General features: G+C 39.0%; 4 protein-coding genes across 17 annotated transcripts; 2 read left to right on the top strand and 2 right to left on the bottom strand.

The window, feature by feature from the left end:
* Positions 1-227,846: 227,846 nt before the first annotated feature.
* Positions 227,847-237,661, top strand: HNRNPA3 (heterogeneous nuclear ribonucleoprotein A3). 2 transcript variants are annotated; one of them, XM_081242841.1, is made up of 11 exons: positions 227,847-227,927; positions 229,966-230,088; positions 230,178-230,324; positions 230,416-230,626; positions 230,966-231,055; positions 231,139-231,234; positions 231,329-231,409; positions 231,901-232,041; positions 232,919-233,041; positions 233,135-233,204; positions 233,297-237,661. In XM_081242841.1, exons 1-10 carry the CDS (start codon positions 227,922-227,924, stop codon positions 233,185-233,187), a joined length of 1,071 nt encoding a protein of 356 aa, XP_081098967.1. In that variant the 5' UTR covers positions 227,847-227,921; the 3' UTR covers positions 233,188-233,204; positions 233,297-237,661. The 2 variants fall into 2 exon arrangements, with proteins under 2 accessions (XP_081098967.1, XP_081098966.1); XM_081242840.1 differs by having other exon boundaries at positions 227,860-227,993.
* Positions 237,662-241,906: 4,245 nt separating this feature from the next.
* Positions 241,907-278,161, bottom strand: NFE2L2 (NFE2 like bZIP transcription factor 2). 3 transcript variants are annotated; one of them, XM_081242293.1, is made up of 5 exons: positions 278,140-278,161; positions 245,530-245,796; positions 244,845-244,934; positions 243,967-244,158; positions 241,907-243,545 (listed from the first exon to the last, which is right to left on the bottom strand). In XM_081242293.1, the coding sequence occupies exons 2-5, from the start codon at positions 245,791-245,793 to the stop codon at positions 242,316-242,318; spliced, it is 1,776 nt and encodes a 591-aa protein (XP_081098419.1). In that variant the 5' UTR covers positions 245,794-245,796; positions 278,140-278,161; the 3' UTR covers positions 241,907-242,315. The 3 variants fall into 3 exon arrangements, with proteins under 3 accessions (XP_081098419.1, XP_081098418.1, XP_081098417.1); XM_081242292.1 differs by lacking the exon at positions 278,140-278,161 and adding an exon at positions 277,320-277,537; XM_081242291.1 differs by lacking the exon at positions 278,140-278,161 and adding an exon at positions 264,642-265,518.
* Positions 278,162-293,065: 14,904 nt separating this feature from the next.
* LOC308622026 (uncharacterized protein) lies at positions 293,066-426,857 on the bottom strand. 11 transcript variants are annotated; one of them, XM_081243058.1, is made up of 7 exons: positions 426,390-426,857; positions 387,145-387,205; positions 354,902-355,030; positions 318,968-319,091; positions 304,766-304,821; positions 300,899-301,094; positions 298,379-298,795 (listed from the first exon to the last, which is right to left on the bottom strand). In XM_081243058.1, exon 1 carries the CDS (start codon positions 426,831-426,833, stop codon positions 426,477-426,479), a length of 357 nt encoding a protein of 118 aa, XP_081099184.1. In that variant the 5' UTR covers positions 426,834-426,857; the 3' UTR covers positions 298,379-298,795; positions 300,899-301,094; positions 304,766-304,821; positions 318,968-319,091; positions 354,902-355,030; positions 387,145-387,205; positions 426,390-426,476. The 11 variants fall into 11 exon arrangements, 10 of the variants coding, with proteins under 10 accessions (XP_081099187.1, XP_081099182.1, XP_081099185.1 ...); XM_081243062.1 differs by having other exon boundaries at positions 300,899-300,955; XM_081243061.1 differs by lacking the exons at positions 298,379-298,795; positions 304,766-304,821 and adding an exon at positions 293,066-293,356.
* Positions 426,858-426,868: 11 nt separating this feature from the next.
* On the top strand, positions 426,869-576,006 carry AGPS (alkylglycerone phosphate synthase). The gene is made up of 20 exons (XM_081243054.1): positions 426,869-427,221; positions 463,356-463,445; positions 474,875-474,965; positions 476,805-476,925; positions 477,022-477,096; positions 481,438-481,509; positions 483,229-483,308; positions 484,537-484,617; positions 493,870-493,995; positions 496,513-496,621; positions 508,880-509,007; positions 518,830-518,881; positions 523,196-523,272; positions 525,107-525,219; positions 531,494-531,563; positions 532,637-532,698; positions 536,447-536,536; positions 553,939-554,038; positions 556,188-556,245; positions 572,346-576,006. Exons 1-20 carry the CDS (start codon positions 426,884-426,886, stop codon positions 572,465-572,467), a joined length of 2,055 nt encoding a protein of 684 aa, XP_081099180.1. The 5' UTR covers positions 426,869-426,883; the 3' UTR covers positions 572,468-576,006.
* The last annotated feature ends 710 nt before the right edge of the window (positions 576,007-576,716 follow it).

The raw sequence follows: 576,716 nt of genomic DNA, 5'->3' as shown, positions 1-576,716 counted from the left end.
AGGTAAGGAAACTGAGATGCTAAGAGGTTAAACAGCTTGACTACCATCACAAAGGAAAAGTCTTGAGGCTGAATCAAAGCATGGCACAACTCCTAACTCTGTGCTTTTGCATTATTCTATAGGTAGCACCTACACTTGTAAAATAACTGGTGTCCAAGATCTGATTCACCAACAGCTGGTTAGGGGACAATATCTTGCAACAGCAAGTTTCATATGACCTTTACTTGTAATATTAAAGTCAAATGCATAACGTTACATAACAACCCAATGAAGGTAATTAGCTAAACCAATGGTTCTCAACTCAGGCTGCACTCCATATACCCTAGAGTAGAACCAGATACTCTGGGTTTTCTAAACATGCCACAAGCTGGAAAATGAGAGGGAGGAGGAATTCTGATGTGCAGCCATGATTTTAAAACCTCTGAGATAGGGACTTCCCTGGCGGTCCAGTTGTTAAGACTTCGCCTTCCAATGCAGGGGGTGTGGGTTTGATCCCTGGTTGGGGAGCTAAGATCCCACATGCCTCACCTTGCAGCCAAAAAACCAAAACATAAAACAGAAGCAATATTGTAACAAATTCAATAAAGACTTTTAAAAATGGTCCACATAAAAAAAACTTTAAAAAAATAAAATAAAACCTCCGAGATTAACTACCACCATCCCAGTGTGTAGCCTTCTGGTGGTCTAACAAGATCTAGGGATAGAATTTCTAAATCTGTAAAAGTAAATGACATAATACACCATGGACAAACCTTGAAAACATTGTACTAAGTGAAAGAAGCCATTTACAGAGGACCACAAACTGTATGATTCCATTTATGTGAAATGTCCAGAACAGGCAAATCTATACAGATAGAAAGTAGATTGATGTTTGCCTAGGGCTGGGGGTATAGGTGACTTGGAGTGATGGCTAAGGGGTGTGGGGTAACTTTCGGTGTAATGAAAATGTTCTAAAGTTGACTGTGGCAATGGATGCACAAGTCTGTGAATATACTAAAACCACTGTACACTTTAAATGGGCGAATTGTATGGTACATGAATTAAGTCTCAATAAAGCTGTTTTGTTAAAGTGAATTTTCACCAATTCTCTCCCCCTCACTTCTTGACAAAACCTGCAGTTGCGCATTCATTCCCTGATTCAGCATATGTTTACCAACCACCTTCTATATGACAGGCTCTCTTCTAGGAGTTGGGGATGAAACAGCAATCATGGCAGACAAGAGTCCTGGCCTTATGGAATTTATATTCTAGAGGAGGGAGATAGACAATAAACACATAAATAAATAAGAGAACAACTTCAGATTGGGATATAGGACAAAGGAAATAAAAGCAGGTGAAGTAATATTGTGCTGGGTGTGCGGGCCACTTTAGATGGGGTGATCAGTATAGGTATCTTTGAGGTGACATCTGAGCCCTGAATGACAAGAAGTAGCAAACCATGCAAAGATCTGGGGGCTGAGCCATCCATGAAGAACAAATGTCTTGAGGCAGTAACAAGCCTGATGGTTCAAAGGAGGAAGAGAAGGGCAGAATGACCGGCACCAAGCAAGCAAAGCGGACGTGGGAGATGAGTTGGGGAGGCTGGCAGAGGTCCGGTCGCATGGGGCCTGAGAGTTTGTGTGATTACACAGTATGTGTCCAGACCAGAATATCCTTGAGAGTGAAAGAGGGTGCTCTATTCATAGGCATAGGGACAATAGGTAAAAACTGGGGACTGTCACAGGCAAAACAGGATGTCTGCTCGCCCTACATAAAGATCAAGATTTTACTCTAATAGACGATGGAGACCTATTGGCAGGTATTAAGCTAGCTTGCATAAAGTTTGAAATTATTCTCTCTAAGGGGGCCCCAGAACTAATTTTTCAATAGGGAGATAAAGGATGGAAATGGCACCAGCAAGCATCTATATGAAAGCTAGAGGGACCACCCCACCACATGGAGGAGGGGGGCGGGGACAGGGTCCCTGCAGAAAGACAGCCAGTACTGTCCTCCTTCGGCAGCTTGGGGCCAGTTCCAATACATGAAAAATGCTCTGCTCAGTCCCCAGGGTTCCATTACATACAGCAGAAATCATTTTGGCTCGGAAAATTTTCAAAGCAGGTGTTGCTAGTCATCCACTCTAACCACAGAACAGCTTCAAAAACGCTCCCTAGCTTCATCGGAACCAGAGCATGGGAATTCTGTCACTTCCCAGGCGTGACCTATAAAACGCATTCCCAATTAACTGCTTGGAATTATGTAACAAGTTTACTGAGTTTGGGAGCTTGCCTATCAAAAAAACAATTATTTTCATCTTGTATGAGTAATACTGAATTACTCTTTGGGGTTCTGGTTAGATACCAAGTCATTATTGAGTAAGTAACAAACATCTAGCAACAATCAACAATTTTTGCCCAAAATATGTTTTGGAAATAGAATCTAGGAAAGGTTAGAGGAATTCAAATTCTAAGAAGCATTCTTAAGGCCATCTACAACTCTTTCTGAAAGCAGGTTAATGAGTTACCATTTATTGAACACCTAGTATGTGTCAGGCATTATGCTAGATGCCTGACTTGCTTTACCATCTATAACCCTGTACTACAAACTTACAAGGTGGGTGTGTTATTCTCATTTTTCCGACAAGGTTTATTGTTATTATTCTGACGAAGTCTCTCAAAGATTAAATTATTGTCTCAAAATCATATCCTTAAAAAACTTCAACCTTAAGTTTGGAAATGAATCCACGTTTATTCCCAAATGCCTCGACGTGTTCCCCTCTGATGAAATAAAACATACTTTGTTGTTTATGTGAACATGCAAATGTTCCATGTGTGTACCATCTTTTAAAAAACTCAATACTGTATATGAAAATCCAAATAATGCAGAACAAACAAATCAGGAGTTATTGTTAACATTTCAGTAGGTTTTACTTCACTGATTCTTTTAAAAGTAACCTCCCCAGGTGGCTTTATGATTTGCTTTACACATTTTCCATTTACATGCACCTACTCAGAAATGTATCTTCTGAATGTACTAAAGTTTAGATTTATAACACATTCTATAGCATATCTATTTTTGTGCTTTCTTATACCTCATCCCTTCATACAAAACATTTATATACCCAGGTGGTTACCATAAAAATCCCAGGGCTTTGGCAAACATAGTAAAGTCTGTTTAAACATTATTAATGGTGGCTGGTGGCATATACATTTATTCAACAAGGCACTTCCTTGCCCTTAAGGCAAATTCAAACATCTTAGCCTGGTGTACCAGGCTCTTCACACTCTCACTTCAATTCTGATCCTGGCTGCATACGGCAATCACCCAGGGACCTGTTAGACAAAGGGAAAGCTGTAGTTTGGGGGAATCTAACAGGCAGGTGGCAGAGAGAGTGTCCGATGGTGGTGGTGGGTGGGGGGAGGCCAGGTTCAAAGACCACCCCCTACCACACACAGACCAAGTAAATCAGACTGAGGGTGGGGCCTAGGTATAGCTTTGTTTTGGATTTGCTTGCTTGTTGTTTATTTATTTAATCTCTCATTGATGCTCGCACGCAGCCAGGATTGAAAAACTCTGGTCCCTGCTCACCCGCCCCCCCTGGCTGTCTGCTCTCCTTTTCACTCTAGAAGTTGCAGCCCACCAATGTGTTCTCACCTCAAGGCCTCTGCACAAAATGGTGCCTCTACCTGGAACACACTCTTCCACAAGTCTCCTCCTGCATCCCCAGTTAACAGGTCTTCCTTTGGCTATACACTCCAGGAAGGTTCCCCTAGTCCCTAGGAAACAGGTTAGGACAGACTAAGCTCAACCCTCAACGCTCACGAAGCACTTATTAAACTGCACTGAAATTGCCTATTTAATCTGCCTGCCACCCTCCCCCTGGGCTCCTGGAGGACAGGTTTGTCTGCATTGACCTTTGTATTCCTGGTGCCTAGCTCTGTGCCTGGCACATGTTCAATGAACCATGTGAGAAATGAGTTCTATTTCTCAGTCCGAAGCAGTTTGCCAGTTGATGGGAAATGCCTGTAAGACACTGCTGGGTGTGTTAAATGGCTCCAGGAGTGCACAGAACATGCTTTCAGGGAAGAAGCTCTCTTCTGACTTTTTCATACACACTCCTTATCCCTTGCCTTGTTTTTCGTGACTTGTTGTATTCTCATTCTCAGACATTGGTGTTGTTTGAAAATTCAAAGAAACATTCATCAAGAAGTCCTACATCTAAATTCATGCTTGCCTCACTGATTAACAATCCTTTTTGATGCAAAGATGTCTGCATCCTCCAGTAGGCTGGCTGTGACCATGATCTTGGAGTGACCTTAAGAACCAGATGTGAGAATGTCATCTTTAAAAAATGATTGTATTAATATCTGTGATTATGGACAGAAGCACATTTTGGTATTTTCCCCAAAATAAAAAGATTCATTATTTTTTTAAAATTAGTAACTCACTAATAATCAAAGATTAATGACCATTCTCATCTTTTGTTTATGTCCCTTAAATCTTTTCTCTATCTGTACCTTTTCTATATGTACAAATAAAGATTTTTTAGAAAAGTGGGAGCATAAATACAGTTTTCTAGCCTGCTTTTTTTTCCATTTAACACATGGGATATATTTTTCCATGTTAATAAATACATATTTACATCATCATTTCTAATGCCTGTAGGTGATCTGTGGTGGAGCCATTAGTTATTGAATGAACCACTATCGGCAGTCATAGATTGATTTCAGTTTCTGTTATATACAATGCTGTGATGGATACCCTCATCTACACATTTTTATGTATTTATCCAAGTATTCCCTTCAAACAAATTTCCAGAAGTGGAATTCCTGAACCAAGGAGTTTATATAGCTTTAATTCTGACATTATGCTAAACTGCCAACAGAATATGTTAGACGAATTTTTATCACTATCAAAAGTTTATAGGGCTTCCCTGGTGGTGCAGTGGTTAAGAATCTGCCTGCCAATGCAGGGGACACGGGTTTGAGCCCTGGTCCGGGAAGATCCCACATGCCGCAGAGCAACTAAGCCCGGGTGTCACAGCTACTGAGCCTATGCTCTAGAGCCCACAAGCCACAACTACTGAGCCCATGTGTCACAACTACTGAAGCGTGCACGCCTAGAGCCTGTGCTCCACAACAAGAGAAGCCGCCACCATGAGAAGCCCGCGCACTGCAACAAAGAAAGGCCTCTGCTCGCCACAACCAGAGAAAGCCTGCACGCAGCAATGAAGACCCAACACAGCCAAAAATAAATAAATATATAAATAATTTTTTTACAAAAAGTTTATAAAACCATATGCTTCCCTATTTTCCTATCAGCAATAAGTAATTTCAATATTCATTCATTTCATAGAAGAAAATATCTATTGCTGTTTTAAGTTGTAGTTCTTTGATTATTCATGGGCTTTAATATTCTTTTACATTTTTTTGCCATTTGTATTGTTCTATTATCATGTTCACATTCTTATCAATTTGTATGAGCTCTTTATATATTAGGGATGTAAATCCCTCGTCATATGTTGTAGAAATCTTTTTTGAGTTTGTCTTCATCTTTTTTTTTTATTAGTTTCTGCTTTATAACAAAGTGAATCAGTCATACATATACATCTGATCCCACATCCCTTCCCTCTTGCGTTTCCCTCCCTCCCACCCTCCCTATCCCACCCCTCCAGGCGGTCACAAAGCACCGAGCTCATCTCCCTGTGTTATGCGGCTGCTTCCCACTATCTATCTACCTTACGTTTGGTAGTGTATATATGTCCATGCCTCTCTTTCGCTTTGTCACAGCTTACCCTTCCCCCTCCCCATATCCTCAAGTCCATTCTCAGTAGGTCTGTGTCTTTATTCCTGTTTTACCCCTAGCTTCTTCATGACATTTTTTTCCCTTAAATTCCATATATATGTGTTAGCATACGGTATTTGTCTTTCTCCTTCTGACTTACTTTACTCTGTATGACAGACTCTAGGTCTATCCACCTCATTACAAATAGCTCAGTTTCGTTTCTTTTTATGGCTGAGTAATATTCCATTGTATATATGTGCCACATCTTCTTTATCCATTCATCCGATGATGGACACTTAGGTTGTTTCCAGCTCCGGGCTATTGTGAATAGAGCTGCAATGAACATTTTGGTACATGTCTCTTTTTGAATTATGGTTTTCTCAGGGTATATGCCCAGTAGTGGGATTGCTGGGTCATATGGTAGTTCTATTTTTAGTTTTTTAAGGAACCTCCATACTGTTCTCCATAGTGGCTGTACCAATTCACATTCCCACCAGCAATGCAAGAGTGTTCCCTTTTCTCCACACCCTCTCCAGCATTTATTGTTTCTAGATTTCTTGATGATGGCCATTCTGACTGGTGTGAGATGATATCTCATTGTAGTTTTGATTTGCATTTCTCTAATGATTAATGATGTTGAGCATTCTTTCATGTGTTTGTTGGCAGTCTGTATATCTTCTTTGGAGAAATGCCTATTTAAGTCTTCTCCCCATTTTTGGATTGGGTTGTTTGCTTTTTTTGCTATTGAGCTGCATGAGCTGCTTATAAATTTTGGAGATTAATCCTTTGTCAGTTGCTTCATTTGCAAATATTTTCTCCCATTCTGAGGGTTGTCTTTTGGTCTTGTTTATGGTTTCCTTTGCTGTGTAAAAGCTTTGAAGTTTCATTAGGTCCCATTTGTTTATCTTTGTTTTTATTTCCATTTCTCTAGGAGGTGGGTCCAAAAGGATCTTGCTGTGATTTATGTCATAGAATGTTCTGCCTATGTTTTCCTCTAAGAGTTTGATAGTTTCTGGCCTTACATTTAGGTCTTTCATCCATTTTGAGCCTATTTTTGTGTATGGTGTTAGGGAATGATCTAATCTCATACTTTTACATGTCCCTGTCCAGTTTTCCCAGCACCACTTATTGAAGAGGCTGTCCTTTCTCCACTGTACATTCCTGCCTCCTTTATCAAAGATAAGTTGACCATATGTGCGTGGGTTTATCTCTGGGCTTTCTATCCTGTTCCATTGATCTATCATTCTGTTTTTGTGCCAGTACCACACTGTCTTGATTACTGTAGCTTTGTAGTATAGTCTGAAGTCAGGGAGCCTGATTCCTCCAGCTCCATTTTTCGTTCTCAAGATTGCTTTGGCTATTTGGGGTCCTATGTTTTGCCAAACAAATTGTGAAATTTTTTGTTCTAGTTCTGTGAAAAATGCCAGTGGTAGTTTCATAGGGATTGCACTGAATCTGTAGATTGCTTTGGGTAGTAGAGTCATTTTCACAATATTGATTCTTCCAATCCAGGAGCGTGGTATATCTCTCCATCTATTTGTATCATCTTTAATTTCTTTCATCAGTGTCTTATAATTTTCTGCATACAGGTCTTTTGTCTCCTTAGGTAGGTTTATTCCTAGATATTTTATTTTTTTTGTTGCAATGGTAAATGGGAGTGTTTTCTTGATTTCACTTTCAGATTTTTCATCATTAGTGTACAGGAATGCCAGAGATTTCTGTGCATTAATTTTGTATCCTGGTACTTTACCAAATTAATTGATTAGCTCTAGTAGTCTTCTGGTAGCATCTTTAGGATTCTCTATGTACAGTATCATGTCATCTGCAAACAGGGACAGTTTTACTTCTTCTTTTCCAATTTGGATTCCTTTATTTCCTTTTCTTCTCTGATTGCTGTGGCTAAAACTTCCAAAACTAAGTTGAATAAGAGTGGTGAGAGTGGGCAGCCTTGTCTTGTTCCTGATCTTAGTGGAAATGGTTTCAGTTTTTCACCATTGAGGACGACGTTGGCTGTGGGTTTGTCATATATGGCCTTTATTATGTTGAGGAAAGTCCCCTCTATGCCTACTTTCTGCAGGGTTTTTATCATAAATGGGTGTTGAATTTTGTCGAAAGCTTTCTCTGCATCTATTGAGATGATCATATGGTTTTTCTCCTTCAATTTGTTAATATGGTGTATCACATGGATTGATGTGCATATATTGAAGAATCCTTGCATTCCTGGAATAAACCCCACTTGGTCATGGTGTATGATCCTTTTAATGTGCTGTTGGATTCTGTTTGCTAGTATTTTGTTGAGGATTTTTGCATCTATGTTCATCAGTGATATTGGCCCGTAGTTTTCTTTCTTTGTGACATCCTTGCCTGGTTTGGGTATCAGGGTGATGGTGGCCTCATAGAATGAGTTTGGGAGTGCTCCTCCCTCTGCTATATTTTGGAAGAGTTTGAGAAGGATGGGTGTTAGCCCTTCTCTAAATGTTTGATAGAATTCGCCTGTGAAGCCATCTGGTCCTGGGCTTTTGTTTGTTGGAAGATTTTTAATCACAGTCTCAATTTCAGTGCTTGTGATTGGTCTATTCATATTTTCTATTTCTTCCCGATTCAGTCTTGGCAGGTTGTGCATTTCTAAGAATTTGTCCATTTCTTCCAGGTTGTCCATTTTATTGGCATAGAGTTGCTTGTAGTAATCTCATGATCTTTTGTATTTCTGCAGTGTCAGTTGTTACTTCTCCTTTTTCATTTCTAATTCTATTGATTTGAGTCTTCTCCCTTTTTTTCTTGATGAGTCTGGCTAATGGTTTGTCAATTTTGTTTATCTTCTCAAAGAACCAGCTTTTACTTTTATTGATCTTTGCTATCATTTCCTTCATTTCTTTTTCATTTATTTCTGATCTGATCTTTATGATTTCTTTCCTTCTGCTAACTTCGGGGGTTTTTTGTTCTTCTTTCTCTAATTGCTTTAGGTGCAGGGTCAGATTGTTTACTCGAGATGTTTCCTGTTTCTTAAGGTGGGATTGTATTGCTATAAACTTCCCCCTTAGAACTGCTTTTGCTGCGTCCCATAGGTTTTGGGTCGTCGTGTCTCCATTGTCATTTGTTTCTAGGTATTTTTTAATTTCCTCTTTGATTTCTTCAGTGATCACTTCGTTATTGAGTAGTGTATGGTTTAGCCTCAATGTGTTTGTATTTTTTACAGCTCTTTTCCTGTAATTGATATCTAGTCTCATAGCATTGTGGTCGGAAAAGATACTTGATACAATTTCAATTTTCTTAAATTTACCAAGGCTTGATTTGTGACCCAAGATATGATCTATCCTGGAGAATGTTCCATGAGCACTTGAGAAAAATGTGTATTCTGTTCGTTTTGGATGGAATATCCTATAAATATCAATTAAGTCCATCTTGTTTAATGTATCATTTAAAGCTTGTGTTTCCTTATTTATTTTCATTTTGGATGATCTGTCCATTGGTGAAAGTGGGGTGTTAAAGTCCCCTACTATGAGTGTGTTACTGTCGATTTCCCCTTTTATGGCTGTTAGTATTTGCCTTATGTATTGAGGTGCTCCTATGTTGGGTGCATAAATATTTACAATTGTTATATCTTCTTCTTGGATCGATCCCTTGATCATTATGTAGTGTCCTTCTTTGTCTCTTCTAATAGTCTTTATTTTAAAGTCTATTTTGTCTGATATAAGAATTGCTACTCCAGCTTTCTTCTGATTTCCATTTGCATGGAATATCTTTTTCCATCCCCTTACTTTCAATCTGTATGTGTCTCTAGGTCTGAAGTGGGTCTCTTGTAGACAGCATATATATGGGTCTTGTTTTTGTATCCATTCAGCCAATCTGTGTCTTTTGGTGGGAGCATTTAGTCCATTTACATTTAAGGTAATTATCGATATGTATGTTCCTATTCCCATTTCCTTGTTTTGGGTTCATTATTGTAGGTCTTTTCCTTCTGTTGTGTTTCTTGCCTAGAGAAGTTCCTTTAGCATTTGTTGTAAAGCTGGTTTGGTGGTGCTGAACTCTCTCAGCTTTTGCTTGTCTGTAAACGTTTTAATTTCTCCATCAAATCTGAATGAGATCCTTGCTGGGTAGAGTAGTCTTGGTTGCAGGTTTTTCTCCTTCATCACTTTAATTATGTCCTGCCACTCCCTTCTGGCTTGTAGAGTTTCTGCTGAGAGATCAGCTGTTAACCTGATGGGGATTCCCTTGTATGTTATTTGTTGTTTTTCCCTTGCTGTTTTTAATATGATTTCTTTGTGTTTAATTTTTGACAGTTTGATTAATATGTGTCTTGGTGTATTTCTCCTTGGATTTATTCTGTATGGGACTCTCTGTGCCTCCTGGACTTGATTAACTATTTCCTTTCCCATATTAGGGAAGTTTTCAACTATAATCTCTTCAAATATTTTCTCAGTCCCTTTCTCTTTCTCTTCTTCTTCTGGAACCCCTATAATTCGAATGTTGGTGCGTTTAATGTTGTCCCAGAGGTCTCTGAGACTGTCCTCTGTTCTTTTCATTCTTTTTTCTTTATTTTGCTCTGCAGCAGTTATTTCCACTATTTTATCTTCCACCTCACTTATCCGTTCTTCTGCCTCAGTTATTCTGCTATTGATCCCATCTAGAGTATTTTTCATTTCATTTATTGTGTTTTTAATCGATGCTTGATTCATCTTTAGTTCTTCTAGGTCCTTGTTAACTGTTTCTTGCATTTTGTCTATTCTATTTCCAAGATTTTGGATCTTGGAAAGAGAATCTTGGATCATCTTTACTATCATTATTCTGAATTCTTTTTCAGGTAGACTGCCTATTACCTCTTCATTTGTTGGGTCTGGTAGGTTTTTATCTTGCTCCTTCACCTGCTGTGTGTTTTTCTGTCTTCTCATTTTGCTTGTCTTACTGTGTTTGGGGTCTCCTTTTTGCAGGCTGCAGATTCGTAGTTCCCATTGTTTTTGGTGTCTGTCCCCAGTGGCTAAGGTTGTTTCAGTAGGTTGTGTAGGCTTCCTGGTGGGGGGGACTAGTGCCTGTGATCTGGTGGTTGAGGCTCGATCTTGTCTTTCTGGTGGACAGGTCAACATCTGGTGGTGTGTTTTGGGGTGCCTGTGGCCTTATTATGTTTTTAGGCAGCCTCTCTGCTAATGGGTGGGGTTGTGTTCCTGTCTTGCTAGTTGCTTGGCATAGGGTGACCAGCACTGTAGCTTGCTGGTCGTTGACTGAAGCTGGGTGCTGGTGTTGAGATGGAGATCTCTGGGAGATTTTCGCCACTTGATATTATGTGGAGCTGGGAGGTCTCTTGTGGACCCGTGTCCTGAAGTTGGCTCTCCCACTTCAGAGGCACAGCACTGACTCCTGGCTGCAGCACCAAGAGCCTTTCATCTACCCGGCTCAGAATAAAAGGGAGAATAAGTTGAAAGAAAGAATTAGTAGAAGAAAGAAAGAGAGAGAGAAAGAAAGGAAGAAGGAAAGAAAGGAAGGAAGGAAGGAAGGAAGAAAGAAAGAAAGAAAGGAGGGAGGGAGGGAGGAAGGAAAGAAAAAGAAAGAGTGAAAGGAAGAAGGGAGGGAGGGAAGGAGGAAGGAAAGAAAGAAAGAAAGAAAGAAAGAAAGAAAGAAAGAAAGAAAGAAAGAAAGAAAGAAAATGACAGGAGGGAGGGAGGAAGGAAAGAAAGAAAGAAAGAAAAAGAAAGGGGCAGAGGGAGGGAGGGAGGAAGGGAAGGTAGGAAAAAAAGAAAGAGAGAAGATAAAGTAAAATAGAATAAAGTATAAAATATAGTAGCATTATTAAAAATAAAAAAGTAATTATTGAAAAAGAAAAAAAAACAGACAGATAGAACCCTGGGACCTATGGTGGAAGCAAAGCTGTACAGAGAAAATCTCACACAGAAGCATACACATACACATTCACAAAAAGAGAACAGGGGGGAAAAAATCAAAAATCTTGCTCTCAAAGTCTACCTCCTCAATTTGGGATAATTCGTTGTAAAAAGAGGAAAGGGGAAAAAGTCTGAAATCTTGCTCTCAAAGTCCACCTCCTTAATTTGGGATGATTCGCTGTCCATTCATGCACTCCACAGACGCAGGGCACATCAAGCGGACCGTGGAGCTTTAATCCGCTGCCTCCGAGGCTGCACAGAGAGATTTCCCTGTCTCTTCTCTGGTCTCACAGCTCCCGGGTCTCAGCCTTGGACCTGGCCCCGCCTCTGCGCGTAGGTCGCCGGAGGGCGTCCGTTCTTCGCTCAGACAGGACGGGTTTAAAGGAGCCGTTGATTCGGGGGCTCTGGCTCACTCAGGCCGAGGGGAGGGAGGGGCACGCAGTGCGGGGCGGTCCTGCGGCGGCAGAGGCCGGCGTGACGTTGCACCAGCCCGAGGCGCTCCATGCGCTTTCCCGGAGAAGCAGTCCCTGGGTCCCGGGACCCCGGTAGTGGCGAGCTGCACAGGCTCCCCGGAAGGGGGTGTGGACAGTGACCTGCGCTCGCACACAGGCCTTGTGGCGGCGGCAGCAGCAGCCCCAGCGTCCCACGCCCGTCTCCGGGGTCCGCGCCTTCAGCCACGGCTCGCGCCCGTCTCTGGACCTTCTTTAAGCAGCGCTCTTAATGCCCTCTCCTCACGCACCAGGAAACAAAAGGGAAGAAAAAGTCTCTTGCCTCTTTGGCAGCTCCAGACTTTTTCCCCGGACTCCCTCCGGGCTAGCCGCGGCAGGCTCTCTTCCTGCCGCCAGCCCCAGTCCTCTCCCTGCGCTCCGACCGAAACCTGATACCAGAGCCTCAGCTCCCAGCCCCGCCCGCCCGCCCCGGCGGCCGAGCAGACAAGCCTCTCAGGGCTGGTGTGTCCCTGAGGGCACCGATCCTCTGTGCGGGAATCTCTCCGCCTTGCCCTCCGCACCCCTGTTGCTGTGCTCTCCTCGGCTACTCCGAAGCTTTCCCCCTCCGCCACCCGCAGTCTCCGCCCGCGAAGGGGCTTCTAGTGTGTGGAAACCTTTTCTCCTTCACGGCTCCCTCCCACTGGCGCAGGTCCCGTCCCTATCCTTTTGTCTCTGTTTATTCTTTTTTCTTTTGCCCTACCCAGGTATGTGGGGAGTTTCTTGCCTTTTGGGGGGTCTGAGGTCTTCTGTCAGCATTCAGTAGGTGTTCTGTAGGAGTTGTTCCACGTGTAGATGAATTTCTGATGTATCTGTGGGGAGGAAGGTGACCTCCGCGTCTTACTCTTCCGCCATCTTCCTGTCTTCATCTTTACCTTTGCTTGTGGGGTGAGTTTTTGTTTTACTACACTTTTGTTTTTAATGTAGTCAAATTATCAGCTTTTTCCTTTATGTTCTTGGCTTTGATGCCATGCAATTTTAGTATGTTATGTAGTTTCTGAGATTTAAGATAGATTTCTCATTTTGTCAACATTAAAATGTCACCTGGAAATCAAATTAGAACTTTTGAAAATATAGTTCAGGCTATTTATTACACAACCATAGTCCTTAGCACTACCAAAAAAAAAATTTAATGATGACTAAAGTTAACATATTTATCAATTTTTTTTTTTTGGCGGTATGCAGGCCTCTCACTGTTGTGGCCTCTCCCGTTGCGGAGCACAGGCTCCAGAGGCGCAGGCTCAGTGGCCACGGCTCACGGGCCCAGCCGCTCCGTGGCATGTGGGATCTTCCCGAACTGGGGTACGAACCCACATCCCCTGCATCGGCAGGCGGACTCTCAACCACTGCGCCACCAGGGAAGCCCTATCAATATTTTTAAAGGGGAAAAATCAATATTTTCAAAATCCTGTTTGTGCCAATTAGTACGTGATACTTTGCATCTTCCATATTTATTACCTGAAATAAAGTAATCCCAATAGAAAACTCTAATGTGGTCAGAAAACAATTTTACAAGCTGTTGCAGAATATAGATGCAAGTATCACAGCTTCAAACTGTGAGGCGAGATCCAGCCAGAGCTTGGCTGAAAATGTTTCCATAATGACCACACATGGGATAAAACAACAGAAAATCATTCACTCTCATCGACAGATGAAGCATTCTAGAAAAATTTCTCTTTGCTTTCCTGGAGATGCTACACAGGAATCCCAAAGTTCATGAAGGATAGAGTGACAACAATGCCACAGCCTGCTGCAGGACCTCTACACATGCACACACCATTCACTGATGAGGACCTGCTCAGTGAGTCAATATTTGGTCCCTGCAGGTTTTCCTTTAACATGTTGTTAATCCAGACTCCTGGTCAAGAGAGTTACAGCCAGCTTTAAAATATGCAAATTCCTTCTGATTTCATAATGCCTGTTTGGCTCCCTTTAAATTCTGCAACAAAATTCTTCTCAATGGGTCATAAAATGATGGATTTATGAAAGCTAGCAACAACAAAATTAACAATAGCAAAAATAATGAAATAATTTGGGCAGCATGAGTCAAAGGAACTATTCCCTGTAACAAAAACAGCTGTGTGAGATAAAACTTCATTTTGATATCTTGAGAATATAAAAAATTTTAGCCATCTTTTCATTCTTTGTATTCTACTACTAAGTGCTGTAAAAAAATGTTAATTAATAACAGATAGTCTCATATTCACAAAGTTCACAACTGTACCCTCACCTAATGAAGAAACAAATGCCCTGGTGACCCCTCTCCTGTTGGTCAGTTGTTGTTAAATGAAATGGAGTGCTGGGCCAGGGATGTAGGGCATCCACAAAAAGAACAAAAATAAAGTCATTGATACAAAGACTCGTCATCCAAAAGGAGGAGTGGAGAGACTTAAATGGGAAATAATTACATGATAGAAAATACAACTAAGAGGTTAAATCCTATGATTCAGGAAAGAATGAGTAAGTATGGGCTGGGGCATAAGACAGTTCAGTGGAGAAAACAGAAATTGAGCTGGACATTAAAGAATGAGTTGGCAGAAAGGAGGGAGAAATGTCCAAGGAGGGAAGAAGGCAACAGTTCAACAAGAGCAGAAATGCAGAAATGAGCATGGTACATGAGCAAGACACACTTTGCTTTGTGGAGCCATTGAATACTCTATCACTGAAAGGAGGACAGATGTTCCACCATAAAGAGAAGGAAGAGAAAATAAGACAGGGAGATGCAAAGAGAGGCTCAAGGACCAGGATGAGAAGTTTCATCAGGGATGAGTAGGCTATTCCTAACCCACCTCCTGACCTTCCAGAGCCAAAGTGGAAAGCTGGGTTTTTTAATATAGAAGTTTCTTATAGAATCCAGGGGCAGGCAAAACACTGTGTGCTACAATACTGTATATTCCTCCCTGACTGTGTGTCCACCTCCCATTACACCTGGATGATTACTTTACACAGGGAGGCATCAAAATAATAATTCATTTGCTTGAATTATTCTAAGCAAATGAAAGAATAAACTAATGAACAAACAAATGATGAAAAAATTTTTGAGGAACTTATTATTTCTGGACATGAACTATTAGGGGTTTCAGGGTACTGGAAGTAAAAATGGTAGGAGAAAGGAATACCAGCTATTAAACTACTGCAGAATATCAATTATAAAATGATAATGACCTAGATTTAGGAGGCAGGAATAGGAATAAAAACAGAGACATTAATTTGAGAAAATTATCGTGAGTCATTAAGTGATTTTAACTCATTGCTATTCCCATCTAACACCCAGGTCAAGTTTAAGTGGTTTGATCAACTATTATACTCATTCATTCACATAGGAAATATCTATCAAGCACCAGGCACTCTTCTGGCCCCAGGGGCCAAAGTGAAATTCAAATTTATTTTCCTCAAATTTCTGACTGATCACATAAAGCCATGAACCCTGACAGCCTAATGACTCGTGTGCAATTGGCCATTATCACAATAACTGTCCCTGATTACCAAAATAACCTGGCATTTATTAGGAAAAAGGTTTGAAAGAGTGAATTTTAAGGCTGAGTAGCATCAAGACAGTCCCAACTGTGTATATATTGGAAACATTAAATGAGCAATGAAGTACTTCATCTTCAGTCACTTCACATTATTTATCCAGGTGAGACAGAGTCCCAACCAGATATCATGTTGTTTTAGGAAGCATGAATTCAGATAAGATTTTTAAGACAGCAAAAAAATTACACAACCACCATAGATGGATCATGAGTCAAAAATTCTCTAAATCCCAATGTGAACATGTACAGTTTAAATTTGATGCTCTTTCCATCATTTAACTCTGCCTCTAGGCTCCACCAATCACATGCCATTCTAAACATCTACATCAAGATTAGATGTCCCAAACATCATTCAGCACATCACTCCTCAAGGCAATAAAGTTCAATAATTTCTTTATCCCTCCTCCTTCCTTCTCTCCCTTCTTGCCTCCCTTTTCCCCTCCATCCCCACTTCTTCCCTTATTCCCTCCCTTCCTTTCTTATCTATTGAGTGCCTATAACTCTTCAGCATAGTCCTAAGTGCTGGGAACTCCCACAGTGAACCTAACAGACAGTCTGACAGTGTATTCTACACATAGTTGTTTGCATCTCTTAAACCCATACCCCTAATTTGCCCCTCCCTCCACCCCTCTCCTCTTTGGAAACCAAAGGGAACCTTTTAAAATATACACATATTTAACTACAACATAAGCTCATTCTGAGTTGTAGTTGCTTCACGTGGAAAAAACTCAAGGTCTTCCCAATACAGAGCTCAGATAGACTATGAAGGGATGGGGACTAAGGGATAGGAACAGGTTGGCAAGATTCTCAGGACACATTTGCATATAATTGCTTATTCTTTTTTTTCCAGGAAAAGCCCCAGTAACAGGAAAGGAACCCTTCCTTGCCCCTTTCCAGTAAATTCTCCTCATAGCACGTTGTACCTCCCCAGGGACATTTAAAGACTGCCATTCATTTAGTTGCTTGAAAAGCCCAAACCAAACAAGAGTCACTGGAGCTTGGTCCTGTTTGTTGGCTGTCTGCAGATTTACAATTTATCACCATGTGGATCTTCCGAGCCAAAGTGTTAGAAATCTGAGGGGCTCATTCCACCTCTCAAAATACAATGGGCAAGAGTGGAAAAGCTTCAGAGTTCCCAGAAGGCATCAAACTCAATTACATTGCAACACGTGTGCAGCCCTTTAAGCTGCTCATTAACATTTGGAAAATTCTTCTGGTAAATGTCTTCATATCCAATTTAGCTTTCTTACCCCTTCTCTCCATCACCTTCATCTCACAGACAGGCCACAGTAATGAGCTATATAAACGTTAACTCTTTAAACGAAGAATGTCATCACTTAGGAATACAAGAGAGCGGTATATGTTGTGTACGTCTACAAACTGCAGTTGCTGTCTGTTAGAGTTTGTAGCAACTTTTAAATCTGTCAACACGGTATGAACTTCATACTAAGCTCCTTCCCAGCGCTCGAGCCAGGAAGCAAAGGGGGAATAGGCTGTATCATTTATGGGCAGGCTGGTATTGGGTCAACTGTGACATCACACTCCGCTCCCGCCATAAAAAGGTGAAAGGCTAGGCTGCGACAACATGGCACTTTGTTTATTGGGAAAACTTAAGTGGTGCTGTATTTCAACTTGTAATAAAACTGAAACAAAGGATAGGGATTACAGATTTTTAATGGCTCCAAACAAGAGGAGAGTGAAAAAGAGAGGAGCCATCTAGGAACTTGGTGAAAAATGCCAAAAGTCAAAGGATCAAAGTAGGTTCCAAGCAGACTGGTTCCTTGGCATTTATACTGGGCACATCAGCTCAACTAAAACATTAGCACACCAGCCAAGTGTCTAATTTTTATTTCTTTCCCATGATTAATATTGAAGCACAGAGGAGAAACCTAAATTGTGTGTGTGCGCACGCACATATGTGTGTGTGTGTGTGTGTGTGTGTGTGTATTTTAAAAATATGGGTCCCCTGTTTAATACTCTGGCAGGTCTCTACCTTGATCAAAATTTTATATTCAAAGTATAACCTCATATATCATGTTTCCTAAAGTCTTCCTTTTTGTCCACTAATATTGGGTACCATGATCAACTTCTATTTCTCCATATAATTACCTACATTTGAATTTATTAATAAACCTACTGAATAAAACATTGTGTAATAAAATATATTTGGCAAATTAGGGAGGAAAATCTTTCAAGACCTAACTTTATTTAGAATTAGGAAATTTTTATTTAGAATTGTAGCTAATACCTACACTTTGGTGTTTTTATTTATCACACCTTGAGGCCCCAACCTCAAGGAGTGCCCAGTGTTTGGGGAACAGTCATGTCAACAACGGACTATAAGGCAAGGCAGAGTAAAATGAGGACCCTGAGTAAGTTCAGGTGCTAATGGCAACCCAAAGAAAAACCCATTAAGTTCACCTAAAATTATTTTATCTTCTGCTGAAAGAACCCCTGTTTCCAAAGTTGTACTATATATCAATAAAGCAAAAGGCTTGAGCCATTCCTGTTGTGATGGGACCTAAGTCCCCTCTTGAATGAGAAAGACACCAAAGCTTGACACCACCAAAGTCCCATCACACTCTCTAGAGGAGCTTATTTTTCAAATTGCTCTAAACAGTTCTTCTACTCATTTAAGTGAGAAATTTATTCTAAGAGAAAACATCCATTGTAGAACTAAAACTCTACTATTACTCTTTTCTTCTTAATTTTCTCAGCTCTAATGAGATACAACCTAGTAGAATTGGGCCTACGTTTTACCAATTCTTCCCCTCAATTTTTTTGAAAAATTGGTTGCTTCCCACTTTTTAGGAATCCCAATATTAATTGGACTCATGCTTTTTTCCTAACTATGGGCCTATGAGAAACCTTGCCTATCTCCATGGTGACCATATAGACCTTCATCAGCTCTAAGTTAGCCCCTTCTTAGCTATTTCCACCTTCTATAGATGCTCTGCTACCTGCCCAGATGCTTATTTAGGAACATAGACTACCTATTTTCATTCCCCATTAACAGGGTAATTAGATTGCTTGAAACTTCAAACAATCAGAATAATAAAATGGTTAAGAGCATGATCCCTAGAATTAAAAGAAAAAACACTGGTTTCCAATCTCAATTCTACCATATTCATCTGTGTTACCTTGGACAAGTTATTTACCCCTCTGAGCCTTTATTTACTCATCCATAAAATGGGAAGAATAAAACCATCTACAATAAAGCTGTTGTAAAGATTAAATGACATGTAAAGTACTGAGTGCAATACCAGCACACGGTAAATGCTCCATAAGTTAGCTGTTGACAAAATAATAATTATGTAATAATGAGAAGATGGTAATAACAATTATATGATAATCATATATTATATCATAATCATTCTTGGTGGGAACTCATTGCCTAACATTAACCAAAACCACAGTCCTTTCTCCAGTTAATTCTATTTTAAGACCCTAGTATTTTCAATCTTTCTACCTATAAGGAAAAAACAGTGGAGAAAGACAATAGAAACAAAATGCAGAGACAGCCAATCAGTCAGCAAAGTGCCCACCCCATGTGCGTACAATCAGCACCAGCTGTAGTCCAATTAAACTTAATCTAGTCACATGCTCATGTGTTCCTCAGAAATTAGAGGAAATCAATTCAAATGCTAATGAGAAAGTCCATAATTTATTATCTGCTGAGGAATGCATGTTACATTAATTTTAACTGTAAACAATTATTTTTATTGCAAGATTAATTGCCCTATCTTATACAACTTCCTTTTTTCATATTCTTTTAAGGAATTACTTTTCAGTTGCGGTTTTGTGGTTCTGTCACAGTTCTTTAGCTTGAGAAAAGTATAATTAATTTAGGGATTCCGCAAATGTTGTTTTCTATTCTGCTGCCAAAAGAAAGTGGGATAAATGGCTAGGTCAAGCATGGAGAAAAATAGCTGCAGCTTCTGGCCAGGATGAAAAGACATTAGAACTCAGAATGGAAATGGAGGGAACCAAACAGAATTTAAAACATGAATTAATGTTAGTCACTTCTGACCATAGCATTTAAACCTTCAACATACAAGTCCAATCTTCAAATTATTCCTAAGTCCTGAAAGTCAGTGGGAAATGGATAAGCCAAAGTTTTCATAACAAGAAAGAGAATAATTTTTTTCTTAAAGTAGCATCAAGGTCTGGACTTCTCTGTACATGCTGGGTTGGGTGACTGTTTTTTTGTTGCTGTTGTTTTTTTTTTTTTTTTAAGTAACCAGAAAGGAGTGAAATTTGTGCTGTCAGGTTCTGCTCCCTTGACAAAGTTGCCCTCACTCTGACTTGGCTTTCAAGGTAAATGAATGTTCAATACAGTGGCTTGGGGGAAATTATTCTTAAACCAATCACTTCTCAATGTGGAGAAAAGGACTTTAGACAGAGCTTTCAACCCTATGAGTATTGTATTGTTTCTGACAAATCATTTATTTACTTGATTCTTATGCTTTCCAAAAGTTAAAGAAGTCTACTTCCTCTATAGGCACAACTAGATTTAGCATTTTCAAGCTAAATATTTATGAAATACCAAAATCTATTAGCTTATTTCATTGGGGACTTTCTTAATTTAAACTTCCAGTGAAAGCAACTGCTAGTCATCGATTAAAATTAAATTAGTCTAAATTAAATCAATAAGCCTAGTTGCTGTTTTCAATGGATATTTGGTTACAAAATGGATAAGAGAATTGAGCCCAGAGAAGATTCAACTGCTAATTACTTGTAAAAGTTTAGGCTTAAAGGGTAATAAGCCTTTGACCTAGGAGTGGAAACAGAGGAAGAGGTGCTGGCTATGAAGACCTGGGCCACAACCCTAAGTCAGGTTCAGCCGTGACTTCTTGTCAAGGGGATTGAATTCTATTTAGTACTAATGTGTTTCAATCTGACCCTCTCTGAGTACTGCCTGGGAGGCCATCAGCCACCTACAACCATCAGCTGTGCCAGAGCGGACAGGATGAAAAATCATCTTTCCCATGAGCAACAAGCTCTCAGCACTCCACACTGTAAATTCAAACCAAAAAAGTGGGGATTTTTGCCCTTTTTACATGCTTTCATGATTTCTATTGAATATTTTCAGAAGTTCCTAGCAGGAGAGCATGTGCTACTTATCAGAATCACATATAGTAGCTGCAAAAACCAGGAAGTGGTTAGAAGGGACAGGCTGTGGTGATACAGGTTACACCTGGTTTTAATTTGATTGTCAGATGTCATAAGGGTGGGCTTATAAGACTAAACCTCAATTCTACTCCAACCCTATAGGAAATTATTGCTGATTTATTTTAGCAAAGAATGTTTCATGCTCTTGATTTCCATTCCAATTTCTTTGCTTAATAAAATAAGATGTCACATTTCAACCTACATTGTAGTGAATTATTTCAACAGCCCAAAGCCATTCAAATCTACTTGAAAACTTGCCACAAAGCCAAGATCTGTCACAAAGCATTAGGATTAGTTACCCCTGGAAAATCCTCCTATATAAGACAAGCTGATAGGTGGCACACAAGAAGAAAACCTTGAAGGATTTCTGAGTTTTGCACACCAGACTCTGGTTCAATACACATCAGGGTTCTATGGCCCTTTGAATTACTCGGTGCCTAGATTTAAATTCCTCTGTTCTTTTGACCAGACCAAAACAATCTTATCATGGGCCAAATTTGTGACAGACTTTCCAAGCTGTAGATCTGTTCCACAAAATATGTAGGTAAGGACTTCCATTATTTTCAGACATTTCATATAAGAGAAATTTGTATCCTGTTAAAGTCCTCTTATGAAGAGCAGGAAATCCAGGCCAGTAATAAGACACAAGTCTGCATTTTGAAAGTTTGTCTCACTCTAGGCCTGTTTCCTTGTAGCCAGGAACAAGGGGCACAGTCAAGTGAACCCTCTTCTAAGTAGGGTGAGTGGGAGCATCTCCAACTCTGATCAATTACAGATGTATTTCACACAACACACACCAATGTGGTTAAAGAAGAAACTACTTTGGGGAGAGTCTATGGATCATAAATGTGATGAATGAACCAAAGGAACCCCATCTGTAAGTGCTTATGCATTCTAGATTTAATGGTAGAGCTTGAATGGCTTACCCTAAAACACTCTTCAAGAGGGATTCTTTTTAATAGCAAATATGTGTGGAATGTCTTGCAGAACCACAGGATTTCATTTTATGTGAATGGAAACCAGGGGAAACACAGAGATACTGCATGAAGCCTCCTCCTTAAACTGTTTCTTTGACTATTGGGAAGCACGAGCCACAAACATCACATCAGAAAGTAATCTCTTTCATGACTTCCAGCAGAGAAATTCAGTCTTTAAAAGGATAGTGGTTTGGATCTGGTACAAGAAAGCATCCTTAGATCCTCAGCTCTTTTGAGATTCACCAAGCTCTGGTCATGCTGGGGTCATTCAAGTGTTCTTACAGAGCAGTGTTTTGGCAGCACTACGTGCCTCTGCCGGCCCCCTCCACCTTTGGAGGAGCTGCTGGACTTCCACCTCCAGGCCCAGCCCCATCAAGGTTCTTTAGGGACTCCCAAGGATCCACGGATAGAATACAGGATGTCTTGCGAACTTCAGTGAGAGAAAAATTATTTTCATTAAATTCTAACTAAATTTGGTATTTCCTTGATTTGTGAATGTAGACAACAAGCCAGAGCAAAATTAGCACACCTGGGACTTACAGAAATTATATATATATATATTATATATATATTGTATACAATATATATATATATTTCATATCACTATTATTGTTGATGCCACTATCTCAAAATACCATTTACATTCATCATTACTTCAGAATTCTGGTGGTTATCAGGTACATTGCTATATTTTGTTATTATCTATTAAATAAAGCAAATATATTACTAATCACAATTTTAGAATAATTTATAACTGTATTTCAATATGATTGGTTTTTCTTATAATTCTAGATATTTTATTTTATGCATTAAAATCATTTTTCTGAGAGGATTTATTGGTTACATCATACTTCCAAAGGAGTCCATGGCACACACACACAAAAAGATGAAGAATTCTGACTCTAGCATGACTCTGGAGTTCTTATCTGGCCATTACCACATAACGCGGTGCCAAAAAAAACCAGTTTCTATCTGGTCCTAAAAACTGTTGCAGTTATAGTAGCCCAATCCTTCTAAATTTCTTGTTTGAATTTCTGTCTTAGAAACTTGGTTCATTCTCTGTTCCCTCTAGGACTGGGTCCTCTTGTTTGCTCATTGATTCATTCTTTCATTCAATAAGTATATATTGAGTGCCAACTATATGTCAGATACTGTATGATGTGGTGGAGATATAGTGCAGAACAAGAAAGACAAATTCCCTGTTCCAGTAGAGCTTAGATTCTAGTGGGATGATGGAAAGATAGATAGATAGATAGTAAGAAAGAAAGAAAGAAAGATAGATAGATAGATAGATAGATAGATAGATAGATAGATAGATAGATAGAAGCAGTTAGGCAGGAAGCTATGTAGAAAATTAGAATAAGTCAATGTCATGGAAAATGACTGCTTGGCCACATTGTCTTGGTGGTCATGCATGACCTTTCTGAGATTTGGTTGGTAGGAGCAGCCATTTGATGTTCAGAGAGGAAAATCATTGGAGTATTTTTGAGTGACCAGAGAAGGCCAGGGTAGTTGGAACACAGTTCTGAGGTAGAGAGTAGTCATAGATGAGCCAGAGTGGAAAAAAGGGATTCTTTCATGAAGGGTGTCCTAAGTCAGGGTAAGAACTTTGGATTTTACAAAAGTGCTGGGCAGCCATTCAAGGGTTTTAAGCAGGAGATTGTCAAGATCTGATTTACATTTTTAAAAAGACTGTGTTGGCTGCTATGTAGGCAGTAGGTTTTAAGAACACAAAAGTGAAATCAGGCAGTGAATTAGGAGGCTAGTGCGGTAACTGTGCAGGACCAGGTAGTAGCAGAAGAGATGAAGAGAGAGTGATGGAATTGGGATATGTATCAGGCTGGGTGGCAGCAGGAGGCAGTGCCAAAATCAAGATAATCTGAGGGAAGTTTAAAAAGGACAATTTACAAATGTGTGGACTGAGTATAAGGAAACCACAAGGGATAGCACAGTAGCCCGACTTTTAACCTGAAGCCCAAAAGGAATGGGAAGTGAGGCTACTGGAACCCAGAAGGAGAAAGTGTGCAAAGATGGTGGCCTCAAGAGAAGCTCTGACCTTCGGGCAGGGGGCATAGCCAGCCCTAGGGTACGTTACCACTTTGGAAGGCCACCGACAGGAATAAACATGCCAACACCACCCTTTTCCCTCTCTCCAACCTCCTATCAGGACTCACTGTTGCCCAGAGGGAAAGCAAGTCCAATGATAGGTCTATACAGAGTAAAGGAAAATGAGTGATTCTGGAGGGGCAAACAGAAGATAATAAGTGCAGGATGTGTTGGGAGGTACTGTGGAGAAAGCTACTGGATTGTTCTTGCTAGCCTGTCCCCAGAGTATCGCCAATGAACCCTAGAGCTTCCTGATCACTGCTTATAGTACCAGGTCTTTCACACTCATCAGTTGTGAAGGTTATCTCCTTGGAGCCAAGTTATTTGTTCATGATAACTTGTATAGTGCCTGCTTAATGAAAGACTGTGATTAGTGAATGAAATAAATAAAATATCTAGAATTATAAGAAAAACCAATCATATTGAAATAGTTATAAAATATTCTAAAATTGTGATTAGTAATACACTTGTTTTATTTAATAGATTAATAACAAAATATAGCAATGTATCTGATAACCACCAGAATTCTGAAGTAGTGATGAATGTAAATGGTATTTTGAGATAGTGGCATCAACAATAATAGTGATATGAAATATATATATATATTGTATACAATATATATATATAATATATATATATAATTTCTGTAAGTCCCAGGTGTGCTAATTTTGCTCTGGCTTGTTGTCTACATTCACAAATCAAGGAAATACCAAATTTAGTTAGAATTTAATGAAAATAATTTTTCTCTCACTGAAGTTCACAAGACATCCTGTACTCTATCCGTGGATCCTTGGGAGTCCCTAAAGAACCTTGATGGGGCTGGGCCTGGAGGTGGAAGTCCAGCAGCTCCTTCAAAGGTGGAGGGGGCCAGCAGAGGCACATAGTGCTGCCAAAACACTGCTCTGTAAGAACACTTGAATGACCCCAGCATGACCAGAGCTTGGTGAATCTCAAAAGAGCTGAGGATCTAAAGATGCTTTCTTGTACCAGATCCAAACCACTATCCTTTTAAAGACTGAATTTCTCCGCTGCAAGTCATGAATGAATGGCCCCTTCCAGGTTCCCATGTCCCCCACACCTATGGAATGTCGTTATTGCATGTCAGATCTCCCTCCTACCAACTGCTGTGCAGGTAACAGCACCTCCATAGCACAAGTTGTGCTGACACACTGGTCCTCCTCCCAGTTCCTCAGATGGGCCCATCACAGGGTTCCTGTCCTACCCCTTATCCATCTCTAAGTCCCACTCTCTCTCCTTTTCACCCCTCATATATCTACTGTCAACCTGTTCTGAGATAATTACCTGGATTTTTAGTGTTTTTTAGCCAAAGAGATCTAAATTCTCAGGGAAAGCAGACACATGGTTTCCCCTTTGAGCGGTTCTGTATCAAGTTAGCACTCTCATCCTTGCATCTTAGAACCCTGACGAATATGCACACACATTATATATGCACACACATATATATCATATATATCTCAAAGCCAAAGATACATGATCTTTTGCTGCATTCAGTGCTTGAGGATACCAGTGTTTCATCTTGATACATCTCACTGTATAAATGTTAAAACCAGATTTCCTTTGGAGATTACAAACTGAGCCTCTGCTTTAACTGATGAAAATAAAATATCAAATATCCAAGCATAAATGACTTATATCTGAAAAGAACAAACTACTTCATACTTATCAACCCCCATATCTTGCCTGTCTGGTATAGTAGCATTCACAAGTTTTTAGCTCTGTCTTCAAAACATGGTAAATCTTCCCTCTGGGGACAAAGAGTGCATCTCTGTATTTATCCAGAGAAAGAATTTAACTCTTGTCTACATGTTTAAAAAAAAAAAAAAAAGTAGGGTGGAAGAAGAAGGAGGAGGGGAAAGGTAACAGATTGTGAAGGATTGATTACTAAAGCAAAAAAATCAATCTTGAGACTTTGATGATTTAACAAGCCACAAAAGGATAGAAATGTATGAGAAAGCCCTGATTGATTTTTAACTCCATAATCCTTCCCACCCCATCTATTATCCTGTATGGATCATATTAGCCGTCATTATGACTAAGACAAGATAGGATGCTGACATCCGCCTGACATGGTATAACTGTAAATGGAATCGGCTTATACACAAAGGCTTTTACCTGGTTATTAATAGTGTTCTCCATGGGTGATGGACTGGACTGATATTAAAACCTCCGTCAGCTGTGTGGAGCCATTGCAATTTGATTTCAGTCCAAGAAGCAGCTCCTCAAAGTAGTTACTGCACAGCACCCTGACAAACTGCTCGAGTATCATTCCTGGATACTCACCCTTTTAAAAGGCTTATAAAATACCCAGGGCTGATGACATCTTGTTAGCACTGAGGATTCCAAACTACAACTGCTAAGTTGAAAGACATCAAGTACGTTCACAAATGCCTTGACGACGTCCCTCATCTTCACCACCACCAACGTGAAAACCAAGTAGAGGAAGATTTAGGGTGGATAACTTTTCAGGTGACATGCATGACAGTAAAACATAGATGAGTGGGCTTCCCTGGTGGCGCAGTGGTTGAGAATCTGCCTGCTAATGCAGGGGACACGGGTTCGAGTCCTGGTCTGGGAGGATCCCACATGCCGCAGAGCAACTAGGCCTGTGAGCCACAACTACTGAGCCTGCGTGTCTGGAGCCTGTGCTCTGCAACAAGAGAGGCCACGATAGTGAGGCCCGTGCACCGCGATGAAGAGTGGCCCCTGCTTGCCACAACTAGAGAAAGCCCTCGCACAGAAACAAAGACCCAACACAGCAAAAATAAATAAATTAATTAATAAACTCCTACCCCCAACATCTTCAAAAAAAGAAATAGCAGAAAATTTTGAATTAGGCATGAACATGAATTTAAAAACAAAAACAAAAATAAACATAGATGAGCACATAGCGGAAGTATTAAAGTCATTTGGTGACTTTTGCTTGTTTCACTTACCTTCAATGAATCAGTGCAAAATATTTAGTTAGGAGCTTAACTAAAGAAGCAACCATTTACCTTCTCAGCTCTATGAGGCTTCCAACCACTATTTTCATTTCTAACTAAACCAAGGGCTAAATTAGAAACAGAAATATTAGATTTAGAAGAGTTCCAATTAGAAAGCCCTGATTTTCCTTCTTTTATTCAACAAAATATCTTCTTTTACTGAACAAATATTTACTGAGCCCTTACTATGTAGCAGGCATTTTCTAGTGAGTGGAGGAAAAGCACTGAAAAGGGGTTACACTCCTTGTCCTTAGAGGCTAACACTCACTGTCAACCCTAGAACATTGTTGGGAGACAGTTATATACAATTGTATATTATGTGACTAAGCACCTGTGAACTTAAAGAATCTGACAGATGACCCCAAACTCTGCTGGCTTCCTCCTGCCCTTGAAGTCAAATATGGCAGCCAAATTCTGAATAACATTCAAAGACACAGGTGGGCCGGTAGGAGAGTGGACACCTTGTATATAAAATTAGTACTCTTTCCTTTTGGAAACTGGAAGATAACCTCTTTTACAATGAGGATAAATTTGAAAATTCCTGTGTTTGGGAGTTACATTCTGGAGATCAGTTGTGAGTATTGTTGTTGGTTTTTTGTTGTTGTTTTTTTTTTTTTGGTACACGGGCCTCTCACTGTTGTGGCCTCTCCCGTTGCGGAGCACAGGCTCCGGACACGCAGGCTCAGCGGCCATGGCTCGCGGGCCCAGCCGCTCCGCGGCATGTGGGATCTTCCCGGACCGGGGCACGAACCCGTGTCCCCTGCATCAGCAGGCGGACTCTCAACCGCTGCGCCACCAGGGAAGCCCAGTTGTGAGTATTATATGAGGTCCTAGACAGACAAATAGATGATAGATAGAATTTAAAACAGTGCTAACATACAACAATGCCTGATACAATAATGTAATCAGTGAGGAGGAAGATGCCAATGATGGTACATTCCAGTCACATGATGATGCATCATAATACCTACTCCCTTACTCAATGGGATAGAGGCAAAAATGGTAAGGTATGTTCTTAGGCTACTTTTATGACCTTTCCAGGTGCTGGGATGTTCCCCCCAGTGAGTGGCATTTTCTTGGACATTTGCTCCTCCTAAACTAGCATAAATGCAGCCAGTGCTAAGCCAGAGTGCTCTTCACATCTGCATCACCTGACGAACAGGTTCACGGTCTTTGATGTCATTGTCAGGGTGAGTCCAGAAAGCTCTAGAACACCTGAATCAGCTGAAACACCTCATAGACACCAGAATTCAGAGAAAAACTACTCTGTCCAAAGGCAGCCCCAGTTCATCCCTGAAGCAACGCACACTGATAGTCAGTGAGCGTCACAGGGACAAAGGGTTTTTTAATCCACCTAAAGCTTAAGGGTGGGAGGAGAGTGCCTAAATATTACACAACTGCCCAGAGACATACTGTGTCTCAGTCTCATTGACAGTGCACCTGCTGTTAATTACGCAAATGCTCATTGTCATCCACAAGCATCTCACCAGAACGCTGTTATTTAATAGTTGAGATAAGGAAACTTCCACTTTCTTGAGAGCCATATACAGATTTGATGGTTACGGAGGCACAGCGTTCATTCATATCTAGACTCCCAAACAGACCCACCATCACCCATATAATATTGTAAGCTTTTCCAGCCTGAAGCCCTGAGCTTTTTGGAAAAATGGTCAAGTGCCATCTAAACTTGTTTCCCCTGTTACACTCTTTCAAAGAAATCTGTACTTTTCTTTATTGGTCCTCACAGTCCATTATATATGCGGGTGATGATTTCTGTCTCCGCACTGACTATAAGCTCCCTGAATATTTTTGTTCATTGCTATGTAAGGACCTAGCACTGTGCTGGGCACACAGAAGTCACTCAAAGAATAGAGTGAAAGAATGAATAAGTGAAGTGATTTTGATTCACCAGAGTCAAGAGACCAGCTATCTATTTGCTTGTTTTTATGGGGCCACCATCACATGTCACTAAAAACAGGTCCTTATTATCTCTCCCTGAGACCTTCTGCTGTATAAACACCAATAGTGCAGACACTGACACTCAGATTAATGATGGGAAGCAATTTATTGAACTGATATTTGGTGTAGATGTCATTAACAGCACTCTTTTAGCACAACGGCATCAGATGAGACACGGTCTCCTCCCAAGTACATGAAGAAAATCATTTGACTGCTATTAGGCAGCTGTTTATATGAAGCCAACCCTCTACGAATTGTTGAACTGGCTCTGTGACAAGTGTGAGTCTCCTGTGATTGCTCTTCACTGATGCTGTTTTTGTCTCTTGTGAGAAGTACGTCCTATAATAAATCATGCTGTTGTGGCTTCAGTTTTTGGTATTGTTATTATCCCTTCTCCTCCCTCCCACACATTAAAGATACTTAGAAAAGTTCCAATAATGAGACAAGGTCAGTAGAGCTCCGAATAACCATATCGAGAGAGTGACATCCGAAAGGAGGTCTTGGTGGGCTTGGGTGGTTTTGCAAGTGCACCACAAATATGTGCTCTTTCACAGATTCTTAAAGTTAGAAAAGTCAAATATACTCATTAGGCAACAAGGCAAGATTTGAGAAAGATCATACATATCCATTATCTTCTCAGTCCTCGCAGACTAATTAGTGGCTGGCCTTTTTCCCATTCCCTCCTAGCACCAGCCTCATTTTTCTGAGTTTTCCTTCCCAGCTCCACTGATAAAACATCTATATGCCCAGCTCCCTGTCCCTCCCCCCATACTGAAGCTCATCCCCCCCCCATTTCCTTAATGATTATCCACTCCCCTTCCATGTACTCCCCTTCAAGAGCCCTGACTGAGAGCATCTTTTCCAGACCCCAGTGGCCACATTACTAGGTGGTGACCCATTCCTTTTTAACAGTTTCAACTGTTAGAAATCTCTATGTGATGTGTGGAAATTCTCCTTCTGATAACTTTTTCCTATTATTCTCTAGTTATGCCCTTTAGAGATACACAATATAAAGTGATAATTCTTTCCCACATACCTCCATCTAGAGTTGGATTTTCCTACTTTTCCATAATAAAAGTTATGGTCTCCAGACCTTCTCCCCTTATGAATTACTGACCAATTGGAAACATCTTAATATTCAATGGGATCATTCATTTCTGGAACAGAAAGATCTTTCCATGACATTATATGTAATATCATTAAGATCTGAATTCACAAGCAAGAATTCTCAAGCCAAATTTTTCACTCTGTTTATGAAAAAAATCAGCTATTTTCAGAGAATTATTTAAGAATAAGGATTCCATTCTGCCATTTGTGACAACATGGATGAAACTTGAGGATATCATGCTAAGTGAAACAAGTCAGAAAGAGAAAGACAAATACTGTATGATATCACTTACATGTGGAATCTAAAAAAGCCAAACTCAGAAACATAGTAGAGGAGTTGTTACCAGGGTCAGGGTGGGTGAGAAAAATGGAGAGATGTTGGTCAAATGTACAAACTGCCAGTTATAAGATGAGTACATTCTAGGGATTTAATATACAGCATTGTGATAGTTAATAATACTGTATTATATACTTGAAAGTTGCTAAGAGAGTAGATCTTAGATGTTCTCACCACAAAAAAGAAATGGTCATTATGTAACATGATGGAGCTGTTAGCCATCACTCTGGTGGTAATCATTTCAAAATATGTAAGTGTATCAAATCAACACATTGTACACCTTAAAGTGATGCAATGCTATATATGTCAATTATTATCTTGATAAAACTGGGGACAGACAAGAAAAGAATGAGGATTTCAGAAATATATAACCCAATGAATTCCACAGGATGGTCAAAGTATATTGTAAAACTAGAGAGAAAAAATTAATAAGAACAGGAAAATTAAAAATGGACCAGTGAGCATTTCAATATTCATAGATGAATAGGTCAGTTGGCAGATTTAGGCCTTTGTGCAGAGTCAAAGTATGCTCAAAGATGCAGGTATACAATATTTTCAGACATCAGTCCTGAAAAGCTGGCTGGTTGGTATTTCTCTGCATGAAAGCACCACAACCCCACCATAACCCCACCCATTACACCATAATTCTTGAGGCCTCCTGCTTTTTGAACTTGTATATATCACTTTGGCCATCTTGGCCTTTGCTGCTTGCCATTTGATTCTGCTGAAATACAAATAATAATTACACAAGCTAAATAACCATTTTAAACTCTGTACCCTAGTTGCTCTTCAAAGACCCTACTTTTCATCTGAGTCTAGTCTTCTGCTTTTACAAGCATCTTTTCCTGGAGCTTAAGAATTAATACTGGCACAATTTGGCAAGTACGAAAGAAAGGATGCCCTTGAAAATAAAGCTTCCACCTGGAAATTAATACTATGGACTGAAGCACACATGAATAAAAATATGATTGAAAAATATATCCCTTTTTCTAAAAGTCACAAAGCAAGATTAACAGTCAAAAATCAACCCACAAATGACATCTCTACCCTTAAACAGCACCAGCACACATTAACAGAGCATGTTTCTCCACCCCATTATTTTTCACTCTTGGCATCCTCTGGGTTTCCAGCCAGAAGCAGGAAACACTGAAAACCTTCCAGGAAGCCTGCACTGATGAGATTTGCCCCAGGTTTGGCAGCACCAAGGAGTGAACAGAATCATCACATCATCCTTGTTTATCAGATGGTGGTTTATTGCTGACCAAATCCTGACACTGGGCTCTCTTTGACCAAAGGGAACCTTGAGTCTACATGAGCAACCCTGGCTCCCAGGAAGAATGGCCAAGTCAAAGTGCCACAGAGTGGATGCAATAGAGGTGAGTGTTACCCACACATAAAAATAATCTAACCCAAATGCCACACATGAGCTATCTGCTAATGGTATATCCAGAACAGGAAAAGCATCAAGGCACGGGCTGAAAAGGATCTTGGCAAAGAACACATACTGTGACTTAATCGCATTTGTCCATCTCTTACTCTGTGGTTCTTTGAAATTTCCAATTGAAATTTTAAGGATTGGAATAAATGAATATGCAAAATCCTTAGAGTCTGCAGCTTTATCAATTTGATTATTTTCAGCTATCCTTCGACTAAGACCACCTTCTTAATTTTATCATTCCATTTGTCCACAATAGTTATTTTAATTCAGAAACGATTTGATTTGAACATCTGGGTTCAAGTGGAAAATGAGTAGGTAAAACTAATAAAGTTTTAAATAGTATAAGAAATGTTAGCAGAAGTAGATATAAACATATTTGCATATTTGCTTGATGCAATATTCTAGCCATTGCACCACTAAAAATACTGGACTGTGTTTCTACCCATTACTTAGCATAAAGCATCATTAAATTTAAAAGGAGGTAGGAGTGAGAGAAATAAAATTAGTGATTAATATTAGGTCTGTTGCCCAATATACTGTCTCATCCAAATTAAGAAAAATTAAGAATTTAATTTTTATCTTTTTCCTTAATTAGGGAATTGGGAATACATGTATGACAAGATGAAATTTTTTTTCATTTTCTCCTTTCTTTCCTGGTCTTCTTCATCCTCTCCTGGAAAGGGGGCTGTCTTTGAAAGGAAAGAGACAGAGGCTTTGAGAGTATGTCAGTGTGTCAAAGTTAATTATACTCCAAAAGAAGATCAGCTTTACCAAGGGAAAAGTCTGTCCCTAATGAATGGGAGAAAATATCTGCAAATGATATGGCTGATAACATCCAACATGTATAAACAGCTCATACAACTCAATATCAAAAAAACAAAACCTGATTTAAAAATGGGCAGAAGAACTGAATAGGCATTTTTCCAAAGAAGAAATGCAAATGGCCAACAGGCATATGAAAAGTTGCTCAACATCACTAATCATCAGGGAAATGCAAATCAAAACCACAATGAGGGCTTCCCTGGTGGCACAGTGGTTGAGAGTCTGCCTGCCGATGCAGGGGATACGGGTTCGTGCCCCGGTCTGGGAAGATCCCACATGTCGCAGAGCGGCTGGGCCCGTGAGCCATGGCCGCTGAGCCTGCGTGTCCGGAGCCGGGAGAGGCCACAACAGTGAGAGGCCCGCGTACCGCAAAAAAAAAAAAAAAAAAACACAATGAGATATCACCTCACACCTGTCAGAATGGCTATCATCAAAAAGAACACAAATAACAAATGTTGGTGAGGATGTGAGAAAACGGAACTCTCATATACTGTTGGTGGAAATGTAAATTGGTGTAGCCACTGTGGAAAACAGTATGCAAGTTTCTCAGAAAACTAAAACTAGAACTACCATATGACCCAGCATTCCACTCCTGGGTATATATTAGGAAAAAAAAACCCTCTAATTAGAAAAGATACATGCACCCCAATATTCATAGCAGCATTATTTACAATTGCCAAGATATGGAAGCAACCTAAGTGTCCATCAACAGATAAATGGATAAAGAAGATGTGGTATATATATACAATGGAATACTACTCAGCCATAGAAAATGAAAATTTTCCATTTGCAGCAACATGGATGGACTTGGAGGGCATTATGCTAAGTGAAATAAGTCAGAAATAGAAAGACAAATACTGTATGATATCACTTATATGTGGAATCTAAAAAATATAACAAACTAGTGAATATAACAAAAAAGAAGCAGACTCACAGATATAGAGAACTAATGAGTGGTTACCAGGGGGGAGAGGGAAGGGGGAGGAGCAATAAAGGGTAAGGGATTAAGAGGTACAAACTTTTAGGTATAAAATAAGCTACAAGGATATATTGTACAACATGAGGAATATAGCCAATATTTTATAATAACTAAAATGGAATATAACCTTTAAAATTGTTAATTACTATATCATACATCTGTTACTTATATAATATTGTATAGCAATTATACTTCAATAAAAAAAGAAGAAAAGAAAAAAATTCCAAATATTAAAAATAAATGGATTGAAGATTTTAATGTAAGACCTGAAACCATAAAATTTCTAGAAGAAAACATAGGTGGTAAGCTCCTTGACATAGGTCTTGACAGTATTTTTTTTTTAATCTGACACCAAAAGTAAAAGCAATAAAAGCAAAAATAAACAAGTGAGACTACATGAAACTAAAAAGCTTCTGCACAGCAAAGGAAACCATCAACAAAATAAAGACACAACCGGGCTTCCCTGGTGGCGCAGTGGTTGGGAGTCCGCCTGCCGATGCAGGGGACACGGGTTCGTGCCCTGGTCCGGGAAGATCCCACATGCTGTGGAGTGGCTGGGCCCGTGAGCCATGGCCGCTGAGCCTGTGCGTCTGGAGCCTGTGCTCTGCAACAGGAGAGGCCACAACAGTGAGAGGCCCGCATACCACAAAAAAAATAAATAAATAAATAAAAATTAAAAAAAAAAAAATAATAAAGACACAACCTACTGAATGGGAAAAGTTATTTGCAAATCATATATCTGATAAGAGGTTAATATCCAAAATATGCAAATAACTCATACTACTCAGTAAGAAAATCTGATTAAAAAATGGGCAGAATATCTGAATAGACATTTTTCCAAAGAAGACATACAGATGGCCAACAGGTACATGAAAAGATGCTCAACATCATTAATCATCAGGGAAATGCAAATCAAAACCACAATGAGATATCACCTCATACCTGTCAGAATGCTATAACCAAAAAGACAACAAGTAAGAAGTATTGTTGAGCATGTGGAGAAAAGGGAGCCCTTGTGCACTGTTGTTGGGAATTTATGTTGGTGCAGCCACTATAGAGAATGATATGGGGTTCTTCAAAAAATTAAAAATAGAACTACCATATGATCCAGCAACTCCAATTTTGGGTGTTTATCCAAAGAAAACAAAAACACTAACTTGAAAAGATATGTGCACTCCATGTTCATTTGCAGCATTACTTACAACAGCCAAAATAGGGAAACAACTTAAGTGTCCATCAATGGATGAATAAATAAAGAAACTGTGGTACATATATACAATGGACTATTATTAAGCCATAAAAAAGAAATGAAATTTTGCCATTTGCAACAACGTGGATAGACCTTGAGGGCATTATGCTCAGTGAAGTAAATCAGACAGAGAAAGAAAAATACAGTATGATCTCTTTTTTATGTGGAATCTAAAAAAAAAAAAAGCTCACAGACACTCAGAACAGATTGGTGGTTGCCAGAGATGGGGAGTGGAGGTGGGAGAAATGGGTGAAAGGAATCAAAAGTAAAAAATAAAAATAAAATTTAATTTAAAAATGTTTCTAATTTAAAAAATAAAACATATAGTATATGAGATAAGGATAAAAGTGTCAAGGAGGGAAAGAAAGTCATCTTGGAGAGGGAAGCTAGAGAAATTACACGTATTGAGTAACATCAGTAGAATACAAGCATTTAGGCAAGCGGAATACATTTAAATGGAGTTATAAGAGTATATTTCTCCTTGAATAAATGAAATGAAAAATGAACAGACCCAAAATACGAAGGAACACTATCATGTATCTTATTCCCCAAAGCTTCCCATCAGTAACTACTAAGGCAGTTTCTTTCCTTTGGCACAGATGACTTGTGCTCAGCTGTATTCCATGCTTTTGCCCAAGTTGATCTGTTCTGTTCAGTTCATCCTTTTCCCATTAAATCTCTACAACAACTTACCTCTTCTCCTATCCCTAGCTTACATGTTATTTCCTCCCTGAAACCTTCCTCAATAAGACAATGCCTCATTTTCACCTGGCACTTCACAATTAACAAAGTGTTTCCCATTAATTAACTTTCATATTGATTCTGAGAGGTGGGCATTGTCATCACTATTTTACACAGGAGGACACTAAGGTGCAGGGAACGTAAGTGACTTGTCCAAGGTTGAATAGCTAGAACTGAGACTGCAACTCAGATATTCTTGGTACTCACGCAAATAGCAATTCTTCATGTCATAAGGGACTAAAGTTCTGGTCAAAATTGCTTAATAAATAAGGGGCACTTAGCTCTGATAACTGAAAACAGCAGAGATGGGCAGTACTGGATCCAAATACGATTTCATCATTAGGGCTCTGGCTCCTCTTCCCTGCCGTTTTCGTCTGGCTTTGCATTTGTCCATGTACAGGCCTCACTCTCAGGCTGCCCCCCATCATGATAGCAAACTTTACCCCAGCAGTTCCAGACTTTATATCTGCATGCCACACTGACCATAAAGACAAGATCTGATGGCAGCATTCTCAGAAAATGTCTTTTGAGTCCCAGCTCAGGTCACATGCCTACTCCTAAGCCAATTACTGTGGCCAGGGGGATGGACCAAGCTCACAGTCTTAGCCTACATTGTGCCCTCAACCCATGCCCTAAGCCCAGCCCCGACCCAGACAGAGAATCACTGCCTAGGAACAGTTGGATCATTAATGGAAGTCAGGTTTGTGGAGCCAACAAGTATTTTAATAGGTTCAATGGCAGTCTTCCACTGGAGCCAGTTACCTGCCCTAGCATTTACAGTGAGCAATGCTGAGAGGAAACTTTCCAGTCAGTCCACAGGATCCAGCTCTTCTGGGGTTCTCTGTCACCCAAACCTTAGGCCCAGTCCCACTGAGTTATTACACTTTTACCTTAGAGCTAAAATAGCCCCTCTTGCAGGAGCCCAGAATAAATAAAATTGCATGGGATTGGATTCTACCCCTAAAATGATTTTATAGCCTTTAAAAGCTTTATATTGTATCTCGTGTGTGTGTGTGTGTATGTGTGTGTGTGTGTGTGTGTGTGTGTTGTGTGAAACTGTTGATCAAGTCACTGAGGGATAGTTTTATAAAGAGTCACCCATCTGGCTTTTCATAGGAATAAAATCCTATATCATGACAATGACCTTCAACAAAGGTTAACCATGCAAACTTTGGTTTAAAAAAACAATTTGTCCATAATTCAACTGCTTTTATCTTCAAGGCTTTGAAGTGGAGGGTAAAAAAAATAATCAAATATTTCATTCTTGACATCTTCAGGGAAGGTGTGTATAAATAGGAAACACACATAAAATCTCTGGACATAAAGAGACAACAAATGATTACACATAATTACAACTGCAGAAATATATATAGGAGGTAAAATAGGTTAAGGATGTTGCCCTTGGAAGCTACTTTCCATCAATAAGGCACAGATAGATTTGCTAGCTTCATACTTCTCTGATCCACAGGTTGAATTTACCACCTTCTAATTCCTTGTCACCATTTCAAATATCAGGCTAAACACCTCTGAGGTGCCTCTGGGGTATTCATAACCTTCAGAGAGTTGTTGATAGTGATCACATTTCTTCTGAAGCCTTTGTTGATCCAAAAATACATATTTTGTTGTGTAAGTCTTCATAAATCAGTTTTTCCGCCCATTTATCATCTTTGTTGCTTTGCTCTGAACATTCTCCAGTATGTCTCCGACTTGCTAATAATGAGGTTCCCAGGCCACAGTGCATCATTCCAAGCTCAGTCTCTCTCATCGTACAGAGATGGACTTCGCCTCTTTGCTTCCTGGCACACTGTTTCGACTTACAAAGTTCTTATGCTGCCAGATATATGAACCCATGATTCATGTGCTCTCCATGACAATGCCTATGGGAACCCAAGAATTTCCCTAAATAGGTCAATGCTTGACATATAATAGATGCTCAGAAAAAGTCCTTGAATAAATGGACAAATGAAAGCATGGACTCCCTGGTTCTGTCTTCGTTGAATCAAAACATTTATGTCCAAAAGGACAAGAGAGACGAAGTGTCTGTATCTGTGATGGAGATGGGGGACAAGACACAAGAAATCAGTCACTAATTATCTGGCCTGTATCATTCAAATATTTCTACCACTTTGATTTCATTGAGACATAGTTCTACTTCCATTTAGCACAAAGCTAACTGAAGTTCAGAAAACTAAGGTCGTCACCACAGCGGCTGAACACTTGAATTGCACCTGAGAACATATCTGGAATCTCAAATTGTAGTGCCTGGTGTAGCCTCCAGACAAAACTTATTTTAAAATATTATTGGTAAAATCTTTGTAGTGCCTACCTCTTTAGCAAAACTATTTGAGACATGGGTTTCTAACTGTGGTTTTATTGATAGAAGTCTTGCCATTTCTATCCTTAATAACAGGATCCAAGAGAATGGAAAATGTGGCAGACCAGACTTGGTTTCCTGCTTTCTATCCTGATTGCACAGTGGTAGTCAGAGTGCCAATAACAGTAGCAGAAGTTGCTGTCATTATTGAGTACTGGCTGTATACCACGCACTCTGCTTAACCCTTTGCATATGTTGTTTCATGTAACCCTTAAAACAGCCAATTAAATTAGGCATTATTAGATCAATTTTACTATGAGGAAACAGAGTCTCTTTAAAGGTTAATTGCCTAAGGATGACACAGCGAGCTAGTGTGCTAATTCAGCTCTGTGAGACTACACCATGCTCTTTTGCCCTAGAATAGAACCTCTCCTTGGTTTCAATACTGTACCATCCCTGATGGCTACTCCTACCTTCTGGTTCCTATACACTTCTCATTGAGGACCTTCAGCCAAAACTAACTGAGATACATGGGGGAAAACCTATTTTCTCAGTTTCACTTAGAAAAGTTTAGAGTTTTCAAAGAGACCTTTTCTCTAGGAAATTAAGGAAAACAACAACCCATCAAGCACTTCACTTGCTAATAGGACTAGCCAAGTATAGGGCCAAATGTAAAGGCATTAAAATCTTCTGGTATAGTCCCTTCCTGGCCACATATGGCCATGGTGGCCCAGTTCCCAGGCACTTCCCCTCTTCTCCAATCCCTCCCTCTACCTCGGTCAGTTTGTTCTATTGTGTGGGTACACCAATGGCCTCTGGCTGGAACTGAGAATAGCAGATCAATATAGCAGCACACAGTGCTGTGATGAAACACTGCAGTGAAATGATTGGAAAAACAAATCCCCCAAATTACTCCTCTTTCAGAAACTAATCAAAACAAAAAGCAAGACCAACTACTCTTTTCTATTGGTTAATTCATCCCCCCAAGTTATGTCTACCACACTCTGTCTTTATGTTGCAACTCCAAACCAATAACCACTTGGATTGAAAATTTTTAAAGTAGTAAATTCTTCAAACAATTCCACATGACATGCAAGAGACAACCTAATTTCATGGAAACAGCACTGGAGAACAAGTGAGAAGATTTGGTAGATATGTGGCTCACTAGTTTGTTAGCAGAGACTATAAAATAATCATTTTGAATGCTCCCTGGGATACACAAAGCATTCGACAGCACTTGTGAAATGTTGGCTGAATTTGTTGAACCGACCTTGGGTAAACCTCTCCATATTTCCAAGCTTCAGTTTCTACATTGTATAAAACAGAAACTAATCGTAACTCCCTTGTATCACATGGCTATTGTGGGGCTCCCCATAGAATAATATATATAAAAACATTTTTTAAACAATAAAACATCCCACAAAAGTAAGTTATGAGGAAAAGGAGATGGACTATGAAGGTTCTGCCAATAATGTAGGCACTGTGCCAACAAGAAAGTTGGAACATTAATAGTACTTTTTGCTATTCATCCAGATGTTAGGCACATTCTAACTATAAAAACTGAAGCTATCACTGGCAACCATTCAGATCAGAGGACTTCTAGAAAGAGCAACACGAGTGTTCTCTGGCCTTCCTGGGCCCTGAGGAAGGCAGGAAAACTGCATAGAGCTAATTCTCCTCTAAGAGAAACCCCAACTCTCACTCTTGCTGCTCTAAAGGGAAAATGGTGCAGATTCCAAATATTTTGCTATGGTGCCAAGCTGAGTGAATCTACACAAGTCTTTGTTTTTTCACTGGGGAATAAGCCCTTTAGATCTCACACTTTAACCCCACTTTCACAGCAATCAAACCAAGCCAGAAATTTGCACTTGCAAATGTTTTTGAAAGCTCTGACTAAGCCATTTTTAGATGTTTTCTAGTCTTCATGTACCTTTCCCTCCCACAGAGCACAATTAAAAAGGCACCTTTAAAAGGCTATTAAAATACATTGATTGGCTTAACTGTGCTAACGCCATGGCTTTAAAATAAAATTCTATTAAGTCCTTAAAATATTGCAGACAAGTACACTTCACAGCAAAAACTCAGGACAACCATCCGAGGCTTCTGTTATTCACAGATATTTAGCTAATTACTTTAATTCAGTTCATCCTATTATCTTTTATCTTTGAATTTTTAAAATCATCTGGGAATTCTCAGGAAACAACTGCCTTCATGTGCTCTGGAAGCCAGTACTTAGCAGCCACATTTCTCCCAGTCACCAGACTGAATTCATAAGCAGCAGATGAGACATGTTCATGTTCACACTAACTTTTACTTTGTTGCTACTGACACATAAGGAGACAATGGTGTTCTCTCCTTATATCTAACAACTAACATCCCAGAGCACCTTTCTCTCAGAGTTGTCCCAGGGTTTATTTTAGATCCTAATTAGCATGTGTGGTCTCATCCCTATTTATAAACTGAATCACCCCTTGTTCCTGGAGAAACTCGGGAGCACAACACAAACATGCAGACTTCTTTGCCTTGCTTCTATATTTCAATCGTTGCTCTTTTTGTGCCTTAGGCTAGCAGACTTTCTCTCATACCCATCATATGTGAGGTGAGCTCAAGGAAGGAAGCCCCAGGAATAGGTCTCATTTAAGGTGTAGTTAACTCAACATCACAGTTTTGGTTGACCTACACCAGGTAGTGACCAGGTGTCCTGATAACATTCTTACATAGTCCACCTGGCCAAAGAAGGCAGATGAACAAGAGAAAATGGTGTAATGCATATGGAGGTATTTGTAAACTGCACTTTGTTTTAGAAATGCTAGGTATTTGTTACTGTTGCTGCTGCTGATGATGATTTGTTGGGTTTTGTTGGCACTAAAGTGGGATTTGCTCAAGAACCAGGTGCTCTTCATTCAGACTCTATGGAAACCTGGAAATACATGAAGCTATCTTATAAGGTATGTGTCTCACATAAATGTAAACTGTGAGGCAGCTTTATGAGTTACTATACAGCTTCAGCTAAGAGATGTGATAATGAATGAGTTATTATGTTTAGCAATTTCTCCACAGCTCAAAGTCTGGGATTCACCTCAAGAAAGGAAGCTCCAGGACATGACTCTCTCTGAAGAAAATGTCAAAGTTAATCAAGGCCCTCATCATTCCCCATCCAGGGTGACCTGTCCTTACATTTCTGTCTTCATTCATTTCCTCATCTATCCCAGGTGCCATCATACTTTCCCACCTCTTAGGCCCAACTCCATTAATCAGAAATGATCATTTATAAAACATTCATAAATATCCTTCAATTTACTCTATCTCCCCAGTTCTGAGGTAACTTCCTGATATTAATTAAACCCATGGGTAGACGAATTAACTATTCCTTCCCTCTACAGAACAGAAGAAAACACTTGTTAGAATTCTATAGATAATAGGATTTTTTTCCAATTTTTCCAAATATTGAATAGACCAATGTGGGGAGAAAAGAGTCTGAGACAGGCCAAGCAGTGTGTCAAGGCATGATGCAGTACTCAGAGAACAAGACCTGCCAGGATATCTCTCCTCCAATCCACTCAACTCCACAGGACCATGACAGCTATGGGGGGATGGGGTAACTGGCCAGGTCAGTGTCAGAGCTCTCCAGGACTGCCTAGGACTCCTCATATTCATCCCACTGTGACTTGGGTACCTCTGCCTTGGCTCTTTCCTCCTCTGATCACTCCTGCTCATCCTTCAAGACCAAGAACTGGGGTCATCTTCAAGAATGTCAACGGCTATGGCACCACCCCTACTTCCTAGGAACTCTTAGGAACTCAGAGCTTGAAATGCCTGGTTCATATCGCTACTCATATTCATGCACAGCTCACTAGTTTGTTAGCAGGGACTATAAAATAATCATTTTCAGCCCCCTTGAAATGAAGTACTCATGAATTATCAGTGGAATTTGTTGAACCAACCTTGGGTAAACCTCTCCATACTTCAAAGCTAAGACCCCATGTATGCTAATAATTTGGTGCCTTTCAAACAAGTATTCTTTAAATATTGATTTATCAGTTATCCAGTGGGGTCAAGAAAAACTGTCTATTAATAAAAACAACTATCTTCTTCAAATTCAAAATAAGGAAATGCTTGGAATATAACAATATTTAGACATATTTGGAAGTCTCTCATTCCACTTTCTTATTATCATGTATAACTAGACCGTATTGGTGTATTCATTTTCTATTATTCCTATAACAAATTGCCACAAACTTGGTGGCTTAAGCAATATAAATTTATTACCTTATGGTTCTGTAGTTCAGAAATTCAACACAAATCTCACAGGGCTAAGATCAAGGTGTTGGCAGGACTATATTCCTTTCTGGGGGATCTAAGAGAGAATCCATTCCCTTGTCTTTTCCAGCATCTAGAAGCTGTTAACATTCCTTGGCTCATGGCTGCCTTCCTTCATCTTCAAGGCCAGCAGTGGTGGGCTGAGTCTTTCTCACATTGCTATCTCTCTGGTTCTCTGCAGTGGGGAAATGTTCTCCACTTTTAAGGACTTGTGTGATTAGATTGGGCCCAATAATTCAGGATAATTTCCCCATCTCATGGTCCTTAACCTTAATCACATCTGCAAAGTCTCTTTTTTCCATATAAGGTAATATATTCACAGGTTCTGTAGATTAGGGTGTGGACATCTTTGCGGCCATCATTCTGCCTACCACAATTGGTCTTCCCTACTTGCTTGGAGTCAATATAACCAATATGGATAAAAGTACCAACAAGCCATGATAAGACTGAGAGCTACTTTAACAGCCTCCTAACTGGACTCCTGTCCTCCTGGCCCTCTCAGCCCTCCCCTGCTCTGATCCATCCCTCATGCTGTTGCCAGATGACTCTACAAGAGCAGCTCCAATTCTGCTATTTACTGTTCAAATCCTCCTGTGACCTATATTACTTTCCAAAGTAAATATAAAATATTCTCTGAAATTTAATGATGATGATAAGACAGTGATTGAAATACTTCTCATGAATTATCACACTTATCCGTACAACGGCCCAAAGAGATTGCTTCTTTTAATGTCCCCAGTTTATAGAAGAACATACAGAAGACAAAGCAGGTGTGGAGAGGTTGGATAAATTACTCCACTCCCAACACATACCTTATACTCTGCTCAAATATCAAAAAACTTGGCCTACAGGTTAAATCTTCTGCTTCTATATAATCAGCAAGCTAAGAATGAGTTTCACAGATGAATGTCTGCAATCTATCTAATGATAGGGAACACTAACTTTGAACCCCAATTAAATGAAACATTATCCTCCCCCTAAAAGAAATTTCATTTTGCTCATGAGTAGGCCTATATTACCAAAAATATACACTCAAATATTATTATTATTATATTATTTTATCAATTAAAATTGTAGAAATTTGCTTTCTCTTTTATTATATAAACACCAACATAATACCTCTTGATCTGCAAATCCTAAAATATTTACCACGTGGCTCTTTACGGAAAAAGTTTGCCAACTCCCACTCTAGTCAATTGTTTCTCAAATTTGAGTAGAATACGGAACCTCTTTTAAAGGAGATACATTCTTTCAGATACCCAGTGTTGAATTAAACATTTCTTTACACTGTTATTATAATTGTAATAACAAAAAGTTGGTTAAAAAAAAACAAAAAACTCCTTACACATGTAGCTCTTAAACAAACACAAATCAAAAACTATTTATGAATTAAACACAAGTAAGCTTACAAAACCAATAAAATTCAAATAACATCAATTTGGCGTGTCTAGTCATGATGTTCTAATGAAACTCACAGCACCATGAATATGATATAACCTGCTCAGTGCAGATTACATAGAAGATGGCCACACTGATGGCCCTAAATGTGCTTGTGTTCATTATTTTAGGGTTATTATTGAAATAAAACTAAAATTATAATAATGGATAAAGAGAACTCAGCTGCCCTAATAATACCTTCATGGCCCCTTAGAAGATCATAGACCCCTAAATGAAACACTTCTCTAGCCATCATGAGCTGTTTGCTGTTCCCCAAACATGCTCCATGCAGCAATTTGTGCCTCTGTTCATACTATTCCCTCCTCCTGGCTCTAACCACCAGCCAGACTCCCAAATCTCTATTTGTGTTTCTGGAGTGATAATAGTTCTCAAGCCAAAGTTATGGCAGACACTGAAGAGGCCAAACAAATGTGTGCCCTTCAGAAAAGCTGTGTGCTGGGTGACTTCCCTGGTCATCCAGTGGTTAAGACTCCACGCTCCCAATGCAGGGGGCCTGGATTCTATCCCTGGTCAGGGAACTAGTTCCTGCATGCCACAACTAAGAGCCCGCATGCCGCAAATAAAGATCCTGCACATGGAGAGACCTTCAAAATGACGGAGGAGTAAGATGTGGAGATCACCTTCCTCTCCACAAATACATCAGAAATACATCTACATGTGGAACAACTCCTACAGTACACCTGCTGAACGCTGCCAGAAGACCTCAGACTTCCCCAAAGGCAAAAAGCTCCCCACGTACCTGGGTAGGGCAAAAGAAAAAAGAAAAAACAGAGACAAAAGAATAGGGACAGAACCTGTACCTCTGGGAGGGAGCTGTGAAGGAGGAAAAGTTTCCACACATTAGGAAGCCCTTTCACTGGCAGAGATGTGGGTGGTGGAGGGGAAGCTTCAGAGCCATGGAGGAGAGCTCAGCAACAGGGGTGCAGAGGGCAAAGTGGAGAGATTCCCGCACAGAGGATCGGTGCTGACCAGCACTCACCAGCCTGAGAGGCTTGTCTACTCACCCACCGGGGCGGGTAGGGGCTGGGAGCTGAGGCTCAGGCTTCGGAGGTCAGATCCCAGGGAGAGGACTGGGGTTGGCTGCGTGAACACAGCCTGGAGGGGGCTAGTGCTCCACAGCTAGCTGGGAGGGAGTCCGGGAAAAAGTCTGGACCTGCCTAAGAGGCAAGAGATGCCTAAATGAGCTTCAGAGACAGGCACAAGCCCCTGCTATCAGCGTGGACACCAGAGATGGGCATGAAACGCTATAGCTGCTGCTGCAACCACCAAGAAGCCTGTGTGCCAGCACAGGTCACTATCCACACCTCCTCTCATGGGAGCCTGTGCAGCCCGCCACTGCCAGAGTCCCGTAATCCAGGGACAACTTCCCCTGGAAAATACACGGTGGATCTCAGGCTGTTACAACGTCACACTGGCCTCTGCCACCACAGGCTTGCCCCGCATTCCATACCCTTCCCTCCCCCTGGCCTGAGTGAGCCAGAGCCCCCTAATCAGCTGCTACTTTAACCCCGTCCTGTCTGAGCGAAGAACTGATGCCCTCAGGCGACCTAAACGCAGAGGTGGGGCCAAATCCAAAGTTGAACCCCAGAAGCTGTACAAACAAAGAAGAGAAAGTGAAATCTCTCCCAGCAGCCTCAGGAGCAGCAGATTAAATCTCCACAATCAACTTCATGCACCCTGCATCTGTGGCATACCTGAATAGACAACGAATCATCTCAAAATTGAGGCGGTGGACTTTGGGAGCAACTGGAGACCTGGGGTTTGCTTTCTGCATCTAATTTGTTTCTGGTTTTAGGTTTATCTTAGTTTAGTATTTAGAGTTTATTATCATTGGTAGATTTGTTTATTGATTTGGTTGCTCTCTTCTGGGTTTTTTTATATATAGATATATTTTCTTTTCCTTTTTCTGTTTTTGTGAGTGAGTATGTGTAAGCTTCTTTGTGTGATTTTGTCTGTATAGCTTTGCTTTTACCATCTGTCATAGGTTTCAGTCCGTCCGATTTTTTTTTTGTTTTTTGGATTTTCTTTAGTATAGTTTTTAGGGCTGGTTATCATTGGTAGATTCGTGTTTTGGTTTGGTTACTCTCTTCTTTCTTTCTGTTTTTATTACTTTTTAATTGTTTTATATTTTTAATATTTTTTTTATTTTTTATTTTAATAACTTTATTTTATTTCATTTTTCTTTCTTTCTTTCTTTCTTTTTTTGTCCCTTTTCTTGTGAGCTGTGTGGCTGACAGGGTCTTGGAGCTCCAGCCAGGTGTCAGACCTGTGCCTCTGAGGTGGGAGAGCCAAATTCAGGACACTGGTCCACCAGACACCTCCCACCTTCACGTAATATCAAACGGCGAAAGCTCTCCCAGAGATCTCCATCTCAACACTAAGACCCAGCTCCACTCAACAACCAGCAAGCTACAATGCTAGACACCCCATGCCAAACAACTAGCAAGACAGGAACACAACCCCACCCATTAGCAGAGAGGCTGCCTAAAATCATAGTAAGGTCACAGACACTCCAAAACACACCACCAGACACGGTCCTGCCCAACAAAAAGACCATATCCAGCCTCATCCACCAGAACACAGGCACCGGTCCCCTCCACCAGGAAGCCTACACAACCCACTGAAACAACCTTAGCCACTGGGGCCAGACCAAACACAACGGGATACGAACCTGCAACCTGTGAAAAGGAGACCCCGAACACAGTAAGTTAAACAAAATGAGAAGACAGAGAAACACACAGCAGATGAAGGAGCAAAGTAAAGACCCACCAGCCCAAACAAATGAAGAGGAAATAGGCAGTCTACCTGAAAAAGAATTCAGAATAATGATAGTAAAGATGATCCAAAATCTTGTAAATAGAATGGAGAAAATACAAGAAACATTTAACAAGGACCTAAAAGAACTAAAGAGCAAACAAAAAATGATGAACAACACAATAAATAAAATTAAAAATTCTCTACAAGGAATCAATAGCAGAATAACTGAGGCAGAAGAACAGATAAATGACCTGGAAGATAAATAGTGGAAATAACTACTGCAGAGCAGAACAAAGAAAAATGAATGAAAAGAATTGAGGACAGTCTCAGAGACCTCTGGGACAACATTAAACACACCAACATTCGAATTATAGGGGTCCCAGAAGAAGAAGAGAAAAAGAAAGGGACTGAGAAAATATTTGAAGAGGTTATAGTTGAAAACTTCCCTAATATGGGAAAGGAAATAGTCAATCAAGTCCAGGAAGCACAGAGAGTCCCATACAGGATAAATCCAAGGAGACACACACCAAGACACAGGTTACTCAAACTATCAAAAATTAAATATAAAGAAAAAATATTAAAAGCAGCAAGGGACACACAAAAATAAATATAAATAAATAAATAAACCACACACAAAAAAAGCATCAAGGGAAAAACAACAAATAACATAAAAGGGAATCCCCATAAGGTTAACAGCTGATCTTTCAGCAGAAACTCTGCAAGCCAGAAGGGAGTGGCAGAAATATTTAAAGTGATGAAAGGGAAAAACCTACAATCAAGATTACTCTACCCAGCAAGGATGTCACTCAGATTTAATGGAAAAATTAAAACCTTTACAGACAAGCAAAAGCTTAGAGAATTCAGCACCACCAAACCAGCTTTACAACAAATGCTAAAGGAACTTCTCTAGGCAGGAAACACAAGAGAAGGAAAAGACCTACAATAACAAACCCAAAACAATTAAGAAAATGGTAACAGGAACATACATATCAATAACTACCTTAAATGTGAATGGATTAAATGCTCCAACCAAAAGACATAGACTGGCTGAATGGATACAGAAATAAAACCCGTATATATGCTGTCTACATGAGACCCACTTCAGACCTAGGGACACATACAGACTGAAAGTGAGGGGATGGAAAAAGATATTCCATGCAAATGGAAATGAAAAGAAAGCTGGAGTAGCAATTCTCATATCAGACAAAATAGACTTAAAAATAAAGACTATTACAAGAGACAAAGGACACTACATAATGATCAAGGCATCGATCCAAGAAGAAGATATAACAATTGTAAATATTTATGCACGCAACATAGGAGCACCTCAATACATAAGGCAAATGCTAACAGCCATAAAAGGGGAAATCGACAGTAACACATTCATAGTAGTGGACTTGAACAGCCCACATTCACCAATGGACAGATCCAAAATGAAAATAAATAAGGAAACACAAGCTTTAAATGATACATTAAACAAGATGGACTAATTGATTTTTATAGGACATTCCATCCAAAAACCACAGAATACACTTTCTTCTTACGTGCTCATGGAACATTCTCCAGGACAGATCATATCTCAGATTACAAATCAAGCTTTGGTAAATTTAAGAAAACTGAAATCATATCAAGTATCTTTTCTGACCACAACACTATGAGACTACATATCAATTACAGGAAAAAAATCTGTAAAAAATACAAACACATGGAGGCTAATCAATACACTACTAAATAACCAGGAGATCACTGAAGAAATCAAAGAGGAAATCAAAAAATACCTAGAAACAAATGACAATGAAAACATGACAACCCAAAACCTATGGGATGCAGCAAAAACAGTTCTAAGAGGGAAGTTTATAGCAATACAATCCTATCTTAAGAAACAAGAAACAACTCAAAAACAACCTAACCTTACACCTAAAGCAGTTAGAGAAAGAAGAACAAAAAAGCCCCAAGGTTAGCAGAAGGAAAGTAATCATAAAGATCACATCAGAAATAAATGAAAAAGAAATGAAGGAAACAATAGCAAAGATCAATAAAAGTAAAAGCTGGTTCTTTGAGAAGATAAACAAAATTGATAAACCATTAGCCAGACTCATCAAGAAAAAAAGGGAGAAGACTCAAATCAATAGAATTAGAAATGAAAAAGGAGAAGTAACAACTGACACTGCAGAAATACAAAAGATCATGAGAGATTACTACAAGAACTATACGCCAATAAAATGGACAACCTGGAAGAAATGGACAAATTCTTAGAAAAGCACAACCTTCCAAGACTGAACCAGGAAGAAATAGAAACTATAAACAGACCAATCACAAGCACTGAAATTGAGACTGTGATTAAAAATCTTCCAACAAACAAAAGCCCAGGACCAGATGGCTTCACAGGAGAATTCTATCACACATTTAGAGAAGAGCTAACACCTATCCTTCTCAAACTCTTCCAAAATATAGCAGAGGGAGGAACATTCCCAAACTCATTCTACGAGGCCACCATCACCCTGATACCAAAACCAGACAAAGATGTCACAAAGAAAGAAAACTACAGGTCAATATCACTGATGAACATAGATGCACAAATCCTCAAGAAAAAACTAGCAAACAGAATCCAAGAGCACATTAAAAGGATCATACAACATGATCAAGTGGAGTTTAACCCAGGAATGCAAGAATTCTTCAATATATGCAAATCAATCAATGTGATACACCATATTAACAAATTGAAGGAGAAAAACCATATGATCATCTCAATAGATGGAAAAAGGCTTTTGACAGAATTCAACACCCATTTATGATAAAAACCCTCCAGTAGGTAGGCACAAAGGAAACTTACCTCAACATAACAAAGGCTATATATGAAAAACCAACAGCCAATATCCTTCTCAATGGTGAAAACTTGAAACCATTTCCGCCAAGATCAGGAACAAGAGAAGGTTGTCCACTCTCACTACTATTATTCAACATAGTTTTGGAAGTTTTAGTCACAGCAATCAGAGAAGAAAAAGACGTAAGAGGAATCCAAATCACAAAAGAAGAAGTAAAACTGTCACTGTTTGCAGATGACATGATACTATACATAGAGAAACCTAAAGATGCTACCAGAAAACTACTAGAGCTAATCCATGAATTTGGTAGAGTAGCAGGATACAAAATTAATGCACAGAAATCTCTTGCATTCCTATACAGTAATGATAAAAAATCTGAAAGAGAAATTAAGGAAACACTCCCATTTACCATTGCAACAAAAAGAATAAAATACCTAGGAATAAACCTACCTAAGGAGACAAAAGACCTGTATGCAGAAAACTATAAGACACTGATGAAAGAAATTAAAGATGATACAAACAGATGGAGAGATATACCATGTTCTTGGATTGGAAGAATCAACATTGTGAAAATGACTACACTACCCAAAGCTAACTACAGGTTCAATGCAATCCTTATCAAACTACCAATGGCATTTTTCACAGAACTAGAACAAAAAATTGCACAATTTGTATGTAAACACAAAGACCCCGAATAGTCAAAGCAATCTTGAGAAAGAAAAATGGAGCTGGAGGAATCAGGCTCCCGGACTTCAGACTATACTACAAAGCTACAGTAATCAAGACAGTGTGGTACTGGCACAAAACAGAAATATAGATCAATGGAACAGGATAGAAAGCCCGGAGATAAACCCACGCACATATGGTCACCTTATCTTTGATAAACGAGGCAAGAATATACAATGGAGAAAGGACAGCCTCTTCAATAAGTGGTGCTGGGAAAACTGGACAGCTACATGTAAAAGAATGAAATTAGAGCACTACCTAACACCATACACAAAAATAAACTCAAATGGATTGAAGACCTAAATGTAAGGCCAGACACTATAAAACTCTTAGAGGAAAACATAGGCAGAACACTCTTTGACATAAATCAAAGCAAGATCCTTTTTGACCCACCTCCTAGAGAAATGGAAATAAAAACAAAAATAAACAAATGGGACCTAATGAATCTTCAAAGTTTTTGCACAGCAAAGGAAACCATAAACAAGATGAAAAGACAACCCTCAGAATGGGAGAAAATATTTGCAAATGAAGCAACTGACAAAGGATTAATCTCCAAAATTTACAAGCAGCTCATGCAGCTCAATATCAAAAAAAAACAGAACCCAATCAAAAAATGGGCAGAAGGTCTAAATAGACATTTCTCCAAAGAAGACATACAGACTGCCAACAAACACATGAAAGGATGCTCAACATCACTAATCATTAGAGAAATACAAATAAAAACTGCCATGAGGTATCACTTCACACCAGTCAGAATGGCCATCATCAAAAAATCTACAAACAATAAATGTTGGAGAGGGTGTGGAGAAAAGGGAACCCTCTTGCACTGTTGGTGGGAATGGAAATTGATACAGCCACTATGGAGAACAGTATGGAGGTTCCTTAAAAAACTAAAAATAGAACTACCATACAACCCAGCAATGCCACAACTGGGCATGTACCCTGAGAAAACCATAATACAAAAACAGTCATGTATCACAATGTTCATTGCAGCTCTATTTACAGTAGCCAGGACATGGAAGCAACCTAAGTGTCCACCAACAGATGAATGGGTAAAGGAGATGTGGCACATATATACAATGGAATATTACTCAGCCATAAAAAGAAATGAAATTGAGTTATTTGTAGTGAGGTGGATGGACCTAGAGTCTGTCTTACAGAGGGAAGTAAGTCAGAAAGGGAAAGAGAAAAACAAATACTGTATGCTAACACATATATATGGAATCTAACAAAAAAAATAGTTCTGAAGAACCTAGGGGCAGGACAGGAATAAAGACACAGATGTACAGAATAGACATGAGGACACAGGGAGTGGGAAGGGTAAGCTGTGATGAAGAGAGTGACATGGACATATAAACACTACCAAATGTAAAACAGATAGCTAGTGGGAAGCAGCTGCATAGCACAGGGAGATCAACTGGGTGCTTTGTGACCACCTATGGCAGTGTGATAGGGAGGGTGGGAGGGAGACCCAAGAGGGAGGAGATATGGGGACATATGTATATGTATAACTGATTCACTTTGTTATAAAGCAGAAACTAACACACCATTGTAAAGCAATTATACTCCAATAAAGATGTTTAAATATATATATATATACACACACACACACACACACATATATATATATATACATATTTATATCCTGCACGCTGCAACGAAGATACTGTGTGCCGCAACTAAGACCTGGCACAGCCAAATAAAGAAATAAATATTTAAATAGAAAGAAAGAAAGAAAGAAAAGCTGTGTGCTGTGTACTAGGAAACCTATCCAATCAGAGCCCACTCCTTGGGCAGGATAAATGACAGGTGATCAAGAAGAAGGCAGGTCCCCAGGAGGGAAGCATGTCCCTCTGAGCTCTGGCCACATTAGCACTGGAAGTCAAGGCAACTGTGTCACTGCCCAGAGGGTTCCTGGAGCTGCCCAACACCCCCATTTAGCCTTATGATAATCACTTGCCCATGATGATCATTGGTGTGCATCTCTTCCTTAGAACTTTCAAGAGCCTGATGCAAGTCCTCTCCCTATTAGCCCTGCCTAATTATTTCTTTTAAATTCTTCAGAATATTTTCATGTCCTTTTCCTCTTTTTTCTCCCAGTCCCCATACATCATTTAAAGAGACTGTTAATGGCAAGAGACAAAAATGGTTGCTAAGAACAAGGAAGCCTGGGGAAATGGAACAGAACATTCACAGGAACTTACTGTGTAATCTTAGGCATTCATTGGACAGATTTTTTTTTTTTTTTTTTTTTTTGCGGTACGCGGGCCTCTCACTGTTGTGGCCTCTCCCGTTGCAGAGCACAGGCTCCAGACGCGCAGGCTCAGCGGCCATGGCTCACAGACCCAGCTGCTCCGTCACATGTGGGATCTTCCCGGACCAGGGCACGAACTCACGTCCCCTGCATCGGCAGGCGGACTCTCAACCACTGTGCCACCAGGGAAGCCCTGGACAGATGTTTTTGCTCAGTTTTCCCATCAAAAATATAATTGTTATAAAGAACAGTTATGCTGAAGGATGCATATATAGCATTACTCATTCTCTATGGTTTGGAGTTGGCTTGAGCCATAGTAACAAGTCAGTGTAAATTTAAATGAAGTTCATAACTGGACCTAGAACTAATCCTCAGTGATACCAGTACCTACCAGAGATTACTTTTGTGCAGTAGAAAAATAAGCTATAAGAAATATAAGAAATATAAGCTATAAGACAAAATTATCAAAGATGAATAATCAACTGCCCCAGAATAAAGGTAAGTCAAAAATGCAAGAAAGTTACGTTTTTTGTCTTTAGTATTAACATAGATTTTCTCATTCAATAGTATTTTGAGTATTCAATAAATACTCTATGATGAATTATAGGAAACACAATACTTTGTTGCAGAACTCAAGAAGCTAAGAAAAACAGATGTAATGAGAAATAATATCTACTGGGCCATGTGCCAGGTACTTTTACAGCTACTGTATTACTTATTTCTCCCAAGTGTTGGAGATGCATATTATTACCCATTTTATATCAGAAGAGACAGAGGCTTGGCAAGGTAAAGTACCTACCCAAGGTCCCACATCTAGCAAGTGCCAGAATCATGATTCAAAACTGGGTCTCTCAATAGATCCAAACCCTTACACTTCCCATAAAGATATATTTTCTCCTAACAAACATGGCAACTATAGGAATAATTATGAATTTTTAAAATTTCATAAGGGGACACATACATGATGCTGTAAATATTGAAAGATGTAGAGAACATGGAATGTTTCTCTCATAGATTTTAACAGGCAATAGCAAAGAAAGGAGATGCTCACTACTTAAGCTCTGAAATAAAATGTAATTTAAAAGAAAAGCACCATGTACTATCATGAGCATAAAGGTTAAAATACAAGAAATACTCATGCTGTGTGTTCTCAGCTCTTTCTCAGCCCACCTAGTTATAGGGAACTCTTTTTAAACTACCGAATGGTGTACTTTTTAAAATTTTATTTTCTTTTAACGTTCATATTCATTTTAAAGGCACCTGCGTTCTGAACTCCTGGATCTTTTTGGACTCTATTTTGACTTCTTCTTTTTAAAATTAAACCTTTTTGCCCAGGTACAATACATGAGTCTTGTCCCTGATATCCCTGCATCTTCGGCCCCCTCTCCAGCTGAGCTTGAATGTGCTGGTCTGGTGCAATGTATCAGTTATTCGTGGCCTAGTGTAGAAAAAGAGCCCTTAATGAGGTTTTATATTTCAAGCAGGGGACTTCTCGATTCCAAGCTCAACATAGAGATTCCAATACTGAGATGGCATTAATTAGTATATTACCTATGACCTGAGAGATCATGGCATTACATGGGTATAATTTATCACAGCCAAAAGCTGAGGGCATTTCATTTGAAATGAGACCATGTTCTCAGTGTGTAAGAATGAGAAACCACTTGCCTTCACATCCTATCTCACTTTTATCACACAACCGAAAACTGCATCCAACTAGTCAGATGAACTCGTGCCTCTCTGCACCTGCTTGATGGTTATGCACAAACAGGAAGCTGCACGTAGAAATGACCCTGACCACCCTACCTCTCAAAGGGGACGTCAAAACTTCTTCGCTGGTCTTGATACTGGTCACCTGAAGTATTTGATCTAATTTACCGTTAAGGAGGGACAAGATACAAGAATGGACTAGAGGGCTTCCCTGGTGGCGCAGTGGTTGAGAGTCCGCCTGCTGATGCAGGGGACACGGGTTCATGCCCCGGTCCGGGAAGATCCCACATGCCGCGGAGCGGCTGGGCCCGTGAGCCATGGCCGCTGAGCCTGCGTGTCTGGAGCCTGTGCTCCACAACAGGAGAGGCCACAACAGTGAGAGGCCCACGTACGGAAAAAAAAAAAAAAAACAGCAACAGAATCACTGGCCACTTTTTCATCTCAACACAGGAGATAAGGATTACCCTAAGATCTTCCTTTCCTCTGCTCCCACAGAATGAGCACATCATGAACGTTTGTTAAATGAATGACTGATGTCTCTGGGGAGCAGCTCCACTGAGGCAAGTCATCCCTCATTCTCCCATATTTGTACCATCTTCAAAGCAGTTGAAGATTTTTCCATGTTTTCCCAGTAATCCTGTGGTGTAACTGGGAAAGGATATCACCCCATTTTACAGATGAGGAGATTATGATTCAGAAAGGTAGGATGACTCACCCAAGGTCACACAGGTATTTAATACCAGAGGCTCACCTGGAACAAATGTCCTCTAGTTCAGAGCCTTTAATTACATCCTTGAGAGGAGGTTGCAGAGGAGAAGCCCCATTTTTGCTCTCTTTATGTATCTCTCTCATTTCTGTGGGATCAGTGGTCATATATCACTGGGAATAATCCAGGTTATTCGTAATAGTTGCTAACAATGAGTTTAATAAGTGTTACCTTTGTGCTTCAGATTCCTCATCTTCAAGGTGGGATGTTGACAGTACCTACCTTACAAGGTGGTTTTGAGGATTAAATGAATTAATGCATTTAGAAGAGTGGCTGGCACATAGCTAGTATTAGTGATACCTCCTTCCTTCTAATCTTGCAACCAAAGTGCACCTGCCCGCTGAAAATGCTTCCCTAGTTCCCTCTTTATGCAGTACAGATGCAGTGTCTTCCAGGCTTCTCAGTCCTGCTGGCAATCAGGGTCCTCATAAGCTTTAGTTTAGAGGCTGAAATGCTTCCTATTTTTTGATTACCAAGAAGAAGAGTTTTATTATTTTTCCTATGTGTACTCATGTTTTAAAATTTTTCATCTACCATTTGCATTTGTTAAATAAAAGTCTACCTGGCCTCCTTAATAGGAAATACGCTATTGCTTTAGGTCTTTTAAAGCACTGAAAATAGTTCACAGACTTAAATTACTCTCTTAAGGACCACCGACTGAGAATCACTGTACTAACCCAACTTCTTGTTTCTGGGATAAAAAATGCAGGACCCAAAATGTTGGAGGATTTGTGCAAGGTCACTCAGCTAATTAGAGTCAAAGTCTGAACAGGATCCAAATCTTTGACTCAATTGAGCGTGTTGAAGTTTTCCTACTCTAAATCCATATACCTAGTTAGGTCTTTTCTTCCAATGAAACCATTACACGAGTGCTCTTTGCAATCTGGATTTCTTAAAGTCAACACCAGCCCTCATCAGAATTGTAAAGAGATCCGTTTTCACTATCCCCAGTGCAGAGTAAATGTTTCATAACCAGGCAACAGTCAAAAGGCTGAGCACTGGAAATGTAGACGCTGACCTAGTTATTCCAAGACATACATCTTGAGTTTTCCATTTGCTACAGTTGGATCCGTTGTGACCTTCAGGTCATTTTCTGCAATATCTCTGCCCCAAGAATTAGGTACTCTTTGGTGCTGTGCAGTTTGATGGTTCTCTCTAATATTACTTGGTAACTACCCTCTAAACTTCTACAGTTTTCAATCACCCATTTCTTCTTTTTTTTACACAGTCCAAGACTGGCTTTCCAAGATACAAGCCACCCCACCCAGTTGTTTTTTTTTTTTTTTTTTTTTTTTTTTTTTTTTTGCGGTAGGCGGGCCTCTCACTGTTGTGGCCTCTCCCCTTGCAGAGCACAGGCTCCGGATGCGCAGGCTCAGCACCCATGGCTCACGGGCCTAGCCGCTCTGCGGCATGTGGGATCTTCCCAGACCGGGGCACGAACCCGTGTCCCCTGCATCGGCAGGCGGACTCTCAACCACTGCGCCACCAGGGAAGCCCCAACCCAGTTGTTTTTATTGGCAAAATTAATGAGCAGATTCCTATTCCATCATCCCAGTGGTTAAGGAAACGTTGACTAGGACTGGACCAAAGAAGGCCATTATGGAACTCCACTTAATCTTCCCATTGGCTGACACTGAACCAATGACATAATATTAAGCTACAATGCAGATTGGCTTTCCAAGTCATCCAGAAAAGACAAAACTCTAAAATCATTTTAGCTGTGTTAAGAATGGTATTTTAGCTGTGTTAAGGAAAAAAACAACTTTAAATTGAGAGCAAACTTTACCCAAAGTGGGTATTCTAGCCCGATTACAGGAGCTATCAATATATATCTCTCTCTCCCTGCAAAAAGTCACACATCTGAAAGAAAATATTTAATGGAAATGCAGACCACATGCTTCTCGGCATCCCCAGCTGTGTTTTCCAGCATCCAGAGTCACCAGGGCATTTTCGGGCAGCTTGTAGTTTTCCACATTCATCAGCCGAGGCCAACCCTAAACACACAATCTCATCTCCAGTGTGGGCTGTAGTGCGTGACTCTCCCCAGAGGGCCAGGCTACAGCACTTAATAAATAGATTATAATGAGAAATATTCTTCAGTGTTTTTCATCTGGGAGAGGTAGACTCTTATTCCAGCATTGTTCAGGTTTAGGTTTTTTCCCGAACAAGGAACCAAGACGCTGCACCTGCACAGTGAGCGTACAGACACGGTTGATCTGATAGCACCATACGCTTTGGTAAAAGAGCCACATTTCCCTTTTCTCACCGTTGTCTGCTCACATGAACAAGAACCCAGTGGGATCCAAACCTGAGCACATGGCACTTCTGGCCATGATACAAAGGTCTACCACCTCCTCCTAAATATTTGATGACTCCTGGGATACCGCAGAGTAGCGCTGCTGTGGGAACAGCTGAAGCCACTAACGTGCACAGCTGTTTTTGTCTTCCCACACGGCTCAGAAGGCTGGCTGTGGGAGGCCGTGGAGAAGGAGGTAGAGTGCTGGTTGATAAAATGAAAAGTACTCACCAAAGCCCACACAGGAGAGCCCGGCGGCCTGAGTTCTAAATTGCTGAACTCTGCTCCCCACAGACTACCCATCTGTGGCTGCCACCTCCAGTCCCTCCTCTCCTCTTCCTCACCAGGCTGAAAGAGTCATGCCACATACCAGGCAAGCTGCCCAAAAAAGCACTGACCTCTCAGGGAAAGGGTGATGGCAATTAGTATGGGGCTGTGTCCCTAGGGAGGGCAGAACAGGATGGTAATGATGGCAGAGGTGGTAGTGGTGATTCCATCACCACAACTAGTTATGCCATGAAAATAGCCTCCAGATAAGTGTTTTCAGGTGGTGGGGAAGGGCCTGGTGGCTTCTGATAAAGAACATCCTGCAGATGCCTTGGTAATAAGAAGCTTGGTTCAGTTCCCAATTTCTGTAAAAATAATATCACTCGTTCTTCCCACATCATAGGCATAGCCATTCCAAGGGTGGCTTGGGGCTGAGCGGTCCTCTGTAATTTCCATAAGCCTCCTCCCATGTGACTCCAATAAGTACATATAATAGTGTGCTTGCTATGCAAATGCTGCCTCAAGACAATGTCCCCATCCCCCCTTCCCACCCCATCCAATCAGACAGCCACTCCAAAGACCCTTCCATATAGTAAGTATGTAGCCACCAGGAAGCATGGGGTTGATCCAAACAAATTAGAAACTATCCACAGAATAAAAACACTACTGGGAATAGTATAATGGAAGAGCAAAATAAAAGAATATTTTGTGGGGTTGTTTGTTATTGTCATGAAAAAAATAAGGGGTGTGTGTGTGTATTTGTCTGGTAGTGAGTAAGAAAGGAAGAGTAAGTACAAACTCATAATAAAAACCTGTGTCAAATGAAACAACATAAAATATTCTAGATATATAAGACTTATGCCAGTGAAACCTAGTGTTTTTTTTTACTAGAACTAGGCACTCACTCCAGTATCATCTTTATTACCCCCTCCCCTAATCTCTTCTCCCTCCTTTTTTTCTCATCCTCTTTACCATTTTCCCCTTCTCTTCCTGCTTCTCTTTCCCTCTGGTGTATCTGAAACCAATCTCAAGAGCTAACTGTGAGCCTCTGAGCCTCCCTAGCATTATTGAATGATGCATGATCGGCACAAAATTTAACCCATCACTCCGACAATATCACTTTCTAAGCATGCAGCTACACGCTCCAAAGCAACGTTTAGCTGTTGTTAACATGCCACTTCTAAACATGAAATATGCAACATCCAAGGCTTCTGTAGCCGTGGGAACCTGCCCAGCAATGCTCCCAGCAGTTTGCTGTGATAAGCAATCTTCTTATCACATACTTTTGACCCATAATGGTGACAGGTGACATTTTGCCTAAACAATGTCAGTGATCATCCATTATAGGTCACCTCTTTGCATTACCTGCCTTTCTGTGGGGATCATGTTCTTTCAATACCATTCAAAATGTGGTTTAGCTAATGTAATTTCTGGCTCTGAGATAGATCAAGGCAAAGACTAGATCATTCAGTATAGGAAACCAGAAGAGCATATTTTGCATTAGAAAAGCCTTTATACGGATGCCTTATGTAGGTTTCAGCCATCACAGGTCTCCAGCACAGTCCATTTACTCATGGACTACATTTCCTATGTTATCACATGCTCAGCCTCAAAGCATCAGTAAAATGAATTAAAACTGTTTTCTTTTAACCTGTGGTGCACTGCCCAGATCACCTCTCAGGGCAAAGACTCTGCTGTCTAGAGTGTTGACCCCTGACCAGATCACAGCCAAGTCCCTGTGCAGGAATTCCCCTTGACTAAGGACAGCTGCCTCACTGAGGTTAACCCCTATCCCTTGCCACCAACCCTGGGGGCGGGGGGGTGGGAGGGGAGCCCAAATTCAATGACTGGCAAGGGTTCAAAGGTCTGGTTACTTCACCTCAATTTGGGATAACTGTCCAGCAGTTCAACATCTGCTACAACCCAATCCTCTTCCCTCATTCCCTACAGGTGTCCCAGGGAACATCCCTCAACAAACCTCCCTTGGGCTAATCTCCATCTCTGTTTCCTAGGTTAACAGATCTAGGACAACATCTAAGCAGAACTCCAGTAAATCTGGCAAAAGGTGCACCATTCTAAAAGCAGTAACAAGGGGGTGGAATGCAACATGAGTGAACACTGACCCCTGCTATGATTCATAATGATTAATTTGCAAAGTTCCACCTTAGAGCAGTGGCTCTCAACTGAGAATGATTTTCCCCCCAGGGGACATTTGGCAATGTCTGGAGACATCTGTAATTGTCCTGACTTGGGTGGAAGGGTTGCTACTGGCATCTAGTGTGTAGAGGCCAATGATGCTGCTAAACATCCTACAATGTGTGTAAGACAGCCCTCACAACAAAAAATTATCCAATCTAAAATGTTAATAGTGTTGCCTTTGAGAAACCCTTTTCTAGAGATATCAAAAAACATTTGGTATCTTATTCAAGTGAGTTATTCTTTGTCTCAGGATAATGTCTATCAGCTGGTCCTAGGCTAGACATGGTTCAAAGAAATATGACAATGCTTTGTAAGAGTATGGATCATGAGCTTGACCTCTCCCAGCCATGGGGAAGGCAGGATCAATGTGCCTAAGAGCTGCTGAGCATCCCATTTATCTGAGATGGGATTAACAACCAGAATTCAGTCATCTGGAATGCTTCTGATAGTGGAAGTGAGAGTTCAACCAGTGAGTAATGGGATGATCTGCACACCTATAGACTAGAAGAGGGCAGTTCCTTAGGGAAGGGACATCAGTGTTGATTGTTAAGAGGTAGGAAGGACACCAGAGTTAGGTAGAAGGTTTATCCACCTTATTTGTAAATGAGTAGGGCTGCTGGAAGGAGGGCATTTGATACTCTATGAGGAAATACTACTTACTCCTTGGTGAGTCTTCAAAATTTTTGTCACCTGTTGGGTGTGCAAATAAGATAATATTAGCTTCTCTTTCAAACTCCCTAGGGTAATAATTCTTAACTCTGCTCTTGGAAGTTGAAGTGACCACTTGAGAAGCTTTTAAAAAATATTAATGCCTAAGTTGCATCCCCAAGGACTAGATCAGAATTTCCACAGGTAGGGCTTAAGAATTTGTAGTTTGAAAACCCTGATACACAGCCAAGGTTGAGAACTATTAGTCTAGCATGCCCACTGAGAAAATGAGAGCAGAGGCGGCGGCTGCCAACTTTGTGGAAGAGTTTGTGACCACAGGAGGCCCTGGTAGAAAAACAGTCTTCATCCAGGGCTTCAGGGAAGGCTTGTGGGCTGCATCTTCCCAGACTCAGTGGAACTTCATGATTTTCCTGTTGTAGGATGTATGCTTTTTGCACAGTTTCTGTCCTGTAAGAAACGTTCTTGTAAACAGATTTCTTATAACTTGTACAGCTAGTGCCAGGCTGCTGAGTTCTCCATTAAGGAGATTTCACCACATCTTGAAAAGGAGCTCCAATCATTAGAAGCATGGGGACCATAAGAGGGACTTTGATTCCACTGTCACTTGTGACTCAAGAGTTACATGAATGACCAGAACTTAACACCAGCAAAGCCATTCACTGTAGACTCTAAAGACTAAAAAAATGGTCATGATTCAATTCACATGGAGCAATCAGAAGTGATCATGAAAGTGAGACCATGTGTGGGTTGGACCACTGTACCTTTATCCATTGACAGCCATATAATTTTATATATATAATTATATATTAAAATTTATTTTATTTTACATATTATTATATTATTTTAATATATGATTATATACTTAAAATTATATAATTTTATATATTATTCTTCTATAATATATAAATATATAAGTTTATAATTATGTAAATTCTATATGTCCTATATATTATTTAAATATATTATAAATAATGTGTTTATATATCATTTACATACAAATATATAATATTAAATTATATATATTTATATACATATATAATTATATTTATATGTATATATATATATATATAATCTCATAATGGGAATTAGGAAGACAGTAATCTAGAAAAATATAACACCTGAACTCTGGATTATAAAACATTGTTATCAAAATTTTTTTTAAATTTCTTGAGGTTTCAGTCTAGTCTTTCAAGATCAGGCTATGAGCAGTTATGCTGACTTCCATGGCTGGTATTAGAGTAGAGAGAAGTGTTATGCTTAAAAATGGTGTTAACTCATTAGTATACTAAGCTGCTAAAAATGCTGTCTGATTGACTAGGTAGTCCAAATTTCCTGCTTATGAAATTGTACAGATTAACTTGTTTTAAGAGGATAGGTCTTGCAGCCAAACCTCACTTGGAAAAGGCCTATTTAAAATTTAAAAACCAGAGGATTTTCACTCTGGCTTCTACCATTGACTTACACAATATAAATATAAAGAGGACTTACTGGCCCACCTGCAATGTGCACTCTGAGCAGCCCAGATAGAAAATTAGAATTTCAGACCCTGAATTAAAATAGATTCTATATTCACGAAGGCCCTATGGTTGTCCCAGGTACCAGTGAGAAGACAAAAAAACCTAAAAAATAATAAATATTTTCCAGGCACTGTTTTTAACAGTAATAAAATTCCAATGTTTTAAGTATAGCTAAAAGATACTTTCAAGACTCTAATGATGCAGAACCAATAATAGGTTGATGAATTGAATATTGATTAACTGAGTACTTGAAGATAAACACCCAGACAGGTAAATAATACAAAGGAAAGGGATTTCCACGAGTAAATTAAAAATGCACAGCTGCAGGACCACCCTACAGAGCTTGGGTTTCACTAGTCTACTTGATTAACACTTTTCTGGTGATAGAGCTTATCTCATTTTCCCAAGAAGAGAACTATTTATGAAGAGTCACAGCCCCTTCTTTGACTGGATGGAAATGCTGCCCTCAAGCCTCCAGCATAACCTGGAACAGGAATGCTCACTGCCTCCGATAGGACCCTGGGGACTCTTACACACACATATTTATCTTCTCCCTGTGCGTACGAAATTCCACCATGAGGAAAAGCCACGCTCTCCAAGTCACTGGGCTTTCCACAATCCAAGTCTTCCACGGATTACGGCAGCACTGCCTTCTCTGAGGCTCTCTGCCCTACTCTAGCACCAGGGGACTGGCTTGTCTCTCAATCCCTGGGGCTCTGTGCCTTCCTCTTCTATTGTCTCCTCTCACCAAGCACCACACTCTCAAACCCCCTGCCCTCCATTCACTGGTCTTCAATCTCTCCGTGACCCTGAACGATAATCCTATTACATCCCTGAACTCTCTCCAGGACGTTCATCTCCATCCACCTTTGTAATGGCACTGTTAATGATTTGAGGGGCGTAAATCACAGTCAAGATAATGGCTGCAAAAAATTAATAGACATGATTTTTATGATATAACATACTAGTGTACTAATCGTGAGAACAGTTAATTGAAAAGCACTAAATATTTTATTATCCATTCAGCATTCTGTCTCCTTTTACCATTCAGCATTCTGTTTATCCTTTCCCCCATTCTGAACTTTTTACCTATTATTCTTTCATAATTCCCCATAAAGTGAAGTTGCAGAGTAAGATAAAGGGGATTCTAATCAGTACATCTAATTACAGAGATGAGTAAATCACAGTTTAATATGTCATGGTCTTAAGAAAAAGGGACAAGGCACAATTCAAGGAGAAGTGAATGCCTTAAGCTTGGGGTGAAATCTCAGATAACCTAAAAATTGTTCAAATACTTGAGAAAATGAGGTCTTTTTTCTTTCCAATTCCTGAGCAAGAGCATCAGTAGCTCTTTTTTTTTTTTTTTTTAGCCATGCTGCACGGCATGCAGGATCTTAGTTCCCTGACCAGGGATGGAACCCATGTCCCCTGCAGTGGTCCTAATCACTGGACTGCCAGGGAATTTCCCCATCAGCAGCTCTTTTAAATGACAATATTTTTCAACTAACTAAACTGCTCATTGTTGGCCATTTAGGCTGCTGGCCTCATACCTGAGAGGGGGCAGCTCTGTGTCTGGTCCATCTCTGCAGCCTCAGCCTGGGGCCAGCACCAGGGCCCAACACTGAGGAACTTCAGGATTTCACCAACACTCCACTTTTCCCACCACATATGCCATGAGAACACTGTTTCCTTTAGGACTGTAGAATATACTCAATCATTGTGTATTTACCTTCTTCAAAGTTAAGAAAAATATGATACTCACTACCGGAACCTTCAACTTTCCACTATCAAATTGCAAAAATGGCCCCTCAGGATGAAGCTGGATACTTTCACATCTAATAAGTTCTAATAAAAGTTCTCAAAGACTGCGTTCAGCACTCAGACTTGCTGGCTAGTTTGCTTAACTGTTCAATTTCATTTTGTTTCTTAGGTTGAGAAGAGGATAAAAATCACAATACCATATAAATTCTTGAAAGCTAACAACCCTCTACCCCCACTTATTATAATTATCATCTTCATCTCAAAGGAAGTAGGATAGCAAAGGTTACAAGCTGTGTTCACTCATCCGGAGCTGGCCCTGAGCATGTTTGTCAAATGGGCCAAGTTCCTCTTTGATTCTCCCCCCGGACTTTTTGATTCCCGGGTCCTCATTCCTCAGGCCTCCCCTCCACCATCTTCCACCTCCTCCTACCCCACTGTCTCTCTGCTGTCCCACCCACCAGCCCCACTGCTCTCCCCTACAAGATGAAAGGCCTTAAGTATTGACTTTGCCAGAACATTTACATTTTTTTCAGAGGATTCTTAAAGGCTGGGGAGAAAACTATATTTGGAATTTTAAGTCCTTGGAAACATAATCTTTGATCATTAGCCCCCAAAACCTAGAGGAATTTCAGAATTATCTGGGGAGATCGTATACTGGTCTGTTCCACAGGGCTGGAATCTCCAGAGGGCAGCCTGGCAATCTACCCCAGCAATTTTAAGGCAGCCAGGCCAGGGATCATCAACAGCCTGGCTTCAGGGAATTATCACATGATCTGCTACCTAAGCTCCTTCTCCAAAACTGGGCCTGCCTTCAGCAAGTTAGAATGGGAGCTTGAGGGGATTAATTACCAGCAAAGGCGGAAGCCATAATATTGATAATATGTACAAAATGGAGGAAAAGAATCAGTCATATTAACCACGTTTATATTTTGCTAAACAGGATGCTAGCTTCAATTCAATCAGCTGAATCTACCAAATTGACACATGTGACCAGCCAATTGTATCCAGTAGGAAAATGAAATTGTCTATTGTTAACTTCTTCATTCCATTAGGCTACTGTAAAAGACAGAATTTATAGGTACGCCTAAAGGCCTTTTCTTTCCTTCCCTAGAAATGAGAATGAACCGTGTCCACGTGTTTCAGTACCAGACCAATGTTGAGCAATATTCAGCTCCATTTTCACCTTATGAAATAAAGCCTTCCAGCCAGGGGAAGTCTCTTTCTTCACCCTTCCTGCCCTTTATAAGTTCATCTAAGGAAGGCTGACCCAGTGGACGGTGCTCAGAGTTCAAGTTCCTGCTCACCAACTCCATGACCTTGGGCATCATACTTACCAGTGGGGGGCGAGCATCTGTAAAATGGGCATCAAAGGTCCTATCCAAAGTGAGATGTTAGGCCCCTCATCTCTCAAGGTCTCTTTCATCAGCTTCATCTCAATTCAGCCAGTCCCCTACCCTGTCATCCCCCAATTAAAAACTATTGGACGCAAATGAGGACTCTTGCAGTTCAAACCTGATTATTTTCATACACTAGTAAATTTCTATTTCAATAATAGACAATTATAATGGAATTAGCCATATTACTATGATAAATTAAGACTATGTTTATCTGAACCATGACAAATGTTACTTGTTGAGGAAATAATGTCAAGCATAGCTCAGACGACCTTTCTGGAGGGTACAGAAGAAGGGGTCCAGGCATTAGCCGAGTAAATGCACCATATACTCCAAGGACCCTTCCAGCCACAGAGTCTATGAAGTTACTATTAATCCTAAATAGTATTCATTCTTACACATATTATTAGTATCAGTCTACCTTTACTCAAAGACTTGAAAATTACATTCTGGTAAATCAAGTCATATTTCATGTTAAATTACTGTGATTCTGGGCTTCCCTGGTGGTGCAGTGGTTGAGAGTCTGCTTGCCGATGCAGGGGACACGGGTTCGTGCCCCGGTCCGGGAAGATCCCACATGCCATGGAGCAGCTAGGTCCATGAGCCATGGCCGCTGAGCCTGCGCATCCAGAGCCTGTGCTCCGCAACGGGAGAGGCCACAACAGTGAGAGGCCCGCATACCGCAAAAAAAAAAAAAAAAAAGATATTTATTTTATTGACTGCCTCCCGGCATGGTGGCTTTGTGCTGGCTGCATGCTTCAGCTGAAGGCCCCAGTACTTGTCAAGCAGCCCTCTCCTTATAACACACATTCTGTCTCTCTCTGAGTTCCAGTAACTACTTATTCCCCTGCTCCATCAGGCCTAGTAGTGTAATACCTCTGTGCTGGGATTAATCCAGCAGTTATACATTATGCTTAGTTGCTTTTCCCAAACCCTACCCACACATTTATAAATAGTCCAATTGTTAATCTCTCATCAATCACCCATCTTAAATATGCCATCTGGGGCCTCCCTGGTGGCGCAGTGGTTGAGGGTCCGCCTGCCGATGCAGGGGACACGGGTTCGTACCCCGGTCCAGGAGAATCCCACATGCTGCGGAGCGGCTGGGCCCGTGGGCCATGGGTGCTGAGCCTGCGCGTCCGGAGCCTGTGCTCCGCAACGGGAGAGGCCACAACAGTGAGAGGCCCCCGTACCGCAAAAAAAAAAAAGAAAAAAGAAAAAAAATGCCATCTGTTTCCTGCCAAAGTCCTGAATAATTCACTCCTTATATCACAATTTACCTCTTTGATCAATTTATAAGATCTATAGGGTATGTCTTTTGGTAACACTGGGGTCTTGTGGTCAGTAGCTCAGGTTCTAGTAATGGATCCAAGTAGGACAGACTAGGAAAGAATGAGAGCCAACATCAGCAAATAGATTGCAAGATACATCAAAGTCTAGAAGTCAAAAAAAAAAATGGAGCTGGGCTACAAGGGATGACTACCTCGCAGGTGAAGCTGAAGGCATCTCCAAACCAGGATAAAAGGCACAAAAAACTATTAGAAAAAGTGCCAACTGGTGTTCCAGTCTAGGCAGGACATGGCAGGTGATCAGCTTACAGCCAAATGAGAGGCATTAAAGGTGTGTGTGTGTGTGTGTGTGTGTTTGTGTGTGTGTGTTTATGTGTGTGCAGGTTTATGATGACTCAGCTATGGGGAGAACTTCAGTTCAGAGACAAGAAACAATGCAGGAACTAAAACACTGGGGAAAAAAACTCTTCTAATATCACTCAGAAAGAGGTACACATGGCAGGACCTCAGCCACAGAAGAACTGAACTGTCAGGCTCAGAATGAGACCAGATGCAAAAACCAACCAAGCAGATCAATGAGCACATGTCCTTGGACTCCTTTAAACCATCTGCCTGGAGTTAGGAATGGAACTGAAATCTGGGAGGGACTGAGCTGGAAAAGTAAGGAGAGTGGTGGATGGGGGTTAAATAAACCCAGTTGCCAAAATGATAGGGATTCTTGAGTGGGATAACATGAAGGCTTAAACACCACCCTACTTAATCTTACCTCTGGAACCTCATTTGGGGAAAAATGAAATGTGGGAGTTTAAAAAAGAAAGGTAGTTTTCTGTATGTCTAGCATTTACTGAGAACTTACTATGTGCTAGGAATTGGGCTTTACATATATCTTCTCATTATGTCCACACAATAACCCTACAAGGTAGATACGACCATTACCTCATTTTATGGACGAGTGAACTGAGGTTTAGAGAGGATCAATCATTTCCCAAGGTCAGATGGGAAGTTAGTGGTGAAACTAGGATTCAAACCCATCCTGAGGCTACACTACCAACTACTAAGACACAGTCTCTGTAGCAACATAGAAGAGTCAATTAAGGCTGTACATATCAGTCATCAGTGGTGTGTACACAAGTGGGTGGTGTGTGTATTTATCTAGACAAATAACTGCATAGTTGTAAGCCTCTGGGGAGTTATGTTCTGCTGCAGCGCACTCTCATATGTTATTGTTAGGACAATTTCCTTGTTCTCAGACTGTAATGTTATCTTTCTCCAGGAGAGGTTTGTCTGCCTTCTCACCAGTGTGATCAGCGCTGGGTCTACTGCAATGTGACATTCAAAAGTCCTACTAATTACCTGCCTTGCAATGAAGTTCACCTATTGTACTCCCAGTCAAGATCAAGAGTACAGGAAAAGGTGGGGAAAAAGGGCCTTTGTAATAGCACATTAGGTATTCAACAGCTTTCAAACTGTTTTTTTAGCAGCAGAATCCTTTTGTAAATGCAATCTTACTCAGAAACTCAATAAATAAAGTTCATAAAATCAGAACTTCTCTGGTCTAAGTTTTGGGAGCAGCAGCAAAGCACAGCCAGCTCAACTTTCCCCCATTACCCTGAAACTCTAAGTTTAAAAACACTGATCTTCAATGGAACAGGATAAAAAGCCCAGAGATAAACCCACGCACATATGGTTACCTTATCTTTGATAAAAGAGGCAAGAATATACAATGGAGAAAAGACAGTCTCTTCAATAAGTGGTGCTGGGAAAACTGAACAGCTACATGTAAAAGAATGAAATTAAAACACTCCCTAACACCATACACAAAAATAAACTCAAAATGGATTAAAGACCTAAATGTAAGGCCAGACACTATAAAACTCTTAGAGGAAAACATAGGCAGAACATTCTTTGACATAAATCACAGCAAGATCCTTTTGGACCCACCTCCTAGAGAAATGGAAATAAAAACAAAAATAAACAAATGGGACCTAATGAAACTTAAAAGCTTTTGCACAGCAAAGGAAACCATAAACAATATGAAAAGACAACCCTCAGAATGGGAGGAAATATTTGCAAATGAAGCAACTGATAAAGGATTAATCTCCAAAATATACAAGCAGTTCATACAGTTCAATATCAAAAAAACAAACAATCCAATCCAAAAATGGGCAGAAAACCTAAATAGACATTTCTCCAAAGAAGACAGACAGATTGCCAACAAACACATGAAAGGATGCTCAACATCACTAATCATTAGAGAAATGTGAATCAAAACTACAATGAGGTATCACCTCACACCAGTAAGAATGGCCATCATCAAAAAATCTACAAACAATAAATGCTGGAGAGAGTGTGGAGAAAAGGGAACCCTCTTGCACTGTTGGTGGGAATGGAAATTGATATAGCCACTATGGAGAACAGTATGGAGGCTCCTCAAAAAACTAAAAATAGAACTACCATACAACCCAGCAATCCCACTACTTGGCATACACCCTGAGAAAATCATAATTCAAAAAGAGTCATGTACCACAATGTTCACTGCAGCTCTATTTACAATAGCCAGGACATGGAAGCAACCTAAGTGTCCATCAACAGATGAATGGATAAAGAAGATGTGGCACATACATACAATGGACTATTACTGAGCCATAAAAAGAAATGAAATTGAGTTATTTGTAGTGAGGTGGATGGACCTAGAGTCTGTCATACAGAGTGAAGTAAGTTAGAAAGAGAAAAACAAATACTGTACGCTAACACATATATATGGAATCTAAAAAAAAAAAATGGTTCTGAAGAACCTAGAGGTAGGTCAGAAATAAAGATGCAGACATAGAGAATGGACTTGAGGACATGGGGAGGGGGAAGGGTAAGCTGGGACAAAGTGAGAGACTGGCATGGACATATATACATTACCAAACGTAAAATAGCTAGCTAGTGGGAAGCAGCCGCATAGCACAGGGAGACCAGCTCAGTGTTTTGTGTCCACCTAGAGGGGTGGGATACGGAGGGTGGGAGGGAGACGCAGGAGGGAGGAGATATGGGTATATATGTATATGTATAGCTGATTCACTTTGTTATGCAGTAGAAAACAAGCACACCATTGTAAAGCAATTACACTCCAATAAAGATGTTAAAAAATTTTTTAAAAAAACCACAACACTGATCTTTTGCAGTTTCTTATAAAGCTCAATATAATCTTACAATATGACCCAGCAGTCACACTCTTAGATATTTACCTAAATAAGTTGAAAACTTATGTTTACACAGAAACCTGCATGCAAATGTTAAGAGTAGCTTTATTGGTAATTGCCAACAATGGAAGCAATCGAGATGTCCTCCAGGAGGTGAATGGGTAAACAAACCTTGGTACCTCCATACAAGGGAATATTATTCAGTGATAAAAAGAAATGGGCTATTAAGCCATGAAAAGACATGGAGGAACCTTAAATGCATATTAATAAGTGGATCCTTCCCCAGGGAAATATCTAGGTTCCCCATCCTCTAATCAATGATCACCCATCCAGTCATGACCTTAAGCAGTATATTATGGGGAGACATAACATACCATCACAGTTCATCATGATATATTTTTCAGAATAATGCTTAAACTAGTTCACTCAAAAACAAAAACAAAAAACTTCCATTTCAACTGACTCTTATTGGGGGAAAAAACAGTTTGATTGTAATGCAAAGAGTTTGTGCTTTGGAGCCAAAAAGACTGAATCCCAACTCTGACATTAGCTTTTGGTTATAACCACAGTACTTGACCTGAGCTTCTGTGTCTCACTGAGGAGTGATCAAATATAATCTACATAAGAATACAAAATATATAATGATATATAGATACACAAAATAATTTTCTAATGTATATAATGTTTTCAAGAAAATAAACACTGGAAGAAATGTTAAGCTGTTCTCTTTTGCTTTCAGTGATGTTCACTGAGCACATTATATACCAGTACCTCTAAGTAAATCCCATGTGCCAGAGATTGCAATGGGAGAAGTGGGAAAGTGAAGAGAAGCAGGTAAATGGATGAGTCAGTTTATAATCTATCAACCCATGTAGTTTCCCATTTTTTAAAAAAAGCACTAACATTAGATAATTCGGTGATGTAGGTGTAGGCTCCTACATTTTTAAACTCAGAAGCCTGCCTATCCCTGATGTTTCCGAAAATGCCTCTGCTCCTGCATCTTCAAGATGTTTTCAAGATGTTTTCTGTTTAGAATTCATTGATAAACAAAGAACTTCACAGCAGAAGTGGATCAATACCCTGTGTGTCTCTCTTTAAAAGACCGAATAGGTAATCCTCCATTGTTCAGAGTAATGATTGCATTTAACCCTTCAGTCTTGTCCTGGACACCACCAAAACTGCCCTGGGTAATTCACCTGCAAAGGATGTTACACAACTGAGTGAAAGATGATTCTAACAAGAGATGCTGGGCTTCCCTGGTGGCGCAGTGGTTGAGGGTCCGCCTGCCGATGCAGGGGACACAGGTTTGTGCCCTGGTCCAGAAAGATCCCGCATGCCGCGGAGCGGCTGGGCCTGTGAGCCATGGCCGCTGAGCCTGCGCATCCGGAGCCTGTGCTCCGCAACGGGAGAGGCCACAACAGTGAGAGGCCCGCGTACCGCAAAAAAAAAAAAAAAAAAAAGAAAGAAATGCTGAGATTTCTCTTTCCTAAAAGATTTGCAAACCACACTACCATTTTTTTTCTTTCCCAGGAAGTGTACAAATTGTTCTAAAATATAATCACCAGGCAGGCTCCCATGAACACAGAAAACATAATGCATCCTTTTAAAAGTAGCACCAACAGGGGAATTCCCTGGCAGTCCAATGGTTAGGACTCAGCGCTTTCACTGCCGAGGTACTGGGTTCAATCCCTGGTCTGAGGAACTAAGATGTCATAAGCCATGCGGTGTGACTAAAAAAATAAAATAAAAATAAAAGTAGCACCAACAGACGTCCTGTCCCGTGGAAGGTCAATGAGACATCAGTGGGGTGAGGCATTCACTTGTACTTATCTATTTCTGAAGATTATCACAGAGCACGGAAAACAAGATAAAGTTATTACTCAACCAAAAAGATATATGACAATTCATAAGATTTTATCGTAGTATAGAAATATGCACTCAGCTTGAAAATAAAAACTCCATGTGGGTGTATGTCCTGTATTTTTGAGCTATGAGATAAATCTATAAAATAATGAGATCAAGTTTCGAAAAATATGGCAGGACTTAAACATTCTCAACAAAAGGTATCTCCCTCAAAGCAGAATTCTAGAAAGATATGTAATTCCCATGATACTGCTTTTATCAAAACATTTTTGTAGCTCCTTTCGAGGAGCTGCATTCTGAACTCAGGTATATCCTTCTGATATAATACAACATTACTGGTTGCACATATTGGTCCCTTGAGTGATGGATTTTATTGTTGCAAAGAATCCAAAATCATTTGAAGCCTTGTTTGATTAGCAATGTAGGTTATCAATGGAGATTAAGCATTATGGATCAAAAACAAAGTTTGAAAATGAAATAAAAAACTGGCCAACAAGACAGCTCTAAAACAGAAGATTTAAAAGTGGACTGAGCGGGGCTTCCCTGGTGGCGCAGTGGTTGAGAGTCCGCCTGCCGATGCAGGGGACACGGGTTCGTGCCCCAGTCCGGGAAGATCCCACATGCCGCAGAGCGGCTGGGCCCGTGAGCCATGGCCGCTGAGCCTGTGCGTCCGGAGCCTATGCTCCGCAACGGGAGAGGCCACAACAGTGAGAGGCCCACGTACCGCAAAAAAAAAAAAAAAAAAAAAAAAAAGGGGACTGAGCAATGACATCACTAAACTAGGAATATAGGATTTCAAAGTGACTGTTTTGAAAGGAGAAACCCTCACTTGATGTATGCTACAGCATCTGTTTGAGAGAAAGTCTCATCACTTTTGAGAAGCAATTCTTAAATGCTTGGCCTCAGGACTCCTCTACACTTTTAAAATTATGCAGGACTCCAAAGAACTTTTGTTTACATGAGTTATAACTATTGATATTTACCATATTAGAAATTTAAACTGAGAAATGTGCAAAAATGTCTGTTGATTCATTTTAAAATAATAATAATAACCCCACTACATGTTAATATAAATAACATATTTTTATGTAAAATGACTACATTTTGCAGAACAAAACAAAATTTACCAAGAATATGACATTGTTTTACATCTTTGCAAATCCGTTTAATTTCTGATTTAAAACTGCCAGATTCTCACATCTGCTCCTGTTTTGTATGTTCTGGAAAACACTGTACACTATGAAAAATGAGAGTGAGAAAGACAGATAATATTTTAATGCTATAAAGAAAAGTCTGATTTTACAGAATCCCTGAATCTCAGCACCCCCAGGTTTCCTCAGACCACACTGGGAAAACCACTGCTTTAGAGTCACACCTGGAGTCTGACAATAAACACAACTGTGTGTGTGAGTGAATATGAGTATGTGTGCAGATGTCTGTGTGAACAAGTGTGTGTGTGTGTGTGTGTGTGTGTGTGTGTGTGTGTGTGTGTATGAAAACTGAGAGCTAAAGCAAATACAGAATGGGAATTCAGAAGCTCCTTAACGTTGCTCTAAGGAAAGTAGACACGTAAGCCTTCCTGTTTCTAACCTCACTTTTTACCCTAATAGAGTGTTGTGTTAATTTGCCCCAGCAGTTCAGCTAAAACACCATTATTTCCTGTACTATTTATCCTCACTGTCTGTGCCCTGAGTGTCCTTGCCCGCCAGTTAAGTAGTCGTTTTAGTCTGCAGCAAGCAAAATAAGTCAGAGGAGCAACCTAGACCCTCAACCACAGGCCTGTTGCTTAAGGAAACCATTTAAAATGGCTGGGGTGAGGACTTTTTTAATTTTAATTTTTCCTGATAACTCAATAACAATTTACATTGTTTATTCTAAACACACAGACTGTTCTCATCCCAAAGTGACCCCTGATATTACTCAGTTAATAGATCAGCCATGGAAGACCCGGGTCATCCATCCACAAAACACAAGGAAAGCATGGCGGGTGGGGGGAGGCACAGGCATTCAGCTTCCAGAACTCCAAAAGCTGCAGGCACGCTCTCTCAGATAGTCAAGAAGGCATTTGCTGATGTCTGATGGTGAAGGTTTTGAAAATGAATATGTCTTGGACTGAACATTTGGGGAGAATATGATAGATTACAAAAAACTTTCATTGTCGGCGCACATAAATTGAGCTCTCCATGTGTTCTGGGTATTGATTTCTTAGTAGAAAGATCACTCAGTTGTGGAATCCAGATATCTGGGATATGGTCCCTTGGCTGTATCTAACTAGCTGTGTGTCCCCAGATGAATCACCTAACTTCTCTAACCCCAAGTTTCCAAATGGTAAAAATGGGGACACTAAAACAAGTGAACTCTAATGACCTTTTTGTTCTAACATTCTGTAATCCTAAAGCCTGGTGGCAACCTACAACTACAGAGCAGAAAAAAAGACACTTTTAGCTGTGTGAGGAAGGCAGATTGTGGGCACATTTCTCTTATAACTGGGCATAAGGTCCGGGGCCCTTTCAAACGGTGTGAGTGCCCACCAGTGGAATGGAGGCACTGACAGACGACGCAGACGCCATCTAGAAATGCTTCCAGAGCCCCAGGAGCCATGAGCCATGAGCATTCCCCACCTCCACCAAGTATGGCTGCTTTCCAGGAACTCTGCCCTTTGCTGCTCAGGATCTCATTATTCCCAGCGCTCCAGATGGAACACACAAAGCCCTGTGACGCTGAGCATATGGCCTGGCTCAAGATGTGCTCTCCTGCGCAGAGAAATAGGACAGGTCACAGAGACAAAAATACCTGGTTGTAACCAGAATTCTCAATGGAATTATCCTTAGCCTTGGAATCTGTGACCACAGCTAATGTTAAGCCTTCAGCTAAACATGAAAATGGTAGCAGCCTAGACTGTATTCGCCTGAATGACACTTTCCCCCGCCTCTCTCTCAGCTCTGCCACATGCTCGCGTGAAATATCAAACTGCCTGCAGCTCACATTGAATAATGAATATGACCACCTCAGCCTATCACCAAGCCTTCAGGAGTCCACCTGGGGAACTGGGAGAGACGTTAGAGGTTTGCAGGCCAAGCACAAAATTGAAGACAAGCTTGAATTAATAATTTGCTTATTTCTATACATGTGCTTCAAAATAAAGTGCAAATTGAATAAGGTAATAACAGAGCTTGAGAGGGAAAGAAAAAAAAAGCTTTCCTTTTGCAAGCTGCTGACACTTCAATTTCATTCTCTCTCACCACCCTGAATGTGATTTGCAAAGGCGCTCTCCCTATGTCGTCACGTGGAAATGTCTTCAAGAAGAGCCAAAAACGAATGGAAAACAATTCCATGGGGACACAGAAAAAAAGAAATTAAATGTCTCATTTTAAGCTGATTCTTTTAGAGCACTGTTTCTTAAAACTGGGCTCTGTGGACTTGTGCATCTGAATCACCTGAGTGTTCCTTGGAAATCTCAGGGAAGTTTCACATATTGTCTATACCAGGGTACTTCAGCTTTGTCCTACACTGACACAAAAATCTCTGTGCTGTTCTTGCCAATCACAGCTGCATACATACCTCAGGAGCAATGTTTTTTGAACTATCATTTTCAAGCACATTTGCCTGTGCATGTTGGTGCATTAAAATGTAGACCCATTCCCCCTTGTGTTTTTAATCAGTGTCTCCCTTAAATCATAATCAGGCACTTGTAGAGAATGAAAGCATGTTTGAATCCAGTCCCAGCATCTTACCCTATCTAATTCAATTTTTTCTGTGGTCTGAGGACATCAGGGAGGAAATAGGTAAAAAGAGGTAAGAGGTGGTAAGGAGATAGGTACGTACACACACACACACACACACACACACACACACACACACACACACACACACACACACACACACACACACACACACACACACACACACACACACACACACACACACACACACACACACACACACACACACACACACACAAACAAAGTTAGATGCAAAATATTGGAAAAAACACATCCCAAACAAACCTCAAAGAAAGAACAAGCTGAAGACTTCCCCTATTTCCCTGCTCCCGTGGAACAGAGGATTCTGAGGAATCCTGTCTCCTTAGCAAAAGTAATTCCTCTCTTCCTTCCCTCCCCTCCAAATCCCCTCACCTTCTCACTCTTACTATGTCAGTCCTCTGCAAGCCTTTCGGATTCCTTAAGACTGGGTTAGGTTTCCTTCACACGTGTTCCCACTCTGGATTACAACTGCCTAATAATTTGTCCATAATTTCACTAAAATATAAATTGTAACATAAGGACTCCAACTTGTTGGGTTTTGCATCCCCAGTACTCTGTTCACTGGCTGGCATACAGTAGGAACAAAGGTTGGTTAAATGAATGAGTAAACAAACCAGCACACTTAGAGCAGTCTGACTTGTTAGCCAGAGGAAGGAAGGTAAGGCAAGCACAGGAAATGAAGTTTATTGATCTAGAGATTAGTGATGGGATGCTATGTCTCCAATGATGAGGCAAGAATGGGTCCCATGTTTCCAGTTTGGATAACAGGATGAATACCAGTGTCATTAACTAAGATAACGAATACTAGAGAAAAAGCAGATTTTTGAAAGGAAGGAGTAAGAGTTCAGCTTTGTACATGGGGAGTTTGAGGTTACTGGTTTGCATCCAAACTTGGTAGGTGACTTATGAAAATTGATATCAATAAATTCCTATTTGGTCATGGGTATTAATATCATTTCCAGCAGCCAAAATCCAAAGCCAGAGGAAATGGAAAATCACTACTGTCCATTTTAATTATCTCTATCCTCCAAGACATAAAGGGTTGGTTGGACAGTTCAGGCCAACAATCATTTTTCCTCTAGAAGCAGGTTAGGAACCTCTTGGTGATCACAATCCATGAAAACCCAAACAAAAAGATGTCCCTGTGGACGTTCATCTTGCATTGCCTTTTGTCTTCCATTAAGAGGCCCAGGTAATGGGCTTCCCTGGTGGCGCAGTGGTTGAGAGTCCGCCTGCCGATGCAGGGGACACGGGTTCGTGCCCCGGTCTGGGAAGATCCCACATGCCGCAGAGCGGCTAGGCCCGTGAGCCATGGCTGCTGAGCCTGCGCATCCGGAGCCTGTGCTCTGCAAGGGGAGAGGCCACAACAGTGAGAGGCCCGCCTACCGCAAAAAAAAAAAAAAGAGGCCCAGGTAAGGACAAAGATGAGGAAGACAACCTAGCAAGGTCAATGATGACCACCTTCTCCCTTTGCAGAGAAGACCCTATACCTAAATATTAGAAATTGACAGAGATGAGACTGTGTAACATAATCTTGGAGAGATTTCAAGAAGGAGAAGGGAGAAAAACAACACAAAATGCCATATGGATACATTACAAGCTACTGGTCAGAGGTAAAGAGAAAGAAACAAAAACACCTCCACTTGGAGGTTTCAAGGGCACCAAAATTCTTTTCATGGTATATCAGCCAGACAAGAAGAACCACTGTAATAAAGAAAGTGCTTTCGTAGAAGGAGTAGGCCTTACACAATTGTGGGAGCTGATGGAGTCGTCTATCTTGGCCACTGCCTCTGTATCTAGTTCTGAGCCTGAAGTTATCATAGATCAGAAAGGCTGGTGATCAGAAGGCCAGCTGGATGTGGATGAGAGCAAGAACAAATTGGAACTCATGAGGATGAACTGGAATCCACAAGGACAAATTGGAACCCATGTCTGCCTCTCACTACGTCCAATTTCAACTTTGGCCGTGGAGCTGTCCCCTCATGGCCCAGGACACGAAGGAGCTGAAGTAGGAGATCTGGCGGGAGCTTGAAGAGTAGTAGATCCAGGTGCTGCCCCACACCATTAAGGTGAGCTAGTGGATCTAAGACTGCATGCACGATCCGCCGCAGCACAGGAAGCCCTGCAGCAACCTTCAGTACATGAAAAGTATGGCTGCTGCTTCACTTCTGCCTTCCAAGTCTCCCGCAAAATGTCTTTTGTGGCCTAACCAACCCAGAATCACACAAGCAAGGGATTTCTGGGAAACACGGTTCAGCTTAGCTAAGTGGACGCAATCCAATGCCACCACATGTGCCCTGTAAAAGCTGGCATGATCTGACCCCTGCCTACTTCTCCATCCTTGTCTGAGTGAATTTCTCCCCTTTTCTATTCTTTATAGGTCATTCTCCCAGAAAGATTCCCTTGACCAAGATCTTCTGTAAAATACATAGTGCCCTTTTAATTGCTTGTTCAAAGTCTAGCTTTATCATTACAGTACAAGCTCCAAAGGGGCAGGGACCATATGCACAGTACACACTACTATAGCCTAGCCCTGAGAGCCTGGTGCCTAGCAAAGAGAAGGCACTCAATAAAGACCGGATCAGGAACATCAATCGGTATATCAATAGACCTCTTAGATAGGATTCCAGTTAAACAACACAGGATTGATACGTATCAAGCTTTATTTTCAAAGAATTTCTGAAGTAGGAAAGACAGCTACTTGAATGAGAATTCATTCCAAAGTCTGACATTCATTTTCATTGTAATTCACCTAAATCTTTAATGCCTTTAAAACTACCCATTGACATTCCTATCTAAGAGATATAGGCCACTAAATTATTATATATTAGCACCAAGGAAGAGAAGAAATTCTCTCTCTTGGAGATTTATTAAAAACAGTACACAGCTAACATTCCTACATTATATTAGAACCACCTGCCCAAAAGCAGGAAGATGGCTTCTATGACCCTTTAGGGAAATTCCCGTTCAATGAGCCTATCAAAGTTATCTTACTAGCACAGCCGCGTAAGATTAATCATCTTTGTGAATTGTTAATTGCTGTGGTTGGACAACCCCCAGAGAGTAATCATACACTGTGGCAGAACTCACACTCCTTTTTCATTCTTTCATAATGAAGGAGAAAGCAGGAAGAAGCAGTAGTTCACTACCATTTACTCATTAATTCATTCAAGAAATAACTATGGATGTTTCCTGCACAGTAAGTGCTACAGATACAAAGACGGCTAAAGGAACTCAGAGTCTAGTGGGGAGAGAGGCACGTGAACAGACATGGTTGGTACTTCTTTAGAAGTATTTAAAGACAAGCAGATGCTTTAAAAAAATAAATAAATAAGTGACCAAAATATCATAGAAAGTGCTCAGTAAGTATTAGCTAAACGCCAGATACTGATGTAAGCACATTACATGAATTAACACATATGTTCCCCATAACAACTCTGTGAGATGGATATGTTTATCGTTTCCCATTTCCATTGATGAGAAAACGAAGCCACAGAGAAGTCAAGTAACTTGCTTAAGGGCACACAGCAGGTCTCCAGAGCCCACTGCTTTACCACAGTGCTACCCTGCCTCAGTCTATCTCCCCACTCCCTTCCATGATCCCTCCATGACTATTAGGCCTAATGATTACAAATTAAGTTATTAGAGGTTCAATAATTTTTAAAACATAATGAACTGTTGGCATTTTAACAAAAATGACATTTAAAATCTATGGAGGGATCAGCTTTGTAAACTCTTCATTTGTGAACATAAATATCTACATAGTCTCAAAAGATAAATACAAATTATTGCCCAGAAGCCATGCCTGCCATTGAACATGTCTCATCTTTGTCTGCATCTATGCTTCCCCCTTTACCTAGGCCTGAACAATGAAGGAATTTTCCACTACCCAGCATACAAGTCACCACATTTTGCAGGAGAAAAGGGACAAAGGAATAGCCAACAACTACACAATAAAATAGTTTCTACTCTTCTCCCTCAATCCTGGGATTTCCTCAGCAGGTTCTGCTGAAAAACAAACCGGTCTCAGCTCAGTCCTAGATGGAAGGGGGAATACATCATATACAGAAAATGTGATTCTTTTCATTCTATCAGGAGAGGTAAATAGGCTTACAAATAATTTCTTGTTTGATTTCACATTGAAATGGACAGGACTGGCACCTAGGAGAACCCTCTTAAGGTGGTTCCATTGCAGTATCTAATGTATTCCCTCATCTACCCAGCTCCAGTTGGTCCACACTGGATGCTAATGAAGCTCACTGAAGCAGCAGGAAAGGCTTCTCAGAAGATGCTGGGTTTGAAGAATATGACATGGTGGATCTGCTGGAGAATTCAAGTAGTTCCCTGTGACTGGAGGTTAGAGTAGTGGGTAAATCAGATGGTGAGGGTGAAGTGGGGCAGTCCTAGAGATGAGCCTAAAGACATAATCAGGTGCTAGATCACTAAGGGTGCATAGACTTGACTCAGAGGGCTATGGAGAACTGCTGGAGAATCTGAACCAAGGGAGATCACTCCCAACAGTGGCGGTTTAAGGACAGATGAGAAGTCCTTTCCCTAGAACTTGTGTGGTGATCTAGCATCGAGGTAATAGCCCTGCCTACTTAGTTGAGGTTCGCCATGGCACCTAATAATAAAAGATCGAAATAAAAGATAAGAAGGATCTCTTTGGTTTTCCCTTCTCCTTAGCTGTGGTCATAGAATATACATGAACCTAAGTCAGGTTCAAATGTTGACAGCAAAACTCAGTGAGATTCACAACATCCCAAGAGACTGTCTGGGGAAAGATGGATGAGAAGTTGAGATCTAGCCACGAGAAATGAAGAGTCTTTCTAAACTTTTCAATAAAGGGATAGATAATAGTCTTGAAAAAGAGTCCAACAAATGATAAGAAAGCATCAGATATGCTTAAACGACCTATATTGGGAACTGACTTTAAAATATGTGTAGGAGGATGCAGAAATTTACCCTCAGGACCATAGTCTGTCCTCTCTTTGTGGTGGCATGCCCACAGATACCACGGACAGCGAGGGCATGCATCAAGAGCAGCTTATGATCCTTTGTCTCATAACATCTGAAGAGAAGTTTTTATGATACTTTAGAGTACATAGTAGTTAAATTGAACAAATATTATGACCATAATAAAACACATTCTTATCACTGAAACATAAATCAGTAATTGCTACATTGTGAGGGAGTGTCCCTCACAAGTCCAGGGATGCTGCTAGCAGCAATTGGAGAAGTTTAATGGCAAAGCCACACCGTCAAATATCATTTAAAATCAAAACACCACAAAATTAAAACCTGTTCCCTCCAGGGCTTGAATGCTGCCTTTCAAACCTTTTACAAAAAGCTTTTTGCTCTGCAGTCGATCATTAAAAAGCCACCTACCTAAAGTCTATTAATAAGGACTCCAGTGGAGAGACTTGCCATAAAGTCAGGAATGCTTTGGAGCTCAGTGGAGATTCACTCTTGCCACACACAGCTTGGCAGCAGCAACTGCACTCAACCCCATCACACATGTTTTCCATTACAAACTGAAGATTTCTATCAGAGTTAAAATTAATTGTTTTATACTGCTGGCACGGGAGAAACTCTTTGAGGAGGCAAATGTCCACAGCCCACGTAGTTGGACTTCTCAGGAAGAAGGTTGCACCACCCCCTACGTGTCCAATTCAAGGAAGGGGAGTGTTAAGACCCCAGAAAGGTGAAATCTGTTTTGCAGCTCTGCTTTGAATTCCTTGAGTTATCACACCTTCTCAAAATTGTGAAATCAAAGTTGCATCTCATAACAACCTACGGAGTACTTCTTATTTCTAGACTCTTTGGAGCATGGTAAGCTCTGGACATTTGAGACAACATTAAATGTCCACATTTTGCTCTTTCCATAGCTTAAGGTAGTCAAAATAAGGTAGCTCTGAAGGCAGTTTGAGGAACTTCTAAGGAAAATGAGCTCAGAGAGTGTTGCTCTTTCTTGATTTAATTTTCTTGATTCATATAAGCTTATGAATTTACAAGGTTACTATCTCCCTTTAAAAAAAAAAAGATCTCATTTTTATGGAATGATCCAAGACAAAAGTAATTTTGGAGAAGAATTTTTTTTTAATTTAAGGTAACAAATTCCCCCAAAACATGGAAAGTGGTAGTTCACATCATAATTTTTCTTTTTTTTTTTTAAGCCAGCAAATACTGAACACTTAGTATGTGCCAGCCATTGTGCCAAGAGATCATTCACTCAATCCTTAGCATCATAAGGTACGTGTTCTTATCCTCCATTTTACAAGTGAAGAAATTAAGGCTCAGGCAGTTTAAGTTTCTTGATGTGACACAGCTAATAAGGAAGGGTAGTAGGATTTGAACTCAACACTGTATGAGGGCTTATTGCTATAAAATGGTGCCACCCCCTCAGAAATAACAACTGGTGTGAGGCCTCCATTTTCCTTCTTCTGATGCATCAGGGGACAAAAGTCACCTCATTAAACATATCAACATTCATAACCATCATGCCTCTACTTTTTTACCAATCACTTCAATTATGTAAGGCATGTATTTCTAGGGAAGAAGTGACTTTATTGCTTTGGCAATAAATATGTATAAATAAATATGTATGCAAATGAGATCACTTTGCCTTTCATTGTACCTCCTAAAATGTGACATACAGATCACATCTGTGTACTCCAGACAACCAATGTATTTTCCGGTGCAATAGATAACCACTGTATTTATTACATACCCCAACAAGGGCACTGACAACTTTCTTACTTAAGCTTTTATAAGTGTGTCTTTCTTCACAGGAGGAAACAAGGCATGTTTTCTAACACACATAACAGAAATGTGAATCAATTTTCAAGTTTAAAGTTTGCCGTGTGTGTTGAGATGTTCTCCTGAGATTGCTAACAATTCACCTTCAACACAATTGCAAAGAAAAGAGGACTTATTCAGTGCTCATTTTTTGGTGCTACCCAACTGCAATAGTTTCCCACCCAATACAGAGTTAACAATATATAATATATTTTCATTGCCCCAATTAATGCAGAAAAAAAGCTAAAAAACTCTTAGGGCAACCTGCAAGAGGAACTCAAATCAACCTTGTAAAGAATGCCTGTCTCTGGTTCCATACTAATTGCCGTGTAAATTAACAAAATGCACAGCCCCACCAGCAAGGAAAATGAAGGTTTCTTCACAGACCATCAGCAATGTCGCCCCAGAAGCCTAAGTAGCATCAAGCCTGTTTCTTTAGACAATAAAATGCCAAAGTTTTTCTTTTGCTGTCAGCAAATGATGAATACATGTGGTACTGATTATTTAATACCACTAGACCACCAGGGAAGAAGATTTAGGTGAACTGCAGCAGAACTATGCCATTTATTTTTATTACCATGCATTAAAAATTACATTTACAGATAATTGTTTTTCTCCTTCCAATAAAGCAAGATAAAAAAATCCAGAAGAATATTTAATAATACTGGACCACCAGGGAGGAATTTTTAAAGTTGATTTTTTTATTGAAAAATTAGATTTGGTTTTTAAAAATTTCCAATTATTTTTAAGTGCAATTTGTGAAGAAATTATTTTAAACCAGGGCAGTATGAATTTTCTACTAGGGGAGTGTCTCACAGATTAAGTTACTCCTTTACAAGGGTAATTACCTAATCAAATCACACCCCCAGAACCATCAGATTTAAAATACCTGTGTAACTGACTGGGCGTTTTACAATTCTGTTCCACAGCACATTCTCATGGTTTCTATCAGAGTCAGTGTTTCTAAAATCCCCAGATAAAATAAACTCTTGATTTTTTTCCAATGGCGTTGTACTAAACTGTACTAAAATTCTTCTATTTACCAGTTTCTTTTAAAAAGGAGAAAGAAAAGTAAAAGGAGGAGTAGCCACAGCAAGCTGAGAAAAGGACAAAAAAAAGAGAACAAATCAAAAGGAAATTAAGTTAGGCTTCACTCAGTAGTTGAAATAATAATCTCTCTAAACTTCAGTTGGCATACTTACAATTAGGAAAGGAATTGTCTCCCTCCCCTCCCCTCTCTCCTCCTCCTCCTCCTCCTGTCCTTCTACTTCCCTCCCTCCTTCCCTCCCCCTCCCCCCTCCTTTCCCCACCCTCTCTTCCTCTCCCTCTCTCCAGAGTGCTAAGCCCTTCGATTAAAGGGAATTTTAGAGCTCTTCTAAGCTTATCCTCCAGCAATATCATCTATATCAGAATGCCCTTCTCTGCAGCCCTCACAGATGCCTGCCTACCATGCCAAAGCACTAGCTGATTTGCCCAAAAGGCAGGTCACTCTCTGTCAGTGGACACCCCCTGAGGTGAGAGAAGTTCCTTGTCTCCCTGTTACTCTCACTTTGGGTCCTACTGCTACTCTTTGAAGCAATGAAAAGGAAGAAGAGTAGTTCTCAAGGCAACGTCACAAATCTATCAGCCAACCCAAACTGCCCCTGCAGAGTATGTTCTTCTCTGTTTTTTTCCTAATTTCATGTAACAAAAGCAGTCCCTGTGTTCTGGGCTAAAATCAGTCAGGGAGGTAGAAGGACACACATATACACCTCAACTAGCGTTTTCCAAAAGGAAAGCTCCTTCCCACTGGTTCTCAGGATAAAAGAAGAAACCAGGGCCAGACCCAGGCAAAATTATGAAATCATTCCAAGTTCTCTGGCTCTTCCCACTTCTTTTCCAGTTCGTAGATTAAGGTGTTCGTTCCATCACAATATTGTTTGCTAAAATATCCTAATTATATTAAATAAGTTCATCAAAGATTAATTCAAATTACTCCATTTTTTTGTGTTTATACCTCTAATTACACAGAGCCCATTCCCATTATGATTATCAGGATGGACCTCCTCTATGGCTCATGTTTGTTACAGAACTACCAACATGCCCACATGTAAACCTGAAAACCATTTTCAATGCCAAAAGCTGTGTTTGTCTTGAGAGGCCAAGAATGTTTACCTACGATGCAGGACAAACCCGGATCACGCAGTGACTCCCTGCGGTAACCATACGGTCTTGGTACAGGTTCCTTTGATCTTAGGGCCAGCTTTGCTATGATGTAAAGCTAGCTTGTTGTGCTCAGTTCTTTCTATACTAAGAAAAGCGCAGGCAGGCTGGAGATCGATCTGGTCATGGCTGATCGGAATTGAACTTGTTCTCACAGAGTGCAGGCCCCAGTTGGTGAGAGTCATGTGTGACCATGGACAGGCTCCTGGAAGACTTCTGGGCATGGCCCCTCACACTGGACCCTGACAACAGGGTCTCTGACTGACTTCAAAGTATTTAATCTTCCCTCTGCTATAAAGCCAAAAATAATCTACCTCTTTATTACTTCTCCCTTTCAAGGAAATCACTTGCCCTTCTACCCCACTAAGCTATTATTCCGGAACATATGTCTTTAGATGTCATTTCTCTGGTTCCCATGTGCAGAGGCCCAGGAGCTCCGTGGGTCTCGAAGCAAAGGATCAGAGAAGAAGAGGGATCAAATGCAAGCCTTATCCAGCTTAACACACTTCTGGGGCTCCCTACTGCCCACAGGGACCATGGCCATCTCCTTTCATTGGTCTACAAGGCTAGCCTATTTGGCCCTTGCCCTCTCCTGCCTCAGTGTCTCACGCAGTGAATCCCTCAACTACTTGGACTTCCAGGGACTTAGTGACCTCTGAACTTTTACATGTGCAGCTTCCTTGCCAGAGCTCTACTAAGAATGTCTCCCCATCTTAATCAGCAAGAGTAACGTAAGAACTTGACAAAGGTAGAGCTCTAAGAAGGAACTGGGTCATTATTGGAGGGAAGAGTTTATGTCTAGAACAAATGTTCCCAAATTTTCACGTTTGTGAGATTTTATTACCAAAAAAAAAAAAAAAAAGAAGAAGAAGACAAGACAACCAAGACAGCATGAGTGTTTCAGACTGTCGCTGTCATGCACGTTCAGGAGACAGGTAAGTCCCTGTGGCTGCTCAAGGACAGTGTTTTGTCTTCTTGGCCACCTTCCTACAGCCATGTGGACCTCAGGAGATGAAGGTGGTTTGCAGAGAACAGGTATTCTAGAGACCAGAGGAATGTGCTGGTGGTCACGTATCACTCATTGCTGCTTATTTTCTGGGGTGGGGGTGGGGTGATTCTGAACTAATGAGTCACCTCCCCAGCAGGTTGGTGGGCAGGGGGCTGCGGGTGAGGGGTTATCCAAAGAAGGTATCCCATCAGTTGACAAAGATATCCTGGGTCTGATGTTACACTGCTGGATGTCAGGTTCTCAGACCACTGTATGACTGTATGGGCCAAACGCACTCTCCTATTACCAAGCGTGGTACCTTTTCTCATCTAGTTTGCAACAACCTAACTCACTAGAACATGGGCCACTGAACTGGAAATCAACTACAATTGTAATAATATAATAATAAAGCTACCACAGTAGTAACAAAAACCAATATGCTTCACGTTTGAGTAGCGCCTCCCATTTTAAAAGACTTACACAAACATCGTCTTTCTTGAAGATATAACCCTGCTTCACAACACTACTGTGAAGCAAGTGATCTTATCCCCACATCACAGATGAAAAAACTGAGGTTCTGGAAGCATAAATGACTGGTTGAAGGCTACATAACTCATAAGTGGAGTTAGTATTCTAAGTCCATGTCTTCATACCAGGTCCTGTATTGTACTTTGCTGACTTTCACCAGGACTGAAAGCAACAGCAAAGCAATCAAGTAGAGACTTAATTCCCTGATCAGGACTCAAACTCAGTTCAACAAATGTTTATTCAGCCTCAACTCTGTACCTGCACATGGCATCACCCCAAACATCTCTCAAAGATCATGAGGCCCTCATAACTTTCAATTGTCCAGGCTCCTGTTTTATTAAAACAAACTATATTATGCCAAGACAATTATAAAAATTGAGGGCATTTAAATGTTTAGAGTTAACAAATTAATGTGCTAAACACACATCCATACAATTACAATGACTGGATATAGATAACTCACTTGCAAATAATGTCCAAATCTAAATAAGAGCCTTGGTCAAGGTGAGACCTTCTGGGCCCTTGGGACAGACCACCTGTGCCAGGGAATTCCTAATTCACTAGAGAATCCAAGGATTTTTAGACTCTAAATGGGTTTTAAACAGAAAGATAGGTCTTTGATTAAATTCCCAAACTGCCTAATATCTGCAATTAATAAATGCAAGTAGGGCTGGGAAAGAGCACTGGACTAGGAGTCTAGAGACATAGGTTCTAGACCCAACTGTCTTGTACTAGCCAGGAAGCCATGATGTAGCCCCTCAACTTCCCAGCACCTCAATTCCCTCATCTGTCCATCAGTTGCTGGACTGTGCTGTGTGAGATGCTTAGAGCTTCATGTTCTGTGATTTTAGTGCCCATCCCCGGAGAAGCTCCTTCCTGGTCCATGAACTAAAACTAATGATCGCTTCAGGCAAGCTGGACTGTGGAAACTATGTGAGAAAAACAAACAAGCCCTGCCTTCAGAGACCAAGCCATACCAAATAATGACAAATGGCAGTAACTCAGAGGCTTGCTGCACCCAAAAGGGTGTTTTGTTTTACATGATACTTGGGACCACTGTGAATTTTCATCAACATTCATGCACAGAAATTTCCAAAGCAAACATTCTTTGGAAATAAAAACTGCAGTCCTAGATGTCATCATTTTCCTGAGGCTGTGAGCACTCAGGTAACTGCATTCGGTATGTCCCTACCCCTAGGGGGCTTAAGAAATCTTAATTTGCCCAAGGATGCTAATCAAGCCTCGAGGTTTAGAGTTATGAGCTTGTGTGCTGATGTGCTGTGTTTGTTTTAAATCAGACCGCCTACTTGGTGTAAGGCTGAACCCTGTTATTAAATCCCCTTTTGTTCTGCATGTACACACATCAATCTTATCTTACAAATCAAATAAAGAAGAAATAGCATGTTTATAATTAATTCCTATAAGCTAATTCCAAATATCCAGTCAGGTGCCCTATAAAAGGTGTATCCATAAATATTCCTTAAAGTGAAGCTTATCTTAATGGTATTTATAATCCCTTTTGCTATAAAACAATGGCATGGAATCTCTTCTAGTTTTAATATAATTTAGACTATAGAACCTGCTTTGAGTTAGAGTATTATTCTGGTTATCTTGATTATATACAAGACAGGATAGTTTTATTAGAAATAAGGAAAAGAATCACATAACCAATGCCAACTAACTCTAAAAATTCCAAACTCATAAATATATTATTGTTTGTGTTACTAATTTGGAAATTGGACAGAGACCGTTAACTGTCCCCCAGTATTCATCTCCTCCTTCTCTCTTTTAGAAATAGAATCCCCTTGTAAGCTTTAGCAAAGCACAGAGCCATCTAGATAAAGATTACAGGCCTTCGCCTCCCTTGCAGCTAGGTGTGGCCACGTGACTAAATTCTTATAAATAAGATGTGAGCAGAAGTGATGTGTGCAACTTCCAGCTCATGGCATTTATAAAAATCTGAGTCTGCACTCTTCTCTCTCTCATTTCCCCTTCCTGTGGGCTCAAGTGTGGACATAATGCCAGCTTCAGCCAGGCAGACATGGGGAACACCTCTGGGAGTAGCAGAACAATAGGAGAGAAAGAATCTCAATTCCTGGATGATGCCAGACCCCTGCCTTCCTCTAGGCTGTTACATGAAAGAGAAACGAACATCAGTCTTGACTGAGCCACTGCACTTTGTTACAGCAGTTTAGTAAAGACCCAAATAAGGAAATGCTGATTTAACCTTTTACCATACAGTCCCTTTTCCTACAGAAAACCAAACTTTCCCATGTATTTTTCTTACTGTGTGGACAGTCATAAAATAAACATTTTAACATGTAGTATATATATCTAGGGAGGCAGCATAGTGTAGTATTTCTGAGATCAGACTCCATAATTCAAATATTGGCATTGCCACTTACTAAGCTCTATGTATCTTTGAGGAAATTACCCTATCTAACCTCAGTTCCATCATCTATAAATGTGACGGTGACAATGCCTACCTCATAGGGTTGTAATAAGAATTAAATGGAATGCATACTGAGAACATAAGTTAAAGCTTAAGAAATCTGAGTCTGCGCTCTTCTCTCTCTCATTTCCCCTTCCCGTGGGCTCAAGTGTGGACACACTGCCAGCTTCAGCCAGGCAGACATGGGCAACACCTTTGGGAGTAGCAGAACAATAGGAGAGTTGAAGAGGGTAGAGAGAGAAGTGGTGTAATGACCAAACACTGGCCATTCCTGCCCTAGGGCTTGAGGAAGTCTAGGGGTGGATGGAGAAGGTAGAAAGAGACCGTGTTGAGAACAATGGAAAACTGGTCATTATCAGATCTAGGACATTTATATTTTAGGTGCATAGGCTATTGATGATGACAATGGTAAAAATGAGGGATGATTAAACACTGCAGGGTATTAGAGTAAACATTAACGTAAATACCAATGACAGACCCTAGAAGACTGAAATGAGAGGAGAAAACTCAAATTGCAGAGTTTTATAAATCATAGAGTTTTATAAATGCCTTAAAAACGAGGAATTAATAAGAGTGATGATAACGATGATGATGAAGACATTTGGAGCAGACACCTTTCACAATGCCTGCCATGTACAACCTCTCATGAGTTTAGCCTGCCCTGCCTGGAGCACAGTATCCCATTCCCTTTGGCTGGAGCTGATGAAATGACTAGAAACACCTAATCCAAGACAGGCCCTTTGGATTCTTTCTCTAGAACAGTTGGCTTCCACTTTTGGCTGTAATAGACTCGACTTATATCAAACCAACCCTCTTGCCAAGAACAACCAGATGAGTTAAAATACAAAACCAGGGCTTCCCTGGTGGCGCAGTGGTTGAGAGTCCACCTGCCGATGCAGGGGACACAGGTTTGTGCCCCAGTCCAGGAAGATCCCACATGCCACGGAGCAGCTGGGCCCGTGAGCCACGGCCGCTGAGCCTGCGTGTCTGGAGCCTGTGCTCCACAATGGGAGAGGCCACAACAGTGAGAGGCCCGCGTAACGCAAAAAAAAAATACAAAACCAAAAAAATTTAAATATTTATTTATTTATTTTATTTTTGGCCACGTCGGGTCTTAGTTGTGGCATGCGGGATCTTTCATTGTGGTGCACGGGCTTAGTTGCCCCGCGGCATGTGGAATCTTAGTTCCCCCACCAGGGATCGAACCCTGCACTGGAAGGCAGATTCTTAACCACTGAACCACCAGGGAAGCCCCCCCCCCAAATTAAAATAAACTAAAATAGCTACTAAGGTAGCAAGACCTGAGAGCCAAGATCCTGGAGAGAAGGAAAGGAAAGCACAGAGAGATTAACCTGACATTTGGCAATGCTTTTCTTCTTGAGGCATTGTGGCAAAGAGGCTGAAAAGCTGAGAAGAGCTTTCTCTTTCAGTTTTCTGCTACTGAGATAAAAAATCAGAGTTCAGACCTCACCAAGAATAAGGGTCCTGGAAATACCCTAAACTTTCCTTTGGAATCACTGAAGGGCCACACCCTAAGGACATCTCTGTAAAGACTGAAACACAAATTTGAATTAGCTCAGTTTCAGATTGGATTAAGGTAATTAGCCTCTATCCTAATAACTCTGTCCAAGGATCAGAAGCAAAAGTATATCCTCTCTGGGGAACGATAACATCATCTAGACCCTTAAACGATTTCTTCAATCTTTCATATACAATTTTCAGCACTCAATAGGAGACCATTTAAGCAAAACCAAGAGATGAAAATATATCAGACAACAGAAACAAACCTCAGGAGATCCAAATTTTGGAGTTATCATTTACTCACCAATTCATTGCATACCTGCTACATGTCATGAACCGTGCTAGGCAATGAGAATATAATGATCAGCAAAACAGTTATGGCTACTGCCTTCATGGAGCTTATAGTCCGGTGGGGGAGATCAACAATAATCCTTCATTTGAAATAAGAGAACTAAAAAGTCAGTGAGAGTCCATTAGATGGTGATAGGTAAGAAACTGAGATCATGTAGAGCAGTGGCCAGACCCCATGCGGGCATAAGTTTTGAAGGAGCAAAACCTAAGTATCTTTCAAAGAAAGCTTATCTGCCACAGAAGAGAATGGAGTATATTTATAGAAAAAGTTTAGATGCAAGAATATATAAGCCCAGGGCTTCCCTGGTGGCGCAGTGGTTGAGAGTCCACCTGCCGATGCAGGGTACACGGGTTCGTGCCCCGGTCCGGGAGGATACCACATGCCACGGAGCAGCTGGGCCCGTGAGCCATGGCCGCTGAGCCTGTGCGTCCGGAGCCTGTGCTCCGCAACGGGAGAGGCCACAACAGTGAGAGGCCCGCGTACAGCAAAAAAAAAAAAAAAAAAAAAGAATATATAAGCCCAAAGAGAGAGCCAGAGAGATCGAGAGTAGCTCCTCAATGGCGTTCTAGTTTCCAGAAAGCCCAGCTACATTTCCCATAACTGGGTTCCATGTGATTGACGCTATGCCCTTTTAATCAGCACTTTGTTGACTTGAGCTTCCTTAAGTGAATTTCTGTTCCTTGCAACAAAGAGGATATCTGACAAAGACATGAGTCATTTATGTAACCTGGGAACTATTAGGTGACTGCCATGCTACAAAAAAGAGAAGAAATAGTAGTTAAATGTGTTGGATTAGCCTGTTATGAGTTTTATCTGATTACCCTAGAAAACTCTACATAGGTATGATCAGACTTACACAGTGTAGTCACATGCTGAGAATGTAAAACAATAAGCAGGAATAGTAGGTACCAAGCAGTTGCGATCTGTGCCCCAACATAAGCTAAGCTGTCTCCAAATAAGTTGAGTTTACCTCCCAGACAAGTGAAAATCTACATGCAGTTTTAGTATGTTGTACTTTTGGACCAAATCTCAAAATATGTTCCCAGTGTTCTTAGCCATGCAGTTGTTCTTTTTCTGGAAGTGTCTTACTGTGTTTCACCTGTCTTTTGCTTCTCTTCCTGCCACCTATGGCTCCAAGTAGAAGGCTCCTCTGTCCAAATTGAATATCTTCAAAGCGGTTCACGAAGAGACTGCTCTGCAGAGGCAGACAGGGCAAAGACACATAAAGGCACAGGAATGCACTGGGGATATGTGCAGAGAGGTGGAATGGTACGTGGGGGTTAGCAAAACAAAACCAAAAACCAATTTAAAAGTAACATAACTAAAAAGTACTGAGCATAGTTTAATTCCTAGAGCCAGAACTTCAGGACTCTTTTGAGACCTTGACCAAACATCCTCCAGGGATGGTAATTATACTTTCTCCTCACTCATTCTGGCTTATTTGCAAGTAGGTCAGATTATGTTCATTTACAGGTTCATATAATTTATGTTCATTTACTGGTTCATCTGTATACATATACCCCAAAACACATATAGTTTATGAATTTCAATCAAGCAGTATTTTTTAAAAAAGAGAAATAAATGTCTTCTGTTGGTGAATTCAACAGAGCACAGTTAACAATTTCACCCATAGAAACATCAGTTCCTTCTTTCCTCATCCAAATCCACAAAAATGAAACAAAGGAAACAAGCCTCAGTAAGTAAAATGAGCTAAAATTAACAAGCAGCAAAGATGATGCCAGTTGCCCAGGGCAACAAATTGTTAATGGATGGAATAATTAAGATCGACAGTAAACTAATCTCTGTTCCTTTATTAAAAACAAAGTCCCCTGAATCAATTAGCCTTGTCATGGATACCTTTTGTAAAACAACTGTGACATCCCAACCACTTCTCTTTGTTTATGGATTTGCCCACACTTCAGTAAATGCAGGGGCTGATTTCACAAGCATCAAGAGATAATAATGGAAGATTCCAGTACATTAGGTACTGCACAAATATAGCCACAGTCCTTGAAAAAAATATAAGTATCACAAAGTAGGCCCAGAAGACTTCATGGACATTTTCAAATAATATCTCCAAAGTTTTGCTGCTAAGCGAAGTCTAAAAACCATCCTTTAAACAGGCCAAGCATGTACCTGTTAGAATGGACCTCCAAGGACCTACCCTCATAAATGATAAGCAAATGGTGTTAAGAGGAGATCCTCTTGTGCTCACATAGTCACTTTAAGATCTGAGACAAAACAAAAAAGACAAGCTGAAAGAAACACAAAGAGAGTGTTTCCAGAGCAGGATGTTTGTGCTAACATTCTATACCAAATAGATCAACTCTGCGGCTACTGCAAGCATTACCCTTAAGTTAGGGAATAAATTGAAATGATCAGAGATGGCCAAGAACTATACTCTGGCTTCTGGTGCTTCTGTGACCTGAATTAAAGCAATGGTTGCTACAGTCACTTAAGAATCGGAGGAATTCTACAGTTAATCAAAAGGCTTGGGGCAGAGGGTTATGACTTAAGCATAAAACCCCTTTTTGAGTTATTTTTATAGAAAAGCCTGCTCATTTTATCTATGTACTCTCTTCCTTCTTTTTCAGTACAGCAAAAGAAAGTCATTTAGGGCTTCCCTGGTGGCACAGTGGTTAAGAATCCGCCTGCCAATTCAGGGGACATGGGTTCGAGCCTTGGTCCGGGAAGATCTCACATGCCGCAGAGCAACTAAGCCCATGCGCCACAACTACTGAAGTCCACAAGCCACAACTACTGAAGCCCACACACCTAGAGCCCATGCTCCGCAACAAGAGAAGCCACCGCAATGAGGAGCCCATGCACCGCAAGGAAGAGTAGCCCCCGCTCAACACAACTAGAGAAAGCCCACATGCAGCAACAAGACCCAGCGCAGCCATAAATAAATAAATGAATGAATGAATAAATAAATAAATAAATAAATAAATGCCATTTAATGTTTCTTTGATGGTATGGCTTCTTGCACTGTTTTGGAAATAGTATTTCTGAATATCCTGGTTGGCTCAGTTTAGGAAATACAGGTTTAAACAGAGTTTAAAGGATTTCTTTGCTGCAGAATATTTCAGAGCACTTAAAGTGAGTATATGAATTGAGAATGGAGTTGGGAGGTGGTATAGTACATACATAGTGTTTAAAAATTTTTTTGAGCACAGAACACTTTTTTCACAAACATGTTATGAAACTATCTGTTGCCAAAATGCACTTCTAGAATTCCTATTTTAGAACTTAAGTGGAGATGTGAGAGGTGCATGAAATTGTGATGAATAGCTATGACCTAAGGATATATCTTATAAACTGTCCATTAAAACCTTATATATTAGTGTGAGAGAAATAGGAAGGAGACTGGAGTTATTCAGTAAAGGAACTTGCTTTTTTTCTCTAAAATAGTCAAATGTCACAAATAAAAGCTAAGCAACTTAGGATATTTAATTACTTGATTACTTTTTTAAAGTAAGATTTTATTATAACAGTAATAACCCTGGCAAATTTTTTTATGTAAGTATATGTGCTATACACATCTACCTTGTAATTTTTGCCTATAGAATTTTATCACACTGCTCTAAGATAAAAAGATAAAAGCTTTAGCATCAAAGCTAAAACCAAGTGGTTCTGATTTGCCCCCAAAAAGTTGGCATCTGTCACAAATGTGCTAACCCAGGTCATATGTAAAACATCAATATTTCTGAAGTGAACATATACACAGCAAATCACAAGAGTTGGCTAACGTAGTCTGAGGTCATTTTACCTCCCAACAGAGAATGACAAACGGGAATAATAATAGGTTTTGCCTCACTGTAAAAATTTAAACCCTTTTTAATTGGCACTGACAGAAGTAGATTATTCCATCCTATTTTTTAAAATAAACATTTATTTTATGCAGATTTTAAAAGTAATATTTGCTCACTTTAGGAAACCTGGAAATCACTGGACATTATTAATAGACACAAGATTAAAATAGCCTCCTAAGCTTGCCACCCACTATGGGCATTTTGGTGTACGTCCCTCTTAATACCTATTGTTTCAGGGTTTAGATCATACTGTGTATATTTTGCACCCTACTTGTTTCCTTCACTTACTAATGATCTGAGGCATTTTCTCATGTCTTAAAAACTCTTTGAAAACATCATTTGAAATGGCCGTCTGTGATTTCCAAGCCATTAACACACCTATTATAGAGAGCTCTCAGCAATATGGGGCTCTGATTTCTGCCTCTCCTGAGACCTCATCCTGGTGAAACTCCCCTGGCCGCATAGTTAGGACCTTGCCATGGGTGTATAGGCTTTGGGAGCCAGACCACTGAATATCCACTACACAAAAACAAGTATTTTCTTTTACATGGTCAATTTCAAGGGCCAAAGCTGCATTTGTCTCTCAAATTAAAATGTAAAAGGTACCCTACGGCCTAAAACACTATTTGCTTTTGCCAAACTCACCAAACGTAGGAATCATCTGTCCAGTGGCACAAGACAGAAATGGCCAAAACTCCCCTCTGAGCGCTGTGATATTACAAACCCTCAATTCTGAGGGAAGCACACAGCCCAGGATTCAGTGAATCACACGGTGGAGTTTTACTACCAGTAAGTGTATGTGCCTCTGGCCATTTAAAGTCCCTCTTTGTAAATAAATACATCCAGTGGTGAAAAGAAAACAAGTCTTCTTACATTTTTTTTCATGTGATTATGGGTCCCATGAGAAGTAATACAAAAATTCTATTATCTGTATAGGCAGTGGTGGGGAGGCTCCCTCCAACCATTCAAAATGCCATCCATTAACTAGGATGAGGCCATCTGCTGGAGAGAGAGGGCAGTTCAAGTTGAGCAGGTATTCCTCCTTCCTGGTGGGCTGAGGCTAGAAACCTCCAAACACCTTTTCCAGGGGTCAGGAAGAACCATCAGCAGGAAATAACTTTGAATCACTACTCATGTGGGCTGGATATGAACCAGCCCCCTAGAAATGCTGATCTGGACAGAGCAGTATTAAACTCCAGGCCCTGCCAGCCTCCCACAGCCCTGGCTGCTGACACTTTTATTTGCTGGCATTTACAATGTTGCAGCAGCTCAGCTCTGCTAATGTGGCTGCTTACAACATAGCACTTAGGCAAGGACTTCTTTGGGAGGAAGGCAAAAGGATGCTTCTCTGGGGTAAGAGGCCTCCACCAGTACCATTCGTGCAAAAGGGAACTGCATTGTCTCAAAAGCAAAAGCTGAGGATTGACTAGCCCCTAGTGTTTTCTGCTTCCCAAAGATCGTGATTATTCGTCACACACACACACGCACACACACACACACGCACTCACGCATGCACATATCTGTTAAGCTACCTACCATTATTTTTTCCTTCTCCTTGTAATGAAGAAAAGAAATTTGCCATTTAAAACTGCAGCTGCCTCCTAAGGAAAATGGCCCTATTAAATGGAAGATGAGCATCTACTAAAATTGGAGATAGCCCGGTCATTGGCTCGAGCTTTATGCACATTAAAGATGGGTGTGGAGTCCAGTTTGGAAGTCAGCCTGGAGCAGTAGAGCTTAACCGTGTTGCAAAAGAGACAGAGGGAAGAATTGGGCATTCCCAGCCGTCACTGTGGAGGGAGGCACAGAGGTGTAGGTTATGGAAAAACAAAGGCAGAGAAGAGGAAGAGACAGGGGCCAGGAGGGAGCCGAAGGCCAGAGCCTTTGCTGGGAAGTGCACTGGAGAGAAATCCTGATGGTGGATGGTCAAGAAGACTTTTCCCAACAGAGATATCTTCATTTATTTGCTGTGGTATGACTGTGGGACGTGCAAACCTTCAATGAAAATCCTGATAAATTCAACAGCCTTGTTTATTTAGTTGACTGGGAGAGCTAAAATTTTGAGACCTACTATATCTTAAATTCCTTGTACTTTACATGTACAAGTGAATTGAATTTTTACGAGGGACCACAAGGTAGGTGCTTTTATCAAAATCATCTCCATTTTATAAATAAGGAAACTGAGGCAGAAAGAAGTTAGCAAGCTAGTAAATGGCGGGGGGGGATTTCAGCTTAGGTGGTGGAGCTCCAAGGCCACATGCACTATACTACACTATACTAGAATTCAATGCAAAAGGTAAAATGAGGCAGAAAGTAATAAGCCCTAGAGACAGTCCAAATACCTTAGACAAGGGCAGCCTTGGCCAGCCTTCCCCAGATCATATTGGGTAGGATGATCCCAGCTGATATCTGTGTTATGTACCCTTCCTTTCATGATTCATTAATTCAATGCATATTTAATGAACATCCTACAAGATGCCAGGCCATGTATTTGGCACAAAGAAAACTATGAACAAGGCAGTCCTGGCTCTTGCCCCCATAGAGCTTATAGCCTAAAGGAGAAAGAGACAAATGGGCAATCCTTACCAATATAATTGTGCTATGATAAGAGAAGTGTAATGTGCTTTAGGACACACAGGAGGGGCTCCTAACCCAGACTTAGAAGACCAGGCAAGGATTCCTGGGAAAAAAATCTAAGCTGAGTTCTAAAAACATAATCAGAGTTAATGAGAAATAAAAAGGGCAAAGAGAATCCCAGGCAATAGAATCAACATGTGTAAAAACCCATAAACAGAATAGGCCAATAGGTTTGGTAGAGCTGGAACCATTCAGGAGAAAAATGAAAAATATATTTGGATGGGTTATCAGGATCTGGATCATGTCGCCACACAAAGATGTTACACTTTATCACAAGGCCAGTGAAACCGATTATCATATTTTAGGCAAAAGAAGGATATAATGCATTCATTCAACAAATATTTATTGAGCACCTACTATGTGCTAGGCACTACTCTGGATGCTTGGGATAAATTGGTGAACAAATCAAACATCCCAGCCTTACATGGGAGATGGTGAGGGCAGAAAATTAATATCAAACATAAAAAGTAAATTATGTAGAATGTTAGGAGCAGATAGAACTATAAAAAAGAAAAAGCCATGTGGGGTAAAATGGATTGGAAGGGGGGCAGGTGAAGGAAGCATGGCCAGATGCAATAGTAAATGAGTTGTCAGCAGTAGGCCTTATGCAGGCGATAGCTAGCAAAGACTCGAAGAATCTTATTGTTGGTCACTCTGCAACTCACAATCAATATATGCAAACAGATGATTAAATATTCAAAGCAAAACTTAGGACTTTTTCATGTCTGCTCTATACCTACAAAGTCTTGCTTACCTAATCTGAAGTCATAGTCCCATTTTAACTCAGAAGCACAAAATCACTTTAGACTATAGACTCCAGAGTCTAGAAAATTACCAAAAGCCAGAAATAAACTGAAATTTAGCACAAACCTCAAGTATTTCCATAAGCTACTAATACCATATGTACTCCTTAGATGTCTTTAACTACTTGAAACCTTCTGTATCTCCTTAGCTTCATGTCCATCTCTTCTAAAATATAACAGGTTAAAACTATTTGATTTACATCTGTTTTTCCTATAGCCACCCCAAGGACTTGCTTCGCACTGGAAAACAAAAGCAACCATATTTGGTCAATTTGGTTTCTTTCCCCCCTTTTCTTTCCTGAGTTTATAATTGTCAGGAACAGCTGTGTGCGTTGCCAGTGCCTTCCCCCGAACTAACAGGGCTCTGACATACAAAACATCTATTCTGCTTCTAAATTTGTTTTTAATTATATTACAAGATGGAAAAAGAAATGCCTTAGCTGTTAACACTGGCTCGGTGGGGCCGACAGTAGACATAGAGCAGACATGAGGAAATACTTCAAAAAAAGTTTTTTAGCTTGCCGTAATTTAATAGCAGATATTCCTGGCTTTGAGTGAACTCTGCAATATCCCTGTGCGACAGAATAAATGACCATCTACCACTATTAATTTTAGGTCATAATGTCTGAAATGCCGCTTCAAAAATAAATGCAGTATTTTCACTTTATTTGGTCAGGTAAATACTATTTTGTCATAATAACTTTACAGCACTGTGTTTCACCTTGTCTTGCCTTGACTGCTGAAGGTAATAGGGACCGTTTTATTATGTCCATAAATTGAGTCAATTGACTTATCCTTATATCCTGTTTCCTGAACTTAACGAGAGATTCTGCATCATTAGGAAAACACACCATCCTGCAGCAGGATCAAAAGCAAAGGAAGCCTGATAATAAGTCATTCTGATTTCAGGGAATGTTCACCAGGCAAACTTTCAATATTCTGGCAGAAGTAAAACAAATAACTGACCTTGCAAAGCATGGTTTGCTCAGAGCTGTGCTTATGCTGGAGACATCCCAGAAGGGTCCATATACCAAAAAAAAAAAAAAAAAAGAAAGAAAGAAAGAAAAGAAAAAAGAAAATAATCAACCTCTTTGAATATGAGGCACATGTAATGAATCTGTAGATTTAGGTGGTTCAACACACCCAACAAAGAGAAAAATCAAAAAAACATTTTTGCAAGGAAACTTTTTGAAAGATTTTTACAGTCACAGTTTTTAAAATTCAGACTAACAATCATAATGATATTCTTGGATTAGATGATATTGCGAGAAATGAATGCTCATGGTAAAGCCAAGCTATTCCTTCTGGAACTTAGAAAACTGTGGGGTCGTTTTGTTTATTTTTGCTTTCTTCAGTCCCCAAATCCTAGTAGAGTGCCTGGTACCTAGCTCAATAAATAGTTGTATTGTGGCGCTGTATTAACCATGATGATGGCAAAGGTGACAGGGTCCTCCATACTGCATTCCTAGGAGGATCAGGACCCAACCTACGAATACTGATTGCAGTGATGACAAGCAATAATGATGTTAAATACTAGCTGTCATAGATTGAACATCTGTACTGTGCTGAGCACTTGCCATAGATTACTTCATTTGCTCTTCCCGACATTTCTATGAGTTAAGTACTACTATTATTATCACCTTACAAATGAGTAAACGGTAGCTTAGAGAAGTTAGATAATGTACTCAAGTTCACACAGCTTCTAAATGGCATCTGCTTCCAAAGCCTGAGCTCCTGGACACTATACTACATTGGGTATCCAGAGTCCAAATCTTGCAGGCTATCATCCAGAGAAGGCTCACCTGCCAGAAGACACAGACAGCCAGAGGAGTCTGGTGAGAAATGAGCAAAGACCCTAAAGTGCAGAAGAGCCAAAGACAATGGGCAAAGTTGAGCTGAGCAGACAGGTCTCTTGTAGAAGTTACTTTAGCTTCTTGTAAACCACACCCCCAGGAGCTATATTTTGGACCTATTACTTCTCTGGGTCTCTCCCACCTGCTAGGACCACATGGGAATTCCTCTGCAAGGGCCATTGCACTTCCATCCTCATTATTTTATGGAACTTCCAGATTCTCCCTGAGATCTCTAGAACAAAGAATTCGAAGATCTCCAGCTTCATAATAATAAACTCAACTAGCATAACTACCCTCTAAAGTATTGCCCAAAATACTTAAGTGTTAAGGACCACTGAGACTGGGTAACCTTCAGGCATTCCCACTAGATAGTGAGCCCAGGAGCAACAATATAGGAACCACTTCAGGCTATTGTTACATAAGCCAAGTAAGTTAGGGAACTGAGTGATTACTAGTGAGTTTTATTCATTTTGTAGACCACCAAGGTACACAATTATTTCCATTCTCCACTATACAGAAGTAAAAGTAGGAATCATCTAGTGTTCTGTTGGAGTCATCCAAAACAAATGAAGAATTATAAGCCTAAGTCTGTAAGAAGTCCAAATGTAAATTATTAGCTAATGTGCAGGGACGATAGTGGCATGATCTAACCCCCACCAACTCTACAGCTTCATCTTCCACCTCCCGCACTCCTCTCTGACCATATGGGACTACTTTCTATTTCCACTTTGGGGCTACACATGCATTGTTCTTCTGATCGTGTGGCCCTCCCCACTCACACTCATTACCTGGATAACTCCTGTTATCTTTTCAGGTGCAAAGAAACAAAAACTCAAACTCAACTGGCTCACATAATGATGAATACATTGAAAACTCCAAAGCCAGGGGTGCTCCATGTTGACTTATACAGTTATGGAAGCCAACAGAAACCCAGATTCTTCCCATCTTCCTGCTCTGATTTTGGTGAGTGGGATTTGTCCTCAAGCGTGCTCCACTCAACGTCAGACATGACAACATTCAGAGGCAAAAAAGGTCACCTCTTCCTTGTAAAGAGTGAGGAAACCATTCCCAAAAGCCCTCTAACAGACTTCTTTTTTGTCTGAATAGCCAAAATCATAACATATGCCCTAACACATGCCTAAACCAATCAATGGCAAGGCACTGAGAACACCATTATTGACTCAGATAAATCAAGACCAGTATCTTGGGGTCACCTCCCCTGCAGCACATGGCTAGATAGAGAAAGGTGGATACATGAAAATATTAATGGAGGAGGGTGATCCTCTAAGGAAGGAAAGGGAAGGGAAGTAGGTGTTTAGTGAGCAATCTATAAGGTCTGTTACAAACAACCCAGAGGGTTTATTCTAGATGTCACTTTCTCAGGAAAAAGTTCCCTGAAACCCACTCCAAGCCCAGACTCAGATCTCCCCACCACATGCTATCAAAGAACACTCTACTTTTTCATTATGGAGTTGATCATAATTGAAATTAAATAAATATGTGCCTTAAAACTTAATGTCTTTCTATCCCACCATACTCTCTTGTTTATTATTCTAACCGCAGCACCTAGGATAATATCTCACAGCGATACTGGCCCAAACGGGGTCTCCTTCTACCAATGGGGCTTCACTGCTGTCAAGACTCCACCTCCTAAGTGTCCATCATCGGATGAATGGATAAAGAAGATGTGGCACATACATACAATGGAATATTACTCAGCCATAAAAAGAAACGAAATTGAGCTGTTTGTAATGAGGTGGATGGACCTAGAGTCTGTCATACAGAGTGAAGTAAGTCAGAAAGAGAAAGACAAATACCGTATGCTAATTCCATATATATATTCCATATATATATGTATTATATATGTATTATATATGTATTATATATATATGCTAATTCCATATATATGTTCCATATATATATGTATATATGGAATTTAAGAAAAAAAATATATCATGAACAACCTAGGAGTAAGACAGGAATAAAGACACAGACCTACTAGAGAATGGACTTGAGGATATGGGGAGGGGGAAGGGTAAGCTGTGACAAAGTGAGAGAGTGGCATGGACATATATACACTACCAAACGTAAGGTAGATAGATAGTGGGAAGCAGCCGCATAGCACAGGGAGATCAGCTCGGTGCTTTGTGACCACCTAGTGGGGTGGGATAGGGAGGGTGGGAGGGAGGGAGACGCAAGAGGGAAGAGATATGGGAACATATGTATATGTATAACTGATTCACTTTGTTATAAAGCAGAAACCAACACACCATTGTAAAGCAATTATACTCCAATAAAGATGTAAAAGTAAATAAATAAATAAGGCAAAAAAAGACTCCACCTCATCCCTTTCCTTCAAGATGTACAATTTTCACTATGTCTGCTCCACAGACTCTAAGATGTTGACAGCAATCAGTCAGCTTAGGAGTCCGTCTGCCTCCATGCCTCACGGCCAGCAGCACTGCTGGCAGTGACATGCCCTGCTCCATCTCCCTTATCCATAAAGGCAGCCTATGTCAGCCCCTGCCAAGAGAGCAGATGGCCAGGCTGTGTCCAGCTTAATCTCCAAAGGAGGTATATTTCCTTTTGCAGCTCACAACCTCTAAGAACAAGTAGCCTATGAAACAGAAATTTGGCACTAGCTAGTCAAAATTTCTCCAAACCTGTTTCTCTGGTGGCATCAGGGTAAGACGCATAAACTGTGTTTTATTCCTTCCCTTTGAGAGAACAACTGAGATAGAAACACTTGAGTTCTTTGGAGTCAGACAGACTTTGGAGAATTATTTAATCTTTCTGCATCTCATTTTGCTTATCTTTAAAATGGAGAAAACAATCATTCGCCCATTATGTTGCTGAGAGGCACCACAGGATAATGATTATAAAACATAACAGATGACAGATTTCATTAGTCTTGTTGCACTGACATCTACAGACTGACTCTTTTATACTCAAAACTGCATGAGGCTACCATCCAATGGAAGGGGGGGAAGACCTGGTGTTTCAGGCCTCAGATTGCACATTGTTCACTAGAGATAAAATGACAACTGTGATTCTGCCATGGCTGGTTGGCCAGGCCCAGACAGCGCTTCCTGAAGAAGCTGAAGAAGTCGTCTGTGTTTAGAATGCCTTGAGAAACTCCACATTTAGAAATTAAATCTAAGAGTAAGAGTCCAAAGGGACTTCCAGTTAACACACTTTAAAGAAACAATATCTAGCCCAGGAATCATGATCATGAGAACTTAGTCATTTTTTTCTAGAAGTTTATACCTTCCCCTTGTTATCCCACACCTTTACCATTAAAGGGACTGGGTGCTTATCTTCAAAGTCAGCTGGGAGTCAGGAGATTGAGGACATTGTGTCTCACTCTATAGCTATCTTCTGGAAAAAAGAATAGCAGGATAAAAGGTGGCTGGTGGCTACTTTTACAAGTAGAGGGAAACAGCCTGCATCACTGGGCTGAACCAAAGAGGAAAAGAAAGACTTGTCAAGTCCACTAGCAGGAGTGATTATCCTCTTTGAAGGTTTTCAAGACCACTGCTCCCTGATAGCAACACACCCGTCCAATCAGTACCTTCTCTTGCCCTCGTGGATGTGGCAATGCCATGCTCTCTCAAGTCAGTCTTAAGCTGTGCTGGATGAAGGATGAAGGATGGACATCCTTGTGTAAATGGACTGCTCCTCTCTAACCATGGATCCCTCACCCCTGCGCCCTGCAGAAGTGCAGCCAACATTTTAAGAGATCACATTCTCTGAATGCAGTGATTTAAACCTGAAGAGCTCAAGAAAAGACATGGTTGGAAGATGTGTTGTTCCACATTTATGCCATAAACTTAAGATTGGGAAATTTAGAACTATGAGAAAATGATCATTTGCATTTTCCTGCATACCCTGGGTAAGACTTGCATCTGTAGTCATCAAGGAAGCACAGTATAATCAGAGAGTCATTGAAAGCCAGTATGCAAGGATGTAAGGTAAATGACACCATGTCATGAGTAATAACATAACCAGCATTGAAATAAATGGTGTTAGGGTACTGCAGTTAGGTGTTCCGTTTCAGTGCGAAAGTTCTGAAGAGTCATGTCATTGTGAGTAATAACAATATTGCCAGTTTTTTATTGCATGGGAGATACAAAATTAGCCAGGAACAATGCAATTAATAATAAAGAACATGAAGAGATGCCTGTGCACTGATTAGACAATACACAAAATATGTAAGGACCTCTTCTATAACCATTATTCTAAATCTTCATCAATAAATCACTTTACTTCACATAGGTCCATGGATTTTGTAATATATTTGTAATCAAACTGCATAGATAGATAGGGGTCCTATAAAAACATATTTGCCCAAGTCCCCATACACCCTCCGAAAAGCAGGAAGCTCCATCTTCAACATCAATTCTCCGCTTCTACCACAGAAATAAAGTTTTAGTTGAACACATGATCACATAAAGACAGTATTTCCCAGCCTCCCTAGTTGTGAAGAATGGCCATTTGACACTTTTTCTCTAAAAAAGAAATGTGAAGGCACTCCTTTGACCCTTTCCCTGCCCCTACTGGTGGGATATGATGAAGACTGAAGACTTCTTGGAACCCAGAAATGGAATCCTGGGGTTTGGATGTAGAGTCACACTACCAGCACTGGCTCTCCTATCTTTAGACTATCCTGTGAAACAGAAATAAATTCCTGTTTCATTTAAGCCACTGTATTTTGAGGTCTCCTTGAGACAGCAATTTATTGAGGTCAGACAAAAAGCCTGTGGAGAATAAATCTAGGATTCAGTTTTAGACTTAAGTTTGAAATTCCTACGAAATATCAAAATGGTGATGTCAGGTGAATAGTCGGATCCACAGTCTGAAGCTCATAAGAAAGATCTATGTTAAAGACATAAATGCAAGCACTGTCAGCATACAGATTTTAACCAACCTTATTGAGGCATAACTTACAATAAATTGCACCTATTTAATGTGTTCAATTTCATAGGCTTTGACTGATATATACACCTATGAAACCACCACACAATAAAGATACAGAACTTTTCATCACCCCAAAAGCTTTCCTCGTGGTCTTTTGCAGACCATCCCTCCCTCTGCCCCCAGCCCCAAGTAATGTTGATTGGCTTTTGTCACTATAGATTAGCCTACATTTTCTAAAATTTTAAATAAGAAGAATCAAAGTATGTACTTTTTTATGTCAGTCTCCTTTCACTTAGCATAAGGCATCCATGTATAGATAGTACATTTTGTTTATCCATTTACCTATTGATGGGCTTTGGAGTTGGTTCCAGTTTGGGGCTATTGTAAATGAAGCTGCCATGAACATTTATGTAGAAGTCTTTGCATGGACCTGTGTTTCCATATAGATGGATTTTGAATCTTTAGGATTTAAGAAAAAAAGAAAGTCTAGGACCAAGCTCTGAGATATTCTATGTAGAGTTTGAGTAGAAGAGAAGTTCCTAAGACAGAGTTGGATAGAAAGGCCAGTGTAGTAGAAGAAAGCTAGTTAAATATAGTGTCATTGACGCCAAGAGAAAAAGTATTTCAAAATGGCAGGAGCTGACATCTCTGACAAATGCTGCTGTAAGGCAAAATAGGATGTGAACTAAAAAGTGTCAATTAAATTTGATAACACGAATGTGATTGACAATGGAGAGGTTGATGGACTAGAGGTCTTAATGAAGTAGTGCTGAGTGAAAGCAGGGAGGAAAGGACGTAGGGGTTGAAGAGTAGCATATTTGAGTAAGTGACTTCAGGGTAATGCAATCTCTGGCAATAAGTCTAGAAAGTGACTATGGAAGTGAGTGGCTAAGTTAGAGTGGAAGAGAAAGCCATCATCAATGTGGAGGTCAAGAAACTGAGGTATGGGGTGTCTGCTGTACAGGTTGCCCACAATGAATTTACCAAAGGCAAAAGCAAGAGTTAGGTTAAAAAAGAATGCTGATGACAAGCATGCTTGTCTCTAGGAAAAAGTCAGATTCCCTGGTCAAGATGAACTGGGCATGGGAGGGGAAAATTCTAGGAGGGGAGTGGTCCATAAACACATGAATACAGGCTGTAGGAGCACTGCAGCAGGTCTTGGGGTTCCACCTCAAATTCAAAAGATGTGCAAATCCATGAGTCAGAGGGCAGGGTAGGAATCTGGTTTTTATGGAAGCTCTTAATTGGTTAGAAAGCTATTCTTGGGACATTAATGTCTTAACAAAAGGATACTAGAGAAAATCTATGTTTCTGCTATTTCCAGCACAAGTTGTTCATGTAACCGAAGTACCAATCCTATGAGATACAGCCACCATTATTTTATATTTATTACTGTACTTAATCTTTTAAGAAAACAGGATTAACTTTCAGATTAAACACCATGTAAATGTTGCACTGTACTTTAATTAAAATGAATAAGCTAATTAAACCAGAAAAAAAGTTCAAGTAAACCCTTGGGAGTGTAGCATTAAAGGATATACCCTTTGTTAATACTTTGTGATGTGAGTAAAGATTATAGCACATTAGGGATAAATATTAGCTGGCTTTTAAAGACTCTTGGATCATATATCACACTATTAATGGCTAGCTTATATTAATTATGTCTGCAGACCAAAGCAATATTTGCCAATTATATGATATATGGTATATTATAACATGACTAAATTCTGAATAGCATTGTTAGTATAGATTTGAACTCTCCTTTTCAATTCAGATTTCTGGCAATTCTTGTGTTTAGTTAATGCCAATGGAGATGAGCCTTTTTAAAAGGAAAAGCTAACAACGACTTTGTGGAAGTAAAGGCAGAAATGCATTCATTCCATCCTGCTTGTTACACTAGGATCGTAAGTGTGTAAGGGTTCCACTAGAGCTATTACTACCAAGTAAGGGGAAGTGCCTGGTAGCTCTCAATGAGCATTCAGTCCACAGTTCATTGCCACTGAAGTCAGGCCATGGTCTGCTGTGTAAATGTGCACTGCAGGGCTCTTTAACACACAGATTATGGGTACAATAGGCCATTGCTGCTCTTCTCTGCATAAACACATTCCTGAGAGATTTAAACATGTATACTATTGCTCAAACAGTATAATTTCTGGTATTGTTCTTATCAATAAAATCACACAGCTTTAATGGAGACTTTCTCAATTTGCAAATGAGTGATTTCTCCACTAAACTATGAAGATAACAGTCCACTGAGACTAACTGTATCCAAACACATTTCACAGTTTGTCCTTAATGTGAATTAAGACACTTAGTGTTCCCTCACTTAGTGTGGATTCTTGATAGTTCCTACAACAGTCTCTTTGAATTCAATTGATTCTGAGATCATGGATTGGCGAATGGATGGATGGGTAGATAGATAGATAGGTAGACAGATAGATAAGAGTGCAGGTAGCAGTGGGCACCAATCACTGACTGGTGGTCTTGGAGTTCTCTTTTCTATGTAGGGCCATCCATTATTTACAGACAGCTGGCAGAGTATCCTGCAGAGTCCTCCTTCAAATAACCAGCTGTGTAAATTAAACAGAAGCCACATGCCAGGAACTGGTAGGATATCTATCCAAATGCCTCCTAGTCACTTCTCAGTAATCTCAATTACACATAGCCCACATCCTTATCATAGTCAGCCTCTACAACACCCACTCTTAAAATGGCTGTCCAGATAGTCTGTATGCATAGTATTAATCTCAGCCAATATATCATTCACAGTTGAACACACTTTTAATCTATTTACTTAATAAACCTTCTGTGTCATTTCAAACTTACAAATACATGGGAGAGAAACATTTGAAAAAGCCCTTCCCCATTCACTCCCAACAATTTTACTAAACTGCAGGGATGCCTTACAATCTGAACTGCATTCTGCATCCTGCAAATCACTGAAAAACTTGTAGGCTTTCATCAGCCACTACAAAAACAGAGCTGAGCTAAGTTTGTTTTCGCTGCTCGCAAATTTGACTACATATGACTTTTATTGTTAACATTATCATATTGCAGTTTTATAGTCTCTATTTTCTGAGGAGTTGAAAGAATTTAATCTTCCCCCCTTCAAGATCACTTTTCATTTTCCAGAGAATTGAAGAAAAATAGAAGGTAAGGAGAAGAGGAAAAACTACAGTAAAAAGAAGGGGGGGAAGAAAGGAAAATGAAGAGGAAGTAATATTTAGAACAAGTCCTTGCTACAAGTATCGATGGATTCCCACATTATGAGAAATGTGTTTAAACCCAATTCTTATATGTGTCATTTAGGTACTAAGAAATAATTCTTTACTTTAATATACTTGTTTCTTTCAAAGCAATTTTTTATAATAATAATAATAATAGCTAACATATATTGAATGCTTACTATGTTCCAGGCATTGCTCTAAGTGATTGACATATAGTAATTCATTCTTAACAACAACAACCCTATGACGTAGATACTGTTTTATTATACGAATTTTATAGATGAGGAAAGTGAGGCACTGAGAGGTTGAGTAACTTCCCCTAGGTCACACACCACGAGGAAACAAGGGAGCTGGGGTTTCCCTTCCATTACCACCATACCCTTGAGGTGGACAGGAGTATCATTTCCTTACAGGTGAGGCCCAGAGGCCACATGATTAGCCCAAGGCTACAGATAACAGCAGATCTAGTTATAGAAGAACCACAATTGGGACCAGGTTTCTACACCAAAATTGTCAGTTTCCCAGAAGGTCCTATCAACAATCATCTTGTTTTACACAACATAAGCTAGAAATGGCTTCTGTTTCTTTGAGATATCTGAGGTGTTGAGAAGGACTACCAAGGAAATTCAGGGGACCAGCCCCACATGAACAACGCATGACAGAACCTCCTCACTGTCACTGCATTTAGAAAGCACTGCAGGACCTGTGGAACAAAAACCATGTGCACAGAAAGATACACAGGATGAAAAGGCAGAGAGCTATGTACCAGATGAAGAAACAAGATAAAACAACTACATGAAGTGGATATAGAAAACCTTCCAAAAAAAGAATAATGATAGTGAAGATGATCCAGGACCTCAGAAAAAGAATGGAGGCAAAGATCGAGAAGATGCAAGAAATGTTTAACAAAGACCTAGAAGAATTAAAGAACAAACAAACGGAGATGAACAATACAATAACTGAAATGAAAAATACACTAGAAGCAATCAGTAGCAGAATAACTAAGGCAGAAGAACGGATAAGTGACCTGGAAGACAGAATGGTGGAATTCACTGCCATGGAAGAGAATAAAGAAAAAAGAATGAAAAGAAATGAAGACAGCCTAAGAGACCTCTGGAACAACATTAAACGCAACAACATTCGCATTATAGGGGTCCCAGAAGGAGAAGAGAGAGAGAAAGGACCCGAGAAAATATTTGAAGAGAATACAGTCAAAAACTTCCCTAACATGGGAAATGAAATAGCCACCCAAGTCCAGGAAGCGCGAAGAGTCCCAGGAAGGATAAACCTAAGGAGAAACACGCCGAGACACATAGTAATCAAACTGACAAAAATTAAAGACAAAGAAAAATGATTGAAAGCAACAAGGGAGAAATGACAAATAACAAACAAGGGAACTCCCATAAGGTTAACAGCTGATTTCTCAGCTGAAACTCTAAAAGCCAGAAGGCAGTGGCATGATATACTTAAAGTGATGACAGAGAAGAACCTACAAGCAAGATTACTCTACCCGGCAAGGATCTCATTCAGATTCGATGGAGAAATCAAAAGCTTTACTGACAAGCAAAAGCTAAGAGAATTCAGCACCAACAAACCAGCTCTACAACAAATGCTACAGGAACTTCTCTAACTGGGAAACACAAGAGAAGAAAAGGACTTACAAAAACAAACCCATAACAATTAAGAAAATGGTAATAGGAACATACATATCGATAGTTACCTTAAACATGAATGGATTAAATGCTCCAACGAAAAGACACAGTCTCACTGAATGGATACAAAAACAGGACCCATATATATGCTGTCTACAAGAGACCCACTTCATAACTATGGACACATACAGACTGAAAGTGAGGGGATGGAAAAAGATATTCCATGCAAATGGAAATCAAAAGAAAGCTGGAGCAGCAATACTCATATCAGATAAAATAGACCTTAAAATAAAGAATGTTACAAGAGACAAGGAAGGACACTACATAATGATCAAGGGACCAATCCAAGAAGAAGATATAACAATTATAAATATATATGCACCCAACATAGGAGCACCTCAATACACAAGGCAACTGCTAACAGCTATAAAGAGGAAATTGACAGTAGCACAATAATAGTGGAGGACTTTAACACCTCACTTACACCAAGGGACAGATCATCCAGACAGAAAATTACTAAGGAAACACAAGCTTCAAATGACACAATAGACCAGTTAGATTTAATTGATATTTATAGGACATTCCATCCAAAAACAGCAGATTACACTTTCTTCTCAAGCACACACAGAAAATTCTCCAGGATAGATCACATCTTGGTTCACAAATCAAGCCTCAATAAATTTAAGAAAATTGAAATCATATCAAGCATCTTTTTCACCACAACGCTATGAGATTAGAGATCAATTACAGGGAGGAAAACATTAAAAACACAAAAAAATCGAGGCTAAACTATACGTTACTAAATAACCAAGAGATCACTGAAGAAATCAACGAGGAAATTAAAAAATACCTAGAGACATTTGACAATGAAAGCACGATGATCCAAAACCTATGGGATGCAGCAAAAGCAGTTCTAAGAGGGAAGTTTATAGCCACACAAGCATACCTCAAGAAACAAGAAAAATCTCAAATTAACAATCTAACCTTACACCTAAAGGAACTAGAGAAAGAAGAATAAACAAAACCCAAAGTTAGTAGAAGGAGAGAAATCATAAAGATCAGAGCAGAAATAAATGAAATAGAAACAAAGAAAACAATAGCAAAGATCAATAAAACTAAAAGCTGGTTCTTTGAGAAGATAAACAAAATTGATAAACCATTAGCCAGACTCATCAAGAAAAAGAGGGAGAGGACTCAAATCAATAAAATTAGAAATGAAAAAGGAGAAGTTACAACAGACACTGCAGAAATACAACGCATCCTAAGAGACTACTACAAGCAACCCTATGCCAATAAAATGGACAACCTGGAAGAAATGGACAAATTCTTAGAAAGGTATAACCTTCCAAGACTGAACCAGGAAGAAATAGAAAATATGAACAGACCAATCACAAGTAATGAAATTGAAACTGTGATTAAAAAATCTTCGAACAAACAAAAGTCCAGGACCAGATGGCTTCACAGGTGACTTCTATCAAACATTCAGCAAAGAGCTAACACCCATCCTTCTCAGGCTCTTCCAAAAAATTGCAGAGGAAGGAACACTCCCAAACTCATTCTATGAGGCCACCATCACCCTGATACCAAAACCAGACAAAGAAAATACAAAAAAAGAAAATTACCGACCAATATCACTGATGAATATAGATGCAAAAATCCTCAACAAAATACTAGCAAACAGAATCCAACAACACATTAAAAGGATTATACACCATGATCAAGTGGGATTTATCCCGGGGATGCAAGGATTCTTCAGTATATGCAAATCAATCAATGTGATACACCATATTAACAAATTGAAGAGTAAAAACCATATGATCATCTCATTAGATGCAGAAAAAGCTTTTGACAAAATTCAACACCCATTTACGATAAAAACTCTCCAGAAAGTGGGCAAAGAGGGAACCTACCTCAACATAATAAAGGCCATATACGACAAACCCACAGCAAACATCATTCTCAATGGCAAAAAACTGAAAGCATTTCCTCTAAGAACAGGAACAAGACAAAGATGTCCACTCTCACCACTATTATTGAACATAGTTTTGGAAGTCCTAGCCATGGTGATCAGAGAAGAAAAAGAAATAAAAGGAATATAAATTGGAAAAGAAGAAGTAAAACTGTCACCGTTTGCAGATGACATGATACTATACATAGAGAATCCTAAAGATGCCACCAGAAAACTACTAAAGCTAATCAATGAATTTGGTAAAGTTGCAGGATACAAAATTAACGCACAGAAATCTCTTGAATTCCTATACACTAATGATGAAAACCTGAAAGAGAAATTAAGGAAACATTCCCATTTACCACTGCAACAAAAAGAATAAAGTACCTAGGAATAAACCTACCTGAGGAGACAAAAGACCTGTATGCAGAAAACTATAAGACACTGATGAAAGAAATTAAAAATGATACCAACAGATGGAGAGATATACCATGTTCTTGGATTGGAAGAATCAATATTGTGAAAATGACTATACTACCCAAAGCAATCTACAGATTCAATGCAATCTCTATCAAATTACCAATGGCATTTTTTACAGAACTAGAACAAAAAATCTTAAAATTTGTATGGAGACACAAAAGACCCTGAATAGCCAAAACAGTCTTGAGGGAAAAAAACGGTGGTGGAGGAATCAGGCTCCCTGACTTCAGACTATACTACAAAGCTACAGTTATCAAGACAATATGGTACTGGCACAAAAACAGAAATATACATCAATGGAACAGGATAGAAAGCCCAGAGATAAACCCACACACTTACGGTAAACTAATCTATGACAAAGGAGGCAAGGATACACAGTGGAGAAAAGACAGTCTCTTCAATAAGTGGTGCTGGGAAAACTGGACAGCTACATGTAAAAGAATGAAATTAGAACACTCCCTAACACCATACACAAAAATAAACTCAAGGGCTTCCCTGGTGGTGCAGCGGTTGGGAGTCCGCCTGCCAATGCAGGGGACACGGGTTCGTGCCCCGGTCCAGGAAGATCCCACATGCCATGGAGCGGTGGGCCCGTGAGCCACGGCCTCTGAGCCTGCGTGTCCGGAGCCTGCGCTCCACAACGGGAGAGGCCATAGCAGTGAGAGGCCCGCGTACCGCAAAAAAAAAAAAAACAAAAAAAACTCAGAATGGATTACAGACCTAAATGTCAGACCAGACACTATAAAACTCTTAGAGGAAAACATAGGAAGAACAATCTTTGACATAAATCACAGCAAGATCTTTTCTGATCCACCTCCGAGAGTAATGGAAATAAAAACAAAAATAAACAAATGGGACCTAATGAAATTTAAAAGTTTTTGCATAGCAAAGAAAACTACAAACAAGATGAAAAGACAACACTCAGAATGGGAGAAAATATTTGCAAACATATCAACAGACAAAGGATTAATCTCCAAAATATATAAACAGCTCATGCAGCTTATTATTAAAAAAACAAACAACCCAATCAAAACATGGGCAGAAAACCTAAATAGACATTTCTCCAAAGAAGACATATAGACAGCCAAGAGGCATATGAAAAGCTGCTTAACATCACTAATCATTAGAGAAATGCAAGTCAAAACTACAATGAGGTATCACCTCATACCAGTCAGAATGGGCATCATCAGAAAATCTACAAGCAACAACTGCTGAAGAGGGTGTCAAGAAAAGGGAACCCTCTTGAACTGTTGGTGGGAATGTAAATTGATACAGCCACTATGGAGAACAGTATGGAGGTTCCTTAAAGAACTAAAAATAGAATTACCATGTGACCCAGCAATCCCACTACTGGGCATATACCCAGAGAAAACCACAATTCAAAAAGAAACATGCACCCCAATGTTCATTGCAGCACTATTTACAAGAGCCAGGTCATGGAAGCGACCTAAATGCCCATCGACAGACGAATGGGTAAAGAAGTTGTGGTACATATATACAATGGAATATTACTCAGCCAGAAAAAGGAACGAAATTGAATCATTTGTAGAGACGTGGATGGATCTAGAGACTGTCATACAGAGTGAAGTAAGTCAGAAAGAGAAAAACAAATATTGTATATTAACGCATGTATGTGGAACCTAGAAAAATGGTACAGATGAACCAGTTTGCAGGGCAGAAGTTGATACTCAGATGTAGAGAACAAACGTATGGACACCAAGGGGGGAAAGCCGGTGGGGGTGGGGATGGTGGTGTGCTGAATTGGGTGATTGGGATTGACATGTATACACTGATGTGTATAAAATTGATGACTAATAAGAACCTGCTGTATAAAAAAATAATTAAAAGAAAAAAAAAAAAAAAAAGAAAGCACTGCAGGGACGATGAAACCATAGGCAGGCTGATGAGACCTGTTGAGCGAATAATCTCATGGCCCCTGCCTGGAATACCTGCTGTCACCAAGAAACCCCTGTTCTTATGAAAGCTCAGGCCAAGCTGGTGTAGAGAAAGACCCTCTGAACTCCCAAAGTTCCAATGAACTATGAGACCATGGACAAGCCATTTCATCTGAGTGTTAGGTATATTATTATTAAAAATAAAATAAATTAAAATAAAATAAAGGCATATGGTTAGTTAAGTTCATCTTTTAACACTTCTCATTATCTTAAATTTGTGATTCTAAAAATGATAACCCTCATTACAAGTGGAAAAACTGAGGTAAAAGCTAAAAGACTTTCTTAGGGTCAAAGAAAATCCCAGGACCAAATTTGCTAAATTTATAGATACTTTCTAGACACAAAAATGAAAGATTGTAATAATTAGCTACTTGCTACTTATCAGATACTTTTTAAAAAAGAATTAGTGTAAATAAAATTTATACCTATTTAGCTATAAATTATTTTTTAAAATGTTGTATACTGAAATGTGATACTGTCCTGTATTTTTTTGACCATGCTAATGGTTCTGTAGGTAAGGTTAATGAGATAATTAGTTTTATATCATAAATCCACCCATATAAAGATTGTTTCCTTTTATTGTTCTAATTCAAAAACAATTAATGTTCTAATCTTCATACAAAGTAGCTCAAATTTGGAATGATTAGAACTAATGCAGTTATCACAGTCAATAAAAGGATTAGGATCACATAATAATAAAATAAAATATAAGAAGTGCCAGTAATTATTCAAAACTCTGCTTGTGTGTGTGTGTGTGTGTGTGTGTGTGTGTGTGTGTAAGAGAAAGAGATGGACAGAGATAGAGACAGAGGGAGAATGAGAATAAATATGTCAGGGTTTCCAGAAAGAGAGTAGTTTGTAGTACATGAGACGTTTACAAAACCCTTGTTGATTTATGAGTCAGCCATTTTTGCTTCTGCCAACATTCAACATCCTGCATTTGGTCATGTTGGATTGCCTAGTGTTAACACACTGACTTTATCTGGTTCATCATTGCTGGCTCCTTCCTAAGAAAGGAGGCTGTGTTAAGAAGGAACATACTGGGAAACTCTGCTCATTCACCCAAACTGTCTCACGTTAAAATTTCTTGAAAGAGTATATTGAATGTCATTTTATTCATTCTTTTTTTTTTTTTTTTTTTTGGCAGTACACGGGCCTCTCACTGTTGTGGCCTCTCCCATTGCAGAGCACAGGCTCCAGATGCTGAATGTCATTTTAAAGGTAATAAATTTGCAATGGACTGAAGAAAAAGTCATTCCATAAGGATGAGTGATAGTTGGTTTCCAGTTGCTCACCTCCACTCAGTTTGCCAATCCCTAGAAAACACAAGTACTCCTAGAGACACAGGCAATCAAGGGCATAGAACATGGCTCTTTGCAGCTGGACTTAGGTGAGCCACTGTTCTCAACTCACTGTGCTAAAGAAGCCACTTCTCATGTGCCGCAGGTGAATTCACAAACCCCTGCCATTTATTACCCAAGCATGATGACTGGATGAAAGAAAATAAGTAGATCAATGTAAACTCATCATCACTTCCAGGAAGTAGACACAACTTATGCCTTGCTAGTCTTTATACATAAAAAGGAGCCTATTTTTTTATGTCACCCCTACTTAAATTTCAGTAATAATAATTGAGATGAGAGACTCCAATGTGTCACTCATGTTTAAACAGTCAAATTGCTAATTAGAGAAACAACACGATAATTTATTATAATAAAGTTAGACCAGATACTATTCCTTCCACTACAGTTACCAAAAGACTAAGCAAAGGTGAGTACTGGCCTACACATTAATGATTTTGAGTGAATGACCACGGTTCTTTACAACTCACCAGAATCATGGTAATGTTCTGACTTTGATCTTAAGTCCTTGGAAAATAGAATACTCTTAAAATAGTGCAATTCAACAAAGTAAGCCCAGGAGCAACAGAACTGGAAGCTACTCAGTAAATACTGTTGGGCTCTGAAAGAATGGCGCCAAGCCATGGGCCTCACAGCATGTTTCCTACTCCAAATGGCAAGCCCTTTTAAAGCTATACATCTCCTTCAATCCATTTATCCATCAGCAATAAAACTGCTTCGATGGGATTGATTTAATACTAGGGAGAGTGCTGAGTTTGATGAATGCATGACAGCTACTTATTTTGACCTCTTTTGCAAAGCTATAGCTAGCATTGTTTGGCTCTTTTGCATAGCTGTAGCTAGCTCTAAGTAAATTCTATTTCTTCCCTTTGTTTCATTTATCAGAACATACTCAGGGTAACTGTTACAGAGAGCAGAAAAGAAATGGCTCCTGGAACCCTTTTGGCACGGAGGGTCAGTACAGTGCTTGAAATGGGCATGCTGGCTGAACCGGTGCTTTGAACAGTCTCTTTGCAGGATGAATAACATCTCCACCTTAGCACCAAAGTCATCATCTACAGACAAATAGACCCTCCTCGGGTCTCTTCAACTCCCTTCAAGTCATGATAGGCCTCCTGCCTTGTTTCTTCCAGCTACCACGCGTACTGTTTTTGGATGATCCTCTCAGGCTGCAGGGAAGTTTTTGAGGTTCCTCAAGATGGCAAAGGCCTCCCACCCATCCCTACTTGACTTTTTTCCCCAACCACTTCCTTGAAATTTTCTCCAATCACAAACACCCAGGGTGTTATTTTTCTTGTTTCTTTGCAGGAAGTCCAAAACTCTCTCTTAGTAGCTTTATGTCACTTTATGGGGTTAAAAGTATTCTTTAGATCAAATGGCAGAAAATAAACATGTACATTGCGGAATATACTCCACCCAAGGCAGAGAGGTGGGCTAATGCTTCTTAGCTGAGAGGGTTCAGTACCTTCTGCCCTCAAAGTTTTCAGTGACTAAGAGTACACAGTCACATTTGGATAAGGAGAAAATATATATTTTATAAATATAGTGTACTATACTAGATTGTCATATATACATATTGATATTGATATTTATTATACATTTTCATTCAGTTTTACAAATTTTAGGAAAATATTTCAGAAACATATAGTATTATAACAAATCAGGGTGATGTAAAACATGATATGCTTGTGTTCCCTGGCAAATGTTTCAGATTTTTTTTTTTTTTTTTTTTGGCTGCGCCGTGAGGGGGCTTTCTCTATTTGTGGCGAGTGGGGGCTACACTTTGTTGCTGTGCCCGGGCTACTCTTCGTTGCAGTGTGTGGGCTTCTCACCGCAGTGGCTTCTCTTGTTGCAGAGCACAGGCTCTAGGCACGCTGGCTTCAGTAGTTGTGGCGTATGGGCTCAGTAGTTGTGACTCACGGGCTCTCTAGAGTGCAGGCTCAGTAGTTGTGGCACATGGCTTAGTTGCTCCGTGGCATGTGGGATCTTCCCGGACCAGGGCTCGAACCCGTGTCCCCTGCATCAGCAGGCAGATTCTTAATCACTGTGCCACCAGGGAAGTCCCTGCCTCAGGTCTTTGAGAAAAACAGTTTAACTCTTCAGCTCCACCTCATAAATCTTCACTCCAAACTTAAGGGCAGTATCAGAGGTCAACTTTTGCAGCACCAAAGCTCCTCCTCTGCCTGAGTTATTTAATTGAAAACCTCCGAAAGACAGCTCTCCACTACAGTTCTAGCTGATACAAGGGAGAGGTGGGATGCCATCGACGACACAGACTCACTAAGACAAGGGAGGATGGAAGATGCCAGACTAGCAGAAGGTGGTGGGGAGGACTCTACAGCAAGGGAAGGAGTGCAGTGGTTTCAGCCCTCATGATGAAGGCATTGAGGGTATGAGGGTATCTGAGCAGGTCCGGGGGGAAAAGAGCAACTAGAGAAGCAGAAGCAATTCAGTGTTTAGGGGTCCAAGGCTGTGGTCATGGCTCTAGGAGAGCTGTTTGTATAGTCCAGCAGAGGAAGCCAGCACTCAGCGGGGAGGGACTGGACAGGTGTTAGTCAAGTGGGCTTTGGTTTAGGGAGAAGCAAGCAGGAAGCCCATGATGCTGAGAATACAAGCCCCGTCCTTGGATTAACTGAGATGAGCGAGGGGGATAAACCTGGGACCAGGGTAGCCACACAGGCATCGAGGGCTTAAGTGACAGATCAGTCGTGGTCCTGGAAGAAAATAGATGCATACACAGAAGAGAAAGGAAGAGTTTCACGAAGGGATGATTTTCAGTGGAGGGGCAGGGTTCAAGAAAACCAACAAGGGACTTGATGTGCTCTGGAACTGGAACAGGGCAGCGGAAGGAGTTACTGTCCCTGTGCCTGAAGCGTCAAGGGGAAGGAGCTGGGGGGAATTGTCTCTCCGGGGCTCTGACCTAGAGAGTCACCAGCTGTGGCTATGGGAGACAGCCAGCAAACAGAAGCTGTGGCCTTTACGGAGGAGCGCAGCCACTGCCAACACAGGGCCTGGCAGGCAGGGAGCCCAGGAACAAACACCACACGTTGTCTTGCTCTGCTCTTCGCTGGCCGGATGCAGCGGAGCGGGAGGGGGGAGCCTGGCTGATGCAGGACACACAAGACAGTCCCTCAGAGCAGGAGCAGGGTAGACAGTTGTGGAGAGTGAATGTGCCGGGGGAAACTAAGAATGCGGAGCACAGCGAGAACCCTGGGACTGAAGGATACTGCAGCCCAGAAGTCACGCCTTGGACCCCCAGGTCGGAATCCACAGAGTGTGATTGCTTCTAAGCCCACACAGAAGTGCGGAAGTAGGAGCGAGGGTCTTAATAATTTAGTTAATATTCTTTCTCTCTCTCTTTTTTTTTTTTTTTTTTTGTCAGTTTGGCCCAGGTACTGGTGCTGGTCCAAACACACATGTGGGAGTCATCTACATTTAGCTAGTGGAGCAAGGGAGGCAGAGGCATGGAAAATAAGACAGGGATGACCGGCTGCTACAGCTCCAGGTAACTCATGAATCTCAAAAACATGTCAACGCTCACACTTGTACTTGGTTCTCAGGATACCTTCTAGTGGGTCGGGTCAGCATTATCATAGTCTAAGCCCTGTTCAGAAACCTGAGGAAATTTAGACAGCCCAATAAGTTGACACCAACTCCCTCACTTGCAAGTGTATTGGCCACATGAACCACAAAAAAAAAAAAAAAACTTTATTAGAAGAAAATCAACTACCATTAGAAGAAATTTCTGTTCAAAGCTAAGGAGCCCAGAAAGGCTCCTTCACCGGCAGAGACCACACATCCCTCGCTCTGGGCTAGAGCTGCTCTCACCCGGCAGGGTCACTCACCCCAGCAGGTATCTCTAGCCTGGACTGTGTTTACACCCTCCGCCCCTCCCCACTCACTGCTCATGCCGGAGAACACGCAAACAGCCACTGCTGGCCAAGGCCAAGGCCGAGGCCACTTCCCTGGTCACTGGGTGGCTCCCCAGAACCTCCTTTCCCCAGCCTTAAAGTTTCTTTTAAAGCTCCCAATCCAGTGGGTTCCCTTACAGCTCCCCATGTTGCAGTGTTTGTCTGCTTGCTTGCTCACTTAATTAGGCTCATTTAGCTTCTAGGCTGTAGCCGAAGGTCAAACCACAGTAAGTCATTCAAGCCAGCCACCCTCCTAGCACAATCAGCAGGCGCCCAGCATGAAGTCCAAGCACCTCCACTCTCTCCTGCCTTCCTTCTCCACCAAGCACACGCTCAGAGGCTGTAAAGAGCCTTTCTCTTCTTTTTTGTTTGATATTTCAGACCTGGTGCTAACCATCCATTTTAGCCTTTCCTGTCACTAATTTTACCCACTGGAGTTCTTCAGTAAACACAGGTTTTATGGATGCTTTACAAACGTGTTGAGAGAGAATAAAATGGTATAGTCTCGTCTCATCCAGATGCTACACAGCTTGATAGGCTAATAATTAGTTTGACCCAGAGAATCTGAGACCTTCCAAAAGGGCTTTCAGGAAGAGCAGCACAAATCATCACCTCATAATAAAAGCCACCATTTATTGAGACCGACTAGGTCTCATACATTAATCTGTGGGGGTTACCTGTTTATACTTTAATCCCCATATAAATATGTAAAGGATATACTTACCCTTTAATACAGCAGCCCAATGTATTATGTATTCTTATCTCCCATTTTAGAAATTAGCTTAGAGTGTTTAGGTAATATGCCCAAGATTAACAGCTAGGAAGGTGCAAAGACAGGATTGGAATTCGGGTAGCCTGGACAAGCTAATCTGAGTGCCTGCAATGCCTACTAACCCATTATGAGCCCCTGCTGGAAGAGGGGGCTAAATCACCTCAGTATGTAGAGGTGTAGGAATATGTTCATTTAAAATAATAACAATGTCAAAGCATGGAATTCACAGTACCACGAATATGAGAATAAATCAGATATATGGGTCTGAGTTTTCACCCACTCACATCTGCGTATTCTTAGATGCTCTTAGGTGCATGATTTTCCCGGCATGCTATATAATTTACGTATTTACTTTTCATACCACTTAGGGAACTACTGAAGGTATAGGACAATGACTCTTCTCACAGCTTTATTAATACACTTAATTATTATAGAAATTATTAATTCAGTATTTGTGTTTAAGGTTGGCAAACTGCTTTCCCTAAAGCACCATTTCCAATTTCTGATCTTAAGCACATTCAAAAGATCTTGTGACCACCATCCATATGGGCCCTCCCTGATGTCATGATACATTTCCCTAGCTTTCCTGATATCCCACTCTGAAGTGTACTCTTTACTTTCTAAGATCCATAGACATTAGCAGCAGGCCTTGACCAACTCAATTGTAGGAGGACCTCTCTTCTGAAAGACCTTTTCTAAATGTCTACAGCTTGATCCCTTTACTGCCCAATAGAACACCCTTCCTGCCCCATGGGGGCCTTTCCTCTCCAACCAATCCAGAAAACACCATTCACATTATATTCCATTACTATTGACTATTTACTGTTATGTTACATATCATTTGCTTATTCTTTTGTACCCATTAGCATTTTCTTAGCTTTCCCTGAATTATGATACTTTAATTGGTAAAAAAAAAAAAAAAAAAAAAAGAAAGGAATCAACCATTCAAGAGTATGAAGAAGACATAAAGACGGTGGCACAGGGTGTTGAGCAGAAGGTACTTGGGGAGTTAAAATAACGGCTGTCAATTCAGGCAACCAAGTACCCTCGCTGCTGACTCCAAAGCTCGTGTATATACTATACGGCAGCACAACCCATGTCCATGCCCCGCCTCACTTAAGGTTCAGCCTTCTGGAGACTCTAGCCCAAGGTCTCTATTACAGAGCTATGCTTGGAAAAGAGAGCAGGTGATGATGAGTGCCGGGGGAAGCAACCAGGGCCGACGTCCTTTACAGTGATGACTAAAGGACGATATTCCTGACATCGCCCTTTAGTCATCAGGAACATCAGCAGGGATGAGCAGTTCCCTTGGGAAGCCAGGCCATAGACAGCCTCCCTTCCCTAGGCCAAGACAGGCTGAGTCCAGAGCTTACAAATTAAGTGCCACACAGGCAGAGCAGATGATGTAAATGAGTGAGGTGACCAAGAGAGCGGCAACCAAGAGTGCACACGCAGGGACTTCCCTGGTGGTCCAGTGGTTGAGACTCCATTCTTCCAATGCAGAGGACGGGGGTTCGATCCCTGGTCCGGGAACTAAGATTCCACGTGCTGCACAGTGCGGCCAAAAACAAACAAACAAACAAACAAGAGTGCACATGCAAACTGTAGAACTCCTGCCCAAGCAGAAGGAGCCAGCCACCTCTCATTGCATTGTAGGATTGTGGTCAGTGGTGCCAGCTCCTCTGATTTTCGCAGAGAACTCATAAACCCACATTTTAATGTGAAATATCTCAATTTTTAAATGTTATTGACAATTTTAATATATTTTTAAACTACGTGTGCCCTTGCCTATGGACATGCAGATGTGACCTATGGACTGCCAGTGTGCAACCCCTGCCTGATGCCTGAAAGTTACGATTAGCTGCTTCTTTCCTTTCACTAGATTGTTCCTTTAAATTGTGCCCTCCCTGCAGCCTCTACCCCTCCTCCTTGGCTTTTCCTCTACCTTCCCTTCTTTTGCTTCCACTCACGTCATCCTAATTCCTTCAATCCAAACCCTCACTCCCTTCTCTAATGCTGTCCACTTATCCAAATTCCATTAAAATGATTATATAAAAAGACCCAACCCCCCATCAAATAAAGCAATTTATGAAAAATCAAAATGAGCAAAACTTTTAAACCTTGCATTAAAAGCCACCTAGTAGATGCCTCTGTCCCGAGGGAACTTCAGGCGTATTAATAATTCAAAGGTTCATACTTGATTGAATTTATTTTTTTATTCCTATTTGATATTACCTCATACATATGATGTGTTTTCTCTTTAAGCTCTTGAAGTGAAGAGCCCTGTCAGCTTCCCCTGTTCAAACCACTCCAGCTCCCAAATGCCCCTCCTCCTCTCCACAGACATAAAACTGCTAACATTTCAGACCTCTCTCTTTGGAGTTAGCTGACAGTGGTGCCTGGAGCCCTCCTTGGACCTCCTGGGGCTCTAACCCTCTGTGAGGAACCATGGCCATGGCTGGAAGGTCTCTGAAGGAATTTTCTAGATATTCATCTAGCACTTCAGCATCCCGACACTCCGCCAACACTGAGACATTTTCACCCCTCAATTTCTGGATTAGACCCAATTTCTGGTCATTTCATAAGACTGAGGTGTCAAAACAGGGCCAATCTTGAGTCTAGAGAGAGTAGGCAATTACCTACATACAGAGATTTACCAAATACAATAAAAACTGAAAACGTCCCCCACCTGTTCACAACGGCTGAAACCTCAGGCCAAGCTTTTCATTCCGTCTCCGAGGTACAGGAGACTGTGTCCCAGGAAAAGCTTCAGTAAACTTCAATCCATACTGAGGGATAACTACCGGATGTCGGATGTTGGGCACATTCCTCAAAACAAGGTTAGGTGGTAGGAGAAAGGAGAGATCTGGGGCCATGTGGTTACATGAGGTGCCTGAGGTGAGAGGCGTGGCGGTCACTGCACTATTTTGCCTGACTTTCCTTCCTACCCTGCTCCCACTTTGCTCCTCCTCCAACCTGCAACACAGTCAGTATTTTTGCCTGCCACAATCAGAGAATTTGGGGAAATACTTTAACACAAGATCAAAATCCTTAACCCAGCTCCCACCCCCAATGACTCCTGCACCACCCCAGCATTTACAATGTTTACACAGACAACTCAGGAGACCATAAAATCTGCTGGAGTGTTACGCTGGTAATTCCTGAATCTGAAAACTTGAGGCAAGTCCTTTCTCATTGAGGAATTTCACTTTCCTCATCCAACAGAGATACAGCCCAGAGGCCACACTCCCATGTTGGGTGTAATTCTTTGGGTGAAATGTTTAGAAGAGTCCTGCCAACACAGAGCAGCAATTTCCATGCAAATTCACGCCTGTGGGGAAAAATGCAATTGGTCCAACCATTGTACTGATGGGACACCCCCTTCCCACTCCACTGGGGTGTGGAAACACGAAGGAAGAGACCTATCAGTTTGTTCAGCCTCTGAGCATGCCAAACATAAACGACTCCTGTGTTGCAAAGGAGGCCTTCGCTCCACACTGCTGCTCAGTGGCAAGGACGGCATAGAAATGAGAAGTTGTGTTCTCCTCCTTCTCAGCGGGACTGTAAGAACAAAGGCAGTGTTTTTCAGAAAGAAACAGAAAAACAAAGCCAGGGCATTTATGTTTTGTGAAACAAAAAAGGCTGTTTAACCATGTGGAGTTTACAAAGAAAAATAATAATAATCTACTCAACTTGGTTAATTCCTGGGGTGACAGTGTTTCAATCCACCCACCTCAATTCCAATGGCCTGTGGCCACGCTGGGGCAGTGATGGATACAGTGGTGCAGAGTTCAAGACCCATAGATTGTTCTGGTCTCTGCCACTAACTATCAAGATGAACTGGGGCAAATTGCAATAAATGAGTTAAAGTAGCTCAGTGGTCTTCAAACTGGGGTGCAGCGACATTTGTCCTGGTGCATGAAGACTTTCTGAGGGCTTTCCAGGGGAAGGGAGAGCTTTGGGGAATCAACTGCCAAATCTTCAACTTCCACATATCCTCTTTCTTGAAATTAATCTGCTAAAATCATGTCTCAAGGACTCTTTTTTTCCTCCAATAATCCTTTTCCTTCTTTGCAAAAGAAAAGCACACTCCTCCAATAATCCTTCTCCTACTTTGCAAAAGAAAAGCACACTCTTCACCCACAACAGTCCTACGCAGGTGCATTGTCCTGAGGTGTGAAAACCTCCAGAGCTTCTTCCTGAGGGAGAGTCCTTTGAGAGAAAAGCAGGAGCGTTTCAAAAAGAAACACTGAAGGGAGGTGAAACACTCATGGCAAGCCTCTTTCTTTCCTTCTTCTTTCCCTCACTCTCTTCTTTCCTTCCTTCATTTCTTACAGTAGGAATTCAGAAGCAAGAAGGTTCCAAAGGGTCACATACTAACACATTCATTTGAATTAAAAAATGAAATAAGATTTTTTTTTCTGACAGAAAGTAAGTCCAATTTGGCAGAATGGTTTGACAATAAGGACTAGCTTTGCCAATTAATTTATATGATGGACACTCTCCATAAATTTAATGAGCTAAATCTGCAGCTCCAAAGTTTTGATGAAAATATAGTTTTAATCATGGATATAATATTCAGTACATCAGCTAAAATATACTTTGTAACTATTTAAATTTATGATAAAAATTTTAGATGTCAACTCACAAAGGATCTTTCCAAGTTATTTTACAGACTACATGAGCAAAAAAGACTGAAGCCACTAGTCTAGGAAGGAATTCCACTAGTCTGGAGCTCTTTCCAGGTCAACTGCATGTGGAATTTCTTGGTCTTTTCTCTTTCTCCCTCTCTCTGCACCCAGCCATATACCTGAGTCTCCTAGCCTTGCCATAATGCTTTATCAATCACAGTATTTGAGAGGAGACTTTGTTACTAGTGTTCAGTATCCCTTCAGCTACCCCCAAATAAAACTAACCTGAAAGACCCAGAAAAGTCGAGGGAGAAGCTATGGGAGCCAGGCAGAAAGTCCCCAAAGCACTTTCCATATGTCTTGACCATCTCACAGATGAGGGGACTGGAATGAACAGACTGAGCATCTCAACTGTGTCGGTAAAAATAATAAACTGGTCTGTCCCAATCTCCCCACAGCACTAACAATATTTACTTCCCACTCATAAGAAAGAGATATGATATTCAAGGTCAAACAGCAATGTTTCTTTTTAACTTTCTCTTTGTAATACATTTAATTGACACAATTCTCATATTTGTCCACAATGATCACTCCTGGATGTGAAAATGAGAAGAAAAAAATACAAAGATATAGAGAGATAGATACAGAGATAAATAGAGATAGAGAGATAGAGATAAATATATAGAATAGCTCCCATTCCCTTTGCTTGATTTATAGAAGGCCAGAGTGGTAAGAATCTCTATTGTTACCAATAAACCTCAGAAAAGGAGATAAACTCTTCAGTGACTCTGATTAGCTATACTAGCCAGCTGGTTTTGCTTTAGACAAAATTTCTCTAATTTTTTTGTGCCATGGTCCCCTTTAGCCATCCAGTAATATCTATGGAACCACTTTTTTCTCCAGAGTGGCTGCACCACTTTTTTTTAAATTGTGGTAACACTTAACAGGATAGCTACCCTTTATTTATTTATTTATTTATTTACTTACTTACTTACTTATTTCTTTAACTGCGCCTGGTCTTAGTTGCGGCATGTGGGATCTTGTTCCCTGACCAGGGATAGAACCTGGGCCCCGTGCATTGGGAGCGTGGAGTCTTAGCCACTGGACCACCAGGGAAGTCCCAGGAGATCTACCCTTTTAACAAATTTTTAACTGTACAATACAATCTTGTTAACTATAGACACTAGAACTGATTTATCTTGCATAACTGAAACTTTATGCCTGTGGAAAGATAACTTCCCATTTCCCCCTCTGCCAGCCCCTGGTAACCACCATTTTACTCTCTGCTTCTATGAATCTGATTATTTCTGATTCCTCAGATAAGTCAGATCATATAGTACTTGTCCATGTGTGTCTGGCTTATTTTACTTAGCATAATGCCCTCCAGATCCATCCATGTCATTGTAAATGGCAGGATTTCCTTCTTTTTTAAGGCTGAATAATATTCCACTGTATATATAAATCTCATTTTCTTTACTCATTCATCCATCAGTGGACACTCAGGTTGTTTCTATATCTTGGCGATTGTGAATAGTGCTGCAATGAACTTGGAAGTGCAAGTGTCTCTCCAGGATCCTGATTTCAACTCGTTTGGAAGTGGGACTGCATGGACCCCTTTGCAGAATACACATAAGAAATGAGCAAGATTGCAAAAGGAGACAATCATCTTGAAATACTGTTATAAAAACATTTTTAAAAGCAAGTTTGTGGCATAGCAGTATTTGTGCTTTTTTATTAATATATTAAATAGCAAGTGTCAGGAGCAAGAATAATATTTATCGTAAGTTTAAAGTAGTGATTGGTATACAAAGTATTTTGAAATATCTGCAACCACTATAATATGTTATTAAAAATTTTATGATTTGGTGAAAAATTCACAGATACTGCTGATATAATTGGGGTTTGTTGCTTATATACATAATAAAAGGAAATATTAAATGTCAGTTAGAATTTAGTGAAAATACGTAAGTTTTTCCCATTCAACTTCCCAGATCCCTTGCTCTAGACAAATTATGACCCAGGCAATGTTTTTTTTTTTTTTTTTTTTTTTCCTTGCGGTAGGCGGGCCTCTCACTGTTGTGGCCTCTCCCCCCGCAGAGCACAGGCTCTGGACGCGCAGGCCCAGCAGCCACGGCCCACGGGCCCAGCCGCTCCGCGGCATGCGGGATCCTCCCAGACCGGGGCACGAACCCGTGTCCCCTGCATCGGCAGGCGGACCCCCAACCACTGCGCCACCAGGGAAGCCCCCAGGCAATGTTTGGAAGGCCTGCCCACCTTCCTTCTTTGGCCCTCTTTGCTCTTCTGGTCGGCCCTCCCTTCCCTGCATACCTACCCTAGGGTAGGTTTGCTAAGCTGCCGTGACAGCATGGCTCATGTATAATAACCACCATTCAGGGACTGTCTACCATTTTGCGTGCGTTATTTATGTGCCTTATGACAACCGTCCAAGACAGTTTATGGAAAAAACAAAAAAACACAACTGAAGCCCAGGAGGTTAAATAACGTGCCCAAGGCAACAAAGTGGAAGACTCCGTATTGAAACTCAGGTCTGTATGGCTTAAAACTTACTCCCATTTCCACTACACTCCACTGCCCCCTTCTGGCTGGGAGAAATTTTGCATTTTAATAGGGAGTCTAAAAACCAACTACCTCCAAGAAATAGATTTCTGATGGAATTTCAGGGCATCAGAAGAGAGCTATTTGGAGATAAAGAGTCTTTAGACACTCTTTCAATTTTGCAATACAAGTAATTCTTTTCATCCACCGCCCTACTTCAGAGAGATAAGGAACTGAATCAAACCACAGAAATATATCCCTAATCCTCGTGAGGGCTGCACAAATTTCAGAACATTGTGGACAAACAGAATGCTTCAGTACTTTTAAAGGGAAAAGGGAGATTGTGGGGAGGATACTTTACCCAGCTGCCACTGCAAGCATTGTTCTAGATGCATTCTGGATTTTTTTTTTATTACTCCAAAGACAGTAAAGAAACTGTGATCCTTACTTGATAGGGGAGGAACTGAGTGCCAAAAAGGATGAAGAAAAGGGAAGGAAGGGCTCTCCCCATCTGTACAACTTCCCAGTAGATTTCTGTTGTTATAAGCAGATTCCCCAAGTTCTAGAAGGAAGAAAGTACTGGGCAGGGAAAGGAGAGCATCTAAAACATTGTTTCACAGATGAAGTACAAAAACAACTTGAAGGCAGCGCCCTCCTTCTAGACTGTAAACTGCCCAAGGGAAGGGACCGCATCTTTTACACGTCTACTCTCCTGAGCAGCTGGAGTTGGGTCTGACACAGGAGAGGCTCACAGTGATTCTTTTAACCATACAAGGCAACACTGGTCTGTGAACTTCCTCTGTAGCTCTTTAGAGGATCCAAGGCATTCTGTCAGTATCGGACACCCAGTGTTTCTAGCAGCTTGATTTTCCAGGCAATAAACTTTGGACAATGTTGTATTCATTAATCACTGAAATGATGCACATCTCTATCTCTTCTCGTTATCCTTCTCTCTTATCATGCTTTCTACTATTTAAAGGCAGAATTGGTAAGTATTGTACCCACTGCAACCACTGGATGACAGGCTTCATCTGGCTTTCTACTAATATTTGTCAAGTTCAAATATATGGTATTCTATTGAGTGCATTAGAAAATTAAGATGGGTGGAAATGGATTATGTCTAACATCTTTTATACTACAAACATTATAAAAAGTCTCCACTGGTCTCTAACTAGATCTTCTCCCCTATCTAGTGTTAACTCTAAGAAGCCATTTCAACAAATACTTATCAAGCACCTACTATAAACTTTGTCCTATTCTAGGTGCAAGGAGTAGGGAATACAATGTGATAAGCCAAAGCAGTAGTATAAATAAGCTCTCTGAATCAACCGAGAAGTAACTCATTTTTGCAGTGCTTCCTACTTTTTAAATTGCTTTCACAATACTAGCTCATATTTTTCTTAAGGTCACATCCTCCCCTAGGTGGTAGGTAGAGCAGGTATTATTACCAAATATTAACAAGTTTGTAAGACTTGCCCAAGTTCTGACAGTGTATCAGTAGGAGAACTAAAGCTAGAGTCCAAACCACAAAGATCTGGCCCAGGACTTGAGTCTCCACTTTCATGATCTATTCCTTTTCCAGGCAGACTGCTTTCCTATATAACCAACGTCATTCAATAACACTGCGATACATATTCTGAGACCTCACAATACAACTCAGGATGGAGACCCCTGTTGTTCTACATCTCACCCCAAAGTTCCACATGCAATTATTCCACCAGGTTAATGAGTAGAAATGGTTAATGAACTATGAATTCCATACCTAGGAGTTCCACTTATCTATTGCTACATAAATTATTCTGAAACCCAATAGTTTAAAACAACAATTTTACTATGAGTCATGATTCTATCTATCAGGAATTCGGGCTGAGCTTATCTGGGTGATTCATCTATTCCACATGATGTTGATGGTGATCACTCTGCTACATTCAGCTGGAAGATGGCCTCAATCACGTCTGACACCTTACAGGGGAAGGAAAATGGCTGTAACATTGGACTTAGCTGAGACTATCAGCCAGAGCACCTGTATGCGACCTTTCCAGTATGGCAGCCTCAGGGTAATCAGACTTTTTACCTGGAGTCTCAGGGCTCAAGAGTGATGAGGTAGAAGCTGAATGGTCTTTTGTGACCTAGCCTCAGAAGTGACATAGCATCACTTCCATCATACTCTTTTGGCCGAAGCAGTCACCAGCCTGCTCAGATCCAAGGAGAGGAGACACAGACCCCTATCTCTCCATGAGAAGAGTGTTAAAGGATTCATGGCCATGATTTTAAACAGTTCCATATGGGTTTCTTATATGAACTTATAATTCCTCCTCTTAGCCAGTGGTGGTCAAGAGAGCTGTCTCTGTTCTCATGTCACTCATTTCCTCTTCTCAAGTCACCCAAATTTGCTAGCCTTCTGTCTGTTCTGCACACTCGGCATGTTCCTGTCCCCTGCAGTGTTGTGTTGGCTGGTCATTTCCTGGATCAGGGCCCTCATTACATAAGGTTCTCAGTCTTCATCCATGGCTGCATGAGGTATACACTAAGAGACTGAGTCCTCATTACTTTTATTAAAAGGCGCTGGTGCTGGTTGTTTAGTGCCAGGAATGGCTTCTCTCTCCACTAGTGCTACTTTTGCATCATTCAGTCCCTGAGGCACTCCTGCTGTTTCCTTGTATGTATGTCAGCTGTGCACCGATCTCTGCCAACTTAGAACTGAGCTCTCAGAGTAGGGTCTTTACCTGTCCTAATAGGATGTTTTGTGTTCCCAACAGTACACTTGAAACCGAATTGCAAAGTAGATAAGAACAAAGCTTTGGGGTCAAAAAGGTCTGGATTTCTAATCCCTGCTCCACCACTGTGTAATCTTGTCCAAGCTACTTCATATCACTGAGCCTTAGTTTCCTAGTCTGAAAAATGGAGACAAAGATATATACTTCCTGTCAAAGGTGTTAAAAGGTTCTATGTAGACAAAGTAATTATCACATCACTGGTACTTAGTAAATACCCACTAAATGGTAACTACAGTAATAGTAGCACTACCAGTAGTAGCAATGGTGGTTAACAATATCTAACTGACAAAGGACTATGATGACATAAAGTAAAGGACTCATGAGCATGCAAATGAATTCCTTTCTCTATAGATAAATAAACTGGACTTAAAATATGTATGGATATGAGTATGAACATACATACACATGTATAAGTTAAAATATTTATATTTTCCCTTTTCACCAAGTATATTTTATTTATATTTTTTAAATGTCCACATGGGTATTTTCTGTCATTCATTCATACCAGCTTTTCAAGTAACTTTTACCAAGAGAATCTACCTATTTTAAAAAAGCATTCAAATGCTGTGGTTGGGCTCGGCATATCACAAAGAATACAGCATGATGAAAATGTCTCTAGAGCATCATAAAGAAACCCTTCAATATTTAATATGGGTGGATTTACTCCAAGGGCTGAAACACAGTCTGCCTATCACCAGTTCAGTTTCGAAATACAGTTCTTGGCTCCACTCCGCAGTTCAATGAATGGGATCAGTGCAAATTCACAAGGTGAATAAATCTTAAAGATACTGAACTAAGTTATTTCCCAACACAAGAACACAAGGGGCAAGACAATCTTGATTAGTCGATGCCTGAACTAATATTTCATCTTGGACTAGATGTTGTAAAGTTTCATGTTATTGACTCCCTGTTTGAATCTTCTTTGGAGAAAAGCAATATTCGAGTCTGAATTGGTTATTATCACAACACCATCCCCATAGTTAAGATCTGTCAATATTCCTTCATCTGGGAGACGCTTAAGGTCTAAGGTTTTACTGGTCCTGACATGAAGTAATCTGCATCACAATTCACATGTAATTCACATCACTTATACAGTTCAACCTTTCTGAACAAGTGAAAATCCTCCCAACAGGGACTCTATTTACCTGCCATTCATCTACAACTGTGCAGAAGAAACTGGGTGGAGGATAGAGTTAAGGGCATTTTAGAGGGTCTGAAATTTTACTTCCCAATAGGCAGCAAAGGATGGGATGAAACATTGAAAGTTCCTAGGTTTGGTATAAGTACAGTGTATTAATTTCCTAGGGCTGCCATAACAAAGTTCCGTAAACTGGGTGGCTTAAAGGAGATTTACTGTCTCATGGTTCTGGAGGCTAGAAATCCAAAATCAAAGTATCAGCAAGATTGGCTCCTTCTAAGAGCTATGAGGGCATATCTGATCCATGGCTCTCTCCCAGCTTCTGGTAGCCCCAGGTATTCCTTGACTTGTGACAGCATTACTCCAACCTCTGCCTCCATCTTCACATGTCTGTCTTCTCCCTTGTGTGTTTACATCATCTTCCCTCCATGTACGTGTATCTCTGTGTCCAAATTTATTTTATACAAAGACATTTGTCATATTGGATTAGGGCCCACCCTTATGACCTCATTTTAACTCAGTTACCTCTGTAAAGGCCCTATTTCCAAATAAGGTTATGTTCTGAGGGGGTTAGGACTTCAACAGATGTTTTATGGGTGACACAATTCAACCCCTAATATTCAATATGTGAAATTGAGAGCAAAACAGAGCAAGGAAATGGCACAGCCATATTACAGCAATGTAGGACCAGGAAAAATGCCAAAGTAATACAAAAGATTCTCATTCGTGCCTTCCAAAATTATTTTTCCATTGTTTAGTCTCCTTTCATGCAAGCTACCATTGTTTCACTTTCAATCTCTGTAATTCAAAGCACAGAGAACAATTTGATAACCTTTTTTCCCAGATCTGTCTTGGGATGTCTAGTTCCCAAATAGGTTCTTCTGTTAGGTACAGGATTTCCCTGAGCTTTCTATATTTGTTATTTCTTTAGCAAAAGGGTTTGAAATAACTTACAGCCAACTGTTCTGTATCATATTTTGCTGAGAATAATAGATGTGTATGGTGATCATCATTAGACTTGAGTTAGTTATAAATTGACAAAATCCTTCCAAACATTGGAAAATTGATCTCACCTTTCTCAGAAGAATGTTTTTCCTCTCTTCAACTCTGGCCTCCAGCTTCTTAGAACCAACACCATTCAGGGAGGGTTTAAATAAAGAATCTACAGTATTTATGATGTTCTTAGGCCATAAATAATGCCTCTGTCAAGGACTGGGCTCTTAGAAATGGACTTTTGTTTTCTCTCAAGTATACTGCAAGGAGGAACACTATGAATCTGGGAATATCTCCTTCCTTTGCCAAAAGTGTATGTTTTAAGCTTTGGAACCTCCTAAAGGACTAGCTGGCAAATACTGTATGAGAAACGTAGGACAAGAGACCAAGTAATAGAAATCATATCTGAATCCAACTTTGGATATGCGTGAGATTTTGAGATTGTACTCCACAGTGGAAGCAATACCATATAAAGTAGAGCCAATGTATGAAATGCTTAGACTAATCTTTGTAACTGCATTTTCCCCCTAGATTGGGTGGAGTTTTGAATATTCCAAAGTCAGAAGAGGAGCCACGATTCAAGAGATATGTAAAGAAACCTTGGAAGAAAACATCTAGTCTCCAGAACTAAGAGTTAACAGAATTATAACTAATTCTAACAAATTTGAAAACCAAATGCCAGAATCAGAGGACCATACAGTGGTATCATATTTTTACCTGAGTAATTGATATTATAGAAAATCAAGTTGTGGAAGATACCTTTGCAGCAACCGCAGCCCTAGATTCATGTTCAACATGTGGATTTCTGGATCTTTCAAAGGGTGCCAACATGTGCTAAATGAAAGAAAAAGAAATATTAGAATCATCTTCCTCAAACTTGACCTACTAATTTCAGAGATAAAAGTCACTTAGCTTAATGGTTGTTTGGCTGCTTGGGCTAGGGTAGTGGCTTTAGATATTTTTCTTTCAAGTGAAATTGTAGCTTTACTGTAATACATTTTATGGCATCTCATAACATTGATATGGTATAATAACTATAGTTGTGTTACATGATCTCAAAACTAGGACAGTCCTTAGAGATTGTCTATCTTTTCAAAGTAGCTTTTACATACATGATCACTGTATCTCAGGTTACTAACTCAAAAGAATACGGAGGTCCAGAATGGATGTGTGACTTGCCCAAACTCACCCACAAGGCAGAGCCAGGACCTTGCCCTCCATGCTCTCTGCATCCTCTTTTCCATTTCTATTTCACATCCATATCACCTCCAAACACTTTGCTCAAATACTTCAGCATCTGAGTCACAGTTGCTCTCTCTCCCCAATCTTCAGCCATCATTCTCAGTAACAGAATCATCCAAGCTGATGACCAGAAAATTTCTCAACAACTCTCACCCTCAACTCCATCACACTTCAGCCACAACTTGGATTTTTTCATCACTAAGAACTGCTTACCTCTGAAATCTCTAGTCAGTTTTCCTTTTCTGGTACAATTCACTTTCCTCTCACATATCTACTTAATCTGCCTATTGCAATAATCAGTCAGTCAAAAGAATACCAACTGAGAACCTACTGCACCCAGGCCTGGGAAATCAGTGTAAGACCAGCTAACCATGGGCCTAGCGCCCTCTTGGACCTCTTGGTCAGGTAGCAGCTCACTATACACCAGTGCACACCTGCTCTGAAGGCCTCAACTGTCTCCTCAGCAATGGATGGTTACCCTCTCTAGCATCCTAAAATCCTTCAGTTCATCATTGATCATCCATCATTCCAATCCCCAAATCCAGGTCACTTCATCGTTCACATTCTCTGCTTCCAGACTACCTTGCTGCTAGATAAGATCATAAAACTACAATGACTAGTTCCACCACAAATTCAAATTCTTCAACTTGATCTAAGAAGTTTAAATTACTTCAAAAGACCCAGAGAGAACCAAAAAATGGATGGAAGTCTTAAAGATGCAGATTTTTGTTGACACAAGATAGCAATTTATAACCAGGTCAGCTAACCAGGAACAGAATAGTAATGAGCTCAGTATTGTTATTGGTAGCATTAAGTAGAGTTCAAATCAAAGGTTCCCAAACATGACTGGCTTTAACACCTGAAGAGAATTATTAAAATACAAACTCCCAAGTCCTACTTCAGACCTACTGGATCAGAACCTCTGGGAGGCGTATTTCTAAAGCTCCCTGATAGATTCTGATACAGCTAATTCACAGGCTGATATTAGGGTCCCACTGGGCTATACTCTTGGCCATACTTTTTTCCAGGACACAATGAGAGGGATTTCTTCACTAAAGAGGAGTCTGGACTGAATGGTCTGCCTTTATATTTTATTTCTTCTTCTTTCTCCTCTACCTAAACCTGAAATCTGTTAATGTTGTCTGTTCTCTGTCCCACATACGGCTCTTAGAACTCAACACACTGATGCAACTCGGGAGCACAATCCCTGCCCAGATCAGCTGTGTAAGTCCAGGGTTCCCGCCAGTCTAGAAATGACAGTGGTGGATGCACATGCAAATCCTACTTATTCCACCTCCGTGGACATGAAGCACAACTTCTCTTAATTTTCCCCCTGACAAGGACGGGCTGCCTGCTCTTTATTCTCTTCTGCCCTCTTGCCTCATTTGTAATGACTTTATGTAGCCAAAATGAATGTTTCTTCATTTCTGCCCTTCTAGCAGAAGTAAAAGCAAGATGCACATCACATCTTTGCTGGACTAAACACTTAAATACATTTGTTGCTGCAGCGGCCTCTGTGGACTCTGCCAAGGTGCAGCTTATGTCACTGTTTTGAAACATCTTTATGGTCAGTGAAAAGATCAGCATTACCTCCAGTGATGGTAAGATCCAAATAGCCAGTTCCAGTAACATCCCTGAAGATAAGTCATAGTCTGATCAGTTGATTTATAATAAATCTCCCCTATGTGTATCTTGATAAAAGCAGACTTTTCAGGATGTTTTTAAGTTCCCTATCAAGGCTTTCCTTTTCATACTTTTCAGTTGCCAAATTATACAAAATTCTAATTTTCCTCATTTACTATGGATATGATTGACTACATAGTCCTTAAAAAAGTTACCTGCAAATAAACGTACTTGACCCCAATTTCATATACACACAAAAAACAGATAATACTCTAAATGCTATCTCATCTTGTCGTGTTTCATCGAAGTACAAAAGGTTTCACACAGGTCAGCATTGCTGGTGCCTCCTTACTTTCAGTTCTGTAACAATCTTCTTTATTATTAATTAGGTGATGGCAATAAAAGTAATAATAATGTCTGCATTTTTTTCCCAAGAGCACAAACGTCTTGGCTCTGAGTACCAACATGCACTAAAATATATGACAGATGCTGTGTATCTTTCTTTTTTTTTTTTTGCATCTTGAATGTCTTAAACAATTTTCCTTTAGTTACTATGGAAGTTCCTAACAATCCCAGTTACTAAAGGCAAGAGAGAGGTAAAAAAAATTAAATTTTCCTTCGTTCCTTTTGCCTTTTTAACAGAGGGTCCTCACATTTTCGATCTTTCAGGTCTCATATACACATCACAAATTCTTTGAAATTTGAATGTTATTAGAGAAATAAATCCGTTTTCTTCTCAAGGAAGAATAAAAACCTAATTTATGTAGGAGTTTTTCTAACAGGAGAAAATGGTCATGACTTATGGAGAAGTAAGCTATGTCTTTGAGAAAAAGCTGGGCTTCAGGCCCACAGTCTGGACTATTCTCTTCTCACCCAGATTCATTCACCGTATTCTTCCCCTATTAAGTCAGCCTTTTGGAAATGTTACTTCTCTTTGAGTCATCTTGTAGACCACTCACCATCAATGAAATAGACTTTGATTTGTTGGTTATTTCTTTCTAGGCACCATACTCATGAATCCAGAGGCAGCCACAAGACCAATGAATTACTAGGTGCAGATCAAGTTCTGAAGAACACAAATATGAGAATGATTAAACAAAAGCCCCCATTTGGTTCAGATTTTATTTTTTATTCATTTCAATTTGTTAAACATTTATAGAACTTTTACTGTCCTGGAATAAGTTCCCTTGAAAATTGAGCCTGGGCTTCCCTGGTGGAGCAGCGGTTGAGAGTCTCCCTGCCGATGCAGGGGACACGGGTTCTTGCCCCGGTCCGGGAGGATACCACATGCTGCGGAGCGGCTGGGCCCGTGAGCCATGGCCACTGAGCCTGAGCATCCGGAGCCTGCGCTCCACGACGGGAGAGGCCACAACGGTGAGAGGCCCGCGTACAGCAAAAAAAAAAAAAAAAAAAAGGTTCCGAAGAACCTAGGGGCAGGACAGGTATAAAGATGCAGACATAGAGAATGGACTTGAGGACATGGGGAGGGGGAAGGGTAAGCTGGGATGAAGTGAGATAGTGGCATGGACATATATACACTAACAAATGTAAAATAGATATAGCTAGTGGGAAGCACCTGCATAGCACAGGGAGATCAGCTCGGTGCTTTGTGACCACCTAGAGGGGTGGGAGGGAGACGCAAGAGGGAGGAGATATGGGGATATATGTATATATATAGCTGATTCACTTTGTTATAAAGCAGAAACTAACACAACATTGTAAAGCAATTATACTCCAATAAAGATGTTAAAAAAAAGAGGTTACTGAATCCTTAAAGCATATATTCTCAAGGAAGTAGTCTTAAATAAGGTCAAAGGTTTATATACAAGTAGTTTTGCCACAGTGTTATAAAAGCAAAAATGTTTCTAAAACATGGAAACAACCAAAATATCCAAATATCGTAAAGTTAGTTAAGTAAATGATGGTATTCCCAATTCAATAAATTTCACGAAACCACTAAAAATAATCTTTTTGAAAAATATTTAGTGACATGGAAAATGCTGGTAATGCAATGTTGAGTGAAAACGCTGACACAAAACTGTACATGAGTTTGACCCCAATTAGACAGAGAATTTTCTTAAGAATACTGTTGTGATTATCTTGCCTTAGGAAGAGACCATTAGTCATAATGAACATGTTTTAGTTGATAATGCTCTGCTTTCAGCAAATAAATTAGAGAAAACTTTCATGTATCAGCATTACTTGGCTTAAAGAATGTTTCAATTCCTACTATTAGTTCCCTAAGCATAAGAAAGGAGGTGAGTCAATAATAATTGGACTCTACTTCTCTGAGTAGGTCTTAGGAGTAAATGAGCCAATGAAAAGTAAGACCCATTTCTGATGTAGTAACCCTGAACCAGTGGGGAGCCAGCGACTGCTCATGGACCCCTTGCAAAGCCAATGGTCAAAAAAAAATGAAAAATTATACATCTAACCCCATCTAGAAAGAAAGAAATCACAGTCATAGCAGTAGTTATCTCTGGGAAATGGCACTATGGATAATTTATTTCATTGTTATGTTAATAGGCATGTGTCACTTTGATAATTATGGGAAAAAAGTTTTTGTTTAATTGGGTTTGTTTGTTTGTTTGTTTAAATACAGGAGCCAGTGGTTAAGACTGTGGAGTGCAAGAACAGAAAAACCAAAAAAGACTCAGAAATGCCTTCTGATTCAGGATATAAAGGCTTGATAAAATATAGTTCACAGTGTAGACATATTTCACAGACTTTCCAAATAAAGAGGATTATAGACATTTCAGACATTAAAGAAACCTAGGTAGGTGATGTTCTTGGGCTCTTCCCAAAGACTCTGTGTAGAATAAAGTAGAAAAGTGAAACAGTGCAATCTCTCTAACAAGTCTTCCTCAAACTTCTAAGATGGCTTTCAATCAGCACTGTCAGTATAATAATGCAATACAAGAACATTTCAACATTTCAGTTACTAGTCCAAAACAAGCAACACACAATGTATAAAAAAGGAAGATACACAGTACTGCTGTGACAGTTCTGAAAGACACTGAGTTCAGGCCCGTCCTTTTCTTACGCAAGTTCTCAAATCATCATTCTATAGATCTCGACACTACAGCTACTTCATAAATGCTCATCGGACTATAACGTTACTATAATGATTTGTAAAAATGAAGATGGAGTCTCCTAAATTACCAGTTTCCACGTTCTGTCAAAATAGTCAACAGGTAAATTTCATTTTGCCATAAAATTTCTATTTCTATTATTCCAGTTGTTAAACCAAATGGCAATGAAATGAAAACTTACAATGCCTGATGTGGCCAGAGTTAACCCAGTCCCGCCCACAGTCTTGTGGAATTGACTGTGGCCTTCCTCCCTGCTCCCAACTTTCCCAGGAGAAACGGACACCTGTGGACCTCCCAAAGCTTCTTGTCAACTCTAACAAGAATTTCCCTGGATAATTATGCAAAGCTCAAATAAAATTAAATAGAAATCAGACATGCTCTGGAAATCAGAAATACTGATAAAAAGTAACTACTAAGAAAAGTTTATACCACAGTCTACAGAGCATTGGTTTCTACTGTAGCAAAGGATGCATAATATATGGAAAGGGGTTAACAAAAAAATTCATATATGTTTTTGCAGTCTTTGACATGTTCATGGTTTTTTCTGATCTCACACTAGAAAGCTTAGTCCTCCTAATTTGTATTTAAACCTTTGCATTGCTAGGTGACCTGAAACTGACCAATGAAGCTTCCTGAGGCCCAATGGCCTTATCAGAAAAATTTATTTAACAAATATTTATTAACCAGTTACTCTCTGAAATGCACAATTGAATAAATAGGTGTTGAAAATATTCATTTATTTAATCAATGGCAATTTAAAAACAACTTATTTGTTTTCTGTTGCCCACTAGCCATTCTTCCTCAAAGCCTTCTCTACCCAATAATATATGAAAAGTAATAAAATCCAAATGTTAAAAGATCATTACCATAAAGTTTTTAACTTACTCATATTTTCTGATTCTATGTTCAAGTACAGAGCCTGAGAATATATACTGTATAACAATGCTAAACCTCAAATCAGTGACGTGTCAATTAATGAATGCTTAGAAACTTTTCCCCCCAGTTTTATTGAGATATAATTCATGTATAACACTGTATTGGTTTTACATGCATAACATAATGATTTGATATATGTATATATTGCAAAATGATTACCAAAATAAGTTTAACATCTATCATCTCACATGCTTACAATTTTTTTTCTTGTGGTGAGAACCTCTAAGATCTACTCTCTTAGCAAGTTTGCAATGTATGATACAGTATCATTAACTATACTGTTAACCATATTGTTAATATATATTGTTAACTATACTGTCGCCATGCTGTACATTACATCCTCAGAACTTCTTTCTTTTTTTAATTGATCAATTTATTTATTTATTTTTGGCTGCATTGGGTCTTCGTTGCTGCTCACGGGCTTTTCTCTAGTTGTGGCGAGCAGGGGCTACTCTTCGTTGTGGTGCACAGCTTCTTATTGCCATGGCTTCCCTTGTTGCGGAGCCTGCGGCTCTAGGCGCGTGGGCTTCATTAGTTGTGGCTCTCAGGCTCTATAGCACAGGCTCAGTAGTTGTGGCGCACCGGCTTAGTTGCTCCGCAGCATGTGGGATCTTCCCGGACCAGGGCTCGAATCCACGTCCCCTGCATTGGCAGGCGGATTCTCAACCACTGTGCCACCAGGGAAGTCCCAGAACTTATTTGTTATTTCTTATAACTGGAAGTTTGTACCTTTTGACCAGCTTTAACCGTTTTAGAAAGCTCTTTAAAGACCCTAAATGGTAAGACATCTACATTTTCAGCAACATGATATATATATATCAACTCTCTCTCTCTCTCTCTCTCTCTCTATATATATATATATATATAGTAGCCTCTAATTGTACTGAAAATCTTCTTGTACAAATATGAATGCACCCTGAGTTTCCCCAGGCCTCCCCAGCCTCCGTCCACAGGACCTCAATACCCTCTAAAATGTTCCCAAGTCCTCTGGAGGTCCAAGTGCTCTGTGAAGTCAGGTACTTCTGGAATTCAGGTGTTCTCACGAATAATCTCACAACATCTGTGGTGGCTCTCTCCAACATCTGCTGAGCACTTCCATTTCACCAGGCACTGCTGTCATGTTACCAAGCTTGCACTCTGCCAGACCACACTGCTGCTCTTCTGCCACCAGAGGTGCCAGAGATGTGTCGTGAGACCTCTATTACTGGGACAGGCATGCCTGGCTCCTCCTTTCTTTAAAATGAGTTCTCTCCTTGGAAGACCCCCAGTCCCCCTTACAAATCTTCTTTAGGGCTGTCCCATGTGTCTACCAAATGTGTCCACGTATATTTAAACTCTAGCCCAGGCTCAAGCAGAGATCCCCATGTACATTCATCACCCCACTGAAAAGCTAAACAAAGGCACTAACTTTGAAAGAAGAAAAATACCTTTTTAGTTTCCTCTAGAGAAGGGCTCTTTGGTTAATGTTTTGGGTTTATTATTTTAAGAGAAATAATTTTATAATTAGAACAAGTTATTATATTTCTTCCTTTGGTATCAATTTTCACCAAAATAATTTAAATTATGACCCTAAAATTCCCATTTGTCCACTCTCCCAGAGAAAATGAGTAAGTAAACCAGGCAAACAGAACCAGTTATATTTAATGATGTCACAAATGGCTTGCAAAATAATTTAACCATTTTTAATCTTTTGGGCCCTTACAAACAAGGAATGAGAGAGTAGTTTAGGAAAGCTCTTTCTAAGATTAGTAACATACACAAGAGTTCTAGTAACTCTCCTTTGTCCCACCGGATAATTTTCACCTGTCTAAAAGGAAACACAAGAAGAAATTGACAGTGGGTCTCAGGAGAGCTGTTTTTCTCTGCTGATCTCTTCATTCTGCACATTTGTTCCCCCACACAACAGTATTCTCAGGGGTTATCAATCTTGGCAATGACAGACAGCCTTTTCATTCCACAATTCATTTTAAGATCAACAGTTTTGAAACATGACACCAATTCTTTCCTTATCCCCTCACTTGTTTAACCACCCCCTGATTCTGATGAATATGTTTGGGCTACTTGTTAGCAAGAAATCCTGATTTCATCACAAAGCAGAATCTCCTTTACATTCTCAAAAAAGTCTTGGTTCGCATTTTGAGAAGCAGTATAGCATGGTAGTCAAGAACATAGACAATGGAAATAGATCACGCAGACTTCAAATACCAGATTTTCCACATATTATTCAATAGTTGTATAACTTTGGGCAAGTTACTTTAACTCTCTAAACTCCAGTTTCCTCATTTTCATAATGGGGATGATGATAATAATAGGACCTACCTTGCAGGGTTGTTTTTAGGATTAAGTGAGTAATGGATGTAAAGCAGTTAGAAGAGTGTCTGGTACATAACAAGCATTAGTTGTTGTTATTAATACTTTAGAACTATTCTGTTGAGTACCTGAGGAGGCAAAGCAGGCATGAGAGGACACCAAACACCATTATCTTACCCTAAATCTAAATGCACTCTCTGGATATTTGATTAGTGGCTATTGAGTGACATTGAGCAAGTAACTCTCTAAACCTTTGACTCCTCATCTATAAAATGGTGATAATTGAAAAAAAAAATACAAGTAAATTACTCGGCAATGACCTGACATGCAGTAAACATTAATATCCCCACTCCTATGCAAAATTAAAGTGGAGGTTCAGCCCAGTCCAATAAAGCAAGAAAAATAAAATGTATAGAATTCCAGAAAGAGAGGGACTTCCCTGGTGGCGCAGAGGTTAAGAATCCGCCTGCCAATGCAGGGGACACAGGTTCGAGCCCTGGTCCAGGAAGATCCCACATGCCGCAGAGCAACTAAGCCCGTGCACCACAACTACTGAACCTGTGCTCTAGAGCCCACGAGCCACAACTACTGAGCCCGCTCGCCTAGAGCCCATGCTCCGCATCAAGAGAAGCCACCGCAATGAGAAGCCCGCGCACCACAACCAAGAGTAGCCCCCGCTCGCCACAACTAAAGAAAGCCTGTGTGCAGCAACAAAGACCCAACACAGCCAAAAATAAATAATAAATAAATTAATTAATTTTAAAAAATACCTCAGAGTAATGCTATTTTTAAAAAAAAGAAAAGCAAAGAATTTCAGAAAGAGAACAAACCTAGCGTTATTCAAAAATGATGTGACTGTCTATAAATATAAATTGTTAAAATAAAAAGGTTGTTAAATATGCTAAATGTAAGATAATTATGCAAAGTCTATTGTATTTCTATATACCAGTAATGAGCAGAAAAAAATTAGATGTCATTTCTTATAGCATCAAAAATATGACGTACTTAGAAATAAATCTAACAAAAGATATATAAGACCTTTAAGGAGAAAAGTATATACCTTTACTGACATATTAAAGAAGACTTTAATTAATGAAGAGCTATACAATATGATACTTTTTAAGAAGGGAGGGGGGTATAGAACCCTAGACCAATGGAACAATACAGAGAGTTCCGAAGCAAACCCACACATAAATTGCCATTTAATATATGACAGTGGTGCTACTGCAGATCAGCAGTAGATGATGGATATTTTTCTCAGTAAGTAGTGGTAGAACAATTTGTTTTCAATATGAAAAAAAGTAAATTAGACTCCTACCTCACACAGTAAACAAAAATCAGTCCGAGGTAAATTATAGACTTAAGTGTGAAAGGCAAGAAAATAAAACTTTCAGAAGACAATATAGTAGAGCATCTTTATGGTCTCAAAGTAGGAAAAGAGTTCTTAAACTAGACATAAAAAGTTCAAATTACAAAGGGAAATGTTGACTACATTAAAATTAATGTCCTCTGTTGATCAAAAAGTGTTATAAAAGGTAAGGAGACAAGTCCAAACTGAGAGAAGATAGTTGTAACACATTATGTAACAGAATGCAAAACGTACTTTTAAACTTCTACAAATCAGCAAGAATGACAAACAACCAAATAGAAAAATTAATCACAAATAGCCCACAAACACAAAACAAGATGTTCAACCTCATGGCAAATCAGGGAAATTAAACACATGGAAGACCTTTCCAAAACTGCCAGACTTAAGAAGTGTGATACAACCAACTGTTCATGAGATTGAGTAGCGATGAAAATGCTCATACTCTGCTGGTGAGAATGTAAATTAGTACAACACTTTTGGAAAATAGCTTGGCATTACCTAGTAATATTAAGCTTGCATATATACTCTGTGATCCACTCCCAAGTATATACCCTAGAGAAATCTTGTATATGGACACCAGGAGATATGTAGAAAGACGTGTATTACAGCATTGTTTATTGCAGTGAAAACTGGAAAACAATCTCAATGCATTCAACAGACTAGATCAATAAGCTGTGGTATATTTTCATAATCAAATACCATACAGCAATAAAAATTTAGTATAGCTATAAACCAACATGAATCGATCTCAAAAATAAAGTGTTAAATTAAAAGAAACAAGTCATCAAAGAATATGTATGGTATGGTTTCATTTATATAGAGTTTCCAAATGGTTCAAACTAAATAATACAATGTTTAAGGAACATACAAATAGGCAATGATGACCATAAAGAAAAGTAAGTAAAGGATTAACAAAGTTCAGAACTTTGGCTACTTCCAGAGAAGGAGAAGAATATGCAGGGGATTTCTGGGATACGGTAATGTTTTTTTTTTCTCAGCCTGGCTGCTAAAAATAGAGGAATCCATTTTATTTTCCTTTAACCTGTACACATATATTTTTATACCTTTTTGTATGCCTGCTATATTTTATAATAAAAATAAGATTAAAAACATTTGACATATGCCTTGATTATCCGAATTTTTTTTTCTTTTTTAAATTAACATCTTTATTGGAGTATAACTGCTTTACAATGGTGTGTTAGTTTCTGCTGTATAACAAAGTGAATCAGCTATACATACACATATATCCCCATATCTCCTCCCTCTCGCATCTCCCTCCCTCCCAGATTATCCGAATTTTTCAGAGGAAAACATTTTTTCCTGAATTACAAAAATAATTATTCCAGTTTTGTCTTTTGCACTTGTAAAAGGGAGTCACAGAACTTGAGGTTTCTCTCTATGAGAAAACTGAAAGAAGTATTTTTATGCATAATCCCTGTTTATTTAGCAATAGGTTTCAATTAAGCAGTGAAGGTTTTTATAGTCACTGGAAAGCATGTTAAAACTTATATCACATCCCTTTTATTCTTAACAGCATTCATAATACTCAAGAAATATTACACTACAGCCGTGTTGTCTGATAGAAATATAGCATAAGCCAAATATGTAATATTAAACTTTGTATTAGCCTCATTTCAACATCTGATCAGTATTTTTTAAATGATTAATGAGATGTTTTATATTCTTTTTCATATTAAATTTTCAAAATTCAGTGTGTATTTAACACTTACAGCACATCTTGATCTGGACTAGACTCATTTCAAGTGCTCAGCAGCCACGTGGGGTTTGTGACTACCATGCTGGACAGCACCATTTCATAGTCTCCACATGAATAATGATCTACTTGGCATCAGCTTTAGAAATTTTTGGTGCTGAAATGGCCACCCACCAAATCCAGAGGCCTGTTAGACCTCCAAACTACAAAGGAGATTTCTAATTTTAGCTTTAAGTAGAAGTAAGTACCTTATTCACACAGAACAATAGAACTAGTCAATTTTCTCTTTACATCCCTGAATTTCCTCTGGATTAGGCCTAACAGGAACTTCTTGTAAAAGGGAAATAATAATGCTTTGGAGTTCTTAAGCCCATTTTCCTCAGGAATCTAAAACATTTTAAGGGACTTCCCTGGTGGTCCAGTGGCTAAGACTCGGGGCTCCCAACGCAAGGGGCTCAGGTTCAATCCCTGGTCAGGGAACTAGATCCCGCATGCCGCAACTAAGACCCGATGCAACTATGGCTTCTCTGGTGGCACAGTGGTTACGAATCCTCCTGCCAATGCAGGGGACACAGGTTCGAGCCCTGGTCCAGGAAGATCCCACATGCCGCGGAGCAACTAAGCCCGTGCACCACAACTACTGAGCCTGCGCTCTAGAGCCCGTGAGCCACAACTACTGCAGCCCATGCACCTAGGGCCCGTGCTTCACAACAAGAGAAGCCACCGCAATGAGAAGCCCACGCACCGCAACGAAGAGTAGCCCCCGCTCACCACAACTAGAGAAAGCCCACGCACAGCAGTGAAGACCCAACGCAGCCAAAAATAAAATAAATAAAATTTTTTTAAAAAGACCCGATGCAGCCAAATAAATATTTTTTTAAAAATAAAACATTTCAAGAACATTGGTTCACTAATTGACAGTCCTGACATATTCTGCTATTGCAATTCATGTATATTTAGAAAAATTGAGCCTTAGAAAAGAATGGCTAACACCACATATGGAGACAGAAACTGAACCCAGGTCTGGGATTCTGAGTCCCTGAGCTAATACCCCTGGGCACACATACATGTTTCCTTAGGTTATTAGATTTCCTTTTGCTTCCACCTGTCTAATCATTCATGCTTAATTCCTTATATTATTTCATATTTCACTTTACTTCATTTCAATATTCTCCCACTAAATTGGTGGCAGGAACTAAATTTAATATGCTAACTTCATGCTATATAATGTTTCTAAAAGGAAATGTACAACTGGTAAAAGGTTTTGTTTCCTTATTTTTTAAGGACCAGACATTAAAATTTTTGTAGAACTTTTGTAGCAATAAAAGCCAAATACTGACTAAATTACCAGAGAGCTAGAGAATGAGATCATCAATATTTATGGGATTTTTTTTTGACTCATTTTCACTATTTTGCATAGGAAATATGAATTTTCTTAGTAAGTGTTGTTCAGCAAGTGTATTCATTTTCCAGCAGTAATTGCATAAGGTGTTACTAATAAGAACCAAGCACTGACTTTCTAGGACTCATTTGTATACTTATACACACTCATTTTCCTGGTCTTTCCCTATTTTTTAAACTGTATTTTATCCACAGCAGCAGAAAATATTATTTAACTAACCTTCAGTTCATTGATTTTCTGACTTTCAGGCTTCATAAACCAACAAAAAAATACATGTTTTAATTGAGGGACTAGCATAAAAAGGACAATTTCTTATTTTGCCAATTATGGTTATTAAAAAATAATTAAAATCTACCACATTTTATCACCATCATTTCATTAAAGCAGTGGGTCTCAAAATTTAGCATGCATCAGGATCACCTGGAAGACTTGTTAAGCCACAGATTGCTGGGCCCCACTGGCAATTTCTGATTCAGTAGGCCTGGGTTAGGGCCCAAGAATTTGCATTTCTAACAAGTTCCCACATGATGCTGATGCAGCTGGTCTGGGGGACCACACTTTGAAAATCATGGCATTAAAGAGGCCATTTCAGCAGCAAAAATGAAGAAAGCTCATCTCAGGATAAAGGAGAATCATTTAAATTGAGTAAATTGAGCTTATGTTTCTCATTTCTCCCAAGGTCAGTAAAAGTTTCACAAACAGTAAGTCTTTGAAGTAACATTTGAAAACCAGTGCCCTAGTACACTGTCTGATAAGGTAGCCCTAGCCAGCCATATGTGGCTATTGAACATTTGAAATATGGCTAATCTGAATTGAGATATGCTGTAAGTATAAGATACACACTGGATTTTAAAGATTTACTACCAAAAAAGAACGCAAACTGTTTCAGAAATAATTTTTATATTAATCTGATGTTGAAATAACATTCTGGATATACTGAAGTAAATAAAAGTTATTAAAAATAATTTCACACTTCACTTTTAAAATGTGGCTACCAGAAAATTTTAAATTACACATGCAGCTCACAGCATAATTTTAACAGATGGCACTGCCTTGAGCAGGGGTTCTCAGTGTGGTCTCTGGACCAGCAGCATCATCATCACTTAGGAAGATGTGAGAAACATACATTCTCGTACCGCACCCCAGAATTACTGAGTCTGAATTCTAGGGATGGAACCCAGCAATCTGCATTTTAATAAATCCTCCAAAAGGTTCTGATCCAGGTTAAAGTTTGAGAACCATTGCTAGAACAACTTTAATCAAAGTTTAGTGTGCATACAAATCACCTGGGGAGCTTTTAAAATTCAGATCCTAGTTCAGTAGGTGGAGGGTGCAGAACTCAAGATTCTGCGATTTAACAAGCTCCCATGTGATGTTAGATGCTGCTGGTCTTGGGTCATTCTTTGGGCTGCAAGGACCCTGAACATTTACTTTTTATGCATCACCCTAACCAATATCCATTACAAACAAATCGACACTCATCTCCAAACTCCAACGGATTCGAATCTCAAGATTCTAGTTGGGCTGCTCTAAGAGAAAGGAATTGTGTTTCTCTGACAGAAGAAATTTTGTCAAGACCCTTTGAGAGCTATAAATTCTTGCATTTAATTGTTTGCATTATCAGACAACCTGCCATGTTCATCTAATAAGCAAGTGTGTGTTTGTGTTCCTATTTTTCCAGTAGGTTAATGGTGATTCAATATATTTAGAGCTGGAAGCTACTCCTACTAGGCTGGAACATTTGAATGAAAAATGGGCACTCCTGCTGCATCTCCCTTGGCAAAGTGATCCATTTAATCAGTACTGTTGTTTATACCTAGATAGTAGGTTTTAATCTGAGTTACTGTCTGCTGATTTTAACCAAGAGAAGGCAAGGAGGATAAGGAAAGGAGAGGAAACTCTTCTCTTGAGCTGTGCTGAGTCAATCTGTAGTTTATCCATCATGACAAGAGCTGCTAGAAGCAGGGGCAGACTTTCTCAAATTTTCCTTGGTCCCCAGGAGACTCCATCATACATACAAGAAACAGCTGCCCCCATACTTGAAGGAGGTGTTATTTTTCTTGATTTCCTCCTCCTCTGAGTCTCTTATATTTTCCCCGCAATTTGCTATAGTAGAAGATACAGAAAAGCAAACATATTTACAATTGTCTGGAGAAAAAAAAAAGCTTACAATCCAATTGAAAAGATATAAAGTGATTATTGTTTATCTTGTATCATGCCATGTTTTTTAAATAAACCAGAACAGAGATGAAGTTATGAAACATGTCTCTATAAAATTTTGCCAATAGTCTTTGAAATAAAACTATAGAAGGTTTTATTTTTTAACCAAAATCTATCTCTTTCATTGTTTATTCTAACTATAGGAAGAAAAACACAGAATTAAATGGGCGAGGCTTTTCTATTTGTGATTTATTACCCTCCTCTTTCAGTTTTGACAAAAACCTATAATACATGGTACATAATCCGTGCTAGGTACAAGAATGTGCTGTAGGGACTTCCCTGGTGATGCAGTGGTTGGGGGTCCGCCTGCCAATGCAGGGGCATGGGTTTGAGCCCTGGTCCGGGACAATCCCGCGTGCCACGGAGCAGCTGGGCCCACGTGCCGCAACTACTGAATCCTGCCCGCCTAGAGCCCGGGCTCCACAGCGGGAGAGGCCACCAGAGAGAAGCCTGCGCACCGCAACGAAGACCCAACGCAGCCATGAATGAATGAATGAATGAATGAATGAATAAATAAATGAATAAATAAATAAATAAAAAGAATGTGCAGTAAAATAGACTTTTGGTATATACACATATACATATACATACATACATATGTACGTATATACCTTTCTGTTTTTTCAACATATGCAGTGACTTAAACCCAATCATTAAATTCAATTTATAAAATTCTTAGTCATGAGAAGTCAGCCCACTTTGTACCTGGTCCACATGCCATTTGAAGAGATAAAAAGTCACATAACACTAGGGGCAATTAAATGAAAAATTTGGCTATTGAGATCTGTGAAGATGGCTCCTTATGTTGCTATAAATATAAAACAATCATTTATTGTTTGGATGGAGAAAGTAAAAACAAGTTCTATAAATCATCGGGTTAACTACAACACAGGAAAAGGTTAAATTAAGATGTTTATTGTACTTGAGAACAAACAATTTGTGTCTTTTGCATGAATTTAGATATATGTGTAGTGTAGTAGAATGAGGCAGGTTTTTGTGAAAATTGAATTTGCCCAGAAAGGAAAGTGCCTCGTGGTGTCAGTGAAGAATGAACAAGGCATCCTAGAGGTCTGGACATTTAACAGGCTATCTCCTGGGGCAGGACACTCAGTCTCCTTCTGGTTGCAGAGAGCAGTGTGACAAATTCTCCTTCCACAGACCAGGTTTTGGATCCCAGCTGTTCCAGTCACCAGCATATTGACTTCGAAGAAGTCACTTACCCTCCTTACACCCCAGTTTGACCCTGAACTCAGTCTGACCCTGAGTGAACAGCAATGTTTATCCCAGTCATCTCTGGAAATCTTTTTCTTCCTTAGACTCTAGCGCCCTGTGAGTCTTAGTTCTTTTCAAAACACAGGGTGACAACATCTACTTTTTAGCATTGGTGAATATATTGAAAATATTATATGTCCAGTACCTGGAATACATCAGTTCTCAGTATCGGTACTGTGCAAATGTGGAGGCAAACTCAGGAAAACTGGGGATGCAACAGGCGGAGCTGCAGAGAGAGTCACTGCTACTCTTACCATTGCCCTCCTACCTGGTGATTCTGAGCCTTTGTATTCTGGCTCCTGGGGGAGATACTTATTTTCTTTGATTAAGCCACTGAAAGCTTACATAATCTTTTTAATACCATGGGATTTTCAATTAGTTCAGAAACCAGTGCTTACACTGCTATGCTGCCATCATACACTTTCCTTACCTTCACAAGTCCTAGCTTTCTCCATTCTTTCATTTATTTGTTTATTCAACAAATGTTTAACTCCTACTATGTTAGATTTCTTAATGTAAGAGGAATTTTTATGCCTATATTTCTCTAACTTACCATTTCTGAGGGAGTACTTGAAGCACAGAGTTCAAACCCAGCACAGCTCAGCTGAAAGTTTGGCCAGAAGATGATACCGAGTGCAAATGACCTAACTATAGGTTCAGAAAGGTTCCACGTTGCATTCATAGCAAAATTCCAACTCCTAAGTGTGGTCCCTGCTGACCTCTCCAGGAGCACCTCTCCTCTCTGCACCAACTATCCTGAGAGAGTTCAAACACTGCCTTCTCCCAGAGGCGTCCCTCATGCCTCTTACCCCCTTCCCATATCCACTGCACCTGTCACAGTGTACTCAACTGTCTGCTAAATGGATGCTCCCTCCAGAGACCAGTGGGTATCAAACGTTATCTGAATCACCTGGAGGGCCTGTGAAACCAGCGTGCTGGCTCCCACCCCCAGTTTCTGATTTAGTAGGTCTAGGGTGGTGCACAAGAATTTGCACTTTCAACAAGTTCCCAGGAATACTGATACTGTTGGTCCAAGAACACACCTTGAGAACCCCTGCTCTAGTCTACCAATTCCTTGGGGAGAAGAACGCCGATTTCTTCTATTTGGTATCCCTAGTACGTAACACAGAGACTGACATCGCAGACATTCAAACAATATCTGCTGAATGGAAGAAATGGGTGAAATCATGAATCCCTTGCCATTTCATTTGGAGATGGAATGACTAATTGGTCTCACAGTATAAGAACCCAAGACAATCCTCCATTAGTATCAAGCTCCTCTTAAAACAAACAGAGGGTGAGGGCCACTCTGCTGGGCTCTGAGCTGTAGCACACTATCTACCGCTGCTGAAAGCTGTTATATGAAAATACAAATTTTATTTTTAATACATAAAAATCACCCCCTAGGGGCTTCCCTGGTGGCGCAGTGGTTGAGAGTCCTCCTGCCGATGCAGGGGACACGGGCTTGTGCCCCGGTCCAGGAGGATCCCACATGCCGCGGAGCGGCTGGGCCCGTGAGCCATGGCCGCTGAGCCTGCGCTCCGCAACGGGAGAGGCCGCAACAGTGAGAGGCCCGCGTACCGCAAAAAAAAAAAAAAATCACCCCCTAGGATCACAGACTTGGTTTGACTAGAGATAAAAATGTTAAACCTTCTCTTCTGTTAAATAACTCCTCTTTGATAGCATTCACACGTGAATAAGTAAAAGAAGACAAAAAAAGACACCAACATTAGAAATGTCTTTAGGACCACTAAATTCATCTGAAAATATATTACATGCTCTTTCCCAAGATCAACACCCAAAAACAAGCTGACCAGATTTCCCTGACCATCTGGGAGTCTTGTTTAAAATACAGATATCCAAAGCCCTCCTATGGAGAGTCCAAAATCAGTAGGTATCTGATGGGCCCGCAAAATCAGTCTTTTTAACAAGCTTCAGGTGGGGCTCGGATGGTGTTCATTTTAAGTCCTCCAGGAGATTTTAATGTGCAGCTAGGACTAAGAATCACAGCAAGAACCCAAGTAGAAGTTTTCTTACGAAATTATTTTTCACCTGGAACAGGTTAGGTCATGATGCAAAAGGCCAGGATCTCAATCTGGAATGTGGCTTTATTGCCCTTTGGTTTCCTGGAGGCAATAAATGTGTAAGGCATTTCTACCAAAGATCAAGTTTTGCGTCATAGCTCTATGGGGCTTAAGCCACTCCAACAATAACAATAGGGACATCAGTCAAAAGGCCTCAGGAAAAGGGGAAACTTGTCACAGGATGATGCCAATTATCCAATTATTCTGAACTCAAAAACTAAACCTTTACTACTTGTCTTATGGCATCAGAACCAAGGGTATGATCTGGAGAAGTAATTAGCATATCAGAATCTTATGCTGGGATAATGTCAGGGTAAAACAAACGTAGGCTCTGGAATGTTACAAGGGGTGGAACTAGAAATAGTCTTGCACTTGAGTGTAAATATGGTGGTGTCAACAATTAACCTTCCACTGAAAAAAAATTTTCCTGTTTATACGTATGCTCTGGTGGAAAAAAAATTTGATGTCATTGGTTATTATGTTTTGAAAAGAACTTCCTTTGCGTTAAGTTTATTTAAGGCGAATTAGAGCTTTAATTCAGAAAGCAAGAATTTCTATCTTCTTTTAAATCAAATTATCTTGGAATCACACTTGCTTTCCTACCTCTCTTCACCTTCTTGCCTTCATGTTAAGTCCCAAGAATAAAATCCAAGCATCTCACCAAAGCACTCTGACTAGCCTCTGCTCAAGGGTCTAGGGGAGGCTAGTCAGGCTATGTGAGGTCTGAAGCACTTTGGATCAATAAATTGTTTAATACGAGCACTAATTTTTACTCTTGTGTAATAAAAGTAAATGCTTTCCAAAATGAACAGAAGACAAGAGTAGAAAAGTATATTGGCTTCCAGGAAGCACACTCATGAGGACTTTACAGCCAAGGAGTCGTTTTTCTAAAAAATAAAGTGTTGCGAAGTGCCATTCATTATTAGCACATCACCAGCACACAGGAGTCACTAAATAAATGTTTGATGATATTAGCTTCCTTTCAATAACTGCCCAGGTTTTTCATTAAACTATCATCAAAAAAAATCATTTCTTACATAAGAATGATATGAGGAAAGAAAGGCTACAAATGTGCAAACTAAAGTTCACTGCATTTTTAATAAGAATTTCAAGCACAATAAAGACTTTATACCCAAATATATTTACAAAGGAATAGATGTGATGCTACATTAAAAGTTTACCACACTAGGTTCATTTGCCTCTTTCCTTTTTTCCCATAAACAAAGCTCCAGCCTTCCCTTAAAAAGGATCAGGTCTGAGATCCACGTAATGGTCCCAACTTTTATGTCTGCAAAGTCTTTGGGCACCATTTGGTCCCCTAGACCCCACTGTTCATGATGGGAGCCTGGGCTGCACAGGCTAAGGGAGGGAACCATTGCAGCAGACTCACATCTCTGCTAGGTCCACACGCCCCTGACTCCCCACCCAGAAACTGGCCAAATTCATCCTTAAATCCCTGTGTGACAGATAAGATAGTCATAATATGCAGATAAATCTACACCAAGAAAGCAGAAATAAAAACCTCTCTCCTCTATCACCTAGATTCATGAGGCTATTTAAGTTTTTTATAGTCAGTAAAATTTTAAATTCCATTCCTCAGTTGCACTAGCCACATTTCACGTGCTCAACAGCCATCTGTGTCTAGTGGCCACCATATTCAACAGCAGACACAGAAAGGTCTATTGGGCAGAACTAGTCTCCAGAGGGCATAGCTAAAAAGGGAAATAACGGTTCCTTTACCACTTGAAGTGTCAGCCAAGGAGAGAAGGAAGAAATAAGGCAGTCCACTATTTCTCTAGCATATTTTCAGTCCTACAGATCCACCTCCTTTTTCTTCCCCCATAGATTCTACCCTTTCTGCTCCTCAAATTTTTCCCATATTTCCTGAGCACAGAGGAGGAATGGGGTAATAGTGTGTGAGAGTCTTCAAGGGCAATTAAAAAAAACAGCAAATATATCTTGTGTTCAAAATGTGGTGTTATGCCTGCACTTGTATTGCTGTCCCACACAGTAAACCAGCTCACTGGGGTAGCTTCGAAATGGAAGCTGCTCTTACAATCTCTAGATGCTCAGCAGGGGCACATTTATTCAGTTATAATTGTTTTTGTCATACAATCATCATACTGGTTGGTGGCTGGAATTCATATTCATGCTGCATCAAGTAACAGCCTTGATAGTTTAATTTCAAAGTGAAGCTATTAAAAACAATAGTTTTAATATTAATGAAGACTGATCTTTCTAATTCTTTTAAATAAAAAGCTGGTTGGCAACAATCTTACACATATTAAAATATTAAAAAAGAATAATGACTAATAGTAATGAAGTTATTTTTTTCTTTATGAATGAAAAGCACAACCCTTTTACTTCCAAGCCACATGGGTGGAGCTGAAGTGATTGGCTTTAGCAGACGTTAGTAACATTCCCCAATATTCAGCCGTTCTCCACTTCAGGAAGTACTATACCGTCAGGTCACATCTCAAGATGGTGAAATCGCCATCTCTCTAGGAGATGACTACATGGAGCAGAATGCCCTGCCCACTGACACATCAATCTACATTGGACATGAAGGGTAAGCAAGAAATAAACCTCTCTTGTTTTAGCCACTGATATTTGGTGTTATTTTTATTGCAAGCACAACTAGCCTATCCTTACTAGTACACCAAACCATAACCAACGTAATCTTTCTCTGCTGGCATAGCAAACTGCTACTATTACTTAGAGATATGAAACCAGATTTTTCGATGTGTTTGTCAGTTAAACACCTTTAGATATACCTTTTAGAGCTTTTTCTGAGAGTGGGTCTCCAGTAAAACTCCATGATGATGTATCATGGATCTCCTCCTACAAAAACACATTGCACCCCCATTGCCGGGAGCTGTCCTTTCAGTACCGTTGAAATGTTATCCCTGTCCTCTGACACCATTGTTCTGTATTCTGTGCATGTAGCTTGCTTCCATGTGAATCCTTCTCTGACATGTTTTCCATCCTGTGCTTACTGGAACTCTATTGAAGCACAATACATTGCACGGTTACCACTCAAACATATGAAAGTGAAATCCTGGGAGGAAGGACTCATGTGACTTATCCTTTTTCCCCATGTGTAGCGCATTTTCTAAGAGTAGACAACTACTAACCGAGTGAATAGACAGATGTATTTACAGGTTTGTTCATACCTTCTCTAGCCCGTCTGTAATCGCCACTTGTATCCCCCTCTTCCAGCACCATCTCAAACATGCAAGCTTGTAAATACAAGGTACTTGTTATACAAACACAGCTTCAAGGCAAGTCCCTGATGTCCCATCCTGCCATTGCAGTTGTATTACACTGTAGTTAAGCTCACGACCTCTGAAAACGGTCAGCCTAGATTCAAATTCTGGCTCTGCTACTTACCAGCATTACGGATCCTGGGCAAGTTGCTGAACTGCCCTAGGCCTCAGTTTTCTCATCTGTGAAATGGAAATATAGACAGTACTTCTCTCACAGGCTTATAAGCATTCAATGCCTGTGAAGCACTAAGCCTGGGGCCTGACAGAGTCAGCCCTCCCTCCATCCCACCACTGTTAGATCTAAAGCTTTGCTGTGCTCAAGGTACCCCTCGGGCCAGCAGCCCCCAAATTACATGGGTGCTTGTGAGAAATACCACAGCTTAGGCCCCACTTCCAGCCACCTCAACCAAGATCTGCCTCGTAACAAGGCCCCCAGGCAATTCACACACACTACTCCAGAGTACTGCCTGGTTGCAAAATTCTCTAATTTAAAATAATCTCAAAAGGTGTGAATGATCCTGTTTTCTTGGAGTAAGAGTGCTTAAAGCAGTGGTTCTAAGCCTCACTGTGGGTCAGAATCACAAGGTGAACTTTTAAAGAAATCACATATGTCTGGGCCCAAGCCCACCTACCCTAAACCACCTCAACCCCCTAGAGACTCACTGTATTGGTCTTAGGTGGGTGGAACCAGGCATTCTATTTTTTTTTTAAAGCTTCCCAGATGATTCTAATGAGATTGAGGCCCACCAGCTTAAAGAGACCATTAAATTCTGACAAGGTCTTTGTGGTGACTGGCCTCATCAGGAAAAGAAACTGGGTCAGTAAAAGAGCCCATCAGTGACTTGAGGAAAGGATTGCAGGAAGCCCTGTCAGGTTTTTCAGTCTTCCTCGGTTCTCCCCTCCACCTGCTCCAGCCCTTCACACCCCTCTCCTCAAATCATGACCAAGCTGCTTGGACTCTAGCCTGTACCTTCACCCCCCTCCCCACTCTGCCTGCTTCATCTCATCCCCAGCTGCAGCTACCCTTGGTTCAGGCACTGTCTGGTGACTCAGCCCCAACTGCTCAGTTCCTCTCTGCTTGTTCACCCACATCTGATGTTTTGGACCCAGGGCTGATCCTTGATCCTGATCAGATCTCGGAGAGACTCTCTCAGGGTCATCGTTCTGCAAAAGACAGAATACAAACCCTTCCTCCCAAAACAGAAGATTCGGTGGATGCCCTTCAATAGCAGGGTGGGGCATCGGGGGGGATCTGGATGCGCTCCTAAAACCCCTGCTGCTGTTATCAGGGAATTCTCACATAAGACTTGGATACCTTAGGATACAGAAAGGCAGCACTGCAGTGCCCACTTCCTACCAGGAGGACACATACTTCTTTTTTCCTTTTTTAACTGCAGCACAGTTACTCGAGTTCATGGTAGATGATCATCTGTCTCTCCTACTCCTCTCTACTCTATACATACACACTCCAATGGGTTTGATACATTCACTTGATGTGTCTGAATCCCTTTAAATTATGTCATGTTATTTTCTTTGTGGCTATTTTAAATGCGTATAAATAGTACTATGCTAAAGATATCACTCTCTCATACAGTTTTCACTGAACACCATTTTTTTAAATCATAGGATGTTACTGTAAATCTATATAGACATTTTCTAACTACTGCAAAATATGCAACTACCACATTTTATTCATTCACTCCCTTTGTGATGGACACATAGGATGCCTCAAACCTCCCGCTATCACAAACAAGACTGTGATGAACTTTTTTTGTGTGTATCCCCTACTGGACTTATGGAATAATTTACCTGGAATATATACCCAGGAGAGGTCATAAGACATTTACAGACTTTAACTAAATACTGACAGATTGCTCTCCAGGAATGGCTATACAGTCCAGACTACCATCAACAGTACATGGGGGTTTCCATGGCCCATGCTTGTTATTGTCCACCTTTTAATTTTGCAAAGTGATAACCTGTTTAAATTTGCTGTTCTCTGATCACTGTTAAGTTTCAGCATCTGTTCACATTATACTTGTTATATTTTCCAGTATACCCTTGCAAAAATAACCTATTCATATCTTTTCACCATTTCTCTGTTGGGTTTCTTATCTTTTTCATGTTAATTTGTAGTGGGCCTGCAAATTATAATTCTTTATATTAATTATTTGTTTCCTTTAAACACTGCAAATATCCTTTCCCAGTCTATCATCTGTCAGTCAAGTTATCTGTCATCTTTCTACATTTTCAATGGTAAATAATAAGAACTTTTGGTAAAATGACATTCTCTTTCCTTTATGGTAGAATAGAAAAATGTGAAGGCCTACAGCTTTCATAATTGCAAAAGCATCCCTTCACCAAACTATGAGACACAATGACTCAGCAGGGAGCCTGAAAAGTAAATTTGAAGTTCTAGTTCCCAGATGACTAAACTGGTGATTAAGGAATGCTTTTGCTGTATTCTATTATTAAGCTGAAGCCATTTTTTATTTACCCCACCTTGTTCCACAAAGGATCTGAGGAAGCTTACAAGAAAACAAGCAATAAAATTGAAAAATATAAATAACCAAAAAATCAGGAACAAGGAAAACACAGAGCAGAATAGAAGGTCAAGACCAGGAGGAAACTGAGAATGCAGATATGTAGGCCACAGGGTTCCACAAAGTTATTAATGTTGAGCCAAAAATTTGGCTCTGAGCTTCTTGGCAACCAGAGGGAAAAGGGAAAAGGGAATACAATCAGGCACATTCAATGATATTCTCTTTGTTGATAAGAAAACATACAAGTTCCTCAGGGAAAGATAAGCTTTTCCTGGCCCTGAGTTCCAAAGGGATTTCTCAGGTGGGCTTCATATTAGGGACAGTTCCCTCACCAACATCTCTGTGGTAAAAACCATGTGTCTTGTTTCTTGTAACAGCTCTCAGTGAAAGCTAATGGGCCCCAAGCTATCATCACCTAGAACATGGAAAGTAACCCAGTCTATCATTACCCAGTTAGGGCTTCCCTGGTGGCGCAGTGGTTGAGAGTCCGCCTGCCGATGCAGGGGACACGGGTTCGTGCCCCTATCCCGGAAGATCCCACATGCCGCGCAGCGGCTGGGCCCGCGAGCCATGCCCGCGGAGCCTGTGTGTCCGGAGCCTGTGCTCCGCAACGGGAGAGGCCACAGCAGTGAGAGGCCCGCGTACAGCAAAAAAAAAAAAAAAAAAAAAAAAAAAAATTTATCATTACCCAGTTAAATGTGAGGAGAAAATGAAGAGGAGAGGAGGAGACCCCAAAAAAAGTCCATCCAAGCACGTAGTCTCTGAGAGTCCAAATTAGTATAAGAATCAAACCAAAAATATCTGGAGGAATTAATGACATATTGTTAAGATAACACAGATTGCTGAAACAGAAACTCTTAAAATCTCAGATCACTGAGATTTGGGAAATTTGGGAATAGAAGTTTATTTCTTACTCATGTAAATCCAAAATGAGAACCAGCCTCCTTCCATCTTGAGGCCCTGCCATATTCAACACATAGAGAAAAAGCACAGGGTATCATGTATGAAAGGTTTTTATGGGCCAAGCCCGGAAGTAACAATACATCACTTCAGCTCACATGCCACTGGCTAGAACCTAGAACACTTTCATCCACAAATGATCACTTGTGTCTTTCAAACATTTCTTCATAATTTCAATTTTCTAAATCAAAGTTCAGCAAGCTACAGCCTGCAGGTGAAGTCCACTTCACCACCTGTTTTCATATGGCCCATGAGGTAAGAAAGATTTCTCCATTTTTTAAGGGTTGAAAAAAAACTTAAAAGAGGAATAGTGTTTTGCAACACATGAAAATGATATGAAATTCAGATTTCAGTCTCCATAAATGAAGTTTTATTGGGACACAGGCACGCTCATTTGCTTATATATTATCCACGGCTGTTTCTGCACTACACAACAGCAGAGTTAAACAGCTGGAACAGAGAGCATATGACTGGCAAAGCCAAAATATTTTCTATCTGGCCCTTTATGGAAAAGGTTTGCCAACCCGTCCTTTAAACTGATAAGAATTGATAAGAGTTAAACAACAGGTACTCCTAGGCAGTGATCTGCACACAAATATTCCTGACTGGTGGTTGAAGAGCATCTGTAGGCATCAGCAAGCAAATGAGCTGATGGTAAAATTGATATCTTTGGGAAACACTGAGGAGTCTGAACAAGATTCTGGTCAGTCCACTACATGCAGAGTTGGATCAAGGAGCACCTACAGGCTGAGCCAGAATTTTCTCTTAAGAAGCATTTCTGGATCCACACCAGTTCAAAAACAAATGATTAACTAGCCATTTGTACACAGGCAAGTAAGAAAATACTTGCTTTCCAAACACTTGCTTGTTTGGAAATTTTTTTTCCGAATTTCTCATAGAAGAGAGTATGTCAACAAAATTGTTAGATATTACACCAGTGTGGTTTGGTTTTTAATAATTTAAATAAATTTAAATAAAATTTAAATGTTTTAAACAATTTATCATTTTGTTATAGAAAGGATAGTGTTTTCTGAGGCTTGTAAATATCTTAATTCCAATAGTGAAAAGGTAAAGAATATGGTAAATAGCTAAGAATCATATTTTATGAAACCAAATATCAAGAATTTTGGGGAATTCCCTGGTGGTCCAGTGGTTAGGACGCAGCACCTTCACTGCTGGGACCCGGGTTCAAGTCCTGGTCTGGGAACTAAGATACTGCAAGATGTGTGGCACAGCCAAAAGAAGAAAAAAAGAATTTTCTTTATAGGTAGTTTCCTGATGACTATATTAGCATAACTGTATTTCTTTCTTAATTACTCTAGAATCATATCAAGAACAAAAGTAACTCCTTTTTATCAGAATGCCTTATCAACCTCAAATATTAACTGACAGCATTTCTTTCTACTGAAATTCCAAAACACAAATAGGTTCACAGGAATGTGTGTTGCTTGTACAAACACAAGATCAGTTACGAATTTAAGAAAGAATAAAATGTACCAATATATCAAAATAAGCTTTAAAAAAAAATCTCAGCATTAATGTCAACACCCACCCACCCCCTAGCCCTGCCCTTGAGCATCACAATGATATAAAGCATAGCCTCAGGACAAAGTTTTTCCTTTAGCCACTACGGCTGTAGTCACTCAGAGCAAACAAAACTCCCAGTCCTAGGGACCCAGGCTACCTGAGACCAAGACACCCCAAATTTGGGAATGACCACAGAGATCATTGTTCCAGCAACCAATATCAAACTCCTTGTTTTATTTAAGAGGAAACTGAGCACAGACTGGGTAAGACCTTCCCAGGCAACAGAGCCAGTGAGCCATAGCATTGGCATTACAGCCCAGCGAACCATCCCCCATCCCGTGCTTCTTCTTCGACACCACAATTCATCCTCTTATGCACTGGCTCCCTGGAGCCATCAGAGCACAGTCTCAAGCAAGGTTCATGTAGCCTCCTTCTAAGGTAGATATATTTGAATCCAATACCACTTACTGCACGAACGTCTTCCCAATGAGACCTATAAAGCAGAGGCTTTGTCTGCTTTGTGGAGCACCAAAGAGCCCACTAGACCTGACTAGTGTCAGAACACAGAGGCTGGAGACACAGAAGGTAAAGCATCTGGATTAAAAAGTTTAAAAAGGCAGATTATGTGGATGCTTGGGGGTATATATAATCCATCCAAAAGCCAGTTCATTTTTCACTTTTAACAGAAATACCTGAAGTTAGAGCTTCATATGAGTCACAGACAGAAGGGACTGAGAAGTTCTACCCCTCTATTTAAAAAAGAGACAGGCAACCCAGTGTTGTGGTTAAGAGCTCACACTCTGGAACCTGATGGTCAGGGTTCAAATCCTGACTCCATCACCTTCTTTTATGTTAAGTTGATCAAGTAGACTATCTCCTAAAGCTCAATATTCTCATCTGTAAAATAGGTAACAATGATATTTACCTAATTCATTTCCTGAGGATTAAATAAAATAATATAAATACTCATTTGGGATTTGGGAGGAACTAAGAAAGAACCTATCATTTAGTAAACACTTGATAAATATTAGTTTTTTGTATTATTGATTAAGACTTTAAGGTCAGGAAGGCTATGTGACTTAACCAGTATGACAACACAAAAAGTGCTGGAATTCCTAATTTTCCCACTCCACACCCAGAGACCCTACTATGCCATCCTCCTTCTTGCAAGTGTTTTGATTTAGTAAATGTTTTGATCTGGTATAAACATGAGCTTACCTATAAACATTGCTTAGCATTAAAGCAACAGCTGAGGCAAAAGCAAGTGCTTTCATCAAGAATAACAATCAGGGCTTCCCTGGTGGTGCAGTGGTTGAGAGTCCGCCTGCCGATGCAGGGGACACGGGTTCATGCCCCAGTCTGGGAAGATCCCACATGCCGCGGAGCGGCTGGGCCCGTAAGCCATGGCCGCTGAGCCTGCGCGTCCAGAGCCTGTGCTCCGCAATGGGAGAGGCCACAACAGTGAGAGGCCCGCATACCACAAAAAAATTAAAAAAATAACAATCAATCAATGTGATACACCATATTAACAAACTGAAGAATAAAAGCCATATGATCATCTCATTAGATGCGGAAAAAGCCTTTGAGAAAATTCAACACCCATTTATGATAAAAACTCTCTAGAAAGTGGGCATTGAGGGAACCTACCTCAACATAATAAAAGCCATATACGACAAACCCACAGCAAACATCATTCTCAGTGGTGAAAAACTGAAAGCACTTCCTCTAAGATCAGCAACAAGACAAGGATGTCCACTCTTACCACTATTATTCAACACAGTTTTGTAAGTCCTAGCCACGGCAATCAGAGAAGAAAAAGAAATAAAAGGAATACAAACTGGAAAAGAAGAAGTAAAACTGTCACTGTTTGCAAATGACATGATACTAAATATAGATAATCCTAAAGATGCCACCAGAAAACTACTAGAGCTAATCAATAAATTTGGTAAAGTTGCAGGATACAAAATTAACGCACAGAAAGCTCTTGCATTCCTCTACACTAACAAGGAACGATCAGAAAGAGAAATTAAGGAAACAATCCCACTTACCATTGCAACAAAAAGAATAAAATACCTAGGAATAAACCTACCTAAGGAGGTAAAAGACCTGTGCTCAGAAATCTATAAGACACTGATGAAAGAAATCAAAGATGACACAAACAGACGGAGAGATACACAATGTTCATGGATTGGAAGAATCAATACTGTAAAAATGACTATACTACCCAAAGCCATCTACAGATTCAGCGCAATCCCTAGATAATTACCAATGGCACTTTTTACAGAACTAGAACAAAAAATCTTAAAATTCGTATGGAGACACAAAAGACCCTGAATAGCCAAAGCAATCTTGAGGTAAAAAATGGAGGTGGAAGAATCAGACTCCCTGACTTCAGACTCTACTACAAAGCTACAGTAATCAAAACAATATGGTACTGGCACAAAAACAGAAATATAAATCAATGGAACAGGATAGAAAGCCCAGAGATAAACCCATGCACCTATGGTCAACTAATCTATGACAAAGAAGTCAAGGATATACAATGGAGAAAAGACAGCCTCTTCAATAAGTGGTGCTGGGAAAACTGGACAGTTACATGTAAAAGAATGAAATTAGAACACTCCCTAACACCATACACAAAAATAAACTCAAAATGGATTAGAGACCTAAGTGTAAGGCCAGACACTATAAAACTCTTAGAGGAAAACATAAGCAGAACACTTTATGAAATAAATCACAGCAAGATCCTTTTTGACCCACCTCCTAGAGGAATGGAAATAAAAACAAAAATAAACAAATGGGACCTAATGAAATTTAAAAGCTTTTGCACAGCAAAGGAAACCATAAACAAGATGAAAAGACAGCCATCAGAATGGGAGAAAACATTTGCAAATGAAGCAACTGATAAAGGATTAATCTCCAAAATTTACAAGCAGCTCACACAGCTCAATATCAAAAAAACAAACAACCCAATCCAAAAATGGGCAGAAGACCTAAATAGACATTTCTCCAAAGAAGATATACAGATTGCCAACAAACACATGAAAGGATGCTCAACATCACTAATCATTAGATAAATGCAAATCAAAACTACAATGAGGTATCACCTCAAACCAGTCAGAATGGCCATCATCAAAAAATCTACAACCAATAAATGCTGGAGAGGGTGTGGAGAAAAGGGCACCCCCCTGAACTGTTGGTGGAAATGTAAACTGATACAGCCACTATGGAGAACAGTATGAAGGTTCCTTAAAAAACTAAAAATAGAACTACCATATGACCCAGCAAACCCACTACTGGGCATATACCCTGAGAAAAGCATAATTCAAAAAGAGTCATGTGGGCTTCCCTGGTGGCACAGTGGTTAAGAATCTGCCTGCCAGCTCTATTTACAGTAGCCAGGACATGGAAGCAACCTAAGTGTCCATCGACAGATGAATGGAAAAAGAAGATGTGGCACATATATACAATGGAATATTACTCAGCCATAAAAAGAAACGAAATTGAGTTATTTGTAGTGAGGTGGATGGATGTAGAGTCTGTCATACAGAGTGAAATAAGTCAGAAAGAGAAAAACAAATACCATATGCTAACACATATATATGGAATCTTAAAAAAAAAAAAGGGTTCTGAAGAACCTAGGGGCAGGACGGGAATAAAGACGCAGACAGAGAATGGACTTGAGGACACAGGGAGGGGCAAGGGTAAGCTGGGACGAAGTGAGAGAGTGGCATGGACATATATACACTATAAAATAGATAGCTAGCGGGAAGCAGCCGCATAGCACAGGGAGATCAGCTCGGTGCTTTGTGACCGCCTGGAGGGGTGGGATGGGGAGGGTGGGAGGGAGGGAGATGCATGAGGGAAGGGATGTGGGAACAGATGTATATGTATGACTGATTCACTTTGTTATAAAGCAGAAACTAATTAAAAAAATAAATAAATAAACTTTAAAAAAAAAAAAAAGGATAACCAGTGGACCTACTATATAGCACAGGGGACTCTGCTCAATGTTATGTGGCAGCCTGGATGGGAGGGGAGTTTGGGGGAGAATGGGTACATGCATATGTATAGCCGAGTCCCTTTGCTGTGCATCTGAAACTATCACAACATTGTTAATCGGCTATACTCCAATATAAAATAAAAAGTAAAAAAAAAAACTTTCCCCTTAAAAAAAAAAAAAAAAAAGGGGGGGGACCTAATGAGACTTAAAAGCTTTTGCCCAGCAAAGGAAACTATAAACATGATGAAAAGACAGTCCTCAGAATGGGAGAAAATATTTGCAAACGAATCAATGGACAAAGGATTAATCTCCAAAATATATAAACAGCTCATGCAACTCAATATTGAAAAACAAACAACCCAATCAAAAAATGGGGGCTTCCCTGGTGGTGCAGTGGTTGAGGGTCCGCCTACCGATTCAGGGGACACGGGTTCGTGCCCCGGTCCGGGAAGATCCCACATGCCGCGGAGTGGCTGGGCCCGTGAGCCATGGCTGCTGAGCCTGTGTGTCTGGAGCCTGTGCTCCGCAATGGGAGAAGCCACAACAGTGAGAGGCCCGCGTACCGCAAAAAAAAAAAGGGCAGAAGACCTAAATAGACATTTCTCCAAAGAAGGCATACAGATGGCCAAGAGACACATGAAAAGTTGCTCAACATCACTAATTATTAGAGAAATGCAAATCAAAACTACAGTGAGGTATCACCTCACACCACTTAGAATGGGCATCATCAGAAAATCTACGAACAACAAATGCTGGGGAGGGTGTGGAGAAAAGGGAACCCTCTTGCACTGTTGGTGGGAATGTAAATCGATACAGCCACTATGGAGAACAGTATGGAGGTTCCTTAAAAAACTAAAAATAGAATTACCATATGACCCAGCAATCCCACTACTGGGCATATACCCAGAGAAAACCATAATTCAAAAAGAGACATGTACCACAATGTTCATTGCACCACTATTTACAATAGCCAGGACATGGAAGCAACCTAAATGCCCATTGATAGGCGAATGGATAAAGAAGATGTGGTACATATATACAATGGAATATTACTCAGCCATAAAATGGAATGAAATGGGGTCATTTGTAGAGACGTGGATGGACCTGGAGACTGTCATACAGAGTGAAGTTAAGTCAGAAAGAGAAAAACAAATATCGTATATTAACGCATGTATGTGGAATCTAGAAAAAGTGATACCGATGAACCAGTTTGTAAGGCAGAAATAAAGACACAGATGTAGAGAACAAATGTATGGACACCAAGGGAGGAAAGTGGGTGGGGTGGTGGTGTGATGAGTTGGGAGATTGGGATTGACATATATACACTAATATGTATAAAATAGATAACGAATAAGAAGCTGCTGTATAAAAAATTAATTAATTAAATTTAATAAAAAAAATAAGAATAACAGAATACTCACACAAGTATGGATGCAACTTGCATCACGTTTTCTAACTGAAGGCAGTGCTGTAATACTGCCCACATTTTCATAGCCATCTATGGTGATTTTGCTGTTCCCATTAGTGTTACTCTCACCACCCTATGAGAAGAGTGATTCCTGCTGTCCCCTCTCACAAATGAAAACTGGGGAACTGAGTTGATCACAGAAACCAACCTCCCCACAAACCTATACTTTTATAAAATTACACAAAGATTTAGCTAGGTATCAACTTCTTCCAGGAAATGTGAACATTTAGATTCTTATATGACTGAGAAAGAAGGCCACTTTGCATGCCACAAAAGACCAAATGTAGCCAAACAGGTCTTCTAGAATCAATTTGAGACAGAAAGTAATTCTATTACCATAAATTAGGGTAGCATGCCCTGGTTCAATAATAATTTTTTAAATCTCAGGCTGTCTTATACACTGATGAAATTCAAATAAGCTGTATTTTATTCTTATTTTGAGATGAAAGGAAAAAGGACTATAAGCTTACCTAACCTTTGGTAGTTTAAAAGAGGATATTTAAAACCTTTCCTTGACAAGTGCCCAAAGACGTAGGAACCAGGTTATTTGTTACAATGTTGTTTGTAATGTATAATGTATAAAGTAGATAACAACTTAAATACCCAATTAGGGGAGGATAGAGTAAATAAATTATGGTATATCACCATACTAGTATACTGTACAACCATTGGTTATTAGGAGATATGGGGATATACATATATGTATAGCTGATTCACTTTGTTATAAAGCAGAAACTAACACATTGGTTATTAGGCATACATTTGTCATGTAAAGATGTTTACATTAGTGAAGAAAAGAAGTTATAAATAGTAAACCATTATGACCCCATTTTAATAAAAACATAAGTGAAAATGATATTTTACATGCATAAGAATATACAGAAAAGAAAGTTAGAAGGGCACACCTTGAAATAATAATAAGGTTTATTTCTGGGTAGTAGAATTATAGGTTGGTTGTTTTTTCCTTTTTTTGTATTTTCTAAACATTTACTCTAAGGTTTCACTTGTTAAAAAAAGTAATAAAGCTTTGTAGTATATCAGAAAGAGCTTCATCCAAAAAGGTTAATATTAAGAAACTGTTTTCAGCCATGTGGTCTTGCCTTCTGCAGTATACTTCATACCAGCTAAGTGAGAAATTGCTTTATTTTCTTTCTGTCCCTGAGTAAACTGAATTACCAACTAAAAGCAGAGTCAGAACTCTAAGATCAAAACACAAAGTTTCAGGATTTCAATTCCCATTGCTAAATTTCAGTTATTCATTTATTAAATAAATATTTAGGCCTTCCCTGGTGGCGCAGTGGTTGGGAGTCCACCTGCCAATGCAGGGGACACGGGTTCGTGCCCCGGTCTGGGAAGATCCCACATGCCGCGGAGCAGCTGGGCCCGTGAGCCGCAACTACTGAGCCTGCACGTCTGGAGCCTGTGCTCCACAACAAGAGAGGCTGAGACAGTGAGAGGCCCGCGCACCGCGATGAAGGGCGGCCCCCACTTGCTACAACTGGAGAAAGCCCTCGTGCAGAAATGAAGACCCAACACAGCCAAACATAAATAAATAAATTTTTTAAAAAATTAAAAATAAAAAAAATAAATATTTATTATGCAGCTAAAATTTAAGGAACATAAGAATAAATCATGTACAGATCCTCCTCTAAGAGACCACAGTTACTAAGAGGGATCTACTTAAATTTAAAATGAGATAATGCCACAAGAAAGGTATGTATGAAGGAGAGGTTTCTTTTTACTCAGGGAATTAGGGAAGTATTATTAAACAATTAAAAAAAACACACAATTGAGATCCAGTACTAAAAAGCTGAATTTCTATGGTTATTTGATATAATTACCTTATAATAATGAACTCTATATAGTTCTAAGTGAAAAAAAGGAAGCTCCAAAATAGTACGCATGTTTAATATACACATTTTACACACAAAGGCCCACACATACACCTCAGAAATATGTATACCAAAATGTTAACAATCCTAATCTTTAGATAGGGGTGTTACAGGTGGTTTTTTTGTTGTTTTGTTTTGTTTTGTTTATCAATTTATCTGTTGTGTCCTATTTTACTACAATAAACCTGAACTATGTATTACATACCAATAAATGCAGAAAACCTGCCCATGGTGACCAAATAAAAGCTTGCATCATGCCATGATTAGTGCTGGACTATGAGGGGCTAATGCGGACACGTCACAGATTGTGACCAGGATGAAGAAAGCTTGTCCACTTCTCAGATAGCCCTTGCTCTGATTTTTTCCATCTGACAACACTGAATGACAAAATTGTTGTCTCTACTTTGGCTGTAACAGTCAGAGAACTGAGTAGATGCCTAAAGACTGAAAAAAGGACCAAAATAACCAGAACTCTTGAGGGTGTTTGCAATTATCTGATCATGTATAACCAATATGACTTCACAAAGAACTTGTCCTGTCTTGGTAATAGACAGCCATCTTCTTACATGGCAAAGTGGTAGGCCTGGAAGGTCACAGGAAATATATTGATGAAACCTAGCTTGACTTTAGGAAGGCTTTTGATCCTGTCCTATGAGACAGGCTGGGAAAATATGACCAGGAGCAGACAACTGTCCATTAGCTAACTACAGCTTGGCTATCAAGCAATAAGCAACACATTCAAATGTAGAAGATCACAGATGATGTTTTGTAACAACAAACTGAACAACAGGCATGCAAAAAAGGGTGTTCAGAAGGTAAAATAACAATTGAAGATGAAACTGTACAAACATTCAGAAGCAAAATTCAGACCTCAACTTAGTATGAAAAATGTGTTGCAAGTATACCTGGATTGTGGGAAATAAAGTATTTGGATAGAAATCAGACTACCAATAGACGACTGAAATACCAGCTTAAAATACTGTTCTGACAATGGATACGGAATTAAGACTATGACGTACAAGTGCGTGTTGTACACACTCACATTAGCAGTAGCACATTGTATTGCAATTATTTGTTGGCAAGTCGTTCTCTCCCTCAAGTTTGTTTTTTCCTTGCTGTATTCCCAGCACCTAGCAGATTCTGGCAAGAGAAGTCTTTCAATAAATCCTTAAGAACAAATGAAATCATCTTCCCATCTTCCTCAGTATATCCCTCTAAAGCACTAAGCTCCCCCCCTGGAGTTCCGTAGTTTTAGATGGATATGAATAATTTGCTGACCATTCAGGGGAGAAGTTAGAAATGCTGGGGGGTTGATGATAAATGAAATGGGATTGTTCAGTTTATAGAACTGAATTATTCAATTTCTGGAAGAGAAAGCCAGAGGTATATTAGTTACAATTCTCAAATTCTAAAGATATCTTACACAAAGGATATATCTTTTTCCACTAGAAATGTCCCAAAATGGCTGGGTCTGAGGCCTAGATTAAGGAAATGAACCATTAAATATTGTAATGGATAATAACAATAACAGCAACAACAACAAAACTAAAATACATTTTGCTGAATGCTTTCATGAGCCCCTGTGAATTAAGGAGCTGGCCTCTCGAAAGCAAGCCCCTTCCAGAGCCAGGACCCCACAATTTCATGATAAGTATGAGTAATCAGCCATCATCAGAATCTTTGCACGATTAAGCTGAAAATGCAAAACTCAATTATATTTTCATGATATTTATGTTCAAGGTGTCATAGAGGTCTATATCAATAGAATATAAAATACACTGTGGGGCTTCCCTGGTGGCGCAGTGGTTGAGAGTCCGCCTGCCGCTGCAGGGGACACGGGTTCGTGCCCCGGTCCGGGAAGATCCCACGTGCCGCGGAGCGGCTGGGTCCGTGAGCCATGGCCGCTGAGCCTGCGCGTCCGGAGCCTGTGCTCCCCAACGGGAGAGGCCACAACAGTGAGAGGCCCGCGTACCGCAAAAAAAAAAAAAAAAAAAAAAATACACTGTGGATGTATAGAAAGCAGATTTCTGGAAAATGCCACAATTATTTCTTTATATATATTTGCATAGATTTCGGTTCTTTTTTAATTAGCTGGTTATTAATTCAGAATGTTCTAAATAAAACCTGATATTAAACATGATATAATTATTTCAGTTTCAAAATGAAACTAATGTGTTCAGTATACACAGTAATATACGGTTGTAGTGAGAAATAGTGAGAAAGCAACCCAACTCTTGTTGATTCGTCTGACCTATTTATTGAAGGTTATATTTTTCTATTTTTTGGCCATTGTTTTTATTTGTAATATATAACCATTCTAATAACCCATATGTCAACATAAAGAGCCTTTGTGTTTCTATTCCTTTCAAAAAAGCAGTGAAAGGGTCCCCAAACCTATTGATTTAGCACCAAATTTAAATAAGCCCAGAGACCCTCTCACTTTTCACATTGAATAGAACAAGGTCAGACTGGGCATCTTCCAAATGGAAAGGCTTAATTGGACTAATTCTTTCATAATAATAATGTATATTTAAGATAGCCACTAAAAATTTTCAATGCTCATTTAGTAGATCAATTCCATTAAATGCTTTGAACTTTTCACCATTTGCTAATCTCATCTATTAAAGCTGCTGTTTTGTTGAAAATCTGAAGCTATAATTTAATATCAAACTACAAGTCTAGCCAGACCTAAGAAATACTTCCTTATATGTGAAATATAGCCTTAAAGGATCTTAAGTTGTGTTAAATTATGAGTCTAGCCATAAAATTTCCTGCAGCCAAAATGCAGAGCAATCTTATCAGTCTACTGGCAATTGACATTATGGTAAGAAGCTTTCAGGGTTTTTTAAAATTTCAGAAATACATGTTTTTTGTGTCTGAGGCAAAGCTTTAACATCTGTGATTATTGGTTATAGACCAACCTTTACACAATTACAAGGTTCAGATTTTAATATCAAGTACCATGTCATTTCAGTAATGGTTCAATGCAGATGAATAAAAATATCAAGATTTTGCTCAACATTTTGATGAATGACTTAAGCAATATAACTCATTAATGTAAAAATAAAAATATATTTGTTAATTAGCTAATGAAGAATGTTGAGAGAAGAGACTCCACACCACTATCAAATATCCACCATGTCTCATTTGTTTGGAACTAGACTTCTAAGGCTATTTTTATTCCCTGTGATTTACCACCAGTATCCTCTGGGTGATAGTTGAGGAAACAGATGCTGGGAATCTCTCTCTGCTCAGTTCCTGAGAAGAGAATTCTGACTCAAGGCCGTGCCAGCTCCCTGCTTTGTACTCGCTCTTGCCGAGGGTGGTGGAGTAAAACGTAAATGATTGCCTGATTTCCAGTCTCTCACTGCCAGTTTCCTCAGAGTTTCCACTTACGCATTTGACTCCTTTACCAACTTCGTTTGAAGTTCCCATTCCAAAATCCTGAACGGCATGTTCCCAGGATACATTTAAATTTTTTTAAACTCATTCAGTGGGGATTTTCCAACTGAAATAAAAAATAAATTGAAAACTGGGCAGGGGGGTGTTTTTTTTTTTTTAGTTTTCTCTTCACTGTTGATTGGGATTAGTGATATCTGAAAAAAGGAAGATGCAGGGGGAAAAAATTGTAAAATGTTCCCTTCCAAGCTCTAAGCACATTTTCTTTTGGAGAACCATAAATCTGTTACTTACTGAGAAAGGGTTTGAAAGAAAAGAGATCTGCATCTATTTGGAGATTATACTTAAACTGTTAATTAAAAAATTAACATTTATTAAATGTCCACAAAGTATAGAGCTTTATTCTTTCTTAGTGAATGTAGTAGGCTAATAAGAACATGGTGGGGGGGCTTCCCTGGTGGCGCAGTGGTTGAGAGTCTGCCTGCCGAGGCAGCGGACACAGGTTCGTGCCCCGGTCCGGGAAGATCCCACGTGCCGCTGAGCGGCTGGGCCCGTGAGCCATGGCCGCTGAGCCTGTGCATCCGGAGCCTGTGCATCCGGAGCCTGTGCTCCGCGACGGGAGAGGCCACAGCAGTGAGAGGCCCGCGTACCGCAAAAAAAAAAAAAAAAAAGAACATGGGGGTGGTAATCTAAGCAGTTTACCTTAGCAGTTTACCTAAGTAAATACCTTTTATAATGGATTTATAACAGAAGCACATTACAGATGGAGAATTCAGTTTCACAAGGCAACGGTTTCTATTAAGTCTCTTATATTACAGAGAATTCACTGGCCAGTCTTTGTCTTTACAAAGCTTTTTTTAAAAGCTTACTTTATCTTAAACAATAGGATCTCTATTGGTGATTTTTACCATTTAATTTTACGTAAACCAATGGGATATCCTTATTAAGCACCACTGAATTACCTAAAGGTTTACTTATTAATCCTGTTATTTAGTGTGGTTTAATGATAGCCTAGAATAATTGACTTAGGCTACTTTTACATTAGGAAAACTTAGCAATTGTTATTGTATTTCATATAAAATGAGTTTAAATTGATGAATTAGATCTCACAACATAACTGCAACACCTGCTCTTGGTATATACATCTATGTGAGACTGAGGCAACAAGTCAATTTACTAATTTAATGGAAATCTGTCTGTTCTTGGGCGTGGGGGGAAAGGTGTTGGTTTATTAGCATATAGATCAAGCAACCAACTAGAGACTAAATTATTGCTTTTCCATCATAAAGACACCTACCCATACTCAAATTTGCACCATATGATTCTCTGTGGAAGACCTCACAGGTAGATTGGGGCTCAGTGCCTCCTCACTACCACCAAATAAATATTTTTACCAGCCACAAATACACACACACACACACACACACACACACACACACAGAGTGCCATATTAGTAACATTGTAACAGAAAATGAGGCCCTTTGAATAAGCAAAACCACTTTAATGAAAAAATTTGGTGAGACGCCCATAATGAGCAAAGAACCTTAAAGTGCAAGAGATTCTCCAGTGGAAAATCCTCACGAGCCACTACACAACAGGCAAAAAGTGAACATAAAAATGACATTAAGGGGCTTCCCTGGTGGCGCAGTGGTTGAGAGTCCGCCTGCCGATGCAGGGGACACGGGTTCGTGCCCCTATCCCGGAAGATCCCACATGCCGCGGAGCGGCTGGGCCCGCGAGCCATGGCCGCGGAGCCTGTGTGTCCGGAGCCTGTGCTCCGCAACGGAAGAGGCCACAGCAGTGAGAGGCCCGCGTACAGCAAAAAAAAAAAAAAAAAAAAAAAAAAAAAAAAAAAATGACATTAAGAAGTCCATTCCCAACTTAGAGGGGTGGGATAGGGAGGGTGGGAGGGAGGCTCAAGAGGGAGGGGATATGGGGATATATATATGCATATGGCTGATTCACTTTGTTGTACAACAGAAACGAGCACAGCATTGTGAAGCAATTACACTCCAAATAAAATGTATAAAAATAAAATAAATAAATAAAAAGTCCATTCCCCAATAATATTTTGCACAGATATTAAAAGAAAACTACACACACACACACACACACACACACACACAAGGAAAGCGTATATGATGCTGAACTACTTTTGTAGCTGTAGCAAAAACTGATGTTTAACAGCAATACTCCTGGGCTCTATGTATGTACAAAACACCAAAATAACCAACTGATTCAGCCAGACGTTTGAGCAAAGAAAGTCCATCAAACACGCTGGGTGATCTAAACAACTATACACCCATCCAGGCAAAGAGGTAAATTCACCATTTATGTATAAATGAAAAAAGGGTCAGCAATATGTTTATGGTGAAACAGACTAGACAAGGGAAAAAAAGTTTTTTTAATGACTACCTCAGCCCTGGTATATGAATCACAAAACTAAAAAATCCCTCCAATATACACAAATACAGTTGACTAATGTAAGAGTCTCAGAGCCAACAAGGGTAAGACATACTTTCATTTTAATGTACCCCTGATACCATCAAGTGGCCTAATACGTGTAATACTGAAGTCAGTTCTACAGCATCTCAAGGGTTAAGTTCTGTGTTGTGAATAATTTTGAAAAAGTATCCCAGTAAGAATCAGGCTTAGGCTAGTTCAGCAAGAAGAACTGTTCCATAATGAGGCTAGGCCTGGACCAGTCCCAGTAGAATTAATTTTGTGCAGTAGAACACCTAGATAAATTAGTTTTGCTTTAAATATTGAGTCCTAAAAGAGTTAAAAGAGGGAGAATATCAATCAATAATTTTTAGATTAACTACTTTGTATATGACCAAACAAAATTAACTTTGGCATTATAACCCCTTCTTCTGGCATTTCAGATGAACCCCAAGTTTAAAATAAATAATTGGAGATTTAAAAACCAACCAAACATGTGCATTTGTTTCTTGGTACAGAATACTAACTCACTGCCTAGTTTGTAAAAAGAAGATTACTCATGCATTTAGTAAAATTACAAATATGGTTATTATATTTAACTATTAAAATAATCACTTAAGAATTAAGATTCCTGAAAAAATATAGAAAGACTTCTATGGAGTTTTTGTTTTGTTTTGTTTTGTTTTTGCAGTACGCGGGCCTCTCACTGTTGTGGCCTCTCCCGTTGAGGAGCACAGGCTCCACACGCGCAGGCTCAGTGGCCATGGCTCACGGGCCCAGCTGCTGCGTGGCATGCGTAATCTTTCTAGACCGGGGCACAAACCTGTGTCCCCTGCATTGGCAGGCGGACTCTCAACCACTGCGCCACCAGGGAAGCCCTATAGGGTTTTTTTAATGGAACTACTGAAGCAGTTAAGCTTTAAAAATTAAGTGAAAAATATCTCAATTAACAATGCTAGAGTCTTAAATTTTTATTTTAATAGATTAATCCCTCCAAAGTCTACCTATTATTCCCCTTTTATAAAATTGATTTCTGTGTAAACATATGTGTGGAATTAAAATCATGTCTACAAATGGCAACAAATTTAAACCAAAACTCCCTTGTGTTTCAATGGCTTTTTCTAGTTAAACGACTACCAAAAAGGTAAGTACGAGATTCATTTCCATGGGAGATGAAGTCAGGCTTTTAACCTGGCCAACTGCCCATATAAACAATCTTAAATGTTATTTGGTCATCATTTGGTAATTAAAATGGCAAATCACAACCACACTGAATTTACATCCATGTGCCAAAAAGTTATTTAGCAGATAACTAGAGATAGAGGAAATGTCTCTTTAACAGATTCTTTTAAGAATACATCTACAGGAAGCATCAGGTTTTCAAACAATCATAAAAAACAAGAAGCAGTTGAACAGTGGCACCCAGAGGTGAAAAGTATATTACCTCTAGAGATTTATATGGTTAACCATAATCTGCTTTTCAGCCATCATTTTGTCACTTCCAGGTTTTTCACGAGTAATGTACCAGAAATCATTATTTTCCTAGTTGCATATTGAAATACCACACCATATTTTAATGAATAAAAATAAATGTTTTATTTTAGAAAAAGTACTTTACTTCTGGGTTAAACTGCATATCAATTTCCCCCCTTCAAAACAATAAAACTGAACCAGGCAAAATACTTTCCAGAATTGAACATAATGCTCACTTGTCTACTTCTAGCCTACAAAAATTATTAACTAATACATTTTTAAGAGAAGGTTCTGTGACTACTACACAATTTCCATACACCCAAAATTATGTTTTTTCTAAAAATTATGATGCTGAACTATTGTATACCCCTAAGGCAAAATTATAATCCTAGGGAGAGTTTTAAGAATTCTGTACTGAACCCTCCCATTGTTATGACAGAAGAGGATGGGAATGGGTATAAGAGTGCTGGGCAAGTACAAGAAAGGGAAATAATTCTGTTTTATTCCACAGGAAGTTTAAAAATAACAAAATCTATTTTGACCAAAATTAAAAGGAGCCTTCCGATTTTTAATGAAAGAAGTTCCATACCATTGAACCTGCCAACTAGCAGCTGCATTAAGCACTTGGCTGCCACTGAATTCCTAAACTAAACTGCAGAAAAACACCTCCTCCTGGGTCTAATCAACTTTAGGGAGCTTCAAATAAACCTTAGTTTGTGGGGCCAGAGCAGGTCAAGTTTTTTAAGAGCCTCAGAATAGAGTCTTATGTTTGCTCTTGAGCTAAAAGGCACACCTGTACTTCGTAGAGAGGGCTTTCCGGGCCAGTTATGCTTAATCTATCAAGAATTTTCATCCATTACTGGGTTTCCATTACCTTTTGTCAGACGTTTTCTCCAAGATCCCGCTGCTTCTTTTTAATCACCTAAGTAGCAACACTGATGTGACAAGCTCCAGAAAAAGGCTCATCCTTTGTATTCTACATCTTCAGCCTAATGATGAGAAATGGGCTTCCATAAACTTGAAAAAGGCAGGGAAATGCTGCCAAAGTCATTATCCACTACTTTGAATTGGAAAGAAGAGATCTGTCCCTTTTAGAATATTAATAAAGTATAAAATAATTTTACAAAGCCTTCAGCATTTCGTATGTGAAATAAATGAAACTGCCCAGTGCTATTTCAAAAGAAAAACAAAATAACCTCATTTCCTACTCTCTGAAATCTACATCAGAATATATCCTCGATTTTGCATATCAAGCAGAGTGTTCAACTGCCTGACAGAAATGAGAGGATTACTGCCTGCATGAAAGCTAATATTAAAATAATCTCTCCCATTTAGATACCTTCTTCTTGTCTCTTTTTCCCTTTCCCATAAATAGAAGTGTCGTTGCCTAAATCAATACTTTGGCATCAAGGAGTAACTTCTATGTAGCTTCTAAATCACCAGCATGCTATTTGCCCGTGAGCAGGCTGTGGACTGCAGCTCATGCCTGTCTGCCTGCTTGTGGCTAAGTCTCAGAGGGCAAAATTGCAGGCTTTCTCATACTCAAAACCACACCATCGTTGACCATATTTGGTGATTCCATTACAGTAACAATTTGAAGGAGCACCAGGCTTAACAGCATTTTGGAGCAGACCTTAAGGAAGCTGCTACACATGGATCGTATTGACCTCTCCAGCCACTCTTCGACAATCCACAGCTGTTCCCAGATCGGCCGCCGGCGGAGGCAAGACACAGCGGCAGATCTGGGCGCCATCTAGTGGATTCTACTGATCTGGGGAGTCGTCAAGAGAATATGGAGGTTATATAAAATTTGGGCAACAATTACTACAGCCAAACTATAAAATAAATTTTTCTCCAAACTACCATCGAAGCAGTAGGAAAGGAGGCATTTCTAAAGATAAAGGAAAAGAAGAATATATATTAACTCAAATGACTTATAGGAATTTCACAACTGGTTTTTCAATATGAATCTTAAGTCTTTGAAATGTCAAGTACTTCATTATTTATACACTTATTATGAAAAGGAAAATATGAAAAGTTTATTTTGCCAAAATATTACCATTTTCCTATAATCTGCCAAATTGGATACTGTACAGTTACATTTTACCTTAAGGGTTTATAGCTTAAGCCAATCCAAATGGAATTGAAACTTATTTTTCCTACTGCCTAATATATAACATGAGTCCTAAAGAGGCTGCTTATAAAATACTCCACCAAGTATTTCTCCCTTCTTCAGCCCAACATCACCTATTCCTAACAGCTCAGAAAAGAGGTCTTACTGTTTCTCCTCTCTGTTCTTTGCACACAAATATTTTCTGGATGACAGACTTCAACTTTCTCCTTGGCAAAGTTATGTCTACCGCTCAGTTTAATATCAGATTCAAAATACAACTCCTGGAAAGCTGTACTCCTGACTGATCCACAATCACTTCCTACTTTATGTTTCCAAATGTTATTTTATTTAGCATTGCCACTTGTCTCTGATTTCCTAATGCTTATCTCCACAAATCGTTCTTTTGTGTGACCCACAACCTCTAGCACAGTAGAGGAGCCTATTAAATGTTGAATAATAGCTATGACATAAGTAGATGACTACCTGTAAACATCTGTTAATAGATCCTCTGGTTATTCTGCCCTTTTGGTAGGCTAAATGTATCAACAGTATCTCACATTCATTGAACTTTGCTAAAGTAGACACTATGTTAAGCACTTAATACATTTTCTTATTGGATGCTCACAACAGCCCCATGAGATAAGTACTGCTACTGTCCTTATTTTATAGCTCAGGATAGCTGAGTCTGAAAGATTGAGAAATTCACCCAGTTGTTATAGGTAGTAAAAAAGGTAGACCTAGAATCTGATCTCAGTCTGTCTCCAGAGCCTATATGCTGAACTACTCTACTATACTTTGCCTATTTTGTTATTTTGTTATTCGTCTATGTTATTAAATATATGATACCCTGTGATCTTATTACTGGTTGTATTATATTTGGATGATTCATTTTGCAAAAATTAAGTAGTTATTTGATCCCATGCAAAATCAGTTATTTTAGATAGTTACTGAAAATTATTCAAGTTGTTCGTATTTTTTACCATGTTTGCTCTTCAAAGAATGAGCTTACTATAATTAAAAGATCTGTACAGAGGAAGGAAAAGAAATTACTTTGCTGATCAAAGGACTGATGTAGGAAAATATGCAAGCTGACTGCATTTAGCTAAGATTGCAACAATGAAGTGGAAGAGCTAGGGGAAATGGGAGATCTGGTAATAACTGTTTCTTTGTTTTTTCAGTTCACCTGACCTCTTTAAACATTTTAATTTAGAAATGCCCCTCGCAGTCCTCAAGCTTGGCCGCATGAGTAAGCAAATCAGGAACCCCACAGGAACCACCTGTAGGGTTTCATTTCAAGGGAATTGGAAAGGGCTCCCAACCTCCTAAAATATTTTAAAATGTTTAGAAGTGCGTTCTTAGAGCTTCTTGCCTTCAATTTAATAAAAAAAAGGACAGCATTGGTCTTAATCGCTCAAAACTAGAAAGAAGTCACATGTCCCTAAACAATAAAATGGATAAATAACATGGTAAATTCATACAATTAAATATTATTCAGCTTTGAAAATTAATGCAGTAATGCCACACACAACATGGATGAATCTCAAAGTATAATTTTGAGCAACTGAAGCAAGACAGAATAATACACATAATTTTCCATTTACCTAAAGCGCCAAAACAGTCCAAGCTAAACTATGTTGCTTAGGGATGCATAACTAAGATGAGAAAACTACAGAGAAACACAAGGAAATAATGCCACGAAAGTTGGGCTAGTGGTTGCCTCTGAGAGGAGGGGGAATGGGATAAGGAAGGAGACCGGGAAATTTCTGGAGGCCTGGCAATACTTCATCAAATTGTACACTCATGCTGTGTTCACTTTTCTGTTTGTATATTTCCTACAATGTAACATATTAAATGTAAAATTAAAATTACACTATAAAAGTGTAAAATGAGCACATCCAATGATGATTCCAAAAACTCATCAGGAAAAAGAACACATTAAGCTTTATCTATTATTTGTACTTCTGTGAGAATAAGTTTATTAGTTCTATGACTGCAGGCAGATTTGGGAGGAAAGGAGAAAAGAGCAAGCATGAAGACAACTAAATACTAGACGAATGCAGTGGTTGGAATGTGAGCTTTGGAATGAGACGTCAATTTGGCCTAGAGCCCTGCTACTTGCCAACTGTGGGCCTTGGGTTAGTGTATAAACCTCTCAAATCCTCCATTCTCCACCTACAAAATGAAGACCATAGTTATATCATAGGGTCACTATGAAGCTTACACAATGTACTGCTTTTCATTAATTGCCCAAGAAGTGTTTTTTTCTTTCCCTGAGATTGGAAGCAGAGGAAGAAATCACCACAGAGAGTAGAAAAGGCGAAAACGCAGAGACTGCACTCACAGTATTTCCTTCCCACTCATCCCTGGTCACTCCTCAATCCCACTGGCTTCTTCCTGAACCACTCACCCAAAACTGCTCTAGCAAGTCACCAGGGACCTACCTTCTAGTTACTAAATCCAGTGAACATCTTTCCTCTACATCATTTGGCACTGTTGACTGTTCCTTACTCCTTGAAATTCCTCTCTTGGTTTGCTCTACCACTAACAGCTGTGGGAGACTCAGTAAGTCACTCAACCGCAAGTTTGTTTTCTCACCTGTTAAATGAGGGTAAAAGTAACCCATGGCTTTCTTGTGCGACTAAATTAACTAATGTACCTAAAGCACTTAGCACATTGTGCAGCACAAATAAGTATGCAATAAATATTAGCTATTACTATTAATGCACAATTAAAACAGTTACTCCACAGACTATAATTTATTATTCATTATAATGCTCTGTACTTTTCAGAACTAAGAGTCACCTAACCTTTAAGATTAAGACCTCAATAATGAGAGAAAGAGAGAGATTTTTTAAATATATAAATATACAGGGGAAAAAAGCTAAAGAATACACTTGTATACTTTAACAGTATAACTACCTTGCTTATTTTATAACTGAAAAATATCTGAACTAGAATAAATTAAGTGAAAATATAAGTAGATTCCAGTCAGCAAATGTTAGTGTTTTCACAGTGGAATTCATATCTTTTATTATTATTAAATAATAATATTAAATACTCATTAATCATATATGTCATTCACTGGTAAAATGTGCTTTCAGTAGATAACATGAAAAATCTGATACCACAAAACCTTAGCTATTCCTATTTTCTGTGCTTAATATTGCAATTCAAATTTTGTTAAATTTAAAATTATGGTTTTGGGCTTCCCTGATGGTGCAGTGGTTAAGATCCCGCCTGCCAACGCAGGGGACACGGGTTCGAGCCCTGGTCCGGGAAGATCCCACATGCTGCAGAGCAACTAAGCCCATGTGCCACAACTACTGAGCCTGTGCTCTGGAGCCCGCAAGCCACAACTACCGAGCCCACGTGCCACAGCTACTGAAGCCCACGCGCCTAGAGCCTGTGCTCCACAAAAAGAGAAGCCACTGCAATGAGAAGCCTGCGCACCACAACGAAGAGTAGCCCCCGCTCGGTGCAACCAGAGAAAAGCCCACGCACAGGAACGAAGACCCAACACAACCAAAAAAAATAAAATAAAAACAGTTCTTAAAAATAAAATAAAATAAAATAAAATTATGGTTTTGAAGAATGCAATAAGAACAGAAAATAGGAAGTGAAAGAAAATAGAATTGATGAGATAGAATTGTATGAGGACACTTGTATGATCTTTGTAAATATGAGGACAAGATCTCTGGAAGATGTTCTTGATCTTAATTTATATTATAAATATATTTGTATTTTTAAATGCCATTAATCTAAAAGTAAAGGGTGTTTGTTTTAGCTACAAAACTTACTTTCCCTCTCTTAATTGCCCCCCAACAAAAAAAAAGACACCAAACATAAACCACTTTATTCAAAAAGGAGAATCTCATGACAATAGGATTAATGTGACACCCATTTTCCACACTTTATTCTTCATGCCCAGAATGACATTGGTAAGATAAGACATTTTAAAAGTCAATAGCACTTATTTTGAAGTTTAAACTATCATGTTAAAAAAAAGTCATTTCCTTAAACAGGAAATGTATTAATAATGGCACAAAAGACAGTACAAGTCTCACTATAGAGTACAATGTTTCCCTTCAGAAAGAATATAATATCCTTACCCTCAAAGAGTAGTAACTCTTTTAGGAGTTGTTTAAAAAATAAATACAGGGGAAAAAATCTTGGCACCTTTCACCTCACATTTGCATATATTTTGCTGAATTCTTATCATTTGATTTATCTAAAGATTTAAGTTGAGACTATCTGAAATTTAAAGTTGCATCAATATTCTCTAGTTCTCACCAATCAAACAAGTTCTATTTGCTTTATACCAACATCTCCCAAACTGCCTTATTTTTGCAGGTGATCTATTCTGTTAAGCATTATACCCCAGAAAGCTCTGCAAAGAATGACTTATTAAGATACATTTTTACAGACTCCTAAAGTTTTTAGATTTACTTATAGAACAAGATTTTAAGTTGGAAGCATTTGGGGCATTATTTAATTTGTATTTTATTTGCAATGACTTTGGATTATAGTATGGGGTGGGAGGATTCCAAGCCATGTAATTGTACCTGGATTCAAAGTTATGAGGTGTCACAAACAATATAGTTTAATTACCTATTAGCTAAAAGTACATAACCTTATATTCTGTTTCAATTCACTGCCTAACTCATTTCACCAACAGGCCTGACTTCCCCACTCTTAACCTAGATAAAATTTCCCCATTTGATTATAAAGCAAGACTTTAGTTTTAGTTTAGCCTATTGACTGAGGGTGTGTGTGTGTGCGCGCATGTGTGTGTGTGTGTGTGTGTGGTCCTTTGTGTGTTGACCAGCTACTGTTCAATCAAAGGCATTGTCAAATACATCCTGAAATATAATAAACTAGATTCTGTCTGTCCACTTCAAAAAATCCATCTAGACACATAGAAATTAAGGAGTTTGGGTCAAACATTCCAAACTCTTTTTTCCAAAGTAGCTGACAGATTTCCTGGAGCTAACGGAGGCTAGTATGGCCACTCTCTCCATGGATTGAGTCAATTCACTGAGTCAGCATGTTTGCGAGTAAATGGTTACTTGAAGACTGTGAACCCAGTGGAAGCCCCTTATTTCCCAGGCTGAGGTTATAAGTTGGTCTCTGGAAACAAATGGTTCTCTGCTTGCTAATACTAACTTTCTAAGATGAGACATTCCCAAGTCTCCAAAATTGTTGTTTTGCTTTTGAATCAGCACTCTCAGGATCCAGGATGTAGATTATTCCCTTGAAAATAACTTTTTACTAAAAACTGTTTTGAGTAGTGATTTAGAAATGCTTCTTCTTAAAGTCTCCTTTTCATGAGCAAAGAGGATCTTTGTTGACTGAGTAACAGAAAGCGCAAAGATGGACTTTTTACTTTTCCATAAAGTTGAAGGCTGCAAAATACACCAACATGAAAGGCACATCTTTTTTAATGTGAATTACCTAACAATGTGATTTTAACCAAACACTGAGCAAGAGAACGCATGGTAACACCAAATCCACCTATCTACTAGACCTGGATTCATTTGAGTTGAGCGGGGGGAAAAAAATCACTCCATTAAGTTGATTTAATAAAAGCCAAGAAATAAGCCCTTGAGCAGAGCATGGGTGTAAGGATGACTCAGTCTTCCACTGCTTCTTGAACTGTTTTGAGGGCAAAGATGTTTGTTGTGATGGGGATTTAAGGAATCCAGGAGTTCCTTTTTCACTTAAAATACAAATAGACTCCCCAAAAAAGAATTTTTTCCTGTCCCCAAATATCTTCCCTACTAATGTGTGAAATTTCACCAGTATATTAAAGTAAATAAAAGAGCAAGTCTATATTGTAAGGAGACAGAAGCCCTAACTGTCTCACAGTTCTATCCCCAGGACGAGATCAGTGCCTGGCACAAAGGCTGATAAATATCTGTTGAATGAACATAGTTCCTGACATTTTTATGCAAAGGAGAGTTTTTAAATGTTATTTGTTATTTGTTCAGCTGTATATGAGTATGGCTGAATTTGCAAGCTGTATAGGACAGAGGCAGGCCACATTTGGCCTATGGGCTGTAGTTTTTGGATGCTTGATCTAGACCTTAAGAACCTGGTGACCATTTCCCCCAGCGATGTTGATTTTAGCTAGAGGTTTAGAGGTTTTTGAACCTCTGCCTCTCGAGTCATTTTTACTAACTTAAAACTCATACACACATCTCCCTGTGAGATGTGTGTATGAGTTTTAAATCAATTCTCTTTCCAATTAGATTTATGCTAGAACTTAGAGAAATTATTGAAAAGCTAAGAAAGGGGGAACTTCAGGTTAAACAAAGTATACTTATTATTTCAGAAAAATGGAGATGAGGGCAAATTTCTGATTTGTAACAATTTTTTGGTCAGTCTGGCTACAATCTAATAAATGACAGGGAGAGAATAAGTGTTCTCTTATGAATTTGATTACATAATAATGGATAACATTCTTTACCATCAAAATTTTGTGATCCAAAAATCAGTGGGTGGTAGTATGTCCTTGTCTTTATAAGTTCCTATAAATCCTAACTCCAACCTTATTTAATTAAGCGGTTGGGGTGGGAGTGGTGGGGAAACCGACAAAAAAATTAATCCAGCACATAGATTTTCACTACCACTCCATATTATCAGATTTCACAGTAAGAATATTTATTATTGGCATTGAGCATTAATACACTAAAGAAGGACAAGTAACTGATGCCGGAGATATAGTTTAATCTTTATGAAAATTATTACAAGAATAAAGGTTTTTTCTTCCCCCAGGGGCCTGTGAGCTTGTGTTAATTTGCACAGTTTATAATCTAAAGTCTGAATAGGGCATTAGAAAAAGTCAAATGGAGAGCTGTGTACTGTAGTATTATGCCAACTATTAAATTACCTTTGAAAGAGGGAAAAAATATATGGCAGGCTTCATTTCAACACTAGAAAGAAAAGGCAGTAGGATTATGTTAAATTCAGAAAAGAAAATTGTTTGGTTGCATCTTTGTTAGCAATTTGAAAGTATCCATTGTGTTACTTAGGTAATGCTATTGAGCTAGTTTTATTAAGGCAAATTTATAGCAATGTTAGAAATTAATACCACTCTTATTTCCTCCACAGCCTGATTTTATTGAATGCCATGGGGCATATTAATCAGTAAAGCCAAGTAGTGCATGAAATAAAAGTATAAATTAACCTGTAACATGAATATAAAAGGGGCTTAATAAAATAGAAATAAATAACACTTTAATGATAATCAACCTGCCCTGTCTGAGGCAAGCAAAAATCGTGATAACACCAAACACAGGATCTTAAAGAGCCCTATATATTTACATAAAGTTAGATGGAAGTACTCATTGACATGGAAGTCCAAGATGACAATTACGGCTGCATAAGCCAGAAATGATGTGTCGCTTGAATCGTGGTACTATTGGTTCAACAGATAAACACATGTACTGCATTAAAAGAGTATGAACACTAAGCACAGCTAATTATTCTAAGTTCTCATTCTTTGTCAAATGGTTTAGATGAAAATGATTGTCTTATTGGGCTTTCCTCCCCACCCCCAAACATATTATGATACTTTTTAAAGTATAGTATATAGCCTTTTAATTTATTGATATAAACTGTATTTTATAACAGTTTTTAAATATATTTTACTAAAATTTTTTAAATCTCTTCTCTGTCTGTAATTAGGACTCCCTTTAGTTTCTTTCATGTTATTGTACTTTCTTCTTTCTGGACAAAATAAAATGCACTGTTAATATTAATATTAACGTAGTACGTCTATAAACTATACATTTTTTTTTCTTTTTTTTTTTTTCAGTACGTGGGTCTCTCACTGTTGTGGCCTCTCCCATTGCGGAGCACAGGCTCAGGACGCGCAGGCTCAGCGGCCATGGCTCACGGGCCCAGCCGCTCCGCAGCATGTGGGATCTTCCCGGACCAGGGCACGAACCCGTGTCCCCTGCATCAGCAGGTGGACTCTCAACCACTGCACCACCAGGGAAGCCCCTATAAATTTTTTTTAGAAAAAGAAAGACAGTACTGAATACTTACATGTAACTGGATGACACTCTAATCTATTCCCCTCCAAAAGGTGTTTCCTATGAGTGCATATAATTGCATCAACTATGGTATCACAATGTAAGACACCTACAAAATGAAATCCAAACCTTACTTAAAACAAATAGCCATAGAACAATATTCTCAACTCCTGACACAAAAACTGAAATAGCTATAAGCTTCAGTCTAATCTAGAACTCTACATTTACATACGTAATCAAAAGGAGATCATGGAGGTAAAGGGAGGGGCTTATAAACCTGTTATTTTTATAAACATCTGCTAACATTACCAGATCGATGGAAGAACACTCCCCAAATGCACAATGTTGTTATTAATATTCATGGAACAAAAATACCCAAACATAGTTCTACTCAGATTTGTTCTCCCAGACTTTAGCATTGACTGTATTAATCAAGGAAGATGATATAAAAACATTTTAAATCATATTCTAAAATTATGTGAACAGTGACTTTTAAATTATAACTCCTTTATTTTGCTTTCTAATGCTGATGCTAAATCAATTTGATTAAATCTTTAAGAATCCTGTACCCTGTCACCAAATCAATCTCCCTGGAATCTTATTCCTATTATGTCTCCCTCTAAAACCCTCCCTGGCTCCCACTGCCTCCAGAATAAAGCCCTAACTAATTAGCTGCACACTGAAACTTCACAGATAGCCTCCCACTCCCCTGTAGTTATCCAAAGTTCCTATGTGCCAGTCTAACAGGGGCTCCTTTGTTTATGATCTTCTTTCTGCCTGAAGTATCTTTCTCTCTCATCACTACTATAGTCCCACCACCAACCCCGTAAAGTTCTTTCCAACTTCAAAGCTCTGCTCAAATACTACTCCTCCCTAAAGTTTTCTGATCACTCTGAGATTTCAGATTTTAATTTCAACATGGGGGAGAACCAGAAATGTGGATCCACAGACTTGTCATCCCATCATAGATTTTTTTTTTTTTTTTTGGCCACACAGGGCAGCTTGCTGGATCTTAGTTCCCTGACCAGGGATTGAACCCAGGCCCCGGGAGTGAAAGAGCCAAGTCCTAACCACTGGACCACCAGGGAACTCCCCATCATAGAATTTTAAGTCTTATACTGTTTTACAAAAAAAACTAATTCTTTCTTAATTTTTTAAAAATTGGGGCTTTCCTGGTGGCACAGTGGTTAAGAATCTGCCTGCCAATGCAGGGGACATGGGTTTGAGCCACACATTAAGAGATAATTTTCCTGACAGTATGGGCAAAATCACCAATTCAGGTATGGGAGTATCACTCTTGAGCTCCTTCCCCTCCAATAGAGCAGAATAATCTAGGAAGGGCTACAATATATAAAATGTATGTCCAGAGGTATTACAATGGCTGATTTAGAAAGTAAAAAGTCATTCAGATATTGTGAATTATTTTACGGTAGTGAAAACCTACTAACCCAAGGACCTCATCAAGCATAAGAAAACAATATTAAAGACCACTGGACTGGGACCTCCCTGGTGGCGCAGTGGTTAAGAATCTACCTGCCAACGCAGGGTACAAGGGTTCGATCACTGGCCCAGGAAGATCCCACATGCCGTGGAGCAACTAAGCCCGTGCGCCACAACTACTGAGCCTGTGCTCTAGAGCCCACAAGCCACAACTACTGAAACCCGCGTGCCTAGAGCCCGTGCTCTGCAACAAAAGAAGCCACTGCAGTAAGAAGCCCGTGCACCACAACGAAGACCCAATGCAGCCTAAATAAATAAATAAATAAATGTTCCTTAAAAAAGAACACTGGGCTTTTGTATTTTATTAACTTCCGAAGTGAAAATTAAGTCTGGGTCATATTAGAACACCCAGTGATTGTGGTGGGACCTCCTCTCATCATCACAATCTCAAAAATATGTCAGATGGGGCTTCCCTGGTGGCGCAGTGGTTGAGAGTTCGCCTGCCGATTCAGGGGACACGGGTTCGTGCCCTGGTCCGGGAAGATCCCACATGCCACGGAGCGGCTAGGCCCGTGAGCCATGGCCGCTGAGCCTGCGCGTCCGGAGCCTGTGCTCCGCAACGGGAGAGGCCACAACAGTGAGAGGCCCGCGTACCGCAAAAAAAAAAAAAAAAAAGTCAGATGGTATATTTTAACTTCTATGCTTTATTTCAGGGGGAGAAAAAGTGGGGGGGAGAGCTGTAAAGGCCAGAAAAGAACCACAGAGATTACATAAAAATCTTAGCTGATTTCATTTTTCAAGAAATAAAAAAAAATTGTAGACAGAATCTTTCCCTGAATTAAAGACAGAAAACTTACTGCCAAATTCTTGCCTATCAATTATTCTTAGTGGTATCCTAATAATTTCATATAATTAAAGAATAAAATTGGACCCTCTGTGACTTAAAATGGAAATAGTCTAGCACATGGAGATTATCTGTATTCTAACCATCTATGTTATAAATGTACATAGCTTGTAAACATCTTTGTTATAAATGTAAAACAACAACTATAATAATTATTATAATAATAATCCAGCCAGAGAAACTGCAGAGCATAAAACAGTACGGTCTTCCCCTGCTGTTTCTACTGCTAAACTTAACTAACACTTCCAGTTGCCAGGGCTTGGTGCCCTGACTTTAAGGCTGATTCATAAACAAAGAGTAAACAAAACAAAATTAAAATGCCATTATGCCAATAAATCAGTGGGTCGAGGGGAAGAGGAGAAATGAGACTGTCGATGCATTGAGTGTAATAAGTAAGCACGTACATGAAGATGAGCATTGCCTGGAATTCCAAAAGCTACGCTAATGAGCTTCTGGGGAGCGGCAAGGCTGTCCTGCCACCGCATTTAGATTAAGAAATTTTCCAAGTCCGACTTGCTGTGGAACTTTATCAAACCTGAAGATCATATAATGCCCTTTGGCAAACTGGACACAGGGCTGCAATCTCAAATCTCTGCAAGTGAGACATGTAGACCAGCTCAAGCCCAAGAGGGCACACTAAGGAGATTATTTTGGAAAACCATAATGACATTGAACAGGAGGCTAGCTTAACATCTTGTCCAAGTGAGGTCCCAGCCTCCTCCGTGATGGTTGCTTGGAGTTCTGAAGGCTAATGAGGGGAACCATCTGTAGTACTTTGCTGGCAGATGTGTCCCCCCTCATAATGTGTCCCCCCTCATACTGTGCCAACGTCTCCTAATGGGGAGGTCTGTAGAGGGCTCCAGTATCACTCTGTGAGGGAAGATGGTGCTATTTAGCAACCGCGTTATCTAGAGGCCAAACCAACATTTAACTTCGTAAATATGCATTTTAGTATGCCTTGTCTCTTCAAATATGAATATCAGAATGAGGTATGAGTGTATTTATGTGTAAATTTGTTTTCATGTCACATTCAGGGACACCCACGATTAAAAATGATATCTATCCTACATTTATTCCTTTTGTAAAAATTTTATAGACTATTTCAAATGAAAGGAGGATCCAAATTGAGTGAACTGGTTATTTGCTAATAGCACTATTAAAAAGTCATCAGAGAAATCTCCAAAGATGAAAAATATATATATATTCAGGTATGTTTTCCTTCCTTCCTTCAAATGTGTTCATTTTGCAATATAATTTCTAATTTTATAATATCAAAAAGTAATGAGAAATTAAATTCAAATGATAAATCAAAATATGAGTAAATTTGGAATTATGATGGAATGACATTTCAAAGCATTTATTTGGCAGCATATGGTAAGTTACATAAGGATTATAGCAGGCATCAAAATATTTTAATGCAACCATTAACAGTTTTAAAGATAGACCTAATCACAAACTCAGCATTTAAAATAAGTACATACATACTTACATACTACAAAGCTGTTTTAAAAGAGCATTAATTATTTTATCATGCTGTAACTCTCAAAATTTTATGGCAGTTAAATTCTATCATTCTTTTCAGTTTCAATTAATCTACTGTCATTGAAAGAGCCTTGTTTATATTAATTTTCTTTTTCAAAAAAATAATAATGCTCCTTTTCAGATACTGATTTGAAACTCATTCAATTATATGAGCTCAGCTTCCATCTCAAGAAAAAGATAAAAGAGACGCAGAGGAGATCAGATAAAATGAAAATTTTAAGATTGTTAACCAGGGCCTTATTATTCACCAAAAGTTACAAGATGCTTAAAACCAAAGAGAAAATATCTACATTTTAACCTGGCTAACAAGGTTAGGCGAATTTTTAATGTGAAATATGCAGCTTTTAGAAAAAGTGTAAAATAAGCTTAAAATAGTAGTTTATGTAAATCTCACAGAGCAGAACCATGACCAGCTATTCTACCATCTATCTCACATAGAGCAGATTTTAAATGCATTTCCCCAACAGCAGAGTAACATAAATTAGACTGCCAGGTAAGACTGACAATTCTTCCTGCCTGAAACCTCCTCTTAAATTAGATCTGCCTTCCAAAAATATTATTATAAGAAATTCCAGTTCAGATTATTCTTATTCTCTATAACTGATACAGATATAGACATACAAATGACATCTAAAAAGGAAAGTTCTTCACAAGCTTCAGCTTGTTTTCATAATAAATTCCACACCGAATATTAGAACTAGTAATTGATTTTAGCAATAAGTAATAGAGTTATAAACAGCTCCCGCTATTTAATGAAAGAAATGTCTCAGCTTCAGGTTTTATTTATTAGCATTTGAAGTCCCTCCATAACCCTAGTAAGATCAGTTATGGCTTAATTAAATGAGAAAGATGGCCTGCCAAAGATTCTTTGTTCTTAAAATAAATACTGTATGTTTTCAGTTTTCCTGTAAATCATCAGAACCTATTTCAACTGGAGGACAGACTGGGCTCAAGCCTAACATACTTCATACATCCCACATAAAGTGTCCTTTGCCTGGAATTTTTATATTTTTTTTCATAATGTACCAGCTACAAATATCATCTTAAGAGGTTTCTGCTTTATTAACCATTTAAGAGTCATTCATCTTAAGCGTTGTAGCAGTGAGAAGGTAGCAGAGACTGTGCACAGTAGAAATATTTGCTACTTAAAAATGAACACAAATTTAGACTTACAACGTGTCTGTCCTCAGTGCTGTGTTTGTGGTGAAGTTCCATAGTTATTACATGTCCTAAGTATATATTCAAATATATCTATAAATGAAAAACAAAAGGCTAAACATTCACTGGCAAAAGATTGAGCTGCTCCATCAACATGTCAGGAGTACTTCAAATAAATGATCTCTTCTAAAATCCTTTGGAAGAACGATTGCATATGTCTGGCTTTTCCTCTCTCCGCCCCTGCTCACCACTTTCCTCTACTTTCATCTGTAATCACGTCTGCCCCTCTCTGGCCACACTGCAATGATCCCCCATTATACTGACCGGAAAAAATGGGGAAGAACGATGGTTAAGGGGAGGCAACAAGATGACTGCCGCTTTCTCCGATTTGAGAGTGACAACGCCGCTCCCCTCTTCGGCCACTAGCTGGCGCCAGAGCTCTAAAGATGCAGCGATACATTGCGCCACAGCTTGCTAATTAACAAAGATGTTTTTAAACTGACCATAGTTTTCGTAGGAAAACAGGAAATGACTTTAACTGTGAACATACAGTAAAGCAGTAGCACAGGAGGTGCCATTCCGATTAAAATAACCCAATTTTATGCCTCCAAGCTTTTGTCGTCAAAAAAGAAAGAAATGCATCATTAAAGAATTCGTGGGGTTTTTTTTTCTTATTCAAATAATAAACCGAGGGGAAGTCTTTTTTCCTCCACAAAGTATTCACTATACATATAAAATTAAAATTTTCCAGTTATATAATGCTCTGTTAACCTAAATAAAGTGCCTTTTTTATTATGCCTTTAGTCTAAGACAGAAATGTCCCATACAACAAGGTCACACACAGAGAGCGACTTTACTGGTTTAGCTCCTAATTAACGCCTACATCTTCCTCTCTTGTAACTAGCTTCAGCTTTACACTTCCTGGCTCCAAGAGACCAGATTTTGGTTCTTTCATCCTGCCCTTCCAGACACTTCCATGGCTGCAGGTCCATGGGGAGGAACGGGTAAGCCATCTAAATGCACACAACTGCTCATTTTAGGGAAAGCCAGCCCCTGGACAAAAGAGCAGGAAACAGTACATGGTTCACGACAGAAATTATCGTTATGCAAGTAAGATAAGCTGAGATGTGGGTCTGGATGGGACAAAGTCGTACACGGAAAATTCAAAGTATATGCTGACGTGGAAAATATTTTTCATTTGGGAAAGTTTCATATATATATGTAGTACATTTTTACAATTAGAAAAATGACAGACACCGTTTATTTTGGCAAGAGAAGGTGAATACAGACAAAACTACAGTGAATTGTCATAATTTCAAAAAGAAATAATTTGACTTGCCAACGTTTTAAATAGCAGGTGATACTCATTCAAGTCACCGGCCTATTACCCACCCCTACCCCTCATTTCCTCCTGCCACAGTAGAGGTGGGAGGTTTGGGAGAAGACTGGGAGGGAAGGGCTCGTCTCCCTGAGCTATCCTCTGGCTTTCATGGGCAGGAAAATGTCAAGCTTTCCTTCCCTCACCCTGATTTCTCAAAGAAAAAAATGCTAAGCTTTATATCTTGGGTGGGCTTGCTTTACCAACTACACTGTAAATGAGATAAACGTGTTTTCTGTACCTACCAGCCGGTCCCTCCCTGAGTCAAACGTATACATGTGGCACCTCACAGGGCTGCAGGGCTAAATCCCTTCCTGAGCTGAGTTTTCCCTTAGGATAGCAGTGAACCATTGACCTTTAGTCTCCAAATAAGGTCCCAGAAATGAACCAGGACAGACTGTGGTTTATAGTATCAGTGGATATTTGTGTTGATGACTTTTAGGTTTTCTAACTGAAATCTTCATGAACGCTTATCTAAGGACACCTAGCTGACTTTGATGCAGGAGGGAACATTCAGAAGGTGAAAATAAAGTTTGAGGGACATGTCAAAAATTCTGTATAACAAACACAGTGGAGTAACTCAATGTATCTACAGTGTAATGGAGGGTCAGATTTAATCCTTTGTTATCAGTCATCATTTTGCTGGGGCTATCCAGGAGACATAATGACAAGGGAACTTTATTAACCACCATTTGAAATGCCCTGATCTTCAGACTAACTGCGGTTATCTTTTGTTACTTACTGGCCTTGACCTATAGATGTAGGTCAGTGTAGCACAGGTTGCAACTGAAACCAGCAGGTCCTCTCCAAAGCCTAGTGCAGGCCTGAGTTCTATACACAGTTTAATTCATATTCCACTCAACATGCCCGCCCATTTTATTTCCAGTGGAAATTGCTCATTTAATTGCACTTTAAGTTTTATGGGGTATGCCCCAGGCTGCGTTCTTTATGTTAGGCATTTCAGTATTTATAGGCAGAGCTATACCCAAAACTTCAAACATAAAGTAAAAACAGCAAAATATGCTCTCCTCTGGTTCCATAAATACTTTTTACCAGTTTCATTATTTTTTCCAATGAAATTAAATGAGTGTGTTAAATCTGTAACGTAGACTATTGCTTTGTATTTCCAGGGCTGCTTTTGTCCTTCACATTCATATCTGATACGGCTCTGCTTTCCTGCTAAAGAATGAAACTGCAAAAGAGCAAGCGTGGTCCATTCTGTGTATGGGCTAGTTCTCCAGTAACCAAAAAAAAAAAAAAAAAAAAAAAAAGACTTCCTCTGTCAATTGTCTACAGAATTTTTATCCCTGCAACTAATCTGATTTTTCTTTTTTAAATGAAGTAGGCCTGCTTCTAGGTGACAGGTACACATAGCAAATAAACACTGGATTACAGATCTAATGCATGTGTTACAGAATAGGGCTGGTTTAAAGAATAAATATCTTATGTCAGCCTTCTGCCACAGACGGTTCCTGTGTTTGGGGGCAGGGAAGGTCAGACATACGATTTTACCTACAGCAGACCAAAATGCATTCCTAAACTACTCAATGCTAATGCGGTTCTACTGTGTTTTACTGCGCGTATGATTGTTTTTATCTACTACTATTATCTCACTATATGAAATATATGAAAGCATGTTTCCAGGGAATTCCAGAGTTTTAGACAAACACTTCTTGATAAAGGCCATCAATGGCTTTTTAGAGCAGTTTCAGTGGAGTGGAGTAAACAGAAGCCTCATCAGGAGGTGTTCAGAAAAGGTGAACAGGGAGAGAATAAAGACAATACTTATAAACAACCCATTTGTCCATGTATCTGGAAGGTGTAGTACGGTCAAGTGAAGATGATTACCAAATTGAGGGAGGTAAGAACATTTTTTTTTTTTTTTGGCCACATCACATGGCATGTGGGATCTTAGTTCCCCAACCAGGGATCATACCCACACCCCCTGCATTGAAAATGAGGAGTCTTAACCACTGGACCACCAGAGAAGTCCCAGAACATATTTAGAGCCACTGGGAAAGATGACAGAACTCCAGGAGTAAGGTTTGAATACAGGAACAAGGCAGAATTGAGCAAGAATAGAGCTCTGTTTTACAAAAATTGGGAACATTTTCTAAACAGAAGGAGCTAGGGATGACAATGTAAACTGTAGGAGTGGGAATTCTTAGAGATTTGTCTCCAATGTACTAGATCTTAATGATTCATGGATGACTATAAATGAGATGGGAGGAGGAGGTGTTTCTCCCAGAAAACCCTGGAGAGAAAATGACCCCTGAAAATCCTGCAGAGAATAAGGGGGACACTCAGCAACAACCTCTCTTATGGGACTTGGTTTAAACCTACTGTTCACAGCATTGATGTGATCATTCCTGTCTTGGTTGGGATTCAGTAAAATTGAAAGTGGCTGAAAACCCAAAATAATAGTGGCTTAAACAAAATAGAAATTGCAGTAGTCATTAGGACAGCTCACATACTCTGGTTCTCCTCCCTTTGGGGCACATGGTAGGACTGTACTTCCATACCCTCTGAGATTAGGTACGGTAATGTGACTTGGATTAGCCAAAAAAATGAAATGTGTGTCATTTTCAGGTGAAAGTTTTAAGAATATACAATTCACCACACTCTCTTTGCCTGTCTCAGTCATGGTGGAAGCGTTGGTTGAGGTGGAACACTTCAGCCTGGGCCTCTGAGTACCCACAATGAGCAGGGTCTCCCCGCTGACCAGCATTGGACGAGGTGATGTGATCAAGAAATAAACTTGTGTGGTGTTAAGCCACAGATTAAATTTCTTTCTCACATAAAAGTCTGGGTGGGAGGGCCAGAACTGACACAGTGGTCCACAGTTTTAGGGACCCAAGCTCTTCTGTCTTGCTATTCAGATAGCTGTGGCCCTGTGCTCAGGTTCTAGGATTCCAAGCAACAGGAAGCAGAAGCTCCCAGACACAGACTCCCTTCCACTAAGATCACCCTGACCAGAACTTGGTCACATGGCTACCCCTAGAGCTGAAAGAGAAGAGGAATGGACAAAGGCTGGCTAAGGTTCAGCCCCAAGATGGACTGTTTCACTCCATAAGAGGGGACAGGTACTGCTGCTGTGCTTCCAACTCACAAAAACTCCTCTTGCAAATGGAGGCTGGTGATGGGACTGCTCTGCCCTAACAACCGCCATTTTCATACAAATGCAGAAATCACTAGACTACAGATCAATGCGGATGATGAGAAACTGAGGCTACTTGAATTTAGTTTGCTGTTAGGGAGGGGCTCTTTCTCTTCCCCCTCTGTTAGTAAGAGCCTTTGAGATAACAGTCTTCATTATAACCTTCAACAAGATTTTAAATGACACCGTTTGTATTAATTCCACATACTTGCTCATCTGGCTACTTTTAAAAAGAAAAATCCACAAAAATCAAATTTATATTATCGGCTATGATATCTTACTAACAGTCCCAGAAATACAAAAAAATATAGGGATAGTGAGTTTGGCTATACATTCATTGTTTCTTGCAAAGACCAGAACTAAAGAAAAATCAATCAAGGTGATTAGTTCTAACTTGGGGGAGTTGTTTTCCCACTGTGTCTGAGCTGAAGCTGGCCGCAGGAGTTAGTGCTGCCATCTTTAAAGGTGCACACCACAACTGATCAGCTCCCAAGATGCTCGCTAAACAGACACGTGAAAGTGGTCACGGCAAAACTATATCACACTGAAGAAAGAGCCTTGTTCTTTTCACAATGTACTCAGTTCAAAGCAAAATAACAAGTTTTTTCGTTGTTTTAGTCTCACATCTAAGTTCACTTTTGGTCACCGCTCCTTGTGTAGAAAAAAAAATTTTTTTTAATTTTCAGAAATGTTTCTTAAGCATTTTTGGTGAGCACTACACCTAGGCCAGGAAGAAGCCTGACCCACAAATTATTTATGGTCCAAGATGTAGAGAGAAGAAAGGCAGACCAGTGGGTGTACCACAATTTTTGTTCCAAAAGAAACATCAAAATGCAAATCAAAAGGGGACCTGAGGCAGATAGTGATGCAGTGTCACGCTATCCTTTCATTCTCCTTTCTTTGACCTCTGCTTCTTTTCCTGCTTCCTTTCTTTATTTACATAGTGAGAAAGCTATTGTCCACTGCTGGGTTTCAAGCATGCCTAAGCCTGTTTGTCAAACTAACCTTGCAGAAGCCTGATGAGCCTCTGGCCGTGGACTCAGACTGGGTCTGCTACTTAAATTCAAACACATCCAGACAAGTCTGGCAAATTAGTAGTGGGAGGAGAAGGTGTGAATGTGTGACATTCAGAAAAATCTCCCAACAAAAGAACTCATTCTCAGTGAAGAGAGATAGCCTTATTTGCATGACACAAGGACTGATTTATTTTCCCCTCTCAAAATATTTTTTTAATTGAGGTATAATTGACATACAACATTATATTAGTTTCAGGTATATAACATAATGATTTGATTTATATATATGTTAGAAATGATCACCACAATGTCTAGTTAACATCCATCACCGTACATAGTTTCAGAATTCTTTTTTGTAATGAGAACTTTTAAGATCTACTCTCTTAGCAACTTTCAAATATGCAGTTCAGTATTATTAACTATAGTCACCATGCTGTACACTACAACCCCATGACACTTACTTTATAACTAGAAGTTTGTACCTTTTGACACCCTTCACTTATTTTGCTCAGTCCACCCCACCCTCACCACTGGCAACTATCAATTATGCTAATCTTTTCTGTATGGGTCAACTTTTAGTATATGTGCTGCCGAAGCAAGCACTCAAAATAATCCTTATGCTTGTTTTTCAGTCCTGGGATAGTGGGACACAAGGTCAGAATCTGTGTACCTAATGGAATCATCACTGTTAGAGGCTTAAGCAGGTTTTAGTACCAGAACAAAAAACAAGCCTGAAACAACCATGGCTTCTCCAGCTTAGATGTCCTGCATCACACCTGGCTGAGGGACAGGCTGGGGCAGGTAACTGCAGTTCAAAACCAGACAGCCACTCATGGAGGCCCTCACTGGAATGATATTCATGCTATTAACTGAGGGACCCAAAAGTACCCAACTCCTGCATCAGTCCAGACACTTCTCCTCCCCACAGGGCCTGGGAAAGGTATTTAGAAGCAATGAGAAATGAGAAATCAAAGGTCCATGTGCTCCAAATCCCCATGCAGAGCTCTCTAGTTAACAGGCCAAGAACATGGTTTAGGCTTAAACTCAAAATGAGTTCTCTCCCTCCCCTTACGCCCAACTTGCGTCTTGGCATCTTTCATCCCTTAAGCCAGCTAGTCTCATGGGATAAAAGGCCAAAGTAAAAATAGTCCAAATAATGACCTGACATTTGACCTAACAAAGCCTGAGAAAGGAGCAACAAGAGGAGTGGGGGTGGAGACATAGGGAAAGTGATCTAATGCTTAAATCACCAACACTTGATGATAATGTGATTGACCGTATTAGTTCTCAAAGTGCAATTTTAGGGAGCCACTTCAGCAAGCAGGAGAGGGAAAACAAATTAGGGAGCCAAAAGTAATGTGGAAGAAATCAATATGGTATTCCAATACCATAATCCAAAAGGAACAAAAATGTTAACAAGAATTTAAATATTAACACTGCTCCCTGGCACATAATACCTAGAAGAGTGGCATTTTCCTGGAACACATCCATTTCTGTAATTACTTAACTGACTAATCCAATAAAGGCTACATTTACTTAACTCCAAGCTCACAATGAAGGGTTTTTCTTTCTTTTGATGTATCTTAAAACATCTTAAAGTACTTTAAACTGTCATTGTAGATTTATTAGAAAGCTAATGGTATGTAATGCAACTGCTATAGTTTTAGTAAATAATAAAATCAATGCAGTCACTTAAAACAAATACCCATGTAAATAGTAGAACGATTCATAGTTCTTCCAATTATAATTTTCACTATGTGTGCTGCTCAGAAAAAAAAGAAAATTTCCAACTGAGGTATGGTTTTCAAACTTCTTTGTGTCCGTGAGACCTTTCTCAAAAGCTCTATTTTACACAGGCATTTCCTATAATTTACTCTTTACAACAAGTAAAAGCAGATCTGCTACAGGGGTGTGCTAGTAAATATTTAACAAGGAGCATTCCAGGAGAAACTGATTTGGAGGCTTGCTGCTTTCTATGGGGTAAATGCTCCCACCATGGCCATTACTGAAGGAAGACCTGGGAAGACACGCTCCCTATCTGTCCCAGTGAGCAGCCCGCCTTGGAGACCTCTGCACCACCCCTAGCACTCATTCTCCTCCACATCAATACCCCAGGGGACCCAGTTGGAAAACTAAAAGTAAGATAACTTTGTAACAGGGAAACTTTTTGATGATTATCTCCAAGGTTGCTAAATTGCTGCTTATCAATACTTAGGAATCTTATTTTCCTAGTCTTTTGATTCAGTGATGGAGCTTTGAAAAAAACACAGTAGGAATTTAGTAACCACCAATAGACAACATCCCCTCTCCATTTAAATAACCTTTTGACCTTCACCCTATGACATTCCCAGTACATATTTTACTTACATTTTGCCTCAGATTTGGCATCATATGGAATTCTAAACACAAGTTAATTCTTAAAAATTTGCTCTTGAAATTATAAAAATCAGAGCACACAGACATCTAAGACCCACTTTCCCTCCCTCTCCTTTTCCTTATCTCTTTCTCTGAAATTCTCTCTCATCTCCCGCCCACCCCTCCCTCTCCTTCACTATCTTCTCTTGGAAAGTTACAATAAATTTGGAGCCAGTCAGCCTAGTTGAACGAGGAATTTGTACAGAATCCAGAGCATGTTCAGTCCTTTACCCTCCCCAGCCTTAGATTGAAGGACACAGGCCTTTTGATTTGGGGGAGTACAGGGAGAAGGCCAGAAGCAAATTACCCTCCGTCTAGTGTTTCTGTCTCAGACAGCCCAGGAAGTCAGAACAGTCAGCTATAGTCACTTGACAGACAAATGCCCAGTTAGAGAATGCTGCCAGGGAGCGTGACAGTCAGCTATGGATAAAAGGATCAAGGAGGAACTGATCAGGAATCCCACTTTTGCCATTTCTTAGCAATACCCATGTTTTCTCCCCTCCTTTCACGTGTTTGCTTTCTTGTTGGCAGACAACCTTTCCATTTTCTTCTTCTTTTCATGGCTCTCTCTAGCCACCTTTTTTTTTTTTTTTTAATATTGCTAGATGATGCTATCAGGGACAAGAAATAAACACTTCCTCACACTTGCTAGGAATCCACAGTGAAATACTTAGAGCTCTCTCCTCAGGCAGATCAAGAAAACCAACAAAAGAAGGGGGTGGACAGAGTCCCAAGTAAAGTACAGACAGGAGCCCTGGAAGCCCTGGCTGACAGGCTGAGCCAGCTCAGTATTCCACACGTTTAAGGAGCCCCTACTATGCACTAGGCACTTGCTAGGTGGAGAGGCTCTGCAAATCAGTTTTACTATCCAAGAGCCCCTGTTTGCCCTATTTTTATTGTTTTAGTTGTTTGCTTTTTGTGGGGGCAGGCAGCTAGGTAGTCTACTCTCATTCCTGGCAATAGTTAAATACCTTGCATACAACCCGCAGGGACTTATCTAAGACTTTGAGCAAAAGCCCGCTGGAATGACTGTGCCCTCTGCCCCAGAGGGAGTGAGGGAAGGAAGGTGGGGAAGGAGGCAGATGTGTCCTCTGGATCAAGGGAGGCATATTAAGCTTGGGGAGAGGGGCTTGTGAAGAGCTGAAGACTTTCAAGAGAAACCATAAGAGGGGCTCCAGAATGTACTAATGTAGAAGAGAAGAGCTCCAGCAAGGAGCAAAGGCAGGAAAGGACAGAAAGAGAATGCTTGCTGATAGGAAGCTCACCGCAGGGAAACTGATCAGAGGGTGAACTTTCATAACCAAGAAATACAGTCCAGGATATGCAGCTGACAAGCCAGTTAGGTGGCTGGGGAGAGAACAGTGTCAATACTGGAAGGCAAATCTGGTGAACTAGAGCAAAGTCAGGAAAAAGCCTCCTCCAGGAACCAGAGACAATTCACCCTAAACCTGGAAATAGAAGGATGATGCAATAACCAGTAAAGGCTGAGCCAGAAAAGGAGCTAGCAAAAGAGCTAACACTCATACTGTGTGGCAGGCGCGATTCTAAGCACTTTCATGCATTAGCTCATTTAACCATCAACAAGAGCTCTGTGCAGTGGTTATTATCATGCCCATTTTACAAATGAGAAAACTGAGAAACAGAATGGTTAATTTATTTCTGCAAAGCTAGTAGGTAATGTAGTCTGGATTCACAACCAGGTAGTGTAGCTCTTCAGTTGTAGAGCCTGCCCCTTAATCACTATGCTATAGTCCTAACCCAAAGAAGAATAACAAAACTGGGAAGAACAAGCTAATGTTTTCAAATGAGGAAAATAAGATTGTGTTTTTACAACCTCATTCATTAGTAGAATGTGTCTCCAAATTCATATCATAGTAAAGATATTTGCTCACGTGGCAGATTTTGAGCACAATGTACAACAACAGACACATACATTCACTTGGCAAATATTTATCATCTCCTCTATTCCAGGCACTGGGGTAAATGATGGCAATTCCTGCTTTCCTGGAGTTTACAGTCAGGTGTGGGAACTCAGTGGTCATAGATTATTACTGGAGAACGTTAAGAGAGAAAAACCCTCAGACTTTTAAAAACATATCAAAACTTCAATATTAAACACTACCAATTACTGATTCCCTATCTTGTACCAAAAACTTCACATGTAATTACACGGCCCCTAAAGTAACTCTGTACCTATTTTACAGACAAAGAAACTAAGGCAGTGAAAAGTTAAACTGGCAGTAGTCACAGAGCGAGCAAGTGGCAGAGACTCAAATCCAGATCCCTCTGCTTTAAAAGTCTGTGTTTCCTCTATTCTACACTGAAATATAGAAGTTCCATCAAAAGAATGAAAGTCAATGATAGTTAACTAACACCCCATGGACTTTCTAAATAATAATCACAATTGTCTTACAGTTTGAATACGTGAATTTTTATAGTAAAATCCATGTGCGTATTGGGCAGGGAGTAGATTTGGGAGCAAGGGGATGTTAGATTAAAGGCCTGTTCGTTCTGAGGTAAAGTCTTTAAAGGAAATATCTTTAGTTTACGATGAAAAACATTTTGCCTTTACCTCCTTTTTTGAAGGTGTTGAAAGGTAATGGCATTCTCAGGACAGCCTTAAAGTATGGTGGCACCTTTACCTAACTTTTCACCTAGTGCCGGGGTAGAATAAAGTCCCCTTAGTAACTTAACCTACTCTGCATTTTTGTAAGAAAGCTCCTAGCTGGCAAACTGATCTCAACACACTCTTCCCTTACAGGTGGGGGGAAAGCCTGGGATGTTGAGAACAGCTGTTATTGAAACTCTGGAGATCCCAGTTCAAGTCGAGGATCCCCCATTTTGCCCTGTTTTAGTGGAGATACAAAGCAATCCAAGGCAAGTAGAAGTAGCTCTACCCTCAAAATAGGTTTGCTCTGTTAACACACACACACACACACACACACACCCATGATCCAGTGGCTATGTGTAAGCATCTACCAAGAAGAGTGAAAAGTGAGAATAAATACAGAACCAACATAACAAGAAAAGAGGATGAAAAATGATACAAGACCTTCATAAGATGCCCCCATGATAATCTCTCTGGGATCCTCCAAGCAAGTGCCACTTTGTAGCAAGTCTTTATTTCCTTAGTCACAAGAGCATCCACTGAAGTAATCAAAGCCTATCCTTAAAAAATAAAAGTTAGGTGTTACCACTTGATTCTAATACAGCTGTCAGCAGTTAGGTTCTAATGCAGTAGCTCTCAAACTTGGCTGCATGTTGGAATCACTTGGGAAGCTTTTTAAACTACTGGTGCCTGGATTCCACCCCCAAGGATTCTGATTGAATTGGCCTGGGGTACAACTTGGACATCAGGACTTTTAAAAGCTCCCCCAGCTGATTCCAATGTGCAGTCAAGGTTGAAAATTAGCATTAATGTTAGGTTTGAAATATGTCATGGGCTTTCATCTAACTACTAAAAATAACTGGTGAATTATTTGTGTCCAGACAGGCCAGACCCAGAATCCCTGGCCACCCGTGTTTAAGAGTCTGGACTAAACCCCATTGGCCCCATTAAAAGGTGACTTTGATGGCCATCTTTTCTGGACGGGCTGAGGCAACAGGACACACACCTGACCTGTGTACTTTTGTTGTCCTGCCTAGCCCAGGTATCAGACTCTTTGCTCCTCTCCTGACGTGAGGAGGGGAGTCACAGCTTCCAGGAGGTCAGAGCCACCCCCAACCCCACTATCTCTGCTTTGTATGTAGACTCTGGAAGATGAGTAGCAGTGACCCTTAACTCCTTTAGAGGGCCAGACTCCCGACAAGAAGAGGAAACTTGCTCGAAATGCTCCTACACTCTTGTACGAAAGGAAAAGTGGTCTACCTTTACTTCTGAGAAAACAACTTTTCCGTAACGATTTCGGTTCAAAAGTTTGTTCCTTTCAAATACATTTATCATCACCTAACCCATTTGCTTTTGTATTTCATTCTAAAAATATTCCATACATTTTTATCAGAGGAGGTTCATACCTTTCATTCTATTTTAGTCAAAACATTTTGAAAGGGCTAAACGTTGTTCTAGGGGCAAATGCAAAAAACTTGGGAAAATCTGCTATAAATAACATTCACTTTACTTATTTCCATTCCTCAGACATACTGTACCTGTGGCATCTCTCTGTGCAGTTTTTATTACTATTGTACTTATTAATATAAGGAAAATGATTTGATGTGTAGTCAAAAAATGAGGGGAATTTAAAGCATGTGTATTTCAAAAGCAATCAAGTCAAAAGGTTATATAGTGTCATAAATATTTATAGTGTTCATCAATTTCAAAGGCTTCTAGTTATTATTTGACTTACACTGTCTAAAACCTATATAGTCATTGTATTATCTCAAAATCATGAGATTTTTTAAAATATTAGCATATTAATATTAGTTGCTGTTTAAAAAAGCATTTCCATTTGACTCAAAATAAAACATAAAAAATGCTATACCACCAATGCTGTACTGTACAATATTATACCTATACAATGCAGGAAAAAAGTCTGTGAGCTCATAATTTCTTTTATTTTTTGAATTTTATTTATGTTTTTATATAGCAGGTTCTTATTAGTTATCCATTTTTGTGAGCTCATAATGTCTAAGAAGGCAGGCACCAAGTCTGTGCTACTCACTGTTGTGTGTTCAGCACTTAGCACTGTGAATAGCACATGGTAAATAATAAATGTCTAAAGAGACTAAACATGCAAGGAGAATAAAAGGAAAGGAAGGAGGAAGGAAGTGAGAATATATCATGGAAAGTAAATGGGAAAACATTTCACAAATTCTGGTATAGAACGTTTTTTGTTTTGACCACATCTTTTATTTATTTATTTATTTATTTATTTTTGGCTGCCTCGGGTCTTCGTTGCTGTGCGCGGGCTTTCTCTAGTTGTGGCAAGCGGGGGCTACTCTTTGTCGCGTTGCCCTGGCTTCTCATTATGGTGGCTTTTCTTGTCATGGAGCATGGGCTCTAGGCGCGTGGGCTCAGTAGCTGTGGCTCGCAGGCTCTAGAGCTCAGACTCAGTAGTTGTGGCGCACGGGCTTAGTTGCTCTGTGGCATGTGGGATCTTCCCGGACCAGGGCTAGAACCCGTGTCTCCTGCATTGGAAGGTGGATTCTTAACCACTGCACCACCAGGGAAGTCCTGACCACATTTTTTACCTTTGCTGTAAATAAGGTCTCTGCATAGAAAATCAAATATTTTAATATGATGATTATTAAGACTATGCAATCACAGGCATATGGTCAGAACTTTTTGGTTGCAGGTGACAGAAACCCCACTCCACTATTTTAAGCAAATAAAGAAAATATTTTTGCTCACAAAACTATTATAAAGTTCCAGCTCTGAGCTGGCTTCAGCATGTCTATATCCAGATGCTCGACCAGTGTTTTCTGGAATCAATCTCTCTCTCTCCCCCACTCCCTTTCTTCCTCCCTCTCCCTTTCCTTATCAGCTTTATTCTCAGGTGGGGAATATGGCCCCTGGCAGTTCACAAAACTCTCCCTCTTTGAGAATTCATGTCAATCTCCCAAAACAGTTGCCCCTGCTGAGACAGGTCACAAGCCCATTCTTAGACCAATCTTTATTGCCAAAGGAGTAGGGTATTGTGGTTGGCCAACTATAATCACTCAGAGCAGGAGAAAGGCTATGGAACAAACAAAAAAACTAACCAATCTATGAAGCCATGCAAAGGACTCAAGATATAAAACTAAATTTTTATAATTTAGTTTTTAAATTTTATAATCTATGCATAAACATATGCAAAATCATGTTTGTTAAGGTGATAAGTATGTAAAAAGAAAAGAAAAAGGAAAAGAGGACCATGAAAAAAAAAAAACCTAGGGGCTTCCCTGGTGGAGCAGTGGTTGAGAGTCCGCCTGCCAATGCAGGGGACACAGGTTCGTGCTCCGGTCCAGGAAGATCCCACATGCTGTGTAGCGGCTGGGCCCATGAGCCATGGCCACGGAGCCTGCGTGTCCGGAGCCTGTGCTCCACAACGGGAGAGGCCACAACAGTGAGAGGCCCGTGTACCAAAAAAACAAACAAACAAAAAAAACAAACCTGGGGCTTCCCTGGTGGCACAGTGGTTGAGAATCTGCCTGCTAATGCAGGGGACACGGGTTCGAGCCCTGGTCTGGGAGGATCCCACATGCCGCGGAGCAACTAGGCCCGTGAGCCACAACTACTGAGCCTGCGCGTCTGGAGCCTGTGCTCTGCAACAAGAGAGGCCGCCATGGTGAGAGGCCCGCGCGCCGTGATGAAGAGTGGCCCCCGCTTGCCACAACTGGAGAAAGCCCTCGCACAGAAACGAAGACACAACACAGCAAAAATAAATAAATTAATAATAATAATAAAAAAAAATTTAAAGACACAGAAGGAAATTAAAACCTCTCATAATCACTTGTTAATATTAAAAAAAAAAAAACCCGGAGAAATTCCTCTAAAATATTAATAGTGGTTATTTTCAGGTGGTAGAATTCTGGATAATGTTTTTTCTAGTTTTCTCTTGTTCAAAATTTTCTTCACTGATCACCCATCATTTCTATTATTTAAAAAATTCATAATATTTAAAAGAAAGGACAGGTCTTGCATTATAGGTACCTGTGTAAATATTTTATTGATATTTCACTTTCCAAATTGTGAAAGGACCAAGTTTTATGCAACATGATTTCTTTCACAACACCTAATACACAGTACCTTGCCCTTACCAGAGATTCAGGAAATATTTGTTGCACGAATGTCAAAACTTAGTTCCTTTACCACTTGCCATCATGCCTAAAATCCCTGTACTTGTAAATTCTTTGCATTAAGACAATGAAGACTCCTGATAAACCAAAAATACGTATTCCAAGAAATGTAGTACACTTAACACCTTAGTTGATCCAAAAAAGCAAGTCTACATTCTTGTAAAATGCAGTAGGAAAGGGACAAGGAAAAAATAAGTTTTACTGAGGGGGGGAAGGAGGGAGTTGAATTATTTTCAAGAATAAAGAAAGACATTCTCCTAATAGAGTTATTTTAGAGTCTGGGGGCCTACACAGTGGAAGCGTAAGGGAGAGACTTTCTTCAAACGATGTATATTTGCCCCTCCCCATTCTGATACATCCTACATGGTGTGTGGGGGAACACATCAGCGAGATGTTACTGAAGGAAGAGTGCTGGTAGACGTCTATTTCCCAGATATTGAGCTCAGAGTAAGTTCCATGTGAAAGACCAGGGAAAGAGCAAACATTGTATTTTATTACCCTATAGGATATTAACCAGTTTTGTATCTATTCACAAATTCATTTCAGCATTCCTGTGTATGTGTAGATATATTTATCAACACAATACTGATATTTATTGATAAAAACATGTTTTCCAGTTCTCCTTTGAACTGGCCTTAATATCTTCCTGGTTCCCTCATTAATTAACAAGGTAACGAAATCTTGGACACATCTTCATTTTATATTTGCACGAAAATTATGTTTTTTAACTTTTAAAAAATTATACTTTAGCACCACAGATACTTCCAGGAACATTTTTACTGGTTCATATGTCAGGAAGCTCAAAATTAAAGTTTTAACTTTCCAAGAGATATCATTCCACTTTTAAAATGATATCAGCTTTTCAATAAATATCCCAAATTTCAATAATTTTCCCAAATTCGAATTTTTAAAATATACCCATCACATAATTTCTAAGTGGGATTTGAAAACAAGAAATTATGTCAAATGCTTTAAAATCATACCTTTAAATAAAAAGACAGATTAAAAGCAGACAGAGGGCTTCCCTGGTGGCGCAGTGGTTGAGAATCTGCCTGCCAATTCAGGGGACACAGCTTCGAGCCCTGGTCTGGGAAGATCCCACATGCCGCGGAGCAACTAGGCCCATGAGCCACAATAACTGAGCCTGCGCGTCTGGAGCCTGTGCTCCGCAACAAGAGAGGCCCGCGCACCGCGATGAAGAGTGGCGCCCGCACTTGCCGCAACTAGAGAAAGCCCTCGCACAGAAACGAAGACCCAACACTGCCATAAATAAATAAATAAAATTTTTTAAAAAGCAGACAGAGCAGAATAGTGTAAAGAGAACAAAATTAAAGGGTGATCAATACTAAAGATGTATGATTTTAATACCAATCCTGGGCAAAGGTCAACAGCACAATTAGTTAAATAGATGCTTTGTGAACATATACAAAAAAAATTGATTTTTAGCACAGAATTATTATTGAGTCAAGAATTACTGTGGAGTGTGATCCATACATCGACCTTGTTAACTCAATAAATACTTGTCTGATTGATCAATACCTTAAAGTAGATCATGTACAAAAATGCTCTATTATCCCCCAGATCATTTACATTTCTCCTTTAAAAGTTTATCTTCAAACATCCCAGTATCTTGGCTCTTAAAAAAAGTTAAGGCATCAAGTTTAAAAAAAAGTATTTTTTCTGCAGTTTGCTTCCTAAATATTTTACAATTGGATTTTATAGTGATTCAAAATGTCAGTGGAATAAAGCAGATCTTAAATTAGTATGTATTATTTAAGCCAAAGAGAATGAATGTTTTAGAACCTACCCCAGGTAAAGTTCTAGGTAAAACTTGTTTTTGGTGCCCCATTTTCTCAGTTTCAGCACCCCTTTCTACCAGAGATCCTGTTCTTTGGGCTCCTCCTGGATGTGCAGGAATCCCACCACAGTGATCTACCCAGGCTTGTCATTCCACCTTTACTCCTGATACTCTCACCTATAAGCTTCCATCCTCACCAAAACCTTATTGTAATCTGTTTTCTTACATGTAGGAAAGTTGAGGTCTTTGCTCCTTTCTCCTAATTTCCTTTCTGGTTTTTGCCCAAACCAACGCTGAAGGGGAAACGCTATTAATGTTTGGTCTGAGCCCAAGACATCAAGGTTATTACCTAATAATAATAAGTCCAATATTCACAAAAATCTTTCTCTGCAAGGAAGGCTGAAAAGGTGCCTGGTTAGTGCTAGAAATCTGTCCTGGGATGGAGTGAAGAAGCTATCATACGTATATACATATGTTAAAATAATCTACTGAAGTTTGGTTTTTTAGCCTAGAAGATATGGGTTAATGGACTGAAGGGAAATGAGCAGAGAGGATATTCTGTTACTGGAAGAACTTGGTGAAGGTGCAATAGGAAAGGGAAGGAGCTGTGGTTCTGGTCTCAGTTACATGGAGCTCAGCCGAGAAACACTACTTACAGGAACACACTACTGGTTCTTTCATGAATATGTTTTTATTATTTTATAACTACTGTGGAGATTTTTTTTTTTAAGATCAAGCAAAAGGAATAAGGAGTAAAAAGGTGCAGTTTTAACTTGGACTTTGCCTGTGGTTAGCACTTAGACTTTGGTCAAATTACTCAACCTACAGTAAGGAGACAGCAATTTGACTGAGTTGGGAGGAAATGATAATAAATGGTTGTAAAGCACCCCATTACTAAATACCGACAGGATCAAGGTTTGGTAGTTTTTATTTTTGTTTTTGTGATTAAATGTAAATTAAATGTTTAATTTTTTAATCCTGAAAACATAACATTTTCTCAGCAACATGATGCTAGCCAAAGGTGCCTGAGTCTTCCTGAGGATGCCCACAGGCAACTGTGCAGACAAACCCATTAAAAGGAAGGATACCTCTGAAAATATCAAGGTGTAGTTCCTATCAAAAGGATTGTGATATTTTATTTCAACGTAAAAAACTGAAACATGTTCCTTGGGCAGAATACCCTTTAGCTGTTTCAAAATCAGCCCAGCCAAACCATGCTCGTACATCTTTCTTCATCTCTCTAAGCCCTATCTTATCTCTACATTCTCAGGAGTTAGTGGTGCCATTACCTACTCAATTGCAGAAACTTCAACCCCTACCTCTATTCAAATCAGTTAACAACTCCTGTAAACTGTCTTCAAAGCTGCTTCTTGTTTTCCTTATATCTAACAACTCCAGCCCATCAACTCTCCTGCCAAACCTATCCCTTCCTCTGCCCTACTCACCCCTAATAACAGGATATATTTAGCTGAAACAAAATAATTAATGTATATTTATAAACCCCTTGAAGAAAACAAAGAAAATTTAGATCTGATTCATCAGTTGTCATCTACTGAAAATATATCAGATTTTATAAGAACTTTACATTATAAAAATTTCAAATATGTACAAAAGAAAGAGAAGGAAAAATGGACCTTCATGACCTACCACCTATCACATGATCCTCATCTCCACTCCTCTCCCAACTTTTTTTCCCTGGAGTATTTTGAAGCAAATTCTTTCATCATATCAGTTTACCAGCATATACTTCATATACTGAATTTTTGAAATTTTAATTACACTCAAGAAAAGAGAGGAAGGAGATAGCTGATGGTCTGGGAACACAATCTATCCCCTTAATGATGACAGTTTTTCATAGAGTCTTTAGGAATTTTTCTGTTTTCCCTCCCTTCATAAAATGTTCTTTAGGGCTTCCCTGGTGGCGCAGTGGTTAAGAATCTGCCTGCCAATGCAGGGGACATGGGTTCGAGCCCTGGTCCGGGAAGATCCCACATGCCATGGAGCAACTAAGCCTGTGTGCCACAACTACTGAGCCTGTGCTTTAGAGCCCATGTGCCGCAACTACTGAAGCCCGTGAGCCACAACTACTGCACCCACGAGCCACAACGACTGAAGCCCACATGCCTAGAGCCCGTGCTCCGCAACAAGAGAAGCCACCGCAATGAGAAGCCTGCGCACTGCAACAGAGTAGCCCCCACTCACCGCAACCAGAGAAAGCCTGTGCGCAGCAACGAAGACCCAACGCAGCCAAAAATAGATAAAATTAAATTTAAAACAATGTTCTTTAAGTTTCATAATTATATTGAATTCAATGATTTAAATTCAAGTAGGGTTTTTTATGCTGAATTGTGAGTTCTCAACTAATAAACTGTCCTCAAGTAAAATTAAATTCTTGAATTTTGCTCCCAGATCCACAAAAATTTATTAGGTCACATACTTGAATGTTAAATAACGGCCTAGACTATCTTTTGTCAAAAGTTCAATTCACTTATTCTCAGAATATCCCATAATTCAATATTACTCTAATGTGAATTATTATCTGTTTTCACTCGTGTGTAAATTATCCTGTAAGTCTGACTATGCTACTTAATATGTATTACTTTATTCACCCTTAAGCATCCAGGTTATCAAGAAGGTACCTTTCCATCAGAAATGTTTATTTTTATTAATAAAATTTAGAGGGCCCTTTTCAGAATTTATGCCTGTTTGAAGATCCAGGTTTGGAGTTTAAATTCTGCTTCACTTTGTATTTTCTTGTTGTCACTGTTTTAAGAAAATTGTCAAGTTATGAATCTTTGTATATCATAGATTAACCTGGGTTCTAGAGGTGAGTTTTAGAGGGTCCATAACCCTCCAGGGATTCTGTTATGAAGAATGCAGGAGTAGTGAGTGTATCACAAGTGCCAGACACAGTCTGCATGCCTTAACTCAGATTTGAAATGCTCACCTCCTGGACTCTGTCTCCCCTCTAACAATTCAGATATTATCAATTCTTTAAAATGTCATTCAAGTTTCACCTCCATCATGAAACCTTCAATTATTTCCCCATTTCTCTAATCTAGACCACACAAGTCAGTACTTGTATATTATCTCCCTGTCCTAACTATATTATGAGGATAGAGGACAGGTAAGGCTTCTTAAGACCTTTAAATGTTTCCAAAGCTTTGCATAGTGTTTCACATACACTAGATTCTCAATAAATTCTTGGTTAATTAGGGTAAAAAGGAAGAGTCTTGGGAGTCTGAGGGAAAAAAAAAAAGATGAAATTTATATCTAAGTGCCATAGTGTCCCTAAAATCACATTGAAATAATTAGCTATCATGCATGCAACTTGAAGATGTTGGTATAAAAATAGGTCTATATCAGTTATTCCTAAGACCACCTGCATTTGTACCTTACACATTCTCAGAATTTTATTTTTTCTGATTCATATAGCAGGCCTAGGTTTTAGCCCAGTTTACTAGAAAACAGAGTCTGAGGGAAATTGAGTGCTCTTGCTTTATTTGGTAGGTGTAAACCCAGGGCAGTGAGAGTGAGAAAAAAGGAAGGAGAGGCAGGAAAGAATGAAAAGCTATGCATAGCAAGGCTGTATGGAATGCCATGGGATAGTCAGTTAATGAAAGGGAGGAAGGAGGGTGTTGACTGATCTGCCACACTCTCCTATTTGTATTTGTATCGATCAAGGTTCATCCCATGTGAGTTAACATCCAGCCCATTGCATTGCATCATCCAGATTCTTTGGCAGCCATTTGGGAAGCCAGATACCATGCTCTTTAGTGTGGGGTTTCATCCAAGTCTCAAAGTGGTAGGAGGAGCCAGAAACTCCAAATGATTGGCACAGCAGCAGCCCGGAAGAGCCAATATCCCAGACAAGCAACTGGCCAGCCCCAGGCAGCAGACTCATGCAGGCCCCAGAGCAGTCAGTCACTTGTGTTTGTGGCTAAGATAAAGCAACCAGCTCTGCAGGGGCAGGGGGAATCTGAGGAGGTGCATGTCTCTGACATAATCTATCATAAGGTTCAGAGGACAAGAAGACCATCCCCCATTTTCTCTGAGAAGTCTTTCACTGGATTCTCAAAAGCACCATGATATGTTAATTACAGTAACCAAATGGAATGCCCCAGCTTTCATTCTACTTGCGTAGCACAAGGATCTTTGCTCACTTAAATAGAATTACATTATAGTCTAAGATAAAGAGGCACCCCTTCTAGCCAGCTATACCATATAGGGATGAGTGAGCAGTGGGAACTGGCTTCTCTGTTTTCCATGTAATACGTTATATATATCCTGTATTACATTATATATATGTAATTATTATATATAATGTATATATAAGTAATGTGTATATATATGTTATTATATATAATGTGTATATATATATAATGTGTATCTATAATTATTATATATAATGTATATATAACAAAAAAGTAATATATTATATATATTGTATTACATTATATATATGCAATTATTATATATAATGTATATATAAGTAATGTGTATATATATGTTATTATATATAATGTGTATATATATATAATGTGTATCTATAATTATTATATATAATGTATATATAACAAAAAAGTAATATATTATATATATTGTATTACATTATATATATGCAATTATTATATATAATGTGTATATAATAAAAGGTCCCAGGAAGCCAGAGCATGGTCTAGAAAGGGGGTTGTCCCCAGAAAATCCAGAATTGCAAATCTTGCTGTAGGTAGTTGAAGGCAGCGGACAGGACCTGCTCTGTTTAGGCCTGAAGGCCTTCCAACAAGTTTCTAGGGGTGGTGTCAGTACTGCTTATTGACTGCAGATGACATACTGGCATTTGGGGTGAGTGGCTGCATATACTTCTGATGATGGATCAAAGGCTTTGTTGTGCAGCAACAAAGGCTTTGTTTTGTTATCCTATCATGTAATCTAGCCAAGGAATTGATTATTGACATTCATTGGCTTTTACTGCAGAGAATTTTTTGAGCAGAGAAGTATCAAAGCAGAATGGTGTGAAGAATTATATGGTAAGGAATGGTTAGAAATTACATGGTGAGAGGTACTAGGTGACAATTATAGCTTCACTTTAAACTGTGTACTGCAAAATACCTGTTTTGTTTCTCTTGTGGATGAGGAAGTAGAGAAAATTTGAGGATTTAGCCAACTTCCCAACCTAATTTCTCAGGGAGAGCCCTTGGAAGTAATTCATTCTTCTGGCATGAAATGATATCGTACACTATTCTGATTACAATTTATGCCATTTTTCTTTTCAATTTGAGAGATTTATTGTATCTTGTGAGAAAGTAGCTAGTGGCTTATTTTATACCCCTTAACTCACACATCTAATTAGATGAGCAAAACACAATTAGCATCTAAATTTCACACCACTTTGGAAGAAAAAAAATCTTTACTGAAAGCCAATTCTGAGTCTTAAGAAACGAGTTGCCTGTTAATTGAGAGAACCAAATGGAGAAAGGTTTGAAAGCACAAAAATAAGCCTGTAAGGCTTCTATGAGGTCACCAGAAGAGAAAGCAGCCGCGGTACAGGTGCCCCACATGGCCCTGCAGAATGAGCTAATATGGAGAATTTTCACTATAAAAGTGCTAATGAAAGAAGGAATTCAATATTATACCTTAAAATTTTTATGGCATTTTGCTCGAAGTATACTGGGCAAGCCATGGTGGCCTTTATTTCAAAAAACTGGGCAGTTGTCTTCATCCTGCAGAGGTCCACGGCTGCCTAAGCTATTACTACCGCCACTGTCCACGTGGCAGGACCAAGGAGAAAGACTGGAGTGAGCTGCTTATGGAGTGAGACATTTCACCACACACTCTCTGTGTCCCCAGTCAGATCTTTCTGCTCCTGTCTTACTCTTATTAGCTATATAATCTTAGGCAAATTACTTAGCTTCTCTGACCCATGGCATCCTAGTCTCTAAAATGGAGATAATAGGGCTTCCCTGGTGGCGCAGTGGTTGAGAGTCCGCCTGCCAATGCAGGGGACACGGTTTTCATGCCCCGGTCCGGGAAAATCCCACATGCCGTGGAGCGGCTGGGCCCGTGAGCCATGGCCGCTGAGCCTGCGCGTCCGGAGCCTGTGCTCCGCAACAGGAGAGGCCACAACAGTGAGAGGCCCGCGTACCGCAAAAAAAAATAAATAAATAAAAAATAAAAAAATAAAATGGAGATAATAAACCTACTTATGGCCAATAAAAGGATTAATTGAAATAAGGTATGCAAGGACTGTTGTCAACTAGTACGCTCTTAATCTACATAAGTTTCCATCCACCTCTGAGTTTTTAAATATGGGTGGAAATGAGAAGCCACCCTGTTCCTACCTTATCTTTATTGCCTAGAAATTCAAGCTCACAGTACAGGAAATAGCACAGAGTCTAAGGTTGAAGCTGACAGAGAGCCAGGAATGGGGGAGATGGCTGTAACTTTCTAACCTGAGAATTACTTAACTCTAGTGAAACAGGTTCTCAAAGGAATGACCAAAAATTTTTTTGAAATTTTAGATATCTATTTTTAAATTTTTTTACTATTTAGGAATTTGACTTTATGAACACTATTTAAAAACAATCTTTGCTCCACACATTAAGGGATACTTTAATGACACCCTCAGACTTGGCTCATACTACCATGTAAAAAAATGTGTTGGCTAGAATATGATGTTCTTGGCAACTAAAAATAGCCTGGTGTCTGTCCTTTCCACCACTATGCTAAAAGACTCTTCAGTTCTCAAAGGTGTGCCATCGCTAAAACATGAACAAAACTGAAGCGTTTGACGTGGAACTCTAGGCTTAAGGACTTCAGAACACATGCTGTTTTTAGCTGAGTTGGTGTCTTGTCCATCAGAGCACTGCAATATTAAGGAATATATTATAGAAATACGCCTTTTGTTATCAAGTAGCATAAAGAATGTTTAAAAATTATAGTAAGACTTGGGTGGGATGAATTGGGAGATTGGGATTGACATATAAACACTATTGATACTATGTATAAAATAGATAACTAATGAGAACCTACTGTATAGCACAGGGAACTCTACTCAATGTTCTGTGGTGACCTAAATGGGAAGGAAATCCAAAAAAGAGGGGATATATGTATATGTATAGCTGATTCAGTTTGCTGTACAGTAGAAACTAACACACCATTGTAAAGCAACTATACTCCAATAAAAATTAAAACAAAAATCAAAGTCAAGCTTTAAAAACAATTATAGTAAGACTTAAGCAAGGTTTTCAGATTTATATACAAAAAATATTCAACATCAATGATATATTTAATATCTATGAATATTCAAGGCTCATTATGAAGGTAGGAGAATCACCTAAAAGTTGCTTTTATTTGCTGTAATAGAAACTATAAACATGATCATCTTCTTATTTCATATCTGTGAATAGTATGATGTAAGTAATACAAATTAAAACAAAAATCTATCCTGTATAAATATTCAGTTAATAATTACAGTGTAAATGACTAAAGTTTCATCAATAAAGATGAGGCCTCACTTGAGTTTCATTCCTTCTCCAAAAAGTGCTTCATTTTACGTAGTCCCAGATTTTTCCTATTCCTTCTTGCCACCTCAGTAGTATATCAATAATCCAAAGAACAAAATATGGTATAAATTAATAAGGGAGTTGGACCACATAATTTCTAATATTTCTTCCAGATCTAATATTCTAAATTCTATTATAATAAAATTTCATAAATAATATAAAGAGAATTAGAGGAGAAAAATATCATCATAGCAACAGTGAATTAACTGAAACACCTGAGGTGTAGAATCCTTTCTGTAATCCAATCAGGCGATTCTTTTTGGATGGGTTTGAATATATATGGAACTTCATTATTACAAAGTAAATTATAGTAACTCAAAAGAACTGAGGCCCCTAGAGAGTAAGTAATACACTCATGGTTACACATCAATCCAATGCAAATTTGTTAAAATCACCAAATATCAAGGGAGAGAAATCTTTAAATAACATTGTTAGATTATGTTTGTCTGTCTTAGTTCAGGCTGCTATAACAAATACCAGAGACTGGTGGTGTTGGAGCTCGGGGCAGGTTGCCCCAAAATATGCCAAGGTGGCATACTGGTTATTTTGAATTAAAATTACTTAAGAGACAGCCAATACAAGAAGGACACCTTGACCCTCTGAAAACAGAAAATAAATCTCCCATGTGAAAGGTATACTCCCTGCATCTGGAGGTAGAGAGACATCCTTATCACCAGAGATAGGGAATTCAGGGCTAAGAAGCCTATATAAACAAACCTTGTTACTTCTTTACTAATTTACTACCCCAAGCCCAAACTCAGATTCTTCACTAATTAAACACCCAAGCCTAAGTTTCTTTGTCTTGTCAACTCCTCACAAATTTGTCTAAAAAGTATAAAACCTTCTTGCTTTTAAACTTTTTGGGGATCCTATTTCTATGAGACCTCCATACGTACAAATTAACATTTTTTTTCTCCTGTTAATGTCTTGTGTCAGTTTAATTATTAGACCAGCCAAAAGAACACAAGAAGGGTAGGACTGAGGCTAAAACCACTGGGGATAGCTAAAACCACAGTGACTGCCTGTAGTGCTGGCTTGATCTATGACAGGCAGTTAGGAGAAAGCAGCACTGGAAAGGACTTCATGGGCCACCCAAGGTATTGGTTTACAAGACTCTATGTTGCTAGTTTACTGGGAACAATGATTTGAGTACCTAGCCTGGTATTAATTGACCCAAAGTGTTCCTGAGAGCAGACTGGAGACCCAGGAAGGCTGGGGGTCTGATTCAGTGTCGCACTGAGCACCCACCAGCTGAAGTTGTGATTACCTACCCCATCATCTACACCATGTAACACTGTTTTACCTGTCAGTAAATAGCAAAACTCATTGAAGGAGAGTCAGTTTATCACATTTTAGAAACTTAACTCAGGTTAACTACCTAATACAATTCTAACTTTAGTAGTTACACCAGTATGTGCCCAGTTTGTCTTTGTTACTTACTATAAGGTCTAGACTAAGGAATGTGTAATTTCAGAACTGAGAAATCAAGGTCATTTTTTAGCCAAAAGGAGAAGAACTCAAAATTATTTCAAATTAGGGGATCAAAATTTGTGACAATTCTTCCTCATACATGGAATCAAGTGTTCTGAACATGTTAGCACATTTTGAGGTTCTTAATGCTAATTGATTTTTTATTGGGCTGTTTGAGTCACTGCTTAGGTGTATTTGAACCTTCTCTTCCCCACACCCCCAAAACATTTTTTTTTTTTTTTTGGTATGCGGGCCTCTCACTGTTGTGACCTCTCCTGTTGCAGGGCACAGGCTCCGGACGCGCAGGCTCAGCGGCCATGGCTCACGGGCCCAGTCGCTCTGCGGCATGTGGGATCTTCCCGGACCGGGGCACGAACCCGTGTCCCCTGCATCGGCAGGCAGACTCTCAACCACTGCGCCACCAGGGAAGCCCCCACCAAAACATTTTTATTGCTTTATTATTTAATAACAGTACTTTCTGCTTTTTAAATTGTCTTATCCCGGGACTTCCCTGGTGGCACAGTGGTTAAGAATCTGCCTGCTAATGCAGGGGACACAGGTTTGAGCCCCGGTCCGGGAAGATCCCACATGCTGCAGAGCAACTAAGCCCGTGTGCCACAACTACGGAGCCTGTGCTCTAGAGCCCACGAGCCACAACTACTGAGCCCATGTGCCACAACTACTGGAGCCCGCACGCATAGAGCCCGTGCTCCGCAACAAGAGAAGCCACCACAATGAGAAGCCCACGCACCACAACGAAGAGTAGACCCTGCTCGCCACAACTAGAGAAAAGCCCGTACGCAGCAATGAAGACCCAACACAGCCAAAAATAAATTAGTTTTTAAAAAATTCTAAAAAAAAAAAATTGTCTTATCCCTAATAGTGCTAGTTAATGCTTAAGGTAAATCCAAATTTAAAATAATATCAATGAAGTAATATATAAATTTTATTTCCAGAGCTCATTAAAACTGCTTTAAATCTAAATCACAACATATTAGAATATTTATAATTACTCTTTTCATATGGTTCATATGATATATGATTTAAGGGACATTACACCAAGACATAATTAACCTGCTGAAAAAAAGTACAGTAGGAATATAATTATAGCATGTAGATAATTAAAATAATAATAATTGAAGAAATTTGAATTGTAAACTGAAAAAATTTAATCTGGCTTTACTAGTATATCTAATAGATAGTGTTTAAAATATTCTAACTACAGGGCTTCCCTGGTGGCGCAGTGGTTGAGCGTCCGCCTGCCGATGCGGGGGACGCGGGTTCATGCCCTGGTCCGGGAGAATCCCGCATGCTGTGGCATGGCTGGGCCCATGGGCCGTGGCCGCTGGGCCTGCGCGTCTGGAGCCTGTGCTTCGCGGTGGGAGAGGCCACGGCAGTGGGGGGCCTGTGTACCGCAAAAAAAAAAAAAAAAATTCTAACTACAATTTTTAAAGACCACGGTAATACTTAGACTGAACATAATTCACAGTTGGTATTGTAAGCTTGAAGTAAACACACAGCATATGCTAGTTGGCATGCTCTATGAATAAGCTACAGGATGTAAACAAGACCAAAGATGTGGTATTGTCGTAGATTCAACAAGGTTAGCCCTACCAAATGGAGACCGCTTGTATATTACAAAAAGGAAAAGAGAGAGAGAGAGAGAAAGTGAGAGAGAGAGAGTGAAAGGGACAGTCAGGGTTCCTTCTACTTTGTACCAACAACCCTTTACATTGTCTCTCCTATTATGTCACATTTCTTCCTAGTAGTCTTGCTTTGTTCTGTTACATTTACTCCCAAGAACAATCTGAATTGCACTTTGTTTTCTACTTGCAGTTTTGTGATTGTCATAATTGCTGCAAGGGGCTAACCAAAAGCACAGATTTGTCATATATACAGCAGAGTAACATTGTTTGGATTTAATATTGCTCAACTGTAAAAAAAATTCATTGACCCAGCTTTCACCCATTTGTGTCTGTCATTTCCTATGGCTTTAAGGTTGTTTCCATTGTATAAACTGATAACACACTGAAAGCATATTTATTCATCTACTAACTTTTAAGAATAGGTTATCACCATCTACATCACGCTACATCAACATCTATGAAGAATCAATAAACACCTATTTTCTATGCCCAAGTAGACTCTTTAGGGTTGCATTTTTCAGCCATTTTCTTCTATGAGTCATAATAATAATATATAATAGCTAACTTTTTTTAGTTTTTTCTATATCATGTTTTAATTAATTTAATCCTTATTTTAAAACCTTGTAAAAAAAACACGAACAGGACTATTAGTAAGAAATTTAACATAATAGGGGAGACATTAACACAAAGCTGTAGGGACAAAGTAGATAGAATGCCAAAGTCTTTTTTTTTTTTTTTTTTTTTTGGTAAGATGCAGGCAAACAATCTCCATTTGGTAGGACCAACCATATTGAACTTTATATTGATAATATATCTCTGGTCTTATTTACATCCTGTAGTCATGTAGTATGAGGCAGGTACTAGTATTATTGTCTCCTTTCATATTAAGAGTGATTAAGTAACTTTTCTCAGGTTACTTAAGGGATGGTAAGGGGTAGTGCCGGGGTTCAAATCTGGACAGTCTGGCTCCCAAATCCTTGCTGCAAATCACTATATGATGTGGCCTCTGTACCCATGTTTCATAAATTGAAGGCCAGAGCAAAGCAGAATCCCCTCTGAAACTGAACGCATCAGAGGTGCACACATCTCAAAGTATACACCCTCACCTGCCGCTACTCCTAAGAGGCAGATCCCTCAGCAGGCTACAGGTCCACATCCTGTATCAGATTCTGGTCAAGGCCTTTCCTACTCCCCTTATCCCTGTCTCCAGGCTCTTCAGGCAGCATGATGAAGAGAGATATCCATCATGCTCCCTCCTTGGGACTCATTTTCTGAAGGAAGAAGCCATTTCACAAGTAGTTTGTGGTGAAGACAGGATAGAACCAGTCTTCTTCCCAAGATTATAAGATTGAGAATACTCTTTTTTTTTTTTTTTTGGCCGCGCTTCTTGGCTTATGGGATCTTAGCTACCTGACCAGGGATTGAACCTGGACCCTCGGCAGCAAGAGCGTGGAGTCTTAACCACTGGTCCTGGTCCACCAGGGAATTCCCGTCAAGAACACTTCTTTATTACATTCTCAGCTAGCAAGACCCATTTCCGAGCCTCTTGATGTTCTCAGAACTAACCCACTCCTGACACTCAATAACCTCCCCTGGAGTTGCCCTTGGGCTGCCCAGAGCCCCCACTATGACCTTCCACTCAGTATTCTCCTCCATCTTAAAGTTTCATTCTTCAAACGACCTCTCTTTCTGTGGCAGAAAGTGTGAATTATCCCAAATATCTGAATGTCCCTTCTTCCCTAATGACAGAGCTCCCATTTTCTGGCCCCCTTGCAGTTAGTTATGGCCATGTGACTAAGTCTTGCCCATGTGATATGAACACAAATTGTGTGTGCAATTTATAGGAAGTATCCTTAAAGGAAGGTGATGTATCCTTCTTTCCCCCTTTCCTCCTGCCTGCTGGCTGCAATGTAGATTTACTTTCTGGCATGAAGCAGAGCAGAGAGCAAGACAGAGGAGCCTAAGTCTCAAGCCTCATGGAATGCCATGCCAGTATTGGACTGACAACCTTGTGAACTAAAAAGACTTCAGGAACATGATAAAGAAATAAACTCCTCCCTCGTCTACTATTATCTGGAGTATTTTTGTTACTTGCAGGCAACCTTAACCTAACTATTCCCCCTCTTTTTGCTATTAAGCAGAAAGACTTGTGGATTTGTTAATACGAACAGAAGAGTATCCTCTCTATACCGCAGAACTTTGTGAGCTGGTCCCTCCTGATTCAGTGATTATTAAAGAAATTTGGAAAAATCCTCTCTTAAGATAAAAACACGGCTTGCAAGGCCACCAACATGTATAACACTATTTTTGCTTTCAGAGGCTTTCAGAGGTGAATATCATGTAGCTTCTTCTTTTTGTGCCCTTTCCATTTCAAACCCTAATCTCTCAGTTCTGCCAGCTAGATCAGCACCTCTGTCAAGCAGAGCAGAAATTATGTTCCAAGAAAAGCAAAAGAGAAAGTCACAATAATGGTTTTCAAAATATTATCCCATTAAACTACCTGAAGGAAAAAAGTTGTCTTGTTCTCGTGCATTCCTTAAGCCATTTCCCATCTACATAGCCACCAAAATTCATCTTTTTAAAATGACAGATAAATTCGTAGAGACAGAAAATAGATTAGAGGTTACCAGGGCTGGGAGGAGAAGGAAGGGGGAGTCATTGCCTAGTAGGTACAGAGTTCTGCTTGCAGTGATAGAAACTTTTTGGTAATAGATAGCAGTGATAGTTAGACAACATTGTGAATATAATTAATGTCACTGAGTTGTACCTTAAAAACAGTTAAAATGGCAGGTTTTATGTTATATATATTTTACCACAATAAAAATAAATAAACCAACAAATAAACGAAATGCCAGAAAAAATGTCCATTAAGCGAGTAGAGCATCATGCCCACCCCTAAAGCTTCCTATGTCTCCTCCTACACTACTCCTCCTCCTACACTACTCCTCCTCCTACACTACTCCTTTTTAGTTTGCTTTCTAATTTTTATGTATACCTTTGGAGGTTAAAGAATGTGCCTGAGACATGCTGCAGTGGTAACCAGCTTGTTTTGTTTGCTCAGCTGAATAGCTGTACATAAAAGCACTTTTCTTAGTACATGGTTTCTCCCATGTATATTTAATAATGTGGGGGTAGGAGAAGTGACTTAGCCACGCACACCAAGATTCCTTTTACAGAGAGAGACTTTATTTGAGCAGAGCTCTGAGATGAAAGGGAACCAGAGCTGGGGAAGGCACCACTTCAGCTATTCCATACAGCAAAGGAGAGAGAGGGAACACCTGAATTACATTTGAGCCTGTCAAACCCACCTCCTTGATTAACTTACAAAGAATTTTCCTTCTAGAATTGTATATAATTTTTTTTTAATTTATTTTTGGCTGCATTGGGTCTTCATTGCTAGACGCGGGCTTTCTCTAGTTGGGGCGAGAAGGGGCTACTCTTCGTTGCAGTAAGGGGGCTTCTCATTGCAGTGGCTTCTCTTGTTGTGGAGCACGGGCTCTAGGCACGCAGGTCAGTAGTTGTGGCTCGTGGGCTCTAGAGCACAGGCTCAGTAGTTGTGGTGCACGGGCTTAGTTGCTCCTTGGCATGTGGGATCTTACCGGACCAGGGCTCAAACCTGTGTCCCCTGCATTGGCAGGCAGATTCTTAACCACTGTGCCACCAGGGAAGTCCCAGGATTGTATACAATTTTACATAGTTGTAGGATTAGCAGAATCTCCTTCATATTTTTGTCTCCTGGAAAGATTTATCTAAATCAAGAAACCCAAAGCTCCTTATTTAGGAGAACTAAAGCATATTTTTAAAAAGTTCATGGCTGGAAGCAAATGACACTACATTAACTAAGGCAATGATGGTAGAAGGACCAGAGGAACCAGAAGAAAGGGAAATATGAGGAAATTAAAAGCAACAAATAAAGTAAACATATTCTAAAATCTAAGTGGGGATCTAAGCAAATAGAATGTAAAGAGGTTGGGGATTATTGACAAAACAGGCAATCCTGAATGACTTTTCCATCCTTTAAGCCTTCACAGAGAATTATTTAAATATCCTCCATCAACGTCTTGAGTATTACTATATTCACAGCAACATGAAAGTATTTGTCCTTGCTTCTACAAGGAAGGATATTTCATAACTGCCACTCAGGGTAATTGAATCTTCTCTACCTTTTACATGTTCAATGTGATAAGACTGTAGCCAGGGCCAGAGATAGGTAGCAGAATAGGAATAGCTATTATGGTGTGACTTGTTGAATGAGCCACTGTCGAAAATCAAATTCCTCCACTGACTTGCCTCAGTGGCCCAAATTCCCACCCTTTGAAAATGTTTGCTTTGAGTCAAGGTATTATTGTCACAAGAAATTTTCTTAAAATATAACTCTCTCATAATCCAAAGCCATGGGACTCATTTGTCAATGTGAGCTCAGAAGGCCATGAGGAATAAGGCACAGGACAGCTAAGTTTCTGTGTGCGGAGGGACCCATGGTCTGCTCTCTCCGGGTCTCAGTCAGAGGTCTCTCATCACGATACACATTAACATGCTTTTCTAATTTAATAGCCCATATTTCTACTGATGAGTATCTCCCTTCAATTTTAATCATATTCATCCTCATTCTTCCTACAAAAATAAGCAGGCAGTTCTTAATTTACAAACAAGCAGTTCTTAATTTACAAATATAGTAATTTCAGCCTCCCGCTGCCAATAAATTCTGAAAAACAGTGGAGCTTTTGGTGAATCTGGGGCTCTGAGGAAAGCAAGAGAAGGCTGCTCTGGTCAAGATGAGCCTAGGCTGGCTGAGTCCAAGGACAATCCCACTGGCCTACCTATATAGAGGCCACTTTCTCCCTCTCCTCCTCCCCAAATCTTTTCCACATATTGCCTAAAATCCACTATAGAGTTTGCTTTGATTAATAAAATTCAAGTGTACCTGAGAGAGAGTTCAAGTAAGCTGTTTAAGACTAATGGGAGCATGACGAAAAGTACACAGACGCCAAATTGGAGGCAATTCAAATATCAAAAGGAATAATGACTGCAATTAATTATAAAACATTTAATAAATAAAAAACCCATGGTAATGTGATTATATAAGAGGATGTCCTTGTTTTTAGGTTATGCAGGTTATATTAGGGGAAAAGTGTCATGATATTTGCAATGCATTTCTGTACAGATAGATGAAGAGTAAATGACAGATGGTTATCAATTGTTGAACCTAGTTGGTGGGTATAAAGGTGATTTTTGTACAATTCTTTCAACTTTTCAGTATTTTTTTTTCTATAATAAAAAGATTGGGAGAAAGTAGCCCTGAGAAAAATTAAAGGTCTGTCAGTCAATTCGGGTGTTAATCTCATTTCTTTCAATCAGATGACTTTCTTCCAAAAGCTGAGACCAACTGTATGATGGCAACATCCCCCCTCCAAAAAAAATTCTTTTTCTTACAGTCTTACACTTCATACTATTTTCATTTTGTGTGTGCACTGACCTTTCTCAGCCACATAGAAGCCAGGTTGCTGCGTGTTGTTTAAATTAAAATAAATCAAAATTAGGGTGGTACGGGTAGTGGTGGTATTGGTAAGCTTGAGAAATAAAGATAAAACCGAGGGCTGGCCAGTGATAGCTACCAAGATATCACAGTAAGAAATGCCAGATCCAAGTTGTTACTTGGGGCACTCCAGTTGCATGAAAGTAATCCTGTGCTGGGGAACCTGTCCACCAAAATTAAGTCCATCTTCTTTCTAGGGCTCCCATCTCTCCTTCCTCTCACTCCATCTGCCTACTTCCTTCCTAACATTTGACTCCCGTTTCATGCTGAGATTCCTCCCAGATCCATTCAAAACTCTGTGACTTGCTCCCAGGACTGGAGCTGACAATTCACCCTCAGCTTCTCCAGTTCTGAGCCCCTCTTGCCCTAGGATTGCAATTCTACCTACCATTCATGTAGGATAGGATATGAATTTCATTAACCAGACATCAATACCCCATGCTTGAGGGTTCTCAGGCATGTATACCATTCACATTTTTCCCAGGGAAAGTGGTCACTCCAGGGAGAACAATGGGTACACTTCACAAAGTTCCTCCAGAGGTTCCATACCTCAGTGTTAACAAAACCTTATGGGAGGGAGGAGGAAATGAAAGAGGGAAGGCTCCAAAAGGAAGCAGGGACAGTACTGAAAAAGAGAATCAATGTTCTTAATAAAGACAAGAGAGGAGAACACCAAAAGGAGGGATAGGCAGCAATGTCAATCCCTGGGTTAGGGAGGTGTTAATGGACTGCATGCTTGTGTCTCCCCAGAATTCATTTGCTGAGATCCTAATCCCAATGTGGTGGGCCTTTAGGAGGTAATTAGGTCATGAAGGTAAAGTCCCCATAATAGGATTAGTGTCCTTATAAAGAAGAAACACAAGAGCTAGTGCTCATGCTCTCACTGGTTCTCTCTCTCTCTCTCTCCCTCTCTCTGCCGTATGAAGACACAGTGAGAAGACAGCCATCTGCAAACCAGGAAGAGGGCTCTCACCAGAATCTGATCATGCTAGCATCCTGATAGGCCTCCCAGCCTCTCGAACTGTGACAAATAAATGTTTGTTTTTTAGTTCACTCAGTCAATGGTATTTTGTTAAAGAGCCTGAAATGACTAAAACAGGAGGATTAACATTGAGAATAGGGAAATTAATTTGACAGCTAGATAGTCTTTTGTGACTTTGGAGAAAGAATTTCCATAAACTGGGGCAGAAACTAGATTCTGAACACATACGAAATGAGTGGCTGATGAGCAAGTGGAGGTAGGTCACAAAATGAAAAATGAATAAATCATCCAAAAGAGACTGAGAGCCTGCTCTAGACAGGGCACGACACTAGGCACCAGGGCCAGCATCAAGGTTGTACAGGGCCCTGCGTTCATAAGGGTCCTGGCTTGGCTTAATGCTCAGGTGTCACTGTCTCGAAATTTTTAATAATTTTTGAGGAAGGGGCCCTGTATTTTCATTTTGCACTAGGCCCACAAATTATACAGTAGGTCCTGCAGAGCACTGAAGGGGACCCAAAAATTTCATTTATTGTTCATTCAGTTATTTATTCAACAACAAATAAATGAATTGCTTACTATGAGCCATCCAGTCTCTGGAGACATGATGAAAAAAGGTAGCGAACATGACAGATGCACGACGGAAAATCTTTTAAGAAAGTGTTACTTCCAAGAATATTAAAATGTAAATACAGCTATGACATGACATTCTACCTCATCTCCTTAGTTGTAGGGGCTATATGGCCCTGGTCAATCTATTCAACTTCCTAAGCCCTAGTTTACTCACCTAAAAAAAATGACAGTAATAATAAGGCCTACTCCTAAGGTTGTTATGGGAATTAAGTGAGATCAAGAACATAAGGTGCTTACAACAGTGCAAGGTACAGGGTAAGTGTTCAATAATGTGAGTGACCATGATGCATTTCCAGCAGCCAGCATCTCCTGGCACATAGTAAGAGTTCAATAAATGACTGGTTTGGTAAGTGGGTGGTAAAAAGGAAATTTCAGATCAATCTAGATAGTTTTGTATGTTCTGTAATGAAACAGATATGGCTATGTATACCCATTTATATATACTTAAGGCTTTGATTAGGCCTAGAAGAGAATGTAAAAGCGTATGTACCAAGTTACATTGACTGCAGTCAAATCTGTGTAATAGGATTTGGGGGGAGAGATGTTTGTTTTGTTTTGTGTTTTACTTCATATACTCATTTAAAAACCAAGAATTTAGAAAAATAAAGCTATTAGCATGTTCTGAATATAGTGGCAGATAACAAAGCTTATAGTATATTACAATTCCTCCCTTCTAAGAATTACCCTCCTCCTGTCCAAAATATTTTCAGTCAGTTTCTCTTTTCTTTCTTTCAGTTCTGACTCTGTCATATTTGCTCTTAATTTTGGGGAAAAAATCACCTCCTTGACCTGTAAAACAGCTTCCTCATTCATAAAATGAGGCACATAATACAGACAGAGCTTCCCAACTGGTGGACTTTGGTGTGCTGGTGTCCTGAATGTAAGTGAGAAATTGACCCCTCCTGCATAAGGCAGTTGAGAGCAGTTGGGGGCAGCCAGAGCCCTTTGGGCTACTACCTCTGGCCATGAGCAGCCTTGTTTAGGTCTCCTCAGGCACCTGTGCAGAGCAGTCTGAGGTGTATGCCAAAGAAGCAACCAGCACTTACAGTTCTGCTGTCTGCATACGGCCAAGGAGATGCCACATCTGGCATCTATCTGCAAAGCACCCCACTGTCTGTCATGGACCAAAGATCCTGGAGCCAATGCAGGAGACCCATGGGGCACAGCACACAGCCTCAGGGGTAATCTGTCAGGGGATGAGACAGGAGCCTTGGCAGAGTGTAGTTTTCTGGTGGGCTCAGCTCCAGGCAATGCCTTTAATATCTGTCTAAACATATACTGGCCATCTCTATCCCTTTGCAGCAGTACACTCTTTGAATAGTGCCCAGGCTAGCTATTGACAAAGCATGCGTGTTCTGAAAGCTAGAGTTTCAATGTGGAAATCTTGATATAAAAATATACTAAAGGGCTTCCCTGGTGGCACAGTGGTTGAGAGTCCGCCTGCCGATGCAGGGGACACGGGTTCGTGCCCCGGTCCGGGAGGATCCCACATGCCGCGGAGCGGCTGGGCCCGTGAGCCATGGCCGCTGAGCCTGCGCGTCCGGAGCCTGTGCTCCGCAACGGGAGAGGCCACAACAGTGAGAGGCCCGCGTACCGCAAAAAAAAAAAAGAAAACTAAAAATGGACTATTGGGATTGAAATTCATTTGCATTATCTTATGAAATTGCAACATTACATTTGTCAATAAACTAAAAGGAAGAGTTGTAAGAATTGTTATTCTTTAAATATAATTACAATTGTACTTTTTTTTTTTTTTTTTTTTTTTTTGCGGTACGCGGGCCTCTCACTGTTGTGGTCTCTCCCGTTGCGGAGCACAGGCTCCGGACGCGCAGGCTCAGCGGCCATGGCTCACGGGCCCAGCCGCTCCGCGGCATGTGGGATCCTCCCGGACCGGGGCACGAACCCGTGTTCCCTGCATCGGCAGGCGGATTCTCAACCACTGCGCCACCAGGGAAGCCCCCAACTGTACATTTGAACGGTTGTATAAAATGGTTTTAAATATTTTATCACCCACTCTGACTCTTAGGTGATCAGAGTCCCTCACTGATAATTACTATTCAGAATATGAGTTTATCATTAAAAAGTCTAGATCAGAAACTGAATAAAGCCATTTCAACCATAAAATCTAATATCAAAGTATATTCACAGGAACAAATTCAAGTCGATTATTAAAACGTGGAAATTTTTTATTTGAAAGTTTTATCCAAATTCAATTTTTAATATCTTCCCTAATACACTGTATTTTACTTTATCATAATTATTTAATTTAAAGAAAATGTGATACTTTTTTTTTTTTTACCATCATTTAGATGCCTCTAAATCTCTTCTTTTATGTAACCTAGTGTGCTGTACAAAAATTAGCATTTTCTGGGACTCCCCTGGTGGCGAAGTGGTTAAGAATCCACCTGCTAATGCAGGGGACACGGGTTCAATCCCTGGTCCGGGAAGATCCCACATGCCGCGGAGCAACTAAGCTTGTGCGCCACAGCTACTGAGCCCATGCGTCACAACTACTGAAGCCCGCGTACCTAGAGCCCGTGCTTGGCAACAAGAGAAGCCACTGCAATGAGAAGCCCGCGCACAAAACGAAGAGTAGCCCCCGCTCGCCGCAACTAGAGAAAGCCTGTGCACAGCAACGTAGACCCAACACAGCCGAAAACAAATATATAAAATAAATTTATTTTTAAAAAATTAGCATTTTCTCTGGATGTTGTGATGTGAAGGAAGTTGAGAGGCCCTGATAGAGATTATTCATAAACTCAGTCTGCCACCCCATCCCACCCTAGGACCCTTGTCCTCTGCTTCCTACCCCATTTACTCTCTGTCTCTCACATTTCAAAAACAGCCAGGGTTACAAGGATAGAAAACAGCCAAGGGTCAAGTCTGTGTCCAACAGGGTCAAGAACTCAAACAGGGATATTTGTACGAGATAACATGTGGCCCTGGAGCTGGAGAGGAGGCTTAGACAAAAGCATAAAAAATAGCTAATGTCTAAAAACTACAGAATCTGTGTGAACAACATATCTGGGAGGAATCCACATTTTACTGTAGGACAAAGGACTTGAACAAATGGACTGACATACTGTGTTCCTGGATGGAAGTACTTAGTATCCCATCCCCCACCATTTCTCAAATTAATATGAAAACTTCATATAATTCAAAGAAAGAATAACAAAAGTTATTGATTAGAAATAACTTGGTTAGAAAACACCTAGACAAACATGCCCTAAAGTGAAGCCAAGTGATCAGTTTTCTTGCAGTTTCTCATAGGTACCTTGGTTTGAATACCATCTCCCTAAGGTCTTTAACGTCACGTTTTTCTACATACTCAGAAGTGACCAAGTTATTCAAGACTATTTCATAGTAATCAAACTCACAAAGCTTTTACATATGAACGAGATACTAAGGGTAGAAATTTTCCCAATATCTCAAGTACTATTGTTGGCTATCAGGAGTACCTGATAAGCAGAATACGTAACAATTTGCTTCTGATAATAGAATCAGAGCAACCAGAGGAGGGTTACTTTGCTTGGAGGGTTGCTTTCATCCAAGATACAGTAAGGCCTGGTGACTGGTTTCTGCCCCAGAACAGAGTACCTTTTGTTCGTGTCTCCCAAATCAAACACTGTTCCACTTGGGCAATGCTAGATAAACATCAACAAACTGTTATTCTTTGTGCTAATTTTTTTCCCCAAACTCTGAGCTGACCATTCCCCAATGGTTAACAAACTGCTTTTCAAACAACTTAGAATATAACTGATTAGATTTCTAATCTTTCCAAGGGAAGGCCTGATCAATTCTAAACGAGATGCTCATATGGATTGCTACATTAAAATACAGGGCATTTCTTAGCATGGTAGGGGAGACCTGTCAACTGTGGTCACTTTTACCAGCACCTTTGCTTCAATACGGATCCATAGTTTATTACCTTATAGCTGTCATGGGTGTTGGAGATCACCAAATCTTATCCCCATTTTCATTAAAAAAAAAATCCTAAAACTAAAGCTCAGTACGGTCAAATGACTTAAAGTCACTTGGGAGGCCAAGAATGAATTAGATCAACTCTTTGATCTTTTTTGTTTTACTTCACAAGTGAAAATAATTAGGTAAAAATCACTCGCGAATAGGGAGTATATCTGGTGGTCTTACTTTTAGCAATCTTGTAAATCATTCCTTAAATCCAGTCCACGAGAACAGTTCCTTCAGCTCTTTCCACAGTAACTAGAAGTGAAAGAAAATAGTGCCGACAGATTTCTTGAGATATCAGTGAGTACCTAATTAACTGACCTCGACCAGTCTTGCCTCAGCTCATTAAGGGTGAAGTTCCAGTGTTTCAGCCGCGTTTTGAGGCCTTTCCAAGATGCCCATGATTCACATATGTCCGTGTCAGGGATATTCAGTGCGAGCCCTCACAGTGGGCATCCCAGTCACGGACACCGGGCCCTGCCATTTGGAAACGTGCGAGGAGACGCCGAGGGGCCGAGAGGGCTTTCTTACAACCCTAAAGTACAAGAAGGGAAAATGTGGTTTTACTCAGGCTTGTGAATGAAATGAATTCGATAATGGAGACCGAAAGACCCACGTGGGGGAGGGGAAAGAAGCGCGAGAAGAAAGGGAAACAGGCCTTTTTCTCCGGTGACGCGCGGTCACGAGGCATTCTCCCGACGTGGGCGCCGACCATTGGCAAAAGCCTAGCTGACGTCCTTGCAGCCGCCCGGGCGCGAACGGCGGCAAGGGCGGTGCCGCACTGTAAATTAGCGAGGCGCGCGCGCTCCCGGGGCTTGCCACGCCCCCGTCCTCTGCCCACCAACCCGCTCGTCCAGTCCCTCTTCGCGCCCAGCTGGCCACGCCCCTTCCCAACTCGCCCCTCCCCCATCAGGCCGGCGGCGCGCGAAAAGCGCGTCACGTGACGGCTAGCCCCGCCTCTTCCTCTCGGTCCCATATTGAACTCGAGTTGGAAGAGGCGAGTCCGGTCTCAAAATGGAGGTAAAACCGCCGCCCGGCCGCCCCCAGCCCGACTCCGGCCGTCGCCGCCGCCGCCGGGGGGAGGAGGTATTAGGGGGAGAGCGGGGGGTTGCTGGGTAGTGGCCGGCAAGGGGGGCCGGACTCGGTGGGAGTGGGGAGGCCGGGTGGACTGGGTCGGCCCTCCCGCGCTCTGCGTTGAGACGGGCGGCGGGAGGGGGAGGGGAGCGGGCCTCGGAGGCCTCCTTGGGGCTTCTCGCCAGCCTTGCCGTCTCCTTGGGCTGCACAAGTGGCCCCTTGGAGGCGCGGTGTGGCTGGGGAGACCTCGGGAGGGGAGCTGGCCCGCCGGCCGCGCGGCCTCCCATTCTAGGCCGAGGGCGGCATGGCGGGCCTCGGCGGGAGCGGTTGGGAGGAGGCGGTGGGGGATGGGAGGGGACGAGCAGGCACATCCGGGCGAGCGAGCAGGCGGGCGGCGGCCACATTGACATTGATCCGCTGCCGCGTTACGAAATGGCGCATTGGCACGCAATGGCCGCCGCCTGGCTCCGCCGCCGGGAGAGAGAGCGTGGGATTGGAAGGCAGAGGGAGGAGGCGGCCCAGCAGAGAATGCCGCAAACGGTCTCGAAGCTTGGGGCCTAGTGCTTTCAGTGATGTTCTACCAACGCGTTTCCAGGCCTTACAGACGGCTAAGGAGAATTTTCCGTCCCGTTCTTTTCCTCGCAGCACTGGGTTGAAAATATTTTTTTTTTTAACTTTGCTGTTTTAAAGTACTTATTGATCTGCCGTTTTTGCTAAAGTCCTTACATAGCTTCGTTCCATGTGGGTGAAGTGCCCCATCTCATAATTAGAGTGTGGATGTAAAATAGGAAGTTGAAATTTTTCCACCTTCGTTTTTCCTATTCTGATGGGTCGGCTCAGGTTGTACTTTCTTGTAATTTTGTTTCAGAGGACTGCAACCAGAGTCGAATTTTTCATTTGTTTGGGATAATTTCATGTGGGTTATTTCTTTTTCTCAACCTTGTGTATTGTTAATTAGATGTATTTAACCGGGACTTGAAAAGATGAGACTAAGTGAATAAATGCTTTAGGCTGTTAATCATTTAACATTTTTTCGTGGCATGTGACAGTCTCTTCATATTAAATGCCTTAACGTCTCTACTTTTAGAAGACACAGGAAGATCTTAGAATGTAAATGTGAGTGCCTCTATTTAAGGACTTTGGATGAAAGTTATCTTCATGCATATATGTGTTAAGTGGTAGTTATGTGAATTGTTAAAGAACTAGTTAAATTGTAAAACAATTCAGGCCATATCTTAATTTTTTTAAATCTCAATTTCTTTTTTACTGTGTTCCTTTCTTGTCAGACAATATACATAACGTAAGTCCAAACTGCCCTTTTTTTGACCCAGTAAAATGTTGGTTTTGACATTTTTGGCATGTGGTACAAATGCAAATAGAAAATTTTTACGTGGCTGGTTTTTTCCATAGTTTTTTTTTGGGGGAAATGCTGGTTTAGCCTTTTATTGAGAAACACTTATTTTCACCTTTTTATTTTCTTGAAGTGGTGAACACCTTTTTATTTGCTTGAAAGTGGTGAATTTCTCCACTCTTAAGTTGTAGTTCACAGTCTTGTGGTTTATAATGATGTGCTTGTGGGGGTGTAGACTAAGGAGGGAAGACGAGAGAAGAAATGGCATAGATGAAACACTGCATTTACAACACTTCTGGTTTCTTAGAAATTGGTTTCTCAGTAGCCACTTCTAAAATAATCTGTCCCCAGACACTTGTAGTTGTAGCTCAAAATTTCGGGACTTTTGATTCTGGAATTCTCTTGGGCTTCAATTTAGTTTTTAAGTGATGTTGGCATTTCAGAGTCTGGTTATAGGTTTTCTTGGTCCCTTTAATCAGTTGATGTGTGTGATCCTCCTCCAGATTTTAGAGAAAGTGTTAATGGTACAGGAATTTGATGTTAAAGTTTATTTGTAGGAGATTAAAAGGCTTGTGCATCTTTGCATTTACCTACTAAACGAAATAATTAAAATATATTGGTTTGTTTCCTCAGGGCCATGATCCAAAGGAACCAGAACAGTTGAGAAAACTGTTTATTGGTGGTCTGAGCTTTGAAACTACAGATGATAGCTTAAGAGAACATTTTGAGAAATGGGGCACACTTACAGATTGTGTGGTAAGTTATTAAGGGAACAAAAGGTTCTTGAAAGAGGGCAGAGGACCTGTGGAGGTGTGTTTCAGTGCTTTAAAATTTTTGTTTTGTAGGTGATGAGAGACCCCCAAACAAAACGTTCCAGGGGCTTTGGTTTTGTTACTTACTCTTGTGTTGAAGAGGTGGATGCAGCAATGTGTGCTCGACCACACAAGGTTGATGGGCGTGTAGTGGAACCAAAGAGAGCTGTTTCTAGAGAGGTATGTTAATAATACAATGTTGTGTGACATGTGAAATTGTTGCAAATCTTTTGAGGTTTTTTTTTTTAACTTACATATTTTTTATTTGTAGGATTCTGTAAAGCCTGGTGCCCATCTAACAGTGAAGAAAATTTTTGTTGGTGGTATTAAAGAAGATACAGAAGAATATAATTTGAGAGACTACTTTGAAAAGTATGGCAAGATTGAAACCATAGAAGTTATGGAAGACAGGCAGAGTGGAAAAAAGAGAGGATTTGCTTTTGTAACTTTTGATGATCATGATACCGTTGATAAAATTGTTGGTAAGTAGCAGTTTCTCAGAACTTGAATGAGAAAGCAGAAATGGCTTCTTTGCTTTCTACTAAACTTGCTAAATTGCTTATAACTTTTGTATTGTGCACAATGATAGCATATAAAGTGTATGGTTTAGTTTTCATGAAGTGACTATACCTGTGTAACCAGCACCTGGATCAAGAAATAAATGTTACTAACATCCCAGAACACTCCCTTATCACCACTCAAAGTCACTACCTTTTTGATGATGTTTTAATAAGTTATATAGTGATAAAGGATATCATTTATGTGTGCTTTTCCAAACATCAAATAACTTTTGTTTGTTTGTTTGATTAAACAAAATTTAGTTCAGAAATACCACACTATTAATGGGCATAATTGTGAAGTGAAAAAGGCCCTTTCTAAACAAGAAATGCAATCTGCTGGATCACAAAGAGGTGAGTAGTACCATATATACATACAAAATAGAGATGAGTGATGTTTGTAAGGTTCTTAAAGAACTTTCCTGCCTGTATTGAAGGTCGTGGAGGTGGATCTGGCAACTTTATGGGTCGTGGAGGAAACTTTGGAGGTGGTGGAGGTAACTTTGGCCGTGGTGGAAACTTTGGTGGAAGAGGTAGGACCGTTACCTTATTTCTAAGAACATGTCTACCTAAGTGTTATTGGTAAACTGAATATATTGATTTAATTCACACTTTGCTTTTTTTCAGGAGGCTATGGTGGTGGAGGTGGTGGCAGCAGAGGTAGTTACGGAGGAGGTGATGGTGGATATAATGGATTTGGAGGCGACGGTAAGTTTTTTAATGTTTGATATTTTGATTTTGTTTCTATACTTTATGAAGAATGAAAGTGTTTGTTTACATTTTTCTAATTTAAAACTTGTGTGGCTTGACCATTAAAGTATGCTTTTAAACTAATATAGAAAACTAGACCTTAAAGTCCTGAAGATTTAACATTACCTGGTTCTTTTTGGCTGATAAGGTTTATTGTACTAGCAGTTGAGGTGGAATTATTGGTCTCAGGAGACGGTTCACTATTTTCCTTAGTGAGATTTTTAAAAATTGAGACAACTTTTTAATGTTAAAAGATTTAAGCATTCATCTTAATTGTTCCTAGCCCAGATTCTTGCTGTTCTATTAGCCAGGTATTACCAGGCTTTAGAGTGTTAAATCAATTCATTGACCTGTTTTCTGGGGGCTTAAAAGTACAGTAAACTAGCATTCAATAACTTGATCCTCTGTACATTTATATTTTTGTCTGACAACCGAATTTGTTGTTCTAGGTGGTAACTATGGCGGTGGTCCTGGTTACAGTAGTAGAGGAGGCTATGGTGGTGGTGGACCAGGATATGGAAACCAAGGTGGTGGATATGGTGGCGGTGGTGGAGGATATGATGGTTACAATGAAGGAGGAAATTTTGGAGGTGGTAGACTTTCACTTGTTTTGAATATTCAATAGTTTTTATAGTTTCTTACGGGTGTTTAAAAACATGTTAAAACAGCATTTGGTCAAATTTGATGTTTTATAATAGAAAATACTCAAATGGTGGGAAATTAAACTGTTCTTATTTTGCTGGCAATTTAGTAAATTGGCCAAGTGTATTCAACTCTTATTTTTGTATTGAAATGGACATTTATCAGTAATATTTGTTGCCTGAATTTTAGTTAACTCTAGGTACTTTTAAGCTGGACAGATGGGAACTGTAAATTGAATATGCAGACATGTTGAAATGAATCGGGTGTCATCTGGAGTCTAGGTGACAAAAATACTTTGAGTCTTAATATGTCAGGTGCGTTGCAGACTCTTAAGCAGGTCTGCATCATTATTCCACGATGCTATAAAGAACTTTGTTATGAATGCACTGAGTTTTGTTGAACTGTATTGATATATCGACAAGTTTTTCTTAACAGTCAACTTGAAATGCTTTTTTGTCATTGATTTAAAAGTTATATGGTATCAGAATTGGGAATCAAACATAATTTTGATGCTGTTTAGTGGTACGAAGGAGAGAATGTGCTAGGGTGTAATATCTAATATAAACAAAATACGGTAGCTGTCTAAATACGTAGTCTTTTGAGCCATGTTTCACTTCTTGTTTTTCCTCTCCTGCCTATGTCTGAGGCCTGCTAGTGGGCCTCTATAGTGAAAAGAGTTTGGTAGCTCTGTAAAATCTCTTTTCAAAGTGTTGTGTGTAAGTGTCAGAGCACATGCTGCCACGATTGTCAAAAGATGATGAGTACATATATTTAAAAAAAATAAACTGTGTAGGTCAGCCACAAATAAAACCTTTGTAATTTCAGGTAACTATGGTGGTGGTGGGAGCTATAATGATTTTGGAAATTATAGTGGACAACAGCAATCAAATTATGGACCCATGAAGGGGGGCAGTTTTGGTGGAAGAAGCTCGGGAAGTCCCTATGGTGGTAAATAATTCTTTTTTCCTGTCAAAATTTTTCATAGCCTTTTAAATTAAAAATTCATGTGTTTCTTTAAAATCTTTGTGTGTATGTTTCTAGGTGGTTATGGATCTGGTGGTGGAAGTGGTGGATATGGTAGCAGAAGGTTCTAAAAACTCAGAAGAAAAGGGTAGGTATCTTTAAATTTTTATCATGATGATAAAGAATATGTGGAACTGTTCACTGAGTGTAATAATTTTTTTATCCTGTATTATTCAACAGGCTACAGTTCTTAGCAGGAGAGAGAGCGAGGAGTTGTCAGGAAAGCTGCAGGTTACTTTGAGACAGTCGTCCCAAATGCATTAGAGGAACTGTAAAAATCTGCCACAGAAGGAACGATGATCCATAGTCAGAAAAGTTACTGCAGCTTAAACAGGAAACCCTTCTTGTTCAGGACTGTCATAGCCACAGTTTGCAAAAAGTGCAGCTATTGATTAATGCAATGTAGTGTCAATTAGATGTACATTCCTGAGGTCTTTTATCTGTTGTAGCTTTGTCTTTTTCTTTTTCTTTTCATTACATCAGGTATATTGCCCTGTAAATTGTGGTAGTGGTACCAGGAATAAAAAATTAAGGAATTTTTAACTTTTCAATATTTGTGTAGTTCAGTTTTTCTACATTTTAGTACAGAAACTTTAACAAAATGCAGTTTTGAAGGTGTTTCCTTGTGAGTTAACAAGTAAAGAAGATCATTGTTAATTACTATTTTGTATGAATTTTGCTAAAGTTAACTGTAAAGAAACACCTGCTGACTTGCAGTTTAAGGGGATCTATTCTCCCCATTTCCAAACCATGAAATGAATGGGCTCTGACATGTGGAGAGAATAGATATTTGTATGTTTGCAATGTGTGTTTTAGATAATAGAATTGGGTATTTAAATTAGCATATTTGTGAATTTAATAGCATTAAGATTTACTTCAAATGAAAAATCTCAAAATTCCTATTTGGTTTTTGTGCATTTTCTTTCAAAATGTAATCATATGATTTTAGTGTGTTAGCTTTGCTGAGCGTCCTAGCTGTGTTTAGAACATCTCCATTCTACATTCACCTTGGTCACATGTGAACTGCTGCCATAGTTTTATTTGGGTGTAGAGAATGTCTCCTGCCCTCTGTTTAAATTCTGGAAAGGGATAGTGAATGTTTTCCGTTTCCTCCTACCTTAAGAAACATTCTTAAAATCTTCAAAATACAGGACCACTAAGCCTGCTCTATCTGAGCGAATTAGTGGCTACCTTTTTTTTTTTTTCCTTTTTAAAGCACAAGAGGCCCATAAATCTTCAGTTATTTTCCTTGGTTTAATATATATTTTTTTGATACAAGCTCTCAGAGCAAGAGAATAAAAATCATGCATTGTTGAACCCTTGCTGGCATGCTTTTTTGTTTGTACCCTCTGCATTTTACTGGATGAAACCAAGGATAGTCTAGATATAATCATCCCAAGTGACTACTGCAGTAGAAGTGTAGCACAGTTGCTTAGTACAAACAAGCTTTTCACTTCCTCAAGACCTGAATTCAAATTTGGATAGTTAGAGTTTGTACTCACTAAAAATCCCAAAGAACACACTGTTATTTCCATGTGTATGCTTGAACCTAAATCATGTTGGTATGAGTTTACAATTTGTTTGGAAGACCCTGGTTGAGAAGAGTCTTAGATAACAAGGTCATATATATATATATATATATATAAACCAATGTCTACTGTTTTGCGCCAGCTAGTGCTTAAAATTTCATTCGAGCCCTAAGTATGTGCCCTGCTGTTATTATTTCTTCGGTAGTTGAACGTTAAATTTGAGATTCTTATTTTTGTTTTAAGAAGTACTAAGCAAAACAAGCAATAAAAGGGGGGATGGGGCGTGCTAGTGTTTGAATATGCTCTCGTTGCTCTAATTCTGTGCCTCTGTGCATTAATATTTGGATGCATGCAATGCCAGCATGGAAATCGGTCTTCACAGACACTGCAGTTTTCCAGAAAACACTCACAAACCAATAAATGTAACAGACAACATTCCATTTGTTAATGGACATATGTGAATAAGCAGTGTAGAAAATAGGCTAATTATTAGAAAATGGTTAAGTCTTTAACAACTTCAAGTGTTGGTTATATAAATGGACACTGTCAATGTTCATAACTTAAACCTGGGTACCTGGTCAAAATAATGCTTGGGAAACATTTTATTAAAATTAAGCTAAATTGTCTCAAGTTCTTTTATTCATATAATAAAGGTTGAAGGAATGGGGGAGATTAACATTTCCTGTTTCTATGTTTGTGAAATTGTTTGACACAACCTTGACAGTATCCTTTAATGGCATATGAGGTTAATTTGTACTGTTAACAAACTTTCTGTGTTCTGGAACTAGTTTAATAGTGAAAATATTGTCAGTAAGTTGATGTTTGCAACCTATAAGCAGGTGAAATCTGTGTATGTGACCTGTTTATAAGTTGTATTAGCTTAGTTCTTGTGAACAGTGTGGAAAAGTTAAGCCATGAGGAGAGCGATTTAACCAGCTTTAAAGGACCTAAGATGTGCTTTTTAAGCACAGTGGATCAAAGACTCACTAAGACAGGACTTCAGCAGCCTTTTGAGTATGGACAAGTCAGCATAAATAAAGAATGACAAGGCAGCAGCAAGAGCTTCAACTACAGAGAAGTGAAGGCATAAGATACTATGGTGATAGTGAGCAACTTTCCAAAAGCTAGTTAAATCTGCTTATTACAACTGAAATATCGAAGAAAGTCTAGCAGGAAGGAGCTCTTCGCCTTTTGGAACACCAATGAGAGATAGTTGGCCACAGTCACTAGGTCTAGCATTTAGACCTGCAAGGAAGGGCAATAAGCATTAGGTAAGGCTTGAATTTGAATTTTTTCACTAATTAAAGAGTAATTTTTTGTAAAGCAAGGTAAGAGTAATTTTTTTGATTTGCAGGTTGAATGAGAACCCTACTTGCCTAAATGAGGAATGTCTTTCCTACCATCTTAAATACGAAGGTTTCTGGCTGGGTAAGGTTTGTAGCTTACACTAAAGCCTGATGACACCATTTGTTTCCCTATAAATTTACATTACATATTTTAAAACTATTAGATACATGGGCAAAATTGTTCAGCTGAAAAGTTTATCTTGGAATCACATCGAACACAGTTTAAACAGTTTTAAAATTTTCCCTGCAGTAACCATGAGTGTTCATCTTGAGTCAGATATATACAATTCATTGTTGGTGTCTTTAGGATAAAGTCAATTTTTGACAAGAGAAAGAGTGACCAGGTTTTTTTTAAAGAATTTTTGTAATAAGCATGACTTGTAACAGAAGCATTACGCTTCCAGTCCTCAATCTAGAGAAAAGAAAATCTTGGAATGAAATTTCCAAACTGTCGGGTCATACAGATATGAAAATGGTCTTTGTTCAAGTGGCCTCATACATAAATAAGTTCTCTCGCATACGACTTCAGGGAATTATTTGGACTAATAGGATAAACTTTTGGTTCTTTTTTAGGTTTCCTTGTGTTTAATCTGTTAATCAGAGGCAGTGGGGGCCTAATTCCACTAAACCTCCTTTTTAAGACAACCTTTCCCAAAGAATAGTTAAAATATTACTCAATTACTACACAAATCAGATGCTGATTGTTCATAAGGGCTATTATTGCTGCCCCAAAAGGGCTTGTTAAAATTTGAGGTTTGATGATAATTCACTTTTTAAAAAAATAACACTTTGGCGGGGACAGGTGGTTAAAATAAAACTAGTTCTAAATTATAAGTAAGTCAAGTTATTTATATACAGGAGCAGTTAGGTTGCCACAGATTTTATTTTCAGAAAATAACTGGTTGGGTCTCTTTCTGTATCTGTCTAAATCAGGACTGAATTTCTACACACCACCATAGAATGAAGTGTTGAATAAGGTAAATCGCCTTTTAATGATAATTTTTCTTTACAACATGGTTTTTAATGAAGCAAACTTCCTAAGATAGGAAATATTTTCTTTTTTAAAGGCATTGTTCTTTTCCAGTCCATCTCATTTCTTTATGAAATAAAGTGATTTTACTTAAATGTAGTTCCACTGTCATTTCTGAAAAATACGATGCTCTTAAGTCATAACACCAGTAAATGAAGGAAGTTATACAAGGGAGAAATGGTCAAGGCAAACCTTAACTCATTTTGTCAAAGCAACTCATAGGTTACAGCTTCCCACACTACATTTCTTCTGAAAAAGCTCATTTTACACTCATGTCCTAAAGAAGAAAAACTATCTGGTAACAAAGACCGTTTGTTAAGGAACTGAACAGTTGAAATACACTTGGTTTTAAGAGTTCGAATATGTAAGTCACCATTTGAAACATTTCTAATTAAATGCCAGTATCTCTTGGAATTCCAGTAATTGATGTCACAAAGTAGTGAGTAGGCATGCTAATGTGCAGGGGTAATGTAAGGATTGTTAGCCTATATAAATACTCAAGATTACTTTTAAATCTCAATGTTTTACTCTGATTTATAAGACTTAAAAGGTGGTCTGTAATGGATTCAAATGTTTCATTTGTAGTATAATGAAATGTTTACAGAAAGAACTTTTTCATTAAAATATTTTTAGAAACGTGTGTGTTGTTTTGTCACTTCACAGTGTTCATGTGACTTAAATGCTGTATAGGTGGACATTACATACTTTACTAGTAAGTAAAAAAACAGGAAACTTGGAATGAGCCTTCACATTATCAGTTGATTTAAAGGATGTAGATTTTATTCAGTGGAAAACATCACACGAGAAGTAGGTGTGGGGAAAAGGCTTATTGCCACTTAAGAATTCTTAAAGGACAATATATGAGATACTTGGGTGATTGGTGAGGAGTTAGTGAACTTTCTTTGGAGAAAAATTGTGGGTAAGGACAATTATGTGAACGGTAATTTGGGAGAATGGTGAAATGAGGGTTCAAAATGTTGGAAGGTACTGCATGTTGGTGCTGCATGTTTTTTGTTTTTGGAGGTACTTGGTTTCTTGAGAAAGGCAATTGAGCATTTTGTGGTGTGAAGGTGGGTCGGGGAAAACTAATAAAATTAAGTAGTAGTAAACTACCGTTACACAGTTTAACCCAAGTGATGTGTCAGAGTTTGACAAATTGAGGGAATTCCCTGGCAGTCCAGTGGTTAGGATTCCATGCTTCCACTTCAGGGAGCCCCGGTTCAATCCCTAGTTGGGGAACTAGGATATTTTGGGCAGCGCACTCCCCAAAAAATTTTGACGAATTTGTGAGGTATGGTCTTGATGTTTTTTTAAAGTTATTTTCATACCACACTTATTTGGGTTCATAGCACTGGTAGCTGTTAATATGTGAAATGCTTTGTGAATTGAAGCCATGTGAGGATTTTAGGATTTTGACACATTTTGCTTGTATTCTATGCAGCTGTGCCTTATAATTCCAGTTTAATGCTTGGATTGTAAAATAACGTTTATTTTCTCAGAGTGAAAATACATTAAATGAAACGGCAAAATGTTCAGGCAACAAGATAAATTTGGAATCTCCCGTGTGCTCATTACAAACTGCAATTAAAATTTTTTTTTGAGGATTAGTGTTTTGCAAAAGCAGGGTCCTGTAAATACATTAGGTTAATTAAACTTGGAACTGAATAAAAAGTACCAAGGGTTGGGGGAAGAGTAAGGTAATAGGTAATATATGTCACTTTTGCTTAATATATTTTCAATCAGGTAATGGCAAGGGTGCATTAAACTGCATTCACCTGGTAGAAGTTAAGTGTGCATGGTACTGAAAGCTAGCTAGGAAATAACGGATTTACCTGTATGTACTATTTTCTAAAATTTACTGGTAATGTGGATAGTGTTATGTATAAGGAAGTGGACAGCTTAATGAGAAATGGTTAAATTTCACTACATCCATGTGTATAGCCATTACAATTAATAAGGGTTTACCACAAAGATGAAAAATTGTATCAGATATCAACTGAAAATTAGAATACACAGAATTTTCATTTCTAAAAATACATTGTATTAGTCTGTTCCACCAACAGAAATATTGAGTAAACTGCATCAAAAGAACTGATAGGTTATTTGGATTTAATCTCAGTTTTCTACTCCGTATCCTCCTTTAGTGTAGGTATCAGCAGAAGTGCAATCAGGATTTCGATTCTGAGGTACCACATTTTGCCTATCAGGAAAAAAAAAAGTTCAGAACTAACACGGTGGTTTGTGACCTTGATCAGGTGGTTTGTGACCTTGATCAGGTGGTTTGGGGTTTCTTTTTTTATGCCGTGCTCCCCTTGGCAGTTTGGTGATGGTAGCAGACCTCTTAGAATTTTTTACACGCGTTAAATATGTTACTTTGAAGGTAGTTAACCAAAAGTCAGGTTTGATTCGGTAATATGTACTCTTTAAGTATCAGGTAAGGCTAGTGGTGGGTCTGATTTCTAACTTTGAAGTTGTGATGGTTAAGTGGTATTTTGAGATGCTTGGCAACAGTAATCTGATATTACCTGCTCTCGGTAAGTGTGAAGGTTAAATGGGATAATGCGTTTAAAGAGCTTAAGCTGGCTCTTGGTCCGTGGTCCCTAAAGATAGTATTTTTGGTAGTAATCATGAGTACTGTTTTAAGAATGTGCTGAAGCGATACCTAATTTTAAAGGGTGACAAAGTTAATGCCAGTGGGAGGTTTTTTCCTCCACATAGCATTAAAGTTCTTGTGGTCTTTAATTTTTTTCCAGTTCTCAGAAAGTGTTAAAAAGCTAGAATTGGCCTGATAAGTATCTTTAAAGTAAAAATGAGAATATTTTGTATATGTTCTGAGACTTAGAAGAATGGGTATGGAAGTATTACAAGGTACATTTGAGCAGCTACTCCACAGACTTCAGGAAAATCTCGGCAAGAATTTTATATAACATGCAGTGTCATGCAGTTAAGATTTCTAATAGGGTGTACCTCAATGTAAAAGGCATAGGTACACATTTTAAAATTAGGAACTGTGTTCAAGTAAGGTTTAACAGTTGGATAGCCAAGTTTAATCTGAGGAGTCAGATAAACATGATCAAGAGGTGAAATGTACTTCTAGTCATGGGTCAGGATCTGTTAGATTTAAAACTTCTGGTTCTATGTAATGCAGCATGTATAGTACTTCAGAGTAATTTTTAGGCACTGAAAGGTGATCAGTTATCTTCAACTTGCAAAGTTCTGAAGTTTGACTAGCGAATGCGTGAGTGAAGGCATCTGCTTTCATGACAGTGGAAATCTGGTCTGCCTAGGTGTTCTTCCCCCTTGGGGGGGGAGTAGATAGTAGTAGGTGCAAGTTAACTCCACGTGCTCCAGATGGGGGCTACTGTTAACAGATTGTTGCCATCACTCCCACCCATAATTGTAAGGGCACTTTATTCGAGATGAGATTTTTGTCTTCTGAGGTTGGAAAAGTGATGTCTCTTCCAGGGATCTCTAAAACACCACCATGGGAAGGAATTCTTGACTACACAGGACAGACCACAGCAGAGTCTCCACATTTGAATGCCTAGATAGTCGTCGTTTTCAACCCTGAACTTTGCAGTCGGCTGAGTCAAATTCTTATTAAGCTGGTTTGACTTTAGTTTCTTTCACTTGCAACTAAAAGGCATGCTACTAAAAGGCTGAAGAAAAAAATCTCATTTATAGAGTGCTTACTATTAGCTAGGGTCAGTACTTTTTATGGAGTAATTCACTGCGTACTTATCCCTGCTTTACAGATAAGGAAGCAGCCTGGGTGCTTTGCCTCACTGGAGGTCATTCTTGGAAAATGGTAGCGGCCCAGGCAGTCTGGCTCTAGGGCCTGTGGACCTGTACCCAATATTGCTCCTAATGGATTGATAGGACTTTTGGTGAATAACCTGCACATAGTACTTATTTTAAACATGCTGAGCCCTCAGATGACTTCCATTTACCCACTTCAAAATGAAACCAAGCAAGACATGAATGAGACATCTGACCAGATGAAGAAATGATCAGTGCTGTGAGTGGTTTCTTGGGTGGCCTGCAGTCTCAAAATTTTGAGGGGCCTTGCTCTTGTACCTGCTGTTTACACGTTTAATCACTGGATGTGTCCCAAAGTGAGCTGGTTTTCCCACCTAAACCTTCTAGCCACAGTCTTAACCATCTCTGGGCAACTCAGTTCTTTCAGATGTTGAAGTCCTCGAGTCTACCTTCATCTTTTCTATTGGAAAATCCTTTTAGTTCCTCCTTTGAAACATGCAGAATCCAGTGCCTTCTCACTACTGCTATCACTGTAAACCAAGACACCATACTCCATGTGACTATTTCAGAGCCTCCCCATTGGTCTCCTACCTTTACCCTTTAGACTACTGCCTACACACAAGGCAGAGGAAACTTTTAACTCAGATGTTACCCCCTACTTAACACTGCCAGTAGTTCTCCACAAGGTAAAAGCAAAGGTTATGAAGGCTTATCAAGGATCTGTGCCATGTGCTTTTCTACTGACCCACTCTCCCCCTCCGTGTTCAGCCATATAGTTTTCTCAAACAGGCCTCAGAGCCTTCCAACTTCCTGTGTCTGTAAATACTCTGTTAGTAGGATGGTTCTCCCACACCATCAAATGTATGGCATATACACTGATAAGAGTAAAAGAACCGGTGTTTTCATGTCAAAGTATACAGAGCATTTTTTTTAGTTGAGATATACTTGCTGCTGAAGAGAAAATCTTTTTGATATACTCTATTTCCCTGTATCTTTCATTGTCATGAAAGATTGTGAATGAACTTTGAAGAAATAATTTAACGGTCATAATATTCCTTTATTAGTACCAGCTTTTCAACTAAATTGTCTTTTGCCAGAGCTAAACAATTTAATATAAAAAATGCCATTTTTTTGTTCATACAGTATTTATTTAAAAAAGTACGTAGTGGTTAGTTTTGCAACAATTTGCTTTTAGCCAGATGTATCATATAAATCTATGAAAGTAACAAATGAGATAAGAACAGTATAAATAAGGAGTTTTTGTAGTATTTACATGTATATAGAAACTAGCCCCAATGGTGTTTTAAGAAATTAAGTTTGCAGTTAAAGTGAAACTACTGATTCAGCATACTGATAACTTATTTTAATGCTTCTTAAAGTTTTATATTTTCTACACTAGTTTTGACTATAATTTTGCATAGAATTACTTATAAAGTATATTTCTGCATTTCACATCACAGTAGGAGCTTTCAGTATAACAGTACAACAACAACAAAAAAACCCACTAGCTCAGAAAAGGTCAGATCTGCTCAAATCTAGTTTTTCTTAATATCTGGCTTCTTACTTTTGGGAACAAGGAATACATTGCCATCTCTCGTTTGCTGCAAGGAGTATTCACTTGGGGAGTAAGGCTTCCCATCTTCATCACGTAGCATGCTGAAGACTTCAAGATACAAGGTGCTGAGTTGTTTTTTCAGTAGATGGAGGCTTTTGTCATTTTCTCCTTTTTCTTTGAGCAATTTTTCTTTTTCATCTTTTAAATGATCTAAATCTTGCTCCAGTTCCACTATATTTTCCAGTTTTCTTTTTCTGCAATTCTGAGCAGCCACTTTATTCTTACCCCTCCTACGTATATCTCTAATTAATGCAAGTTGAGCCTCGTTGAATTGCTCCTTGGACATCATTTCATTGAAGTCATCAACTGGGAGGTTAATGATTTTTTCTACAGGGAATGGGATATGGAGAGCTTTTGCCCGTAGCTCATCTCTTGTGAGATGAGCTTCCAAGCGGCTTGAATGTTTGTCTTTAGTGAATGGGGTTTTTCGATGACCAGGACTTACAGGCACCTCTTTCTTTGGTGTGTTTTCACACTGGGCATCACACACTGGAGCACTGTTCCTCCGAGACGATGACAAGGGTTGGACTGTATCCCCAGAAGGCCTTACTGGCTGTGTTTTAGGACCCTTCTGTTTGACACTTCCAGGAGAACTATCTATCTCTTCCATTTCAGAATCACTGAAGCCAAGCAGTGTGTCTCCATAGATGGTAGATTCCACTGAGTGTTCAGGTGATGCCATGCTGGGACTTGTGTTCAGTGATATGCCAGAGTCAGAATCATTGAATTCTGCTGTTGCACTTTCAGGGTGGTTTTGGTTGAAGGCTTTACAAAGTGATAGATCAGAGACATCAATGGGCCCGTTTAGAAGTTCAGAGAGTGACTGGCTTAAAGTAGCAGAGGAGGGCATGCTGTTGCTGGTACTGGGCTCTGCTATGAAAGCAGAATAAAATTCATCACCAAAATCTGTATTTACTGTGGTATTTGAATTTAATGAGTTCACTGTCAACTGGCTGGATTCTTCTGTGGAGAGGATGCTGCTGAAGGAATCCTCAAAAGCACTGAGAAAATGTGGACTGCAGTTACCTACTTCTTTTTCCAGTGAGGGGATTGATGAATAGAAATGATAATTGTTAATTTCCGTCAGTTTGGTTTCTGGACTTGGAACCATGCTAGTCTCAGCCAGTTTGTCACTTTGAATATTAAGACACTGTGTGGAAAAGAAGTTTATACTATGTTAAGTCAAGGTTAAGCTATTTTTAATAGCTGATAATCCATATCTGATGGTAATCTCTCCCCACCCCCATTCACACCAGGCTCTTCTAGAATACAGAGGTAATTCCCATTTCCAACAGATACTTATGCCTAAGCATATGTATTATTTTCAGAGTTCCCAGATCAGACTTCAGGTTTATAACCTGATCTGTCCCTCAAGACATCCAGTCCATTTAACTAACAAAAGTTCACTGAAGTGAGCATGGGCAGCTCTCATGACTAATTTAAAAGCACCCTCCAATCCTTCCTTCCTATAAGTAGGTGGCATATAAATAATAAATAACTGGAATGACTAATTTAAAGGGACTGAATATAAAACAGCATCTTTGGTATTTATTATATTAGGTCTTAGTTACCTGTAATTCTGGAATGGATAATAGCTCCTCCCAAACTTGCTCAATATCCTGTTGCATATCGTCTAAATCAGCAGTGGATAACTGAAGGACAGCAGTTTCAGGTGACTGAGCCTGATTAGGAGCAATAAAGACTGGGCTGTCGATGTGGCTGGGAATATCAGGAACAAGTGACTGAAACGTAGCTGAAGAAACCTAAAATTGAGAAGGCATTTATCTACATGAATCTGCCACCAGCAGTGGATGGGTACGCTCCAAGGCCATCACAACATCTCAGACTGGAATTGGCTGCAGTTCTGTATTTCTCTACTTATAATGGTGACTTACGACTCCTATTTCTATATAATGAAACAAATGTTTTTGTCCTGCCCAGCTGACTCCAAATTTACTCATTTACTAGCTTAATTGCTTTATCCTATGCATTTGAAGGTAAACTTCAAAATGGGTAAGAACAATCTTTAGAATTTAATTTGTATATATGTATGTAATACCTAGTATAGTGCTTCAGACAATAAACTTATTAAAATTGTTAACTGAACAAGTCTTGGTTTCCTACCCAGCTTGCTTTTCACTCACCAAAATTTATTTCTAAGTATCTATAACAAAAGAGTTAACTTGTTTCCATGGTTATGCTCACCCATCCCTCTGGCTATGCAGGAGTAAACGTTTTTGGGTTTGTATTATGTGGGGGAAGGAGGGATGTCATTTTTTTTGTTTTTTTTTCAAATCATAAAGTTACCTATAGGCTAAGGTTTCCTTGATAAAATTTGCTCCTGAAATAGTTTTTCATTTTTTTTTCTAAATGGAGATACATCAAAGGGACCAATATACGATATGTTATATATAGTTGTGGAGACTTGCTGTTAACTAAATGTTAATACCTCATTGTCATCTACAAATGGGAATGTCTCTGTCAAAAGCTGCATGCAGTCATCGAAGTACAAATCATCTGGTTTGGGAATGTGGGCTACCTGCATAAAAGGGAAAGACAGAGGAAGAAAAAAAGTGTTCCGTGTTCATAAAATGTTTACAGTCTAGTTAGTCAAACATTCCTCTTGTTTCAGAAGTCAGTTTAGTATAGTAAAGAGCACAGAATCAAACCAGACTATCTAGTTTCAAATCTTGTCCCCCACCCCCCAATTTATTGCCCAGTTTCTGGGCAAGTTATTTAACCTCTTTGGGCTTCAACTGCTCATCTGTAGATAAAGTAGGATAATGGTAATTAACTCATAATTGTTGTGTTGATTAAATCAATCAATATTTCAAGTACTTTAGTAGAACAGTACCTGTCACAGTACATGAATAATCCCTACTACAACAGTCCTACTACCGTCACTACTGTTGCAGCTGTTTTATCCTTATAATTACATAATGTTTTTATAGCTTACAAAGCTCTTCCATGTAATTTATATCCTCCTAATCCTTACACTGAGGTAAGTCAGTCAGGCACTGAACTCATCAGTAGGCTGAGGTTGGGAAGTTGACTTAATAAGGTCATGAAGTAAAAGGCAAAGCTGGAACTCAAATCCAGATGTTTTACCTTCCCAAGAACTGAGTACCCTGTACCTGGGAGTAGTTGGCAGATCCACTGGTTTCCGATGGGATGTGTTGTGCTGGCTGAACCGGGAGGAATTCACCTGTCTCTTCATCTAGTTGTAATTGAGCGAAAAAGGCTTTCTCTTGCTCCTTTTGCAGTTGTTCTTGTCTTTCCTTTTCAAGTTTTTTCTGTTTTTCCAGCTCATGCTCCTTCCGTCGTTGACTGAAGTCAAATACTTCTCGACTTACCCCGAGATCTATATCTTGCCTCCAAAGTATGTCAATCAAATCCATGTCCTATGTTTAAAACAAAAAAGGAAGGAGAGAGACCATGGTTAAAATAGTTTTTAAATGGCAGATACCACATAATTTACATTATGCCATTGCTGATGGTGGGGGGTAGGGAGATTTACAAATAAAATCTGAATGGGAACACAGATCCAAAGTTCTGGAAGGGCACAGTTAATTCTATTCAACGTATGTATCTTTTTTTTTTTTTAAATCACCTACAAACAGCTATCCAATGTAATCACTTATTACTTGGATTATTAACAATTTGGGTGATGGCAGAGGTCACTAACAACAAAGTAATAAATGTTGCACATTAACATTCTTGAATTAAAAGAAATCCCACACTTGTTTCATGGAATAGAGAAATTAGAGCAAGCGCTCCGAGCCAGTGGTTTATGAGAAGTGGAGTTTGGAAAACATGATTGAGTATGTGGAATTTTTCCCTAAACTTGCTTAGCAAATACCAGTTTACAGGGGAAAAAAAAAAACCCAAGTTAAACTGTCACCTAGCAGTTGTGAAATATCACCTTTTGGTCTTTCTTATAGTGGATTATCTTTTCCCCATCATTTCTCGCTACTTCTGTGTCTGTGGTTACTTATTAAAACAGTTTCCTCTTTTTTTTTTTTTTTTGCGGTACGCGGGCCTCTCACTGCCGTGGCCTGTCCCGTCGAGGAGCACAGGCTCCGGACGCGCAGGCCCAGCGGCCATGACTCATGGGACCAGCCGCTCCGCGGCATATGGGATCCTCCCAGAGCGGGGCACGAACCCATGTCCCCTGCATCGGCAGGCGGACTCTCAACCACTGCGCCAACAGGGAAGCCCTTTTTTTTTTTAAATAAATTTATTTATTTATTTTTGGCTGAGTTGGGTCTTCGTTGCTGTGTGCAGGCTTTCTCTAGTTGCAGTGAGCAGGGGCTACTCTTTGTTGCAGTGTGCGGGCTTCTCGTTGCGGAGCACGGGCTCTAGGCGCGTGGGCTTCAGTAGATGTGGCACACAGGCTCAGTAGTTGTGGCTCACGGGCTTAGTTGCTCTGCGGCATGTGGGATCTTCCCGGACCAGGGATCAAACCCATGTCCCCTGCATTGGCAGGTGGATTCTCAACCAGTGTGCCACCAGGGAAGCCCCAAAACAGTTTCCTCTTGACTTGAGTTTTAGCTCCTGAGGTATGAACAAATTAGTAAATTCAAGTCCTAGCAAATGGTAATCTTGTGTGGGTGAAGCAAGAGATTGCCAAAAGGACTGGGAAAGGGGTAGTGCCCACTAGGCTCACTCCTGAGAAATCGTAAATAACCCTCTTAATAACACAAACCAAAACAATGTGGCTCTAGGGAAGGATGGAAGGTAATACGTTCTGAGATATGGGGAGAATTGTACAATGAGGGAATAGTTATTCTGATTTATATTACAAGGCTAGGCTTAGGTTACCATGTCCATATTTTCCTAACCACAAATGTGTCAAAAGCAATTTTTCTGATTTACAACTTTAGTTTTTGTAAAAGTCTGAACAGGTAGGAAATGTAAATCAGTTTCCATTTAACAAGTCATCTATGTTGAAAATAATGAGATGGAGACTGGAAAATCTGACAGAGAAAGGGAAGTGGGATCTGAAGGCCAGCAGACACAGTGTGCACAGACATCAAACTTTGTATTGCGGTTCGGACAACAGTTGGCAGCACTGGGCTGCCCAGTGCATTTACGGCTCTACTACTTTCAGCCTCCAAAGGACAAAAAACAACATGGCTGTTGCTTCACTGAGCAGTCAGGCTATTTCACCCAACAAAGTATAAGCACAGACCACCCAGCCTAGAGGCAGCCCAGCTAACTGGATAGTAGAGGCCACCTCTAGCCTTGATTGAAAGTTGGTGTTAGAATCTTAAATGCTATGAAACCCTGCTTATGAGGTTTATCATTCTAGCTTTGAACAGTATAACTTTTAGCACAGAGCACACACAGTAGGTATAATTAAAGCAGTATCTGTAGCTCTTCAGAACTGGCTAGGGTATACCTAACTGTTTGTAAGCCAACATCTATTAAGGGCTTTCTATATATGCCAAGCATTGTTCTAAGTACTTCAGATATACACAAACCAACCCTCAAAACCACATAAAGAAAACACGTATCCCTATTTTACAGATAAGTATATTGAAGCTTAGAAAGAAGACGTACTATGAGAAAGTGCCAGAACAGGGATGTATACCCAGGCATGAGTACAATATGAGTCAATCTTGGACTCCTGATCTTTAACCACTAGCGCACACTAAAAATATGAAGTCTGATCATTGGACAGTGGTTCCTAAGTGGGGCAGGAAATAAAATCCATTGCTGAATATGTAGACTTTGCCTTGACATATTGGTGGTGGGAAGAAGTGGCCATCACCACTTCAGAAGACTGGATTGAGCAAATGTCACCTGGATTATTTTCCTGGCCACAAGCAACAAAATAGAAATCGTAGAGCATTCAGTCATACGTGGCTATCTTCTCAGGGGGCTCCCCACTAAAATAAAACATGAGAATTTCCATTTTAAAAATAATTTGTTTCCACTTTAATAGACATGTTTACACAAAGGTCATGTGAAAAGAGAAAGGCCCAAGGTATAGAGAAACCTACTTTAAAATTCTAATTAGGTTGGGCCATATCTTCTGGGGGAATCTAGCTACAGCTGAGTATCCTGTCTGGGCCATTCTCCAAACTGGAGCTAACGACCAAGGTGCTAAGGAGACATTCAGGGTGTTCACTGCTACTAAATGCTAGCACTAAAAGTTAAGGAAATGCAGACTCATGCTATCTCAATTGAACTCTAGTTTCTCTACAAAATAAGCGTACCTGTTGCCACCTCTCTCAAAAACTGACACGGAAAGTGCATTGAGCTCTTCAGAAGGTCAACAATAGAGAAACCCAAATACTTGTCCCTGCACCTGGAGGTCACTGTGCCACATCTACCCTCACTTCCCCAGACTGCCCTCGGCCTGGGGCTTCTTGTTCAGAGATCCCAGGATAAAAACCAGTACTCAGTTTTGACTTTTTCATAAAAGAACTGAAAGAGCACTGAAGAATTTATGTTGGAAACACCTCACAAATATGACTAGTCCAAAGTATTCCTAGAACCCAGAACTATGGGTGGGAGGAAAATTTCTAATGTAATTTACTCTAAAACTGTCAGTGGCAAAAATCACACCAAGAGTTGATACAACTCTGTTCTTTCCTTTTCCCCCCTTTCCTCCCCATCAGATGTCTTGAGTGGGTTTAGGTGTTTTAGCTATAAATTTAGTATAATTGTTCCATCCTACCCCTACCATACGGATGTTGGTGGATCAAATGAAATGTAGAAGAAATTTCTCTATAAATGTAAAGTATATGTAAGTGTTGTTATGCATCCCAACGAGAAGTAGGATGGGCCCTACTACTTGCTGTAAGTGAGACCAAGCTCCAGGCCAAAGGATAATAATAAAGTTACAGGCAGAACTGTAGTGGGAGCTTTGAAACAACACTCAGCCATGAAGCTACTTGGTTCCTCCTCAGGGAAGGTCTGAAATTGACCACTAGGCATGTGAATCGTGTGTTGTAAATAAAAGTAAATAACATACACTTTTATGTAAACTTTTATGTACACACGCAACACCCTCTCAATTCCTGACATGACTACCCTTCAATGCACAGCTCCAAACCAATTCAGTGTTTTAAAATTTCCCATAACATAATTAGACAAGGACACATTGATGGATCCTCATCAACAAACAGGAAAAATAAAACACAAATGTCATTTGGATCAGCTCCTGAGCACCTGTTCTTGTTATCTGATCTGAAACAATGCTGGACCCTGGGAGATGGAGGGGCTTCTAGAGCCAGAGCTGACCGTCTCCACCAGGAATGCCACCAAAAGATGTTTCAAGTGACAACATCTAATTGTTCTTAATGAAGGCTGGGCAGCCTTCAATGAGATAATAGACCAAAACAGGTTTCAAAGTGTTCTCAGAGGTTTTCATTTTTAAGTTTATTTTTATATAATGTTTAATCTTGCCATGCGAGGTCTCTGAAAGAAAACGTCTGCTTAAAAAAAAAAAAGCTGAGTTTTAACTACTTTGAATTCCTTTAAAACAGATGTTCTGATCAAATTCAGAATGCAGTAACAAGGGGTTGCTTGTCATGGCTTTGATATATCATATACTGTGTTACTCAGATTTTCACATAAGTTTTGGAAGAAAAAACCTGCAGCGATTTGATATTGCATTAAATATTCAAAGCTTTATGTTGAAAATGAGAACAGCAGAAGTTTGTTGACCTACGACTCACTGGTGGGGAGCCCTGCAGGCCCAGGACTGTGTTCTGTGCTGACCTCAGGCAGTGAGCTGTCTTGAAGGAGCCCTGTGACTGGGCACACGACTTACTCCACAAATGACCCATCTCTCTGCAAAATTCCCAAACCACCTAAGAGGAAATAGCTGGGGTGGTGCCCATAACAAACGAGCATGACAACGGACAGTGTGGAAGGACAATGCCAGTGGAAGAACTAAACTGCTCTCCCACACTTCAACCTGAGGCACTGAGGAAGCATGGCTGCCCTGCAAGAGGGCAGATAAAAAGGGTCTGGGGAGGGAGAGGAAATGTATGGCATTTCAACAGGTATTTCCTTAAGCTTCCCAAGGGCAACACAGGCACTGGCTGTGAGCCTTCACATGCCATATGGAGCAAATGCCATCTGCCATACTTGGTGTCTGAATTTTTGTTGTTGTTGTCCTTTTGCAATTCCTGAGTGTATTCCACGTTATGTTGCTAGCTTGGCTTCGACAAAATAAGACAATTTAATAAGAACGTAAATGTCTGACAATTCACGTTAAATCACCATCTGGCCCAATGGAAACAGTCATATTGAAAATGTCTCTCTCTCTCTATATATATATCATCATTTGCCATCTGGGTAATCTGTTACGCGTTTTATGGGAAATCTGAAGTTGGACTATTAACTCGTACCACTTTAAAACAAATGTCTTTGTTCCAGGATAAACAGAAGAAAGCCCTTGAACACAGAATCCCATAATAATGTCTTTTGCAAGCCAATTTTAGTGCTTTGAACAAACAAGCATTTATCATGCTTAGATGATCCCCCCAAAATCAGAAAAGATAAAGCAAAGATATCATGATCTCTTCCTAAATTAAAGCAATTCAGTAAACTAAGGCTTTAGAAAAGTATTTGAAATGAAAAATAAAATGGTTTTTATTATATACATTCAAATGTATAAATGAAGATTGCACCTCCCAACCCCTTTCCCTACCTGCCCTCTCCCATCCTGTTTTGTCCAGAGGATGACGGGAAGGTGGTGGGAGGTTTCTTCTAAAAACAAATTTCACCAATAAACTGTTTTTTAAAAAATTGCACAGATAACTAACTTTGTAAACAATGAGAACTGATCCTCACTTCCAATTTTACAGTATAAGTGTTAAGACAATGTCTCAAGTGATTCCTTTTTAAAAATTTATTTTTATTTTTTTTACATCTTTCTTAGGGTATAATTGTTTTATACAGATTCCTTCTTAAAATCATGTATTTCCATTAAGAAAATAATAAATCTTCTTTTAAAGTTTATTCTCCTGAGATCGATCTCTCCATCCAAATATTAACTACTGGCATTCAGAGTCTAAATTGCTTTTCTTTCATACATTTCAGTCTTTATATTATGCCCAGGTGGTTATATTATTCACCTAAAAGCTAAATCTGGTTTAATATTTTTTTCCATAGAAGCTGCTCAAATATTTTTGGGCAAAACCGGATGAACATGAATCTCATCCTACCGTCTGTTGGAGTATAAACCAAATTAAGAGCTATAGGAAAGTACAAAAACAACTGAGGGCATGCTCGAATTCTGAAGAATTGATTGAACAACAACAAAGATCTCCTTGGTTCACAAGGCTCTACTCTGCAGTCACAATCCTTACTCCTAAAGTAAAATGACACCAAGCAGGTGTGTTTTGAAAATACATCTCACTGGGCTTCCCTGGTGGCGCAGTGGTTGGGGGTCCGCCTGCCGATGCAGGGGACACGGGTTCGTGCCCCGGTCCGGGAGGATCCCGCGTGCCGCGGAGCGGCTGGGCCCATGAGCCATGGCCGCGGAGCCTGTGCTCCACAATGGGAGAGGCCACAACAGTGGGAGGCCCGCGTACCGCAAAAAAAAAAAAAAAAAGAAAGAAAATACATCTCACTGATGACTATTGTATTTCATAAATATTTATCTGCCTATTTACTTCTCTCCTGCTTCATTACAAGAAGATACACAAGACAAGGCCAACTGTTTTCTCAGACTTCTAGAGAAGGCAGATGAGATGACAGGTTATTCTCTATAGTCTGCCCACATTCAGGTACTTTTGAGTCTACTGGACTGATTTGCTAACTTCTGAATATATTGCTGTAATAATTATGGAGCAGGTGATAAAAAACAAGGATCACAAAAAAACATTTATATAGAATCACAGAATGTTAGAGATGGAAGGGGACTCAGAGCCACCTAGGCCAAGTGTAAATGTCACTGGGTTAATTTGTGTTAACTACAGCTCCATCTTTAAAAATAACTGGCCTAGCAACCAGTTTCTATGTCAGCAGAGACTCCTAATAGGTAATAGTTACCACTAATCCAAGTTTTCCTTCTAGAGAAAACTTACCAGGGATTATTTCATCAATCTTCAATAACTAGCAATTTTTTTGTTTTGCTTTTATAATTTATTTTTATTGGAGTATAGTTGCTTTACAATGTTGTGTTAGTTTCTGCTGTACAGCAAAGTCAATCAGATATAAGTATACATATATCCCCTCCTTTTTGGATTTCCTTCCCATTTAGGTCACCACAGAGCACTGAGTAGAGTTCCCTGGGTTATACAGTAGGTTCTCATTAAAATAACTAGCAATTTTTAACAGCATAAAAAATCTCAAACACACATCAAGACATGAATTATTCAACAAGTTAAAACTCTAGGGACTTCCCTGGTGGCGCAGTGGTCAAGAATCCGCCTGCCAATGCAGGGGACAAGGGTTTGAGCCCTGGTCCGGGAAGATCCCACATGCTGTGGAGCAACTAAGCCCGTGTGCCACAACTACTGAGCCTGTGCTCTAGAGCCTGCGAGCCACAACTACTGAGCCCACACACCTAGAGCCTGTGCTCTGCAACAACAGAAGCCACGGCAATGAGAAGCCCGTGCACCACAACAAAGAGTAGCCCCCGCTCGCCACAACTAGAGAAAGCCCGAGCACAGTAATGAAGACCCAACGCAGCCAAAAAAATAAATTAAAAAACAAACTCTTGATCACAAATCTGCTATTCCCTGGATCACAGATGCATCCTTCTACCCTTTTGTCTTTCAGCTAAAAAATGGTCCAGTTTCCTCACAGTCCACCTTGTTACTGTGTACAGACATTTTCATGAGCTGCTTCCTGTTCACAAACAAGTTTCTCAGCAATGACTCAATCTAAGAAATGTGATCCAGCCAGTTTACTGGAACTCTCACCCATTACGCTTGTCTGTACACTGTAAAGCGTGATGCAAAGATAAAAGCAAAACTGGAAAGTGAATAGACTAGGAACTCGGACTATTTTCTCAAGAGGCACATGTGTTTGGCCAAAAATAAATCATAAAGGACAGTTAATTTCCAAAATAGAAGGTGAGGCCACTGCTACAAAAAGTGGATGGATCCAACTTTCCCATGGGAAGTTTCATACCTGGATGCCAGCAGAGTTAATTTCTGGTTGTCTGTATTAAGTAGGATGCTGCTGCTGGGCCTCAATCAAAGGGCTTATGCAAGGGTCAGTCACTATGTCAAGAGAATGGCTTGGTTAGATAAGCAAACTTTAGGACACGTTTTTTCTCATCTCTTCCGCATTTTTGAACAAGCCATGAATGTATTCAGTCCTGGATGCTGTCCTCCGCACATGAAAGGAACTTTGTGACTCTGTCTTCCATCACTATTAGAATGAGTCTACAGGAAAACACACACACTCATCTTACCAATATAACCTTCAGGTGCACTGGCTCTAACTCCCTAACTCACTTTACCTAACATACACTGAAACTAACCTAGCGTGGACTAACCAGGTCGTCAGATGTCCACCTTGAGCTCAAACAGCCCTGTTTGCTCGCCCTCCTGCCCCTCCTCCTAAAGGGCAGCCCCCATGAGGGAGGGCAGTACCCTAGCACACTGGAACTACTGGGGCTCTTTACTGCCACTTCTGAACTTCCTCAGTGATCCTTCACCCTCTGTGGATCCTGCATTTGTAAACAGAAATCATTTATTTCAATCTTAAAGCTCCTTTTCAGATTTAACTGCCTACAATTAAGCTTTAAAAGGTAAGAATTGGGACAGTCACCCAGGCTTGCTGTTTCTTGCCGGTAGCCAAAGACCTGTGTGCCTGTGCTGGTGGTGGCAGTGATGAATTTTAGATACATATGTATTATATGCTGTAATATAGAAAGACTCTAAAACACTTAGATTTTTTTCTTTTTCTTTTTTGTGCATCCTATTAAAATACTTTCCAAAGGCAGGGTGGGGGGGGTCTTTAATTTCTTTTTTAGTGTGAAATTTTTGAGTATGAAATATTTCATACTAATAGCTAAAAGATCACTTCAGAATGGTGATAGCTATAATAAAGGTGGTGGTCAAGATTAACAAGATTTAGTGTCCATACTACCCTAAATGGATCATTAATCCAGCAACCCATCTACTACACACATATAGCTTGCCATTCAGGTGCCAGGAACTGCGCTAGGTGCTGGGGACACAGAGATAAACAGAGGACAGTCTCTGATCTCAGTTTAGAGGCTCAAGGAGAAACATGTAGGAGCCAAGGCAGCACAGAGGAAGTGTCACTAAACTGCACAGAAAGACCTCACAGGAGTGACAACTGACTTAAGTACACCGGTCACAACTGCATGAACATCCCACCCGCTTAAACAAGGGGTAAGCCGGGTTTTTCCAAACATCTAGTCCACATGACTATGTGAAAGCAAAGGAGGTTTTGGAGTGGAGAACACAAACAACCCGTCTCCACTCACTCTGCTTTCTTGGTCTCCCCTCTTGGTGGCAGCAATCCCCCCACGCCTCCCCGTTTCCGCCCAGAGGCTCAGATCCTCTAGCACGAGGAAAATTCTCAGAGACTTCCTCCTCGCATGGGGACTTTTCGGTCAGTATGACTCATCTCAGCTGAGATGGGAATTACTGCTAATGCCACACTGTCACAGACCGCTGCGACTGGAGGGGCCCAGAGGACGCACAGCCCCTTCCATTTTTCAAATAGGGAAACAGGTCTAGAGGATAAAATGACTTGCCCCAAGGTCAGAGGTCAAGGATTCCAAAACTACTATGGTCTACTTTTCTAATTTTACAAATCCTGCCAAGTTATTTGGCAGAAGGGGAAAAAGATACATTTTTGCTTCACTGTTTCACCTTGCACCTCTGGCCCCAGCGTGCCCGTCGGCAGGTGCCTGGCAGCGTCTATCTGAGCTGGCATCTGCAGAGCACCTCGTGCTCTGCAGGGTGCTCACTGCAGAGCAAGGTGGAGGCAGCTTATCTTCATCTACGAAGGAGCACAAGTAGGCTTTGGGCCTCGAGCATCCCTGCCCCAAATTGCATGCTTGGTAAGTGGCAGAGCCAGGACCCCAACCAAGAACTGATTCCGAGGCCGTGGGCTCTTCCCGCCACTGCGGGACAAAGGCTGCAAACTGCTTTAGCCCCAGGTGGGACGCTAAGGCTTGGAAGCTGGCTCTGCTGAAGCTCAGACCCACCCGTCCTGATGACTCAGGGCAAAATCCAGTCAACGGCACACACAGAGCTTAGCATTTATATCTTCCCATAAAGCCAATATTTACCCTGTACTTTGTATATCTTATGTTATCTGGTCTGACTAAACTGTAAACTCCTTCAAGGCATGACAATGTCTTTTTAATTTATTTATTATTATTTTATTTATTTATTGTTTCTGGCTGCGTTGGGTCTTTGTTGCCGTGCTCAGGCTTTCTCTAGTTGCGGTGAGCAGGGGCTACTCTTGGTTGCGGTGCGCGGGCTTCTTCTCATTGCGGTGGCTTCTCTCTCGTTGCAGAGCACGGGCTTCAGTAGTTGTGGCTCGTGGGCTCTAGAGCGCAGGCTCAGTAGTTGTGGCGCACAGGCTTAGTTGCCCTGCGGAATGTGGGATCCTCCCGAACCAGGGCTCGAACCCGTGTCCCCCTGCACTGGCAGGCAGATTCTCAGCCACTGCACCACCAGGGAAGCCCAACAATGTCTTTTCTTAATAGATGGTAGATGTACATAGTATAAAATTTTAAAGTTGCAAAAGTAATCTCCCAGTTATCCTTCCCCAAGGCAACCATTGGCATCAGTTTTCTGTGTTCTTAGGAAGATATTCTATTAAATACACACCCATAGGCACACACACAAGTAGCATATAATCATAATGTTCCATACTTATTTATCCCTATTTATTTTAGAGATGGTTCTATATCAGGGCCTAGAGTTGTTCCATTATTTTTAATGGCTGAGTAGTATTTCATTATGAGGATGTACTACATTATTTAATAATATAATTACTTAATCAGTCCCTCATTGGGCTTTTAAGTTATTCCTAATCTTTTGCTATTATAAATGATGCTATAATGGCTACCTTTGTACATAAACCATTTCATGAACGTGTGAGGATTATCTGTGGGATAGATACTTAGAAGTGGAATTGCTGGTCAAAGAGTATACGCATAAAAAAATAAAAATAATAAATAAAAAAAATAAAGAGTATATGCATTTTTATTTATGATACATATTGCCAAACAGCTCTCCACAGAGGCTGTACCTTTTACACCCCACCAGCAATGAGAAATGCTCATTTCCCCACTCATGTGTCCTTCATACCTTGCGGCATACTGGCATGTGGTACCCACTCAATAAATACATTGTAATTGTTGATACAAGGTCTCCTATATTAATTCCAGAATCATTTCAAAATCAGCCCTCCCACTATTTTTAAAGATAATAAAATTAAGACTAAAGAAGAGAATATACTGTACATAGAATCAGTTGTCCGGCAAACAGCACTTCTTTAATCACCAGTCTATGTCCAGCCAAGGTAACCTTGGTTGGTGCCTTTGGAGCTGGTAAAACATCTGCAGGGGCAAGAAATGTAAAGGCCATGGTGCACACAGATAGACAGAGGCTAGGCAAAGTCTCAACAGGTGAAACAGGCAAAATCAGCAACCTCAGCCCTTCTAACAGACAAGGTAAACTCCAAAGAAAAACCAAGTCCAATTAAAAATGGAACTACCATATGATCCAGCAAATCCACACCTGGGCATATATCTGAAGAAAACAAAATAATTTGAATTTGAAATAATTGAAATAATTTGAAAAGATATATGCACCCCGATGTTCACTGCAGCGTTGTTTACAACAGCCAAGATGTGGAAGCAACCAAAGTGTCCATCAAGAGATGAATGTTTAAAGAAGATGTGGTGTATATATACAATGGAACATTAGCCACAAAGAATGCAATTTTTCCATTTGCAACAGCATGGATGGACCTGGAGGTATTAATGCTTGCTGAAATAAGTCCAATAGAGAAAGACAAATACTGTTATGTTTTCATTTTATATATGGAGTCTAAAAAATAAAACAAATGAATATAACAAAACAGAAACAGACTCACAGATACAGAGAACAAATTAGTGGTTACCAGTGAAGAGAGGCCTGGGGGAGAAAAGAATTAAGAAGTAACAAACTACTAGGTATAATATAAATAAGATACAAAGATGCAATGTACAGCACAAGCAATATAACAAATATTTTATAACTTTAAATGGAGTATAATCTATAAAAGAAAAAGCAAGTTCAGCCAGGCTGACCCATCCACCAGCTCTTTAAAGACCAGGAAAAGGCATCCTGTCTAGGGATGTGTCTCTCAGAAACTTATGTCTGTTGGCCATTAAATTACATTGAACACACAATTGAGTAAGGAGAGCTGACAGTGATCTTGCAGATACAGACCAAACCCCAGGTTTACAAATGAGGATCCCAGGGCCCAGAGGTGCTAAATGGGTAAACGGCCCTAGGTCTCATTTGACTGAGCAGAACCCAGGAGGGGTCATCTGGTCAACTAACACAAATTAGATTTCAAACTAGACTTTCCTATTGCATGCACGCATGCATTCATTCATTCATTCATTTGGCTGCGCCGGGTCTTAGTTGCGGCACTCAGGATCTTCATTGTGACACACGGGATCTTCGTTGTAGTATGCGAACCCCTAGTTATGGCATGTGGACTCTTAGTTGCAGCATGCATGCAGGATCTAGTTCCCCGACCAGGGATCGAACCCAGGCCCCCTACACTGGGAGTGCAGAGTCTTAACTACTGGACCACCAGGGAAGTCCCCCTATTGCAATTTCTATTCCTTAAATTCATGAAATACTAGGAATTATTTTGAAAACAGACGTTTACAAAACGGTTGTATGGCATTCGACCCTGCAGCCAAATTAATGGCCTATAAAACTCTGTTACCTGACCGAAGTTTCTGCAGAGAACTTTCCTTTCCCTACTCCTAATCTCTAAATCCTGGGTGGTTTGTGCCCATGCTCAATACAATAGGGCTAAGAGCCTCCCAGTTCTAACCCTTACTTCAGGCAGAATCGTCTCCACTACCAAGAGCAAAAGCGGCTCTAAATTAAAGTGGACCCCTGAGAACTCCCAAATCGTGGGGTCAAGGCCTTGGACCCACTAAATGCACATTCCAAACATGACTGACTCATCCAAGGCCTCACCAAGACCAAGTGTGACCCCAGAAATAGTTCTACAACTCCTTGGAGAAAGGAGGCCCTCAAGACACCAGTCCTTCCATTTGCAGTGCTTTCGGAGCACAAAATACTTTCACTTGCATGATTCTATCATTTAATCCACATGCTACTCTGTGTGAAGATTAGTGGGATGAAGAAACAGGTTCAGAAAGGTTAAATATTAAAGGTTGCCCAGCTTGTCAGCTGCATCTGTAGCAGAAGCAGCCCTCTCTAAACCTGATGGACAGTCCCATAAATCAAATCACCATTTAATAACTCGTAATGCCTCCCCTTCCTCCTCTATGCTTCAAAATAGAAATAAAATTCTGGTTTGCTCTAAGGGTGCCCATTGCAGTTGTTGGTGGCTTCTTCCTTTAAGTCAGTTTTGTTAATAAGAAAACAATACCATAAAACAGGCCTAAACTTTTACCGATGATCTCAGGCAACCTACCTAAACAATAAACACATGAAGTCAAGCTCTCAGTCTTTTTCTCGAGGACAAAAGCTGTAGGTCTGGTCTAAAATCTCTGGCTTTGGGAAAAGAACTCTCTAAATAAAATATGAAAGCCAGATGTATGGAGTTTTCTAAAGTAAATGATCACACCAAGTGTGGGTATTATTTGTACCTTATTACTATTCCCCATGAAAGTATCATTATACTGCCCAACAAAAATACATGTCAAACATGGAATCAATCACCCTGTCCACTGGTAGGCACAGCACAAAAATTCCTTTCTCTCAGCACCTAAAATAATTTCTTTTTAAAGGCCTTTTCTTCTGTCTGGATCTCGTGGAAGCTCTTTGCAGCCCTGACGCCCACCATGTTTCCAATGCCAAGTAAACCCAGGACCCAAAGCAATAGGCTATAAAGAACATTAAGTTCAGTATCCATCTAGAATTAGGGCATGCCATGTTACAGTAACTGTTAACCTCAGTTTCTCCATCTGCTGAAGGACAGGGTTGGGTTAAATGACTCCTAAGATTCCTTCCTCTAAACACCTCTGATTATATAAAGTCAAAAATACAAGTCTGAAAACTAATTCTGAACTTTAAAACAAGCTAATTTCAGCTACCTATAACAGATCCTCTAAAGCAGTACTTTCCAGTAGAAATCTAATGCAAGCCACATGTGTAATTTAAACAATTTTAGTAGCCTTACTAAAAAAAAAGTGAATTTAATTTAAACAATATATTTATTTCACCCAACATGTCAAAAAATTATTCTACCATGTAACCCAAATGTTTAAATTATTAACGAGCTATTACAAGTGACAAAACACTCAACATACATAACAAATCTCACCTGACAGGATCACATGAAATGCTGTCCCCCCAGAATAAAGTTATATTCAACAGAAAAACATCTTATCCTGCTTCTGTTTTAAAGTTTAAATAACTCATTAAGATTAAAAATGTGGATCCTCAGTTACACCAGCCCCATTTCAAGTGGTCAAAAGTGACCAATGGCAAGTGACAGTGCAGCTCTGGGGACCTACAGGGTGAGCCCTCCACACTCCTTAGGGGGGAATTCTAATGAACCAAACTCCTCTGTGTCGCAAATGACTTCCTGAGGATACCGCCGGAACATTAACCCTTCCAAAGGACACTACGCAGTATTTATACTGTTAGCAATTATTTACAAAAAGCTACTTCAATGACCTGAAAGTGACAGTGTAAGTCTTAAGTTACTAAGAGGGCTCATAATGACCACAGGGATCACCCTGATGTTAATGAGCAATGTTATGGTCCAGAGGCCACACAATTACCAGATTATTGCAAAGGTCATATGAAGAATGGGTAGAAATAAGGGGCTTAGGTGCTAGGAAAATACTATCTGTTCCAACTAAGGATATGAATTAACCCTGAGTTTGGAAATTACATTTCAACTGCTTCAAATGTATACATTTGAACATGCACAGTATCCACTGTTGTCACCAACTGCCAGGCAGCAATTTGGGCCTCTTAAAAAGTAATTGATAAGTATATATACCACATTTCATTCTCTTAAAATCAGTATAGAAGGGGCTTCCCTGGTGGCGTGGTGGTTAAGAATCTGCCTGCCAACGCAGGGGACATGAGTTTGAGCCCTGGTCCTGGAAGATCCTGCATACGGCGGAGCAACTAAGCCCATGTGCCACAACTACTGAGCCTGCGCTCTAGAGCCCGTGTGTCACAACTACTGAAGCCCACACACCTGGAGCCCGTGCTCCGCAACAGGGGAAGCCACCGCAATGAGAGGCCCGGGCACCACGGCCAGGAGGGGCCCCCGCTCTATGCAACTTGAGAGGGCTCGCATGCAGCAGCAAGGACCCAACACAGCCAAAAATAAATAAATAAAATAAATAAACTTATTTTTAAAAAAATCAGTACAGGAATCTTTTACTTTCCTTAAGGTAAATCTTTTCAATTAACCCACTAAATAAATATGTAAGGACAATGGCTACCTGGTGAGCCTTTACATTAAGATTTGAAAACAAAAGATCACAGTGCCAGCATTCTAAATCCAGGTAAAGGTAAGTATGACACAATCTAACAATAATAACAGTAAGTGCATTTATTGTGCGCTTTCTATGTGCTCAAGACTCTTCCAAGCACTTGTATCCATAAGCTCACTTGCACTCACACCAATTGGCAAGGAAGGTGGTATTAAGATCCACACCGTTTATATTACAGAAGAACTCACATTAACAGAGGCTCTTACTCAGAACACCCGAGGCCTCTTTAAGGAGGCTGCACAGTGCAGTCCTGCCGGGGCTCTGCTGCTGACTAGCTGTACAGAGAGCTCTGGGCTGTGAGGAAACACCGAGACATCATACCTGTCCTCACAGAACTGTTTTTCATGTGGGAAAAAGGTATGTGAATGCCACTTAAAAATATAGAAGACAAGCCAGGGGTGAGGTATTAACGCTATTAATAAGTTCAACACCTGTTGCAGATGTCAAAGGAACATGAGAGGCATCTAATTCTGAGGCTTCTGGGTCTAACCACTATACAAAAAATAGAAGGTGAGCTCCTAATGTATTTACATATCAGACATCACATGGCAGCACGGAAGGGCAGTAGATGTACAAAGTTTTCAGCTGTGTCATCTCCCCCATGGGTCTTATAGAAGGTCTTTCCCTGTACCACTCTGCCTTTCTAAAGAGTTACTTAGGGGTAGTTATTACAGAAGAAATATTTTAGTCTTTAAAGACTAAAAGATGGGCTGGGGCTGGGAAGAGGGCAAGGCCACAGGGGTCAGCTCAGGTCACAGCTGGGTTCAGCCTTCCACTAACACATTCCCCCCCCCCACCACCAGCTCTTTCTGTTCATACAACCTGCCTGTGGACACTGCCCCATCTCTAGGCCCAGAACCCCAGAGTAAGAAATTCTGCTACCAGTGAAGGAGTGTGTCTGGCATGGGGTTCAAAGAGATGGCTCATCAATCCACATAAGTAGGGGATGCAGCAGACAAGCTGGAGGATCCCACAGAGGAGACAGGGCACACATAAGGCCTGGCCATTGATTAGTTTTCTGTCTCCACAACAATCAGGTCCTGACATGAGACCAGGACAAGCCACAGGAGAATATGAAGCTTATATAGCAAAGAGTGAAAAGGGGCATGGATTACCAGAATTCAAGGAGGGATTTTTTTTTTCCAAGTGGGCCAAGGAAATCTCAGATGCCACACATTCCTGACAAAGAAAATGTATAATTATGATAATAATCATCACAGCCACCAGTTGTGTGCTAGATCTTGTGCCCAGTTCTTACTTAATCCTAAGAATGCTGTGACATACCTATCACCCACATCTAATGATGATAAAGCTGGGGCACATCCCACTGTATTATCACTCACTCAAGCTCTCTGGGCCTCGGTTCTCTCCCTATAAATCAGGGATAAGGCTCCTTACCTCACAGGGCAGAGTAAGGGGTACACAAGACAAAAATCAGTGTGTGAAAGCACCTGGCACCTGGCTGGCACGGGGAAGAGCCTGAGACTGCGGCTGCCTTCCCCGACACTGCTAGATGCCCACATCTGTTAGCTCAGGGCGCACAAGCAAAGCCTCTTTTCTGGGACAGAAAAGAGAATATTGTCTGTTTTTTCTTTCTTGGGTGAATTTTGCTAATCACTGAGGCCGGAAGCCAAGGATGAGATCGTCCCAGCTGAATGAAGACGGTGAGAGCACAAGGATCTTAGGGGAGGTCAGGAAGAGAGAAACTCTCCCTGTGCCACCACAGAGAAGAAAACAGTTCATCCTAAAAGCAAACTGGCAACTTCTGGCTCGTTCCTCCTCTCCTTTCACCAATGGAGTGAATATCCTGGTGATGAGTTTCTGTTAAAACCCAGGAACAGCAGGACCTGCAAGCTTGAGCACAGATGGTTTCACAACGGGGCCAAAAGGAGAAAAATCTACTCCCTCCTTGAAAAAGGGAGCTTAAAAAATTTCTTCTTAAATGGCTACAAAGGTGGTACAGATCAGAGTGACAGTTACAGATCCTCAGTACTGCACTGGTGATGCCACGGTGACTAAGCCACACCTGCACCACTGCCAGAGCCCCTCAGCATCTCTGCCCCCACCTGCCCATCTTCTGATGCATGGCCCATAATAACTTCCTGTCCACATCCAGCTCATGTGTCTTGCCCTTTCCAAAACCTCCCATGATTTCCAAATGCCTTAGATAAACGTGAAACGCCATGCATGGGCACCGAAGGCCCTGTTCAGCCAGCCCCACATTAACCTTTTCACCCCGAGTGACCCTATACGCCGCTACAGGCCAGATCACGCCTGCACCCTTCCTCCAGCTTCCAAGTGAAGCTGAGGCAGGAGGAATCCTACCAGCTTAAAAAGTCTAGATAGACGGCTACCTCCTCCAGGAGGTCCTCTCTGAGCACCCCAGTTGGAGGTGACATTTTCTCCTCTGCGCTGTCATATATCACCAATGAATATAACTTGTATATATACCAAGTTCCTAGAGGGCAGTAATGGATTCGCTCTCACATCTGCTGAGCAAGTACTATTAAATAAGCACCAGGCACAGTGCGAGCCACCAGAATTACAAAAATGACAAAAACACAGTCCCTACCCTAGAGGAAGTCATACCTTAAGCAGGGGAGATGGAGATGTAATTTATACTCATTATGATATGAACCATGCCCTATAATCCAGGTGTACAAAGAACAAAGGGACTGATTAATTAGGAGGAGGGGGAATTTGAGAAGCAAATGTCCTTCAAGGAGGAGAATATGTTTGCTACGCTATCTATCTTAGAAGATTAAAACAACTTCAGGCCCTGAAAGTTCCCTAGGGCGTGTTAATACCTAATAATACTTGTGGAATGAATAAGTTACATTTAGGCTCAGAACTCAGCATGTGTACCTAAGGTGTCTGGGGGGTTAAAGAATTCTAATTACTTAATAAAGGTATCATGTTTAGTATCAGTTATAGCCCAACTACTAGTCATAGAAAAATTATTTAACTTCATTCAAATTTTTCTTTGGGTACTCTACTAAAAACAAAATATTATACCTTAAGGATCATAAATGCACACTACTTCAGGTTAACAATAAAACTGATCTTTTGAGACAACAAATGTGATAGTATTTTCAAATACTCATGAAGGAATTTTGTAATCTGGATAATATAACAATTAGTCAATATAAATGCGGATTAACTGTATTTTCATAGAGGACACTAGCTATTTCCCTCAGGCTGATTGTCAGGAAAAGGACAAGAAAGTGGGCAACCTCACTTTCCTCCCTATTCTAGACTTTGTTTCTAAAGCATCCATCTATCACCAGCACAGCTCAACCACTTCAGCTACTCTGTAGCTTCCCTTACTATCTGTCCTCAGTACCCAAACTTCTTCAAAAAGTACCCGGTAGAAAAGGCAGTCAAGACCCAGAGACGTATGGCATATGACTTTTAACTGCACCCTGAAATTTAAAAAAATGTTTAGCTTATCTTTTTAGGACTAGTCCCCTGCAGCTATAGGCTGGAGAAATGGTAAATAGCAGCAGTAACAATCACCAGGTCAAATAAAACTGCTCTGTGTTAAAGGATCTGGAGGAGACACTCTACCTGAGTAAATGAAGTGTACTTGGTCCCTCTGGTTTCTAGAATTTTCATCACGATCTGTGTTCTCTCTCCCGCTACCCCCTTCTGGTTTAGAATAAGAAGTATGAACAGGCTGCCATCGGAGGAGATGGTGGGCTACCCTGCAAAGAACAAGGAATATCCTGAGGTTTCCTGAGAGCAAACAGTAATATCCCAGCTTCAAACTGTCTCTGGAAGTCACTGCATCACAGTGGTTCCACTGGGGCTGGGACCACCACCTAGAAGCAGTTGGAACGGTGTCGGGACAGGGGAGGGTGGTCCTTTCTGGTTGTCACAGTGAAGCGAAATACCCTGTAATGTGGGACAATCCCCCACTCCAAGAGAAGTACAGACCCTTTGCCAGCGGTACCCTCTTTGAGGAACACTGAGGGACCTCCTTGAGGTAGAGACGCTGTCTTAATGAATCTCTGTAAAGGAGCCCCTCATTCTTTAGCATCTAACCAAACACCCATAAGTCATCAGACAAGGAAGGAAAGAAAGAAAGGAAGGGAGAGCAGTGATTACAGACTTTCTAAATCCCTGTTCTGCCATTGAGAGTGGCATGGCCTTGGAGAAGTTACTTTACTTCTTTGAATAGGTTTCCTCGTCTGTAAAAAGGGGGTAACAGCCGCGATCACCATAGCTTTATTGTCAAGATCAAGTAAGAGGGAACATGTCCAGGACCTAGTACAGTACTAGCAGCTGTTCAGTAAATGTTAGTTTTTTCCCTTTTTCTTCCCCCTGAAATTGCCAGTTGCCTGTATCCTGATGTCTTGTAACATCCAAAGGTTGGTTCTCTTGACAACGTTGCAAGCAAGTTGGTAATGCAAGAGAGCTGGTAACGTGAACAAAAATGAAAGCGTAATTGTTCCCTCCGCCTCCATTATTATCTTTGCCAGCACACACACACCGGTCACTGAAACTTGACGGCACAACGGTGGTGCTGTTATCAAGTGAACTTTGGAAACCTGTAGCACAGGGCAATGCCATGCGCTCTGGAGCCGCAGGTTTCCAAGAGTCCCACAGGGACAGAGGAAAGGGGGGTCATTTTTACCCACATCTCTCTGGGGAGAAAAGGCTTTATTTTTCAGGATCAATAGAAGAGATGTTCCCCCAGCTCCTCTTAAGATGCTTTTCCCCCTTTCTGAACCTCCCCCCAAGTTCAAGACCCAGAGGTCCAAGTCCTTCAGCAACACCAAAAACTTCCGTATATAATCAATCCTGCCCTGGCATCCCAGGGGCACCTCATGGGGGAAGGGGGCACAGAACCTACCAATAGTGGGAATGCTTATCGAATCTGGGAACTCCCCTAATGGAATCTCCATCCGCACTCTTGAGAGGAATTCCTAACATTTCATTATTACTGAATCACTCTGTGGTCACATATGTGCACTCCGCTAACCAGAAGAAATATATAGCATAAAATGTGCCTTGCAAGTCAGAATAAAGTAGGCACTGCGGTCTAATGGGACTCCCATGCAACTTGCCCCCAAGCAGGTGTGACAAGTGCCCCAAAGGCAAAGCATCATGTCTGGTCTAAGATTCCTGAAAAGAAGATGATTTGGAGAAAAGTGCAAGGACTCTGATGGCAGAGAATGCTCCAGTGCCAGCTCTAGCTCTTACCAGCTACGTGACTGCTTTGGTCATTTGCCCATGGCCCCCAGATCCCTTCCCCATCCGTCCCCAGGCTCCCTTGCCATATGGCTTCCAGCTACATTCCAGCAGGGGTCGGCGAGAGGAGCAGGGGACACTGGAGAGACGCTGGATGGTAGGAGGCCGAGCCCCTCTCCCAGTGGCCCCAGCTCCTCACTCGGTCCAGCTGCGGGAGGGCCGGTAAGGCCCCGGAATTCCACCTGCTCTCTCTGCCCCTCCAGCTCTAGGGCTGGCAAGTGGCTTCCAGAGGCTGCTAATCTCTGCGTTGTCTGTCTGGTTCCTCGGCTCTCCCAACACCTATATAAATAATTTCCTATATAAAATCCTTCTGCTTGAAATACCTCATGTGTTTTCCAGTTCCTAAGCCGAACTCTGGACTGCTTCTTAACCTCTCCAAAGAGTTTTCTCAATAATGACAAAACCTACCTTAACAGGGTTGTTAAAAGAACTAAAGATAATGAGTGTAAACACAGCACAAGTAAATACTCCCCAAAATGCTTTCCCTTTTCTCACATGAAGGACCTAAGTACAAGCTGCATGTCGAGGAGCACATCGAAGTGGTACAGAAGAGACCAAAAAGCTACGTCCCTCCTGGGTTCATTAAAAGGAATCCTTTAAACTAGTTTTCCTTTTCCTCCCAACCGCTCCCCCTTTACTTCTAGAACCCTTTTTCCAAGTGGAAGGTTACCTGGAATCTCCCCACTCTCAGTCCACTGCCCCAAGGATTCTCCCAAACGTGCAGCCTGGTAAAGAAGTTTCTAGCAGAGGGTGAACCTCTGTCTCTGGAGAAGGAAGAACCTGAACCCACAGTCTGGTTCTCATTCTTGGCCTCGTCTCAGCTTGGGAACCAGCAGAGAAAGAACATACAAGCTGCGGGTAGCACTAAGCACACTGGCCCCGCTCCTGTCCTCTGGGGTTGGTTTCTCAATGTACATTTTAAACATGTTTCATTGAGAAGTACCAAGAACAAAATAACTTCTTCAAAAACTGGCAATTTTTTCTATTACAAGAAAAAAAATGATAGTTTTTATTTTTGGTGGTTTTCATTACCAGGATTGTAATGATTAAAATAATTTTATTTTATTTTTTTTGGCTAGGTCAAAAAAATTCATGGTTCTTCAACATGCTCTAGCCACAGCAGCAAGACTCCCTGGCTCCAGGACTGTAAAACCCACCAGCAAAAAGCACGGGTTCTTAATAAGCCAACCCTCAGGCACCTGGAGAAGCAGTGCACGTCCACCTTGGGTCACACCCCTGTTCTGATTCTGTTCACAGAAGCCCTCAGAACCTGATCAGTCATTGCTCCCTGTATTCTAATCCCTTAGAATTGCCAGGGGATAGGCTGGGCTCTGCATCCATGTAATCCATACAGTTCTGTGCTGACGCAGAGTGCACACAAGCACATCGAGTCTGGAGTAAAGCAGATTTCTACACCATTTATCAGCAGGCCCCTCACATACAGTTAACACTGTCCCTGCCTCCCAAACAGAAGTGAGGGTGGGCACTAACCCACCCCAGCAGCGGCTACATCCAGAAAAGGGAAAGGGCACTTAATGCGAAGAATGAGTCACTGAAATACAAGTATGCACTGCAAATACCGTTAACACCAAAATCCTTCCGTTTTCAGGTACTTTAAACACACAGGTACATCATTCAGCACAAAACAAGCGAAAGAACAGGACTGTTTTTTAAATCTTAAAACAATAATAGGAGGGACAGGTTAAAAGAATTTCAAACTACTGATGACTAGAATTAGAAAAGCAGGTAGCTTCCTGAGGGCAGACTAGATGTACCCCCCCATCAGGTGATGGCCGGGGGAAGACTGGACCTGGGCCACACAAAGAGGGGCCTGGCAACACTGGAGAGAGGTCACGGCTGGCTCGGGGCGCCCACGCCCTGCTGGCCCTGTTCCCACCCTGTCTGCAAGGCAGGGCTGAGGCAGCTTCAGAAGGCACTGAACCACACCCTCGAGTGTGGTGCTCGACACACACACACACACACACACTCGTAAACAATTCAGAGGTTAGCTCCTGTTTCCAAAGTGTAAACCAGAAACCATCCAGGTTAAGTACAAACGATAACCACTGTGGTCAGAATATAGAGTTGACTTTGCCAAGCATATACAGAGAATCAAAAAGCTGAGTTGCTAAAAGTGGCCTTGTAGGTGTAAGTTTTTTGTTTTTTAATGGAGGAAGATAGAGGCCCAGGAATGCAGAGCTCAGAGCTTCCTCTAGGAGGCAGTGTTGGGTCCTGGCCTCCAAGCTCTCCAACCTCCCCAGTGCCCTGCATTGGTCCTCACTGCCTTTTCTACGTGATTGCCAAATAATCTACGCTGCAGGTTATCACTCGCCACACTCCTGACCAAACACACTTCTACTAACCCACTTGGGGAAAACCTTTTGATAAGAAAATTATCACCCAAATCTCCATGAGGGATTAAAGAGCTCAAATTATATTTACTGAATTTCAAACATTCACCAGGCATCTTAAACACATCTCCCAGATTTAGGTATTAATCTTAAGGCTGTGAAGGTCAGTGATCAAATATAAGAACACTTCCTTTCATGAATTAAGCAACATCCTAACCAGATTTTCTAAATCACTCTATAAATATAAATACCTTTCATGGGTACCAAGCACTGTGCCAGCTTCTCTAGGGTAGTGGTTCTCAAACCTAATTGCACAAGGAATTCCTTCCAAAGCTTGAAAAGATATTGATGCCTGGGTCCCACCCCCAGAGATTTTAATGTAATAAGGTGGTAAGACCTGGGCATCAGTATTTTAAATAGTGATGGCGACTCTAATATACAGTGAATTTTAAGAACCATTACCACAGGGAACAAAAATATATACATAAAGTAGAAACAACCCAAATGTCCACGAACTGATAAGTGGGTAAATAAAATGTGGTGTATCCATATAATGGAATAATATTTGGCAGTAAGAAGTACAAAGTCCTCATATACGCTACAATATGGTCAAACTGTGTAAACACGTTAAGTGAAAGAAGCCAGTCACAGAGACCCACACATACTATGATTCCATTTATATGAAATATCCAGGAGACAAAGTCATAGAAAGAGAGAATAATGAGTGCTTACCAGGAACTAAGGGAGTTTGGGGGAAATGGGGTGTGACGGCTAATGGATATGGGGTTTCTTTTTGGGGTGATGAAAATGTTCTAAAATTGATTGTGATGATGGTTGTACTACTCTGAATACACTCAGTCACTGAACTGTCCATTTTAAATGACTGGACTGTATAGTATGCCGATTACATCTCATAAAGCTGCTTAAAAGAGGAGAGAAATATAAATTCTATGCCCAGCTCTCAAGGAACTTACAATCCAGCTGTAGAGGAAAAACATATAGATACATACATAAGACACGTATCAGAGATTTTAAAAAGCAATTAGAGAATTGCCTGATGCAGAAAATAAACACTCTAAGTTCAGAAGAAGAGGCTTCAAAGCCAAAATGATCCGATACTTTTCTTTTCCTACCCAACCACTCTTCTCAGATTTGAAGAAAAGCAATGGAGAGTTTGGATCTCATCAGTACGCTGCCGATATCAAAGGCCCCAAAGGTTCAATTTCCAAGTTTGTGAGAAACGGAATGACTAATTTAGCATTGCCAGGGAATTTTTTTAATCCTTCAGGATACAGGCTGTGGGGAGTTCCCTGATGGTCTAGTGGTTAGGATTCTGGGCTTTCACTGCCGTGGCCTGGGTTCAAACCCCTGGTCAGGGAAGATCCCAGCAAGGCTTGCGGCATGGCCAAAAAAATAAACAACAACTAAAAAACCAGAATACAGGCTGTTGATGGATTACAGTGACTCTCAATTATCAACAGGATCTTTGAAAGATGAACTTGGTACTCTAAATACTTCTTACGTCCCGGGTTTGTCTTCACTTCTACCAGAGTTTGGGCCAAATAAACTTACATGCTCACACACAGAGGAAGATTTTCATATATAAGGTTCTGTGATACACAGGTGTTACAGCACATATGCCATAAAAACGATACGTTAGGGGCTTCCCTGGTGGCGCAGTGGTTGAGAGTCCGCCTGCCGATGCAGGGGACACCGGTTCGTGCCCTGGTCCGGGAAGATCCCACATGCCGCGGAGCGGCTGGGCCCGTGAGCCATGGCCGCGGAGCCTGCGCTCCGCAACGGGAGAGGCCACAACAGTGAGAGGCCCGCATACCGCAAAAAAAAACCCCAAAAAAAACCAAACAGAAAAAACACGATACGTTAAAGTGCTTCCTATTCTCGGTGTTCCTAAAATTCTTCGTACTAATAGTTAAAAACTGTTTACTGTGGGAGGGGCTGACCCAGAGAAAATTCCTGCTTTAGGCAAGATAGGATATTGTTGAGCAATCTTGTTTTGTCTTGGCGGGGAAAGTTAATGTAAGAACACCATTTGTATTTTTCTAACACTTTTTGGGAACGTTATACATTTGAATATATCTTTTGCTTTCATTTCCAGAAAACATACTATTATCAATGAAAGAAGGCTTGGCCTGTATCTTAGAACCTCTTTAATAAATGTTTGTTGGAGCATATTTAAAAGCAGGTGGTAATTACATTTTTAAAGCTCCTAGAAATCTTATTATCAAAATATAAACTCTGTTCTCCTTTTTTTTTTTTTTTGCAGGACGCGGGCCTCTCACTGTTGTGGCCTCTCCCATTGCAGAGCACAGCCTCCGGACGCACAGGCTCAGCGGCCATGGCTCACGGGCCCAGCCACTCCGCGGCATGTGGGATCTTCCCGGACCGGGGCACGAACCTGTGTCCCCTGCATCGGCAGGCGGACTCTCAACCACTGAGCCACCAGGAAAGCCCTCTTCTCCATTTTACAGTAAAGTTAAAATAAACATACAGCCATTGGTGAAGGAAGCAGGTTGAATACTGCATTTAGTAAATCTGTCCTGCTATACCCTGGTGTGCAACAAGAGATTCCAGCAAACTTTCAGAAGTGGCTTGACCACTGTTAAATTAAATCCTGGGATTAGTCAGACCAACTTTTAGGCAAATCATCCACTGAAACCTAAAAAATCCTGCAGCATCCTTAACTCAAATAAGACAATAATTCTGAAAACAATTTGTTTAATAATAAGGACTAAGAAATAAAGTATTTAATTTTGAAATGTACCGTACTCAAAACCCCAAGAAAGCTTCAATTAAACAGACCTGAGCCCTTGTGCTTGCTTCAAATCAGAAATGCCAAAACAGGAGATGAGTGTTTAATTTGAGCCAACAGGTTTCTACTAGCTGTTTTCAACTCAAATTCTCCCTATTTTTCCCACTTTCCTTCAACCAGGTTTAACCCTATCTGTCCCACTCTTTACCACATACATAAACATCTTCACTACCAAACTTATTTTTGAACATTATTTCAAAATAAAAAGAGCCAATGTCACTGTTTGCAGATGACATGATACTATACACAAAGAATCCTAAAGAGGCTACCAGAAAACTACTAGGGCTAATCAATGAATTTGGTAGAGGAGCAGGATACAAAATTAATGCACAGAAATCTCTTGCATTCCTATACAGTAATGATGAAAAATCTGAAAGAGAAATTAAGGAAACACTCCCATTTACCATTGCAACAAAAGAATAAAATACCTAGGAATAAACCTACCTAAGGAGACAAAAGACCTATATGCAGAAAACTATAAGACACTGATGAAAGAAATTAGAGATGATACAAACAAATGGAGACATATCCCATGTTCTTGGATTGGAAGAATCAACTACCCAAAGCAATCTACAGATTCAATGCAATCCCTATCAAATTACTGATGGCATTTTTCACAGAACTAGAACAAAAAATTGCACAATTTGTATGGAAACACAAAAGATCCCAAATAGCCAAAGCAATCTTGAGGAAAATGGAGCTGGAAGAATCAGGCTCCCTGACTTCACCCTATACTACAAAGCTACAGTAATCAGGAAAGTATGGTACTGGCAGAAAAACAGAAATATAGATCAATGGTACAGGATAGAAAGCCCAGAGATAAACCCAGGCACATATGGTCACCTTATCTTTGATAAAGGAGGCAAGAATATACAATGAAGAAAAGACAGCCTTTTCAATAAGTGGTGCTGGGAAAACTGGACAGCTACATGTAGAAGAATGAAAATTAGAACACTCCCTAACACCATACGCAAAAATAAACTCACAATGGATTAAAGACCTAAATGTAAGGCCAGACACTATAAAACTCTCAGAGGAAAACATAGGAAGAACACTCAATGACATAAATCACAACAAGATCCTTTGTGACCCATCTCCTAGAGAAATGGAAATAAAAACAAAAATAAAGAAATGGGACCTAACGAAACTTAAAAGCTTTTGCACAGCAAAGGAAACCATAAAAAAGACAAAAAGACAACGCTCAGAATAGGAGAAAATATTTGCAAATGAAGCAACTGACAAAGGATTAACCTCCAAAATATACAAGCAGCTCACGCAGCTCAATATCAAAAAAATAACAACCTAATCCAAAAATGGGCAGAAGACGTAAATAGACATTTCTCCAAAGATGATATACAGATTGCCAACAAACGCATGAAAAGATGCTCAGCATCACTAATCATTAGAGAAATGCAAATCAAAACTACAATGAGGTATCACCTCACAGCAGTCAGAATGGCCATCATCAAAAAATCTACAAACAATAAATGCTGCAGAAGGTGTGGAGGAAAGGGAACCCTCCTGCACTGTTGGTGGGAACGTAAATTGATACAGCCACTATGGAGAACAGGATGGAGGTTCCTTAAAAAGCTAAAAATAGAACTACTATATGACCCAGCAATCCCACTACTAGGTATATACCCTGAAAAAACCATAATTCAAAAAGAGTCATGTACCACAATGTTCATTACAGCACTATTTACAATAGCCAGGACATGGAAGCAATCTAAGTGTCCACTGACAGATGAATGGATAAAGAAGATGTGACACATATATACAATGGAATATTACTCAGCCATGAAGAGAAACGAAATTGAGTTATTTGTAGTGAGGTGTATGGACCTAGAGTCTGTGTTAGAGTGAAGTAAGTCAGAGAGAGAAAAACAAATACCGCATGCTAACACATATATATGGACTCTAAAAAAAAAAAAAAAATGGTTCTGATGAATCTAGGGGCCGGATAGGAAGAAAGATGGAGATGTAGAGAATAGACTTGAGGACACTGGGAGAGGGAATGGTAAGCTGGGACGAAGGGAGAGAGTAGCATTGACACATCTACACTACCAAATGTAAAATAGATATAGCTAGTGGGAAGCACCTGCATAGCACAGGGAGATCAGCTCTGTGCTTTGTGACCACCTAGAGGGGTGGGACAGGGAGGGTGGAAGGGAGATGGGAGAGGGAGGGGACATGGGGATATATGTATACATATAGCTGGTTCACTTTGTTATACAGCAGGAACTAACACAACATTGTAAAGCAATTATACTCCAATAAAGATGTTTAAAAAAAAAAAAGAGCCAACGGACCAGGAGAATGTACCAACTAACAAAGCAAATAAAGTTAAACAAAGACTCCAGAAACTAAGAGTTTTAATTAAGAAAAAGGAAAAGAGTCCCTGAAAAATGTGAGGCAGAATCTTGGACACTGATGAAATACCAAGAATTTTAAAAACTATTATTATATTAAGAAATAATCCTGCCTCTCTAAATTAAACCCTGCTAGGCCTCTGCAAGTTGCTTAAAAGACCTCCATGTGTTAAGTCCAATTGATAGGTTGTATTTACCTTCACTGTATTCAAGGTCCACCTCCCCTCTCACAAACACAAAATATAGTTATTATATTTCTTGGTAACTAGAAAAGGTGCAGAGATTAACCTTTTAAATCCCTGCCTGTCCTTCTCTGAGTTTTTCTCAATTTATCCACTTTTTAAAGTGTAAGTTTCCTCCTGTTTAAAGTTTAACTAGTCCCGGTCCAGTTTGGAAGTGGAGTCATTCTACCTAGGTTTGGAGTCAGACTACCTAGGTTTGAATCCCACCTTTGCCACTCAGTAGTTGGGTCACTTTAACCAGAACTCTGGGCAGCTGTATGCCTCTTTCCTCACCTAGAAACTGGAGATAATAGTATTTCCCATGGGGTTACTGTGAAATTATGCACGTGAAGCAATTATCATGCTGCCTGGCACACAAGGAAATACTCAATAACTCATCTATGACCATGTTAGTGCCGAACTCTTCCTGAGCCCAAGAGTTTACACTGACGAGTTAAGCGCAGATCAAGGAAAAATCAAAGAGGAAACATTATTTATGCAAAACCCCCTTTAAATGTGTTCAGCCAAGAGAGAGAAAACTCCCAGAAAAAAAATGTGCTTATAGTCCACAGAGGGTTCTTTTCTTCATGCAGCTCTGTAAGTATAATTCATCCTGAATAAAAATAAAGAAAACTAATGTATGTGGCTTTCGATTCTTCCTGGTTATCCTAAAGAAAGTCGGGTTTTGAGTTTTTTCCCCCCAGCATTGTTTATAAAAACCCAAGTTAACAAGAAAGAAAGAGTCCCAAATGGCCCAAGTTATTTTTAATGCAGAATGACTTATGTGAGTTATGTATTTACCCTCCTACAATCTTTCACAATCTCTCAAGAGATGTTTTTCAAATATCTAAAGAGCCAAGTTGTTCTCTGCTCAACATTCATTCAGGAGATGAGAAACCTGTCCTATTTTTCTTTAAAAGTTATCTCATTGGTCTAGTCCAAGATCAACTTCATCCCTCATATACAAAAATACTTTCTCCAAGACACCCTTGAAAAGAGTAATGGATGGTTCCTTCCAGCTACTGGAAATAAAGAATATAAAACTCTCTTTACTGCTATTCATCAACACCTCCTCCGCACAGAGGGTGAAAAACTGTATCCCAGTACCACTTCACACCTGGTGTTTCTTTGACAAAAGGTTAGTATCCACTTTTAACTCTTCAAAGCTTTCTGGACTACAAAGATTTAATATGAATCATAGTTATAGGCATGAAATTGATTCTAAATTTTTTTCCATTTTTTTATAGTCTTCAAATATGCAAACTGATGTCTGATTACAAAAGGTGGAAAAGCAGTTACCTTAACAAACATAATTGGAAAATTCGTATTTAAAAGAGAAGGCAGTATAGATGGAATCTTAAATCACATAGTAAAGAGAGAAAAAAATTTAATAACACTCTAGGCTACACTCCTGAATCTAGGAAAACTAAAGTCTATTAGCATTATATGTCTCTGGGTCATACAGAGTAATAAAGTAATGGCTATAGGGATTAGTCTTGAACAGCAGCTAAATCGGAAAGCACAATGTACTTCTTCGTACTAGTGGGGAGGGGGAATCCAATCCTAATCATTACTAGGGGAAAGTTCAAGACAAACAGCTTTAAAGAAAAAAATCACAATTAATACATTGTCAATAACTCAAAACCTTACTTTAGATCTTCAGGATTAGTCTAAAACGTGACGTTTCAGAGCATAAATGTATTTACCATTCCTATTAAGTTACACATTTCCTTGAACCAAATATTTTTCCAAAGAACCCATTCACACACACAAAAAAAATTGGAAATAAAAATATCAACTCCTTTTAAAAAGTCCCTACAAAGTATATACAGAAACTTGTTTTCACATTTGTGATAATTTACAGAAGCTGTTAGCAAAGCCTTATGAAACACAGCTGTCCCACCCTCTACCCTAGCAAATGAAGCAACAAAATAAGAAATCGAGGCAAATTCTCAAACAGAAAAGGAAAACTAAAGAAAGCACCCAAGGGAGAATCAATATACGAAAGAACAAAATTTAGTTACAGTCTAAAAACAACAGAAATTCTAATCTACACTCGAAACTCTTACCCTTGACAGCACAGAACAGAATATCCTGCCTTACACATTTTGGAATTACAATTCCGAAACGCTAAATCCAAAAACAAAGCCGCCCGGGGGAAAATAACAATTGCGCAACAGATCAACAGCTCCAACTTTTCCCTTGGCCCCAGCGCCGCAAGGTTTGCACGCTATAAAGCAGGAAAGGGCCAACTGAGGGCCGCCGTGACAGCCAACCGACCACTGTCACGGCGGCCGAGGCCACGCTCGCCCCCCGGGAGGCACCACGCCGGGATCGAGAGGCAGGGGGCGCAGCCGCCTCTGACCTCAGAGTCCACTGCCCCGCCGCCACTTCCCGGCGTGTTGCACGGGGACAACTCCCGGTCTCCGAGCCTGAACCTTTCCCTCGGCTCCAGGGGGTGCGAGGGGGCGCGCGGGGCGGGGTTCGGTCGCTGTACGTCGGGGCAGCCTAGCGCGCTGGGCACTTTATGACCTCCTCCCGCCCCCACCCTGGGGACTGGGCATTCTCGCCAAGCTGCCTAAGGGAGATCCCATGGATGGACCGATCGATTAGTTTGCACAGGAGCACCCTCAGACGGCCCAGCGGAGTGAGGGCGCCGCAGCCCGTGCCCGCGGAGGTCATGGGCCGAGGGGCAGCGGCAGAGGAGGGACTCCGGCTCCCAGCCCAAAGGAGACCTCAGTTCCCCCGAGAGCGGCCCCGTGACTAGGCACATTTTTGCCGGTTCCGAGGCTGGGGAGCCGCAAAGCCCCGGAAGGGCCGGTCCGCGCCGGCTCAGACCGCCAGCGTCCGCCCCCTCCTGCCCCGCTGCCTCCGGGCCGCTCAAATTCGGGAGGGGGCCCGGCCGGGGCTCCAGCGGCCCGGGGCGTGGTTAGAGACGCCCTTCGCCCCACGCGCGAAGGCGTAGCCCCCCAACCCCAACACAGTCTCCCTCGGGGGCTGCGGGCGCGCCGTCAGTCCCACCACCCGGCCGCGTCCCCACACCCCTCGCAAGCCCTCTGGTCCCAGCTCCCCTTCCCCGGCCCCAGCGCAAGCGCAGCGGCTCTGGTGTGCGCGCGGCCGCAGCAGTCCCGGCTCAGGCCACAGACGGGAAGAGAGGCCAGCTGCGGCTGTCCCTCCCCGGCCGCGGCTCCCTCGCGCCCCCGCCCCCGTCCTGGCACCACCTGCTGGGACGGCAGTCCCGGCGGCGGCAGCTCCAAGTCCATCATGCTGAGCTAGGGACGGTGCTCTGAGGCTCCCCGACGGCGGCCCTGTCCCGGCTGCCGAGGCGCGGTGCGGACAGGGCGGTACTGGCGGCGGCGGCGGCTTCTCTAGGATCCTAGGAACTAGCTTCTCCGCGACTCGGCCCGACTCGCCGGCCGGGCTCTTGCCCGGCTCCGCCTCCCGACCCCCGAGGGCGGGGCAAGAGCCCAAGCCCTTCCTTCCCCCGCCGGCCTCGCGGGCTGAGCTTCCGAAAATCCCCCACCCCCGCTCCGGCTGACGCAAGAAGCTGGCGGTCCTGGGGCGGGAAAGGGCCGCGGGAGGGGGTAGCAGTGGGAGGCCGCGGGCGGGTTGCCGGGAGGAGGGCCGCCTTAGGCCCCCGGTCCCCCGCTCTCAATTTACCCTCCTCGCAAATACAGCCAACGCTCTCCGCCCGCGGGATTAAGAATTGTTTGCCGAAGGTCGCTGGGGTGCGGGTGCTTTGAAAGTTTAAACAGTTGGAACAAACACGCCTGGAGACCCCGTAAAGGCGCTGGTATCGGAGCTGCGCTTCCCTGATTTGGACTTGCAGAACCTTGCCCCGTTTTATCTCACCCCACCGCCCGAGAGTGGCGCCAGCCCCGGGGGCGGGGGCCGGAGGCTGGGACCCAGGCCGAGCGCACCGCGCGCCGCCCTCTCTCCCCGGCTCCCCTCCGGGGCTTGGGGCAGTGGGACTTGCCCGGGGGAAATGAGGACTGCGCGGGGAGTTCGTGCTCGCAATCACCCGGAACGCCCTCCACTTACTCCCACGCCTTGCACTCTCGTCAGGCTCTAGTCGCCGAGGACAAATGAAGTCTCTTTTGCTCGGAGAGTGGTCGATGTTGCCCACCCGGAGCGTTCTTTTCCCGCCAGACCGTACACGCCACACCACAGATGGCGTCCTCTAACACCGTGCGATGCTACTACATGTCATAATCCTCAGAAGTTTTCTTTTCACGTACTCACAATATAATTTTTAAAATAAAAATCCAAAAGACCAAGTTATAAAACTGTGGTGTGGACCCGTTTTGTGAAAACATGTACCTAGAAAAAAAATTAAAAGTCGTTCCTCAAAATATTAATGGTTGTAGGATCATGAATGATTTTTATCTTTCTCTTTGTTACTTTATGTTTTAAATCTACGATGAGTATGTATTACGTTCTACATTAAAAACAATTATTTAAAAATTAATCATTGCCCAGAGAAAACTTCAAGTACTTGAAAACAGGAATATTGTGAAATCTTATGATTTAAAAGAGAATAGATAAATGGTTTGGTTTTGCTTTTTTCTCTTATGCAATAGCAATCTTTCTAACTCTTTAACAAGCCTGGTTTTCAGCTTCTAACTTCTTGGAATTATGCAAAACCAGGTGAAGTAGACAGTTCCTGGAACCGGTTTTACTATTTCATTCAAAAACCTGACGCCCCCCCCCCAAAAAAAAAAAAAAAAAAAGCCTGACTACGGCCGACCAATGCCCCCAAAGCTGCAAAGAACTTAATTTCTCTTGGTTGCATAATTTGACACTCCCAGGATTTATCTGTAAATTTACATGTTCGAATATTCCTTAAGGTAAGTGAAGCCCAAATTAATTGCTTGTAAATGAAGTAAGTTTCTTCAACTTGAATTAAACTCAGCTGTTACGTGAAAAGCCTACAAAATGATCTGCAGGCTAACAACAAGCTCAGGAGAAATGATTTACAATGAACTTGACATGAAACATGCGAAGACAAAATGAAATGACATTTCTGCGTCAAAGAAGGGCACAAGAGTATATTGTTAACAATTCAAGTTACTTATTAAAATTAGTACATCCAAGAATGTAGACAGTGAGCCCAGGAGGCAGGAGATAACAAAGTCATATACGACATGGTTGCTGCCCTCCAGGAGTTTATAAAGTGTTTGGTATTTCCTTGTTAGGCAACAAATTTCCATTGAGTTTAGACTGAATGAAATAAACTCTACTTTTGCAAAACTGCAATTACTGGGAGTATATTATTTCAGGCACCTGCAGAGTACGTATTTTCAAAGGGAGGAGGACAATATGATAAGAGTCTGAACATGTTTAAGAAAAATAAAGGCAACAGCTAAGGAAAAGCTGTTTGGCGTTGTATGGTGGTTCAGCATAAGAACAGTGAACCCCAGTCTCAGACCACCCACGTCAAGGAGGTTCCTGGTCTTTGCAGAATTCTGAAGTAAGATCATATTCATGTGAGAACTTAGGCCTTGCCCTCTAAACTTATATATTGTGCTATGAGGGCACAGATACTATGGATTGAGAAGTTCCAGGAGAATGCTGGCTTTTCTCTCTTGTCCTGGTGCTGTGGGAGTTCTTTTACTGCCAGGCTGTCCTTGCTATTTTATTTTTTCTCTCAACTAGTTTTACTTTCTACTAACCCTTGTACATTTCCATTGCTGTCTGAGTTCTTTGCCATCTTTAGAAAGAGAACCTTCCATGTATGCTTGAGATAGGGCAGAATTGTAATACTTTGCTCCAGAATTCTCATAAAAAACAAGCATCAGCAGGTAATCCTTCCAAGTATACAAAGTTTGGATAGTGATGCAGGGACCCATTTATTTCAGCTTCTTCTCCGTGACCTAATCTGCCAAATTTGCAAGGCCCAAGAACTACCTACTATTTCAAAATCTTTCATCACCTTGAGGCTTCTTCCCTCTTCTTTTCACTTCCTTTTACTTATACTCTATGTTTGAGCCAGAAAATATCCAAACTCCCTTGGAATTATCATTGAAATTCTAAATTTGTCCAGCTTACAATTTAAGCGTATCGGGTAGCTAGTTTCCACAGATGGCGCCCAGTGAACGCCCCCTCCTGATATTGACATGCTTGTGTAGTCCCCCCACATTGCAGCAAGGCTGGCCTTGAGACTTGCTTTAACTTATAGAAGGAGGCTGGAAGTGACACTATGCCAAGTCTCCACCTAAGTTTTTTTTTTAATTAAAATTCTACTTTACTTACTTATTTTCTTGGCCATTTAATTATCACTTTTCTTCCACAAAAACTTTACTGTTGAACTCCAAATGTTTAACAGCTTCGAGTGAAACTAGGACCATAATTCACTACTTCTGTAGGTTTTAGAAAGTTATTTATAAATGTCAGGAATACCACAAATTTGACATCAAGAATCATTAGAAACTTTAAAAATCTTCAGTTCAAAAGTTCATGTGGACCAATTTTAGTAGGTTCATAAAGTTACATCTTGCTACCTGGATGCCACAATATAAAAAAAAGAAAAACCACAGAAATACACAAACAAAATTTTCCTTCATATTATAAAAATTACCTGTCTACAATCTTTAAAAAGTTGTAATGCACAAGAACCACTGAGCTCCAACTATCTTTCTTAATTTTATCACCACATCCTCTATGCAAATCATATGCCCTGGTCAAATTAGTCTTTTCATTTTTTTCCAACTATATCTATAATTTCCTACCTCTATATGTTTGTTCATGTAGGTTTCCCATCCAAAAGTCCTCCTTTCACTCTTTCTCCTGCAATCTCATTCCCACTTAAAGACCTGATTCAAATAAACCATTCTCTATAAAGATGTCCCTATCCTTCCCCACTGGAAATGATCTTCTACTAGTTTTGGTGCCCTGTATCACTTACCATTTCCTGTCTATTCTATTTGTTACTTTTCCAATTAGATGTTAAGTTCTTTGGCATCTGTTGGCCACAACAGCTAGGTTGGTAAATACTTTATGCTATGCTTGGCATTCTAGATGTTGAATGGGGATGAATATGATTTTCACTTCCTGGGAGTAGTGGCATAAGTAGTGAAAAGAGGTTGCATGGACTCGGGGGTCAACATCCAATTCCAGTTGCTCTGTGTTACTTTGAAAAGAATCACCCCCTCTGACATCAGTGTTCTTAACTCTAAAATGAACGGGATGCACTAAGTAAACATTTAAGGCTCATCTTGCTCTAAGATTGCTTTGCTTGGTAATTACTTCCTCTTCCTTTTTACAAATGAAAATGCACATTGATCGCTTATCCATAACCATTTTAAATTTGAAAAATATTTTACATGCAGCATTTTACATTTGACAGGAAATTATTGTTAGCAACTGAGAACAGCTATACTGAAGAGATGTATTTAAAAATAGAAGTATCAGAAGAATTTCATTTTACTGTCATCTGTTCCAAAGACCTCAGAGATGCTGGTTTAGAAAGGAATCCCTCAAACATTTAAAATATATATTAAATACCTCTAGCTTAGGTTTGTTGACTTTGAAATATAACTGGAGAAAGAAGTATTCATCTAGCCCACTAATCTAAAGAAATATGAGATATTCTTTTTTTTTTTTTTTTTTTGCGGTACGCGGGCCTCTCACTGTTGTGGCCTCTCCCGTTGCGGAGCACAGGCTCCGGACGCGCAGGCTCCGTGGCCATGGCTCACGGGCCCAGCCGCTCCGCGGCATGTGGGATCTTCCCGGAACGGCGCGCGAACCCGTGTCCCCTGCATCGGCAGGCGGACTCTCAACCACTGTGCCACCAGGGAAACCCCTGAAATATTCTTTTGATATTTTCTCAAATTTTGTCATATGTGTCTTCAAAAAGAAAGATTAAATTTAATTTGTTAGACTATTATTCACTTTTATTCCTTTTCCAATTGGAATATATTTTAATTCATGTGTTCAAAAAAATCAGGCAAGGGCTTCCCTGGTGGCGCAATGGTTGAGAGTCCGCCTGCCGATGCAGGGGACACGGGTTCGTGCGCCGGTCCGGGAAGATCCCACATGCCGCGGAGCCTGCGCGTCCAGAGCCTGTGCTCCGCAACGGGAGAGGCCACAACAGTGAGAGGCCCGCGTACCGAAAAAAAAAAAAAAAATCAGGCAAGGAAATATAAAATTATGTTGATTTTTAGGTAACATCTTAAGGTTTTGCCATATTTGAATTGCCTACTTCCAACCAAATTTAATTCTAAATCAGGGAAGTCATCTTAATTGCAATTAAATAGAATCAGGTCTTAATGAAAATAACATAGAAGGTACCTTACCCAAATCACCTCAAATTCACAGAAATTAACATTTCAATGCATTTTGGTCTGAAATGAAATGAAAGAGTTGTATATCACCAAAGCCAGTTTTAACTCGTATAGTTTCCTGCTCATAGTAGAAACAGTGCTCTACAGGAACTGCAATGCAGTGAGTAAAGAGAAAAACCCAGAAGTTTAAAAGAGTGCTTTTTAATTATGTATGTTGATACCTACGTAAAACTATATGCATAGGAATAAAAAGCCTGAACATATACACTCCAAAACGTTAACCACATTATTCCGATTAGTTAGATTACTGATGATTTTTATTTTTCTCACTTTTGCCTGCCTGTATTTTCCTAAACAAACATATATTACTTTTATAGTAATAAGCAAAAAAAAAAAAAAGTGGCAGTGGGGTGTAGGGGTAAGGGAGGAACACCTGCTTTTCTCCCAAGACACTGGGTCCATCTCATTTTCAGATTGAATTTTAACCACAAGCCTTACCAGTCTTTCCATTCTGTATTTACTATAGTGGAACCTGGAGAACTTGACCACATCTTTAAGAGTGGGTGATGGTAAGGGTCTAAAGACCCTTTGCTCTTTGAATCTGCTGCTATATTTGCAAAGTTTCACTCAGCAGAATAGGAACCCCCAGATAAAGATGGAATTTTATGAGTACATAGAGACTAAGAACCATAGCTTCCGAGTGATATGCAAAGTTGCTCATACAGAATGTTGCTGAATGGGGACATTAAACAGAGTACAGAAAAACACTTACACCTAGAGCTGTGTCTCTAAGACTGGTTACCAAATATTAATAATGGATGTTGAATATCAGACACTTTTCACTTTCATCTTTGTACTTTTCTGCATTGTTCAAATTTTTACAGTATGCATTTTCAGAATTAGGGGGAAAATCCACTAAACTGTTTTCATTTTGGACAAACAAAAGCAAAATGCAATGACAGAATAGCAGAGCATCCTCATGGACAGGCCTTGCAAAGTCTTTAACATTCAGAGGCTAGAATGTGAAAAAGGGAAGTAAGATTTGCCAACATATTTCTTTCTGGCGCAGACTCTCATTTTGACCTTTGAGTAATACTGGAATTAAAAGAACCTTTAGAGATCTTCTGGCCCAAAGATGGCAAGTCAGTTTTACTTTGCTTGCTAACTCCGGTTGATTGGTAGTGACTGCCTACAATGATTTGCTGAGAAGAATTTAGAAGCAGCTTCCTAGTTTGGTAGAAAAGTTTCAGTGATTGATTAACAGTGTCTGCCATGGGCACAGACAGATAGGAATGATTATAGTATCAGGTGTTTTCCCTCCCTTATCTAGTCCAACTCTCTACTTTTACATTTGAGGAAATTGAGGGGTGAAGTGGTTAAACATGATCACAGAACTAGCTTTTGGCAGAGCCAGGCGTAGAATAACATTTCCTGACTCCTGGTATTATGTTCTTCCAGCACAACAAATTGATTTGGACTTTTGAAGGCATGTCTAGCACTGGGCCAGACCTAAAGCATCAGGTATAAATTTTATTTACATGTCAGCACCTTATTTTTGGAAGAGATTTAATAACCCAGTTTATTAATCATAATAATTATTTCATATATTTTATAAACATTCCCTACAAATCATGGCGATGTGACTAGGCCCAATATTATAAATCAAAAGACTGCAAAACAATGAAATGAGTTGCTCATAGCTCAAGAAAATTATTTTATCTGAAACTGGCTGGATCTAAAGCCCAGGCTCTGTCTACTCTAGGTCAGGCCTCTGCAGAGTCCCTTGGCTGTGCTGTATTTACTGAGAGTACTCACAGCAGAGCTCCCTGAAGATTACGTTTTTCCACATTTCGTTCAATTAGTTCCCCACAGACGGAATGATAAAGTCTTTTTCACTAGAGAGAAAGCTTGCAAACAAATATGAGAACAGGATTTCTACATTTAAGAACCTCAAAGTGAAGTGTAAGGAGAAACTAAATGGGCTATTTGCAACTTCAGCCTCTCCACCTAGTGACAAGGTTTTAATATTTCTGTTTTAATGAAAAGGTCTAAGAACAAGACTATAAGCTGTTGTAACCCTTGTACTTCTTCCAATACATTAAATTTCTCTGGTTGTATGTTTCTAAAAAGCCTAACATGCAGGTAACTTTAATGTCAGTTTAGAGCTGTCTCTCCTCATAAGATTCAGGTACTAGTTCATCACATTTTCTTTCTCCTCGTGAAAAATAGATTATTTCAGTCTTTGGAGTTCATAAACTTTCAAAAGTCTATGATGGTAAATGTACAAATTCACTTGCCTTTTTGAGTTTTGACTATAGGCCATGCACTTTATATGGATTACTCCATTTAATTCTCTCAGGAAACCAATGACATAGGTATATTATTACCCCCTTTAGAAATGAGGAAAATGAGGCTTAGAGAGGCTAGCTAATTTTATCTTTGCTCAAGCAGTTAGCAAGTAGCTGAGCAGGTCACTCTGGATTTAAAGTTCTTAAGCATGAAGATTTGCTGTCTCCCATGGATGTTTAAAAAAAATGTAAAGGGTTAATTAGGGAATTTGGGAAGAAATGTTTTCTGAAATGTTTTGCCAAAAATTATCCAAGTAATTCACTCAGTTAAAAAATAACAGTTGATGAAGTGTACCATGCTGGGCGTTAGAGGGAAGACCAAGATGAGTTAAACTTGGATCCTGCTCTCAAAGTCCTTATAGTCCTGTAATAAAACATTACAATTGACCATAGCCAAGAAGTGGTGAATGCCACAGAAGGGGCCGACAGTCAATCTACCGAACGTAACGGCAGACGGTCACAGTTGTCTCTTCAGTTTTAAAGAAAATTGACACAATGATTTTTGTAAAACAGCTTTATTGAGGTATAATTGACATGTAAAAAACGGCATATATTTAAATATACAATTTGATAAGTTTTGATATATATATGTGAAGCCATCAACACAATCAAGATAATGAACCCATCTATCAGCCCCCAAATGTGCCTCATTTAACTCCTGCTTCTCCCTGTCCGCCAACCCATATCCCCAGGCAAACACTGATCTACTTTCTGTAACTATTAATTAGTTTGCATGTTCTAGAATATTATAAATGGAATGAGACAATATGTACTCTTCTTTTAATCTGGCTTCTTTCACTGCATAATTGAGATTCATATATGTTGTTGCATGTAACAATAGCTAATTCCTTTTTATTGTAGAGTAGTATTCATCGTGGGGATATAGCACAATTTGTTTATCCATTCACATGTTGATAGATATTGGGTTGTTTCCATTTTTTAAGTTACTAAGCCTTCATGTATAAGTCTTTGTATGGATATACATTTCATTTCTTTTGGGTAAATATCTAGCAGTAGAAGAGCTGGGTCATATGGTAAGAGTATGATTAACTTTATAAGAATCTGCCAGGCCTTTTTGTAAGTGTTTATACCATTTTACAGTCCCACCAGCAAACAGTTTCAGTTCCTCCACATCCTTTCCAAGACTACTTGGTACAGTCATTCTAATATATATATGTATATATCACTCTGGTTTTATTTTTCATTTAATTCACATCTCCTAATGACTAAAGATGCTGACTATCTTTACATGGCACAGCAATTTTAATGTGTAATATAATGTTTTTTATATGTTGACTGAGAGGAAGGGATACATCCCTACAGTATGCTTCATTGTTAGTAACTTTGCTGTCAGATAAATCGAAGAGTTATGGTAAGAAAGTATCATTAACTATTGATTTAAATGGCATTAAAAATCCAGAAAATATAGAATATGCACCTTAATGCAAATTTGAGTTATTAAAAAAATAAGCTACAGAATACTAAGATTTTACTTTCACCTGGTGCCTGAGAATTTCTTCCCCTCACCACGCATTGATGGACACACTCGTGGCTCCTGAACTGCACTGAGAAGCAACAAGTATTATCGGTTTCTTTTTCCTCCTTGACTCCTCTCCTTTTGAAACCCTAGTTGTTACCATGAACAATTTTAACCAAATTGGTTAAAATCATCTATTAACCATCCTGAAAAGGCACTGCAGTTTCATTATTTTTTTTTTAAAAAGCGGTCCTAAACACCAAATAAATATTTTGTGACAATACTGATTTATAAAATAGAGGAAGTTTTTCTGCACACTATAGACTTCTCCTTAAAGGAACATTACAGAGAGATTTTTTGGTAAAGTTTGCCCATTCTAGTCTCTTGGGGAAGTAAGACTGTATAGTCAGCAGCAAGAAATATGTCCTTTCAATTTCAATTGTCCACTCCAGGAAGAAGGATATATAATACTAACATTTAATCTCCTTATAATCAATTCAATTTAATAAAAAAATCATTGTGTGTACTGTGAGGTGCCCCATGTGAGACTTGCACTGACTGAGGACATACTATGTATGAGGCTCTACTTCCAGACACCTTATATGTGTTATTATTAATCTTTACAACAACCATTTTACAGGTGATAAATCTGAACTCAATCTGGTACAGTAACTTGGCCGAGACACACAGCTCCATGATTCAGTAACTTGGTTAAGTTTCCACAGGAGAGTTCAGGTGAAATCCTAGGTTATTTTTACTTATTTATTTTTTGACTGCTCCTCGCGGCATGTGGGAACTTAGCTCCCCTACCAGAGGTCAAACCCGTGTCCCCAGCATAGGAAGCATGGAGTTCTGACCACTGGACTGCCAGGGAATTCCTTGAAATCCTAGGTTTAACTCATTCCAAAACCTTTGTTCTTTTCATTGAGCCAAGCTAGTCCCAAGATACCACCCAATTCTTTGTGAATAATTAAACAGTGTAGGGACTATGAGCTATACTATAATTTTTGCCATGGACCTCATTTAAGTGTATGACATACTTTGAAGGGTGAACCATAATTTTATGCTACTGGGATATAATAAAGCCATGCCATAATTTTCACATTGAAATTCAATTTAAGATTTCCATGTATTTGTTTTCCTTTCTTGATTGCTGCTTACCAACCCTCTATTACGGATCTAAATCTGTAAATACATAAAAAAGAAATTATAAGGGCCCCTAGAAACCTGTATTTGATTGCTAGTGGCTCATAGGTGGATAAGAAGAACATCACTCTAAGGAATATGATTCAGATTTTATGGTTTGATACCATGGCCCAAGGTCTTCAAAGCCAACTGCCAATCAGTGTCAGATTCGATCATGGGACTGTATCAAAATTCTCTCTTTTACTACAGATCACCTTCATGATTGCAATAGTCTCTATTCTGTTTTGAGTGAGTTATGCATGAGTCCAGGGGTCCCCAACCCCCAGGTCGTGGACTGATACCAGTCCATGGCCTGTTAGGAACTGGGCTGCACAGCAGGAGGTGAGCACCAAGCAAGCGAGCAAAGTTTCATCTGTATTTACAGCTGCTCCCCATCGCTCGCATTACTGCCGGAGCTCCTCCTCCCGTCAGCATTATGGTGAGTTGTATACTTATTTCGTTATATATTACAATGTGATAATAATAGAAATAAAGTGCACAATAAATGTAATGAGCTTGAATCATCCCGAAACCATCCCCCCACCTGGTCCGTAGAAAAATTGTCTCCCACGAAACCAGTCCCTGGTGCCAAAAAGGTTGGGGACCGCTGCAATAGTCACTCACTATAGAGTGAATTTCTTACTTTTCAGAAGGCTTAAGTTGAGGAGTGTAGTTATGAGGAAGAGATTGACATCAACATGGCTAACAGAAGAAAAATCAGATACCTCTTAATAAACGTAATAATAATATAAAATAAAAATATTGTAGGATCGTTAAAAATATAGTAGTTTGATATGGGTATTCAAAAGATGTAGAGCAAAAAGTTCAAAAAACTGAAAGATAAGGCTATAGGAAAGTTCAAGGATAAAAAGGTAAAGGAATATAATGGGGAAAAAAGTAACTTTATTTAAACATTTATCATTTTAATGCAGAGTACTGTAATGATCGAAACTAACAATGACCCAGTGTAATTTCATGGTCTTCATGAACTGGCATTAAGGTACCCAGAAGTACATTGTGTTTACCATTATCGAGTGCTTTTCTCTAAGAAATTCTCTGTGAAGCAGCAGAGGATTTAACAATCAAATAACAATCATGTACTCTTTTTTTAAAATAAATTTATTTTATTTATTTATTTATTTTTGGCTGTATTGGGTCTTCGTTGCTGTCCGCAGGCTTTCTCTAGTTGCAGCGAGTGGGGGCTAGTCTTCGTTGCAGTGCACGGGCTTATTGCGGTGGCTTCTTTTTTGCGGAGCATGGGCTCTAGGCGTACAGGCTTCAGTAGTTGTAGCACGTGGGCTCAGTAGTTGTGGCTCTCGGGCTTGAGAGGGCAGGCTCAGTAGTTGTGGTGCATGGGCTTAGTTGCTCCGCAGCATGTGGGATCTTCCCGGACCAGGGCTTGAACCCATGTCCCCTGCACTGGCAGGTGGATTCTTAACCACTGCGCCACCAGGGAAGCCCTACTCTTTTTTTTTTTTAATTGAAGATAGATGATGTACAATATTATATAAGTTACAGGTGTACAATATAGTGATTCACAACCTTTTTAAAGGTTATACTCCATAAATATAGTTATTATAGTTATAAAATATTGGCTATGTTCCTCATGCTGTACAATATACCTTGTAGCTTATTTTACACATAATAGTTTGTACCTAATCCCCTATCCCTATCTAGCCCCTCCCTCTTCCCTCTCCCCACTGGTAGCCACTAGTTTGTTCTCTATACCTGTGAGTCTACTTCCTTTTATTTTGCTATATTCACTAGTTTATTGTATTTTTCAGATTCTACATATAAGTGATATCATACAGTATTTGTCTTGCTCTGAGTTATTTCACTTAGCATAATACCCTCCAAGTCCATCCATGTTGCTGCAAATGGCAAAATTTCATTCTTTTTTGTGGCTGAGTAGTATTCCATTGTATATATATATATATATATATGCCACATCTTCTTTAACAATCATATGTTCTGAAAGCATTAGTACAAATTACACTTTCTCTAGCCTATATTTTGACAAATCCTGCTGGGTACTATGACAGAGAGAATATAAGCACTAGAGACAGATAGATCTGAGTTTGTTTACTTCCTAGCTGTGTGATCCTGGGAAAGTTGATTTATTCACTGAATCCATTTCCTCATTTGTGAAATGAAGGTTGTTGTGAGGTTAACTGGCATAATGTATATAAAGTTACTTGTGAAGATGAAGCAGTTAGATCCTCTGAAATGATAACCCCAAACCAAAAAATTAGGATGTGAAAAGCATTAAAGTAATAATAGACTACTGCAATTCATAAATATAAATTGTTTACTTCTTCTCATAAATGCTTGATATTTGGCATAATGAAAAGAACAACTGGTCTGAACTTGGAAGACCTAGAGATTCTTCAAAATGAAAATAAAGGGGTTGGCTTAGACAGAAGCTCCTCAAGGGCCAGAGACTTTGTTATTTTGTTTTATCCCTATTGCTTTTTATTTAACTTGATATGGGAGACTCTTGATAAATATTTGTTAAATGAATAAATGATTGCATGAATAGACTTGTTGATTTCTAAATTTTCTTCCAACATCAACACCCTGCTTTTATAAGAAGATAACAGGAAAGAGAGTGCATTGTATAAACACTATTTTGTTGTGCTGTATTAGGGCACATGCATTAAAAATCTCAACTGCTGGGCTTCCCTGGTGGCGCAGTGGTTGAGAGTCCGCCTGCTGATGCAGGCGACATGGGTTCGTGTCCCGGTCCGGGAAGATCCCACATGCCACGGAGCGGCTAGGCCCGTGAGCCATGGCCGCTGAGCCTGCGCGTCCAGAGCCTGTGCTCTGCAATGGGAGAGGCCACAACAGTGAGAGGCCCGCGTACCGTTAAAAAAAAAAAAAAAATCAACTGCGGTTTGGCTAAGACCTTGGTATTTATGTTGTAATAGGGAGGCTGTGTGTCATTTTGTACATTTTTTGCTAATAGATACTTATTCATTTTCTACTCATCAAGGAATTTTCTGAGTCAAAGGAACATGATCTTGAGGGAGACTGTAACATGAGGTTTGCTTTATTGTGATGAGGGAATGTCAGATTCCGAATAGAAAATATTTTAAATAATTTTTAATAATGGCAGTGGAAAATAAGGAATAATTCTTAGTGTTCTCTGCAACTCTTTATGTTTGTAATTTAGGAGCCACTGCTGGCTGAATTCTCTGGCACTACTGCCAAGAATTTGAAGACTGCATGAACATTTTCATTTGCTGAAGTGTTAATGTCTTAATTTCAAAACCACATAATACTTAGTCCATTAGAGCTAATGACCCCTACCATTCACTTTTACATTGTTACCTAACTCAGAAATATTTTCGAGTCCCGATTCTACATATGGGATTGAATGTGCTATTTAAGCCTAGTGGCTCACTGTGAGCCTGCAGAAGGAGATCAATATTGATCTCAGCTGCTTATCTTTGGTCTAAGTGGATTTGGCACTGTCACAACTGCATGATTTCAGGGACTCAGAAAATAATGCTTTCCTTGCCTACTACATACTTTTAAAAAATTTTCCTACCTGCTTCTCAATGACTAAATTGTTGGCACTGGTTTTCTCTGAGTGGTAAGTTTAGGAGTAGGGGAATGTTTACTTCCTACCTTATGTATTTCTAATTGTTTGATTTTTTTAAACAAGCACTATTTATATATTAATATTTGAATAAGTAACATATGCTCATAACTCAAATATTTAAAAACTATAAAAGGTAAAAGTCTCTCTTCCTTCCCTATCTCACATTCATTAGATCTCCTCCCTTTTTCTCTTCCCAATCCACTGTTACTGGTTTCTTGGATATTATTTCAGAGTAGTTTATGTATACGCAAGCAAATACTTATACATATATATTTTTCTTTTTATCACACAAAATGTAGCAGATAGATAGTGCATACTGTTATGCATCTTGCATTTTTCATTAAATATAGCTTGGAGATTTTCCCATGTTGGTACAATATAGAGCACATCCTCACTATCTTCTTTTTATTTCTATCTTTTCATGGCTGCATAATATTCCATTAGTATATATAAGTGCATCATGATTTATTTCACAGGTTTTGTATTGATGGTCATTGGATTGTTTCCAACCTTGCTATTACAAGTAATGCTTTAATGAATAACCTGTACCTAGGTCATTTTATGTGTCAAATCTATTCATAGGATATATTCAATTAGAAGGGATTGTTGGGTCAAAGAGTATGTGCATTCATAAGATTGATTGATCTTGCCAAATTAACCTCCATGGACTTATTCCAATTTATAATCATACAAAGATAATCAAACTTTTAGATTTTTGAAAATCTGATATGTGAAAAATGATCTATCAGCATAGCTTTAATTTGCATTTCTTATGTGAATATCTTTTCATATATTTATGAAATTTTCCATGAGTTGTTATGATATTGAGATTTATAATAAGAAATATATATTTGGTTTTCTGGCACAGAGCTCCTAAAACCCTTGGAATTTCCTAAGTGATGAGAGCAGTAAAGGTGTCTCATGTTATGTTAATTTTTGGAAAGCACCTAAGGTTGAGGGCTGGTTGACAGGGGAGCCAACGATGTGATTAGAGGGTTGGAATTTTCAGCCCCACCACCACCTCCCCACCTCCAGAGAGGGGAGATGGGCTGGAGATTGAGTTCAATCACCAAAGGCCAATAATTTAATCAATTATGCCTGTGTAACAAAGCCTCCTTACAAACCCAAAGGAAGAGGTTCAGAGATCTTTTTGGGGTGGTGACACATGGAGATTTAGGGAGAGTAGCGAGCCCAGAGAGGGTTTGGAAGCTCCTTAACCTTTCCCCATACCTTACCCTATGCATCTCTTCCATCTGGCCGTTCCTGAGTTATATACTTTTATAATAAACCGGTAATCCAGTAAGTAAAACATTTCTCTGAATTCTGTAAGTCGCTCTAGCAAATGAATCAAAACCAAAGAGGGGCATCATTGGAAACTCCAATCTATAGCCCTTCTTTAGAAGTACAAGTGACAACCTGGACTTGCTACTGATCTTTGAAGTGGAGGGTGGGCAGTCTTGAACTGAACCCTTAACCTGTGGGATCTAATGGTATCTCTGGGTAGATAGTGTCAGAACTGAGTTGAATTGTAGGATAGCTAGCTTGTTGACATGACAAAACTCCCCCCACCCCACACCAGAACTCTTTAGTTGTTTATTCATTTCCATTGCCCATTTTTCTATTGAGTTGTCAAAAAAAATTTTTTTTCAGTCTTATTTATTTCTAGTAGTGCTTTGTATCAATATATAAGGGATATTTGTACTTTGTAATATGAGTTGAAAATACTTTTTCCTGGTTTGTCATTTATCTTTTTAGTTTAATTATATCTATATATCTATATAGACCTATACAGATCTATCTATCTATCTCTATATATATATCACCATATATATATATATATCACCACACAGATATTTTTTCATTTTTACATAACTGAATTTATCAATTTTCAAATGGCTTCTGGATTTTGAGTCACATTTATAAAGACCTTCCAAGGTTATAAAGAAATTCTTCCATAATTTTCTTCTAGTAATTTTAGTATTTTTTTACATTGAAATATATGATTTCTTTGTAATTTATTATACCGTGTGAAGTATGCATCCAGTTTTATTCCAGATGGCTATCCAGTTATACCAACACCATTTATTGAATAGTTACTCTTTTCTCTGATGATTTGCAATGTCACTTTTTTTTTTTTTTTTTTTTTTTGGCTGCATTGGGTTTCATTGCTAGGCGCTGGCTTTTTCTAGCTGCGGTGAGCGGGGACTACTCTTCGTTGCGGTGCGCAGGTTTCTCATAGTGGTGGTTTTTCTTGTTGCAGAGTACGGGCTCTAGGCACGTGGGCTCAGTAGTTGTGGTGCAAGGGCTTAGTTGCTCCGCGGCATGTGGGATCTTCCCGGACCAGGGCTTAAACCCATGTCCCCTGCAATGGCAGGCAGATTCTTAACAACTGTGCTACCAGGGAAGCCCCACAATGTCACCTTTATCATATATTAATTCCTTTACCTACTTGGGTCTGTATCAGAACATTCTCATTGGTTCCATTCATCTGTATGTTCATTTATGGACTAGTCCCACATTGTTTTAATTACTGAGGCTCTATAATGTGTTTTAATATCTGGCAAGGCTAACCATACTACCTTTTCTCACACACAGATGTACGTATTTCTCTTCTTTTAAGAATTTTCCTGGCTATTCTACCCGTCTCCAATATAAATTTGAGGATTATCTTGTCAACTTCAAAAGGAAAATATTCAGTATTTTTATTGGAATTGTGTTAAAATTTTAAATTAACTTTGAGATAAGTGAGATTTTAACAATTTTTAATTTTCCTATCCAGTTATGTCTTCTACCTGTTAAAATCTATTTTGGGTCTTCTTTTTTTCCTTTTAAGTTTTCTACATATAGGGCGTGTGCATAGTTGTTAAATTTATTCCTAGGTATTTTCTCTTTCTCGTTGCTACTTTAAATAAGATCCTTCATCCTTCTATCTTCTAATAGGTTATTGTTTGTGTATATATGAGATCAATTAATTTTGCATCCTTCTAATTTACTGAATTCCTTTTTTTTTTAAAGTCTTTATTGAATTTGTTGTTTTATGTTCTGGTTTTTTGGGCTGTGAGGCATGTGGGATCTTAGCTCCCTGACCAGAGATCAAACCCACACTCCCTGCATTGGAAGGTGAAGTCTTAACCATTGTACTGAGAGGGAAGTCCCCTCTCATTGTTTTTTTGGTTTTGTTTTGTTGTGTTTTTTTGAATTTTTAAATTTATTTTTTTATACAGCAGGTTCTTATTAGTTATCTATTTTATACATATTAGTGTATACATGTCAATCCCAATCTCCCAATTCATCCCACCACCACCCACCCCCCGCCACTTTCCCCCCTTGGTGTCCATACGTTTGTTCTCTACATCTGTGTATCTATTTCTGCCCTGCAAACCCTTTCTTATTGTTTATAGTGATTTTTCTTGGGCTTATAGAGATAAAATCTTATCATCTGTACATAGTGACTATTTTTTCTTCCTTTCCCATTTTTATACTTGAAGTCTTTATCATGTCTGATTATGATTGCTAGTATCTTCAGTAAAATTTTAACTAATAATGGTGATAGCAAAGCACTCCTGTTTTATTCCTGCCTCTAGCATTTCCCTGTCAAGCAGCATGCTGGTTTGGGGGGATGATATAGATGTATTTTATCACGTTAAAGAAGTATTCATCTGTTCCTATTTTGAGTGCTTTTTATCAAGTTGTTGAAACCATGAGCATTTTAATAAACGCCAACTACAATAAAGTTATCCTTCTGATCTAACTGTCTTCCAACATCCAATCTCTTGCTGATGTCTCCCGTTGGCTGGTCCTAACAGAAGACAGAAACGAAGGGAGTCCTAAGGGTCAGCTTCCCAGAGCACAGAGCAGGGTAGAGAAGAAGGATAGAGGGTAGATCTGGAAGAGCAGACAGGGTATATCCCATACAGAAGCCAAAAACAGATAACAAAACAAAAAGAAAACGAAAGATTAATTTCACTCTCTTCATTAATTGAAAACAAAAAGATTATTATAGGTGGCTAAAGCAATTCTCTTGAAGCTAGTAGCATTACCTTTGTTTATTAAAAAAGTAAAAGAAAAGTGTTGGGTCTCAGTCTTAGGCATTTTTACACAGAAAGCTGCTGGTACTAACCTTTTCTAGGTCTAATGTTAGCAGGCCCAGGGATTGCATTTCCTAGTCAGGATTGAGCTTCTTGAATGTAGTTTCCCTCTATATCTAGTACCTTATTTTTAAAACCTTGCCACTCCTTCCCCAGATCTAAAAATAATGTTCTAGGGTGATGGATATTAGATGGGTCAGTTGTCAGCACCGGAACCAGACACTGTATCTTCTGGGAAGGACCCAGCAGAACATGCTCTTTCTACCAGCACCTTGGCCAGGCTCCAGGGGTATTCCGTTCAGGCCTACCTCACATGCCCCCGCACATCAGCAGGCCTGGCACTGGGGGCAGAGATTTCACCTGACTGTACCACATGATGCCCTCTCTGATGGATTTGCTTCCCTTCTGCCAGACATCTGGAAACCGTTCCAAATTCTGCAGCAATCCCGACCTCCTGCTGCAAAGGCTGCATATTCGGGAGACATTGTGGGTCAGAGGGTTGCCAGATAAAATACAAGACGCCCAGTTAAATTTGAATTTCAGATAAACAATGAATAATTTTTAGTATATCACGAATATTGCAAGGGACATCCTTATACTAAATTATAAAAAACATATTTTTTATGTGAAATTCAGACTCAACTGGGTGCCCAATTTTTCTCCACTAAATCTGGCAACCCTTATCACAAATAATCCTTCACTATGCTTCCCATCCCCTCCCCCAATTTCAAAATCCCTCCACTGGCATCAGGGTCACTAAAGTGTTAAGACAACCTGAGAAGGGTATTAATTATACAGGTCATAGTTAGGATTCACTTTTGAGGCCTTGGCCTCTGACTTCAACTCCCATTAACAGTGACGAGTTTTTCTGATCAGTAAATTTGTAAATGTTATTTCGGCACTAAGAAAGACAGTTCAGTGGTGGTCGAGAACAAGTGTGGGGCATGAAAAAAGTAGATCTCAGCGGGTGTGTGTAGGAATAGGGACGGGGGCAAGGGTGTCCAGGCATAGCTTCAGGGAATGCCCACAGGAAAGAGAATGTTGAAGCGAACGTGTACCATCTGACAATTTTGCCTGACTGGGATCCTTGCATTGTTCCTTTCTTGCTTCCCCCTTTCCTTCTCGTCTCATCCCCACACACTCATCCCCAGGTGCAGGGCATGAGCTAGAGGCTGCATCCCAGCAGACCAGAAAGCAGGAGGCCTGGTGAAGGAAACAGCTACCAAGCAACCAAGGGCTGGGGGCAAAATAGGCCAGGAGGAGAAGTAAAACCAAGAAATATTTAAAAATTAGATGCTTGACATTTAAGGAAAAAGTCCAAAGTTAGCCAAGAATAACTGCCTACTGCAGGATTCAAAACCTCTGAATGACAAAACTTGTGAAAGAGGAAGCGATGGTAGCACGGGGCACCCTGCTGACCCTCCTCCCTGCCTGACCACTTCTCCATTCCACCCTCCACGCAGCCCCATGGAGCACAGACAAGACAGAGCGGCCCTCTCCTTGCAGGCTCTGCGAACTGCATGGCTGAGGCAGACCCAGTGGCCCGCTCTATGAAGTCAATAAAGCAGACCGCAGCCTTATTTTCTGAGACCTGACTCAAACCACCCGGCTTTCCCAAATGCAGTTGGCCCAAGAGGCTAAGAGTTCAGTCAGCCATGAGGCAGACCCAACCTTACTTCACATGGCTGTTTCCATGTGGCATCCAAGTTCATGCCTGGATACTGACCGTTCAGGGGAGCGAGCCGGGGTTAAACTGTGCCCTGGGGTTTTTGAGCTGTACCAAGCAGCCGTGGGGCCTTTGCTGTCAGGGCTTGCGCAAATCTGACTTGCCCAGAGAATCAGAAGAGTGTGGGGCTCCCAAGCAAGCAGACTGGTCAACTCGTCCTGGTTTGTCCAGGACTTTCCCAGTTTGAGCACTGCAAGTCCCACACTCCAGGGAACCCTTCGGTCCCGGGCAAAATGCGGTCATTCCACAATCAAGACACCAAAGCTTTGGCATCTGTATATCAGTTGCTATGGCTGTAAAATGCTGGGATCGGCCAATAAAGCTTCTAACGTTCCTGCTGCATCCAATAGTCTATGATTCACCCTCACGCTCTTGACCTTACCCGTCAGCTCCAAACCAAATTCACTTAATCCAAGCCCCGAGCTCACGTAATCTGATGATAAACTAATCATCAGTGTGTTAACAGGGGAAGTTGAGAGGAGTTTAACAATGGTTCTAGGAGGAAGGCACGTGGTCATAGGTGAGAGGTTCCAGCGGTGGTAGTTCAGCTGGGGAGATGGGCTGTATGCCTCTGTGCCATCCTGAGAGGAAGATACATTTAGGCAGGCAGGTTGGGAGGCAGCCAGCCTGACAGAGCTGGTTTGATGGGCTGGTTTCAGCTTCACAGCAAGAACAATAGCCACCCGCAGGGCAGTCTTGTCTGGCTCCAGCCAACTTTCACACCATGATGTGAATAAAGTCAGTAGTTGAAACCTCAGACTGGAGAAGAAAGGAAGTCATCTACTGATAGCACTGTTTATTTACTTTTGAATGCATTTGCTCAGAGCCCCAGCCTGCCATCTGAAATACAGATACGCAGCTACCATTTTGGGGGTAGGTAAGAGTTCAAACTCTGGAATCACAACCTACTAACTGGGCAAATATTAGGTTGAATCATATGAACTTGCTGATATTAGACTTTTCTGACCTGCAAAAACAGGAATTCCACATGGCTCAGGTTAATAACTTATCTCTTTTCCTTGGTTTCCTCATGTGTGAAATGCAGATCGGCACCAACCTTGAGGGGATGCAGAGAGAAGACAGGGAGGTGCTCAGATAGCCCCTGGCTCACACCCCCTGCTCAGTGATGACCACTCTACCGCTGCCGCTGCCTCGGCCTCTGCCGCTACTGGTGAAGAAGAACTCGGGGTCCATCAGCCGAACCCAGGGGGACCCAGACTGTTTCTGGGACATGTGACACTGACAAACCAAAGCAGATTGGTCATCTTAGCTGAATGTGGACCTTCATTCTAATCCCAGGGTTAAGAAAGAAGAATAAGGTTCATACCACAGATTTTTCAGGTCATTCTGAGAACTGAAGATTTAGCCTTTCCTCTCAGTCCAGAACAATCAGTTCCAATACCTGGCAAAGGGTTTTTATGATGGGGTTTTGCTGTAACAAAACTGGATCCCACCTTTAGCCTTACATCTGTGTTTGTAGCAACGACACACACGCATCCATCTTAACAATTTAATTATATAGGCACACAAACACACACATTGGGAAGCATATGCAAAACAAATGAGATAGCCTCATCATTATCAGAGTACAAAAAAGTTACACTGGATTTCTTCTCTCAGTAACTAACAGGAAGCAATAAAGAGAGGAAACAAAACATTTTGCTGTGGTATTATCATCATAATTCAATAAAATTTATTAACTTAAGCAAATTCACTTGGCTTTTTATAGCTCCAGGAATCTAGGAAATAGCTTCCTTACATATAATGAGGAAGTGCATCTTTAGATCTCTTAATATGTTTCTTCCCTGTAACACTCCTGCGTTTTGTCTGTTCTCTTCGAGTTCATTCCCTTGATGCTAAAGCAATCTGTTCACACAAGAACAGGGAACACTACAATCCTTAGGTCAAAGGATAGCTGGGGGAGACTTTGGATTCCAAAGCCAGCACTTCCCTACTCTGTAGATCCCATAGTTATGATGTCACACATCTAAAAAAGAAAAGAAATCAACCTTGGGCCTGGCTTGGTTTAAATTCTCTCTCGAGCAGGCCTCCTTTAAATGTGAGAAAGCTCAGCTCTCAACATGTATTAACAAAAGGTGTTTACAACAGAACACCTGGTTGTGCCTTATAATGGCTTTGCTCTGTGAATTAATTCCTTTGTCCTTCCTGGTGACAAAGGCTGAGCTTTGGAACTTCTGGGTATGGCTAGGCAGGGCATTTTTGCTTGGCGTGGCTCTCTTAAATGGGTAGAAGAGGCTTGGTTGGGCACCTGGTATTTTGTGGCCAGTAATTATACAATAATTGCTACTGTGCATTACCGAAACTTCAGTTTTTGACCAGAGGCCAGTTGCACTCTAAAACAAACATCTTTTGAAAGCCTAGTGTGTTTTGAAATGACTCTAAAATCCACTTTGCAAATAGGATTTGGTACAAGTCAGATTTTTTTTTACATGATGCTTTGCTTTAAGGCAGCATTTCTTTGCCAGTCAGTTGGTTTGACTTCTGCAGCTCTTACAAGTGATCTTTCCACTTAAACCGTCTTAATGCTTCCTTTTCCCATCATCACTGTGTATGTACCGTACAATAACATGTCCTCCTGGGAACAGATTACCTCTATGGTGCGTGCTCATAACTGAGGTAGGGGAAGTGATAAACATTTAAACACACAGAGAAACAAATCCCCTTTTCCACATTTAGAAGACTAGGGAATCATCTATAGACAGGCTTTCCCAGCTGTGGGTTTTCCTCTGAGAAGACCAGGTCCTCAGGTCTTAAGTGAAAACTTGATCACCAAGATTGTCAGATCAATCCTTTGTGGGTGGAGCCATAGGGGACAAGGTGGAGGAGGGGGAAGTGTACATTTAAAGACCAATCAGGCAGGAAGGGGTCTAACCTGCTAGTTCCCAAATATAACAACTTCCATCAGTGCCTCTTCCCCTCACTGTCAGTTGCAGGAAAATGGCACAGAGACTTCACTTCACCCGGACCTGCTGAAGTTACATGTGATACACGTGTGATGGAGAAATGGTTTTTTTCTTGGTATTCCCCGTCCCCACCTCCATGCCTTGGACAGCAGGCCCTTGTTTCATTGCCTCAAGGTAGGGGAATGATGTGACAGGATAAAAAGCAAAACAAGGACGAGAAACTTCTCTGAGTTGCGTTTTGTGTGACAAATGCCCTCAGAGGACTGGAGAGGATTTGGAGTAGAGCCAAAGTTATTCGGAGGAAAAAGGTTTGGGGAGAGTGGGTTCTCCCTGAAAGATGAGGAAACACTTCCCTTCACTGGGGTGGGAGGAGAGATGGATGAAAAATGAGAGAGCAAAGGCCTGGGTGGGTCCTTCCCTCCTCCCCTCCCCTCCTTCCTCGGAAAGGCACAAGCCTGGAGAGAAGAATGGCTGCGGGGTGTGGGCCTACGAAGCTTCCCAGACCCTGGAGTGGCCCCAAAGTAGCCACATGTGGAGCTGCTGGACACACATGGGCCGTGTGGGCAGGAAGAGGCACAGATGCATCACTGTCAGTGGGGAGATTAGAAGGAACTGTAGTCATCTGGGTTGGTGCCTTCTCAAAGAGCTGACTTGAGGAACACATGGATCCCCCAGTACCTTGGCACTAACCCCTACACCCCCGCCATGTCCCGCCCCAAACCCAGACACGCCCTCGAAGGCAGAGAGATTCTAAAATGATGGGACTCATTGCTGACACCTTCCAAGAGAGAGCAGGGGCTTAAAAGATACATTAGGTTGAGTTATAGTAGAATAAAAATATATTTCTTGCACCCTTGGATCTGTGCCTAATCTAGTTTGAGCTTCTGGGGTAGACAGGGTGGTGTAGTGGAGAGACTGCCAACCTAAGAGAGAGCTTTGTCTCAGTAGTGTGTGATTTTGGACAAGTCATGTGACTACTCTGGGTCTCGAGGTCCTCAGTCTAGAAAAAGGGTATAATAACATCCGTCCTGACAACTCACAGCGCTGTTGTGAGGAATGGGATGTTGCACGTGGATGTCACAGAATACAGTGCAAAGCAAGGAGGCAGCCTAAATGGTATCAAATGCAAAGCATAATTAGAAGAAAAATACTACATAATAACTCACCTTGGAGAAACTTGCAGGAAAGACTGGCGAGACACCCATCAATTTCGTTTTCTCTTCCTGGCACACAAAAGAAAACATTTCCTGGCTCCCTTGCAGTTAGGATGGGACCCTGTGATTGGGTTCTGCCAGTGGGATGTGGCAGAAGTAGTGGACGTAGGCACAGACTTTAACGGACTCCTTTCTCCCTTGGTGGCAACTGTTGAGACCAAATGTTGAAGCATTTTTTGTTTGTTTGTTTTGTTTGTTTTTTAGGCCGCACCATGCGGCATGCGGGATCTTAGTTCTCCAACAAGGGATCAAACCCACGCTCCCTGCATTGGGAGCACGGAGTCTCAACCACTGGACCACCAAGGAATTCCCAAGCTGATGGCATTTTAAGATGAAAGGAGCCTGAATCCCAAAGTCACCACTTGGAGGAGTCACCCAGGAGAGCCCCCTACCTACACTGAATTGTGGTGTAAGATGTAAACTTTTATCACGTTAAGTCAATAATATTTGGGGGTTATGTGTTAATGCAGCCTATCTAGCCTCTCCTGACTGGCATAGTACTAGAATAATAGGATAATAATATAATGATTATTATATATATACACATATCACGTATAACATATATTATGAGATGTCTCAAGGCATGAAGAAGTGGCAAGTCTATATCGTTCCTTCCATGTTATAAAGAACATAAAATTCAGGGCTTCCCTGGTGGCGCAGTGGTTGAGTGTCCGCCTGCCGATGCAGGGGACACAGGTTCGTGCCCCGGTCCGGGAAGATCCCACATGCCGCGGAGCGGCTGGGCCCGTGAGCCATGGCCGCTGAGCCTGCACGTCCGGAGCCTGTTCTCCGCAACGGGAGAGGCCACAACAGTGAGAGGCCCGCGTACCGCAAAAAAAAAAAAAAAAAAAAGAACATAAAATTCAATCTGTGATGTTCTTGGGCAAAGATGTCACAAGCACAAGTTACAATGACATTCCAGTCTATGGCTTGCTCAGAGGAAGCACATTCACCAATAGACCTGGGGGAAATCTCTCACCTGGAGTTGACAGACCCCAGGCCCTCTGCACCACCTCACCACAGCTGCTGAGATTTTACCTGCCTGATTGCTGCCCGGTCTTAGCTGGGAAACAGCCCCCCTCCCTCCTCGGCTCATATTCTCCATGGACACTCAGCATTCGAACAGGGAGGACCCAGAAGATGCTCTTGGATCCAGGCAATGAGGAAACCCATTCTGTAGGGAGCACAGCTGTTACAAAACATCTCAAAGCAGTAGGTTTTGTTTGTTTGCTTATTGTCATCTCCATTCCCCAAACAGTTCCAACATGCGCACATTTGCTGCTTAACTCCTGCTCAAGTCACCGAAGCAGGTGGTACTATGGACTGTACTCAGAGACCAAAATTTCCCTGCAGCCCGGGAGGCTGTCCAACTGCAGACAGCAGGACAGTCATGCTTTCTCCAGAAACCACACTCTCTTTGTCCAGGACTGGCAAGAGAGCCCAGTTATCTTGGAAGGTCCTGGGCTTCAAATTTCCTCTGCCTCAGGTCCGGTCACCACCCCCTCTCTGGATAAGGTTTTATTCTAATGCCTTTGACCATTTTATTCTAATGCCTTTAGGGAGGGCTGGTTCCTTCATTCCTTAACAAAGACTACCCTCCTTTGGACCAGTTAGCTGTCTTTGATCCTTAGCAGAGAATCCTGCCCAGTGGGCATGCATACTTGGGCCATTGGTCACACAGGGTGAATGAGGAACCATGAATACAGTGGGAAATTTGTCAGCATAACAGAATGAAATCTCAATGCTCCTATCCTACTGAAGGCAGGTAAGCGCAACTGTACCATCATCTTTGAATAAATGGTACTGACCTTCAGAAAAAGAAAGCATTAATATACTTCCTCTAGGTATTATTATTGTTATTATTACTGATGTGCTGAGAATGGGTAACCTGAAGGGTAAAGATACTTTAGCTGTTTTTCATCGTTGCTTTCTAAAATAAACGCTTTTAAAAAAACTAATATGCGTTTGTTGTGGTAAATTTGCTAAATACAGAAAGGTATACAAAATGTTTTAATGTCTATCAGCTTGTCTTGTGATACAGGGAGCTATGTACATGTCTATCTCCCTTCTACATTATATAGTTCTGGAGGGAAGAAATCATAGAGAGCATTTCTTCATCTTTGTGTAGCCCAGGACACCTGTTTGTGGAATGAGTGTCATCCAATGAATTTGGGAAAGTTGGTGTTCTCACCTACCTTTGTGGACCAGAGTCTCCACAGTTGAAAACAAAATAAAAAAAGATACTTGTAATAAAGACTACCTACACCCAGGTGGAGTGTTGCATGACTGTGGTCTCTGAAGTCAGACAGACTTGGCCTGGAACCCCTCTCCAATCTTACTAGCAGTGTGTCCCCCGGCAAGTTATTTCAATGCTCTGAGTCTCTTGTCTGACGCATTGCCCTCATTCCTGGACCCAAGCTGATGGAATGATCACTACTTGAAACATTAATGCCTGGAGGTGGCCCAATTTTAGCGCTTTAAATCCCACACCTTGGAAAATTCCTTAATCTCAGGCAACCAGGAAGGTTGGTCACCCTACGGAGAGGTAGGACAAATCACACACTGGCTCCGAAAGCTTTTGTGTAGAAGCAAAACACAACACTTCTGTTTATTTCAGTGACCCAAGCAAGTCACATGGCCACAGAGAACTCCAAGGGGGTGGGGAAGTGCCATCCTACTATATTCCGGAGGGGAAACCTGGAAATATTTGATTGCCACCTGCTTCACCCTTCCCACTCCCATCGGGTTTTATAGTCCCCTTAGGGTGACATTCAGCTCTAGCACCTGATTTTAGCACATTTATCGTCAATGGATTTTTATTCCCCATGTTCCACTCCAAGAATGGCATTGGTAGTAAGTTGGGCCGTGGATGCCAAAGACAGAATCAGCTTCTCCTTCAGTGACATCCATTCATTCATTTATTGATTAGTGGATTCATTGACTAGACAAAACACTGATTGAACCCCTCTTTTGTTGGAGATGTGCTATGTGATATGATGTGATCTTCAGTACAAAATATTTAAGTACAAGAAATGGTGAGCTGGTAAAATTAGGTTTTTACTGTGCCATTTACAGATCTCATTTCCGCTATTAAATTATTTTGTGGATAATTTGATATTTTCTCTCCTGCCTCTTCTCAGTGTTCACTAAAGACTGAATTTGTAGGCTTAAAGTAAGTAACACTACTAAAGGGCTCAAACTAATAAGTTCATACCTGCTTAGCCAAAGAGCATTGCCCACCCATGGCTCGGCCTCCTGGGTTAGGTGCAGGGTTTGGGGAAGGGGACAGGACTTAAAATTGGGAAGTTGTGATGCTCCTACATATTTGTTAGTCCCTGCAGCTTGATTTTATGCTCTAACTGTGCCATTAGCCATTCCCAGATGCAGGGGACTGCTCCCAAAGGTCTAGGTCACAGTGGTTTCAGTCACCTGGGGAGCATTGAAAAACTCATGCCCAGGCCACATCCCAAACCAATTAGATCAGAATCTCTGGGGTGAGGTAAGACTCAGCCATTGGTATTTTTAATGTTACCCAGGTGAGTCCATCGGCCTATGACTGTGGTTCTAAATATTAAACATATATCAGAATCAGCTGGAGGACTTGTTAAAACATATCCCACCCACAGAATTTGTGATTCAGTAGGCCTGGGGTGTGGCCTGAGAATTTGCATTTCTAACAAGTTCCCAGATGATAATTATGTTGCCATTTGGAGACCGCATTTTGAGAACCACTGTTCTAAGAGACCTTTAGCATCCTTAACAACTGAATGGAATGGGCATAGGCTAGTGGCAGGGAGGCCTATTCTAGATGTTTATTACCTCTGGAGAATCCGCTCAGGTTGCACTGCCAACTCAGGTCTGCTTGTGAGCAATCTCTATAAGAAAGAGGTGAAATAAAATGGCCTTGTAGATAGTTGTGAGGTTTAAGTGAGATAAGGCATACCAAGCCCTTAGTGCAAAAGTGGCCACAAAGTAAGCACTCAAACAATGCTAGCATGCAATGCTAAACCATTTTCCCCCAGAAACTCAGGAGTGAACAGGAACATCGGAGAAGGGGCTGAAACCTCCATACCTCCCACGAGTCTTTCTTCTTTTCTTGCCCGTTCTCTTTTAAAATAATTTTTGGAAAGGAAATAAACATTTATGATTTAAAATATATAATCGTACAAAAGGCTGAGAAGTAATTTTGCCTCCCCCAGAAGATCTCTAATCCTCCAATTCTGCCCACAGAGATGAGCACTAGTTCCAGTTTCTTACATATGCCTCTAGAGGCTTTTTTTTTTTTTTTTTTTGGCAGTACGCAGGCCTCTCACTGTTGTGGCCTCTCCCGCCGCGGAGCACAGGCTCCGGACGCGCAGGCTCAGCAGCCATGGCTCACGGACCCAGCCACTCTGCGGCATGTGGGATCCTCCCGGACCGGGGCACGAACCCGTGTCCCCCGCATCGGCAGGCGGACTCTCAACCACTGTGCCACCAGGGAAGCCCTAGGGGCATTTTTTTTTAGCTAAAACTACAAGTAAGTGTGTGTGTGTCCACCTCTTTTTTAAAAGTATTAATGATAGAGGGCTTCCCTGGTGGCGCAATGGTTAAGAATCTGCCTGCCAATGCAGGGTACACAGGCTCGAGCCCTGGGCTGGGAAGATCTCACATGCCGCGGAGCAACTAAGCCCATGTGCTGCAACTACTGCACCTGCGCTCTAGAGCCAGTGAGCCACAACTACTGAAGCCCACCTGCCACAACTACTGAAGCCCATGCACCTAGAGCCCATGCTTCGCAACAAGAGAAGCCACTGCAATGAGAAGCCCGTGCACTGCAACGAAGAGTAGCTCCCACTCGCCACAACTAGAGAAAGCCCACGTGCTACTACGAAGACCCGATGCAGACAAAAATAAATAAATAAATAAATTTATTTTTAAAAGTATTAATGATAGCATGTCATATACATTACTTTTGCAATTTTTAAAAATATTTATTTGGCTGCATCGGGTCTTCGTTGCGCCATGTGGGATCTTGGTTGCAGCACGCTGGCTCTCTAGTTGTGGCACAGGGCTCTAGAGCGCGCGGGCTTAGTTGCCCCACAGCATGTGGGATCTTAGTTCCGACCAGGGATTGAACCTGCATCCCCTGCACTGGAAGGCAGATTCTTAACCACTGGACCACCAGGGAAGTCCCTGCAATCTTTTTTTTAATATACATACTTGTGCAAGCTTTTTTTTTCCACTTAAGACTACATCTTGGGGATAGTTTCATATTAATGCATATAAATCTACATTATTCTTTTTTGAGTCTGCATCATCCCACTGCAACTATGTAGCATAAATTACTTAAACAGTCTTCTATAAATGGATGTTTAGCTGTTTTCCTGTTTGTTTGTTTTTGCCATTATAAGCATTCAAACAGCCAGTCAAACAGACCTATCAGATAAATTCATTAAGGTGAAATTGTTGCATCAAGATTACGTCCTATTTCCCTTTGGATCCAAACTGCCAAACTCCCTGAGAACTTCCAAGGGGTGGTGTAGTAGCAAAGGTTCTGCTGCCAGGCTGCAAGCGTTCAGCCACTGGTTCAGCCACTTACTAGCTGTATAACCTGGGGCAAATGACTGCATCCCTGTGCCTCCATTTCCTCATTCACAAAGTGATGAGAGTAACAGTTCTTTCCTCACAGGGCTGTTATGAGGACTAAATGAGAGAAGAGCTGTGAAACAGTACAACAACTGACAAAGCAAGTCCTTGGTAACTCTGACACAAAACAGAAAATAAAAGGTCAGAACAAGATGAGCAGAATCCCTGAGACAATGGTGGGTAACCCAGATTATCCCATCTTGGGTGGGCCTCTGCTTCCATGTGGCACCAATAGTTCCCAATGACCCCATATTTGGGGTTCAAGTAGGCTGCACTGATAGGGCTTGTGTTAGAGGGTGTGACATGCCTAAGGGGTCAGGCAATTTCACAAGGACCAATGTGACTTCCCTGAGGATCAGGCCCCTGCCTTTGCTTTGGGTCCTGTCACAGCAACTAATACAACTAAGTGTGGGGTTCCAGCACTAGAGCTTCCAAGGGAGTGATGTGCCAAGAGTGAGATTTAATGCTGACGACAGGTGTAGGAGGCTTACTTGGGGAAACCAATACTGCAAGAAGTGAAGCGACTTGCCCAACATTACACAAAAGAAATGATGAAGGTGGAATTAGCATAGTAGAAAGCATTGTCTTTCAATGGTGCAAAACAGTCTCCAGCTCTCTCTCTCTCTCATTTAAGGCATGGTGTTGGCCACGTAAAGAAATGATGGTGGTGATAACGATGATGCCTATGACAACAGCAGTTAACTAACATGGACTGAACACTATGGGCCAGGTGCTGTGCTAAGTGTTTTATATGAATTCTTTTTTTTTTTTTTTTTTCCTCTGGTACGCAGGCCTCTCACTGTTGTGGCCTCTCCCATTGTGGAGCACAGGCCCCAGACATGCAGGCTCAGTGGCCACGGCTCACGAGCCCAGCCGCTCTCCACGGTATGTGGGATCTTCCCAGACCGGGGCACGAACCTGTGTCCCCTGCATCGGCAGGCGGACTCTCAACCACTGCGCCACCAGGGAAGCCCTATATGAATTCTTTTACTTAATTCACTCAACTCTCCGGTTGAGTGTTCACTATGTGCCGGGTGCTCTTCTAAGCACTTTATACATTCAAATTCATTTCATTGTCACAACAATCTCATGAGGTAGGTACTAATACTATCTCATTTTACAGATGATGAGCTGAGGGATAGAGAGGTTAGCTAACTTCCAAAAAGCTAGCTAATAGTGGATTTGCAGTTCCGACCCAGATATTCTGGCTGTTTTTTGTTTGGTAAAACTTCTGATGCAGGAGGTTGTATTAATCACACTCCTTAGTCTATAGTACCCTCTCCTTATCAGTCTCTGCAATGCCCCCTTCTTGTTTTATCAATCAGTCATCTCACTTTATTTGGGTCTCCCCCCACCCTCCTCCTTTGGCCTACAAGCAACCATTCTACTGTACTTAATGTGTACCTTGCTGTTTGTGTGAGTTGCAAAATCTGTGTTGTAACACAGGTCGTGTTATGTTGTGTGCAGTTTCTTATTCACTGTTCCAAGGGCAGCGGAAGCCTGTGTCATCATTATGTAAGACCGCTGCTGCTAGAGGCTGCCCCCAAATGCTTGAACTACCATACTAGAAAAGTTTACTCACACACTGCCCTCTCTGCTGATGGGCATGAGCCAGCAAGTGAGTCTGAGAGCATGGAAATCATGTAGTCTTGGTTCCATTTTCAACTAACACATTTGGGTTACTATAGTTACAATACATCTGGAAAGGTCAGCAGGATGAAAGGATAAACTAGAGATCAGTGGACGTCCAAAGGTTGGTTGGGAGTCTGTCCCCCCTTACTTCCAACAGCTCCCCTAACCCCAGGTCACCCCAAATAACAACAAACCATATAAACATGATGGGCTTGCCATAAAACATGGCTTAGGGCAAATCCCCTAGCCTCCCACTTCCAACCAGATGATCACCCCAAGTCTCTGCAGAGGACTGGGTCCATCTATGCTGGAGCTTTAGGAAAGCACCCAACTCACATATCCAAGTTAATTTCCAATGGAAAAAAATATTCTAAAGCTAGAGGTGTTATTAAATGTGTATAAACCAATACAGTCATCTCAAACTCAGCTTCATTTGCGGCGAAAAGCACTTCCACCGTTCTCTAGTGTTCAAAAATTCCACTTGCATCTCTGCCACACTGACCAGCCCCCATTTCTCTCCTCCTCCCCCTACCTACACTACTTTCTTTCTTGCTATCAGGCCTTTTATTGGTTGAATTGTATCCTCCCAAAAAGGAATGTTGAAGTCCTAACCCTTAGTACCTCAGAATGTGTCCTTATCCATAGATAGGGTCATTGCAGATGTGATCAGTTAAGATAAGGTCATTAATCCAACATGACTGGTGTCCTTATAAGAAGAAGGCCATGTGAAGACACAGAGATACATGCAGAATGCTATGTGACAATGGAGACAGAGACTGGAGAGATGCATCTACAAGCCAAGGAACACCTAGAAATGCCAGTCATCACCAGAAGCTTAGAAAGAGGCATGAAACAGATTCTTCTACACAGTCCTCAGAAGAAACCAACCTTGCAAACACCCTGATTTTGGACTTCTAACCTCCAGAACTGGAGGAGTATAAATTTCTTTTGTCTTAAAGCACCCAGTTTGTGGTAGTTTGTTATGGAACCCCTATAAAACCAAGACTGGACAGCCCTTTCTAAGCCCGAGATCCATAGGTAGACATTCTAGCAAGGCTTTGACCAGCACCCCTGGTTCCATCACCCCTGCCCTCCCTAGGCAGCCAATCCTGCTGATCCCTACTCTGGATAGGACACACTGTCTAATTTCTCTGCTCCTGTCCACAGGCTATCAGGTGATAGTGAAATCTGATGAACTGGTTATGATGTAGAGTCACTGTCACCCTTTCCCCAATATGAGTGTACCCCAAGGACTCACCCTTGGTCATCTTTTGCCACTCTTTCTACTCTCCCTTGGTAATTTAATCCAGGCTTCTGTTTCTCCATCTACTGGTATAACTTTGCAGGTCATCTGAAAATCTTTCCAGTCCTGAGCTTTTCTCCCAAGGCCCACACTTCTAGCTGCCTCCTGGACATCACTGCCCAATTGTCTCACTACATTAAGTTCCCTGCGTCAACAAATGAACACACTGAGTTTCTCCCCCAAGACTTGCTAGGTCCTTACTTTTATCTGCCTACTCACCCAAGCCAGAGAGCCCCTCCTTGCCTTCCATATGCAACACCCATCAAATTCAGTAAACTCTAACCACCCCAATATCTCATATCTGTTCTTTCTCAGTTCTCACCACCACCTTTACCTTGTTACTCTCACCATATAAATGGACTAATACATTAGCACTCAGGAAACGGCAGCTGTTACAATCACATTCATCTCTCTTCTTTCTAATACATCTCACACCTGGTTGTTGAGTTCTGAAAGCATGGTTGTGAGCACACCACTTTCCTGCTCAAAAACCTTCAATGGCTTCCTACTGCCCAAATTATAAAGGCTGAACTCCACTGCCTGATACAGTTATACCTTGTTTTATTGCTCTTTGCTTTATCACGCTTTGCAGATATTGCCTTTTTTTTTTTTTTTTTTTACAAATTGAAGGTTTGTGGCAATCCTGCATCAAGGAAGTCTATCAGAGCCATTTTTCCAACAGCTTTATTTTTTAATTAAGGTATGTACATTGTTGTTTTTTCCCCTTTTTTAGAAATAATGCTATTGCACACTTAACAGTCTACAGTATAGCATATATATAACTTTTAGATGCACTGGGAAACCAAATATTCGTGTGATTTGCTTTATTTCGATATTCACTTTACTGTGGTGTTCTGAAACCAAGTGTGCAATATCTTCAAGTATGCCTGTGTATGCCCTGTACATAGGTCCAAGCTATTGTTACAGCTAAATTTTCACCATCATTTTCTCTTCATATGTCCTTCATACCAGCTAAACTGAACTACTAACTATTTCTGCTACAAACAAACACTCCACACCTTCTGACCTCCTTTCCCATCACCTTTGTTCATAGTCCATCTTCCTGGGGCACTCTCCATTCCCCCATCTCTGCATTTCCAAATCCTACTTATTCTTCAAAGCTCAGTTACAATACCACATTCATAAAGCCATTATTAAAAAACAAAATTCAACTGAGTAAATTCCAAAGATCTTATTGTCTTTATTCAATGGTTCATGAGTTGGGCAGTGTCCCGTCTAGCAGATAGAAAGGAGCTCCAAGGAGCTGTACAAAATGGAAGACTTTTATAGGCAGAAGGGGGCAGGACAAGGAAAGAGCAAACTACCTCACATTTCTTGGGTGGATGGAAGGGGCCTATCAGGTGGATTACCTCACTAGTGCTGACCGGGAAATTCCAGACGGACTGGTTAAGATCACATTCCTGGGGAAGGTTGTAATTGCAATTAGGTTAGGTACTAAATCTTGGGTTTTTGACATGGGCTTTAGCACAAGTGACTCCATTTGGGGCCTGTTGTCTCTTTTTTAACAAGTCCCATCCTTTGAGCAGCTTAACTGAGAGGTATGACAAAAAAAATTTAAGGCGTTAGTGCCATTCTCGGCTACTGCTCTGTAGTTCTCACAGCTTTTATTGATCCTCTGTGTGGTATTTTCACAGGTCATGACTTCAGGCTCACAATTTTTTAGTTGGTCATTTTCTTCATTCATTTTCTGGCATTCCAGTCTTAGGGAGGTCATCTGCTTAGTGGTTAATGGCTGCAAACATGCATTTAAGGCTTTTGAGAGAATACAACATGCCAGGGAGACTACCATGACTATTATTAGTAGGAGAATTCCCAATGTCTGGAGTGTACCTCAGAGCCACGGTCCCCAAGACTTGAACCAATGAAAATCAAATAAGTCAAAGAAAGAACTAGATGAAGGAGTCACCCTTTTAAGCCAGTGGCTTGATTAGTGGTCGTATGTAACTGAGTTTCAACTTCTCCAGAAGTGTTAATTCAGGTGCAGCAGGTGGTATTAGCTACAGAACAGGTATGTTCCTTGTTCAGCTAAAAGATAATCAAGGGTTATCTTATTATCAAGAACTAACTTTGGCCAGAAAGTCCGAGGACTGTTGTTGGGCAGCTATTTTCTTAGCAGTGGATTCCACAATACTTTCAAGAGTTAAGGAGACGTTCCTGATCATAGCCTCATTCACATTTACTCCTAACCAGGGAAGTAGGGACCTGCCAAAGGAAGAGAACTCTGAATCATGGAAAATGCCTGGTAGGTCCTTTCTAACCCAATGATGCAAAATTCAGGGGAGTTGGCCAGTGAGGTTTCTCAGTTTGATTGTGGACTGTTTAGGGACATGGTTAGATAACCTAAGAGGCGTGTTCCCAGTTATACACTAGCCATTTAGGCACCCATAGGCCAAAGGGGAATGATAACCACCACATACAAAGATAAATCTTGTTGGGGCACAAACTGCTTCCACTGAAGTGGCACTGTTAATGGCTTCATTTGCAGAAATTGTTGAATTTGCCCATTCAAGCCAGGGGTCAGTTAGGTTTTCAGTGCATTCAGGAAGTAAATCTCCTAGCCTGAAATAAAAACATTTTTCAAATTCTAGATACCCTCCTTAGCAATGGCTTGGGAGATGTGGACAACAGTGTTATCTTTCCAGGTCAATGCCAGAGTAAAGGGAAGAAGGAGAAGAAAGGGTTTCATGAAGTCTTGATCCAGTGCCTTGAGAGGAAGCAGTCTACCTCTAAGTCGGCTACCTCTCTTCCTAGTCCGTTTGACTTGAATACAGCTGTGAGATGTATACCTAAGGTTCAAATCCCTGAAGTATGGCTGCCATCTAGGTAGTTACGAGGATCTGGTATAGTCCCTTCCAAGGAGATTCAAGGGCATTGTATGTTCTTAGTGATTCCAAATCAGAAAAGGGGGAGAAAATTGGAAATGTAGCAAGATATTTGAGGAAACTACAAGACTTTAGAATCCAGACCAGTTTATAGGTATATAGCAAAACCTTAAAGACAATTAACAGAACTAGAATATAATAGCTACAAAGGTGCAAACATAATTTTTCTCTCTACAATTTCCCCCATTAAAAAAAAGATAAAGTTAAACCAATTTGTTTGCATTAAACTTACAGTGACTGACCATATAAACTTTGGTCATATCTGAGTCCATGTATATCTCTCTCAAATATGACATTCCAGTCAAAGCCTTGGTAATATAGCCAATGTTTCCAATCGTGTCCTGTTACAAGGAGAACTGATTCATACTGAACTTATGCAAATAGCTAACTCTATTGCTGTGGAAGAATACTCAAGAATTTTCTAATTATGGAGGGATGAGGTAGGGAGAAAAAGTAAATGTTTCATCTGTGTTTACAAAGGTATACTTTACCAAATTGCTACATGTCATGTATAAATTAAGAGAAAAGGTTTCCTTAAATCTGGGGAAAAAACCATTAAGGAACCAGCAATGTTTCAAACAAAAACTCATAAAAAAGTATAGTCATCCTCCTCAGTTCATTCAGTCCCATGTAATTAACACTTATTTTGCTTGAATCCAGTTTTTCCATTAGTTCTGGAAGTTCTTACCCAGTTCAGTTTTATGATCTTAAAGTTACCAGAAACCTGTACTTGTCAAAGTCCTTTCCATGAATCTCCTTAAAGGTGAAGCACTTTTGCAAGAACACTTTTGCAAAAGCATCAGAGTAAAACAATAACTCTGTAAATAATAAAAGACATAAAAAATGGACATGGGGGCTTCCCTGGTGGCGCAGTGGTTGGGAGTCCGCCTGCCGATGCAGGGGACGCGGGTTCGTGCCCCGGTCGGGGAGGATCCCACATGCCGCCGAGCGGCTGGGCCCGTGAGCCATGGCCGCTGAGCCTGCGCGTCCGGAGCCTGTGCTCCGCAACGGGAGAGGCCACAACAGTGAGAGGCCCGCGTACCGCAAAAAAAAAATAAAAAAATAAAAAAAATGGACATGGTTAAAGATCTAAAAAAGAAAAAAGAAGAAAAGAAAAAAAAGATCTGATGAGAGTTTTTTACAATTTAATTGACAGGGCTTCCCTGGTGGCGCAGTGGTTGAGAGCCCGCCTGCTGATGCAGGGAACACGGGTTCGTGCCCCGGTCCAGGAAGATCCCACATGCCACGGAGCGGCTGAGCCCGTGAGCCATGGCCGCTGAGCCTGCGCGTCCAGAGCCTGTGCTCTGCAATGGGAGAAGCCACAACAGTGAGAGGCCCGCGTACCAGAAAAAGGAAAAAAAAAAAAAAAAACAAAACAACAACAATTTAATTGACAAGGAAATTCGGTTATTTCTGTTACGTACACGTTTTAAGATAATAATTGTGACTGGTTACATTAGACCAGAACATATCAGATTTCCAAGAATTTCTCTCAATTTCTGGAACACTTATAACATACACCTATACAAATACAACATAAAGAAGGCTTAATATTACTTCTTATTTGACAATGCTTCTCATGTAATTTAACATATCAAATAAGCCTAATTAGTTTAACCTCTCCCTTTTTATAAGGAGAAAGGACAAATCTTTTGTGATTTTCCAGGGACCCTCTGGGAAATCCGAAAGTTAGTTATAAATCAAAAAGAATTTATTTAGAATTTGATTTGGGGAAGTTTGTAAACAAATATCAAAAGATTTAAAAACAATTGGTCATATAGGATCATAGGTCACTGTGAAACAATACTTAGCCATTTAACCATAGTGACAAACACTTTGAATGCAAATACAGAAGGTTACATAGTTCTGAGCAAAACTTAGCTCTTTTAATAGCAGGAAGACTACGTTTACTCAAGTAATCAAAGACCTGATAAAAACAACAAACACAGGAAATTATTTTGATAAGACACAGAATCTTTGCCCTCTAGACAGATCACTTAAAAGGTAAAGAAAAACCTTTGTTTACAATGTCATATTAAGAGCAGACCAACAATCCAAAAAAACCCTGTCCTTTCAACAGTGAGAAAACCAAATTTTAATATTGTACCAGCTTACTTTTGATATTAAAACTCATTAACTTAAATAAATTCATTTTAACCTTAGCCAGCTTGACTACATGTAAAATTCTATCCCCAAGATTCCTTTTCCACAAACCTTTACAATTTTGTACTTGTTTTTCCTCTTTCTCGTTCTGAAATAACCAGTCTCACTTTAGGACAAAATTACTTTCTTTTTCCTCAACAAAAATGCATCTCTATTCCTTGTACCTTCTTTTACTGAAAACATACATCCTACTTTCCTTGCAGATGGAGATGTTTCCCTTATTATTTCTAGTAGCTTTAGTTATATATATATGTAAACATATATAAATATATGTATATATATGTGTAAACAATTGTGAACTGTTATATTAGCATTCTAATGACAAATTTATAAATACTTTTTATAATTTCTAGAAACATATGCTTTCTCATAGTAACGTTTTCAGTGTGGCATGAAACATGTTTACTAATAAATCCAAGTATCTTTATTTAGTTCCTCTAGGAAAGGAAGCAAAAGTAGAAAAGCCTGTGCTCAGCAACTAATGTTTTAGCATTTTATCTCATTTGGAAATGATCTAGATATATAATGACTATCCATCACTTAATTTAACTTAGCAAAACTTTAAGGTTTCAGTTTACCAAAAAGATTTGGGGAAACTATTTTAAAAGTTCACCTAAAAACTTTTACCCTGTTTATATCTATTAAATTCACTTACTCTGGATAATTATGTTTAGACTACCTGCAGAAATTTCATGAGACATTAGACAAAGTCAGCTGTCATCCCAAGCTATTTTTCTTGCTGACAAATTGTGTAACAAAGATTACATGAACTTGTTTGACCAAGAAACCTAAGTAGAATAAGTATGCCTGCATTATATTAATGCTGATAATTCTGAAGACATACCTCTTTTAATTAATCCAACAACCTTAAACTAGCTTTTATTTACCAAAGATTATTTCAAATCATGTGAACTTGAAAAGCATTTGGATTAGTTTCCATTATATTTTTGAGAGTTTTAGGAATCCTTAATTCATATAAGTGCTTAATTCTCTTCAAGCCAAGTAGAGTTCTTTTACAAATTAGTTTTCGTACTACCATCCAAAGGTAGAAAATATTACACATCTATTACACACACACACACACACACACACACACACGCAAACATATAGACAGATGAAAACAGAGATATTATAGCTTCTGTTTTAAAATTACTGCCATGGATCAGGTGTAATAATACAAAACTTACTAGTTATAAAAGAAGTTGGATCAATGTTTTCTGGTAGATGAAATAAGTTAAGGTTACCTGCTCAGATGGCTAGAGCTTTTTACTAATATTTGTGGAGAAGAATATAAGAGATTTTTCATTTGCTTAAGTTTAAAATGACCTCCCTTCCACTTTTTTTGTTCTAATGAGAATTACCTCCCTGAAGTTTATATTTTAAAGAGATGACTTAGATAAGAGTTCTTGGAGCATTTCTGGTTTTGTAAAGATTCATAAGAAAAGAACAGTTGTTTTTAATTCTTCAAGGAATTGGGTTGCAAGTTAAATGACATCATAGGTTGTTCCACCCATCTTTAGAAGGTTTTTCTTTTTCTTTGTGTACATAGTTTTATTTTAGCTTAGTGGAGGAGGCCTAAAAAAATTCCTATCAGGGTCTGAATATCAGCTTTTAGACTGGCCAATTTCTGACCACAGAGCTGCTTAAAAATCCTTCTAAATATCTTGTCCATTTTCAGCCAGGACAAACAGTAGATATTTCTGGAAGTGCTAAACAACTCCTTTGTTGTCCCCAAAGAAGGTGCAAAAGATATTTTATTTTTCTCGCTCTATTGGGTGCTGTAGACAAAGATCTGGGAGAGCGCGCTCTGGTAATTATTCTCATCCTTAGCAGGCTTGGCTTCTGCCAGTTTTTCCAGGACCACATCTGCAGACTCCGAGAGGGGTTTAAAGTAGAGAGTGTAGCTCCAGTATCTACCAGAATTTGGCAAGGTTTTCCATTGATTTTTTTTTTTCCCATTGATTTTAATTTTAGTTTCCCTTGGCTATTTAAGGGAATAACGTAACAGTTTACCAGAAAATCCCTCAGGGTCTCATCAACTCTGGGAGGGGCCCATACGGGGGCCCTCCTTTGAGGGTCAATATGAGGGCGCTCATACCTACAAATCTGTTGAAAATTATTCATAGGCTGTTTGAGGACATTATCTTTTCCAGAGTCCCAAGTGACTATACAGCTGAGACATCAACCCCTGAGTCAGCATTTTAACGATAGACACCCCCCCCCCCCCCCGGTTGGAGACTGTGATGTAGGGGACCCAAGCATCCAAGCTGGCCTTGGAGCTGTTATAACTTTAAAGTCAAGAGCTCTGGTGGATTTTTGTTTACAATCTTGTTCCAAAGTCCTTTCAAAGTGTTCAGCTACGGTCACAAGTTCAGTCAAACAGGTAGCCAGCCTCCCATCCCACTTTTTTGTCTTTTTATTAATCCACTAACCTCAGGACATAATCCATCTACAAATAGGGTAGCTAGGAGCAGGTTGGGTGACCTCATCTATTGTATGAAACCCAGAAAGCTGTCGGAAGAGCGCTTCCAGATGAGCTTTAAAGTCTGTCACAGATTCATCTTTCTTTTGTTTGCATGTCTGAATAACAGACCAAGGAAGACTCTAGGAACGACTCTTAAAAGATCAGTTTCTACTTTGAGAGCATTTTATGGTCCATAGGGGACCATGCTGAAGACTGAGGATCTCAAATTATCATCCTCAGGGTTTTGCATTTTGCGTCCTTCATTTTTATGCTTCACCAGATTCTACCAGCATGTGCACAAGCTGGTAAAGATCTGACAGACCAGGGTCATAGGCCTGATAATGACTCTAAATTCTTCAAAACACTTTTGAAGTGCTTGTTTTTTAATCCTCTCTGGGTTTAGCAAATTCTTTAAGTGTGGCCCTTAGTTCAGTCTTTGACCAAGGAGTGAAAGATACCTGAGGAGAACTGCCTGCAACCTTGGGTGGTTTTATTTTAAACTGCGTAACAGCCTCTTCAGAATGGAAAAGCAGTTCAGACAGAGAATTAGTGGAACGTGAATACTCAGGTAAATGAGGATAGAGAGGAGCAGTAGGAGCCCTGTCAGTCTTACAGTCTTTTATTTTAGGTACCTCTTGTGTCTTGAATTTTTTATTAGCCTTTGCAATGAATCTTTCAATGAAGTTATTTTGGAATCATGAAGGCTTTTGGAGCCTTCTGCATACCCATTAAGATATGTATCTCATGCTGTTTAATTTGGGAATGCTTGCTTTCAAGTTCACTTCATTAGATCTTGTCTAATTGGAACATTCTCCAGAACGGTCACTGTAATTCTAGCTTGTTTTTAGTAAGATTTTGCCATTTTCGTAAAAATCTACAGCTTCCAGGTCAATTTACTTAGACATAAAATAAGCAGGTGTGCTGGAAGGTGGTGTGCTTAACTCTTTAGAATTTAACAGTTATTAATTAATTTTAAATTTTATTATTTTTAAATTATTTATTTATGTATTTATTTAGCTAAGCTTTTGGAGTCAAACTAATACTAAAAAGGGAATGTGCTGCTTGGTTGGGAATTGTGTGGTGTTTTACAGTGTACTTCATTGCCTGCAAATTTTCTTGAGGTTGGCTGGTGACCTAGTGTCGACCTACCGATTCTATGGACAACTTATCCTAACACAGGAGTGTTAGAGTTTGGTGGCAAGTACTCTAATAGCTTTTTTTTTTTTTTTTTTTTTTTTGCGGTATGCGGGCCTCTCACTGTTGTGGCCTCTCCCGTTGTGGAGTACAGACTCCGGACGTGCAGGCCCAGCGGCCATGGCTCACGGGCCCAGCCGCTCCGCCGCATGTGGGATCCTCCCGGACCGGGGCACGAACCTGTGTCCCCTGCATCGGCAGGCGGACTCTCAACCACTGCGCCACCAGGGAAGCCCCTCTAATAGCTTTTAAGTGTTCAATCCATGCCCACCAATTTTTGTGGCTTTTAGGCTTCCAAGATCCTTGTCAATAATAGCCTTTCATACAAAACAAAACAAACATGTGAACCTTAATATACCACGCAGTAACCAAAGAAATGTTACGGCAGACTGGCCAACAGAAGGCAGTGTGCACACTGCCAGCCATTCCCAATGTGGAACGGGGGTTGGGGAGAGAATTGAAACAAGAGACCCCAAAGAATGGGGACTGCAAGCTGATTCCAAACAAATGGGAAACTGCAGACTAAATTGCCAACAGTTACCAGTGTGGAATCTGGTCAAAGAACCAAAGGCTAAGATTTCCAATCAAATGGGGAATTGAAAACCGAACCAAGGGCTAGGGGTTATTTCTGGGTGGAACTGTCTGCTAGCTTAAACTGACCTGCCCTGGGCTGGAAAGCCAATTAAATCAGGAGCTCTATCCAAAGAGAGTGAAACTCAGAACCAAGAGGAACTTACCCATGGCCTTCGGAAGTGGCAGGAAGACAGAGAACTCAGTGGGTTTGTGGAATACCATGCCTGTGTTTCTTGTTGTCCTGAAGCCATCAGAAGTTCACTTCAGATCCCACTGCTGCCACCAAATCTGTTAAAAAAACAATATTCAACTGAGTAAATTTTATAGATTTTATTGGCTTTGTTCAGTGATTCATGAATTGGGTAGCATCCCATGTAGCATATAGAAAGGAGCTGTACAAAATGGAAGACTTTTATAAGCAGAACGGGGCAGGACAAGGAAAGAGCAGATTACCTCATCTTTCTCTGGAGGATGGAAGGGGTCTAACAAGTGGCTTACCTCACTAGTGCTGACTAGGAAATTCCAGACTGACCCAACCTTCCTGGGGGAGGTTGAAACTGCAATTAAGTTAGGTATTAAGTCTTGATTGGTCACATGGCTTAACACAAGTGACTCCATTTGGGGTCTGTTGTCTCTTTTTTTTAAATGCTAACAAAAATACTAGTATTTTTTAAAATACTAACAAAGAATGCTTTGCTCTGCCCTGCTCTCCTAAGAAGTTCCTGCTCTAGCTCCTGAGTTTTCATAGGTCTTTATATATACCTCTCTTATGACACTGAACATTTACTTTGTGTATTAAAGTTATTGGTATTAATAATAATAAACATTCTTTATTAAAAATGTAATGCATTATTTCATTTTATCTTCCTAATGACTCTATCTCCATTTTGCAAGTTAGGAAACTGAAGCATGAAAAGGTTAAATAACTTATCCAGGAATGTGTAAGTGGTGGAGTCTGGGTTCAAAAGAATAGAGCCTAGAGCCCATACTTCTAGCCACTACTACACAAGACACTACTGTGGTTACTAGATTGGGAGCTCCTGGATGGCAAAAATCCTTGTATGCTCAATCTTTGCATCTCCCAAAGTACCTAGTGCCACTCATTGCCCTTTAAAGTTGCTCAGTAAAAAGAAGCACATATTTGGTCAAATGTCCCCTTTCTCTCATCAATAGGTGGATAAATTAGTGGCTGTTACATGGTGTTTAATGCAAATACTGCAGTTTCATTTCCCCACTGCTCTCCCTCACCCTTTCTCTCTTTTTTCTCCTTTTCTTCTCCCAGCCTGTGGAGAAGGTAATGTTGTTGGGAAGAGCAGAAGGGGCTTCTTTCTACTCTAAGGAGAGCTTGGAGGAGCTCTCCTAGGGACTAGACACTTCCTGAGTAATATTCAGGCAGCAGCCCTTTTTAGCTGGCAAATGCTCTACAGTTTGCAACCTCAGGTCATTCCAGAGAATGAACCTTTTGAAATAAACACAGAGGAATGGGACCTTTTATTATCTCCAGATGGGACTGTGCAGGCTTGGAAGCTGTAGAAGTAGTTCTGCTATGCCTGGATCACACTTTTCTTATCTTCCAAAAGGAAAGAAAGTTCCTTTCACTGAGAAGTGGTAAATAGTGTTAATTAAAAGCCAACTTGGATTAAATTCTGCAGATTGACCCCATCCTACCCAATCCACATTTTCTGGTTTACATTTTATTTAACTTAGCATCCCTCTCATCTTTTTAAAATATGATACTAGGTTGAGTTGAAAATATAAACACATACACACGTAAAACTGTTGTTTTTGAGTAGTCGTTATCCGAGATTTAGATGTTATTTTATAGAACAAGGATGAAATCTGAAAATGGAATGTCCTTTAGGGTATACTAGGAAAGGAAGTAGGTTAAAGCATATCTGTAGTATTTTTATTTTTCACTCTGTTAGTGGTGGCCAGCTGGGCAGCTTCCACATAGAAGACGCCAAATAAACATTTATTGAATGAACTCCATACTTAAAAATTTGGGGCTATAACATTATAAAATATAATTTCAAAATGGATGATGCCACCTATTGGTGAAGATAAAATGTAAAACGATCACTAACATAATAAGTTACTTTATGTTTCCCGATCATTTGTTACTTACTCCCATAGAGATTATAAGAATAATTGAAGAGCTGGAAGGAATAAATTGCTTGGTCCATACAGACATGAAGCACTAATGTTTTCAATTTGGTTGCTCTCTACTGGGTGCCTATTAAGTGCACAATACTTAGGAAGATGCTAGAGAAGTGAAGACATAGCCCCTGACTTCAAGGAGCATCTTATCTAGTTGGAAAGAAAAGACCTATCTCCTGAGAAGAGTCAGCAAATAAAACAAAACAATAAATAACCTGGGGCTTCCCTGGTGGCGCAGTGGTTGAGAGTCCGCCTGCCGATGCAGGGGACACGGGTTCGTGCCCCGGTCCGGGAAGATCCCACATGCCGCGGAGCGGCTGGGCCCGTGAGCCCGGCCGCTGAGCCTGCGCGTCCGGAGCCTGTGCTCCGCAACGGGAGAGGCCACAACAGTGAGAGGCCCGCGTACCGCAAAACAACAACAACAACAACAAAAACCCTGACATTAAAATGCATGATGTTTATTCCATGTATATGGCTAATTTTATTTATTATATGCTAAACGTACTTTTGAGACTCACAGGGCAGACATACGTCTGTTTTGCTTTGCCACTTACCCCCGGACCACCACATCACTTAGAAGACAATTGATAAACACTATTGAATAACTGGATAATTGAGGTCTCATTGTTAAATACATGTAGTTTAGAGAATATTTTAAATCCTGACTGGCAAAATAGATCAGAAAATACATGTAACACAGGAAGTCATATGGAGGAAGTGGGGTTTGAGTTCTGGAAAATCCCTCAAGGGATTTATAACCTAATACAGATGAAGCCATCAGTGTAGGGAGATCTCTTGTAATCTTGGATTTGGGTTTGAACTGGAGATTTTTTGTGGTTTGCTGTGCCAACCCACGCTTTTTCCTCAGTCGATGACTGAGTTTTTGCTCAATCCTGGTGAAGTCCAAAAGCAAAGGAAAAGAAGAAGGCTGATAGTGGGTAGCTGCAAGGCTGTAAACATACATTTTGCTCCTGAAGTCTTACGGGCATGTGGCCTAGAAAGGTTTTTTCTTTCTCTCTTCCTCCAGCCCAGCTATGTGCTTCAAAGTATTCCTATAATATTTGGTAACATATATCAAGAGTCTTAAAATGGTCGAACCTTTTGATCTAGTACTTCTCCTTCTAAGAAAGTATGCTAAGGATATAAACAGGAATGTGAACAAATGCTTTCTGGAACAAAGGGAAAAATCTATACTCAATATAGAAGCAGTTAACTTTTGCTACAGATTTAAGACAGTCCTCACATGATATTAAAAAATATGGCACATGTAGGTTATCCCTGAATGCAAGGATTACAGGTTGTTTTGATTTTACTCTAGTGTTAAGAAAGTCTTTGAAATTTAGTGGATGAAATTTAGCTCATCCATTCTGGTTATTTCTGCTTTCATCGTCTTTGACTAGACTACCTTACAACTCAGTAGAGAAAGAGGGTTAACATTTAGAAAATTGATAGTAGTGCAAATGTTTTCTGTCCATAGCTATGTAAATGATTTCTATTAATGTAATGCAAATGAATTTTGCCTGATAGATAATATAAATCTCTGTATATCAAATCATTTGAACTGCCTATAACATCTTACTGGTTTCCTCAGTAATTGAGTTAAATAAAATCTTTAATGGGTGTTAATTTGATATTTACGTGAGTCATGATTTTACCTTTTACCTAGCTTTTCAAAAGCTATCCTTTAACACTATATATTTCCAATATTCTAGATTTTCTACAATAAACATGTGTTGCCAATTTTAAAAAAATATTTATTTATTAATTATTTTTGGCTGCGTCGGTCTTCATTGTGGCATGCGGACTTCTCTCTAGTTGTGGCGGGCGGGCTACAGAGCGCATGGGCTCTGTAGTTGCAGCAAGTGGGCTTAATTACCCTGTGGCATGTGGGAGCTTAGTTCCCTGACCAGAGATTGAACCCCTGTCCCCTGCATTGGAAGGCGGATTCTTAACCACTGGATCACCAGGGAAGTCTCTGTGTTGCCAACTTTTTAGTAAACTTTTAATTTAAGTACATTATACATGCATATCAAATTAAAACATGCATGTTTTAACGAAGTATGTATGCATGCATACATAAGTTTATAGCTCAACAAATTTTCACAAAATTAATACACATATGTAACCAGTCTTCAGATCAAGGAACAGAACATTATTACCACCACCCCAGAAGTTGCCCTTGTGCCTCCCTCCTAGTCACTACTACTTCCCCACCAAAACAGACCTGACTTCTAACAGCAGAGATTCACTTCCCCAAACAGGAATTGAACCTGGGGCCCTGGCAGTGAGAATGCAGAGTCCTAAACACTGGACCGCCAGGGAATTCCCTGTTTAACTTTTTCTGTGTGTGTGTGTTACGCGGGCCTCTCACTGTTGTGGCCTCTCCCGTTGCGGAGCACAGGCTCCGGACGCGCAGGCTCAGCGGCCATGGCTCACGGGCCCAGCCGCTCCGCGGCATGTGGGATCTTCCCAGACCGGGGCACGAACCCGTGTCCCCTGCATCGGCAGGCGGACTCTCAACCACTGTGCCACCAGGGAAGCCCCCTGTTTAACTTTATATAAATGGAATCACATGGTGTATACTCATTTGTGCCTGGCTTCCTTTACTCACCACCATGTTCATGAGATTCATCCATGTTGTTGCATAAAGTTTTAGTTCCTTCATTCTCTCTGCTGTGTAGTGCTCCATTATGTGAATAGATTACAATTTATCTATGGGCATTCAGATTGTTTCTGGTTTGGGGCTATTACAAATAGTGTTGCCATGAATATTTGTGTACATATTTTTTGGTGAAAATATGAATACATTTCTGCCAACTGTCACATGTATTAATTTAAAATCTGAAAAAATAAACCTAAACTACAAAAAAAATCAGTTTCCCTTTTTTCTCTGCAGATCATTCCATCTAGATAAAATCCTTTTGAGTAGCAAATTCTTTTAACATGTAAATGTATTCCAGAAGAATTAATCCTCATTTATGCCTTACTGTGAATTTCTATAATCCGATATTGAGATCAACAGCTAGTTGAGAAGTTTCCACTGGTGCTGAAGGGTGTAAGGAAATCTGGGGTGAGGAAGAGGGAGAGGGAGATTTGGGTCTTACAGAAGGCAGTGAGTGTTGGGCCAGGTGGGAAAATGCAGTGACTTTTCCATTCACTCGAGGTCTTGGCTGTTTCTCTTTGAAAAGAATTGCTACAATAATTGTTAACATGATTTATTTTTTAAAAATAGTTTACAGTTGGCAAAGTGCTTTTATATTCATTACCTTGTTTGATCTTGCTCTCACAAGAAGGTTGGTATTTTCATAACTGTTCTTGTTTTAGATGCTTAAATCTTAAAATTGGATATCATGGTTGGAGTGGTAGGTTAGGATACATTTCTTCCCCACTGAGGCCAGGCTCCATAATCTAAGCACATCTAGTTCATGCTCTCCAGGTCAATTTGATACTCTCCATTCAGTCCCCATCTCAGAAGTAAGGAAAGGAGGAATTAAAAAGAAGGAAGAGCCGAAAATATGTCTTCACCATCCATAAAGCACAGCAGCAATCCTGCTGGTCACATGACAGAGGAGGAGGCTATGGTGCAGGCCTCTGGTGCACGAAGGCGGAATGGGATTCACCTGAAAACTCCTGACAGATACTCTCCAGTGTTTTTTGCTTCAGTGCCCTGAGAAAGGATTAAGGCTGATCCATGCCAGCCCCATCAGTGGGCTCATCTAACTTGGCAAGCATATTGTTGTTGACAGCTTCCAGGTGTGTGTTTTCTTAGACATGGATTCCATGCAAGAAAAATGCAATTCTTGTTGCCAAGGTATTTAACGAGTAAACAAGTTGCAAAATGTTAAAGGGAAACATAAAGATGTCTCCAGGCTTCCCACTGGCCTCATCAGGAACTGCTTGTCTGCCACTTCCCACACTAAACGGCCCAACAATTCTGCTGTAGATAGGGTGTGTTTTATCTTTTTTTCTTTTTTCTTTTTTTGGTACGCGGGCCTCTCACTGCTGTGGCCTCTCCTGCTGCGGAGCACAGGCTCCGGACGCGCAGGCCCAGCGGCCATGGCTCACGGGCCCAGCCGCTCCGCGGCACGTGGGATCCTCCCGGACCGGGGCACGAACCCGCGTCCCCTGCATCGGCAGGCGGACTCTCAACCACCGCGCCACCAGGGAAGCCCTTATCTTTTTTTCTTAATAAATGTTTGAAAATTTAGTGTTTTTTAAATTTTATTTATTTATTTATTTTTGGCTGTGTTGGGTCTTCATTTCTGCGCGAGGGCTTTCTCTAGTTGCGGCGAGCGGGGGGTCACTCTTCATCGCAGTGCGCGGGCCTCTCACTGTCTCAGCCTCTCTTGTTGCGGAGCACAAGCTCCAGACGCGCAGGCTCAGTAGTGAGGCTCACAGGCCTAGTTGCTCCGCGGCATGTGGGACCTTCCTGGACCAGGGCTCGAACCTGTGTCCCCTGCATTGACAGGCAGATTCTCAACTACTGCACCACCAGGGAAGCCCTGAAAATTTTTTCTTATATGTTAGGAGCCAGCACTGTATACCCAAAAGGCGCCTCTCATTTAATTTGTGGATTAAACAAATAGTATGATTCCCATTTTAAATCTATAAAAATAAAGGAGTCCAGGAGATTAAATAAATTGTTCTGCATCACATAATAAGTTATTAAAACTGTATTCCTAACTTGTAATTAGGTATCTATTCAAGTACCTATCCTCCACAGAGAACCCGTGGTCTTGAAGTCTCACTTTCTACAGATCAGAACCGTTAACTGCAACCTGGTCAGGCTACCAGTTTTGGACACATTTCCATAGGGCTAGCCCTGCCTCGAGAGCAGGCAGCCCTCAGCTGCTTCTTATTCTCTACCTTTTAGGTATCCAAAGGATTTGGTTATTCCATAGGCCTCTGAGATAAATGCTTGATTATCCTTTCAGGATTTCAAAGTTGTTCTTCGGGGACAGCCTAACCCTGATTGCTCAATTTTGCAGGCAGAAACACAGATTAATCATCAGTATGTGAGTTCCTTTTTACGCTATCTGAAGTTTCTTGGATGGCTTTTCAACTTACGTAATAAAGGGGTAGCCTGTTTAATGTTTCTTCTGCAAATGGCATTTTCTAAGTGTATTTCAAATTCTAAAAAAAATTTTTTTTTTACTCATGAATATAAATTTGAGTTTCTTAAAACTTAATGAAGCACTTTACACAAAGAAAAAGAAAAACAGTTGAAGGGCTAGTTATAAAACAGCATTTGACACAGACTGGGATTGAGCGTTTTGTAAGGTAAAAAATTATGACGCTATGGTATGTTATCACTAAAAAGTGCTCCATGTGGGGCAGCAGGAGGGAATGAGATGGTTCTAAGAATAGAGTCATGAAATCTGGTTGCCTCTGTAAAAGACCAGGAGCCACTGGGTGCTCACCAGCCAGGTGAAGGTGGAATGAGAGCTACACATTCTGTTAAAAAAAATTTTTTTTTAATATAGTTGTCTTATTACAAAAGGAACACTTCCTCATACTTCAAATAGAAAACATGACTAAGGAGAAAGGGGAAGAGAATAAAAAACATCTTAATACCACCACTGATTACTAATTTCTGCACTGGCTTTCCATAGTTTTGGGAATTAACTTCTAAATCAAGGGAGGAATGAGAATTACCCTTGAAAATACCTTACATCGCTCAGTGTCAGAGAACGTTGCTTCCTCAGTTGAGCCCTTATGAAGTAGTTGTGTTAATAAGCCATGTTATTTAAGTCTAAATAAACAAATAAAAATAAAAGAATCTGTTAATACTAGAATCACATTCATCATGACCAGATACTATAAATATGAACAGTGCACGGGACCAGAAATGGATCAAATTTACATCACCTTTTTCGGATTAACTTCGGGTTAAGTTCAAGCTAACTGAAAGGCAGGTCAGGCAGAAATCATCACACCATTTAAAACATTCTCTCTTGTTCTCCTCCTCCTCCTCTCTTTCTTCCCTTTCCCTCTTTCCTTTATTCTTTCTCTTTTGCCTTCTACCTTTACCAAATTTAGGTGAATCCTCATGAAGCTAAATGCAAAATGATGTGGTGCTGCTGTATTTAATACATTTGTATCTATCCTTCAATAACTTTTAAAGTTACAAAAATACATACATACTAATTAAAAAATTCAACTAGTACAGAAAGTATAAAATAAAAAGTAAAAATCTTCTCTTTCCATTCTCGTGTCTCATTCCTTAGCTTTCTTTCCACTTGAAGAGATGTAGGCAAGACCCAGAGTTGGGTTGGGGGTGAAATCAGGGGGTGTTCCTTTTTGCACTTTTATAAACTGTGTTGTTTGTGAGTGGGTCTGACCTAAAATCATTTTAGTGGGATTTGGAGAGCAAGAGGAGATTAAATGCATGTGCTCATTCTACCATTTTGAGTTAGAAGCCCTTTAAGGGCTTTTAAAACCACACTTACATTCACACATTTATTTATTTTACAAAATTGGAATCAATTGGTTGGTTGGTCACCTGCGTTTGTCCTTAATAAATTTTAAAATCTTATCATATGAATAAATATTTATCTATTACATTACTTTAAATATAAATAGTACACATTATATGGATGTATTTATTTAACTAAACTCTTATTGTTGGCTGCTTAGGTTGCTTTTACTATTTCTGTATGATGAACATAGCTTGGATGATCTACCCAGTAGCTCAATCTTGCATTTATGCTTGATTACTCCCTAAGGATAGAATTCTAAAATTGAAATTCCTCACCAAAAGATAATACATTGTTTTCAGGCCTTTGAGCGTATGGGGGCCCCTGCTGCTCTTACATTTTAACTGTGTAGTCTAGAAGTTAACAATGAATTTAGCTTCTTTTGTAGGGTGGGCCACTACTTCAAACTGCTTTCATATGAAGATCTGCCTCATCTTTCTACGTGGGAGTTCCTACCATCAGGCTTATGGGGGTGGAAACATAATCCTCTCCTCCTATAACCTGGAGTGAGTCACTATCAGCTTTCCTTTCTTCACCCTTACTGAGTCCATACATATCCGTGCTTTTTTTTTTTTTTTTTTTTTAAGAGGTGGAATTCAACCTAAGGGATCCATGGGAGTGGAATTGGAAAAAAGCATCTGTTCTAGGTCATTCTTGCTTCCAGGATGGAATTTACCTCATCTCTTAAACAAAGGCATCTTAAGATAAGCTATTACCTTAAGAGCTAACTTTAAAAATCTTAGCCAGTATAACGAAGTAAAAAACATCTAACAGGGCTTCCCTGGTGGCGCAGTGGTTGAGAGTCCGCCTGCCGATGCAGGGGACACGGGTTCGTGCCCCGGTGCGGGAGGATCCCACGTGCTGCGGAGCGGCTGGGCCCGTGGGCCATGGCCGCTGAGCCTGCGCGTCCGGAGCCTGTGCTCCACAACGGGAGAGGCCACAGCAGTGAGAGGCCCGCATACTGCAAAAAAAAAAAAAAAAAAAAAAAAAAAAAAAAAAAAACATCTAACAAGTCTTTGAAACTATTAGCAGTAAAAACGGTTATTATTTTTTTAAAAGTAATGACATGAACTTGGGATGGACAGTTATTTTGTCAGTAAGATCAATGTGGACTCTCTGACACCTGGGTAGATTCCCTACCTTATTTGTGTTCCTTCCCATTTGCACACTGGATGGCTTTCACAGAACTTTTTGGAACATAAAGAAAACCCAGCACATGGGCAAGCACACACACACACCCCCCCCACCTACCCACACTCCTCTTTCTCTTTGTCTTGCTATTGCTACTATCACACCACCAGCACCAAAGTCTAGCAATGGTTTTAAAATGTGTAATGTGGTCATTATGGCTGGTCAGGGCACTTACTAGGTTAAAAAGTAAAGGAAATATAAAAATGAATTTTCATAATCTGTAGTGGCATATACTGCTTTAAACATAAAGCGCTTTCACACATCCGATGAGATCTTGTAATTCTCCTATTAAATAGTTATTAAGACCCCATTTCACAAATAACAAAATTGAGATGGATGGAGGTTTAAAAATTCCTCAAGACAAAGCTTGGAGTTATCTTCCATTTCAGTCCTCTCTCCTTTCTGCAGGTGCTGTACCCAGGGATCTCATCCTACTGAAATTGCTCTTAATCTAAGGAGGAAGCAACAAGATAAACTGATCACTCTCTAGGGTTAGGGATTTGATGTTTCTTCTTACAAAGCCATGACATTCTGCTTCCATCAGGATCATGGACTGTCTGATCAGGCTCTTACATTTCGTGATTACTACATGATGAAATGGAGAAAATGGTGCCGATTTACTTTTCTCTAGGACTAAACTCGTGGTCACAGAAATCTAGGATGAAATGTTCCAGTAAAACTAGTTCCCACAGTAGGTCATCTTACATTCAGCTAATTAGGGATTAATTTTCAGGAGATTCCAGATAAACAGGGTAATTAGAACTTTGTAAAACACTGCTGTAAAGTCTTAAATGATCCCTACCAGAGATCTGTTTTCTCTGAAGTGGCTAGAGGCACTAATTTGCTCAAGTTGAGAACTGGTATCAGGACAGAGACATCTACCTCATTCTGAAAGAGTAAAGAATAGAGAAAACACCAGATGTTCCACTTAAAACAGCCAGGTTTACAAGTTAAGGTACCCAAGAAATGCAAAGAATGTAACATGGTTCATAATCAAGGACTGTAGTCAGATTAGTTTACAAAATTGTTTTTTGGGGAACATGTACATATTTTTCCATAAAAACCTTGTATTTAGTGACTAGGTACCAGGTTCATCCATAAAATCTGTCAAAACTATATTGAGTCTACAGGACTTCCCTGGCGGTCCAGTGGTTGGGACTTCACCTTCCAGGGAGCTAGGATCCCACATGCCTCGTGACCAAAAGGCCAAAACATGAAACAGAAGCAATGTTGTAACAAATTCAATAAAGACTTTAAAAATGGTCCACATCAAAAAAATCTTTAAAAAAACAAACTATGTTGAGTCTAAAATGGCACTTTCAATTTCCCAAAGATTCCATCTTTATCCTAATCCCTATGGAAGCGTGAGTGAACGAACGCTGGGAAATTGACACTTGAGATCCACTGAACCCTGAGGGGGGCTGTGGGTGGAGGTGGGCCCCTCAGAAGGATCAGTAGTTCTCAGATGAGCATAAGAGGAAACATATGCTACTTCTGGGAAATGACCCAGATGAAAGGACCATCAAAAACAACAATAGCTGTTCATATATGAGTCCCAAGTGTCAAATCAATGGTTAGTGATTGAAGCACTTAGGTTTCTTTTTAATTAAGTTAAATTCCATTTGTGTTTCCTATGAAAGGGACTCTTGTATTTCTTTCCTCCCTATCCCATTCAGTCATCAGAACTTGTGTTGGACACATAGCTGGTGCCTACAAATACTCGCTTCATAAATTGAATAAGAAGATTAAAAGGACTGGCAAACCTTGGTGTGATGGATCTTTGCAAAGAAAAATTCTGGAGGCAAGTGGAGATGATAATAAGAGGTTTGTCTAAGATCTGAGAGGCAAAGCAAGGGTGCGCAAATGGATTATTAATGAGCATTCACACGAAAGAGTAAAGGGAATCAATCCACAGCAAAAGCTTCACCACTAACGAGAAGCGAGGGCTTTAGGCATGTTATCTAACCTCAATGTCCTCATTTATAAAATGTAGATAATAACAGCAATTATCATATAGGGTTATTATGGAAATTAATTAGGACAATATACATAGAATAATTAGAAGAGTGCCTGGCAAATAAGAATTGGGAGAACCTAGGGACAATTGCTGCCAGGTGCATCTATGCAGATGGTCAGATCTCTATGGAACCCAGAAACAACAGAAGACTTCTAGACATAAAGGGGGCAGGGGACCCCTACAATGTATATCAGTTTTGGCCTTATCACTGTGAACTAATTAAGGACCAGCTAAGATACTCACCCTGTTCCAGAAGCCTTGGCACTATGTAAGATCCTGAAATTGTATAGCATGGCTTGGAAATGACCATTTCAGTATGACCTGAAATGACCAGTGTTATTTTCCTAAGGACCCAGAGATATAGGGACATGAAATAAAAATTGAGTTGAATAATAAAAAAGTCATATTTCACAACCCACTTCAGCTATTATTATTAGGGAACCAAAGGATATATCAAAATGTCAAAGGAAAGAGCAGGGATTCAGGCGCAAGGCAGTTGAGAAGAATTTTGCTCTAGATGCATTTTATTGTTCCAGGGGCCACCCCGTAATTTCTAGAGGAGGATCCTATACAGAGAAATCTGGTTGTAGGGAGTTTGTTTCAAAACCTCCTTTGTATAATACCTTACATCAGATTGAGGCATCAGTTGTTCCACATGAAAAAAATTGCCTGAAGTGGTTGTGCCCCTAAGTGGGGAGAGGTAGGGTGATGGAGCTTGTTTAACCCACCTAGGAGAACTCGCTTTTTCCTCAAGCCTTTTATTCACTTTTTCCAGTTTTATTGAGATATAATGACATATATCTGTACAAGTTTAAGGTGTACTGCATGATGGTTTGACTTACATATATTGTGAAATGATTACCACAATACGTTTAGTCAGCATGCATCATCTCATATAGATACACTCAAGGGGAAAAGCAGAAAAAACCTTTTTTTCCTTGTGACACGAACTCTTAGAATTTACTCTCTCAGCTATTTTCCTATATATTATACAGCAGGGTTAACTATAGTCATCATATTGTACATTACATCCCTCATACTTATTTGTCTTATAACTGAAAGTTTGTACCTTTTGACCACCTTCCTTAAATTTCTCCTCCCCCGGCTCAACCCATTCTGGTAACCACAAGTCTGATCTCTTTTTCTAAGAGTGTTTTTTTCTCTTTTTAAGATTCCACATACAAGTGAGATCATACAGTTTTGTCTCTCTCTGACATATTTTACTTACCACAATGCCTTCAAGGTCCATATTATTGTACATGGCAGGATTTCCTCTTTCTTATGGCTGAATAATATTCTGCTGTATATATATATATATATATAGATAGATAGATAGATAGATATACACACACACACACACACACACACATATGTATAATATATCTCACAACTTCTTTATCCATTCATCCACTGATGGACGCTGAGGTTGTTTCCTCGTCCTCAAGCCATTTAGAACAATATTCCATACCTGACCACACTTTCTAAGATTGGATAATAAAACTACAAATCTTTAAAAGTATTCTAACATTCACATTTACTCACCAAGTCTAACCTTGGGCTTCTTTTCATTTATTTGAAAGCAGATCAATTCTTGCTATAAGTTTTGAAAAAGAACACAGTGCTCTTGCAAAAATGATGACATTCCAAGAGGTAGGGTAAGGAAGAAGAGGCGAAGCAAGTGCTTGAAGTGGACTGTTGCCATTAGGGAGGTGTGGAATCTGGAAAATCGCTATCACAGAAAGTCATATTGAAAAGAGGTTCAGGGCCTCCCTGGTGGCGCAGTGGTTGAGAGTCCGCCTGCCGATGCAGGGGATACGGGTTCGTGCCCCGGTCTGGGAGGATCCCATATGCCGCGGAGCGGCTGGGCCCGTGAGCCGTGGCCGCTGAGCCTGCGCGTCCGGAGCCTGTGCTCCGCAACGGGAGAGGCCACAACAGTGAGAGGCCCGCATACCGCAAAAAGAAAAAAAAAAAAAAAAAGAGGTTCAGTAAAATTCATGGTTTGGAGCTCCATGTTTTATGGTATAAAAACTCGCCTAGATTAACTGTGTTAGATATGGCCTCTTGGCACTCAGCTTCATTTTCACCAACTTCTATAGATACCCCATCCCCATTGCACAGCATTATAGGAGTTGGAAGGCTCAAAACTATACTTCCTACTTTTCATCATATACAGAAATCAGTATCAGATGAATTATAAATCTAAATGTCAACAGTAAAACAAGCTTTCACAAGAAAACATAGGAGAATACCTTTACGACCTTGGAGTCAGCAGTCTTAAACTGGATACTCACAAAATAGACCATAAAGGAAAACCTCTGATGAACTGAAATACATCAAAATTATGAACATCTTCATCAAAAGACACTACTAAAGGAGTGAAAAAACAAGCTGCAGAGAGGCAAAAGGTGTTTCCGATGCATATATCCAACAAAAGACTCATATTCAGAACAAAGAACCACAAAGAACAAGAAAAAGTCAGACAAGCCAACAGAAAATTGGGCGAAAGACTTGGACAGGCACTTCACGGAAGAGGACATCCAAATGGCCAATAAATATAAGAAAAGGTGCTTCACTTGTTAGACATCAGGTAAATAAAAACTAAAACCACAATATGATTTCAATACATTGCATTAGCCTTTCAACCGAATGGCTAAAATGTAAAAGATGGAAAATATAAATTTTGATAAGGATGTGGCACATCCATTACTTTGGAAAACGGTTTGGCAATATATACTTGAGCTAAGTGTATGTATCTCCTATAACCCAGAAATTCCATTCTTATATATCTAACTGAAATGCATACATATGTTATTTTCATAGCAGCACTATCTGTTATAACCAAACTGGAAACAATCCAAATGTCCATCTGCAGTAGAATACATAAATGTTGTTATATTCATCCAGTGGAACACAATACAGCAATGAAAATGAAGGTACAATTGCTACATGCAACATGGATAAATCTCACAAAAATAATGCTGAGTGAAAAAAGTCAGTTATAAAAGAGTACATATCGTATTATTCCACTTTGTATAAGGTTCAAAAATAGGCAAAATTGCTCTATGATGTTAGAAGCCAAGATTGCAGTTAACTTCAGGGAGGATAATGCCTAGAAAAGAGAATAAGGGGTGATTCTGGGTGCTAGGAATTTCCATCTCCTCATCTGGGTGCTGGTTACATGGGTATGTTCACTTTAGGAAAGTTCATCAAGCTGACTAATTGTGATTTGTGCATTTTTCTGTGTGTATGTTATACTTCAATAAATATTGACTTATAGCTAAAAAACTATGACTATATAAACTAGATTTTGCCAATCAGATATAATGAAGTGAGATGTAGAAGGTAAAAGGAAGATGGGTGCTATTTTCCCTGCCTGTTAGTTTTCCCTGTTAGTTGTTGATGTGTATGCTGTGTTAGAAATAATTTTCAATGGCTAGACTTTCTTGGCCTCCATGTTGTCACCACCTCCATTGGTAAGAATGGGCTGTGGTATTGGCAGTGGTCTCCATAGATTTCTTTTTTTTTAAATTTAATTTATTTTATTTTATTTATTTTATCTTTGGCTGTGTTGGGTCTTCGTTGCGGTGCGCGGGCTTTTCTCTGGTTGCGGTGAGCAGGGGCTAATCTTTGTTGTGGTGCACAGGCTTCTCATTGCGGTGGCTCCTCTTTTTGAGGAGCATGAGCTCTAGGCACGTGGGCTTCAGTAGTTGTGACACGGGGGCTCAGTAGTTGTGGCTTGCGGGCTCTAAAGCACAGGCTCAGTAGCTCAGTAGTTGTGGCACATGGACTTAGTTGCTCCGCAGCATGTGGGATCCTCCCGGACCAGGGCTCGAACCTGTGTCCCCTGCATTGGCAGGTGGACTTTTAACCACTGTGCCACCAGGGAAGCCCTAGCTGTCCCTTTCTTTTGGTTATACTCCCAGGTTCACACTTGCTTAATCCAAAGCCCTGCACTGCTGACTCAAGTTTAGCTTATGGTCCAAGGCCAGTGTCATGTTATTATTAGCCAAAATTTTCCATGGATTGAGGTAGACTTGTAGAAGATTGAAAAATAAAACTTTTCAGCCATAAGTAAGAGTTTTTACCTGGCCCTCCAATACACAATACCTAATACAACAGCTTATAAACAATGAGAATCAGCAGCCTAAAGAAAAATGAGCTAATAAGTGAAGAGAGATTATTGAATTGTGGAATTGTACAGTTAGAAGGGACTTAGAAATTGGCTATATATATGGGGAAATTGAAGCTCAGATATGTACGCAGGCTTCTAGTCAGGGCTTATTCTGAATACTCTTGCTGCTCAAGGTGTGGCCCTCAGACCAGCAGCATCAGCCCCAGCTGGAAACCTGTTAGAAATGCAGAATCTCAGGCCTCAAGACACACGAAATCAGAATCTGCATTTTAACAAGACCCCCGGGTAATTGGCGTGCATGTTAAAATTTGAGGAGAGGGCTTCCCTGGTGGCGCAGTTGTTGAGAGTCCGCCTGCCGATGCAGGGGACATGGGTTCGTGCCCCGGTCCGGGAGGATCCCACGTGCCGCGGAGCGGCTGGGCCCGTGAGCCATGGCCGCTGAGCCTGCGCGTCCAGAGCCTGTGCTCCGCAGCGGGAGAGGCCACAGCAGTGAGAGGCCCGCGTACCGCAAAAAAAAAAAAAAAAAATTTGAGGAGATACAGGCAAAAGCACCACGGGCTCTTGTTCTATTATTTAAAATCTTGCCTAAATTATATTGCATAGAAAAACCTGATCTCTTTTGGGCAAGACCTGTGTTATTACAGGTCTTAGTCTAATAGATTATTTTGAATAGGTGGATTAAAGAAAAAGACAAGCTCTCTCTAATGATTTCTGGAAGAAGAGAGCATCTATTTGAGCTGTGCTAGTTTTTAAGGTTCCCATGCAGATTTTAATCCACTAGAAAAATTAATAGCCTATTTGGTAGTAGCATGTCCTGCAAAAATAAGTGCAATAAATGAAAGTATTTAAATGGATATTTAAACTATGCAGTCATCAGTGATTTAGTTTTCAATTACACAAAGGTAATTACACTAGAATCTACCTCATTCACCGTTCCGTGAGAAAATGCTGGAGTGTTGTAATAAGCTGATGCTTTCAGACAATGAGTGATCTCCACTCCTTGTTGGCTAGGACCTGAATTCATTTACTGTAAGCAGTTTAGGGTGTATGCAAGAATATAAATGATGGAAACATCCTCTGTGACCCTTCTGACAGAGGAAGTCTCATCACTATTAAGGGTGCATGTGAGGCCACAGGCTCTCAGATTGGGGAGGGCTCACACGGCACACAGATTTGGCTCGTGAGAACGGAGCGGGACTGTGGCAAAGGGGAGTTCCCCAGCTGGGCTCTTCCTATGACACTGGTTCTCAAAGTTCGAGTGCAGAGAGCTTCTGGGGTTCTGGTCATGTTTTATTTCTTGATCTGGGTGTTGGTTTCATGAGTGTCTTCAGTTTATGAAAATTCACTGAGCTGTTCACTTAGAATAAATACACTTTGCTATGTGTATGTTATACTGCAATAAAAAATTCAAAAGTGCAGAAAGTTACAGTTACATAAGAGCAGATTTCTCTCCTCTCTCCCTCCTATTCAGATGCAGGTGATCTATGTTCCTTACTTTGAGAAACACTGCCTAGAGCAATCCAGGGGCTACAATCAGGGAAAACTGATGACCAAGCTTCATTTACCAACATATTCATAGAGGTGGATAAGTAAAACCAAATAAGTTATAATGCCTAGTGCAGGGTGTAATATTAATACATTCTTCTGGTCTTCGTAACATCCTTGGGAGGACAACATTATCTCCACTGTACAGATGAGGCAAATGGCCCCCATAGAGGAGGCTGAGCCAAGAGGCCATGTCAAGTCTATAAGACCAAAGCCTACCTTATTTTCACCAGCACCACTGCTGGGCAGCTTGAAAGAGTAAATAAGTCACAAGGACAGCCTGAGGGAGTGAGAGTGACAGAGAAAGAACACTGAATTCTTCGCCAAGGTAGTGGGTAGTCATTAAGGGCAGACTGCAAATAGGAACCTCTGGTCTTTTCAGAATCTTCTGGTAAGTAGATGGCAGTTTCTCAGAGGCAATACCCTAAGGCCACACTCATGGGATCTCTAATTACCTGGAGAGGGTCCTGGACCACGTCCCAAACTTGGCTGAATATCAGAATCACCTTGGGAAGATTTGAAACATACAGATTCATCAGCTCTACCCTAAAGATCCAGATTCAGTACGTTTGGGATGAGGCCTAAAAAGCTCTTTAAATACCACCCCAGATAGTCCTGATGATCAGCTGGGCTTGGGAGCCACTATTGTAGTCATGGCTGACCACATACAGAATTAGACCTGAACTGACCTTGGTAGTAGTTCATCACAAGCCAACCAGGGGAAAGCAAAGGGCCCATTATGGTTGCCCTCAAGCTGAATAATGCAACCAAATGTCAGGCCAAGAAGGAAAGCAGAATAAAAGGAACCTTGCTATCATGAGATGGAAGAATGTGGCTAGTTTAGGCCTGCAAATAAAAGGCTTGCACCTGTTGTGTCCCAGGTATTACACTTAACTAGAATTCTTCCCCCAGCCTGTTCACAAGGAGAGCATCTAAAGGTTTAAAAAAATTTTTAAATTTTACCTTTTTAAAAAATTGAGATATAACTGACATATAATATTAGTTTTTTTAATATTATATTAGTTTTTAAAAGTATTATACAAAGGGAGTCAAAAGGTACAAACTTCCACTTATAAAATAAATTAGTCATGGGTATGTAATGTACAGCATGGTAACTATAGTTAGTAATATTGCAAAAAAACCATAAAAGTAAAGCAATTTAATATCTGACCTCAGTATGAAATACTCGGTCTAGGTTTTGGTTTTTTTTTTTTGCGGTACGCGGGCCTCTCACTGTTGTGGCCTCTCCCGTTGAGGAGCACAGGCTCCGGACGCGCAGGCTCAGCGGCTATGGCTCACGGACCCAGCCGCTCCGCGGCATGTGGGATCTTCTCGGATCAGGGCACGAACCCGTGTTCCCTGCATCGGCAGGTGGACTCTCAACCACTGTGCCACCAGAGAAGCCCCTTGGTCTAGGTTTTTACTTTAGAAATTTGAAAATTGTGAACAGAGTAAAAACAGACTTTGCAAAATTTCAGGAGACAGTATTGCAAAGGTGACAAGATCCAAGGGCACCTTCCCCCACCCCAGCAATCTGAACTGGTTTATTCTATATTTAAATTTTGACCTTGAACAACCTAGACTTCCATTTGACCCCAGTGCTTACTGGTGAAAGTACAGAGGTGATTATGTGCAGTCAATAACTTCCCTATCTCATCTGTCAACCAGAATAAATAGCTAAAACTGATAAGTTGATAAAGTGCTTTTTTTTTATTGGAGAGTTAATAACTTACTCTAAAGTAGATTTTAATTACTGGACCTTGCTAACAACAGACATATGAATTAATTACTTTAAATCACTGCCAAGTTTAATCCCCATACAAGTTTAAAGGAGAACTTCACAGCACTCAAACCTAGGGGAAATATTAATGATATAAATGATAGATCACAAATCTATTATTGATTGCTATAAATGGGAACAAAATACAGTGAACAATAAAATAAGCCTACAATCAGAGCTAATCAGATTTATGAAAACCATCTCAATTCAAAACATGTTCTCATCCTAAATCCTTGTCTCATTTGAGGAAACAACCCTTGTTACTCATTTATGAGATTAGAGTCCCATGTTTTATTTCTTTCCACATGTGGAAGTGGGGTAGAGATCTTTTAGCCAAGAAATACATTCTGGGCCTGAACACTAGATAGCTGATTGATCTCTATGAATTGTATTAAAAAGTTAATATTACTCTTCTGGATAAAAGAAAAAAAAAAAGAGTGCAAAAAGGGGGACTCTAGAACACGTACCCAAGAGATTAAGGAGATCCTTTGTGGGACCTCAGTTTCCCAGTTTATCTAGCTTTCTGTTTTCTATCTGGGTGAAATACCTCTAACGGGAAAGAATGTTTTAGCTGCAAGTAGAATTTTCTAAATGGCTCTAGGGGAACAAAACAATTGTTAAAATGCCTCTATTCTGAACTTTTTGATTTAAAAGTGTCATAGTAACCTGCGATGTGACCTATTACTTATCCTTTAGAAAAGAAATTATAGATATTAGGAAAAAACGTATTTTAAAAACTCTTACACACACTTATGGTCAGTTGGGTTTTTTTTAATTTTTATTTTTTATGGTCAGTTGGTTTTTTGACAAGGGTTCCAAGATAATCCAATGAGGAAAGAATAGTCTTTTCAACAAAAGGTTTGGGACAACTGGATATCACATGCAAAAGGATATAATTAGACCTTTACCTCGCACCAAATACAAAAATTAACCCCCCAAAAGCAAAGACTGAAATGTAAAAGCTAAACCTATAGAAGTTTAGAAGAAAACCCAGGCATAAATCTGTAACTTTAGTCAACGGCTCATGAGCTATAACACCAAAAGTACAAGCAAAAAAAGAAAACAGATAAATTTGACTTCATCAAAATCGAAAACTTTTGTGTTTCAAAGGACACCAGCAAGAAACCTATAGAAGACAAGAAAAGATTTGCAAATCATATATCTGATATGAGATTTGTATCTAGAATACATAAAAAAAATTTAAACGCAACAATAAAAAGACAACCCAATTCAAGAACGGGCAAAATATCTGAATATACATTTCTCCAAAGAAGATCATTAGCCTTCAGGAAAATGCCAATCACAATCACAATGATTTCCCTCACACCCACTAGGATGGCTATAATAAAAAAGACAGATAATAACAAGTGTTGGTGAGGGACTGGAGAAATTCGAACCTTCATGCATTGCTAGTGGAAATGTAAAATGTAGCCAATTAGGAAAACAGTCTGGCTTTCTCAAAAGGCTAAACATAGAGTTACCCTGTGATCCAACAATTCCCTTTTTAGGTATATAACCCAAGGTAAATGAAATCAAATGTCCACACAAAAACTTGTACACAAATGTTCATAATAGCACTATTCATAACATCTAAAAAGTAGAAACAGCTCAAGTTCCATCAACTGATAAGTGGATAAATAAAATATGTTATATCCATACAATGGAATATTATTCAGCAATAAAAAGGAAGTGTTGATACATACTGAAATATGAATGAACCTTGAAAACATTAAGCTAAGGGACTTCCCTGGTGGCACAATGGTTAAGAATCCTCCTGCCAATGTAGGGGACACGGGTTCAAGCCCTGGTACGGGAAGATGCCACATGCCACAGAGCAACTAAGCCCGTGCCCCACAACTACTGAGCCTGCACTCTAGAGCCCACGAGCCACAACTACTGAGCCCGCGTGCCACAACTACTGAAGCCCGCATGCCTAGAGCCTGTGCTCTGCAACAAGAGAAGCCACCGCAATGAGAAGCCCGCGCACCACAACGAAGAGTAGCCCCTGCTCTCCTCAACTAGAGAAAGCCCACGTGCAGCAATGAAGACCCAATGCAGCCAAAAATAAATAAATAAGTTAATTAATTTAAAAAAAGAAAAATTAGAGAAAGGGCTGAGGCTACCAAAACTTTTTAGAAATCCAGACAGGATTTTAAATGGCTTTTTATTTTTCACTATCCTGGGATATGATTTGGACCTAACTAGATGTCAACCAAACTTAGAATAATAATTTTGAAGAGCTGTTCTTCACAATGAGCAAATAATACATTGTTGGAGCCAGGACTACCCCTGACATTTGTGAAACCAAGGGAAAGTACAAATGGAGGTCTGTATCCCATGTCTAACTATGTAAAATTATAAATAAAATATGTTCTATTTTCCTAATTTGATAACTCTATCTTCCTAATGATCTGAAGACCAAGTCTGAATGTATAATTCTTGAACTCCTTGGAGTCCTGCAATAGGACATGGAGGCACGGGGTGAGCTGGGCCCCAGGATGAAGCTGCCCCTCTTCTCTTCCCACCCCTGGCTCTGATGGAGAAGGGCCCCTCCTGCAGAAGAGTATATGCCCCGGCCCAAACATCCACACTGTGCACATCCCCTCGTGACCTTCAGGCTGAAGAGTGAGTGTACTATTGGCATGGTCTGTCCTTGAGAGGATGGGACCAGGAAGGAAGTGTAGGCAGGCCTGGAAAGTGAGCTTGGGGCATTTGGGCAAGGAATTCTGAAATGGTCCAAGGTACCCAGAGTGTGGTCTAGAGGGAATCAATGTGGGTTCTGAGAGGGGTACAGCCAGGGAGGGTTAGAGCAGGGCCCCCTAAAAGCTGAAAAGCTATATCAGCAGGAGTCCAGAACATTCTGGAATGTGATAATTAGCCTAAAACACAGAATCCTGGCACATACCTCAGGCCTGCTTTAGCAGGAGGAGGGAGGCCAGATCGAGCTTGTTCAGACAGGGAAGATGGATCATGCCTCACTTGCCCTGGAGGGTTCACAGAAGCTTATTGATTCCTGGCAAAGCAGAACAGCCCAACCTGGGAGAGTCTGCCCAGATTTGAATGCTGGTTTCGTTAATGATTTAAAGGGGCACTCACCTTTTTATTTCATGGGGAAAATGTCTGGAAGAGTCTGGTGTTATTTTTATCAGGGCCACTGAACTCTCTGTTTGTCCTTGTAGTGAGCCCTGATACCTCACCACTGCTGTTCTCATAGCACCGAGGACCCGTCGGCCCTGCTTGTCTTTCGCTCAGCTTGTTACCAGTGCGGATGATTTCAGCGATAATCCTAAGTGCCCTTATCCCCTTGGTCCTTCATCCACTCCTATCTTGGTACTCTCCATGCCAAATGCAATTCACAACGTGCTTTCCGTTTCTGCTGTAAAGCAGAAGATGCTGCTGCGGAAAATTGAGAAATCTGATCCAAGCCAATGTCAGCTGACTGTTCCAGCTGAGCCCTCACTACCAACAGGCAACTGTCTGATTTTTTCAATCAAGACAGGTGCTTTCCCACCACATTTTCTTCATCTTTCCTGCGGTCCCACCGCCTGCAATATCACTCCCATCTTGCTTGACAGAAGAGATCAAGATTCTACAATGTCAGCTTCCTCTTTCTGATTTTTCTCTGCTAAGAAATATTGAAACAAGATATTCCCTTTTCTCCTTCCCTCTCATTTCAGAGGAAGGAGGGAACCCTTTCCTTTCGACGTTTGTTTTCTTCTTGGGTCCTGGAGTCTGTGGATTCCTACTCCCTGCAAACAGACACGGTCCCTCCTCTGTTCTATATCCTTTGGTTCTTAGCATGCTGGCTTTCTTACTTACTCTTCACGACATCAAAACATCTGATTCCTTGGGCCCTCTTCTACTCCTCCCCGCCCCCTGCAGTCTATCAGCGTCTTCCTGGCTCACTTCTGTCACTATTGAGCCTAGGGGCCATTGCCCGTCACTTTGAACGCTTCTTCATGGCATCATCAATCCCCTTGCCCCTTGGTCCTTCTGCCCCAGCAGATCTTCCCAGCAAATTCCAAGTCTTGGATCAATCTACCACCAACTTTCTCAGCTCTTACCATTAATAACCCAAGTCATTAAAGAAAATCATGCAATTATGCGGACTACTGCCAACAGCAATTTTGGTCTGTTACTTCAGTTATACTCTCAAGAGGTAATAATTCTTAGAGTTGTCCTTCCTTGCTTAATCCCCTCTCTTACTTCTCTTGGTAATAAATCTAATCCTATGGCATTCTCAATTCTACACTTTCTCTCACTGTCTTCCAATCATTTCTTGCCTTCCCTTCCCTACCTCCCTTCTTTCCTTCCTTCCTCTCACTTTCTCTTTCTTTCACATACACCAATACCTGGGATGTACCTTATATTCTTCTTTCTTTTCTCTTCTACCCCAATCTAATCAGTAACCACATCCTGTTGATCTTCCCTCCAAAACAGTTCCTAAACTCACCCTCTCCTCTTTATTTTGTCATTTTCTTAGTTCAGGCCTTCACCATCTCTGCCTGGTCTTTTTCAATTGTCTCCTAAATGGCATTCACTGATACTAGCCTCATCTCTCTCCAATTCATACTGAATAGTCTTCTCAGTGGGATAGTTTCTTAGGGAAGGGAAGGGTGAGTTGTGGTGGGGGGAGGAAGGAAGAGTCAAAGGAGAGCGAGACCCAAAATTTGGAAGCCAAAGAAGGACACTGAGGGGAGAATAGAAATGCTTGCATTCAAACTCTCTCCTCTGTCTCTTCATAAAAATTTCAGTCAAATCTACATTGCGTACCTCTTCTTTGTGGAGTTCACTTGCCTTTATCTGGCTTGTGTGTTCAATTATTCCTCATTCATTCACTTATTTCTTATTTAACAAGTATTTACTGAGCTCCTACCATATGCTAGGTGCTGGAGGGTGAACAGTGATCCAGACAGACACAGTCTTGCCTTAAAAGCATTTATCGTCTAGTGGGAGAGCAGACAAATAAAACAAACTAAAATACAATAAGTGCTATGACATGAGAAGGTTATGGGAGTGCCTGGAAGGGACACATCAAAGTCAGGGGTAGGAGGGAGGTCAAAGAGGACTTCCCTAGGGAGGTGGCATTTAACTGGAGACCACAGGAATGTGGAGGAATTAGCCAGGTGTAGGGAAAAGATGGAGAAAATCTTCTAGGAATGTGAGAAAGTCCAGAGGCAAAAGAGGGGATGGTGAGCCCAAGGAACTGAAAGAAGAGGGGAAATAGTGGGAAATAAGGTAAGAGAGGTAAACTGGGGACAGAGCTTAACTTTAAGTCAAGTTTAAAAGCTTACACTTTATTCTAAAGGCAATAGGAAACTACAGACGGTCTTTTAGCAGGTGAGTGACCTGATAAGATTTATGATTTTGAAAGAATATGTGACAGGATGATGTGTGAAGTATTAATGGAATGTACTCTCTGTGCTCATCTCTCTCCTTGGGCTCTGAGCTACCAGCCTGCACCTGTCACCTCACCAACAAACACACACACACTCACCAGACTCTTTTGTTAGTAGAGTGAAAAGCACATTTGAGGAGGCAGTCTGCTGCTGAGAGAGACCCAGACTCCACACTACAAAATTCAAATATAAAAGGTTCTGAACTTTAATTCAGAGATTAAACTAATGAGATTAAACAATTCACACAAATGCATAAATGTGAACTGATTTTTTTCCCTCCGTGCTGGGAGGGGAGAAGAAATGACCTGGCTTGGAAAGGGGATGTGTTGGACAAAAGGAAGAAGTGATCCCAGATTGCTTGCTGGGGTTGCAGGAAAGTGGCTGACGCTTTGAGAGGTGAAGCTACACGGGACCTGCACGTGCACCCAGCCAACCCATCACCACCCATCAGAGCCAGCAGTGTCCAAAACCTAGAGAGCACAGGGGGCCCTGCCCATGTGGAGAGGATAGAAAACAGCAGTGTTAGCAGCTGGCGCCAGCATGAGGACCACCCCAGATGAGACTAAATGGGTAGTTCCCACTCCATCGCCACATGCAGCCAATCAGACATGAACCACCATCCCCTTCTCCACTTCCCTTGGGTAGTCAACCCAAGGAGACCCAAGAGTAAGAGGCAGGAAGAGGGGAAAGAAGGTCTGAAATTGAATTCTAAACTGAAATACTTATATAATCTCAGTTTCTGCCAAATCACTGAATTTACTTGAGAGAATCTGGATTAAGTTGTCTGCCAGGAAGAAGGCTGGAGGTTCAGATTCAGACATTAAATTGACTCTAGGAAAAAATGCTTCGTTTTTGCATACCTGAGTGTTTGGACATTCTTGTAACTGTGACATTCCTTGCTTGTTACAATCACATGGCTACTGTGTGGGGAATGGTTTGAGAGGAAGAATAAAAACAGAGACACCAGGGTTAGGTGAGGCACGATGGTGGCAGAGAGGAAGGAGATAAGCAAAAGGATAAGGGAAATAGAATCAAGAGTTCATGGTGACACAGTTGGACATGAGAAATGATGGAAAGAAAGAAGTCAGGATGATACACAAATTTCTGGCTAAATAAATGAGTCCAAGGTAGTGCTCACCACTCAGGGGAAATTCAGGAGGAGATATGGGTTTGAAGAGAAAATTAGTTAAGTTTAAGATGCCCATGGAACTTGTAGGTGGGGCTGACTAAACGGTAGCTATCTGGGTCTGAAGCTCAAGAGAAAGGTCTGGTGCAGATAGTCATATCTAGGAGCATGTAGATAGTGTCATAGATGCCCAGGAAAGAGAAAGTATCCAGAAGGAGGACATGCCAGAGGCCACTTAAGGTCAAATAAAGAGGGAACTGAAAAGTGTCCCTTGAATTTAGATGCATGGAGATCACTGCTTATCTTGGAGAAAGTGATTTTATAAAGTGAGTAGAGACAACTTCTACAAGAGTTTAGCTGGCAAGGGGAAGAGAGGGCTGTGGATGGAGGGGAATGCGGCTTCTTTTAACCTGAGAAGGAAGGAGCCAATATGGAGGAAGAGGTTGACTATAAAGATAAGAGTGAGAAGGAATAACTGAGAGTGAGGTCAATGAGAAGTCAGGAGGAGATGGGATCCAGGACACAGGTCAAGAGATCGGCCTTAGATGGGGAGGAGAACCTTTTTTATAATAAGAAGCAGGATGGGTAAAGATGCAAGTAAGTTTATAGGTTACCATGGAAAACTGAGGCTGCTCACATCTGATAACTTTTATTTCCCCTCACCTTGATAAGTGGGAAATAAAATCACAAACAGAGAATGTAGAGAGGGCAGGCATGGAGGTTTGGAGAGAGGAGAATTCTTGACATAGCCCCTCTGGGGACTCAGAAAGAAAGAGTAAGCAGGTCAGGGGAATGTGACAGGATCACAGGCCACACCAAAGTCCCACTGATGTTGCCAAACATGAATTTAGGGTGTCTATGTGAGTATGTGGCTTTCTCCAGCAGTGTCCAGCAGCCCAAAGGAATGGTCAAAGCAGACAACTGGATTCAAGGTATATGTTCTAAGTCTTGTCAGGCAGATGAAACAGAAGAGTAATGGAGCAATAGCGTTGAGGACACTGGTCAAAGGCTAACAGTGTGAAGCATGGTCCTTCCTGGGTAGAGAAGGAAAAGTAGACAGCTAGTGGATGATAAATAAGGAGGTAGAAAAAAACCAGAAAGATTCTACTTTTGGAAAACTGATAGAGTGAAAATAACCAAGTGAGAAGAATTGGAGGAATAGAAAGTCATAGGTTCAGAGGTGCTGTGGTTTCTTTCTTTTTCTTTCACTGCACTGGGCGGCTTGCAGGGATCTTAGTTCCCTGACCAGGGATCGAACCCGGGCCATGGCAGTGAAAGCGCCAAGTCGTAACCACCGGACCACCAGGGAATTCCCAGTGCTGTGGTTTCTCGATGACAAAGTCTGGGAGTGACCATGGGATTGAGTGATTGAAACAGAATGGAAAACGTAATTGGAGATGGAATCAAGGAACTGAGAGGTCAAGAATGCCTCATGGGGCTTCCCTGGTGGCGCAGTGTTTGGGAGTCCGCCTGCCGATGTGGGGACGCGGGTTTGTGCCCCGGTCTGGGAGGATCCCGCATGCCGCGGAGCGGCTGGGCCCGTGAGCCTTGGCCACTGGGCCTGCGCGTCTGGAGCCTGTGCTCCGCAGTGGGAGAGGCCGCGGCAGTGAGAGGCCCGTGTACCGCACACAAAAAAAAAAAAAAAAAAAAAAAGCCTCATGGACATACCAAATGGGCCAGATTGTTGACAGAATTTGGAATGAAAAGGAATACTGTGGGCCCATTGCCAATGACTTCAATAAATAAAGGGTATGACCAGCCAGTCAGAAGATGACAGCTGGAGTAGAGAGTGTGGCATAATGGCTATGTTGCCTGGGTCTCAGAGGGCAGAGAACTGAGACCCATGGAAATGGGTGTGTATGACAGAAAGGACCTGACCTGGCAGCCTCCACTTGTGAGGGCTGCAGAGGAAGCACTGTGCCTGGGGTAAAGCCAGCTTTCTAAGGGAAGAGGATGGGGGTATCAGGGGATTTGTTGATGATGCAATGGGATTCCAGGGGTCACAGAGGAAAAATGAAGGAGAAAAGGGAGGAGTGGAACACTGAGTCAGGTATAAGGATGAGCGTTCCTAAGAGGATAACTCATTGAAAGGGGCTCTCTCTTGGGCACACATCAGGGATATCAGGCGTCTGAGGGATGGTGGTTTGGCAGCTGCATTGATGCAGGAGAATTAATAGGTCAGACCTCTCGGGATTCAGCTTTGTCCTGGGTGTGTCACACCTCCAAGATTCATGGGTGTATGGAAGGAATGAGTTGGGTCTTGACTCCAGAAAAAGGCTAGAGCTGAGGGCTGCTGGTTGGCAGTTCTGGATGGTGTGGGATGGTATGACCCTTGTGACCTATGTAAGCCAGTGGCTGGTTGATACTCAACATCCCAGCTTTCTTCACTCCCTCATATTCTGCACTATCTCAGTGCCTCTATGCCTGTTCATTTTAGGGCTTGGTTTTGTTTCTAAACTTAGAGCCCAGGAAAAAGCATTCAGTAACCTTAGAGCACCAGGAGATGTTTTGGGAAAAGCAGATAGCCTGACTCAACGTAGCATTAACTAATTTCAACCCAAGGAGTATCAAAGAGTACCCCTTCAAGGAAAGATGCAGTGTTTAGAGTAATTTCCTTGAATGGTTGCTTTCATTAAAAAAAAAAAAGATTTGTTCAAGATGGCGGAGTAGAAGGATGTGCACTCACTCCCTCTTGTGAGAGCACCAGAATCACAACTGCTGAACAATAATCGACAGGAAGACACTGGAACTCACCAAAAAAGATACCCCGCATCCAAAGACAAAGGAGAAGCCACAATGAGAAGGTAGGAGGGGTGTAATCACAATAAAATCAAAGCTCAACAGGGAGATCAGCTCGGTGCTTTGTGACCGCCTGGAGGGGTGGGATGGGGAGGGTGGGAGGGAGGGAGATGCATGAGGGAAGGGATGTGGGAACAGATGTATATGTATGACTGATTCACTTTGTTATAAAGCAGAAACTAATTAAAAAAAAAAAGAATGAATGATGCAAAAGAATCATAAAAAAGAAAAATAATTTAAATGAAAATAACGCTAATATTCATAATACTGAAATAAAATGATAATTATTGTTAAAAAAATTAAATTAAATTAAATTAAAAAAAAAATCAAAGCTCATAACTGCTGGGTGGGTAACTCAGAAACTGGAGAACACTTATACCACAGAAGTCCACCCACTGCAGTGAAGGTTCTGAGCCCCATGTCAGGCTTCCCAACCTGAGGGTCCAGCAATGGGAGGAGGAATTCCTAGAGAATCAGATTATGAAACCTAACGGGATTTGATTGCAGGACTTTGACAGGACTGGGGGAAACAGAGACTTCACTCTTGGAGGGCACACACAAAGTAGTGTGTGCATTGGGACCCAGGGGAAGGAGCAGTGACCCCAAAGGAGACTGAACCAGACCTACCTGCTAGGGTTGGAGGGTCTCCTGCAGAGTCAGGGGGTGGCTGTGGCTCACCGTGAGGACAAGGACACTGGCAGCAGAAGTTCTGGGAAGTACTCCTTGGCGTGAGCCCTCCCAGGGTCCGACATTAGCCCCACCAAAGAGCCTGCAGGCTCCAGTGTTGGGTTGCCTCAGGCCAAACAACCAACAAGGAGGGAACCCAGCCCCACCCATCAGCAGACAATCGAATTAAAGTTTTACTGAGCTCTGCCCACAAGAGCAACAGCCAGCTCTACCCAACACCAGTCCCTCCCATCAGGAAACTTGCACAAGCCTCTTAGATAGCCTCACCCACCAGAGGGCAGACAGCAGAAGCAGGAAGAACTACAATCCTGCAGCCTGTGGAAGAAAAACCACATTCACAGAAAGATAGATAAGATGAAAAGGCAGAGGGCTATGTACCAGATGAAGGAACAAGATAAAACCCCAGAAAAACAAGTAAATGAAGTGGAGATACATAACATTCCAGAAAAAGAATTCAGAATAATGATAGTGAAGATGATCCAGGATCTCGGAAAAAGAATGGAGGCAAAGATCGAGAAGCTGCAAGAAATGTTTAACAAAGACCTAGAAGAACTAAAGAACAAACACCTAGAAGAATCAAAGAACAAACAAACAAAGATGAACAATACAATAACTGAAATGAAAAATACACTAGAAGGAATCAATAGCAGAATAATGGAGGCAGAAGAACGGATAAGTGACCTGGAGGACAGAATGGTGGAATTCACAGCTGTGGAACACAATAAAGAAAAAAGAATGAAAAGAAATGAAGACAGCCTAAGAGACCTCTGGGACAACATTAAACGCAACAACATTTGCATTATAGGGGTCCCAGAGGGAGAAGAGAGAGAGAAAGGACCCGAGAAAATATTTGAAGAGATTATAGTCAAAAACTTCCCTAACATGGGAAGGAAAATAGCCACCCAAGTCCAGGAAGCACAGAGAGTCCCAGGCAGGATAAACCCAAGGAGAAACATGGCGAGACACATAGTAATCAAACTGACAAAAATTAAAGAAAAAGAAAAATTATTGAAAGCAACAAGGGAAAAACAACAAATAACATACAAGGGAACTCCCATAAGGTTAAAGAAGGGAGTGGCATGATATATTTAAAGTGATGAAAGGGAAAAACCTACAACCAAGGTTACTCTACCCGGCAAGGATCTCATTCAGATTCGATGGAGAAATCAAAAGCTTTACAGACAAGCAAAAGCTAAGAGAATTCAGCACCACCAAACCAGCTCTTCAGCAAATGTTAAAGGAACTTCTCTAAGTGGGAAACACAAGAGAAGAAAAGGACCTACAAAAACAAACACATAACAATTAAGAAAATGGTAATAGGAACATACATATGAATAATTACCTTAAACGTAAATGGATTAAATTCTCCAACCAAAAGACACAGGCTCGCTGAATGGATACAAAACAAGACCCATATATATGCTGTCTACAAGAGACCCACTTCAGACCTAGGGACACATAAGACTGAATGTGAGGGGATGGAAAAAGATATTCCATGCAAAATGGAATTCAAAAGAAAGCTGGGGTAGCAATATTCTTATCAGATAAAATAGACTTTAAAATAAAGAATATTACAAGGGACAAGGAAGGACATTACATAATGATCAAGGGATCAATCCAAGAAGATATAACAATTATAAATATATATGCACCCAACATAGGAACACCTCAATACATAAGGCAACTGCTAATAGCTATAAAAGAGGAAATCGACAGTAACACAATAATAGTGGGGGACTTTAACACCTCACTTACACCAATGGACAGATCACCCAAAAGAAAATTAATAAGGAAACACAAGCTGTAAATGACACAATAGACCAGATAGATTTAATTGATATTTATAGGACATTCCATCCAAAAACAGCAGATTACACTTTCTTCTCAAGTGCACATGGAACATTCTCCAGGATAGATCACATCTTGGGTCACAGATCAAGCCTCAGTAAATTTAAGAAAGTTGAAATCATATCAAGCATCTTTTCTGATCACAATGCTATGAGATTAGAAATCAATTACAAGGAAAAAAACATAAAAAACACAAACACATGGAGGCTAAACAATAGGTTACTAAATAGCCAAGAGATCACTGAAGAAATCAAAGAGGAAAACAAAAAATACCTAGAGACAAATTACAATGAAAACACGATGATCCAAAACCTGGGATGCAGCAAAAGCAGTTCTAAGAAGGAAGTTTATAGCAATACAAGCCTACCTCAAGAAACAAGAAAAATTTCAAATAAACAATCTAACCTTACACCTAAAGGAAATAGAGAAAGAAGAACAAACAAAACCCAAAGTTAGTAGAAGGAAAGAAATCATAAAGATCAGAGAAGAAATAAATGAAATAGAAACAAAGAAGACAATAGCAAAGATCAATAAAACTAAAAGCTGGTTCTTTGAGAAGATAAACAAAATTGATGAACAATTAGCCAGACTCATCAAGAAAAAGAGGGAGAGGACTCAGATCAATAAAATTAGAAATGAAAAAGGAGAAGTTACCACAGACACTGCAGAAATACACAGCATCCTAAGAGACTACTACAAGTAACTCTATGCCAATAAAATGGACAACCTGGAAGAAATGGACAAATTCTTAGGTATAATGTTCCAAGACTGAACCAGGAAGAAACAGAAAATATGAACACACCAATCACAAGTAATGAAATTGAAACTGTGATTAAAATCTTCCAACAAACAAAAGTCCAGGACCAGATGGCTTCACAGGTGAATTCTATCAAATATTTAGAGAAGAGCTAACACCCATCCTTCTCAAACTCTTACAAAAATTGCAGAGGAAGGAACGCTGCCAAACTCATTCTATGACGCCACCATCACCCTGATACCAAAACCACCCTAATACCTGATACTACAAAAAACAGAAAATTAGACCAGTATCACTGATGAATATAGATGCAAAAATCCTCAACAAAATACTAGCAAACAGAATCCAACAACACATTAAAGGGATCATACAAAATCATCAAGTGGGATTTATCCCAGGGATGCAAGGATTCTTCAATATACGCAAATCAATCAATGTGATACACCATATTAACAAATTGAAGAATAGAAACCATATGATCATCTCAATAGAGGCAGAAAGAGCTTTTGACAAAATTCAAATTCAAAATTCAATTCAAAATGATAAAAACTCTCCAGAAAGTGGGCATAGAGGGAACCTACCTCAACATAATAAAGGCCATATATGACAAACCCACAGCAAACATCATTCTCAATGGTGAAAAACTGAAAGTATTTCCTCTAAGATCAGGAACAAGACAAGGATGTCCACTCTCACCACTATTATTCAACATAGTTTTGGAAGTCTTAGTCACGGCAATCAGAGAAGAAAAAGAAATAAAAGGAATACAAACTGGAAAAGAAGAAGTAAAACTGTCACTGTTTGCAGATGACATGATACTATACATAGAGAATCCTAAAGATGCCACCAGAAAACTACTAGAGCTAATAAATGAATTTGGTAACGTTGCAGGATACAAAATCAATGCACAGAAATCTCTTGCATTCCTATACACTAACAACAAAAGATCAGAAAGAGAAATTAAGGAAACAATCCGATTTACCATCACAACAAAAAGAATAAAATACCTAGGAATAAACCTACTTAAGAAAGCAAAAGGGCCTCCCTGGTGGCGCAGTGGTTGAGAGTCTGCCTGTCGATGCAGGGGACACGGGTTCGTGCCCCAGTCCGGAAAGATCCCACATGCCGTGGAGCAGCTGGGCCCGTGAGCCATGGCTGCTGAGCCTGCGTGTCCGGAGCCTGTGCTCCGCAACGGGAGAGGCCACAACAGTGAGAGGCCCGCGTACCGAAAAAAAAAAAAAAAAAAAAAAGAAAGAAAGCAAAAGACCTGTACTCAATAAACTATAAAACACTGATGAAAGAAATCAAAGATGACACAAACAGATGGAGAAATATACCATGTTCCTGGATTGGAAGAATCAATTTTGTGAAAATGACTATACTACCCAAAGCATTCTACAGATTCAATGCAACCCTTACCAAATTACCAATGGCATTCTTCACAGAATTAGAACAAAAAATTTTACATTTTTATGGAAACACAAAAGACCCTGAATAGCCAAAGCAACCTTGAGAAAGAAAAACGGAGCTGGAGGAATCAGGCTCCCGGACTTCAGACTATACTACAAACCACAGTAATCAAGATAGTATGGTACTGGCACAAAACCAGAAATATAGATCAATAGTACAGGACAGAAAGCCCAGAGATAAACCCATGCACCTATCGTCACCTAATTTACGACAAAGGCGGCAAGAATATACAGTGGAGGAAAGACAGCCTCTTCAATAAGTGGTGCAGGGAAAACTGGACAGCTACGTGTAAAAGAATGAAATTAGAACACTCCCTAACACCATACACAAAAATAAACTCAAAATGCATTAAAGACCGGACACTATAAAACTCTTAGAGGAAAACATAGGAAGAACAATCTTTTTTTTTTTTTTTTTTTTGCGGTATGTGGGCCTCTCATTGTTGTGGCCTCTCCCGTTGCAAAGCACAGGCTCCGGACGCGCATGCTCATCAGCCATGGCTCATGGGCCCAGCCGCTCCGCGGCATGTGGGATCTTCCCAGACCGGGGCACGAACCCGTGTCCCCTGCATCGGCAGGCGGACTCTCAACCACTGCGCCACCAGGGAAGCCCAAGAACAATCTTTGACATAAATCACAGCAAGATCTTTTTTGATTCACCTCCTAGAGTAATGGAAATAAAAACAAAAATAAACAAATGGGACCTAATGAAACTTAAAAGTTTTTGCAAAGCAAAGGAAAGTACAAATAAGATGAAAAGACAACCCTCAGAATGGGAGAAAATATTTGCAAATGAATCAACAAAGGATTAATCTCCAAAATATATAAACAGCTCATGCAGCTCAATATTAAGAAAACAAACAACCCAATCAAAAAATGGGCAGAAGACCTAAATAGACATTTCTCCAAAGAAGACATACAGATGGCCATGAAGCACATGAAAAGCTGCTCAACATCACTAATTATTAGAGAAATGCAAATCAACAGTACAGTGAGGTATTACCTCACACCAGTTAGAATAGGCATCATCAGAAAATCTGCAACCAACAAATGCTGGAGAGGGTGTGGAGAAAAGGGAACCCTCTTGCACTGCTGGTGGGAAAGTAAATTGATACAGCCACTATGGAGGTTCCTTAAAAAACTAAAAATAGAATTACCATATGATCCAGCAATCCCACTGCTGGGCATATACCCAGAGAAAACCATAATTCAGAAAGACACATTTGGGCTTCCCTGGTGGCGCAGTGGTTGGGAGTCCACCTGCCGATGCAGGGGACACGGGTTCGTGCCCCGGTGCGGGAAGATCCCACATGCCGCGGAACAGCTGGGCCCGTGAGCCATGGCCGCTGAGCCTGCGTGTCTGGAGCCTGTGCTCCGCAACGGGAGAGGCCGCAACAGTAAGAGGCCTGCGTACCACAAAAAAAAAAAAAAAAAAAAAAAAAAAGACACATTCACCCCAATGTTCATTGCAGCAGTATTTACAATAGCCAGGTCATGGAAGCAACCTAAATGCCCATTGACAGATGAATGGATAAACAAGAAGTGGTACATATATACAATGGAATATTACTCAGCCATAAAAAGGAACAAAACTGGGTCACTTGTAGAGATGTGGATGGATCTAGAGACTATCATACAGATTGAAGTAAATCAGAAAGAGAAAAACAAATATTGTATATTAACGCATATATGTGGAACCCAGAAAAGACATAAATACAGTAATATATATAAAATGGATAACTAATAAGAACCTGCTGTATAAAAAAGTAAATAAAATAAAATTCAATAATTCCAAAAAAATGTAATTGTTGATATTGAATAATAAAATATGTCAATATTTGGAAAAACTAAAAGGAGAAAGTGAAAATTTATAAAGGAAACTGATCACTGCAAATCGATTTTTTTCTTAAATATGAACCACAATGCACTCTTGGCCTCAGGTTGGTTTATTTACACACTATATTTATTTTCACTCTACATGGTGAGTTTTTTTGTTTGTTTAAAAGGCACAGGTCGCATTTTAGTGTCTGTCCAGTTCACTACACATGAACAATTTAGTGTTCTTTGGAGTACTCCTGAACCCTTGAAATGCCACAAGTTGAGGGCTTCATCTTCGTTACATTCTCTCTGTCAGCAGATTTTTTAGTGAACATCTTGCTGGTAGACCCCATTTTATTGTTTAATCAAGAGATTCAATGACCCCAGGAAAAGGGAGGTTTTAAGAAAATCCTAGTGGGGTTTTGATATAAAGATCTTCTAAGTCCATTCCACTTCTTTTTTTCTTGCCTTATTAAAGTAACTGTAACTTTCAGCTTTTAATGCAGTGTTCCCTTCATGCTAACTTCCTAAGCTCTAAGCTTGTGCAGCGTCTGGTGACATGGAAATCACTTTACAGCACATTCAAAGCATCGGTTGACAAAAGAATCAGTAAAATAGCATTATGTATCTTAAATGAATCCAATACTTGTAGCAAACCAAGTGGCTTGGAGTTTGGCTGTTTCACATACCCAGTGTAATGATGCTTATAAGTTTATATGGCAGGATGCATGACCTGCACATTGATAACATTAAGATACAGAAAACACAACTAGCATGAGAGAGACGCTGCTAAGTAGTCAGTTTCCTCACTCACTGATATCACTTTGTCATTAATTCTTTCCATCCTCATATACCTGATTAAATCTATTTGAAAAAATTAAATGTCAACCATCATACCTCAGGTTCTGTGTTTATTTTTTTATGAAAAGGAAGGGTGAGCTGGGGGCAGGCTGTTGAGAGCTGTTTGCGGTGGTTGAGGCCAGACTGCTCTGAGGTTTTCTGGCATTTTTTCATCTGTGCTGCCATCTAGAGAAGAGAATGAGAAACACTCATAAACTGGAAAAATAAACTGGAAGTCCCAGGACGGAGTTATGGGAAAATAGACACTGTATACTGATTTGTAGAAAACTGTAAGAAACATCAGGGAGATTTGGTGGCGATAATTTTGTGGTTTTCCCCCCTCTCTCTCCGTCCCTCCCAGATACAAAACAGAATTTGGATATCTGTTACCGGTGTTTATGACAGGCATTCCTGCGGAGCCATTTCCTGTATTCAAATTGAACTCTTCTTACATAAATAAAGTTAAATTGTGTTAACTTTCTGGGACCTCTGAAGTGGTGTAATTGTTCCATAGTTAAGATGTTGCTGGAAATGCTCATATTCTCAGTCCTGAAAGATTTGGAGATGAAATGGCAGGCGCGTGCGTGTGCGTGTGCGTGTGAGTGTGTGTGTGTGTGTTAACAAGATAAAGAGGTCCTTTGAAGACTCAGGGGCAGTTTTCTGAAGTCAGTGTGTTCCACAGAAGCTCTTAGTTCTGCAGAATGTTTATAGGTGAAACATTGGTCAAATAAATTTGGGGAATGCTAGGTAAAACCATTTTAAACAGTTTTCTTTATTACAGCCAGGACTTCTAATAGTCTTTAGTTTACCAGTGTGCACTGTGAACTTGCAAGAGAGGAAAGTGCTGGGCAAAGTTTCCCAAACTTATTGGATCTTGAAACCCTGGGCTTTTCATAGGACTGGTGCTGTGTGGAGCAAGCTTTAGGAAATATATCAGGGAAAGGAAGTTGGCCTGCTGCATGCATGCCATGTGCAAACATACCAGTCCTCCATTCCTCTAGAAGGAATGTTATAGGAATGAAATTTGTTTGATAATTGCTACTTGCAGGTATGACAAAGTAAGTGTACCTATAACGTAGGCCAGATTTTCTCTCTCAGCTTACTTATCAAATAGCAAATAATAAGATATAGTCTTTTTACTTAGCACACATTTAGCATGCTCTAAATCTATGCAAGGTACCATTGGGCAGGGAGGATAGTGAAAGTAAAACATGATTCTTGCTTTTGACAAACCATTAAATAGGTGGAGTGGTAAGTTAAGATACAATATACTAAAAAATCCTTTAAACAATGGTCATACCAGGTTTATTCATCATAACTGAAATAACAGGCTTTGTTTCTGTGGATCAAGGCCATGTTCACCCATGGAAGAAAATAGCCTTTAGAAATGCTTTTGCAGGGGCTTTCCTGGTGGCACAGTGGTTAAGAATCTGCCTGCTAAGGCAGGGGACACGGGTTTGAGCCCAAGTCACAGAGGATCCCACATGCCACGGAGCAACTAAGCCAGTGCACCACAACTACTGAGCCTGCGCTCTAGAGCTCGAGAGCCACAACTACTGAAGCCCGTGCGCCTAGGGCCTGTGTTCCACAACAAGAGAAGTAACCACGGGGCTTCCCTGGTGGCGCAGTGGTTGAGAATCTGCCTGCTAATGCAGGGGATACGGGTTCGAGCCCTGGTCTGGGAGGATCCCACATGCCACGGAGCAACTGGGCCCGTGAGCCACAACTACTGAGACTGCGCGTCTGGAGCCTGTGCTCCGCAACAAGAGAGGCTGCGACAGTGAGAGGCCTGCGCACCGCGATGAAGAGTGGCCCCCGCTTGCCACGACTAGAGAAAGCCCTCGCACAGAAACGAAGGCCCAACACAGCAGAAATAAATAAATTAATTAATAAACTCCTACCCCAACATCAAAAAAAAAAAAAAAAAAGGTATAAGCCAGTATTTAAAAAAAAAAAAAAGAGAAGCCACCACAATGAGAGGCCCGTGTGCCTGCCGCAGCTAGGGAAAACCCGTGCACAGCAATAAAGACCCAATGCAGCCAAAAATAAATAAAACAAAATAAATAAATTTAAAAAAATTAAGAAATGCTTTTGTAATAGCAGCCACTGTTAGAGGATTTTACCTGACTTTTTTTTTAATTAAAATGTCAATGACCATGAATGTTTTCCTGTATTAATCCTGGAAAATGACATTCTTTGTGAAACTGAGTGAACAATATTAATGCTTCCCTTTTGATAATCTATCTGAACTTTAGGAAAAAGAATATATAATTCATGCTTTTGACTCAAGAAATAATGTCTCTGTTTAGGAATTAATAAGGATAATGATAAAACATCATCTCTCCCAAAGGATAAATATTATTTTCATTTTATAGAAGCAACTGGGGCTTAGAGAAGTGAATCGGGGTTTTTTTTGTTTTTTTTTTTTGGTGCGGTACGCGGGCTTCTCACTGTTGTGGCCTCTCTCGTTGCAAAGCACAGGCTCCGGACGCGCAGGCTCAGCGGCCATGGCTCACGGGCCCAGCCGCTCCGCGGCATATGGGATCTTCCCAGACCGGGGCACGAACCCACATCCCCTGCATCGGCAGGTGGACTCTCAACCACTGCGCCACCAGGGAAGCCCATGAATTGCTTTGTCTAATAGCTTGTAAATAGTGGGATTGGGATTCAATTCCAGTCCTATCTGTTCCTAAATCTTTATTATTTATTTCCCTTATGGTGGGGGCAGAGTAATTTTAGAAAATGTTTGCATACTACCTGATTTCCATAATATCAAATTAAGACTTCCCAAAGTGAAACGGGGAAAACAGTTTTCCTGGGATTTAGAGAATTACACACACACACACACACACACACACACACACACACACACACACACAGGAGACTGTAAGCTTTATGAGAGCAGAAGCCATAGGACCATATCTGTTTTCTTTACCATACTAAACCTGGTGTTTAGTACATGCCTTGCACGTAAGTCCTCAATAAGGATTTGCTCAGTGGAGTGCACTCAAATGATAATGTTTGGGATCAGATGCTGGGCACACATAAAACCTTCAATACTCTATTGCCATTTTTTGCAATAGAATTCAGTTATAAATCTGTAAAGTCTTCTCTCTTCATGAAATGGTCTGAACCTGGTCAAGGGCCCTTTCCACATTTGCAAATGTGTGTTCCAGTCCATTCTCAATAGTTAATCACATTGTGAGTCAATTTGTGGATGATTGAGAACCTTCGCCTACATGGTTGTTTGGTCATTCTCTGCAAATGCATTCCCTGAAATGTGTTAAAAGAAGTACCCTTGAAAGACAACTAGACTTGAAGGCAAAGACTAAATATTTTTTTATATTTGTATTCTTAGCACTCTGCTTCATAATAGGTGCATGGTACATGTTGAAAAAAGAAGGAAGAAAGAAAGGGGAGGAGAAAGGAAGAAAAGTGAGAGTTAAGAATCTTGGACTTTAGCCTTGGGTTGGCTATGTAAACTTGGGCCAATCATTTCTTTTTTGTTCCTCAGTTTCCTTTTCTGGAGCTAGGGATGTTGACCTACTTGACCACTAAGGCCCCTCCAGATTTTAAATGCCTGTGGGAAGAGACTGGGGTCATTCTTAGCATAAACAAGACCATGTTTCTTTGTGTCCACTAGGGGGTACTGTAGTACTAGTACAGTGGCCACTGTCTTCCAGTTTATCCAATTCTGATTTTTTTTTCTGAATTTACTCCCCTGAAAGACATTCTGTTTTCTTTTTTTTTTGAAGTATATGTTTTAAAAAAAAATTTATTGGCGTATAGTTGATTTACAATGTTGTGTTAATTTCTGCAGTACAGCAAAGTGAATCAGTTATACATATACCTATATCCACACTTTTTTATATTCTTTGCCCATATCCGTCATTACAGAGTACTGAGTAGAGTTCCTAATGTCTCAGTTACCAAGAATGAATTGGCAGCAGGAGTTCCTCGGTGACTGGGTGATGCTGAAGGTCATCTCTGACCAGTCCTCAGAAGGCTTCAAAGGTCTTCCAAATGTTTTCTTAACTCTCTCCAGTGACTCCTTAAGTCATGGCTAAAGCCTGAGTTGTATTAGATTGAGCAGGGACTGGATAAGAAAACCTGCACCAGGCACACAGTTAATGTACTTTCTTTTACTCAGAATTTTGCTATCTGTCCAATCTGGTTGTCCATTCTCTTTTTTCAGATTTGGCATCCATAGTGGAAAGAACAAGTTAGGATGTCCCTCTTTTCTGAGTGATTCACACCATGTTTACCAAAGACAGCAATTGGTTTTTCCATTTCCTTTGACAATCTTCTGAATATTTTGACAATAGAACACCAAAATTATGTGAATAAATGGACATTCCTTACTTTTAACTTTCAAACTCAAATTTATACTACAAAGTATAAGATTTAATTCTATAATGGAAGCTGGATAAGCCTAGGAAGAATTTAGCTCAATGATCATTAATATAGCTTAGTAGAGTAATCATAGAACTATTTGCTTAGTAAGGTTATGAGATGTTAAGATTTTGCTTGGGCCAAAAAGAGGGGCTTGACACTCTTTTAACGGAAAACAAAATGGAGCAAATTCCATTTACCCTAACAACAAAAACATAAATTTAAGAAATGTGCCAAATCTACATGAAGACAACTATATAACTAAACAAGAGTTTAAAAGAAGGCTTAAATAGAGAGCTATACCATGTTCTTGGATAAGAAGGTTCAACATTGTAAAAATTTTAAATTCTTCCCTCAAAGTATTCATAAATATAACAAAATTCCAATCAAAATTCTAATTAGATATTCTTGGAATCTTGATAAAAGAGTTCTGAAATTCATTGAGAAAAATGAAGCTAAGAAGAGCAAAGAAAAAAATTTTTAACTTTTGAGAGGGAAGGGGATTTGAATGATAAGATTTTAAAAGAAATTATAAAATGGCTGAAATTGAAACAATATCATAGCTGCAACAAAATAAACAACCAATAAAATAGAATAGGAAGTCCAGAAATAAATCCAAGTATGATGGCCTGGATGTGTGTGTGTGTGTGTGTGTGTGTTTTGGTTACCTAGCATATGAACGCTTTTCCCAGTATGGAAACTGAAGAAGGGAAGATCTTCCTCCTTCTAAATAGAAAGGGCATCAGCATATAACTGAGGTTTACCCAGTGAGATTCTGACATTGAATCCAGGAGTGATGCAAAGGTACAGGGACCAGCAAGTTATTTACAGAGAGAGTGGTGATGTCAATAACCCAGGAGAAGAGAATGCCTGGTGGTAGCAGTGTCACTGGAAGCATTCTGCCTAGACTCTTCCTTTAACAGGTCTTGGCCAAGTTCTGCCAGCATTCTAACTAGACTGTTCCAACAGAGGTCCTTGGCTGAGTTATCTGTTGCCAGCCTCTTTTGGCTTCTGTTTCTTGAGTTTGGTTTTTAACTTTCCCATAGATTTTGTGAGCTATTTGGCATCCTTCCAACAAATTCCATTCTGTTTAAGCTACCTAGAGTTGGTAGCTTGCAGTTATGATTCCAGACGTGTACAGAAATTTGTATGAGGAGCTGAGTACAGACAACAGATTCTTAGGGAAATGAGGAGACTATAGTTATCCAGACTCATTATGTTTGAAGATAGATGGGATGCTGGAAGCCCATGGCCTGTTATAGTGAAACAGCTAAAGAAATTAGTGCCTGTGGGGACTTCCCTGGTGGTCTAGTGGTTAAGATTCCATGCTCCCAATGCAGGGGGCCCAGGTTCGATCGCTGGTCAGGGAACTAGATCCCGCATGCTGCAACTAAGAGCCCGCATGCTACAACTAAAAGATCCTGCATGCCGCAACTAAAGATCCCATATGCCACAACTAAAAAGATCCCGCATGCCACAATGAAGACTTTGCATGCCGCAACAAAGATCCAGTGTGCCATAACTAAGATCCGGCATAGCCAAATAAATAAATATTTTAAAAAAAGAAATGAATGCCTGTGAATATTAGGACTAAGGTGGGCATTGAAGACAAGACCATGGAGGACCTAATTGTTGTTGCCATAGAACAATATGAGGGGTATGAGGAATTCAAGAGCTGTGTGCTGAAGTTAGCTGCTTCAGTTGATAGGATCAACAAGTGGAAATCTCTAGATTCTCATTTTAAAATATGAACTGAAACCCAAACTGTGAATTATTAAAAGAAATTCTTATAGCCCTAGGATTGAGATAGCTATAAAACCAGCATTTGTTCTTGTTGATTGCTGATTTGCAAATCAGTTGAATTCACCTCCTTAACTGGGGTCTTATATGAACATACGTTAAGGTGCTAATCCAGACAGAGTTACAGCTTTGGAGGAGATCAAGGTGGTGGAGTAGGGGGATGTGGAGCTCACCTCCTTGCTACGAACACATCAAAAATACATCTACATGTGGAGTAATTCTCACTGACAACAAACTGGAGACTGGCAGAAAGACTCTTATATCACCAAGGTTGTAAAGAAAGATCCACACGGAGTCAGGTAAGAAGGGAAGAGAAGAGATCGCGTCACGATCTTCATCCCTAGGAGGGGACACGGAAGAGGAGAGGGATATCATGGGCTCAGAGATCCTCCTAGAAGAGTGAGTGCTTTGAACTACATATTGAGTACCCTAGCTCTGGGGTCTGACACTGGGAAGATGAATCCCCTTAGCTGGTTTGGAAACCAGGAGGGCTAACAGGAGGGCTGTAAGAAACCTAGACTCCACTAGTAAAGAGCTGCACAAACTTGCTTACTCCCAGAAACAAGGTGGGGAAACAGATTGAAACTTCCCAGAATTCTGGCTGGTTTCCTGAGACTGCCCCAGAATGTGACCCAGCCCATGCAAAGCACCCGCTCTGGGTCCTCTAGCTCCGGTGCAGCTCCCCACTAGGACAAAGGCTGTAGCTGCCAAGGAGAGTGTGCTGTTGGGGGGTACAGAGCCAGCTCAGACCTGACACTGCATCTGAATGAGATGGTGGCTGCCATTACTGGCATTCAAAAAGGCAGCAGACTGGGAGCTGTCTGAAACTCTTGATTGGTGTGTCAAGACCATCCCAGTTCACATTCTGGCCCACATTGAACACCCACACTGTCCTCTCTTGTTCTGGGGCAGCTTCCCACTAGGGTGAAGTTTGCCATTGCCAAGGAGAGTGTGCATTTGATGGGGACATAGTTAACTTGGACCTGGTACTGCATCTGAACAGGGTGGGGAAAGCCATTGCTGGCACTCACAGAGGCAGCATTTTGGGAGCAGTCTGGAACTCTGACTGGTGTACTGGGCTCACACCAGTGAGCACCCCATCCCACACAGGGCACCAGATCCAGCCCCTCTTGTTTCAGCACTGCTCCCCACTGGGGCAAAGGTGACCATGTTGGGAGAGGTGAGAACTCACATTTAGAGGGAACAGAACCAGCTCAGACCTCAACCTCAGGGCTTCTGCTCTAGCACCTTGGGACCTGTCCCTGCCCCCATGGGGCAGTTATGGTCACTGAGCATAGGAGAAGCTCACACCTGGCTCTGACTCTAGCCCTTCCATCTCCAGCCCCACCTGCCACCAAGGTGATAACTGCCAGCACACCCTGGGGGAAGATGTGACCTAGCTTACATCAGATTCAGCTCTCCCACCAAAGCCACTGGGCACACATAGACTGCATATGAAAGCTCTCACACAAGGACACCCCTTCAAGACCACAATAGGTAACTGTTTAACCTACTTTCGTAGAGACAGAGAAAGTTAAGCAAAATAAGGAGAGGAATTTGTTTCAAGTGAAAGAACAAGAAAAAGAACCCTGAAAAAACAAAAATGAACCTGAGATAAATAACTATCAGATGAAGAGTTCAGAGCATTAGTAATAAGTAATAAGAATGCTAACTGAATTAGGGAAAAGAATAGATGAACACAGTGAGCATTTTAACAAGGAACTAGAAAATAATAGAAAGAACCAGTCAGAGGTAAAGAATACAATAACTGAAGTGAAAAACACACTAGAAGGAATTAACAACAGACTAGGTGATACAGAAGAACACATAAGTGGTCTGGAAGATAGAATAATGGAAATCACCCAAGCAGAAAAGCAAAAAGAAAAATAAATTTAAGAATGAGAATAGTTTAAGGGGCCTCTAGGACAACAGCAAGTGTACTAATATTCGGATTATAGAGGTCCCAGAAAGAGAAGACAGAAAGAAAAAGGATTAAAAATGTATTTGTTGAAGTTATGGCTGAAAACTTCCTGAACTTGAAGACAGAAACAGATATCCACATACAGGAAGCACAGAGAGTCCAAAACAGATGAACCCAAAGAGACCCACACCAAGACATAATTAAAATGGCAGAAGTTAAAGAAAGAATTCTAAAAGCAGCAAGAAAAAAAACAAAGAGTCATATACAGGGGAACCCCCATAAGTCTGTCAGCTGATTTTTCTGCAGAAACTTTGCAGGCGAGAAGGGAATGGTATGATATATTTAAAGTGTTGAAAGGAAAAATATCCTGCAACCTAGGATACTCTATCATGCAAGGTTATCTTTCAGAATTAAAAGAGATATAAAGAACTTCTCAGACAAGCAAAAAATTAAAGAGTTAATCAATACTAAACCAACCCTAAAAGAAATGTTAAAGGTTTTTTTCTAAGTGGAAAAGAAAAGGCTACACAAAGTAGGAATTTTTAGGAAAGGAAAAATCCCACTAGTAAAAGCAAATATATAGTAAAGTCTGTTGATCAACCACTTAAATAAGCTAGTTAAATGATTAAAAGACAAAAATTGTAAAATCAACTAAAACTACACTAAACAGTTAAGGGATAAGAATGAAGATGTAAAATATGACATCAAAAACACAAAATGTTGGGGAGAGGAGCAAAAGACATAGATATTTTGAATGTGTTTGAACATAAATGACTATCTGTTTATAACAAGTAGATGTAGTTTTAGGTCAACATATATGAGCCCCATGGTAACCACAAATCAAAAACCTACAATAGATTCACAAAAACTAGAGAGAAAGAAACATAAGCATACCACTAAAGAAAATTATCAAGCCAAAAGGGAAGAAAATAAAAGAAGAGGAGAACAGAGAAGAACTACAAAACCAACCAGGAAACAAATGACAAAATGGCAATAAGTACATGCACAACAATAATCACTTTAAATGTATGCCAATGGATTAAATGCTTCAATCAAAAGCCATAGGATGGCAGATGGGATTAAAAAAAACAAAGACCCTTATATATGCTGCTTAAAAGAGACTCACTTTAGAGCTAAAGACACGCACAGACAGAAAGTGAAGGGATGGAAAAAGATATTTCATGCAAATGGAAATGACAAGAAAGCTGGGGTAGCAATACTCATATAAGACAAAATAGACTTTACAACAAAAGACAATAACAAAAGACAAAGTAAGGCATTATATAATGATAAAGGGTTCAACAGAAGAAGATATAACATTTGTTAACATATACGTACCTATTATAGGAGCACCTAAATATATAAAGCAAATATAAATAGACATAAAGGGAGAAACTGACACCCCCTTTACATCAATTACAGATCATCCAGACAGAAAATCAAGGGAACAGTGGTCTTACATGACACATTAGACCAGTTGAACTTAATAGATAAATTGAAGACATTCCATCCAAAAACAGCAAAATGCACATTCTTTTCAAGTACACATGGAACGTTCTCTAGGATAGATCTACAAAACAAGACAGAGCTACAGAATAGCCTATAAAACAAGTCTCAACACATTTAAAAGAATAGAAATTATATCAAGCATTTTCCCCAACCATAATGGTATGAAACCAGAAATCATTTATAGGAAGGAAAATGGGAAAAACACAAACACGTGGAGAATAAATAACATGCCACTAAAAAGCCAATGAGTCAGTGAAAAAATCAAAGAGGAAATCAGAAAATACTCCAAGACATATGAAAATAAAAACACAACTTTCCAAAAATCTATGAGATGAAGCAAAAGTAGTTCCAACTGGGAAGTTTATTGTGATACAGGTCTACCTCAAGAAACAGGAAAATTCTCAAATAAACAATCTAACCTAACATCTAAAGGAATTAGAAAAAGAAGAACAAAGCCCACAGTCAGCAGAAGGACAGAAATAATAAAGATCAGAGAGGAAATAGATAAAATTGCAACAAAAAAATACAAAAGATCAAAGAGGACTTCCTGGGTGGCACAGTGGTTGAGAATCTGCCTGCCAATCAGGGGACACAGGTTCGATCCCTGGTCTGGGGAAGACCCTACATGCCGCAGAGCTACTAAGCCTGTGTGCCACAACTGCTGAGCCCACGTGCCACAACTACTGAAACTCGCATGCCTAGAGCCTGTGCTCCACAGCAAGAGGGGCCACTGCAATGAGAAGCCTGCACACCACAATGAAGAGTAGCCCCTGCTCACCGCAACTAGAGAAAGCCCGCGTGCAGCAACGAAGACCCAGCACAGCCATAAATAAATAAATAAATAAATAAATTTATTAAAAAGAAAAAGATCAAAGAAACCAAGAGCTTTTTTTTTTGAAAAGATAAACAAAGTTGATAAGCCTTTACCAGGATCATCATGGAAAAAAGAGACAGGACACAAAAAAAGTAAGAAATGAAAGAGGAGAAATTACAACTGATATCACAGAGACACAAAAAATCATAAGAGAATATTATGAATAGCTATATGCCAACAGATTGGACAACCTAGAAAAAATGGATAGATTTCTAGAAAAATATAGTCTTCAAAGACAGAATCAGGAAGAAATAGATAATCTGATAATAAAAAACAGGCCAATCAGTAGTAGTGAAATTGAATCAGTAACCAAAAAGTTCTGTCAAACAAAAGTCCAAGACTGGATGGCTTCACAAGGGAATTCTACCAAATATATAAAGAAGACCCAATACCTATCCTTCTCAAACTGTTCCAAAAAATTGAAGAGGAGGGAACACTCCTAAATTCATTCTACAAGGCCACCATTATCTTGATACTAAAACCAGACAAAAACACAGCAAAAAAAGAAAATTACAGGCCAATATCTTTGATGAATATAGATGCAAAATCCTCAACAAATCTTAGCAAACCAAATTCAACAATATATAAAAAGGAAAAAATATATAAACAGCTCATGCAGCTCAATATTAAAAAAACAGAGAAATACAGCTACACGTGGAACAACTCCTACAGAACACCTACTGAACGCTGGCAGAAGACCCCAGACCTCCCAAAAGGCAAGAAACTCCCCACATACCTGGGTAGGGCAAAGCGGAGAGATTCCCGCACAGAGGATCGGTGCCGAGCGGCACTCACCAGCCCGAGAGGCTTGTCTGCTCGCCCCGGCGGCTCTGGAAGCTGAGGCTCGGGCTTCGGTCAGAGCGCAGGGAGAGGACTGGGGCTGGCGGCGAGAACTCAGCCGGAAGGGGGCTAATGAGCCACAGCTAGCCGGCAGGGAGTCCAGGAAAACTCTGGAGCTGCCGAAGAGGCAAGAGAATTTTTCTTCCCTCGTGGTTTCCTGGTGCGCGAGGAGAGGATATTAAGAGCGCTGCTTAAAGGGGCTCCACAGACGGGCGCGAGGCACGACTGAAAGCGCGGAGCCCAGTGACGGGCGTGGGATGCTGGGGCTGCTGCTGCCGCCGCCAAGAAGCCTGTGTGCGAGCGCAGGTCACTGTCCACACCGCCCTTCCGGGAGCCTGTGCAGCCCGCCACTGCCGGGGTCCCGGGATCCAGGGGCGGCTTCCCTGGGAGAACGCACGGCGCGCTTCGGGCTGGTGCAACGTCACGCCGACCTCTGCCGCTGCAGGCTCGCCCCGCACTCCGTGCCCCTCCCTCCCGCCCGGCCTGAGTGAGCCAGAGTCCCCGAAGAGGCTGTTCCTTTAACCCTGTCCTGTCTGAGCGAAGAACAGACGCCCTCCGGCGACCTACACGCAGAGGCGGGGCCAAATCCAAAGCTGAGACCCAGGAGCTGTGAGAACAAAGAAGAGAAAGGGAAACCTCTCCCAGCAGCCTCAGAAGCAGCGGATTAAAGCTCCACAATCAACTTGATGTACCCTGCATCTGCGGAATACATGAATGGACAACAAATCATCCCAAATTGAGGAGCCAGGAGTCAGTGCTGTGCCTCTGAGGTGGGACAGCCAACTTCAGGACACTGGTCCACAAGAGACCTCCCAGCTCCACATAATATCAAATGGCGAAAATCTTCCAGAGATCTCCATCTCAACACCAGCACCCAGCTTCACTCAACGACCAGCAAGCTACAGTGCTGGACACCCTATGCCAAACAATTAGCAAGACAGGAACACAACGCCACCCATTAGCAGAGAGGCTGCCTAAAATCATAAAAAGTCCGCAGACACCCCAAAACACACCACCAGACGTGGACCAGCCCACCAGAAAGACAAGATCCAGCCTCACCCACCAGAACACAGGCACTAGTCCCCTCCACCAGGAAGCCTACACAACCCACTAAACCAACCTTAGCCACTGGGGACAGACACCAAAAACAACGGGAACTACGAACCTGCAGCCTGCAAAAAGGAGACCCCAAACACAGTAACATAAGCAAAATGAGAAGACAGAAAAACACACAGCAGGAGAAGGAGCAAGATAAAAACCCACCAGACCTAACAAATGAAGAGGTAATAGGCAGTCTACCTGAAAAAGAATTCAGAATAATGATGGTAAAGATGATCCAAGATTCTATTTCCCAGATCCAAAATCTTGGAAATAGAATAGACAAAATGCAAGAAACAGTTAACAAGGACCTAGAAGAACTAAAGATGAATCAAGCATCGACTAAAAACACAATAAATGAAATAAAAAATACTCTAGATGGGATCAATAGCAGAATAACTGAGGCAGAAGAACGGATAAGTGAGGTGGAAGATAAAATAGTGGAAATAACTGCTGCAGAGCAAAATAAAGAAAAAAGAATGAAAAGAACACAGGACAGTCTCAGAGACCTCTGGGACAACATTAAACGCACCAACATTCGAATTATAGGGGTTCCAGAAGAAGAAGAGAAAAAGAAAGGGACTGAGAAAATATTTGAAGAGATTATAGTTGAAAACTTCCCTAATATGGGAAAGGAAATAGTTAATCAACTCCAGGAGGCACAGAGAGTCCCATACAGAATAAATCCAAGGAGAAATATGCCATGACACATATTAATCAAACTGTCAAAAATTAAACACAAAGAAATCATATTAAAAGCAGCAAGGCAAAAACAACAAATAACACACAAGGGAATCCCCATCAGGATAACAGCCGATCTCTCAGCAGAAACTCTACAAGCCAGAAGGGAGTGGCAGGACATAATTAAAGTGATGAAGGAGAGAAACCTGCAACCAAGATTACTCTACCCAGCAAGGATCTCATTCAGATTTGATGGAGAAATTAAAACGTTTACAGACAAGCAAAAGCTGAGAGAGTTCAGCACCACCAAACCAGCTTTACAACAAATGCTAAAGGAACTTCTCTAGGCAAGAAACACAACAGAAGGAAAAGACCTACAATAACGAACCCAAAACAATTAAGGAAATGGGAATAGGAACATACATATCGATAATTACCTTAAATGTAAATGGACTAAATGCTCCCACCAAAAGACACAGATTGGCTGAATGGATACAAAAACAAGACCCATATATATGCTGTCTACAAGAGACCCACTTCACACCTAGAGACACATACAGACTGAAAGTAAGGGGATGGAAAAAGATATTCCATGCAAATGGAAACCAAAAGAAAGCTGGAGTAGCAATTCTCATATCAGACAAAATAGACTTTAAAATAAAGACTACTAGAAGAGACAAAGAAGGACACTACATAATGATCAAGGGATCGATCCAAGAAGAAGATATAACAATTTTAAATATTTATGCACCAAACATAGGAGCACCTCAATACATAAGGCAAATACTAACAGCCATAAAAGGAGAAATCGACAGTAACACACTCATAGTAGGGGACTTTAACACCCCACTTTCACCAATGGACAGATCATCCAAAATGAAAATAAATAAGGAAACACAAGCTTTAAATGATACATTAAACAAGATGGACTTAATTGATATTTATAGGACATTCCATCCAAAAACAACAGAATACACATTTTTCTCAAGTGCTCATGGGACATTCTCCAGGATAGATCATATCTTGGGTCACAAATCAAGCCTTGGTAAATTTAAGAAAATTGAAATTGTATCAAGTATCTTTTCCGACCACAATGCTATGAGACTAGATATCAATTACAGGAAAAGAGCTGTAAAAAATACAAACAGGGCTTCCCTGGTGGCGCAGTGGTTGAGAGTCCGCCTGCCGATGCAGGGGACATGGGTTCATGCCCCGGTTCGGGAAGATCCCACATGCCGCGGAGCGGCTGGGCCCGTGAGCCATGGCCGCTGAGCCTGCGCGTCCGGAGCCTGTGCTCCACAATGGGAGAGGCCACAACAGTGAGAGGCCTGCGTACAGCAAAAAAAAAAAAAAAAAAAAAGAGAAAAATACAAACACATGGAGGCTAAACAATACACTACTTAATAACAAAGTGATCACTGAAGAAATCAAAGGGGAAATTAAAAAATACCTAGAAACAAATGACAATGAAGACACGACGACCCAAAACCTATGGGATGCAGCAAAAGCAGTTCTAAGAGGGAAGTTTATAGCAATACAATCCCACCTTAAGAAACAGGAAACATCTCGAATAAACAACCTAACCTTACACCTAAAGCAATTAGAGAAAGAAGAACAAAAACATCCCAAAGTTAGCAGAAGGAAAGAAATCATAAAAATCAGATCAGAAATAAATGAAAAAGAAATGAAGGAAACGATAGCAAAGATCAATAAAACTAAAAGCTGGTTCTTTGAGAAGATAAACAAAATTGATAAACCATTAGCCAGACTCATCAAGAAAAAAAGGGAGAAGACTCAAATCAATAGAATTAGAAATGAAAAAGGAGAAGTAACAACTGACACTGCAGAAATACAAAAGATCATGAGAGGGGCTTCCCTGGTGGCGCAGTGGTTGGGAGTCCGTCTGCCGATGCAGGGGACTGCGGGTTCGTGCCCCGGTCTGGGAGGATCCCACATGCCGCGGAGCGGCTGGGCCCGTGAGCCATGGCCGCTGGGCCTGCGCGTCCGGAGCCTGTGCTCCGCAACGGGAGAGGCCACAGCAGTGAGAGGCCCGCGTACCGCCAAAAAAAAAAAAAAAAAAAAAAAAAAAAAAAGATCATGAGAGATTACTACAAGCAACTCTATGCCAATAAAATGGACAACCTGGAAGAAATGGACAAATTCTTAGAAATGCACAACCTGCCAAGACTGAATCAGGAAGAAATAGAAAATATGAACAGACCAATCACAAGCACTGAAATTGAAACTGTGATTAAAAATTTTCCAACAAACAAAAGCCCAGGACCAGATGGCTTCACAGGTGAATTCTATCAAGCATTTAGAGAAGAGCTAACCCCTATCCTTCTCAAACTCTTCCAAAATATAGCAGAGGGAGGAACACTCCCAAACTCATTCTACGAGGCCACCATCACGTTGATACCAAAACCAGACAAGGATGTCACAAAGAAAGAAAACTACTGGCCAATATCACTGATGAACATAGATGCAAAAATCCTCAACAAAATACTAGCAAACAGAATCCAACAGCACATTAAAAGGATCATACACCATGATCAAGGGGGGTTTATTCCAGGAATGCAACGATTCTTCAATATACGCAAATCAATCAACGTGATACACCATATTAACAAATTGAAGGAGAAAAACCATATGATCATCTCAATAGATGGAGAGAAATCTTTCGACAAAATTCAACACCCATTTATGATAAAAACCCTGCAGAAAGTAGGCATAGAGGGAACTTTCCTCAACATAATAAAGGCCATATATGACAAACCCACAGCCAGCATCGTCCTCAATGGTGAAAAACTGAAACCATTTCCACTAAGATCAGGAACAAGACAAGGTTGCCCACTCTCACCACTCTTATTCAACTTAGTTTTGGAAGTTTTAGCCACAGCAATCAGAGAAGAAAAGGAAATAAAAGGAATCCAAATTGGAAAAGAAGAAGTAAAGTTGTCACTGTTTGCAGATGACATGATACTATACATAGAGAATCCTAAAGATGCTACCAGAAAACTAATAGAGCTAATCAATGAATTTGGTAAAGTTGCAGGATACAAAATTAATGCACAGAAATCTCTGGCATTCCTATATACTAATGATGAAAAATCTGAAAGTGAAATCAAGAAAACACTCCCATTTACCATTGCAACAAAAAGAATAAAATATCTAGGAATAAACCTACCTAAGGAGACAAAAGACCTGTATGCAGAAAATTATAAGACACTGATGAAAGAAATTAAAGATGATACAAATAGATGGAGAGATGTACCATGTTCTTGGATTGGAAGAATCAACATTGTGAAAATGACTCTACTACCCAAAGCAATCTACAGATTCAATGCAATCCCTATCAAACTACCACTGGCATTTTTCACAGAACTAGAGCAAAAAATTTCACAATTTGTATGGAAACACAAAAGACCCCGAATAGCCAAAGCAATCTTGAGAACGAAAAATGGAGCTGGAGGAATCAGGCTCCCTGACTTCAGACTATACTACAAAGCTACAGTAATCAAGACAGTATGGTACTGGCACAAAAACAGAAAGATAGATCAATGGAACAGGATAGAAAGCCCAGAGATAAACCCACGGACATATGGTCACCTTATGTTTGATAAAGGAGGCAGGAATGTACAGTGGAGAAAGGACAGTCTCTTCAATAAGTGGTGCTGGGAAAACTGGATAGGGACATGTAAAAGTATGAGATTAGATCACTCCCTAACACCATACACAAAAATAAGCTCAAAATGGATTAAAGACCTAAATGTAAGGCCAGACACTATCAAACTCTTAGAGGAAAACATAGGCAGAACACTCTATGACATAAATCACAGCAAGATCCTTTTTGACCCACCTCCTAGAGAAATGGAAATAAAGACAAAAATAAACACATGGGACCTAATGAAACTTAAAAGCTTTTGCACAGCAAAGGAAACCATAAACAAGACCAAAAGACAACCCTCAGAATGGGAGAAAATATTTGTAAATGAAGCAATGGACAAAGGATTAATCTCCAAAATTTATAAGCAGCTCATGCAGCTCAATAACAAAAAAACAAACAACCCAATCCAAAAATGGGCAGAAGACCTAAATAGACATTTCTCCACAGAAGATATACAGACTGCCAACAAACACATGAAAGGATGCTCAACATCTTTGCTCATTAGAGAAATGCAAATCAAAACTACAATGAGATATCATCTCACACCAGTCAGAATGGCCATCATCAAAAAATCTAGAAACAATAAATGCTGGAGAGGGTGTGGAAAAAAAGGAACACTCTTGCACTGCTGGTGGGAATGTGAATTGGTACAGCCACTATGGAGAACGGTATGGAGGTTCCTTAAAAAATTACAAATAGAACTACCATATGACCCAGCAATCCCACTACTGGGCATATACCCTGAGAAAACCATAATTCAAAAAGAGTCATGTACCAAAATGTTCATAGCAGCCCTATTTACAATAGCCCGGAGATGGAAACAACGTAAGTGTCCATCATCAGATGAATGGGTAAAGAGGATGTGGCACATATATACAATGGAATATTACTCAGCCATAAAAAGAAATGAAATTGAGCTATTTGTAATGAGGTGGATGGACCTAGAGTCTGTCATACAGAGTGAAGTAAGTCAGAAAGAGAAAGACAAATACTGTATGCTGACACATATATATGGAATTTAAGAAAAAAAATGTCATGAAGAACATAGGGGTAAGACAGGAATAAAGACACAGACCTACTAGAGAATGGACTTGAGGATATGGGGAGGGGGAAGGGTAAGCTGTGACAAAGTCAAAGAGCGGCATGGACATATATACACTACCAAACGTAAGGTAGATAGCTAGTGGGAAGCAGCCACATAGCACAGGGAGATCACCTCGGTGCTTTGTGACTGCCTGGAGGGGTGGGATAGGGAGGGTGGGAGGGAGACGCAAAAGGGAGGGGATATGGGAACATATGTATATGTATAACTGATTAAATTTGTTATAAAGCAAAAAAATAAACAACCCAATCAAAAAATGGGCAGAAGACCTAAATAGACATTTCTCCAAAGAAGACATACAGATGGCCACGAAGCACATGAAAAGCTGCTCAACATCACTAATTATTAGAGAAATGCAAATCAAAACTACAATGAGGTATCACCTCACACCAGTTAGAATGGGCATCATCAGAAAATCTACAAACAACAAATGCTGGAGAGGGTGTGGAGAAAAGGGAACCCTCTTGCACTGTTGGTAGGAATGTAAATTGAGAACAGTATGGAGGTTCCTTAAAAAACTAAAAATAGAATTACCATATGATCCAGCAATCCCACTACTGGGCATATACCCAGAGAAAACCATAATTCAAAAAGACTCATGCACCCCAATGTTCATTGCAGCACTATTTACAATAGCCAGGTCATGGAAGCAACCTAAATGCCCATCGACAGATGAATGGATAAAGAAGAAGTGGTACATATATACAATGGAATATTACTCAGCCATATAAAGGAACGAAATTGGGTCATTTGTTGAGATGCGGATGGATCTAGAGACTGTCATACAGAGTGAAGTAAGTCAGAAAGAGAAAAACAAATATCATATATTAACGCATATATGTGTAACCTAGAAAAATGGTACAGATGAACCGGTTTGCAGGGCAGAAGTTGAGACACAGATGTAGAGAACAAACATATGGACACCAAGGGGGGAAAGCCATGGAGGGGTGGGGATGGTGGTGTGATGAATTGGTGATTGGGATTGACATGTATACACTGATGTGTATAAAACTGATGACTAATAAGAACCAGCTGTATAAAAAAATAAGTAAAATTAAATTAAAAATTTTTTAAAAAACAAAAAAACCCCCAAATTCAACAATATATAAAAAGGACCATATACTATGATCAAGCGGGATTTATTCCAGGGATGCAAGGATGCTTCAGTATCTGCAAATCAATCAATGTGATACACCACATTAACAAAAGGAAGGATACAAATTACATGATCATTTCAATATACACAGAAAAAGCATTTGACAAAATTCAGCATCCATTCATGATAAAAACTTTCATCAAAGTTGGTACAGAGGGAACGTATCTCAACATAATTAAGACCATATAAGACAAACCCATAGTAAACATCATACTCAATGGTGAAAAGCTGAAAGCTTTTCCTCTAAAATCAGGAACAAGACAAGAATGCCTACTCTCACCACTTCTATTTAACATAGTATTAAAAGAACCAACCGGGCCTCCCTGGTGGCGCAGTGGTTGAGAGTCCGCCTGCCGATGCAGGGGACGTGGGTTCGTGCCCCGGTCTGGGAGGATCCCACATGCCGCGGAGCGGCTGGGCCCGTGAGCCATGGCCGCTGGGCCTGCGCGTCCGGAGCCTGTGCTCCGCAACGGGAGAGGCCACAGCAGTGAGAGGCCCACGTACCGCAAAAAGAAAAAAAAAAAAAAAAAAAAGAACCAACCACAGGAATCAGACAAGAAAAAGAAATAAAAAGCATCCAAATTGGAAGGGGAGAAGTAAAACTGTCACTATTTGCAGATGACATGATACTATATATAGAAAACCTTAACATCTCCACCAAAAAACTATTGGAACTAATAAATGAATTCAGTAAATTTGCAGGATACAAGATTAATATACAGAAATCTATGGCTATTCTATACACTGATAATGAACTATCAGAAAGAAAAAGCAATCCCATTCAACATCACACCAGAAAGAATAAAATACCTAGGAATAAACTTAACCAAGGAAATGAAAGACCTATAAGCCGAAAACTATTAAACACTGATGCAGGAAATTGAAGATGATACCAAGAAATGGAACGATATCCCATGTTTGTGAATTGGAAGAATTAATATTGTTAAAATGTTCATATTACCCAAAGCAATCTACAGATTTAATGCAATCCCTATTAAAATACCCATGACATTTTTCACAGAACTAGAAGAAATAGTCCTAAAATTTATATGGAACCACAAAAGACCCTGAATAGCCAAAACAATCTTGAGGAAAAAGAACAAAGCTGGAGGTATCATGCGCCCTGACTTTAGACTATGCTACAAAGCTACAGTAATCAAAACAGTATGGCACTGGCACAAAAACAGACACATAGATCAATGGAACAGAGACCAGAAATAAACCCATGCCCTTATGGTCAATAATCTGTGACAAAGGAAAGAATATATGGTGGGAAAAGATAGTCTCTTCAATAAGTGGTGCTGGGAAAAACTGGGCAGCAACATGTAAAATAATAAAATTAGAAGACTTTCTCACATCATATACAAAAATAAACTCAAAATGGATTAAAGACCTAAATATAAGACTGGAAAGTATAAAACTCCCAGAAGGGGCTTCCCTGGTGGTGCAGTGGTTGAGAGTCCGCCTGCCGATGCAGGAGATGTGGGTTCATACCCAGGTCTGGGAAGATCCCACATGCTGCGGAGCAGCTGGGCCTGTGAGCCATGGCTGCTGAGCCTGTGCATCCGGGGCCTGTGCTCCGCAATGGGAGAGGCCACAACAGTGAGAGGCCTGCGTACTGCAAAAAAAAACCCCACAAAATACAAACAAAAAAACTCCCAGAAGAAAATGTAGGCAAAACATTCTCTGACACAAATAATAGCAATATTTTTTTGGATCAGTCTCCAAAGGCAAAGGAAACAAAAGGAAAAATAAACAAATGGGACTTAGCTAAATTTAAGGGCTTTTGCACAGCAAAGGAAACCACTGACAAAATGAAATAACAGCATACTGAATGAAAGAAAATATTTGCAAATGATATGACAAATAAGGGGTTAATATCCAAAATATATAAAGCGTTCATGCAACTCAATATCAAAAAAACTAACAACTCGATCAAAAAATGGGCAGAAGAACTGAATAGACATTTGTCCAAAGAAAACATACACATGGTCAACAGGCACTTGAAAAGCTGCTCAACATTGCTAATCATCAGAGAAATGTAAATCAAAACCATGAGATATCACCTCACACCTGTCAGAAATGTTGGCGAGGATGTAGAGAAAAGGGAAGCCTAGTACATTGTTGGTAGGAAAGTAAATTGGTTCAGCCACTATAGAAAACAATATGGAGATTTCTCAAAAACTAAAAGCAGAACTACCATATGCTCTAGCAATTCTACTCCTGGTATATATCTGAAGAAAGTGAAAACACTAATTCAAAAAGATATGCACCCAGTGTTCATAGCAGCATTATTTACTATAGCCAAGATATGGAAGCAACCTAAGTGTCCATCAATAGATGAATGGATAAAGAAAATATGGTATATATATTTATATATATATGCACACACACACACAATAAAGTATTACTCAGTGATAAAAAAGAATGAAATTTAGCAATTTGCAACCACATAGATGGACCTGGCAGGTATTATGCTTAGTGAAATAAGTCAGACAGAGAAAGACAAATACTGTATATTATCACTTATATGTGGAATCTAAAAAATAAATGAATGAATACAACAAAACAGAAACAGACTCATATAGAGAATAAACTAGTGGCGAAGGTAAGGGAGGAGGGGCAAGATAGAGGAAGGGGATTAAGAGGTACAAACTACTATGTATGAAATAAATAAGCTCCAAGAATATATTGTGCAGCACTGGAAATCTCACCAATATTTTATAATAACTTTAAATGGAGCATAATCTATAAAAATTTTGAATCACTATGTTGTACACCTAAAATTAACATAATATTGTAAGTCAACTATACTTCAATAAAAAATAAATAAATAAAATGCAAATCCTATCACATCAATTTAAAAAAAAAGAGTTACAGCTTTAAAATTGAAATGCTATATAGGATAGAATTTGGAGAAGTTAGAGGACTCCCACCCCCAAACTCCACTAAGCGTCCTTTGCCAGCTGAAGCAGTATCTCCTTTTGCTTACAAGAGTGTTTCTCCTTTGTCTGAAGATACAAAAGGGAGTCACCTTATAAGAGGAGGCCAGTTCTCTTATGCCCTTTTCTCACCCTGCACTATCTTCAGATCTTTAATCAGAGTCAAATTGTAGTATGCTTCAAGGGACCAATTACAAAGTGAAATTCAGGAATAGATGGCTTAAGCACCAAAGGAATTGAAGAACTTTGCTGATTAATCATGGAATGTGGGTTAGAATAGACTTTAAGAATGTTGAATGAAAAAGAGAAGGACACAATTTTAGAGTGGCCTGATTTTACAGATTTCACAAGAGATTCTGGATTAACTGTTAGCTTGAGAAACTGGGCATAATTCTGTTTGTTCTGCTCACAGTTGATTTAAATCTGGACACAATGGTGACTCATGCAAAATGAAGTTGAGATGCAAATCTCTTTGGTAAAATGTAAAAGAACAAATTTAAAAATTTCAGGAGATAGGAATGCAGGAGTGGATTTATCATTTCTGACCCAACCATTCACCTCAACTGTATCTTTCCAAAGGGTCCAGAATATACTCTTCACAAAGGCTTTGAGAAACAAATCTACAAAGAGAAGTTCAGCACATTTTAAAGTGCTTTGGAATATGTTCTCTTTAGACTAGGGATGATGATGAGGGAAGCTGGAGTTGAATTTGGCTTACAGTTACAAGAGGATCCCAGAGAAGCATGATCTGAGTAGCAGCATGTAACATTCATTTGTGGCTAACTTGAAAGGTAGTAGGGTCAGTCTGAAAACCCAAATCGTCTGACCCGTAGGTTCTTCGAGGTGACTAGCTAGTCATGGAGTCCCTAGGACTGAAATAGCAGTGCAGCCCACTAAGGTCCTACTTGCTTTATTTATCAAAGAATCAAACAAACAAAAACCTTCAGGGCTAGAAAAGAGAAACATTATCTAGTCTCCAGATACAAATCAGTTCTTAGACACAGTTTAAGGAAATCTGAGTACTCTTGAGGCAGTGCCTACTTGAATCTTCCTTTCATTATGCAAAGGGACATGTGGCCATTTATTAGGATAATTGTTAATGATGAAGCAGAAATAGTTTGCTTTCATCTGGTATGAACAATAGCACACACAGTTTCACCTTCTTGCCACAGGATTATATCACCTTTCAGGCTCTGGGCCACAATCAAGCAGAAAACTTGCTATTTTCCTCATTACAGGACATCACATTGGTTCATTAGACTGTTAACACTACATAGATCGGGACAAAAGAGTAGAAAGTATATATATCTTTGAAACTTTGAAAAATGTTCAAGGGTTCAGTGGTGTCGAGAATATGTTTGGTCGTGATTCTAAAGTAAGGGTTAAACACTGTACTTGAGCCCTTTCCCATGAAGAAGAGACACTATTTTGGTGGACCTCTTTGAATTTTAGTGGTTTACTACTGGGTCCAAGAGGAGCATCTAACCCTGGAACACCAAACAACTGCAATTCCACTTGCTCATCATGATCCAGGTGTTATCTGAGACTCCTACCTCAAGTTGAAAAGGTAAATATAGAACCAGGCCTGGACAGGTCCTGAAAGCAAGTAAGTTTAATGAACAAGGTGCTCATATTCTCCTGTTGCCTATTCCTGTGAGCCTTGCTGTTCCTCTCCAACTTACATATATTGCCTCATGGGGGCTTTCACTATGACCAATTAACTTAGGAGGAAAAAATTAAAACCTGGGTTACAGATGTGTCTTACTGGCTTGGAGTGGATTGCTTTAGGATTTATAGCTCACTTAGAGACCAGATGGACGAGGCAAAAAGACAGTCCTTACAATGGGTAGATTTTGAACAAATATATCTCATTGTTCAATCTTCCTGGAATCAGTAGTGGCTAATGATTTGGTAACTTGATGAGCAACGTGGAAGGAGTAAGATTAGTGACAAGGAAGTTTGAGAAAAAGGTATGTGAAAGGACCTTTAGGTATGGGCCAGAAGATGAGAATATCATATTGTATATTGTTGAAAAGTGGAGATGATTATATTTCCTGGTAACAGTATTTAAAATTTTAATTAGTTTTGGGGTTTACACTGATGATTAATTTATAAAACAAATAAACTTGATCCTGCAGTGGTTGATTCTGATGGAGTGTGTACGTGTGTGACAAAAATTCTACTTATTTCCTTCTCACTCTTCCCTTATAAACCCGTAGGCTACTCAGAGTATGATTAAAGCTACTAATATAGTCCATCCTCATTTTAGAGATGAGAAAATTTTCAAAGAATTGACTTGACCTGTTGCAAGTCATACTGTTAGTGGCATAGCCAGAATGAAAACTCAAGTCTGCCTCGTAAGCTAGTGCCCTCACCAGAACAGCATATTCTGTAACTGGGAATAAATGCCATTTAATGGTAACTCCACCCTTCCTTGTTATCTAATCTGTAACTCATGATGACAGAAAAGTAGCACCATTTTCTATTCTTCGAAACGTGGAAAAGAGAGTTGCAGGTACAGACACTAGAATAAAAAACACTAAATATTTGAATGTATGTTTATAATCTGCATCATACATTTTCCCCTCAGACTTGGAATGGCCTTCGAGCTACAAGTGGTAAACGTTGTGCTCAGAGTGTTGTACTCATCGTGTAATTTAAGGGGAAGGCAGCATAAATCTCTGAAAGATGTTGCTGTCTCCAGCTGTGACTTTTATCTAAGGTTGCACTGTCCATGTGAGGCTTTTGAGCACTTGAAATTTGGCTAATCTGAATTGAGATGTGCTGTATAAAATATACACCAGACTTTGAAGACTTAGTACGAAAAAATAATGTAACGTATTTCATTAGAAATTTTAAAATACTGACTGTATGTTAAAGTGATAACATTCTGGAAATTTTTGGTTAAATAAAACATATTATTTAAATTAATTTTACATGTTGTTTTACCTCAGCGTGGCTATTAGAAAGTGTAAAATGACATTTGTACTTTGCTTTCTATTTCCCTTAATCAGTGTTGATGAGAGAAAACCAAATCAAATTGAATGGAATTTGGACAAAGTTTCCTGTAGTTCATTAGAGCTGTCAAAATATTAAAGATGTCAGTTATTTCACCAGTCTATGAGCTGCTGAGCTTTTACTTTTGACAAAATCACCATCCGCAAATTGGAATTTTTCATTTTTCAGAAAATAATGGAATGGCAGTAAGTCGGGACTGTGTCTAATACTGCTTTTAACACAGAACAAGTTACATTGATGGTATTTGATAATTTTGCTTTAGAAATCGGGTGGACAAAAGCAATTTAGCTCCCCAGGGAAAGTATAGTGAAAAGGGCTTACTGGTTAGTTGCTTTGAACATAGAAATATTTACTTTGAAAATCTGAGGCTTATAAGGGGAGGTTGCTACTTTTGAATAGCTGCTACACTTAAAGGTTGTTAAAATGAAATTACTTCCCTTAAAGAATGAAAATAAATAAATAAATAAATAAAAAGAAAATCTGAGGCTTATATCACTTTATCATATTATTTCTAATTTTATTTCACTATAAAATTTTAATTCCTCTATAATGAAATGATATTCTTTTTGATATATAAAATTTTAGGTTGGCTATAATCATTCTTTTACAATATTCATTAAATCAAACCCATAAATAAATAAAAGATATCATTATATATATTACATATCTAATATATAAAACATATTATATTAGACTAATACACACCAGCATGACAAAACCACAACTAATGTCTTCCAAGTAGGAATGCTAACTTTCCAGAACTTAATGACTTCCTTGGTCTCCTACATTGCGGAGGCGTTCCAATAAAGTTCAAACAAACTTCCAAGATAGAATCATATTATGGCTGTCTTTGAAATGACAGAGACTGTGAGTGCTACACGGGGGCACAGCACCATACTTGCTAAAATGGACCATAAAGGTCAGTGGTGATGTTCAGTTAGATTAATGTCTTCTTCTCAAATTTGTTCCTCCTCCTTCTCCTGTGTTGATGGTATCACCATCTATTCACAGTCCTTCTATATTTCCTCACTTTCATTCCGTGTGTCCAAGTGGTTACTAAGTAGTGTCAAGTCTACCTTTGAAATGTCTCTTGAATTCTTCCCTCTCTCAACCATTTTCAGGATAACTTTCCTAGGTGAGTCTCTCATCAACTTGGCCTCTGATACCTGGAATAGCCTTCAAATGATTAAGTTTCCAAAATGAGGACCTGTCTGCAACTTTTTCCCACTTTAACTGAAGGTCCATATTGCCACCACAATGACCTATCCAAATATCCTAAAGATATTTCCAACTGGATCCTTACCACCTACAGGATAAAGTCCAAACTCCTTAACATAACCTTAAGGCTCTATATGTTCTAATCTCAATTTACTTTTCTAGACTTACGTCCTGCCTCTCCCACTACATCCTAGACTATGAAACCTATGTTTAAAAAAAAAAAATCACATAATCAAAAATCCTTTAACATTCTGGATTTTTTATTGTTAATATTGGGGGAACTGAGGGGATTTATGTATTATATAATAAAACAGACATTACTAAAATATAAATCTATTACTTATAGAAAATTTATTCTGTGTATTTCCCTTTGTCAATGAAGTGGGAACTTTTTTGATAGCAAGAGACAGAAATCAAATTTGAATTAGCTTTGGAAAAATTAGAAATTATTGGCTTATGGATTCCAAGGAAGCATTAAGAAAAACCAACCTAAGAGATGGGCAGGGCTGCAGTTGGGCCTCACGTATGACTGCAGGAACTCCACTGCCATCAAAATTCCTTTTGACAGTTGGCTCAGCTCCTCTTTGCATGTCGCCTACATCTGCTCTCACTGCAGACAAGATGTCCCACAAAGCGGAAAACAAGGGTAACAACAGTTCTTTGGGTCAGTGTTCTTTAATAACCATGTGGCTGCTTCTCTTTCTTGATTCCAACTTGAAAAATTCAGAGGAAAGCCTCTGACTGTACTGTCTTAGGCCAGGTGCCTACCCCTGGACCCAATAAGTGTTACCAGGGGAGTGGGGTCATGTAAGCAAGAAAAGTTCTGCCTACAACCATGTGGATGGTAGAGAGGGAGAGGGATACCACTTCTTAGGAAAGAGAGCTTTTAGGGAAGGCAGTATCACAGACAATCACTCAAGTAATTCTTAAATAATTTTAGTGATATTAGATAAAAACAGTTGCAAATTGTGTAATTTTTAATTATATTTAACTTCAATTTTAATTACCAATTGATCCAGGCCTGCTAACACGATAGCTGGCACCACTATAAGAGATTTTTAGGCCTGCTTGGCCTACAAATTTGTGCTCATAATTTGCTTTTTCTACTTAAGATTTTCTTGTTTGTTTTGTTTTAGGTTTCTAATGATATTGGTTCCAAATACAGTTAATTTAAGTTCCTAATAGTCATAACTCATATTTCTGTATTTGCTTATTTTATTGGCCAGAACTTCAAGAATGTAAAATAATCATTTGTATCATTGTAAAATTTTTAGATAAATGTATAAATAAAGGCTAGTAGGGTAAGGAAGCACAAAAAGGGTACCTCATCTGAGTGATTGTATAGGTTCCTGTTGGAGCTAGAAGGGAACTCAATGACAGCAAGACTTATAACAAGTTGGGATGCAGAGTATGGCATTCCCAGTTTTTAAAATATTGGAACAATACTAAATGGGTTGGTAAGCTGGGGCTGACCTGAGATACTACCCTTCCTCCAGCTCTCCACAGTTCAACAACTAAAAGGTTAGCTCTTGGCATAGTAGGGGTTGATTAGTTCCAACTGGTTGTTTAATATTTTGAGCATCAGTGATATTAAAACACAGTAATTTATGTAATTTGATTCCTAGTGGGATACACCCTCAGGACAAAAAAAAAAAACCTTACAAAAAATCTTATGTCATCTTTGATCACCAAATTGTCAGTAAAAATTCTGAAAGTATTAAAGTAGTCTAAAAGAAGGGACCAGGATTTTTAGCAAAAAGAAATACAACTATAAAACCAAAGAAGCAAAACTTTGTACTCAAGTTTGTATTGAAAATATGAGTATGAACTCATAAAGCATTTTTATCCTTAAACTTCTATTTTCCTAGTTCTGTTCACTGAAAAGGCTCAGAAACAGCGAACAACCTCAGAGAAATAAATACTACCACGGCCTAGACTGTGGTCTCTAGGGCTTAGAGAAACGGCTACTTTGAGATCTGGAGCAAGAAATGTATAAGATGAGCCTGGAAATACTGTCATACAAACAGTGAAGAAGCTTGGTAGCTTCTTCTTCGATAAGACTACTACATGTAAAAGGACTCAGGAGCTAACTTGAGAAGGTTCCCACAATTTGAGCATCAATAAGAATAACATCAATTGATTAAACATATCAAGTATGTTAAAATCCATGAGATCATAATGGTATTTTTAAAAGAATTTCATTGGTCACCTTTGGAGGTTGCTAGTAAACCAACTCATTACTCTGAAAACTGGTAAGTAAAGGGAAAGAATCAAGCATTTAGCCTGCCTTTCTCTTATGAGCTTTACCTCTTGGTAGTTAAATAGTTGAGGTCAGGGAAATTATACAAATAGATATTATAGAAATAGTATAGCTAATAAATGAAGAAGAAAAGATATAATTAGAATATTACCATTTTGCAAACCCTTAATGGAAATAATGGAACTAGGCAATTATCACTGAGAACTGTTAACATAAAAAGAAAAACACTAGATATCACTATCTCCTGATGGAAGAGCTTATTACCACTTATGACATGTTTTTGTTTTTTAAAAAAGTTAAAGCTTAATAAGATCAAACCTCTAGATCTAACTGGAAGTTTGTAGATGATTAAAGGGAACAGAGAAACATGTTAATTGACGCCACAGGAATGCAATCAAGGCTAGGTGTGGGGAAACTCTTTAGGGTGAATGACAATAGCTGACACTCAGAGCCTGACAGGAAGTTTTTTAGGCTTTCTCCCCTAAGCTAAAATGAAACTATGTACCCAGAGAAAAGAAGCAAATTGGAAAAAAGGTAGTCGGAAGGGTGGGTCCGTCTCTTTATCATTCAGGCTGCAACCCAGTTCTTTGGAAAACTGGAAACAACTGTCTTTGCCTTGGAAATCTCTACAGGCCAGAGGTGTGGCTCTAGAAAGTGGTTCAAAGTTCACCTGTCCTTTTGCCAATCCCCAAACCTTGCCTGCCTATTCATCTCAAAATGCTTGTAGTTACTGGGACATTGAACTGTGCCTTTGTGATGTAGATTTTCTACCCCTATCTTCTCTAGGACCTAAGAGCCATTCTTTGAAATTCAAACTTTAGGGAGATGTTTCTCATCCAACAAAACAAAACAAAAAGAAGGGTGGAAATATTTGGAAATGGGGCAAATGAGAAATCTTAAAAATCTTATCTATAAATATTAGTAAAAAGGCTTTAGTCATCTGAACAGATGAACACAACTTTTTCCAACTGCCAAAACAAAATTTGAATCCAACTATTCTTTTATAAACTAGTGAGTTTTGTACTACTGTACCTCCCTAATAAATTTTTTTTTTAAATGAGAGCTGTAAGTTTTCTGCATCTGCCCATATGTTTGTGTGTATCTGTATACATATGTTGTGGATGTGTGATATTTTTCTACCTTCAGATGGTATTGTAAGCAGATAGGGTATGGGATCCCTGGAGAAAGAGAACCAGGCATGGCTTTCTTGACATAAGAGAAGCCATTTTGTGGCTTAAAGACTTAAACATAAGATATGACATTATAAAACTCCTAGAAGAGAGCATAGGAAAAATGTTCTCTAATGTTTTGTACCAATGTTTTCTTAGGTCGGTCTCCCAAGGCAATAGAAATAAAAGCAAAAATAAACAAATGGGACCTAATCAAGCTTACAAGCTTTTGCACAGCAAAGGAAGCCATAAACAAACGAAAAGACAACCTATGGAATGGGAGAAATTTGCAAATGATGAGACCTACAAGGGCTTAATTTCCAAAATATACAAACAGCTCATACAACTCAACAACAAAAAACCAAACAACCCAATTGAAAAATGAGCATAACTAAGTAGACATTTCTCCAAAGAAGACATACAGATGGCAAACAGGCACATGAAAAGATGCTCAACATCACTAATTATTAGATAAATGTAAATCAAAACTGAAATAAGGTACCACCTCATGCCGGTCAGAATGTCCATCATTAAAGTCTACAAAATAACAAATGCTAGAGAGGGTGTGGAGAAAAGGCAACCCTCCTACACTGTTAGTGGGAATGTAAGTTGGTGCAGTCAACATGGAACACAGTATGCAGGTTCCTGAAAAACTAAAAATAGACTTGCCATACGATACAGCAATCCCACTCCTGGGCATATATCCAGACAAAACTATAATTCAAAAAGATACCTGCACCCCTATGTCCACAGCAGCACTATTCACAATAGCCAAGACATGAAAACAACCTAAATGTCCATCACGGATGAATGGATAAAGAAGATGTGGTACATATATACAATGGAATACTACTCAGCCATAAAAAATAATGAAATAATGCCATTTACAACAAAATGGATGGAACTAGAGATTATCATACTAAGTGAAGTAAGTCAGAAAGAAAAGGACAAATACAACATGATATCACTTACATGTGGAATCTAAAATATGACACAAATGAACTTATCTACGAAACAGAGACAGACACAGACATAGGGAACAGACTTGTGGTTGCCAAGGGGGAGGGGAGGTGGGGGATGGACAGAGTGGGAGTATGGGGTTAGTAGATGCAAACTATTATATATAGAATGGATAAACAACAAGGTCCTGCTGTATAGCACAGGGATCTAGATTCAATATCCTGTGATAAACCATAATGAAAAAGAATATAAAAAAAAAAGAATGAGGGCCTCCCTGGTGGCGCAGTGGTTGAGAGTCCGCCTGCCGATGCAGGGGATACGGGTTCGTGCCCCGGTCTGGGAGGATCCCATATGCCGCGGAGCGGCTGGGCCCGTGAGCCATGGCCGCTGAGCCTGCGCATCCGGAGCCTGTGCCCCGCAACGGGAGAGGCCACAACAGTGAGAGGCCCGCGTACCGCAAAAAAAAAAAAAAAAAAAAAAAAAAAGAATGAATATATGTGTATAACTGAATCACTTTGCTGTACAGCATCAACTATACTTCAATTAAAAGATAAAAAAAGGAAGCCATTTTGACCTAAGCCATTTTGTGATCTAAGCCTGGCCACAATGCTTGCCCTTGAATAGGTCTCAGTAATTAATGATCTTAAAGGAAGTGGGGGAATGCAGGAACAAAGGAAAAGCAGTCGAGAAACAATAGTACAGTGATAAAACAGAGTCCTAGTTCCTTCTCAAGGGATATATGTAACAATCTGATATATATCTTTGAGTTCTGCAGGAACTAAGGTCCCAACCCCGGTGGAGGATGAAATGATGATGTTGAACTTTTTTGGCCCTAGTGACTTCAATCAACTAAAACTTGGACTCTGTTAACCTTTGCCCCAATTCTATGCTGAATTATCCTCTGTTCTAGCCCCTTCACGAATATGCATGTACCCTTCACTTAAAACTTCCCCAGTTTTGCTGTTTGGGTAGATACTGCTTTGGGAAAGATCCCCAGTGTTCTCTTTACTTGTTGCAAGTAATAAATTCTTCCTTCTCCTGATCTTTGACTTGGTTGTGTTTTTTGACTTGACACCCACCAAGAGGCAAACCCAGTTTTCGGGTAACAGTATTGTCAAAATTAATTTTAAAACATCTCTATTTAACTTGTTTAGAATTAAATACTTATACATTAAGTATTCCTAAAGTTCTCAGAAATATGATGAAAACTAACCCAAACGTTTTTCAAGTTTCCATGATCTGGGAAAATACTGAGTATTAAAGTTAATTTAAACTTGTTGGTTTAATAAAAATAGACAAGGCTTAGAGTTATCAGCATTAAATACAAAACTTTTATTCTACCTGGGTTTACTAATCAAATAAGCTTATTTTGAAACCCAGCAGGACCCTGTGGGGCTCCTGGGCACAGAAGCCTTTCTGTACAGTTTCTTGTTTGTAGGGAACAGACTCCAGCCTCCATGACCTTCCCTGAATTCCAAAGGGCAGATTCCAACTGGTTGCTAGTTGGGGAAGGGAGGGGATGCAGAGACAAGGGAGGAGCAGACAAGAAACCACCTGAGGCAAGATTAAAGGAACCAGAGAAGCTCATCAAGATTAGGAGACCACCTGAGATGAGATTAAAGGAGTGCAGGCCCTGCACACACCCCAATCTTATCAGCAAATCCACCCTTGAACCATTGCTATAAAAACTCACCAATTCCTCCTGGGTTGGGACACAGTGTTTCAGGGCAGGAGTCTGCTGTGTCCCTCTTTGCCTGGCAAAGACATAAAGTTATTCTTTTCTACTTCACCCAAAACTCTGTCTGTGAGATTCAATTTGGCCCTAGTGCACAGAGGTTAAATTTTTGGCATCAAATTTACCTTTGTTACAAAATTCGCTAGCAAAAAAAAAATGTGGTATGACAAAATTTTCATATCAAAATTGTTGAAAACTAATACATTAAATAGATATAAGAGTTTTTAGGTATAATAATTCTGTTTTATTGTAGGTGTACTTAAAAATAGCTTTCAGGGCTTCCCTGGTGGCGCAGCTGTTAAGAATCTGCCTGCCAACACAGGGGACATGGATTCAAGCCTTGATCCAAGAAGATCCCACATGCTGCAGAGCAACTAAGCCTGTGTGCCACAACTACTGAGCCTGTGCCCTAGAGCCTGCGAGCCACAACTACTGAAGCCTGCACATCACAACTACTGGAGCCTGTGCGCCTAGAGCCCATGCTCTGCAACAAGAGAAGCCCCAGCAATAAGAAGCCCACGCAATGCAACGAAAAGTAGCCCCCATTCACCGCAACTAGAGAAAGCCCACACGCAGCAACGAAGACCCAACCCAGCCAAAAATAATTAATTAATTAATTTAAAAAAAAAAAAAAAAACAGCTTCCAAAATCTTTTGGTAACTTGAAACTTTACAGTTTTGCTAGTTAAATTATATGATGTAAATTTATTAAATAGCTAGATCATTTCCAAATAAGACAAAGTATGGTACATTAATTATTGAACATAGGTTTATCTACTTTTGGCTTCCTATTACAAAGGAATTAAAAGATAAATTTGTGTTTATTAGTACACATGTCTTGTGCTTCGACAAATGGTACAAGAAACATATTATGGAAATTATAAAAAAATATTAGTCTGCCAATTCACAAAAATGCTAATGTAAAAGACAGTTCATAATTGCTTACTTAGTTTTCATTAAAAATTAGGGTTTCTAAGGGTTAAGAATTCTAATTAATATATGTAATTAAATTACTAAAAATAATAAGGGAAACAATTATGTATGCAAGGAAAATAAAATGAATTTTTGGGTAAGAAAATTATGAGGTATGGAGATGCATTTTTACTGAGGGAAAACAAAGTGATTTTGTCCTAAAATATAGCTGGTATTCCAGAATGAGAAAGAGGAAAATAAAGGACAAACTCTGGACATAGAAAGTTGTAAAAGGTTTATGAAAAAAGAAATCTTGGAAAAGAAATTTTGTGCATGATCAAGCTGGATAAGATTGAATTGATTTATTATAAGGATTTTAGAAATAAGCTTTAACATCAACAGTGTATTTATGTAAAACTAAAACCTAGTTTTTTTTCTGCCAAAAAACCAAAAATTATTTGAACTATGGGTCTGCTCCTGATAAGATGTTATGAAAATTTTTTGCCTAGAAAGCAAAGATTTTAGGTCTTACCAACTGTGCTTCACACTGTGTCCATCAGGTCTTTGTTTGCTTAAAATTGAATCTTCTTAATATTAATATTACAAGAGTTGAATTTTATTTACAATTATTTAACTTTTTGTATTTACTTACAATGTCTTTAATTGTCACCATGGTTAAATAGATATCTAAGTATTGTTTCATAGTGATCTATTTTCCTATTTGATCAAGTGTTTTAAAGCCTTTTAATATTTTTGACAAACTTCAACCAAATACTAGATAAGCTCTCTCTCTCTTTTTACCTTGAACTAACTTTAAAATTTCCCAGAGGGTCCCTGGGATTTGCTGGATTTGCTCTCTCTCTTTATAAAAGAGAGATATTAAACTAATTTGGCTTATTTGATATATTAAATTACATGAGGAGCATTGTCAAATAAGAAGTAATACTAGGCATTCTTAATGTTGTGTGTGAATAGGCATATATTATAAATGTTCCAGAAATTATGTGAAATACCTAAAAATCTGATATGTTTTATATAATCTCATAATGGCAGTTGTTATATTAAAATGTCATACATCACAAAAATAACTATACTTCCTTATCAAATGAACTCTAATAATGGGCATTTTAAGTCTTTTATTATTTATAGACAGTTATTGTCTTACTCAGATGTTTTTACAAAATCTGCCTGCAAATGTGTTTCATCTTCAGAAAAAATTATGGAAAGGAATCTAACAAGTACTCTAGAATACAAGAATTTACAGAACCCTAATGGAGAAATTTATGGCTTTATAAACTTCTAACAAAAGATGAAGAGCCACAAGAATTAATCACATGGGAATGAATGAACTGATGAAGATGATAATTCTTTATGACTTTTTTGTTTGAAAGATTACTAATTTTTAAAAAAATGCTTGACTTTTCAGATTTAAGGAAATCTTTGTCTCTTTTCTCTTAAGCTATCAACAATTTGGTAAGATGCCTTTGTGAATAAAGATGAAACTTTTACTTTTTCTCCCAACCTGATTCCTCCAGAATTCAGAAACTCTCAGTAAGTATTCTTATTTTCATGGCAACTTAGCTATTTGCACAAGTTCAATAGGAATCTCTTCTCCTTGTAACAGAATACAATTGGAAACTGGTTATATTACCAAGGCTTCGACTGTAATGCATATTTGAGAGAGTCATGCATAGACTCAGATTTGATCAGATGGCTTTAAGGAAATGAGAATTGACTTTATGGAGTCAATAAAGTGCCTTAAAAAAACTACCTGCTATGTTGCTTACAGGGTTCTCAACAGCCTTAATGAGGTAATGAAGGTCACTTCCTGGCAGGTACAGGAACCTCAGGATATTTGGGGGATTTCAAGAAGAAAGAATTTCACCCAAATCTGTAGGTGTTGCAGGCAAGTCTGAGGATATGTTCTTGGTTTGGCTTTCTAGCCTTAAGAGGACTTTAAACGTTCAGTCTGAGATTCCTTACAAAAAGTTCCAACAAAGCAGATTGAAAAGAGCCTATAAGAGCAATTGTTATTCTTGCTACACTTATGTGATTATCAGGCCAAGTTTATTGAATCTAGACTTACTTTGCAAACAAATTAGTCTTCATTTGACTTTCTTTGTAACAATGGGGGTAATCTTAAAGAGAAAAACTATGTTTCACTATGTTTCAGTAATACACCTTTGTGGATATTAGATTCAAGTGCTGTTTCTTTCCTTTTTTTAAAAATTTAATTTTACTTATTTTTTATACAGCTGGTTCTTATTAGTCATCAATTTTATACACATCAGTGTATACATGTCAATCCCAATCACCCAATTCAGCATACCACCATCCCCACCCACCCCACCGCTTTCCCCCCTTGGTATCCATACGTTTGTTCTCTACATCTGTGTCTCAACTTCTGCCCTGCAAACCGGTTCATCTGTACCATTTTTCTAGGTTCCACATACATGTCTTAATATGCGATATTTGTTTTTCTCTTTCTGACTTACTTCACTTTGTATGACAGTCTCTAGATCCATCTACGTCTCAACAAATGACTCAATTTCATTACTTTTTATGGCTGAGTAATATTCCATTGTATATATGTACCACTTCCTCTTTATCCATTCGTCTGTCGATGGGCATTTAGGCTGCTTCCATGACCTGGCTATTGTAAATAGTGCTGCAATGAACATTGGGGTGCATGTGTCTTTTTGAATTATGGTTTTCTCTGGGTATATGCCCAGTAGTGGGATTGCTGGGTCATATGGTAATTCTATTTTTAGTTTTCTAAGGAACCTCCATATTGTTCTCCATAGTGGCTGTATCGATTTACATTCCCACCAACAGTGCAAGAGGGTTCCCTTTTCTCCACACCCTCTCCAGCATTTGTTGTTCGTAGATTTTCTGATGATGCCCATTCTAACTGGTGTGAGGTGATAACTCATTGTAGTTTTGATTTGCATTTCTCTAATGATTAGTGATATTAAGCAGCTTTTCATGTACCTCTTGGCCAACTGTATGTCTTCTTTGGAGAAATGTCTGTTTAGGTCTTCTGCCCATTTTTTTTTTTTTTTTTGCGGTACACGGGCTTCTCACTGTTGTGGCCTCTCCCATTGCGGAGCACAGGCTCTGGACACGCAGGCTCAGTGGCCATGGCTCACGGGCCCAGCTGCTCCACGGCATGTGGGATCTTCCCAGACCGGGGCATGAACCTGTGTCCCCTGCATTGGCAGGCGGACTCTCAACCAGTGCGCCACCAGGGAAGCCCTCTGCCCATTTTTTGATTGGGTTGTTTTTTTAATTGAGCTGCATGAGCTATTTATATACTTTGGAGATTTATCCTTTGTCCATTGATTCGTTTGCAAATATTTTCTCCTATTCTGAGGGTTGACTTTTCATCTTGTTTGTACTTTCCTTTGCTTTGCAAAAACTTTTAAGTTTCATTAGGTCCCATTTGTTTATTTTTGTTATTTCCATTACTCTAGGAGGTGTATCAAAAAAGATCTTTCTGTGATTTATGTCAGAGGGTGCTCTTCCTATGTTTTCCTCTAAGAGTTTTATAGTCTCTGGCCTTACATTTAGGTCTTTAATCCATTTTGAGTTTATTTTTGTGTATCGTGTTAGGGAGTGTTCTAATTTCGTTCTTTTACATGTAGCTGTCCAGTTTTCCCAGCACCACTTATTGAAGAGACTCTTTTCTCCATTGTATATCCTTGTCTCCTCTGTCATAGATTAGTTGACCATAGGTGTGTGGGTGGGAAGCAACATATTTTTGAAGGGTCATTCTGAGGGTGGAATGGAGAAAGGATCAAAGTGAGACAAATATAGGTGTGGAAAGGCCAGTCAGCAGGTTATAGGCCTGCCTAGAGTTTGGGCAAAGAAATGAGGGTGACTTGCACCAGGGTAGAGACAGTGGGGCTGGAGAGAGTCCAGAAGAAAGGTTGGGAGAAGGAGGGCACAATCTGAAGACAGAGCATGGGTTGACAAGATCCAATGTGCGCCTGCATTCGCGTGTGTGTGTGTGTGTGTGTGTGTGTTCCATAGGACTGAGAGGGATCAGATTATTTCTGTAAGCAGGAACTAGACGTTATCTTAACAATTCTGCACGGTTTTTGGTTATACTCTTTTCCTTCACGCCATAATCCCCACACTCCCAAGCCAGGCCCAAAATCAGACCAGAACTTCAAGAATCATTCTTTTCCTTATCCCCATTTACAGAAACTGTGCAAGATTTGGCTTGTGGGGTCACACCCTCGGCTTTCTCACTCCCTTCCTAGAACCTTGTGCTCAACCTTAAACAGGGATAACAGTCAAGGATGCTAGGAAACTGTAAGGGGAAAGAGGAAACCTGTAATCAGCTAGAAAGAAAAGGAAGATGAGTAAATATGTGTTAATTGTACTGAGTCAGAAATATGTTTTGAAACAAGTCCCCCAGGCCTTCCTGTTTTGGGTGGAGATAGATAAAGTCACTCTTTAGTTTGAGGCTCTTATCTGCTGGAACAACACCTAGTACTAGGGTTTGGGCCTTGCAATCACTCAGTAAATATTTGTTGAACTGAATCATAACGAAGGGTAAGACAGGCTGTTCCAAGATCTGGAGGGCTCTATATTCTCAGCACAGTTTAGAATCTCCAACTTCTATCGTTTCGTTATGGAAAGGAGAAGGAAATAGGGAACAGATAGGGGCTTGGTTACTGCTGTAGAAACAGGAATTTTGTGGCATATGAAGTAAGTTCTGGGCCAGGAGTTCTAGTAATAATTAGTTGACCCTTGACAAGTCTTTGTCTCTGTTTTCTGTTTTAAAGTAGGGGGATTATTTAACATGGGCTCCAAGTGTAATTTTTAGTCTAAGGAAAGTAAAGTCTATGGAAAGTAAAGCCCAAAATCTTATTTAGATTCAGGTGGAGAAAGAAAAGAAAGCAAGTCAATTACTGAAGGCAATTAGGGAGGCTTCTCTACTCTGTTTCAATCTTAAACTGAGACAGGATCCAAATGTGTATTCTTCTCTCTGGGCTCCTGACTAGGAAGTGATTCCTGTCACATTTTTATTCATACCAGCAGCTATTATTGTCTGAAACAAGTATTCTCCATTCACTAAAGTCCTCAGTTTCCCAGCAACTCTCTTCACAACATAGGAAGCCCAGCAGCCTTGACAAGGACTTCGTTTCATCTAAGATTCTTCAACCCCAGCCTCCTAGGGTCCTTACCCAGGGTGGCTAAGCCTCAGGCTTCCTTTACAGGCCACTTAATTTTTCATAGCTAAGGAAAAAGTTATTTTCCTAGAAATAAATAAAATTTTATAACTTCTAATGACTTCTATTCTCTGCATGTGGCAATGAGGGTAGTATGGCGAGGCTAGCTGGGATCTCCATGCATATCTGCTCTTGCAAACAGTGATCTTTGCAGCTTGTGGACCTCACTGGGCTTTGGGCTACAAGTCACAGGTAACTGAGACACTGGCAAGCTTAACCATTCCAAAAGGGGTAGGGGCAATGGTTGGAATCCCTTAATGTTTTAATCAGGATAGAAATTAAAGACCAGTGGTAATATCTTATCATAATCTTAAATTATTTGAAACACTGATGTGCAAGCTTTTCCTTTATCTTTTCTTTTTTAAATAGAAACTCATATCAGAGGATGGAGCAAGCATATTCTCAAAGAGGAATTTTTGACAAAGAGCCTTTAGATAAAAACATAATTATCAATAGACAAAATTTCAACAAAGGGCCTTTAGACACTGTATAAGTCTCCTTCCTTATAATAGATATTCAAGCTACTACTTCAAAGGGCCTCAAAGGTCTTGCTTATGAACAACAGACAATAGTCATAGTCTCCTAATTCCATTAGTTAAAAAAAATTGTGATTTGAGTGAATCTTTGGTCATAGGAGATCTTTTCAAGGTATCCTGTAACAAGGCTTAACATAGAAACATGAAAAACTTCCAGTAGACACAAATTTAAGGAAAAAAAAAGCACTGAGTTGGCATTATTTGGATCACTCTGAGGGACAGGCTCAGTTAAACTGCAATATGTTACCTTGTCCTATGTTTCTCCAGTAGGGTTTCCATGGCAGTTCTGTAGATTTTCTGGTTTTTCAATAACAACTGTCTTTGCCTGGGCAACTAATATAATTACAGTAGACCTGAAATTCTAAAGACATATTCACCTTACTAGGATGAAGTTCCCTTGTCAGGTTCAGAATGGGGTATCTGGCACCCAACCAGCTTCCATAAAGAATCATCTAGAGCTGTTCTGCCTAAAATGATATCCATTTGCCACATGAGGCTATTTAAATTTAAATTAATAAAAATTAAAAATTCAGTTTCTTAATCTCAAGTGCCATATTTCAAGCACTCAATAACCACATGGAGCTACTGGCTACCTATTGGACAGTGTGATTATAGAGCATTTCCGTCATCATAGAAGTTCTGTTGGAAAGCACTGATTTAGAAGAGTCATTTATTTATAAATATATCAATTACTAATTCAATTTCTAATTCATTTAAATTGAGACACCTCCCTAAACTCTTTCAGCCTCACTACAAAAAGCACAAAAAAAGCAAGCACTCTTCTTTCTATTTCTTGAAATGATTCTTTGATATTACATTTCTTTTAAGGCTTGTCGTAATTGGGGTGGTCTTTCTGTAAGTTGTTAAAAAGTTGAAACTATGTTTAAATGTAGCTCCAAGTGGGGGGTGGGGGAAGAAAAGGTCCTTATTAGTGAATTTTGGGGACTGACCATATTAAAGACAGAACCAACATTGTTCCTGAATTTGAAAGACTCTTGGACAAAGGCTCCCCATATCTGGTATGAATTTAGGGAACTGAAGAAAGTCCTTTTGTCTTACCTCTACATATACCTTCCCCACCTACTCATTGATATATGAAATCCCTTCAACAGGGAAAAAAACACTTTTATTAAGCAAGTACATACAAAAATTTAGTACAAATATCCTTGGGAGAAACACACTAAGCTGTAAATGACTCATATTTACCACTTTCCAATAAGTTTTCATAGGAAATGGAAGAGAAAATTCAAAGTTGCTGAATTCCTAGATTAAGGTAGAACTGGTTGAGGAGAGAAGGATCAGAGGAAAAAGGTTTGGAGTAAGGGTAGATTTTTACTACCCTATTTTGTGAAAGCCTGGCCTTTGGTAATATTTAGGGAATATATAATGACAATTGAATTGACAGAATATTCACCTCTGGTTTCTGTTTGCTTTGAAAGTAGGGTTCTTCTAGACTCTCAATAAATTTACTGATTGTTCTCGGTGTGAGAATGGTCAGTATTGGTTCAGGGTGGTATCTTAAAGATGCGCTTGACTTTTGGTGACACTATATTACAGAATTTTGGAGCCTGAGGAACTTTGAGTAGCATCTGGTCCATTCCACTAAATAAAGAATTAGAAAATTATCTTCCTTTAAATTTCAGGGGGCATCTCAGGGACATAACAAAATTTTACCTGAATTTCATTTCAAAGTTGCAAAACCCACTAGATTACATTAGAAGCTTCTTGCCTGCCATCTCTGGCTTGCGGCACAGGGCAAAATACCTTATAAAGTTTGCAGAACTGCTGAACTGCAGGCCCCTATTTTAAAGATGAAGAAAATGAAGGCTAGAGAAGGAAAATGATTTTCCCAAGGTCATGGAGTGAGGTAACAGTCAGACAGTACTAGGACAGAAACTTCTGTGCATTCTTTCCACTGCACTCTGCTGATTTCTCACAACTGCCTTCTTTCTTGGAATACTTAGTTCTGGAGGCTGGTACAGCTTCCCACAGTTCAACTGGATGCAATTATTGTTTCTCTTTTATTTTCGTGTTTTTTATTCATTTCTTGTCCACCTGTGCTGAAAGCATCAAATGACAGTATTTTTCTTGTACTAAGTAAAGACAGTCTAGCATTAAGGAAAAAAAATACTAGGAAGAAATACAAGAAAATACTCTCAGCACATCTTTCCTGGTGTGGAATTAGAAACTATTTTTAATTTTTTTCCTTATCTTTTTTGGTACATTCCAATTTTTCTACAATGAACATTAATTTAATTTTTTTAATTAAATTTTTTCTCATGAATTACTTTATAATCAGGAAAGAACATTTTATACCCTTTTTTTTTTTTTTTTTTTTTTTTTTTTTTTTTTTTTTTTGCGGTACGCGGGCCTCTCACCGTTGTGACCTCTCCCCGTTTGTGGCCTCTCCCGCTGAGGAGCACAGGCTCCAGACACGCAGGCCCAGCGGCCATGGCTCACGGGCCCAGCCGCTGTGCGGCACGTGGGATCCTCCCAAACCGGGGCACGAACCCACATCCCCTGCATCGGCAGACGGACTCGCAACCACTGCGCCACCAGGGAAGCCCTTATACCCTTTTAAAAAATGAACTTATTTACAAAACAGAAGTAGAGTCACAGATGTAGAAAACAAACTTACGGTTGCCAGGGCATAAGAGTGGGGAGAGAAAAATTGGGAGATTGGGATTGACATATATACACTACTATATATAAAATAGATAACTAACAAGAACCTGCTGTATAGCACAGGGAACTCTACTCAGTACTCTGTAATGGCCTATATGGGAAAAGAACCTAAAAAAAGAGTATATGTATATACGTATATATATAACTGATTCACTTTGCTGTACACCTGAAACTAAACACAACACTGTAAATCAACTATTCTCCAATAAAAATTAAAAAAAGAAAAGAACATTATATATATATAAAACGTCCTTCTCCCCGTTTCCAATGGTTGAAAGGATCCTGCATTCATTTAAATAGAATGGAGCAGTGGGCTCCTGTGAATCAAGGTGAGGGGCACATTAATTATCCTGCAGATATTTGGGGCAATCAAGGAGGACACTCACTTGTGCCACTCCATTTTCCACATTTTCAGCTGAAAGGGAAGACTGTTACCTGAAATGACTGCTGGTCTTTCAGCTGAAACAGCTCAGTCCCCTTTTTAATTTTTGGCAGGTGTCTTAGTTCTCTGTAAAGGGTAGCCTTGCTTCATTCTCACCAATCTATTGATTTTCATATATATATATATATATATATATATATATATATATATATATATATATAATATATGGATAGTTTTTTTTTTTAAGGAAAAAAACTCCCTCACTTACCCACATAATTCAGGCCAACAAGAAAGCGTAAACTATTCATCCTATGGGTAGACTTTTTACTTCACTTGGCAGGTAAAAGGTTATTAATTTAAATTCCTTAATATTGCACCTAAACCTTCTTTCATAACACATAAAGAGGAGGAGTATAATCCTAGGTTTCTGTACATGAGAAACAAAAATAAATTAAAAACAAGGTTCAGAAACTATTGAATATTAATGATGTGAGTGTATGTGTGTGTGTGTGTGTGTGAGAGAGAGAGAGAAAGAGAGAGAGAGAGAGAGAAGGAATGGGTCTTGCTCCTCTATGAGTCAGTCTGGGTATATATGTTTTAAGGTGTTTTTCTGGATCCACCAACCGCCAACCAAAAAAAAAAAAAAAGTCGATGAAATCTCACAAAAGTTAAACTCTGAGTTTCTCCCAAACAGAGGAAACATGGAAAAATTAAATCTTCTATTTGATGCATTTGTCTCCTTCCCCTCTTTTCCTTTTCTGAACCCCAGCCAGCCTCACCATACCAGTTCTCCCACGCTGCTAAGCAAAAGAAGAAATCTGACAATGGCATCTGCTTTGCTACTTTTCATTAGCAGTTAAAGTCCCAAGAAGCTGTGCCAATTTGCTAACTGACATTTTGAAATTTAATAGATAGGGAATATATATTGTAAAATACACATTTTCCCTAAGCGACTTAATAAAAGAAAGATATTTCATTTAGTTTGAAAAAATGCAACCATAAATATTTTCCCCTAAGTTGGGTCTCATTGAAACTAGTGGCTCACCCTGAGCCAGATTATTTCCTTGCTCATTTAAATATTTTTTATTTTTTGCCATCAAAACTGCCCTCTTTGGTATCTCTTTCTCCAGGGGCCAGGTAGAAGACCAGAACCTATCCAAAACACAATGGATTAGTAGGTCATGATTTCGATGACCTCTTATGGAAAAATCCCTTCTGAAAACCACCTCTTAGTAACTCTGATAAAGGGGGTTTCAGGAGGCCAAAGGAAGGCCTTCCTTCTCATCCTCCCTATTTCTCTGGATTCCTGTGACTCATCCTCCCTATTTCTCTGGATTCCCTTTGCCCCTTTCTCTCCATCTGCTCTGTCACCCGTCTTCCTTCCCTCTCTTCTTCCTCCTCATCCTTTCCCTACCCCCCTTCCTTTTTCTTTTTACTACATTTTTTTTCTCCTTGTCTCTCTCCCTGCCCTTTACTGAACTTAATGATGTACCAGATGGATGGGCCTGTTAATGCTCGCTAAGATCCTAGTACATAACCCTTGGGAATTATGCCATGAGACTGTGTGAAAATAAATTCCTCATATTTCCTACTGTTATTAATAATAACAATTATTACTATGACTAATAAAATTATTATAACTATAATGATACTTTATTTTTGTATCATGATAGTCACCTTATAAAATAATGTTCCCATCTAGTGTCAATCTGGTTTGATTCAGTGCCACCATGTGAAGAAGGGGAGCAGGTACATTACTTCTATTTTTAGATGAAGAAATAAGGCTCCGAGAGATTGACCTGTTTATGATAGCGTAGGTAGCTAACAATGAGTTTGAGACTAGAATTTAAGAGTTCTGGTGGCTGTGCTCTCTTAGATGGAGTTGAAACTGGATTATGGTAGCTAATTTTAAGTTACAGCAAGTAGTGTCCAATAAAAAAGGTTTGTGCTCAGGGATAAGTGCAAATGTAGATAAAGTAAGTGGTGTCTAACCAGCAATTTGTTACGTACTTGGCAGATGTGATTGAGGGGTTTTTTGCCTAATCTGACTTCCAGGGGCTATTCCTAAAGAGTTCTTTTGTTGCTGCCGCGCTTTTGAATTTTAAGATTTAAGCTCAGGATTTAACCAGACAGAAACATACACAGGGTTTGGAACTTATTACACAACAGTAAAATAATTTTCTTTTACAAATTTGTTACTTTTGGGTTTCTTTACATTTAAAATAGATTTTAGGGTCAAGAGGGATATGTGAGACGACGTGAGTGAGACTGGGAGAGCATTGTACGTGAACTTCAATGACGATAGCAGAGGACATCATGAAAAAAGTTAGAAGACAGCATTGGTGCCTTGGGGCCTTACCCAATCATCCTGACCTAGCTATCGAACCCAGAATATTTTTGCTATAATTTCCTGTACGGCTGGATTCAGGCAAGCTTGTGAAAGAAGTTAACTTTGTTTTTGCAATTGCTCCAGGTGCCACTTCCCTCTGCATAATATTAAATCATTCATATACCCCTTATGCAATCTCTCATTCACTTTAAAGGGCCATATCAGTGACACTACCCACTCCATGCCCCACAAGTTACCAAGGTTTTTTTCTCCTCTTCCACCTTGGTCTCATTGCCGGAGAACTCTGCTCTGGTGCTTGGCAGTACCGTTATATTACTCTGATCATAGTCAGGTGGCCATATTATCTTTCTGCCCTTTGTGATACTTTTTCACTCTCTCTGTGAGCCAGCAACTTGGTGTGTGAAATCTTGAACTATTATCTTTAGGTGATAACTTCCAAGTCCAAACATTTCCATGTGGTGAAGCTGTAGGCATTTCAAAATCAACACATCTGAAAACTGAATTTACAGTTTTCCCCCAAGCCTGCTCTTCTTTTTGTGCTACGTCAGTTCATTTCTCAGGAAACCAGGCTTGAAATTTGCTCAGTTTTATATGGCAAGACCTAGTTTAAATTTCCCCCACACCCTCAGGTTTCTCCAGTTCCCTCAATCAGAGCGAATCCCTCTGTACCCTGGCAGCCCTTTGCTTATATCTATAGGAGAGAAAGCACCTTCAGTCTACGGGTGGTCACTTCTGAGGATGTGTGCGTCTCTTCTCAAAGAGCCTCCAAGTCTCAGCCTATCTTTTCCCTGTCTTCTTATCCAGGCTCCAGCATAGCAGGTGGGGGTGGGGTGGAAGTCACAAACCATAGGAACTGAAGTCTCTAATGGAGCACGCTCCTCAGCTTCAGCTGTGCTCACTCCCGTGCCCCTGGTTGGCTCTCTCCCATTCTTCTCCACAGCTATTCCAGTCGAGAGTGCCCCGTTCCTCAGCTCCCTTACCTTGCCACCACGCTGGCTCACTCTCAGGAAACAGCCATACCGTCCACTTAATCCTGAACAATTGAGGACACTTAAAGAAGAACTTCCTCCCTAGAAAGTATTCATTAGGCAAGAGATCTATATATTTTTTTTTACCTGATTCTGCACCCTGACTCCACTATGTGACAAGGTACTTACTCACTCCATACTGCAATTTCTTCCTCTGCAAAACTGGGATAATATTAGTGTGATGCTAAAGGGTTACTGTAAGGATTAAATGAGACAACTTATATGTAAGCCACTTATGCCTGGCACGGAGTAGGTCCTCAATGAATATTAATGGTATTAATAACTTTCTCTCTCACCGCTTACAGCTTTCTCTCTCTCTCAGCCTGTTTTGTCTTTTCTTTTTTTGCCCAGCAGAAAAGGTCACCCTTTTCCTGTCAGTGGCTAATTTCACCTCACCCGTGATTCATCCCTTCCTCCCTGTTTCTCAGCTATCTAGCCTTAGGCTATCTAGCCTTATCTAGCCTCTATCAAGCACCTCTCACCCCAATTCCCCATATCTTAACCTTTCCTACTTGGCTCTTTTCCCTTAGCATACGAAGAGGTTCGTATCTTCTCATTGTAAAATAACACTCCTTCAACACTCTTACTCTCTTCTTATATTAATCCCAACCCTTCACAGCCAAATTTCTCAAAAGGCTAGTCTATACTTACTGTCTCTACTTCCTCACAGCCTCAGTCCACTGCAATCCCCCTTCCTTCCAATGTTCCCTTGATAACACTCTTGCCAATGTCCCTAATAACCACTTGATTGCTAAGTCTAGGGGACACTCTAATGTCTTCATGTGGGGCTTTGACGTTTCTGGCCAACCCTTCCTTGAAATTCTCTCCTCTCCCCCTGCTCCTGGTATTCCACTTTGTTTTGGGATGTTTCCACATCCCTGGCCAGTTCATCTTAATCTCCCTGTGGGCTACTCCGTGCTTAAATGTTGGTATTCTCCTTGACCTTGGCCCCAGCCCACTGTTCTTCTCTGTCAGTCCCTCAGTGACCTTATTCAGAAGGTTTCAACCACCACTTTTCTCTCCATAACTGGGAAATCTCTATCTCACAACCGGGGTTTCCCACAGGTTTCTTTACACAGTTAGTGTGCTAATGGGCTTTGTGATTGGCTCTTTGGGAAAGGAAGTGAGAGTGTCCAGGGTTTCCCACATTTACTTGACCATAGTCTTGTTTTTTTTTTTTCATGGAGAATTTTTCAGGACTAGTGCTCTGGGAAACACACTTTGGACAATAACGTTCCCTTCCTTACTACTCCCAGTCTGATTTAGTTGTGTTTCCTCCAGGTGCCCATAAGCACCCACACATACTTCGATTCTAGTCCTCACCACACTGTACTTGTCTGATTCTCCCACAGGCTCCTTCAAGACAAGGCTTACATCTCTTGTATCCATTGCACTGTGATTGGCATACAGAGTTTGCTTGAAAATGTCTGATGAGTGAATTAATACAGTAAGGTATGGTAACCTACCTCTTCCAAGCACAGCACAGAATATTCTATGGCACATTTAAAGTATTAATAATTGGGGACTTCCCTGGTGGTGCAGTGGTTAAGAATCTGCCTGCCAATGCAGGGGACACGGGTTCGAGCCCTGGTCTGGGAAGATCTCACATGCCACAGAGCAACTAAGCTCGTGCACCACAACTACTGAGCCTGCGCTCTAGAGCCTGTGAGCCACAACTACTGAGACCGTGTGCGACAACTACTGAAGCCCCTGTGCCTAGAGCCCGTGCTCTACAACAAGAGAAGCCACTGCAATGAGAAGCCCGCGCACTGCAAGGAAGAGTAGTCCCTGCTCGCTGCAACTAGAGAAAGCCTGCACACAGCAACCAAGACCCAACGCAGCCAAAAATAAATAAATAAAATAAATAAATTAAAAAAATAAAGTATTAATAATTGTGTAGGATTTGACCCTGAGGACTGATCTTGAATAAGTCTTGTGTTAGGGCTATAGTAGCTGAAAAGGAACACGAGACACACTCTCCTCAAGGAGGACAAAATGAATTCAAATGAAACCACCTGGGAATCCTTAAGCGTTAAGATGTATGGGTCTGACTATAAGTACTATGGGTACTCTGAGGTTACCAAGGTCTGGAGTAGTCAGATTTACTACAGGGTTTTATAAATGGTACTTTACTAAGATTATTCTGGCAGGAATGTATATAAGAGTAATTCAAAAGTGGGAACCTGGAGAGAGTTAGATTGGCCAGGAGTGAGGAGATTTGGCCTGGCATAGGCTATGGTAGTGGGAATAGTGAGGAAAAGGTGATTCCTTTTCGGGTGTAACTTGGTGATGGTTGAAATAGAAGTGGAAGGTCAGGAGATAAGTCAGGGAGAGCTTTCGGGTTTCTTTAGAGACTGGGAGAACAGTGGCAGCACCAGCAAATTTGAAGAAATTTGTTACTACAGGTGCCACCAATATAAGCTCTTGGAAGTTACAACTCTAGAATATATTGGGAAGACTGTAAAACTAATTACTATGTAAGTTAGAGACTATACAGACACTTTGATTGGAAATTTAAAGAATATATCTAACAAGTGAGCTGACATCATTGACTTGAGGAGCCTGGTAGAAAATAATGACTAAATAACTTGCATAAATTTCAGGCCAGGCTTGGTAAAAATGTTATGCCTGACAGACCATGAAAACAGTAACGAGAAGTTCGTGATTTCGCATGAGTGAGTAGTAATTCATTTTGTGATCCACTAATCCTGCTATGCTGTAGCAAGTCCTTTTTCTCCCCAGCCAAGGGGAAAGTAATAGAGCAAAACTTGTCTTTGACTGTACATGTCTTCAAAATATTGGTCTTTCCACAATAATTCAGCACAATGAAACTTTCTGGCATTGCAAGTCAACACTTAACAGAGCTACTTGAGTAAATTACCTTAAGGAAACAAAATCAATATGCTTTAAAGCCCAGTTTAAAAGTGATGTGGGAGCTGGTTTCGCAGGAATCTCAGGCATTAAGAATCCTGAATTGGACCTTATTAACTTTCTGACTTTGTGCTCTTCATCTAAGCTTCTTTATCATTACTTGCTGAACACCCCCAGGATGCTTACACCCACCCAGAACATGCCAAAGATGCAGTCCTAGAAGGTCACTTTCTAAACAAATGGACAAATGCACAAAGATGATTCTCTTCTTTTTCTGGACAAAAAAAGCTGAAAGAGGATAATGAGGATTATTCATGGAATTTAGGGTAGGAGATAATCTCTCCATTTTATACAAACATGACACTTTATCTGAACCCCATTCTGTCTATAATACTGTTGCTAATTCAAGTGGAATGTCAAAGACAGAGCTGCTAATCTCATCCCCCACCATATACAACTGTCCTATCAGAGCAAACATTATCCTCTCAAATAAGAACACAGGAATACATTTGGAAGTATCATGATACTTTCTGTGTGCTTAGATATTGTTAAATCCCTTCCTTTTCTTTTTACAACATTTTTCTAAATCTGCACCTCTTCCTTCATTGTAGCTAAGAAATACTAGACTCTTTGTTTCTTCTACACCACAGTTTGTTGAATGTTTCAATATCGCTTGAATTCTTTTTCATTCACCCAGGAAATTAGCAAACTCAAAGACCTTGGTCACCCATCTTGATTATGGCTTTAATGTATAAAAACACTGAATTTATATGTGTACATGTGAGTGTTTGTGTGTGCAATAAGCTTTCTAGGTTTGTCTAAAAGGCTCAATTCTGTACAATTGGCTGAACTTAACCTTACAGCTACGAAAAAAAGTTTTCATTACATAGATTTAGTCTTAGTATCATCTTCAAATGTTAAAAATATGCTCCCATGACCATCATCCAGGATGTTAATAATTTAAATTTTGGACCGACAACTTTGGCTCACCATTCACAAAATGATTCATCAATGATCATAGTGCTTTGGGTGCTGGCTTTGGTTATTCATATCTTGAGCACTTGCTCTGTAGGATTTTATAATTTAAGCCAACGCATCCCAAAGGGATATAAATAGGTGTTAGGGGAAAAGCATTCTGTGGCTTTCTCTATAAAGCGCACTGTTACAAAGAATTTTCAGAACCTTTAATAAGCTAATAGGTAATGTGACTTCAAGGGGGCAGAGTTATAGTGGGAAGTGTTTTCCAAATTTATGACAGCAGAACCGCAGAAACATGCCCGGCCCCAGAAGAACTAGCATCTTACAGAACTTACACTGGGGACTCTCGAATTAGCTAAATTTCCAAAGTGGCAGATTTCTGCAATCCATATTCTTTTCTCTTCTCCCCAAGGGAAAAGTGCAGAATATTCCATAGGTCTCTGGAAAGTGTCCAGTTGAATTTTGGGGTTAGAACAACTCTTGGTAGAACATCAGAACCAGATGTACAGCTACCAGACTAAAGTGTGGTCACTTAATGAGTCCTAGGGTAGAATGTAAGAATCCTGATCCTTAATGTAAACAGTTCTTCCTATTACATTTGTTTTTTTGGTGTGTGTGTGTGTGTGTGTGTGTGTGTGCGTGCGTTGTATGTGTTTGTGTACATACTTTATAATTGTACTGAAACTTCAATTTAAAAAAATATTTTATATTTAATTTCCCATTTATCACCCTAGATACCCCAACACTCCAGCTCAAGGCTAAAGCCAAAAGTTTTGCCTACACTGATCAGCGATTATTAGTCATAGAGTAAGAAACAGAATGTGAAACAGAGTGAAAGCTTTATTAGTTTTTCTCCAATCATATTAAATATTTGTGAGCATTTGAACTGTGGCTTGAAGCAGACTTACCTGTTATTTTTTCCTTATGTGGATGGTCTGTTATTATGTTATAAAATAAACTTATTTAGCATCATTACTCTTTAAGAAACCATATTAATTGCTATCTGAGCTGGGGATTAGTACTTTCCTAAAGAATTAATAATATTACTTTATTGATTTGTTTTAGTATTTTTATGTATATGAAAACTAAAGTAAATTGGAGTTGTCCTCTCCCTTCTTTTTAGCATTAGGTATTCCATTTAGCCTTTTGCTATCTTTTAAGAGGTTTTATTTCTCTTCCAAGGTGTAAAATAGAATGACAGGGAATTCCCTGGCAGTCCAGTGGTTAGGACTCAGTGCTTCCACTGCCAGGGCCCGGGTTCAATCCCTGGTCAGGGAACTAAGATCCCACAAGCCACACAGTGAGGCCAAAAAAAAAAAAGAATGACAAATGACAACATGTATTTAGGAATACTGATATTTTTACAGGACTCAACTTTGAAAAGTACGTTTATATGCATTATTTCATTTGACTCTAACAATATCTCAATAGGTGAACCAGGAATGGGACCTCTCCAAAGGTTAATAGGAATTAAGACCTCTACCCAAAAGGTAAACTAGGTGAACAAAGTTAAGGAAATGAAGAAATAGAACAAAAGTTTGCCTAAGGTCATATACTTTTTAAGCGGCACAACCAGAACTTCAATCCAGGTCTTCTGACTCACGATTCTGAGTTATTTCTATAAGAGCAGGAGGTTTTTTTTTTTTCTCTCTCTCTAGTACAGTGAGATATATCCCATTCAGGTCCTCATACTAAATATATTCAATAACTAAAAATATTTACCAGCCATTTCCATCCCTGACCCAATGTTTGGCTTTCTACTTTACTTCACCAAGACCAACTGTTTTACCAAATAAATTATCTTATAAAATATGGGGATAAAACAACCACAACCCAGAAACCATTAAAAAAAAGGAAAACAATTATCTTTACATGGTCAATTGTAAGCACTTTCCTTTCCTGTTTGGAAAGTATGTGTAAGATTTTCCTCTTTCTTTAATATGTATAATTGAAGAATGCTTTTCTGTTAAACTTTATATCCATTTTAGATTGCATCTCATTTCTTATCTTTCTCTCATCTTTCCCTATAAAATGAAGACCATCCTTCATGTTACTCTTATGCAATTTAGCCTCAAGGAGTCTTGTCTGGATATCAGGGACAATTCCCTGAAACATAAGAGTAATTGTGAAATTAGTTTTTTATAATGAAAAAATAAGGAAAAGAGTTTTACTGAGTAGACAATAGTTTTGAAGTCATAAGGTGAAGGAATATTTGCATATATTCATTTTAATTTCAAAGGAAAATTTTAAAAATTCCAAATAGTTGGAAGTCATTGGGGAGGTATGGCCAGAGGCAGAACTTGGAGAGAAGGACAGACGACTAATCTTGGCTGTAGCTCTGTTCTGCCTGACCTCTCCTAACCCTGTTTCAGTTGCCTGTTTTCTTGTGGTATCTCTATTCCTGGACTATCAAAACTTGCTCTTAGGAAAGAATCTGACATTAATCATTTATTCTTTGGTGAGAAATTATCTAGAGTATTTGAGGGTTCTATTACATGTTTGCATAAAACAAGATTTATTTCCTACACTACCCTTGTTGCCCCTTACTTCACACACACAGGCAAAGCCTACAGAATAAACGTCTATCTGTGGCTGAGGCCAAGCCAGTTTGTGGGAGTTCTTCAAAAATAAACATATGAGAAAGGAATTAGACCTACTGCTGTGATCAACAACACTGTTTTTCCTGAGGAGAAAGCGTCTGTTAAAGCAAACCTAAAAAGAAAACCCACATAATTTGGCTGTATAAATATAACAACACATAGAGAATGAACCAGAGAGGAGAGCCTCTTCATCCTAAACTATTTTATTCTCTGTTAAAGAATAAAATATTTTATTTTAATTTTGGTGGGGGAGGGGATGTAGTATAGATGCTTTATGCTTTAGAGTGGAACCCAAAAAAATCTCCTTTGAAGAGGTAGCAATGAATTATCTTGACAAGGAGAAAATACCTGACAACAATATAATTCAACATGTTTTGATAACAGCAAGAGAGGGCTCAAAAAGCAATCTGCACCTCAGAATTGCAGGGTATTGAGAGTACTATTGGGTTGGAAGGAGATAATGATTAATAGTGACTATTAGACTCAGAATGGATGGTCATTGCATCACACTCTTTTTTTTTTGTGGTACGCGGGCCTCTCACTGTTGTGGCCTCTCCCGTTGCGGAGCACAGGCTCCGGACTCACAGGCTCAGCGGCCATGGCTCACGGGCCCAGCCACTCCGCGGCATGTGGGATCCTCCCAGACCGGGGCACGAACCCGTGTCCCCTGCATCGACAGGCAGACTCTCAACCACTGCGCCACCAGGGAAGCCCTGCATCAGACTCTTTTCATTGAAGAGAGTTAATTTATTATTCAACTAACTGTAAAAATGATTAAATCTCATTTTTACCAAAGAGTAAAATTATTATAAAGCCTATTTCTTCCATGATAGTTATTATGAAAGTGAAAAGATATCACTCATCTTTCCCTTTCCCTTCTACTATATCTGTATAACACTCTTTAGTTTCCACAGTTTACCAAGTATAGAGCTACTTTGGAGTATGTTGTTAGTCTCTATTTTTGATGAGCAGATATCTGCTTGCCAATAGATCACATGCCTTATTATAATCTGGTCAATATCACAGTTGAAAAAATATGATTCTCTGGATGGACTGTGGAATTTATTACTTCAGTTGTTTACCCATATCAGTTATTAAGTTATGGGGTCAAGTTATTTGCAATGATGATTTGCATTCTGAAAGTACAGTAGGAAACCCTGAAATTACTATTTTTTAAAACTACTGGTGCCAGGAATCAATACATAGGTGTGGATTTAGAGAGGAATACAGAGAAAGAGACTGAAGTATAACTTTTAATTTGGTATATATAAATTGAGGCCTAAGGATAGCTAGGGACTATCAGTTTATAAAGTTTCTCATGCTTTTTTCAAGGACTCTAGTTGTGGGTATAGTGATTATTTTCTTCTTTTGTTGAGATTTTAAGTTAAAGGCAAAAACCATATGCTGCGTTTTTTTTCTCTTCTAACATGATTCTTTGGTTGGGATGGTTAAGACTAAGAATCAACAAGCAGCCAGGCTAGAACACTTATGCCAAGTCAGACTGAAGTCTGTCAGGAATGCAACCAGAAACTAGGGACTGAACTGTGGCACAGGCATATGCATAACCGCATTTGGGAATAGTGGGGATAAAACAGACTTCAGCAGAAATTGCCACTGCTATTCTCTTCAGCTCTGAAGGCAGATACAATTAGCACTCCTCTAGATTGTTTGATAGGGTACTCTGCTTTTGTACATGGAGATTTACAGCCTTAAGGTATTTTGAAAGTTTTAAATAACTGGAAGTTATTGTTTGGCTCCCTCTTTACTTCAGTAATATAACCATCCCAGATGGATTGGGGTCCAACTATACTTCACTTAAAGACAACCCCTGCAAATCCATTTTTATATATCTTATCTCTAATATTTAAGGGTTATTTCTCTTCTTCTATCTTCCATGTAGTAGCCAACCTCCAAAATGGTCCCCAGTGACTCCTGCCTCTTGGTACTCACATCCTTGTGTTTCCCCTCCCACGATGTACTAGGGTTGGTCTGTATGACCAACAGAATAAGGCAGAAATGATGGTGTGTTACTTCTAGGACTAGATTATAAAAGACTGTGGCTTCTATCTTGGGCACTCTCACTTGGTGCTCTTTTCTTTCTCTCTTTCTTACTTTCTCTGATAACTTACTCTCTGGGAAACCAGCTGCCATGTCATGAGGACACTCAGGCAGCCTATGGAGAGACCCTTGTGGTGAGGAACTGAGGCTGGCTAATCTTGTGAGTAAACTTGGAAGTGGCTCTGAAGCTCTAGTTAAACCTTACAATGACTGCAGCTCTGGCCAACAACTTGATCGAAACTTGTTACATACAAGATCCTAAGCTAGAGCCACCTATGTAAACCACTCCTGGATTCTTGACCCTCAGAAAAGGTGTGAGATGATAAACATTTACTGTTTTAAGCTGCTAAATTTTGGCATGGTTTGTTAGCCAGCAAGAGATAACCAGTATATAACTGTATTCGAATATGAAATAGTGGTTTTATGTTAGGTTGAAGAAATAACCTCTCTTGCTGTTTCTGCAGGTGGCAGTTAACTGCTCACCAGTGCTTTTTTCAAGGTACTTTGCAAAGCTATTGCAGACAGTAATTGACCTGATGATGTCTTGGTTCCCTGACAGAGTTCCTTCAAATCGTGGAGGATAAACACATTACTCTAAGATATTTGTTCACTCACATTGGTTCACCAGTGGTCCTGACCTTGTAATTATCACAACTGCTGTGTGGTTAAGTAGCACAATGTACTTTACAGCTGCTTTTATCATCTCTCACTTTCAGAAATGTGGGAAATATCAATTTCAGTCAATACTGGAAAAATCACGGCATTAAAGTTAAGGTCTAGTTGAGGCTACTAGGATCAGTGATCAGCTTACATTTATGGAATGATATTATTATCATATTTGAGTTTTGAATGTTGGGAAAGGTCATGCCCGCTAAAATTTTTTTCTCCTTCTTTACACTTTACTATCCCGTCTAGATGTTTTGCAATCGGCATTGTTTTTGAAAGAGTAATAAAAAAGATAAAGTTAAAAATTTTTCAATATAATTCTAAAAGTTTTTATTGTGGAAAATTGGAAACATACACAAAAGCAGAGAGTATATGAATCCCTGTGTAGCCTTTAACACGGCCAATTTTATTTGATCTGTTCTCCAGACCTCTTACTGCCTCCCCTGCTTGCCACCTGCATTGGATTAGTCGGATGCAAATCCAAAACATCATATTCCTCCAGAAGACAAGGTAACTTTAATAATCTTATTTCAAATCTGCGAAGCAGAAGTTTACCTGTTGCTCTCAAGGATTGGTTCCAAGCAAAATGTTACTTAGCAGAAATATGTTTTTATTCTAGGCAAGTTGCATAACTGGTCATCACCCTCTAGTGCATGATTTCTTCTAAGGTAAAACTGAATTTTCACACATTTTTGTGATGATTTTATGCATTCATATACTGAATTCTGAGTTTCTGCAATTTTTTCTTTGACATTTTAAGATCTGCTGGAGAGCTGGAAGATCTGTAGATTAGTTATAATAAGCAAGCTCTCTCAGTGAGGGATTCTTAGAAAATTGTAGCTAGAACTTGGGATGGTGCTTCCCATGACTGCAAATGTACTTGTAGCTAAGGCACAAAAGGGCAGGTTGGTGCATAGCCACTGAAGGCTGATTTTCTTGACCCCTAGTGCTTTATAAGTAACACCCAGAACGAGCATAGAAAGTGGCTCATTAACTCAAATATCTTCCCCTCCCTTTTGTAGAACCCCTGGCTGCAGTAGGGCCTAGATCTCTTCATGATTATTATTGCATCTGGTGTCATGTTTTTCCAGCAGGTGCACTGCTTCCCTGTAGGAGGCTTCTTGATATTCAACCCTCTACCAGCCTCCTGCCTGCTCTATGGGGGCTCATCCTATGACCCTATGCTACACAGACAACCTCTGCTTCTAACAACTGTGATTAAATGGATGGGTTTGAAAGCTGCTTATGGATCATATGGCTCATCACAAAGATAGTGTTAGAACTGACTAGAGTTAAAATTCCAGCTATATGAATTTCAACTCTGTCCTCCTCCTACCACATACAAGCAAATCAGAGTATTATCAATACTTTTGATCCAATAGCTTTGGCATTTTTTTAAATAAATAGGCAATGAATATGCTGATAGTACCTGATATTTGAATGCCTTCAAAACAGAAATGAAAAATTATCGAATACTTCAAACACATTATTTTGCATACAAGCTTAAAGTAAGCTGGATCAAGGATCTATTCTGAGGTCTATATTCAGAGGGTCAGACAATGTCCTTGAAGAGCATATTTAAAAAAGGACCCCCTTTAGCAGAATTAGTCAGCTTCCTAATGACCACCTTCACACTCCTGCTTTGTGGTCTGGCTATCAGTGGTTCTATGCAGGGGCTCTACTTTGAGGTGTGTTTCCTGCTTTGTCTTCTCCTAGGGGGACCTCTTGGCATTAGCCTTGGGTGTCTTCCTATGATTTTGTCTCTTGGCTCATGGATCAATTTTATTGCTCATTTTACTGACCCTGAATACTTACTTTTCTCACCTTTCTCTAGTCTTGCACGATATTGACCCAAGTGGAAAAAAACAGAAGAGAAATAGATAGGTTTAAAAGAAAGAAAAAATAGGAAGGGGAGGGGGTGTTAAAAAAATAAGGGAGGGCTTCCCTGGTGGCGCAGTGGTTGAGAATCTGCCTGCTAATGCAGGGGACACGGGTTCGAGCCCTGGTCTGGGAAGATCCCACATGCCGCGGAGCAACTGGGCCCGTGAGCCACATCTACTGAGCCTGCGCGTCTGGAGCCTGTACTCCACAACAAGAGAGGCTGCGATAGTGAGAGCCCCACGCACCGCGATGAAGAGTGGCTTCCACTTGCCACAACTAGAGAAAGCCCTCGCACAGAAACAAAGACCCAACACAGCAAAAATTAATTAATTAATAAACTCCTACCCCCAACAACAACAGAAAAAAGAAATAAGGGAAAAAAGTAAGAAGAGCATGAAGAAGCTACCATATATCTAGCTTGAAAAATAGTCATTTAAGATGTCAACATTTAAAAAAGTAGATTGCAAAAGACAAAATAATCAAGTGTATCACATTTATCATTTCTCCAATAAACACAGTATTTTGCAACACTTTGATTCCATTTATCCCTCTGCCTTTTGCATTGTTGTTGTTGTCATGTGTTTTAACTATACAAATACTGTTTAACTAAAAAATAAATAAATAAAAAAGTAGATTGCAAAACCAGATATTGCTAAAAGTAGATTGCAAAAGACAAAACAATCAAGTGTATCACATTTATCATTTCTCCAATAAAAATAGTATTTTGCAACACTTTGATTCCATTTAACCCTCTGCCTTTTGCATTGATGTTGTCATGTGTTTTAACTATACAAATACTGTTTAACTCAAAAAAAATAAATAAAAAAGTAGATTGCAAAACCAGATATTGCTACTCTAAACGGTAGATGTAGGGCTGCAGTGGAAACACTGCATGGGTGGTTAATAGGTCATGCTAAACACCTAATTCAGGGACTTCCCTGGTGGTCCAGTGGTTAAGACTCCGTGCTTCCACTGCAGGGGATCCCGGGTTCAATCCCTGGTCTGGGAACTAAGATCCTGCATGCCGCATGGTGCAGCCAAAAAAAAAAAAACAACAACAACAATGAAAAACCAAAACCCCACACCTAATTCAAAGTAGCTTATATACCTCCTCAGGCTTCAAGGAGATGTGATTATTGGAGTAGTGGGAGGTAGTGCCATGGTTCAGTTAGACTAGAGAGAAAACTTCACTTTCTGTAAAAGCATAAGGATGGGATGATCATCAGAGGTGTGTATATACCCCAACTATACTCACAGTAGCTTCTTACACTATAACCCTCTAACCCAAATTAGTGGGGTCCCCTTTCAGAAGTCAGTTTCTTATTTCAAAGACAATAATGGGAAATGTAGAGTAGAGATAATGCTGAGGGCCACTTGGTAGGGTTAAGCAGATAAATTACCTCCTTAGTAAGTTCTCCTGAATATGGAGTAGGGATTTCTAAAAGAGTCTACCGTCCTGAAGCAGATTTAGCCAGATTTAGCATTTGGTATAGGCCCCTGGAGATCCCTGACTTATGCCACAATATCCTCAAACCTGGCTCTCTCTGGTGCTCTGGAGGAGTCCTAGTGCACTCAAAGACACTTCCTCTTCTTACCCCCAAAGCATACTTCTGATCAATGGGAAGAAAACAATTCTGCTGGGAGTTGTCCTGCATTAGCACAGAAGAGACTTGCCTCTGAGAATATCACTTGCTGCTAGGAGCTCCACTGCTGCTGGCCCCACACATAAAGGGACTGATGAGTGGGGCTAAGGAACCTAGACGTATGAAAAGTCCAAATGCTAGGATTTGTGAATGAATAATTTCCAAACTCCCGTCTCCAAAGCATTAAAAAAATGACCTTGGGAACAACTGGCCCAGGACATCCTTCTAACTATTTACCACTCATCTAAATGCAGTGATAAAAATAACATTGTAAGACTAACACTGGAGTGAGCCTGATGTTACAAAATAGCTTAAATCACGTTATGGCAAAAAAGTCACACTAAATTCAGCTACCCCATTTATAAGAATTAAGTTTCTGTTCATATATGAATTGGATTTGGAAATTTGATTTTTAAAGTTGATTTTTAAGAATTTGCCTGCCAATGCAGGGGACAGGGGTTCGAGCCCTGGTCCGGGAAGATCCTACATGCTGCGGAGCAACTAAGCCTGTGTGCCATAACTACTGAGCCTGCGCTCTGGAGCCCATGAGCCACAACTGCTGAGCCCGTGTGCCAAAACTACTGAAGCCCGTGCACCTAGAACCCATGCTCTGCAATAAGAGAAGCCACCACAATAAGAAGCCCATGCACCGCAACGAAGAGTAGCCCCCGCTCGCCACAACTAGAGAAAGCCTGCATCATGCAGCAACAAAGAGACAGCAAGGTCAAAAACAAATAAATTAATTAATTTTAAAAAGTGCAGGAATGTGATTGTACGAAATTTAAAAGTATGTATTTCATATAGAATGTATCAAAATATGAAATTACATCTTAAATGTTTTTGACAACTTTGTTTTATCACTAGTGGCATTTCATACTACGTAGTGGCAAGAGCATTAGCTACTTTTAGCATTCAGTTGTCTAGAGCTTACCCAGCAAACGTTTTAGTAGACTTCTATAGAAATACTTTAGAGTAGCAGTTCTCAAGTTGTAGTATGGAAACCTTTGTTGGGTCCTCCAAACCCTTTCAGGGGGTCAGCAAGGTCAAAACTATTTTCATAATAAGACTAAGACATTATTTGTCTTTTTCATTCTGATTCTCTTATGAGTATAACATAGAGTTTTTCAGTAGTTACATGGCATGTGGTATCTCAACAGATTGAATTCAGAAGCAGATATAAGAATCCAACTGTCTTTTATTAAGCAAGACATTAAAGACTTTGCAAAAATTAAATGAATGCCATTTTTCTCATGTTTTCTTCCCCCCTCAGAAAACATAGTCATTTTTAGTAAAATATTTTATTTATATAAATATGTATAGGTTTCTCATTATTATTTTAAAATAAATTGATAAAGGAATACCTTAAATATTTTTAAATTTTAATTTCTAATATGGTATAGATAGGCAGGTAGGTAGACATAAACATAAACAAAAGCTCCGGGGTGGAGTCAAGATGGCAGAGTAGAACAGGGAGTTCACATCTCCTCACAACTAGGGCACTTCCAGGCACTGGTGGGGGACCTCGGACACCTAAGGGGATGGGAGGAACCCCCGAGTGACTGGGTAGGACGTGGGGGGTAGCAAGGGGGGAGGAGAAGTGGAGGTGGGGCAGGACCGGTGTCTTTGAGGGGCAGCTGGGGGAGGGGAGGGGTTCCCACACTTGGAAGGGGCCCACCCACAGTGAGGGGATCAGTGGGGATGGGGAGAGGCCCGCAGAGGACTGGAGGATGAGAAGGGAACACGGCCAGTATTTCCCCTGCCCACTTGGGTCCCGACAAGCCTACTGGGGTTCCAGGCCTAAACCTCCACACTCTGAGGCCCCCTCTGGCTGTGCTGAGCCTAAGCCCCACACCCCACAGGGGCTTTTCCAGCTACACAGGTCCTGAGCCTAGGCCCCGCCCCTGCCTAAACCCCACCCTGCCTAAGCCCTGCTCCCACCTAAGCTCTGCCACTACAGCCAAGGCCTTTTATTTATTTATTTATTTTTGCTACTGTGGTTCTGTATTACCTTGCTGTTGTTTCATTTATATTTTCACTAATATATTTTTTATTTTTCTAATTTTATTTGTATTCTTTGTTATTGTTTTGCTCTTTTTTTTTTTTTTTTGCCATGTCGTGCAGCTTGTGGGGTCTTGGCTCACAGGCTGAGGGTAGGGCCTGAGCTCCTGTGGTGGAAGCACCAAGTCAGAACCACTGGACTAACAGAGAACCTCAGACCACAGGGAATATTAATCGGAGTGAGGTCTCCCAGGGGTCCTCATCTCAGCGCCAAGACCTGGCTCTATCCAACTGCCTCCAAACTCCAGTGTTGGAAGCCTCAGGCCAAACAACCAGTAAGACAGGAACACAGCCCCACCCATCAAAAAAAATGAGATGACAAAAAAATATGTTACAGACAAAGGAGCAAGGTAAAAACCTATAAGACCAAATAAATGAAGAGGAAATAGGCAACCTACCTGAAAAAGAATTCAGAGTAATGATAGTAAAGATGATCCAAAATCTCAGAAATAGGATGGAGGCATGGATCGAGAAAACACAAGAAATGTTTAACAAAGACCTAGAAGAACTAAAGAACAAACAAGCAGTGGTGAACAACACAATAACTGAAATGAAAAATACACTAGAAGGCGTCTATAGCAGAATAACTGAGGCAGAAGAATGAATAAGTGAGCCAGAAGATAAAATGGTAGAAATAACTGATGAGGAGCAGAATAAAGAAAAAAAGAGTGAAAAGAATTGAGGACAGTCTCAGAGACCTCTGGGACAACATCAAACACACCAACATTCGAATTATAGGGGTCCCAGAAGAAGAAGAGAAAAAGAAAGAGTCTGAGAAAATATTTGAGGAGATTATACTTGAAAAGTTCCTTAACATGGGAAAGGAAATGGCCACCCAAGTCCAGGAAGTGCAGAGAGTCCCATACAGGATAAACACTAGGAGAAACACACCAAGACACATATTAATCAAACTAACAAAAATTAAATTCAAAGAAAAAATATTAAAAGCAGCAAGGGAAAAGCAACAAATAACATACAAGGGAATCCCCATAAGGTTATCAGCTGATTTTTCAGCAGAAACTCTGCAGGCCAGGAGGGCGTGGTAGGATAAACTTAAAGAGATGAAAGGGAAAATCTTACAACCAAGATTACTCTACCCAGCAAGGATCTCATTCAAATTTGACAGAGAAATCAAAAGCTTTACAGACAAGCAAGAGCTAAGAGAATTCAGCACCACCAAAAGAGCTTTACAACAAATGCTAAAGGAACTTCTCTAGGTGGGAAACACAAGAGAAGAAAAAGACCCACAAAAACAAACCCAAAACAATTAAGAAAATGGTAATAGGAACATACATATTGATAATTATCTTGAATGTAAATGGATTAAATGCTCCAACCAAAAGACACAGACCGGCTGAATGCATACAAAAACAAGACCCGTATATATGTTGTCTAAAAGAGACCCACTTCAGACCTAGGGACACATACAGAATGAAAGTGAGGGGATGGAAGAAGCTATTCCACGCAAATTGAAATCAAAAGAAAGCTGGAGTAGCAACACTCGTATCAGACAAAATAGACTTTAAAATAAAGACTGTTATAAGAGATAAGGAAGGACCTACATAATAATCAAGGGAACAATCCAAGAAGAAGGTATAACAATTATATATATTTATGCACCCAACATAGGAGCACCTCAATACATAAGGCAAATGCTAACAGCCATAAAAAGGGAAATCGACAAAAACATAATAATAGTGGGGGACTTTAACACCTCACTTACACCAATGGACAGATCATCCAGACAGAAAATAAATAAGGAAACACAAGCTTTAAATGACACAATAGACCAGATAGATTTAATTGATATTTATAGGACATTCCACCCAAAAGTGGCAGAATACACTTTCTTCTCAAGTGCACACAGAACATTCTCCAGGATAGATAACATCTTGAGTCACAAATCAAGCCTCGGAAAATTTAAGGAAATTGAAATCATATCAAGCATCTTTTCCTATCACAATGCTATGAGATTAGAAATCAATTACAGGAAAAAACCTGTAAAAAACACAAACACATGGAGGCTAAACAGTGCACTGCTAAATAACCAAGAGATCACTGAAGAAATCAAAGAGGAAATTAAAAAAATACATAGAAACAAATGACAAAGAAAACACGACAACCCAAAACCTATGGGATGCAGCAAAAGCAGTTCTAAAATGGAAGTATACAGCAATTCAATCTCACCTCAAGAAACAAGAAAAATCTCAAATAAACAATCTAATCTTACAGCTAAAGCAACTAGAGAAAGAACAAAGAGAACCCAAAGTTAGTAGAAGGAAAGAAATCATAAATATCAGAGCACAAATAACTGAAATAGAAATGAAAAAAAACAATAGCAACGATCAATAAAACTAAAAGTTGGTTCTTTGAGAAGATAAACAAAATTGATAAACCTTTAGCCAGACTCACCAAGGAAAAGAGAGGACTCAAATCAATAAAATTAGAAATGAAAAAAGGGAAATTATAACTGACAGTGCAGAAATACAAAGGATCATAAGAGACTACTACAAGCAACTTTATGCCAATAAAATGGACAACTTGGAAGAAATGGACAAATTCTTGGAAAGGTACAACTTTCCACGACTGAACCAGGAGGAATGAGAAAATATAAACAGACCAATCACAAGTAATGAAATTGAAACTGTAATTTAAAATCTTCGAAAAAACAAAAGTCCAGGACCAGATGGTTTCACAGGTGAATTCTATCAAACATTTAGAGAAGAGCTAACACCTATCCTTTTTAAGCCCTTCCAAAAAATTGCCGAGGGAAGAACACTTCCAAACTCATTCTACGAGCCCACCATCACCCTGATACCAAAATCAGACAAAGATATCACAAAAAAAGAAAATCACAGACCAATATCACTGATGAGGATAACAAAATACTAGCAAACAGAATCCAACAGCACATTAAAAGGATCATATACCATGATCAAGTGGGATTTATCCCAGGAATGCAAGGATTCTTCCGTATACACAAATCAATCAATATGATACACAATATTAACAAATTAAAAAATAAAGACCATACGATCATCCTAATAGATGTAGAAAACACTTCTGACAAAATTCAATACCCATTTATGATAAAAACTCTCCAGGAAGTGGGCAGAGAGGGAACCTACCTCAATATAATAAAGGCCATATACAACAAACCCACAGCAAACATCATTCTCAATGCTGAAAAACTGAAAGCATTTCCTCTAAGAACAGGAATAAGACAAAGATGTCTACTCTTGCCACTATTATTCAACATAGTTTTGGAAGTCCTAGCCACGGCAATCAGAGAAGAAAAAGAAATAAAAGAATCCAAACTGGAAAAGAAGAAGTAAACCTGTCACTGTTTGCAGATGACATAACACTATACATTGAAAATCCTAAAAATGCCACCAGAAAACTACTAGAGCTAATCAATGAATCTGGTAAAGTTGCAGGATACAAAATTAATGCACAGAAATCTCTTGCATTCCTATACACTAACAACAAAAGATCAGAAAGAGAAATTAAGGAAACAATCCCATTTACCATCACAACAAAAAGAATAAAATACCTAGGAATAAACTTACCTAAGGAGACAAAAGACCTGTACTCAGAAAACTATAAAACACTCATAAAAGAAATCAAAGATGATACAAACATGTGGAGAAGTATACCATGTTCCTGGATTGGAAGAATCAATATTATGAAAATGACTATACTACCCAAAGTAATCTACAGATTCAATGCAATTCCTATCAAATTAGCAATGGCATTCTTCACAGAATTAGAACAAGAAATTTTACAATTTGTATGGAAACACAAAAGACCCCAAATAGCCAAAACAATCTTGAGAAAGAAAAAACAGAGCTGGAGGAATCAGGCTCCCCAACTTCAGACTATACTTCAAAGCTACAGTAATCAAGACAGTATGGTACTGGCACAAAAACAGAAATATAGATCAATAGTACAGGATAGAAAGTGCAGAGATAAACCCATACACCTATGGTCACCTAATTATGACAAGGGGGCAAGAATAAACAATGGAGGAAAAACAGCCTCTTCAATAAGTGGTGCTGGCAGGGAGATCAGCTCGGTGCTTTGTGACCACCTAGAGGAGTGGGATAGGGAGGGTTGGAGGGAGTCACAAGAGCGAGGAGATATGGGGATATATGTATATGTATAGCTGATTCACTTTGTTATAAAGCAGAAACTTAACACACCATTGTAAAGCAATTATACTCCAATAAAGATGTTAAAAAAAAAGTGGTGCTGGGAAAATTGAAGAGCTACATGTAAGAGGATGAAATTAAAACATTCCCTAACACCATACAGAAAAATAAACTCAAAATGGATTAAAGACCTAAATGTAAGACCAGACACTATAAAACTCTTAGAGGAAAGCATAGGAAAAACACTCTTTGATAAACCACAGCAAGATCTTTTTTGACCCACCTCCTAGAGTAATGAAAATAAAAACAAAAATAAACAAATGGGACCTAATGAAACTTAAAAGTTTTTGCACAGCAAAGGAAACCATAAACAAGATAAAAAGACAACCCTCAGAATGGGGGAAAATATTTGCAAACAAAGCAATGGACAAAGGATTAATCTGCAAAATATATAAACAGCTCATGGAGCTCAATATCAAAAAAAAAAACCCAATCAAAAAATGGGCAGAAGACCTAAATAGACATTTCTCAAAAGAAGATATACAGATGGCCAGGAGGCACATGAAAATATGCTCAACATCACTAATCATTAGAGAAATGCAAATCAGAACTACAATGAGTTATCACATCACACTGGTCAGAATGGCCACCATCAAAAAATCTACAAACAGTAAATGCTGGAGAGGGTGTGGAGAAAAGGGAACCCTCTGGCACTGTTGGTGGGAATGTAAATTGATACAGCCACTATGGAGAACAGTATGGAGGTTCCTTAAAAAACTAAAAATAGAACTACCGTACGACCCAGCAGTCCCACTACTGGGCATATACCCTGAGAAAACCATAATTCAAAAAGACACATGTACCACAATGTTCACTGCAGCACTATTTACAATAGCCAGGACGTGGAAACAACCTAAATGTCCAAAGACAGATGAATGGATAAGGAAGATTTGGTACATATATACAATGGAGTATTACTCAGGCATAAAAAGGAACGAAATTGGGTCATTTATAGAGATGTGGCTGGACCTAGAGTTTGTCACACAGAGTGAAGTAAGTCAGAAAGAGAAAAATATCATATATTAATGCATATATGTGGAATCTAGAAAAATGGTACAGATAAACCTATTTTCAGGGCAGGAATAGAGACACAGATGTAGAGAACTGACATGTGGACATGGCGGGGGTGGGGGTGGATGGCGGGGAAGGGGAGGGTGGGACGAATTGGGAAATTAGGATTGACATATATACACTACCATGTGTGAAACAGATAGCTAGTGGCAACCTGTTGTATAGCACGGGGAGCTCAGCTCGGTGCTCTGTGGTGACCTACATGGGTGGGATGGGGGTGGGGTGCAAGGGAGGTCCAAGAGGGAGGGGATATATGTATACATATAGCTGATCCCCTTCATTGTATAGCAGAAACTAACAGAACATTGTAAAGCAATTATACTCCAATTAAAAAAAAAAGAGACGCATGGGGGGAAAAAATAAATGAAAGCTCTTTAGGGGTTCTCAGTTTTTAAGATTATAAAGACGTTCTAGAGACGAAAGAGTTTAAGTTTACCTAAAAGCAAAAGTTTAAAAGTTTACTGGTTTAGAGTATTAATTGATAAATAGCAAATCTTGATTTTATATATTCTAAAGAAAATAATTATTTTAAAGTAACTTTTGACTTTGGTTTCCAAAGTCCTTGCACAATTATCATTTTGTAATAAATGTGAGAGGTAGGCAGGCCATAAATTATTCTTACCTAAAGTACCAAGAAATGAAGAAACAGTTTTAGATTGCATAGCAAGTTGGTAGCAGAGCAGCAAAAAAACATAAAGTACTTTCAACTCCAGCCCAATAATTTGGCTAATTAATGCCGTTCCTCCTTACCCTACATAGGGTGATTGTGACATCCTGAAACAGAATGGTATTGCAATAGAATGCATAACCACCTGTAGCCATTTTCACATTAAACATCTTCATTTCTTGAGCTAACTCAGTGCCCTTTACTGGAGCAGACAGCTAAGCACAGTTCAATGCTTTCCGTTCATTCAAAAACATTACTAACTTCTTTTGTAGGAGTTCTTTTTTTTTCCTGGCTGCATTGGGTCTTCGTTGCTGCGCGCAGGCTTTCTCTAGTTGCGGGGAGCGGGGGCTACTCTTTGTTGTGGTGTGTGGGCTTCTCATTGCCGTGGCTTCTCTTGTTGTGGCCCGTGGGCCCTAGAGCAAAGGCTCAGTAGTTGTGGCGCATGGGCTTAGTTGCTCCGTGGCATATGGGATCTTCCTGGACCAGGGATCGAAACCCTGTCACCTGCATTGGCAGGTGGATTCTTAACCACTGCGCCGCTGGTAGAGCTTCTTTTTACAACTGTGGACAGCTTCTCAGGTATACCTGATAGGCTGACTTCCACTTGAGAATGAATTCCAAAGTAGTGGTCTTTCCAGGATTGTCATGATAATTTCCTGCTCAAGAACTTAAAATAACTTCCACCAGATCAAGCGTTTACTCTTCTGCTGTTTTCAATGCTTCCCAGATTTGGTCTCACATTTCTTGTTCAACCTTACTTCTTTTCCCTCTAGCACACATTATCTTATGCAGGAGGGCTGTCATCCTTATACCAGTCTCATTCCCACTTCCATAAGAGCAGTTAGAATTTACTATATTTTTTCTCATTAATCCTTTAATACCCCTGGGAATTAGCTATTACTATCCTAATTTTACAGACAAGGAGCTGAGCCCAAAGACATTAATGTGACAAGCTTAAGACAACACATCTGATCAATGGTGGAGCCAATATTCAAACCCAAGTCTGTCTGGCAATGAGGCTAGTGCTCTTAGCCATTACACCAAATATATTGGTAAGTGAAATAAATTTAAATAGGCTAAATGATCCAAGATTATGTGCTAATACTTCCGAAAACAACTAAATGCTGTTTACAAGAGACACATCTAAAATATATGAATACAAGAAGATTAAAAGTCATAGGATAAGACCACCACTGCCCTGCACACACACATACAAGTTGGTGTAGCTAAACTTTAAGACAAAAATCAGTATTAGAAAAAAGAGAGATAGCTGATAATTATAAAATGTTCAATTAATCAGGAAAATATAATAATTTTGACATATCTGATATATAGCTTCAAAGTACAGAAAACAAAGATTAGCTGTACAAGGAAAAAGATATAAATCCATAATGATAGTGGGAGATCTTAATATACTTCAATAATTGATAAAATAATTAAATAAAATATCAGGATATGAAAGACTTGAACACTACAGTCATTAGGTCAAATTTGTATCTGGGGGACACTGCACCCCTAAACAAGAGAGAATACAAATTATTCTTTTCAAATATAAACGAAAACTATCTGGAACTGAATAATAATGAAAATAATATTATTGAAACTTGAAGTTAATTGCTTATAGAGAAATTTATAGTCCTAAATGCATATATCAGAAAAGAAACACAACAAAAGGCTGAGAAACCAATGAGCTAAGCATTCATTTCAAAAAATTAGAAAAAAAGTGTAAGATAGGAAATGATAAGCAGTATTAGCAGAAATTAATAAAAAAATAAAGCATACATATAATAGGATCAACGAAGTCAAAGGTTGGTCCTTTAAAAAAGTAATAAAATTGTTAAATGCCTGGCCAACTGATTTAAAAAAAAAAAGAGAGAGATAGCAAAATAACCAATGCTGGGAATAAAAAAGTGGGACATTACCAAAGATCCTATAGACATTAAATGATAATAGAAGATACTATGAAAAACTTTGTCAATAAATTTGAAAATGTAAATGAAGTAGACAATGTGCTAGAAAAACACTGTTAAAAACTGAAACAAGCAGAAATAGAAAATCTGAATAGCATTAAACTACTTAATCTTTTAATAAAAAACTTCCTATAAAACTTTAGGTTCAGATTGTTTCTTTGGTGAATTCTAGCAAACACTTAAGGAAGAAATAATGATCAATCTTACACAAACTCTTCCTGAGCCTTGAAAACAAAGAAGTACTCATTAGCGTGTTTCATGAGGCCAGCAAAACCTGACATGTTTCAACCTTACTTGTAAACATAGACACAAAATATTAAACAAAATTTTAATACAACTCTATATTCAGTAATACATAAAAAGGCCAATATATCATGATCAGGTTGGGTTTATGCCAGCATTGCAAGGTTGGTTGAACAGTGGCAAACCAATCCATGTAATTTACGATACTAACAGAATAAAAGAGAAAAATCCTATGATCATCTCAACCAGTGCAGAAAAAACATCTGATAAAACTCAATATCCAATCATGATAAAAACTCTCAGCAAACTAGGATTAGAAGGGGAATTCCTTAACCTGTGAAAACGTTTGTTAAAAAACAAAACAAAACAAAAACTCAGCAACCCACTTCAAACAATGATGAAGTGTTGAGAGATTTCCCTTTGAAATCAGGAACAACATAAAGGTGCCACTACTACTACTTCTCTTCAACACTGTACTGGAGGTCCTAGCCAATTGGCTAAAGCAAGAAAAAGAAGTACAAGGTATAAGGATGGAAAGGAAGAAATCAACTGTTATTATTCACAAATGATATAACTGTATGTAGAAGATCTAAAAGAATATACAGTAGCTAAGCCAGTGTGATACTGGCATAAGGTAGATAAATAGACCAATGGAGTAGAATACAGAGCCCAGAAACAGACTAATGCTATATGGACACTTGATTTATGACAAAGGTGGCTATGTATTATAGAACAACATATTTTCAACAAGTGGTGCTGAAACAACTGGATACTCATATCAGAAAAAAAAAGAAACCTGATCTCTACACCATAAATAAAAATAAATTCCAGGTAAATGGTAGGTGTAAATGTGAAAGGACAAACTGTAAGGCTTCTAGAAGGTAATACAGGAGATCTATCTTTATTACACATTCACAAACGATGATATCCAAATGGCCAATAAACACGCACAAAAAGGCACTTGATCTCATTAGTAACTAGGGAAACACAAATTAAAACCATAACAAGATAATAGTATATAATAGCTAAAACTAAATAGACTGACAATAACATGTCAGAACTCTCATATGGGAACTCTCCCATGCTGCTGGAATCGATTTTGTACAATCCCTTTGGAAAAGTTTGGCATTTCATTATCTATTAAATATATGCATACTTGATGTCCTAGAAATTCCACTCTTAGCTGGGTATGTTACAGAAATTCATCTACACGTCCACCTAGAGACATATTCAAGAATGTTTATAGCAACCTTATCCACAGTAGTCCCAAACTGGAAACAACTCCATTAATTGTAAGTAATGAAAGTAATAAGATAAGTAATGAAAGTCAGTGCAATAAAGAAATTTGGTGCATGTTTCAGGAGTTAATTTCACTTTTGTGTGTGCCTTATATTAGAAGAGATGTTGTAAATGCAAATAAAGGCCACTCCATTTAAATTCCACATGTTATGGGTTCACAATTTGAATCTGTACTTATGGTCTCCTCTCCATGGGGATCTAGGTTATTAAGGGCCAAGTGTTCCAGGACTCAGAAGGAATAAGTTTGCAGAGATGGCCCTCCTGAATGTGATATCACTGAGGTTTTGCCTTTGGTGGGTATCTCAATGGACCATGCTTCATGTGAAACATTTGTTCCTCTTAGGTAGCATGAAATAAGTATCAGGGCACTCTGTTTGGGCTTTGCTCTTGAAAGGAGAAGGGTTAGGAAATCCTTCACCACAGTCACCTACATCACACTTATTCCACCTGATAGTAACACACAGTTTGTTCCCCACATATATCCTAACTCCTAACTAGCTAATTCTACCATGTAGATGAAGCATAGGCTTAAGTACTTTTGCATCTCATAGCACATGAGTTAGTTACATAATAGGCTCTCAACAAGTGTTTTTACTGCCTACATGTGTTTCATTACCGTACACATATTTGAAATATATATAATCAGCAGTTTTTCCACAGCTATAATGGCTTACACAAAAACTGTAATTTTGGTTTACATCAAGTTTTCCATCACCCAGGAGAAAAGGCTTTTTGTTATTCTGTTGATATCGGCAAAATTTATAAATTTTGTCTCCTGAGAGTTGGCAAGAAGCATGTTCAACCTCAATATGGAAAAGACTGTACAAGTCAGTTAACTACATTTACATCTAAGGCATGCCAATAGTATTAGACTGAGCTCTCTGGGAGTCAAGCAAAAATTAATAGATCTGTTTTATTCCAAAAAGATTCTGATGAAGTTGTTGCTTATACAGCATTTTGGCTAGAAATCTATGCATTTTACATGATTGCAAGCAAATGTGCTAGCTGGTGTTTCAATGTTGTTCTAGAAACATCTAGATAGGGTGTGAGAAGCTCAAAGACTAGAGTTGCTGAACTCTCAGACTTGAGTTTTTCCTTAGAGCACTCAGCAATTTACTATTGCTGCCCCCTTTTTTCACTCCTAGTCTATCTGAAATAGCCAATGGTTTAAAGCAGCAGCTAAACAGGAGTGGGACTCAGGGATTCTGCAGTTAGACTGGACGCTTAACGCTGAATTCTCTCTTAAGATCTGGAGATCAGGCATACAAACCAAGTCCTCTTCACTGTTGCGTGAATTGTCTCAGAACTATTAAATAGTTCTTTTCTATCAGTCAAAAAACTCCTGGAATATCTTAACTCTTTCACAGAGACTGTGTTAGCAAGAAGGTGGCTCTTCAGAAAGGAGGTGACTTCACTGGGCTTAGAATGCTTATGGCAACCCTTTCTCTTGCTATTCCCAAGACTTATCTTTTGCACATTATGCAAAAAGGAACTCTACTTCTGATGGCTGAGGTCTGCAAGGTGGCTTATAAAAGTGTATCTAATCAACTGGCTGAAAACGATTGTGGAGCACTGTCCTACTGATATGCCCCTAATTTCACCAGGTGCCACTCTCCAGAAATGAAGTCAATTTGTAGATTAAATGAGAAGTCGTAAGAGCAGCTGTAGAGTAATTCTATCTCTAGCAACACAAAACTTTGGCACCATTAGGGAAAGGAAGGGCACAGCACCCAGTAACCACGGAAAGAGAACCAAGGTTGCAACTTAGCCTTAGCATTTACTAGCTGCACGCCCTCGGGCAACTTAGTGTCTCGGAGTCTCAGTTTTTTTCATCTGTAAAATGGAGATTACTTACTCGAGATCTAGCATTAAGCACAGCGCCAGGCACGAAGTAGGCGACGAGAAAATGATAGCTATTTGCTCTAATGGTTATAGGCACGAATCAGTTTTCAGTTAGTTTAGTGACTCCGCAGGACGGGGGAGCAGAGGTGGAGCAGCAGGAAAGGATGGCGTTGGTTCGCTCGTCAGGTCCCCAGTACCGCCCATGTCTCCTGCTCCGAGGCGTTTGCTCCCGAAAGCTACTCCAGAGGCTCAGGCCACATTCGAGGAGGCCACCCACGGCACTAGGACACCTCGGGGACGCTTGCGGTTTGGCTCCCGGTCTAGCCCATCCCGGGCCGAACCAACCCCGGGACTGCTCGAACTCACCTGCTTGACAGGTGTCGGCGGTCTGGGGCGTGACCGCGGAGGCGGGCGGGTGCGGTGGGCGGGAGCTGAGACTATGAAGCTCCAGGCGCATGGCACCCGCCGCCCAGTCGCCGCGGTGGCTGCCGGGATGCGCCGCAACGAATGGTCGCGCCGGGCGCAGCTTTGAGTGACCTTTCACCCGCGCCCAGCGGTCCCGGGCGGCGGCACAAGGCGGAAGCCATGGCGGAGGCGGTGGCTGCGGCTGCGGCGGGCGGGACGGGCGCGGGCGCGGGTCCGGGCTCCGGTTCTGCAGTGGACAGGGAGCGGGACCGCGCCGGGCGGAGGCTGCGGGTTCTTTCGGGCCATCTGCTGGGCCGGCCCCAGGAGGCTTTGAGTACCAATGAGTGCAAAGCGCAGAGAGCGGCAGCGGCGGCGGCCGCCACGGCGGCGCCCACTGCCACTCCCGCCGCGCAGGAGTCGGGCACCATCCCCAAGAAGCGGTGAGTAGCGGCTCTGTGGAGCGAGCTGGCGGTGAGGGACCAGTCCGGGCCTGTGCTGAGGGAGGGCACTGGCGAGATGGGAAGGGAGGTGACACGGGTGGGCGGAAGGCATTCGGGTCCCTGAAAGTGCGGACCATCTGGTTTTTAAGAGAGGGTGGATGAGACCCTGGACTCTGTCAGGAAGGGGGACGGATGAAATGGTGGATTTTGGTCAATGTTTGAGAGTAGTAGACCTGAAGAACTCTTATTGGGGAAGGCTTTCAGGGGACCCTTTTTCTTGGATTCATAATGCGAGAAATTCATTCTCTGTATGGAATTAATACTTTGGAAGCCAAGGTCTTGGAATAAATGGATGGGGTTTTATTGTGATCCTCTAAAGAAATTTAGGTTCGTACTAAATGATGGATCTCTTCTAATTAGCTCAAGCTTGGGTGCGGGGAGAAGTGGTTTCTGGAAGAAGGTGCTGCTGACTGGTTTCTGTGGGGTAGATTTCTGCTTGCTGAGGGACATGGTCTTTGACTTTGAGGGAGGAAATCGAGGGGTGGGTTAGAAGCAATAAACAGCAGACACTAGTTAGTGATTTAGGGTGTGGTGGTAGCTACTGAGCTCTGGTGTAACCAGAAGGTGAAAGATCCTTGTCTGTGGTTGAGGTTTTTTGTAAGGCATCTTGACTACGACTTTTTGGCGAAATGTTAAGCTCTGATGGAAGCCACAAGGAAAAGCTATTTTTTGAGATGTGGTTTTGTCAGCATGGATAAACTTTTAAAGTGGAAAAAAAAGTTGCTAATGTTTAATGTGTACTTTCAATGTGCCAGAGATTGTGCTAAATCTGTGATTTATTTTACTCCTCTCCAAACTATGAGGTAGGTGCAGTTATCTCTCATTTTACAGATGAAGAAATAAACAAGATTTAGAGGCCTGCTGCAGGATTGGCAGGTACACTGTGTGGCAGCTTAGATTTCGAAAGTGCGTCAAGTTGACTTAAGGGCCAAATTCTTAAGCAGTACTGCTTCCGATGAATTCATTCATTAATTCAACATTCATGAGTCCTTCTTTCAATACATGCTCACTGTACTAAGAATAGAGAGATTTAAAAATGCAGTATTTACTCATAAGGAACTGGTAGCCTAGTAAAGTAATGTTATAACACAGTGAGATAAGAAACTTAGCTGATAACCATAGCAAATAGTCATTTAACCCGGATTTGGGTATTTATTTGTTAGGGCAAAGGCTTTCCAGAGTAAGGATTGCCTGAGTAAATCTTGAAGGTTGTATTGGAAGGAGCCTGCCAAAGGAGAAAAGCTTTTTTTTTTGGCTGCATTGGGTCTTTGTTGCTGCGTGTGGGCTTTTCTCTAGTTGTGGTGAGAGGGCTACTCTTCTTGCAGTGCCCGGGCTTCTCATTGCGGTGGCTTCCCTTTTTGCGGAGCACGGGCTCTAGGCACGCGGGCTCAGTAGTTGTGGCATACGGGCTTAGTTGCTCCACGATATGTGGGATCTTCCTGTACCAGGGATTGAACCTGTGTCCCCTGCATTGGCAGGCAGATTCTTAACCACTGCACCACCAGGGAAGTCCAGAGAAAAGCATTCTTGGTGGAAAGACTGTTCACAGGTAAAGCAGTGAGAGGTTGAATTGCCAAGAGTTAAGTGTTGCAGGAGGAGGTGAGAATGACTTGGGATGAGGGTTGGAGATGTGGTCTTGTTTGCAGGATTTTATGTGGGGTAACACATGATTACATTTACCTTTTAGAAAGGTCACATTGACGATTGAGTTGAAGGTTTAAGCAGCTGAACATATAGTTTCTGGAAACAGATCTGAGTTTGAATTTCTCCTTCACAATTCCAGCTGCATGACTTCGGGCAAGTCACTTAACCTCTCTCAGAGCTTTAGACCCCTCATCTTTGAAAATGAGGACAATAATTCCTGCTTTGCATTGTTGCTGTGAGAATTGGAAAATATAAAGTGATCAGACGCTTAGTGCAATGCCTGTTTCATGACCCCTCAACAAACGGGAGATGCAGTTTTGATTGAGTCCAGATACATGGAGACCATGTAGAAGACTATTATCCTAGTGAGAAATGCTGTGATTCTGAACTAGGGCATAATGTTTGAAAAAGTATTTGAAAAAGTATTAGGAGGTAAATTTTCCATAACTTGGTTACTGAGTGGTGGGGGAGGAAGGAATCAAGGATCACATCTTGGCCTCTGGCTTCATTTGAAGTTATATTAGGGCTTCCCTGGTGGCGCAGCGGTTGAGAGCCCACCTGCCGATGCAGGGGACATGGGTTCGTGCCCCGGTCCGGGAGGATCCCGCATGCCGCAGAGCGGCTGGGCCCGTGAGCCATGGCCGCTGAGCCTGCGCGTCCGGAGCCTGTGCTCAAAACGGGAGAGGCCACAACGGTGAGGCCCACGTACTGCAAAAAAAAAAAAAAGAAGAAGTTATATTAGCTGTGACTGGATTTAAAACTTTTAATTTTTCTAATGGCTTAATATACATTTATGTCCATTCATTTGTGTGCATCTGTGTGACTGTACATTTATATGCAGGTTCACACTCTCAGAACTAAGTAGGTAGGACAGGTGTTCCTTAAGGCTGGATTTAGGGGCCTTGTCTGCAGCATTTGGAGAAAAATAGTAATGCTTGGAAGGCACATTGGGGTAATGGATGAAGCTTCTCATGGCTGAAGGTGACTGGTCTGGGAGGCCTTCTGTGGCTGTTCCATGGACTGAAGGCCCAACTGTATGTAATCTATGTTATCAGTGGCTCTGGTCTTTCATTCAGGATTAAGTGTGGCTAGTGGTAAAATTTAATCCTGTACAACTGTTTTAAAGTTTGAATCAAAATATGAGGGAACACAAAAACTTGTATTCGGTGGAACACCAGAAGCTTCTTCACAGAGTGATCTACTGCTTAGCTGGGGCTCAGTTTGCCAGCACCAGAGCTGAGCCTAAAGGGAAGGCAAGTGATGGAGCAGGAAGGAGCCAGTGTGTATATCTAGTAAAGTGTGAGTGTGACTATATGTCATTATTTTGGAAGCATTTGGTGATGTGTATTATTCGTATAATTCCTTCTCTTTTATTACCTTGGATGATGTCATTGGTTGTAATTCTTTTATCTCATGACTGATTATCATCATGGAATTGGAGGAGTAACTTCTTGAAACTCCATGCCTTCATTCCTCTTGCAGAGTAGTCATGCATGTTAATTTACTCAACATTTATAGAGTAGTTGCTTTATGACCTACTGTCTTAGGTTCTTAGGTATTGGAGGTAAAGAGATGATAATAGTCCTTGGCCTCAAAGAATTCAGTACAGAAAGGGAGATGCACATGCCAGTACATTTTGAGTAGAGTCAATGTAGATACAGGTATAGATGCAGCACAAAGGAAAGAAAGAGTGATATACTTTATCTAGGGGGTCAGGGGAAGCTTTCTGAAGACAGTTTAAAAATATGGATGATAGTGTGGAAGGTTGATTGGAAGGTGAGGGGAGTTTGTATTCCAGACAGAAGTTATAGCATATGGCAAAGCAGGGGGCTGTGAACGTGCATCTTGTATTTAGGTAACTAAATAATTCAGTATTGGTAGAGGTGGGAGTAAAGTGGAAAGAGGAGGGCACAAGCAGGTCATGGAGGCCTTTGGCCTGTAGGTCATCAGTCCATTCATTCTTTCACTCGTTTAGTGTGAATGTTTGCTTACTATGCAACACATAACTGAACAAAAACTGCCGTTATGGACTTACATTCTAATTGGAGTGGAGATAGTGAACAGACACAGTATGTCAGATGATGGTAAGTACGATGAAGAAAAATGAAGCAATGTAGGAGGATAGATGATGGAGAGCCTTTGAAGGAATTAAGCCGGGAAGGGACATGATCAGATTGGGTTTGGGTTTGAGAGTAGTCACTTTGGCTAGTGTTGAGAATGGATTGGAGAAGGATGAGGATGGATATTGGAAGATCCATTCGGGGAGGCTGTTGTAGCAGAACAGGTGAGAAATAATGAAGGATTAAACCAAGATGATGGCAGTGAGAATAGAGAGGAAAGGATGGATTTGCATTTTGGAAGTTAGTGCATTAGGTGATATTTAAAACCTGTTACACTTGTCACATGGTCTCCTGTGAGTTGGTTCTAATTACTTCTATCCAGGAACATATATTCTCATTATTTGAAGTTGCATAGTAGAGTTTTGAGGATAATGGTTTACTTTTGGACCTCTGTTTTCCTTTAAGTGCATGTTACTCCATGAACAATTTCTTTTTGCTCTTGCTTCTGAATGGAGTTTTAGATCCCTAAAAATCATAATAAATGTCAACTAAATATGTGACATTTTTATGCCTTGGTTTTGGATTTTTTCCGTTTTTTTTTTAAGTTACTGTAGTGTTATGAAAAAGAGAAGGAAAAAGCCCTTGTTCACATCTGTCCCTCCATACTGATAACCACTTCTCCAGTTGTAATTTTGGCTCCAACCTCTTTGTGGTTTGCGTTAGTCAGAACTGTTCTATGGCAGTTTTTACAGAGGTTATAAACTCTTATGGTTCAGATCAAAATAATATCTGATTAAGAAAGCTATTAATTACTTAATTTACTTGCCCATACTGTTACTTATACACACCATTCTTTAAAAAATAATGTATTATTTAACACTTATCAGAAACCTTGGTAGATATTTTCCAGAAGGAAAAACCTGAGTTAACCTCTTGTAAATGTTTCCCAGGAGGACATCTGAAGCCTGTAAGAGCTGATGCATTTCTGCAACAAGGTTATTTGCACAAGTGACCTGACCTACAATTTAATGTCATTTGGCAAAATTAGAGCTTATTTTAGTAGTTATGCTGAATGAAATACTTAGCCTGCATTGAGTTCCTAGCTAGGAATTCTAGTAATAGTAGTAATAGGAGTTTTAATTTGATTAAGTCCTAATATACCAGGTACCCTGCTGAGGCTATATGTACATTATCTCATTTAATTTTCAGAGTAGCTCTGAAAAGGAGGTGACACTATATGTATGTTACGGGTGAGGAAGTAGAGGCTTAGAGTAGTTAATTTGTCTAAAGTCATGCAGTTATGAAACAAAAGAGACAGCATTTCAACTCTGATCTGTCTTCCTCCAGAGGCTGCGTTTCTTCCCCTATGTAATATTACTGCACTTGATGTTGTTGTCTAGGGGAAATTACCTACTTGGTTGTCATCAAGCTATTTTCTTTGTCATCCAAGTTGCAAATCTTTTGTTATTGAATAGATCATGATCATATACAGTGTCATAATTAAGAGAACATTAGTTTATATTGTACTTATTATATAAATTATAAAATATATGATCCTGTCAAAATGAAATTCATAATATATACAATGGAATATTACTCAGCCATAAAAAGAAACAAAATTGAGTTATTTGTAGTTAGGTAGATGGACCTAGAGTCTGTCATACAGAGTGAAGTAAGTCAGAAAGAGAAAAACAAATACCGTATGCTAACACATATATATGGAATCGGGCTTCCCTGGTGGCGCAGTGGTTGAGAGTCCGCCTACCGATGCAGGGGACGTGGGTTCGTGCCCCGGTCCGGGAAGATCCCACATGCTGCGGAGCGGCTGGGCCCGTGAGCCATGGCTGCTGAGCCGGCGCGTCCAGAGCCTGTGCTCCGCAACGGGAGAGGCCACAGCAGTGAGACGCCCGCGTACCGCAAAAAAAAAAACAAACAAACAAACATATATATGGAATCTAAAAAAAAAAATGGTTCTGAAGAACGTAGGGGCAGGACAGGAATAAAGACGCAGACATAGAGAATGGACTTGAGGACACAGGGAGGGGGAAGGGTAAGCTGGGATGAAGTGAGAGAGTGGTGTGGACTTATATATACTACTAAGTGTAAAATAGATAGCTAGTGGGAAGCAGCCACATAGCACAGGGAGATCAGCTCGGTGCTTTGTGACCACCTAGAGGGGTGGGATAGGGAGGGTGGGAGGGAGACGCAAGAGGGAGGAGATATGGGGATATATGTATATGTATGGCTGATTCACTTTGTTATACAGCAGAAACTAACACACCATTGTAAAGCAATTATACTCCAATAAAGATGTTTTAAAAAAAAGAAAATATAATGCATTGTTTAAAAAGATAGACCAACCTGTTTCCTTTTGTGAGTGAATTTTGCTGTTTGACTTGTGAGAGAAAATGGTGTTGAGAATAAAACGGAAAGAAGGAGGAGGACTGTGGAAGATGCCAGATCAGAGGAGAAAGGAGGAGAGGAGAAGAAGTAATGGGGGATTTACTGCCTGGGTGTAAATTAACTATCTTTGGACTATAAATGAATAAGAAACCCTGAAGACTTAATCTCCATGGTTATTTGGTATCATACTTCTCTTAGATTGGAAGTATCATTTTGAGATGGACCACATCTTCTGTAAATAGACATCATTATGTCAGGAAGTTTCTACTATAGAGCCATCTACCTTCTGGTCACTTAATAAAAATATCTAGTAATGAATTAAGTGATCTTTTTTTAGGATGCAGAGAAATGGAGTGCTGTTGTAGTCAGATGAGATACTTTATGGAACCGTTTAAAAGCAAGTGCTGGGGCTTCCCTGGTGGTGCAGTGGTTAAGAATTCACCTGCCAATGCAGGGGACTCAGTTTCGATCCCTGGTCCAGGAAGATCCCACATGCCGCAGAGCAGCTAAGCCCGTGCGCCACAACTACTGAGCCTGTGCTCCAGAGCCCGTGTGCTACAACTACTGAAGCCCACGCGCCTAGAGCCTGTGCTCCGCAACAAGAGAAGCCACCGCAATGAGCAGCCCGCGCAGTGCAATGAAGAGTAGCCCCCGCTTGCCGCAATTAGAGAAAGCCTGCGTGCAGCAAGGAAGACCCAACACAGCCAAAAATAATAAATAAATAAATAGCAAGTGCTAAGCAAGTATTACTCCTTTTGGTTTTATTTTCTAATTACTGAAATAAGATACTAATAATAAACTAATCTTCAACAGATCATGTTAATTTCAAATCCAAACCAAATTAAGGTATTCTGAGTAGGGTTTGCTCTCTTTATTTGTTGGGCTTTAGGGGTAATATTTAGTTATACCTCTGTCCCACATCTGAGTTCAGAATCAGTTGAGAAGTAAGAGTCAGAATATAGACCGATGGAGTAAAAATGTCAGCTTTATTACCAATAAAGCTGGTTGGAGTATATGGCTTGGATCTGGACTACCTAATATTTACCCTGAATTAGCTATGCTCAGTCACAGGTAGTGCTGGGCGGCAGATTTCCTCTGCAAGGGCAGAGTCGGCTCTGGGAAGCCTCATACATGGCACTGAGAGACTAGAGTATAACCTCTCCATAGCCGATAGATTGGAGAGAGAGAAAAACAGCTGACCCCAGGTGCTTAGTGCCTCCTCTCAGAAGCCACTAACCAGGTAAGTCACTCTTTCCATGAGAAAGAGTGAATGTGTGAGGGCTGAGGAGAGGCCAGGACTGTTACCTTTCTGAAGTCCCTCCACATGGGAAACTGGAGAATGGAGGTTTTGCTGGAACGTTTTTGGAGAAATTAAGGGAAAGGGCTGAAAACTTTTTGGTAAATAAACAGTCTTCCACCTATATCATTTGCATATATTATCCCCGTTGCCTACTGAATATATTATAGTTTCCTTGGTAGGGCAGTTAGCATCCTCCAGGAGGATCTGTCTAAATCAGCCTTTCCAGGCTGTCTCTTATTTCCTTGATACCTACTGTGTACTCTAGCTACATACCAGAATTATTGCTGTTACCAGAATATTGTCTTCCCTTCCCCTTTTCTTTGTTTGATATGTTAGTGTGTCTCAAAGTGTAGTACACATAGCACTGATGGTCCTGAGATAATTTGGGGTGGTACAAACCTTATTTGGATATTTATAAATGTTTGTATATATACTTATTTTTGTTAACCTTTATTGAACTCTTACAAATTTATTATAAAAGTAAATGCACAAATCTGAAGTTTACAGCTTACTTTTTTTTTTTAATTTTATTTTTGGCTGCATTGGGTCTTCGTTGCTGTGCGTGGGCTTTCCCTAGTCGCGGCAAGCGGTGTCTGCTCTTTGTTGTGGTGCATGGGCTTTGCATTGCAGTGGCTTCTCTTGCCGTGGAGCATGGGTTCTAGGTGCGCGGGCTTCAGCAGTTGCAGCACAGGGGCTCAGTAGTTGTGGCACGCAGGGCCTGGAGCACGTAGGCTTCAGTAGTTGTGGCGTGTGGGCTCAGTAGTTGTGGTACGCGGGCCCTAGGGTGCACAGGCTTCCGTAGTTGTGGCGTGCGGGCTCAGTAGTTGTGGCTTACAGGCTCTAGAGTGTAGGCTCAGTAGTTGTGGTGCACGGGCTTAGTTGCTCCATGGCATGTGGAATCTTCTCGGACCAGGGATCGAACCTGTGTCCCCTGCGTTGGCAGGCGGATTCTTAACCACTGTGCCACCAGGGAAGTCCCTTTGCTTAGCTTTCTTAAAAGAAAAACATTAATGTCTGACTTTGATTCTCTTCTCTTAAGCATTCGTATATTTAATTCTAGGTCTTTCTGTAGTTGAAATATGCTTACTCATTAAGGAAGGCTGTTACCATTCTAGGTAACTGCAGTTACTTTTGACAAGGGAGTTTTGCCTCTTGAGTGAGATCATCTTAACACTCGCTAAAAAAAATACTGTGTTGTAAATAATATTTGGCCTTGCCAGCATATCTCAACTTACTAACCAGAGATTTGGGCCAGGATGCTGACCGGATTCTTGTCAGTAACTTTACTGGGACTCTCCAAACTCTATTTATAGTTGCCATGTCAGCCACCTCATACCGCCAAGTGGGGAGCGTTCATGTATTTCAGGACCTTGTAATCAAGTAATATGAATTATTTAATTTTTTTTTTTTTTTCTTTTTGCGGTATGCGGGCCTCTCACTCTTGTGGCCTCTCCCGTTGAGGAGCACAGGCTCCGGACGCGCAGGCCCAGCGGCCATGGCTCACGGGCCCAGCCGCTCCGCGGCATATGGGATCCTCCCAGACCGGGGCACGAACCCGTATCCCCTGCATCGGCAGGCGGACTCTCAACCACTGCGCCACCAGGGAGGCCCGAATTATTTAATTTTTATATTCACAGTTTGCAACTCCCAGTCAGGTTGATTCTGTGGTTGGATTTTTCATTTCTTCTAAAGCTGTTTGAACGTTATAGGAATCCAGCATCAGGGATGTTAAAATGACGCCCACTTGAATTCTCTCCTGCTGTCAACTCATATTTTATAAATTACCGTCCACTAGAGCTTTCTGCGATGATGGAAATGTTCTGTGTGTGGTCTTCACTGTCCAATACGGTAGCCACTAAGCACATGTGGCCATTAAACACTTGAAATTAAGGGGCGATTAAGCGGCTAGTGTGACTGAGGAGCTGAGTTTTAAATTTTGTATACTTTTAATTAATTTAAATTTAAATAGGCACATATGGCTAGTGACACTATTTTAGCACAGCTATAGTTTGAAACTTAACTCATTATTATCTATCTTTTCTTGTTCCCAAATGAAGTTACTGTTCTGAGTTTTCTTATTTCTCTAAGTATTAGCACCAGTTCTATAGTCACATCCTTCAGCCCTTACTCTTGAACTTCTTTCCATTTTTTTTCTTTCCAACTTTTAAAAATTGAAGGATAATTGACTTCACAATGCTATATTAGTTTCAGGTGTACAACGTAATGATTTGATATTTTTATGCATCACAAAATGATCACTAGGTTACGTCTACTTACCATCTGTTACCATACAAAATTATTACAATATTACTGACTTATAATCCTTAATTGTACATTACATCTCCATAACTTAATTTTTTTTAATAACTGGAAGTTTGTATTTCTTAATCTCCCTCACCTATTTCACTCATCCCCTGCAACCCCCTTCCCTCTGGCAACCACTATCAGTTTGTTCTCTGTATTAATGAGTCTCATTTTTTAAATTTTATGTTTGTCGTTTGTTCTGTTTTTTAGATTCGACATATAAGTGAAATCATACAGTATTTGTCTTTCTCAGTCTGGCTTATTTCACTTAGCATAATACCCTTTAGGTCCATCCATGTCATCACAAATGGCAAGATTTCATTCTTTTTTATGGCAAGTAATAATTCCATTGTGTGTGTGCCATATATTTTCTTTATCTGTTCACTTATTGATAGACACTTAGGTTGCTTCCATATCTTGGCTTTTGTAAATGATGCTGCAGTGAACATAGGGGTGCATATATCTTGGATCATATGGTGGTTCAATTTTTAGTTTTTTGAGGAACCTCCATACTGCTTTCCATAGTGCTGCCCAATTTACATTCCCACCAACAATGCACAAGGGTTCCCTTTTCTCTGCATCCTCACCAGTGCTTGTTCATTGTCCTTTTGATAATAACCATTCTGACAGTTGTGATGTGCTAACTCATTGTGGTTTTGATTTGCATTTCCCTCATGATTTGTGATGTTGAGCATCGTTTTATGTGTCTGTTGGACATCTGTATGTTTTCTTTGGAAAAATGTCTATGCAGGTTCTCTGCCAATTTTTAAATTGGGTTGTTTGGGGCTTTTTGATGTTGAATTGTGAATTCTTTGTGTAGTTTGGATGTTGACCCTTATTGGATATATTGTTTGCAGATATTTTCTCCCATTCAGTAGGCAGTTGTTGATAGTTTCCTTCACTGTGCAAAAGCTTTTTAGTTTGACGTAGTCTCATTTGTTTATTTTTGCTTGTTTCTCTTGCCTGAGGAGACATATCCAAAAAAGTATTAAGACTGATGTCAAAGAGTGTACTGCCTATGTTTTTTTCTAGGAGTTTCATGGTTTGAGGTCTTAAATTTAAGTCTTTAACCCTTTTTGAGTTTATTTTTGTATGTGGTGTGAGAATATAGTCCAGGCAGATTCTTTTGCAAGTTGCTATTCAGTTTTTCCAGCACTATTTATTGAAGGGACTGCTTTTTCTCACCTCCTCTGTCATAGATTAATTGAACATATAAGTGTGGGTTCATTTCTGGGCTCTCTGTTCTGTTCCATTGATCCATGTGTATGTTTTTGTACCAGTACCATACTGTTTTGATTACTGCAGTTTGAAATCAAGGAGTGTAATATCTCTGGCTGTGTTCTTTCTCAAGTAGAGAAAGGTGCTTTTGGCTATTTGGGGTCTTTTGTGTTTCCATACAAATTTTAGAATTATTTGTTTTAGTGTGAAAAATGCAATTGGTATTTTTATTTTGATAGGGATTGCATTGAATCTGTATATTGCATTGGGTAGTGTGATTGTTTTAACAATATTACTTCTTTCAATCCATGAGCATAGTGTATCTTTCCATTTGTTTGAGTCATCTTCAGTTTCTTTCATCATTGTCTTATAGTTTTAAAGTACAAGTCTGTTATCTCTTTTGTTAGGTTTATTCCTAGGTATTTATTCTTTTTTAAAAAAATAATTAATTAATATTTATTTTTTTTTTGGCTGTGTTGGGTCTTCGTTTCTGTACGAGGGCTTTCTCTAGTTGCGGCAAGCGGGGGCCACTCTTCATCGCGGTGCACAGGCCTCTCACTATCACGGCCTCTCTTGTTGCAGAGCGCAGGCTCAGTAGTTGTGGCTCAGAGGCCTAGTTGCTCTGCGGCATGTGGGATCTTCCCAGACCAGGGCTCGAACCCGTGTCCCCTGCATTGGCAGGCAGGTTCTCAACCACTGTGCCACAAGGGAAGCCCTATTTATTCTTTTTGTTGTAGTTTTAAATGGGATTTTTTTCTTAATTTCTCTGATAGTTCGTTATTAGTGTATAGAAGTGCAACATATTTCTGTATATTAATTTTGTATCCTGCAACTTTTCTGAATTTATTGATGATTTCTAGTAGTTTTTTGGTGGCATCTGTAGGATTTTCTATATGTAGTATCATGTTATCTGTAAACAGTGACAGTTTTACTTCTTCCTTTCCAATTTGGATTCTTTTTCTTGCCTGATTGCTGTGGCTAATACTTCCAATACTGTGTTGAATAAAAGTGGTGAGAATGGGCATCCTTGTCCTGTTCCTGATCTTAGAGGAATGCTTTCAGCTTTTCACTGTTGAGTATGATGTTGGCTGTGGGTTTGTCATTTGTGGCCTTTATTATGTTGAGGTATGTTCCCTCTATACCCACTTTTTGAGAATTTTTAATCATAAATGGATGTTGAATTTTGTCAGTAGCTTCTTATGAATCTATTGAGATGATTGTGTGATTTTTATTCTTCAGTTTGTTAGTGTGGTGTATGTGGATAATCAACCATCCTTGCATCCGTGGGATAAGTCCTTCTTGATCATGCTGTGTGATCCTTTTAATGTATTAATATATTTGGTTTGCTAATATTTTGTTGAGGATTTTTGCTTCTATGTTCATCAGTGATATTGGCCTATAATTTTTGTTTGTTTGTTTGTGGTGTCTGTCTGGTTTTGGTGTCAGGGTGATTTTGGCCTCGTATAATGAGTTCAAAAGTGTTCCTTCCTCTTCAATTTTTTGGAATAGCTTCAGAAGGATAGGTATTACTATTCTTTAAATGTTGGGTAGAATTCACCTGTGAAGCTGTCTGGTTTTGGACTTTTGTTTGTTGGGAGATTTTGTTTTGTTTTGTTTTAATTACTGGTTCAATTTCATTACTAGTAACCAGTCTGTTCATATTTTCTATTTCTTCCTTATTCAGTCCTGGGAGATTGTGTTTCTAGAAGTTCATCTGTTTCTTCTAGGTTGGTCAATTTGTTGGTGTATAGTTGTTTGTAGTAAACTCTTTATCCTTTGTATTTCTGTGGTATTGGTTGTAACCTCTTCTTTTTCATTTCTGATTTTATTTAATTGGTCCCTCTCTTTTTTTTTTCTTGAGTCTGGCTAAAGGTTTATCAATTTTATCTTTTCAGAGAACCGGCTCTTAGTTTTATTTTTCTTTTCTATTGCTTTTTACTCTCTATTTCATTTATTTCCACTCTGATCTTTATTATTTCTTTTGTTCTACTAACTTTGGGTTTTGTTCTTTTTCTAGTTCCTGTAGATGTAAGGTTAGATTGTTTATTTGAGATTTTTCCTGTTTCCTGAGGTAAGCATGTATTGCTATAAATTTCCCTCTTAGAAATGCTTTTGCTGCATTCCATAGATTTTAGATCATTTTGTTTCCATTTTCACTTATCTCCAGGTATTTTTTGATTTTCTCTTTGGGTTCTTCAGTGACTTGATTGTTTGGTAGCATGTTGTTTATACTCCACATGTTTGTGTTTTTTGCAGTTACTTTCTTGTAGCTGCAGTTACTTTCTTTGCAGTTACTTTCTTGTAGCTGCTTTCTAGTCTCATACCATTGTGGTTGGAAAAGATGCTTCATATGATTTCAATATTCTTAAATTTATTGAGACCTGTTTTGTGGCCTGGCATGTGATCTATCCTGGAAAATGTTCTGAGTGCACTTGAAAAGAATCTGTATTCTGCTGTTTTGGATGGAATGTTCTGTATAGGTGTTAATTCAGTCTGGTCTAATGTGTTGTTTAAGGCCAGTGTTACCTTATGATTGTCTGGATGATCTGTCCATTGATGTAAGTGAGGTGTTAAAGTCACCTACTATTACTGTGTTGCTGTCAATTTCTCTTTTTTTTCCGTGATAAGCGGGCCTCTCACTGCTGTGGCCTCTCCTGTTGAGGAGCACAGGCTCCGGACGCGCAGGCTCAGCGGCCATGGCCCACGGGCCCAGCCGCTCCGCGGCATGTGGGATCCTCCCGGACCGGGGCACGAACCCGTGTCCCCTGCATCGGCAGGAGGACTCTCAACCACTGCGCCACCAGGGAAGCCCCGAATTTCTCTTTTTATGTCTATTAATATTTGTTTTATGTATTTAGGTGCTCCTATGTTGGGTGTATATATATTTACAATTGTCATTTTTTTGGTTGGATTGATCCCTTTATCGTTATGTAATATCCTTCTTTGTCTCTTGTTAGTTTTTGTTTTAAAGTCTATTTTGTCTGTTATAAGTATTGCTACCCTGGCTTTCTTTTCATATTCATTTGCATGGAATGCCTTTTTCATACCCTCACTTTCAGTCTGTGTGTGTCTTTAGATCTGAAGTGAGCCTCTTGTAGGCAGCATACATATGGGTCTTGGCTTTTTTTCTACTCAGCCATTCTATATCTTTTGAACGGAGTATTTAAAGTAATTATTGATAGGTATGTACTTACTGCCATTTTGTTCAGTGTTTTGGGGGGTGTTTTTGGTGGTTCTTTTTCTGTTTTTTTGTTTCTTTTGCTCTTCTCCCTCGTGATCTGATGATTATCTTTAGTGTTATTTTGGATTCCTTTCCCTTTTTTGTGTGTGTATCTATTAAAGAGTTTTGGTTTGTGGTAACCGTGAGGTTTATATATAGCAATCATATATACTTGGTTATTTTAAGTTGTTGATCCCTGAAGTTCAAATGCATTTTAACAATCCTGCGTTTTTACACCCTCCCCCATGTTCACTATTTGTGACATCATATTTTACATTCTTTTGTGGATGCACGCTTATTGTGGATACAGATGATTTTTACTACTTTTGCCTTTTAACCTTCCTACTAGCTTTATAAGCGGTCGATCCATTACCTTTACTGTATATTTTGCCTTTGCCAATGAGATTTTTCCTTTTGTACTTTTCTTTTTAATAAATTTATTTATTTATTTTTGGCTGTGTTGGGTCTTCGTTGCTGCGCGCTGGCTTTCTCTAGTTGCGGAGAGTGGGGGCTACTCTTTGTTGTGGTGCGCAGGTTTCTCGTTGCAGTGGCTTCTCTTGTCACAGAGCATGGGCACTAGGTGCGCGGGCTTCAGTAGTTGCATCACGCGAGCTCAGTAGTTGTGGCTTGCGGGTTCTAGTGCGCAGGCTTAGTAGTTGTGGCACACAGGCTTGGTTGCTGCACAGCATGTGGGATCTTCTTGGACCAGGGCTTGAACCTGTGTCCCCTGCATTGGCAGTTGGATTCTTAACCACTGTGCTACTAGGGAAGCCCCTCCTTTTGTACTTTTAGTATTTTTTTTTCTTATTTCTTCCCTTTTTTTTTTCCTGGCTATGCTGCGTGGCATGTAGGATCTTAGTTCCCCAACCAGGGATTGAACCCATACCCCCTGCAGTGGAAGCACAGAGTCTTAATCACTGCACCACCAGGGACATCCCAGTACTTTTCATATTTCTAGTTGTGGCCTTTTATTTTCTGCTTAGAGAAGTCCCTTCAACATTACTTATAAAGGGGTTTCATGGTGCTGAACTCCTTTAGCTTTTGCTTGTTTGTAAAGTTTTTAGTCTCTCCTTCAAATCTGAATGAAATCCTTCCCAGGGAGGGTATTCTTGGTCTAGGTTTTTCCCTTTTATTTCTTTAACTATATCATGCCACTTCCTTCTGGCCTGCAGAGTTTCTGCTGAAAAGTCAGCTCATAGCTTTATTGGAGTTCCCTTGTCAGTAATTTGTTGCTTTCCCCTAGCTGTTTTTAATATTCTCTCTTTATCTTTAATTTTTGCCTTTTTTTTTTTTTTTCGGTATGCGGGCCTCTCACTGTTGTGGTCTCTCCCGTAGCGGAGCACAGGCTCCGGATGTGCAGGCTCAGTGGCCATGGCTCATGGCCTAACCGCTCCGTGGCACATGGGACCTTCCCGGACTGGGGCACGAACCCATGTCCCCTGCATCGGCAGGCGGACTCTCAACCACTGTGCCACCAGGGAAGCCCAATTTTTGCCATTTTAATTACAGTGTGTCTTGGTGTAGTCCTCTTTGGGTTGATCCTGTTTGGGATTATCTGTGCTTCTTGAACCTGAATGTTTGTTTCCTTTCCCAGATTAGGGAAGTTTTCAGCTCTTATGTCTTCAACTATGTTCTCTGCCCCTTTCTCTCTTCTGGGACACCTATAATGAGATGTTAGCATACTTGACTTTGTTCTAGAGGTCTCTTAAACTATAATCATTTTTTTAAAAATTATTTTTTCTTTTTTCTATTAAGCTTAGGTGATTTCCATTGCTCTGTTTTCCAGTTTGCTGATCTGTTCCTCTGTATCACGTAATCTGCTGTGGATTTGAGTGTATTTTAAAATCTTGGTTATTGTATTCTTCATCTCTGGTTCTTTATGTTTTCTATCTCTTTGTTAAACTTTTCACTGTGTTCATCCATTCTTCTCCTGAGTTCTTTGAGCATATATATGATCATTACCTTGGACTCTACTGGGGAGACTGCTTATTTCCACTTTGCTTAGTTCTTCTTCTGGGGTTTTGATTTGTTCCTTTGTTTGGAACATATTCCCTGTTTCCTTTATCTGCCTCATTCCTGGTGTGGCTGGCTCTGTGGCCTGGGGAATCCTGGGGCTGGCGCCTGTCCACTGTGGGCGGGTCTGGGCCTGGTCTGGTGGTGGTAGTGGCCGGTTCCCTGGGCAGCTGACTGTGGGGCTGGGGGGGTCTTGGGTGCCTGCCCACTGGTGGGCAAATAAGCCCCAAGTGCTAATATGCTAGAGGGAGGACTCCAGAATGGCACTTTCCCGTACTGTTGTTTTCATACTGTAGAATGAGCTCCCCAAAATGTCTGCACCAGTATCTGTCCCCAGGGGGAGTCCCAGTTGCCTCCTGCCTCTCCCAGGCTTGCCAAGATCAGCAAGCAGGTCTGACCCAGGCTCCTTTCAAATTACTGCCTGTGTGCTGGGACTAAGAGTGTGTGAGATTTTGTATGCACCCTTTGAGAGTGGAGTCTCTGTTTTCCTCCAGCTCTCCCATATGCAGGCCCCACTGGCTTTCAATGCCAGCCATTCTGGAGCCTCATCTTCCCAGTGCAGGACCCCAGGCTAGGAAGTCTGGTGTGGGCCTCAAACCCCTCACTCCTTGGGGAGAACCTCTCCATGGATTCTGTTATCGTTCTGTTTGTGGGTTGCCTATCTGAGGATGTGGGTTTTGAGTGTACCATGTCTCTGCCTCTTCTACCAATCATGTGGTTCCTACTTTATATTTTTAGTTGTGGAAAACCTTTTCTGCATCTTCAGGTGATTCTCATAGATCGTCGCTCTGTAAATAGTTATAATCTTGGTGTGCCTGTGGGAGGAGGTGAGCCCAGGGTCTTCCTACTCTGCCATCTTGGCTATGCCCCTCTTTTCATTCGTTTAACATTGAACTCTCTTTTGAATTATTCAAATTAATAATTAATTCTATGGTCGCTCTGCTGCTTTTGTACATGTTTGTCTTCTGTGATCCTCACAATCACCCATTTTATAGATTAGTAACTGAAGTTCACAGACACTTGCCAGGTAATAGTCACTTTCCTCTTACCTAGTAAGAGTAGAGCTTAGATTTGAGTCCAGACCTTTTCTCTCAAGTCTAGAGCTTTTTCCTTTATACTACACTGATATAACCAAGTCGTCTTCATTTTTTCTTCACAATCTTTCTCACATTCATTTTGTGCACTAAACAGGTATTTATCAGTCATTTGTGTTCTAGGTGCTTCGGTTGTATCAGTGAACAAAATGGACAAAGATTGTGCCCTCATGGAGCTTATGTTCTAATGAGTGACATGGGTAATTACTTATTTATTATGTTCAGTTAACTTGTTAAGTCTCTTAGAAGGTGGTAAGTGCCGTGGAAAGAAGAAACAGTGGAGCAGAGTGAGGAGGTAGGTTCAGATTTTAAACAGGACGTTACGGGAGAACATGGCGTTTGAACAAAGATTTGAAGATGACAGAAGTTAGCTGCATTCATATCTAATTAGATGAGTATTCCAGGCAGAAGAATAGTCAGGTGAAGTTTCAAAGGGGTGAGGAGATGGCTAAAGAGTGTCCAACTGATTTAGGGTGCAGACCCCCTAATGGGAGGCCCACATGTGTCATATTAGGAGAGTAACAATGAGTCTAGTGTAGCTGGAGTGAAGTCTTAACCTCCTACCCCCAACCACCGTTCAAAGTCTGTACCTTTAAAATCTCAGCTTCTAATTTACCTGTCTCTTCTGTTCTAGGCAAGGTCTCTTATTCACATCACATTTTCTAACTTCCAAACCTTTTCTTGTGCCATTCTCTAAAAAAACCTTTGCTTATTTGACACCAGGCTTCAGGGTTTATTGTTTTGGGGAATCTTTTCTTTTTGTTTTTGAGAATTGAGGGGAGGGCATTCTGAGTCTGTTACCTCTTCCCTGTGATTTCTCATATTATGAACAGTAACTCTTAAAAGAAAAATACTGTTAAGTATCCTGCAATGTAACATCTAGGCCTGGAGCCTTACTTCATTTAAATCAGTTGGATACTCTTTAGCCATCTCCTCACCCCTTTGAAACTTCACCTACCCAAATTTGTTGGTGATTTATTCAGTGTTTTCTATGTGCTAAGCACTGAGGTGGATTAGAACATAGTTTTTGCCTTCTGGGACTTGCAGTTCTACTAAGGAAGAGTGATGTGTGTTTTATTACTGCAAGGTGCTAAGTGCTATAACAGATGTATGAGAGGGAAATGGTGACTGGTACAGCAGTGGAAGGGCAGCTTCATTTCAAAGAAACATGGATTCGAAGAGTTGGAAGAGTATTATTCTATGTCATGATGGAAAAATTCTTATATCTGAGGGTGAAAACATTGATGAGAAGATTTGGATGATCATAGAATATATTCCCAGTTTTTCCCTATTTTAAAGAATGCTATGATAACCTTTTTACAATTAAATCCTTAAGAATTTTTTTAAGGCACATTTTTTAAAAGGCTTAGCATTGGAATACATGATTCATTTACTTTGTTGGCAGAGCCAGAAATAAAGGACAACTGCTTGTTTGGACTTAATTTTGACCAAAAATAAAGAATTGGACATAATTGGAATCCTAAGAGAAATACTGCTGTTGTATTTGAGCTGATTTCTATCATATAATTTAAGAAAGCAGCTTTCTAGAAATTCAGATAAAAGGAAATTATATGTTTTGGCCTGAGTTGCTAATGGGAAACCAAATAATGACCATAGGAAGCCTAGGAAACTGTTCTTTACCCTGCCTGGGCCTCTGAGGTGATGAGAAGGAGAGAGAGCTGAGCCAACTGGCTTAGATATGCCAATTTAAACCGCTTATTGTTATCAGTAAATAATGTATACTCCACACTTATTCAGTTGGCTCATACTTACCGTTTGGACAAATCCCTCTATATGAGGTGATACACTTCAAGGATTATAGTCTTAGCAGTTTCCTTTTTCTCCCAACATATTATTTTGAAAAAATTTAAACATATTGCAAAATTGAAATCATAGCTTGATAGTTAAGGAGTGTTGGAGCCAGAAGACCAAGATTTAAATCCTAGTTGTGTCCTGTGCTGTTTATGTGACCCTGGACAAGTTACTGACTCTCAACCTGTTTTCTCATGATTTAAATAGAGATAATAACACGTATATCACTGGATTGATGTGAGAAGTAAATGAGATAATGATTGGAAAATGCTTAGCTTTATTTTACAGCATTATGCAATACTGTTACTGTTGCAGTAAACTGTGTAGAAAGGAGTAATAAGAATCCTGTGCTGAAATAGTTTCTGAAGGTGGAAGCACGGCAAGAAGTGGGAAGTCGTCAGTGGAAAGCATGGCATTTTAATAGCAAGAACAAATTTCTAATAAATATCACCTTATGCATTAGAGAGGAAAGGAAGAACCGGAAGAGTAAAGAGCATCAGCAGTTTCGCATACTACATAGTACGCTGGTGGTCAGTATCATGCACATGTTGGTCACCCTTACGTTATTTCTCATTTTGCAACTCTTCTCAGTTGCTCTTAGGAGTCATGGCCCACTGCTGCCTCTACTTGATATGTGGCCTTGGTTACCACATATATTGGAATGTGAATAAACATATTATTGTCCAAAAGACAAATTATTTGATAAATAGTTCTCTTAATTTTTATGTATTGCAAATGTATTAACTAGGAAATTTCCATAACAGGTCAACTTTCCAAAATTTGGATCAGAAAATATTGCCTCCGTGTAGCTCTTGTTCCCCCCTTCCAGGATAATCCTTTGTAAAATTTAGATATAGATCTGTTCACCACCTCTGTCATGTAACCAAATCTCCATTTCCTGTTATCCCTTTCCTCTGTCTTCCACAAGATGAGTGCCCCCACTTTGTCTTCTTGCTGCCCTGTTCTGTTACAAAACTCTACTCAGATCAATCCTCTCCTATAGTGCAGTGAGCTTAAAGTTTTAATTTTTTTCCCCTTCCTCCATATCCAGTCCCTCCTGATTTCGATAGAGTTTGGGTGAGAGCAACTTGATTTTAAATCATTTACATTATTGTTGACTATATTCCCCACATTGTATGTTTCATACCGGTGACTCATTTATTTTGTAACTAGAAGTTTGTACCTCTTAATCTCCCTCATCTATTTCTCTCACCCCTCCACCCACCTCCCCTCTGACAACCACCTGTTTGTTTTCTGTACCTGTGACTCTGTTGCTATGACTTTGTTCATTTGTTTTGTCTTTTAGATTCCCACATGTAGGTGAAATCATACAGTGTTTGTCTTTCTCTCTTACTTATTTCACTTAGTATAATACCCTCTAGGTCTGTACATGTCGCAAATGACAAGATTTCATTCTTCTTTGTGGCTGAGTTATATTCGATTATACGTGTGTCAGTCACGTCTTTGTAGGTTGCTTCCATATCTTGGCTATTGTAAATAATGGTGCAATGAACATAGAAGTGCATATCTCTTTTCAAATTAGTGTTTTCGTTTTCTTTGGATAAATACCCAGGAGTGGAATAGCTGGAGCATATGGTAGTTCTATTTTTAATTTTTTGAGGAACTTCCACACTGTTTTCCACAATACTGCATGAGGGTTCCCTTTTCTCCACATCAGTGCTCTGCTTTTAAAGTGAGCACCCAGGGCTTCCTGGGGGCGCATTGGTTAAGGATCCGCCTGCCAATGCAGGGGACACAGGTTTGAGCCCTGGTCCAGGAAGATCCCACATACCACGGAGCAGCTAAGCCCTTGCACCACAACTACTGAGCCTGTGCTCTAGAGCCCGTGAGCCACAACTACTGAGCCTGTGTGCCACAACTACTGAAGCCTGTGCTCCGCAACAAGAGGAGCTACTGCGATGAGAAGCCTGCGCACCTCAACAAAGAGTAGACCCTGCTCGCCACAACTAGAGAAAGCCCACCTGCAACAATGAAGACCCAACACAACCAAAAATAAATTAAAAAAAAAATTAAAGTGAGCACCCAAGGTGACATTTATACTCCCAAGAAGTTTGAGAACCTCTGTGGTTGTGACTGGGTCCTGATTTTAATATTTCCTTTTCTCTCCCCCCAAACTTTGTGGGGTTCATTTTTTTCTGTGAGTTTTCCAGAAGCAAAGGTAATAATCCCAACTACCTGTCATTTAAAGTAGAAGTGGCTGCTGCTTATTATTATTGTTATTATTTTAAGTAAAAAAACATTTGTTACAGCTAGAATGCTATGTATATCAAGCAGACGTGGACTTCAGTCTTAGCCTTTTTAGGGTCTTGTCAAGAGTATTGAGTTGTCCCCTGGAAGACAACTTGTTCCCTAAGAAAGGGAACTCAGAGGCTTGGTTTTCATGGTAAAATGACATACAGATTTTTAGAGACATTCATATTCTCTTGTTCAGTTTTATAGTTTTTACAAAAATGAAAGGCTGTATCAGAAATGGCCTTTGGTCGCTTACAGGTTGGTCAGTAGCTTGTGATAAAGTTCCTCTTCCAATTACTAGGAAGCAGGAGGCAGCAATGAAAGTTAAGTAACATTTTCACAGTTGGTTGTAGAGAAATTCTGGAATTGATTACCTAAATTGCCACATTGATTAGTTTACAGGTGGACAGTGGAGAAAACAAATTATGAAATTTAAAGTATAGTTCAGGGAGCACACGTGGTCAAGGGAAGTATACATTCTTGTTCTTTGTCTTTTGCTAAGACAACTACCTGATACTGATTTGGGCTGTTTTCCTCATTACATAGACCAACACATGAGGGTGAACAATAGAATGGTTGTGCCTTTCCAGGCCTTCAGAATGGCAGATACCAAGTTTGTGTGAGTGTGTGCATGCATACATGCCTTCCCTAGCACAAAATATTTGGAATATGTATGACTGTAAGTATGAATGACTAATAGTCTGTATTTTCATTTTCAAAGAGATTATTCAAACAATAATGAGGGCCTCCCTGGTGGCGCAGTGGTTGAGAGTCCGCCTGCCGATGCAGGGGATACGGGTTCGTGCCCCGGTCTGGGAGGATCCCATATGCCGTGGAGCGGCTGGGCCCGTGAGCCATGGCCGTTGAGCCTGCGCATCCGGAGCCTGTGCTCCGCAACGGGAGAGGCCACAACAGTGAGAGGCCCGCATACCGCAAAAAGAAAAAAAAAAAAAAAAAAAAAAAAAAACAATAATGAATTTCCAATTGGTAGAATTTGGTAGGGTGTAAGACAAATTTGGGAGTCAGAGAACGTCCCCGATGAGCCTGCAGTGAGTAGTGAGTGCCAGATTATTCTGCCAAGGGGTAAGGTTGGCCTTGCTTTATTTATCCCAGTCCTCCCTTCTTTTCCAACTCTTTGTGCCTCTGTCTATAAGACTTTTTCCCCCATACCTGTATATTCCTTTTTCTTCCATTCATTAATTCATTGTGAGTATAATGGGAATTGGACCTTGGGGACACAACTTTTGACCCTTGAATTCAGGTTCTTTCTTCACAGTACCAAAACTTTCTTCACAGTACCAGATTCTTGTAAACTATAAAGAGTTGACTGTAGGAAATTAAATATGTATTTGATATGCTGTATGTTTGAAGCTGACTCGTTTGTAATGGAATTCTATCATTTAAAAAAAACCCCAAACTTGTAGAGATTGCTAAGTAACCCAACAATGGGTTTTATAATGAACCATTGTGGAATTTCTGTATGTATGTGAAAGAAACAATTGTCTTCTTGGAACAGAGAGAAACTGCACTGAGACTCAAGGGCTGAGCAGCGTATTTGCTTCAGGTTCAGAGTTGTGGTAATCACAGTCCTTTAGTTCATGGCATTTGCCTATGAACAAATGTGAAGTCTCTTTTATTTTTATTTCCTCAATCTCTGGTTTCTAATCCCATCTCCCCGCCTCCCATGGGCACCCATGAATGTTCTTAAATACATGTGTATGTGTTTTTATAAAATATGCAGTATTATTTAGTGTGTGTATTTTTATTTGCTTAAATTGTATTATGCTATAGATCATATTGTTTCTCCTTTTGTGTTCACTACTATTTAAAAAAATCTCTTCATGTTTCTGTATATATATCTATCTCCCTCTCTGCTTCTGATTGCTGCATAGTGTGTCAGGGAATTTACTTACCACTCATCCAATCCTTTAGTGATGCCTCCAGCTACTCTTACAAATAATGCTCCAGAGAATATATCACACATGTTTCCTTATGGAACTGTGTGTGAATTCCTCCCAAATGTATACCCAGGAGCTGTATAGTTGGACCATAGAAATGCCATTACCTATGAAAAGTTAGCACACCATTGCTCTGTGGAGTGGTTTACCAGTAATGCTTTTCTGTTTCTCTTTTCCATGTTGTTGCTGACAACTTTGTGTCTAAAGTCTTATATTTTATCCATTTTACACTATCACATTGGATAAAATTAGAAAATTGATTGACTTATTACATGGAAGGGCCAAATTTTTATTATGGCAGCTAGAGTTTTAATTTAGGGGATATTGAGGGAAGTGTGAAATTCCTGTTGAAGTTCACAGAGTTGCATGGTAATGTCCAGGTTTTGCAAGGAGAAGCACACTGTTGTCCTGTTGGGCACGGATGTTATCTTGTTGACCTGTCCAGAAACCTGATCTTGTTAGGGTCCCGGAATCAATCGTAGTTAAGTAGTTTGACTTGTGTTAACTACCTTCACTAGTGACCAAAGTTAGAGTGCCAATAGACAAACTCATGATGAAAAAATAAAATTATCAAGCCCCCTGGACATTTCTGTTGGCCAGTTTTTCTCTGTAGGAAATAAAGTATAGTTAGAAGAGTTAGTGAGTTTTATATCAGGGCAAGAGGAAATATTCTATGATTCAGATGTTTGATAGTGTCAAGCTTTCAGAGCCTGATGGCATTTATCTTTTTTCTAAGTCAAATTTTTTTTTTTTTTTTTTGCTTTACGCGGGCCTCTCACTGTTGTGGCCTCTCCCGTTGCGGAGCACAGGCTCCGGACGCGCAGGCTCAGCGGCCATGGCTCACGGGCCTAGCCGCTCCACGGCATGTGGGATCTTCCCGGACCGGGGCACGAACCTGTGTCCCCTGAATCGGCAGGCGAACTCTCAACCACTGCGCCACCAGGGAAGCCCTAAGTCAAATTTTTTAACAGTCTTAGAACTGCAAGATTTGTTGTAGCAGTGTAAATTAAGTGGTGATTATCTATCCATGTCTTCTGTTTGAGTTTTTCTATTCTTTTTTTTTTGTAAAGGGGCTTTCTTTTATAGTATGCATAAATTATTACACTTATAACTAAGCTACTTGGATTAACAACTATTTGAAAGGGGATTAGTTGCACTGTTAGATTGAGACAATAAGCATTGTAAATAGTTGTATGGGAATTTTGCTATTTAGTTTTTAGAAGTAATTTTGTGGGACCTGTAGACTAGATGTGACCATGGTTTTAAATGTATTTCAAAGCATACACATTTTAAATTAAATTTAGAATTAAACAGTATTCTGCAGATTTCTCCCCTCATTAGGCCTTTATATTTCTAATGGGAACTCAGCTTCAATTTTTTTAGATAAAAGAAGCTAGTAGGAAGATTGTTTCATTTATAGGTATTTTTTGGTAGCATATCTTTTCAGGGAAATATTCATTTTATTTAGCAGATCTTGGTATCTTTCTCATCATTTTTTTTTTTTACTTCACTTTCGTGATTTCCTTTGGATTATTTGGGTCTTAAAGTAATTAAACACATTACCAGATAATGAGGATTTTAATTAGCACCAAAAACTCCTTGAAAGATCAAAAAAAATTTTTTCTAACTTCTACAGATTATAATACATATGGAATTAATTTGAATTTAACTGGTACTGAGCTTTGTTAGTAGAAATCCAGATTGGGGCTTAAGTTTCATACTTCAGTTTTTATTTTTCAAAAGCTCTGAGATCATATGATCTTTTTCTCATGTTTAAATTAGAAAATATAGATAACAATTTGGTTTTTTATCTGAACTGAGCAGTGAAGTATCTTGTATTAGAATTTTGATTTTTGGAATTATATTGGAAAAATATTTTTTTTTTAGTTATCAGCTAGCTGAACATTTTTTATTGCTAACCCCAAATAAAAGCTCAAAGCATATTTTCCTTTTCTTTATTTTCTAGTGAAAACTATCATGATTAGAAATAGTAATGATAGGAACTATGCATTTATATCGGGATGCTTGCAACATGTAATAGTGCTTAGAAAAATATTGATGTGATGAAGAAGAGGTTCCTTTAAATCACTAGTAGAGGAATAGTAATCTGACTTAATCTATGTTTGTACAGAGACTTAAAAATGAAAATTACCCATTTTAAGAATAAAGAAAGGAACTCTATGGTTTTGATAAAGATAATGTTAAATCTAAAATTTCAGTTAAAAATTGTGCAAAAATCAGCACTGGGAAATGCAGAATACTGAGTATGTATAGCATGGGAGAATACTGCCACCTTGTGTACGTGTGGTGCTATTTTAATGTCTCCTTTTTCTTTTGTTATGCTAGCTAATACAATGTGCTTTTTCACTATTTGATACTGTGATCAGATGTGTAAATGTGTAAAAGATGGACTTGTGTGTGTGTGTGTGTAGTAAAATCAATTCAGCTTTCCTTGTTTCTTGGCGGGGGGGGGAGTCTTATATCTTGAAGACATTAAATTTGTAGTTAGCTCTAAGAATTGGAAAGTGGGAGAGATCAGTCTGGTTAGTTGATTTCTATGGTTAGTTGAGAATTGAATTCTTATATTTGAATCTTATGGAAAGTTGGTGATTCTTTGATCATTCTTCATTTCGGTGCTTGTAGGGCTTTGGAATCATTATGCTGAATGGCAAAATTCATTATCCTATAGATAAAGGGAGTACAAGGCATTGGGTATCCTAATACAACCAGATTCCTTGATTCTTAAATGTTTTCCTTTAGGTCAAGTGCAGAAGAATGACTATGATAATAACATGTAATAGTGCTTAGAAAAATATTAATGTGATGAAGAAGAGGTTCCTTTAAATCATTTTAACTACCTGAGAGCATGACTTAGTGGGTTTCGAATATTACCTCTGAAGAGAAAGAATGACAAGACTAACTTAGCTCTGTAATCATGAGTACTTCTCTGGGCACACATTTCTTCATCTGAAAAATGAGCAGTTGTACTGGATGGTTTCTAAGGACCTTTTTAGTTTTAGAATTCTATGACAGTGTAAAGTTTTACTCTAATTTTTAAAATGTTAATGCTATAAAATGCCCTTCAGTGTACTCATTACATTCTTGTGTATAAGAACTTATTTTAAAGTTTAATGTAATCAATCACATAGTAAAGTTTAACTGTCATAGAAAATATTAGTAATTTGAAGGGATACATGTATATAAAAGTTTAAAACCAGAAGCCTAGGAAATTTGCCTACCTTTTGTTTAATGTGTGGGGTACTTTGAAAATAACAGAAGATTGGTTTGGAGGTAATCTAGATTTTAATTTCATACTACTTAAACAACATAACATTGTTTTTTTGAGGCACAAATGCATTACAAATGCCTGTATTTCAACTTCTGGGAAGCCTCCAAAACTTGGTATAAATATGGTAAGGCCTATATCATAGGCAGAATTTTCTGACTGAGATGAAAAGAAAGAAAAAGGTACCTTAGCCTACAGTTAAAAACTTGGAGGTTCTTTAAGATATTACCCAACTGAAAATTTAAGTTCCAGAGTCTTGAGTATGTAAATCTCTTCATTTTTCAGTGTACAGCAGGAGATATTTCCTGCTTATTACCTTGATTCATTTTTCTCATGAAGTGTTAAGAGTGAACACATGTAATCACGTTTACTTTGAGGCCATCTGGGAATAATTTTTTAAAATTCTAAGAATAATTTTAAGGAAAATGATTCTCATTGTTAAGCTATGTAAACCTGCCAAATTCGACATCTGTACTGAAATAATTTCCCATGCTTAGTGATTGTAATACCAAGGCAAAATGACTATATTGGTATTTTTGCATTTATTTTGTATAATATGAAACTTCTCTTTTATAGAGTACAGACTTCATGACAAATGTTTAAATTCACTAATAAAATTCATTGCATATACAAAAATGTATGCACATATTATAAAATACTAAGTAAAGATGTTAACTTAAATGTACATATTCTCACGTAAATTATTATGGAAACATAATAAAAATAAAATTGTAAGTAAATTATATTCATAAAAGTGCAGAGAATATAATCATGAAAAAAGCAAAGTGGACAATAACCTAATCTGTTTTTACAAAGTATAAACTTAAGAAAACAAGTGCAGGCCTCTATAAAAACCCAAAAGGATGGGGTTTGGAGAACTTCCAGGTCAGTGAACACTTGGAGATTTGGTCAGAGTTTTGGGCCTGGAGAGGGCATGGATGCTCTGTGCCCCTCCCCCATGCCTTGCCTTATGCATCTCTACCATTGGATGTTCATCTGTATCTTTTATCATAACTTGTAATAAACTGCTAAACGAAAAAGAGGACAGCAATAATAACAACAACAGAGAAATATTCTGCGTGATAAAAAGCCATCTCTTGGCTGGCAATGACCCAAATATTCTACCCCTGGGAAGCCTGTTTTGCATTTGCAGCAAGGGGGCATTGAGGTAACAATACTATACAGGCCAGGGGCGGGGGGGGAAGTTTAGGAGTTGAGGAAAGAAGATTAAAGAGCATGAGGAGATCTCAGAGACCAGTGGAATAAAGGTCTTTTGCATATGAAGATCAGGTGACAAGTTAACTGGCTACCAGCCTCCAAAGCAATATGCTCTTTCATGCCGTGTGGCTCACAGGGTCTTGGTGCTCCGGCCGGGTGTCAGGGCTGAGCCTTGGTGGTGGGAGAGCCAAGTTCAGGACAGTGGTCCACCAGAGACCTCCTGGCCCCCTGTAATATCAAACAGTGAAAGCTCTCCCAGAGATCTCCATCTCAACACTAAGACCTAGCTCCACTCAAAGACCAGCAAGCTACAGTGCTGGACACCCTATGCCAAAAAACTAGCAAGACAGGAGCACAACCCTACCCATTAGCAGAAAGGCTGCCTAAAATCATAATAAGTTTAGAGACACCCCAAACACACCATCGGATGTGGTGCTGCCCACCAGAAGGACAAGATCCAGCCTCATCCACCAGAACACAGGCACCAGTCCCCTCCACCAGGAAGCCTACACAACCCACTGGACCAACCTTACCCACTGGGGGCAGACACCAAAAACAACGGGAACTATGAACCTGCAGCCTGGGAAAAGGAGACCCCAAACACAGTAAGTTAAGCAAAATGAGAAGACAGAGAAATACACAGCAGATGAAGGAGCAAGCCCACCAGACCAAACAAATGAAGAGGAAATAGGCAGTCTACATGAAAAAGAATTCAGAGAAATGATAGTAAAGATGATCCAAAATCTTGGAAATAGAATGGAGAAAATACAAAAAACATTTAACAAGGACCTCGAAGAACTAAAGAGCAAACAAACAATGATGAACAATACAATAAATGAAATTAAAAATTCTCTAGAAGGAATCAATAGCAGAATAACTGAGGCAGAAGAAGGGAGAAGTGACCTGGAAGGTAAAATAGTGGAAATAACTACCACAGAGCAGAATTAAGAAAAAAGAATGAAAAGAATTGAGGACAGTCTCAGCGACCTCTGGGACAACATTAAATGATTCAACATTCAAATTATAGAGGTCCCAGAAGAAGAAGAGAAAAAAAAAGGGACTGAGAAAATATGTGAAAATATTATAGTTGAAAACTTCCCTAATATGGTAAAGGAAATAGTCAAGTCCAGGAAGTGCAGAGTCCCATACAGGATAAATCCAAGGAGAAACATGCCAAGACACATATTAATCAAACTATCAAAAATTAAACACAAAGGAAAAATATTAAAAGCAGCAAGGGAAAAGCAACAAATAGCACACAAGGGAATCCCCAAGGTTAACAGCTGATCTTTCAGGAGAAACTCTGCAAGCCAGAAGGGAGTGGCAGGACATATTTAAAGTGATGAAAGGGAAAAACCTACAACCAAGATTACTCTGCCCAGCAAGGATCTCATTCAGATTCAATGGAGAAATTAAAACCTTTACAGACAAGCAAAAGCTAAGAGAATTCAGCACCACCAAACCAGCTTTACAACAAATGCTAAAGGAACTTCTCTAGGCAGGAAACACAAGAGAAGGAAAAGACCTTCAATAACAAACTCAAAACAATTAAGAAAATGGTAATAGGAACATACATATGGATAATTACCTTAAATGTAAATGGATTAAACGCTCCAACCAAAAGACATAGCCTGGTTGAATGGATACAAAATATATGCTGTCTACAAGAGACCCACTTAAGACCTAGGGACACATACAGACTGAAAGTAACGGGATGGAAAATGATATTCCATGCAAATGGAAATCAAAAGAAAGCTGGAGTAGCAATTCTCATATCAGACAAAATAGACTTTAAAATAAAGACTATTACAAGAGACAAAGAAGGACACTACATAATGATGAAGGGATCAATCCAAGAAGAAGATATAACAATTGTAAATATGCACCCAACATAGGAGCACCTCAATACATAAGGCAAATACTAACAGCCATAAAACGGGAAATCGACAGTAACACAATCATAGTAGGGGATTTTAACACTCCACTTTCACCAATGGACTGATCATCCAAAATGAAAATAAGGAAACACAAGCTTTAAATGTCACATTAAACAAGATGGACTTAATTGATACTTACAGGACATTGCATCCAAAAACAACAGAATACACTTTCTTCTCGAATGCTCATGGAACATTCTCCAGGATCATATCTTGGATCACAAATCAAGCCTTGGTAAATTTAAGAAAATTGAAATCATATCAAGTATCTTTTCTGACCACAATGTTATGAGACTAGATATCAATTACAGGAAAAAATCTGTAAAGAATACAAACAAATGGAGGCTAAACAGTACACTACTAAATAACCAAGAGATCACTGAAGAAATCAAAAAATACCTAGTAACAAATGACAATGAAAACACGATGACCCAAAATCTATGGGATGCAGCAAACGCAGTTCTAAGAGGAAAGTTTACAGCAGTACAATCCTGCCTCAAGAAACAGGAAACATCTAAAATAAACAACCTAACCTTACACCTAAAGCAATTAGAGAAAGAAGAACAAAAAACCCCCAAAGTTAGAAGAAGTAAAGAAATCATAAAGATCAGAGCAGAAACAAATGAAAAAGAGATGAAGGCAATGATAGCAAAGATCAATAAAACTAAAAGCTGGTTCTTTGAGAAGATAAACAAAAGTGATAAACCATTAGCCAGACTCATCAGGAAAAAAAGGGAGAAGACTCAAATCAATAGAATTAGAAATGGAAAAGGAGAATTAACAACAGACACTGCAGAAATAGAAAGGATCATGAGAGATTACTACAAGCAACTATATGCCAATAAAATGGAGAACATGGGAGAAATGGACAGTACTTTAGAAAAGCACAACCTTCCGAGACTGAAACAGGAAAAAATAGAAAATATAAACAGACCAATTAGAAGCACTGAAGTTGATACTGTGATTAAAAATCTTCCGAAAAACGAAGCCTCAGGACCAGGTGGCTTCACAGGTGAATTCTATCAAATATTTAAAGAAGAGTTAACACCTATCCTTCTCAAACTCTTCCAAAATATAGCAGAGGGAGGAACACTCCGAAACTCATTCTACGAGGTCACCATCAACCTGATGCCAAAATCAGACAAAGATGTCACAAAAAAAGAAAACTACAGGCCACTATCACTGATGAACATAGAGGCGAAAATCCTTAACAAAATACTAGCAAACAGAGTCCAACAGCATTTTAAAAGGATCACATCATGATCAAGTGGGGTTTACCCCAGGAATGCAGGGATTCTTCAATATATGCAAATCAAACAATGTGATATACCATATTAACAAATTAAAGGAGAAAAACCATATGATCATCTCAATAGATGCAGAAAAAGCTTTTGACAAAATTCAACACCCATTTATGATAAAGACCCTCCAGAAAGTAGGCAGAGAGGGAACTTACCTCAACATAATAAAGGCCATATATGACAAACCCACAGCCAACGTCTTTCTCAGTGGTGAAAAACTGAAATCATTTCCAATAAGATCAGGAACAAGACAGAGTTGCCCACTCTCACCACTATTATTCAACATAGTTTTGGAAGTTTTAGCCACAGCAATCAGAGAAGAAAAAGAAATAAAATGAATACAAATTGGAAAAGAAGAAGTAAAGTTGTCACTGTTTGCAGATGACATGATACTATACATAGAGAATCCCAAATATGCTACCAGAAAACTACTAGAGCTGATCATGAACTTGGTAAAGTAGCAGGATACAAAATTAATGCACAGAAATCTCTGGCATTCCTATACACTAATGAAAAATCTGAGAGAGAAATTAAGGAAACATTCCCATTTACCATTACAACAAAAAATAAAATATCTAGGAATAAACCTAACTAAGGAGACAAAAGACCTGTATGCAGAAAACTATAAGACACGGATGAAAGAAATTAATGACGATACAAACAGATGGAGAGATATACCATGTTCTTGTATTGGAAGAATCAACATTGTGAAAATGACTGTACTACCCAAAGCAATCTACAGATTCAGTGCAATCCCTATCAAACTACCAGTGGCATTTTTCACAGAACTAGAACAAAAACTTTCACAGTTTGTATGTAAACACAAAAGACCCCGAGAAAGAAACATGGAGCTGGAGGAATCAGGCTCCCTGACTTCAGACTATACTACAAAGCTACAGTAATTAAGACAGTATGCTACTGGCACAAAAACAGAAATATAGATCAGTGGAACAGGAGAGAAAGCCCAGAGATAAACCCACGCACATATGGTCACCTTATCTTCCATAAAGGAGGCAAGAGTATACAATGGGCACAGTGTATATTTTTTTTTGTTTTTTTAATTAATTGATTGATTTATGGCTGTGTTGGGTCTTTGTTGCTGTGTGTGGGCTTTTTCTAGTTGTGGCGAGCGAGGGCTACTCTTTGTTGTGGTGCACGGGCTTCTCATTGTGGTGGCTTCTCTTTGTTGTGGAGCACGGGCTCGAGATGTGCGGGCTCAGTAGTTGTGGCTTGCAGGCTCTAGAGTGTGGGATCAGTAGTTGTGGCACAGGGCTTAGTTGCTCCGTGGCATGTGGGATCTTCCCGGACCAGGGCCCGAACCTGTATCCCCTGCATTGGCAGGCGGATTCTTAACCATTGCGCCTCTAGTATACAATGGAGAAAAGACAGACTCTTCAATAAGTGGTGTTGGGGAAACTGGACAGCTGCATGTAAAAGAATGAAGTTAGAACACTGCCTAACACCATACACAAAAATAAACTCAAAATGTATTAAAGACCTAAATGTAAGGCCAGAGACTATAAAACTCTTAGAGGAAAACATAGGCAGAACACCCTATGACATAAATCACAGCAAGATCCTTTTTGAGCCACCTCCTAGAGAAATGGAAATAAAAACAAAAATAAACAAATTGGACTTAATGAAGCTTAAAAGCTTTTGCACAGCAAAGGAAACCATAAACAAGACCAAAAGAAAACCCTTAGAATGGGAGAAAATATTTGCAAATGAAGCAACTGACAAAGGATTAATATCCAAAATATACAAGCAGCTCATGCAGCTCAATATCAAAAAAACAAACAACCCAATACAAAAGTGGGCAGAAGACCTAAATAGACATTTTTCCAAAGAAGGTATACAGATTGCCAACAAGCACATGAAAGGATGCTCAACATCACTAATCATTAGAGAAATGCAAATCAAAAGTACAATGATGTATCACCTCATACCAGTCAGAATGGCCATCATCAAAAAATCTACAAACAGTGAATGCTGGAGAGGGTGTGGAGAAAAGGGAACCCTCTTGCAGTATTGGTGGGAGTGTAAATTGATACAGTCACTATGGAAAACAGTATTGAATTTCCTTTAAAAACTAAAAATAGAACTACCATACGACCCAGCAATCCCACTACTGGGCGTATACCTTGAGAAAACCATAATTCAAAAAGAGTCATGTACCACAATGTTCATTGCAGCTCCATTTACAATAGCCAGGACATGGAAGCAACCTAAGTGTCCATCTACTGATGAATGGATAAAGAAGACGTGGCACATATATACAATGGAATATTACTCAGCTATAAAAAGAAAGGAAATTGAGTTATTTGTAGTGAGGTGGATGGACCTAGAGTCTGTCATACAGAGTGAAGTAAGTCAGAAAGAGAAAAACATACCATATGCTAACACATATATATGGAATCTAAAAAAAAAAAAAGGTTCTGATGAACCTTGGGGCAGGCCAGGAATAAAGACACAGATGTAGAGAATGGACTTGAGGACACAGAGAGGGAAGGGTAAGCTGGGACAAAGTGAGAGAGTGGCATGGACATATATACACTGCCAAATGTAAAATAGATAGCTAGTGGGAAGCAGCTGCATAGCAAAGGGAGATCAGCTTGGTGCTTTGTGTCCAGCTAAAGGGGTGGGATAGGGAGTAGGGAGTAGGGAGACACAAGAGGGAGGAGATATGGGGATATATGTATACATATAGCTGATTCACTTTGTTATACAGCAGCAAGTAACAGCATTGTAATGCAATTATACTCCAATAAAGATGTGAAAAATAAAATAAAACAAGTGGATTGTCAACATGTCATTAGTCATGAGATTTTTCTGTAGAGATTTTTTCCAAAAGCTCTCTTTCAAAACCTCCCTCTACAGTGAGGTAGAATTGTGAAATAAGAAAATATTGATTGATAGTTAACAGGCTCATCTACAAATCTAATCTCTGGATTTGTTACTCTTTAAGGTGTTTTTGAGGGCTTCCCTGGTGGCTCAGTTGTTAAGAATCTGCCTGCCAATGCAGGGGATACAAGTTCAATCCCTGGTCCGGGAAGATCCTATATGCGGCAGAGCAACTAAGCCCGTGTGCCACAGCTACTCAGCTTGTGCGTCACAAGTACTGAAGCCTGCACACCCTAGAGACCGTGCTGCACAACAAGAGAAGCCAACGCAATGAGAAGCCCGTGCACTGCAACGAAGAGTAGCCCCCACTCACCACAACTAGAGGAAGCCTGCATGCAGCAACAAAGACCCAATGCGGCAATAAATAAATAGATAGATAGATAGATTGATCAAGTTGTATTTGAACAGTATGTTTTTGTATAGGAAATATAGTTTTTTTTGTTAGCAAACTAATTTTAAAGAGAGCATTCCTAGTTTCTTTTTAATTTTATGTATAGATGGGTATTTCATTATATAATTAATGACTGTATTTGGTTCATTTGTATCATGTTAGTGTTCTACTTGTTTGAAAAGCCCTTGAACTGGAAGAAGAATTATGGTTGTAATAAAAAATTTGCTTGCTTGTCAGTAGTCATTTTCTTCCTTGAGAATTTGGAGAATTAGAACACCTTATTTTTTTATTTTTTTATTTTTTCAGTTGTTTCTTTGGCTGTGTTGGGTGTTCATTGCTGCACGTGGGCTTTCTCTGGTTGAGGTGAGCAGGGGCTACTCTTCATTGTGGTGCACGGGCTTCTTACTGCGGTGGCTTCTCTTGTTGCCGAGCTCTGGCTCTAGGCACGCAGGCCTCAGTAGTTGTGGCATGTGGGCTCAGTAGTTGTGCTCACAGGCTCTAGAGCACCAGCTCAGTAGTTTTGGCACACGGACTTAGTTGCTCCACGGCATGTGGGTTCTTTCCGGACCAGGGCTCCGACCTGTGTCCTCTGCATTGGCAGGCAGATTTTTAACCACTGTGCCACCAGGGAATCCCTAGAACACTTTTTAATAGTACGTCTTTGTTTATTTTGAAATTTCGTTAAAAAATTGAGGTAAAACTGACGTGTAACATTATACTAGTTTTAGGTGTACAGTTTAGTGATTCGATATTTATGTATATTGTGAATTTTTCACCATAATAAGTCTAGTTAACATTCATCACCACACATAGTTACAAAGTTCTTCCTTATGATGTATTTTCAAGTATTTTCATCATAAACTACAGTCATTGAATTTGCAGTAAGAAGATTCACCATCAGTTTATTTCAGTGGCCCCAGTATACTAGGGCACCATGCTAAAATATGTATTAAATGCTGACACAGTAGTTCGGTGTGGTTGCTTATTGTGTTCTGCATGGGTCCAAACCAATCTAATTCTTTTGTAATGTGTAAAATTGAATGAGTGAGTGATGGATTTTGATGAAAACGATTTTTAAAACTATGAAATACTAGCATTTTGGAAATTAAAGATAACATTGTTTTGGAACATTGAAAACTGGTATGGTCATTAACTGTTATGTTAATGTTAATATGTAGATCAAGGTAGATGTTGGCATTTACATGGAAGTTGAAGGATTTAGAATGTTTGTAAACCCAGTGTTCATATTTTTAATCTACTTTATTGAAAGTGCCTGCTACTGATAGTGTCAGTGCTAGTGAACTTACTTTGTAAATTGGTCTTTTTCATTCTAGCAGAAGATTAATAATTGCAATTTTTCTAATATATGAAAAAACTTGTTTCCTGTTAAGTGAATTTTATTTTAGTTGCAAAATATTTTAGTCCGTCATATAATATAAACTCAATAACGTGCAAAATGAAGCATATTTATACTCTAAGAATATTTTTCTCCTTCTTCCTTTTCCCTTTGAATGCGTTAAATTTAGTGGTTTTAGCCCTTTGTGAAGCAGGTGCTGCTCATCAGAGTGATTCTATATTTAGAAATATTAATATATAGACATTTTAGTATATATTCATTTTATTTAAAGCAACATCATAGTGGAATAAGGTCGGAATAAGTCTTCTGTTAAATGATTGTGAAAGGTAATAGTTAATGATGCAGTGTTCAGTTTTGAGATGTTTAGTATAGATCTCATTTATGTATATTTTTCTGCTTATTAGGCAAGAAGTTATGAAATGGAATGGATGGGGATATAATGATTCCAGGTTCTTCTTCAATAAGAAAGGACAAGTTGAGTTGACTGGGAAAAGGTAACTGGTTTTTTCTTTGTTTTATTCCTTTTATTTCTCTTTCTCTGGAAAATTTTAAACATAAATAACAAATATAATGTTGAATAATAGACATACATAAAAAATAGGATAATAGAATGACTCCCCCCTTGATTTAAAAGTTATTAACATTTTGCCATAATTGCTTTTCTTTTTCTGTTATGTATCAAATTCTGACATTGTCATGTCACTTCTAAATATTTATATATGTATCCCTTAAAAAAATAAGGACCTAATATAACCAATCATATAATACTATTATCATACTCCCCCAAATAACAGAAATTTTGTAATATCTGATTATTCACATTCACATTTCTCTGTCTAAAAAATATCATTCTGTAGGTAGTTTGAATCAGGATCCAAAACGGTTTGCAGTTACCCACCATGTAATCCACATAACATTGGCTTGTTCAAAGTAACTCTTTGTTTAAGACTGGAAATATAATTTTGGTTGGGTTATTATGGAAGGTGAACATTATGGAAGGTCCTTGTGAATGTAAATAGTATTTTTAAAATTAGTTTTCTGAGGTATATTAGGGAAGAAGTGATGAAGAAAGATCAGTCATTTGTGTGGTAACTTTCACATTCTGAAATATATTTGGTAATAATGTTGATAAGAATTCTAAAGAATATTTGTATTGTTACTGTTCCAGATGTAGACAGAATTGTAAAATGAGTTCTTAATTGATTTTAAGCAACACTGACTCTGCCGAAGCTGGTGTTTTGGGTTTGTCTATTGAATTTTGATATAACTTGGAAAGACAGTGAGTACAAATACAAAATATTTAAATGTGGCTCTAAAAATAAATTAAAAATTGAGACTAGGTAAAAAATTGGATTAGGTATATCATGAATCTGTTCTAGTATTGCACTTTGACTTCATATCTATTGGGCATTAATATACTTGTTTTTAAAACAAGTATATGGTATATCAGTATATTGAAATATCAGCAAGAAAAGTTTTCTTTGGAGAAATTCTTTTTCTTTACAACATAACCATTCCATTTTTGTTTTTAACTTAAACGTACTTCGTACCTGAAACAAAACCTCAGGAATGGTAATTAGTAACTAATTTTAATGAAGGTGTGAAGATATACACTTTACATTTGCTTTTTTTTGTGTGTGTGTGTGTGTGGTATGTGGGCCTCTCACTGTTGTGGCCTCTCCCGTTGCGGAGCACGGGCTCCGGACGCGCAGGCTCAGCGGCCATGGCTCACGGGCCCAGCCGCTCCGCGGCATGTGGGATCCTCACGGACCGGGGCATGAACCCATGTCCCCTGCAACGGCAGGCGGACTCTCAACCACTGTGCCACCAGGGAAGCCCCTACATTTGCTTTTTAATAGGAAAAATAATTATCTGCATTCTCATTCCCATTCTTTAGTGTGACTGGACAGCATGTTGGTGGAGGCTTAGTTGAGAAATTGTGTAATTCAGGTAGAAGGAATTTCTGGTTAAAATTAAATTTACCAGTGTTCTAAACATTGAGTGTTTTATGTTTTAAATAGAATAATGTCTAATACAGTAGAAACTTGTCATGTAGAGATTGGCTTTACAGAATCTTCAGGGGGAAAAAGTGAATCTTCTGAACTTAGAAAACCAACTTCCTCTCTTCTTAGATACTGTCTTCATTTCTCTCTTTCTCTCTCTCTGGACCTTGAAGTTATAGCATCTTTGTTTTATGTGAGGGGGCAAATAGGCACTTGTGCAGTATGCCATTGAAAGCATAAGATACTTACTGTCTTCTGTAGGGTACTGTAGGCTATGCATTGGTTTATGTTAGCAATGTATGTGTGTGAAGTGAATGATTAGTCATAGGAAGTGTCACAATTATTTATACCTTAGTGTATGAACCTTTATACCCATGGGTTTAGAATCTGGCTCTTATTTTGGGTGTTCTGGCACTTGGCTTGCCAATTTTCCCAGAGAGGATCAGATTGTAGGTGGCTGATACATGTGCGACACTCATAAGATACTAAAAAAAAATTAGAACCCCAGTGTGTTCACTTATGATTAGATTATTTCTTTTTCAGGATGTAGAACACTTGTTAATGCCCTTCCTGATATTAAGATATGTAGAAAACAAAATTTGTAATTTATATATTGTTTGGAGAGCATAAATTCAGAGCAAAGGGAATCCAGTGGTCTTGAGAGAGATTTTTATCCAGGTTGTAGTAGAATTCGGGAATTTTTCCATTGACTTTAGACTTTGGAAGATTACTGCTGCTGCCCCTACAACCAGAATGGATTTCTTAAAGGCCTCATTTCTTTGCACTGTTGACTCCTGAGTCCAAGTCCAGTGGAGGAGAGGGGAAGAGAACAAGGGTACATCTGACTGGCAGAGCCTGCAAGGGTAACCTTTGCTTCCTACTGAATTATCCATTATCCAGAGGGTAATTCTGCAAACACAGAAATGGAATTTAAATGTTCTAGGATTAAATATGTTATACATAAACTATTTAATAACTGAAACCAAATAACTAAATAATATTCAGTTCTCATTTTGGTGCTTCCAGAAGCACCATTATCTTGCCACAGACAGGATAATAAACCGGATTGAATTGGATCATAGCTTTCTCTATATCTAGTCTAGTTTCCTAGGGCTAATGATTGAATTAGTAGATTTCTCTGATTTTTTTTAAATCAGAAAACATTTAGAAACATTATTTAAGATAATAATAGCTATTACTTATTGAGTTCCTACTCAGTTATCTTAAAATAACCCTAAGTGGGTAGTGATACGTTCTTAGAAATAATTAGGAGATTGAGGATGAGAGAGGTTAGATAGCTTACTTGAGGTCAGCTGTGCAGTGGGAAATAGTGATTAAAAAACAAGTGTTTTAAGCTTCATTTTTGTGCTCGTTCTATTATACTATGCTAATGAGGTACCATACTCATCCACTGTATTGATTTTATTCTCTTTCCAGTCTCTGGAAGCACTTTACAGGAGGCTTCTACACTCTATACACCAGTACAGTAGAGTTAGTCATATTGTAAAAAGTTATCCTATGACAAAAGTTCCTATTGCTCCAGAGGAGCATGAAGGGCAGAAGCGTAAGAAGGTTGTGATGTTCCTAAAAGAGAAAATGGAATTTGTGATTAGAAAGGATGAGTACAAGAAAACAATATCAATTCACCGTGTTGTATTAATAATATTAGATTTTAAGGCCAGTTTTTGAAATTCTTTGTAAAGACTTTCTATTCCGGCATTGTAGTAGACTGAACAAATATAGACCCTTTGCCCTCTATAACCAGGTAGAAAACATGGATAAAATACTACAAGAAAGAAATAATAACAGAGCTGGAAAGAAAGAAAGGGAAATCCTTAGGTGCCAGAAACTAAGAGTGACTCTCAGTGAAAATTTATGGGGGTTCCCCTATTTTTGATCCACAGAACATTGAAAAGGTAGAAAATTTTTATGAGTAAATGTGGTTTGTTGTCTGTATATATTTTGGGGAGGGTAACTTTGGCATTTCAAACCCAACCATTAAATTAGAAGCAATTACAAGCTATTACAGATGTCAGGGAAAAATCATGTTTTTCCCTGAGCACAGTCTGTTTTCTGAACAGACTTGTAATTTGTCAGTTTATAAATCCCTAGGTTTATAATCTTGCGATTCTTATTCCTCCTAGATATAGATGAATTGAGTCCTCCTAGGTTTAAGCAGCAGAAGGCAGTACTTCAGAGCTAATGCTATATAGATTTCTATAAACAAAAAATTTTGAAAAGTGTCATTATTCGTTGACTTTAAAAGTGTTATACATTAATTGGTGCTTTCAAGGCACAAGTTAGTGATTAAGTAGAGAGAATTTGTTTGGGTTTGTTGTACTTTGTATTTTCAGTGGCATAATTTTTAAAGTTTTACCTCCTATAAAAAGCTATTAAATTGGTTAGCAATAGTGGAACTCACTGAGAATAGATGGTTGCGTCTACTAATATTTTGCTGCCTCTGTGCACTGCCCCAGAGTGAGAGTCACCTTGTCTTTAGTCACCTTAAATCCTGATGTGCACTTGCTTCTTGGATATTTATGTCCACAGAGTTTTCTTTCCATTATACAGTGATTTCACTGGTTTTGAAAGTTTGCTCTGGTTCTGTATCTTCTACAATATAGTCTACTTTGATCTTAAGGAAAGGTGGTAAATTGACCTCACCTTATATTTTACAACAAAAACCATTTCTTAAAGTTCTCAAACCAGTCTTCAGTCGTGGTAAAGATCTATTCAGTGGTCACCTTGTTTCAACAGTTGGTATGGGCATTTGGCTTTCTGGTAGAAGTTGCATGTTTCCTGCCCATATGTTCACCATACAAATTAAATGTCTTTGTAGCTTTGACTAAACGAGGTTGTAAGTTTCTTAAGAACAGGAGTCATACTGTAATACCAATTCTATGTGTCCTGCAATGCTTAGTACAGTCTCATGAGTGTTAAATAAATGCTTATTTATAGTTCTGGATGTAAATCCAAATTATTTTGCTGTAAGAATCAAGTCATTCCAAAGCTGTTTCTTATGTTAAATACCTCTAATTCCTTTAACTTTTCTTATGTTTCTTTTCCATTCATTTACTTTTTTGATTTCAGAGTTTTCTCCTTTACCTCATGATATTTTATGAGATTTTTGGGGCCCTTGGCAGTATGCTAGGCTTTATGATTATTAAGTCAAGCTTCTTTTATTGTTTTTCAAATCCCAGGGCATTAGGTGCAAGAAAAAGTCCAGTTGAAAAGCTTTCATTCTTTTTTTTTTTTTAAGAAGATGTTGGGGGTAGGAATTTATTAATTAATTTATTTTTGCTGTGTTGGGTCTTTGTTTCTGTGCGAGGGCTTTCTCTAGTTGTGGCAAGTGGAAGCCACTCTTCATCGCGGTGCGCGGGGCTCTCACTATCGCAGCCTCTCTTGTTGCGGAGCACAGGCTCCAGACGCGCAGGCTTAGTAGATGTGGCTCACGGGCCCAGTTGCTCCGCGGCATGTGGGATCTTCCCAGACCAGGGCTCGAACCCGTGTCCCCTGCATTAGCAGGCAGATTCTCAACCACTGCGCCACCAGGGAAGCCTGAAAAGCTTTCATTCTTACATGGAACTCTTTTTGAACTGTGTTAAGTTTTATGCGGGAATTATAGATAATGGAGCAAAGTCTTAAATCCAAGGTCCTGCCAAATAAGATATTTCTTCAGAGTCTGAAATACTGTGCATTCAGATGTAGAAGTATATTCTGGTTATCTTAATGGTAGAATGTAGATTTTTTGCACATGTCAGTAATACCAACCTTGTTTCTCTTGGTTCAAGTGTCTTGAAGGGGGGTTACCTTTTTATTTTATGGGTAATGTTACTTGTGAATTAAGGGATTCACAAAGGTCCGAATATTATCCTTCCATGAATATCAAGAGTCTCCTATATATTACAGAGACCCAAAGTATTGTATGGTTAAAATATAAGGGCCCAGGATTAAAACCTAATATTTCCAAATTGACCTTTTTGTAGGACATTTTAACACATAGTAGCATATGTGTTATAACCAATTTCCCAGAATTTATACTTTTACTGTCAGGTAAGATGAAGAAAATTTTATATGCTGAATGTCTTAAGTTGTTTTAGCTGTGAGTCTTATACTTTCTTTCATTCCAATTTCTTTAAATTTATGAAAAAGGTATTATTATATAATACTTTAAATATTCCATTTCAGTTTGAATGTTAGCACTTGTGATTTTTTTTTTTTTTTGCGGTACGCGGGCCTCCCACTGCCGTGGCCTCTCCCGTTGCGGAGCACAGGCTCCGGACGCGCAGGCCCAGCGGCCATGGCCCACGGGCCCAGCCGCTCCGCGGCATGCGGAATCCCCCCAGACTGGGGCACGAACCCGCGTCCCCTGCATCGGCAGGCGGACTCCCAACCACTGCACCACCAGGGAAGCCCAGCACTTGTGATTTTTTAATATAAAAAAGGAACTTGTTGAATAAAACATTTATTTTTTTCATTCCACTATTATTTTTGTTTTGCTAACCTTTATGTAAGGATTTATTTGAGAATTTTAGATGGTATTTTTGTTATATAATATGAAGTCATCATAAGAAGTGACGTCCTTTCAGCCAATACCATGTAACTGTTAAAATTACATGACAAAATGAGTGCTTTTTGTCACTTCCAATTAAAAATTCCTTTGGATAGGGCCCCACACTGGCTCCTTTAATATTGAATTCTGTATTATAAACATATATTTAATTTCAGTACAGAATTTATATATTACACAGTGATTTCCAACCCCCCCCCTTTGGCTATCTTTGTGAAGTCAAAGTAAACTTCTGAGGCTAGTTGCTGAAAGCTTTTGCAGTTATTCAAGCTCTGATGAAATGAGTGGGAAATAATCTTGAGCAAAAGTATTACATTTTAGGGGCTTCCCTGGTGACGCAGTGGTTGAGAGTCCGCCTGCCGATGCAGGGGACATGGGTTCGTGCTCTGGTCTGGGAAGATCCCACATGCCACAGAGCGGCTGGACCCGTGAGCCATGGCCGCTGAGCCTGCACGTCCAGAGCCTGTGCTCCGCAATGGGAGAGGCCACAACGGTGAGAAGCCTGCGTACCGCAAAAAAAAAAAAAAAAAAGGGCTTCCCTGGTGACGCAGTGGTTGAGAGTCCGCCTGCCGATGCAGGGGACATGGGTTCGTGCCCCGGTCCGGGAGGATCCCACATGTGGCTGGGCCCGTGAGCCATGGCCGCTGAGCCTGCATGTCCGGAGCCTGTGCTCCGCAATGGGAGAGGCCACAACAGTGAGAGGCCCACGTACCGCAAAAAAAAAAAAAAAAAAAAAAAAAGTATTACAGTTTGAACATTTAATTTAATTTTATTTTGGCTGTGTTGGGTCTTCGTTACTGTGCACGGGCTTTCTCTAGTTGTGGCAAGTGGGGGCTACTCTTCGTTGAGGGGCGCAGGCTTCACATTGCGGTGGCTTCTGTTGTTGCGGAGCATGGGCTCTAGGTGCGCAGGCTTCAGTACCTGTGGCACGTGGGCTCAGTAGTTGTGGCTCACAGGCTCCAGAGCACAGGCTCAATAGTTGTGGCGCACAGGCTTAGTTGCTCCGCAGCATGTGGGACCTTCCCGGACCAGGGATCAAACCTGTGTCCCCTGAATTGGCAGGCAGATTCTTAACCACTGTGCCACCAGGGAAGTCCCTTGAACATTTTAAATAGCTTGTACAACATAGGTGTTAAGACGAATATACAGTCTATTCTGGTTTGTTTTCGGTATTGGTTTAATTGTTCTTTGATCTGGAATAGATAGTGACTACTAGAGTATCTCTTCTTTTCTTCATTTAAACACACACTTTTCTCCATTAAACACAAAAATAAAAATAGCTTTGAGGACGTAAATGGCCATCTTGGAAAAAAATTACTTCTGACATTACTTCATACCAAATACAGAGACCAATTCCAGGTAGGTTATAGACCTAAATACATAAGCTAAAACTATAAAATTGCTAGAAGAATATACAGAATGTCTTTCTGAATTTGAGGTAGGCAAAAAGCAGGGAACTAAAAGCATTAATATAAGGAAAAAAATGAATCAGACAGCATTAAAATATAGAACTTCTTTTCATGAAAAGACTCCTTAAAGAGAGTGAAAAGACAAATCACAGAGTGAGAGAAAATATTTAATACATACATCCTTGATTTCAGAATATATAGAGAATTCTTATACATCAATAAAAACATAATAATAAATGAGTAAAAGATGAACTGGCGGGCCTCCCTGGTGGCGCAGAGGTTGAGAGTCCGCCTGCCGATGCAGGGGATACGGGTTCGTGCCCCAGTCCGGGAGGATCCCATATGCCGCGGAGCGGCTGGGCCTGTGAGCCATGGCCACTGGGCCTGCGTGTCCGGAGCCTGTGCTCCACAACGGGAGAGGCCACAACAGTGAGAGGCCCACATACCGCAAAAAAAAAAAAAAAAAAAAAAGATGAACTGGCATTGAAAACAGGATATGCAAATGGACAATAGATATGAATAGAAGTTCAGTTTCTTGAGTAATCAGTGAAATTCAAATTAATATTGTCAAGAGATTACCAATAGAATGTCTCATAATGAAAATAACTACAATACCAGGTGTGGAACAAGTAGAACTCTTTATACATTGCTGGCTGTTAACGTCTTGGAAAGCTATCTGCCAGCACCTCCTAAAGCTAAACATATGGATAGACTGTGGCCTAGGAACTCCACCCCAGTTATATAGCTATCTGAAACATGTGATATGTGATCTTCAGAAAATAAGTTCAAGAACGTCTCGGCACATACCAAAAACTGTAAACAACTCTATTTTCTGTCACCAATACAATGGATAAAGTAATTATGCTATACTTACACAGTGGAATTAAGCCATGGAAATGAATGAACTGCAACTATGTACACAAACATAGATGACTCGCACAAATATAATATTGTACAAAAGAAAGCAGACACAAAAAGTACATTTTATATGATTTCATTTATATAAAGTTAACAAGATAATTGTTCCTTTGGTGTGGGGAAAGGTGATAATGCCTGGAAAGGGGCAAGGAGGGGGATATTTCTGGGGTGCTGGTAATGTTCTTTTTCTGGATCTGCATGCTGATTACATGGGAGGTTTACTTTGTAAAAATTCATTCAACTATACACTTACTTTTTGTATGCATGGTATACTTCAATATTTTATAAATAAAATATTTATAAAAGTAAACAAAGATAAAACAGCCATAATATAGTATAGTTTTATTTGGCTGTTCTGTCATCATGGCAGGGAGAGGGAAGTAGAGAAGTTGCAAGAACATTATAGTGAAAAAAATTACCGAATATAGCTACTGTGATTTTATAAATATTCATTAATAAAGAATTTTAGAATAATGATCTCACTTGGAATGATGGTAAAGAAAGAATCAGACTAGAGGCAGCATCATATAGACTTATTTGTTACTTATTTAACCTTATTTATTACCTGGTTCATATCCTGGTTTTGTAACTTACTAGCTGTGTGACCTTGAGTAAGTTACTTAACATACCTAACATCTTAAGTTGTTTAACTTCTCTGTGCCTCAGCTTCCTCATTCATAAAATGGGTTAATAGTATCAACCTCATAACATTATTATAAGTTAATATACATAACAAACTTAGAACAATGCCTGACACATAACAACGCTTTATGTTTACTTAAATAAAAATTTAAGAGTACCATTATAAAATATACATTTTGAAATTTGTTTTGGTCTTTTCTGAAGGTTATTTTATTACTGCCACTGTAACACATTGGAATATTATTGTTTACATATCAGCCTTCTTCACTACACTCATCTAGGGTAGGATATTTATTTTATCTCTTTATTTCTAGCACTTATTGCTATTTAATATTTTGCCATCTCTGAGCAGTATTTCCAAAACTGAAAAGTTGCCTCTCTAAGCACTTGAGTTTTCTGCACCAATATTCTCATATATATACAATTAAGGATTTCTTGTATATATGAAATAATGTTTATGTTTCATATAAGCTCATTTAAATAGAGTTTGGGATAGAAGATATAGGAAACGAAATTTGAGTAGCACATCTAATTTTTTCATAGTATTCCTGCTCTATAGAGCTCTTTAGTGTGTTTTAAATTTATTGTAGCACTTCATGTGAAATATAAGCACCTTGCAAATCTGGTTTATTTTCCTTTCCCTGTTCTTTTTCTAGTTGTTAAATCATAAACTCCACGATACAATATTATAATTTTTAAGAGTCATATATACTTTAAAGAAATTAAGAAAAATAGTCAATTATATTTACTCACATATTTACTCTTTGTCATTATTTATTCTGTTGTGAAGATTTCACTGTATATTTAGTGTTATATTTCCCTTCAGCTTATAGAAGTTTCTCTGGCATTTCTTGTAGGTGTGCTGGCTCCAAGTTCTCTTAGTTTTCATCTGAAAATGTCTTTATTTTACTTTTGTTCTTGAAGGATATTTTCATCAGATACAAAATTCTAGGTTGGCATTCTTTTCCTTTCAGCACTTTAAAAATGTTGTTCCGTTGTTTTCTGGACTTCATTGTTTCTGATGAGAAGTCAGTCATAATTTTTGTTGTTATTACATTATATGTAATGTGTCATTTTTCTCTAGATGCTTTTAAGATTTCTTTCTCTCTTTTTTAAGTTGCAATTTGACTATGATGTGCCTTTTGTGAGTTTCTTTGCACTTATCTTCTTAGAGTTCTCTGACCTTCTTTAATTTGCGAAGTTATATCTTTCATCAAATTTGGAAACTTTCTGTTACTATTTCTTCAAATACTTTTTTTATTCCTTTCCCTCTTTCCTCTTCTTCTTAGGTCTCCATTTATATGTATGTTAGTATTTTTCTGTTGTTCCACAGGTCTCTGTAGCTCTCTTTTTCAATCTTCTTCTCTGTTCTTCAGGTTAAAAATGATTTATTGCTCTATCTGTAAGTTCACTGACATCTCCAGTCTGTCCTTGAGTTCCTCCAATGAATTTTTATTTGAATTTTAATTATAGAATTTCTATTTTGTTTTTTATAATTTCTGTTTCTCTGCTGAGATTTATTTTCTGTTATTCACTGGGAACATACTTTCCCCTTTTGTCCTTTAGTGTAGTTATAGCTGTTTTAAAATCCTTGTGTGCTATTTCCAGTATCTTGGATCATCTTGGGGTTCTTATTAATTGCCTTTTCTCTTGATTATGGATCACATTTTCTTGTTTGTTTATGTCTGGTAATTTTGAAATGTATCTTGGACATTGTTAATGATATGTTGTAGAAACTCTGGATTCTGTTACATTCTTCTGAAGAGGCTTTTTTTTTTTTTTTTTTAAACCAAGCAATTAACTTGACTCATCTCAAGTTTCCTTCTTTGGTGGTGAGCAGCTGAATTATCTGTTCTGTTCTTTTAAGCTTAGCTGGGCTGCTTAATGTCTGCTCCATACATGTGTAATTCAAGATCAGCCAGACATTTGGGCAGAGTTTATACATAGGTCCCTCTGACTGACTCCTGGATTTGTGTGATTTTTCTGTACTCTTCCTAGATGTTGTGTTCACTGTGAACACTGTCTTCTCTTTCTTTCAGCCAGGAAGACTGTAGGTTTTCTGCATTCTTCTTTCTTTCTGTGGTACTAGCTGGGGCTTTCCCTCAGGCTAAAGCCTGTTTAAAAAATAAAACGAAACTGGAAACTAATATAGGGCTGTTTTCTTCTTACTCCCTTACCACCTATTTTTGCCTGGTTTGGGGCTATCTATACTGCCCTCAAATAGTTGGGTTTTGTTTGTTTTGTTTTTGTCCAGAGCTTATCATTATGTATGGGAGGGTTGGTTTGACAGGAACTACTTGACCATTACTAGAAACAGAATCTAAGATTTGAACTTAAATGAAGATACTTTACTCTAATTTTTTACCTTCTTTGTACCTTAGGTACCCTCTTAGTGGCATGATTTTGCCAACTTTTAAAGAGTGGATCCAAAATACCCTTGGAGTAAGTCTGGAGCATAAAACTACCTCTAAAGTAAGCAAATAAGAATGATTAATAATATTCTTAACTGTGTGTGTGTGTTTAATCCCAAATTAATTAGACTTATCTTAGTAATTTGTTATAGTTATTTAATATATTTGTTATTTTTTTGTTAAGAAGTTTACTAGTCATATTGGCCTTGTTAGGCTTTCCAGGGGTGGTTTTTAAAAAAATTTCTTTGAGCATCACAGATATAGAGCCTAATCTCAGCATTTATCTGAGATTTATCTGGCAAATCTGTAATCCTCTCTGAGCCTCAGAGTTGTAACTGTCTGTGCTGTGTGTCACAAGTAGTAGTGAAGTTCAAATGAATGAATTCTGTGAGAGAACTTTGTTACAAAAATATAAGTTGCTTTTATTTTTAGGTTTTGTAATGAACTGACAGTAATCTAGAATTAATATAGAATAATTTAAAATAAAAATATGTTACATTTACTAACAACATTTAGAATATTTGAAGATTGAAAAAAGTGAAGTAAAAGTTTGATTAAGATATGAGTGATAGAGAATTTTAGTTTGCTCATGTGGTGTCACTTTTCTGACGGGGGTGGTTAGAATCCTTTAAACTATATACGTATTAAACTAATGAAATAGTTAACATTTCTTTATATAATTATAATCTTTATGATTTATTAGTATCATTCACTAGGGCATGGTATTCTGCATCCCTCTAACTGAGTATAACTTCCATAAGTGCAGGGGCTATGGCTTACACTATATTATCCACTATATCCAACATATTATTAAGGACTGTAGGTATTCAGTGAGTGCTTGTTTGGTTTATTTATAAATCCACAGTTACATTTTATTCTAGTATTAAATTAGGCTAAACAGCTAATTCCTATCCCTCTCCAACCAAATTCTTTTAACTTTTCTTTAAAGATCTCTTCTATTTCCTTTTTTGACTATTTGTGATTACTTTTTTGACACTGATGCAATCTATATACCATATTCAGAAATTTCACCAGTTTTACATGCACTTCTTTTTTCTGTTTTGAGCCCTTTCAGTTTTCAATAACTTAACAAAATAGTAATCTGTATGATGGTATCTGTATGATGGTGATAGTCTCATTTAACAGATGAAGAAGTCAAGGCTTTCAGAAGTTGGGTGACTTGCCCAATGTCACATAGCTTTAAAGTTGAAGATTTACTTTTCAAGTTACCTGTTAGTTGAAATTAAGTATGAAGTTTATGATTATGTTGTGAGTTTTAAAGCAGCCCTGTAAAAATGGGTTTATTACTTATTGGGAGGCTTTTTGCTGATCATTTAAAAATAATAAAAGGAAATGATAAATTTTATCTACAGGTGAAAACGTAGTTAATGCAAAAGTTAACTATCTTTCCCCCAGTGTCCCTAGTCTAAAATCGAAGATTTGAGACTTTGTTATCTTCCTTGTTCTTAATTGTAATCTTTATTTTTATCTTATTTTATTTATTTATTTTTTGACCACGCCACACGGCATGTGGGATCTTAGTTCCCTGACCAGGGATGGAACCCTGGCCGCCTGCGGTGGAAACAGGGAGTCTTAACCACTGGACCGCCAGGGAAGTCCCCTTAATTGTAATCTTTGAAATAATGAAAAGGTGGGCCATAGAAGCAAAAGAGAAAACATAGGCTTTTATAACTTATGTTACAGAATGTGATTAACCAGAGCATTTGTAATTGGTTACTGTCACAGAGTTGGTTTCTATATGTATTATTTGTTATTTTCCTATGCTCCTGTCCTAGTTTGGATGTAAAAAAATTTACATTTTATAGTCACTCTCTGTAACATAGGTATTCAAATATTATTTTCTAAAAATAAGTCAAAGAAAACCAATTTTATTTTCTAGGCATCCTTAAATCCTAGTGATACACCTCCTTCTATTGTAAATGAAGATTTTCTTCATGACCTTAAAGAAATTAATATTTCATATTCACAAGAAGCAGATGATCGAGTATTTAGAGCTCACGGTAAGCAACTTTATGTAAAGTGCTATTTATTTTTAATTTGTAAATTTCCTATAATTTAAGATGTTTTTGCATTTTCTTTTTTAAACCTCAAAATAGGTCATTGTCTTCATGAGATATTTTTGCTCAGGGAAGGAATGTTTCAGCGAATTCCTGATATAGTTTTATGGCCAAGTAAGTTCTTGTTTTTCTTTGTATTATTTAATATTGTTAAATTTTAAGTAAATTTAGTATTGGAAATATGTACTTTTAAACATATGAACTATAAAAAATATAGATCGCTATATTTTTAGAGTTTACTAAAGGTCATATCATTCTTAATATGATCATCCTGAATGATTGGTTTTAATGATTAATTTTGTTGATGATTAAATCTTCATTTAGTATGTACATATCCTTTTGCGAAGTCAGTAGAAAAATGTATTTTGGGCTAATTTGAAAGCTTAATGAAATTATTATCGATCAATGATATATTCAGATGTATAGAAACTCTTAACATAACTGATTACTGAACTAATAATAGTAGTTTATTGATGTTAACTTGTGGGCTAAAAAATATGGTATTCAAATGATGAATAAGATGAATAACAACTTGATGAACAAGTTGTTTAATATGGATATTGTCTTTGATATAAATAATTAAATTTTGAGAAATTAATTCCATTTAGGGATTTGGCTTGAGATGGAGGATGGATGAGCTTTCTGTTATTGTTTTGCTCTTGCTGATGCTTAGGCACTATATTTATATATATGGTTTTATATCCACGTCTTGTAGCAGAAACTTTAAAGCAGAATACAGGTATACTGCTCCCTACTGTCCATAATTACCTTTTAAGAAGTTATATTGATCTTCTGATCCTTTTTTCTCTTCAGATCCATAAAAGGATTATATAGAGTGTTTTATTTTTCAAAAAATTGCCTCATTCATGGACTCTCAGTTCTTAGATGTGATCCTTTTCCTTTGCAGGGAGTATCTGAGGGAAAAATCCTACTTGAATTTGGGGATAGGAAGGAGGGTGACATATATAAGGAGAAAACAATCTATCTGAATAGTGTATTGGTGCCCAAATCAAGTCTAAAATTTTGTTCTGTTGAATCTTCCAGTATAAGAACTTCTTGGAAATAGTTTGTTTCCCAACAGGTTGTCAGTTCACTGAGGCCTTTATCTAACTTTAATGTAAATTTCCTTTTGGTAATAAAGTTCAGGTTTTTCTTTGCATGAGGGTAAGTTTTGAGACAATATGGCAATTTGAGACAATGTGGTATTCCACAGAGTGGAGGTGGCTTTCTCATCTTGCAGTTTAAATATCTACACACCATATCTGTATATATACATATGTATACATACCTAGGAAGTCTATCGTTGTGGATGTCTTTAAGTCTGTCTGTATTTGGAGTCTGAATTCTACATGTTGCTTTAATAGAATGTCTAGGGCTTATCTAAGAGTAAGAACTTGAAATATATGTAACTTTCCTGATTTGGAGTCATACTTAAACCAGGAGTTATCACCATTGTGATCTGTACACAGTGTAGCTATTTCTACCTTGCGTTTAGTTTGGACAAGTAGTTAGTTACTTATACATTGTATGTTGTCTGTGGTAAGTATACTTATAAAAATAAAGTCTCCTTTAGCAGTACTTCACTTATTCAATTTCTGCATTATTTTCAGCAGTCTAAGTATCAAAACTTTAAGCCTGTGAAAATATGTGCTAGGTACTGTTCTAGGTATTGAAGATAAGACACTGAACAAAACACAAATCCCTATTCTTAGGTGCTATACAATTAAGTGGGGGCAGGAGGAGACGGAACAATAAAAAAATATTTAATGTAGCAAAGGGTGGTAAATATTATAAAGAAAAACAAGGCACAGTAAAAAGATAGAGAATAAATAGGGTGGGCGGTGGGATGAGGGAGTGATGTGTCAAATAACATTGTAAGGAAAGCTTCCGATTTGGTGACAATCCTTGAAATAGTTTTGCCTTGTTAAAGGTTTTTAACAGACATCTTTGGGTATTTTATTAATTATTAATGAACTAGTATTCCATTTATTAAAAATTTTTACCACAGATAGTAAGCTTTATAGGCTTAATCTGAAAGCTTGAAAATGGATTTTTATTAAATTTGGAATGATGCAAATGACATATATTCCTAGCTTTAAGAAAACCTGGGAAATGATAATCATAACTTTTATAGAACAGTATTTTTACTTTCATAAATGGATATTAATTTGTATATTTTCATTTGTATCCTTATTTCCCTTTCAGGTCCTAAGCAAGTGATACTCAACTTTTGCATGGTTTCCTTGCTTCAAATCTCTTTTTCCTCCATGCCATTCCATAATTTATCAGGAGATTGATCTTTCTGAAACACTCTCTTTGCCATGTTGTTCCCCTCCTTAATTCCCTTTTGCTAGTCAAATTGAGTCTTAGCACCTCTTGCATGGTGTTTAAAGTCTTCTGCCTTCAGGTTTTTAATACTTACTTAACTTTTACACTGAAAAGTACCCTTTGGTGTGTACAGTAGAAAGGAGTTTGTATGCAGTATATCATGTATAATGTTTAAAGTTTTGTTTAAAGAACAATAAAGAATCATCAATGGATGCAAAAATTAGTGGGCAAAAGTATGAAACATTTATGTAATCAAAGTATTTCCTCACGAGATATTTATTAATTATAGTTTTTTTAAATAAATTTATTTACTTGTTTTTATTTTTGGCTGTATTGGGTCTTTGTTGCTGTGCGCGGGCTTCCTCTAGTTGCGGCACGCGGGGGCTACTCTTCATTGTGGTGCACGGGGTTCTCATTGTTGTGGCTTCTCTTGTAGCAGAGCACAGGCTCTAGGCGCACGGGCTTCAGTAGTTGTGGCACGCGGGCTCAATAGTTGTGGCTTTTGGCTTCTAGAGCGCAGGCTCAGTAGTTGTGGCAGGCAGGCTCAGTTGCTCTGCGGCATGTGGGATATTCCTGGACCAGGGCTTGAACCCCTGTCCCCTGCATTGGCAGGTGGATTCTTAACCACTGTGCCACCAGGGAAGCCCTATAGTATTTTTATATGGAGAAACCTAACAGTTGGCCCTTCTGATCCAAGGGTTCCACATCTGTAGGTTCAACCAATGCTGTTCAAAAGTATTTGGAAAAAAAATTACATAAAGGCAACATGCCAGTAACTATTTATATAGCATTTACATTGTATTTACAACTATTTTCATAGCATTTACATTGTATTAGGTATTATAAGTAATCTAGAGATGATTTAAAGTATACAGAAGGATGTGCTCTAGGTTATGTGCAAATACTATGTCATTTTCTTTTTTTTTTTAACATCTTTATTGGAGTATAATTGCTTACAATGGTGTGTTAATTTCTGCTTTATAAGAAAGTGAATCAGTTATACATATACATATGTTCCCATATCTCTTCCCTCTTGCATCTCTCTCCCTCCCACCCTCCCTATCCCACCCCTCTAGGTGGACACAAAGCACCGAGCTGATCTCCCTGTGCTATGCGGCTGCTTCCCACTAGCTATCTGTTTTACATTTGGTAGTGTATATATGTCCATGCCACTCTCTCACTTTGTCGCAGCTTACCCTTCCCCCTCCCCATATCCTCAAGTCCATTCTCTAGTAGGTCTGTGTCTTTATTCCCATCTTGCTCCTAGGTTCTTCATGACCATTTTTTTTTCTTACATTCCATATATATGTGTTAGCATACAGTATTTGTTTTTCTCTTTCTGACTTACTTCACTCTGTATGTATGTCATTTTCTTTAAGGGACCTGAGCTTCCCAGATTTTGGTGTCTGTAGGGGTCCTGGAACCTATCCCCTGTGGATACTGAGGGACTACTGTACTGTATTACTAAATGATGAAAGTTAACATTACCATCAGTGAGACTTATGTACATCATGCGCCTCCAGATACAATGCACTGAGAAAGGCACAGCATCACTTCTGTGGAATTCCTGCCAAAATGTATAAACTGAATTTAATCCTAAGGAAATAAGCAAACCCAAATTGAGGGACATTATATGAAATAACTGACCAGTGCTCTTCAAAAGTGTCAAGGTCAAAGTAGACTGAGGAACTATTTCAGAGTAAAGAAGACTAAGGAGATGTGACAACTAAAATGCAGTGTGTGATCCTGGTCCATAAAAGAGGACATAGTGGAACAGCTGGCAAATTTTGAAAAAGGTCTCTTGATTAGTTAATAGTATTGTATCAGTGTCAATTGCTTGGTTTTTATAGTTTTTATAGTTATATAAGATGTTAGCATTTGCAGCTACTGGGTGAAGGAAATCTTTGTGCCATTTTTGCAACTTTTTTGTAAGTATAAAATTATTAAAAAATGAAAAGTTAAAGATAAAAAGCAGTTTTTTTTAAAATATAGTGATTTAATTGTTAATGAGTGAATAAATGAAGGAAAAGTTGAGACACTAAAGAACTCTATAGACCCTTGTTTTGCAGGGTTACCCAGATTTTGTTCATGTCCTTGTGATTAATTTATTTTCCCTTTTTTCAACAGCGTGTCATGATGATGTAGTTAAGATTGTGAATCTAGCGTGCAAATATAACCTTTGTATCATACCAATTGGTGGTAGGTATTGTGTGTTTTGAATTTTAATGTGATGTAAATTTGTTCTATTTTAAATATTTGTGCTGTCCCACTGAAAACATTCTTATAATTATGAAATGGTTATCTTGAAAAATTGGTTTATGGTGTTTATTGGTTATGCTGGTTTATTACTGTTCTGAGTAGATCTACCTAAACTGTTTGAGACATGATTTACCCTTAGTTCATGGCTTCTTTCCCATGTGGATACTAATTGAAGCTGTGACTTACTGCCTAAATAAGAAAATGTTCCTGCTTTAGTAATTACTTTCTAACCTTTATCTTAATAGAGAGAATATTATTTTTCAAAGGCTAACTATACCCAACATAAATCTTTGAGAAGAAGGGATATGCAACTAGGACAGTGATAACCAAATCAGTAATATCTTTTAATGCTGAAAACTAACATTATTTTACATTTTAAGACAAATTTAATCTCTCTTGATCATTCACCAATCACATCATTTTAACAGCTTACACAAGCCAAAGGAAATTGCCTTCACTGACTGAATTGGCATTGATGGAATGGAAATGGAACCTCTGCAAATCAGAAGTTCCAGATACCTTCTTCAGCTGATACTTTCCGTTGAATTCATGCAAAAAAGGCATTACACTGCGGCTTTTTTTTTTTTTTTTTTTTTGCGGTACGTGGGCGTCTCACTGTTGTGGCCTCTCCCGTTGCGGAGCACAGGCTCCGGACGCGCAGGCTCAGTGGCCGTGGCTCACGGGCCCAGCCGCTCCGTGGCATGTGGGATCTTCCCAGACCGGGGTACGAACCCGTGTCCCCTGCGTCAGCAGGCAGACTCTCAACCACTGCGCCACCAGGGAAGCCCTACACTGCCACTTTTAATGAAATATTTTTCTGATTTCAAATGACTTTGACAAGAAATAGTGGTTACTAATCACGGACATGTTAACATTGTTTCACCGTGTAGATCAATACCCCCTGTACTTGCATCAAGGTGACTTCCACTTATATTCTGTCCAAAAGATATGAAAGTACCAATTCAAACTTTATTCTGCTATATGATGGTACAGATCTGGTTAAGAACTGAGAACACCGTATTGTTCCGTATTGTTATCAAGAAAGCATTTTTCCTTTGACAACAAATGTTAAGTAGGAGTACATTGTTTAAATTCTTCTATGTATTAATTATTCTATATTAAAATAACTTTTTCACCAAAGAACATATAAATTTGTTTTTGAATATCATATAATCTGGGCAGTTTTAACTTTATATTCTAATTTATTAAAGCCTTTTTGCATGGGAGTATAAGATAATATTTTAAATGATAAGTGAATCTCATAAATATGGCAGAAAGGAGATAATGGTGTCTCTAGTTGTATAGGATGGGTATTTTTTCTTTTACGCTATCTGTCCACAGTAATCATTAGCTTAGAACTTTTCTAATCATGTTTTTGGAGTTCCACAAATTGCTAGGGGCTTCACTTGAGTGTGCCCGGGGGATGGAGCCATATCCCATTACTTTCAGCTCCATAATATTTCTTCATTTTGGCATGCACCATAAAATTAAGGTGAGTTTGCTTATAGTGTGTTAGCATTTGCAAATTACATTTTGCCAAGTAGAAATAGGTATTATTTCCTAGAGGGCCTATCTGTATACTTTGTCTTAGGGATTTACCCTAGAAATGTAGCTAAAATTAAAATATTTAAGCATAGTTGTTGTTTCCTATTTTGGCAGGAGGAACAAGTGTTTCATATGGCCTCATGTGTCCTGCAGATGAGACAAGAACAATAATTTCTTTGGACACTTCACAAATGGTATATGATAATTTAAGATGTATTTGAAGATAGTGTTTGGTTTTAAAAGTTGTCTTTATGGCTCAGTCTTAGTTATTTTTAAAAAGGTATATTGTCCATTTTGTTTAAAATTTTTTCATCATTATATTTTACCTTTGTCTTCAGACCTCTAAAAGCTAAGTTCACTCTTACTCTAAGTCATATATCTTGATGGATTCTACCAAATTGATATGTGAAATTGACAATTTGAGAAGCATGGATTGGAATAGTGATACAATAGATAACCTTATTTGTACTGTTAAAAAACAAATAATATTTGTTAATGTTAATTTGAATCGTCAAAACTTAGTTGTTCCCCAAATTTTTACTAATGCTATTGCATTTTTGCTTTTGGAAGAATAGAAGAGCTAATTAATTTTAAAATTAACTTAAAATTAATAAAGGTGCTAATAAACTTTAGGATTATTTTGTGAAATTTTGGTTCATTATGGTCCAAGAGTTGGCCATTGTGCTATGTTAAGGTTTTAGTTTGGGTATGAACTTAATCTTTGTATAGTCAACAATATTCCTGTTTATATAATCTTTTATTATAATTAAAATTTTAATATTTATTATTATTTCATTGAAGTTTTTCAAGCATCAAAGTAGAGAGAATAGTATTTCTAGTCTCTAGATTAAATAATTATTTACATATATTGGCTTTATCTTTTTTCCTCTACTATTTCTAAAGCAAATCCTGATAGTATGCTACTTGACACCAAATATTTCTGTGTATTTCTTTTAAAAAGGACATTTTCTCACTATATTATTACCACTTCTGGCAAAATTAAAAGTAATTCCTTATATCATTTAATATCCAGTCCACATTCATTTTCTAGTTGTCTCAAAATTGTCTTTATTTTATAATTAATTTCATTGTTCAAACGGGGATTCAGACAAGGCCCGCATTAGCTTTTGGTGGTTTCTTTTAGTCTCATTTTATCTGAAACCCTCTTCCTCACTTTCTGAATGTCTATGTTTTAAACCAACTCCTGTGCAATATACTGCCTGTGTTACTATGTCTGTCATGTTATATAGTCAGGAACAAGTGGAGCTTTCTAGTGTGGGTAACCCTACTTGCTTAATTTCTAGTGTGGGTAACCCTACTTGCTTAATTTCTATCTTGTCACTTGCTGCTTTCAGTTAGGAAGTTATGTTTCCTGAGAATGTCTGTTCCTGGAGATGAGACTTCTTTCTTCTTTTGCAACAGAATCGAATCCTCTGGGTTGATGAGAACAATCTGACAGCTCATGTAGAGGCTGGCATAACAGGACAAGAGTTGGAAAGACAGGTATGTTATTTAAATTTTTCAAAACTGCTGTGTATCCCCTCTATGAATAAAGTACTTTTCACAATATATTCACTGAACAAGCTTGTTCCGTTTCTGTTGTGGGTCAGATATTGAGCTAGATGTTATGAACACAGTAGTGAATAAGACACCCATCCCCTACCCTATGAAAGCTTACGTTATATTATGACAGAAAGTTAGGTAAATAGACAGTATGGCTCAGTGAGAATTGCTAGGTGAAGGCTAAATGTGGGGTGTTAAGGCTCATCAAATGGGGTTCGAAGAGAAGGAGTTGAACAAAGATGGTATCACAGAGGACTTGGCATTTTAAATGAGGATTAAATTAGGATGAGTGAGAGTGAAAAGGAAATGGGGTTGGGGAGAACAATCCAGTCAGGGGAAGCAGCATGTGTGGAAGATTTACAGGCAGCTGTTGCTTTGGGTGATCTGCAGATAGCTGAATATGGCTGAGATCTAGTCTGTGTATATGGGAGAACACATATTCTTGGTGTTTGTATTTTGGATGAGTGTACGTATAGTAGTGGTAAAGGGTGAAGCCAGGAAAACATGAAGAGGTCAGATCATAAAGCCCCAAAAGTTTGAACTTTACCTTTGTACTTAGTTTTCGTGAGCTACTGTGTGGAGGATGGATGGGCACGTAAAGGTGGATTAAGTGGCTGCTGCAATAATTTGGACAAGAGCTGATGGTGACTTGAAACAAAGTCGTAAGAATGGAGCGAAACAGAACAAGTTGGACACAGAATTCTCAGAAATTAACGATAAATTTGATCAATTTGGGTAGATGTTGGTATTTGCTATTCATTGAAATTTTCAAAGCATAGTTTTATTGAAAACTGCTCATCTCATGAATAGGTAGAACTCCTGGAGTCCTTATAGCACTTTTTGGGATCCTAATGAACTTTAGGAAACTTGAGGTTCTCTTCATGGATTTTAAGCTGGTAATTATTAAAATGTATTGGTTTCTTCAGCCCTTTCAAATATGGTCAAGATGACTGTAACTCAGCTTTTGTAAACAAAAGTTAGAAAGTCTAGTTCGCTGGTGATGAACCGACCATTTTGTTCAATTTGGGTTACAGAGACCCCTCTTTCCTACCTTTTTTTTTTCTTCTTCTTCCTACCTTTTAACAACACAGAGAGAAATGTGACATGCTTGTTGATTTTTTTTTATTGTCTTTTTCCATATTTCATGGGAAAGAGTTGAATGAAGTTAGTATGCTGGTGACCAATTCTGGATGAAAGGTTTTGAAAAACATTATTAAACTTTTATCTTTATTTTTGATTTAACGCACTAAGATACAGAGAACTAGAATAAAATTGAACATATTCATTGAGGCATTAAAGATCTTCAGTAAGTCAAGGTTTTATATAATTCAGGGTAATTAGGTTTGTTAATTATAGTTTATAATGAACTTTGTGGGTTGAATAATAGTATTTAATGAAAAGAACCTGTAAAAAGGCCTGTATTAGTCTTCTGTTATGCTGAGAGGCATTATCAGCACAGTGATTTTTTTTATAACAAAGGATGGCCTTTCATGTCTATAATTTTATATCCTTTATTATAGCATTTGATGTAGTATTTTAATCTTTCCAAGTTTTTTTTTTTAAAGGCTAGAATTAAAATTCAAGGAACATATTTCCTTGAAATTTAAATGACATTTTCCTAGACTAGGGACTTCTGATATTTTACCTACTAGTTTATTTCCCTAAATGCCAATATAGAACATTTCTTTTTGCCTCTAGTAGACTCTAATATAGTTTCTACAGCTGTGTTAATCCCAGTTCAAGTTCTTCCTCATTATGTTTCTGTATTCTTCAGTTTCTTCTTCAGCTGAGGTAACCAACTTAAAACTTCCTGCTTTTTCATTCTAGAAGTTTTAAAATGACACAAATATATTAGTTGGGTAGCACAAATTTTCATCTTTTTAACTTGTAGATTACATTTTTTAATATGTATGAAATTTAAGGGAGGTCATTAAATGTTAATTTTGGATTTGGGAATTTGTTTCTAGGTTTATTAAATCTTTGGCTACTTAATTTCATTAGTTAATAGTCTGGGGATATGTAACTTATATTTTCCCCCCACTAGGGATGCATTTCTCAATGCCTCAGTTTCTTTATCTATAAAATGGAGATAATACCTACTTCATAAAGTTTTTGTTAGGATGAAATAAGTTAATAATGTAAAGTACTTAGAACTTTTATTCATTCCACTAATTTTTATTGAGTACTATCTGCTTCATTCAGACACAGCTGACTTTAAATATTTCTTCTGTATGCCAAAGACTCCTAAATTTGTATCACCTCAGACTTCTTTCTTGAACTCTAAACTTGCATATCCACTTGCCTAGTTGACGTCTCCACTTGTATATCTAATACCCATTTCAAACTTAACATTTTAAAAAATTGAATTTCAATTTTCCCTCCACAGTTTGCTTATTCTGCAGCCTTCTCATTCCCAGTTGGTAGAAATTCAGTTCTTTGGGCAGCTTGAGCCAAAATCCTGAGTCTTTTTTTTTTTTTTCTTTTTAGTATTTCTAAAGGGTGTTTTTATTTTTAAAAATATTTATTTATGGGGCTTCCCTGGTGGCGCAGTGGTTGAGAGTCCGCCTGCTGATGCGGGGGACGCGGGTTCGTGCCCCGGTCCGGGAGGATCCCGCGTGCCGCGGAGCGGCTGGGCCCGTGAGCCATGGCCGCTGAGCCTGTGCGTCCGGAGCCTGTGCTCCGCGACGGGAGAGGCCACAGCAGTGGGAGGCCCGCGTACCGCAAAAAAAAAAAAATTTAAAAAAAAAATTATTTATGTGACTGCACTGGGTCTTAGTTGCAGCATGCGGGCTGTTTGTTGCAGTGCATGGGCTTCTCTCCAGTTGTGACACTCAGGCTCTAGAGCGCGTGGGCTCAGTAGTTGCAGCATGCAAGCTCTCTAGTTGTGGCACGTGGGCTTCAGAGCGCATGGGCTCAGTAGTTGCAGCGCATGGGCTCAGTAGTTGCAGTGCAGGGGCTTAGTTGACCCACAGCATGTGGGATCTTAGTTCCCCCACCAGGGATCAAATCCACGTCCCCTGCATTGGAAGGCGGATTCTTAGCCACTGGACCACCAGGGAAGTCCCTGCTTTTGTTTTGTTTATAATAGTTTCATTGAGATATAACTGTCATACAATACTGTAAACTGCAGTCATTTAAAGTGCACAACTTGATAAGGTTTGGTATATGAATACAACCATGAAACCATCACCACAATCAAGATATAGAACACATACACCAATCCCAAAAGTTTCCTCTTGGCCTCTTTATAATTCTCTCCATCCCACCTTTTCCATGTCCCTGGCAATCACTGATATGCTTTCTGTCACTGTAGATTTGTTTGAATGTCCTACAGTTTTATTAAAATGAAATCACATACTCTTTCTTTTACAAGGGTGGGGCGAGGGTTGGCTTCTTTCACTAGGCATAATTATTTTGAGATTCATGCATATTGTTGCATGTATCATTATTTTATTCCTTTTTGTTGCTCAATAGTATTCAGTTGTATAGATATACCACTGTTTGTTTATCCATTCACTTGCTGAATGCTTGGATTATTTCCAGTTTTGGGCTATTACAAATAAAGCTGCTTTGAACATTCACATGTAAGTCTTTGTTTGGACATATACCTTCCTTTCTCTTCGGTAAGTATCTAGAAATGAAATGGCTAAATCATTTGGTAGATATATATTTACCTTTTTGAAAAACCACCGAACTTTTTCCCAGAGTGATTGCATCATTTGATATTCACGCTAGCACTGTATGAATTTATCTACATCCTTGCCAATATTTGTTATTGTTAGTCTTTTAAAGTTTAGTTGTTCTAGTAGGTTTGTTATGGTATCTTATTGTGGTTTTAATTTGCATTTCTCTAATGACGAATGATGTTGGAGATCTTTTCAAGCGCTATTTGCCATCCATATGTTTTCTTTGGTGAAGTGTCTCTTCAAGTTGTTTGCCCAATTTTTTAATTGGATTGTTTTCTTTTTATTGGGTTTTGAGAATTTTTTTTAACATATTCTGGACATAAGTTCTTTTCCAGATATATACTTTGCAAATATTTTCTCCCAGTCTGTGGCTTGTCTTTTCATTCTCTTAATAGAGCCTTTTGAAGAGTAGATGGTTTTTAATTTTGATGAAGTACAACGTACTTAATTTTTTACTTTATATATCATGCTTCTACTGTCATATCTAGAAACTTTTGCTTCACCTGAGGTTACAAAGATTTTCTCCCATTTAAGCTAAATAGTTTTTAGTTTCTATTCAAGTCTGATGAGTTTTGAAGATTTTGAGTTAATGTTCATGTATGGCATGAGGGATAGGTTGAAGTTCATTTTTTTTGCGTATGGATAATCAGTTGTTCCAGCACCATTTGTTGAAAAGACTATCCTTTCTTCACTGAATTGACTTTGCACCATCATAAAACATGTCTGTTGTCATTTTTATATAATATGTAATATATAATAACGTGCATCTAGTCTGGACTCTATTTTGTTCCATTGATCTGTTGTATATCTTTATGCCAGAACCACACTATTTGGATTCTTGTGGCTTTATCATAAATCTTTTTCAAAGTTGTCTTGGTGATTCTGGGTTCTTTGTATTTCTATATGATATTTATAATCACCTTGTCAATTTCTATTTTAAAAAGTAGCCTGTTGGGGTTTTGATTGAGACTGCATCAACTCTATACATCAATTTGGGGAGAACTGACACCTTAATATTGAATCTTCTGACCCATGAACATGGTATAACTTTAGTTTTTTTAAGGTCTGTTAATTTCTCTCAGCTGTGTCTTGTGGTTTTTAGTGTACAAATATTTCATATTTTTAATTTGTCATTAAGTATTATATATTTTTATAAATGGTATTTTAAAATGTTTTCAATTTCTGAGTGTTCTTTATTAGTATATAGAAATAAAATTGATTTTTGTGTGTAGCTCTTATATCTAGCAATCTTACTAAATTCACAATTTAGTTTTAAAAGTTTTAGCTCCCATTAGATTTACTACATTTATGATCATGTTTTTTGTGAATAAAGACAATTTTACTTCTTCCTTTCCAATCAGTATGCCTTTATTTCTTTTTCTTACCTGATTGCACTGACTAGAACCTCTAATGCACTGTTGAAAAGAAGTGAAAGTAGACACCCTTATCTTGTTTGTGATTTAAGAGAGATGCATTCAGTTCTTCACCATTAGGTATGATGTTAATACTTAATGTATAGGGGGGTTGAAGAAGTTCCTTTTATCTTAGTTTGTAGAGTGTTTTTATTAGGAGTGGATTTTGGATTTTGTCAAATGCTTTTTCATGTCTTAAGGTGGAAGATGAGGTGATTTATTTGATGCCTTTCTTCTTTTTTAATATAGGTTTTCAGTACTATAAATTTTCTCCAACTACTGCTTTAGTGGTATCCTACACATTTTGATATGTCTGCTCAATTTCATTAATTTCAAAATATTTTCTACTTCCCTTTTGATTCTTTCTTTGATCTATAGGTACTTACAAGTTGTTGTTTCATTTCCACTTATTGGGGGATTTTTCTAAACATCTTTCCATTACTGATTTCTATGTTAATTCCATTGTGTTCAGAAAACATTCTTTATATGACTTAAATCCTATCAAATTAATTGATATTTGTTTTATGGCCTACAGTATGGTCTGTCTTGTAAATGTTCCATGTACACTTGAAAAGAATTTGTCCTCTGCTGCTGTTGGTTGGAGTGGTCTATACATGTCTGTTAGGTCAAATTGATTTATAGTGTTGTTCAGGTCTTCTGTATTTAAAAAAATTTCTGTCTACTTGTTCTATCAATTATTGACAGAAGGGAATTACAGTCTCCAACTATTATAGATCTATTTCTTATTGCAGTTCTATCAGTTTTCACTTCATATATTTAAAGCTCTGTTATTGGGGGAATAAATACTGAGGATTGTTATTGCTTCTTGACTAATGAACAATTTTGTTACTGTGAAATGACCTTCCTTCTTCCTGATAGTATTTTTTGCTCTGAAATCTACTTCATCTGATGTTAAAACAGCCATTCCAGTTTTATTTTGACTGTTGTTAGCATGGTATATCTTTTTCCTTTTTCCATTTTTAAATTTTTTACTAATTTATATTTTTATATTTAAAGTGTTTTTCTTATAGACAGCATACAATTGGGTCTTTCCTTTTTATCTAACATGACAGTCTCTACCTTTTAATTGGGGTAGTTAGACCTTTTCCCTGAACCAGTTTGGTTCAGTTAAAGTCTGTCATCTTGCAATTTGTTTTCCATCTTTCCTATCGGTGTTTTCTCCTTTTCCAATTTTACTGCCTTTTTTTGGATTGAATATTTTTTTAATGATACCATTTAATCTTTTTTCTTTCTTCATTAGCTATAACTTTTTGTTTTGTTCTTTTAAGGGTTTCAGGTTTTATAGTGTATAGCTTTAACTTAAAATAGTCTGCTTTAAGGTGATAATGTATATAACACTTAGAGTTTAGCATAAGAACCATAAAATATTATACTTCCTTTTCCCCTTGTCTCTCCTTTGTGCTGTTGCCATACATTCCACTTTTACATATATTGTAAAACCTATAGTATATTGTTACAATTTTTGTTGAAATAGTAAGTTATCTATTAAAGATATTTAAACAGTAAGAAAACATCTTTTATATTTACCCATCTAGTTACCCTTTATGGTGCCTTTTAATTCAATCTGATGATATTTTCCTTCTGCTTGAAGGACTTGTTTTAAATATCTTTAGTATGAGTCTGCTGTTGATGATTTTTTTTTTGCTTTTATTTGTCTGAAAAATCTTTGTTTCATATTTTTTTAACACTTTATTTTTTAGAGCAATGTTAGGTTTAAAACAAAATTGAGAGGGAGGTACAGAGATTTCCCACATGCCCCTGCCCCCACACATGCATAGCCTCCCCCATTATCAACATCACTGGAAGTTTGTACCCCTTGACCACTATCTCCCCATTTCCCCCACCCCCTTATCCCCTGATAACCACCAATCTATGCTTCTATGAGTTGAACTTCTTTAGATTCCACATAAAGTGATATAATGACATTGAGATTTCTTTTACCAACGGTGAACCTACATTGGCACATCATAATTACAAAAAGTCCATAGTTTATTTTAGGGTTCACTTGTGGTGGTGTATATTCTGTGGGTTTGGACAGATGTATAAATGATCACTGAGTAGCCTTCATTATAATATCAGAGTATTTTCACTGCTCTACATTCTCTGTGCTCTCCCTGTTCATTTTCTCAGCCCCCTGACCCCTGGCAACCACTGATCTTTTTATTGTTTCCATAGTTTTGTCTTTTCCAGAATGTCATATAGTTGGGATCATAGAATATGTGGCCTTTTCAGATTGGCTTCTTTCATTAAGTAATATGCGTTTAACTTTCCTCCATGTCTTTTCATGGCTTGATAGCTTATTTCTTTTCAGCACTGAATAATATTCCATTATCTGGATGTACCACAGTTTATTTATCCATTCACCAACTGAAGGAAATCTTGGTTGCTTCCGAGTTTTGGCAATTATGAATAAAGCTGCTTTAAACATTTATGTGCAGGTTTTTATGTGGACATAAGTTTTTGACTCCTTTGAGTAAATACAAGGAGTATGATTACTGAATTGTATGGTAAGAGTATGTTTAGTTTTGTAAGAAATTGCCAGATAGTCTTTCAAATTACCATTTTGCATTCCCACCAGCACTGAGAGTTTCTGTTGCTCCACATTCTCTCTAGCATTTGGTGTTGTCAGTGTTCTGGATTTGGGCCATTCATATAGATGTGTAGTAGTATCTCATTATTTTAATTTGTGTTCCCCTGATGATATATGATGTGGAACATCTTTTCATATGATTATTTGCTATCTTCAGTGAGGTATCTGTTAAGGTCTTTGGTCCATTTTTTAATTGGGTTTTTTCTTATTGTTGAGTTTTAAGAGTTCTGTGTGTGTGTGTGTGTGTGTGTGTGTGTGTATTACTTTCAGAAAAATTGAAAGGTAGTAGTCTTTTGAGAGTAAATAATATGAATATAGATTATTTGGGAATTAAGGAAGAAAAATCATGGTCTGATAATCTTCATTTTAGCTTTCAGTCTTATATTTAAGCTACTTATTTGTGAGTGGTTATTATTAAATAAATGTATTGAATGTTTAGTGAAAAAATTCTATTATGTAATAATAATTGATGTCTTTTAAAATCTTGTTTTCCTAGCAACAAAATTAGACATGATAAATATTTTTCATTGCTTGTGTGCAAAAGCTAACAAATTGTATTCAACCTATAGGTTCTCAAGTTCTGGATTACAGCTTTCATACCATACTTAAATACACAGATATAAACATAGCTGACGTATTCTACATCTCTGCGTGGCTTACTTGAAAAACAGAAACAGTTGCTTAATTGGATGACTATCAAAATGGTCAACACAGATTGATGGGCTTGAGTGCAGTAGACAGTGGGTTTGCAGATGGTAGCGTCTGTACCATTTGACATGAGATGGCTGAGTCTTTAAAATGATTTTAGTGGAATGGCTTTGGTGTTGTTGCCGTAAAGGGCATCCATCCAACCTCAGGTGCTGTGCAGATGGCAAAGCCACACTAATGTAGAAAAATGAGAAACAAGTGACTATTTAATGTACAGGAATGCATGATCTGCGTCACAAATACATGATGGTATTACATGCAGGAAACCTAGCCAGATGGCTGTACATTAAAACATATGACTCCTTGAGAGAATTAAGTACAGGCAATTTGCTCAGATTTTCTGCAGGCCTGCTGCAGATTATATTAGGGTAGGGAGCATAAGAGTTTTAAGTGGTTTATTTATTGAAAGTGTTTAGATGAAGTTGGCAATTATTTAAGCATAATCTGATCTCCATAAGTAGTTAAATTGTCTCTTTGTGGAAAAAAAAAAAAGGAGGGAGGGTAGTTGGCTTTAAAATAAAAGAATGTAAGGAGTAAGATTGGCTGGTGAACCTGTGGAAAATACAACTGTCTTTTGGCCCATATTTTTCCAGTAGGCAAAAGCTTAAAAATATTTTTAGACTAGTATGATAAAAGTATTTCTTTTTCTATATAGGTTTTAATGAGTCCAAATAGCAATGACATGGAAATTTTAATGTGGAAAGAGTTAACGTGTTGAGTGCTGTGTTAAACGGGGCCATTTTCACTGGTAAAATATTATATTTTTGTTTTTCAGCTTAAAGAAAGTGGTTATTGTACAGGTCATGAACCAGATTCCCTGGAATTCAGCACTGTGGGAGGATGGGTATCTACTCGGGCATCAGGCATGAAAAAGAATATCTATGGCAATATTGAGGACTTGGTAAATTTTTTTCTATTTATTATATAATAATTAATTAGTCTATGGAGATTATTATAAAGTTGTTAAGCCTTTAAAAGTTGAGTTGGAGAGTTCCCCACAAAAGTATACCCTTTTTGATTATAGTAACGTTGACTATGTGTAATACAAACAGTTAAAAGGTACAACTGTGGTCATTATTTAAGAGTGCTTTTTTTTGAGTAACTCATATTTAAGTTTTGTAGATGTCTCATAATATCTGACTTATAATGTATCTAAATATTATTTTGCAAGCCTTGGAGCCTTGGTCTTCAACTCTACCAAGATTTTAGTCTATTTACTTAGGTGATCTTGTTATTACTACTGTTTTGCCTTATGAGATTTTATATTTATTTTTCTGAACAAAATTTTCTGTATAGAATTAAAGAGCCCAATTAAAAATGTTCTAGTTAATGTAATGTTTTATGTGCACATCATTTTGTTTTAGCTGATCTGTTGTCATTGCTCTTGAGAGTTAGTTAGGCATCCAGGCTAGGAATTAGGTATCATTTGTTCCATTTGTAGCTTTTCCAGTGATTAATTGTGTGACCTTGTGCAAATTGGTTTACCTTTCTAAACTTCAATTTCCTACTTTATAAAATAGAATAATGTTATTTGTTGCATAGAACTATTATAAGGAATAAAGGACATAAAATGAAAACTCTTAGCGGAATCACTGGTATGTAATAGGTACTTCATACATGTTAGTTCCCTTTATCATCAATATTTTGATAACAATTTAAAAGAATAATTTATGAGACTATTGAAGTGGTGTTCCTAACATTATTCCTAGAGCTATTTAGGTTTGTTTTTCAAATCTAGCGTTTCAACATTTTCATCAATGTCTTCATTGATAGAAATATCAAATTGTTGATGAAATATATTGGTTTTTTATCGTTAACACCCAACAATTTAAGACTTTAAGTGTCTGTATTATGAACACTTTTAAAATGTTTGCATTATCTTTTTTTTTAATTGAAGATATTTTAGAAATCACATTTTTCTTTTTGCAATTAAGATAACATAAATTCAGTTTCAGAAAAGAGAATTTGATCCTTTTGCTATTGGATTATTAAAAGCTTTATCAGAGTTAAGCATATTTGATAGACTACCACGTTTAGTACTGCTAAAGTATATAATTTATTTTAATCCTTTTTGGGGTTATTTAAGGGCCACAAATTATAAGTATACATTTTAATGTACTTATTTGCATGTTTATCTCTAGTTTTTAATATAAAAAAAATCATACTGTGTTTAATCTGCTCTTTAAACTGTTATCAATCTATTAACATGTCAATGAGCATAGGTTTGCACCATTATTTTTAAAAAGTGCATATAATTCTCTTTTATTGATAATTTGTGATTTAGTAATTCCCTATTAAAGAATATTTAAATTATTTTTATTTCAAAATTATAGAAATACATAAAGGGAAAAATATCTTCCGCAGTAATTTTTTAGCATACCTCTTTGATCATTTTCTTTGGGTAAGTTCCTAGAGCTTGGATTGTTGGGTCAAGCATGTTTTTAGGTCCTTGGACCCTTACAGCCAAATTGCTCTATAAAAATTTTGTGCCAGTTGACATTCTTACTAGCACTATGAGAATCTTGATTTTACTGGACCTTTTATTTATATTTTTTTCCTAAAATTTTATATTTATTTGTTAGTGAATGTAAACTTTTAAAATGTCCTCATTAGCAATTTTTATCTTTTTATTTTGCGAGTTCTTTATGTCCTCTGCACACTTCCTTCAACAATAGACTATTTTTATTTATCTGTCAAAAAATTATTCTGAAAATATGTTGGGTTTTTGCCTAACCATTTCTGAGTCAGATCTGAGGAATTTTTTTGATTGACCCTCTCCCTACAATGTACTTAATTTCTCACATGTGTGAGACGTATCTCACACATATCTTTCTTCTTCTTTTTAACTCAGTCACCACATCTCCCTCTTCATCCCAGTTTTGATGTGATCAAAATTAATACTTCATTCTTTTCACTCTTTTCTACTGAGTGGTCAAAGTAGATAAGTTGAAGGTGGGGATAAGGCAAGAATAATTTTTTTCTTAGAACTCTAAGCATCTAGAATAGTGCCTAACATGAATAATAGTGCTTCATAAATATTGTTAAATAAATGAAAGAACGAACCTATTAAAATATGATCATTGCATATTTTTTTCCATCCTTTAGTTCTTTACCACATGGACAGCCCTAGACTAGCTTTGGTTTAAAAAAATGTGTTTTTCAGTTTTTAAGATGATGAATATACCTAGGCCAATAACAATCTTAGAATAATTTTTCCCTCTTTTAAAGTTACATACAGTTTATTTTTAGTCTAAGAACTACTAAAAGATACTAGAATTCTGAAGGGAATCACCATTTATCACTTAAACCAATATTTTAAAAATAGTGTTTTATATAAATATATATGGGTATGTATATCCACACACACAACATTCACTGACAGATATCTAGAATTTACATCATGCATTGTCTTATACAGGTGGTTCATATAAAAATGGTAACACCTAGAGGTATAATAGAAAAAAGCTGTCAAGGACCTCGAATGTCAACAGGCCCTGATATCCATCACTTCATCATGGGATCTGAAGGTAAATATAACTGCAAATTTATTATGAAAAAATACAGGTTAGTGATTCAGTTTTGTGAAAATCTATGATATTGTCATATCAGATTTTTGAAAGAAAGACATGTTTTATATATTTAATTTTTTTAAGTTTTATGACTTTATTAGTACTTCATAAAATTTTTATTATAAGAACATCTTATTAAACTTTCTCTTGAATTTTGCTTTTTTATGTTTTTAGAGCCAGCTTAGTCCTTTTGGTGTTATTTTGTTTTTCTTTTAGAGTTTTTAATCAATTTCAGGAAGAGTAGCTGTTAGGGTTTAAAATGGTTTGCTTTTACATTTATTGGTATGGTATTTTCTAATCTCTGAATTATCAGGAGAAAAGGACTAATAAAGTATTATCTTATTGCCTTGTGTTTCTGTAATTATATCTTTTGTTCTTTGCTACTTGCTAAATTCTGTTGATTCACATATCTTTTAAAACTTATGTCGGTCTTTTATTTTTTCACTACTTGAGTCATCTCCTTTGCTTGGTTACTTAATGCTGGGTAGATTAGAATATAGTTCTTCATCTTATGCAAAACATTTAATTTCTGTGCCTATGAGGGGTAAAAAAAACACTAACGTTCCTTCTAGTTTGCAAACTAACTGGTATGTAGGCACTGTGAATTTTATGGATAAGGTGAAGGTGGGCATATTTTTCAATTCTTAGCATGGTAGAGAGGGATGGTTATCCCTTAAATTCAGAGAAATGAAAGTGTTTCCAAGTTACCAGAGGAACTCAGTACTAAGTCAGAAGGTGGTGCAAGCTGTCAAAAGGTTTTCAAAACATCTAGCTATATTCATGGATAAAAGTGCACTTATGATAAACTAGGATGTTAGGGCATAAATTCTAACTTTTGATGGTAACATCAAGGAAAAAATAAATTATGTGTCTTAGTGATGTACTAGAGGTTAACTCTTAAATTGATGACCAGTGGTATAGCTTAGATATTTTTCATGATAATTAGTGACAAACCTCTGTCAAGGTGTTTCACCAATTTACTCTCTTATTCCTTTTCTGATCAGTGTACTCCTCTGTGGAAAAACAGAACTATACTTTTAATGAGAAAAATAAAATGTTAAATTCCTTTAAAATAATATAGTTATCTAAAAAATATTATTTTGGAACTTCTTGTATTAATGCATCATCTAAGAGTTAACTGAAAGAATATAACTTTTTCCAGTCAAATGTCAAATTGAATAACAAATAGGTATTAAAACTGTTAATTATTAATTTTACTATTGGTGTATACATAGTTGGAGTCAACTCTGTAAATTATCTTTTCAAGTAGATACATCAAACATTTTTTTCTCCCATCAATTAGCGTTTAAAAAATTCTGGTTGCTAGGTACTGTGCTGGCACACTCAAGGACACAGGTAATAATTGACCATTAAAATTGAATAAGATAAATTCTATGATAGAAGTAAATGAAGGAGAAATAGAGACAAAGGTCATGTTGATGGGTGCTTAGGAAGACTTCCGCAGAGGGGTTATGCCTAAAGTGGTCCTTCAAGGATGATAATGAGACAATAATTCTAGGCAGAGTTGAGGGAATAACGTGGGGAGGGAGTTGCCCTACAGAGAGAACTAACTGCATGTGAACAGGCTTAAAAGTGAGAAAGAGCTGTGTCTGCCTTGTGAAGGTGCCAGTTTTTCAGTGTGACTGGAACTTAAGATTTAATTGTAGAGTGGAGTTGACAGTAGGTCAGGGTGTGGAGTAGTAAGGGTTACAGGATGGCTGGAGAGATAATTTTCTCTTTTATCCCTTTTATAATAGTTTGAACTTTATCCAAAAGACTGGACTACCTCCTTCAATAGTAAATTATTGTACAAATTTAAGGAAGGCAAACTCATTATTATAATAAAGTAAGCAAAGAAATACAGTTTATTAGAAAAATATGTACAAGGGTAAGTTACTATATTTAAATGAGATTTTATTATAAATATCCATGCAAAATGCCATACTGATTTAAGAGCATGAACCTTGAAATCTTTCAGATCTGGATTTCAATCCTGGTTTTACCATTTATATTTCTGTGACTGTGTAAATTAGGTAGTTCTCTATGCCCAATGTCCTCAGCTGTAAACTGGGGGTAATAAAAGTATCTATATTCAACAGCTTTTTGAGAGGGTCAAACGAAATTATGCTAAACAGTTTATAAGCATGTAGTGAGTACTCAACAAATGTTAAACTGTTGTGGCTGTTTATTATTTTGGCATCAGTGATCTTTATAAGTATATTTATGGTCCCTAATCCCCATTTCTGTATGTATGTGGATATAGAGTAATCTTAATATAGGCCAGGAGACAGCATGACTGAGAGAGTTAATTTATGTGAAATCATATTCTTTTATAATATGTATTTTCTCTGCTGTTTTGAACTATCTAAATACTAACCTCCTGCCTTAAATATGAATCATAAACTTTTCCTTGAGCTTTAGAAAATACTTTCTTTTGCTATAGTTAAATCATTTGATGACAGCCTTGAAAGCATCACCATTATAAAAAAACCTATTTTCCCCCATCCTGCTGAGTTCCACATGTGGTTAACCAAGTTAAGTTTAATGTGTTTATCTTGTTTTGTGTTATGAATTTTTCATAATGATTATTTTGAGAAGCAGGTTCCTCCCATTTTAGATGTTATAGTATCATGATCAATTAATGAAAACCGTAATAAATAAAGCATTTGAAATGTTTTATATTCTTTTCCTATATGTGGAATTTACTAGTAACTTATAATGATTTGCTCTTTTATTTGAAAAATGGCTAAAAGTACATTTTTTTTAACTCGTTACCCACCCTTGTTTTAGCCTTTGCTCTAAAATGAAATAGATGAAAAGCTTACTATCAGTCCTTCTGTGTAGTTTTACTTCATCTTTTGATTAAATAAAGCTCATCCTTTAGTAGATTCCTCAGGAAAAGCACATTCATATATCCCATGAGTTCTGGAATGTTCTAAACTACTTTTATATGACCTTGATACCTGCAGGACAGCTTGAGTGGCTTTAATATTCATGGGTCACACTTTTTTTTCCTTGTTTTTTGAAAATACTATTCCATTGTTGCTTTGGTTTTGTATGTTGTTTTAAAGAAATCTAATGCCAATTCTCTTGACTTTTTGCCGGGAGGCAGTGAGGATTTTTTTTTTTCTTTATCGTTAAAGTTTACTTTTACAACTCAGAGTTGATTGTTGTGGGTCATTTTGCTCTGGTACCCAGTGGACCCTTTCTCTGTGTATATGCTGGTCTTCTTTTATTTCTGTAAAGTTTTTCTTTGGATTGTAGAGTTAAATATTAGGGTTTTGGATTCCCTTCCCCCTGCTGTTTTGATTTTTTTTTCTTCAGGGACACCAATTATACATTTGTCTGGCTTTCTTTGCTTATTTTCCATTTCAACCATGATTTCTCTTTTTTTCTCAACTTCTTTCTTTATTTTATTTTCATTCTCTGGGTTATTTTCTTGCTTTTCTTCAATGCCCTGTATTAAATTTTCATTTGAATCTATTCTCTCTTCTCCTTTGGATACCTTGTAACCCAGCCTTCATTTTTTTTTTTTATGTTTTGTTGTTCTATTTCTTCCCTGAGTTTGGTCATCTTTTATTTCATTTTATCTTGTTTTTTGTCCATTTATGTTTTTAGTGTTTATGTTTCTAATTCAGCTATTTTTTCATATCCCCAAATGCTTGTTTGACAGTGTTTAATTGAGTTTGAAATGTTGTGTTTACAGTTTTCTTCAGGATCATGGTTGGTTTTGTGGGGGATACTTTTCATCAGCAGAAAAGCTATTATTTCCATTTTCTGATGTTTTGCAGTAGTTTTGTATGGATTTGGTCTGTTTTTTTCTGTTCCTGTTATTACTTGGAAAGGGTTCCTAGTTTGAACGTGTTCTGTTCTGTCACTTCTACCCTCTTTTGTGCTATTTGCTTTATAGATGGTGGTGTTTTTGGTGGGAGGAGCCATGGCATGTCCTATGTCTCTTTCATTTCTATCAGATCTTTAATTTTCCTCCTAATTTTATTCTTTCCCTCCACTGCCTTGTCTCCAAGGAGTACCACACTCCTCTAATTTTATGCTTCTTTGAAGATACTTCCCTTACTTCTCCAAGGGTGTCATTTCTAGTTCCTTCCATTTTCAAACCCTCCTCATAGCCAGGGTTATGGATTACCAAGTCTTATACAGTATTTGGAGTTTATTGTTGCACTTGTGCTTTCTGGGGTTGATTTAGTCTCTGCTTACTTTAAGTCCTCCGCTACCCTCTACTCTTTCTTAAGGAGTCTTCTAAATCCCCCCTTACTCACTTTCTGCCCTTATATGCTTGTAGCAGCTGGAAGGCTGTAGAAGGTCTGTTGGAGTTTTTTCTTTTTATCTCTACTTATGGGTAATTAGAAAGTCATAGTGTTTTCTTATCTCCTTTTAATACTAAAGTGTATGTCCTGTGTGGTTTTATTTGTTTTCCTTGTTGATTTTCATGTTTGGGGGGAGGGGGGTAGAGGGAGAGGGAAGATTCAGAATCAAATGATTACCTTTCTTCTCAGTCCTGAGGTCACCTGAACGTATAGTTTCAAATTATGAAAGATTTTATTTACATCAAGCAAATACTTGCATTTTGTATTAGCTAGTAGTTGAAGCTTTCAGTTTTCTTAAGAACACTATATTTGAAATTATAAAACAGAAAATTCTAAAATTTACAGTAACATTTTTATTGAAACAAAGAAAAGTGAATGACATATAAGCCTCTATGATATCACATTGCCATGGAGTTGTTTACAGTTATATAAAGTGGATATAAAATATTGGTATAATGTGCATATAATCAAGTGATAAGTAATCTAAGTAGTTTTATTTCACTCCACTGACATAAAATTCCCAGAGCAAAAGAATCAATAAATATAATAAAGCCCAACAGAAGTGAGCCTTTCAATGAAGTGAGTTTAGATGTAAACATTTATGATTGGATTAATTTGAATATAAGTGTGGATGGAAGAACTGCCTTGTGCCAGACTGCATTTGGGACTTGGATGGAGTTTCCTTTTACAGTGGGGACCCCCCCCCCAACCCCTAACCCCTGCTGCAGAACTCATAGCTGGATAGTTGCACAGACTTGCCTTGGTCATTTCATTAACCTTGCAACAATGCAAAGTCTCATTTTACTAATTTTTATTTTTTAACCTTACTTATAGTGTTATGGTGGGTTTTACCACTTTAGAATGTCTGCTATACGTATGAGGCAATATGGGTGTACAGAAATTTAAGGCATGGTCACTTCTTACTAGTACCGTAGAATTTGGGTGTAGAATTAGAATTTTAAGGAAAGTTTGCCAATGTTTTATACATATATATTTTAAAATAAACTTTTTGAATAAGTAATTACATGTACAAAGTTAAAATATGTACATACATATACAAAATTCAAAAGGTACAAAAGATGTATAGGGAAAAATCTGCCTTCTATCCCTGTTTTTTAGGCATCTCCCTTGCACAGAATAAACACTTTTGCTATTTCTAAGCGTATATGTATGTGTTTTTAAAAACACAAATGGGAGTTTACTACTCTTTGATTTATACTTAATTTTATAACGCTCACTTCAAATCATCACATTTAGAACCACTTCATTCTTTTTGGCAGCTACCTGATATTCCACTGGTATGTACTCTGTTCTATTTAAGCAGACCCTCACTGATTGGCTTTTAAATGGTTTCTAACTTTTTCTTTGGATTATATTTAGGTTATATTTTATGCGGTAATTTATTGAAATATTTTCAAATGGCTTTATTTCTTGGATGTAAAGAAATATTTCACAAAAAGTCAGGAACTTGGAGTTTAATTTAATTTTTTTTATTTTTATTTTTTTTAAGATTCTTTTAAAATTTTTTTCAAAATTTACTTATTTATTTTTGGCTGCATTGGTTCTTCCTTGCTGCGTGTGGGCTTTCTCTAGTTGCGGTGAGTGAGGGCTACTCTTTGTTGTGGTGCGCAGGCTTCTCCTTGCAGTGGCTTCTCTTGTTGTGGAGCACGGGCTCTAGGCACACAGGCTTCAGTAGTTGTGGCACATGGGCTCAGTAGTTGTGGCTTGTGGGCTCTAGAGCACAGGCTCAGTATTTGGGGTGCACGGGCTTAGTTGCCCCGCGGCATGTGGGATCTTCCCAGACCAGGGCTTGAACCCTTGTCCACTGCCTTGGCAGGCGGATTCTTAACCACTGCGCCACCAAGGAAGTCCCTGGAGTTTAATTTTAAATAGAGAAATTTTCCTGTCTAAAATCAAGGCTTATACTAACCTTCTTTTCTTTTCACAGTTTTCCCGCTTGAGTTTATTTATTTATTTACTTTTTTATTGTAGAAAAATTGCTTTACAATGTTGTGTTAGTTTCTGCTGTACAATGAAGTGAATCAGCTATATGTATACATATATCCCCTCCCTCTTGGACCTCTCTCCCATCCCCAACCCCCAACTTTCTTTTCCTTAATGAATTTCAACCTGGTGACTTTTGAGTTTGAACAAGTATTTATTAAAGTTTTCTGTAGTCTGCGGAGAGATTAGAATAAATAGAAAAGATGATTCATGCCTTTAGGAGCTTATGCCTGACAAATTTCAGTTTGTTTGTAGAAACAACTTTCAGCATGAGGTGTTAATTCTATGAGTACCAGGAACTTCGAAAAATGTTGAAAAGAGTAGAAAAAATTACAAATAAGCTTAGGGATGGTGTCAGTATAGTGGCAGAAGAATTAGCAACTTTAAAAATTAAAGTGATACTACTTGTCTTGGTAAGAAAGAACAGGTGTAATAGATAATTCTGTGTTGGTGGATGAGAAGGCAGCATAGTCTGTCAGCCTTATGCCTCTTTCTGGCAAAGGTTTAGAGTTCATTTAGACTCTTTCTGTAGGCTAAGATACCTGTTTCTAAAAATACCCCTATTTCTAAAATGTATGGCTCATAGCTCCTTGTTTAAGAAGATAATTCTGAAGTTTCCTTTGTTTTATTGAGATATAATTCACATACCATAAAATTCACCTATTTAAAATGTATCCCTTAGAAAGGATAGTTCCTAGGGTTATTGTTTGAGATTTTTTGTGAGCTTAGGAGGGTTCCTCCCCACTGTTCCCCCCTACCCTAGTTTTATTGAGCAATAATTGACATACATCCCTGTATAAGTTTAAGGTGTACAGCATGATGGTTTGATTTACATATATTGTGAAATGATTACCACAATAAGTTTAGTTAACATCCATCATCTCATATAGATACAATAAAAAAAAAAGAAAAAATATTTCTTCTTGTGATGAGAACTCTGAGGATCTACTCTCTTAACAACTTTCTTGTATATCATACAGCAGTGTTAATAGTAGTCATCATGTTGTACATTACACCCCTGATACTTATTTATCTTATAACTGAAAGTTTGTACCTTTTGACCACCTTCCTCCCCCTACCCTCTGCCTTTGGTAACCACAAATCTGATGTCTTTTTCTGTGAGTTTGGTGTTTTTTTTTTTTTTTTTTTTTTTTTGCGCTACACCGACCTCTCACTGTTGTGGCCTCTCCCATTGCGGAGCACAGGCTCCGGACACGCAGGCTCAGCGGCCATGGCTCACGGGCCCAGCCGCTCCGTGGCATGTGGGATCTTCCCGGACCGGGGCACGAACCCATGTCCCCTGCATCGGCAGGCAGACTCTCAACCACTGCGCCACCAGGGAAGCCCCTGGTGTATTTTTATTGTTTGCTTATTTTTATTAGATTCCACATAAAAGTGAAATCATATAATACTTGTCTTCCTCTATCTGACTTATTTAACTTACATAATGCCTTCAAGGTCTATCCATGTTGTCATAAATGGTGGGATTTCCTCATTTTTTTTTATGCCTGAATAATACTCCATTGTATATATGTACCACAACTTCTTTATCTATTCATTCATTGATGAACACTTAGGTTGTTTCTGTGGTTGGCTATTGTAACTAATGCTGCTATGAACATGGGGGGTGCAAATATCTTTCTGAGTTAGTGTTTTTGTTTCTTTCAGATATATTCCCAGAAGTGGAATTGCTGGATCATATGGTAGTTTCATGTTTAATATTTTTAGAAACCTTCATACTGTTTTCCACAGTGGCTGCACCAATTTATAATCCTACCAACAGTGCACAAAGGTTACCTTTTCTCCATATCCATGCCAGCGTTTGTTATTTCTCATCTTTTTGATAATGGCCATTCTGGAAGGTGTGAGGTGATATCCCTTTGTGGTTTCAATTTGCCTTCCCCTAGTGATATTGAACATCTTTGCATGTACCTGTTGGCCATTTGTATATCTTCTTTGGAAAAATGTCTATTCAGGTCCTTTGCCTGTTTTTTTAATTGCATTATTTGTTTTTTGCTATTGAGTTGTATGAGTTCTTTATATATTTTAAATATTAACTTCTTATCAGATAAATAGTTTGCATATATTTTTTCCAATTCTGTAGGTTGTCTTTTCACTTTGTTTATGGTTTCTTTTGCTGTGCAGAAAGAATCTTTTTAGTTTGATGTAGTCCCACTTATTTGTTTTTTATTTTGTTGCTTGTGCTTTAGGTGTGATTTCCAAAAAATCATTACCAATACATATGTCGGGGAGCTTTTCCCCTGTGTTTTCTTCTGGGGGCTTCGTGGTTTCATATCTTACATACAAGCTTTTAAACATTTGAGTTGGTTTTTTCGAGTGGTGTGAGGTAGGGGTCCGGTTTCATTCTTTTACATATCAATGTCCAGTTTCCCCAGCGCCATTTTTAAAGAGACTGTGTTTTCTCCTTTGAGTACTGTCAGCTCCTTTGTCAAATATTATATGACTGTATATGCTTGGGTTTATTTCTGAGATCTTGATTCTGTTCCATTGATCTGTTTGTTTTTATTCCAGTACCGTACTCTTTTAACTACTATAGCTTTAGAGTATAGCTTGAAATCAGTAAGTGTGATACCTCCTGCTTTATTCTTCTTTCTCAGAATTTCTTTGGCTATTTGGAGTCTTTTGTGGTTCCATATAAGTTTTAGGAGTGTGTTTTTTTTTTTCCTATAAAAAATGCCATTGGAATCTTGACGGGAATTGCATTGAGTCTATAGATGTCTTTTGGTAGTACTGACATTTTAACAATACTAATTTTTTCAACCCATGAATGCACACACGATACCTTTCCATGTACTTGTGTCTTCTTCAATTTTTTTTTTCATCAGTGTCTTAGTTTTCAGAATAGAGATCTTTTACCTCCCTGGTTAAATTTATTCCTAAGTATTTTATTGCTTTTGATGCTCTTGTAAATGGGATCAATTTCTTTATCTCTCTTTCAGAAAATTCACTGTTAATGTATAGAAACGCTTCTGATTTTTGTATGTTAATTTTGTATCCTGCAACTGTACTGAATTTGCTGATTAGTTTGAATAGTTTTTTGGTTGACTCTTTAGGGTTTTCTGTACAGTTGTTCCTCAGTATCTGCAGGGGATTGCTTCCAGAAACCCCTGCAGATACCAGAATTTGCAGATGTTTATCTCTTATATAAAATGGCATGGTATAGTCAACCATATGTAAAATCATGTCATCTACAAATAGAGACAGTTTTACTTCTTCCTTTCCAGTTTTTATGCCTTTTATTTTTTTCTCTTGCCTGGTCGCTGTACCTAGGACTTCCAGTATCCCCAGGTTTCTACCAGGCAAACAGCTGACCTGCAATTTTGCCTGTATCTCCAGTAAGTTTATCTGTGTCTTCCCAATTACCTTTTACCACATCCTCCACTGTTTTCAAGAGTATTCTTGAAACTTCTTGAACTTCTTCATGCTCTGTTGCAAATAATCTTTGAAAAAAAGATTGGGAGCTGTTCTATGGCTTATTTCTTCCTCGGGCAAAATCTCTGAGCTAAGGCTGTGGAGGTGGGTGTGGGAACAGTGGCATGGTTTTCTCTGAGGACACCCTTCCTTTAGAAACTAAGTGCTGGGGAGAAGGAGGAAGGAAAGTAGGTCTTGGTTTGCTTCTCCTGGCAAGATACCAGCCCTTTACAGGCCAGGGCAAAGGGTTGGGACCATAGACTTAGTGCATCACTCAAAGTAGAGCCTCCGTCCCACCAATTTAGGCTGGGTGCAAGAAGTGAGCCCCTCCTCACCTCTTAGCTGCACGTGCCTAGAACTTAGTCTCAGGAAAGGTAGCTGAGGTAGAGTGTTACATGGAATAGGGTCAAAGGTTTTTTTGAAATTAAGAAAGTTCGTGTATCTATCCAAGAGAAAGGAAGACATATATCCACATACAAACTTGTATGCCTATATTTGTAGTAGCATTATTCATAGTAGCCAAAATATGGAAACCTGTGGAACTTTCAGCCTCACTCCCTGACCTCTAGGGGGGGACGGGAGAGGAGAGGAGAGGAGCAGCTGGAAGTTGAATTAGTCACCCGTGATCTGTGGTTTAGTCATCATGCCTGTGTAATGAAGCCTCCATAAAAATCCCTAAATTATGAGTTTCAGAGGACTACTGGGTTGGTAAACACATGGAGGTGCTGGGAGGGTGGTGTATCTGGAGAGGGCTTGGGAACTCTGCACCTTTTCCCCCATACTTTGTTTTGTGCATCTCTTCTGTTTGATTGTTCCTGAGTTGTTTCCTTTTATAACAAGCTGGTAATCGAGTTTAAAAAAAAAAAAAGTAGAAACCCAAATGTCCATACCATACAATGGAATAATATCCAGCAATTAAAAGGAATGAAGTACTTAGTACATGCTACAACATGGATGAACCTTGAAAACATTTAAGTGAAAGTAGCCAATCACAAAAGGCCACATATTGTAAGATTCTGTTTATATGAAATGCTCGGAATAGGCAAATTTCTAGAGACCAAGTATACTGGTGTTTGTCTAGGGCTGAGGTGTGTGTGGGGAAAATGGGTATGGGATTTATTTTTTGGGGTGATGAAAATGTTGTAAACTTAGTAGTGATAGTTGCATATATCTGTAAATAGTTTAAAACCATTGAATTTTACATTTTAAATAGGTGAATTTTATTGTCTGTGAATTATATTGCAATAAAGATGCTAAAATAAAAAAGAAAGTCTAGTCACTCTTACTATCTTTTAAAATGTACAAGATATATCTATCTTTTTATTCAAATATTAGGTCAACTTTGCAGAGCTTTTGTGATTTTGCAAATCATAATAGGGTTGTATTTGCTATCTAAGTAGGAAATCATTTGTATATTTGACAAACATATTGTGATATAATATAGTTTACCCTTTGTGGACTCGTAGTTTTTAATCTTCTACAGTATTATATATTAACATTTTATTTTAGGTATATTATAAATTTATTGGAAGCATTGATTTTTGTGATACTTTTAACTTATTTCTAGTATTGTAATTAAGTTCTATAATTTCGGATTTCCCTTTCGTTCTTTTATCATGATTCTCAGAAAATTTACTTAATAGTATTAATAATAATTCATATCATTTGTACATTAGAAAGCACTGATTTTGAAAGCTTGGCTTTTTGAATGCAATTATTTTTAACCATGTCTCTTCAAATAGTTTAGCATAGCTATTTAGATCATGTAGTTATATTTAACTTGCATTTTTTCTCTCTGATTTGTCCTCCACTCCTCCATGTAATAAAGAAAAGGACATTTGTTTCATTGATGGTCCTCTTCTGTTAGCTATTTATAACTATTTTGTCTCTGAAATATGTTTTTTTTTCTTCTAAGGGCATCTTAATATTGCCTTTATCTTTTCTTCGTATGAATTCTTAGGAAAAAAGGCAAAGTGTAATAGTCTCTCTAATTTCTTCTGTCAACTTAAATTCTCATAGAAAATTAGATTCTTTTTGCCCCAATAAATTGTTGTCATAGTAAAAATAGGTTCAACTATCAAAATATACTTTTGTTTGAATGCATATGAGATATAAAAACCTGTTGTTTTTCAGATTTAAATTTTAATAAGTTGTAATACTTTAAAAACTATTGAAAATTAACCTCTTTGGAGAAAGGTTACCTTAAAAATGTTTTAAAATATTTATACATAACTAAGAAAAATGTATTCCAAAAACTTTTTTTAGAAATTATAAAATTTGCTTAGATGTTTTTCTAGAAGGACTTGAGTAGCCATTATTCCCCACATAGAATAGATTAAATAGATTTAAATATGATTAATAGAATAAATTAGTAGAATAAATAGATAAAGTAGATTTAAATATGATTTAGAAAATTGGCATGTGATATATTGGATTATTCCCCCTTCTTTTTCAGGAACTCTTGGTGTGATAACAGAAGCTACAATAAAAATCAGACCAATCCCTGAATACCAAAAGTATGGCTCAGTAGCTTTCCCTAATTTTGAACGAGGAGTAGCCTGTTTAAGAGAAATTGCAAAACAGGTAAAAACAAAAACAAAAACCCACCCATATATACTTATATTTTAAAAATTCTGCTGCATAATTAATTTTGATATGTCACATATAATCTTCATATTTAGTTGTGTTATATTTGTGATTTTTACCCAGTTCTATATGAAAAGGTAATGTTGTAAAATCATCCCTTTAAGTTCAGTTCCTATTTCTTTGAGTAATTATACACCTATTTCTTGGTTTAAAGAATGCTGTACAATTTTAAGACAAGGTAAGGTATGTACCTGAGTTGATGGCTTCAAATGTCTCTGCCTTTTGTTGAATGTTTTCTTAAGTTATTTTTGGGTAAGATATTTTGTGATTAATTGCAGTAATGTTGCATTTTTCTTGATATTTATTGAAATTAAAATAATTGGCTGAATATTAATGGCCCCAAAATACAGAAATTAAATATAAGTAATCAAACTTTATCAATTCTTAGAATGTGCTGCTACTAGGCCTTACTTGTTTTTTAATATTTCCTAAGCTATATTTTAAATTAAGTAATATAATATAACATAATACAAGATATTTAGATATAAACTAAGAAGAATTCCCACTTTCCCCTTCTTTAAAAAAAGGGATATATTGTCAAGGTTTTTAAAAGACTAAATAATGCCAAGTAATTTTATTTCTGCGTTAGTTGTGTGTATCAGTGTGGAATTCTTGCGTTTCTTTAGACACTTGGTTCATTGTTTAACCTATAATGGTTTGTGAAAAAATTCTTATTTCAACATTTCCCAGAAGGGAGGAAGTCAAGGGAATATACTCCAGCCTCTCTCTTCTTGCTTTCTCCAAACTCAGAGTTCTTTAATACTTCCCATCAGCTATACCCAATTTGAATCTTGAGTGCAAGGGAGCTTTCTGATGTGACCCATATAGGTCAGCTTCTGCATATTCAGAGTAGGGTGGAGGGAGGATCTGATAAGGAAAAAGAGTGGTATCTAGCAAGTACTCCGTTTCATTGCGGACTTTGTAAGGTACTGAGTCTTATCTTCATACCATTCCAAGAGAACCAAACCACTATTAATGTTTTAAAAAAATATAAAATGAGTAAAAAAAATGTTAAATTTACCCACATATTTACCATTTCCAGTGCTCTTTATTCCATACACTCAGTTTTGCCTTCTGAGACACTCATTCTTTCTTACAGTTTCTCACTTTTAAGAAGTCCAACTATATGATCACCTAATCTAACAGTTGAGAAGGGTAATTTTTATAATTTCCAAGTAGCTTCAGTTACTTATCATTAGATTGCTTTTTCCCCCATCAAGATTTAGTCATAGGCTCCTTAATCTTGGTTGTCTTACTCCTAGGTAAAGGGAGAGTTTTAAAAGACATATAGTCGTGGAATGCACATTCTTGAACTCGTGGCAGGTTCCTTTGGTGATGTTAACGCAGAAGTGATGTTGTTGAAATCCTTAAGAGCCCCTAATTCACTTGAACTTTGAGGATATTATGTTACGGTTAAGGAGCTAGTATTATGCTATGTTTGCTAAAATAACGAGATGGCAGTAATATTTAAAAGTAGAATTATTGAGTAAAGGAGTGGAGATAAGTTTTAGATGTAAATATTTGAGCACCGAGAGGTAAAGTTCACGTGTGTTCTGATAACTTGTTGCTAAACCCTTCCATCACTTAAAGGCCAAGGAAGTAACTTCGAATTTAAGATACCTCAGGTATTAAGAAACAAAAGAAGTACTTGAAGAGCCTTACGGTTTTGCCAGTGAATTCATTCCTAGAAGAATGGGAAACTAGGTTTTTTTTTTGTTCTTTTTAAGAAAATAACCATAAATTCACCAATTAAAAATCAAAATAAAAGCAAATATTTTCCATAAATAGTTTATATTTTCTGATTAATTTCAAATCTTCCTTAATGAGATATTTTTTTTTGTTTGTTTGTTTTTTTTTGTTTTTGTTTTTTTTTTTTTTTGCTGTACGCGGGCCTCTCACCGCTGTGGCCTCTCCCGTTGCGGAGCACAGGCTCCGGACACACAGGCTCCGCGGCCATGGCTCGCGGGCCCAGCCGCTCTGCGGCATGTGGGATCTTCCGGGATAGGGGCACGAACCCGTGTCCCCTGCATCGGCAGGCGGACTCCCAACCACTGCGCCACCAGGGAAGCCCTGAGATATTTTTTATTCTAGTGTTTTCACTTTGTATTGTAGTTCATTCTTTGTGTTAGGTACTTTTATTTTTATTTACTTTTCATCTTTGTCAAGCTTGACTATATCCCCTCCAAGAAAAGCTTTATTATTAAAGATACAGTTTATATTGTCCCTCTTGTTCAAGTTTTGAATGACAGGTTTTTAGTTGACCATTATTGCCTCCATTTTTTTTATGGCAAAATAAACATGAATGCCAAATTAGATTTTTAAAATAATTATAGAATTTATAAAACGAGTCTGATTTTTATGTATTTTTAACAAAAGATCTTAATGAGTACACACTCAGTCTATGTTGGCCAGCTCTGCCCTTCACAATACCTCCCTTCTGTTGAACACAGATTTAGTAGACTTGTTAAAAAGTGTTGTTATATGATCTTTGGAATAGAAGTAGACATATTTTATGCTTTCCTGAGTGTTCCATCTGCTTTTCCGCATTAAAAATACTCACATGTAAATCTGTCTTAGGTTTCATTAATGAGAAATGGTGTACAAATATGTCAAAATCCTTAATTTATTATTTCACTAAAATTGGAAATATTGAATTTAAACATAAATAGTTGGTGCAATTTGGTGCGGTTTTTGTTACAATTTAATATGCTCCTGATAGAAAGTAACAGATAAGAGCTACTTGTGATAATGAAAGGCAGGTGGTAACATTTTCCTTCATCTTTGCATAAGTCAATAAAAGTTTTTTTAAAAAAATTCTTTGGATATTTACAATATGACCATAATCTAAATTCACTACACAAAACTATATTGAATATATATATCTTGGGATAAAGGTGATGACTGATAGAAAGTGCCACCCTGTGGTTAAAAACCAGGTCAAAAAGAAGCTCCTTTCTAATCTATGGTTTTAATAATTTGGTTCTCTGTAATTAGTAATAGATAATTTTTAGAGACATAAATACCATGTAATTGGAAAGCTTGCCTTACTTGAAACTGATTGAAAAGTCTAGATAGATAATATTTCATTCTCAAATGTTGCTCTTACGAATGAAACAGTTGCTAAGAATAGTTAACTGGGATTTGGAAATATTCCACTGTTTGGGGAACCTGCATTTTTTACTCTTGTTATACTGCACATATAGAGAGGCATTCCCTTTCCTGGAAATGGGTAAATGTATTATGTTTAGGGACATTTATATATTAGTTTATAGAGTATACAAATCTCATGTGTCAAGAATGGTACTGTATATGCTGCCCTGCTCTATAACAGTATTCTCAAGCAGAGAAATTGAGAAAATTATCAGGTTTTGGCACTAGTCATTGTTCAATTTGTGATTTGGAATTTCAGTTGGTAGCAAGAAAATTAGGATCCATTAAAATAGATGGTACATGGTTTACAATTGTGCCAAATTCTTGATTGAGTAATGAGCTGGCTGCCTGTAATTCCTCACTGTCATTTCATAGCACTTCCATTTTTGCACTATTTTCAGACTCAGGTTGCTTTTGGATGAGTATCTTTTGGAAAGGAGCGGACATGATTGTTCACAGATAGCTAAGTGGGCTCTGTGTATATTTTTATCACTATTCTTACTGAAGGAAATAAATAAAGCAACTTTATACTGGCAGCAGTAGGATTCTACTAAGATCACTCATCTGATCTTTGTCCATGTGAGGAATTGTCCTCTTTCAGTACTTCACTGCCTTGTGAGGAGCTAGAAAGGAAGATTTAGTGGAAGATTAATGTGATTCTATCTCATAAGTGGCAGTCCAGTAGAATCTCCAGCTTTACTCAGTAGATGGGTAAGTGGCTTTTAAGATTTTCTCAGAGAGTAGATTTCCTACTGTAGCCTCTCAAGAGGGGGGAAAATTGTGTTTTTTAATCAGAATATCAGTGTCAGATATAATATTTTATTTTTCTCTTTTATTGTTTGTTTTAAAATGGCAAGTATGTTTTTACAAGGGTTGCAGGGAACATGGAGTGTTGAAACAAGTTCAAAGGCAATTTTTAAAGTTTGGGATCTTCCCCCACCATTTGCCAAAAAAAACTTAGGAGTTATGCCTTGTGGTATTGAGAGAGGACCAATTTGTTCCATTATGAGGAAACATTGACTGTCTGTGGCATGGATTAGTACAAATTCCTCTGAAAACTGTATTTCACAGTATCAGAACTAGGTTTTTAGAATTACAGATTAAAAGGCAGCTTTTTCTTTTGACAAGGATGGCCCTTTCTACCTACCGTCACTTTTATTTTAAACAATTTTAAACTGATAGGGTATTTTTTTCTAGTGAGTTTAGACCGTAATTTCAGAAGATATACATAGTTCATGTCTGACACTTCAGACTGTTATATCTTAATTCTGAAAATTGTTCTGTTTTCAACTTGATTTATCCTGTAGGGGTTCAAATAAATCGAAAGGAGTTAGGTTTAGCACTTATATTGTAAAACATTTAAAGCTTATTTATATTAAGTGATAATTCTTGGAGATAATTTGTTACATATAGAAAATGGAATTGTTATTTTAAATCATTTTTTGATGTCACGTTTTTCTCCCTCTGAAGCAAAGAGAATAACCTAGCCAAATGTTTGGTTAATTGGATTCTTTACTGTGTGATCCAGCAAAATGTATCAGACTTGAGGACAGTTATGAGACATGCTCTAGTCATTATACCTTTACTAAACTGAAAATGTACAGTTTTGACCAGGAGACTGTTTGGCATTAACTTTTGCCCCTTCCCTTAACATAAGTGGAGGGAAATATCTACCCTGTATTATGTATTTGTTTCATTCTTTAAAACCAAGAGATAATTCTCTTGCTAAAAAAGTTCTTGTTTACAATGTAGATTCCTGGCTATAAGCCAGTATATCCTTTCTAATAGGATTAACCAGTTTACCAATAGCCTTAAATATTGCATGATTTCATCTGTGGTGTCAATTCTGATTTATTATTAGAGGAAGAACTAATTCTGTCTACATTTTAAGCTTTTATACCTAGAAATTTGTATTTAACAGAATTCTTTTACATATCCTTTTTTGAACTTTTAAAATTAATTTATTAAATTAATATCAATTATTTTATTGTGTTTTTTATGTGGGAGAGTATGCTTTTAACTTTATATCCAACATAGTGCAGTTGATATTACGTAAGTTAAATAGACATGGTTTCTGTCTTCTAACAGTCACCAAAGATACTGCATATCATGATAAAATTTTCTGTGCTTAAATTTTTGTATAGCCGTGTACAAGGGGTTTAGTAGACTATCTCCAGAATAGTTTTAAGGCTCAGGAACTAGGGCCATTCCAGAGTCTATACTGAAAGTTGATTTATTCCTTGAAGAAACAAACCTTTTCAGTTCAAAGGTTATTCAGTTTTTAACCAAGATACCAGAGATATAGGACTGCCACTCAGTGCTTATATTTTATAGTTTATCCTTATGAACTTAGAAGAAATCATGCAGACGTATGAAACATGTTAATATTGAATTTCTTTCGCCAGTAGCTAGTAAACTAAGATACCTCCTCGAACAAAGTGTGTATCATCTGAAGTGCGAGATCTGGTTTTCCCTGTGACAAGAAAGCAATATGACTTAGTTCCATAAAAACAAATGTTGCAGAAATCTTTTGATGTGTTTCTTATAGGGCCTATTTTTTTTGAGAAAATGGTTAGATTGAGAAAGAGGTTGCTTTTTAAGTTAGTGCTGAGAATTCTACTAAGTAAATAAGACTAATTAGAGTGGTGGTTTTTTATTTTTCAGGTTATGTATTCAAGTAAATTCCTGGTTGTAGTGTCATTAAAGGGAAGAAGTTGGCAGCAATTTGACTTAGTCTTATACCCATGCTTTGAGGTCACTGTGGTTTATTCATTTCTTCTTTGCTCAGATAAAACAAAGATATTGATATTTATTTATTAGTCCATAATGAGTTTCTCATATGATTTTTTAGACTATTTACTAAAGTATAAAGTACAAGCAGGTGACCTGAGCGATTTTAGTCAGAGTGCATTTATCATAATAAAAACAAAATCAGTTATTTCATTAACTCCACTTCAAGTAAGCAATTTTTGTTTACCCTGAATGTATCATCAACCCACCATTAAAATTTCTAGGTAAAAATATCCCCTCTCAGGTTAGTTCTGATCACCTACCACCAGGGGGCACTTTAACTCAAGGACCCTTTTCCCCTTTCCTCATCTATGGAATACTCTAGCAGAGCATAATTGTATAGCATGGGATTGAATTTAGAGCTCAGATTCTTAGAATTTGTGATGTCTTTAACTTTTAAAGGAGTTATTTTGAATTTTTTTAACTTACCAAAGTAGTTTTATAGCATTAAAATATAACCTAATCTTAACTGTAAGTATAGTAACCTAGTTTGAATATTGTTTTTTAAGAATAGTAATATTATTTTGGTTTTTTGATTATAAGGACTCCTATTTAATTAGGTGTCATGACTTCTGATTTAAAATTCTAAGAAACTTTTCCTCCTTTGTACTTTTAGAATGATGCATGGTGATTTACAGATTATTTTCTGGAGAATCTAAAGCAATCTTGATGCTGTGCTTTGCTTATGAGAATTTACTTGTGACAATAACTGAAAAACTCCATTCACTGACTTTTTAAAAAATGTGGCACTATTAAAACATGAGACTTACTAAAGCTGTTGGTTTGATTTTGATAATTTTTAAAAGTCAGTGTTGAAAATGAATTTAGTATTTATTATCTAGATACAAAAAGCTTTCTGTAGCTTTTAATTCTTTTTTCGATATATTAGTACGTAATCATCAACTCTGCCTCAGTATAAATAGGAACAGTAGATGACTGACTAGTTTATATAACTCAGCTGTCAAGTTAAAATCATGTTCAATATAATTGAATATCAGTTGCTGTATGTAGCAAGTGCCCTGAAGCAAGTTTCTCACGTATTTTTTCAACTTTTATTTGAAAATTTTAAGCATACAGAAACTTTGAAAGAATAGTACAGTGGTCACCTGTATATTCATCTTGTATATGCAAAAATTACTAACTTTTTGCTGTTTTACATATTTGTGTATTTTTCCTTGACCATTTGAAATTAAGTTGCATTATGACATTTGACTTCCAAATACTTCAGTATATATCTTCTGAAAATTAAGGTGTTCTTTTTTATAACCACAATACCATTATCATGTCTAAGAAAATCAGCAGTACTTTTTCCCCTGTATTTCTTTTTTTATTAATTTCCAAATTTTTATACAATTTTTAAAGACTACTTTCCATTTATAATTATTACAGAATATTGGCTGTATTCCCTTTGTTGCACAATACATCCTTGAGCCTGTCTTACACCCAATAGTTTGTACCTCCCACTTCTCCACCCCTATAACCCCCCCCAGCTGATAACCACTAGTTTGTTCTCTATATCTGTCAGTCCAGCAGTAATTTCTTAATGCCATTCTATAATCAATTATTCCAGTTGTCCCCAAAATGTATTTTGTGGATAGTCTTTCAAACTAAGATCTTATCAAGGCCTACATATTGTATTTTAGTTGTTTCAGAGATTGAATTCCACTAGAAATTTACTATAAATGTAATATACTTTTTTTCCATTTTCTGTTATATGTGTGCCTATGTGGGTTGTTTTCATTAATAACACCTGCTGTAGATACAGGTGAAGTAGAATCTGAGTGGCAGTAAGAGATGGAATTTACAAGTTGTTGGTAGGAATTTAAAAGTTTTTTTTCTAATAATGACAGAATGGCTCTGAATTCTTTCTCCTATTTTACTGGTGTGCTTAAGCCCAAACATATAAATACATATGTTATATGATATTCTGTTTATTTTATGAAGAAAAGAAACTTGGTCTACTCAGGCTTTATTTGTTTTATTTGAAGTTGATGTGCCTGTTTTAATAAAAATGTTTCAGGAAAATTGATTTTCCTTTAGTATTTTGAAACTGGTAATGTTTTTAGAGGCATTAACCCAACTACAACGATATGTTTATACCAAGATTTGAAAGTACTCAGGTTGTAGATTTTTTATTTTATTTTATAAATATACTTTTACTAACACTGCAAATTAGCAAGTAAGAGGGTTTTCATGTAATTTTTGTTTCAAATGTGAGTTGAAAGCTCTGTGTGTGTCTTGTGATTTTTAATTTTTTTATTTTATTTGAGGCTGTGTGGCGTATTTGAAATATTGTTCATCTAGCTGTCAGGGTATCTTGGTCCTAGTTCTGTCTTTACTGTTTTACAGTCATTTGACCTCAGGCATGTCTTTTAGTCTCTCTGGTTCTTACATCCTCATCTGTAAAATGGGGATAATACCAGTTCTGCTACCCCGACAAAGTTGTTTCCTATATTAAATAAAGACATATGAAAACAGCTTGTACACAATAGGATTCTATAAAATGTAAGGCAATAGGTTATTGTTATGTTAAGTATATAAATTACCTAATATTGTTCTTCAGATTTGGCAATGACTTTTTAAAAATATAGATTGTATTATCTCACCTTTAGTATCAAAGATGAGGAAATAAATTATACAGTGTTCAAAATAAGAATCTAACCAGTCATTTTGTTGGGTAAAATAAAGTATGTATTATGAGTGGTTTTATAAAATTAAGTATTTGTTCAATTAAAAGCACATAATAGCAAAAAATGTTATAACACACAGTTAAGGTATATATTTATAAGTTTTGTTCTTTTGAGTGATTCTGTTTTCATAAATCTCAACATTGTGTTGATAAAGATTTTATTGATAAATGTTATTCAGAAGATAAATGTTTAAAAAGGTTATGACAGTCAAAATTTTGTGGTCTGAAAGCAGCTTCTTGGTGGAAGTTTAACCATGTTAAAAAGTTGCACAGAATATAAAAATCCCATTTAGGGTAAAGCTCACTTAAATTCTTTGGAAAAACTGTAGCTAACTTAAACCTTGCTAGTGTTTGTATGGTAGTGTTGTAGCATCACAAAGTTAATTTGAATATTTGCTTTCTTCATTTTTCTTTCCTTGCAGCTTTTAGTGTGTGCCTAGATAAATATAACACAGGTGCAGTTTTAGATGTTTTAGATACATAATGTTATGCTTCAAGTTTTGTTGCTGTTTTCATACAAGTAACCTTGAAAGATCTTAGAATTCTGCACGTTGTCTGATAGTTTTTCTATTTAAAATGGATTATGAGAAGGAATGAAAAGAAAGAACAAGTCCTTATCTATGAAGACATCTCAATTAAAGTTTTAAAGTGTTTTGGCCCACAAAAATGCCACCACCATCTTCCTCATTTTAAAAGAGTATAAGAGCGCAGTGACACATTATAGTTCATCAGTGGCATAATGCTCTAGGCATTGATTTTAGTTTATAAGTTTTCTACTTTGTTTTAAAATAATCTACTTTGAGGCCTAATATTTCTTTTAGGTATTTCCACAGGTCTTTGCTAGGCATTAAGCAGATCTTGTTGCAGATAAATTAAAGATCTGGCAACATGTGTATGTATATATGTATTATGTACATAGATTTCGCCTCTCCAAATACTTTATAGAAGCCACTGATGTTTTATTTGTTGTCATAGAACTATATAAAAAGTTAAGATTTTTTTTTCCCGTATGTATCCTTAGGATCTAAGCTGTTAATCTCAAATACAGAAAGATGACATTCATTTTCTACCTGTCTAGCTTCTTTACCGTATTAAATTTGTATCACATTTTAAAAATCTTTTTAAAACAGAGATGTGCTCCTGCATCTATTCGCCTCATGGACAACCAGCAATTTCAGTTTGGTAAGTAAGGAATGGTACTTTAAAAATTTGCTCACTAAGCCACAAAAACTTACGAAACACCAGTTATGTGCCAGGAAGAGTACTGAGTACAGAGCTAGAAAGATAAATGTCATAGCTCCTGTCCTTCAGGAATTTCAGTCTAATGAGGACAGACAGTTGTATAAATGAATGAGTGCAGGAGTGTTAGAGGTGATGTGAAAGAAGACTGCACTGGATACCCTGGTGCAGATGAAGGAGGGGTTGATCCTACTTGATTTTGCTTGAGATTGAGCCAGAGCGTGGGGAAAGGCTTCTTGAAGGAGTGATGCTTAGACAAAATCTTAAAAGGTGAATAGAAGTTTGCCTGAGACAGTCTCTTCTTTCCTACCAAATTTTTGTTCGCTTATCAGCAAAAAATATGAAATTGTAAAACCTTAATGGCGTGTTTGAACTTCTTCAGATAGTTCTGTGTGGCTCAAATAGACTGTAGGGTGAAAGTGGTTACAAAAGATAAAGCTGGATGGGTGGACTAGGGCTTTGCAGGATAGATTTGGGTTTTATCTTGTCAGAAGAGGGATATCTTTATAGAGGGAATACAATAAATCAGCTTTATAGAAAGCTCATTCTGCTAACATTATGCAGGATGGATTAGGATGGTGCAAGCGTGGAGGAGGAGTCGAAATGGTTAAAGAGGCAAATACTGGGGGCCTTGTTCAAGGCAGCAGCAGTGGAGATAGAGAGTAAAGAATAGATTTTCCAAAGAACAGTTTGCCAACTGGATGTGGAAGTTTAAATAAAGGGAAGAGTTTAGGGCAACTCCTGATGTCTGATTGATTGACTGGTGGATTGAATAACAGTCTAGAAGAAGAGATGATTTTGGGGAAAAGACATTACAAATGAGTTGTGTTTAAGTTGACCATGGAATATTCAGGTGGAGAATTCAGTAACAGTTAACCATGTTTCTTTTTCTTCCTATTTTGCTTAAAGTATTAAACTTTCTGACACGATTTATCATCTTATCAATTCTAGTTTTATTGCTTCTGAATTTTTCCATATGCTGATATTTAGTTTGGGATTTAAGTTTATAGACTTTAAGTACCCTCAAAATAGTCCCAGAATGATTGCTCAATAATAAATACTAAAGGCCAAGTTAGGCAGGCTTTTCTTTGGTGTACGAGTAGCTTAGATTTTAATTTAGGGAAGAATGATTATCATAATTATATAGAAATTGAACTAAGGAACTCAGGTTGATAACATATCAAGGGTTCGTTTTAAAATTAGATTCTTCTAAGTCACAGCTTTTATTTCTTTAAGTAAATTACTTTCAAAATACTATACTACTGATAAAAGTTTAAGATAAATGTGTCCTATAAATGATGAAATAGTTAAAGCAAATGAAAACCAAGCCTCCTTTGTGTTTTGGCCTGCATTCAGAGATCTAGGTCTGAAGAGAGCCATGTATCTATCTGATTAATAAGACTGTGTGATCCATTTATATGCTATAATGATAGTAAACTATGTTGGACATAGACACCTATGTAAAACTAATTATGATATGGCCAGATTTTATTTATAATTGGGATCTATAACAATTTAAATGTAGGTTCAAAGCAAGATCCTTTTGGTTATCTGTCATCCTTGTTCCACATTCTCATTACTGTACCTAGGAACATGCTCTAATGTTGGTTCTACTCTCGCTAGTCTTTAGTGTGTCTCCTCTCCTTCTGCCCTTTACTTGGCCACCAAAGTGATCCTTTAGCAGTACAGATCTGGTCATGCTTCTTGGCTGTCTGTAACCTTTTTGATTTCTCAGTATTCATTGAAGCTTTCCTACCTACATATCCTGCCATGACTTCATGATCAACCAACTAAATAACTCTTAGCACAGCAAGGGGTGTCCGGGACCTTGTACCAACTGTATGGCTGATTGGTCAGTGTTTGTACCGTATTGGTTGTTAACACAGCACAAGCCTTATTATTAGTTGTTAATATTTTATTATCACCCCTCTCCTTGACACAACTCTTAATATATTATATTGAAATGATACATTTTCAGTATATTGAAATGATATATATCATTGAGTACATTGAAACGATCTACATATTTTTCCTGTGAACTAACGTTTGTCAAATTTGGGAGATGTTTCTTATTCATTTTTATGTGTCCTGCACCTGTCACATAACAGACACTTACATGTTGATTGACTTAATCATCAAATTAGCAAAAGAGGGTAAAAAAATCTTGAATAGCATATAGGGTAGTGCTAAGCACATTATCAGTAGCACACAACCATTCCTCAAGGTTGTATTTCCAATTTATAAACAATTCACAGGCTAAATACTTTGGCCAAAGTCCACAAGTTATATGTGGAGCTGGGGTTGAACCCAAATCTGTCTGACCCCAAAGCCTGACTTTTTCCAGTGCTTTGGAGCACTTCCTTGAAACATAAGGATTTATGGAATCCTTTAAAATTATTTAGCTAACACTGTAACAATAACAAAATTCACTAATCATACTGTCCAGCTAGTAAATTTAGGAACCAGTTCCTTTGTTTTCTATATAAAATAAAACACAATAGCTGGAATATGTTTAGAATGTAATTAGTTCGGTAGGCAACATTAATTTAAGAATAAGTAAAAGATAATAATATCCTCTTAATTAATACTAATACCAGACCCACTTAAAAGTTAGTATCACTTTTGCAATAATTATGCTTGAAGCATATTCCATCAAGCTATCATGTCAACTCAATATTAGGGATATATGTGACTAACTCACAGTAGTGTTAATAGAAGTTGTGCATTTAAATTTCAGTGTGATAAGATGAACATATACCCTTAAGGATTATTCCATATCGGAGTAGTAATATTTGGAATCCTCATACATTGTGTAAAAATATGTGGACCAGAAGTCTTTTATGAGGATCAGATACACCCAGTCACACATTTATGTTTATATATTTGTTTCCAGTTGCTGTTAAAGTAGGATGAATTCCATTTGGGACAGCGAGTGAATATTTTGATGATGTGTTACCTTTAACTTTATACATGCTAGAAATGGTATCTTTTAAAAACACTGGTTATGCTAGAGAACATCTCTGACAGGTTACAATGAAAGAAAAAGAATCCCCAAACAAACCTCTTGTGATCCAGTATCTCAAAAAGATTGCTAGGTTCATCTCTATGTCATCTGCTCTTTATTTTTTGTTTGTTTGTTTTTTGCTTTGTTTGGTTATAGCATGGTTACCTAACTCTTAGCTTCTGGTTAAGATTTATTTGGTTACTTGGTCTTTTATGTAGTATAGTTTCTTATTATAATCTGTAAGAATGTAATAAATATTACAGATTCAGATTCTCACTTTAAAAAAATAGATGAATGGAAAAAAAGACTGCAAGTGATCATTTTTCCTCCAGAAATATCTCTCTCCACCCTCCCTTTTTTCCTTCAAAAAAGCTAGTTTGCACCTATTTTAAAAGAAGGGATCTACACTTTAAAAATAAACAAAATCCCAAAACCTTAAAGCCTGTTTTAAAAATAAATGTTTTATTTGGAGATAATTTTAGATTTACTAGAGGCTCTAAAACTCTTTATAAAAATTCTGTATAAATGGTATACCAAATCTTTCTGAATTGGGCTCACAGTACTAAGGCCAGATGCATGACTCTTAAATGTTATAGTCATGAGAGTTAAGAAGTTGCTACTCTGAAAACAATGAGAAAACAGTAAAAGACTTTCACTCAACTAAGCTTAATCTGCAGGCAACGATGTTAATTTAACAGACTCTGAGACACCATCTTTTTTTTTTGGCAATTTTAACTTTCTGGGTATAATTAAGGAAGCAATTACTAGTTTTATGCCAAGAATTCTGGATGAATTAAGAATTAATTAAGAAACAATCTTAAACTTGGCATTGATTCCATATTTCGTTATAGTTCTGAATGGTTTCTGCATAATTAAAAAAAATAAAAGTAGAACTAGCCACCATTGGGTGTTCCTAATGAAATAAAAATTAATGAAGTGATTTTACTATGTATAAACTATACCATTGAAAGATAACCTAAACTATATGTAGTAGTAATTACATATGGTAATTTGAGTTTAAAAAAAAACCCAAGATGGAGTTTGGTAAACAAAAAGTTGTTTGTGACTTTTTAAAAGATGTAGATCTTAATACCAATATGTTATATGTATAACATAGGAGATTTTAAAAACTAAAGTCATGGAAATGTTCACTTTCTTTTAGGATACTAAATTAAAGTAGCCTCTTGCTCTTATGAAAAACATAGATAAATTAATTTGCTATTAACTTAAAATATGAACTTTTTTCTTCTTAGGTCATGCTCTTAAACCTCAGGTTTCCTCTATTTTTACATCATTTTTGGATGGATTAAAAAAGTTTTATATTACAAAGGTAAGAATTTTTTTTAATGCTTAGTATATTAATTGTTTCCTGCCTTCTCTTCCTCACACACACCTATGTTCTTCCACGTTGCTGTGTACATTTCATAATTGTTATTTTTTTTGTTGGAGTAAATATTTAATCAAGTAAATCAATTATGCATTCAATTTCAGAAAATATAAAAGCTTTCCCAGATTTGAAGTTCCTAAAAATAACACTGCATTGAACAGTTTTAGCATATAACATTTTTTATAGTTTGAATTTTTTACTTCATAGTAGATATCTAGAAGTAGAATTAAAGTATTCATTTTTTAAAACTTCTGACACATGACAATGCATATGTGCCATTTTTGGATTGCATCCTTACTATTATACATGGGATTTTTTGTTTTGTTTTGTTTTAAATTTAGGAAATCCAGGGGGGAAATAGTATTTTATTTTAGTTGATATTTCTTGAAACTCTAATGAGACTGACCATTTCCCTGTATTTCCTAGATGTAATTTTTTGTGAATTAGTTGAATGTGGTTATTTTGCTAGGGTTAGCAACTTCAAACAAACAACTGTTTGTTTTTTTGGGGGGGGCGGGGGAATTGTTTAATGCCTTGCTGTGTGCCTTTTGAAAAATTGAATTATTAGATGCCTTTTTCGTAAATGTTGTAAATAATTTTTCCAGTCAGTTGACTCCTTTTTAATAAGGTTTCTTTCTTTTCTTTCTTTTTCTTTTGGTGCAAAAGTTTCTAATTTTTATATCTTTCCTGTGATTATTTAATTACTTTTAAGCTTAGAAAAGCCTATCTTCCTCCAGAACTATGATTAGGACCATTTTCTTCTCTCTCTCACTTATTTGTTAAAAAGGAATTTTAAAACGTTTTGTCTTTATTACTGTTTGACTTTATTTCAATTTTATGATGTGAGATAAAAACCTAAGTTAATCTTCACCTCTTGCTCCCCTGATTGCTGACTGGTTGTGACAGCACCGTTCACTAACCTGTCGTTGCTTTTCTTCTATTGATTTGCCATGTCTAAGACATCTTCTCATATACGCATATAAGAAAAAGACATTTTTATGTAATAGCGTTTGTTCTTGAAAAATTAAATGGATTTAATTGCTGTAGATCTAGTTCTCCCTCTTATTTTTCAGAAGTTTCCTTGTTATCACCATTATCTACCTGTTCAGTATCCTGGAAAATTTTTAGAAACTCTTCATCATTTAGGAAGCTCATTGAGGTTTTTATTAAAATTGGAATAAACTAGTATATTAATTTGGGCAAAAGTCGACCGATTTATAATACTTAGTTTATGTATTTGGGAGCATACGTTTCTCTCATCTTTTTTTTAGACATGTTTTCCTAATGAAGTTATATATTTCCTTTTAAGATTATTCTTAGATGTTTTATATTGTTTTACACATAAGGTCTCCTTTGAAAATATTACTTAATAAGCAGTTATTGGTGGTATGTATGTAAGGGTGCTGCTGGTTTTTACTCCCCCCCCCCAACATCCTGCTACTTTATTATGTTCTATCATTTTGGTAGTTTTATTTGATTCTTTGGTACAGTTATAATTCTTACAAGTTAATTTGTTGTATTTCCATACCAATATGTCATTATAATTGATACCTTGGCATACTTTAAAATGAAGTGTTTTTCCTGAGTGCTGTTCTATTGTGATGACCTAAATAGGTACATTAAGCATTATTTTTGATTGACATGTAAAGTTCCAAAGCTCAAATTTTGAAGAGCTCGTATGTTTGAGCTCAGATCAGAAGAAAAAAAGAGCAAAATGTATTTTGATTTACTATTTTGTAGGCTAAGACTTATCTGTAATAATAATATTCTTTTGTAGTTTAAAGGATTTGATCCAAATCAGCTAAGTGTCGCTACATTACTGTTTGAGGGGGACCGTGAGAAGGTTCTTCAACATGAAAAACAAGTGTATGACATTGCTTCAAAATTTGGGTATGGCTTTCAGTTCATAATGTCAAGAGAAAGTTAAGCTAAAATTCTGATATCTCCAAGCAGTTGTTAATGTACACTTTTCAGTATTAAATTTATATTAATATATGGTAGTCAACTTGAAATATTATGTTGGTTTACTTCTAAAGTTTGTAGAAGGCTAGACTGGTATGTTGCTCTTACTTGTCTAATGGTATATGTGACATAGTGAATCTTTTTATTGTATTTTTTCATTAATGATAATTTTATAATATTTTCTTTTGTGCTAAGTGAGATAGAAAAAAATTCATAGTCATGTTGCTATTTAGTGGTAATAGTATATGTATAAAACATGCTATAAGTATGTTTTTAAAAGGAAATTGTGTTTAATCAAAAGTACTTGATAAATTATCTATACTCCACTTCCTGTCACTTACTGTTTTGTGCTGGTATAAAGAAACTGAAAACATTTCACATCTGTAACCAACTGAATAATGATTGGGTGGTTTCTGTCTGTCCACTTGATGGATTATAAGATTGATCGATGAGAACTATAGTGAAAGCGCCATTTATCAGGACTACATTTTTTTCCTTTCCTTTTTAAGTACATAATAAACAGTTTTCTGGATACCAGTCTTTTTTTTTTTAATTTCAGAGCATAAAATATATCATACACATTATCCTTAATCTGAGTTCTTTGTAAATATTCACTTTTATTTCTTTTTTTCCCCTTGCTGTTCTTTATGAGAACAAATGAACGCTAAATTTGGAGCCATATGACTTAGAATGCTCCACTTTTATGTGTTTTCCTCATATATAATGTTCAGCCCTTTGTTTTTAGGATTTTCTGAACTTAGTATTAAAGTGCAGTATTCTTAGAAAAAGATCTAATCTTGGGCTTAATTTTTACTTTACCTTTGTACTGTTTTTGAGCATTGCAAAATAATCTTTCAGTTTTATTTTTACCCTATTCTGAAATTGGCAAGTGGAATTATAATTTTTTTAGTAAAAGGTGAAATTCAGTAATCTTGCACTTTTTCTTCTCCACAGTACCTTTTTGGGAATTATTGATGTTTTAGCTAAATTAGTTAAGAGTGCTGTAAGGTTTCATTTAATGAGCGGATGGGTTGGATATCAGGTTATCTCTGAAATTTTTTGAAATGTTCATGTACATATTTTTTAGTTTCTTAAGTTATGTGGAGTACATATATAATTTGATTTTAAAACTTTTTAAACCCATGATATTAGTGAGAAACAAACAGTAAAGGAATTTTAAATGAAAACCTTTTACATCTAAATTAAGTCTGTTATATCTACTTAGCCTTAAATATTAGAGACTGAAACTTTTAAAAGTTATTTCTTTATATATTTAAATATTTATTTGGAATTTCAAAAATTTCCAGAGTCATTTGTAGGGAAATGGATGCTATAATATTTTAATCACTGTATGTAAGGTTAAATTTGCTTAATTTCACCTCACTACTCCCCACCCCCACCTCCAACACACACACACACACACACACACACATACACACACCCAGAGATTGCACTTTGTAGGATCTATAGTTATAATTCCAATTCAGAGTAGCCAGCAAATCATTACTAGTTAGTAATGTGCCGCATTTCCTGTTAGACTGGGATAGGATGATGACAAAAGGTCTTTTTGTCCTAATGCACACATACTTTTTATAGGGCATGATCTGTCTCTTTTGGGGTCTCACCATTGATGCCTGGTATATACTAGATGCTTGATTAAGTATTTATTGAAAGGATTTATGAAACTGAATACTTTATTTTTCCCTGACATCTTTTATTCTACTTTATTTATGCCTAATTACTGTGCCACCCTTGAAACAGTATGTTTTAATCTTTAGGTATTTATTGGGACCATGTTGTCAGTTTTATTTAATTTGAGCCACCAACTGTCGAGAACTGGCTTTTCACGTAATGCCAGTTTTGTTTTTCTCAGGTAACACCAGCCATTTACAACTTGAAAGTAATAATGAATCTTTCTTAAGGTGAATCCAGATCTCTTTGGATACTGATAATGAGGCCCCAGAATTATTGATTTAATTCCAGCAATTTGCTTAAACTAAACAACAAACTTGTATCAAATTCATCCATTAAAAATAGGTTATATTAAATGAGGTATCTATTTTAAAGCAAGGATAAAGCATTAAAAACTTAGACTCTGATTGGAGTGTCATTTTTTTTGCTATTATTATTTGCTACTTCTTAGTTGTGTTTTTTTCTTTTTCTTTTTCTTTTTTTTTTTTTTTTTGCGGTACGCGGGCCTCTCTCACTGTTGTGGCCTCTTCCTTTGCGGAGCACAGGCTCCGGACGCGCAGGCTCAGCGGCCATGGCTCACGGGCCCAGCTGCTCCGCGGCATGTGGGATCTTCCCGGACCGGGGCACGAACCCGTGTCCCCTGCATCGGCAGGCGGACTCTCAACCACTGCGCCACCAGGGAAGCCCTGGCGCCCTTCTTTTAGATGCAGAAATCTGTGTTGAACAACCCTAGGCCATCACCAGGCAGGTGACTTAGGGCTCTTTTGATTTTTTGATACTTGGAAGTATATCTTCGCATGGTTTTCCAGCCCCAGTTTTCCCCCAGTTCTCTCTAGGCACTAGTTCTTTGTTCTAACCACTGAAAGATTCAAGGATATTTTTCATAAGATGCTACCCTGCCAACCCTCATTCCTCAATCATTTCTCCTGCATAACTAGCTGGAGGAAAGCATCACAAAGTTTCTTTCTAATAAAGTTTTCATAAGTTAGTTTAGCTCATGTATTTTATTTTGAATTAGGACATTGTTAATCTATTCTTTGTTTTCTGTTCTTTGTTTTTTGTTTTTTGTTTTGTTTTGTTTTGTTTTGTTTTGTTTTTTGCGGTACGCGGGCCTCTCACTGTTGTGGCCTCTCCCATTGCGGAGTACAGGCTCCGGACTCACAGGCTCAGCGGCCATGGCTCACGGGCCCAGCCGCTCTGCGGCATGTGGGATCCTCCCGGACCGGGGCACAAACCTGTGTCCCCTGCATCGGCAGGCGGACTCTCCACCACTGCGCCACCAAGGAAGCCCTGTTTTCTGTTCTTTTGTTTTATCCTGTTTCCACCACCTCACTGGCTTTATTTATTTATTTATTTTAAAGAATTTATTATTTATTTATTGGCTGCGTTGGGTCTTTGTTGCTGCGCGCGGGCTTTCTCTAGTTGCGGCGAGTGGGGGCTACTCTTTGTTGTGGTGCGCAGGCTTCTCATTGCAGTGGCTTCTCTTGTTGTGGAGCATGGGCTCTAGGCGCAGGGGCTTCAGTAGCTGTGGCTCGTGGGCTCTAGAGCGCAGGCTCAGTAGTTGTGGCACATGGGCTTAGTGGCTCCAAGGCATGTGGGATCTTCCCGGACCAGGGCTCAAACCTGTGTCCCCTGCATTGGCAGGCGGATTCTTAACCACTGCACCACCAGGGAAGCCCACCTCATTGGCTTTAAATTGATTGTTTTTAATGAAGTACTCCCAACAGTTGAGAACATTTTTGTGAGTTATCTTAGCCATTTTTCCTTTTTGCCTTCCACTCCCACGCGAACACTGTTAAATATCTTTGAACACATATGATCCAATAGAACATAATAGCCAAATGTTGAATAATCATATTTTGGTTTTTTATCTATGGTTGCTAGTAATGTATTTTAACTTCTCTAAGAGCTGAGCGGAGTAAATATTACCTGTCACCAATCATGACAGATGCGTTGACATTTACCATACAACTTAAGGTAATATGCTATTGTTATTTTTAAAGGGTTATATTTAAAGTATTAGTTTTAAAGTGCTTAAGTTGTTTAATGTAATTCAACATGAGGGTGATTAGGTTCACCATATGGTTATTTTACATAAAATGATTATCTCTCATTCCTCTTTAGTAGTCTTCCCAGTCCTTCCTCATGTAACAGCTTTAAGTTTGTTTAAGAACCTTGTTAATTGATATTTTAAGGAAGTAGGGGATGGCTGTTGCTACTTTAACATAAGGCAGTTGAATTTAAGTATAGTTTTTTGGAGTGGCTTCAAAAGTGGCAAGTTAGAAGCATTTAATTTCTAAACCCTACTATTGTTTACATATTGTATCTTAAAGTAATTTTGGCTGGAAGACTAGATAGTTCTGAAAGCTAAAAAAAGAGAGGCTCCAAGAAGCTAAATTTGCAGGGGAACCTGTGATTCAGAAAAGCAATCCCAGAATGACCTTTATTCTTTTGGGGGGTTTATGAATTTAGAATGGACATCCAGTTTCTTCCTGCTTTGGGTAAGAAAATGCATATTTCTGTGTGGTTTGTCACACTAGATTCCAAGTGGAACAGATCTTTTTTTTCCCCTTGGCCAGATATTAGAAGAGGGTCTAAAGAAAAATGGCTTGACCTGGGACTGCAGAGTTGGATTTTTTCTCATCCTGATATATCAGGATGCTATATCTTATATCAGTAGGCCTGATATAGGAGAGGCAGGCCTACTAAATGTTCATACCTGTTACTTCTCACCAAGTACATATGCAGAATGCACCTGAGTATGATTCCCAGCAATGGTCTCCTGCACCCTTTCCTAGTCTTCATGCTCCTTTCCTTTCCTTCTGCCGGTAGGCCTACCATGAACTGTGTCTTTCCTAGATCAGTAGGGTTTTTTCTCTCTTGGAGTTAGTGTCTGACTCAGATTCATATCTACCTGAGGTTTAGGTTCATCTGTTTTCCTCCAAGCACCTGCCACAGCAATTTTCTGACTAGTTTACTTTTTGTTTTGGAACTTTATTTGACTCCCTACCCCAACATAACATCCATACACATCTAACCCAGAATTGTCTTCTGTTTCTTCTTACTTTTCAATCTTAGCTGCTTGACCTACAAGTTGTTTTCTTTGCTCATTAACATTCTAGTAACAAATGCCCCCCTTCATTTCATTATACCCTTTCCCCATGTAGTTCTAGACTAGAGCTGCTCCTGTCAAGTCTTTGCCACTCCTTCTGGATGACACTAATTCGTGTATATCCAACTATAATACAAAGTCAGGAAATCTGATTTAGCCCATATATCCTAGCTGAAAATTACCTTACAGTATTTGTGTAGAACAAGGGTACATCTACATTGTATTACTTACTTACTGCCAAATTCAGGCAAAACATTGGGGAAAGAAAGGATTTAACTGAAAGGTGTTAACTGAATTCATAAGAGAAATGAGAAGAGGCTCAAATCACAGAGGTTCAAAACCTGAGTCTTAAGCAACACCATGGTTAAGGGCTCAGCATCCTGAGACCAAGAAGGTGCAGTTAGGGTATTAAGAAGAGAGACATAAAGATTAGCCATCAATCATGACTCAAGAAAGGCACAAGAAAAGATATTTTTCCTTTTATTTGTTTTTATTGAGGGATTTTTAGTGGGTACTTTGAGAATTTGGGATAAGTTTTATTTAGTTGACTAAGACTACTTAAAATTTAATTTCTGCCTGATGATGGAAAAAAGCAAAATTAAAAACTCTACTGAAGGTAGTGGAAATCAGTAATCATTCATGGTCTTTTAAAATTAGAATGACTTTAACAAAGCAGAGTACTTGGACTGAAATATTTGTTATATGGGATTGATTCTAACTAGATCACCAAATACAGCTTCTGTACAAAGCTACTTTCCAATTGAAATGGATGTGTTCATACTGTTGCTCTTGTACTTGCCTGTATGTTGCTTCATAAATTTTAATGTATCTGTGTAAGTATGTTTTGTCTGTCTTTTAAATCATAAATCCCATAAAGTAAACACCATGTCTAATACTCCAAATGCTATGTGCTCAAGTATTCAAGAAACTTCATGGTGTTTGGAAGATCCTAGTCAGTCATTGCAAATCTTTATATATGAATAAGACTATAATACGTGAATATACAGGTAAAAATATAATATGAGTAAAATAAGAGTATTTTAAGTATCTTGTTATGCTTGTGACGATTATTTAAGCTTGTTCCTCGTGGCTAATTCTCTGTTCTTTTGACAGTATGAGTAGAAGTAGTTGAGTTCATATCAGTCAGTTTTACTAGTTTGGTAGATATAAAATTAATTACCAAACTGAATATTAAAAACATTTTTGTTATCCAAGACTATTCTCTTGACAGCTCATTGATACATTCATGATAAATGAGATTAAAATAAAAATGAGATGTAAAATAACATATGTTAATCTGTTAAGCAGTTATCTTGAGGTATTGTATCAGTTTGGTTAGTTTTATATATTTTTAATAGTTCATTTGAAATATATTGACAGTTTGTTCTTCAATTACAGCGGATTGGCAGCTGGAGAAGATAATGGACAGAGAGGTTATTTGCTGACCTATGTCATTGCATACATTCGAGTAAGTTATCTCCCATTTCTTTTATCAGTTTATGTTGCAAACAATACTTTTTCTATAATTGGATAAAATTATTTTCTTAAATTTTAACCTACTGTAATTTAGCACATCATTGTACTCATATGAGTCCAGGATTTTTCTACCTTATAAAATTTTCTTTCATACCTTTACACTTTTGTGGTGGCTTATGAATTTCTCTTTCCAGTTTGATATTAAAACAGAATTGTACTCTGGGTAAAAATTTAGTATTATAAGTTACTTATCATATAAGTATTATATCTTGTACACTATAAAATATATTTTCCTAGCTGAGGTGGTTCCAGATAGTCTATCTATTTAGTCATTACAAAGAGAGACACTCTATTTTCTAATTTATTTTTAAAGAAAAGTTGATTTTTTTTTTTTTTTTTTTTTGCGGTACGCGGGCCTCTCACTGTTGTGGCCTCTCCCGTTGCGGAGCACAGGCTCCGGACGCGCAGGCTCAGCAGCCATGGCTCACGGGCCGAGCCGCTCCGCGGCATGTGGGATCCTCCCGGACCGGGGCACGAACCCGTGTCCCCTGCATCGGCAGGCGGACTCTCAACCACTGTGTCACCAGGGAAGCCCAAAAAAAGTTGATTTTAAAAGATATCTTTTCCTTTCTCTAGTCCCTCCTCCCCCAACTTCCCTATCTCCCTGGTCCTTTGATCCTTGATCCTGATGATCGCTTTTTGGTATTGGTTAATTTGCTGTTTAGGCCACTAAAAATCTGTCCTGCTAGTATTCTCTGCATGTACATAGACAGTTCCTGGATAGAGACTCCATTCATTAGAGAAATATTTGAGTTCCTGCCGTGTGTCAGACACTCTGCCTGGTGCCAAGGGCACAGAGGAAAACAAGGCAAAGTTTCTGTCCTTCTGGAGGTTATATCTCACACTTGGGGCCACTTTCCCATGCTCTTTTGAGGTAAATAGTAAAGAGCCCAGGAGGTTGAATTAGAAACATGAAATACTAATAATGAACATGAAATACTAATAATATTATGGACTCTTCTGCATCTGTTGTAATTTCTTAATTTTGTGTATATGTCTTAACAGGACTTGGGTTTGGAATACTATGTATTAGGGGAATCTTTTGAGACTTCTGCTCCTTGGGACAGGTAAAATGAAATAAAATGCCTGATATTATTAAAATATGCTATACAATTGTTGAAATAATTTATTGTGTGTGAATATGTAAGTTTTGTAAGGAAGCGTTGAAACAAGGTAATCACTTTTATTTAACTTAATATCTTCATCAGAATGTCATATTTGCAAGCCATTTTTAAAATTTTAGACAGACTTGTCCGTGTCCCATAGAAGGAAGTTATTACCGCAGTTTACATTTTAAAGAATTTTACTGAACACTAAATGTCACTATGTGGTTTTACTTAGCTTTGATTTAAATTCTTAAATGGTTAATATGCTTAAATGTTCTCTAAAAAGTCCCCCCAAAATATAACCTTCTTTTGTAGTATTTCATTTAGCTTTTGATATTTGTATGTACACTGTTAAGCAAGATCCTAACTTGAATTTAAGTGATTTCTGAAAGAAACCCAATTTAAGAAATTATGTATAATTTCTGTTTTTAAATTATACACATATATACATACAAATATTGGTTAGGGAATTAATAATAAAACCTGATTAGGAAATGTGAAGTGGTTTTATTAAAGATAGACTTGTGAGTTAACTCACTAATAAAAAATTCTTAAGGTTGTTAGCACATTTTTAATCTAGTATACCTTACATTTTACTTTTTCTTTATAAAATTTACTATTTTAAATCTATAATAAAGTATACAGGATATAACAAGTCCCCCTGAATATACCTGTTAAATGTTACCTATCTTATCATTTTTGTTCTACCCTAACCTCTTTTTTTACTCCCCCAGAAAACTTTTTACTTTTCTACATTGTCTTCATCTACTATGGGTTTTGACTTTTGCTGTATTGATGCTAATAGTCCATGCATTGTAAGACAGCAATCAAATTTATAGTATCAATATGTTATTCACAGCATTCAATTTTTGATGCTAAATTTTAATAAGGGGAATAAATCTTATAAATAAAAAGAATTATCACTTCATCAACATCTGACATGTTTGAACAGCAGATACAGTTTGGGAGCTGTTCATAGATGTCTCAGAGACCATTTTAGTCTTTAATACCTTTTCTTGCTGGGGAAAGTGGGTTAGTGTAGTGTTACTTCTTCAGTAGTATGAATTTCCTTGTCATCAATTACTACTTACCTATGATTGCCATTTTGTCTTTAAATTCTTCCAACTGTGGAAGCTAGTCATGCACTATCTTTTCATTTTTCTTTATACTTTCCTTGTATATTCTTAAATACTTTTTTGACTCACTGACTATATGTTTCATACAGGGTTACGTACTTGGTTTTCATTTAAAACAACGTCTTCAACTGAAGTTTTAATAAATAAAATTAAGGGAAAGCAGCTGTATTCCTGACATAAAATTTATTTGTTACCATTTAGTAACTTGCTTTCTCTTTCAAACCTTTAGCTAGGTAGAGACCTTGTTTAGCAACAACCCATGGGATCAGGGTCTTCAACCCTCACACATTATTAGGTTGCTTGGCCTTTTCATGCATAAGTTTCTTAAAGGATTATTGGTCTTACTAGTTTTTATGTATTCCTCTGTGGCCCTAGCACAATGACTGCACCTATTAGGTGCTCAGTGAATATTCTGCATAGAGTCCTATGAATGAACTATGGAATAGTGTAAGAACGTAGCCTATAAAAATAGCTGCCTAAGAGGTCCGAGTTGGAGATTTGAAGATTTTAGAGACATCAGCTTGAGATTTGTGATTAAAACCAAAGGAGATATACAAACACTTAACAGGTAAATGAATGAAGAGAAAAGAAAGAAGGCCTGAGAAAGAAGTCCAAGGAACCCCAACATTTAAGGGATACAAACAAAGGATTCATTTAAGTTGTACAAATAAGCGCTAGCAAAGGAGATTGGGGAATAAAATCTAGAAGATTTGGAGGAAAACCAGTGCTGTGAGAGGAGCTGAGGGAAATTTTTTTCAAGGAGGAAATGGTCAATAGTGTTAAATTTGCTAATAGGTCAGGTAAGAATTTAAAAGTATACACAGTACGGGACTTCCCTGGTGGTCCAGTGGTTAAGACTTCTTGCTTCCAGCTAGTCAGGGAACTAAGATCCTGCATGCCATACGGCCAAAAAAAAAAAAGGTATACACAGTTTTGTTTACTTCCTATGTAGTGACTGGTCCAAATGGACTGTATTGACCTTTGCATGAGTTCTGTTAGAAAATACTCTCAGAACTCCATACAAATAATTTCTAGAAAGTACCTCATTCAAGTAGCACTTGAATTCTGTTTTCTAGAGTCATGATAAAGAACTTGTTACTTTTATAAATTTGTAATATTCATTAACTCCTGTAGATATTAAAGTTTAGTAGATTTTATTTATATTTAAATTTTTTTTATCTGGTTGCGCCGGGTCCTAGTTGCTGCATGCGGGCTCCTTAGTTGCAGCATGCGAACTCCCAGCTGCAGCATGCATGTGGGATCCAGTTTCCCGAGCAGGGATCAAACCCAGGCCCCCTGCACTGGGAGTGCGGAGTCCCATCCACTGCACCACCAGGGAAGTCCCTTTATTTATATTTAAAGTATCTGTTTTGTAAGTTGGATTTTCAATTAAAGACATTAAATTTCAATAATCTAAATACTTTATGAAGGATTTTTAAGAAACACGGATCCTTACCATTCTATAAATAAGGCATAGATAACATTGATAAATTGTATCTGCCTGCAGCTCTCACAGAATAAAGCAGAACTTAAAACTTGAGTGCTGTTTTGTAAAGTCAGATTTTATAAAACTTTCAGATACTATAAAAGTAAAAATTGACACGCTAATAAAACACTAAAACCTTTTTCATATTTATATTTTAATCATTTGTTCTTTGTTCTTATTGGAAATATAGATAACTTTAATGTGTTCAGTAAAGCATAATCCATTTAAATGTTATTGTTTTTATCAAATTGGGCCAACCTTTTAAGTTTCTTTGGTATCTTTTCCTTTCTCATGATTCTAAACAGACTAAGGTTTAAAACACAGAATCAGTGTCAATATGTAGCCAGGATATTTATTGGAGAATAAAATGGCTCATATATACTTTAAGAGTTTTATTTTCCAGATGAAACAGAATATATGGTTATAACAATATGTTACAGCTCACATTAAAAAACAGATTAATATTTTTAAATATTATCAATCTTCCCTCCCCTTTAAGAACTATGCCTCACTTGTCTGTTTTCATTGTTCATACTGAACATATTAAACAGTCTAGCATAACTTTACACATAGTTCATGTCCAGTAAGTCTTTGTTGAGCTGGATTTTAGCTTAGTGCTTGAAAATAGGCTATTGAACATTTGGTATAGCACTATGATTTTTAATTAAATTATTTTTAAATTAAGGAAAACTTCTTAGATGGGATATAGATTGGTATTCTTATAACCCAGAATTGAATTTTCATTAACATTTTCTTTAGAGCTTTTAAAAAAGCTTTTAGAATCTTGTATTTCAATTTATTTTGAAATTGGATTTTCCTTAGCTTAGGAAACTGCCTTCAGGAGACTTGAGTATACTTCCCTGACTTCTGTCTTTCCTGTGACAAAAAGGGAAAGGACTTTGCTCCCTTGAAGTCATGAATGGAAGGCCAGTTTGAATGATCAAAGCTCTTGTTCATTCTTGAAGGAATGAGTGTGAAAGTTTTAGTTAAGAGAATTTCTGACTTGAATATGCTGATAAATCAGCACTATTTAGATTTTTTGTAATTATGTGAAAACTTAATATTGTATTCAATTATTTTTTTCTAGGGTTGTAGATCTCTGTAGAAATGTAAAAGAAAGAATAACAAGGGAATGCAAAGAGAAAGGTGTTCAGTTTGCTCCTCTTGCTACATGCAGGTGAGTTTTTTGTTGTTGTTCTTATACTTCTTATTCTGAAAAAAAAAAAACCAACTGTTTTTTTTTTTTTATTAATGGAGAAGTGTAATTTGTGAGCTGAGGAAAAGCTTCAGTCTGTTCCACTTAGCAAGCTTTCCTAAACTTCACTTGCCACCTTGTTAGGACTGTGCCACTAGGATTTTTACAGTAGTCCTGAGCCCGATAGGAGTAGAACAACACCCTTCCATGAGTGAGCCTTCCACCCTGTCTGGACAGCATGATGGTAAAGAGCCAGATGTCTGAGCTGCTGGAGTACGAGAAGGACTCCTTCATTCACTGAAACTATAAATTACGTATATGGTCAAGAAGCTATAAATTACACACACATTCAATGTAGCCCTTTCTTTAACAGAGAAAAGGCACTTTAACCACTTTGTCAGTTGTTGATTAAATCAGTGGGTATGGAATATAGGAATGAGTGGAGCCAGAAGACCCAAATGAAGATTAACTTGTTGCTTTCTAATCTTTCTGTGATCATGGAAATGTTCTGTATCTGCCCTATCCAGAAGGATAGCCATAGCCACATGTGGCTGTTGAGCTGTTGAAATGTGGCTAGTATGACTGTGGAACTGACTTTTAAATTTTATTAATTTCAAATAATTTAAATTTAAAATGCCACATGGGGCTAGTATCTTCCATATGGGACAGTTATGATCCATATTGGAGCACAGTTAACTGATGATTTTGTCGTCTCTTAGTTAAATAGCAGAAGCCCCAAAGGAGGTTTTCTTAAGAAGGGGCACTTTGTGTTCAGTCTTTTGATATTAATTTTCTGTGTGAACACCAGAAGATTAAATGTATAAAGATTGAATTGAGCATTTGACTTCTCTACAGAAGTTACCAAATTAATTAGAATAGAGAATAAAGCGAAATTAGGACAGATCATGAGAAGGGGAACCTTAAAGTAAATGATACAGTACTAATCTAGCACTTTAAAATTTATTGAACATTCTGTATTATATAACTGCTTCTCTTTTTTTCTCTGTGTGTGTGTGGTTTTCAGGAATATAACTCCAATATTTAGAAACAAACAAAAAACTTACAATATAAACATGAATAAAAGTTAGGTAATTTTCGAATTAACATAGTATCTTTATTGTTAAGTGCTGGTCTCTGAAACAGCAGTTGTGCTTCAGCACAACAGCATTTCTGTATATTTCTATTCATGGTGATTGTTCTTTTGATTAGCCTGGAACCACTTGATATCAGCCTAGGAAGGCAGATCTGGGCCTTCCTGCCTACTACATCACCATGGCAACTTCCTGCTTAGTTTTTAAATTTCTTTATTTTGTAACGTTGCATGTGTCTAAAGAGTGAAAGCACTGTTCTGCTATTTATTAGGAATTTAATCTCTTGGAGCTCTAAGTTTATCATTAGTAAAGTAGTGGTAATATATCTCCTTGAAGGGACTATTGTAAGAATGAAATGAGAAAGCATATAAAGGGCTATATAAATGCCATCGTATGTATTATTGTGACATAGTTACATGAAGGTTGAGGTAGACAATCCATACTAGTATTAGTATGGAAAATTTGGATATTTGTTTTTCTACCTTAATGACAAATTATCATGAAGGCATCCAATTGTTAGGCCCTCTTGATATGTTGACAGCATGATAATTTCTGTATATTTGCTTTGCAAGACTAGAAATACTTATGTACTCTTTAAACTGGAATCTCTTCTGTGATTTTTTTTTCCCTTTTTTTACATTCTCCCATCTTGTACTTTCCTATTACCATATTATGTTTCTTAATTCTACTTGTTGCCCCATAGGGACAGATACCTTTTAAAATTTGCTAGATTGTGCTTTCTTTTTTTTTTTTATACTGCATGTTATTTTTTTCATTTTTGAATTTTATTTATTTTTTTATATAGCAGGTTCTTATCAGTCATCAATTTTATACACATCAGTGCATGCATGTCAATCCCAATCACCCAATTCATCACACCCCCACCCCCACCCCCTGCCGCATTCCCCCCCTTGGTGTCCATACATTTGTTCTCTACATCTGTGTCTCAATTTCTGCCCTGCAAACTGGTTCATCTGTACCATTTTTCTAGGTTCCACATATATGCGTTAATATACGATATTTGTTTTTCTCTTTCTGACTTACTTCACTCTGTATGACAGTCTCTAGATCCATCCACGTCTCAACAAATGAGCCAATTTCATTCCTTTTTATGGCCGAGTAATATTCCATTGTGTATATGTACCACATCTTCTTTATCCATTCGTCTGTAGATGGGCATTTAGGTTGCTTCCATGACCTGGCTATTGTAAATAGTACTGCAGTGAACATTGGGGTGCATGTGTCTTTTTGAATTATGGTTTTCTCTGGATATATGCCCAGTAGTGGGATTGCTGGATCATATGGTAATTTTATTTTTAGTTTTTTAAGGAACCTCCATACTGTTCTCCATAGTGGCTGTATCAATTTACCTTCCCACCAACAGTACAAGAGGGTTCCCTTTACTGCACACCCTCTTCAGCATTTGTTGTTTGTAGATTTTCTGATGACGCCCATTCTAACTGGTGTGAGATGATACCTCATTGTAGTTTTGATTTGCATTTCTTTAATAATTAGTGATGTTGAGCAGCTCTTCATGTGCCTCTTGGCCATCTGTATGTCTTCTTTGGAGAAATGTCTATTTAGGTCTTCTGCCCATTTTTGGACTGGGTTGTTTGTTTTTTTAATATTGAGCTGCATGAGCTGTTTATATATACTGGAGATTAATCCTTTGTCCCTTGATTCATTTGCAAATATTTTCTCCCATTCTGAGGGTTGTCTTTTCGTCTTGTTTATGGTTTCCTTTGCTGTGCAAAAGCTTTTATGTTTCATTAGGTCCCATTTGTTTATTTTTGTTTTTATTTCATTACTCTTCCATTATTCATTAGGAGGTGGATCAAAAAAGATCTTGCTGTGATTTATGTCAAAGACTCTTCTTCCTATGTTTTCCTCTAAGAGTTTTTTAGTGTCCGGTCTTACATTTAGGTCTCTAATCCATTTTGAGTTTATTTTTGTGTATGGTGTTAGGGAGTGTTCTAATTTTATTCTTTTACATGTAGCTGTCCAGTTTTCCCAGCCCCACTTATTGAAGAGACTCTCTTTTCTCCATTGTATATCCTTGCCTCCTTTGTCATAGATTAGTCGACCATAGGTGCGTGGGTTTATCTCTGGGCTTTCTATCCTGTTCCATTGATCTATATTTCTGTTTTTGTGCCAGTACCATATTGTCTTGATTACTCTAGCTTTGTAGTATAGTCTGAAGTGAGGGAGTCTGATTCCTCCAGCTCCGTTTTTTTCCCTCAAGACTGCTTTGGCTCTTCGGGGTCTTTTCTGTCACCATACAAATTTTAAGATTTTTTGTTCTAGTTCCATAAAAAATGCCATTGTTAATTTGATAGGGATTACACTGAATCTATAGATTGCTTTGGGTAGTATAGTCATTTTCACAATATTGATTCTTCCAATCCAAGAACATGGTATATCTCTCCATCTGTTGGTATCATCTTTAATTTCTTTCATCAGTGTCTTATAGTTTTCTGCATACAGGTCTTTTGTCTCCCTAGGTAGGTTTATTCCTAGGTATTTTATTCTTCTTGTTGCAGTGGTAAATGGGAGTGTTTCCTTAATTTCTCTTTCAGATTTTTCATCATTAGTGTATAGGAATGCAAGAGATTTCTGTGCATTAATTTTGTATCCTGCAACTTAACCAAATTCACTGATTAGCTCCAGTAGTTTTCTGGTGACATCTTTAGGATTCTCTATGTATAGTATCATGTCATCTGCAAGCAGTGACAGTTTTACTTCTTCTTTTCTGATTTGTATTCCTTTTATTTCTTTTTCTTCTCTGATTGCTGTGGCTAGGACTTCCAAAACTATGTTGAATAATAGTGGTGAGAGTGGACATCCTTGTCTTGTTCCTGATCTTAGAGGAAATGCTTTCAGTTTTTCACCATTGAGAATGATGTTTGCTGTGGGTTTGTTGTATATGGCCTTTATTATGTTGAGGTAGGTTCCCTCTATGCCCACTTTCTGGAGGGTTTTTATCATAAATGGGTGTTGAATTTTGTCAAAAGCTTTTTCTGCGTCTATTGAGATGATCATACGGTTTTTATTCAGTTTGTTCATATGGTGTATCACATTGATTGATTGGTGTATATTGAAGAATCCTTGCATCCCTCGAATAAATCCCACTTGATCATAGTGTATGATCCCTTTAATGTGTTGTTGGATTCTGTTTGCTAGTATTTTGTTGAGGATCTTTGCATCTATATTCATCAGTGATATTGGTCTGTAATTTTCTTTTTTTGTAGTATCTTTGTCTGGTTTTGGTATCAGGGTGATGGTGGCCTCACAGAATGAGGTTGGGAGTGTTCCTTCCTCTGCAATTTTTTGGAAGAGTTTGAGAAGGATGGGTGTTAGCTCTTCTCTAAATGTTTGATACAATTTACCTGTGAAGCCATCTGGTCCTGGACTTTTGTTTTTTGGAAGATTTTTAATCACAGTTTCAATTTCATTACTTGTGATTGGTGTGTTCATATTTTCTATTTCTTCCTGGTTCAGTCTTGGAAGGTTATACCTTTCTAAGCATTTGTCCTTTTCTTCCAGGTTGTCCATTTTATTGGCATAGAGTTGCTTGTAGTAGTCTCTTAGGATGCTGTGTAACTTCTGCGGTGTCTGTTGTAACTTGTCCTTTTTCATTTCTAATTTTATTAATTTGAGTCCTCTCCCTCTTTTTCTTGATGAGTCTGGATAATGGTTTATCAATTTTGTTTATCTTCTCAAAGAACCAGCTTTTAGTTTTATTGATCTTTGCTATTGTTTTCTTTGTTTCTATTTCATTTATTTCTGCTCTGATCTTTATGATTTCTTTCCTTCTGCTAACTTCAGGTTTTGTTTGTTCTTCTTTATCTCGTTCCTTTAGGTGTAAGGTTAGATTGTTTATTTGAGATTTTTCTTGTTTCTTGAGGTAGGCTTGTATAGCTATAAATTTCCCTCTCAGAACTGCTTTTGCTGCATCCCATAGGTTTGGATCATCATGTTTTCGTTGTCATTTGTTTCTAGGTATTTTTTGATTTCCTCTTTGATTTCTTCAGTGATCTCTTGGTTATTTAGTAATGTATAGTTTAGCCTCCATTTGTTTGTGTTTTTTTTGTTTTTTTCCCTGAAATTGATCTCTAATCTCATAGCGTTGTGGTCAGAAAAGATGCTGATATGATTTCAATTTTCTTAAATTTACTGAGGCTTGATTTGTGACACAAGATGTGATCTATCCTGGAGAATGTTCTGTGCGCACTTGAGAAGAAAGTGTAATCTGCTCTTTTGGTATGGAATGTCCTATAAATATCAATTAAATCTATCTGGTCTATTGTGTCATTTAAAGCTTCCGTTTCCTTATTTATTTTCATTTTGGATGATCTGTCCATTTGTGTAAGTGAGGTGTTAAAGTCCCCCACTGTTATTGTGTTACTGTCGATTTCCTCTTTTAGAGCTGTTAGCAGTCGCCTTATGTATTGAGGTGCTCCTGTGTTGGGTGCATATATATTTAGAATTGTTATATCTTCTTCTTGGATTGATCGCTTGATCATTATGTAGTTTCCTTCCTTGTCTCCTGTAACATTCCTTATTTTAAAGTCTATTTTATCTGATATGAGTATTGCTGCTCCAGCTTTCTTTTGATTTCCATTTGCATGGAATATCTTTTTCCATCCCCTTGCTTTCAGTCTGTATGTGTGTCTAGGTCTGAAGTGGGTCTGTTGTAGACAGCATATAGATGGGCCTTATATCTGTATCCTTTCAGCAAGCCTGTGTCTTTTCATTGGAGCATTTAATCCATTTACGTTTAAGGTAATTATCGATATGTATGTCCCTGTCACCATATTCTTAATTGTTTTGGGTTTGTTTTTTGTAGGTCCTTTTCTTCTCTTGTGTTTTCCACTTAGAGAAGTTCCTTTAGCATTTGTTGTAGAGCTGGTTTGGTGCTGCTGAATTCTCTTAGCTTTTGCTTGTCTGTAAAGCTTTTGATTTCTCCATCGAATCTGAATGAGATCCTTGCTGGTGAAGTAATTTTCATTGTAGGTTCTTCCCTTTCATCACTTTAAGTATATCATGCGACACTTCCTTATGGCTTGTAAAGTTTCTGCTGAGAAATCAGCTGTTAACCTTATGGGAGTTCCCTTGTATATTATTTGTCGTTTTTCCCTTGCGCTTTCAATAATTTTTCTTTGTCTTTAATTTTTGCCAATTTGATTACTATGTTTCTCGGTGTGTTTCTCCTTGGTTTTATCCTGTATGGGACTCTCTACGCTTCCTGGACTTGGGTGGCTATTTCCTTTCCCATGTTAAGGATGTTTTCGACTATAATCTCTTCAAGTATTTTCTCTGGTCCTTTCTCTCTCTCTTCTCCTTCTGGGACCCCTATAATGCAAATGTTGTTGTGTTTAATGTTGTCCCAGAGGTCTCTTAGGCTGTCTTCATTTGTTTTCATTCTTTTTTCTTTAGTCTGTTCCACAGCAGTGATTTCCACCATTCTGTCTTCCAGGTCACTTATCTGTTCTTCTGCCTCAGTTATTCTGCTATTGATTCCTTCTAGTGTAGTTTTCATTTCAGTTATTGTATTGTTCATGTCTGTTTGTTTGTTGTTTAATTCTTCTTGGTCTGTGTTAAACATTTCTTGCATCTTCTCAATCTTTGTCTCCATTCTTTTTCCGAGGTCCTGGTTCATCTTCACTGTCATTATTCTGAAGTCGTTTTGTGGAAGGTTGCCTATCTCCACTTCATTTAGTTGTTTTTCTGGGGTTTTATCTTGTTCCTTCATCTGGTACATAGCCCTCTGCCTTTTCATCTTGTCCATCTTTCTGTGAATGTTAGATTGTGCTTTTGCTGGGTACGACAATAAAATTCTTAAATGAGATGTGAGGAAAGCATTTCTTATACCATAACTGTTCACGTCAATCAGAAGAGTATCCTTGAAATAGTCTTTTACGCTTCTTTGTGGGAGAGACATGGTTTGAAGAACATTTTAGGAAATACTAAGTCAAGTGTGTGTATTAATTAACATCTTTTAGAACAAGTATATTTGGGGTAGAATGAAAGGGTTAAAATGTGGATTTTAGAGATTATTGGCTGGGAATTCGATATATCTGAAGGAGGGGGGAAAGGGGCCTTTTTCTGTTTAATAAAAAACTTATAACATGGTAACGCTACTGGTAGCTTAGTGACTGATCTTGGAGAGAAGCTTTCCAAATTAAAGGAGTAAAAATGTACCTGTTCTTCTTTTTTTTTTTAATTTGGACGTATCTTTAAAAATGAACCTTTTATCTTAAAGTTCTTAAACCGCAAGAAAAAAAAGTTTATTTATTTATATTATCAACCTAAGTTGACACTTAGTTCTTCTCTTGACACTCTAGTCTGTCAAGCCTCTTATTATTATAAACTGAAAACAAACAGGCCCAATAATCCAGAAGTCATTTGTTAATAGTAAAATCTGAAACATTTAAAATAATAGAATCTATTTCTGTGTAGTTGAGGATTTTTTATTTTTTTGCTTTGTCAAGTGACAGCTTAACAGATATTTTCCTCTCTTCCTTCCTCTGCCCTACCTCTCTGTTCAGCATCCCTGAGACTTCTCCCCCTTCATTATGAAAATACCATTGCGATAAACCACTACTTACTGAATGTTATTGGGAAGTAAAATATTCTGCCTTAGGACACCATCTGTAACAATACTTAAGTCTTGGTTCCTTAGAAGGTACTTACTTATAAGGCCTAAGGATCTTCATTATGTATTGTATTGCAGGTAGATAGAATTGGTATACATACTCTGAATTGACATGTCATTTATTATATAGCTGCATTTTATTGTATTAGTTTCTACTTTATAACAAAGTGAATCAGTCATACATATACATCTGTTCCCACATCCCTTCCCTCATGCATCTCCCTCCCTCCCACCCTCCCCATCCCACCCCTCCAGGCAGTCACAAAGCACCGAGCTGATCTCCCTGTGCTCTGCAGCTGCTTCCCACTATCTATCTACCTTACGTTTGGTAGTGTATTTATGTCCATGCCTCTCTTTCGCTTTGTCACAGCTTACCCTTCCCCCTCCCCATATCCTCAAGTCCATTCTCAAGTAGGTCTGTGTCTTTATTCCCGTTTTACCCCTAGGTTCTTCATGACATTTTTTTTTTAAATTCCATATATATGTGTTAGCATACAGTATTTGTCTTTCTCTTTCTGACTTACTTCACTCTGTATGACAGATTCTAGGTCTATCCACCTCATTACAAATAGCTCAGTTTCGTTTCTTTTTATGGCTGAGTAATATTCCATTGTATATATGTGCCACGTCTTCTTTATCCATTCATCCGATGATGGACACTTAGGTTGTTTCCAGCTCCGGGTTATTGTGAATAGAGCTGCAATGAACATTTTGGTACATGTCTCTTTTTGAATTATGGTTTTCTCAGGGTATATGCCTAGTAGTGGGATTGCTGGGTCATATGGTAGTTCTATTTTTAGTTTTTTAAGGAACCTCCATACTGTTCTCCATAGTGGCTGTACCAATTCACATTCCCACCAGCAGTGCAAGAGTGTTCCCTTTTCTCCACACCCTCTCCTGCATTTATTGTTTCTAGATTTCTTGATGATGGCCATTCTGACTGGTGTGAGATGATATCTCATTGTAGTTTTGATTTGCATTTCTCTAATGATTAATGATGTTGAGCATTCTTTCATGTGTTTGTTGGCAGTCTGTATATCTTCTTTGGAGAAATGCTTATTTAAGTCTTCTGCCCATTTTTGGATTGGCTTGTTTGTTTTTTTGCTATTGAGCTGCATGAGCTGCTTATAAATTTTGGAGATTAATCCTTTGTCAGTTGCTTCATTTGCAAATATTTTCTCCCATTCTGAGGGTTGTCTTTTGGTCTTGTTTATGGTTTCCTTTGCTGTGTAAAAGCTTTGAAGTTTCATTAGGTCCCATTTGTTTATCTTTGTTTTTATTTCCATTTCTCTAGGAGGTGGGTCCAAAAGGATCTTGCTGTGATTTATGTCATAGAGTGTTCTGCCTATGTTTTCCTCTAAGAGTTTGATAGTGTCTGGCCTTACATTTAGGTCTTTAATCCATTTTGGGCTTATTTTTGTGTATGGTGTTAGGGAATGATCTAATCTCATACTTTTACATGTCCCTGTCCAGTTTTCCCAGCACCACTTATTGAAGAGGCTGTCCTTTCTCCACTGTACATTCCTGCCTCCTTTATCAAAGATAAGGTGACCATATGTGCCTGGGTTTATCTCTGGGCTTTCTATCCTGTTCCATTGATCTATCTTTCTGTTTTTGTGCCAGTACCACACTGTCTTGATTACTGTAGCTTTGTAGTATAGTCTGAAGTCAGGGAGCCTGATTCCTCCAGCTCCGTTTTTCGTTCTCAAGATTGCTTTGGCTATTCGGGGTCTTTTGTTTCTCCAAACAAATTTTGAAATTTTTTGTTTTAGTTCTGTGAAAAATGCCAATGGTAGTTTGATAGGGATTGCATTGAATCTGTAGACTGCTTTGGGTAGTAGAGTCATTTTGACAATATTGATTCTTCCAATCCAGGAGCATGGTATATCTCTCCATCTATTTGTATCATCTTTAATTTCTTTCATCAGTGTCTTATAATTTTCTGCATACATGTCTTTTGTCTCCTTGGGTAGGTTTATTCCTAGATATTTTATTCTTTTTGTTGCAATGGTAAATGGGAGTGTTTTCTTGATTTCATTTTCAGATTTTTCATCATTAGTGTACAGGAATGCCAGAGATTTCTGTGCATTAATTTTGTATCCTGCTACTTTACCAAATTCATTGATTAGCTCTAGTAGTTTTCTGGTAGCATCTTTAGGATTCTCTATGTATAGTATCATGTCATCTGCAAACAGTGATAGCTTTACTTCTTCTTTTCTGATTTGGATTCCTTTTATTTCCTTTTCTTCTCTGATTGCTGTGGCTAAAACTTCCAAAACTAGGTTAAATAAGAGTGGTGAGAGTGGGCAGCCTTGTCTTGTTCCTGATCTTAGTGGAGATGGTTTCAGTTTTTCACCATTGAGGACAATGTTGGCTGTGGGTTTGTCATATATGGCCTTTATTATGTTGAGGAAAGTTCCCTCTATGCTTACTTTCTGCAGGGTTTTTTATCATAAATGGGTGTTGAATTTTGTCGAAAGCTTTCTCTGCATCTATTGAGATGATCATATGGTTTTTCTCCTTCAATTTGTTAATATGGTGTATCACATTGATTGATTTGCGTATATTGAAGAATCCTTGCATTCCTGGAATAAACCCCACTTGACCATGGTGTATGATCCTTTTAATGTGCTGTTGGATTCTGTTTGCTAGTATTTTGTTGAGGAATTTTGCATCTGTGTTCATCAGTGATATTGGCCTGTAGTTTTCTTTCTTTGTGACATCCTTGCCTGGTTTTGGTATCAAGGTGATGGTGGCCTCGTAGAATGAGTTTGGGAGTGTTCCTTCCTCTGAAATTGTTTGGAAGAGTTTGAGAAGGATGGGTGTTAGCTCTTCTTTAAATGTTTGATAGAATTCGCCTGTGAAGCCATCTGGTCCTGGGCTTTTGTTTGTTGGAAGATTTTTAATCACAGTTTCAATTTCAGTGCTTGTGATTGGTCTATTCATATTTTCTATTTCTTCCTGAGTCAGTCTTGGCAGGTTGTGCATTTCTAAGAATTTGTACATTTCTTCCAGGTTGTCCATTTTATTGGCATAGAGTTGCTTGTAGTAATCTCTCATGATCTTTTGTATGTCTGCATTGTCAGTTGTTACTTCTCCTTTTTCATTTCTAATTCTATTGATTTGAGTCTTCTCCCTTCTTTTCTTGATGAGTCTGGCTAATGGTTTGTCTATTTTGTTTATCTTCTCAAAGAACCAGCTTTTAGTTTTATTGATCTTTGCTATCGTTTCCTTCATTTCTTTTTCATTTATTTCTGATCTGATCTTTATGATTTCTTTTCTTCTGCTAACTTTGGGGGTTTTTTGTTCTTCTTTCTCTAATTACTTTAGGTGCAGGGTCAGGTTGTTTACTCGAGATGTTTCCTGTTTCTTAAGGTGGGATTGTATTGCTATAAACTTCCCCCTTAGAACTGCTTTTGCTGCATCCCATAGGTTTTGGTTCGTTGTGTCTCCATTGTCATTTGTTTCTAGGTATTTTTTAATTTCCTCTTTGATTTCTTCAGTGATCACTTCGTTATTGAGTAGTGTATTGTTTAGCCTCCATGTGTTTGTATTCTTTACAGCTCTTTTCCTGTAATTGATATCTAGTCTCATAGCATTGTGGTCGGAAAAGATACTTGATACAATTTCAATTTTCTTAAATTTACCAAGGCTTGATTTGTGACCCAAGATATGATCTATCCTGGAGAATGTTCCATGAGCACTTGAGAAAAATGTGTATTCTGTTCGTTTTGGATGGAATATCCTATAAATATCAATTAAGTCCATCTTGTTTAATGTATCATTTAAAGCTTGTGTTTCCTTATTTATTTTCATTTTGGATGATCTGTCCATTGGTGAAAGTGGGGTGTTAAAGTCCCTTACTATGAGTGTGTTACTGTCGATTTCCCCTTTTATGGCTGTTAGTATTTGCCTTATGTATTGAGGTGCTCCTATGTTGGGTGCATAAATATTTACAATTGTTATATCTTCTTCTTGGATCGATCCCTTGATCATTATGTAGTGTCCTTCTTTGTCTCTTCTAATAGTCTTTATTTTAAAGTCTATTTTGTCTGATATAAGAATTGCTACTCCAGCTTTCTTTTGGTTTCCATTTGCATGCAATATCTTTTTCCATCCCCTTACTTTCAATCTGTATGTGTCCCTAGGTCTGAAGTGGGTCTCTTGTAGACAGCATATATATGGGTCTTGTTTTTGTATCCATTCAGCCAGTCTATGTCTTTTGGTGGGAGCATTTAATCCATTTACATTTAAGGTAATTATTGATATGTATGTTCCAATTCCCATTTCCTTAATTGCTTTGGGTTCGTTATTGTAGGTGTATTCCTTCTGTTGTGTTTCTTGCCTAGAGAAGTTCCTTTAGCATTTGTTGTAAAGCTGGTTTGGTGGTGCTGAACTCTCTCAGCTTTTGCTTGTCTGTAAACGTTTTAATTTCTCCATCAAATCTGAATGAGATCCTTGCTGGGTAGAGTAATCTTGGTTGCAGGTTTCTGTCCTTCATCACTTTAAGTATGTCCTGCCACTCCCTTCTGGCTTGTAGAGTTTCTGCTGAGAGATCAGCTGTTAACCTGATGGGGATTCCCTTGTGTGTTATTTGTTTTTTTTCCCTTGCTGCTTTTAATATGATTTCTTTGTGTTTAATTTTTGACAGTTTGATTAATATGTGTCTTGGCGTATTTCTCCTTGGATTTATTCTGTATGGGACTCTCTGTGCCTCCTGGACTTGATTAACTATTTCCTTTCCCATATTAGGGAAGTTTTCAACTATAATCTCTTCAAATATTTTCTCAGTCCCTTTCTTTTTGTCTTCTTCTTCTGGAACCCCTATAATTCGAATGTTGGTGCGTTTAATGTTGTCCCAGAGGTCTCTGAGACTGTCCTCTGTTCTTTTCATTCTTTTTTCTTTATTTTGCTCTGCAGCAGTTATTTCCACTATTTTATCCCACACCTCACTTATCCGTTCTTCTGCCTCAGTTATTCTGCTATTGATCCCATCTAGAGTATTTTTCATTTCATTTATTGTGTTTTTAATCGATGCTTGATTCATCTTTAGTTCTTCTAGTTCCTTGTTAACTGTTTCTTGCATTTTGTCTATTCTATTTCCACGATTTTGGATCTTGGAAATAGAATCTTGGATCATCTTTACTATCATTATTCTGAATTTTTTTTCAGGTAGACTGCCTATTACCTCTTCATTTGTTAGGTCTGGTAGATTTTTATCTTGCTCCTTCACCTGCTGTGTGTTTTTCTGTCTTCTCATTTTGATTATTTTACTGTGTTTGGGGTCTCCTTTTTGCAGCCTGCAGATTCGTAGTTCCCGTTGTTTTTGGTGTCTGTCCCCAGTGGCTAAGGTTGTTTCAGTAGGTTGTGTAGGCTTCCTGGTGGGGGGGACTAGTGTCTGTGTTCTGGTGGTTGAGGCTCGATCTTGTCTTTCTGGTGGACAGGTCCACGTCTGGTGGTGTGTTTTGGGGTGCCTGTGGCCTTATTATGGTTTTAGGCAGCCTCTCTGCTAATGGGTGGGGTTGTGTTCCTGCCTTGCTAGTTGCTTGGCATAGGGTGACCAGCACTGTAGCTTGCTGGTCGTTGACTGAAGCTGGGTGCTGGTGTTGAGATGGAGATCTCTGGGAGATTTTCGCCGCTTGATATTATGTGGAGCTGGTAGGTGTCTTGTGGACCAGTGTCCTGAAGTTGGCTCTCCCACTTCAAAGGCACAGCACTGACTCCTGGCTGCAGCACCAAGAGCCTTTCATCTACGCAGCTCAGAATAAAAGGGAGAAAAAGTAGAAAGAAAGAATTAGTAGAAGAAAGAAAGAGAGAAAGAAAGGAAGAAGGAAAGAAAGAAAGGAGGGAGGGAGGGAGGAAGGACGGAAAGAAAGAAAGAAAGAAAGGAGGGAGGGAGGGAGGAAGGAAAGAGAAAGAGTGAAAGGAAGAAGGGAGGGAGGGAGGGAGGAAGGAAAGAAAGAGAGAAAGAAGGAAAGGAGGGGCGGAGGGAGGGAGGAAGGGAAGGTAGGAAAAAAAGAAAGAGCAGGTAAAGTAAAATAGAATAAAGTATGAAATATAGTAGCATTATTAAAATTAAAAAGTAATTATTGAAAAAAAAAACGGACAGATAGAACCCTGGGACATATGGTGGAAGCAAAGCTATACAGAGAGAATCTTACACAGAAGAATACACATACACATTCACAAAAAGAGAGCAGGGGGAAAAATCAAAAATCTTGCTCTCCAAGTCCACCTCCTCAATTTGGGATACTTCGTTGTAAAAAGAGGAAAAGGGCGAGAAGTCTGAAATATTGCTAAGTCCACCTCCTTAATTTGGGATAATTCGTTGTAAAAAGAGGAAAAGGGGGGAAAGTCTTAAATCTTGTCCTCAAAGTCCACTTCCTCAGTTTAGGATGATTCGCTGTCCATTCATGCACTCCACAGACGCAGGGCACATCAAGTGGACCATGGAGCTTTAATCCGCTGCCTCCGAGGCTGCACATAGAGATTTCCCTGTCTCTTCTCTGCTCTCACAGCTCCCGGGTCTCAGCCTTGGACCTGGCCCCGCCTCTGCGCGTAGGTCGCCGGAGGGCGTCCGTTCTTCTTCGCTCGGACAGGACGGGTTTAAAGGAGCCGCTGATTCGGGAGCTCTGGCTCACTCAGGCAGAGGGGACGGAGGGGCGCGCAGTGTGGGGCGGGCCTGCGGTGGCAGAGGCTGGCGTGACGTTGCAGCAGCCCGAGGCGCTCCGTGCGCTTTCCCGGGAAAGCTGTCCCTGGGTCCTGGGACCCCGGCAGTGGGGGGGTGCACAGGCCTCCCGGAAGGCGGGGCGGACAGTGACCCGCGCTCGCACCCAGGCCCCGCGGCGGCGGCAGCAGCAGCCCCAGTGTCCCACGCCCGTTTCCGGGGTCCGCGCCTTTAGCCGCGGCTTGCGCCCGTCTCCGGCGCTTCCCCAAGCAGCCCTCTTAATGCCCTCTCCTCGCGCACCAGGAAACAAAAGGGAAGAAAAAGTCTCTTGCCTCTTCGGCAGCTCCAGACTTTTTCCCCGGACTCCCTCCGGGCTAGCCGTGGTGCACTAACCCCTTCAGGCTCTCTTCCTGCCGCCAGCCCCAGTCCTCTCCCTGCGCTCCGACTGAAAGCCGATAACAGCTCCCAGCCCCGCCCGCCCCGGGCAGAGAAGCCTCTAGGGCTGGTGTGTGCCTGAGGGCACCGATCCTCTGTGCCGGAATCTCTCCGCTTTGCCCTCCACGCCCCTGTTGCTGTGCTCTCCTCCGCTACTCCTCCGAAGCTTTCCCCCTCCGCCACCTGCAGTCTCCGCCCGCGAAGGGGCTTCTAGTGTGTGGAAACCTTTCCTCCTTCATGGCTCCCTCCCACGGGTGCAGGTCCCGTCCCTATCCTTTTGTCTCTGTATATTCTTTTTTCTTTTGCCCTACCCAGGTATGTGGGGAGTTTCTTGCCATTTGGGGGGTCTGAGGTCTTCTGTCAGCGTTCAGTAGGTGTTCTGTAGGAGTTGTTCCACGTGTAGATGAATTTCTGATGAATCTGTGGGGAGGAAGGTGATCTCCGCGTCTTACTCTTCCGCCATCTTCCTCCCGGGGCTATAGCTGTATTTTTAAGAAGGATTTTCTGATAAAAGCCTAACGCTTAGCTTCTGTGATCATCCTATAAAACCAAAGTGTAGAATGTGCAAAGTCTAAGTTAATTGAATGATTTTGCTAAATAGAAGTTTTAAATATAGTTTTTATAGCACATACTTGATTAACACTTAACTGTAGTTTGATTTTACTTTAGTTTGATTTGAGCTGACTAACAGTGGCTAAGGAGATTATTCTGTGTTGAGTATAAATGTTGAATGTATGAGACGTAATTTTTAAACCAGTTTTTTAAAAAGCTATTCTGAAATTAATTTAAAATAGTTATAGATCTCATTGAAATCAGAGATCCCAAGGAAAAGAATTCAGCTGTAGGATGCATTTATTAAGTTCACTTATTTCATTTCTGTCTTTTAAAAGGTACTTTGTATACTGGAATAGGAATTCTAACCCTAAATTTTCTGAGGAAGTTTTGTGGGAAGGACTTCCTAGCCAGTGAGTCTAACATAAGTACAGTACTCCAAAAAGTATATAGCACAAAAAGTTTTTAGAAATTAAAGAATAATATAATGACTTTGGCAGCCACACTTTCTCTTGTCCAGATGATTTTGGAAGACATTAGTGTTTAAGTGTCTTAAATGATAGAATTGATCTATTAAAAGGTATTAGTTCTGTCACTTTCTGAAATGGCCCTAGATTAAGGTTTTCCAAAAAATGTTATTTCTACTTTGTTTGAGATACTGATCACTCAAGCTTTGTTATAATTTTAGAAGCCTCCTTATCTACTGCAAACTGAATTGTGTAATATAGCTCCTGGATTTGTTGGAAGGTGGCAATGTTCTATTAATATTTAGTTATATTTTCTATTTACTGATATTAATGATTCTCATATGAGTGATGTATATTTTACTAATTTCTGTAAACTCATTTCATTCATGTATCCTTTAAATTTATTTAAATTTGGTTATTCATAGTGATAGTGCCCTTGCAGGTAACATGGTTTTCCAATTTTTCTTAACCTTTTAAATCTGGTAGTTAAAATGTAAATATTCAAGGGATCTTTTTTATGGGTGAATTAACACTAGAAGAAAAACACAGCTGGCAGATTGACAGTAGCATTGTTAAACAGTTCATTTCTTCTGTTCTGAGGCACCTAACATTTGGCCTAAAAGGCCATTAAAATTTTGGATTAGATTCTGTTTGTATTGTGTAGTAAAAAAAGTATTGATTAGATTCTGTTTGTATTGTGTAGTAAAAAAAGTATTTCCTCTGTATTTGCTCTTTCTGTTAAATTCTTTGTGGGAACCTTTGTAAATTGCATTCAGAGATTTGACTGTGATTACCTTGGCTCCCTTTTAAATGCTTCACCTAATTACATTTTGAAAGCTCAGATATATATCATGTATATGATTTATTAATCTAACATTCTTGATATCTTTTGCAAATACATATACAGCATGCACACATATGGGACCTAGAGTGTAAAACCTTCAGAGATACTCTCTTAAGGCCATGTCATTCAATTTGTTTTTAAAGTTGTTACTAATAATGTGAACTTGGTGAAGGTGCTGTGTTTTACCCAGTCTGATCATTTTTGGTACTTGAACATTTTTCTTGTTTTCTGGTTTTAAGTTCTCATATGTATTTGTTAACTTTGAGGAAGCTTAGAAGACTTATAATGGATCACCAAGTTCCATGTAGTCTGTTTTGGGGCTGTCTATAACTGCAGTATACTTTGTTAAAAAAGAAAAGAAAAATCCCTTCTGAGGAAGTGGAATTTTGTTTATTTCAGGCCAGTTGGAGAAATATTTACATTATCTTAAAATTAAAAAAAATTTTTGGGGTAATAGTCCAGACTTAACAAAAAAGTTATAAAAATAGTACAAGTAGTTCTTAGATATCCTTTATCCAGCAAATCTGTTTTCCTTCCACGGAGTAAGAGGGTAGGTAGAGAATGAGATTATGGCTTAAGCAAATCATTCAGACAATCTTGTCTTTAAGTTTCTAGATGTTAAATCTGATTTCACTTAAAGCCTTGTGGGGGATTTTGTCTGTTTGTTTTTTAGGGTGACTCAGACTTATGATGCAGGTGCATGTATCTATTTCTACTTTGCCTTTAACTACAGGGGAATCAGTGACCCACTGACTGTGTTTGAACAAACTGAGGTAATTTTGCATACATGAATATAGCTCTTATATTCTTTTATTAATTTAAGTAAACTTTACTATCAATTTATGAATTTTAGTTTGACTGTCTTTAATAACTTGTGGTTTACCTGGTTGATAGCCCATAGAAATGAGAAACATAATTTTTACACTGGATTGAATACTGAATTAGAAGTCTAAAATTCATATTCCTTATACATATTACAATTAATATTCTAAAATTAATATTCTGTTGCCTGTGATTCTTTGGATATTACTTATAGTACATAATACCTGATTAAATTAAATAACGGAAGACTATAGGGACCCTTGATATCACTTCAGCAGCCCAGCCAGCTCCATATGGTGACTGCTTTTGAGGTCAGCGGCTCTAAAGCTCTTGGCCTATGTTGCTGTAATTTCCTAATTCTAGGTTTATAATTTTTTTGTTTGCTTAAGTTATATGTAGGCCTTTGAGGTTCATTTGCCAGAAGTTTCTATTACATTTCTTAAATGACCTTAAGCGTCTAATTTTTACAACGCCTTCTGTTTGATAGTCAATATTTCTGATGACAAGTATGCCTAGAGTTGAAGAAACAGACTAGACTGTGGAGGAAGCAGGAGGAGACTGGGGTTTGTTAAAAATAAAACCTCAGGTGTCCTAGTGTTAACTCTGTTGCCTGCCTGCCAAAGGTAGTACCACAAGATGATTTTCAGTGGCACACTTTTAGACCCAAACCACAGAGTATGGTTGGCTCCCTCTTATGCCTCCTTTTTTTTTCTTTTCTTTTTTTTTTTTTTTTAAAACAGCTTTTCTGAAGTATAATTGAGATATAGTAAACTGCACATAATATGTACAGTTTCATGGGTTTTGACATATGTATGCACCTGTGAAATTGTAACCCCAATCAAAATAATGAACATATCCATCATCCTCAAAAGTTTGAGTCCTTTCCTGTCACCTTAGCCTTTTAGTGTTTTGGTATTGCCCTCTGGCTACCCAAAGGCCCCTTCCCCGTAGTACTACAAAAATGAAGGTGTTCCTTCTTTCCCAAGCCAAACTGCCATTCTCTAAGTGCTGCTGGTTTCAAGTAGTTATTGCTTTACTTAAAATAATTTTTTAGAAGACATAATCTCTTAGAGTAGGGCTAGCATATGTATGATTCATTTGAAAACCCCTAAATCCTCAGTGAAGAGGGTTCTTATAAATTACTTTGCAATGAGATGTGGTCCATCTGTCCCTCCTGAAGAGAGGGCCTCTTCTACTGTGGCCTAACTCTGATGGTTTATACACACCCAAGTAGTTCTAGGAGGTTCAAGGCACTGTAGGGATTTTACCTCATATCTGTTATATACTCATGAATTGAATATAATTCCAGTTTCTGTAACCCTTTTTCACCCCATACTTCAGTCATTCTATATATTGCTTTAAGGTTTATCTTTCTAACCTTATTGCTCTATAAGGAGCCTATTTGGAGCCTAACGTGTTAAGAGGATAAAACAAGGTTTTTTTTTCACACTTAGATATCCATAAGCCTGAGAAGTAATTTGTCCCAAGGCATTGACCTAAGAAATGTTCTCCATAAGGGTTTTTATCATTAATCCCTGATAGCTTTGTAAGTAATCTTGAGTCTTATGCCCACTGTATGATATTAGGTGAGTAATTTAACCATCTAAGCCTCATTTTCTTTATCTGTGAAATAGGAGTAATTGAAATTATTCCATAAGGCTTTAGTGAAAATAACTGAGTTATTCCAGGTAAATTGCTTAGTACTTTTCTGGACATACCATATACAGTCAATTAATGTTTGTTGGTATAACGAGATGTTTACTGCAGAGTAGGACCGGACTCCTCACAAAACTTTTTTTTTTATTGTTATTAATCATTTAGTGCTGCTGAATTGATCCTTTTGCCTTCTTTTTCTTTTCTAGAATCTTGATGTAACAATTGTAGACACTGTGACTATTCACTAGAAAAAAACTTATAAAGCTAGGCTGCATATTTTAATTGCTTTTTAAATACAGTTAACCTAAGAGAAAGGAAAATTAGGCTTCTCGTTTATTATTTAACCCAGAAAGTACGTATCTCCTTTGGGAGTTGGGTCTTACTCTTTCACCTCAAAGTGATCTATTTGTTGTTTTGTTTCCAAATTTGTTGTTTTGTTTCTAGGCAGCTGCTAGAGAAGAAATCCTCGCTAATGGAGGGAGCCTGTCGCATCACCATGGAGGTATTCTTTTTTGGGGGTAGAATTTCTAATATTCCTACTGTTTAAAATATTTGGTTTGATACAGTGCTGGGGGGCTCATAATAGGAGTAATTTGAGAGCACTAGGGCTCTCTTTGAAGTTGTTATGTCTGTCACTGAGGTTGCCTGTGCTGTGGTAGTAACTGACAGAAGCTTGATTTGACAAGCCTGCCTAGATAACAGAACCTAGACAGCCTTCTGAGTTCTCAGGAACTTCATGTCACCCAAGATAGCCCAGCAAGCCTGGGAGGTATTTGACCATTAGAGCAAACATTTTTAAAGGGGGAAAAAGAACCTACCTAAATGTTTTTTGGTTTTTTTAATAAATTTATTTATTTTATTTATTTTTATTTTTGGCTGTGCTGGGTCTTCGTTGCTGTGCGCAGGCTCTCTCCGGTTGCAGCGAGTGGGGGCCGCTCTTCATTACGGTGCGCAGGCCTCCCATTGCAGTGGCCTCTCCTATTGGGGAGCACGGGCCCCAGGGGTGTGGGCTTCAGTAGTTGTGGCACGCGGGCTCAGTAGTTGTGGCTCGCGGGCTCCAGAGCACAGGCTCAGCAGTTGTGGTGCACAGGCTCGGCTGCTCCGCGGCATGTGGGATCCGCCCAGGCCAGGGCCCGAACCCATGTCCCCTGCACTGGCAGGCAGACTCCCAACCACTGCACCACCAGGGAAGCCCTACCTAAATGTTTTTCATCCACTGTTGGAATGTAGCTAAAGTCAGTTGTACCATATATTGAATAGCTGTTTGTTCTGCCCACCCAAAATTCAGCAAATTAATCAAGGCGGGATATGAAAAAATCTTTTTTCAAGATTTTAATTCTGTTTTAGTATTTCTTTTTTTTTTTTTTTTAAAGGGCTCTTTATTTTTTTTAGTAATTTATTTATTTATTTTTGCTGTGTTGGGTCTTCGTTTCTGTGCGAGGGCTTTCTCTAGTTGTGGCAAGCGGGGGCCACTCTTCATCGCGGTGCGCGGGCCTTTCACTATCGCGGCCTCTCTTGTTGCGGAGCACAGGCTCCAGACGCGCAGGCTCAGTAGCTGTGGCTCACGGGCCTAGTTGCTCCGTGGCATGTGGGATCCTCCCAGACCAGGGCTCGAACCCGTGTCCCCTGCATTAGCAGGCAGACTCTCAACCACTGCGCCACCAGGGAAGCCCTGTTTTAGTATTTCTTTTTGATCATTGTAGTATTTTTATTGGAGAGTTGATCCCATCAGTAATAAAAATTATGATATATCTACCTATGTCATATCTACCTAGACATATCTACCAGTGTTTTTAATATATCCCTCAATATAAATTGGTGCCTAGAAAATAGATGTATAGATTTTTTTAATTAAAAAAATTTTTTTAGGGAAATGCATGAAGATAAATGACCACTGAATTTAAAAATTTCAGCTTATACTCCTACTCTGGATTCTCCATATCCCTGTTTCCCTGTTTGATTTTCCATCATAGCATTTAACATTATCTAACATGCTATATATTTATACTTCTTGAGATTAGCTATCTCCTCCTACTGGTTAAGTAGGATCCATAAGGACAGGGACTTCTGTTTCATTTCTGTGTACCAGCACCTAGAATAGTGCTTGGCCCCAGTCAGCCCTCCATACATGTTTGTAGGATGATTGAAAGAACTTTGGTAGAAAACAGAGTGGACTGTGGAGGATCTGTGTTCATATGACATTATTGCACCCAGGCCTGAAGAAGATTGCTAATGTGGATGAATGAAATAGAAAGACAATTCCCAACATCATTGTATCAATTTAATCTTTTGCATTCCCTCTACTTTTTCTTAACCTCCACAAATAAATTTCTAACTTAGCTGACTGATAAGCATTAAAGTGAATGAATTTGTTCTTTTCCTCCTTCTCCTGTTTATTACCTTTTGATGGAGATTCTAATGAATGTTAGAACGACAAAAATGAAGAAGGGAAGAAATTGGATATTAGAAACGTCTCAAGTGAAATTAAAAACTTTTGATTAATCTAAAAGTCTAAACCTAATTTTGGAACTATAAACATGAGGTATTTCATAAAAGTGCTTAGAATTTTAGCACCTTCCTTTAAAATGTTCAGAAAGCTATATACTTTATTTTAAATCTTTTTTGTATATTTTGTTTTAGGGTGCCGCTGTATTACTATGTAATTTACAAGTGTACTTGTAAAATTACATAATATCATTAAGTAATATGTTCTTCATTCTAAATTGATTGCATGGAGGGAGGAAACAGAATAATTTAGCTATAATTACTTATTTGAAGAAAAAAAGAATTTTCCTTTCCATAGCCAACAATTTTGCCTTTTGGTACATGTCAGCAGCCAACAAGTGCACTTTTTCCTTTAAGGTCAGGAACTATAGGAGCTATGTTTGTGATAGTAAATATGAGAGAGATGTGATTCTGCAAGAGGGTGAGAATAGCCAAATCTTGTACTATATAGAAAGAAATAGAGGCTTAATTGTTATTTAGATAACTGGGTTATATGAACTAATTTCCTTAATTGTGAGAGGATATTCTTCATTTACTTAAGCTTTACAGTGCGATAAATTCTACAGAAGTTATGGAAGTGACCAAATGACCTGCAACATTGTGGAAGAAAGCCAAACCAACGCTTTTTTTTCTTGCCAATGACACTTTACTCCTTTAGGATCTATGAGGATATTCAGGTCCCGCCAATAGTGTCTATATGTGAGATGCTGAAAGTCTAGTATGGCAGAAGTGTTGACAATACTTATTCAGGTACACCTCAGACACTGAGAGCTTCTTAGCAGGCTCTAACAGAACCTACATAAACATACTTGAAATAATGTATGTGTGAGGCTGTCATTACAGGAAAAAAAAAATCACACAAATTTAAAATAATAAAGAGTTAAGTAATTCTAGTACAAATTTATTTGAGACTTAGACTTTATTTGTGAAAGCTATGGTTAATCATCTATTATTCAGTAAACGCAAATAGAAATTAATTTAAAGAATAGTTCAAAAGATATAAGCCTTCATTAACTAAAAGATCATGATTATTCAATTCTTGATTCCAAAGCAAAAAATATAAATAGCTCCTGGGATATTTTTGATACGAAGTATGCCAAATGCTTTTTAATAATGTTGTATAATATGTTTTCCACATTATAAATATTACTGGTCCACTAGGCAATAGAATTTCAAAGAATGGTAGTCCTTCCCTTGAAAGATCTTACAGTCCAGTAAAATAAAATATTATAGCATTTCAAAAGGCTGCTGATCAAAACTGGTAGGATTATGATATCATCATATTTTAACCAAGATAAGAGTCTCCCATTTTCTTTGAAAAGCACTCAAAAGGTGACTTTAATAAACATGTAAATGCTATAGATGTTAAAACATCAAAGAGAAGGAAGATAAAATAGGGAAAGGAATTAACATTTATAAAGCTGTAAGTATTTGCTAGGTGCTCTGCATGACAGTCTCCTTTAATCCCGATCAAAATGCTGTGGAGTAGATATTGTTCCTGTCTTTCAGATGAAGATGTATTAAGCCTCTGAGTGTACAGTAACTTACTCCAAAGTATCAGCAGTAATTGTTAGTGCCAGAATTTGAGTTTGAACTCAGGTCATCCTGCTTCAGGGTCCTTGTCCTCTGACTTAAGAACATAAAATAGTGAAAATAGGCCAAAAGCTAAAAAGATTGAAAGTGAAAGCCTTTGAAAAGAGGCACATGCATTTAAAAGTATATGAGAAGAAATACTAAGCATTAGTCTTTCTCTTTTAAAATGTAAAACCTCTGTTTCTTTAATTTTGACACTAAGTTAGTTGCTTGTCCTGCTTTAGATGTTAAAACAGAAATGAATGAACATTTTAATTTCCTCATCATAACTATTTCATTGTTTTCTCAGTTCTTGCACGTAAGTCAGTTTGACTTTCTGGTCGTTTTTATACTTCCTGATTATAGGTTTCTAACATGTCAGCAGTATCAGGTAATAAAACAAATGCAGGTCAGATCATGTTACAATAAAACTCCTTGTATAATTTATGTGCATTTTCAGGTTCTAGGCTTATAAGCCTTTTTTTGTTGAAGACTCCAAGGTTGATGAAATAATTTAATTTTAGAAATTATTAACTTGAACTTGAATGTAGCAAGGTTTGATTGCATATTAATTTATTGAGAGGTTCTGCCTCATTTAAATAGGAATTTTTTATTTCTATCACATTTCTCATATTTTTTATTTTCATGCAGTCAAAAATATGACTGTGTGTAAACAAATTCTGAACCACTTGGATTCCTCTATGGCTTAGAAAAAGAAACTAGGTAAGCCTGAACATAAAATATATTTCATATGTGCTGGTAAAATGAAGATGCTTTCCCTTTGCTAGGTTGTCTTCTAAACCGCTTTATAAACACTGGCGTGCTCCAGGGCTCAGCCCAGAGCCAGTTTGTTCCTCCGTGTTTCCTCACTCCCTCAATGATTACTTTAGTCCCAGGACTTAAAACACCATCCTTATGCAGATGACTCCCAAATACCAGAAGGGATCACCACCACCACCGTAGTTCAAATCACTGTTTTTTCCTGCTGGGACAATTGCAGCCTCTTAATTGGTCTGTCCACCTTCACTCCTGTTCCCCTGCTGTCATTTCTCTTGCTGCCCAAGTAATCTTTTTAAAACTCAGTATTTTCTCCTCACATTCAGAATAAAATCCAAAGTCCTTATCAGGTCCTTCAAGGATATACATTGTGTGTTTTATCTCTCTGTCTTCATCTCTTACTACTTTTTCCCTCTAGCAGTAGTGTCCTTGCTATTTCTCAGGCATATCAACCCTCTTCCCCCTTCAAGGCGTTTGCTATTTATTCTGTCTCTTCCTGATGTTCTTTCTCTTGTTTCCCCTCCCCCAGATATTTGCATGGCTCACTTTCCCATCATGAAGATCTCTGATAAAAATGTCACCTTCTTAGAGGTGTCTTCCTTATTCTCTTGTATAGTTTATGTGTCCCTCATTCGAATAAGTTCAATGAGGTTACTGACTGTATCTTGTCTGTCACTGTGTTCCCCAGTCCCTAGAACAGTAACTGGCTGTTCTCCATAGAAGTAGATGCTCAATGAATATGTTATGTGAGTAGTTAAGTGCCCAAGCGCTCACAGAATTTGGGGCAATTTTGCAAATTCTCAGACATCTCTGAATTTTTCATGTTAGAATGGCATTAGTCTCCTTGCTAATTTAACTTCAAACGTTTAATAATCAGGCCTTGTTTGAATATAGGGTCATGTTTAATCATGAAAAGGCTCAGTTTATTCCATAATATTTCTGAGAATGTGTATTAGCAGAGTCAGTTATTCAGTGGAAATGTAGGGTAAAATAATGTGCCTTTCACTACAGCTGCCCAACACCAGCCATTTTAGTGTTCTTCCGTAGATGCATTATATATGTAAGATTCCATTTAAGCTTTATCTTAAAACAAACGCAAGTTTGAGAGGCTTACAAACAGAGGGGAAAAACATAGGCTTTGGAATCAAATCTGTATTTGACTCTTGGCTCTGTACTTAACTACCTGTGTGACCTTAGGGAAATAACTTCTCTGAGCTGCAGTTTTCTCATCTGCAAAATGGGAATAGTACCTACCTCAGATTATTGTAAGACTTAAGTGTGATAATGTATGTAAAGCATCAGAAATGTCCTGCATATAGTAGGTGCTTAAGAAACAGTAGTCTTCTAAAAAAATAAAAGCAGTAGGCAGCACCAAGTGAAACTCTGGTTTGTATTCTTAACCCCCTACTCTAACCATTGAAGAAAGGGTTACAGTTTATTTGAAAAAAACCCATATATTCAAGGAATATAATTCAGTAATTATCTTAACATTTTCATCTATAACCTGCAGTTAGTCTCACCCTATAGGAGGTTCTGTTACAAGCTGTATGAAAGAGCAGCACAATTGGCAACAAAATTTGCTATAAAAAATGTCTATTTTCATACATGCTTCTCTGCTTAAAGTTAATCACCTAATTTGTAAATTTCAAATATCCTGTGCTATTCAGTATAGTTTCATAAAGCAGAAATCTTTCCATATAAATTTTAAATAGAATGGGTTTAATTATCCTTCTAAAGTTAATAATAGAGCTCTCAAAAGATTGCTTTTTATATGTGTAGAAAAGATTTTTCTTAATTTGCATCCTGAACTTAAAACTCAAGGCAACCTCATAGGAGCATCTTTAGTTACTGACCTTCAGGCAGTATCATGATATTCTCAGTACCATTTTTGAGTTCAAAAGTAGAAGGGCTGGGGGTTGGGAGAGTATTGATGTAGTTTCTGTTAGAGGGTTTGGCCTGTAATTGTGATTAATAACAGTTGCTTTCACTATCTGGAAACAGACAGGCTGGTTTGTCTGCCTACAATCATGCTGTGATAAATGGAGCTATTTTAACTCTGGTTTTGTGTATCAAAGAAAACAGATGTAGTCTGGAACTGGAGGCTATAGGAAATATAAAGCCTGCTTAACTTAATCTTCATAGTGCTTGTTTTTGTAACTGACGAGCTGGTCAGTTTAAACAGCAGCGTTTATGTCAGCCATATATTTAAATTTCAATTTACGACTTAAGTTTTTAAGTTGTTCATTTGCTAAAATTATACCTAAGGCCTTGTCAGGAAGTAAAAAACCTTGATTAAATATAACCAGTCTTAGTTTAAATATTGATGTCTTTACCTAACCAAAATTATTTCCTATTGTTCAGAGAATAATTATGGGGTAGCTGCTCTTAACAGTTTTTGTGGTCTTAACATAATCCAATAGTATCAGGAACTTTAAAAGTAAAAAGAGACTACTCAAAATAATGAGCAAAAGATCAGCTTTGTTAAAAACCTACAGTGTGAAATAAAAGACATACAGATTGGAAAGGATGAATGAAACTATTGCTGTTTATAGATGACATGATTGTCTTTGTAGAAACCCCCCGCCTAAAAAAAATCTACTAGAAAAAGATCAGCAAGATTGCAGCATACAAGAGCACACACCAAGATCAATTGCATTTCTATATATTAACAACAAGCATATAGAAACTGAGATTTAAAATGCAAGTACCATTTACATATGTTCCAAATAAGACATTTAAATTAACAAAATATGTACATGCCTATGCATAAATCTAATAAAATATATACAGGATCTGTGTTCTGAAGATAACAGAATGCTGATGAAAAAAATCAAAGACCTAAATAAATGGAGAGATGTGTTCATGGATTGGTAGAAAACAACCTAGTATAAAGATGTCAATTCTCCCTAGATTGATCTACCTATTTAATACAATTCCTTTCAAAATTTCAGAAAGATTTTTCTTAGATATAGAAAAGATTATTCTCAAATTTATATGGTAAGGCAAAGGAACTAGATGGCTAAAACAATTCTGAGAAAAGAACAGAGTCATAGGAATCAATTTACCTGATTTCAAGACTTATAATATACAGTCATCAAGACTGTGTGGTATTGGAGGAGTGACATATTGATCAATGGAACAGAATAGAGAGCTCAGAAATAGACCCACACGAATATGTCCAACCAATTTTGACAAAGGTATAAAGCAGTCCAGTGGAGGAAATATATAGCTTTTTCACCAAATGGTGCTGGAACAATTGGACATTGATAGGTTAAAAAAAAAAAAAAAAGAACCTTGATCTGAACCTCACACCTCACGCCAAAATTAACTCAACACAGATAATATACTTAAATGTAAAACATAAAATAATAAAACTTTTAGAAAAAAAAAGAAAATATTCAAGATCTAGAGTTGGGCAAAGAGTTCTCAGACTGTTCCCCAAAAGTACAGTCCATTACAGGAAAAATTGATAAATTGGATCTCATCAAAATTAAAAATGTTTGCTCTGTGGAAGACTCTGTTAAGAGGATGAAAAGTTAGGCTACAGAGTAAGAGAAAATATGTGCAAACCACATATCCAATAAAAGACCTATATCTATAATATATAAATAACTCTCAAAACTCAATAGTAAAATACAAACAATTCAATTAGAAACTGGTCAAAAGATATGAAGAATCATTTCACTGAAGAGGATATACAAGTGACAATTACATGAAAAGATGTTCAACATCAATAACCATTAGGGAAATGCAAATTAAAACCACAAGAGAAACCACTATACACCTATCAGAAAGCTAAAATAAAAAAATAGTGGCAGTGTCAAATGCTGGCAAGTATGTAGAGAAATTAGATCAATCATACATTACTGGTTGGAACATAACGTGGTACAGTCATTCTGTAAAAACAGTTGGCAGTTTCTTATAAAATCAAACATGTAACTACCATTCAACCCAACAATTATACTCTTGGGCATTTATACCAGAGAATTGAAAACATAAACCTGTATATGTATATTCAGAGCAGATTTACTCATAGTAGTCCCAAACTGGAGTCAGCTCAGATGTCCTTCAACCATTAAATGGCTAAACAAACTGTGGTACGTCTATACCATGGAATACAACTCAGTGGTAAGGGGAAACGAACCATTAACGCATGCAGCAACTTGGATGAATCTCCAGGAAATTATGCTGAGTGAAAAAAAGCCAATTCTGAAAGGTTGCATTCTGTGTGATAGTATTTCTATAACATTTTTGAAATGACAAAATTAGAGAAATAGTGAACAGATTGGTGGTTTCCAGGAGTTGGGTGTGGGGCGGGGATGACTATAAATAGGCAACACAAGGATCTTTGTGGGGATGGAAATGTTCTGTATCTTGACTATATCAGTGTCAATATGCTGGTTGTGATTTTGGTCTTTTGATAGCTACCAGATGAGTATAGCCTTTCCAATATTGAATCTTGATCAGATTACCATAGGGTAGCAGAAAGTTTGTTTTACTCTTAACTTTTTTTCCTTCAGTTTCTTCTTTGTTATTGGCTTTTTTCTCACAAAACTTAAAGTTGATTATAATATTTTTCCACCGAAGCAATGTTGTAAATAGTGAGATTCTAAGACCAGACTGTAAAAGCCAATTTAATCCATGATGTAATTGAACATTTAACTATTTCAGCTATGTCATAGGATGAACAGATTTGAGAGCTGACAGAAAATCTGTTGTAAGAATGTATTGATCCCTGCTCCTTCCTACCCTTGCAATTACAGATGCCCAGTCCCAGACAAAGGGCAGGGACAACGTTGTGTTTGCCATCTCTTACCTTGTGCTATATGTACCTGTAGTAACTTCCAGCTTCAGGTGTATTGTCTCAGCCACTAGGAGAGAATGGGTGGCTTGGATAATACCACTTCTCTTTGGACCTCTAAAGAGAACTTTTTCTCCCTAGCAATTTTATGACCAAGACTCTCTAAGTACTAGATGTTAGTCTCAGAATACCTCTACTACATTATTATATTGTTACAGAATAATTAACTTTTTATAGTCAGTTTCAGGTGATTAGCAGACAATTAATCCTAATAGATATTTTCAAGTATAAGATCTGTTAAAAATAACTTTAGGTAAAGTTAATTTTTAATGTTCTGTCTTTGTTGTCTAACACAGAAACCACTAGGGTACTTGTGGCTATTTAAATTTAAATTAATTAAAATGAAATAAAAATTTATTTCCTCATTTGCAGTAGCCACCTTTCAAGTGCTTGATATCCACATGTGGCTAGGGGCTACTGTGTTAAATACTGCAGATACAGAACATTTCTATCGACACAGGAAGTTCTACCAGACAGTGCTGTGAAGCTTTATTTCATATATATTTTCACACATTGGCTGGGAAAATGGCCCAAAAATACGGCTTAAAAGTTTTTTTCAGTAGATATTAGATTCAAGTCTTTAGGAGTTAAGTTCTGAAATAAACTAGCATTTGTCATTAATGGTAGGTTTTCTCAGAGTATAACTTCTGTCTACCACTTTTCCAGAATTTCTTTCAGTTTGGTCAGTAGCCTCAAATTTAGAACAAGGTCACCTTGCTATAGTAAAAGCCATTCACTGCTAATCCAGTTGGTTGTAGCAGTGAAGATATGTTGCTTTTATGGAAAGTGTTGGGCTCCTAGGAGACAGACCTTTGGAAACATAATCCGAGATTTCTTGGTCTTGTCACTGTTGACATTTTTGACTAGATTCTTTGTGTGGGGGCCATCCTGTGCATTGTAGTATGTTAGCAGCATCCCTGGCCTCTGCCCACTAGATGCTGGTAACATCGCCCCAGTTACGACAACCAAAAACTTCTCTAGACATTGCTTAGTGTCCCTTAGGGTGCAGAATTGCCTCTGTTGAGAGCTATTGATATAGTCCAAAGATTCCTAGAGATTTGAAGGAAAAGAGAGTTAGGTTCTGTGGCATACCTTCTCCTATCTTAGCTAATATAGAATAGCTCTGAGTATATCCAAGAAATAATGTCAGAATATAGGGAATGCAAGACAGATAAAACCAAAGGAAATTAAGGAAACCCAGATGGCCTTTCCCTGGATATTTGCATCCCTACATCTTATCTAAAATGACTTATAGATAACTGTGGTTCAACATTTATTTTTTAACTAACATTTTTTGAATTCTTACTGTGTGGCATACACTATATTATGCAACAGCACTACAAAAATGAATAAAACATGGCCCTAGTCTTCAAGGAGCATATGATGTTGACTGTCCTTTTCTGTCCTTATCTATTTCATGTTATTTGGCCTGTTCACTTGCTTTCAGCTCTGTTGTATAGGCATTAATTGCCACTTGGTTTAAACTTCGAGCGTGTCAAGCCATCTTTTGGGGATGTATAGCAGAATTAGCACTTGATTGTGTTCTGAAGACAGATTGAATCCAGCTCTTGTGATCTGTTATTATCTTGATGATTCAGGGTTTTTTTTCTGTTTCATAATCTCTAAAGACCTATTCAAGGATCTGTAAGATCTTAGAGCTGCTATATAAACTGCACAGATAAAACCTTAGCATAAAGAAAACTGACATATAAAAATATTTAATAAGAGAAAAATCTTATAATACCAGATTTTAATTATCTATGAATCTTTCATCTTGATGTCAGAAGTTTCATTAGTAGTAGAAAATACATCAGATGACTTAATAAATCAAACGTGACTTTAAGTATCCATTAAATCAGACTCCGCGATAGTTATAGTCCCATCTCATGTGTCTTTAAAAGCTGGATATTCGCATCCCTCAGCTGGAAACCTGTTGGCTTCAGCATGTACCTCCACCAAAGCCAAACACACACACAGATGCCTTAGAGCACAAACCGACGGACAACTAAATCCTCTTTCAGGTTGAACGTTCTACCCCACGCCACTCCCTCCCAAAGAAACATCATCATAGTTAGATCACCGGATACCAGAAAGAGTGGAAATTGTCCATTGTCCTTCTCTGTTCTCATCAGTACAGATCAAGTTGCGTGGGGCCAGAACCTCATCTGACAAGAGGTTGGTGTCCCTTTAGCGCTAGTTCCTTAGATAATCCACCAGTAGTTTAGTTGGGTTAATTAAATCTTGAAATACAAAGTCAGTGCTCAGATCACTCATACAAGAAGCTAAATCCAGATTTTCTTTTTTAAATCTGACCTGTAGAATAGTGTTAAAAAGGTATCCAGGATGCCCAAAGTAGAACTTTCAAAATACTGTTATTTCAGTAACAGTTAGGTGCTTTTAACTTTGGCTAAATTCTCCTTCTGAGCTTCAGCTTCAGTAATCTTCTAAACGTACAGCCCATTTCATAATTTGTTTTTAATTTTTTTAATAAATTTTATTTATTTTTATTTGTGGCTGAGTTGGGTCTTCGTTGTTGTGTGCGGGCTTTCTCTAGTTGCAGTGAGCAGGGGCTACTCTTCGTTGCGGTGCGCAGGCTTCTCATTGCAGTGGCTTCTCTTGTTGCGGAGCACGGACTCTAGAGCGCAGCCTCAGTAGTTGTGGTGCACAGGCTTAGCTGCTCTGTGGCATGTGGGATCTTCCCGGACTAGGGCTCGAATCCCTGTCCCCTGCATTGGCAGGCAGATTCTTAACCACTGCACCACCAGGGAAGCCCATGATTTGTTTTTTAAATAAGTGTATAATAAGTCTTTTCAGCCTTGTAATCAAATTCATAATTCAGAGAGTTTTTAATTTAGCTAAAAAGAACTCTGGCTAGCAGACCCTAGATGTGTCCCTTTTAAGATGAGATTATTAGGTAGTTTCTGCTAAGTCTTCAGCCCCTTAGACCACAAAGATTAGTTCCAGATAATTTTTGGTGGCTAGGCTGGCCAACATGTTCACATTTTCCACACACAAGACTCCCATTACCCATCCCTCTTATATACATGTCTGTTCAGTCTTTGCTGTTGATCTTCCCACAAAATGTGTTATTTCTTGAAGCCGTTAGCATCCAAAGGGGACTGTTGAGCCTGTGATTTCAAAAAGCTTCTATTTTCTCTGTTCCAAAGTATAATTTTTTTTTAAAGATTTTTTTTTGATGTGGACCATTTTTAAAATCTTTATTGAATTCGTTACACTATTGCTTCTGTTTTATGTTTTGGCTTTTTGGCCGCAAGGCATGTGGGATCTTAGTTGCCCAACCAGGGATCAAACCACACCCCCTGTGTTGGAAGGCGAAGTCTTAACCACTGGACCACCAGGGAAGTCCCCAAAGTATAATTTTTTAACGTATTGTATATTATGGAGAAAAACACAGAATACTTATTTTATTCTGTCTGTATATACAGTATAAGAAATTAAATTGTAAAAAAGTGAACTCCAGGGGCTTCCCTGATGGCGCAGTGGTTGAGAGTCCGCCTGCCGATGCAGGGGACACAGGTTCATGCCCCGGTCCGGGAGGATCCCACATGCCACGGAGCGGCTGGGCCCGTGAGCCATGGACGCTGAGCCTGCGCGTCCGGAGCCTGTGCTCCGCAACGGGAGAGGCCACAGCAGTGAGAGGCCCGCGTACCGCAAAAAAAAAAAAGAAAAAAAAGAAAAAAAAAAGTGAACTCCACTTTTAATTTAAGCAGACAAAGAATTTCCTCCATTAGTTTTCTGTATTTGGCTGGCCTATGATTTTTGTACCTTTAAAAATACATCTAAGACTCTTAAATACCTGGCTTAAGTATTTTGAGCATTGAATATGTAGAAAAAATGAGAATTATGGAACACGGGGTCTCTTTCTTATTTTCAGAAATGGTGGATTTGGCTTTTTGTAGCTCTAGTGTTGGCTCTCAAGCTAGGTTTACACTTCTAGAGGATCAGAAGTCACAGGAGTGTAGTTGAGTCAGTAGTCATGAATATCCCACATCAGATAATCCAAGTCTGGAAAGAGGAATAAGCTTCATGTGGTATGAAGGTACACATGACTTTTCATGGATAACTATACATACAAGGAATGTTGAAGTAGTCTTTGGCCACCTGTTATTTGCTGTTTTCATTCATCCATTCTCCCCTTTAGTATGGCATGCTTCCTTTTCTGAAAATGAGTCTACAGATATGTAAGCAGCTACTATATAGTTGTGCACACACATGTGTTACACATGTCCAGATCAGTATAATCTAATTTCTAAAATGCCTAGCAGTGCAAATAAAGATTGTACAAATGGCATTATTATTGTTGTTGTTTAACTCTAGAATAAAAGTCTTCTACTTTGAAGTATGATCCCATCTTTGGGATTAGGGCCTTTGATGTTTCATTGTTGTTTTTTTAATTTATCAATTCATCTGAGGCAGCCAGAGAAGGTTCTCTAGAATTTTATGAAGACTATTTCCTATAATCTTGTATTATAAATGCTCATTAAGCATTTTTACTTAAACTCTCTTTTCTCTGTGTACGTTTATCCTGTAATGTAGTTGACTTAAATTGTTAAGCAAATCCAAAAAGATTTCTAGTCCCTTTAATTGCATAAACTTTGATTTCTGACCTCAGTTCAAATTCTGTTATCACTAACAGAAGAAGCTTACAGACCTCTGCCATCAGGTCATCAAGGGGTTAAATTATTTTATCAGATATGTTTTTGAGGGGCCACAGCTATGCTGCCTGTACTGCCTTTTATTTTTTTAACTTTCTAGTTCACTAATCAAATGTATGTTAGATTGATTATTGTAAAAGTATAAACCATAGAAAATTTGACAAGATAGATGTGTAAATTATCCTTCTGACAGAACTAATGATGCACTTCAAGCACCTTCTGTTTTCCAGCGCTTGGTGAGCGACTTCATTAAATATGCAGTGGCTGTTGGGTGGCTTCTCAGAGGATGGTTCAGCTCCTTGTGGAATTGGATTATTACTAGAGGTGTAAAACCAGGCAGACGAGCTAGCTGTTGGGCATCCTGCTGAGGTTCTAATGTGCTCCATCTTGTCGGAGCAGTTGTTTGCAGTCTTTTCAGGACAATTACATCCATAACCACAGGACACATTCAGTGAAACTATATTACAGATAACAGTGGAGACTGGCATTGACTGCTTTTCATCCCACTCTCTTGAGTTGCCTCAGTGTCGGTAGCTTATAATAATGCCACTTCTACCGTTCACAGAGTAGTTTTTTTTTTCTTTTAATACCTTGGAGCAAATCTGGAAATAACTGATTTGTAACTTTTTCTTAGTGCAAAAATCGTAGGATATTTGGAGTGAAAAGATTCTGTAGCTTCTAATCCCTTTGCATATGAGAAAACTAAGGCTGAGTCATTGTGGTGAGCTGTCCCTTAGGGAGATAGTAGGAGGACCCGGTAGAACATCTTTTAGGTGGTAGAGATTGCATGAATAGCAGTTTGTACTGTTTGGCTTCTGGTTTTAGAGCTCTTTTAAACAGAATTTTTATTTTGAATTTAAGATTTCTTTTTCCTTCTGTAGAGCATTTTTCCTCATCTTAATACCAGCAATGCTTTTTTATTTCTAGAAGCCAAGCAGAAATATTTTGCTTTCTGAGAATGTCATGCTATTTATTATTTTAACGACAACTGGTGGTTTCCTGGAGTACTGGACACAAAAGACGGTTTGAGTTGAGCTTAAAGTGGTATTTAAGTTTTCCAAAAGGCAGATGCTATGGTGGATCACTGAAGCCTGATAAATGAGAGTGCATTTTAGAATGACAGGCTGAATACTTTAATGAAAGAAGGCTTCCCATTTTAGTTGGCCAATTGAATCGCTGCTGATGACTTTGGATCATTAATGAACATTTGTGGAAAATGACCATTTGAATTCAGTTATTACAATAATACATTTGAAAAGTACTAACTACAAATAATCCTACCCGTAAATAAGATTTATCCATTTTCCCATAGATGAATCAGCATCCTGCTTTGCTTTTTAATGCCAAAGTAAATTGACATTTCAGAATTCTTTTATAGATTAAGTACATATCCTTTCTTATAAAAGTTCTGCTTAGAAAAGGTTACATTTTCGTTGAATGCCTTTTAAAATATAAGTTATGCTGCTAATGATTATATTCGTTATTCTCAGAATAAATTAGCAAGACTTAGAAACAAAGAAGGGGAACATGATACAGTGTATAAAAGCAGATAATTAAATTTAAGATGGTTTAAGTATTTGATTTATTTAGTGCCTAAAAAAACTCTAATTCTGGAAAAATAATAGGAAGAAAATAACAATTATTTGAACATGCAAATTTATTTTAAAGTCATATGAAAAGAAAATGCAAATGGAAAGCTCATAACCAGATTTTTTTCTTAAGCCCAAAGTTCAGATATTCTCAATTTTTTAAAAGCTTTTGTTCTCAAAATATTTTATGGATATATAGCTTGTCAGTTTTTGCTGTAGTACACCCAGCAAATTCATCTGGATATGTTTTCTTTAGTTAACTTTATTTTCTCTGAAACTTTGGCATGTTCTGGTAAAGACAGGAGGTGGGTTCTTTTGAAATGCATGTTTTTCTCATTTTGTTATTTGTAAAATGGGCCATAATCTCAGTGCAGGCTCCCTTCATCTCCATTTTACAGTTTACAAAGAAAGGAGACACTGTGGAGCACAGGCTCCCCTGGGAGTACACTGAGCTTAATGAGCTTGATAGTCTGGTGGGCTCAATAAATCAAATACAGCAAAACATTTCTCATTTTTGAATAAAAGCATTTATCACACAGTGTTTGTTCATTCGTGGTCATAAGATTGATTGGTTCCCAGCATCATAGTGTATATTGAAGCATTTTTTATTTTGTTTTTCCAGTGGGCAAGTTACGGAAGCAGTGGCTAAAGGAAAGTATCTCTGATGTCGGCTTTGGGATGCTGAAGTCTGTCAAGGAATATGTGGACCCCAATAACATCTTTGGAAACAGAAACCTTTTATAAATCCATTACTATTGTTAAGAAAAATGTCACTTTTTTTTTAAGTCTTTAACTATGGTTATACCAGTAATCAGATATATCATGGACTTTATTTCAGCTACCTTTGTTTGTTGGTTTAAAATAAGTTTGTTTCATTCTGTAGTTTGTTTTGTTTCTACATCTATGGATTGACAGATGGTATTCCTAAATCTCTCTCATTGTAGGTGTATCAGTTTACAGCCAACTGGTTGTCATTTCAGATTTCAGTCAGGCAGCACAAGGCTGCCAGTGGTTAATTTCAGAAGATGCTGCCAGCTGTTTTGTATTGATGCTTCTTCTTAGGAACAAAGCCAGATTTTGGTGTCATCTATTGTTTCTCTAGTCTCTTTTTTAAAAGGACGTTTCTGGGAAGCAGCTATCTAGGGAAGGATTCCACTGAGGAGTGATATACATGTATGTTTTTTTAAGAGTGCATTCTAGTGTGAATAGGTCACTAAGGGAGAATACCCATGAAAGAATATAGGCAACCTCTTATTTAGGATGCCTTCAGTTCTGTAAGGTGCTTGGCCTACATTTTTCTTTGAAATTAGTATACAGTTATAAAACCTTAAATCATTAGTATGCTTTATTCTGTCAGGGGACATGTTTTTGTTCTCCATGTTTCTGTTTCTACTGAGGTATGAGTTGTATTTGTATCACTGAGATAACATATTGTTATATCCTAATTCATTCATAATATGTTTTATAAGAAAAGCTGACTTATCACTCATTGTACGTGAAGAACAGGTTTACCATGAAAGGAATGTCTTTATTCAACTTACAGTTCTCATGTTTCTCATTTCACATTCTTGTTGCTGAGATGCAGAAGAAGCTACAACAGGAGCAGAAGAGGGAAGACTTCTTACACTGAATGTCTCCAGTTCAAAGAACTGTTTCAGCTAAAGAAACACAGTCATCATTCAGCTACTGAATTTGAAAACCTCAACAGTTTCAATGACAAAAAACCTTTTTTAAAAAAATTAACCCAAACAACATGATAAATTTCCATATAAAAGTAAAGTTTCAATTTAGTTTTTAATAATGGTTTAATGTCTTTTTTGAATTACTGGTTTAACCTAAATTAAAAAAAATAATGTATTAATACACACACCATAATCAAAAGTTTGAAATATCATATTTCTTAAACAATAGGGAGAACGTTAACCACATTTAGCAAACATTTTTACATTCAAACCTGGATATTAAAATAAATGAAATGATTACTTTGAGTCACTGTCTGTCAAGGTTCATGGTTCACATTTTGAGACAGATTCTTTTCTTAATGCAATACCTAACTTTTGATAATTTTTTTAGAATTAATATTTGATCAGCTAATATGAGTCGAAATGCAGACTGTCCTTTAGAAGGACACACTGTCTATGTAGCAACAGCTCCAAAGTATTTTTGGGCAGTTTGATACCTTTTATATCTGAAGTAGCCTTAACCAGAAAATCTAAAATTGATTCACAAAATGATATTTTTAAGACTTCAAAATGATGAATAATTTTTAACAAATAAAATTGGCCTCAAACTAATAAACTTAAAATCTGTAAGCAAATCAAAATGAAACATTAGTTTAACAACAAAAACTAAATATTTATTTATTAGAAGCTGCCTCTCTTCATTGGTGATTTATTTTTAATTATAAAATTTCCAGCAGATCTTTACTTCAAGCCCTTGATATTTGAAATAGTTGGATACTTGATGAGGAAATTACACTTCTAGAATTATAAAAATCTCAGCTTTATGAAATGCATCTATTCATGAAAGTAATTTCTCTAATTGGTGATCAAAATGTAAAATTTAATACGATACTAATATCTCACTGGAGTGTATACATGTTTCTGAGTAATTTTTTAAAAATAAAACTGACAGATTCATAAGCAGATCCATTCCTTTGCACGTGATTGTTATAACATTCTTTCCTAGGGAGTTCAGTTTTCAATAACCTCAGAATTAGGAAATGTAACACCTGAAATTGTTCACTATTCTACATGAACCTTATAGAAATTAGTGATTTATGCGTTTGTTTTCTTCCATGCATGCATGCCTCTCCAACCTTGATTTTGTAGTGATGACTACATTTTGTACTTAGAATCATTTCTACAGGGATCATTTTGAAACACATAAACACTCATCAGTACTGTTTCACTCTGATTTAGTAAATCAGAAAGGCTTTCCCTGCTTCCACGCACCCACCTCTGAGAGGTGCCTCAGCTGCATAACTGCATAACACCAATTTGTCTTTCTTAAATTAGTCATATTTCTAATATTTTATTTGATGATGTCACATTTGGGTTGACATTTTAGTGGGAATGGGAACTTGCTGCTAGTGAGAAATGGCATTGAATACTAGAGTCAGTATGAACAGGCTTTATTGACCCCTAGAGAAACAGCTGCCTTAATGTTTGGTGCACTTTACAGTATATAAGTGAGTTTATTAGTGTTATGCTAAGTAACATGAGCTTTTTTAGTTTAGTAAGAATTGCAGAATCCACATGTTTATTGTACCCAGCATTTTACCGCAAAGAAAGAGGATTAAATTCTTTCCTCTCTTGAGGAATTGGGAGTTTTCTTCCTAAATGCTTACATACTATAGTACTCTTACTTAAAAGCTGTTTATGAAGCTGGAAGCATTCTAGTATACATAGCTGTGTTGATGTATTTTGGAAAACAAAAACTCAGTGAAGGATGAACTTCCATCAGTGTGTGTATTAAACCAGATACAGATGGTTGCAAGAAAACCTCTTTTTCAGAATATTCTCTTAGTAACTGCTGAGTCCTAGCTTGCAGTTTTGAAAATGACTTTTGCATGTTGGCTTCAGAGGTTTTCCATTGTCATATTCTTTTATAGCTGCAACTTCTTAACTATAGCTGCTCAGAGAAGTCCTGTGGTCCCAAGCTGAAGTCTGTAACCTTGGCTGTTCAAATGGGCTGAGTTTGGTTGAACATCTATTCTTTGTAAACGTAGAATGCAAACATTTATTATGCATTGATGCACAAACTGCACATGCTGGTGCTTGAAGCAGCCAAGGTGGAATTCTGTGGAAAGCATATCTACATTTTAAGAAGCACTGAGACAGGAGTTAAGGACATCTTTAATAGCTTTTTGTTACCACTTAATCTTTGGTGATTTCGATTTTAATTAGGGTTTAGCTCGTGGTGGGAGAAAAGCCGAAAATAACAAGTGCCAGGATAGGATTGAAGAATCCAGAATCACCTTTGGCTTTATGAAAGCTTACCTTTGCCCAAGGCTTCACGTTCCCAAATGAGCCACCTGTCAATATATACATTTAATCCTCATTAATTTCATATAGTACATTGATGCGGAAATCCAGAAGGTGTAAAAGATTGTTTTAAACTATTGAAATACAGTGTGTAACATGAAGGATGTAAGTTACTCAGCTTTCTGCTCCCTAAAGCAAACAGTGTTTGTCTTGGTGTGAAATTTAACTGTAAAAACTACCTGTAATGTCAACAGATTATAGAAACTTATATTATTAATAAAATGGACCTGGGTTTAAGAGATTTTTTTTCTTCAGACGGGGTGTGAAGCTGTTCATTCTTCTGTTTGCGTCTGGGTTTGTCTTTCGATTTTAGTTTTTCATCTTCATATTTCCTCTGATTTGAAAACAAAATTAATTTTTATAATTTTATTGATGAAGCATGATCAAGTGCAACCTAAATATAACTAAATCCTTTTGGATTTATAGATGAATATATTGTTAGCTAGGTTTTATTACTCTCTAATTATTTTAAATCAATGTTATATTCCTAGGAGGTGTATAGTCTCCTGTGAACCTGAAGCATTCCCATTTGAACCTTGGAAGATCCTCAAAGAATGAGCGCTCTTGTGCTCTCCTAACCACAAGAATTCCTTAACAGACGTGAGTAAGGACCACTGAAGCCAAAGAACCATCACAGAATTAAGTAACTAGTTCTGTGAACATGAAAAGGTTTCTTTTTTGGTTCCCAAAGGAGATTATTTTGTACTTTTTTTTTCCCCACAACAAAAATAACACGTTACATATCATTAAGAGCATTTTTCAAAGACTCTGAACTTCCAAATCAGCAAGAGAGAGAGAGAGAAGGAAAAAAAATATTTCGGTGTGGATTTCTAAGCAGCATATATACATGTTTTTAAGGCATCTTATTGTTGGCAGTGTTTTTCGTAAGCACCCTATGAAACATGTTGTTTAACCCCTAAAGCAGTCTTGTTCACATATCCAAAAAG

This window comes from Mesoplodon bidens, assembly GCF_964165515.1.
Source record: "Mesoplodon bidens genome assembly, chromosome: 8".
NCBI classification, from domain to species: Eukaryota; Metazoa; Chordata; class Mammalia; order Artiodactyla; family Ziphiidae; genus Mesoplodon; species Mesoplodon bidens.
Note: the sequence above shows the minus strand (reverse complement) of the source record. Positions and strands in the feature narration are given on the sequence as shown.

Excerpts from the sequence above, each read along its gene's own strand:
- HNRNPA3 (XM_081242840.1), top strand. The coding sequence starts at position 227,922 with ATGGAGGTAAAACCGCCGCCCGGCCGCCCCCAGCCCGACTCCGGCCGT. Across the intron at positions 230,627-230,965 it reads TACCGTTGATAAAATTGTTG|TTCAGAAATACCACACTATT; the intron begins GTAAGTAGCAGT and ends AACAAAATTTAG. Across the intron at positions 231,235-231,328 it reads TGGAAACTTTGGTGGAAGAG|GAGGCTATGGTGGTGGAGGT; the intron begins GTAGGACCGTTA and ends GCTTTTTTTCAG.
- LOC308622026 (XM_081243061.1), bottom strand. The coding sequence starts at position 426,833 with ATGCGCCTGGAGCTTCATAGTCTCAGCTCCCGCCCACCGCACCCGCCC.
- NFE2L2 (XM_081242291.1), bottom strand. The coding sequence starts at position 264,689 with ATGAAAATTCTAGAAACCAGAGGGACCAAGTACACTTCATTTACTCAG. Across the intron at positions 245,797-264,641 it reads AGTACACTTCATTTACTCAG|GACATGGATTTGATTGACAT; the intron begins GTAGAGTGTCTC and ends TTTTAAACATAG. Across the intron at positions 243,546-243,966 it reads TATCCATTCCAGAATTACAG|TGTCTTAATATTCAAAGTGA; the intron begins GTAACTAAGACC and ends TTTTCCACACAG.
- AGPS (XM_081243054.1), top strand. The coding sequence starts at position 426,884 with ATGGTCGCGCCGGGCGCAGCTTTGAGTGACCTTTCACCCGCGCCCAGC. Across the intron at positions 525,220-531,493 it reads GACATTGCTTCAAAATTTGG|CGGATTGGCAGCTGGAGAAG; the intron begins GTATGGCTTTCA and ends CTTCAATTACAG. Across the intron at positions 531,564-532,636 it reads ATGTCATTGCATACATTCGA|GACTTGGGTTTGGAATACTA; the intron begins GTAAGTTATCTC and ends ATGTCTTAACAG.